General features: G+C 49.0%; 4 protein-coding genes and 4 long non-coding RNA genes across 25 annotated transcripts; 5 read left to right on the top strand and 3 right to left on the bottom strand.

Moving 5' to 3' along the window:
• Positions 1-1,426: 1,426 nt before the first annotated feature.
• On the bottom strand, positions 1,427-2,100 carry LOC128818465 (uncharacterized). Its single transcript, XR_008440488.1, has 4 exons — positions 2,082-2,100; positions 1,936-1,979; positions 1,814-1,854; positions 1,427-1,732 (listed from the first exon to the last, which is right to left on the bottom strand). It is a non-coding gene; the product is annotated as an uncharacterized LOC128818465 (long non-coding RNA).
• Positions 2,101-7,143: 5,043 nt separating this feature from the next.
• On the bottom strand, positions 7,144-7,622 carry LOC128818187 (uncharacterized). The gene is made up of 3 exons (XR_008440404.1): positions 7,400-7,622; positions 7,292-7,319; positions 7,144-7,197 (listed from the first exon to the last, which is right to left on the bottom strand). It is a non-coding gene; the product is annotated as an uncharacterized LOC128818187 (long non-coding RNA).
• A 121,927-nt stretch (positions 7,623-129,549) lies between these two features.
• LOC128818315 (uncharacterized) lies at positions 129,550-130,018 on the top strand. Its single transcript, XR_008440454.1, has 3 exons — positions 129,550-129,729; positions 129,826-129,871; positions 129,974-130,018. It is a non-coding gene; the product is annotated as an uncharacterized LOC128818315 (long non-coding RNA).
• A 13,214-nt stretch (positions 130,019-143,232) lies between these two features.
• CORT (cortistatin) lies at positions 143,233-148,280 on the top strand. Of its 6 annotated transcripts, XM_053997595.1 has the most exons (5): positions 143,233-143,715; positions 143,820-143,918; positions 144,041-144,224; positions 144,607-144,945; positions 147,956-148,280. In XM_053997595.1, the coding sequence occupies exons 4-5, from the start codon at positions 144,850-144,852 to the stop codon at positions 148,169-148,171; spliced, it is 312 nt and encodes a 103-aa protein (XP_053853570.1). In that variant the 5' UTR covers positions 143,233-143,715; positions 143,820-143,918; positions 144,041-144,224; positions 144,607-144,849; the 3' UTR covers positions 148,172-148,280. The 6 variants fall into 6 exon arrangements, with proteins under 6 accessions (XP_053853570.1, XP_053853572.1, XP_053853575.1 ...); XM_053997597.1 differs by lacking the exon at positions 143,820-143,918 and having other exon boundaries at positions 144,129-144,224; XM_053997600.1 differs by having other exon boundaries at positions 143,820-144,224; positions 144,828-144,945.
• An 8,927-nt stretch (positions 148,281-157,207) lies between these two features.
• On the top strand, positions 157,208-161,305 carry MASP2 (MBL associated serine protease 2). 2 transcript variants are annotated; one of them, XM_053997758.1, is made up of 5 exons: positions 157,208-157,259; positions 157,544-157,763; positions 159,098-159,275; positions 159,518-159,649; positions 161,101-161,305. In XM_053997758.1, exons 1-5 carry the CDS (start codon positions 157,255-157,257, stop codon positions 161,109-161,111), a joined length of 546 nt encoding a protein of 181 aa, XP_053853733.1. In that variant the 5' UTR covers positions 157,208-157,254; the 3' UTR covers positions 161,112-161,305. The 2 variants fall into 2 exon arrangements, with proteins under 2 accessions (XP_053853733.1, XP_053853732.1); XM_053997757.1 differs by having other exon boundaries at positions 161,098-161,305.
• Positions 161,306-164,594: 3,289 nt separating this feature from the next.
• Positions 164,595-171,630, bottom strand: TARDBP (TAR DNA binding protein). Of its 2 annotated transcripts, XR_008440466.1 has the most exons (7): positions 171,102-171,630; positions 170,465-170,717; positions 169,584-169,747; positions 169,142-169,282; positions 168,299-168,469; positions 167,364-167,951; positions 164,595-166,847 (listed from the first exon to the last, which is right to left on the bottom strand). XR_008440466.1 is itself a non-coding variant. In XM_053997633.1 (6 exons), exons 2-6 carry the CDS (start codon positions 170,700-170,702, stop codon positions 167,421-167,423), a joined length of 1,245 nt encoding a protein of 414 aa, XP_053853608.1. In that variant the 5' UTR covers positions 170,703-170,717; positions 171,102-171,630; the 3' UTR covers positions 164,595-167,420. The 2 variants fall into 2 exon arrangements, 1 of the variants encoding a protein (XP_053853608.1); XM_053997633.1 differs by having other exon boundaries at positions 164,595-167,951.
• On the top strand, positions 170,657-171,174 carry LOC128818363 (uncharacterized). Its single transcript, XR_008440467.1, has 2 exons — positions 170,657-170,744; positions 170,826-171,174. It is a non-coding gene; the product is annotated as an uncharacterized LOC128818363 (long non-coding RNA).
• A 12,394-nt stretch (positions 171,631-184,024) lies between the features above and the next one.
• CASZ1 (castor zinc finger 1) lies at positions 184,025-460,151 on the top strand. 11 transcript variants are annotated; one of them, XM_053997452.1, is made up of 23 exons: positions 184,025-184,453; positions 208,637-208,699; positions 208,806-208,880; positions 297,701-297,844; positions 356,393-356,452; positions 393,720-393,879; positions 411,718-412,284; positions 419,478-420,318; positions 423,092-423,160; positions 427,504-427,594; positions 429,647-429,811; positions 432,306-432,478; positions 433,196-434,064; positions 436,424-436,565; positions 437,726-437,789; positions 440,355-440,515; positions 443,547-443,669; positions 444,217-444,552; positions 445,265-445,463; positions 446,005-446,176; positions 448,796-448,944; positions 449,230-449,464; positions 454,392-457,480. In XM_053997452.1, the coding sequence occupies exons 6-23, from the start codon at positions 393,861-393,863 to the stop codon at positions 455,645-455,647; spliced, it is 5,631 nt and encodes a 1,876-aa protein (XP_053853427.1). In that variant the 5' UTR covers positions 184,025-184,453; positions 208,637-208,699; positions 208,806-208,880; positions 297,701-297,844; positions 356,393-356,452; positions 393,720-393,860; the 3' UTR covers positions 455,648-457,480. The 11 variants fall into 11 exon arrangements, 9 of the variants coding, with proteins under 9 accessions (XP_053853427.1, XP_053853424.1, XP_053853425.1 ...); XM_053997449.1 differs by lacking the exon at positions 208,637-208,699; XM_053997450.1 differs by lacking the exon at positions 208,637-208,699 and having other exon boundaries at positions 356,393-356,478.
• The last annotated feature ends 6,217 nt before the right edge of the window (positions 460,152-466,368 follow it).

Below are 466,368 nucleotides of genomic sequence, written 5' to 3'. Positions count from 1 at the left end.
CCTGGCTGGGGATTTTTTATTCTAAATTTAAAAATGAGCTGAAAAACCTGAAAGGCAAAGGCCATACGCACAAGGTTAGAACCGGTCAACACACACTCACACCTGCAGACACAAGCTCTCACAGACAGACACGGACAATCACGCTCTCTCACACGCTCTTCCGCTTACACGCTGACTGCGACCCTTACTTGAAACGCTATGTTGCCGCTTCGACGCGTCTTCTGACCGCGGCTCTTCGATGTCCGGCGGTAGATTCCGGGATAACGTGTAGGGACCCGGGGACCTGCGAGACGACAGAGACGACGGGAGGCGGTCGACGAGTGACTATCTGACGGCTAGGAGCTGTTCCCGCTCCGGGCCCATAAATTTTGTACCCAAAACCCCCATAGAAGACAGATGAACTGTAAAGTTTTATAACTGCTCTACCTAACTGTGACTACGCGCCTGGGCAGGGCAGCTCCGATCGTAAGTGGCACGACAGAGGCATGTACAACATAAGCCAAGGTAGGTACATACAATATATGCACAATATAAGCCAACATAGGAACATACAGTATAAGTACATACAATATAAACCGACATAGGTACATACGACATAAGTACATACAATATAAGCACATACAGTATAAGCCAACATAGGTAGGTACAACCTAAGCACGTACAATATATGCCGACGTAGATACAATATAAGTGAGGACTTGACGTAACTCTCCGGAAGATTAATTGTTGAGCCCTATACCCTTTGAGAAGGCGCAAGCTACGGAACTACTGTGGTCAGGTGATGAGGGTCTAATATGCTCCCTCTAGAAGTCCAAGAGAATGGCACGGGAAGAGAAGGCGCTACCAAAGGTGAGAAGGAAGATGGATGAGAACGTCTCCTGTACTTCTTCCCGTCTCAAAAAGTAAAAATGTAACGATGCCGGAATAAGCGATATCCAGGAAGGTACACGAGTAAAATATGGCCGATACTGCAGAGAACAATGCCGATAAAGCCTCGAGATGTAACAAAGGCCTATGACGCAGAAATCAATGGACACGGACGACATAACACAGACACGGACGACATAACACAGACACGGACGACATAACACAGACACGGACGACATAACACAGACACGAGTGAAAACTGCCTGGCAGTTCCACCTTATGGACCCAAGATTGCTAGTCCAAGATGAGTCATAGGCCGATGATGCCAAAGGAAAGAAAGCCCTAGGGCAATAGCATGTGATGATGAAATTTAACTCCTTTCAAGATGTTAGTGCCAAAGGACTTAAGAGGAAGCCTAAGAAGCTCAGTAGGCCTAGACAAGAAAGCGATGACTACGGCGTGACCGTGGCTAGAGCTCCGGACGTGAAGGCGAGCTCCTCGGGTGAAAAGATCCACGACGACGTCAAGAGTCAAAGAAGGCCGCCGACGCGAACCTCGCGAGGACGCGAAGACGGATCGGAACTGCCCTGCCCGGCGAAGACTCTGGTGAGGCTGAGGAGAAACCCTCTCCCTCTGCTTCCGAGGGGCCCGTCCCACTATGGGCCTCTCCTCTAAGCTAACATCAAATTGTCTCCTGTGATAGTAAAGGTTTTTCCCCTTCTCCCACCTACTGGCCCCGACACTTAGCTTTTGCAAGACGACCGGACAAAATCCATCGTCAGCCAGACGTGGACGGCGACATGTTCTCTACATCCGCTTCGGTGCTGCCGTTTCCAAACTTCAGCTATGCGCCTCCTCACGGTACCTAAGACAAAACAGAAAATGCAACTAGCGCCCTGCAAAAGAGGAATCCCCGGAACTCTGACGCACCGCTGCCCCGGCTCACCTGAAATCTTGATGCGACTCAACAGGCTGCCAGGAGGATACCTACAAAAGGAAAAGGTACAGGCTTAGCGTGCTGCCGCATAACGGTCACCTATGAGTCACCCAGCCTAAATGCCGACTCACCCGCTTGACTCTGTTCCTTCACACGCCTAGGGCAGCAATGACACCTGCAAAGAAACAAAGCAAAAACAACCACACTGAGATACCGAGAAAAGACCACCACCCTGACCTGACAAGTACGCCCACCTACACCTTAAGCTTGCACCCACCTGGCCTCAGACATCTGGGATCAGAGACATCTCGCGAGAGAACTGCCTAAAATAAAAAAAAAAAAACAAAAGGGATGCTGAGACTTTCACCAGAAACTGAGACCTGTGCGAGAACAACTGCTTCTGTCCACTGCTCACCTGGCACACTTGGCCTTGGCTGCAGCTATCTGCCTGGACTTCCTAATAATAAAGACAAAGAACAGTGCTGTAACATAGTCACCATTTATGCTTCCCCTGCAAATACAAACAGCAACTGACCTTCTCAGGGAAAACCCCCTGACCCAGGAGGGGCGCTCTGCCACAGATCTTAAATGTCTGCATCTGAAAGAAAGTTAGGAGAAAATTCAAACAACTGTAGGATAACTTAACAGGTCCAAGCATCCTGTGTGAATCTAGGAATACCATCTAGAATACAACTACATCCCCCATTCCAAATTGCAGGTCTCCAGGACTTGTGCAATTACACCAGGCTATGCAGCAGGACAGAGCAGCTCCGGGACAAATATGTGCAGACACCCGTGACACGGGACAGGACACGACAAACGAGGGGACGCCACAAGGAGAAAAATCTCTTGGCGAGAAAAATGCCCGCGAGGACAGAGAGATTGCGGAACGAGATGACCTAGGGGAGACAGACGGCTCGGAGCTGATGAGGCTCAAAGAACCCTGCAGGAAGAAGATGCTAAGAAAACGATGTCTTCCGAGAACTGCACAAGCGGATGCCTGAAAAGCCTACAGTAAGAATGAGCTACCTAGCTTGGCGTTCTCACAAGTCCTAAGCCGCTATAATGGATCGTTGGGGTGTGCGGCTGTCGCTACCGCTCAGAACGAGACCTTCAAAGACATCTGACCGGATGCTTCTAAAGACAGATACGACTGCGATGCCTGTCGGGACTCCCGAGTCAAAAGGCCTGTGGCGTTGGGGCCGGGCCGAGGAACGCAAAGATCACAGATGCCAAGATGACCCTCAGACAGCTAAGGTAAAAAAAGACAAGTGACGTGACAGACCCAAACAACACAGAATGCACAAGAGACAAGTGACACGACCCACACCGGAACTGCTCTGCCCTGCGCACCTCAGCACTGAGATCAAAAGAGACGCTTTCCCTTTAGGTGGCCTAATGAGACACTTCTTAGACATCCCTATCTCTAAAGCAGACTCAAAAATCCCTTCCGGGCAGTCCCAAGCCAGCACCCCGCTTCCCTCCCCTCAGTGGGTCGTAGCCCTCGACTTATCTTGCACACTTCTGGGCGTGCAAATCCCTGTCGAGTGCAAAAGAAGGCCACCTCCCTGTCTGGGAAGTTCCAGCTGTCACCAGGCTCTTATCTCTTCGTCTGCCAAGACAAAGAAAAGGAAACATCAGTGCACAATCTTAACAGCACACGGGCTAAAACCTGACAATTCTGCTACTCACCTTCTCCTAAGAGAGCCCTGGCGTTCGGGCCGCACGCTTCGGCCGTGCTCCGAGGCCGACGCTGCCGTCACGAGGTACGCCTAGGTTAAGTGGAGACAAGGTGACTGGGCACGGCTGAAACTGGAGTGGACCCCCTCTCCTCCTCCCTACCTCCCCGACTCACCGCAGCTCCTCGGCCGTTCCCGTGAGCTACCCAGACGGGACCTTGAAATACAAGATGTGTGGGCTTCATCACGGGGTCCCGTCATACTTCCGGAGGGCTCACGAGTGCAGGAAACCCGGTCCGTCCGCCACCTGATGACATGGGCTTAGCGTACGCCGAGTGGATGGCCTAAAGCACGCAAATGAGAACGGATGGTTAGAGGTGCACCAGAAACTGAGACCTGTGCGAGAACAACTGCTTCTGTCCACTGCTCACCTGGCACACTTGGCCTTGGCTGCAGCTATCTGCCTGGACTTCCTAATAATAAAGACAAAGAACAGTGCTGTAACATAGTCACCATTTATGCTTCCCCTGCAAATACAAACAGCAACTGACCTTCTCAGGGAAAACCCCCTGACCCAGGAGGGGCGCTCTGCCACAGATCTTAAATGTCTGCATCTGAAAGAAAGTTAGGAGAAAATTCAAACAACTGTAGGGTAACTTAACAGGTCCAAGCATCCTGTGTGAATCTAGGAATACCATCTAGAATACAACTACATCCCCCATTCCAAATTGCAGGTCTCCAGGACTTGTGCAATTACACCAGGCTATGCAGCAGGACAGAGCAGCTCCGGGACAAATATGTGCAGACACCCGTGACACAGGACAGGACACGACAAACGAGGGGACGCCACAAGGAGAAAAATCTCTTGGCGAGAAAAATGCCCGCGAGGACAGAGAGATTGCGGAACGAGATGACCTAGGGGAGACGGACGGCTCGGAGCTGATGAGGCTCAAAGAACCCTGCAGGAAGAAGATGCTAAGAAAACGATGTCTTCCGAGAACTGCACAAGCGGATGCCTGAAAAGCCTACAGTAAGAATGAGCTACCTAGCTTGGCGTTCTCACAAGTCCTAAGCCGCTATAATGGATCGTTGGGGTGTGCGGCTGTCGCTACCGCTCAGAACGAGACCTTCAAAGACATCTGACCGGATGCTTCTAAAGACAGATACGACTGCGATGCCTGTCGGGACTCCCGAGTCAAAAGGCCTGTGGCGTTGGGGCCGGGCCGAGGAACGCAAAGATCACAGATGCCAAGATGACCCTCAGACAGCTAAGGTAAAAAAAGACAAGTGACGTGACAGACCCAAACAACACAGAATGCACAAGAGACAAGTGACACGACCCACACCGGAACTGCTCTGCCCTGCGCACCTCAGCGCTGAGATCAAAAGAGACGCTTTCCCTTTAGGTGGCCTAATGAGACACTTCTTAGACATCCCCATCTCCAAAGCAGACTCAAAAATCCCTTCCGGGCAGTCCCAAGCCAGCACCCCGCTTCCCTCCCCTCAGTGGGTCGTAGCCCTCGACTTATCTTGCACACTTCTGGGCGTGCAAATCCCTGTCGAGTGCAAAAGAAGGCCACCTCCCCGTCTGGGAAGTTCCAGCTGTCACCAGGCTCTTATCTCTTCGTCTGCCAAGACAAAGAAAAGGAAACATCAGTGCACAATCTTAACAGCACACGGGCTAAAACCTGACAATTCTGCTACTCACCTTCTCCTAAGAGAGCCCTGGCGTTCAGGCCGCACGCTTCGGCCGTGCTCCGAGGCCGACGCTGCCGTCACGAGGTACGCCTAGGTTAAGTGGAGACAAGGTGACTGGGCACGGCTGAAACTGGAGTGGACCCCCTCTCCTCCTCCCTACCTCCCCGACTCACCGCAGCTCCTCGGCCGTTCCCGTGAGCTACCCAGACGGGACCTTGAAATACAAGATGTGTGGGCTTCATCACGGGGTCCCGTCATACTTCCGGAGGGCTCACGAGTGCAGGAAACCCGGTCCGTCCGCCACCTGATGACATGGGCTTAGTGTACGCCGAGTGGATGGCCTAAAGCACGCAAATGAGAACGGATGGTTAGAGGTGCACCAGAAACTGAGACCTGTGCGAAAACAACTGCTTCTGTCCACTGCTCACCTGGCACACTTGGCCTTGGCTGCAGCTATCTGCCTGGACTTCCTAATAATAAAGACAAAGAACAGTGCTGTAACATAGTCACCATTTATGCTTCCCCTGCAAACACAAACAGCGACTGACCTTCTCAGGGAAAACCCCTTGACCCGGGATTGGGGGCTCTGCTACAGATTTAATCTGCCTGCATCTGAAAGAAAGGTAGGAGTAATGTCAAACGGCTGCAGGATAACTTAACAGCACCAAACATGTCAATCTACGAATACAATCTAGAGCCCAACTACACCCCGCAGCAGAAATTTCAACTCCTGGGACTTGTCCTGTTACAGGCTATGCAGCAGGGCAGAGCAGTTCCGGGACAAATACGTGCAGACACCCGTGACACAGGACAGAACGTGACAAACGAGGGGACGCGACAGGGGGAGAGAGCTCTCGGTGAGAACAATGCCGGCGAGCGCCGGGAGAATGCGGAACGAGATGACCTAGGTGAGACGGACCGCTCGGAGCCGATGAGGCTCAGAGAACCCTGCAGGAACAAGATGCTAACAGAATGATTTCTTAAGAGAACTGCAGAGAGGAATGTTTTACGGTCCGAAGGCTCTAGCTAGCTTTGCATTCTTATCAGTCCTAATCGGCTTTAAGGGATCATTGCGGTGTGTGGCTGTTGACACAGCTCAGAGCAAGACCTTAAAAGACATCTGACTGGATGCTTCTAAAGAGAGATGCAATTCAGATGCCTGTCTGACCTCTGGAATCAAGAGTCCTATTGCACTGGTGCCCGTCCAAGGAATGCGGAGATCACGGATGCCAAAAATGAGGCCAGGGTTTCTGATAGGGCCCTCAAAGGGCTAAGGTAAAAAAGCCATGTGACACGAAATACCCAAACACACAGAATGCACAATAGACAAGTGACACAACACACACCAGAACTGCTCTGCCCTGAGCACTGTGATCAAAAAAAACCCTTTCCCTTTAGGTGGCCTAAGTGGATACTTCTTGCACATCCCTGCCACCAAAGCTGATTCAAAAAACGCTCCCAGCGCCTCGCTTTCATCCCCTCTCAAGGTCGTAGCCCTCGACTTATCTCTCGGACATCCGGGGATGAGAATCCACGTCGCGTGCGAACGGAGGCCGCCTCGCCTGCTGGGAATTTTCTTACGATCACCGGGCTGTAGTCCCTTGCTCAACTGCAATCGAGAACACCAAACATCACTGCGTGATCTTAGCTGTACAACGGACAAAACCCAGCAATTCTGCTACTCACCGTTCTCCTCAGAATGCCCGGCTCCTTGGGCCGCACGCTTTGGCCGTGCTCGGAGGCTGACGCCGTCATCGCAGGGTACGCCTGGGTTGAGAAGAGACAAAGTGACTCGGCATTGCTGAAACCTAAGTGGACCCTGGCTCCCTCTCCCTACCTCGGCGACTCACCGCAACTCCTCGGCCCTTGCCAAAGGCTACCCGGATGGGACCTTGAAATACAAAATTTCAAGGCTTCATTACGGCCCTGAAATACTTCCAGAGGACTCACGAGCACAGGAAACCCGGTCCATCGGCTGGTTGGTGACGGGGGCTTGGCATACTCCGAGTGGATTGCCTAAAGCACACAAACAAGAATGGAGGCTTTAGAGTTGCACCAGAAATTGAGACCTGAGTGAGAACACCTGTTTCTGCAACCGGTCACTGCTCACCTTGACTGCAGAGATCCAGATTTAATGCCTAAAAATAAAGACAGAAAACAGTACTGTAACACACAGTCACCATTTATACTTCCACTGCAGAGACAAACGGTGACTGACCTGCTCAGGGGAACCCCCTCTCCAGGGACTGGGGGGGCTCTGCCACAGATTTAATCCACCTGCATCTGAAAGAGAGTTAGGACAAAAGTCAAATGGTTGCAAGATAACTTAACAGCTGCAAACACCTTATGCCAATCTAGGAATACCATCTAGAGTCCAACTACACCCTGCACTGCAAATTTCAAGTCCCCAGAACTTATCCTATTACACCAGGCTATGCAGCAGGGCAGAACAGCTCTGGGACAAATATGTGCAGACACCCGTGACACAGGACGGGACAAACAAGGGGACGCTAAACACAAACAACACGTTATGACACAAACAACACGTTATGATACGAACGGCGTGACACAAGGATGATACCTTCCTGGCAAGAAGAATAATGGCGAGGAGCGAGAGGATGCCAAAAGAGATGACCGATGCTCTGGCAGTGGTGGATGGAGGAGGCTCTAAGGAGCAGAAGAGCTCCTGGAGAAGACTGGAACAGAGTGACCCGTTAAAAGAACTGTTGGTCACAATGATCAGGATGGCTGTGAGACAATGCTACGTTTAGAATGCTTTCCATATCCACACAATCTGGTAAGCCCCAGGATGTTACAGCTCGTGGCTGGAAAGGATGGATGGTGATACGGCCGGGAAGGAGGCCTCAAAAGACGTCCGACTCGATGCTTCGGAGATGCGACCAAGAGAGATGGCCGAGCCCGCCGGTAAAAGAACGAACGATATCGGCGTCGTGCCGAGAAGTGCGAGCGTTCGAGAACCCAGAGATGCTGGCTGATGCTTGTGTTAAGGCCCTTGAGGGGAAAAGGCAGGGATATCTGATCCAAGGGACCCCAAAGACACACCAGATAACACGGTACATGGGACAACACAACACGGACCGGAACTGTTCTGCACTGCACACCCTACAGCTGCAATCAAAAGTAGAGCCTCTCCCTTTAGCTGTCCTAAGAGGCCCCTTAGAAGATATCCCTTTATCCTCTGCTAGTTTTCAAATCTATCCCAGGAATTTCCAATCCACTACTCCCATCTCCAGGCTGTGGCCCCGACTTATCTTTTGGGTGATGGGTGATGTGAATCCAGGTTGGACCTGAAATGAGTCTACCTCGGAGGGCCATGTGATCGCCTGTTAGCCCCTTAGTCGGTTACAATAAAGAACAGCAAAATCAATGCATGAGTTTAGTGTTACGTGGGCCAAATCCCAGCAAGTCAGCTACTTATCCTCTTCTGAGCGTGCCTGGGTCCTCAAGTCTCCAGCTTCATCCTGAGTCCAAGGCTATGGCTGTTATTATGAGTGGCACCTGGATTAGAGAGAGGCAAAGTTACATGGCATTTCTGTGAGTGCAGTGGATGAGCTCGTGTGCTGTACGACACACGAATGCCTCTGCTATGCTTGTGAAAAGCCTTGGGGGGGGTCCTCAAATAGACACCATTTCTCACCCTGCTACCTTCAAAACCCCCCACAATAACTCCTAACCGGGCACCCTGCTCACTCTCCCTCTCCTAGTCACAATCCTCAACTCATCTGAAGCCTCAATCTCAAACATCATCTTTGACACAGGGCAGATACCTTTTGTGATGCAATGAATCTGCTGAAAAAATGTTGTACTTGACACAACCTGGAGTTGCAGGAAGTTGGACTCCTCCTAAAAAAAAAAAACAAAAAACAACAAAACAAAATCATAAATTACAAAACCACCTTACCACCCCTGAATGCAAAACCCAAATCATGAACTTAAATACTCCCTGTATTCAACGTTGTTTTCTTCACAGTCTCTTCAAAGCCTCTGTTGCTTTAGATGCCCAAAAGCACCTGCTGAAAACAACCTGAGATAAGCTGAAAGAGCCTCTTCACCAAAATGAGAGGAGAGCTCTTACCCCAGCAGATTCCAGAGAGGGAATGAAGGCCCCTGGTAAAGGCTGGGGTTAATATACCCCTGATTGGGCCCGCCTCTCGTTCCCACAATGCCTGGGAAAGGAGAGGGGCAAATCCCACCGGGTATAAAAGCCCTCAGAGTGGCTGCAGCTGTTTGGCTCCTCTGACTTGAATTCGAGGGGAGTAAAGGGCTTGCTACAGAAGAAAACTCTCCAGGGAAATGACAGCACTTTCTTTTTTGCTACAACTACTTGGAACAAAAGGGCAGAAAGCTGGTAAGAAATAAACTTTGTTTATTTGAAAATAAAAAAGAAATAAAACTTTGTTTTTAGGCAGCATAGCTAGATAAGTTGGGTAATTTGCTGTTAACTTATATAATTATTCCTCAGTGACTACTAAGTAGTACTCCACTTGTGACTAAGTAGGGTGGAGAAGAATACTAATTATATGAACAGTCTGTCTCCTTGGGACTACTACCTAGGGCTATCTACATTATAAATAAAAATAAGAAAAATAATAGCCTCCCAGGCAGCATAAAGATTAAGTACATGCCAGGCTTGCCCTGCTCTGAGATATTTAGTCCTAGGGTGCAGAAAGAAGTGCCCTGAAAGGTAGTTTTAAACCCTTAAAATGCTGAAAAAGACAGAGCCTCCTTCAAGTGAAGCCTTTAACAGGAGGAAATGGGGCAGTTACCTCCGCTGAAACTGATACAATGGCAAATGAATGTCTTCTGCCCTTTAATTCAATCCCCGAGAATATTGGGAAAAGAGGGGTTTTCCTCACTTTAAATCTCTCCAGTGATGAAGAAAGAGGGATTTTCCCCTCAATCCAAACCCTTAAGAAGGAGGGACAGCTGGGCTTTCCCCTCAATTTAAGCCTTAGGACAACACAAAGGGTTACCCTTAATTCAAATGCAGTTACCCTTAATTCAAACCCATAAAAAACATTATCAAGGTTTTCCCCTTCTATTTAATCTGGAAAATAATGGAAAATGGGGATTCCCTGTCAATTAACACCCCTAACAGCATAGAAAAGGCAGGGATTCTTTCCACTGAGACCATTAAAATTGCAGGGAAAGTGGATTCCCTCACGATTTGAACACAAGAAATAATGGAAAAGGAAGCTTTTTCTCTCAATTTAAACTCCTTTTCTCCTACTAAGCCCTCTCTTTTCTGGGACTGCTGTGGAAGGTCTGGGGGTTCTAGGGAAGGGCTGACACAATAAAAGGGGAAAGCTGAAAGCTCTCCCCTGGAACCCCACATGCTGCCTGGCCTGCTCAGGTGCTGACCCTTGGCAAGAGGGCTCTTCCCTTGGCATTTTCTCAAAGGGATGCTCCGTGCCCAGGTGGGTCTGGCTGCTCCCCAGTCCCTGCTGGATGTTCCAACCATAGCTCCTGGAGGAACGCTTGGAATAGCCCTGTTAGGCCCTCTGGACTAGCAGCTCCCTATGCAGGTGTGCCCAGGTAACTCTCTGAAAGCGGCTTGTCACACAGGGGGCTGCGACACTTTGGAGTGGGGGATGAGGTGAAGAAAGGTCCTGTGGGGAGTTCCCTCCCCCACGCAGCCTTTTGTCTGCCCCTTAAACAATGGGGTGTCAGACTTTGCTTTCCAAGGAAATTAACAGTCTTTCCTCTCTGTGTGCCCCTAGCCAAACAGGAATTGCATCCAAAATTGCAGACAGTGAACGATTTCTCACAGACCACAGATGCCAACACCAAGAACTCTTGCTGCCCTCGGGGTGAAGCACACCACCAGTGAACAGACATCAATACACGGTGAGAGAGAGTTTAGTTTTACAGGGAAAAGGACCAGCGATTGGGTCCAGAGGTCAGTGGCCCCAAATGACATTATGCAACCTCAAGGTCCGAACGGTGCAAGATTTACAAGGGAGCAAAACTGCCCCCACCGAAAATTCGGGCTGCCCTGGCAGTGACAAGAACCTCCTGCAAACTAGCATAAAAATCGGGAGTGGTGGTTTTTGTTTCACAGGGAAAAGGGCTGGGGATCAAGTTCAAGGGGCCTGTGGCTCTGAATAGGCGGTTCCCTCCACAAATCTAAGTAAGGCAGGCTGAGTCCCACACCCAAATTGTCACCACCAAGAATTTCTGCTGCCCTGACAGTCCCAAGGGAACCCTGCAAACTGACATCAGGAACCTGGGCTGGCCACTTTTCTTTCCCAAGGAAAAAGGCTGATCTTTGCTTCCGGGGCCTGTGGCCCTGAAGTGGCCGGACACCTCCAAAAATCCAAACGATCAAGGATGTGTCGCAGACCCAAGCTGCCCCCAGCTCAAACCTGTGCTGCCCTGACAGTCCCAAGGGAACCCTACAAACTGACATCAGGAACCTGGGCTGGCCACTTCTCTTTCCCAGGGAAAAAGGAGCGGTCTGTGTCTCCATGGGCCTGTGGCCCTGAAGTGGCCGGACACCTCCAAAAATCCAAACGATCGAAGATGTGTCGCAGACCCAAGCTGCCCCCACCTCAAACCTGTGCTGCCCTGACAGTCCCAGGGGAACCCTACAAACTGACATCAGGAACCTGAGCTGGCCACTTTTCTTTCCCAGGGAAAAAGGACCGGTCTTTGTCTCCAGGGGCCTGTGGCCCTGAGTGGCCGGACACCTCCAAAAATCCAAACGATCGAAGATGTGTCGCAGACGCAAGCTGCCCCCAGCTCAAACCTGTGCTGCCCTGACAGTCCCAAGGGAACCCTACAAACTGACATCAGGAACCTGGGCTGGCTACATTTCTTTCCCAGGGAAAAGGACCGGTCTCTGTCTCCAGGGGCCTGTGGCCCTGAAGTGGCCGGACACCTCCAAAAATCCAAACGATCGAAGATGTGTCGCAGACCCAAGCTGCCCCCACCTCAAACCCGTGCTGCCCTGACAGTCCCAACGGAACCCTACAAACTGACATCAGGAACCTGGGCTGGCCACTTTTCTTTCCCAAAGAAAATAGCTATCTTTGCCTCCAGGGGCCTGTGGCCCTGAAGTGGCCGGACACCTCCAAAAATTCAAACGATCGAGGATGTGTCGCAGACCCAAGCTGCCCCCGGCTCAAACCTGTGCTGCCCTGACAGTCCCAAGGGAACCCTACAAACTGACATCAGGAACCTGGGCTGGCCACTTTTCTTTCCCAGGGAAAAGGACCAGTCTTTGTCTCCAGGGGCCTGTGGCCCTGAAGTGGCCGGACACCTCCAAAAATCCAAACGATCGAAGATGTGTCGCAGACCCAAGCTGCCCCCACCTCAAACCTGTGCTGCCCTGACAGTCCCAAGGGAACCCTACAAACTGACATCAGGAACCTGGGCAGGCCACTTTTCTTTCCCAAAGAAAATAGCTATCTTTTCCTCCAGGGGCCTGTGGCCCTGAAGTGGCCGGACACCTCCAAAAATCCAAACGATCGAAGATGTGTCGCAGACCCAAGCTGCCCCCAGCTCAAACCTGTGCTGCCCTGACAGTCCCAAGGGAACCCTACAAACTGACATCAGGAACCTGGGCTGGCCACTTTTCTTTCCCAGGGAAAAGGACCAGTCTTTGTCTCCAGGGGCCTGTGGCCCTGAAGTGGCCGAACACCTCCAAAAATCCAAACGATCGAAGATGTGTCGCAGACCCAAGCTGCCCCCACCTCAAACCTGTGCTGCCCTGACAGTCCCAAGGGAACCCTACAAACTGACATCAGGAACCTGGGCTGGCCACTTTTCTTTCCCAGGGAAAAGGACTGGTTTTTGTCTCCAGGGGCCTGTGGCCCTGAAGTGGCCAGCCACCTCCAAAAATCCAAACGATCGAAGATGTGTCGCAGACGCAAGCTGCACCCAGCTCAAACCTGTGCTGCCCTGACAGTCCCAAGGGAACCCTACAAACTGACATCAGGAACCTGGGCTGGCCACTTTTCTTTCCCAGGGAAAAGGACCAGTCTTTGTCTCCAGGGGCCTGTGGCCCTGAAGTGGCCGGACACCTCCAAAAATCCAAACGATCGAGGATGTGTCGCAGACCCAAGCTGCCCCCACCTCAAACCTGTGCTGCCCTGACAGTCCCAAGGGAACCCTACAAACTGACATCAGGAACCTCGGCTGGCCACTTTTCTTTCTCAAGGAAAAAGCCTGATCTTTGCCTCCAGGAGCCTGTGGCCCTGAAGTGGCCAGACACCTCCAAAAATCCAAACGATCGAAGATGTGTCGCAGACCCAAGCTGCCCCCACCTCAAACCTGTGCTGCCCTGACAGTCCCAACGGAACCCTACAAACTGACATCAGGAACCTGGGCTGGCCACTTTTCTTTCCCAGGGAAAAGAACTGGTCTTTGTCTCCAGAGGCCTGTGGCCCTGGAGCGGCCAGACACCTCCAAAAATCCAAACGATCGAAGATGTGTCGCAGACCAACGCTGCCCCCAGCTCAAACCTGAGCTGCCCTGACAGTCCTAAGGGAACCCTACAAACTGACATCAGGAACCTGGGCTGGCCACTTTTCTTTCCCAGGGAAAAGGACCAGTCTTTGTCTCCAGTGGCCTGTGGCCCTGACTGGCCGGACACCTCCAAAAATCCAAACGATCGAAGATATGTCGCAGACCCAAGCTGCCCCCACCTCAAACCTGTGCTGCCCTGACAGTCCCAAAGGAACCCTACAAACTGACATCAGGAACCTGGGCTGGCCACTTTTCTTTCCCAGGGAAAAGGACCAGTCTTTGTTTCCAGGGGCCTGTGGCCCTGAGTGGCCAGACACCTCCAAAAATCCAAACGATCGAAGATGTGTCGCAGACCCAAGCTGCCCCCACCTCAAACCTGTGCTGCCCTGACAGTCCCAAGGGAACCCTACAAACTGACATCAGGAACCTGGGCTGGCCACTTTTCTTTCCCAGGGAAAAGGACCAGTCTTTGTCTCCAGGGGCCTGTGGCCCTGAAGTGGCCGGACACCTCCAAAAATCCAAACGATCGAGGATGTGTCGCAGACCCAAGCTGCCCCCACCTCAAACCTGTGCTGCCCTGACAGTCCCAAGGGAACCCTACAAACTGACATCAGGAACCTGGGCTGGCCACTTTTCTTTCCCAAGGAAAAAGGCTGATCCTTACCTCCAGGGGCCTGTGGCCCTGAAGTGGCCGGACACCTCCAAAAATCCAAACGATCGAGGATGTGTCACAGACCCAAGCTGCCCCCACCTCAAACCTGTGCTGCCCTGACAGTCCCAAGGGAACCCTACAAACTGACATCAGGAACCTGGGCTGGCCACTTTTCTTTCCCAAGGAAAAAGGCTGATCTTTGCCTCCAGGGGCCTGTGGCCCTGAGTGGCCAGACACCTCCAAAAATCCAAACGATCGAAGATGTGTCGCAGACCCAAGCTGCCCCCACCTCAAACCTGTGCTGCCCTGACAGTCCCAAGGGAACCCTACAAACTGACATCAGGAACCTGGGCTGGCCACTTTTCTTTCCCAGGGAAAAAGGCTGATCCTTACCTCCAGGGGCCTGTGGCCCTGAAGTGGCCGGACACCTCCAAAAATCCAAACGATCGAGGATGTGTCACAGACCCACGCTGGCCCAGCTCAAACCTGTGCTGCCCTGACAGTCCCAAGGGAACCCTACAAACTGACATCAGGAACCTGGGCTGGCCACTTTTCTTTCCCAAGGAAAAAGGCTGATCTTTGCCTCCAGGGGCCTGCGGCCCTGAGTGGCCGGACACCTCCAAAAATCCAAACGATCGAAGATGTGTCGCAGACCCAAGCTGCCCCCACCTCAAACCTGTGCTGCCCTGACAGTCCCAAGGGAACCCTACAAACTGACATCAGGAACCTGGGCTGGCCACTTTTCTTTCCCAAGGAAAAAGGACCGGTCTTTGTCTCCAGGGGCCTGTGACATTGCGTGGCCCGACACCTCCAAAAATCCAAACGATCGAAGATGTGTCGCAGACCCAAGCTGCCCCCACCTCAAACCTGTGCTGCCCTGACAGTCCCAAGGGAACCCTACAAACTGACATCAGGAACCTGGGCTGGCCACTTTTCTTTCCCAAGGAAAAAGGCTGATCTTTGCCTCAAGGGGCCTGTGGCCCTGAAGTGGCCGGACACCTCCAAAAATCCAAACGATCGAAGATGTGTCGCAGACCCAAGCTGCCCCCACCTCAAACCTGTGCTGCCCTGACAGTCCCAAGGGAACCCTAGAAACTGACATGAGGAACATGGGCTGGCCACTTTTCTCTCCCAAGGAAAAAGGCTGATCTTTGCCTCCAGGGGCCTGTGGCCCTGAGTGGCCGGACACCTCCAAAAATCCAAACGATCGAAGATGTGTCGCAGACCCAAGCTGCCCCCACCTCAAACCTGTGCTGCCCTGACAGTCCCAAAGGAACCCTACAAACTGACATCAGGAACCTGGGCTGGCCACTTTTCTTTCCCAAGGAAAAAGGCTGATCTTTGCCTCCAGGGGCCTGTGGCCCTGAAGTGGCCGGACACCTCCAAAAATCCAAACGATCGAAGATGTGTCGCAGACCCAAGCTGCCCCCAGCTCAAACCTGTGCTGCCCTGACAGTCCCAAGGGAACCCTACAAACTGACATCAGGAACCTGGGCTGGCCACTTTTCTTTCCCAGGGAAAAGGACCAGTCTTTGTCTCCAGGGGCCTGTGGCCCTGAAGTGGCCAGACACCTCCAAAAATCCAAACGATCGAGGATGTGTCGCAGACCCAAGCTGCCCCCAGCTCAAACCTGTGCTGCCCTGACAGTCCCAAAGGAACCCTACAAACTGACATCAGGAACCTGGGCTGGCCACTTTTCTTTCCCAAGGAAAAAGGCTGATCTTTGCCTCCAGGGGCCTGTGGCCCTGAGTGGCCGGACACCTCCAAAAATCCAAACGATCGAAGATGTGTTGCAGACCTAAGCTGCCCCCACCTCAAACCTGTGCTGCCCTGACAGTCCCAAGGGAACCCTACAAACTGACATCAGGAACCTGGGCTGGCCACTTTTCTTTCCCAAGGAAAAAGGACCGGTCTTTGTCTCCAGGGGCCTGAGAGATTGAGTGGCCGGACACCTCCAAAATCCAAACGATCGAAGATGTGTCGCAGACCCAAGCTGCCCCCAGCTCAAACCTGTGCTGCCCTGACAGTCCCAAGGGAACCCTACAAACTGACATCAGGAACCTCGGCTGGCCACTTTTCTTTCTCAAGGAAAAAGCCTGATCTTTGCCTCCAGGAGCCTGTGGCCCTGAAGTGGCCGGACACCTCCAAAAATCCAAACGATCGAAGATGTGTCGCAGACCCAAGCTGCCCCCACCTCAAACTTGTGCTGCCCTGACAGTCCCAAGGGAACCCTACAAACTGACATCAGGAACCTGGGCTGGCCACTTTTCTTTCCCAGGGAAAAGGACCAGTCTTTGTCTCCAGGGGCCTGTGGCCCTGACTGGCCGGACACCTCCAAAAATCCAAACGATCGAAGATGTGTCGCAGACCCAAGCTGCCCCCACCTCAAACCTGTGCTGCCCTGACAGTCCCAAGGGAACCCTACAAACTGACATCAGGAACCTCGGCTGGCCACTTTTCTTTCTCAAGGAAAAAGCCTGATCTTTGCCTCCAGGAGCCTGTGGCCCTGAAGTGGCCAGACACCTCCAAAAATCCAAACGATCGAAGATGTGTCGCAGACCCAAGCTGCCCCCAGCTCAAACCTGTGCTGCCCTGACAGTCCCAAGGGAACCCTACAAACTGACATCAGGAACCTGGGCTGGCCACTTTTCTTTCCCAGGGAAAAGAACTGGTCTTTGTCTCCAGAGGCCTGTGGCCCTGGAGCGGCCAGACACCTCCAAAAATCCAAACGATCGAAGATGTGTCGCAGACCAACGCTGCCCCCAGCTCAAACCTGAGCTGCCCTGACAGTCCTAAGGGAACCCTACAAACTGACATCAGGAACCTGGGCTGGCCACTTTTCTTTCCCAGGGAAAAGGACCAGTCTTTGTCTCCAGGGGCCTGTGGCCCTGACTGGCCGGACACCTCCAAAAATCCAAACGATCGAAGATGTGTCGCAGACCCAAGCTGCCCCCACCTCAAACCTGTGCTGCCCTGACAGTCCCAAGGGAACCCTACAAACTGACATCAGGAACCTGGGCTGGCCACTTTTCTTTCCCAGGGAAAAGGACCAGTCTTTGTTTCCAGGGGCCTGTGGCCCTGAGTGGCCAGACACCTCCAAAAATCCAAACGATCGAAGATGTGTCGCAGACCCAAGCTGCCCCCACCTCAAACCTGTGCTGCCCTGACAGTCCCAAGGGAACCCTACAAACTGACATCAGGAACCTGGGCTGGCCACTTTTCTTTCCCAAGGAAAAAGGTTGATCTTTGCCTCCAGGGGCCTGTGGCCCTGACTGGCCGGACACCTCCAAAAATCCAAACGATCGAAGATGTGTCGCAGACCCAAGCTGCCCCCAGCTCAAACCTGTGCTGCCCTGACAGTCCCAAAGGAACCCTACAAACTGACATCAGGAACCTGGGCTGGCCACTTTTCTTTCCCAGGGAAAAAGGCTGATCTTTGCCTCGAGGGGACTGTGGCCCTGAAGTGGCCGGACACCTCCAAAAATCCAAACGATCGAAGATGTGTCGCAGACCCAAGCTGCCCCCACCTCAAACCTGTGCTGCCCTGACAGTCCCAAGGGAACCCTACAAACTGACATCAGGAACCTGGGCTGGCCACTTTTCTTTCCCAGGGAAAAGGACCAGTCTTTGTCTCCAGGGGCCTGTGGCCCTGAAGTGGCCGGACACCTCCAAAAATCCAAACGATCGAAGATGTGTCGCAGACCCAAGCTGCCCCCACCTCAAACCTGTGCTGCCCTGACAGTCCCAAGGGAACCCTACAAACTGACATCAGGAACCTGGGCTGGCCACTTTTCTTTCCCAGGGAAAAGAACTGGTCTTTGTCTCCAGGGGCCTGTGGCCCTGAAGTGGCCAGACACCTCCAAAAATCCAAACGATCGAAGATGTGTCGCAGACCCAAGCTGCCCCCAGCTCAAACCTGAGCTGCCCTGACAGTCCTAAGGGAACCCTACAAACTGACATCAGGAACCTGGGCTGGCCACTTTTCTTTCCCAGGGAAAAGGACTGGTTTTTGTCTCCAGGGGCCTGTGGCCCTGAAGTGGCCAGACACCTCTAAAAATCCAAACGATCGAAGATGTGTCGCAGACCCAAGCTGCCCCCACCTCAAACCTCTGCTGCCCTGACAGTCCTAAGGGAACCCTACAAACTGACATCAGGAACCTGGGCTGGCCACTTTTCTTTCCCAGGGAAAAAGGCTGATCTTTGCCTCCAGGGGCCTGTGGCCCTGAAGTGGCCGGACACCTCCAAAATCCAAACGATCGAAGATGTGTCGCAGACCCAAGCTGCCCCCAGCTCAAACCTGTGCTGCCCTGACAGTCCCAAGGGAACCCTACAAACTGACATCAGGAACCTCGGCTGGCCACTTTTCTTTCCCAGGGAAAAGAACTGGTCTTTGTCTCCAGAGGCCTGTGGCCCTGGAGCGGCCAGACACCTCCAAAAATCCAAACGATCGAAGATGTGTCGCAGACCTAAGCTGCCCTCAGCTCAAACCTGAGCTGCCCTGACAGTCCTAAGGGAACCCTACAAACTGACATCAGGAACCTGGGCTGGCCACTTTTCTTTCCCAGGGAAAAGCACCAGTCTTTGTCTCCAGGGGCCTGTGGCCCTGAAGTGGCCGGACACCTCCAAAAATCCAAACGATCGAAGATGTGTCGCAGACCCAAGCTGCCCCCACCTCAAACCTGTGCTGCCCTGACAGTCCCAAGGGAACCCTACAAACTGACATCAGGAACCTGGGCTGGCCACTTTTCTTTCCCAAGGAAAAAGGCTGATCCTTACCTCCAGGGGCCTGTGGCCCTGAAGTGGCCGGACACCTCCAAAAATCCAAACGATCGAGGATGTGTCACAGACCCAAGCTGCCCCCACCTCAAACCTGTGCTGCCCTGACAGTCCCAAGGGAACCCTACAAACTGACATCAGGAACCTGGGCTGGCCACTTTTCTTTCCCAAGGAAAAAGGCTGATCTTTGCCTCCAGGGGCCTGTGGCCCTGAGTGGCCGGACACCTCCAAAAATCCAAACGATCGAAGATGTGTCGCAGACCCAAGCTGCCCCCAGCTCAAACCTGTGCTGCCCTGACAGTCCCAAGGGAACCCTACAAACTGACATCAGGAACCTGGGCTGGCCACTTTTCTTTCCCAGGGAAAAAGGCTGATCCTTACCTCCAGGGGCCTGTGGCCCTGAAGTGGCCGGACACCTCCAAAAATCCAAACGATCGAAGATGTGTCGCAGACCCAAGCTGCCCCCAGCTCAAACCTGTGCTGCCCTGACAGTCCCAAGGGAACCCTACAAACTGACATCAGGAACCTGGGCTGGCCACTTTTCTTTCCCAGGGAAAAGAACTGGTCTTTGTCTCCAGGGGCCTATGGCCCTGACTGGCCGGACACCTCCAAAAATCCAAACGATCGAAGATGTGTCGCAGACCCAAGCTGCCCCCACCTCAAACCTGTGCTGCCCTGACAGTCCCAAAGGAACCCTACAAACTGACATCAGGAACCTGGGCTGGCCACTTTTCTTTCCCAGGGAAAAGGACCAGTCTTTGTTTCCAGGGGCCTGTGGCCCTGAGTGGCCAGACACCTCCAAAAATCCAAACGATCGAAGATGTGTCGCAGACCCAAGCTGCCCCCACCTCAAACCTGTGCTGCCCTGACAGTCCCAAGGGAACCCTACAAACTGACATCAGGAACCTGGGCTGGCCACTTTTCTTTCCCAAGGAAAAAGGTTGATCTTTGCCTCCAGGGGCCTGTGGCCCTGACTGGCCGGACACCTCCAAAAATCCAAACGATCGAAGATGTGTCGCAGACCCAAGCTGCCCCCACCTCAAACCTGTGCTGCCCTGACAGTCCCAAGGGAACCCTACAAACTGACATCAGGAACCTGGGCTGGCCACTTTTCTTTCCCAGGGAAAAGAACTGGTCTTTGTCTCCAGGGGCCTGTGGCCCTGAAGTGGCCAGACACCTCCAAAAATCCAAACGATCGAAGATGTGTCGCAGACCCAAGCTGCCCCCAGCTCAAACCTGAGCTGCCCTGACAGTCCTAAGGGAACCCTACAAACTGACATCAGGAACCTGGGCTGGCCACTTCTCTTTCCCAGGGAAAAGGACCAGTCTTTGTCTCCAGGGGCCTGTGGCCCTGAAGTGGCCAGACACCTCTAAAAATCCAAACGATCGAAGATGTGTCGCAGACCCAAGCTGCCCCCAGCTCAAACCTCTGCTGCCCTGACAGTCCTAAGGGAACCCTACAGACTGACATCAGGAACCTGGGCTGGCCACTTTTCTTTCCCAGGGAAAAAGGCTGATCTTTGCCTCCAGGGGCCTGTGGCCCTGAAGTGGCCGGACACCTCCAAAATCCAAACGATCGAAGATGTGTCGCAGACCCAAGCTGCCCCCAGCTCAAACCTGTGCTGCCCTGACAGTCCCAAGGGAACCCTACAAACTGACATCAGGAACCTGGGCTGGCCACTTTTCTTTCCCAGGGAAAAGAACTGGTCTTTGTCTCCAGAGGCCTGTGGCCCTGGAGCGGCCAGACACCTCCAAAAATCCAAACGATCGAAGATGTGTCGCAGACCTAAGCTGCCCTCAGCTCAAACCTGAGCTGCCCTGACAGTCCTAAGGGAACCCTACAAACTGACATCAGGAACCTGGGCTGGCCACTTTTCTTTCCCAGGGAAAAGCACCAGTCTTTGTCTCCAGGGGCCTGTGGCCCTGACTGGCCGGACACCTCCAAAAATCCAAACGATCGAAGATGTGTCGCAGACCCAAGCTGCCCCCACCTCAAACCTGTGCTGCCCTGACAGTCCCAAGGGAACCCTACAAACTGACATCAGGAACCTGGGCTGGCCACTTTTCTTTCCCAAGGAAAAAGGCTGATCCTTACCTCCAGGGGCCTGTGGCCCTGAAGTGGCCGGACACCTCCAAAAATCCAAACGATCGAGGATGTGTCACAGACCCAAGCTGCCCCCACCTCAAACCTGTGCTGCCCTGACAGTCCCAAGGGAACCCTACAAACTGACATCAGGAACCTGGGCTGGCCACTTTTCTTTCGCAAGGAAAAAGGCTGATCTTTGCCTCCAGGGGCCTGTGGCCCTGAGTGGCCGGACACCTCCAAAAATCCAAACGATCGAAGATGTGTCGCAGACCCAAGCTGCCCCCACCTCAAACCTGTGCTGCCCTGACAGTCCCAAGGGAACCCTACAAACTGACATCAGGAACCTGGGCTGGCCACTTTTCTTTCCCAAGGAAAAAGGCTGATCCTTACCTCCAGGGGCCTGTGGCCCTGAAGTGGCCGGACACCTCCAAAAATCCAAACGATCGAGGATGTGTCACAGACCCAAGCTGCCCCCACCTCAAACCTGTGCTGCCCTGACAGTCCCAAGGGAACCCTACAAACTGACATCAGGAACCTGGGCTGGCCACTTTTCTTTCCCAAGGAAAAAGGCTGATCTTTGCCTCCAGGGGCCTGTGGCCCTGAGTGGCCGGACACCTCCAAAAATCCAAACGATCGAAGATGTGTCGCAGACCCAAGCTGCCCCCAGCTCAAACCTGTGCTGCCCTGACAGTCCCAAGGGAACCCTACAAACTGACATCAGGAACCTGGGCTGGCCACTTTTCTTTCCCAGGGAAAAAGGCTGATCCTTACCTCCAGGGGCCTGTGGCCCTGAAGTGGCCGGACACCTCCAAAAATCCAAACGATCGAGGATGTGTCACAGACCCACGCTGGCCCAGCTCAAACCTGTGCTGCCCTGACAGTCCCAAGGGAACCCTACAAACTGACATCAGGAACCTGGGCTGGCCACTTTTCTTTCCCAAGGAAAAAGGCTGATCTTTGCCTCCAGGGGCCTCTGGCCCTGAGTGGCCGGACACCTCCAAAAATCCAAACGATCGAAGATGTGTCGCAGACCCAAGCTGCCCCCACCTCAAACCTGTGCTGCCCTGACAGTCCCAAGGGAACCCTACAAACTGACATCAGGAACCTGGGCTGGCCACTTTTCTTTCCCAGGGAAAAAGGCTAATCTTTGCCTCCAGGGGCCTGTGGCCCTGAAGTGGCCGGACACCTCCAAAAATCCAAACGATCGAAGATGTGTCGCAGACCCAAGCTGCCCCCACCTCAAACCTGTGCTGCCCTGACAGTCCCAAGGGAACCCTACAAACTGACATCAGGAACCTGGGCTGGCCACTTTTCTTTCCCAGGTAAAAGAACTGGTCTTTGTCTCCAGAGGCCTGTGGCCCTGGAGCGGCCAGACACCTCCAAAAATCCAAACGATCGAAGATGTGTCGCAGACCTAAGCTGCCCCCAGCTCAAACCTGAGCTGCCCTGACAGTCCTAAGGGAACCCTACAAACTGACATCAGGAACCTGGGCTGGCCACTTTTCTTTCCCAGGGAAAAGCACCAGTCTTTGTGTCCAGGGGCCTGTGGCCCTGAAGTGGCCAGACACATCCAAAAATCCAAACGATCGAAGATGTGTCGCAGACCCAAGCTGCCCCCAGCTCAAACCTGTGCTGCCCTGACAGTCCCAAGGGAACCCTACAAACTGACATCAGGAACCTGGGCTGGCCACTTTTCTTTCCCAAGGAGAAAGGCTGATCTTTGCCTCCAGGGGCCTGTGGCCCTGAGTGGCCGGACACCTCCAAAAATCCAAACGATCGAAGATGTGTCGCAGAACCAAGCTGCCCCCACCTCAAACCTGTGCTGCCCTGACAGTCCCAAAGGAACCCTACAAACTGACATCAGGAACCTGGGCTGGCCACTTTTCTTTCCCAAGGAAAAAGGACCGGTCTTTGTCTCCAGGGGCCTGTGACATTGAGTGGCCCGACACCTCCAAAAATCCAAAAGATCGAAGATGTGTCACAGACCCAAGCTGTCCCCACCTCAAACCTGTGCTGCCCTGACAGTCCCAAGGGAACCCTACAAACTGACATCAGGAACCTGGGCTGGCCACTTTTCTTTCCCAAGGAAAAAGGCTGATCTTTGCCTCCAGGGGCCTGTGGCCCTGAGTGGCTGGACACCTCCAAAAAATCCCAACAATTCAGGATGTGCCCTCCACTGGCACCTTTCCAAAGCATTGCACTAGAGTCCAGTAATACTCTGCATTTCCAGTGGTTCAGCCTGTCTGACCCTCATCCTGACCCTTAAAATGCACTAAGGAATTCTAAAACAGCCCTTAGGAAGGTGTAACAATGCCCTCAAAGACACCAGACGAGTCCTAAGAAGCCTTCCAAAAGCCCCTAAATATTCCTAATAGTCCTGCAAAAACACTCAAGGAAACCTGCTCAGCCTCCAAAGCCTTCCTGGTGCTCTCTAGCCCACAGATGTCATCCCTACTTTTCTCCAGGGGGTCCTGTTGTCCTCTGAGGGTTCTGTCGTTGTCCTGGTGTGAGGGTCACTGCCTTGTCCTAGAGGGAGCGTTCCGGTGTGCTCTCGCTGTTAGGGTTGCTGTGTGGTGCTGCTGCTGGCAGGGCTGAAAAGGGAAAAGGCTCTTGTTAGGGGGGCTGCTTAGGCTGAGGTTAGGGCTGGGGGGAGAGGTGGTGCTCCTGTACCCTAACTTGCCTCCTAAGCTGTACCCTGTAGCCCTGATCTCCACTGCACTGTCCAGCCCTCAAGCCCTCGCCCTTTACCCCTCAACCTCTCCCTCTGCCCCCCAGCCCTCAGGCTCTGTGTGTCACCCTCGAGCCCCCCCTTTGCCCCTCAAGCCCCCTCTCAGCTGCCCCTCAGCTCCTGTGCGTCACCCTTAATCCCTCTCCTTTGCCCCTCAGCCCCCAGCTTCTCTGTGTCATGCTCCAGCTGCCCCTGCCCCCCTCAGCATCTCTCTGTCACCCACTGTCCCCTTTCCCCGTGCCTCCCTCAGCTCCCAGCCTCTGTCACCCTCAAGCCCCCACAGTGCCCCTCAGCCTCTATGTGCTGTGCCATGAAAAAACATAAAATTTCCCTAAAAACCCCTCATCTTCAAAATGTCCTAAAAGCCCCACAAAAACATAAAAATAGCCTCAGAATACCCTTAAAATACAAGAAAAATACCCTACTTTTAAAAAAAACCCTAAAACACACCTAAATATCCCTAAAAAACCTTTAAGAAATCCCTCAATATTCCTAAAAGAGCTCTAAAAATACCCCAAAATACTTAAAATGCCCTGATAAGACCCTAAAAAAACCTAAAAGTTCCCTCAAAAGACCTAAAAATACCCTAGTCCTAAGAGTCCTCCACATACCCTCAATAGACCTAAAAAAGCCCCAAGAACACCCCAAAAAAAACCCATAAACATTCTAATTAGTAGTAAGAAAGCCATGAAAATACCCTAAAAAAAATCTTTTAAAAGCCCTAAAAAAGCCCTAAAAGTATCCTAAATAGTCACAGAAAATTCCTAAAAAGCTCCTGTGAAAAAAACCCTAAAATATCTTTTTAAAGCCCTAAAAAACCCCTAAAAAAGTGCTCAGTCCCCAACCTCTACCAGTCACTCTCTAGCCAGCAAACATCATCCCTACCTTTTCATTAGGGTCACTGCCTGCAGCTGCTGGGAGGGTTCTGGGGCTGTCCCAGCAGTAGGGTTGCTGCCTGCAGCTGCTGTTGAGGAACACTGGTGTTCTAGGGGTGTGTTTAGGGTGAGCTTAGGGTTGGGGTGAGGGCTGCTGCTGTACCCTAACCCTTCCTGGTACCCCGTGCCCTGTCCTTTGTACCCCTAACCCTCAGGGTCAGCTCTCCACCTGTCAAGTCCCCCCCTTTTTGCCCCTCAGCCCGCAATGTCTGTGTGTCACCCCAAGCCCCCCGACACTGTCCTGTGGCCCCCTAACCTCCACCGTGCACTTTCCACCCTTGTAGGGGTGGTTTTAAGGGTGAGGTTAAGGGTGCTGTGAGGGCTGGTTCACCTGTCACCCTCAGGCACCCCCCCACTTTGTCCCTCAGGACAGCCCCTGCCTCTCAGCCTCCTTGTGTCACCCTCAGGTTCCCACCGCAGCCTCTCAGCGTCTCTGTGCCACCCTGGAGCCCCCCTTTTTAACTCCTAAAGACCCCTTCTGCCTCTCAGCTGCCCCCATGTTCTGTGTCACCCTCCAGCCCCCTCCCCTCAGCCCCAGCTGCCTTTGTGACACCGCGCGGCCCACAGACGCCGTCCCTGCCTGTTTTCTTTGGGTGTTGTCCTGCTGCGAGGGCCGCACTATCCCCACGAGTCCGGGCTCCCATGTCCTGCTGCAGGGAGTCACACCTGGGGCATGGGAGGAGTGAGGGATGGGGCAGGGGCGGGATGGGGAGGGGTGAAGGGTGGAGAGAGACTGGGGAAGGGGTGGGCTGGAAGGACAAGTAGGGGTGAGGGGTGGAGACGGGGACAGAGCAGAACAGGGCAGAGGGAAGAGGGACATTTGGAGGGGGCACTCCACATGTCCCAGACCAAAGCTGCAGCAAAATACAATTTTAGTGGACAGGGCAAAGCCAAAAACCACCTGCAAACTGACACCAGGAACCAGGGCTGGCCACATTTCTTTCCCAGGAAAAAGGGCATGTCAGGGCCACAGACCCCTGGAGGCAAAGATCAGCCTTTTTCCTTGGGAAAGAAAAGTGGCCAGCCCAGGTTCCTGATGTCAGTTTGTAGGGTTCCCTTGGGACTGTCAGGGCAGCACAGGTTTGAGCTGGGCCAGCGTGGGTCTGTGACACATCCTCGATCGTTTGGATTTTTGGAGGTGTCCGGCCACTCAGGGCCACAGGACCCTGGAGACAAAGATCAGCTTTTTTCCTTTGGAAAGAAAAGTGGTCAGCCCAGGTTCTTAATGTCAGTTTGTAGGGTTCCCTTGGGACTGTCAGGGCAGCACAGGTTTGAGGTGGGGGCAGCTTGGGTCTGCGACACATCCTCGATCGTTAGGATTTTTGGAGGTGTCCAGCCACTCAGGGCCACAGGACCCTGGAGACAAAGACCGGCCCTTTTCCCTGGGAAAGAAAAGTGGCCAGCCCAGGTTCTTAATGTCAGTTTGTAGGGTTCCCTTGGGACTGTCAGGGCAGCACAGGTGTGAGGTGGGGGCAGCTTGGGTCTGTGACACATCCTCGATCGTTTGGATTTTTGGACGTAGCCGGCCACTGAGGACCACAGGCCCATGGAAACCAAGTTCAGCCTTTTTCCTTGGAAAGAAAAGTGGTCAGCCCTGGTTCCTGATGTCAGTTTGTAGGGGTCCCTTGGGACTGTCAGGGCAGCACAGGTTTGAGGTGGGAGCAGCTTGGGTCTGCAACACATGCTCGATCGTTCGGAATTTTTGGACGTAGCCCGCCACTGAGAGCCACAGGCCCCTGGAGACAAAGATCAGCTTTTTTCCTTTGGAAAGAAAAGTGGTCAGCCCAGGTTCTTAATGTCAGTTTGTAGGGTTCCTTTGGGACTGTCAGGGCAGCACAGGTTTGAGGTGAGGGCAGCTTGGGTCTGCGACACATCCTCGATCGTTTGGATTTTTGGAGGTGTCCAGCCACTCAGGGCCACAGGCCCCTGGAGACAAAGACCGGCCCTTTTCCCTGGGAAAGAAAAGTGGCCAGCCCAGGTTCCTGATGTCAGTTTGTAGGGTTCCCTTGGGACTGTCAGGGCAGCACAGGGTTGAGGTGGGGGCAGCTTAGGTCTGCGACACATCCTCGATCATTCGGATTTTTGGACGCAGCCGGCCACTGAGGGCCTAACCCTAAACCCTAAACCCAAACCCTAACCCCTAACCCTACAAGATGGTGGCACCCCTGTGGTCACATGATGGGGAGTAAAATGGCAGCACCTGTGTGGTCATGTGACAGGGAGCAAGATGGTGGCGCCCATAGGGTCACCTGATGGGGAGCAAGGTGGCGGTGTCTACATGGTGGGGGTGATGTGGGTAGTGGGTATTGTAATGTGCCAGGTGGAGCACTAATTAGGGGTTGTATAGGTATATATAAAAAAGAAGAAAAACTATATGTCCGGTGCAGCAGTAGAAAGTTTCAGGCTCCCGGGGCGTAAATTCTTTTTTTTTTTTAATAATTATTTAAAGTTTGTTATTTATTTTACTCCCAGGGAGCCTGAAACTTTCTACTGCTGCTTTTTGAAAGCTAGAAAGGGAAACAAAGTTAGAAATGAAAAGATGGAAAGAAAGAAAAAGACAGACTTAAGAGAGGACTTAAGAGAGGACTTAAGAGAGGACTTAAGAGAGGACTTAAGAGAGCACTTAAGAGAGGACTTAAGAGAGCACTTAAGAGAGGACTTAAGAGAGGACTTAAGAGAGGACTTAAGAGATGACTTAAGAGAGGACTTAAGAGAGCACTTAAGAGAGGACTTAAGAGAGCACTTAAGAGAGGACTTAAGAGAGGACTTAAGAGAGCACTTAAGAGATGACTTAAGAGAGGACTTAAGAGAGGACTTAAGAGAGGACTTAAGAGAGGACTTAAGAGACTACTTAAGAGACTACTTAAGAGACTACTTAAGAGACTACTTAAGAGACGAAAAGAAATAGGAAGAGAATGGCAAAGAGTAAAAAATGAGAAGGGTTACAGTGAAAAAGAAAGAGGGTGAGAGTGAAAAAGAGGACAAAAGAATAGAGAAAAAAAAGAAGCTGGAGAGAAAAAGAAATAAAGAGTAAAAGCATCAACTAGAGAGACAAATAAATAGTTAGAAATAGTGAAACAGAGAAACAAAAGAAAAGACATACAGGGAAATAGAGAAGCAGAGAGAGAGAGAGTTAGAAACAGTGAGAAACAGAAACAAAGTTAGGGACGGACAGAAATGACATGACAGAAAGAAAACTAAGAGAAGAAGCAAAGGAAGAAATACAGTGGGGAAAAAAAAAATTACTAAACCACACCAAAAAAACACAGGAGCCAAAGGGGGAAGGGGAGGGAGCGGGGGGCATCATTATTAGGGTTGATTCAAATTTATTGAATATTTTTTTTTATTTACACTCCAGCAAAACACATGGAAATGATGTATAAAAATGGGAACCCTACAAACTGACATCAGGAACCTGGGCTCGCCACTTTTCTTTCCCAAGGAAAAAGGCTGATCTTTGCCTCCAGGGGCCTGTGGCCCTGAGTGGCCGGACACCTCTAAAAATCCAAACGATCGAAGATGTGTCGCAGACCCAAGCTGCCCCCTGCTAAAACCTGTGCTGCCCTGACAGTCCCAAGGGAACCCTACAAACTGACATCAGGAACCTGGGCTAGCCACTTTTCTTTCCCAGGGAAAAAGGACAAGTCTTTGTCTCCAGGGGCCTGTGGCATTGAGTGGCCCGACACCTCCAAAAATCCAAACGATCGAAGATGTGTCGCAGACCCAAGCTACCCCCAGCTCAAACCTGTGCTGCCCTGACAGTCCCAAGGCAACCCTACAAACTGACATCAGAAACCTGGGCTGGCCACTTTTCTTTCCCAAGGAAAAAGTCTGATCTTTGCCTCCAGGGGCCTGTGGCCCTGAAGTGGCCGGACACCTCTAAAAATCCAAACAATCGAAGATGTGTCGCAGACCCAAGCTGCCCCCACCTCAAACCTGTGCTGCCCTGACAGTCCCAAAGGAACCCTACAAACTGACATCAGGAACCTGGGCTGGCCACTTTTCTTTCCCAGGGAAAAAGGCTGATCTTTGCCTCGAGGGGCCTGTGGCCCTGAAGTGGCCGGACACCTCCAAAAATCGAAACGATCGAGGATGTGTCGCAGACCCAAGCTGCCCCCACCTCAAACCTGTGCTGCCCTGACAGTCCCAAGGGAACCCTACAAACTGACATCAGGAACCTGGGCTGGCCACTTTTCTTTCCCAGGGAAAAGGACCAGTCTTTTTCTCCAGGGGCCTGTGGCCCTGAAGTGGCCGGACACCTCCAAAAATCCAAACGATCGAAGATGTGTCGCAGACCCAAGCTGCCCCCAGCTCAAACCAGTGCCGCCCTGACAGTCCCAAGGGAACCCTACAAACTGACATCAGGAACCTGGGCTGGCCACTTTTCTTTCCCAAGGAAAAAGGACCGGTCTTTGTCTCCCGGGGCCTGTGACATTGAGTGGCCCGACACCTCCAAAAATCCAAACGATCGAAGATGTGTCGCAGACCCAAGCTGCCCCCACCTCAAACCTGTGCTGCCCTGACAGTCCCAAGGGAACCCTACAAACTGACATCAGGAACCTGGGCTGGCCACTTTTCTTTCCCAAGGAAAAAGGCTGATCTTTGGCTCGAGGGGCCTGTGGCCCTGAAGTGGCCGGACACCTCCAAAAATCCAAACGATCGAAGATGTGTCGCAGACCCAAGCTGCCCCCACCTCAAACCTGTGCTGCCCTGACAGTCCCAAGAGAACCCTACAAACTGACATCAGGAACCTGGGCTGGCCACTTTTCTTTCCCAAGGAAAAAGGCTGATGTTTGTCTCCAAGGGCCTGTGGCCCTGAAGTGGCCGGACACCTCAAAAAATCCAAACGATCGAAGATGTGTCGCAGACCCAAGCTGCCCCCACCTCAAACCTGTGCTGCCCTGACAGTCCCAAAGGAACCCTACAAACTGACATCAGGAACCTGGGCTGGCCACTTTTCTTTCCCAGGGAAAAAGGCTGATCTTTGCCTCCAGGGGCCTGTGGCCCTGAAGTGGCCGGACACCTCCAAAAATCCAAACGATCGAAGATGTGTCGCAGACCCAAGCTGCCCCCACCTCAAACCTGTGCTGCCCTGACAGTCCCAAGGGAACCCTACAAACTGACATCAGGAACCTGGGCTGGCCACTTTTCTTTCCCAAGGAAAAAGGCTGATCTTTGCCTCCAGGGGCTTGTGGCCCTGAGTGGCCAGACACCTCCAAAAATCCAAATGATCGAAGATGTGTCGCAGACCCAAGCTGCCCCCACCTTAAACCTGTGCTGCCCTGACAGTCCCAAGGGAACCCTACAAACTGACATCAGGAACCTGGGCTGGCCACTTTTCTTTCCCAATGAAAAAGGCTGATCTTTGTCTCCAGGGGCCTGTGGCCCTGAGTGGCCGGACACCTCCAAAAATCCAAACGATCGAAGATGTGTCACAGACCCAAGCTGCCCCCACCTCAAACCTGTGCTGCCCTGACAGTCCCAAGGGAACCCTACAAACTGACATCAGGAACCTGGGCTGGCCACTTTTCTTTCTCAAGGAAAAAGGCTGATCTTTGCCTCCAGGGGCCTGTGGCCCTGAGTGGCCGGACACCTCCAAAAATCCAAACGATCGAAGATGTGTCGCAGACCCAAGCTGCCCCCACCTCAAACCAGTGCTGCCCTGACAGTCCCAAGGGAACCCTACAAACTGACATCAGGAACCTGGGCTGGCCACTTTTCTTTCCCAGGGAAAAGGACCAGTCTTTGTCTCCAGGGGCCTGTGGCCCTGAAGTGGCCGGAGACCTCCAAAAATCCAAACGATCGAAGATGTGTCGCAGACCCAAGCTGCCCCCAGCTCAAACCTGTGCTGCCCTGACAGTCCCAAGGGAACCCTACAAACTGACATCAGGAACCTGGGCTGGCCACTTTTCTTTCCCAGGGAAAAGGACCAGTCTTTGTTTCCAGGGGCCTGTGGCCCTGAGTGGCCAGACACCTCCAAAAATCCAAACGATCGAGGATGTGTCGCAGACCCAAGCTGCCCCCAGCTCAAACCTGTGCTGCCCTGACAGTCCCAAGGGAACCCTACAAACTGACATCAGGAACCTGGGCTGGCCACTTTTCTTTCCCAAGGAAAAAGGCTGATCTTTGCCTCCAGGGGCCTGTGGCCCTGAAGTGGCCGGACACCTCCAAAAATCCAAACGATCGAAGATGTGTCGCAGACCCAAGCTGCCCCCAGCTCAAACCTGTGCTGCCCTGACAGTCCCAAAGGAACCCTACAAACTGACATCAGGAACCTGGGCTGGCCACTTTTCTTTCCCAGGGAAAAGGACCGGTCTTTGTCTCCAGGGGCCTGTGGCCCTGAGTGGCCGGACACCTCCAAAAATCCAAACGATCGAGGATGTGTCGCAGACCCAAGCTGCCCCCACCTCAAACCTGTGCTGCCCTGACAGTCCCAAGGGAACCCTACAAACTGACATCAGGAACCTGGGCTGGCCACTTTTCTTTCCCAAGGAAAAAGACCGGTCTTTGTCTCCAGGGGCCTGTGGCCCTGAAGTGGCCGGACACCTCCAAAAATCCAAACGATCGAAGATGTGTCGCAGACCCAAGCTGCCCCCACCTCAAACCTGTGCTGCCCTGACAGTCCCAAGGGAACCCTACAAACTGACATCAGGAACCTGGGCTGGCCACTTTTCTTTCCCAGGGAAAAGAACTGGTGTTTGTCTCCAGGGGCCTGTGGCCCTGAAGTGGCCAGACACCTCAAAAAATCCAAACGATCGAAGATGTGTCGCAGACCCAAGCTGCCCCCAGCTCAAACCTGAGCTGCCCTGACAGTCCTAAGGGAAACCTACAAACTGACATCAGGAACCTGGGCTGGCCACTTTTCTTTCCCAGGGAAAAGGACCAGTCTTTGTCTCCAGGGGCCTGTGGCCCTGAAGTGGCCAGACACCTCCAAAAATCCAAACGATCGAAGATGTGTCGCAGACCCAAGCTGCCCCCAGCTCAAACCTGTGCTGCCCTGACAGTCCCAAGGGAACCCTACAAACTGACATCAGGAACCTGGGCTGGCCACTTTTCTTTCTCAAGGAAAAAGGCTGATCTTTGCCTCCAGGGGCCTGTGGCCCTGAGTGGCCGGACACCTCCAAAAATCCAAACGATCGAAGATTTGTCGCAGACCCAAGCTGCCCCCACCTCAAACCTGTGCTGCCCTGACAGTCCCAAAGGAACCCTACAAACTGACATCAGGAACCTGGGCTGGCCACTTTTCTTTCCCAGGGAAAAAGGCTGATCCTTACCTCCAGGGGCCTGTGGCCCTGAAGTGGCCGGACACCTCCAAAAATCCAAACGATCGAGGATGTGTCACAGACCCAAGCTGCCCCCACCTCAAACCTGTGCTGCCCTGACAGTCCCAAGGGAACCCTACAAACTGACATCAGGAACCTGGGCTGGCCACTTTTCTTTCCCAAGGAAAAAGGCTGATCTTTGCCTCCAGGGGCCTGTGGCCCTGAGTGGCCGGACACCTCCAAAAATCCAAACGATCGAAGATGTGTCGCAGACCCAAGCTGCCCCCACCTCAAACCTGTGCTGCCCTGACAGTCCCAAGGGAACCCTACAAACTGACATCAGGAACCTGGGCTGGCCACTTTTCTTTCCCAGGGAAAAAGGCTGATCCTTACCTCCAGGGGCCTGTGGCCCTGAAGTGGCCGGACACCTCCAAAAATCCAAACGATCAAGGATGTGTCACAGACCCACGCTGGCCCAGCTCAAACCTGTGCTGCCCTGACAGTCCCAAGGGAACCCTACAAACTGACATCAGGAACCTGGGCTGGCCACTTTTCTTTCCCAAGGAAAAAGGCTGATCTTTGCCTCCAGGGGCCTGCGGCCCTGAGTGGCCGGACACCTCCAAAAATCCAAACGATCGAAGATGTGTCGCAGACCCAAGCTGCCCCCACCTCAAACCTGTGCTGCCCTGACAGTCCCAAGGGAACCCTACAAACTGACATCAGGAACCTGGGCTGGCCACTTTTCTTTCCCAAGGAAAAAGGCTGATCTTTGCCTCCAGGGGCCTGTGGCCCTGAAGTGGCCGGACACCTCCAAAAATCCAAACGATCGAAGATGTGTCGCAGACCCAAGCTGCCCCCACCTCAAACCTGTGCTGCCCTGACAGTCCCAAGGGAACCCTACAAACTGACATCAGGAACCTGGGCTGGCCACTTTTCTTTCCCAGGGAAAAGGACTGGTTTTTGTCTCCAGGGGCCTGTGGCCCTGAAGTGGCCAGACACCTCCAAAAATCCAAACGATCGAAGATGTGTCGCAGACGCAAGCTGCACCCAGCTCAAACCTGTGCTGCCCTGACAGTCCCAAGGGAACCCTACAAACTGACATCAGGAACCTGGGCTGGCCACTTTTCTTTCCCAGGGAAAAGGACCAGTCTTTGTCTCCAGGGGCCTGTGGCCCTGAAGTGGCCAGACACCTCCAAAAATCCAAACGATCGAAGATGTGTCGCAGACCCAAGCTGCCCCCAGCTCAAACCTGTGCTGCCCTGACAGTCCCAAGGGAACCCTACAAACTGACATCAGGAACCTGGGCTGGCCACTTTTCTTTCTCAAGGAAAAAGGCTGATCTTTGCCTCCAGGGGCCTGTGGCCCTGAGTGGCCGGACACCTCCAAAAATCCAAACGATCGAAGATTTGTCGCAGACCCAAGCTGCCCCCACCTCAAACCTGTGCTGCCCTGACAGTCCCAAAGGAACCCTACAAACTGACATCAGGAACCTGGGCTGGCCACTTTTCTTTCCCAGGGAAAAAGGCTGATCCTTACCTCCAGGGGCCTGTGGCCCTGAAGTGGCCGGACACCTCCAAAAATCCAAACGATCGAGGATGTGTCACAGACCCAAGCTGCCCCCACCTCAAACCTGTGCTGCCCTGACAGTCCCAAGGGAACCCTACAAACTGACATCAGGAACCTGGGCTGGCCACTTTTCTTTCCCAAGGAAAAAGGCTGATCTTTGCCTCCAGGGGCCTGTGGCCCTGAGTGGCCGGACACCTCCAAAAATCCAAACGATCGAAGATGTGTCGCAGACCCAAGCTGCCCCCACCTCAAACCTGTGCTGCCCTGACAGTCCCAAGGGAACCCTACAAACTGACATCAGGAACCTGGGCTGGCCACTTTTCTTTCCCAGGGAAAAAGGCTGATCCTTACCTCCAGGGGCCTGTGGCCCTGAAGTGGCCGGACACCTCCAAAAATCCAAACGATCAAGGATGTGTCACAGACCCACGCTGGCCCAGCTCAAACCTGTGCTGCCCTGACAGTCCCAAGGGAACCCTACAAACTGACATCAGGAACCTGGGCTGGCCACTTTTCTTTCCCAAGGAAAAAGGCTGATCTTTGCCTCCAGGGGCCTGCGGCCCTGAGTGGCCGGACACCTCCAAAAATCCAAACGATCGAAGATGTGTCGCAGACCCAAGCTGCCCCCACCTCAAACCTGTGCTGCCCTGACAGTCCCAAGGGAACCCTACAAACTGACATCAGGAACCTGGGCTGGCCACTTTTCTTTCCCAAGGAAAAAGGCTGATCTTTGCCTCCAGGGGCCTGTGGCCCTGAAGTGGCCGGACACCTCCAAAAATCCAAACGATCGAAGATGTGTCGCAGACCCAAGCTGCCCCCACCTCAAACCTGTGCTGCCCTGACAGTCCCAAGGGAACCCTACAAACTGACATCAGGAACCTGGGCTGGCCACTTTTCTTTCCCAGGGAAAAGGACCAGTCTTTGTCTCCAGGGGCCTGTGGCCCTGAAGTGGCCAGACACCTCCAAAAATCCAAACGATCGAGGATGTGTCGCAGACCCAAGCTGCCCCCACCTCAAACCTGTGCTGCCCTGACAGTCCCAAGGGAACCCTACAAACTGACATCAGGAACCTGGGCTGGCCACTTTTCTTTCCCAAGGAAAAAGGCTGATCTTTGCCTCCAGGGGCCTGTGACCCTGACTGGCCGGACACCTCCAAAAATCCAAACGATCGAAGATGTGTCGCAGACCCAAGCTGCCCCCAGCTCAAACCTGTGCTGCCCTGACAGTCCCAAAGGAACCCTACAAACTGACATCAGGAACCTGGGCTGGCCACTTTTCTTTCAAAAGGAAAAAGGCTGATCCTTACCTCCAGGGGCTGTGGCCCTGAAGTGGCCGGACACCTCCAAAAATCCAAACGATCGAGGATGTGTCGCAGACCCAAGCTGCCCCCACCTCAAACCTGTGCTGCCCTGACAGTCCCAAGGGAACCCTACAAACTGACATCAGGAACCTGGGCTGGCCACTTTTCTTTCCCAAGGAAAAAGGCTGATCTTTGCCTCCAGGGGCCTGTGGCCCTGAGTGGCCGGACACCTCCAAAAATCCAAACGATCGAAGATGTGTCGCAGACCCAAGCTGCCCCCACCTCAAACCTGTGCTGCCCTGACAGTCCCAAGGGAACCCTACAAACTGACATCAGGAACCTGGGCTGGCCACTTTTCTTTCCCAGGGAAAAGGACCAGTCTTTGTTTCCAGGGGCCTGTGGCCCTGAGTGGCCGGACACCTCCAAAAATCCAAACGATCGAAGATGTGTCGCAGACCCAAGCTGCCCCCAGCTCAAACCTGTGCTGCCCTGACAGTCCCAAGGGAGCCCTACAAACTGACATCAGGAACCTGGGCTGGCCACTTTTCTTTCCCAAGGAAAAAGGCTGATCTTTGCCTCCAGGGGCCTGTGGCCCTGAAGTGGCCGGACACCTCCAAAAATCCAAACGATCGAAGATGTGTCGCAGACCCAAGCTGCCCCCACCTCAAACCTGTGCTGCCCTGACAGTCCCAAGGGAACCCTACAAACTGACATCAGGAACCTGGGCTGGCCACTTTTCTTTCCCAGGGAAAAGGACCAGTCTTTGCCTCCAGGGGCCTGTGGCCCTGAGTGGCCGGACTCCTCCAAAAATCCAAACGATCGAGGATGTGTCGCAGACCCAAGCTGCCCCCACCTCAAACCTGTGCTGCCCTGACAGTCCCAAGGGAACCCTACAAACTGACATCAGGAACCTGGGCTGGCCACTTTTCTTTCCCAGGGAAAAGGACCAGTCTTTGTTTCCAGGGGCCTGTGGCCCTGAGTGGCCGGACACCTCCAAAAATCCAAACGATCGAAGATGTGTCGCAGACCCAAGCTGCCCCCAGCTCAAACCTGTGCTGCCCTGACAGTCCCAAGGGAACCCTACAAACTGACATCAGGAACCTGGGCTGGCCACTTTTCTTTCCCAAGTAAAAAGGCTGATCTTTGCCTCCAGGGGCCTGTGGCCCTGAGTGGCTGGACACCTCCAAAAATCCAAACGATCGAAGATGTGTCGCAGACCCAAGCTGCCCCCACCTCAAACCTGTGCTGCCCTGACAGTCCCAAGGGAACCCTACAAACTGACATCAGGAACCTGGGCTGGCCACTTTTCTTTCCCAGGGAAAAGGACCAGTCTTTGTCTCCAGGGGCCTGTGGCCCTGAAGTGGCCGGACACCTCCAAAAATCCAAATGATCGAAGATGTGTCGCAGACCCAAGCTGCCCCCACCTCAAACCTGTGCTGCCCTGACAGTCCCAAGGGAACCCTACAAACTGACATCAGGAACCTGGGCTGGCCACTTTTCTTTCCCAGGTAAAAGAACTGGTCTTTGTCTCCAGGGGCCTGTGGCCCTGAAGTGGCCGGACACCTCCAAAAATCCAAACGATCGAAGATGTGTCGCAGACCCAAGCTGCCCCCAGCTCAAACCTGAGCTGCCCTGACAGTCCCAAGGGAACCCTACAAACTGACATCAGGAACCTGGGCTGGCCACTTTTCTTTCCCAGGGAAAAGCACCAGTCTTTGTGTCCAGGGGCCTGTGGCCCTGAAGTGGCCAGACACATCCAAAAATCCAAACGATCGAAGATGTGTCGCAGACCCAAGCTGCCCCCAGCTCAAACCTGTGCTGCCCTGACAGTCCCAAGGGAACCCTACAAACTGACATCAGGAACCTGGGCTGGCCACTTTTCTTTCCCAAGGAGAAAGGCTGATCTTTGCCTCCAGGGGCCTGTGGCCCTGAGTGGCCGGACACCTCCAAAAATCCAAACGATCGAAGATGTGTCGCAGACCCAAGCTGCCCCCACCTCAAACCTGTGCTGCCCTGACAGTCCCAAAGGAACCCTACAAACTGACATCAGGAACCTGGGCTGGCCACTTTTCTTTCCCAGGGAAAAAGGCTGATCTTTGCCTCCAGGGGCCTGTGGCCCTGAAGTGGCCAGACACCTCCAAAAATCCAAACGATCGAAGATGTGTCGCAGACCCAAGCTGCCCCCACCTCAAACCTGTGCTGCCCTGACAGTCCCAAGGGAACCCTACAAACTGACATCAGGAACCTGGGCTGGCCACTTTTCTTTCCCAGGGAAAAGGACCGGTCTTTGTCTCCAGGGGCCTGTGGCCCTGACTGGCCGAACACCTCCAAAAATCCAAACGATCGAAGATGTGTCGCAGACCCAAGCTGCCCCCACCTCAAACCTGTGCTGCCCTGACAGTCCCAAGGGAACCCTACAAAATGACATCAGGAACCTGGGCTGGCCACTTTTCTTTCCCAAGGAAAAAGGACCGGTCTTTGTCTCCAGGGGCCTGTGACATTGAGTGGCCCGACACCTCCAAAAATCCAAAAGATCGAAGATGTGTCGCAGACCCAAGCTGTCCCCACCTCAAACCTGTGCTGCCCTGACAGTCCCAAGGGAACCCTACAAACTGACATCAGGAACCTGGGCTGGCCACTTTTCTTTCCCAAGGAAAAAGGCTGATCTTTGCCTCCAGGGGCCTGTGGCCCTGAGTGGCTGGACACCTCCAAAAAATCCCAACAATTCAGGATGTGCCCTCCACTGGCACCTTTCCAAAGCATTGCACTAGAGTCCAGTAATACTCTGCATTTCCAGTGGTTCAGCCTGTCTGACCCTCATCCTGACCCTTAAAATGCACTAAGGAATTCTAAAACAGCCCTTAGGAAGGTGTAACAATGCCCTCAAAGACACCAGACGAGTCCTAAGAAGCCTTCCAAAAGCCCCTAAATATTCCTAATAGTCCTGCAAAAACACTCAAGGAAACCTGCTCAGCCTCCAAAGCCTTCCTGGTGCTCTCTAGCCCACAGATGTCATCCCTACTTTTCTCCAGGGGGTCCTGTTGTCCTCTGAGGGTTCTGTCGTTGTCCTGGTGTGAGGGTCACTGCCTTGTCCTAGAGGGAGCGTTCCGGTGTGCTCTCGCTGTTAGGGTTGCTGTGTGGTGCTGCTGCTGGCAGGGCTGAAAAGGGAAAAGGCTCTTGTTAGGGGGGCTGCTTAGGCTGAGGTTAGGGCTGGGGGGAGAGGTGGTGCTCCTGTACCCTAACTTGCCTCCTAAGCTGTACCCTGTAGCCCTGATCTCCACTGCACTGTCCAGCCCTCAAGCCCTCGCCCTTTACCCCTCAACCTCTCCCTCTGCCCCCCAGCCCTCAGGCTCTGTGTGTCACCCTCGAGCCCCCCCTTTGCCCCTCAAGCCCCCTCTCAGCTGCCCCTCAGCTCCTGTGCGTCACCCTTAATCCCTCTCCTTTGCCCCTCAGCCCCCAGCTTCTCTGTGTCATGCTCCAGCTGCCCCTGCCCCCCTCAGCATCTCTCTGTCACCCACTGTCCCCTTTCCCCGTGCCTCCCTCAGCTCCCAGCCTCTGTCACCCTCAAGCCCCCACAGTGCCCCTCAGCCTCTATGTGCTGTGCCATGAAAAAACATAAAATTTCCCTAAAAACCCCTCATCTTCAAAATGTCCTAAAAGCCCCACAAAAACATAAAAATAGCCTCAGAATACCCTTAAAATACAAGAAAAATACCCTACTTTTAAAAAAACCCTAAAACACACCTAAATATCCCTAAAAAACCTTTAAGAAATCCCTCAATATTCCTAAAAGAGCTCTAAAAATACCCCAAAATACTTAAAATGCCCTGATAAGACCCTAAAAAAACCTAAAAGTTCCCTCAAAAGACCTAAAAATACCCTAGTCCTAAGAGTCCTCCACATACCCTCAATAGACCTAAAAAAGCCCCAAGAACACCCCAAAAAAACCCCATAAACATTCTAATTAGTAGTAAGAAAGCCATGAAAATACCCTAAAAAAAATCTTTTAAAAGCCCTAAAAAAGCCCTAAAAGTATCCTAAATAGTCACAGAAAATTCCTAAAAAGCTCCTGTGAAAAAAACCCTAAAATATCTTTTTAAAGCCCTAAAAAACCCCTAAAAAAGTGCTCAGTCCCCAACCTCTACCAGTCACTCTCTAGCCAGCAAACATCATCCCTACCTTTTCATTAGGGTCACTGCCTGCAGCTGCTGGGAGGGTTCTGGGGCTGTCCCAGCAGTAGGGTTGCTGCCTGCAGCTGCTGTTGAGGAACACTGGTGTTCTAGGGGTGTGTTTAGGGTGAGCTTAGGGTTGGGGTGAGGGCTGCTGCTGTACCCTAACCCTTCCTGGTACCCCGTGCCCTGTCCTTTGTACCCCTAACCCTCAGGGTCAGCTCTCCACCTGTCAAGTCCCCCCCTTTTTGCCCCTCAGCCCGCAATGTCTGTGTGTCACCCCAAGCCCCCCGACACTGTCCTGTGGCCCCCTAACCTCCACCGTGCACTTTCCACCCTTGTAGGGGTGGTTTTAAGGGTGAGGTTAAGGGTGCTGTGAGGGCTGGTTCACCTGTCACCCTCAGGCACCCCCCCACTTTGTCCCTCAGGACAGCCCCTGCCTCTCAGCCTCCTTGTGTCACCCTCAGGTTCCCACCGCAGCCTCTCAGTGTCTCTCTGCCACCCTGGAGCCCCCCTTTTTGACTCCTAAAGACCCCTTCTGCCTCTCAGCTGCCCCCATGTTCTGTGTCACCCTCCAGCCCCCTCCCCTCAGCCCCAGCTGCCTTTGTGACACCGCGCGGCCCACAGATGCCATCCCTGCCTGTTTTCTTTGGGTGTTGTCCTGCTGTGAGGGCCGCACTATCCCCACGAGTCCGGGCTCCCATGTCCTGCTGCAGGGAGTCACACCTGGGGCATGGGAGGAGTGAGGGATGGGGCAGGGGCGGGATGGGGAGGGGTGAAGGGTGGAGAGAGACTGGGGAAGGGGTGGGCTGGAAGGACAAGTAGGGGTGAGGGGTGGAGACGGGGACAGAGCAGAACAGGGCAGAGGGAAGAGGGACATTTGGAGGGGGCACTCCACATATCCCAGACCAAAGCTGCAGCAAAATACAATTTTAGTGGACAAGGCAAAGCCAAAAACCACCTGCAAACTGACACCAGGAACCAGGGCTGGCCACATTTCTTTCCCAGGAAAAAGGGCATGTCAGGGCCACAGACCCCTGGAGGCAAAGATCAGCCTTTTTCCTTGAGAAAGAAAAGTGGCCAGCCCAGGTTCCTGATGTCAGTTTGTAGGGTTCCCTTGGGACTGTCAGGGCAGCACAGGTTTGAGCTGGGGGCAGCTTGGGTCTGCGACACATCTTCGATCGTTTGGATTTTTGGAGGTGTCCGGCCACTCAGGGCCACAGGACCCTGGAGACAAAGATCAGCTTTTTTCCTTTGGAAAGAAAAGTGGTCAGCCCAGGTTCTTAATGTCAGTTTGTAGGGTTCCCTTGGGACTGTCAGGGCAGCACAGGTTTGAGGTGGGGGCAGCTTGGGTCTGCGACACATCCTCGATCGTTAGGATTTTTGGAGGTGTCCAGCCACTCAGGGCCACAGGACCCTGGAGACAAAGACCGGCCCTTTTCCCTGGGAAAGAAAAGTGGCCAGCCCAGGTTCTTAATGTCAGTTTGTAGGGTTCCCTTGGGACTGTCAGGGCAGCACAGGTGTGAGGTGGGGGCAGCTTGGGTCTGTGACACATCCTCGATCGTTTGGATTTTTGGACGTAGCCGGCCACTGAGGACCACAGGCCCATGGAAACCAAGTTCAGCCTTTTTCCTTGGAAAGAAAAGTGGTCAGCCCTGGTTCCTGATGTCAGTTTGTAGGGTTCCCTTGGGACTGTCAGGGCAGCACAGGTTTGAGGTGGGAGCAGCTTGGGTCTGCAACACATGCTCGATCGTTCGGAATTTTTGGACGTAGCCCGCCACTGAGAGCCACAGGCCCCTGGAGACAAAGATCAGCTTTTTTCCTTTGGAAAGAAAAGTGGTCAGCCCAGGTTCTTAATGTCAGTTTGTAGGGTTCCCTTGGGACTGTCAGGGCAGCACAGGTTTGAGGTGAGGGCAGCTTGGGTCTGCGACACATCCTCGATCGTTTGGATTTTTGGAGGTGTCCAGCCACTCAGGGCCACAGGCCCCTGGAGACAAAGACCGGCCCTTTTCCCTGGGAAAGAAAAGTGGCCAGCCCAGGTTCCTGATGTCAGTTTGTAGGGTTCCCTTGGGACTGTCAGGGCAGCACAGGGTTGAGGTGGGGGCAGCTTAGGTCTGCGACACATCCTCGATCGTTCGGATTTTTGGATGCAGCCGGCCACTGAGGGCCTAACCCTAAACCCTAAACCCAAACCCTAACCCCTAACCCTACAAGATGGTGGCACCCCTGTGGTCACATGATGGGGAGTAAAATGGCAGCACCTGTGTGGTCATGTGACAGGGAGCAAGATGGTGGCGCCCATAGGGTCACCTGATGGGGAGCAAGGTGGCGGTGTCTACATGGTGGGGGTGATGTGGGTAGTGGGTATTGTAATGTGCCAGGTGGAGCACTAATTAGGGGTTGTATAGGTATATATAAAAAAGAAGAAAAACTATATGTCCGGTGCAGCAGTAGAAAGTTTCAGGCTCCCGGGGCGTAAATTCTTTTTTTTTTTTAATAATTATTTAAAGTTTGTTTTTTATTTTACTCCCAGGGAGCCTGAAACTTTCTACTGCTGCTTTTTGAAAGCTAGAAAGGGAAACAAAGTTAGAAATGAAAAGATGGAAAGAAAGAAAAAGACAGACTTAAGAGAGGACTTAAGAGAGCACTTAAGAGAGGACTTAAGAGAGGACTTAAGAGAGCACTTAAGAGAGGACTTAAGAGAGGACTTAAGAGAGCACTTAAGAGAGGACTTAAGAGAGCACTTAAGAGAGGACTTAAGAGAGCACTTAAGAGAGCACTTAAGAGAGGACTTAAGAGAGGACTTAAGAGAGGACTTAAGAGAGGACTTAAGAGAGGACTTAAGAGAGCACTTAAGAGAGGACTTAAGAGAGGACTTAAGAGAGGACTTAAGAGACTACTTAAGAGAGCACTTAAGAGAGCACTTAAGAGAGGACTTAAGAGAGGACTTAAGAGAGCACTTAAGAGAGGACTTAAGAGAGGACTTAAGAGAGGACTTAAGAGAGCACTTAAGAGAGGACTTAAGAGAGGACTTAAGAGAGGACTTAAGAGACGACTTAAGAGAGCACTTAAGAGAGCACTTAAGAGAGGACTTAAGAGAGCACTTAAGAGAGGACTTAAGAGAGGACTTAAGAGACTACTTAAGAGACTACTTAAGAGACTACTTAAGAGACTACTTAAGAGACGAAAAGAAATAGGAAGAGAATGGCAAAGAGTAAAAAAATGAGAAGGGTTACAGTGAAAAAGAAAGAGGGTGAGAGTGAAAAAGAGGACAAAAGAATAGAGAAAAAAAAGAAGCTGGAGAGAAAAAGAAATAAAGAGTAAAAGCATCAACTAGAGAGACAAATAAATAGTTAGAAATAGTGAAACAGAGAAACAAAAGAAAAGACATACAGGGAAATAGAGAAGCAGAGAGAGAGAGAGTTAGAAACAGTGAGAAACAGAAACAAAGTTAGGGACGGACAGAAATGACATGACAGAAAGAAAACTAAGAGAAGAAGCAAAGGAAGAAATACAGTGGGGAAAAAAAAAATTACTAAACCACACCAAAAAAACACAGGAGCCAAACGGGGAAGGGGAGGGAGCGGGGGGCATCATTATTAGGGTTGATTCAAATTTATTGAATATTTTTTTTTATTTACACTCCAGCAAAACACATGGAAATGATGTATAAAAATGGGAACCCTACAAACTGACATCAGGAACCTGGGCTGGCCACTTTTCTTTCCCAAGGAAAAAGGCTGATCTTTGCCTCCAGGGGCCTGTGGCCCTGAGTGGCCGGACACCTCTAAAAATCCAAACGATCGAAGATGTGTCGCAGACCCAAGCTGCCCCCTGCTAAAACCTGTGCTGCCCTGACAGTCCCAAGGGAACCCTACAAACTGACATCAGGAACCTGGGCTAGCCACTTTTCTTTCCCAGGGAAAAAGGACAAGTCTTTGTCTACAGGGGCCTGTGGCATTGAGTGGCCCGACACCTCCAAAAATCCAAACGATCGAAGATGTGTCGCAGACCCAAGCTACCCCCAGCTCAAACCTGTGCTGCCCTGACAGTCCCAAGGCAACCCTACAAACTGACATCAGAAACCTGGGCTGGCCACTTTTCTTTCCCAAGGAAAAAGTCTGATCTTTGCCTCCAGGGGCCTGTGGCCCTGAAGTGGCCGGACACCACTAAAAATCCAAACAATCGAAGATGTGTCGCAGACCCAAGCTGCCCCCACCTCAAACCTGTGCTGCCCTGACAGTCCCAAAGGAACCCTACAAACTGACATCAGGAACCTGGGCTGGCCACTTTTCTTTCCCAGGGAAAAAGGCTGATCTTTGCCTCGAGGGGCCTGTGGCCCTGAAGTGGCCGGACACCTCCAAAAATCGAAACGATCGAGGATGTGTCGCAGACCCAAGCTGCCCCCACCTCAAACCTGTGCTGCCCTGACAGTCCCAAGGGAACCCTACAAACTGACATCAGGAACCTGGGCTGGCCACTTTTCTTTCCCAGGGAAAAGGACCAGTCTTTGTCTCCAGGGGCCTGTGGCCCTGAAGTGGCCGGACACCTCCAAAAATCCAAACGATCGAAGATGTGTCGCAGACCCAAGCTGCCCCCAGCTCAAACCTGTGCTGCCCTGACAGTCCCAAGGGAACCCTACAAACTGACATCAGGAACCTGGGCTGGCCACTTTTCTTTCCCAAGGAAAAAGGACCGGTCTTTGTCTCCCGGGGCCTGTGACATTGAGTGGCCCGACACCTCCAAAAATCCAAACGATCGAAGATGTGTCGCAGACCCAAGCTGCCCCCACCTCAAACCTGTGCTGCCCTGACAGTCCCAAAGGAACCCTACAAACTGACATCAGGAACCTGGGCTGGCCACTTTTCTTTCCCAGGGAAAAGGACCGGTCTTTGTCTCCAGGGGCCTGTGGCCCTGAGTGGCCGGACACCTCCAAAAATCCAAACGATCGAGGATGTGTCGCAGACCCAAGCTGCCCCCAGCTCAAACCTGTGCTGCCCTGACAGTCCCAAGGGAACCCTACAAACTGACATCAGGAACCTGGGCTGGCCACTTTTCTTTCCCAGGGAAAAGGACCAATCTTTGCCTGCAGGGGCCTGTGGCCCTGAAGTGGCCGGACACCTCCAAAAATCCAAACGATCGAAGATGTGTCGCAGACCCAAGCTGCCCCCACCTCAAACCTGTGCTGCCCTGACAGTCCCAAGGGAACCCTACAAACTGACATCAGGAACCTGGGCTGGCCACTTTTCTTTCCCAGGTAAAAGAACTGGTCTTTGTCTCCAGGGGCCTGTGGCCCTGAAGTGGCCGGACACCTCCAAAAATCCAAACGATCGAAGATGTGTCGCAGACCCAAGCTGCCCCCAGCTCAAACCTGAGCTGCCCTGACAGACCTAAGGGAACCCTACAAACTGACATCAGGAACCTGGGCTGGCCACTTTTCTTTCCCAGGGAAAAGAACTGGTCTTTGTCTCCAGAGGCCTGTGGCCCTGGAGCGGCCGGACACCTCCAAAAATCCAAACGATCGAAGATGTGTCGCAGACCTAAGCTGCCCCCAGCTCAAACCTGAGCTGCCCTGACAGTCCCAAGGGAACCCTACAAACTGACATCAGGAACCTGGGCTGGCCACTTTTCTTTCCCAGGGAAAAGCACCAGTCTTTGTGTCCAGGGGCCTGTGGCCCTGAAGTGGCCAGACACATCCAAAAATCCAAACGATCGAAGATGTGTCGCAGACCCAAGCTGCCCCCAGCTCAAACCTGTGCTGCCCTGACAGTCCCAAGGGAACCCTACAAACTGACATCAGGAACCTGGGCTGGCCACTTTTCTTTCCCAAGGAGAAAGGCTGATCTTTGCCTCCAGGGGCCTGTGGCCCTGAGTGGCCGGACACCTCCAAAAATCCAAACGATCGAAGATGTGTCGCAGACCCAAGCTGCCCCCACCTCAAACCTGTGCTGCCCTGACAGTCCCAAAGGAACCCTACAAACTGACATCAGGAACCTGGGCTGGCCACTTTTCTTTCCCAGGGAAAAAGGCTGATCTTTGCCTCCAGGGGCCTGTGGCCCTGAAGTGGCCAGACACCTCCAAAAATCCAAACGATCGAAGATGTGTCGCAGACCCAAGCTGCCCCCACCTCAAACCTGTGCTGCCCTGACAGTCCCAAGGGAACCCTACAAACTGACATCAGGAACCTGGGCTGGCCACTTTTCTTTCCCAGGGAAAAGGACCGGTCTTTGTCTCCAGGGGCCTGTGGCCCTGACTGGCCGAACACCTCCAAAAATCCAAACGATCGAAGATGTGTCGCAGACCCAAGCTGCCCCCACCTCAAACCTGTGCTGCCCTGACAGTCCCAAGGGAACCCTACAAAATGACATCAGGAACCTGGGCTGGCCACTTTTCTTTCCCAAGGAAAAAGGACCGGTCTTTGTCTCCAGGGGCCTGTGACATTGAGTGGCCCGACACCTCCAAAAATCCAAAAGATCGAAGATGTGTCGCAGACCCAAGCTGTCCCCACCTCAAACCTGTGCTGCCCTGACAGTCCCAAGGGAACCCTACAAACTGACATCAGGAACCTGGGCTGGCCACTTTTCTTTCCCAAGGAAAAAGGCTGATCTTTGCCTCCAGGGGCCTGTGGCCCTGAGTGGCTGGACACCTCCAAAAAATCCCAACAATTCAGGATGTGCCCTCCACTGGCACCTTTCCAAAGCATTGCACTAGAGTCCAGTAATACTCTGCATTTCCAGTGGTTCAGCCTGTCTGACCCTCATCCTGACCCTTAAAATGCACTAAGGAATTCTAAAACAGCCCTTAGGAAGGTGTAACAATGCCCTCAAAGACACCAGACGAGTCCTAAGAAGCCTTCCAAAAGCCCCTAAATATTCCTAATAGTCCTGCAAAAACACTCAAGGAAACCTGCTCAGCCTCCAAAGCCTTCCTGGTGCTCTCTAGCCCACAGATGTCATCCCTACTTTTCTCCAGGGGGTCCTGTTGTCCTCTGAGGGTTCTGTCGTTGTCCTGGTGTGAGGGTCACTGCCTTGTCCTAGAGGGAGCGTTCCGGTGTGCTCTCGCTGTTAGGGTTGCTGTGTGGTGCTGCTGCTGGCAGGGCTGAAAAGGGAAAAGGCTCTTGTTAGGGGGGCTGCTTAGGCTGAGGTTAGGGCTGGGGGGAGAGGTGGTGCTCCTGTACCCTAACTTGCCTCCTAAGCTGTACCCTGTAGCCCTGATCTCCACTGCACTGTCCAGCCCTCAAGCCCTCGCCCTTTACCCCTCAACCTCTCCCTCTGCCCCCCAGCCCTCAGGCTCTGTGTGTCACCCTCGAGCCCCCCCTTTGCCCCTCAAGCCCCCTCTCAGCTGCCCCTCAGCTCCTGTGCGTCACCCTTAATCCCTCTCCTTTGCCCCTCAGCCCCCAGCTTCTCTGTGTCATGCTCCAGCTGCCCCTGCCCCCCTCAGCATCTCTCTGTCACCCACTGTCCCCTTTCCCCGTGCCTCCCTCAGCTCCCAGCCTCTGTCACCCTCAAGCCCCCACAGTGCCCCTCAGCCTCTATGTGCTGTGCCATGAAAAAACATAAAATTTCCCTAAAAACCCCTCATCTTCAAAATGTCCTAAAAGCCCCACAAAAACATAAAAATAGCCTCAGAATACCCTTAAAATACAAGAAAAATACCCTACTTTTAAAAAAACCCTAAAACACACCTAAATATCCCTAAAAAACCTTTAAGAAATCCCTCAATATTCCTAAAAGAGCTCTAAAAATACCCCAAAATACTTAAAATGCCCTGATAAGACCCTAAAAAAACCTAAAAGTTCCCTCAAAAGACCTAAAAATACCCTAGTCCTAAGAGTCCTCCACATACCCTCAATAGACCTAAAAAAGCCCCAAGAACACCCCAAAAAAACCCCATAAACATTCTAATTAGTAGTAAGAAAGCCATGAAAATACCCTAAAAAAAATCTTTTAAAAGCCCTAAAAAAGCCCTAAAAGTATCCTAAATAGTCACAGAAAATTCCTAAAAAGCTCCTGTGAAAAAAACCCTAAAATATCTTTTTAAAGCCCTAAAAAACCCCTAAAAAAGTGCTCAGTCCCCAACCTCTACCAGTCACTCTCTAGCCAGCAAACATCATCCCTACCTTTTCATTAGGGTCACTGCCTGCAGCTGCTGGGAGGGTTCTGGGGCTGTCCCAGCAGTAGGGTTGCTGCCTGCAGCTGCTGTTGAGGAACACTGGTGTTCTAGGGGTGTGTTTAGGGTGAGCTTAGGGTTGGGGTGAGGGCTGCTGCTGTACCCTAACCCTTCCTGGTACCCCGTGCCCTGTCCTTTGTACCCCTAACCCTCAGGGTCAGCTCTCCACCTGTCAAGTCCCCCCCTTTTTGCCCCTCAGCCCGCAATGTCTGTGTGTCACCCCAAGCCCCCCGACACTGTCCTGTGGCCCCCTAACCTCCACCGTGCACTTTCCACCCTTGTAGGGGTGGTTTTAAGGGTGAGGTTAAGGGTGCTGTGAGGGCTGGTTCACCTGTCACCCTCAGGCACCCCCCCACTTTGTCCCTCAGGACAGCCCCTGCCTCTCAGCCTCCTTGTGTCACCCTCAGGTTCCCACCGCAGCCTCTCAGTGTCTCTCTGCCACCCTGGAGCCCCCCTTTTTGACTCCTAAAGACCCCTTCTGCCTCTCAGCTGCCCCCATGTTCTGTGTCACCCTCCAGCCCCCTCCCCTCAGCCCCAGCTGCCTTTGTGACACCGCGCGGCCCACAGATGCCATCCCTGCCTGTTTTCTTTGGGTGTTGTCCTGCTGTGAGGGCCGCACTATCCCCACGAGTCCGGGCTCCCATGTCCTGCTGCAGGGAGTCACACCTGGGGCATGGGAGGAGTGAGGGATGGGGCAGGGGCGGGATGGGGAGGGGTGAAGGGTGGAGAGAGACTGGGGAAGGGGTGGGCTGGAAGGACAAGTAGGGGTGAGGGGTGGAGACGGGGACAGAGCAGAACAGGGCAGAGGGAAGAGGGACATTTGGAGGGGGCACTCCACATATCCCAGACCAAAGCTGCAGCAAAATACAATTTTAGTGGACAAGGCAAAGCCAAAAACCACCTGCAAACTGACACCAGGAACCAGGGCTGGCCACATTTCTTTCCCAGGAAAAAGGGCATGTCAGGGCCACAGACCCCTGGAGGCAAAGATCAGCCTTTTTCCTTGAGAAAGAAAAGTGGCCAGCCCAGGTTCCTGATGTCAGTTTGTAGGGTTCCCTTGGGACTGTCAGGGCAGCACAGGTTTGAGGTGGGGGCAGCTTGGGTCTGCGACACATCTTCGATCGTTTGGATTTTTGGAGGTGTCCGGCCACTCAGGGCCACAGGACCCTGGAGACAAAGATCAGCTTTTTTCCTTTGGAAAGAAAAGTGGTCAGCCCAGGTTCTTAATGTCAGTTTGTAGGGTTCCCTTGGGACTGTCAGGGCAGCACAGGTTTGAGGTGGGGGCAGCTTGGGTCTGCGACACATCCTCGATCGTTAGGATTTTTGGAGGTGTCCAGCCACTCAGGGCCACAGGACCCTGGAGACAAAGACCGGCCCTTTTCCCTGGGAAAGAAAAGTGGCCAGCCCAGGTTCTTAATGTCAGTTTGTAGGGTTCCCTTGGGACTGTCAGGGCAGCACAGGTGTGAGGTGGGGGCAGCTTGGGTCTGTGACACATCCTCGATCGTTTGGATTTTTGGACGTAGCCGGCCACTGAGGACCACAGGCCCATGGAAACCAAGTTCAGCCTTTTTCCTTGGAAAGAAAAGTGGTCAGCCCTGGTTCCTGATGTCAGTTTGTAGGGTTCCCTTGGGACTGTCAGGGCAGCACAGGTTTGAGGTGGGAGCAGCTTGGGTCTGCAACACATGCTCGATCGTTCGGAATTTTTGGACGTAGCCCGCCACTGAGAGCCACAGGCCCCTGGAGACAAAGATCAGCTTTTTTCCTTTGGAAAGAAAAGTGGTCAGCCCAGGTTCTTAATGTCAGTTTGTAGGGTTCCCTTGGGACTGTCAGGGCAGCACAGGTTTGAGGTGAGGGCAGCTTGGGTCTGCGACACATCCTCGATCGTTTGGATTTTTGGAGGTGTCCAGCCACTCAGGGCCACAGGCCCCTGGAGACAAAGACCGGCCCTTTTCCCTGGGAAAGAAAAGTGGCCAGCCCAGGTTCCTGATGTCAGTTTGTAGGGTTCCCTTGGGACTGTCAGGGCAGCACAGGGTTGAGGTGGGGGCAGCTTAGGTCTGCGACACATCCTCGATCGTTCGGATTTTTGGATGCAGCCGGCCACTGAGGGCCTAACCCTAAACCCTAAACCCAAACCCTAACCCCTAACCCTACAAGATGGTGGCACCCCTGTGGTCACATGATGGGGAGTAAAATGGCAGCACCTGTGTGGTCATGTGACAGGGAGCAAGATGGTGGCGCCCATAGGGTCACCTGATGGGGAGCAAGGTGGCGGTGTCTACATGGTGGGGGTGATGTGGGTAGTGGGTATTGTAATGTGCCAGGTGGAGCACTAATTAGGGGTTGTATAGGTATATATAAAAAAGAAGAAAAACTATATGTCCGGTGCAGCAGTAGAAAGTTTCAGGCTCCCGGGGCGTAAATTCTTTTTTTTTTTTAATAATTATTTAAAGTTTGTTTTTTATTTTACTCCCAGGGAGCCTGAAACTTTCTACTGCTGCTTTTTGAAAGCTAGAAAGGGAAACAAAGTTAGAAATGAAAAGATGGAAAGAAAGAAAAAGACAGACTTAAGAGAGGACTTAAGAGAGGACTTAAGAGAGGACTTAAGAGAGGACTTAAGAGAGGACTTAAGAGAGGACTTAAGAGAGCACTTAAGAGAGGACTTAAGAGAGGACTTAAGAGAGGACTTAAGAGAGCACTTAAGAGAGGACTTAAGAGAGCACTTAAGAGAGGACTTAAGAGAGCACTTAAGAGAGGACTTAAGAGAGCACTTAAGAGAGCACTTAAGAGAGGACTTAAGAGAGGACTTAAGAGAGGACTTAAGAGAGCACTTAAGAGAGGACTTAAGAGAGGACTTAAGAGAGGACTTAAGAGACGACTTAAGAGAGCACTTAAGAGAGCACTTAAGAGAGGACTTAAGAGAGGACTTAAGAGAGCACTTAAGAGAGGACTTAAGAGAGGACTTAAGAGAGGACTTAAGAGAGCACTTAAGAGAGGACTTAAGAGAGGACTTAAGAGACGACTTAAGAGAGCACTTAAGAGAGCACATAAGAGAGGACTTAAGAGAGCACTTAAGAGAGCACTTAAGAGAGGACTTAAGAGAGGACTTAAGAGACTACTTAAGAGACTACTTAAGAGACTACTTAAGAGACTACTTAAGAGACGAAAAGAAATAGGAAGAGAATGGCAAAGAGTAAAAAAATGAGAAGGGTTACAGTGAAAAAGAAAGAGGGTGAGAGTGAAAAAGAGGACAAAAGAATAGAGAAAAAAAAGAAGCTGGAGAGAAAAAGAAATAAAGAGTAAAAGCATCAACTAGAGAGACAAATAAATAGTTAGAAATAGTGAAACAGAGAAACAAAAGAAAAGACATACAGGGAAATAGAGAAGCAGAGAGAGAGAGAGTTAGAAACAGTGAGAAACAGAAACAAAGTTAGGGACGGACAGAAATGACATGACAGAAAGAAAACTAAGAGAAGAAGCAAAGGAAGAAATACAGTGGGGAAAAAAAAAATTACTAAACCACACCAAAAAAACACAGGAGCCAAACGGGGAAGGGGAGGGAGCGGGGGGCATCATTATTAGGGTTGATTCAAATTTATTGAATATTTTTTTTTATTTACACTCCAGCAAAACACATGGAAATGATGTATAAAAATGGGAACCCTACAAACTGACATCAGGAACCTGGGCTGGCCACTTTTCTTTCCCAAGGAAAAAGGCTGATCTTTGCCTCCAGGGGCCTGTGGCCCTGAGTGGCCGGACACCTCTAAAAATCCAAACGATCGAAGATGTGTCGCAGACCCAAGCTGCCCCCTGCTAAAACCTGTGCTGCCCTGACAGTCCCAAGGGAACCCTACAAACTGACATCAGGAACCTGGGCTAGCCACTTTTCTTTCCCAGGGAAAAAGGACAAGTCTTTGTCTACAGGGGCCTGTGGCATTCAGTGGCCCGACACCTCCAAAAATCCAAACGATCGAAGATGTGTCGCAGACCCAAGCTACCCCCAGCTCAAACCTGTGCTGCCCTGACAGTCCCAAGGCAACCCTACAAACTGACATCAGAAACCTGGGCTGGCCACTTTTCTTTCCCAAGGAAAAAGTCTGATCTTTGCCTCCAGGGGCCTGTGGCCCTGAAGTGGCCGGACACCACTAAAAATCCAAACAATCGAAGATGTGTCGCAGACCCAAGCTGCCCCCACCTCAAACCTGTGCTGCCCTGACAGTCCCAAAGGAACCCTACAAACTGACATCAGGAACCTGGGCTGGCCACTTTTCTTTCCCAGGGAAAAAGGCTGATCTTTGCCTCGAGGGGCCTGTGGCCCTGAAGTGGCCGGACACCTCCAAAAATCGAAACGATCGAGGATGTGTCGCAGACCCAAGCTGCCCCCACCTCAAACCTGTGCTGCCCTGACAGTCCCAAGGGAACCCTACAAACTGACATCAGGAACCTGGGCTGGCCACTTTTCTTTCCCAGGGAAAAGGACCAGTCTTTGTCTCCAGGGGCCTGTGGCCCTGAAGTGGCCGGACACCTCCAAAAATCCAAACGATCGAAGATGTGTCGCAGACCCAAGCTGCCCCCAGCTCAAACCTGTGCTGCCCTGACAGTCCCAAGGGAACCCTACAAACTGACATCAGGAACCTGGGCTGGCCACTTTTCTTTCCCAAGGAAAAAGGACCGGTCTTTGTCTCCCGGGGCCTGTGACATTGAGTGGCCCGACACCTCCAAAAATCCAAACGATCGAAGATGTGTCGCAGACCCAAGCTGCCCCCACCTCAAACCTGTGCTGCCCTGACAGTCCCAAGGGAACCCTACAAACTGACATCAGGAACCTGGGCTGGCCACTTTTCTTTCCCAAGGAAAAGGACCGGTCTGTGTCTCCAGGGACCTGTGGCCCTGAAGTGGCCGGACACCTCCAAAAATCCAAACGATCGAAGATGTGTCGCAGACCCAAGCTGCCCCCACCTCAAACCTGTGCTGCCCTGACAGTCCCAAGAGAACCCTACAAACTGACATCAGGAACCTGGGCTGGCCACTTTTCTTTCCCAAGGAAAAAGGCTGATGTTTGTCTCCAAGGGCCTGTGGCCCTGAAGTGGCCGGACACCTCCAAAAATCCAAACGATCGAAGATGTGTCGCAGACCCAAGCTGCCCCCACCTCAAACCTGTGCTGCCCTGACAGTCCCAAAGGAACCCTACAAACTGACATCAGGAACCTGGGCTGGCCACTTTTCTTTCCCAGGGAAAAAGGCTGATCTTTGCCTCCAGGGGCCTGTGGCCCTGAAGTGGCCGGACACCTCCAAAAATCCAAACGATCGAAGATGTGTCGCAGACCCAAGCTGCCCCCACCTCAAACCTGTGCTGCCCTGACAGTCCCAAGGGAACCCTACAAACTGACATCAGGAACCTGGGCTGGCCACTTTTCTTTCCCAAGGAAAAAGGCTGATCTTTGCCTCCAGGGGCTTGTGGCCCTGAGTGGCCAGACACCTCCAAAAATCCAAATGATCGAAGATGTGTCGCAGACCCAAGCTGCCCCCACCTCAAACCTGTGCTGCCCTGACAGTCCCAAGGGAACCCTACAAACTGACATCAGGAACCTGGGCTGGCCACTTTTCTTTCCCAATGAAAAAGGCTGATCTTTGTCTCCAGGGGCCTGTGGCCCTGAGTGGCCGGACACCTCCAAAAATCCAAACGATCGAAGATGTGTCGCAGACCCAAGCTGCCCCCACCTCAAACCTGTGCTGCCCTGACAGTCCCAAGGGAACCCTACAAACTGACATCAGGAACCTGGGCTGGCCACTTTTCTTTCCCAGGGAAAAGGACCAGTCTTTGTCTCCAGGGGCCTGTGGCCCTGAAGTGGCCGGACACCTCCAAAAATCCAAACGATCGAAGATGTGTCGCAGACCCAAGCTGCCCCCACCTCAAACCTGTGCTGCCCTGACAGTCCCAAGGGAACCCTACAAACTGACATCAGGAACCTGGGCTGGCCACTTTTCTTTCCCAGGGAAAACGACCAGTCTTTGTCTCCAGGGGCCTGTGGCCCTGAGTGGCCGGACACCTCCAAAAATCCAAACGATCGAAGATATGTCGCAGACCCAAGCTGCCCCCACCTCAATCCTGTGCTGCCCTGACAGTCCCAAAGGAACCCTACAAACTGACATCAGGAACCTGGGCTGGCCACTTTTCTTTCCCAAGGAAAAAGGCTGATCTTTGCCTCCAGGGGCCTGTGGCCCTGAAGTGGCCGGACACCTCTAAAAATCCAAACGATCGAAGATGTGTCGCAGACCCAAGCTGCCCCCACCTCAAACCTGTGCTGCCCTGACAGTCCCAAGGGAACCCTACAAACTGACATCAGGAACCTGGGCTGGCCACTTTTCTTTCCCAGGGAAAAGGACCGGTCTTTGTCTCCAGGGGCCTGTGGCCCTGAGTGGCCGGACACCTCCAAAAATCCAAACGATCGAGGATGTGTCGCAGACCCAAGCTGCCCCCAGCTCAAACCTGTGCTGCCCTGACAGTCCCAAGGGAACCCTACAAACTGACATCAGGAACCTGGGCTGGCCACTTTTCTTTCCCAAGGAAAAAGACCGGTCTTTGTCTCCAGGGGCCTGTGGCCCTGAAGTGGCCGGACACCTCCAAAAATCCAAACGATCGAAGATGTGTCGCAGACCCAAGCTGCCCCCACCTCAAACCTGTGCTGCCCTGACAGTCCCAAGGGAACCCTACAAACTGACATCAGGAACCTGGGCTGGCCACTTTTCTTTCCCAGGGAAAAGAACTGGTGTTTGTCTCCAGGAGCCTGTGGCCCTGAAGTGGCCAGACACCTCAAAAAATCCAAACGATCGAAGATGTGTCGCAGACCCAAGCTGCCCCCAGCTCAAACCTGAGCTGCCCTGACAGTCCTAAGGGAAACCTACAAACTGACATCAGGAACCTGGGCTGGCCACTTTTCTTTCCTAGGGAAAAGGACCAGTCTTTGTCTCCAGGGGCCTGTGGCCCTGAAGTGGCCAGACACCTCCAAAAATCCAAACGATCGAAGATGTGTCGCAGACCCAAGCTGCCCCCAGCTCAAACCTGTGCTGCCCTGACAGTCCCAAGGGAACCCTACAAACTGACATCAGGAACCTGGGCTGGCCACTTTTCTTTCTCAAGGAAAAAGGCTGATCTTTGCCTCCAGGGGCCTGTGGCCCTGAGTGGCCGGACACCTCCAAAAATCCAAACGATCGAAGATTTGTCGCAGACCCAAGCTGCCCCCACCTCAAACCTGTGCTGCCCTGACAGTCCCAAAGGAACCCTACAAACTGACATCAGGAACCTGGGCTGGCCACTTTTCTTTCCCAGGGAAAAAGGCTGATCCTTACCTCCAGGGGCCTGTGGCCCTGAAGTGGCCGGACACCTCCAAAAATCCAAACGATCGAGGATGTGTCACAGACCCAAGCTGCCCCCACCTCAAACCTGTGCTGCCCTGACAGTCCCAAGGGAACCCTACAAACTGACATCAGGAACCTGGGCTGGCCACTTTTCTTTCCCAGGGAAAAAGGCTGATCCTTACCTCCAGGGGCCTGTGGCCCTGAAGTGGCCGGACACCTCCAAAAATCCAAACGATCAAGGATGTGTCACAGACCCACGCTGGCCCAGCTCAAACCTGTGCTGCCCTGACAGTCCCAAGGGAACCCTACAAACTGACATCAGGAACCTGGGCTGGCCACTTTTCTTTCCCAAGGAAAAAGGCTGATCTTTGCCTCCAGGGGCCTGCGGCCCTGAGTGGCGGGACACCTCCAAAAATCCAAACGATCGAAGATGTGTCACAGACCCAAGCTGCCCCCACCTCAAACCTGTGCTGCCCTGACAGTCCCAAGGGAACCCTACAAACTGACATCAGGAACCTGGGCTGGCCACTTTTCTTTCCCAAGGAAAAAGGCTGATCTTTGCCTCCAGGGGCCTGTGGCCCTGAAGTGGCCGGACACCTCCAAAAATCCAAACGATCGAAGATGTGTCGCAGACCCAAGCTGCCCCCAGCTCAAACCTGTGCTGCCCTGACAGTCCCAAGGGAACCCTACAAACTGACATCAGGAACCTGGGCTGGCCACTTTTCTTTCCCAAGGAAAAAGGCTGATCTTTGCCTCCAGGGGCCTGTGGCCCTGAAGTGGCCGGACACCTCCAAAAATCCAAACGATCGAAGATGTGTCGCAGACCCAAGCTGCCCCCAGCTCAAACCTGTGCTGCCCTGACAGTCCCAAGGGAACCCTAGAAACTGACATCAGGAACCTGGGCTAGCCACTTTTCTCTCCCAAGGAAAAAGGCTGATCTTTGCCTCCAGGGGCCTGTGGCCCTGAGTGGCCGGACACCTCCAAAAATCCAAACGATCGAAGATGTGTCGCAGACCCAAGCTGCCCCCACCTCAAACCTGTGCTGCCCTGACAGTCCCAAAGGAACCCTACAAACTGACATCAGGAACCTGGGCTGGCCACTTTTCTTTCCCAAGGAAAAAGGCTGATCTTTGCCTCCAGGGGCCTGTGGCCCTGAAGTGGCCGGACACCTCCAAAAATCGAAACGATCGAAGATGTGTCGCAGACCCAAGCTGCCCCCACCTCAAACCTGTGCTGCCCTGACAGTCCCAAGGGAACCCTACAAACTGACATCAGGAACCTGGGCTGGCCACTTTTCTTTCCCAGGGAAAAGGACCAGTCTTTGTCTCCAGGGGCCTGTGGCCCTGAAGTGGCCAGACACCTCCAAAAATCCAAACGATCGAAGATGTGTCGCAGACCCAAGCTGCCCCCAGCTCAAACCTGTGCTGCCCTGACAGTCCCAAGGGAACCCTACAAACTGACATCAGGAACCTGGGCTGGCCACTTTTCTTTCTCAAGGAAAAAGGCTGATCTTTGCCTCCAGGGGCCTGTGGCCCTGAGTGGCCGGACACCTCCAAAAATCCAAACGATCGAAGATTTGTCGCAGACCCAAGCTGCCCCCACCTCAAACCTGTGCTGCCCTGACAGTCCCAAAGGAACCCTACAAACTGACATCAGGAACCTGGGCTGGCCACTTTTCTTTCCCAGGGAAAAAGGCTGATCCTTACCTCCAGGGGCCTGTGGCCCTGAAGTGGCCGGACACCTCCAAAAATCCAAACGATCGAGGATGTGTCACAGACCCAAGCTGCCCCCACCTCAAACCTGTGCTGCCCTGACAGTCCCAAGGGAACCCTACAAACTGACATCAGGAACCTGGGCTGGCCACTTTTCTTTCCCAGGGAAAAAGGCTGATCCTTACCTCCAGGGGCCTGTGGCCCTGAAGTGGCCGGACACCTCCAAAAATCCAAACGATCAAGGATGTGTCACAGACCCACGCTGGCCCAGCTCAAACCTGTGCTGCCCTGACAGTCCCAAGGGAACCCTACAAACTGACATCAGGAACCTGGGCTGGCCACTTTTCTTTCCCAAGGAAAAAGGCTGATCTTTGCCTCCAGGGGCCTGCGGCCCTGAGTGGCCGGACACCTCCAAAAATCCAAACGATCGAAGATGTGTCACAGACCCAAGCTGCCCCCACCTCAAACCTGTGCTGCCCTGACAGTCCCAAGGGAACCCTACAAACTGACATCAGGAACCTGGGCTGGCCACTTTTCTTTCCCAAGGAAAAAGGCTGATCTTTGCCTCCAGGGGCCTGTGGCCCTGAAGTGGCCGGACACCTCCAAAAATCCAAACGATCGAAGATGTGTCGCAGACCCAAGCTGCCCCCAGCTCAAACCTGTGCTGCCCTGACAGTCCCAAGGGAACCCTACAAACTGACATCAGGAACCTGGGCTGGCCACTTTTCTTTCCCAAGGAAAAAGGCTGATCTTTGCCTCCAGGGGCCTGTGGCCCTGAAGTGGCCGGACACCTCCAAAAATCCAAACGATCGAAGATGTGTCGCAGACCCAAGCTGCCCCCACCTCAAACCTGTGCTGCCCTGACAGTCCCAAGGGAACCCTAGAAACTGACATCAGGAACCTGGGCTGGCCACTTTTCTCTCCCAAGGAAAAAGGCTGATCTTTGCCTCCAGGGGCCTGTGGCCCTGAGTGGCCGGACACCTCCAAAAATCCAAACGATCGAAGATGTGTCGCAGACCCAAGCTGCCCCCACCTCAAACCTGTGCTGCCCTGACAGTCCCAAAGGAACCCTACAAACTGACATCAGGAACCTGGGCTGGCCACTTTTCTTTCCCAAGGAAAAAGGCTGATCTTTGCCTCCAGGGGCCTGTGGCCCTGAAGTGGCCGGACACCTCCAAAAATCGAAACGATCGAAGATGTGTCGCAGACCCAAGCTGCCCCCACCTCAAACCTGTGCTGCCCTGACAGTCCCAAGGGAACCCTACAAACTGACATCAGGAACCTGGGCTGGCCACTTTTCTTTCCCAGGGAAAAGGACCAGTCTTTGTCTCCAGGGGCCTGTGGCCCTGAAGTGGCCAGACACCTCCAAAAATCCAAACGATCGAAGATGTGTCGCAGACCCAAGCTGCCCCCAGCTCAAACCTGTGCTGCCCTGACAGTCCCAAGGGAACCCTACAAACTGACATCAGGAACCTGGGCTGGCCACTTTTCTTTCTCAAGGAAAAAGGCTGATCTTTGCCTCCAGGGGCCTGTGGCCCTGAGTGGCCGGACACCTCCAAAAATCCAAACGATCGAAGATTTGTCGCAGACCCAAGCTGCCCCCACCTCAAACCTGTGCTGCCCTGACAGTCCCAAAGGAACCCTACAAACTGACATCAGGAACCTGGGCTGGCCACTTTTCTTTCCCAGGGAAAAAGGCTGATCCTTACCTCCAGGGGCCTGTGGCCCTGAAGTGGCCGGACACCTCCAAAAATCCAAACGATCGAGGATGTGTCACAGACCCAAGCTGCCCCCACCTCAAACCTGTGCTGCCCTGACAGTCCCAAGGGAACCCTACAAACTGACATCAGGAACCTGGGCTGGCCACTTTTCTTTCCCAAGGAAAAAGGCTGATCTTTGCCTCCAGGGGCCTGTGGCCCTGAAGTGGCCGGACACCTCCAAAAATCCAAACGATCGAAGATGTGTCGCAGACCCAAGCTGCCCCCAGCTCAAACCTGTGCTGCCCTGACAGTCCCAAGGGAACCCTACAAACTGACATCAGGAACCTGGGCTGGCCACTTTTCTTTCCCAAGGAAAAAGGCTGATCTTTGCCTCCAGGGGCCTGTGGCCCTGAAGTGGCCGGACACCTCCAAAAATCCAAACGATCGAAGATGTGTCGCAGACCCAAGCTGCCCCCACCTCAAACCTGTGCTGCCCTGACAGTCCCAAGGGAACCCTAGAAACTGACATCAGGAACCTGGGCTGGCCACTTTTCTCTCCCAAGGAAAAAGACTGATCTTTGCCTCCAGGGGCCTGTGGCCCTGAGTGGCCGGACACCTCCAAAAATCCAAACGATCGAAGATGTGTCGCAGACCCAAGCTGCCCCCACCTCAAACCTGTGCTGCCCTGACAGTCCCAAAGGAACCCTACAAACTGACATCAGGAACCTGGGCTGGCCACTTTTCTTTCCCAAGGAAAAAGGCTGATCTTTGCCTCCAGGGGCCTGTGGCCCTGAAGTGGCCGGACACCTCCAAAAATCGAAACGATCGAAGATGTGTCGCAGACCCAAGCTGCCCCCACCTCAAACCTGTGCTGCCCTGACAGTCCCAAGGGAACCCTACAAACTGACATCAGGAACCTGGGCTGGCCACTTTTCTTTCCCAGGGAAAAGGACCAGTCTTTGTCTCCAGGGGCCTGTGGCCCTGAAGTGGCCAGACACCTCCAAAAATCCAAACGATCGAGGATGTGTCGCAGACCCAAGCTGCCCCCACCTCAAACCTGTGCTGCCCTGACAGTCCCAAGGGAACCCTACAAACTGACATCAGGAACCTGGGCTGGCCACTTTTCTTTCCCAAGGAAAAAGGCTGATCTTTGCCTCCAGGGGCCTGTGGCCCTGAGTGGCCGGACACCTCCAAAAATCCAAACGATCGAAGATGTGTCGCAGACCCAAGCTGCCCCCAGCTCAAACCTGTGCTGCCCTGACAGTCCCAAAGGAACCCTACAAACTGACATCAGGAACCTGGGCTGGCCACTTTTCTTTCCCAGGGAAAAAGGCTGATCCTTACCTCCAGGGGCTGTGGCCCTGAAGTGGCCGGACACCTCCAAAAATCCAAACGATCGAGGATGTGTCGCAGACCCAAGCTGCCCCCACCTCAAACCTGTGCTGCCCTGACAGTCCCAAGGGAACCCTACAAACTGACATCAGGAACCTGGGCTGGCCACTTTTCTTTCCCAAGGAAAAAGGTTGATCTTTGCCTCCAGGGGCCTGTGGCCCTGAGTGGCCGGACACCTCCAAAAATCCAAACGATCGAAGATGTGTTGCAGACCCAAGCTGCCCCCACCTCAAACCTGTGCTGCCCTGACAGTCCCAAGGGAACCCTACAAACTGACATCAGGAACCTGGGCTGGCCACTTTTCTTTCCCAGGGAAAAGGACCAGTCTTTGTTTCCAGGGGCCTGTGGCCCTGAGTGGCCGGACACCTCCAAAAATCCAAACGATCGAAGATGTGTCGCAGACCCAAGCTGCCCCCACCTCAAACCTGTGCTGCCCTGACAGTCCCAAGGGAACCCTACAAACTGACATCAGGAACCTGGGCTGGCCACTTTTCTTTCCCAGGGAAAAGGACCAGTCTTTGCCTCCAGGGGCCTGTGGCCCTGAGTGGCCGGACTCCTCCAAAAATCCAAACGATCGAGGATGTGTCGCAGACCCAAGCTGCCCCCACCTCAAACCTGTGCTGCCCTGACAGTCCCAAGGGAACCCTACAAACTGACATCAGGAACCTGGGCTGGCCACTTTTCTTTCCCAGGGAAAAGGACCAGTCTTTGTTTCCAGGGGCCTGTGGCCCTGAGTGGCCGGACACCTCCAAAAATCCAAACGATCGAAGATGTGTCGCAGACCCAAGCTGCCCCCACCTCAAACCTGTGCTGCCCTGACAGTCCCAAGGGAACCCTACAAACTGACATCAGGAACCTGGGCTGGCCACTTTTCTCTCCCAAGGAAAAAGGCTGATCTTTGCCTCCAGGGGCCTGTGGCCCTGAGTGGCCGGACACCTCCAAAAATCCAAACGATCGAAGATTTGTCGCAGACCCAAGCTGCCCCCACCTCAAACCTGTGCTGCCCTGACAGTCCCAAAGGAACCCTACAAACTGACATCAGGAACCTGGGCTGGCCACTTTTCTTTCCCAGGGAAAAAGGCTGATCCTTACCTCCAGGGGCCTGTGGCCCTGAAGTGGCCGGACACCTCCAAAAATCCAAACGATCGAGGATGTGTCACAGACCCAAGCTGCCCCCACCTCAAACCTGTGCTGCCCTGACAGTCCCAAGGGAACCCTACAAACTGACATCAGGAACCTGGGCTGGCCACTTTTCTTTCCCAAGGAAAAAGGCTGATCTTTGCCTCCAGGGGCCTGTGGCCCTGACTGGCCGGACACCTCCAAAAATCCAAACGATCGAAGATGTGTCGCAGACCCAAGCTGCCCCCACCTCAAACCTGTGCTGCCCTGACAGTCCCAAGGGAACCCTACAAACTGACATCAGGAACCTGGGCTGGCCACTTTTCTTTCCCAGGGAAAAAGGCTGATCCTTACCTCCAGGGGCCTGTGGCCCTGAAGTGGCCGGACACCTCCAAAAATCCAAACGATCAAGGATGTGTCACAGACCCACGCTGGCCCAGCTCAAACCTGTGCTGCCCTGACAGTCCCAAGGGAACCCTACAAACTGACATCAGGAACCTGGGCTGGCCACTTTTCTTTCCCAAGGAAAAAGGCTGATCTTTGCCTCCAGGGGCCTGCGGCCCTGAGTGGCCGGACACCTCCAAAAATCCAAACGATCGAAGATGTGTCGCAGACCCAAGCTGCCCCCACCTCAAACCTGTGCTGCCCTGACAGTCCCAAGGGAACCCTAGAAACTGACATCAGGAACCTGGGCTGGCCACTTTTCTCTCCCAAGGAAAAAGGCTGATCTTTACCTCCAGGGGCCTGTGGCCCTGAGTGGCCGGACACCTCCAAAAATCCAAACGATCGAAGATGTGTCGCAGACCCAAGCTGCCCCCACCTCAAACCTGTGCTGCCCTGACAGTCCCAAAGGAACCCTACAAACTGACATCAGGAACCTGGGCTGGCCACTTTTCTTTCCCAAGGAAAAAGGCTGATCTTTGCCTCCAGGGGCCTGTGGCCCTGAAGAGGCCGGACACCTCCAAAAATCGAAACGATCGAAGATGTGTCGCAGACCCAAGCTGCCCCCACCTCAAACCTGTGCTGCCCTGACAGTCCCAAGGGAACCCTACAAACTGACATCAGGAACCTGGGCTGGCCACTTTTCTTTCCCAGGGAAAAGGACCAGTCTTTGTCTCCAGGGGCCTGTGGCCCTGAAGTGGCCAGACACCTCCAAAAATCCAAACGATCGAGGATGTGTCGCAGACCCAAGCTGCCCCCACCTCAAACCTGTGCTGCCCTGACAGTCCCAAGGGAACCCTACAAACTGACATCAGGAACCTGGGCTGGCCACTTTTCTTTCCCAAGGAAAAAGGCTGATCTTTGCCTCCAGGGGCCTGTGGCCCTGAGTGGCCGGACACCTCCAAAAATCCAAACGATCGAAGATGTGTTGCAGACCCAAGCTGCCCCCACCTCAAACCTGTGCTGCCCTGACAGTCCCAAGGGAACCCTACAAACTGACATCAGGAACCTGGGCTGGCCACTTTTCTTTCCCAGGGAAAAGGACCAGTCTTTGTTTCCAGGGGCCTGTGGCCCTGAGTGGCCGGACACCTCCAAAAATCCAAACGATCGAAGATGTGTCGCAGACCCAAGCTGCCCCCAGCTCAAACCTGTGCTGCCCTGACAGTCCCAAGGGAACCCTACAAACTGACATCAGGAACCTGGGCTGGCCACTTTTCTTTCCCAGGGAAAAGGACCAGTCTTTGCCTCCAGGGGCCTGTGGCCCTGAGTGGCCGGACTCCTCCAAAAATCCAAACGATCGAGGATGTGTCGCAGACCCAAGCTGCCCCCACCTCAAACCTGTGCTGCCCTGACAGTCCCAAGGGAACCCTACAAACTGACATCAGGAACCTGGGCTGGCCACTTTTCTTTCCCAGGGAAAAGGACCAGTCTTTGTTTCCAGGGGCCTGTGGCCCTGAGTGGCCGGACACCTCCAAAAATCCAAACAATAGAAGATGTGTCGCAGACCCAAGCTGCCCCCACCTCAAACCTGTGCTGCCCTGACAGTCCCAAGGGAACCCTACAAACTGACATCAGGAACCTGGGCTGGCCACTTTTCTTTCCCAAGTAAAAAGGCTGATCTTTGCCTCCAGGGGCCTGTGGCCCTGAGTGGCTGGACACCTCCAAAAATCCAAACGATCGAAGATGTGTCGCAGACCCAAGCTGCCCCCACCTCAAACCTGTGCTGCCCTGACAGTCCCAAGGGAACCCTACAAACTGACATCAGGAACCTGGGCTGGCCACTTTTCTTTCCCAGGGAAAAGGACCGGTCTTTGTCTCCAGGGGCCTGTGGCCCTGAAGTGGCCGGACACCTCCAAAAATCCAAATGATCGAAGATGTGTCGCAGACCCAAGCTGCCCCCACCTCAAACCTGTGCTGCCCTGACAGTCCCAAGGGAACCCTACAAACTGACATCAGGAACCTGGGCTGGCCACTTTTCTTTCCCAAGGAAAAAGGCTGATCTTTGCCTCCAGGGGCCTGTGGCCCGGACTGACCGGACACATCCAAAAATCCAAACGATCGAAGATGTGTCGCAGACCCAAGCTGCCCCCACCTCAAACCTGTGCTGCCCTGACAGTCCCAAAGGAACCCTACAAACTGACATCAGGAACCTGGGCTGGCCACTTTTCTTTCCCAGGGAAAAGGACCGGTCTTTGTCTCCAGGGGCCTGTGGCCCTGAGTGGCCGGACACCTCCAAAAATCCAAACGATCGAGGATGTGTCGCAGACCCAAGCTGCCCCCACCTCAAACCTGTGCTGCCCTGACAGTCCCAAGGGAACCCTACAAACTGACATCAGGAACCTGGGCTGGCCACTTTTCTTTCCCAGGGAAAAGGACCAGTCTTTGTCTCCAGGGGCCGGTGGCCCTGAAGTGGCCGGACACCTCCAAAAATCCAAACGATCGAAGATGTGTCGCAGACCCAAGCTGCCCCCACCTCAAACCTGTGCTGCCCTGACAGTCCCAAGGGAACCCTACAAACTGACATCAGGAACCTGGGCTGACGTCTTTTCTTTCCAAAGGAAAAATCTGATCTTTTCCTCCAGGGGCCTGTGGCCCTGAGTGGCCGGACACCTCCAAAAATCCAAACGATCGAAGATGTGTCGCAGACCCAAGCTGCCCCCAGCTCAAACCTGTGCTGCCCTGACAGTCCCAAGGGAACCCTACAAACTGACATCAGGAACCTGGGCTGGCCACTTTTCTTTCCCAGGGAAAAAGGCTAATCTTTGCCTCCAGGGGCCTGTGGCCCTGAAGTGGCCGGACACCTCCAAAAATCCAAACGATCGAAGATGTGTCGCAGACCCAAGCTGCCCCCACCTCAAACCTGTGCTGCCCTGACAGTCCCAAGGGAACCCTACAAACTGACATCAGGAACCTGGGCTGGCCACTTTTCTTTCCCAGGTAAAAGAACTGGTCTTTGTCTCCAGGGGCCTGTGGCCCTGAAGTGGCCGGACACCTCCAAAAATCCAAACGATCGAAGATGTGTCGCAGACCCAAGCTGCCCCCAGCTCAAACCTGAGCTGCCCTGACAGTCCTAAGGGAACCCTACAAACTGACATCAGGAACCTGGGCTGGCCACTTTTCTTTCCCAGGGAAAAGAACTGGTCTTTGTCTCCAGAGGCCTGTGGCCCTGGAGCGGCCAGACACCTCCAAAAATCCAAACGATCGAAGATGTGTCGCAGACCTAAGCTGCCCCCAGCTCAAACCTGAGCTGCCCTGACAGTCCTAAGGGAACCCTACAAACTGACATCAGGAACCTGGGCTGGCCACTTTTCTTTCCCAGGGAAAAGCACCAGTCTTTGTGTCCAGGGGCCTGTGGCCCTGAAGTGGCCGGACACCTCCAAAAATCCAAACGATCGAAGATATGTCGCAGACCCAAGCTGCCCCCACCTCAAACCTGTGCTGCCCTGACAGTCCCAAGGGAACCCTACAAACTGACATCAGGAACCTGGGCTGGCCACTTTTCTTTCCCAGGGAAAAGGACCGGTCTTTGTCTCCATGGGCCTGTGGCCCTGAGTGGCCGGACACCTCCAAAAATCCAAACGATCGAAGATGTGTCGCAGACCCAAGCTGCCCCCACCTCAAACCTGTGCTGCCCTGACAGTCCCAAGGGAACCCTACAAACTGACATCAGGAACCTGGGCTGGCCACTTTTCTTTCCCAAGGAAAAAGGCTGATCCTTACCTCCAGGGGCCTGTGGCCCTGAAGTGGCCGGACACCTCCAAAAATCCAAACGATCGAGGATGTGTCACAGACCCAAGCTGCCCCCACCTCAAACCTGTGCTGCCCTGACAGTCCCAAGGGAACCCTACAAACTGACATCAGGAACCTGGGCTGGCCACTTTTCTTTCCCAAGGAAAAAGGCTGATCTTTGCCTCCAGGGGCCTGTGGCCCTGACTGGCCGGACACCTCCAAAAATCCAAACGATCGAAGATGTGTCGCAGACCCAAGCTGCCCCCACCTCAAACCTGTGCTGCCCTGACAGTCCCAAGGGAACCCTACAAACTGACATCAGGAACCTGGGCTGGCCACTTTTCTTTCCCAGGGAAAAAGGCTGATCCTTACCTCCAGGGGCCTGTGGCCCTGAAGTGGCCGGACACCTCCAAAAATCCAAACGATCGAAGATGTGTCGCAGACCCAAGCTGCCCCCAGCTCAAACCTGTGCTGCACTGACAGTCCCAAGGGAACCCTACAAACTGACATCAGGAACCTGGGCTGGCCACTTTTCTTTCCCAGGGAAAAGAACTGGTCTTTGTCTCCAGGGGCCTGTGGCCCTGGAGCGGCCAGACACCTCCAAAAATCCAAACGATCGAAGATGTGTCGCAGACCAACGCTGCCCCCAGCTCAAACCTGAGCTGCCCTGACAGTCCTAAGGGAACCCTACAAACTGACATCAGGAACCTGGGCTGGCCACTTTTCTTTCCCAGGGAAAAGGACCAGTCTTTGTCTCCAGGGGCCTGTGGCCCTGACTGGCCGGACACCTCCAAAAATCCAAACGATCGAAGATGTGTCGCAGACCCAAGCTGCCCCCACCTCAAACCTGTGCTGCCCTGACAGTCCCAAAGGAACCCTACAAACTGACATCAGGAACCTGGGCTGGCCACTTTTCTTTCCCAGGGAAAAGCACCAGTCTTTGTTTCCAGGGGCCTGTGGCCCTGAGTGGCCAGACACCTCCAAAAATCCAAACGATCGAAGATGTGTCGCAGACCCAAGCTGCCCCCACCTCAAACCTGTGCTGCCCTGACAGTCCCAAGGGAACCCTACAAACTGACATCAGGAACCTGGGCTGGCCACTTTTCTTTCCCAGGGAAAAGGACCAGTCTTTGTCTCCAGGGGCCTGTGGCCCTGAAGTGGCCGGACACCTCCAAAAATCCAAACGATCAAAGATGTGTCGCAGACCCAAGCTGCCCCCACCTCAAACCTGTGCTGCCCTGACAGTCCCAAGGGAACCCTACAAACTGACATCAGGAACCTGGGCTGGCCACTTTTCTTTCCCAGGGAAAAGAACTGGTCTTTGTCTCCAGGGGCCTGTGGCCCTGAAGTGGCCAGACACCTCCAAAAATCCAAACGATCGAAGATGTGTCGCAGACCCAAGCTGCCCCCAGCTCAAACCTGAGCTGCCCTGACAGTCCTAAGGGAACCCTACAAACTGACATCAGGAACCTGGGCTGGCCACTTTTCTTTCCCAGGGAAAAGGACCAGTCTTTGTCTCCAGGGGCCTGTGGCCCTGAAGTGGCCAGACACCTCTAAAAATCCAAACGATCGAAGATGTGTCGCAGACCCAAGCTGCCCCCAGCTCAAACCTCTGCTGCCCTGACAGTCCTAAGGGAACCCTACAAACTGACATCAGGAACCTGGGCTGGCCACTTTTCTTTCCCAGGGAAAACGGCTGATCTTTGCCTCCAGGGGCCTGTGGCCCTGAAGTGGCCGGACACCTCCAAAATCCAAACGATCGAAGATGTGTCGCAGACCCAAGCTGCCCCCACCTCAAACCTGTGCTGCCCTGACAGTCCCAAGGGAACCCTACAAACTGACATCAGGAACCTCGGCTGGCCACTTTTCTTTCCCAGGGAAAAGAACTGGTCTTTGTCTCCAGAGGCCTGTGGCCCTGGAGCGGCCAGACACCTCCAAAAATCCAAACGATCGAAGATGTGTCGCAGACCTAAGCTGCCCCCAGCTCAAACCTGAGCTGCCCTGACAGTCCTAAGGGAACCCTACAAACTGACATCAGGAACCTGGGCTGGCCACTTTTCTTTCCCAGGGAAAAGCACCAGTCTTTGTCTCCAGGGGCCTGTGGCCCTGACTGGCCGGACACCTCCAAAAATCCAAACGATCGAAGATGTGTCGCAGACCCAAGCTGCCCCCACCTCAAACCTGTGCTGCCCTGACAGTCCCAAGGGAACCCTACAAACTGACATCAGGAACCTGGGCTGGCCACTTTTCTTTCCCAAGGAAAAAGGCTGATCTTTGCCTCCAGGGGCCTGTGGCCCTGACTGGCCGGACACCTCCAAAAATCCAAACGATCGAAGATGTGTCGCAGACCCAAGCTGCCCCCACCTCAAACCTGTGCTGCCCTGACAGTCCCAAGGGAACCCTACAAACTGACATCAGGAACCTGGGCTGGCCACTTTTCTTTCCCAGGGAAAAAGGCTGATCCTTACCTCCAGGGGCCTGTGGCCCTGAAGTGGCCGGACACCTCCAAAAATCCAAACGATCGAGGATGTGTCACAGACCCACGCTGGTCCAGCTCAAACCTGTGCTGCCCTGACAGTCCCAAGGGAACCCTACAAACTGACATCAGGAACCTGGGCTGGCCACTTTTCTTTCCCAAGGAAAAAGGCTGATCTTTGCCTCCAGGGGCCTGCGGCCCTGAGTGGCCGGACACCTCCAAAAATCCAAACGATCGAAGATGTGTCGCAGACCCAAGCTGCCCCCACCTCAAACCTGTGCTGCCCTGACAGTCCCAAGGGAACCCTACAAACTGACATCAGGAACCTGGGCTGGCCACTTTTCTTTCCCAGGGAAAAAGGCTAATCTTTGCCTCCAGGGGCCTGTGGCCCTGAAGTGGCCGGACACCTCCAAAAATCCAAACGATCGAAGATGTGTCGCAGACCCAAGCTGCCCCCACCTCAAACCTGTGCTGCCCTGACAGTCCCAAGGGAACCCTACAAACTGACATCAGGAACCTGGGCTGGCCACTTTTCTTTCCCAGGTAAAAGAACTGGTCTTTGTCTCCAGGGGCCTGTGGCCCTGAAGTGGCCGGACACCTCCAAAAATCCAAACGATCGAAGATGTGTCGCAGACCCAAGCTGCCCCCAGCTCAAACCTGAGCTGCCCTGACAGTCCTAAGGGAAGCCTACAAACTGACATCAGGAACCTGGGCTGGCCACTTTTCTTTCCCAGGGAAAAGAACTGGTCTTTGTCTCCAGAGGCCTGTGGCCCTGGAGCGGCCAGACACCTCCAAAAATCCAAACGATCGAAGATGTGTCGCAGACCTAAGCTGCCCCCAGCTCAAACCTGAGCTGCCCTGACAGTCCTAAGGGAACCCTACAAACTGACATCAGGAACCTGGGCTGGCCACTTTTCTTTCCCAGGGAAAAGCACCAGTCTTTGTGTCCAGGGGCCTGTGGCCCTGAAGTGGCCAGACACATCCAAAAATCCAAACGATCGAAGATGTGTCGCAGACCCAAGCTGCCCCCAGCTCAAACCTGTGCTGCCCTGACAGTCCCAAGGGAACCCTACAAACTGACATCAGGAACCTGGGCTGGCCACTTTTCTTTCCCAAGGAGAAAGGCTGATCTTTGCCTCCAGGGGCCTGTGGCCCTGAGTGGCCGGACACCTCCAAAAATCCAAACGATCGAAGATGTGTCGCAGAACCAAGCTGCCCCCGCCTCAAACCTGTGCTGCCCTGACAGTCCCAAAGGAACCCTACAAACTGACATCAGGAACCTGGGCTGGCCACTTTTCTTTCCCAAGGAAAAAGGCTGATCTTTGCCTCCAGGGGCCTGTGGCCCTGAAGTGGCCGGACACCTCCAAAAATCCAAACGATCGAAGATTTCTCGCAGACCCAAGCTGCCCCCACCTCAAACCTGTGCTGCCCTGACAGTCCCAAGGGAACCCTACAAACTGACATCAGGAACCTGGGCTGGCCACTTTTCTTTCCCAGGGAAAAGGACCGGTCTTTGTCTCCAGGGGCCTGTGGCCCTGACTGGCCGGACACCTCCAAAAATCCAAACGATCGAAGATGTGTCGCAGACCCAAGCTGCCCCCACCTCAAACCTGTGCTGCCCTGACAGTCCCAAGGGAACCCTACAAACTGACATCAGGAACCTGGGCTGGCCACTTTTCTTTCCCAAGGAAAAAGGACGGTCTTTGTCTCCAGGGGCCTGTGACATTGAGTGGCCCGACACCTCCAAAAATCCAAAAGATCGAAGATGTTTCACAGACCCAAGCTGTCCCCACCTCAAACCTGTGCTGCCCTGACAGTCCCAAGGGAACCCTACAAACTGACATCAGGAACCTGGGCTGGCCACTTTTCTTTCCCAAGGAAAAAGGCTGATCTTTGCCTCCAGGGGCCTGTGGCCCTGAGTGGCTGGACACCTCCAAAAAATCCCAACAATTCAGGATGTGCCCTCCACTGGCACCTTTCCAAAGCATTGCACTAGAGTCCAGTAATACTCTGCATTTCCAGTGGTTCAGCCTGTCTGACCCTCATCCTGACCCTTAAAATGCACTAAGGAATTCTAAAACAGCCCTTAGGAAGGTGTAACAATGCCCTCAAAGACACCAGACGAGTCCTAAGAAGCCTTCCAAAAGCCCCTAAATATTCCTAATAGTCCTGCAAAAACACTCAAGGAAACCTGCTCAGCCTCCAAAGCCTTCCTGGTGCTCTCTAGCCCACAGATGTCATCCCTACTTTTCTCCAGGGGGTCCTGTTGTCCTCTGAGGGTTCTGTCGTTGTCCTGGTGTGAGGGTCACTGCCTTGTCCTAGAGGGAGCGTTCCGGTGTGCTCTCGCTGTTAGGGTTGCTGTGTGGTGCTGCTGCTGGCAGGGCTGAAAAGGGAAAAGGCTCTTGTTAGGGGGGCTGCTTAGGCTGAGGTTAGGGCTGGGGGGAGAGGTGGTGCTCCTGTACCCTAACTTGCCTCCTAAGCTGTACCCTGTAGCCCTGATCTCCACTGCACTGTCCAGCCCTCAAGCCCTCGCCCTTTACCCCTCAACCTCTCCCTCTGCCCCCCAGCCCTCAGGCTCTGTGTGTCACCCTCGAGCCCCCCCTTTGCCCCTCAAGCCCCCTCTCAGCTGCCCCTCAGCTCCTGTGCGTCACCCTTAATCCCTCTCCTTTGCCCCTCAGCCCCCAGCTTCTCTGTGTCATGCTCCAGCTGCCCCTGCCCCCCTCAGCATCTCTCTGTCACCCACTGTCCCCTTTCCCCGTGCCTCCCTCAGCTCCCAGCCTCTGTCACCCTCAAGCCCCCACAGTGCCCCTCAGCCTCTATGTGCTGTGCCATGAAAAAACATAAAATTTCCCTAAAAACCCCTCATCTTCAAAATGTCCTAAAAGCCCCACAAAAACATAAAAATAGCCTCAGAATACCCTTAAAATACAAGAAAAATACCCTACTTTTAAAAAAACCCTAAAACACACCTAAATATCCCTAAAAAACCTTTAAGAAATCCCTCAATATTCCTAAAAGAGCTCTAAAAATACCCCAAAATACTTAAAATGCCCTGATAAGACCCTAAAAAAACCTAAAAGTTCCCTCAAAAGACCTAAAAATACCCTAGTCCTAAGAGTCCTCCACATACCCTCAATAGACCTAAAAAAGCCCCAAGAACACCCCAAAAAAACCCCATAAACATTCTAATTAGTAGTAAGAAAGCCATGAAAATACCCTAAAAAAAATCTTTTAAAAGCCCTAAAAAAGCCCTAAAAGTATCCTAAATAGTCACAGAAAATTCCTAAAAAGCTCCTGTGAAAAAAACCCTAAAATATCTTTTTAAAGCCCTAAAAAACCCCTAAAAAAGTGCTCAGTCCCCAACCTCTACCAGTCACTCTCTAGCCAGCAAACATCATCCCTACCTTTTCATTAGGGTCACTGCCTGCAGCTGCTGGGAGGGTTCTGGGGCTGTCCCAGCAGTAGGGTTGCTGCCTGCAGCTGCTGTTGAGGAACACTGGTGTTCTAGGGGTGTGTTTAGGGTGAGCTTAGGGTTGGGGTGAGGGCTGCTGCTGTACCCTAACCCTTCCTGGTACCCCGTGCCCTGTCCTTTGTACCCCTAACCCTCAGGGTCAGCTCTCCACCTGTCAAGTCCCCCCCTTTTTGCCCCTCAGCCCGCAATGTCTGTGTGTCACCCCAAGCCCCCCGACACTGTCCTGTGGCCCCCTAACCTCCACCGTGCACTTTCCACCCTTGTAGGGGTGGTTTTAAGGGTGAGGTTAAGGGTGCTGTGAGGGCTGGTTCACCTGTCACCCTCAGGCACCCCCCCACTTTGTCCCTCAGGACAGCCCCTGCCTCTCAGCCTCCTTGTGTCACCCTCAGGTTCCCACCGCAGCCTCTCAGTGTCTCTCTGCCACCCTGGAGCCCCCCTTTTTGACTCCTAAAGACCCCTTCTGCCTCTCAGCTGCCCCCATGTTCTGTGTCACCCTCCAGCCCCCTCCCCTCAGCCCCAGCTGCCTTTGTGACACCGCGCGGCCCACAGATGCCATCCCTGCCTGTTTTCTTTGGGTGTTGTCCTGCTGTGAGGGCCGCACTATCCCCACGAGTCCGGGCTCCCATGTCCTGCTGCAGGGAGTCACACCTGGGGCATGGGAGGAGTGAGGGATGGGGCAGGGGCGGGATGGGGAGGGGTGAAGGGTGGAGAGAGACTGGGGAAGGGGTGGGCTGGAAGGACAAGTAGGGGTGAGGGGTGGAGACGGGGACAGAGCAGAACAGGGCAGAGGGAAGAGGGACATTTGGAGGGGGCACTCCACATATCCCAGACCAAAGCTGCAGCAAAATACAATTTTAGTGGACAGGGCAAAGCCAAAAACCACCTGCAAACTGACACCAGGAACCAGGGCTGGCCACATTTCTTTCCCAGGAAAAAGGGCATGTCAGGGCCACAGACCCCTGGAGGCAAAGATCAGCCTTTTTCCTTGAGAAAGAAAAGTGGCCAGCCCAGGTTCCTGATGTCAGTTTGTAGGGTTCCCTTGGGACTGTCAGGGCAGCACAGGTTTGAGGTGGGGGCAGCTTGGGTCTGCGACACATCTTCGATCGTTTGGATTTTTGGAGGTGTCCGGCCACTCAGGGCCACAGGACCCTGGAGACAAAGATCAGCTTTTTTCCTTTGGAAAGAAAAGTGGTCAGCCCAGGTTCTTAATGTCAGTTTGTAGGGTTCCCTTGGGACTGTCAGGGCAGCACAGGTTTGAGGTGGGGGCAGCTTGGGTCTGCGACACATCCTCGATCGTTAGGATTTTTGGAGGTGTCCAGCCACTCAGGGCCACAGGACCCTGGAGACAAAGACCGGCCCTTTTCCCTGGGAAAGAAAAGTGGCCAGCCCAGGTTCTTAATGTCAGTTTGTAGGGTTCCCTTGGGACTGTCAGGGCAGCACAGGTGTGAGGTGGGGGCAGCTTGGGTCTGTGACACATCCTCGATCGTTTGGATTTTTGGACGTAGCCGGCCACTGAGGACCACAGGCCCATGGAAACCAAGTTCAGCCTTTTTCCTTGGAAAGAAAAGTGGTCAGCCCTGGTTCCTGATGTCAGTTTGTAGGGGTCCCTTGGGACTGTCAGGGCAGCACAGGTTTGAGGTGGGAGCAGCTTGGGTCTGCAACACATGCTCGATCGTTCGGAATTTTTGGACGTAGCCCGCCACTGAGAGCCACAGGCCCCTGGAGACAAAGATCAGCTTTTTTCCTTTGGAAAGAAAAGTGGTCAGCCCAGGTTCTTAATGTCAGTTTGTAGGGTTCCCTTGGGACTGTCAGGGCAGCACAGGTTTGAGGTGAGGGCAGCTTGGGTCTGCGACACATCCTCGATCGTTTGGATTTTTGGAGGTGTCCAGCCACTCAGGGCCACAGGCCCCTGGAGACAAAGACCGGCCCTTTTCCCTGGGAAAGAAAAGTGGCCAGCCCAGGTTCCTGATGTCAGTTTGTAGGGTTCCCTTGGGACTGTCAGGGCAGCACAGGGTTGAGGTGGGGGCAGCTTAGGTCTGCGACACATCCTCGATCGTTCGGATTTTTGGACGCAGCCGGCCACTGAGGGCCTAACCCTAAACCCTAAACCCAAACCCTAACCCCTAACCCTACAAGATGGTGGCACCCCTGTGGTCACATGATGGGGAGTAAAATGGCAGCACCTGTGTGGTCATGTGACAGGGAGCAAGATGGTGGCGCCCATAGGGTCACCTGATGGGGAGCAAGGTGGCGGTGTCTACATGGTGGGGGTGATGTGGGTAGTGGGTATTGTAATGTGCCAGGTGGAGCACTAATTAGGGGTTGTATAGGTATATATAAAAAAGAAGAAAAACTATATGTCCGGTGCAGCAGTAGAAAGTTTCAGGCTCCCGGGGCGTAAATTCTTTTTTTTTTTTAATAATTATTTAAAGTTTGTTTTTTATTTTACTCCCAGGGAGCCTGAAACTTTCTACTGCTGCTTTTTGAAAGCTAGAAAGGGAAACAAAGTTAGAAATGAAAAGATGGAAAGAAAGAAAAAGACAGACTTAAGAGAGGACTTAAGAGAGGACTTAAGAGAGGACTTAAGAGAGCACTTAAGAGAGGACTTAAGAGAGGACTTAAGAGAGCACTTAAGACTTAAGACTTAAGAGAGGACTTAAGAGAGGACTTAAGAGAGGACTTAAGAGAGCACTTAAGAGAGGACTTAAGAGAGGACTTAAGAGAGCACTTAAGAGAGGACTTAAGAGAGGACTTAAGAGAGGACTTAAGAGAGCACTTAAGAGAGGACTTAAGAGAGCACTTAAGAGAGGACTTAAGAGAGGACTTAAGAGAGGACTTAAGAGACGACTTAAGAGAGGACTTAAGAGAGCACTTAAGAGAGGACTTAAGAGAGGACTTAAGAGAGGACTTAAGAGACGACTTAAGAGACTACTTAAGAGACTACTTAAGAGACTACTTAAGAGACTACTTAAGAGACGAAAAGAAATAGGAAGAGAATGGCAAAGAGTAAAAAAATGAGAAGGGTTACAGTGAAAAAGAAAGAGGGTGAGAGTGAAAAAGAGGACAAAAGAATAGAGAAAAAAAAGAAGCTGGAGAGAAAAAGAAATAAAGAGTAAAAGCATCAACTAGAGAGACAAATAAATAGTTAGAAATAGTGAAACAGAGAAACAAAAGAAAAGACATACAGGGAAATAGAGAAGCAGAGAGAGAGAGAGTTAGAAACAGTGAGAAACAGAAACAAAGTTAGGGACGGACAGAAATGACATGACAGAAAGAAAACTAAGAGAAGAAGCAAAGGAAGAAATACAGTGGGGAAAAAAAAAATTACTAAACCACACCAAAAAAACACAGGAGCCAAAGGGGGAAGGGGAGGGAGCGGGGGGCATCATTATTAGGGTTGATTCAAATTTATTGAATATTTTTTTTTATTTACACTCCAGCAAAACACATGGAAATGATGTATAAAAATGGGAACCCTACAAACTGACATCAGGAACCTGGGCTGGCCACTTTTCTTTCCCAAGGAAAAAGGCTGATCTTTGCCTCCAGGGGCCTGTGGCCCTGAGTGGCCGGACACCTCTAAAAATCCAAACGATCGAAGATGTGTCGCAGACCCAAGCTGCCCCCTGCTAAAACCTGTGCTGCCCTGACAGTCCCAAGGGAACCCTACAAACTGACATCAGGAACCTGGGCTAGCCACTTTTCTTTCCCAGGGAAAAAGGACAAGTCTTTGTCTACAGGGGCCTGTGGCATTGAGTGGCCCGACACCTCCAAAAATCCAAACGATCGAAGATGTGTCGCAGACCCAAGCTACCCCCAGCTCAAACCTGTGCTGCCCTGACAGTCCCAAGGCAACCCTACAAACTGACATCAGAAACCTGGGCTGGCCACTTTTCTTTCCCAAGGAAAAAGTCTGATCTTTGCCTCCAGGGGCCTGTGGCCCTGAAGTGGCCGGACACCTCTAAAAATCCAAACAATCGAAGATGTGTCGCAGACCCAAGCTGCCCCCACCTCAAACCTGTGCTGCCCTGACAGTCCCAAAGGAACCCTACAAACTGACATCAGGAACCTGGGCTGGCCACTTTTCTTTCCCAGGGAAAAAGGCTGATCTTTGCCTCGAGGGGCCTGTGGCCCTGAAGTGGCCGGACACCTCCAAAAATCGAAACGATCGAGGATGTGTCGCAGACCCAAGCTGCCCCCAGCTCAAACCTGTGCTGCCCTGACAGTCCCAAGGGAACCCTACAAACTGACATCAGGAACCTGGGCTGGCCACTTTTCTTTCCCAGGGAAAAGGACCAGTCTTTGTCTCCAGGGGCCTGTGGCCCTGAAGTGGCCGGACACCTCCAAAAATCCAAACGCTCGAAGATGTGTCGCAGACCCAAGCTGCCCCCAGCTCAAACCTGTGCTGCCCTGACAGTCCCAAGGGAACCCTACAAACTGACATCAGGAACCTGGGCTGGCCACTTTTCTTTCCCAAGGAAAAAGGACCGGTCTTTGTCTCCCGGGGCCTGTGACATTGAGTGGCCCGACACCTCCAAAAATCCAAACGATCGAAGATGTGTCGCAGACCCAAGCTGCCCCCACCTCAAACCTGTGCTGCCCTGACAGTCCCAAGGGAACCCTACAAACTGATATCAGGAACCTGGGCTGGCCACTTTTCTTTCCCTGGGAAAAGGACCGGTCTGTGTCTCCAGGGACCTGTGGCCCTGAAGTGGCCGGACACCTCCAAAAATCCAAACGATCGAAGATGTGTCGCAGACCCAAGCTGCCCCCACCTCAAACCTGTGCTGCCCTGACAGTCCCAAGAGAACCCTACAAACTGACATCAGGAACCTGGGCTGGCCACTTTTCTTTCCCAAGGAAAAAGGCTGATGTTTGTCTCCAAGGGCCTGTGGCCCTGAGGTGGCCGGACACCTCCAAAAATCCAAACGATCGAAGATGTGTCGCAGACCCAAGCTGCCCCCACCTCAAACCTGTGCTGCCCTGACAGTCCCAAAGGAACCCTACAAACTGACATCAGGAACCTGGGCTGGCCACTTTTCTTTCCCAGGGAAAAAGGCTGATCTTTGCCTCCAGGGGCCTGTGGCCCTGAAGTGGCCGGACACCTCCAAAAATCCAAACGATCGAAGATGTGTCGCAGACCCAAGCTGCCCCCAGCTCAAACCTGTGCTGCCCTGACAGTCCCAAGGGAACCCTACAAACTGACATCAGGAACCTGGGCTGGCCACTTTTCTTTCCCAAGGAAAAAGGACCGGCCTTTGTATCCAGGAGACTGTAGCCCTGAGTGGCCGGACACCTCCAAAAATCCAAACGATCAAAGATGTGTCGCAGACCCAAGCTGCCCCCACCTCAAACCTGTGCTGCCCTGACAGTCCCAAGGGAACCCTACAAACTGACATCAGGAACCTGGGCTGGCCACTTTTCTTTCCCAGGGAAAAGGACCGGTCTTTGTCTCCAGGGGCCTGTGGCCCTGAAGTGGCCGGACACCTCCAAAAATCCAAACGATCGAGGATGTGTCGCAGACCCAAGCTGCCCCCACCTCAAACCTGTGCTGCCCTGACAGTCCCAAGGGAACCCTACAAACTGACATCAGGAACCTGGGCTGGCCACTTTTCTTTCCCAGGGAAAAGGACCGGTCTTTGTCTCCAGGGGCCTGTGGCCCTGAAGTGGCCGGACACCTCCAAAAATCCAAACGATCGAGGATGTGTCGCAGACCCAAGCTGCCCCCAGCTCAAACCTGTGCTGCCCTGACAGTCCCAAGGGAACCCTACAAACTGACATCAGGAACCTGTGCTGGCGACTTTTCTTTCCCAGGGAAAAGGACCGGTCTTTGTCTCCATGGGCCTGTGGCCCTGAAGTGGCCGGACACCTCCAAAAATCCAAACGATCGAAGATGTGTCGCAGACCCAAGCTGCCCCCACCTCAAACCTGTGCTGCCCTGACAGTCCCAAGGGAACCCTACAAACTGACATCAGGAACCTGGGCTGGCCACTTTTCTTTCCCAAGGAAAAAGGACCGGCCTTTGTCTCCAGGAGCCTGTGGCCCTGAGTGGCCGGACACCTCCAAAAATCCAAACGATCAAAGATGTGTCGCAGACCCAAGCTGCCCCCACCTCAAACCTGTGCTGCCCTGACAGTCCCAAGGGAACCCTACAAAATGACATCAGGAACCTGGGCTGGCCACTTTTCTTTCCCAGGGAAAAAGGACCGGTCTTTGTCTCCAGGGGCCTGTGGCCCTGAAGTGGCCGGACACCTCCAAAAATCCAAACGATCGAAGATGTGTCGCAGACCCAAGCTGCCCCCACCTCAAACCTGTGCTGCCCTGACAGTCCCAAGGGAACCCTACAAACTGACATCAGGAACCTGGGCTGGCCACTTTTCTTTCCCAGGGAAAAGGACCGGTCTTTGTCTCCAGGGGCCTGTGGCCCTGAAGTGGCCGGACACCTCCAAAAATCCAAACGCTCGAAGATGTGTCGCAGACCCAAGCTGCCCCCACCTCAAACCTGTGCTGCCCTGACAGTCCCAAGGGAACCCTACAAACTGACATCAGGAACCTGGGCTGGCCACTTTTCTTTCCCAAGGAAAAAGTCTGATCTTTTCCTCCAGGGACCTGTGGCCTTGAGGTGGCCGAACACCTCCAAAAATCCAAACGATCGAAGATGTGTCGCAGACCCAAGCTGCCCCCACCTCAAACCTGTGCTGCCCTGACAGTCCCAAGGGAACCCTACAAACTGACATCAGGAACCTGGGCTGGCCACTTTTCTTTCCCAGGGAAAAGGACCGGTCTTTGTCTCCAGGGGCCTGTGGCCCTGAAGTGGCCGGACACCTCCAAAAATCCAAACGCTCGAAGATGTGTCGCAGACCCAAGCTGCCCCCACCTCAAACCTGTGCTGCCCTGACAGTCCCAAGGGAACCCTACAAACTGACATCAGGAACCTGGGCTGGCCACTTTTCTTTCCCAAGGAAAAAGTCTGATCTTTTCCTCCAGGGACCTGTGGCCTTGAGGTGGCCGAACACCTCCAAAAATCCAAACGATCGAAGATGTGTCGCAGACCCAAGCTGCCCCCACCTCAAACCTGTGCTGCCCTGACAGTCCCAAGGGAACCCTACAAACTGACATCAGGAACCTGGGCTGGCCACTTTTCTTTCCCAGGGAAAAAGGCTGATCCTTACCTCCAGGGGCCTGTGGCCCTGAAGTGGCCGGACACCTCCAAAAATCCAAACGATCAAGGATGTGTCACAGACCCACGCTGGCCCAGCTCAAACCTGTGCTGCCCTGACAGTCCCAAGGGAACCCTACAAACTGACATCAGGAACCTGGGCTGGCCACTTTTCTTTCCCAAGGAAAAAGGCTGATCTTTGCCTCCAGGGGCCTGCGGCCCTGAGTGGCCGGACACCTCCAAAAATCCAAACGATCGAAGATGTGTCGCAGACCCAAGCTGCCCCCACCTCAAACCTGTGCTGCCCTGACAGTCCCAAGGGAACCCTAGAAACTGACATCAGGAACCTGGGCTGGCCACTTTTCTCTCCCAAGGAAAAAGGCTGATCTTTGCCTCCAGGGGCCTGTGGCCCTGAGTGGCCGGACACCTCCAAAAATCCAAACGATCGAAGATGTGTCGCAGACCCAAGCTGCCCCCACCTCAAACCTGTGCTGCCCTGACAGTCCCAAAGGAACCCTACAAACTGACATCAGGAACCTGGGCTGGCCACTTTTCTTTCCCAAGGAAAAAGGCTGATCTTTGCCTCCAGGGGCCTGTGGCCCTGAAGAGGCCGGACACCTCCAAAAATCGAAACGATCGAAGATGTGTCGCAGACCCAAGCTGCCCCCACCTCAAACCTGTGCTGCCCTGACAGTCCCAAGGGAACCCTACAAACTGACATCAGGAACCTGGGCTGGCCACTTTTCTTTCCCAGGGAAAAGGACCAGTCTTTGTCTCCAGGGGCCTGTGGCCCTGAAGTGGCCAGACACCTCCAAAAATCCAAACGATCGAGGATGTGTCGCAGACCCAAGCTGCCCCCACCTCAAACCTGTGCTGCCCTGACAGTCCCAAGGGAACCCTACAAACTGACATCAGGAACCTGGGCTGGCCACTTTTCTTTCCCAAGGAAAAAGGCTGATCTTTGCCTCCAGGGGCCTGTGGCCCTGAGTGGCCGGACACCTCCAAAAATCCAAACGATCGAAGATGTGTTGCAGACCCAAGCTGCCCCCACCTCAAACCTGTGCTGCCCTGACAGTCCCAAGGGAACCCTACAAACTGACATCAGGAACCTGGGCTGGCCACTTTTCTTTCCCAGGGAAAAGGACCAGTCTTTGTTTCCAGGGGCCTGTGGCCCTGAGTGGCCGGACACCTCCAAAAATCCAAACGATCGAAGATGTGTCGCAGACCCAAGCTGCCCCCAGCTCAAACCTGTGCTGCCCTGACAGTCCCAAGGGAACCCTACAAACTGACATCAGGAACCTGGGCTGGCCACTTTTCTTTCCCAGGGAAAAGGACCAGTCTTTGCCTCCAGGGGCCTGTGGCCCTGAGTGGCCGGACTCCTCCAAAAATCCAAACGATCGAGGATGTGTCGCAGACCCAAGCTGCCCCCAGCTCAAACCTGTGCTGCCCTGACAGTCCCAAGGGAGCCCTACAAACTGACATCAGGAACCTGGGCTGGCCACTTTTCTTTCCCAGGGAAAAGGACCGGTCTGTGTCTCCATGGACCTGTGGCCCTGAAGTGGCCGGACACCCCCAAAAATCCAAACGATCGAAGATGTGTCGCAGACCCAAGCTGCCCCCACCTCAAACCTGTGCTGCCCTGACAGTCCCAAGGGAACCCTACAAACTGACATCAGGAACCTGGGCTGGCCACTTTTCTTTCCCAGGGAAAAGGACCGGTCTTTGTCTCCAGTGGCCTGTGGCCCTGAAGTGGCCGGACACCTCCAAAAATCCAAACGATCGAAGATGTGTCGCAGACCCAAGCTGCCCCCACCTCAAACCTGTGCTGCCCTGACAGTCCCAAGGTAACCCTACAAACTGACATCAGGAACCTGGGCTGGCCACTTTTCTTTCCCAAGGAAAAAGGACCGGCCTTTGTCTCCAGGAGCCTGTGGCCCTGAGTGGCCGGACACCCCCAAAAATCCAAACGATCGAAGATGTGTCGCAGACCCAAGCTGCCCCCACCTCAAACCTGTGCTGCCCTGACAGTCCCAAGGGAACCCTACAAACTGACATCAGGAACCTGGGCTGGCCACTTTTCTTTCCCAGGGAAAAGGACCGGCCTTTGTCTCCAGGAGCCTGTGGCCCTGAGTGGCCGGACACCTCCAAAAATCCAAACGATCAAAGATGTGTCGCAGACCCAAGCTGCCCCCACCTCAAACCTGTGCTGCCCTGACAGTCCCAAGGGAACCCTACAAACTGACATCAGGAACCTGGGCTGGCCACTTTTCTTTCCCAGGGAAAAAGGACCGGTCTTTGTCTCCAGGGGCCTGTGGCCCTGAAGTGGCCGGACACCTCCAAAAATCCAAACGATCGAAGATGTGTCGCAGACCCAAGCTGCCCCCACCTCAAACCTGTGCTGCCCTGACAGTCCCAAGGGAACCCTACAAACTGACATCAGGAACCTGGGCTGGCCACTTTTCTTTCCCAGGGAAAAGGACCGGCCTTTGTCTCCAGGGGCCTGTGGCCCTGAAGTGGCCGGACACCTCCAAAAATCCAAACGCTCGAAGATGTGTCGCAGACCCAAGCTGCCCCCACCTCAAACCTGTGCTGCCCTGACAGTCCCAAGGGAACCCTACAAACTGACATCAGGAACCTGGGCTGGCCACTTTTCTTTCCCAAGGATAAAGTCTGATCTTTTCCTCCAGAGACCTGTGGCCTTGAGGTGGCCGGACACCTCCAAAAATCCAAACGATCGAAGATGTGTCGCAGACCCAAGCTGCCCCCAGCTCAAACCTGTGCTGCCCTGACAGTCCCAAGGGAACCCTACAAACTGACATCAGGAACCTGGGCTGGCCACTTTTCTTTCCCAGGGAAAAGGACCGGTCTTTGTCTCCAGGTGCCTGTGGCCCTGAAGTGGCCGGACACCTCCAAAAATTCAAACGATCGAAGATGTGTCGCAGACCCAAGCTGCCCCCACCTCAAACCTGTGCTGCCCTGACAGTCCCAAGGGAACCCTACAAACTGACATCAGGAACCTGGGCTGGCCACTTTTCTTTCCCAGGGAAAAGGACCGGTCTTTGTCTCCAGGGGCCTGTGGCCCTGAAGTGGCCATACACCTCCAAAAATCCAAACGATCGAAGATGTGTCGCAGACCCAAGCTTCCCCCACCTCAAACCTGTGCTGTCCTGACAGTCCCAAGGGAACCCTACAAACTGACATCAGGAACCTGTGCTGGCCACTTTTCTTTCCCAGGGAAAAGAACCGGTCTTTGTCTCCATGGGCCTGTGGCCCTGAAGTGGCCGGACACCTCCAAAAATCCAAACGATCGAAGATGTGTCGCAGACCCAAGCTGCCCCCAGCTCAAACCTGTGCTGCCCTGACAGTCCCAAGGGGACCCTACAAACTGACATCAGGAACCTGGGCTGGCCACTTTTCTTTCCCAGGGAAAAGGACCGGCCTTTGTCTCCAGGGGCCTGTGGCCCTGAAGTGGCCGGACACCTCCAAAAATCCAAACGATCGAAGATGTGTCGCAGACCCAAGCTGCCCCCACCTCAAACCTGTGCTGCCCTGACAGTCCCAAGGGAACCCTACAAACTGACATCAGGAACCTGGGCTGGCCACTTTTCTTTCCCAGGGAAAAGGACCGGCCTTTGTCTCCAGGAGCCTGTGGCCCTGAGTGGCCGGACACCTCCAAAAATCCAAACGATCAAAGATGTGTCGCAGACCCAAGCTGCCCCCACCTCAAACCTGTGCTGCCCTGACAGTCCCAAGGGAACCCTACAAAATGACATCAGGAACCTGGGCTGGCCACTTTTCTTTCCCAGGGAAAAAGGACCGGTCTTTGTCTCCAGGGGCCTGTGGCCATGAAGTGGCCGGACACCTCCAAAAATCCAAGCGATCGAGGATGTGTCGCAGACCCAAGCTGCCCCCAGCTCAAACCTGTGCTGCCCTGACAGTCCCAAGGGAACCCTACAAACTGACATCAGGAACCTGGGCTGGCCACTTTTCTTTCCCAAGGAAAAAGGACCGGCTTTTTTCTCCAGGAGCCTGTGGCCCTGAGTGGCCGGACACCTCCAAAAATCCAAACGATTGAAGATGTGTCGCAGACCCAAGCTGCCCCCACCTCAAACCTGTGCTGCCCTGACAGTCCCAAGGGAACCCTACAAACTGACATCAGGAACCTGGGCTGGCCACTTTTCTTTCCCAGGGAAAAGGACCGGTCTGTGTCTCCAGGGGCCTGTGGCCCTGAAGTGGCCGGACACCTCCACAAATCCAAACGATCGAAGATGTGTCGCAGACCCAAGCTGCCCCCACCTCAAACCTGTGCTGCCCTGACAGTCCCAAGGGAACCCTACAAACTGACATCAGGAACCTGGGCTGGCCACTTTTCTTTCCCAGGGAAAAGGACCGGTCTGTGTCTCCAGGGACCTGTGGCCCTGAGTGCGCGAACACCTCCAAAAATCCAAACGATCGAAGATGTGTCACAGACCCAAGCTGTCCCCACCTCAAACCTCTGCTGCCCTGACAGTCCCAAGGGAACCCTACAAACTGACATCAGGAACCTGGGCTGGCCACTTTTCTTTCCCAGGGAAAAAGGACCGGTCTTTGTCTCCAGGGGCCTGTGGCCCTGAAGTGGCCGGACACCTCCAAAAATCCAAACGATCAAAGATGTGTCGCAGACCCAAGCTGCCCCCAGCTCAAACCTGTGCTGCCCTGACAGTCCCAAGGGAACCCTACAAACTGACATCAGGAACCTGGGCTGGCCACTTTTCTTTCTCAAGGAAAAAGGACCGGTTTTGTCTCCAGGGGCCTGTGTCCCTGAGTGGCCGGAGACCTCCAAAAATCCAAACGATCGAAGATGTGTCGCAGACCCAAGCTGCCCCCACCTCAAACCTGTGCTGCCGTGACAGTCCCAAGGGAACCCTACAAAATGACATCAGGAACCTGGGCTGGCCACTTTTCTTTCCCAAGGAAAAAGGCTCATCTTTGCCTCCAGGGGTCTGTGGCCCTGAGTGGCCGGACACCTCCAAAAATGCGAACGATCGAAGATGTGTCGCAGACCCAAGCTGCCCCCACCTCAAACCTGTGCTGCCCTGACAGTCCCAAGGGAACCCTACAAACTGACATCAGGAACCTGGGCTGGCCACTTTTCTTTCCCAGGGAAAAGGACCGGTCTTTGTCTCCAGGGGCCTGTGGCCCTGAAGTGGCCGGACACCTCCAAAAATCCAAACGATCGAAGATGTGTCGCAGACCCAAGCTGCCCCCAGCTCAAACCTGTGCTGCCCTGACAGTCCCAAGGGAACCCTACAAACTGACATCAGGAACCTGGGCTGGCCACTTTTCTTTCCCATGGAAAAGGACCGGTCTTTGTCTCCAGGGACCTGTGGCCCTGAAGTGGCCGGACACCTCCAAAAATCCAAACGATCGAGGATGTGTCACAGATCCAAGCTGCCCCCACCTCAAACCTGTGCTGCCCTGACAGTCCCAAGGGAACCCTACAAACTGACATCAGGAACCTGGCCTGGCCACTTTTCTTTCAAAAGGGAAAAGGCTGATCTTTGCCTCCAGGGGCCTGTGGCCCTGAGTGGCCGGACACATCCAAAAATGCAAACGATCGAAGATGTGTCGCAGACCCAAGCTGCCCCCACCTCAAACCTGTGCTGCCCAGACAGTCCCAAGGGAACCCTACAAACTGACATCAGGAACCTAGGCAGGCCACTTTTCTTTCCCCTGGGAAAAAGGCTGATCTTTGTCTCCAGGGGCCAGTGGCCCTGAGTGGCCGGACACCTCCAAAAATCCAAACGATCGAAGATGTGTCGCAGACCCAAGCTGCCCCCACCTCAAACCTGTGCTGCCCTGACAGTCCCAAGGGAACCCTACAAACTGACATCAGGAACCTGGGCTGGCCACTTTTCTTTCAAAAGGGAAAAGGCTGATCTTTGCCTCCAGGGGCCTGTGGCCCTGAGTGGCCGGACACCTCCAAAAATGCAAACGATCGAAGATGTGTCGCAGACCCAAGCTGCCCCCACCTCAAACCTGTGCTGCCCTGACAGTCACAAGGGAACCCTACAAACTGACATCAGGAACCTGGGCTGGTCACTTTTCTTTCCCCTGGGAAAAAGGCTGATCTTTGTCTCCAGGGGCCAGTGGCCCTGAGTGGCCGGACACCTCCAAAAATCCAAACGATCAAAGATGTGTCGCAGACCCAAGCTGCCCCCACCTCAAACCTCTGCTGCCCTGACAGTCCCAAGGGAACCCTACAAACTGACATCAGGAACCTGGGCTGGCTACATTTCTTTCCCAGGGAAAAGGACCGGTCTTTGTCTCCAGGGGCCTGTGGCCCTGATGTGGCCGGACACCTCCAAAAATCCAAACGATCGAAGATGTGTCGCAGACCCAAGCTGCCCCCACCTCAAACCTGTGCTGCCCTGACAGTCCCAAGGGAACCCTACAAACTGACATCAGGAACCTGGGCTGGCCACTTTTCTTTCCCAGGGAAAAGGACCGGTCTGTGTCGCCAGGGACCTGTAGCCCTGAGTGGCCGGACACCTCAAAAAATCCAAACGATCGAAGATGTGTCGCAGACCCAAGCTGCCCCCACCTCAAACCTGTGCTGCCCTGACAGTCCCAAGGGAACCCTACAAACTGACATCAGGAACCTGGGCTGGCCACTTTTCTTTCCCAGGGAAAAGGACCGGTCTTTGCCTCCAGGGCCCTATGGCCCTGAAGTGGCCGGACACCTCCAAAAATCCAAACGATCGAAGATGTGTCGCAGACCCAAGCTGCCCCCACCTCAAACCTGTGCTGCCCTGACAGTCCCAAGGGAACCCTACAAACTGACATCAGGAACCTGGGCTGGCCACTTTTCTTTCCCAAATAAAATAGCTGATCTTTGCCTCCAGGGGCCTGTGGCCCTGAGTGGCCGGACACCTCCAAAAATCCAAACGATCGAAGATGTGTCGCAGACCCAAGCTGCCCCCAGCTCAAACCTGTGCTGCCCTGACAGTCCCAAGGGAACCCTACAAACTGACATCAGGAATTTGGGATGGCCACTTTTCTTTCCCAAGGAAAAAGGACCGGCCTTTGTCTCCAGGAGCCTGTGGCCCTGAGTGGCCGGACACCTCCAAAAATCCAAACGATCGAAGATGTGTCGCAGACCCAAGCTGCCCCCACCTCAAACCTGTGCTGCCCTGACAGTCCCAAGGGAACCCTACAAACTGACATCGGGAACCTGGGCTGGCCACTTTTCTTTCCCAGGGAAAAGGACCGGTCTGTGTCTCCAGGGACCTGTGGCCCTGAGTGGCCGGACACCTCCAAAAATCCAAACGATCGAAGATGTGTCGCAGACCCAAGCTGCCCCCACCTCAAACCTGTGCTGCCCTGACAGTCCCAAGGGAACCCTACAAACTGACATCAGGAACCTGGGCTGGCCACTTTTATTTCCCAAGGAAAAAGGCTGATCTTTGCCTCCAGGGGCCTGTGGCTCTGAAGTGGCCGGACACCTCCAAAAATCCAAACGATCGAGGATGTGTCACAGACCCAAGCTGCCCCCACCTCAAACCTGTGCTGCCCTGACAGTCCCAAGGGAACCCTACAAACTGACATCAGGAACCTGGGCTGGCCACTTTTCTTTCCCAAGGAAAAAGGCTGATCTTTGTCTCCAGGGGCCAGTGGCCCTGAGTGGCCGGACACCTCCAAAAATCCAAACGATCAAAGATGTGTCGCAGACCCAAGCTGCCCCCACCTCAAACCTGTGCTGCCCTGACAGTCCCAAGGGAACCCTACAAACTGACATCAGGAACCTGGGCTGGCCACTTTTCTTTCCCAGGGAAAAGGACCGGTCTGTGTCTCCAGGGACCTGTGGCCCTGAGTGCGCGAACACCTCCAAAAATCCAAACGATCGAAGATGTGTCACAGACCCAAGCTGTCCCCAGCTCAAACCTCTGCTGCCCTGACAGTCCTAAGGGAACCCTACAAACTGACATCAGGAACCTGGGCTGGCCACTTTTCTTTCCCAGGGAAAAAGGACCGGTCTTTGTCTCCAGGGGCCTGTGGCCCTGAAGTGGCCGGACACCTCCAAAAATCCAAACGATCAAAGATGTGTCGCAGACCCAAGCTGCCCCCAGCTCAAACCTGTGCTGCCCTGACAGTCCCAAGGGAACCCTACAAACTGACATCAGGAACCTGGGCTGGCCACTTTTCTTTCTCAAGGAAAAAGGACCGGTTTTGTCTCCAGGGGCCTGTGTCCCTGAGTGGCCGGAGACCTCCAAAAATCCAAACGATCGAAGATGTGTCGCAGACCCAAGCTGCCCCCACCTCAAACCTGTGCTGCCGTGACAGTCCCAAGGGAACCCTACAAAATGACATCAGGAACCTGGGCTGGCCACTTTTCTTTCCCAAGGAAAAAGGCTCATCTTTGCCTCCAGGGGTCTGTGGCCCTGAGTGGCCGGACACCTCCAAAAATGCGAACGATCGAAGATGTGTCGCAGACCCAAGCTGCCCCCACCTCAAACCTGTGCTGCCCTGACAGTCCCAAGGGAACCCTACAAACTGACATCAGGAACCTGGGCTGGCCACTTTTCTTTCCCAGGGAAAAGGACCGGTCTTTGTCTCCAGGGGCCTGTGGCCCTGAAGTGGCCGGACACCTCCAAAAATCCAAACGATCGAAGATGTGTCGCAGACCCAAGCTGCCCCCAGCTCAAACCTGTGCTGCCCTGACAGTCCCAAGGGAACCCTACAAACTGACATCAGGAACCTGGGCTGGCCACTTTTCTTTCCCATGGAAAAGGACCGGTCTTTGTCTCCAGGGACCTGTGGCCCTGAAGTGGCCGGACACCTCCAAAAATCCAAACGATCGAGGATGTGTCACAGATCCAAGCTGCCCCCACCTCAAACCTGTGCTGCCCTGACAGTCCCAAGGGAACCCTACAAACTGACATCAGGAACCTGGCCTGGCCACTTTTCTTTCAAAAGGGAAAAGGCTGATCTTTGCCTCCAGGGGCCTGTGGCCCTGAGTGGCCGGACACCTCCAAAAATGCAAACGATCGAAGATGTGTCGCAGACCCAAGCTGCCCCCACCTCAAACCTGTGCTGCCCTGACAGTCACAAGGGAACCCTACAAACTGACATCAGGAACCTGGGCTGGTCACTTTTCTTTCCCCTGGGAAAAAGGCTGATCTTTGTCTCCAGGGGCCAGTGGCCCTGAGTGGCCGGACACCTCCAAAAATCCAAACGATCAAAGATGTGTCGCAGACCCAAGCTGCCCCCACCTCAAACCTCTGCTGCCCTGACAGTCCCAAGGGAACCCTACAAACTGACATCAGGAACCTGGGCTGGCTACATTTCTTTCCCAGGGAAAAGGACCGGTCTTTGTCTCCAGGGGCCTGTGGCCCTGATGTGGCCGGACACCTCCAAAAATCCAAACGATCGAAGATGTGTCGCAGACCCAAGCTGCCCCCACCTCAAACCTGTGCTGCCCTGACAGTCCCAAGGGAACCCTACAAACTGACATCAGGAACCTGGGCTGGCCACTTTTCTTTCCCAGGGAAAAGGACCGGTCTGTGTCGCCAGGGACCTGTAGCCCTGAGTGGCCGGACACCTCAAAAAATCCAAACGATCGAAGATGTGTCGCAGACCCAAGCTGCCCCCACCTCAAACCTGTGCTGCCCTGACAGTCCCAAGGGAACCCTACAAACTGACATCAGGAACCTGGGCTGGCCACTTTTCTTTCCCAGGGAAAAGGACCGGTCTTTGCCTCCAGGGCCCTATGGCCCTGAAGTGGCCGGACACCTCCAAAAATCCAAACGATCGAAGATGTGTCGCAGACCCAAGCTGCCCCCACCTCAAACCTGTGCTGCCCTGACAGTCCCAAGGGAACCCTACAAACTGACATCAGGAACCTGGGCTGGCCACTTTTCTTTCCCAAATAAAATAGCTGATCTTTGCCTCCAGGGGCCTGTGGCCCTGAGTGGCCGGACACCTCCAAAAATCCAAACGATCGAAGATGTGTCGCAGACCCAAGCTGCCCCCAGCTCAAACCTGTGCTGCCCTGACAGTCCCAAGGGAACCCTACAAACTGACATCAGGAATTTGGGATGGCCACTTTTCTTTCCCAAGGAAAAAGGACCGGCCTTTGTCTCCAGGAGCCTGTGGCCCTGAGTGGCCGGACACCTCCAAAAATCCAAACGATCGAAGATGTGTCGCAGACCCAAGCTGCCCCCACCTCAAACCTGTGCTGCCCTGACAGTCCCAAGGGAACCCTACAAACTGACATCGGGAACCTGGGCTGGCCACTTTTCTTTCCCAGGGAAAAGGACCGGTCTGTGTCTCCAGGGACCTGTGGCCCTGAGTGGCCGGACACCTCCAAAAATCCAAACGATCGAAGATGTGTCGCAGACCCAAGCTGCCCCCACCTCAAACCTGTGCTGCCCTGACAGTCCCAAGGGAACCCTACAAACTGACATCAGGAACCTGGGCTGGCCACTTTTATTTCCCAAGGAAAAAGGCTGATCTTTGCCTCCAGGGGCCTGTGGCTCTGAAGTGGCCGGACACCTCCAAAAATCCAAACGATCGAGGATGTGTCACAGACCCAAGCTGCCCCCACCTCAAACCTGTGCTGCCCTGACAGTCCCAAGGGAACCCTACAAACTGACATCAGGAACCTGGGCTGGCCACTTTTCTTTCCCAAGGAAAAAGGCTGATCTTTGTCTCCAGGGGCCAGTGGCCCTGAGTGGCCGGACACCTCCAAAAATCCAAACGATCAAAGATGTGTCGCAGACCCAAGCTGCCCCCACCTCAAACCTGTGCTGCCCTGACAGTCCCAAGGGAACCCTACAAACTGACATCAGGAACCTGGGCTGGCTACATTTCTTTCCCAGGGAAAAGGACCGGTTTTTGTCTCCAGGGGCCTGTGGCCCTGATGTGGCCGGACACCTCCAAAAATCCAAACGATCGAAGATGTGTCGCAGACCCAAGCTGCCCCCACCTCAAACCTGTGCTGCCCTGACAGTCCCAAGGGAACCCTACAAACTGACATCAGGAACCTGGGCTGGCCACTTTTCTTTCCCAGGGAAAAGGACCGGTCTGTGTCTTCAGGGGCCTGTGGCCCTGAAGTGGCCGGACACCTCCAAAAATCCAAACGATCGAAGATGTGTCGCAGACCCAAGCTGCCCCCAGCTCAAACCTGTGCTGCCCTGACAGTCCCAAGGGAACCCTACAAACTGACATCAGGAACCTGGGCTGGCCACTTTTCTTTCCCAGGGAAAAGGACCGGTCTTTGTCTCCAGGGACCTGTGGCCCTGAAGTTGCCGGACACCTCCAAAAATCCAAACGATCGAAGATGTGTCGCAGACCCAAGCTGCCCCCAGCTCAAACCTGTGCTGCCCTGACAGTCCCAAGGGAACCCTACAAACTGACATCAGGAACCTGGGCTGGCCACTTTTATTTCCCAAGTAAAAAGGCTGATCTTTGCCTCCAGGGGCCTGTGGCTCTGAAGTGGCCGGACACCTCCAAAAATCCAAACAATCGAGGATGTGTCACAGACCCACGCTGCCCCCACCTCAAACCTGTGCTGCCCTGAGAGTCCCAAGGGAACCCTACAAACTGACATCAGGAACCTGGGCTGGCCACTTTTCTTTCCCAAGGAAAAAGGACCGGTCTTTGTCTCCAGGGGCCTGTGTCCCTGAGTGGCCGTACACCTCCAAAAATCCAAACGATCGAAGATGTGTCGCAGACCCAAGCTGCCCCCAGCTCAAACCTGTGCTGCCCTGACAGTCCCAAGGGAACCCTACAAACTGACATCAGGAACCTGGGCTGGCCACTTTTCTTTCCCAGGGAAAAGGACCGGTCTTTGTCTCCAGGGGCCTGTGGCCCTGAAGTGGCCGGACACCTCCAAAAATCCAAACGATCGAAGATGTGTCGCAGACCCAAGCTGCCCCCACCTCAAACCTGTGCGGCCCTGACAGTCCCAAGGGAACCCTACAAACTGACATCAGGAACCTGGGCTGGCCACTTTTCTTTCACAGGGAAAAGGACCGGTCTGTGTCTCCAGGGGCCTGTGGCCCTGAAGTGGCCGGACACCTCCAAAAATCCAAACGATCGAAGATGTGTTGCAGACCCAAGCTGCCCCCACCTCAAACCTGTGCTGCCCTGACAGTCCCAAGGGAACCCTACAAACTGACATCAGGAACCTGGGCTGGCCACTTTTCTTTCGCAGGGAAAAGGACCGGTCTGTGTCTCCAGGGGCCTGTGGCCCTGAAGTGGCCGGACACCTCCAAAAATCCAAACGATCTAAGATGTGTCGCAGACCCAAGCTGCCCCCACCTCAAACCTGTGCTGCCCTGAGAGTCCCAAGGGAACCCTACAAACTGACATCAGGAACCTGGGCTGGCCACTTTTCTTTCCCAGGGAAAAGGACCGGTCTTTGTATCCAGGGGCCTGTGTCCCTGAGTGGCCGGACACCTACAAAAATCCAAACGATCGAAGATGTGTCGCAGACCCAAGCTGCCCCCAGCTCAAACCTGTGCTGCCCTGACAGTCCCAAGGGAACCCTACAAACTGACATCAGGAACCTGGGCTGGCCACTTTTCTTTCCCAAGGAAAAAGGCTGATCTTTGCCTCCAGGGGCCTGTGGCCCTGACTGGCCGGACACCTCCAAAAATCCAAACGATCGAAGATGTGTCGCAGACCCAAGCTGCCCCCACCTCAAACCTGTGCTGCCCTGACAGTCCCAAGGGAACCCTACAAACTGACATCAGGAACCTGGGCTGGCCACTTTTCTTTCCCAGGGAAAAAGGCTGATCCTTACCTCCAGGGGCCTGTGGCCCTGAAGTGGCCGGACACCTCCAAAAATCCAAACGATCGAGGATGTGTCACAGACCCACGCTGGTCCAGCTCAAACCTGTGCTGCCCTGACAGTCCCAAGGGAACCCTACAAACTGACATCAGGAACCTGGGCTGGCCACTTTTCTTTCCCAAGGAAAAAGGCTGATCTTTGCCTCCAGGGGCCTGCGGCCCTGAGTGGCCGGACACCTCCAAAAATCCAAACGATCGAAGATGTGTCGCAGACCCAAGCTGCCCCCACCTCAAACCTGTGCTGCCCTGACAGTCCCAAGGGAACCCTACAAACTGACATCAGGAACCTGGGCTGGCCACTTTTCTTTCCCAGGGAAAAAGGCTAATCTTTGCCTCCAGGGGCCTGTGGCCCTGAAGTGGCCGGACACCTCCAAAAATCCAAACGATCGAAGATGTGTCGCAGACCCAAGCTGCCCCCACCTCAAACCTGTGCTGCCCTGACAGTCCCAAGGGAACCCTACAAACTGACATCAGGAACCTGGGCTGGCCACTTTTCTTTCCCAGGTAAAAGAACTGGTCTTTGTCTCCAGGGGCCTGTGGCCCTGAAGTGGCCGGACACCTCCAAAAATCCAAACGATCGAAGATGTGTCGCAGACCCAAGCTGCCCCCAGCTCAAACCTGAGCTGCCCTGACAGTCCTAAGGGAAGCCTACAAACTGACATCAGGAACCTGGGCTGGCCACTTTTCTTTCCCAGGGAAAAGAACTGGTCTTTGTCTCCAGAGGCCTGTGGCCCTGGAGCGGCCAGACACCTCCAAAAATCCAAACGATCGAAGATGTGTCGCAGACCTAAGCTGCCCCCAGCTCAAACCTGAGCTGCCCTGACAGTCCTAAGGGAACCCTACAAACTGACATCAGGAACCTGGGCTGGCCACTTTTCTTTCCCAGGGAAAAGCACCAGTCTTTGTGTCCAGGGGCCTGTGGCCCTGAAGTGGCCAGACACATCCAAAAATCCAAACGATCGAAGATGTGTCGCAGACCCAAGCTGCCCCCAGCTCAAACCTGTGCTGCCCTGACAGTCCCAAGGGAACCCTACAAACTGACATCAGGAACCTGGGCTGGCCACTTTTCTTTCCCAAGGAGAAAGGCTGATCTTTGCCTCCAGGGGCCTGTGGCCCTGAGTGGCCGGACACCTCCAAAAATCCAAACGATCGAAGATGTGTCGCAGAACCAAGCTGCCCCCGCCTCAAACCTGTGCTGCCCTGACAGTCCCAAAGGAACCCTACAAACTGACATCAGGAACCTGGGCTGGCCACTTTTCTTTCCCAAGGAAAAAGGCTGATCTTTGCCTCCAGGGGCCTGTGGCCCTGAAGTGGCCGGACACCTCCAAAAATCCAAACGATCGAAGATTTCTCGCAGACCCAAGCTGCCCCCACCTCAAACCTGTGCTGCCCTGACAGTCCCAAGGGAACCCTACAAACTGACATCAGGAACCTGGGCTGGCCACTTTTCTTTCCCAGGGAAAAGGACCGGTCTTTGTCTCCAGGGGCCTGTGGCCCTGACTGGCCGGACACCTCCAAAAATCCAAACGATCGAAGATGTGTCGCAGACCCAAGCTGCCCCCACCTCAAACCTGTGCTGCCCTGACAGTCCCAAGGGAACCCTACAAACTGACATCAGGAACCTGGGCTGGCCACTTTTCTTTCCCAAGGAAAAAGGACGGTCTTTGTCTCCAGGGGCCTGTGACATTGAGTGGCCCGACACCTCCAAAAATCCAAAAGATCGAAGATGTTTCACAGACCCAAGCTGTCCCCACCTCAAACCTGTGCTGCCCTGACAGTCCCAAGGGAACCCTACAAACTGACATCAGGAACCTGGGCTGGCCACTTTTCTTTCCCAAGGAAAAAGGCTGATCTTTGCCTCCAGGGGCCTGTGGCCCTGAGTGGCTGGACACCTCCAAAAAATCCCAACAATTCAGGATGTGCCCTCCACTGGCACCTTTCCAAAGCATTGCACTAGAGTCCAGTAATACTCTGCATTTCCAGTGGTTCAGCCTGTCTGACCCTCATCCTGACCCTTAAAATGCACTAAGGAATTCTAAAACAGCCCTTAGGAAGGTGTAACAATGCCCTCAAAGACACCAGACGAGTCCTAAGAAGCCTTCCAAAAGCCCCTAAATATTCCTAATAGTCCTGCAAAAACACTCAAGGAAACCTGCTCAGCCTCCAAAGCCTTCCTGGTGCTCTCTAGCCCACAGATGTCATCCCTACTTTTCTCCAGGGGGTCCTGTTGTCCTCTGAGGGTTCTGTCGTTGTCCTGGTGTGAGGGTCACTGCCTTGTCCTAGAGGGAGCGTTCCGGTGTGCTCTCGCTGTTAGGGTTGCTGTGTGGTGCTGCTGCTGGCAGGGCTGAAAAGGGAAAAGGCTCTTGTTAGGGGGGCTGCTTAGGCTGAGGTTAGGGCTGGGGGGAGAGGTGGTGCTCCTGTACCCTAACTTGCCTCCTAAGCTGTACCCTGTAGCCCTGATCTCCACTGCACTGTCCAGCCCTCAAGCCCTCGCCCTTTACCCCTCAACCTCTCCCTCTGCCCCCCAGCCCTCAGGCTCTGTGTGTCACCCTCGAGCCCCCCCTTTGCCCCTCAAGCCCCCTCTCAGCTGCCCCTCAGCTCCTGTGCGTCACCCTTAATCCCTCTCCTTTGCCCCTCAGCCCCCAGCTTCTCTGTGTCATGCTCCAGCTGCCCCTGCCCCCCTCAGCATCTCTCTGTCACCCACTGTCCCCTTTCCCCGTGCCTCCCTCAGCTCCCAGCCTCTGTCACCCTCAAGCCCCCACAGTGCCCCTCAGCCTCTATGTGCTGTGCCATGAAAAAACATAAAATTTCCCTAAAAACCCCTCATCTTCAAAATGTCCTAAAAGCCCCACAAAAACATAAAAATAGCCTCAGAATACCCTTAAAATACAAGAAAAATACCCTACTTTTAAAAAAACCCTAAAACACACCTAAATATCCCTAAAAAACCTTTAAGAAATCCCTCAATATTCCTAAAAGAGCTCTAAAAATACCCCAAAATACTTAAAATGCCCTGATAAGACCCTAAAAAAACCTAAAAGTTCCCTCAAAAGACCTAAAAATACCCTAGTCCTAAGAGTCCTCCACATACCCTCAATAGACCTAAAAAAGCCCCAAGAACACCCCAAAAAAACCCCATAAACATTCTAATTAGTAGTAAGAAAGCCATGAAAATACCCTAAAAAAAATCTTTTAAAAGCCCTAAAAAAGCCCTAAAAGTATCCTAAATAGTCACAGAAAATTCCTAAAAAGCTCCTGTGAAAAAAACCCTAAAATATCTTTTTAAAGCCCTAAAAAACCCCTAAAAAAGTGCTCAGTCCCCAACCTCTACCAGTCACTCTCTAGCCAGCAAACATCATCCCTACCTTTTCATTAGGGTCACTGCCTGCAGCTGCTGGGAGGGTTCTGGGGCTGTCCCAGCAGTAGGGTTGCTGCCTGCAGCTGCTGTTGAGGAACACTGGTGTTCTAGGGGTGTGTTTAGGGTGAGCTTAGGGTTGGGGTGAGGGCTGCTGCTGTACCCTAACCCTTCCTGGTACCCCCGTGCCCTGTCCTTTGTACCCCTAACCCTCAGGGTCAGCTCTCCACCTGTCAAGTCCCCCCCTTTTTGCCCCTCAGCCCGCAATGTCTGTGTGTCACCCCAAGCCCCCCGACACTGTCCTGTGGCCCCCTAACCTCCACCGTGCACTTTCCACCCTTGTAGGGGTGGTTTTAAGGGTGAGGTTAAGGGTGCTGTGAGGGCTGGTTCACCTGTCACCCTCAGGCACCCCCCCACTTTGTCCCTCAGGACAGCCCCTGCCTCTCAGCCTCCTTGTGTCACCCTCAGGTTCCCACCGCAGCCTCTCAGTGTCTCTCTGCCACCCTGGAGCCCCCCTTTTTGACTCCTAAAGACCCCTTCTGCCTCTCAGCTGCCCCCATGTTCTGTGTCACCCTCCAGCCCCCTCCCCTCAGCCCCAGCTGCCTTTGTGACACCGCGCGGCCCACAGATGCCATCCCTGCCTGTTTTCTTTGGGTGTTGTCCTGCTGTGAGGGCCGCACTATCCCCACGAGTCCGGGCTCCCATGTCCTGCTGCAGGGAGTCACACCTGGGGCATGGGAGGAGTGAGGGATGGGGCAGGGGCGGGATGGGGAGGGGTGAAGGGTGGAGAGAGACTGGGGAAGGGGTGGGCTGGAAGGACAAGTAGGGGTGAGGGGTGGAGACGGGGACAGAGCAGAACAGGGCAGAGGGAAGAGGGACATTTGGAGGGGGCACTCCACATATCCCAGACCAAAGCTGCAGCAAAATACAATTTTAGTGGACAGGGCAAAGCCAAAAACCACCTGCAAACTGACACCAGGAACCAGGGCTGGCCACATTTCTTTCCCAGGAAAAAGGGCATGTCAGGGCCACAGACCCCTGGAGGCAAAGATCAGCCTTTTTCCTTGAGAAAGAAAAGTGGCCAGCCCAGGTTCCTGATGTCAGTTTGTAGGGTTCCCTTGGGACTGTCAGGGCAGCACAGGTTTGAGGTGGGGGCAGCTTGGGTCTGCGACACATCTTCGATCGTTTGGATTTTTGGAGGTGTCCGGCCACTCAGGGCCACAGGACCCTGGAGACAAAGATCAGCTTTTTTCCTTTGGAAAGAAAAGTGGTCAGCCCAGGTTCTTAATGTCAGTTTGTAGGGTTCCCTTGGGACTGTCAGGGCAGCACAGGTTTGAGGTGGGGGCAGCTTGGGTCTGCGACACATCCTCGATCGTTAGGATTTTTGGAGGTGTCCAGCCACTCAGGGCCACAGGACCCTGGAGACAAAGACCGGCCCTTTTCCCTGGGAAAGAAAAGTGGCCAGCCCAGGTTCTTAATGTCAGTTTGTAGGGTTCCCTTGGGACTGTCAGGGCAGCACAGGTGTGAGGTGGGGGCAGCTTGGGTCTGTGACACATCCTCGATCGTTTGGATTTTTGGACGTAGCCGGCCACTGAGGACCACAGGCCCATGGAAACCAAGTTCAGCCTTTTTCCTTGGAAAGAAAAGTGGTCAGCCCTGGTTCCTGATGTCAGTTTGTAGGGGTCCCTTGGGACTGTCAGGGCAGCACAGGTTTGAGGTGGGAGCAGCTTGGGTCTGCAACACATGCTCGATCGTTCGGAATTTTTGGACGTAGCCCGCCACTGAGAGCCACAGGCCCCTGGAGACAAAGATCAGCTTTTTTCCTTTGGAAAGAAAAGTGGTCAGCCCAGGTTCTTAATGTCAGTTTGTAGGGTTCCCTTGGGACTGTCAGGGCAGCACAGGTTTGAGGTGAGGGCAGCTTGGGTCTGCGACACATCCTCGATCGTTTGGATTTTTGGAGGTGTCCAGCCACTCAGGGCCACAGGCCCCTGGAGACAAAGACCGGCCCTTTTCCCTGGGAAAGAAAAGTGGCCAGCCCAGGTTCCTGATGTCAGTTTGTAGGGTTCCCTTGGGACTGTCAGGGCAGCACAGGGTTGAGGTGGGGGCAGCTTAGGTCTGCGACACATCCTCGATCGTTCGGATTTTTGGACGCAGCCGGCCACTGAGGGCCTAACCCTAAACCCTAAACCCAAACCCTAACCCCTAACCCTACAAGATGGTGGCACCCCTGTGGTCACATGATGGGGAGTAAAATGGCAGCACCTGTGTGGTCATGTGACAGGGAGCAAGATGGTGGCGCCCATAGGGTCACCTGATGGGGAGCAAGGTGGCGGTGTCTACATGGTGGGGGTGATGTGGGTAGTGGGTATTGTAATGTGCCAGGTGGAGCACTAATTAGGGGTTGTATAGGTATATATAAAAAAGAAGAAAAACTATATGTCCGGTGCAGCAGTAGAAAGTTTCAGGCTCCCGGGGCGTAAATTCTTTTTTTTTTTTAATAATTATTTAAAGTTTGTTTTTTATTTTACTCCCAGGGAGCCTGAAACTTTCTACTGCTGCTTTTTGAAAGCTAGAAAGGGAAACAAAGTTAGAAATGAAAAGATGGAAAGAAAGAAAAAGACAGACTTAAGAGAGGACTTAAGAGAGGACTTAAGAGAGGACTTAAGAGAGGACTTAAGAGAGCACTTAAGAGAGGACTTAAGAGAGGACTTAAGAGAGCACTTAAGACTTAAGACTTAAGACTTAAGAGAGGACTTAAGAGAGGACTTAAGAGAGGACTTAAGAGAGCACTTAAGAGAGGACTTAAGAGAGGACTTAAGAGAGCACTTAAGAGAGGACTTAAGAGAGGACTTAAGAGAGGACTTAAGAGAGCACTTAAGAGAGGACTTAAGAGAGCACTTAAGAGAGGACTTAAGAGAGCACTTAAGAGAGGACTTAAGAGAGGACTTAAGAGACGACTTAAGAGAGGACTTAAGAGAGCACTTAAGAGAGGACTTAAGAGAGGACTTAAGAGAGGACTTAAGAGACGACTTAAGAGACTACTTAAGAGACTACTTAAGAGACTACTTAAGAGACTACTTAAGAGACGAAAAGAAATAGGAAGAGAATGGCAAAGAGTAAAAAAATGAGAAGGGTTACAGTGAAAAAGAAAGAGGGTGAGAGTGAAAAAGAGGACAAAAGAATAGAGAAAAAAAAGAAGCTGGAGAGAAAAAGAAATAAAGAGTAAAAGCATCAACTAGAGAGACAAATAAATAGTTAGAAATAGTGAAACAGAGAAACAAAAGAAAAGACATACAGGGAAAGAGAGAAGCAGAGAGAGAGAGAGTTAGAAACAGTGAGAAACAGAAACAAAGTTAGGGACGGACAGAAATGACATGACAGAAAGAAAACTAAGAGAAGAAGCAAAGGAAGAAATACAGTGGGGAAAAAAAAAATTACTAAACCACACCAAAAAAACACAGGAGCCAAAGGGGGAAGGGGAGGGAGCGGGGGGCATCATTATTAGGGTTGATTCAAATTTATTGAATATTTTTTTTTATTTACACTCCAGCAAAACACATGGAAATGATGTATAAAAATGGGAACCCTACAAACTGACATCAGGAACCTGGGCTGGCCACTTTTCTTTCCCAAGGAAAAAGGCTGATCTTTGCCTCCAGGGGCCTGTGGCCCTGAGTGGCCGGACACCTCTAAAAATCCAAACGATCGAAGATGTGTCGCAGACCCAAGCTGCCCCCTGCTAAAACCTGTGCTGCCCTGACAGTCCCAAGGGAACCCTACAAACTGACATCAGGAACCTGGGCTAGCCACTTTTCTTTCCCAGGGAAAAAGGACAAGTCTTTGTCTACAGGGGCCTGTGGCATTGAGTGGCCCAACACCTCCAAAAATCCAAACGATCGAAGATGTGTCGCAGACCCAAGCTACCCCCAGCTCAAACCTGTGCTGCCCTGACAGTCCCAAGGCAACCCTACAAACTGACATCAGAAACCTGGGCTGGCCACTTTTCTTTCCCAAGGAAAAAGTCTGATCTTTGCCTCCAGGGGCCTGTGGCCCTGAAGTGGCCGGACACCTCTAAAAATCCAAACAATCGAAGATGTGTCGCAGACCCAAGCTGCCCCCACCTCAAACCTGTGCTGCCCTGACAGTCCCAAAGGAACCCTACAAACTGACATCAGGAACCTGGGCTGGCCACTTTTCTTTCCCAGGGAAAAAGGCTGATCTTTGCCTCGAGGGGCCTGTGGCCCTGAAGTGGCCGGACACCTCCAAAAATCGAAACGATCGAGGATGTGTCGCAGACCCAAGCTGCCCCCAGCTCAAACCTGTGCTGCCCTGACAGTCCCAAGGGAACCCTACAAACTGACATCAGGAACCTGGGCTGGCCACTTTTCTTTCCCAGGGAAAAGGACCAGTCTTTGTCTCCAGGGGCCTGTGGCCCTGAAGTGGCCGGACACCTCCAAAAATCCAAACGCTCGAAGATGTGTCGCAGACCCAAGCTGCCCCCAGCTCAAACCTGTGCTGCCCTGACAGTCCCAAGGGAACCCTACAAACTGACATCAGGAACCTGGGCTGGCCACTTTTCTTTCCCAAGGAAAAAGGACCGGTCTTTGTCTCCCGGGGCCTGTGACATTGAGTGGCCCGACACCTCCAAAAATCCAAACGATCGAAGATGTGTCGCAGACCCAAGCTGCCCCCACCTCAAACCTGTGCTGCCCTGACAGTCCCAAGGGAACCCTACAAACTGATATCAGGAACCTGGGCTGGCCACTTTTCTTTCCCTGGGAAAAGGACCGGTCTGTGTCTCCAGGGACCTGTGGCCCTGAAGTGGCCGGACACCTCCAAAAATCCAAACGATCGAAGATGTGTCGCAGACCCAAGCTGCCCCCACCTCAAACCTGTGCTGCCCTGACAGTCCCAAGAGAACCCTACAAACTGACATCAGGAACCTGGGCTGGCCACTTTTCTTTCCCAAGGAAAAAGGCTGATGTTTGTCTCCAAGGGCCTGTGGCCCTGAGGTGGCCGGACACCTCCAAAAATCCAAACGATCGAAGATGTGTCGCAGACCCAAGCTGCCCCCACCTCAAACCTGTGCTGCCCTGACAGTCCCAAAGGAACCCTACAAACTGACATCAGGAACCTGGGCTGGCCACTTTTCTTTCCCAGGGAAAAAGGCTGATCTTTGCCTCCAGGGGCCTGTGGCCCTGAAGTGGCCGGACACCTCCAAAAATCCAAACGATCGAAGATGTGTCGCAGACCCAAGCTGCCCCCACCTCAAACCTGTGCTGCCCTGACAGTCCCAAGGGAACCCTACAAACTGACATCAGGAACCTGGGCTGGCCACTTTTCTTTCCCAAGGAAAAAGGACCGGCCTTTGTATCCAGGAGACTGTAGCCCTGAGTGGCCGGACACCTCCAAAAATCCAAACGATCAAAGATGTGTCGCAGACCCAAGCTGCCCCCACCTCAAACCTGTGCTGCCCTGACAGTCCCAAGGGAACCCTACAAACTGACATCAGGAACCTGGGCTGGCCACTTTTCTTTCCCAGGGAAAAGGACCGGTCTTTGTCTCCAGGGGCCTGTGGCCCTGAAGTGGCCGGACACCTCCAAAAATCCAAACGATCGAGGATGTGTCGCAGACCCAAGCTGCCCCCACCTCAAACCTGTGCTGCCCTGACAGTCCCAAGGGAACCCTACAAACTGACATCAGGAACCTGGGCTGGCCACTTTTCTTTCCCAGGGAAAAGGACCGGTCTTTGTCTCCAGGGGCCTGTGGCCCTGAAGTGGCCGGACACCTCCAAAAATCCAAACGATCGAGGATGTGTCGCAGACCCAAGCTGCCCCCACCTCAAACCTGTGCTGCCCTGACAGTCCCAAGGGAACCCTACAAACTGACATCAGGAACCTGTGCTGGCGACTTTTCTTTCCCAGGGAAAAGGACCGGTCTTTGTCTCCATGGGCCTGTGGCCCTGAAGTGGCCGGACACCTCCAAAAATCCAAACGATCGAAGATGTGTCGCAGACCCAAGCTGCCCCCACCTCAAACCTGTGCTGCCCTGACAGTCCCAAGGGAACCCTACAAACTGACATCAGGAACCTGGGCTGGCCACTTTTCTTTCCCAAGGAAAAAGGACCGGCCTTTGTCTCCAGGAGCCTGTGGCCCTGAGTGGCCGGACACCTCCAAAAATCCAAACGATCAAAGATGTGTCGCAGACCCAAGCTGCCCCCACCTCAAACCTGTGCTGCCCTGACAGTCCCAAGGGAACCCTACAAAATGACATCAGGAACCTGGGCTGGCCACTTTTCTTTCCCAGGGAAAAAGGACCGGTCTTTGTCTCCAGGGGCCTGTGGCCCTGAAGTGGCCGGACACCTCCAAAAATCCAAACGATCGAAGATGTGTCGCAGACCCAAGCTGCCCCCACCTCAAACCTGTGCTGCCCTGACAGTCCCAAGGGAACCCTACAAACTGACATCAGGAACCTGGGCTGGCCACTTTTCTTTCCCAGGGAAAAGGACCGGTCTTTGTCTCCAGGGGCCTGTGGCCCTGAAGTGGCCGGACACCTCCAAAAATCCAAACGCTCGAAGATGTGTCGCAGACCCAAGCTGCCCCCACCTCAAACCTGTGCTGCCCTGACAGTCCCAAGGGAACCCTACAAACTGACATCAGGAACCTGGGCTGGCCACTTTTCTTTCCCAAGGAAAAAGTCTGATCTTTTCCTCCAGGGACCTGTGGCCTTGAGGTGGCCGAACACCTCCAAAAATCCAAACGATCGAAGATGTGTCGCAGACCCAAGCTGCCCCCACCTCAAACCTGTGCTGCCCTGACAGTCCCAAGGGAACCCTACAAACTGACATCAGGAACCTGGGCTGGCCACTTTTCTTTCCCAGGGAAAAGGACCGGTCTTTGTCTCCAGGGGCCTGTGGCCCTGAAGTGGCCGGACACCTCCAAAAATCCAAACGCTCGAAGATGTGTCGCAGACCCAAGCTGCCCCCACCTCAAACCTGTGCTGCCCTGACAGTCCCAAGGGAACCCTACAAACTGACATCAGGAACCTGGGCTGGCCACTTTTCTTTCCCAAGGAAAAAGTCTGATCTTTTCCTCCAGGGACCTGTGGCCTTGAGGTGGCCGAACACCTCCAAAAATCCAAACGATCGAAGATGTGTCGCAGACCCAAGCTGCCCCCACCTCAAACCTGTGCTGCCCTGACAGTCCCAAGGGAACCCTACAAACTGACATCAGGAACCTGGGTTGGCCACTTTTCTTTCCCAGGGAAAAAGGCTGATCCTTACCTCCAGGGGCCTGTGGCCCTGAAGTGGCCGGACACCTCCAAAAATCCAAACGATCAAGGATGTGTCACAGACCCACGCTGGCCCAGCTCAAACCTGTGCTGCCCTGACAGTCCCAAGGGAACCCTACAAACTGACATCAGGAACCTGGGCTGGCCACTTTTCTTTCCCAAGGAAAAAGGCTGATCTTTGCCTCCAGGGGCCTGCGGCCCTGAGTGGCCGGACACCTCCAAAAATCCAAACGATCGAAGATGTGTCGCAGACCCAAGCTGCCCCCACCTCAAACCTGTGCTGCCCTGACAGTCCCAAGGGAACCCTAGAAACTGACATCAGGAACCTGGGCTGGCCACTTTTCTCTCCCAAGGAAAAAGGCTGATCTTTGCCTCCAGGGGCCTGTGGCCCTGAGTGGCCGGACACCTCCAAAAATCCAAACGATCGAAGATGTGTCGCAGACCCAAGCTGCCCCCACCTCAAACCTGTGCTGCCCTGACAGTCCCAAAGGAACCCTACAAACTGACATCAGGAACCTGGGCTGGCCACTTTTCTTTCCCAAGGAAAAAGGCTGATCTTTGCCTCCAGGGGCCTGTGGCCCTGAAGAGGCCGGACACCTCCAAAAATCGAAACGATCGAAGATGTGTCGCAGACCCAAGCTGCCCCCACCTCAAACCTGTGCTGCCCTGACAGTCCCAAGGGAACCCTACAAACTGACATCAGGAACCTGGGCTGGCCACTTTTCTTTCCCAGGGAAAAGGACCAGTCTTTGTCTCCAGGGGCCTGTGGCCCTGAAGTGGCCAGACACCTCCAAAAATCCAAACGATCGAGGATGTGTCGCAGACCCAAGCTGCCCCCACCTCAAACCTGTGCTGCCCTGACAGTCCCAAGGGAACCCTACAAACTGACATCAGGAACCTGGGCTGGCCACTTTTCTTTCCCAAGGAAAAAGGCTGATCTTTGCCTCCAGGGGCCTGTGGCCCTGAGTGGCCGGACACCTCCAAAAATCCAAACGATCGAAGATGTGTTGCAGACCCAAGCTGCCCCCACCTCAAACCTGTGCTGCCCTGACAGTCCCAAGGGAACCCTACAAACTGACATCAGGAACCTGGGCTGGCCACTTTTCTTTCCCAGGGAAAAGGACCAGTCTTTGTTTCCAGGGGCCTGTGGCCCTGAGTGGCCGGACACCTCCAAAAATCCAAACGATCGAAGATGTGTCGCAGACCCAAGCTGCCCCCAGCTCAAACCTGTGCTGCCCTGACAGTCCCAAGGGAACCCTACAAACTGACATCAGGAACCTGGGCTGGCCACTTTTCTTTCCCAGGGAAAAGGACCAGTCTTTGCCTCCAGGGGCCTGTGGCCCTGAGTGGCCGGACTCCTCCAAAAATCCAAACGATCGAGGATGTGTCGCAGACCCAAGCTGCCCCCAGCTCAAACCTGTGCTGCCCTGACAGTCCCAAGGGAGCCCTACAAACTGACATCAGGAACCTGGGCTGGCCACTTTTCTTTCCCAGGGAAAAGGACCGGTCTGTGTCTCCATGGACCTGTGGCCCTGAAGTGGCCGGACACCCCCAAAAATCCAAACGATCGAAGATGTGTCGCAGACCCAAGCTGCCCCCACCTCAAACCTGTGCTGCCCTGACAGTCCCAAGGGAACCCTACAAACTGACATCAGGAACCTGGGCTGGCCACTTTTCTTTCCCAGGGAAAAGGACCGGTCTTTGTCTCCAGTGGCCTGTGGCCCTGAAGTGGCCGGACACCTCCAAAAATCCAAACGATCGAAGATGTGTCGCAGACCCAAGCTGCCCCCACCTCAAACCTGTGCTGCCCTGACAGTCCCAAGGTAACCCTACAAACTGACATCAGGAACCTGGGCTGGCCACTTTTCTTTCCCAAGGAAAAAGGACCGGCCTTTGTCTCCAGGAGCCTGTGGCCCTGAGTGGCCGGACACCCCCAAAAATCCAAACGATCGAAGATGTGTCGCAGACCCAAGCTGCCCCCACCTCAAACCTGTGCTGCCCTGACAGTCCCAAGGGAACCCTACAAACTGACATCAGGAACCTGGGCTGGCCACTTTTCTTTCCCAGGGAAAAGGACCGGCCTTTGTCTCCAGGAGCCTGTGGCCCTGAGTGGCCGGACACCTCCAAAAATCCAAACGATCAAAGATGTGTCGCAGACCCAAGCTGCCCCCACCTCAAACCTGTGCTGCCCTGACAGTCCCAAGGGAACCCTACAAAATGACATCAGGAACCTGGGCTGGCCACTTTTCTTTCCCAGGGAAAAAGGACCGGTCTTTGTCTCCAGGGGCCTGTGGCCCTGAAGTGGCCGGACACCTCCAAAAATCCAAACGATCGAAGATGTGTCGCAGACCCAAGCTGCCCCCACCTCAAACCTGTGCTGCCCTGACAGTCCCAAGGGAACCCTACAAACTGACATCAGGAACCTGGGCTGGCCACTTTTCTTTCCCAGGGAAAAGGACCGGCCTTTGTCTCCAGGGGCCTGTGGCCCTGAAGTGGCCGGACACCTCCAAAAATCCAAACGCTCGAAGATGTGTCGCAGACCCAAGCTGCCCCCACCTCAAACCTGTGCTGCCCTGACAGTCCCAAGGGAACCCTACAAACTGACATCAGGAACCTGGGCTGGCCACTTTTCTTTCCCAAGGATAAAGTCTGATCTTTTCCTCCAGAGACCTGTGGCCTTGAGGTGGCCGGACACCTCCAAAAATCCAAACGATCGAAGATGTGTCGCAGACCCAAGCTGCCCCCAGCTCAAACCTGTGCTGCCCTGACAGTCCCAAGGGAACCCTACAAACTGACATCAGGAACCTGGGCTGGCCACTTTTCTTTCCCAGGGAAAAGGACCGGTCTTTGTCTCCAGGTGCCTGTGGCCCTGAAGTGGCCGGACACCTCCAAAAATTCAAACGATCGAAGATGTGTCGCAGACCCAAGCTGCCCCCACCTCAAACCTGTGCTGCCCTGACAGTCCCAAGGGAACCCTACAAACTGACATCAGGAACCTGGGCTGGCCACTTTTCTTTCCCAGGGAAAAGGACCGGTCTTTGTCTCCAGGGGCCTGTGGCCCTGAAGTGGCCATACACCTCCAAAAATCCAAACGATCGAAGATGTGTCGCAGACCCAAGCTTCCCCCACCTCAAACCTGTGCTGTCCTGACAGTCCCAAGGGAACCCTACAAACTGACATCAGGAACCTGTGCTGGCCACTTTTCTTTCCCAGGGAAAAGAACCGGTCTTTGTCTCCATGGGCCTGTGGCCCTGAAGTGGCCGGACACCTCCAAAAATCCAAACGATCGAAGATGTGTCGCAGACCCAAGCTGCCCCCAGCTCAAACCTGTGCTGCCCTGACAGTCCCAAGGGGACCCTACAAACTGACATCAGGAACCTGGGCTGGCCACTTTTCTTTCCCAGGGAAAAGGACCGGCCTTTGTCTCCAGGGGCCTGTGGCCCTGAAGTGGCCGGACACCTCCAAAAATCCAAACGATCGAAGATGTGTCGCAGACCCAAGCTGCCCCCACCTCAAACCTGTGCTGCCCTGACAGTCCCAAGGGAACCCTACAAACTGACATCAGGAACCTGGGCTGGCCACTTTTCTTTCCCAGGGAAAAGGACCGGCCTTTGTCTCCAGGAGCCTGTGGCCCTGAGTGGCCGGACACCTCCAAAAATCCAAACGATCAAAGATGTGTCGCAGACCCAAGCTGCCCCCACCTCAAACCTGTGCTGCCCTGACAGTCCCAAGGGAACCCTACAAAATGACATCAGGAACCTGGGCTGGCCACTTTTCTTTCCCAGGGAAAAAGGACCGGTCTTTGTCTCCAGGGGCCTGTGGCCATGAAGTGGCCGGACACCTCCAAAAATCCAAGCGATCGAGGATGTGTCGCAGACCCAAGCTGCCCCCAGCTCAAACCTGTGCTGCCCTGACAGTCCCAAGGGAACCCTACAAACTGACATCAGGAACCTGGGCTGGCCACTTTTCTTTCCCAAGGAAAAAGGACCGGCTTTTTTCTCCAGGAGCCTGTGGCCCTGAGTGGCCGGACACCTCCAAAAATCCAAACGATTGAAGATGTGTCGCAGACCCAAGCTGCCCCCACCTCAAACCTGTGCTGCCCTGACAGTCCCAAGGGAACCCTACAAACTGACATCAGGAACCTGGGCTGGCCACTTTTCTTTCCCAGGGAAAAAGGACCGGTCTTTCTCTCCAGGGGCCTGTGGCCCTGAAGTGGCCGGACACCTCCAAAAATCCAAACGATCGAAGATGTGTCGCAGACCCAAGCTGCCCCCACCTCAAACCTGTGCTGCCCTGACAGTCCCAAGGGAACCCTACAAACTGACATCAGGAACCTGGGCTGGCCACTTTTCTTTCCCAGGGAAAAGGACCGGCCTTTGTCTCCAGGGGCCTGTGGCCCTGAAGTGGCCGGACACCTCCAAAAATCCAAACGCTCGAAGATGTGTCGCAGACCCAAGCTGCCCCCACCTCAAACCTGTGCTGCCCTGACAGTCCCAAGGGAACCCTACAAACTGACATCAGGAACCTGGGCTGGCCACTTTTCTTTCCCAAGGATAAAGTCTGATCTTTTCCTCCAGAGACCTGTGGCCTTGAGGTGGCCGGACACCTCCAAAAATCCAAACGATCGAAGATGTGTCGCAGACCCAAGCTGCCCCCAGCTCAAACCTGTGCTGCCCTGACAGTCCCAAGGGAACCCTACAAACTGACATCAGGAACCTGGGCTGGCCACTTTTCTTTCCCAGGGAAAAGGACCGGTCTTTGTCTCCAGGTGCCTGTGGCCCTGAAGTGGCCGGACACCTCCAAAAATTCAAACGATCGAAGATGTGTCGCAGACCCAAGCTGCCCCCACCTCAAACCTGTGCTGCCCTGACAGTCCCAAGGGAACCCTACAAACTGACATCAGGAACCTGGGCTGGCCACTTTTCTTTCCCAGGGAAAAGGACCGGTCTTTGTCTCCAGGGGCCTGTGGCCCTGAAGTGGCCATACACCTCCAAAAATCCAAACGATCGAAGATGTGTCGCAGACCCAAGCTTCCCCCACCTCAAACCTGTGCTGTCCTGACAGTCCCAAGGGAACCCTACAAACTGACATCAGGAACCTGTGCTGGCCACTTTTCTTTCCCAGGGAAAAGAACCGGTCTTTGTCTCCATGGGCCTGTGGCCCTGAAGTGGCCGGACACCTCCAAAAATCCAAACGATCGAAGATGTGTCGCAGACCCAAGCTGCCCCCAGCTCAAACCTGTGCTGCCCTGACAGTCCCAAGGGAACCCTACAAACTGACATCAGGAACCTGGGCTGGCCACTTTTCTTTCCCAGGGAAAAGGACCGGCCTTTGTCTCCAGGAGCCTGTGGCCCTGAGTGGCCGGACACCTCCAAAAATCCAAACGATCAAAGATGTGTCGCAGACCCAAGCTGCCCCCACCTCAAACCTGTGCTGCCCTGACAGTCCCAAGGGAACCCTACAAAATGACATCAGGAACCTGGGCTGGCCACTTTTCTTTCCCAGGGAAAAAGGACCGGTCTTTGTCTCCAGGGGCCTGTGGCCATGAAGTGGCCGGACACCTCCAAAAATCCAAGCGATCGAGGATGTGTCGCAGACCCAAGCTGCCCCCAGCTCAAACCTGTGCTGCCCTGACAGTCCCAAGGGAACCCTACAAACTGACATCAGGAACCTGGGCTGGCCACTTTTCTTTCCCAAGGAAAAAGGACCGGCTTTTTTCTCCAGGAGCCTGTGGCCCTGAGTGGCCGGACACCTCCAAAAATCCAAACGATTGAAGATGTGTCGCAGACCCAAGCTGCCCCCACCTCAAACCTGTGCTGCCCTGACAGTCCCAAGGGAACCCTACAAACTGACATCAGGAACCTGGGCTGGCCACTTTTCTTTCCCAGGGAAAAGGACCGGTCTGTGTCTCCAGGGGCCTGTGGCCCTGAAGTGGCCGGACACCTCCACAAATCCAAACGATCGAAGATGTGTCGCAGACCCAAGCTGCCCCCACCTCAAACCTGTGCTGCCCTGACAGTCCCAAGGGAACCCTACAAACTGACATCAGGAACCTGGGCTGGCCACTTTTCTTTCCCAGGGAAAAGGACCGGTCTGTGTCTCCAGGGACCTGTGGCCCTGAGTGCGCGAACACCTCCAAAAATCCAAACGATCGAAGATGTGTCACAGACCCAAGCTGTCCCCACCTCAAACCTCTGCTGCCCTGACAGTCCCAAGGGAACCCTACAAACTGACATCAGGAACCTGGGCTGGCCACTTTTCTTTCCCAGGGAAAAAGGACCGGTCTTTGTCTCCAGGGGCCTGTGGCCCTGAAGTGGCCGGACACCTCCAAAAATCCAAACGATCAAAGATGTGTCGCAGACCCAAGCTGCCCCCAGCTCAAACCTGTGCTGCCCTGACAGTCCCAAGGGAACCCTACAAACTGACATCAGGAACCTGGGCTGGCCACTTTTCTTTCTCAAGGAAAAAGGACCGGTTTTGTCTCCAGGGGCCTGTGTCCCTGAGTGGCCGGAGACCTCCAAAAATCCAAACGATCGAAGATGTGTCGCAGACCCAAGCTGCCCCCACCTCAAACCTGTGCTGCCGTGACAGTCCCAAGGGAACCCTACAAAATGACATCAGGAACCTGGGCTGGCCACTTTTCTTTCCCAAGGAAAAAGGCTCATCTTTGCCTCCAGGGGTCTGTGGCCCTGAGTGGCCGGACACCTCCAAAAATGCGAACGATCGAAGATGTGTCGCAGACCCAAGCTGCCCCCACCTCAAACCTGTGCTGCCCTGACAGTCCCAAGGGAACCCTACAAACTGACATCAGGAACCTGGGCTGGCCACTTTTCTTTCCCAGGGAAAAGGACCGGTCTTTGTCTCCAGGGGCCTGTGGCCCTGAAGTGGCCGGACACCTCCAAAAATCCAAACGATCGAAGATGTGTCGCAGACCCAAGCTGCCCCCAGCTCAAACCTGTGCTGCCCTGACAGTCCCAAGGGAACCCTACAAACTGACATCAGGAACCTGGGCTGGCCACTTTTCTTTCCCATGGAAAAGGACCGGTCTTTGTCTCCAGGGACCTGTGGCCCTGAAGTGGCCGGACACCTCCAAAAATCCAAACGATCGAGGATGTGTCACAGATCCAAGCTGCCCCCACCTCAAACCTGTGCTGCCCTGACAGTCCCAAGGGAACCCTACAAACTGACATCAGGAACCTGGCCTGGCCACTTTTCTTTCAAAAGGGAAAAGGCTGATCTTTGCCTCCAGGGGCCTGTGGCCCTGAGTGGCCGGACACATCCAAAAATGCAAACGATCGAAGATGTGTCGCAGACCCAAGCTGCCCCCACCTCAAACCTGTGCTGCCCAGACAGTCCCAAGGGAACCCTACAAACTGACATCAGGAACCTAGGCAGGCCACTTTTCTTTCCCCTGGGAAAAAGGCTGATTTTGTCTCCAGGGGCCAGTGGCCCTGAGTGGCCGGACACCTCCAAAAATCCAAACGATCGAAGATGTGTCGCAGACCCAAGCTGCCCCCACCTCAAACCTGTGCTGCCCTGACAGTCCCAAGGGAACCCTACAAACTGACATCAGGAACCTGGGCTGGCCACTTTTCTTTCAAAAGGGAAAAGGCTGATCTTTGCCTCCAGGGGCCTGTGGCCCTGAGTGGCCGGACACCTCCAAAAATGCAAACGATCGAAGATGTGTCGCAGACCCAAGCTGCCCCCACCTCAAACCTGTGCTGCCCTGACAGTCACAAGGGAACCCTACAAACTGACATCAGGAACCTGGGCTGGTCACTTTTCTTTCCCCTGGGAAAAAGGCTGATCTTTGTCTCCAGGGGCCAGTGGCCCTGAGTGGCCGGACACCTCCAAAAATCCAAACGATCAAAGATGTGTCGCAGACCCAAGCTGCCCCCACCTCAAACCTGTGCTGCCCTGACAGTCCCAAGGGAACCCTACAAACTGACATCAGGAACCTGGGCTGGCTACATTTCTTTCCCAGGGAAAAGGACCGGTCTTTGTCTCCAGGGGCCTGTGGCCCTGATGTGGCCGGACACCTCCAAAAATCCAAACGATCGAAGATGTGTCGCAGACCCAAGCTGCCCCCACCTCAAACCTGTGCTGCCCTGACAGTCCCAAGGGAACCCTACAAACTGACATCAGGAACCTGGGCTGGCCACTTTTCTTTCCCAGGGAAAAGGACCGGTCTGTGTCGCCAGGGACCTGTAGCCCTGAGTGGCCGGACACCTCAAAAAATCCAAACGATCGAAGATGTGTCGCAGACCCAAGCTGCCCCCACCTCAAACCTGTGCTGCCCTGACAGTCCCAAGGGAACCCTACAAACTGACATCAGGAACCTGGGCTGGCCACTTTTCTTTCCCAGGGAAAAGGACCGGTCTTTGCCTCCAGGGCCCTATGGCCCTGAAGTGGCCGGACACCTCCAAAAATCCAAACGATCGAAGATGTGTCGCAGACCCAAGCTGCCCCCACCTCAAACCTGTGCTGCCCTGACAGTCCCAAGGGAACCCTACAAACTGACATCAGGAACCTGGGCTGGCCACTTTTCTTTCCCAAATAAAATAGCTGATCTTTGCCTCCAGGGGCCTGTGGCCCTGAGTGGCCGGACACCTCCAAAAATCCAAACGATCGAAGATGTGTCGCAGACCCAAGCTGCCCCCAGCTCAAACCTGTGCTGCCCTGACAGTCCCAAGGGAACCCTACAAACTGACATCAGGAATTTGGGATGGCCACTTTTCTTTCCCAAGGAAAAAGGACCGGCCTTTGTCTCCAGGAGCCTGTGGCCCTGAGTGGCCGGACACCTCCAAAAATCCAAACGATCGAAGATGTGTCGCAGACCCAAGCTGCCCCCACCTCAAACCTGTGCTGCCCTGACAGTCCCAAGGGAACCCTACAAACTGACATCGGGAACCTGGGCTAGCCACTTTTCTTTCCCAGGGAAAAGGACCGGTCTGTGTCTCCAGGGACCTGTGGCCCTGAGTGGCCGGACACCTCCAAAAATCCAAACGATCGAAGATGTGTCGCAGACCCAAGCTGCCCCCACCTCAAACCTGTGCTGCCCTGACAGTCCCAAGGGAACCCTACAAACTGACATCAGGAACCTGGGCTGGCCACTTTTATTTCCCAAGGAAAAAGGCTGATCTTTGCCTCCAGGGGCCTGTGGCTCTGAAGTGGCCGGACACCTCCAAAAATCCAAACGATCGAGGATGTGTCACAGACCCAAGCTGCCCCCACCTCAAACCTGTGCTGCCCTGACAGTCCCAAGGGAACCCTACAAACTGACATCAGGAACCTGGGCTGGCCACTTTTCTTTCCCAAGGAAAAAGGCTGATCTTTGTCTCCAGGGGCCAGTGGCCCTGAGTGGCCGGACACCTCCAAAAATCCAAACGATCAAAGATGTGTCGCAGACCCAAGCTGCCCCCACCTCAAACCTGTGCTGCCCTGACAGTCCCAAGGGAACCCTACAAACTGACATCAGGAACCTGGGCTGGCCACTTTTCTTTCCCAGGGAAAAGGACCGGTCTGTGTCTCCAGGGACCTGTGGCCCTGAGTGCGCGAACACCTCCAAAAATCCAAACGATCGAAGATGTGTCACAGACCCAAGCTGTCCCCACCTCAAACCTGTGCTGCCCTGACAGTCCCAAGGGAACCCTACAAACTGACATCAGGAACCTGGGCTGGCCACTTTTCTTTCCCAGGGAAAAAGGACCGGTCTTTGTCTCCAGGGGCCTGTGGCCCTGAAGTGGCCGGACACCTCCAAAAATCCAAACGATCAAAGATGTGTCGCAGACCCAAGCTGCCCCCAGCTCAAACCTGTGCTGCCCTGACAGTCCCAAGGGAACCCTACAAACTGACATCAGGAACCTGGGCTGGCCACTTTTCTTTCTCAAGGAAAAAGGACCGGTTTTGTCTCCAGGGGCCTGTGTCCCTGAGTGGCCGGAGACCTCCAAAAATCCAAACGATCGAAGATGTGTCGCAGACCCAAGCTGCCCCCACCTCAAACCTGTGCTGCCGTGACAGTCCCAAGGGAACCCTACAAAATGACATCAGGAACCTGGGCTGGCCACTTTTCTTTCCCAAGGAAAAAGGCTCATCTTTGCCTCCAGGGGTCTGTGGCCCTGAGTGGCCGGACACCTCCAAAAATGCGAACGATCGAAGATGTGTCGCAGACCCAAGCTGCCCCCACCTCAAACCTGTGCTGCCCTGACAGTCCCAAGGGAACCCTACAAACTGACATCAGGAACCTGGGCTGGCCACTTTTCTTTCCCAGGGAAAAGGACCGGTCTTTGTCTCCAGGGGCCTGTGGCCCTGAAGTGGCCGGACACCTCCAAAAATCCAAACGATCGAAGATGTGTCGCAGACCCAAGCTGCCCCCAGCTCAAACCTGTGCTGCCCTGACAGTCCCAAGGGAACCCTACAAACTGACATCAGGAACCTGGGCTGGCCACTTTTCTTTCCCATGGAAAAGGACCGGTCTTTGTCTCCAGGGACCTGTGGCCCTGAAGTGGCCGGACACCTCCAAAAATCCAAACGATCGAGGATGTGTCACAGATCCAAGCTGCCCCCACCTCAAACCTGTGCTGCCCTGACAGTCCCAAGGGAACCCTACAAACTGACATCAGGAACCTGGCCTGGCCACTTTTCTTTCAAAAGGGAAAAGGCTGATCTTTGCCTCCAGGGGCCTGTGGCCCTGAGTGGCCGGACACATCCAAAAATGCAAACGATCGAAGATGTGTCGCAGACCCAAGCTGCCCCCACCTCAAACCTGTGCTGCCCAGACAGTCCCAAGGGAACCCTACAAACTGACATCAGGAACCTAGGCAGGCCACTTTTCTTTCCCCTGGGAAAAAGGCTGATCTTTGTCTCCAGGGGCCAGTGGCCCTGAGTGGCCGGACACCTCCAAAAATCCAAACGATCGAAGATGTGTCGCAGACCCAAGCTGCCCCCACCTCAAACCTGTGCTGCCCTGACAGTCCCAAGGGAACCCTACAAACTGACATCAGGAACCTGGGCTGGCCACTTTTCTTTCAAAAGGGAAAAGGCTGATCTTTGCCTCCAGGGGCCTGTGGCCCTGAGTGGCCGGACACCTCCAAAAATGCAAACGATCGAAGATGTGTCGCAGACCCAAGCTGCCCCCACCTCAAACCTGTGCTGCCCTGACAGTCACAAGGGAACCCTACAAACTGACATCAGGAACCTGGGCTGGTCACTTTTCTTTCCCCTGGGAAAAAGGCTGATCTTTGTCTCCAGGGGCCAGTGGCCCTGAGTGGCCGGACACCTCCAAAAATCCAAACGATCAAAGATGTGTCGCAGACCCAAGCTGCCCCCACCTCAAACCTGAGCTGCCCTGACAGTCCCAAGGGAACCCTACAAACTGACATCAGGAACCTGGGCTGGCTACATTTCTTTCCCAGGGAAAAGGACCGGTCTTTGTCTCCAGGGGCCTGTGGCCCTGATGTGGCCGGACACCTCCAAAAATCCAAACGATCGAAGATGTGTCGCAGACCCAAGCTGCCCCCACCTCAAACCTGTGCTGCCCTGACAGTCCCAAGGGAACCCTACAAACTGACATCAGGAACCTGGGCTGGCCACTTTTCTTTCCCAGGGAAAAGGACCGGTCTGTGTCTCCAGGGACCTGTAGCCCTGAGTGGCCGGACACCTCCAAAAATCCAAACGCTCGAAGATGTGTCGCAGACCCAAGCTGCCCCCACCTCAAACCTGTGCTGCCCTGACAGTCCCAAGGGAACCCTACAAACTGACATCAGGAACCTGGGCTGGCCACTTTTCTTTCCCAGGGAAAAGGACCGGTCTTTGCCTCCAGGGCCCTATGGCCCTGAAGTGGCCGGACACCTCCAAAAATCCAAACGATCGAAGATGTGTCGCAGACCCAAGCTGCCCCCACCTCAAACCTGTGCTGCCCTGACAGTCCCAAGGGAACCCTACAAACTGACATCAGGAACCTGGGCTGGCCACTTTTCTTTCCCAAATAAAATAGCTGATCTTTGCCTCCAGGGGCCTGTGGCCCTGAGTGGCCGGACACCTCCAAAAATCCAAACGATCGAAGATGTGTCGCAGACCCAAGCTGCCCCCAGCTCAAACCTGTGCTGCCCTGACAGTCCCAAGGGAACCCTACAAACTGACATCAGGAATTTGGGATGGCCACTTTTCTTTCCCAAGGAAAAAGGACCGGCCTTTGTCTCCAGGAGCCTGTGGCCCTGAGTGGCCGGAGACCTCCAAAAATCCAAACGATCGAAGATGTGTCGCAGACCCAAGCTGCCCCCACCTCAAACCTGTGCTGCCCTGACAGTCCCAAGGGAACCCTACAAACTGACATCGGGAACCTGGGCTGGCCACTTTTCTTTCCCAGGGAAAAGGACCGGTCTGTGTCTCCAGGGACCTGTGGCCCTGAGTGGCCGGACACCTCCAAAAATCCAAACGATCGAAGATGTGTCGCAGACCCAAGCTGCCCCCACCTCAAACCTGTGCTGCCCTGACAGTCCCAAGGGAACCCTACAAACTGACATCAGGAACCTGGGCTGGCCACTTTTATTTCCCAAGGAAAAAGGCTGATCTTTGCCTCCAGGGGCCTGTGGCTCTGAAGTGGCCGGACACCTCCAAAAATCCAAACGATCGAGGATGTGTCACAGACCCAAGCTGCCCCCACCTCAAACCTGTGCTGCCCTGACAGTCCCAAGGGAACCCTACAAACTGACATCAGGAACCTGGGCTGGCCACTTTTCTTTCCCAAGGAAAAAGGCTGATCTTTGTCTCCAGGGGCCAGTGGCCCTGAGTGGCCGGACACCTCCAAAAATCCAAACGATCAAAGATGTGTCGCAGACCCAAGCTGCCCCCACCTCAAACCTGTGCTGCCCTGACAGTCCCAAGGGAACCCTACAAACTGACATCAGGAACCTGGGCTGGCTACATTTCTTTCCCAGGGAAAAGGACCGGTTTTTGTCTCCAGGGGCCTGTGGCCCTGATGTGGCCGGACACCTCCAAAAATCCAAACGATCGAAGATGTGTCGCAGACCCAAGCTGCCCCCACCTCAAACCTGTGCTGCCCTGACAGTCCCAAGGGAACCCTACAAACTGACATCAGGAACCTGGGCTGGCCACTTTTCTTTCCCAGGGAAAAGGACCGGTCTGTGTCTTCAGGGGCCTGTGGCCCTGAAGTGGCCGGACACCTCCAAAAATCCAAACGATCGAAGATGTGTCGCAGACCCAAGCTGCCCCCAGCTCAAACCTGTGCTGCCCTGACAGTCCCAAGGGAACCCTACAAACTGACATCAGGAACCTGGGCTGGCCACTTTTCTTTCCCAGGGAAAAGGACCGGTCTTTGTCTCCAGGGACCTGTGGCCCTGAAGTTGCCGGACACCTCCAAAAATCCAAACGATCGAAGATGTGTCGCAGACCCAAGCTGCCCCCAGCTCAAACCTGTGCTGCCCTGACAGTCCCAAGGGAACCCTACAAACTGACATCAGGAACCTGGGCTGGCCACTTTTATTTCCCAAGTAAAAAGGCTGATCTTTGCCTCCAGGGGCCTGTGGCTCTGAAGTGGCCGGACACCTCCAAAAATCCAAACAATCGAGGATGTGTCACAGACCCACGCTGCCCCCACCTCAAACCTGTGCTGCCCTGAGAGTCCCAAGGGAACCCTACAAACTGACATCAGGAACCTGGGCTGGCCACTTTTCTTTCCCAAGGAAAAAGGACCGGTCTTTGTCTCCAGGGGCCTGTGTCCCTGAGTGGCCGTACACCTCCAAAAATCCAAACGATCGAAGATGTGTCGCAGACCCAAGCTGCCCCCAGCTCAAACCTGTGCTGCCCTGACAGTCCCAAGGGAACCCTACAAACTGACATCAGGAACCTGGGCTGGCCACTTTTCTTTCCCAGGGAAAAGGACCGGTCTTTGTCTCCAGGGGCCTGTGGCCCTGAAGTGGCCGGACACCTCCAAAAATCCAAACGATCGAAGATGTGTCGCAGACCCAAGCTGCCCCCACCTCAAACCTGTGCGGCCCTGACAGTCCCAAGGGAACCCTACAAACTGACATCAGGAACCTGGGCTGGCCACTTTTCTTTCACAGGGAAAAGGACCGGTCTGTGTCTCCAGGGGCCTGTGGCCCTGAAGTGGCCGGACACCTCCAAAAATCCAAACAATCGAAGATGTGTTGCAGACCCAAGCTGCCCCCACCTCAAACCTGTGCTGCCCTGACAGTCCCAAGGGAACCCTACAAACTGACATCAGGAACCTGGGCTGGCCACTTTTCTTTCGCAGGGAAAAGGACCGGTCTGTGTCTCCAGGGGCCTGTGGCCCTGAAGTGGCCGGACACCTCCAAAAATCCAAACGATCTAAGATGTGTCGCAGACCCAAGCTGCCCCCACCTCAAACCTGTGCTGCCCTGAGAGTCCCAAGGGAACCCTACAAACTGACATCAGGAACCTGGGCTGGCCACTTTTCTTTCCCAGGGAAAAGGACCGGTCTTTGTATCCAGGGGCCTGTGTCCCTGAGTGGCCGGACACCTCCAAAAATCCAAACGATCGAAGATGTGTCGCAGACCCAAGCTGCCCCCAGCTCAAACCTGTGCTGCCCTGACAGTCCCAAGGGAACCCTACAAACTGACATCGGGAACCTGGGCTGGCCACTTTTCTTTCCCAGGGAAAAGGACCGGTCTGTGTCTCCAGGGACCTGTGGCCCTGAGTGGCCGGACACCTCCAAAAATCCAAACGATCGAAGATGTGTCGCAGACCCAAGCTGCCCCCACCTCAAACCTGTGCTGCCCTGACAGTCCCAAGGGAACCCTACAAACTGACATCAGGAACCTGGGCTGGCCACTTTTATTTCCCAAGGAAAAAGGCTGATCTTTGCCTCCAGGGGCCTGTGGCTCTGAAGTGGCCGGACACCTCCAAAAATCCAAACGATCGAGGATGTGTCACAGACCCAAGCTGCCCCCACCTCAAACCTGTGCTGCCCTGACAGTCCCAAGGGAACCCTACAAACTGACATCAGGAACCTGGGCTGGCCACTTTTCTTTCCCAAGGAAAAAGGCTGATCTTTGTCTCCAGGGGCCAGTGGCCCTGAGTGGCCGGACACCTCCAAAAATCCAAACGATCAAAGATGTGTCGCAGACCCAAGCTGCCCCCACCTCAAACCTGTGCTGCCCTGACAGTCCCAAGGGAACCCTACAAACTGACATCAGGAACCTGGGCTGGCTACATTTCTTTCCCAGGGAAAAGGACCGGTTTTTGTCTCCAGGGGCCTGTGGCCCTGAAGTGGCCGGACACCTCCAAAAATCCAAACGATCGAAGATGTGTCGCAGACCCAAGCTGCCCCCACCTCAAACCTGTGCTGCCCTGACAGTCCCAAGGGAACCCTACAAACTGACATCAGGAACCTGGGCTGGCCACTTTTCTTTCCCAGGGAAAAGGACCGGTCTGTGTCTTCAGGGGCCTGTGGCCCTGAAGTGGCCGGACACCTCCAAAAATCCAAACGATCGAAGATGTGTCGCAGACCCAAGCTGCCCCCAGCTCAAACCTGTGCTGCCCTGACAGTCCCAAGGGAACCCTACAAACTGACATCAGGAACCTGGGCTGGCCACTTTTCTTTCCCAGGGAAAAGGACCGGTCTTTGTCTCCAGGGACCTGTGGCCCTGAAGTTGCCGGACACCTCCAAAAATCCAAACGATCGAAGATGTGTCGCAGACCCAAGCTGCCCCCAGCTCAAACCTGTGCTGCCCTGACAGTCCCAAGGGAACCCTACAAACTGACATCAGGAACCTGGGCTGGCCACTTTTCTTTCCCAAGTAAAAAGGCTGATCTTTGCCTCCAGGGGCCTGTGGCTCTGAAGTGGCCGGACACCTCTAAAAATCCAAACAATCGAGGATGTGTCACAGACCCAAGCTGCCCCCACCTCAAACCTGTGCTGCCCTGACAGTCCCAAGGGAACCCTACAAACTGACATCAGGAACCTGGGCTGTCCACTTTTCTTTCCCAAGGAAAACGGCTGATCTTTGTATCCAGGGGCCTGTGGCCCTGAAGTGGCCGGACACCTCCAAAAATCCAAACGATCGAAGATGTGTCGCAGACCCAAGCTGCCCCCACCTCAAACCTGTGCTGCCCTGACAGTCCCAAGGGAACCCTACAAACTGACATCAGGAACCTGGGCTGGCCACTTTTCTTTCCCAGGGAAAAGGACCGGTCTTTGTCTCCAGGGGCCTGTGGCCCTGAAGTTGCCGGACACCTCCAAAAATCCAAACGATCGAAGATGTGTCGCAGACCCAAGCTGCCCCCACCTCAAACCTCTGCTGCCCTGACAGTCCCAAGGGAACCCTACAAACTGACATCAGGAACCTGGGCTGGCCACTTTTCTTTCCCAGGGAAAAGGACCGGTCTGTGTCTCCAGGGGCCTGTGGCCCTGAAGTGGCCGGACACCTCCAAAAATCCAAACGATCGAAGATGTGTCGCAGACCCAAGCTGCCCCCACCTCAAACCTGTGCTGCCCTGACAGTCCCAAGGGAACCCTACAAACTGACATCAGGAACCTGGGCTGGCCACTTTTCTTTCCCAAGTAAAAAGGCTGATCTTTGCCTCCAGGGGCCTGTGGCTCTGAAGTGGCCGGACACCTCCAAAAATCCAAACGATCGAGGATGTGTCACAGACCCAAGCTGCCCCCACCTCAAACCTGTGCTGCCCTGACAGTCCCAAGGGAACCCTACAAACTGACATCAGGAACCTGGGCTGGCCACTTTTCTTTCCCAAGGAAAACGGCTGATCTTTGTATCCAGGGGCCTGTGGCCCTGAAGTGGCCGGACACCTCCAAAAATCCAAACGATCGAAGATGTGTCGCAGACCCAAGCTGCCCCCACCTCAAACCTGTGCTGCCCTGACAGTCCCAAGGGAACCCTACAAACTGACATCAGGAACCTGGGCTGGCCACTTTTCTTTCCCAGGGAAAAGGACCGGTCTTTGTCTCCAGGGGCCTGTGGCCCTGAAGTGGCCGGACACCTCCAAAAATCCAAACGATCGAAGATGTGTCGCAGACCCAAGCTGCCCCCACCTCAAACCTGTGCTGCCCTGACAGTCCCAAGGGAACCCTACAAACTGACATCAGGAACCTGGGCTGGCCACTTTTCTTTCCCAGGGAAAAGGACCGGTCTTTGTCTCCAGGGGCCTGTGGCCCTGAAGTTGCCGGACACCTCCAAAAATCCAAACGATCGAAGATGTGTCGCAGACCCAAGCTGCCCCCACCTCAAACCTGTGCTGCCCTGACAGTCCCAAGGGAACCCTACAAACTGACATCAGGAACCTGGGCTGGCCACTTTTCTTTCCCAGGGAAAAGGACCGGTCTGTGTCTCCAGGGGCCTGTGGCCCTGAAGTGGCCGGACACCTCCAAAAATCCAAACGATCGAAGATGTGTCGCAGACCCAAGCTGCCCCCACCTCAAACCTGTGCTGCCCTGACAGTCCCAAGGGAACCCTACAAACTGACATCAGGAACCTGGGCTGGCCACTTTTCTTTCCCAGGGAAAAGGACCGGTCTTTGTCTCCAGGGACCTGTGGCCCTGAAGTTGCCGGACACCTCCAAAAATCCAAACGATCGAAGATGTGTCGCAGACCCAAGCTGCCCCCACCTCAAACCTGTGCTGCCCTGACAGTCCCAAGGGAACCCTACAAACTGACATCAGGAACCTGGGCTGGCCACTTTTCTTTCCCAGGGAAAAGGACCGGTCTTTGTCTCCAGGGCCCTGTGGCCCTGAAGTTGCCGGACACCTCCAAAAATCCAAACGATCGAAGATGTGTCGCAGACCCAAGCTGCCCCCACCTCAAACCTGTGCTGCCCTGACAGTCCCAAGGGAACCCTACAAACTGACATCAGGAACCTGGGCTGGCCACTTTTCTTTCCCAGGGAAAAGGACCGGTCTGTGTCTCCAGGGACCTTTGGCCCTGAGTGGCCGAACACCTCCAAAAATCCAAACGATCGAGGATGTGTCGCAGACCCAAGCTGCCCCCACCTCAAACCTGTGCTGCCCTGACAGTCCCAAGGGAACCCTACAAAATGACATCAGGAACCTGGGCTGGCCACTTTTCTTTCCCAGGGAAAAAGGACCGGTCTTTGTCTCCAGGGGCCTGTGGCCCTGAAGTGGCCGGACACCTCCAAAAATCCAAACAATCGAAGATGTGTCGCAGACCCAAGCTGCCCCCAGCTCAAACCTGTGCTGCCCTGACAGTCCCAAGGGAACCCTACAAACTGACATCAGGAACCTGGGCTGGCCACTTTTCTTTCCCAAGTAAAAAGGCTGATCTTTGCCTCCAGGGGCCTGTGGCTCTGAAGTGGCCGGACACCTCTAAAAATCCAAACAATCGAGGATGTGTCACAGACCCAAGCTGCCCCCACCTCAAACCTGTGCTGCCCTGACAGTCCCAAGGGAACCCTACAAACTGACATCAGGAACCTGGGCTGTCCACTTTTCTTTCCCAAGGAAAACGGCTGATCTTTGTATCCAGGGGCCTGTGGCCCTGAAGTGGCCGGACACCTCCAAAAATCCAAACGATCGAAGATGTGTCGCAGACCCAAGCTGCCCCCACCTCAAACCTGTGCTGCCCTGACAGTCCCAAGGGAACCCTACAAACTGACATCAGGAACCTGGGCTGGCCACTTTTCTTTCCCAGGGAAAAGGACCGGTCTTTGTCTCCAGGGGCCTGTGGCCCTGAAGTTGCCGGACACCTCCAAAAATCCAAACGATCGAAGATGTGTCGCAGACCCAAGCTGCCCCCACCTCAAACCTCTGCTGCCCTGACAGTCCCAAGGGAACCCTACAAACTGACATCAGGAACCTGGGCTGGCCACTTTTCTTTCCCAGGGAAAAGGACCGGTCTGTGTCTCCAGGGGCCTGTGGCTCTGAAGTGGCCGGACACCTCCAAAAATCCAAACGATCGAAGATGTGTCGCAGACCCAAGCTGCCCCCAGCTCAAACCTGTGCTGCCCTGACAGTCCCAAGGGAACCCTACAAACTGACATCAGGAACCTGGGCTGGCCACTTTTCTTTCCCAAGTAAAAAGGCTGATCTTTGCCTCCAGGGGCCTGTGGCTCTGAAGTGGCCGGACACCTCCAAAAATCCAAACGATCGAAGATGTGTCGCAGACCCAAGCTGCCCCCACCTCAAACCTGTGCTGCCCTGACAGTCCCAAGGGAACCCTACAAACTGACATCAGGAACCTGGGCTGGCCACTTTTCTTTCCCAGGGAAAAGGACCGGTCTTTGTCTCCAGGGGCCTGTGGCCCTGAAGTGGCCGGACACCTCCAAAAATCCAAACGATCGAAGATGTGTCGCAGACCCAAGCTGCCCCCACCTCAAACCTGTGCTGCCCTGACAGTCCCAAGGGAACCCTACAAACTGACATCAGGAACCTGGGCTGGCCACTTTTCTTTCCCAGGGAAAAGGACCGGTCTTTGTCTCCAGGGGCCTGTGGCCCTGAAGTTGCCGGACACCTCCAAAAATCCAAACGATCGAAGATGTGTCGCAGACCCAAGCTGCCCCCACCTCAAACCTGTGCTGCCCTGACAGTCCCAAGGGAACCCTACAAACTGACATCAGGAACCTGGGCTGGCCACTTTTCTTTCCCAGGGAAAAGGACCGGTCTGTGTCTCCAGGGGCCTGTGGCCCTGAAGTGGCCGGACACCTCCAAAAATCCAAACGATCGAAGATGTGTCGCAGACCCAAGCTGCCCCCACCTCAAACCTGTGCTGCCCTGACAGTCCCAAGGGAACCCTACAAACTGACATCAGGAACCTGGGCTGGCCACTTTTCTTTCCCAGGGAAAAGGACCGGTCTTTGTCTCCAGGGACCTGTGGCCCTGAAGTTGCCGGACACCTCCAAAAATCCAAACGATCGAAGATGTGTCGCAGACCCAAGCTGCCCCCACCTCAAACCTGTGCTGCCCTGACAGTCCCAAGGGAACCCTACAAACTGACATCAGGAACCTGGGCTGGCCACTTTTCTTTCCCAGGGAAAAGGACCGGTCTTTGTCTCCAGGGCCCTGTGGCCCTGAAGTTGCCGGACACCTCCAAAAATCCAAACGATCGAAGATGTGTCGCAGACCCAAGCTGCCCCCACCTCAAACCTGTGCTGCCCTGACAGTCCCAAGGGAACCCTACAAACTGACATCAGGAACCTGGGCTGGCCACTTTTCTTTCCCAGGGAAAAGGACCGGTCTGTGTCTCCAGGGACCTTTGGCCCTGAGTGGCCGAACACCTCCAAAAATCCAAACGATCGAGGATGTGTCGCAGACCCAAGCTGCCCCCACCTCAAACCTGTGCTGCCCTGACAGTCCCAAGGGAACCCTACAAAATGACATCAGGAACCTGGGCTGGCCACTTTTCTTTCCCAGGGAAAAAGGACCGGTCTTTGTCTCCAGGGGCCTGTGGCCCTGAAGTGGCCGGACACCTCCAAAAATCCAAACAATCGAAGATGTGTCGCAGACCCAAGCTGCCCCCACCTCAAACCTGTGCTGCCCTGACAGTCCCAAGGGAACCCTACAAACTGACATCAGGAACCTGGGCTGGCCACTTTTCTTTCCCAGGGAAAAGGACTGGTCTGTGTTTACAGAGGCCTCTGGCCCTGAGTGGCCGGACACCTCCACAAATCCAAACGATCAAAGATGTGTCGCAGACCCAAGCTGCCCCCACCTCAAACCTGTGCTGCCCTGACAGTCCCAAGGGAACCCGACAAACTGACATCAGGACACTGGGCTGGCCACTTTTCTTTCCCAGGGAAAAGGACCGGTCTCTGTCTCCAGGGGTCTGTGGCCCTCAGTGGCCGGACACCTCCAAAAATCCAAACAAATGAAGATGTGTCGCAGACCCAAGCTGCCGACACCTCAAACCTGTGCTGCCCTGACAGTCCCAAGGGAACCCTACAAACTGACATCAGGAACCTGAGCTGGCCACTTTTCTTTCCCATGGAAAAGTGCTGGTCTTTTTCTCCAGGGGCCTGTGGCCCTGAAGTGGCCTGTCACCTCCAAAAACACAAACGATCGAGGATGTGTCGCAGACCCAAGCTGCCCCCACCTCAAACCTGTGCTGCCCTGACAGTCCCAAGGGAACCCTACAAACTGATATTAAGAACCGGGGCTGGCCACTTTTCTTTCCCAGGGAAAAGGACCGGTCTTTGTCTCCAGGGGCCTGTGGCTATGAGGGCCCAGCCTCCTGCAAAAAATCCGAATAAACAAGGATGTGTCGCAGTCCCAAGCTGCCCCTACCTCACTGTTCACTGGTGGTGTGCTTCATTCCAAGGGCAGTAAGAGTTCTTGGTGTTGGCATCTGTGGTCTGTGAGAAATCGTTTGCTGTCTGCAATTTTGGATGCAATTCCTGTTTGGCTAGGGGCACACAGAGAGGAAAGACTGTTAATTTCCTTGGCAAGGAAAGTCTGACACCCCATTGTTTAAGGGGCAGACAAAGGGCTGCGTAGGGGAGGGAACTCCCCACAGGACCTTTCTTCACCTCATCCCCCACTCCAAAGTGTCGCAGCCCCTCGTGTGACAAGCCGCTTTCAGAGGGTTACCTGGGCACCCCTGCACAGGGAGCTGCTAGTCCACAGGGCCTAACAGGGCTATTTCAAGCCTTCCTCCAGGAACTATGGTTGGAACATCCAGCAGGGACTGGGGAGCAGCCAGACCCATCTGGGCACGGGGCATCCCTTTGAGAAAATGCCAAGGGAAGAGCCCTCTTTCCAAGGGGCAGCACCTGAGCAGGCCAGGCAGCATGTGGGGTTCCAGGGGAGAGTTTTCAGCTTTCCCCTTTTATTGTGTCAGTCTCTCCCTAGAACTCCCAGACCTTCCACAGTAGTCCCAGGAAAGAGAGGGGTTAGTAGGAGAAAAGGAGTTTAAATTGAGAGAAAAAGCTTCCTTTTCCATTATTTCTTGTGTTCAAATTGCAAGGGAATCCACTTCCCCTGCAATTTTAATGGTCTCAGTGGAAAGAATCCCTGCCTTTTCTATGCTGTTAGGGGTGTTAATTGACAGGGATTCCCCAGTTTCCATTATTTTCCAGTTTAAGTAGAAGGGGAAAACCTTGACAATGTTTTTTATGGGTTTGAATTAAGGGTAACTGCATTTGAATTAAGGGTAACCCTTTGTGTTGTCCTAAGGCTTAAATTGAGGGGAAAGCCCAGCTGTCCCTCCTTCTTAAGGGTTTGGATTGAGGGGAAAATCCCTCTTTCTTCATCACTGGAGAGATTTAAAGTGAGGAAAACCCCTCTTTTCCCAATATTCTCGGGGATTGAATTAAAGGGCAGAAGACATTCATTTGCCATTGTATCAGTTTCAGCGGAGGTAACTGCCCCATTTCCTCCTGTTAAAGGCTTCACTTGAAGGAGGCTCTGTCTTTTTCAGCATTTTAAGGGTTTAAAACTACCTTTCAGGGCACTTCTTTCTGCACCCTAGGACTAAATATCTCAGAGCAGGGCAAGCCTGGCATGTGCTTAATCTTTATGGTGCCCGGGAGGCTATTATTTTTCTTATTTTTATTTATAATGTAGATAGCCCTAAGTAGTAGTCCCAAGGAGACAGACTGTTCATATAATTAGTATTCTTCTCCACCCTACTTAGTCACAAGTGGAGTACTACTTAGTAGTCACTGAGGAATAATTATGTAAGTTAACAGCAAATTACCCAACTTATCTAGCTATGCTGCCTAAAAACAAAGTTTTATTTCTTTTTTTATTTTCAAATAAACAAAGTTTATTTCTTACCAGCTTTCTACCCTTTTGCTCCAAGTAGTTGTAGCAAAAAAGAAAGTGCTGTTATTTCTCTGGAGAGTTTTCTTCTGTATCAAGCCCTTTACTCCCCTTGAATTCAAGTCAGAGGAGCCAAACAGCTGCAGCTGCTCTGAGGGTTTTTATACCCGGTGGGATTTGCCCTTCCCCTTTCCCCGGCATTGTGGGAACGAGAGGCGGGCCCAATCAGGGGTATATTAACCCCAGCCTTTGCCAGGGGGCTTCATTCCCTCTCTGGAATCTGCTGGGGTAAGAGCTCTCCTCTCATTTTGGTGAAGAGGCTCTTTCAGCTTATCTGAGGTTGTTTTCAACAGGTGCTTTTGGGCATCTAAAGCAACAGAGGCTTTGAAGAGACTGTGAAGAAAACAACGTTGAATACAGGGAGTATTTAAGTTCATGATTTGGGTTTTGCATTCAGGGATGGTAAGGTGGTTTTGTAATCTATGATTTTGTTTTCTTGGTTTTTTTTTTTTTTTTAGGAGGAGTCCAACTTCCTGCAACTCCAGGTTGTGTCAAGTACAACATTTTTTCAGCAGATTCATCGCGTCACAAAAGGTATCTGCCCTGTGTCAAAGATGATGTTTGAGATTGAGGCTTCAGATGAGTTGAGGATTGTGACTAGGAGAGGGAGAGTGAGCAGGGTGCCCGGTTAGGAGTTATTGTGGGGGGTTTTGAAGGCAGCAGGGTGAGAAATGGTGTCTATTTGAGGACCCCCCCAAGGCTTTTCACAAGCATAGCAGAGGCATTCATGTGTCGTACAGCACACGAGCTCATCCACTGCACTCACAGAAATGCCATGTAACTTTGCCTCTCTCTAATCCAGGTGCCACTCATAATAACAGCCATAGCCTTGGACTCAGGATGAAGCTGGAGACTTGAGGACCCAGGCACACTCAGAAGAGGATAAGTAGCTGACTTGCTGGGATTTGGCCCACGTAACACTAAACTCATGCATTGATTTTGCTGTTCTTTATTGTAGCTGACTAAGAGGCTAACAGGCGATCACACGGCCCTCCGAGGTAGACTCGTTTCAGGTCCAACCTGGATTCACATCACCGATCACCCAAAAGATAAGTCGGGGCCGCAGCCTGGAGATGGGAGTAGTGGATTGGAAATTCCTGGGATAGATTTGAAAACTAGCAGAGGATAAAGGGATATCTTCTAAGGGGCCTCTTAGGACAGCTAAAGGGAGAGGCTCTACTTTTGATTGCAGCTGTAGGGTGTGCAGTGCAGAACAGTTCCAGTCCGTGTTGTGTTGTCCCGTGTACCGTGTTATCTGGCGTGTCTTTGGGGTCCCTTGGATCAGATATCCTTGCATTTTCCCCTCAAGGGCCTTAACACAAGCATCAGCCATCATCTCTGGGTTCTCGAACGCTCGCACTTCTCGGCACGACGCCGATATCATTCGTTCTTTTACCGGCGGGCTCAGCCGTCTCTCTCGGTCGTATCTCCGAAGCATTGAGTCGGCCGTCTTTTGAGGCCTCCTTCCCGGCCGTATCACCATCCATCCTTTCCAGCCACGAGCTGTAACATCCTGGGGCTTACAAGATTGTATGGATATGGAAAGCATTCTAAACGTAGCATTGTCTCACAGCCATCCTGATCATTGTGACCAACAGTTCTTTTAACGGGTCACTCTGTTCCAGTCTTCTCCAGGAGCTTTTCTGCTCCTTAGAGCCTCCTCCATCCACCGCTGCCAAAGCATCGGTCATCTCTTTTGGCATCCTCCCACTCCTTGCCATTATTCTTGCCAGGAAGTTATCATCCTTGTGTCACGCCGTTTGTGTCATAATGTGTTGTTTGTGTTTAGCGTCCCCTCGTTTGTCCCGTCCTGTGTCACGGGTGTCTGCACATATTTGTCCCAGAGCTGTTCTGCCCTGCTGCATAGCCTGGTGTAATAGGATAAGTCCTGGGGACTTGAAATTTGCAGTGCAGGGTGTAGTTGGACTCTAGATGGTATTCCTAGATTGACATAAGGTGTTTTCAGCTGTTAAGTTATCTTGCAACCATTTGACTTTTGTCCTAACTCTCTTTCAGATGCAGGTGGATTAAATCTGTGGCAGAGCCCCCCAGTCCCTGGAGAGGGGGTTCCCCTGAGCAGGTCAGTCACCGTTTGTCTCTGCAGTGGAAGTGTAAATGGTGACTGTGTGTTACAGTACTGTTTTCTGTCTTTATTTTTAGGCATTAAATCTGGATCTCTGAAGTCAAGGTGAGCAGTGACCGGTTGCAGGAACAGTTGTTCTCACTCAGGTCTCAATTTCTGGTGCAACTCTAAAGCCCCCGTTCTCACTTGTGTGCTTTAGGCAATCGACTCGGAGTATGCCAAGCCTCCGTCACCAACCAGCAGATGGACCAGGTTTCCTGTGCTCGTGAGTCCTCTGGAAGTATTTCAGGGCCGTGATGAAGCCTTGAAATTTTGTATTTCAAGGTCCCATCCGGGCAGCCTTTGGCAATGGCCGAGGAGTTGCGGTGAGTCGCCGAGGTAGGAAGGGGGAGCCAGGGTCCACTTAGGTTTCAGCAATGCCGACTCACTCTGTCTCTTCTTAACCCAGGCGTACCCTGCGATGACGGCGTCAGCCTCCGAGCACGGCCAAAGCATGCGGCCCAAGGAGCCGGGCATTCTGAGGAGAACGGTGAGTAGCAGAATTGCTGGGTTTTGTCCGTTGTACAGCTAAGATCACGCAGTGATGTTTGGTGTTCTCGATTGTAGTTGAGCAAGGGACTACAGCCCGGTAATCGTAAGAAAATTCCCAGCAGGCGAGGCGGCCTCCATTCGCACGTGACGTGGATTCTCATCCCCGGACATCTGAGAGATAAGTCGAGGGCTACGACCTTGAGAGGGGATGAAAGGGAGGCGCTGGGAGGGCTTTTTGGATCAGCTTTGGTGGCAGGGATGTGCAAGAAGTATCCACTTAGGCCACCTAAAGGGAAAGTGTCTCTTTTGATCTCAGCGCTGAGGTGCGCAGGGCAGAGCAGTTCCGGTGTGTGTTGTGTCACTTGTCTATTGTGCATTCTGTGTGTTTGGGTATTTCGTGTCACATGTCTTTTTTACCTTAGCCCTTTGAGGGCCCTATCGGAAACCCTGGCCTCATTTTTGGTATCTGTGATCTCCGCATTCCTTGGCCCAGCACCAGTGCAATAGGACTCTTGATTCTGGAGGTCAGACAGGCATCTGAATTGCATCTTTCTTTAGAAGCATCCAGTCAGATGTCTTTTAAGGTCTTGCTCTGAGCGGTAGCGACAGCCACACACCGCAATGATCCCTTATAGCCGATTAGGACCGATAAGAATGCAAAGCTAGCTAGAACCTTCGGACCGTAAGATTGTTGGACATTCATCTTTGCGGTTCTCTTAAGAAATCATTCTGTTAGCATCTCGTTCCTGCAGGGTTCTCTGAGCCTCATCGGCTCCGAGCCATCCATCTCACCTAGGTCATCTCGTTCCGCATTCTCCTGGCGCTCGCTGGCATTCTTCTCACCGAGAGCTCTCTCTCCCTGTCGCGTCCCCTCGTTTGTCACATTCTGTCCTGTGTCACGGGTGTCTGCACGTATTTGTCCTGGAACTGCTCTGCCCTGCTGCATAGCCTGTAACGGGACAAGTCCCAGGAGTTGAAATTTCTGATGCAGGGTGTAGTTGGGCTCTAGATTGTATTTATAGATTGATATGTTTGGTGCTGTTAAGTTATCCTGCAGCCATTTGACATTACTCCTACCTTTCTTTCAGATGCAGGCGGATTAAATCTGTGGCAGAGCCCCCAATCCCGGATCAAGGGGTTTTCCCTGAGAAGGTCAGTCGCTGTTTGTGTTTGCAGGGGAAGCATAAATGGTGACTATGTTACAGCACTGTTCTTTGTCTTTATTATTAGGAAGTCCAGGCAGATAGCTGCAATCAAGGCCAAGTGTGCCAGGTGAGCAGTGGACAGAAGCAGTTGTTCTCGCACAGGTCTCAGTTTCTGGTGCACCTCTAAGCATCCGTTCTCATTTGTCTGCTTTAGGCCATCCATCCGGCGTACGCTAAGCCCCTGTCATCAGGTGGCGGACGGACCGGGTTTCCTGCACTCGTGAGCCCTCCGGAAGTATGACGGGACCCCGTGATGAAGCCCACACATCTTGGATTTCAACTTGTATTTTAAGGTCCCGTCTGGGTAGCTCACAGGAATGGCCGAGGAGCTGCGGTGAGTCAGGGAGGTAGGGAGGAGGAGCGGGGGTCCGCTCCAGTTTCAGCCGTGCCCAGTCACCTTGTCTCCACTTAACCTAGGCGTACCTCGTGACGGCAGCGTCGGCCTCGGAGCACGGCCGAAGCGTGCGGCCCGAGCGCCAGGGCTCTCTTAGGAGAAGGTGAGTAGCAGAATTGTCAGGTTTTGGCCCATGTGCTGTTAAGATTGTGCACTGATGTTTCCTTTTCTTTGTCTTGGCAGACAAAGAGATAAGAGCCTGGTGACAGCTGGACCTTCCCAGATGGGGAGGCGGCCTTCTTTTGCACTCGACAGGGATTTGCATGCCCAGAAGTGTGCAAGATAAGTCGAGGGCTACGACCCACTGAGGGGAGGGAAGCGGGGTGCTGGCTTGGGACTGCCTGGAAGGGATTTTGGAGTCTGCTTTGGAGATGGGGATGTCTAAGAAGTGTCTCCTTAGGCCACCTTAAGGGAAAGTGTCTCTTTTGATCTCAGCGCTGAGGCGCGCAGGGCAGAGCAGTTCCGGTGTGTGTCGTGTCACTTGTCTCTTGTGCATTCTGTGTTGTTTGGGTCTGTCACGTCACTTGTCTTTTTTTACCTTAGCTGTCTGAGGGTCATCTTGGCATCTGTGATCTTTGCGTTCCTCGGCCCGGCCCCAACGCCACAGGCCTTTTGACTCGGGAGTCCGGACAGGCATCGCAGTCATATCTGTCTTTAGAAGCATCCGGTCAGATGTCTTTTAAGGTCTCGTTCCGAGTGGTAGCGACAGCCGCGCACCCCAAGGATCCATTATAGCGGCTTAGGACTCGTGAGAACGCCAAGCTAGGTAGCTCATTCTTACCGTAGGCTTTTCAGGCATCCCCTTGTGTGGTTCTCGGAAGACATCGTTTTCTTAGCATCTTCTTCCTGCAGGGTTCTTTGAGCCTCATCGGCTCCGAGCCGGCTGTCTCGCCTAGGTCATCTCGTTCCGCAATCTCTCTGTCCTCGCGGGCATTTTTCTCGCCAAGAGATTTTTCTCCTCGTGGCGTCCCCTCGTTTGTCATGTCCTGTCCTGTGTCACGGGTGTCTGCACGTATTTGTCCCGGAGCTGCTCTGTCCTGCTGCATAGCCTGGTGTAATTGCACAAGTCCTGGAGACCTGCAATTTGGAATGGGGGATGTAGTTGTATTCTAGATGGTATTCCTAGATTCACACAGGATGCTTGGACCTGTTAAGTTATCCTACAGTTGTTTGAATTTTCTCCTAACTTTCTTTCAGATGCAGACATTTAAGATCTGTGGCAGAGCGCCCCTCCTGGGTCAGGGGGTTTTCCCTGAGAAGGTCAGTTGCTGTTTGTATTTGCAGGGGAAGCATAAATGGTGACTATGTTACAGCACTGTTCTTTGTCTATTATTAGGAAGTCCAGGCAGATAGCTGCAGTCAAGGCCAAGTGTGCCAGGTCAGCAGTGGACAGAAGCACTTGTTCTCGCACAGGTCTCAGTTTCTGGTGAAAGTCTAAGCATCCCCTTTTTTTTTTTTTTTTTTTTTTTTGTAGGCAGTCCTCTTGCGAGATGTCTCTGATCCCAGATGTCTGAGGCCAGGTGGGTGCAAGCTTAAGGTGTAGGTGGGCGTACTTGTCGGGTCAGGGTCGTGGTCTTTTCTCGGTATCTCCGTGTGGTTTTTTTTGCTTTGTTTCTTTGCAGGTGTCATTGCTGCCCTAGGCGTGTGAAGGAACAGAGTCAAGCAGGTGAGTCAGCATTTCGGCTGGGTGACTCATAGGTGACCGTTATGTGGCAGCACACTAAGCCTGTACCTTTTCCTTTTGTAGGTATCCTCCTGGCAGCCTGTTGAGTCGCATCAAGATTTCAGGTGAGCCGGGGCAGCGGTGCGTCAAAGTTCCGGGGATTCCTCTTTTGCAGGGCGCTAGTTGCATTTTCTGTTTTGTCTTAGGTACCGTGAGGAGGCGCACAGCTGAAGTTTGGAAACGGCAGCACCGAAGCGCATGTAGAGAACGTGTCGCCGTCCACATCCGGCTGACGATGGATTTTGTCCGGTCGTCTTGCAAAAGCTAAGTGTCGGGGCCAGTAGGTGGGAGAAGGGGAAAAACCTTTACTATCACAGGAGACAATTAGATGTTAGCTTAGAGGAGAGGCCCATAGTGGGACGGGCCCCTCGGAAGCAGAGGGAGAGGGTTTCTCCTCAGCCTCACCAGAGTCTTCGCCGGGCAGGGCAGTTCCGATCCGTCTTCGCGTCCTCGCGAGGTTTGCGTCGGCGGCCTTCTTCGACTCTCGACGTCGTCGTGGATCTTTTCACCCGAGGAGCCCGCCTTCACGTCCGGAGCTCTAGCCACGGTCACGCCGTAGTCATCGCTTTCTTGTCTAGGCCTACTGAGCTTCTTAGGCTTCCTCTTAAGTCCTTTGGCACTAACATCTTGAAAGGAGTTAAATTTCATCATCACATGCTATTGCCCTAGGGCTTTCTTTCCTTTGGCATCATCGGCCTATGACTCATCTTGGACTAGCAATCTTGGGTCCATAAGGTGGAACTGCCAGGCAGTTTCCACTCGTGTCTGTGTTATGTCGTCCGTGTCTGTGTTATGTCGTCCGTGTCCATTGATTTCTGCGTCATAGGCCTTTGTTACATCTCGAGGCTTTATCAGCATTGTTCTCTGCCGTATCGGCCATATTTTACTCGTGTACCTTCCTGGATATTGCTTATTCCGGCATCGTTACATTTTTACTTTTTGAGACGGGAAGAAGTACAGGAGACGTTCTCATCCATCTTCCTTCTCACCTTTGGTAGCGCCTTCTCTTCCCGTGCCATTCTCTCGGACTTCTAGAGGGAGCATATTAGACCCTCATCACCTGACCGCAGTAGTTCCGTAGCTTGCAACTTCTCAAAGGGTATAGGGCTCAACAATTCATCTTCTGGAGAGTTACGTCAAGTCCTCACTTATATTGTATCTATGTCGGCTTATATTGTACATGCTTAGGTTGTACCTACCTATGTTGGCTTATACTGTATGTGCTTATATTGTATGTACTTATGTCGTATGTACCTATGTCGGTTTATATTGTATGTACTTATACTGTATGTACCTACGTTGGCTTATATTGTGCATATATTGTATGTACCTACCTTGGCTTATGTTGTACATGCCTCTGTCGTGCCACTTACGATCGGAGCTGCCCTGCCCAGGCGCGTAGTCACGGTTAGGTAGAGCAGTTATAAAACTTTACAGTTCATCTGTCTTCTATGGGGGTTTTGGGTACAAAATTTGTGGACCCGGAGCGGGAATAGCTCCTAGCCGTCAGATAGTCACTCGTCGACCGCCTCCCGTTGTCTCTGTCGTCTCGCAGGTCCCCGGGTCCCTACACGTTATCCCGGAATCTACCGCTGGACATCGAAGAGCTGCGGTCAGAAGACGCGTCGAAGCGTCAACGTAGCGTTTCAAGTAAGGGTGGCAGTCAGCGTGTAAGCGGAAGAGCGTGTGAGAGAGCGTGATTGTCCGTGTCTGTCTGTGAGAGCTTGTGTCTGCAGGTGTGAGTGTGTGTTGACCGCTTCTAACCTTGTGCGTATGGCCTTTGCCTTTCAGGTTTTTCAGCTCATTTTTAAATTTAGAATAAAAAATCCCCAGCCGGGTTTTTTTTTTTTTTTTTCCCCCCCGGCTGGGTTTTTTTTTTCCTCGGTCCCGGCCGGTCCGTGAGGCGAAGTTCATCGCCAAAGTTTGGAGGCGGACCGTCCCGGGACCGGGGTTTTTGTCAGGCAGGAGGATTTTTTAGGAGGCACCCGGGGACCACGTTCCCGAGGAACAACGATTGCCGGGGCTTAATGGAGCGGTTGAAACGAGAGCGACAGTGAGTTTGCGTGCAATGTGAATGAGGTGGTCATGGTGGATGAGTGTTGTTTTCTGTGTGCTATTTTTTTTTTGGTCTTTCCTCTAACAATCAAACAAAATGTAATGTAAATAGAAAAAATGTTATATTGTGTTAATATGCGTTCGGTTTCTATTGCCCCGTATCGTTCCGTGTTTGCCTTTGCCGCCGCATTTCCACATACGGCTCCGTACGTAAGTGGGATTTCTACCGGTAAGCGTACGGATTCTATCTACACTCCCATTCGTATACATCGTTTCCATGTGTTTTGCTGGAGTGTAAATAAAAAAATCATTCAATAAGGTTGAATCAAACCTAATAATGATGCCCCCCGCTCCCTCCCCCTCCCCCTTTGGCTCCTGTGTTTTTTTGGTGTGGTTTAGTCTTTTTTTTTTCCCCACTGTATTTCTTCCTTTGCTTCTTCTCTTAGTTTTCTTTCTGTCACGTCATTTCTGTCCGTCCCTAACTTTGTTTCTGTTTCTCACTGTTTCTAACTGTCTCTCTCTGCTTCTCTCTTTCCCTGTATGTCTTTTCTTCTGTTTCTCTATTTCACTATTTCTAACTATTTATTTTTCTCTCTAGTTGATGCTTTTACTCTTTATTTCTTTTTCTCTCCAGCTTCTCTTCTTTTTTTTCCTCAATTCTTTTGTCCTCTTTTTCACTCTCACCCTCTTTCATTTTCACTGTAACCCTTCTCATTTTTTACTCTTTGCCATTCTTTTCCTATTTCTTTTCGTCTCTTAAGTGCTCTCTTAAGTGCTCTCTTAAGTGCTCTCTTAAGTGCTCTCTTAAGTGCTCTCTTAAGTGCTCTCTTAAGTGCTCTCTTAAGTGCTCTCTTAAGTGCTCTCTTAAGTCGTCTCTTAAGTGCTCTCTTAAGTGCTCTCTTAAGTGGTCTCTTAAGTGCTCTCTTAAGTGGTCTCTTAAGTGGTCTCTTAAGTGCTCTCTTAAGTGCTCTCTTAAGTGGTCTCTTAAGTCGTCTCTTAAGTGCTCTCTTAAGTGGTCTCTTAAGTCGTCTCTTAAGTCGTCTCTTAAGTGGTCTCTTAAGTGCTCTCTTAAGTGGTCTCTTAAGTGCTCTCTTAAGTGGTCTCTTAAGTGCTCTCTTAAGTCGTCTCTTAAGTGCTCTCTTAAGTGCTCTCTTAAGTCGTCTCTTAAGTGCTCTCTTAAGTCGTCTCTTAAGTGGTCTCTTAAGTCGTCTCTTAAGTGCTCTCTTAAGTCGTCTCTTAAGTGCTCTCTTAAGTGGTCTCTTAAGTCGTCTCTTAAGTCGTCTCTTAAGTGCTCTCTTAAGTCGTCTCTTAAGTGCTCTCTTAAGTGCTCACTTAAGTGCTCTCTTAAGTGCTCTCTTAAGTCGTCTCTTAAGTGCTCTCTTAAGTCTTCTCTTAAGTGCTCTCTTAAGTGCTCTCTTAAGTCGTCTCTTAAGTGCTCACTTAAGTGGTCTCTTAAGTGCTCACTTAAGTGCTCTCTTAAGTGCTCTCTTAAGTCGTCTCTTAAGTGCTCTCTTAAGTCGTCTCTTAAGTCGTCTCTTAAGTGCTCTCTTAAGTCGTCTCTTAACTCTGTCTTTTTCTTTCTTTCCATCTTTTCATTTCTAACTTTGTTTCCCTTTCTAGCTTTCAAAAAGCAGCAGTAGAAACTTTCAGGCTCCCTGGGAGTAAAATAAAAAACAAACTTTAAATAATGATTAAAAAAAAAAAGAATTTATTCCCCTGGAGCCTGAAACTTTCTACTGCTGCACCGGACATATAGTTTTTCTTCTTTTTTATATATACCTATACAACCCCTAATTAGTGCTCCACCTGGCACATTACAATACCCACTACCCACATCACCCCCACCATGTAGACACCGCCACCTTGCTCCCCATCACGTGACCATATGGGCGCCACCATCTTGCTCCCTGTCACATGACCACACAGGTACTGCCATTTTACTCCCCATCATGTGACCACATGGGTGCCACCATCTTGCACGGTTAGCGGTTAGGGATTGGCTTTAGGGTTTAGGGTTAGGGTTTAGGGTTAGGCCCTCAGTGGCCGGCTGCGTCCCAAAATCCTTTTGGAGGAAAATGGCTGATCCTTGTCTGCAGGGGCCTGTGGCCCTGAGTGGCCGGACACCTCCAAAAATCCAAACGATCGAGGATGTGTCGCAGACCCAAGCTGCCCCCAGCTCAAACCTGTGCTGCCCTGACAGTCCCAAGGGAACCCTACAAACTGACATTAAGAACCTGGGCTGACAAGTTTTCTTTTCCAGGGAAAAGGGCCGGTCTTTGTCTCCAGGAGCCTATGTCCCTCAGTAGCCGGCTGCGTCCCAAAATCCAAACGAACGAGGATGTGTCGCAGACCCAAGCTGCCCCCACCTCAAACCTGTGCTGCCCTGACAGTCCCAAGGGAACCCTACAAACTGACATCAGGAACCTGGGCTGACCACTTTTCTTTCCAAAGGAAAAAAGCTGATCTTTATTTCCATGGGCCTGTGGCCCTCAGTGGCCGGCTACGTCCAAACATCCGAACGATCGAGGATGTGTCGCAGACCCAAGCTGCCCCCAGCTCAAACCTGTGCTGCCCTGACAGTGCCAAGGGAACCCTACAAACTGACATCAGGAACCTGGGCTGGCCACTTTTCTTTCCCTGGGAAAAGGACCGGTCTCTGTCTACAGGGGCCTGTGGCCCTGACTAGCCGGACACCTCCAAAAATCCAAACGATCGAGGATGTGTCGCAGACCCAAGCTGTCCCCACCTCAAACCTGTGCTGCCCTGACAGTCCCAAGGGAACCCTACAAATTGACATTAGGAACCTGGGCTGGCCACTTTTCTTTCCGAAGGAAAAAGGCTGATCTTTGCCTCCAGGGGCCTGTGGCCCTGAGTGGCCAGACACCTCCAAAAATCCAAACGATCAAGGATGTGTCGCAGACCCAAGCTGCCCCCAGCTCAAACCTGTGCTGCCCTGACAGTCCCAAGGGAACCCTACAAACTGACATCAGGAACCTGGGCTGGCCACTTTTCTTTCCCAGGGAAAAGGACCGCTTTTGACTCCAGGGGCCTGTGGCCCTGAAGTGGCCGGACACCTCCAAAAATCCGAACGATCGAAGATGTGTCGCAGACCCAAGCTGCCCCCACCTCAAACCTGTGCTGCCCTGACAGTCCCAAGGGAACCCTACAAACTGACATCAGGAACCTGGGCTGGCCACTTTTCTTTCCCTGGGAAAAGGACCGGTCTGTGTCTCCAGCGGCCTGTGGCCCTCAGTGGCCGGACACCTCCAAAAATCCAAACGATCGAGGATGTGTCGCAGACCCAAGCTGCCCCCACCTCAAACCTGTGCTGCCCTGACAGTCCCAAGGGAACCCTACAAACTGACATCAGGAACCTGGGCTGGCCACTTTTCTTTCCCAGGGAAAAGGACCGGTCTGTGTCTCCAGGGGCCTGTGGCCCTGAGTGGCCGGACACCTCCAAAAATCCAAACGATCGAGGATGTGTCGCAGACCCAAGCTGCCTCCACCTCAAACCTGTGCTGCCCTGACTGTCCCAAGGGAACCCTGCAAACTGACATCAGGAACCTGGGTTGGCCACTTTTCTTTCCCTGGGAAAAGGACCGGTCTGTGTCTCAAGGGGCCTGTGGCTCTGCGTGGCCAGACACCTCCAAAAATCCAAACGATCGAGGACGTGTCGCAGACCCAAGCTGCCCCCACCTCAAACCTGTGCTGCCCTTACATTCACAAGGGAACCCTACAAACTGACATCAGGAACCTGGGCTGGCCACTTTTCTTTCCCAGGGAAAAGGACCGCTTTTGCGTCCAGGGGCCTGTGGCCCTGAAGTGGCCGGACACCTCCAAAAATCCAAACGATCGAGGATGTGTCGCAGACCCAAGCTGCCCCCAGCTCAAACCTGTGCTGCCCTGACAGTCCCAAGCGAACCCTACAAACTGACATCAGGAACCTGAGCTGGCCACTTTGCTTTCCCAGGGAAAAGGACCGGTCTGTGTCTCCAGGGGCCTGTGGCCCTCAGCGGCCGGACACCTCCAAAAATCCAAATGATCGAAGATGTGTCGCAGACCCAAGCTCCCCCACCTCAAACCTGTGCTGCCCTGACAGTCCCAAGGGAACCCTACAAACTGACATCAGGAACCTGGGTTGGCCACTTTTCTTTCCCAGGGAAAAGGACCGGTCTCTGTCTCCAGGGGCCTGTGGCCCTGAGTGGCCGGACACCTCCACAAATCCAAACGATCGAGGATGTGTCGCAGACCCAAGCTGCCTCCACCTCAAACCTGTGCTGCCCTGACAGTCCCAAGGGAACCCGACAAACTGACATCAGGACACTGGGCTGGCCACTTTTCTTTCCCTGGGAAAAAGGACCAGTCTGTGTCTCCAGGGGCCTGTGGCCCTCAGTGGCCGGACACCTCCAAAAATCCAAATGATCGAGGATGTGTCGCAGACCCAAGGTGCCCCCACCTCAAACCCGTGCTGCCCTGACAGTCCCAAGGGAACCCTACAAACTGACATCAGGAACCTGGGCTGGCCACTTTTCTTTCCCAGGGAAAAGGACCGGTCTGTGTCTCCAGGGGCCTGTGGCCCTCAGTGGCCGGACACCTCCAAAAATCCAAACAATCGAGGATGTGTCGCAGACCCAAGCTGCCTCCACCTCAAACCTGTGCTGCCCTGACTGTCCCAAGGGAACCCTACAAACTGACATCAGGAACCTGGGCTGGCCACTTTTCTTTCCCAGGGAAAAGGACCGGTCTGTGTCTACAGGGGCCTGTAGTCCTCAGTGGCCGGCTACGTCCAAAAATCCGAACGATCGAGGATGTGTCGCAGACCCATGCTGCCCCCACCTCAAACCTGTGCTGCCCTGACAGTCCCAAGGGAACCCTACAAACTGACATCAGGAACCTGGGCTGACCACTTTTCTTTCCAAAGGAAAAAAGCTGATCTTTATTTCCATGGGCCTGTGGCCCTCAGTGGCCGGCTACGTCCAAAAATCCGAACGATCGAGGATGTGTCGCAGACCCAAGCTGCCCCCACCTCAAACCTGTGCTGCCCTGACAGTCCCAAGGGAACCCTACAAACTGACATCAGGAACCTGAGCTGGCCACTTTTCTTTCCCTGGGAAAAGGACCGGTATGTGTCTCCAGGGGCCTGTGGCCCTGAGTGGCCGGACACCTCCAAAAATCCAAACGATCGAGGATGTGTCGCAGACCCAAGCTGCCCCCACCTCAAACCTGTGCTGCCCTGACAGTCCCAAGGGAACCCTACAAACTGACATCAGGAACCTGGGCTGGCCACTTTTCTTTCCCTGGGAAAAGGACCGGTCTCTGTCTACAGGGGCCTGTGGCCCTGAGTGGCTGGACACCTCCAAAAATCCAAATGATCGAAGATGTGTCGCAGACCCAAGCTGCCCCCAGCTCAAACCTGTGCTGCCCTGACAGTCCCAAGGGAACCCTACAAACTGACATCAGGAACCTGGGCTGGCCACTTTTCTTTCCCAGGGAAAAGGACCGCTTTTGACTCCAGGGGCCTGTGGCCCTGAAGTGACCGGACACCTCCAAAAATCCAAACGATCGAAGATGTGTCGCAGACCCAAGCTGCCCCCAGCTCAAACCTGTGCTGCCCTGACAGTCCCAAGGGAACCCTACAAATTGACATCAGGAACCTGGGCTGGCCACTTTTCTTTCCGAGGGAAAAAGGCTGATCTTTGCCTCCAGGGCCTTTGGCCCTCAGTGGCCAGACACCTCCAAAAATCCAAATGATCGAGGATGTGTCGCAGACCCAAGCTGCCCCCACCTCAAACCCGTGCTGCCCTGACAGTCCCAAGGGAACCCTACAAACTGACATCAGGAACCTGGGCTGGCCACTTTTCTTTCCCAGGGTAAAGGACCGGTCTGTGTCTCCAGGGACCTGTGGCCCTGAGTGGCCGGACACCTCCAAAAATCCAAACGATCGAGGATGTGTCGCAGACCCAAGCTGCCTCCACCTCAAACCTGTGCTGCCCTGACAGTCCCAAGGGAACCCTACAAACTGACATCAGGAACCTGGGCTGGCCACTTTTCTTTCCCAGGGAAAAGGACCGCTTTTGCCTCCAGGGGCCTGTGGCCCTGAAGTGGCCGGACACCTCCAAAAATCCGAACGATCGAAGATGTGTCGCAGACCCAAGCTGCCCCCACCTCAAACCTGTGCTGCCCTGACAGTCCCAGGGGAACCCTACAAACTGACATCAGGAACCTGGGCTGGCCACTTTTCTTTCCCAGGGAAAAGGACCGGTCTGTGTCTCCAGGGGCCTGTGGCCCTGAGTGGCCGGACACCTCCACAAATCCAAACGATCGAGGATGTGTCGCAGACCCAAGCTGCCCCCACCTCAAACTTGTGCTGCCCTGACAGTCCCAAGGGAACCCTACAAACTGACATCAGGAACCTGGGCTGGCCACTTTTCTTTCCCAGAGAAAAGGACCGCATTTACCTCCAGGGGCCTGGTGCCTTCAGTGGCCGGACACCTCCAAAAATCCAAACGATCGAGGATGTGTCGCAGACCCAAGCTGCCTCCACCTCAAACCTGTGCTGCCCTGACAGTCCCAAGGGAACCCTACAAACTGACATCAGGAACCTGGGCTGGCCACTTTTCTTTCCCTGGGAAAAGGACCGGTCTGTGTCTCCAGGGGCCTGTGGCCTTCAGTGGCCGGACACCTCCAAAAATCCAAACGATCGAGGATGTGTTGCAGACCCAAGCTGCCCCCACCTCAAACCTGTGCTGCCCTGACAGTCCCAAGGGAACCCTACAAATTGACATCAGGAACCTGGGCTGGCCACTTTTCTTTCCGAAGGAAAAAGGCTGATCTTTGCCTCCAGGGGCCTGTGGCCCTCAGTGGCCAGACACCTCCAAAAATCCAAACGATCGAGGATGTGTCGCAGACCCAAGCTGCCTCCACCTCAAACCTGTGCTGCCCTGACAGTCCCAAGGGAACCCTACAAATTGACATCAGGAACCTGGGCTGGCCACTTTGCTTTCCCAGGGAAAAGGACCGGTTTGTGTCTCCAGGGGCCTGTGGCCCTGAGTGGCCGGACACCTCCAAAAATCCAAACGATCGAAGATGTGTCGCAGACCCAAGCTGCCCCCACCTCAAACCTGTGCTGCCCTGACAGTCCCAAGGGAACCCTACAAACTGACATCAGGAACCTGGGCTGGCCACTTTTCTTTCCCAGGGAAAAGGACCGGTCTTTGTCTCCAGGGGCCTGTGGCCCTGAAGTGGCCGGACACCTCCAAAAATCCAAACGATCGAGGATGTGTCGCAGACCCAAGCTGCCCCCACCTCAAACCTGTGCTGCCCTGACTGTCCCAAGGGAACCCTGCAAACTGACATCAGGAACCTGGGCTGGCCACTTTTCTTTCCCAGGGAAAAGGACCGGTCTTTGTCTCCAGGGGCCTGTGGCCCTGAAGTGGCCGGACACCTCCAAAAATCCAAACGATCGAGGATGTGTCGCAGACCCAAGCTGCCCCCACCTCAAACCTGTGCTGCCCTGACTGTCCCAAGGGAACCCTGCAAACTGACATCAGGAACCTGGGCTGGCCACTTTTCTTTCCCAGGGAAAAGGACCGGTCTGTGTCTCCAGGGGCCTGTGGCCCTGACTGGCCGGACACCTCCAAAAATCCAAATGATCGAGGATGTGTCGTAGACCCAAGCTGCCCCCGCCTCAAACCTGTGCTGCCCTGACAGTCCCAAGGGAACCCTACAAACTGACATCAGGAACCTGGGCTGGCCACTTTTCTTTCCCAGGGAAAAGGACCGGTCTGTGTCTCCAGGGACCTGTGGCCCTGAAGTGGCCGGACACCTCCACAAATCCAAACGATCGAGGACGTGTCGCAGACCCAAGCTGCCCCCACCTCAAACCTGTGCTGCCCTGACAGTCCCAAGGGAACCCTACAAACTGACATCAGGAACCTGGGCTGGCCACTTTTCTTTCCCAGGGAAAATGACCGGTCTGTGTCTCCAGGGGCCTGTGGCCCTGAGTGGCCGGACACCTCCACAAATCCAAACGATCGAGGATGTGTCGCAGACCCAAGCTGCCCCAGTCTCAAACCTGTGCTGCCCTGACAGTCCCAAGGGAACCCTACAAACTGACATCAGGAACCTGGGCTGGCCACTTGTCTTTCCCAGGGAAAAGGACCGCTTTTGCCTCCAGGGGCCTGTGGCCCTGAAGTGGCTGGACACCTCCAAAAATCCAAACGATCGAGGATGTGTCGCAGACCCAAGCTGCCCCCAGCTCAAACCTGTGCTGCCCTGACAGTCCCAAGGGAACCCTACAAACTGACATCAGGAACCTGGGCTGGCCACTTTTCTTTCCCAAGGAAAAGGACCGGTCTGTGTCTCCAGGGGCCTGTGGCCCTGAGTGGCCGGACACCTCCAAAACTCCGAACGATCGAAGATGTGTCGCAGACCCAAGCTGCCCCCACCTCAAACCTGTGCTGCCCTGACAGTCCCAAGGGAACCCTACAAACTGACATCAGGAACCTGGGCTGACCACTTTTCTTTCCAAAGGACAAAAGCTGATCTTTGTTTCCATGGGCCTGTGGCCCTCAGTGGCCGGCTACGTCCAAAAATCCGAACGATCGAGGATGTGTCGCAGACCCAAGCTGCCCCCAGCTCAAACCTGTGCTGCCCTGACAGTCCCAAGGGAACCCTACAAACTGACATCAGGAACCTGGGCTGGCCACTTTTCTTTCCCAGGGAAAAGGACCGGTCGTTGTCTCCAGGGGCCTGTGGCCCTGAGTGGCCGGACACCTCCAAAAATCCAAACAATCGAGGATGTGTCGCAGACCCAAGCTGCCCCCACCTCAAACCTGTGCTGCCCTGACAGTCCCAAGGGAACCCTACAAACTGACATCAGGAACCTGGGCTGGCCACTTTTCTTTTCCAGGGAAAAGGACCGGTCTGTGTCTCCAGGGGCCTGTGGCCCTGAGTGGCCGGACACCTCCAAAAATCCAAACGATCGAGGATGTGTCGCAGACCCAAGCTGCCCCCACCTCAAGCCTGTGCTGCCCTGACAGTCCCAAGGGAACCCTACAAACTGACATCAGGAACCTGGGCTGGCCACTTTTCTTTCCCAGGGAAAAGGACCGGTCTGTGTCTCCAGGGGCCTGTGGCCTTCAGTGGCCGGACACCTCCAAAAATCCGAACGATCGAAGATGTGTCGCAGACCCAAGCTGCCCCCACCTCAAACCTGTGCTGCCCTGACAGTCCCAAGGGAACCCTACAAACTGACATCAGGAACCTGGGCTGACCACTTTTCTTTCCAAAGGACAAAAGCTGATCTTTGTTTCCATGGGCCTGTGGCCCTCAGTGGCCGGCTACGTCCAAAAATCCGAACGATCGAGGATGTGTCGCAGACCCAAGCTGCCCCCACCTCAAACCTGTGCTGCCCTGACAGTCCCAAGGGAACCCTACAAACTGACATCAGGAACCTGGGCTGGCCACTTTTCTTTCCCAGGGAAAAGGACCGGTCTGTGTCTCCAGGGGCCTGTGGCCCTGAGTGGCCGGACACCTCCAAAAATCCAAACGATCGAGGATGTGTCGCAGACCCAAGCTGCCCCCACCTCAAACCTGTGCTGCCCTGAGAGTCCCAAGGGAACCCTACAAACTGACATCAGGTACCTGGGCTGGCCACTTTTCTTTCCCAAGGAAAAGGACCGGTCTGTGTCTCCAGGGGCCTGTGGCCCTGACTGGCCAGACACCTACAAAATTCCGAACGATCGAGGATGTGTCGCAGACCCAAGCTGCCCCCACCTCAAACCTGTGCTGCCCTGACAGTCCCAAGGGAACCCTACAAACTGACATCAGGAACCTGGGCTGGCCACTTTTCTTTCCCAGGGAAAAGGACCGCTTTTGCCTCCAGGGGCCTGTGGCCCTGAAGTGGCCGGACACCTCCAAAAATCCAAACGATCGAGGATGTGTCGCAGACCCAAGCTGCCCCCAGCTCAAACCTGTGCTGCCCTGACAGTCCCAAGGGAACCCTGCAAACTGACATCAGGAACCTGGGCTGGCCACTTTTCTTTCCCAGGGAAAAGGACCGGTCTGTGTCTCCAGGGGCCTGTGGCCCTGATGTGGCCGGACACCTCCAAAAATCCAAACGATCGAAGATGTGTCGCAGACCCAAGCTGCCCCCAGCTCAAACCTGTGCTGCCCTGACAGTCCCAAGGGAACCCTACAAACTGACATCAGGAACCTGGGTTGGCCACTTTTCTTTCCCAGGGAAAAGGACCGGTTTTGCCTCCAGGGGCCTGTGGCCCTCAGTGGCCGGACACCTCCAAAAATCCAAACGATCGAAGATGTGTCGCAGACCCAAGCTGCCCCCACCTCAAACCTGTGCTGCCCTGACAGTCCCAAGGGAACCCTACAAACTGACATCAGGAACCTGGGCTGGCCACTTTTCTTTCCCAGGGAAAAGGACCGGTCTCTGTCTACAGGGGCCTGTGGCCCTGACTGGCCGGACACCTCCACAAATCCAAACGATCGAAGATGTGTCGCAGACCCAAGCTGCCCCCACCTCAAACCTGTGCTGCTCTGAGAGTCCCAAGGGAACCCTACAAACTGACATCAGGAACCTCGGTTGGCCACTTTTCTTTCCCAGGGAAAAGGACCGCTTTTGCCTCCAGGGGCCCGTGGCCCTGAAGTGGCCGGACACCTCCAAAAATCCAAACGATCAAAGATGTGTCGCAGACCCAAGCTGCCCCCACCTCAAACCTGTGCTGCCCTGACAGTCCCAAGGGAACCCTACAAACTGACATCAGGAACCTGGGCTGGCCACTTTTCTTTCCCAGGGAAAAGGACCGGTCTGTGTCTGCAGGGGCCTGTGGCCCTGACTGGCCGGACACCTCCAAAAATCCAAACGATCGAAGATGTGTCGCAGACCCAAGCTGCCCCCACCTCAAACCTGTGCTGCCCTGACAGTCCCAAGGGAACCCGACAAACTGACATCAGGAACCTGGGCTGGCCACTTTTCTTTCCCAGGGAAAAGGACCGGTCTCTGTCTACAGGGGCCTGTGGCCCTGACTGGCCGGACACCTCCAAAAATCCAAATGATCGAGGATGTGTCGCAGACACAAGCTGCCCCCACCTCAAACCTGTGCTGCCCTGACAGTCCTAAGCGCGCCCTGCAAACTGAGATCAGGAACCTGGGGTGGTGAATTTTCTTTCACTATTTCCGTGGGGATGGCACAGCTGGAGCTGCGGGCGCTACCGGCCTGGGCGGGTCCCCGGAACCGGCACGACGCTGCGAGCTGCTGTTCCGCCCCTGGCCACCCTCGTGTCCATCAGAGCGCGCTGCGCGTGGCAGGGTTTACGGGTCGCTGTCCTTCGGCCGCCCCGTTCCTGCCATGCATTGGGCAGCTGCGCCAGGAACGAGCTGTCCTGAGCCAGGCAAGTGTAAATTCCTTTGGGTCTTCCGATGTCTCCGATCTAGTGCTGTGCTGTCACCAAGCCAACTGATTCTGATTTTAAGCTGACAGGTGCGGTGGCCATGGGGCTAGGAGGGGTGCCAAACAAAACCCAATTATCTGTAAAACAGAACCATGCCGGGTCTTGGAGTTTCTGCAGGTAAGAGCAGGACTTGTACTCGCAGTGAGGAACTGGGCTGAGTGCGAGGCACAGAGTTTTTCTTGCCTGAATTTCTGCAGCTGTTCATCTCTGCTCCTTTGCAGCAGTACCTCCTTCCCTACATGAGAGCTGCCTCAGCTTGTGCGAGTGTGCGGATATCCAGCTGTTCCTGAGGATGAGGCATTGCAGAAAGCAGAGCTTGTGTCAGTGCTTCTTTAAACCCTTCTAATATAAAAATACATTAAAGCAGAAGCATTTGAGGAAATAACGTACAAAAATAGGGGTACCCATTGCAAGCATATGTATAAGCTGTCTTTCTTTAAAGATCCACATTAATGGACATTTTGTGGAACCACTCTGAGGGCAGTGTCCAGAAAGCTTTGTTAACCCCTTGTCTTCCACTGGTTGGGCAGCGTCTGACCCCAGTGCTCGAGGGCTGTGTGGAGATTCCTCCCTGGAGTGGGGTCACTCCTTGAAGATGAGCCACAAAGATTTGATCATTGGACCAGGTGAGTAACTATTTCTACTTAGTAATTGTTTCTGCTGGCTTTAATGCCCTGGCTGCAGTGTTCTTCAGATGTCGTGCCCTGCTCCAGCAGTTACAGCTCCTGTGCCAGGCAGGGAACGCTCCTGGGGAAGGGCTTTCAGTCTCATTAGTTTTCATTTAAATCAATCAAGCCATATCTAAGTACTGGTGGCCAAAGGTTTTACTGCTTCCCTCTGAATCATCCGGCATTGGCCGGAGGTTTGTGTGAGCTGGTGGACTCTTCTACCCGTCATTATTTCCCAAACAGAATTCAGCTAAGTAGAAGAGGCACAGATGATGCCTGCAATTTTGTGACATGAAGAAACAGCCTGTTACTGGAGAGTCCCAGACCTTTGCTTCTTTAGCCTCTGCAGGTCTGGTACATGGAAAGCCCAGAGACACTGAAGTATCCCACTCAAGCAGCCAAATGTTAACAACCTCTCCAAAGCCTAATTTGCCTTTGATATAGACTGAATTGTTTGCGACACCTACTGGGCTGGGGAAGGGCTATAAAATGGCCTGCAACCTTTGTCTGAGGCAGAAGATAGTCCAGGAACAGCTCCCTCTTCCAGTGTTCCTCACTCAGCACAAGTGACAACCTGAGCATCATGCAACTGGTGGCCAGCCTGGTGTCCCTGCTGCTGCTGGTGTGGAGCATGAGAGCCACGGCACTGCCCGGGGAAGAGAGACTGCAGAGCACCAGGGTGAGTACAACATGTCCTGGGTAGGAGCAGGGTAGAGCCAAGGAAAGGGACATAAGGGCAAGTGGGCTGTACCCGATGCAACTCTTCCCCTCCTCTATATTCCAAGGCATTACAGTTTAACGTGCTGCGAAGCCCCAGGCTCTTACTACAGTTTGCTGGCCAGCTGATTTAGGAAAGGTACCGGAACAGATGCCAGAGAGCTGGAATAAGTGAAGTCCGAGCTAAGTGAAAACTGGCAAAAAGGAGATCGGAGGGAAAAGGAGAAAACGTTATTGAAAGGGTACAGCGTGAGAGAATAAAGCAAAGTACTAGGGAGAGTGAGAAAAGATACGTAATTGGTAAAATGATCAAGGGAGACGATATTTTAAATAGGACTTGTCGGAAGGACAAATGTTTAAAAGATCGGTTCAGTAGGAAAGTAACAAAGGAACCATAAATGAAGTAGTTACATCAAAATAAAATTGTGTTTTCTGGAGTAGTATTCACAAGAAGAGTTATACTGACATAGTTCTGCTAGGATAATTATGCTCTGAACCAGCGTAGCTCAATGCAGTGGCAGAACTTACGGCAATATAATTATCGTACCAACTGGCAAAACCCTAATATTATAATGGCCAGAGCACTCTAATAACTTTGCTTTCTGTGCTATTTCCCTAAGAGGCCAAAGGGGTAGGGAATCAAAGCATAGCCTAATCACAAGCCCTGTTTTGTTTGCCCTTGCCCTGCAGTCCTCTCTCCTGCATATTCCCAACACATCGCTGATGTGCCTCTGAGCTCTGGTTAGTCGCCACATGTGGCTGTATCCATAAGGCTGCTGTTATTCCAGAGAAGTGAGGGATCCCTGTGGTGGTTTCACAGGCGCTAACTTCTCCTTTGTGCATATCCGCGTTGTTTTTTCAGTCTTAGTGTTGGCTCCAGCTCATCCATCAGTGTGTTAGTACTTCAGAAGCAGGCTCACATCCCATTAATGACAAAACTGGCTGCAAGACAGAACCATACACAGTATGAGGTGCTGACATTCTGTTAGAGATTAGGGCTCCTGCAGCTGCCTGGGATTAACCCTTCTGGGTGTAACTGGAAACTTTCAGCTCTACATCCTTACAATAAGGAATCCAGTACTTAAGTAAACTCATTTTTCTTAAAAAATAAATTCCTGTTGCAAATCCTAGCTGCTGGGGCAAAAAGTAACAAGTTATAGGGGATAAATTGATAAATAAGTATTTGGTAAAAATGAATTCAAGTGTAATGGCTCTTAGTCTTTTACACACTGTTGCTTACAAAATAGTGATATAATTAAAGAGAGTCATTATATCTATTACAGAGCATTCTGCAAACTGAAAACCTCATGGATGCTGATGAACCAATCCCAACAGTCACCACTGGTGTAACGGACAGATGTTTTAAGTATGAAAATGTCAGGATTTTACAAAACAAACCACCATAAAATACACTGCAATGCCAAAGATCTGTTCATTCTGAGGCACTGATGGATGTGGCACAGGGAATGAAGCAGCTGCCCAAAGGTTTGTCCCAACCCTCTGTGCTGAGATCTCGCTGCTGCCAGAGAGTCTTGATCTCTTTCAGAACAGAAAGGATATGAGCAGTGGATTAGTGCTGGGGAAGAGCTGTCAGGTTTCACTGGCAGCCACAGTCGGTCATGCGTAAGGAATGTCCTGTAACACAAGCTGTGCTGTGCCTTCCCCACTCCCCGAGTCTGAAGATACCAGTTGTGCTCAGAACAGTTAATTTCCAGGCATCACTTAAGCTAGGAAAGATGCTTCCAAGAAAGATGTGACCTAGAAGACACACATAGCTGGGTTCCACAGTCCCAGTCCCCTTCCCAAAGGCTTGTGACATTTCTGTACTTGCAGCACAGGAGTAGGAATCAGGGTGAGCACAAACTGGTTTGCCTCTCTTTCCTTATGCCAGAGATATAGTGTGAAATTTTTCTGTTCCTCAGTTTCTTTTGTGTGGTAGCAGATGTAATTAATAGAGCTAAGAAAGGGATTAAAAATATCCATAAACCTTCTGTAAGGTAAACTCAAGACAATTGCTCTGCCTGTATTTATCCATCTTTTGAGTTGCTCACAAGGTGGTCCTTAGCAAATGCTGGTGCTGACAAATTGAGCAGATAGATACAGAAGTACATGTGGGCATTTGTGAGGGGTGACATAGAAACTTGCTTCCAAGATTCCCATCTGCATGGGAAATGGATGGTTTGACAGGAACAGATCCTGTCTCAGCTCGGCCAGTACCAGCTGTCTCTGCTAATGAGTCATAGAGACCAGGAATGCTCAGGCAAGGGGTAATTTCTCAGATTTGTTGGATGTAAAATTAAGAGAAACACGGTAACTCATACCGGTGGAATTCCCTCAAGCTCCAGACCGCAGGCTCTGTTCTTCTTTGTGATGATACAGCAATTGGATGGAGCTCAAAAGCTCTTTTTCAATCCCACCTTCACCCAAGGTCAGGCTATGGAATTACATCAGCTGCCTGTCTCCACTGATGCAATATTTTGTTTCAGATATTTGGAGTATCCCTCTCCCCATCAACTCTCCTTGTTGCATTTCATTCTCAGCATTTTACTGTGGGGTACAGCCCCCTTTGAGCTTAATTTACTATTGGCTAGAGAATTGTGCCTCCTCCCTGACCTTCCCAAGGCAGAGGCTGGGCAGTCAGGGCAGCAAAGAGGCAGCTTGGCATACACGGAAATTTAATTAGTGCCTCAGTGAGGGCCGTCTCAGCAATTAAAGCGTATTTGTTAGCAGCTCTTTTCCAGCTCTAACATGGCACAAGAAGACCCAACTGGCTGAGCTGGATAGGGATGGGAGACAGTAGTGGCCTCTGCAGCCACAGATCCCTGAGCTCCAGCATTCTGCCGTCTCTTGGCTTTGAGATGCGGCAGGGGAATGAGAAGGGACCCCGTGGGGGATTGTTTGCACGCTCTGAATCTCGACAACCATGGGGGACAAGCCTTCCATCCCTCACTTTGCTTGCTCTCTGCCCACAGGAACGGAGTACAGTCCGCAAGGGTGTCATCCTGAAGATGCTGGCAGGCCTGCTGGACAGTGTGGATGCAGGGAGCGAGGCAGCCTTCTCAGATGTGGAGGAGAAGGGCAAGCTGGAGGAGGACCGGGCAGTGCTGGGGCAGCTTGCCCAGCTCTCACAGCGAGACCGCAAGGTGCCCTGCAAGAACTTCTTCTGGAAAACCTTCACCTCCTGCTAGTGCCACCCAGCCTGGCCTTGCCAGCCTGCAAACACCTTCCCCACAACTCATCTTCCTTGTCCACCCAGTTCCTTCTCTGTGCCCTGCACCCCTCAGAATAAAGCATAGCGCCTCGGGGACATGTCTGTGCCTCTTTGTGGGGCAGCCATGGTGGGGGGATAGGATGCACACATTTTCTGGAGCAGCCATGGGGGGGCCATGGCTGTTTTGGGAAAGGGCTCTGCAGCTGTGAGGGGAGCCACATGGAGAAGGCACAGCCATCTCTAAAGCTGCTGCAGCTGCCTCCTCAGCCTTTGAGGGACTAGATGGATGTGCAGTGAGGGGCTGGGCAGCTGGGGCTGTGCCTCACGGGGAGGATCCTCAGTGTCAGCCCCTGGTCAGGATAAGGTGCCGTGCCCCAATGGGGAGAGGATGGTTTGATTCCAGACGTGGTAGAGAACAGCTCCCTGTATTCCTTTCCATGCCGGCTTAGTGAAGCACTCAGGTAGTGCTGTGCACATGTGGGGTGCAGGGGCAGCATCTGGGGAGAGAGACATGCCCAGAGCTTGACCCACTTTTGATTTGCCAGCAAGTAATTCCAGAGAAGTTCCTGGGGTGTTTTTGGGTTGCATCCAAAACCAAAATAATTATATAATTTGGCTGTATTCCTGAGTTCAACAGCTGTGGCTCTGCTCTGGTTCACTCATGGTTTCTTGGTGTCTTCTCAACTTGCTTAAACAAACCCAAAACCAAACCACCTGGGTTTTCTTACCCACCCTCTTGGGGTACCATTTGCTGCCTGGAGAGTAGCAGGGTATGTAATTTTATTTCTTTGGGATTATCAAGGAGATTTTTGAACCCTTTATTTTTAGAACTAACAGGTAGTACAAAGATATGGACAATAGACATGTTCGAGTTCACAGGTATTTCCCTCTGAAGAAGGCTGCTGAGTCCTTGGTGTCTCATACTGGCAAAACAAAAAGGTATGAAATTCAGTTGCACTATTTGCTTCAAGCTCAACTAGGAAGTTGAATTTCAGAGCTGTATTACATTGCTGTGAATGTCCGTACAAAATAGGAGGCTTCAACTGTATATCACTGAGCCTGTTCCCAGACCTGATGAGAACTGAAGGTAGCTATTTTTAATGGCTTCATTTTGAGCCTTTACATTTTGCTTTTGCTGTCAGTGACCAGGAGGTCACTCCTCTCAACAGCAGCATTTTGGATTAATCAGCAAGCCGGCTGGTTTTGTGGCAGTTGAGGCAACTCTTCTCACTGTCCAGCTCTCAGAGTAATGAGTGACATCATGGCTCTGGCACCTCGATGGGCTACCAGCTGCTTTGCTCTGTGTTACGCTGCATTTTTCAGTGTGTCATTTGCCACAGAAATTTCTGGCTTGCAGGAGGAATTAGAGCCCTGTTTTATTTTTGACTCCATAATGAAAAGTAAGATCATTGCTGGGGGTACTCAGTGACTCAATATATGGGTAACAGGATATGGAGCTTCTTGGCTGTGTTACCTGAAGCACCCAGCTAGGATGCAGGGGCCCTGGTTTTGTGCCTCACACTGCTGCTGGCATTTGCATTTCATCATTACCTCAGTTTCACTGTCTTTAAAATGGGATGAAAACTCTTGCCACCCACCTTTCTTAAGAAAAAAAGACATGTGCTGTATAACAGCTAATTATGGCCATTATTATTAATGGCCTCTGTAACAGGACCAACCAGGATACCTTAGAAGTATTCTCACAGGAATTGCCTTATTATCCACCATTACATCTTGTCTGTGATGATAATGCTCAATAAATTGTGTAGTGAAAACAAGAAACTCCTGAGTATGTGGGTGTAGGGATTGCCCCAGACAGAGCCTGCCTGTTCAGCAGGTTGTGAGCTGGATTACCTAGTGGTTCCTGCAGGAGAGAGGAATCTGGCTGCTCTCAAGGCTGGAAGTAAATTTGGAAGTTGAGCTGCTCTTTTATCCCCACAGATGGCTCCTGTCACCATAGACTGAGGCACTGGCTGAGCACCAAGGGGATGTCTGAGTTGCCAGTGCACCTGCTGTGGACAGGGGCCAGCACCATGGGGGACGGCTTCTTTTATCAGCTCTGAAATCAGTGTTTGAGTTGGATCTGATTGTGCAGTTTCCTTGGTAAGTCAATGTGCTGAGACTGAAGCGATGTGAGGTCCTGCCTGATGATAGCATTTAGTGAATGTGGCAGGGTAAATCAGATTCAATATGAGTGACTTATTTTCTATTTGAATTTTCACAAAAGAATTGTGAGACTTATAATGGCATATGGCAAGTTAGAAGGGAGTGAGAGCCTGCTATTTCTTTTTTAGATGCAGTAGCTGATGCACTTTAAAGTCTTGTCTCTCCTCAGAATAAAGTGTCTGTGTATGAGCAAGAGCAAATACCCGTAAGTTATCTCTGGGTTTTTTAAAAAGTGAAAAAGATTAAAAAGTAAAAAGTAGGCCAGAAGGCAAACTTTTGAAGTCATCTAGCACACACAATGCTGACCTCACCTAATCTGATACGTGGTCCAATGGTGGTGGTATTCACTCCTTTTTTTTTTTTTTTTTTTTTTTTTGTTTTAAAATGTTTTTAACCTCAAGCTAATTTATCACACTGCAGACAAGTGAAGTAATTATCATGCGGATGAGTTCAGCTGTGAATCCACAGCATATTGATACTCAGGGGTAACCTGTGGGTATCCTGTCCCTTGACCAAGGTGTAGTAGTCCAAGGTAATTTATGAGATTAGAGTAAATCTCATTTACTCTGAGATTAAAGTCTGTCCATATGTGGACATGTATGACGGAGGAACTAGGGAGGCATTAATTTGAAATTTAGTACCCTCCATGGTGACTTGTCTGTACATGCTTTTATAGTGAAGATCTCGTTTTAATATACTGTATGTGTTTTCAGCTTCAGACAAAGGAGAGAGTTGCAATCTGACAAGACTTACAAAGATCCTGTCTGTCTGCAGGTCGCCACCAATGGAATTAAATTTAATGGGAACACAACAGTACTGCCTGTCTGGTGCTCCTGTGCCTGTTGTTCTCAAAGGATATGTGGCCCGTGAGGCACCTTTGGCATCAATCACAGCTACAGAAAATTGAGGTTAAACCTGGTACTGCAGGGAGAATGAAGCATAAGGTTGCACTGGCTGTCTTTTGTCTTATGTTGCTATTACACTTGGGTCTGCTCAGAAACACTAAATGCATGTTTGAAAAGCAGCGAGTCCAATTATTGAAAAAGAAAATCTGTTTTTAAGGTTGATGGCATATGACCAATTAGATACAAACTGGGAAAAGAGTAACTGGGTTTGCACTAAAGGGGAATTTTCTCTCCACTCTTGAGTGAATTCTGCTGTTGCTCTTGATAATCAATTAATGTAGTGGCTCACAGAATGTGTTCCTATGGGATGCTTGTTTTTGACAACATTCATCTAAGAAGTGGTTTAAATGACGACAAATTTGACGATGTCCCTGTGACACAGAAGCACTGCTTTTGTTTATCTTTCCTCGCAGTTTGGGCTAGATTTGCCTTAAGCCTTAGGCTTGGTGGTGGGAGATGCTGATCCAAGAGGCCTTGCTCTGTGTCTTGCTCTAACAATGACGCTACACAAGCCTCTGCCTATGGCTCTGCCAACCTGCCTGCCGTACAGGGTTTTGTTGAGTGAAAGAATATCTGGGGTCAAATAAGGTGTTTGTTCGCTATTTATTACTCTCTGTTCAGCAACCTTGTTCTCTGAGCTCTTAAAGCCACTCTTACCTGTGAAGTTGGCTTTAAAGATTTAACTTCAGCTACTTCTCTGAGCTCCTATGTTCACAAAACCCTCAGCAGCAGCAGGCTGTAAATGGCTTTTATATTCCATGAAAACTCAGTGAAAGGAGCTGTTACCTGGACCATTCAGCTTCATGTAGGGTATGTACAACACAGAAATCCTGAGTACAAATGGCTTGGTGAATTGGGAGGATGTTTGACACAGTGCATTTTTCCTGTCTTTGCTGAACCCTGATGGAACTGAAAGAGATTTGGGACAATGTGACAAGGTGAATTTTCAGGGACAAGAAGGATTCTGGGGAGCGAGAGGGAGTTGACAGAAAGCTGTCAACTACAGCTTTTTTTCTACAGATTGTAGACTACATCAGAAGGACAGGAGGGGAATCAGAAGGTGGTCTTTACTGTGTCAACAAGGATTTAAGAGATGTAGCTTTTCCTCATGGATTCATAAGGAATTGTGGTCGGAGTTACCACTAAGGCAGTAGATGATAAGGTGTGGGTAGGTAAAAATCACTTTTCCAGAGACACAGAGCAAACTGAGACCTGTCAGCATAGGGAGAACCTTCATTCTGAAGTTTCTGGCAGAGCATTGCTGCAAAACAGCTACTGTGGGTAAAGTTGCTTTTTACTTCATAATTATCTCCCAGCCTTTAAAGCAGGGAATATCTAGGAGTCAGAGGACCTGTGTCACATAAGCTAATAGAGAACAGCTCACTGCTGTTACTCAGCTGCTGTGAGTAAGTCCTTTGCAGAAACCTGGGAATACAAGCAGAGGCTGTACTCAGCTCAGACTGCTGAGGAACAGCCATACCCCACACAAAGGGAAAGCAGTAACGCCTCTGCTGAGCCTGTGAGCCTTCTTGTAACAGGTATGCCTGATCCACGTGTTCCGCTCTGATAACTCCAGCACCTTTGGAGCTGATGCAGCTCTTTTAGACCTGTATCACATTTTGCAGCCAAAGGAGGGATGTGCCAGATGAAAAAATGCCAGCATTTCAGTCCCTTAAGATGGAAGCTTTGGAGAGAGCTGTTTGAATCTAGATTCAAACCTCCCAGCGTTCCACTTCCCATCTGTGAAAATTATGTAGGGCTTATAGAAAGTTTCAGAGGAAGCATTTGGAAGGTGAAGGAAATATCAACAATGCAAATGCATGTCTTCCACCTCCCCAGAGAGTGTCTTAGTCCTGAGCAGTTGGCTGAGATGGCTGATGGTTGTTGTCTAGCAGTCCCACAGTGCACAGGGGAATAAGCTGTGACAGAGGAGGGAGCATACTGTTTCTCTAGGCTCAGAGCATTCAGCTGGGAATGAGGAATTTCTGTTCTAGCAGTACCCTGGGGACTTGGAGGACTCTTGTTTTTAAGCAATTAATGTTTAGTGTAAAACAAAAAAATAAATTACAAGCAATCTTTACAGCTGAGACCTTGTTGAATTGGGCTTAAGGTCAGGCCTACTTCCTAATGTAAGATCGCTAGTTAGGAAAGTTCACTTTAAAAAATGTTTTACTGGGGCTGTGCTTGGCTGGTATATTTCAGTCTCTTCTTGAAAGAGGGGAAGAAGCCAATGACTTATGATTATGAAAAGCTTCCCACTCCTGGCTTGTACATTCCAGAAATTATCCAGGAGACATTTTGTCACTCAGATGATGGCTTTAGAATCCATCACTTTAGACACATGGTACATTTGGTCACTGTTGATCCTCAGATCTGGTTGGTTTCACTATATTAATATATTTGAATAAAAGGAGATTGTCCAGCTAGCACTGGGTTTAGTGGTCTGCATTAGTTAGTGGACTTAGGACGGGCAGCAGCTGAGTTAATATAGAAAGGGAGAGTATGAATAATGTTTTATACAGGATTTTTAACCCTTCCAGTTGGGATAAGCAGGGACTCCCCTGCTCAGAGTGAAAGTTGTAGGTCAAGACACATCTCCTTTCTTGAGAGATCTGCCCTTGTCCTTGGCCATGTGCTGCTAATCTAGTCAGAGTCCAATCAGTCCCATGGCGAGAGGTGGCTTCCTTGCCAGAAGCTTAGGTGCAGGTGTACGGACAGGGAGCTGCAGCTGCCTAAAAAGCTGTGGATTTGCGCTTTAGGAGTCCAGAGCCATGGGGAGCAAACAGCAGACTTTGTGCTCTAAAATGCTGGCTTGCAAACAGTGCTCGTCTTCATCCGTGCACTGATGAATTTACCCACTGCTGGGAGCCAGCAGGCTGGAAAGTGCCTTATGATTGCTCTTCCAAAAGGATAACTGAACCCTGTCCAGTGCTGGAAGGCAGCTTGCCATTCCATGGGAGAGAGGGCTAGAAGCAGAATGGCTGAGAAGAAACAGCACTGGTGACCTTCTGCTCCATTCCAGAATAAAAATGTTTTTTTTATTTATATTGCAAACCTGTCTAAATAGCGTGTGACCCAGGGGCTATGCAAGAAGGTACGTACTCCCCAGTGGAGTGAGGGAAGGGAATGTCCTACATCCCTTTAACCATTTGGTCAGAGGCAGGTAATGGGAAATCAGGCAACCCTCGATGGGAAGAAGTGGTGATGTCTGGCTCTAGATCAGAAGGCTTTATTAAAACTATACTATAATACATTAATATACTATTTAAAGAGATACTATACTATTCTACATACTTACTTCTTACTTACCTACCTAACTAACAAACTCGTGACTTCTCCGCTCAGAGTCCGAGACACAGCTGGATCCGATTGGTCATTGAACCCAAACAACCTTCACCAGAATCCAATCAAGCAATCACTTCAGGTAAACAATCTCCATATCAAATTCCACATGGGGAAAACAGAGGAGCAGAGATAAAGATTGTTTTTTCTTCTTCTCTCTGTGCTTGTCCTGAGAGACAGAATTATGTCTCTCTGTCCAGAGAATGTAAATGTCACAGCAGGTTTGCATTTTTTCAGTCCTATGTTATTGCTGAGGCTTGGTATAAAATAGAAAGTTACTGAGTATTATTGCTGCAAGGAGAAAGTGGCAGTGCACGTTTCTGTCTCCATATTCTTCTTTTCAGATAAGCAATTGCTTCCATTTCTATTTATCTAGCAGTTTTCGTGAAGGACTTTTCATGAGCTGATCCACCTTTGCCAAAGTGCCAGCCCATATATCAAAGATTCAGCAGGAAGCAAGCAGGAGGCTAGGGAACACAATCCAGGAAGTCTCTCTCCTTGGGCACAAGATATGGCTATGTCCAAATTCTGCACCTGTTAAGAATGAGGTTACCTCAGTCAGCTCTCAGCATGGAAGGAGACAGGAGCACAAGAAGACAGCTGGGCAAACTTTCTCAGGAGGCATCTGTCATTTCAGATAACACCCAAACTTCCTAAAGTGGATCGGTAACTCGGCAAGTTACAGGGCACTGGAAGCTGCACTGACGTGGATGAAGTCCACTTAGCCTTTGTGCTGGCTTAGTCCTGTGATGAAGGGAAATTTTGGGGAGGAAGAGCCTCTGTGGGGTCTGGTTAGCAATCGGTGCCCTCAAAATGCTTATGCACCTGGTGAGCTAATCCCCAGCAGCATTTTGGAGGTGAAAGGCTTCTGGGTGAAGAAACAGAGACAGTGTTTTTAGCCTTGTTTATGTCAGGTGCTTCTCCTCATGCCTGGGGAAAGCCAATGTGTGCACCAAGTGTTCAATTTCTCAGGCTTCAGCATAACAGTTTATTAACTCAGCAGTCCTGTTTCAATGTTCAGCAGCAACTATCAGCCTCAGGGCACTCAGCAAATTCTGGGCTGTGGGAAAATCCAGACCTAAGATCAGAATTGACTTTCCATTCCTCTGCTACAGATCTGAGCAGAAAGCCTGAAGTGGGATGCTTCTGGAAGTATTTATGCCTACGTGAATCAGGCAGCAGCTCAGTCAGACATGGATTGATTTTTTCCCAAAATTTTCTGTCTCTTCCCCCTTTTCCAGATAGTATAAAGTCCACATCTATCTTGTTGATAGGATAATTTTAGCAGCTAGTGGGCCATGGGAAAAGTCAGTGCCCTCTTGGTTCTTGTCCATTAGCTGTGCTTGTAGGTATTGCTGCTACACAATTATTATTAGTTATTATGCTTTCCCTTCACTTTTATTAAAGGGTGTTTTCTGTTTGCAGTTTGCTGAATGGTTTGTTTGCCTTAGTTTTGTTCATATAATAACTCCGGCTTTCCTGCCAGCACCAGCTTCACTGCCTGGGGTAATGACTTTTGGCTGTTGAAAAGGTGTCCATTTGATTACAGGATATCTCAGGATAAATTTCCTGCATGTGGAATCCAACAGTCTGTTCCCTGCTGCAGATCAGTTTTCCAATTCCACCCATTTTCATCAGAGAAGAGATGGACCTAGGCTCAGCTTTAATGTATCTGGGTTTTCACCCTCTATATATTAGGCTTATCTCCATGTGTGGTGGAGTAGAGGTTTTGTGGGAAACCTAAATGCTGATTCGGAAAGAAGCAGTCTGCATGCAGGAGAATTAATGAAGCTTTATGTCCCATAGTGTTTGTTCTCCCAGTTGAATTTCCTGGGCAGTGTGAAACCCCTGTGTGGATCCCAAATGTTTAAAAGAAATTTGAATTATTTTTTAAGTGTGACTTTTTACCTTATGGGTGTTCCAGGATGGGCAGGATAAAAAGCAATCCATGCTTACGAAGAAGGCATGGAGTAGATTTTGGTCACCACAAGCGTGCACTGGATTAAAATCTGCAGCTGAGAACTGGAAGACTTTGTATCTCTGAAACTGGTGCCTGTGTGTACTGTAGTGTTATGTCCCCTAAGTATTTCTGTCCTGTTACAAAGAACCATACAGCTAGGCTCATCACTATTCTAAAATCCTGTAATGTGCCCCATTATTTTGTTTTCAACGCCTCCGTGCTCTGATGATGGAAGCAGCTACTTCCTGTAACATGCTGTTTGCATTAGCAGTAATTGTGGACCAGTTGCTCAGAGGGAAAGAACATTGCCAGCTCCCCTTGCTCACCAGGGCAGACACTGTCTGGAGCTACCTCCTCCCCCTGCCTGCCTTCCCACAGAGCAGTGATATTACGGCTCCCTCCAAGAGCCTGCAGCATTCCTAATCCATCCTCTCCATCTCTGCCTTCCTCTCCCTGCCACTGACTGAAGCCTGAACACAAGCCTGGTGCCTGGTTTTTAGTGATTGTTGTTCCAAGAACTCAGCAGGCTGAAGGGGGTGGAAGGGAGATAAACATAAGGGTTCAACATCCAGACAAACACAGCAGAGCACACACAATAAATACATCCACCCCCAAATGCAAATACATGAGGAGGGATTCCTTCCCCAAAGCTTACAGCAGAACAGGCTCAGACAGGAAGGCATCAGAATGAGGTGAGTACAGTCACCTCCAGCTCTTCTGTCCACTTGGTTTTGTGCAGGGTCTGGAAGGTGTGAGCATGAGGCTCATCCTGTTTAGCTGTTACTACAGCGACCCCACTGATACCTCCCAATTGCTTTCATTGTAAAGTGAGGAGGGTGTTGGGCATGAAGGTTTCAGCTAGCACTGAGTGACCTGATTTGGTATTGATACGGGCAACTAGGATGTGTGGCTTTTGGGGTATAATCCAAGTTAATGCTCACTCTTTCTCAGTTAATTTCTTGTCCCTTTGACACAGGCTGTTTATTTTGCTGGCTGTGCTTTATAGTGGAGTAAGGAGCAGCGTTGTGCCACAAAAAATGTATGGAAGGATCACATCCCCAAACTTCCCAAAGGTCTACCCAAATCACAAGGAGAAAATATGGAATATTACTGTCCCTAAAGGATATTCAGTTCGCATTTACTTCACCCATTTCAACCTGGAGTTGTCCTACTTGTGTGAATATGATTATGTGAAGGTATGTGTGGGATGGGGTAATGTGTAACAGGCTCAAGCTGTTAAAAACTCTGTTTATTGTGATCCTGGGCACATGTGGAATCAACTCTTTGTCAGATCTTGATTTTAGTCTATTTGTAAAGTTCAAGCTCAGCTGGTTTCTAAATTATGTGTTTATTGAGGCCCATGGGACCAGGAAGCAGATGTGGTTGTCACATTGGAACATCTGAAACATGAGATGCTTTTGCTCAGAGAATTCTGATGCTCTTCTGTTGTGAAGCAACAGGTATGAAATTTTGCCCAAAACAATATTTCAACATTTTGCTAATGTTACAGTGTTTTAAATTAACATGTAATGCTTGACACAGGTTATAATGGGAAACCATAAAATGTAAGTGATACTCTAAACAAGATACTGTCAGCTCATCTGAGCGGGCACTCACAGCAGCAGTTACTGTGGTGCGTTTGCTGGCTAATGTGAGAAACAGCCTCAGGAAGAGGAACAAAGATACTGCTTTGGGGAAGTGTTTGGGTGAGCAGCAGTGTCCCTGAAAGATGTGTGTGCTCTGGTCCAGCGGTCCTGTCACTAATTTGTGCTACCTCTGCACTCCTTTTGTTGTTTGCATGGGCCTGATGTACAATAACGAAGGAGCTGTGTACGCAGGGAGTACGCAAACCCAGTTTTGCATCTGATTGAACCAAACCAGGCAGCCTTGTTCCCACTGAGAAAAAATCTCATGTCCACGGTTTTATATGGCAAGTTGCTCCCATTCCCCAAATGTCTGTTGTTCTTCATGTACTATCCCTTGTGTAGGACAGAATATCCATTTCTGGTAGGTGTGTAGTACACAGCTCCCTCTTTACCATGCCCAACATAAACCCCATGTATCAGAACATTTCTCTTGTGTTAAAGATAAATGAAGAGCTGGAACTCTAATACGTGCATCACAGAGCAAGCGAGTCACTTGCTTAAGGACACCTTTTTCTATACATTTGAATTTGTCAGTGTGCAAAACCTTCTTACCCCAGTTGTCTCTGGCTTTACCAAGACCAGTGATTGTCACTGAGAGCACCAAGTTAACAAGAGTAGTATAAACAAAGCATGGCTGGCATCAGACATTTGTGAGGACCACTGAAAGGAGAAAGGGAGACAAAATTATGGTCTTAAGTCACAGAGAACAGAGGAAATCCTCTCTTACCTGGCCTTGGATGTGGACTGACCTCCAGAAGCACCTTTTGAGAGCATCCAAGCTTCCTTCCTCACACTGTTAAACACATGCTTTTCCAGCCATGGCAGCAGGTTGGGAAGATCAATGCTCTATGCTCGCCTGCTGGATTTGTCTGTCTGCTTTGCAGCTGAGCTCTGGTGGGAAGACCTTGGCTATGCTGTGTGGAAGGGACAGTACAGACACTGAGGAAGCTCCGGGTAACAGGACGTACATTTCCGCTGACAACCACCTCGTGGTAGTGTTTCGGTCTGATTACTCCAATGAGAAACCATTCACAGGCTTTGAGGCCTTTTATGCTGCTGAAGGTGAGAGACCAGCCCCTCGTATAGATGGAAGAGCCACGGCTCTGGTGGGGTTGGTGCTTCCCTGTGCTCTCATAGCCCAAGGCTACTGGTGTGGGGTGGGAGAAGGTAGTCTCATTGTACGGAAGCAGATGCAGAGGGGCACAGCGACCAAAGACCAACCTCACAAAACACAGAGTGGCTGAGACTGAGAGAAAATTTTGTTGAAATCTATTGTTTGCCTGATTCTGTGCTTTGCCCGTTAGATATCGATGAGTGCAAACAGCCATTGGATACTAAACCCCTCTGCAGTCATCACTGTCACAACTATGTGGGGGGCTACTATTGCAGCTGCAGGGTTGGCTACATACTGCATGAAAACAAGAGGACATGTACAGGTGAGCTCTTTCTAGATCAGCAGATACTTTCCTATCTACAACATCCACTTAAATCCAGCCCTGACAATAATATCAGGGTGAAAGCTGTGGGGTTTCATTTTCATTTTTAGTACTCCCTGTGTGCCTGGTGCAGCTGGGAGGAGGTTCACAGGGTTAGTCAGGGCTGTGAGCAGAAGCCCTGCTTTGCAGAGAGGCTGTGGGTAACTGGCTGCTGTTACAATTTTGTGTCGTAGTAAAATGCTGCACTGGCACTTGGTTTTTGCTCCTCCTTTCCACCTCTGTTCAGCTTTAGGCGAACAAGAAATGTCTTACACTTCCCACCACAGATATTTCCACGGAAAAGCCTTCATGGGTGCCAGTGCAGCCAGTCTTGCAAAACTGAATATATCTTGCTCTCTGGGTACTGAGATCCCAAGTATTCTGGACCCAAGTTAGTAGATATGTTGGGAAAACTACCAATTGAGTTTTGAAGTCTAATGAAGAAATAATTAGATTGCTGCCCTGTAAGGACATAGGCCAAGAAGGAGCCTATGTGGAAGAGGAAGAGTTCACATACCACTGACACCAGGTACCATAATCCAGGCATTAAATGTCCAGGCATGGATCTCTTGTTGAGAAGGGCTGATAGTGTGAGGTCTATCTTGCTGGCTGCTGCCTGGCTCTGCTGCGCAGTTCATAACTAGGGAAAGCTTCTGTGGGGTCAGGTAGCAAAGTGTCTGGATCAGCATGGTGATCAGCACCTCAGGATTCCCTTTGCAGTGAAACACATGCCTACATGGGGTACAAGGTTCACTTTTCTGGGTGCAGCTTTGCCAGATGGAGCTAAATCCTGTCTGGAAAAAATCAACACACATACTGCTCATAAATACTGTCAGAGATGAAAGATAGTTTTTGAACTCTCCCATGCTGAAATGCAAAACTGGATCTAACTTCCAGCGCTTAAGGCTACCTTAGCATTTGCCTTCCCAACAGCAGCCTATTACAACCTCTCTCCATCCATAGCTGCCTGGGTCTGATTCAAGATTCAAATTCCTTGTGTCTCCAGTGTATTGGAACAGACAAGTTCATTCAACCTGCCCTTCCTAAAGTGATACCTTTTAGCACAAGCATGTGGATTTACTGATGCTGTAAAGCCTTAATGTGAAGGAGCAAAAAGGAAAGCAAAACGTGAACTAGCAGACAAGCAGCTCTGCATTGACCATTCATGTGTGCACATTTATGCCGCCCTCATTGAAAAGAGCTCTAGCAGAGTGAGCATCTCAACAATAGTGAGGGGCTGAGCTACTTTGACGGTGGAGACCTTGGGAATTGCTGTGATGCAGCTGATGTGACAAAGGTCTCTGCCGATCTCCTTCATGAGTTGAGGGCAAAAGGTGCCCCTGTGTCTTTTGGGCTCCTGTTTGAGCTGGCTGATATTGACAGGGTCTTTTTTCTCCTTTGTTTTCCAGCAGGAGATAATTAACCATCTCCTTGCTTAGGCAAAGATGGAGACAGATGTGCTGGGAAGAGCTGGTTTCCTTCCTTCCTGACCTGCCTGTTGCAGTCTGCCCAAGGGCTGAAGGTTTCTCTTGCTCCATGACTTGTCCATGTGGTTCCTTGCCTTTCAGACTTGCCTGCTGCAGATAATAAAGAGGCTGTAACCTGCTGAAAGTTAAATGCAACCTCTGGGACATTCATTTTTTGATGTTCCCACATGTCACTTGGGAAAAAAGAAGGGAGATCAGGCAGGAACTGGTAAAAGACAAGCCATTGTGAAAGGCCCCTGAGCATCACAGCTACCTGAAGAGTCTTGAATTTCTTGTCCAGCTCTTGTTGCTTAACCTTACATAGTTCTTAAACTGCAAGAACAGAACCACATCACACCTTTGTTCCCTAATGCTCTTAAGAGAACTCCAGCATTCCAGCTGATCATTACAGACCAGCTTGGATCCAGGCATACAGTTTTATTTTTTGGAACAATTTTCCTAACTTGTCAAGAGTTCAAAGTTATATGTTGAGGCAGCAGATGTCCTGGGCTGATCCCATGAGCGCAGCCAGGCTGTGTGCAGGTCACTGCTCCCCTTTGGTGTGAGAACACTACCAGGAGTCAGTCACGGTTTTTGCTTTAATTCTCAGCAATTGTAGATTGTGTCCGCGCGAGTCAAACCTTGTAGAGAAAAGGTGTGTTTTCTCCCAGCAGCCCTTAGCAGTAAGTGAAAGATTCGCTGTGGAGTGCAGTGCGCTGCGAGCCGTGCAGGTTTGCCTGTTGCGGTCCTGAAGCACCACCCCGTGTTCAGAGTGCACCGGTGCAGGCGCGGCACATTAGGATGGTGCTCCTTCGTGGCACTCAGGATTATGCTACTCGACATGAGTGAGTCCTGTCAGCCCCGTTCGATTTAATTTCTCGGGCATTAAACACGGAGGTGCCCTTTCTCGTTACCAATTTCCGTCATTCACATACTGTAATTAGGTGTGTTCGGTGCCCTGGATTTGGCAGCAACTGTCCTTTGACATGTTCCCCAAAGAATTGTTCCTGTCTGTGCATGTCTGTGTGTAGGTCTGCCCTTGCTGATGCCCTAGTGTCCTTGCTGCTACTTAGAGATTTACTTCTAATTGTGTTGGAAGAAAAGAACGATTTTATAACAGATTCAAAGATCAGCGTGGTGAGAATTTTTAATGTTCTTTCACTATAGATCTCTCCAGGGAAGTTCAAACAGCAATACATTCCTGCTGAATGGGGTGTTTCAGACTTATTCCTTAGTAACCGAACTGAGCTTCTCAGCAGGCAGTTTTGGAAGATACTCCAGTCTGTGTATGCTTACAGAATTTTAAAATCACAGTTGAGGTGATTGTGGTTTGAGGAGGCTCAGGCTTACCTCGGCAGTTACTTTATAGTCTGTCTAAATTGATGCACATATTCACTGTTTATGTAGAAACCCAGAATAACTGAACTGATGTGAGAGTTAATGTATTCCGCACAAACACTGAGGACCTGGGTGTGTATGGAAATGCAATGCCAAAATTCAGTGCCAGTGTGAATGGAGCCCCATTCTACCCCAGGAAGGCAAATCATAATGGTAAGGTCTGAACACGGAATTAAATGTGCTCCTTGGCTCCGGGGCTGAGCAGAGGGAATGCCCCAGCCTTACCTGGACACAACTGAACTTTGACTACTTGCATGGGATGTACTTGCATGCTTAAGGCCACGTGAGAATGGTGAAAAGTAGCCATGTAGGCTTAATCCAGTTACAGCTGAGAGCTTTCTTACCATTATTTCTTACCATTACCCCATCAATCGATGGATTTAATAGATTAGCTCTTGGGAATAGCCTGACGGGGGAGAGTGACACAGTCACCTTCTTACACACCTGCAGTGACTCATGGGACACCTAAAATATGGTGTTGGATTATGCCTGTAGAGTGTCACTTCTGTATTGTATTAAACAATGCCCAGCTGTTCCATTTATGGTGCTCATTTGTGTTCTCTGGGATGCAGGTGAAGATTCACGTGTGGTGATGGATACTGGAAAAATTCCAGGCTGTGCCTCATACCAAGCCTACAGTGACATGTTTGTGCAGGCAGGGGGACAGTTACCCAGCTCGGCTAATCTGCTGTTTCGCAATGGAGCGGGTACAGCCCTGTGGCTTTCTTAGATTTTCCTGGAGCACCTTTAAGCTGGTGAGGCAGAACTATTGCACTGCAGACTCTTCATTTTAACAATGAGTTGCTATCTTTATGTGATGCTGATTTTCAGAACAGCAAGTGCTACAGGTGCTGTTTAACAGCACAGAGGAATGCTAACAAAATGGAAAACGTTATGACAACCTCACAATGTGACTGTAATTTCTATTATTGACCGTAGATTTGTTAAATCATTTACTATTGAGCAGGCCTTGGTCATGCCTGAGGCTGCCTACTGCAGAGTAATGCCCAGAACTCAGTTAAGCTCGCCATGAGGAGAGTAAAAAGCCAAACGTTCCTGTATTCCACATCTCTTTGGAAAAACACGGTTTCATAATTAACTAAATTATTGCTTTTAAACTGATTGGCATTGTTTCTGACAAGAAGATGGAACCATGCTACAGCAGTATTCGTGAGGGGAAAAGAATCCCCTCGCTGCTGAGAACAGGGTTGTGGATTATATTTGGTTTTTTAATGCCTCAACTGCTAAATTCATTACTCTGTAAAATTAGTCAAGATCCAAGACTGAGTTTTGGGAGAAACATTGTACAGTGTAATAGCATAATTGTCCCTCTTATCTTTTAGATTAGAATATCCATATATTCCAATTACCTTAATTTACATTCAGAACAAATGCACCTCCTCCTCTGTGCCCAAATTCCTCAGCAATGCTGTCTCTTGATTACAGAACTTTTCCAAGGGATGCAATACTAATGGAAATTGTGTTCTAAATCAAATATTCATTTGCAAGCAATTTTACCATTCCAAAACAATCCAGGAATTACATTTAGAATAATTAACTTAATTTAATCCATATGAGCACAATAATTCAGTATTTAGATCTCAAACTGTTAAACAGCTTTTCCTGCCACTGTTTTGCACTTCGTGGAGCAAGCTGGTGGAGGAAGGTCCAATGAGAGCCTGCAGAGGACCGACACTCCTTCACCCACCCCTCAAGTATGCGATACCAGCTCCTTGCTGTATGTGGGGGCATTTACTGGCCCTGTTGTCCTTGTGCCCCTACAGACTACTGCTGCACAGCCCGTGCCTGAGAAGTTTCAGCTTTCAGCTGTAAAAATGGTGTTTTTCTGAAGAACAACCTTTCAAATGCAGAGTTTCAGTTAAAAAGCTTTTTTTTTTTTCTATGATATTGACACCCTTACAATATATACAAACTTCCTCTTTCTTGTAGCTTGGATTCTTTTATTAGCATTTCACTTTCTGAAGTAATGTAACTGAAAATGAAGTATCTCTCTAGAAAAAATGAAGACTCAAAACACTTCATTGTATTTTCAGTGATAGTTTATTTACTCACTTATAAACATTAAAGTATGCAAAGCAGTAAAAATGATACTGAAACTTGAAATTCTAAAATTTTCAGGAGATTTTGTTTGAAGGTGAAGGAAGGCTAAAATTATTAGCAAAGACTACTCAGTGCTGCCACCCAGCCTCTTAAACCTAAACCTGAGCAATTTAAACATAATTAAAACCATGCTAATTACAAAAACTTACCATGAGGTTCCTTGCAGGGGGTCACAGTTAAGTCTTTGGAGGTCCAACAATACCATTTTAAAGTGTTACTCAGCAGAAGTAGCTGGTAATAGTGCAAATGCTAAAATGCAAAATTCACAGATGGGACAGTTTGGAGATTACTCTGATTATGGTGCAGAAAAAAAATGTAAGCAACTTTTTCAGTGGAATATGAACAAATGAGTGGGATTTCTTTCTCAGCCTGAGTGTTCAGAAACCCTCTTTAAACCAAGCACATTAAGGCACAACTGATTTTTTAATTCTGCAGGTGGAAAACTCAGTCATGCAGTTTTGTTTGCTGTTTAGATGCTCTGCTATTCACAAGCCTCAGTGGGATAGAGTAATGAAGAGTCACTTGAAAATTACATAGGTTAAAAACTGTGTAAATATCCATATTCAGACTATTCACAGCTACAGCACAGTATAATGGTGTATAGAAAAATACAGATCCAAGCTTCAGTGGGTTGCAACCCCAAGTACACAACACAATTCCTCAAGCTCATACCACAAGTGGAAATAACCTTCCACTAGTTTCTGCTCTAATGCCGTGCACTTTGTTAAGAAGCTGCCTCCTACGTGACACCTCTGCACCTGTCATAACTCAGTTCAAACTTTATCAGTCTGTGTATATTTACAGTGCTTTATTAATCTGGAAAGTCTTTCCTGTGACTAGTTTTAACAGGAGTTAACAGCATTCTTCTGGGCTGGAAGTGTGGCAGAAGCCTGTTTCTCATGAGTGGGCTGATCTAAAAACAAGTCAAAAACATCCATCCCCAAAGGAGATGTGGACAGAAATCCATCCTGACAGCAACTCTGTTTCCCCCAACCCACTTCTGATAAGGAACTTCCACTGCTAAAAGAACAAGTAACGTTCCTTGGCACAGATGAAATCTGGAGGGAGCTGCTTACCAGTCTAGGTGCGGGCACCCGAAGGTGTGGGACCTGGATTTTAGATCTATGTCACTGCACAGTGCAAGGGTACAGTGGCTTAGAGGAGAGGGTCAGGTATCGATACGTGCTGAGCGGTTGCTCCTTTAGAAACTGCTTATCTGAAACAAACCGAGTGACTGCAAAAAGCTTTACAGAAGTTCATCGCAAAAGGGTAAAATTAATTAACTGCTATGAATTCTTTGCATTCAGGGCTGCAAAACAAAGACACATATTACTTAAATCTGTTTTATTTAAGAATTTCCTACAGTGACAAATCTTATAAAAAGCATCCAAACACGAAACTGCAGCAAACAGCATTCTTTTGGATATCTTACAGACAGTGGAACTTCCACCCTGGAGAGGCACACTGAGCTCTAGTGATCTCTGCTAAAAGAGCTACTGCAAAGCACACCACAAGCTCAATGTTCTCATCACAAACCCCCATCATCTTCAAGTCACATTACCACACTTACAGATCATTAACAGAAAAAAAACACACACCATACAGCATTCACAGCAGTTGACATAAGGGAAAAGAAATACAAATATTCCATTTCACGTAACACATTCAACTAATTGATTAACTAGGTAGAGAACCCACTTAAAGTCTTCCACATGTGGATGTCCTTTGAATGCAATAAACACTCGTACGTTATCTGCTATCATTGCTCTCCGCACACTCTCTCACCAAAGCCACAGGATTGAGAGACATCTCGCCAAGTCAAATAAAATCCTATTAATGCACCACCAGGTCTCTGCATGCGCTCGCTCCTTTATCTCGCACATACCAGCCCTCTCATGCCTCGGCACCACCACCAATCCCACACATGGTTTCAAAAGTTCAAACAGCCTTCTGGTTCCATCTCACAGCCTTGCGTTCACAGCGTTGATACGACTCCATGAAATAAAGAGTAGCGGATAAAAATGGAACACCCACCGTCTAAGACGCAGCATGTGCGGTGTGATGAAGTATTCTTTGATGAGAAAGCATGTAGACAGAAGTATTCCTAAGGCAGAATATTTACAGCACTGCTTTCAATGAAGTGCTTCTTCCATACACATTTGAAATGAGATGAACTGCGGAGATTAAATGAAGCCTTCATATCGTACTTTAGTATGGAGGGGAGACAGTGTTAAAAAAAACAAACAAACACAAACAAAAATGACACTGTGTTGTCCAACGGGGCACTTGGAGAGTCTTATGGTGGGATCAAATTAAAAACAAGAAAAACAAGAGGGAGAGAATGCTGTTTCTGACCAATGGTTCCATTTTGAACATGCAAAGAATTCAGGTAGCCAGGAAACAAGGGATAAAGTATTAGAGGAGAAACCTTTTCTATCGACTGTAGTGTTAGTTCACCTATCGGGCAAACAGCAGTCCACTTCCAAACATTCAGAATTCCAACTAGATATGTAACAAAACTTAGAAAATTCCTTTTACCTTTCTTTTCTTTTTTTTTTTTTTTTTTTTTTTTTTTTTTTTTTTTTTTTTTTAGAAAAGAAAAAAATGTCAAAAATACTGCTGAATATACTGCACACTGAACAAATTCATTTGGAAAACTTTAGTATATATGTAATTTACAGTATACTTACCATGAGTTAGAAAAATTTGATTTCCCACCATAGAGTCAGTATGAGAGCCCATTGTGTCTACATTCCCCAGCCTGACGACTTGGAATCCATGCTTGAACCAAAGCCTCCGTTAAACCCACTGCTGGAGCCTGCGTTCGAGGCTGAGCCCCAGCCTATCGCTGCCCCTGAGTTGGACCCTCCGTATGAGTTGTTGCCTGAACTAAAACCCTGGTTCTGCTCCCGCTGCATGTTGCCCTGAGGCTGGTTGTTTCCTGAGGGCCCCGACTGGTTCTGCTGGCTGGCCAGCATGCCCATCATCCCCCAGCTGCTCTGCAGGGCTGCCTGCGCTGCTGCCATCATGGCAGGGTTGATGCTAAAGGCCCCAAAGTTCATACCCCCGCCCATGTTGCTGCCCTGGTTGTTGCCCAGTCCTCCCCCACCTCCTCTGCTGTTACCAAACCCCCCCTGATTCCCAAAGCCTCCAGGGTTACCACCAAATCTTCCACCTCTCTCTAACTGTCTACTGCTATTGTGCTTAGGTTCAGCATTGGATATATGTACGCTGATTCCTTTAATGATCAAGTCCTCTCCACAAAGAGACTGGGCAACCTATAAGAAATAAGGGATTGATTAAATGTATGGTAGATGTCCTTCTTTTCAAAATATTAGCAGTACAAGACAAAACACAAAGCATCCCCTACAATTCTGAACAGATATTTATCCTGCAAAGAAAGCATATGCATGTACTTAATTCAATTTGAAGTGATTAAGCTTTGCATTCATCACTACGCTAATCACAGTACCAAGTCCTGTCTTTGCAGCTGCATCTAAAAGTGTACTCTCAGTCCATTCAATAAATCAGACAGTGCACAAGCATTTCATGTGTAGTTCCAGAAACGATACTTTATCATGCTACTAAAATGTAGTCTATGAAGTTAAAATATTTTAAGACTTACCTGATCATCTGCAAATGTAACAAAAGCAAATGCTCGGAAGGGTTTAGGAATGAAGACATCTACCACTTCCCCATACTGGGCAAAGAACTGTCGGAGTTCATCTGCCGTCATGTCCTCGGTGCAGCGTCCAACAAACACCTTCCTGCTGCGCAAAGGTTCATCAGGACTTTGCTGGAGAGAATTGAAGGAAAAAACTATCACAACTACAGTCCTTGAGAACTGAGTTACAGGATGGCAAATGACACTCTTAATCTAGCCTGTTCTGAGGGCTGCTGATGGAATAAAGTTTGAGATTGCAAATTTAAGACTTAAATAAATTTTAAAATTCTATTCCAAGAACATGGCTGCACCTTGCTAGAGGTGGGGGGAAGAGCCACGAGAAAATGAGCATGGGAGCAACACACAGGGATGGTGACAAGGCCATGGCAGAAGAACACTTTTTTGTAATAATTGCATACAGAGACAAGAATAGAAGCTATAGGTTCAGTTTGGAACTCAAAGACTTGTTCTGCTCTTCCCCAAATTACTGATTCCATCCGCTTTATTCTGCATTTATTCATGAAACAGGCAAGTTAGGCAGGTTTTGCTGGACATCAAACACAGATTTCTATCTGTACCTCATTCCCTCACATAATGAGCGATTTTCCCAACATTTCAAATTACTTCCAGCTCACCCACCTGCTCCCTGTTTTCCTTCCTCTCACTTGTTCTGTTCATTCATAGCAAAGCCACATCCGAGAGCAGACAGTTAATCTGTGCAGCTGCTCTCCCCTAACACAGCTGATGAGGAGGTGCACTTGGAGTGTTTGGTACAAATAAAACCAGCGGTAAATCCCAAAGTACCTTAGAGTTGGGAAGTTTACAGTCACACCATCTTCCATCGATCATGTGACGCTGAGACATTACTTTCACTTGGGTTTCGTAATCCGTGAACCGAACAAACCCAAAACCTTTCGAGTGGCCTGTTTTAATATCCTTCTTAACCTAGGTGGAAAAAAAACCCCAGAAGTAACCACTAGTATGAAGCATGTTGTTACTGAATGAATTTGGTAAAAATCTGTTTGAGAGTTCACCTGTCTTACAACCATTCTTATCACAGCAACCTCTAATTCCTTAACATCTCCCAGAATTAACAGGCTCATTGAAAAAAAAAAGATATCCTTAGGAAGAGACATGGCTTCTGATCTTGTACAAGTTTATAAAGCTCTTTTGTTTCCACTTGCTTTCTCGGGAGCCTGATATCTACCCAATGTCCCTCCTTACTTGAGCTGCAAATGGATTTTACCTGCACCATCAGAACTTCTCCAAAGGTACTGAAATATTCCTTTAAGTCTTGTTCAGTGGTTTTCCAGGGAAGACCCAAGACTATTAAATCTGAAGTCTTCTGTACTGCTCGTTTCACTTTCACAGCCGATGACGCATCGGTTTCATCCATTTTTCTCTTATTATCTGAATATAAAAAAATACATTAGACATCCTCAGTGCTGGAAATTGACCCACTGACTATGAACTGCACGGTGTTAAATTATAACCCATGATGAGGAAGAGTACAGACTGCAAGAGACACACACCAGCTAAATGGAAAAACGGAACATATATCTGACTGCCCTTAACCAAAGCCAGTCCACAATCGAGTCCTCCTCCAAAATGCAAACTGACCCAGTTAGTTCTGTGTTAGTTTACTTAAGAATTATCCAGCAACATTCGCAGTTCTATAAGGCGGGGAAAACATGAACTTTTAACAAGACTATTTCACTAGCAATTTATTTCCTTCCCCTCTTTTTTTGGGGGTGGAGTAGGGTAGTCAAGTTTCTCCTTTCCTGAGCACTTCTAAATGGTATATCTGACCAAACCATGCCTTGAGGAAAAGTGTCTGTGAGTACAGAGATTACAGTACACTACAAAGGGTACTACGGTACCCTTTGAAGGCTAGCCTTCAAGGATAACGCAAGACTTTGTCTTTACAGTACTTGTTTAGGTGGAGTGTTAAAAAAATAAAAAAACCTCAATGGGGTCAAACCTACTCGGCAGAACAGACACCTGAATAAATCACCGATCTCTATGAATCAGAGAGTTAAAGAGTAACACGTTGCTGTGTTAAATCAGCAGTGACTGGGACCTTAAAGAAAGCAGCATGAACAGAGAACTGAAGCCATGAGGACAAACCTTTGGGATAATTCACGACATAGACGAGGTTTCCCCAGCCGGCCTCGGGGGCGTGCAGGATGCCCTCGACCAGCCGGACTCCTCGCATGCACTGCGACACTGGGTTTCTGTAGCGCAGACCGCACGCTCCAGGGAACTGCGCCGTCACCGTGGACAACAGCACCGTGCCGTCGTCCTCCGATGGGATTTCGATGGGCTCATCGTTCTCGTCCTCCGTCACTCGGATATACTCCGACATCTTCGCTGGAAGTTACTGAAGTACAAAAGGGAAAGAGCAGGCGTAAGCGATCACCCTATCCCCCCTGACTTGGCTTTCATCTTCTTCGCCCTGAGGCACGAATCTCTCTTTATTACACAACAGGGGGCACCGAAACGCGCTATTCATTAACACTAAAGCCTCCGGGCCTGCTGTACACATCGGCCCGTCCTGGAGCTACGGAGGTACCAACAGCGACTTGGTCCCCGAGCACGGCGGAAATTCCCAGAGGCGCCATGAGCTCCCCCCGCGAAGCCGGGAGCACAGCCCCCCTCGGCCTCGCCGTCTGCCGGGCCCGCCCAAGCCCGCGACCTCCGGATGCGGCTCCACCCGCCCCAGCACCGCGCGCAGCCGGGCCGGGCCCCACCTGGCCCCGCTCACCGGCCAGGGAAGGGAGCGACGTCCCGAGAACCCCTCAGCACCGCCTCCACCACACTGTATCCGCCGCCGCCGCCGCCGCCGCACAAAATGGCGGCCGCGGCCCCTCAGAGGCCGGGACGGGCCGCGGGCCGAACCATTCCAGGCGGCCGAGGGGGGGCGAACCGCGGCGGGGCACTCGGAACGCGGGAGAGCGTGGAACCCCGGCCGTGCCCCAGCGGCCGCCGCCCGCTCACAGCCGGAGCTCGACCGGCGTTCTCGGAACCGGCGGCAGCGACGACAGCTCTCAGAGCAGCGCTCCCCCAAGTGCGGGGCTGGTGGTGCGGCCCTGCCCGCGCCTGCGCGGGAGCTGCCGGGAGCCTGCGCCGTCAGGGACCTGTCCGTGAGAGCGGTATCGACAGAAGTCCGACTTCGGAATAGGTACTGGCCCCCGGGCAGGCCCCTCGTATCTCGCCCGGATCAGCCGCTGGTAAAGATAGCCTTGCCAAAGCTCTGCGACGCCTTTCTCCCGTCTCCGCTACCAGAAAGAACGAGGGCACCTAATTTAGGGAAAAAACAAACAAAACAAAACACAAAAAAACCCAAACAAACAAACAAACAAAAAAAAAAAACAAGAAAAAAAACAAAAACAAAAAAAGAAAACCCGAAGCACCAAGCCCCAAACTTGTTCACCTGGCGTGTTCAGCACAGAGAAGAATGATGGGAAACCTCATCGCAGCCTACAGCTTCTTGTGAGGGGCAGGGGAGGGGTAGCTCCGATCTCTCTCTCTCTGCAACAGGACCCGAGGGAACGGCTGGAGGTGTGTCAGGGGATGTTTAGGCAAATATATCAGGAAAAGATGCTTCCCGCAGAGGATGGTCAGGCACTAAACAGGCTCCCAGGGCAGTGGTCATGATCTCAAGGCTGCCAGAGCTCAAGGAGTGTTTAGACAAGGCTCTCAGGGACAGGGTGGGATTGCTGAGGTGTGCTGTGCAGGAGTTGGAGTGTTTGATATTATGGGTCCCTTCCCACTCAGAAGATTATGTGATTTTTAGAAAAAAACACCAACTACAAAAACCAACCAAATAAAACAAGCAAAAAAACCTCAAGCAAACAGAAAACAACCAAAAACACCTCCAATAACTTAAGGGTAAAACCAAATCAATCACAGTCCCCACAGACTTTTCTAACAAGGCCTAAGTAGTGGAGCAGTGTTTCCAGGGAAGATGAGGGGTCTCCACCCCTGGGGAGAACTTTCCTGTGAATCATCTGAAGTGTACCCAGGGCTCTTCTAGTTGCACAGGAGGAGACTCCACATGCACTTGAAGATCCCTTTTTCACAGAACTGGACAGAAGAGGATGGAAACATTAGAGATGCAATCATCTGTTATCAGCATCATCCTGGAAGTGCTGGTGTTGAATGTTATGTGTAAGTTGGAAAAAGACACAAACCCTGTTGCCAACAGAGGCATGTGAGCAATACTGGCTGAGTATAGCTCTTGAACAGCATCATTCTGCACTGGGTAGGAAGAATTGATCCAACATGCCTCTGCAGATCTTATGCAGGTATTCCCTGAGGACCTTGGGAAGAGCTAGATTAACCAGGCTGACTAATGCAGAGTTTCATCATTGCTCATTTCTGTATTTCATACTTGTCTAGTCTGACACTATCCCCAACAATTGATTCATTGTTCAGAATCAATGTCTTCATTAATTCTTCAAGATAAAACAAACAAACAAACAAACAAACAAAAAGAATAAAAATTTTAAAAACAAACAAACAAACAAACAAACAAAAAAACCAACACCACAAAAAAAACCTGTCCAAAGAATCCCTTAAAAATGAAGGGCTATTATTAAGGATAGATGACTCTACTGCCAGAAAAGGTTAATCCAGTACCTTGCATTAATGGCTTCTGCTGAGAGTATTTAAGACTCCCACTTTAGATTTCTTCAAGTGCAAAAATTGGCTCCCAGCACCACTGAAGTTCAGCTCATCCATGGCAGTGTGGAGACTCAGTCTTGCCATTTAATTACCATTTTTCAACAGAGTTCTGAGAGGACCTGACTAGACACAGGCTAATGAGAAGATAATGCTCCTGAAATGTGTACATTTTCTAGTGATCCAAAGTATACATCCCAAAGCCAGTTCTGGTGTTGTCAAGTCAGCATGGAGGCAGCCAGTGTCATGAACGTGACATGCTGTGAGGACAGAGTGGTAATTGTGTGTCAGCATTATGTGCTGCACCATTTCCACTCAGAGTTTAGCAATAGCGCTGTTGAAGAGGTGGTTGTGGTGCTGAGTCAGAGCAGCCTCCATCTCACACAGCATCTGGTGGTAATTTCACTAATGAGCAAAGTAAGCACCAGCCTTGGACTAGATTTTGTGCAGGTAGAAGCTTGACAAGAACAGGAGGGAACAAGAAGGACAATTAGCCATGAGAGACTTCTGCCCCAAAAACTTCCTCAGTTTTGGCAACAAACAAGCTTAGAATTAAGCAAATGTCACTATTCTTTTTCTGTGTGAATCGGGATTCTTACAGCACTTCTGTTATTTTGGATTATGATTAGGTTTAAGTTAAGCAATTAACTGTAGCATTGCTCTTCAAGTAAGTACACCAGCGGGCATACCACTAGTTAATTCACCAGTTCCCTCACACTGGCAATTCCAAGGGCCCATAGGTGCAGACAAATACAATATGTGGTACTAGCCATCATTTAAGTGTGCCCAGAGGCACAAAACAAAATGCAATGCAATAACTATTTGCTGCTCTAGGTTAAGTGTGCTCATGGGTACAAGCAAACTGAGTATAATGATCAACTCTTCACCCTCCCAAAAGCACTTGGGATGAAAAACAACATCAACGGGCACCTAAATATAAGCTCCTGATACAAAAACACCATGCAACTGTGGGTACTAAAAAACATTAAGTGCCTGGGCCTATTCCTAATTACAGAGCAGTAAAAGACAGGAGAATTTCATGAATAATGGTGTATTGGTCTAGTCAGATTGATAAGGAGGATGAACAGTTTCTCCATAAGTATGTACCAGAATTAGAGCTTTCCGTTCACAAGCAAGTTATCCACATAAAAAGTTTACTCATGCTCATCAGTCTAAAACAACTACTAAAGAAAAGTTTCCCTGAAACAAAGTAAGTAGCTTTCACCCACATAAAGTAGCTGGAAAGATTGCTTAGTCCATGGTACTCACACTCCTCCTAATTCCCTCAGCTAAAACAACACTTAAGACTTCATTATAGTGCCTGAAATATTTAAGACAAATTTTCCATGATCCTTTGAAATGATGATTCCAATTATCTCATTTCTAATCCACTGAGATAGTTTAGTCCTGTTTCATAAAGAGGAAGAGTTTTTGCATTCCTTTTGGTTCATACCCTTATTTACTTAACTCTTCCAGACTGATTAGAACAGGTGATGTGTTTTTTTTAATCTCTCAGCAAACACATTGAAAATCAGATTTTTTTATAGGTTTGGCTCTTTTAACGTTCCAGAAGGGCTCAGTGGCTCAGTCTGGGTCCTTTCAGCCCTAGTAGCTATTGGGTGAGGCTTGTTGGAGTCCATGTCACTGGAACTCCAGGGCTCACCAGCCAGGTGTGATCGTGTCCTGGCTGCTACTCAGCAAACCCAGCCCCAGCAAACAGAAGGACTGGCCTGGATGAGAGCTCTGGTAGGAACTAAGAATCTTCTGTAGTTACTGGAAACCCAAATGGTGACAAAAAGGCCTCTCTGATCTCCAAAGCCATTGCTGGCATTGGCCTGCTGGCTCCTACCTTTGCGAGCTGCGAAGAGTTTAGAACAGTGGGGATTATCTGACATCTCCACCCTCTTGTTTGAGTGGTACCTGTGGGAACTGTCAAACATTTGCATTTTGCACAGGGAATGCAAAAATCTCTTTACTCTGTTTTGTTTGGCAGAGTTAGATCAAACCATCTTCAAGTCATCTCCCTTGCCTTTCTAGAGCATCCAATAGCAGAGCCTGGGAAGAATTTCTCCCCGTGATTCACAGAGGTATCTAGTCAGTTCCCAGAGCTCAGTTCCCAGTGCTGATGTGCCACACATCTTCCAAAGGAATTTGGTGCCTTGTACGGTGTAGTGGAGCTGGGATTCAGAGACTGGGATGATTCAGAGTCTCTTTTTGGCTAGATTCTATAGTAACTCCTAGCATGGAAGAGCATGAACTTCCATCAGCATAAGTTGGCATAAACCAAAGGATAAAATCCAAAGACTAGGAACTGATCCAAAAAATTGCATGCGTTGGTGTGTGACAGGTTCTAAATACTAAATACAACCATTGGAATTTACAGAGGGGGTTGGAAAAAGACTCCTTCAAAAGCCACAGGTGGCTTGGGTAAGGTGTAGCAAGTACTCTGTAACATCTGGAATAGTGTGAAGGACATTTTTGGCAGGTTTTGTTCACAAACTGTTTTGTCTAGTTTTCCTTCTCAGTTTTTTATCTTTTTCTGCTTTTCTCTCAAGGACAGGGCAGACAGTCTTGGGTATTTTGTTTGGTTTTGAATAATGCACATTGAAGCAAGAGCTGAAGGATAAGACAAAGACTGTTTTTAAAATAGTTAGGCTTTACTGCCTGGTGATATTTTTTTAAAATACATTTACTGAAGATTTATGTAAAATCTATTTTTTGTCTATTTAAAATATCTCAAATGGATGTACAGGTCAAAATTTAATGCATATGGGTTTTCATTATTTTAAATCATTTGCAATATAAATGATTTATGATGACATCAGACCTTTGTCCTTTGGCTGTCCACCATAAATTGCGGCCCACCCAAATTTCCACCCTTAGCTGTATTTCTGCATTCGCTGCCCCAGTATCTATAATCTCAGTTCTGTGATTTTTCATGTAAATGACTTTGAACAAGGAAAGGAAGGGAACACATAATTTGCCTTAATACAGGTAATTTTGAAAGAGGAGCAAGACCTTTACATGAGAAATAGTTGACATCCACAGAAAGGGGAGAACTAATGCTTGTAGAAGTGAAAGTCATCCTTGATGAGGGTGGCGAGAGCTACCGATCAACCAAATGTGACCAAATGGACTTTTTGTGTAGCTGAAACTGCAAGAGGTGATTGACTTCTGTCTTTCTCTTTCTGAATTTTTTCATGTCTTCTTTTTGCCCTTAAGTTTATAATGCAATTAATGAATCCAGTTCATGCCAGGAATGTTGTAGGTAACTGCTTGGAAAACTGAGGTATTAGGATAAGCCAGGCTCCCCAAGGTCATTCTGTAAGCCCACAGTGAAAAACCTTTGTGACACCTGACACCCAGAATTATGCTGTCATGACAAACTTGCTCCTAACAACCATAAAAATTTTGAAATGCTCAGACTTTTTGAAAGTCTGCATTCATTATCTTGTTTGCAAGTTGTCCTATGACAGTTAATGTATACAGACTTTTGCATCCATCAAAGCCTATATTTGGAGCCTGAAAATTGCTGCCACCAAACAGCTCTTCTGTGGCTACAACTACAGGAATTAAACCCTGAATTCTACCCAGTTTCTCATCCGTGGATGTAATCTCAAAACCTATGACATCAAGACTCTGCCATGCCTCTAATGTCTGCTCATGAAACTGGAAGACACTTAAATTTGAAACATACATAGTATTTTTGAAAACTTCCCACATCACTTAGCCTTGACACAGGCCCCTTCCTGCTCTGCCAAAGGATGGATTTCTGTTTTCACAGTTTCATGCATTGCTGCCCATGCATGTAGTTTTAAGTACACCTCCAAAATTTGACCTGCCTGAAGAATTGTAGCAATTCTGAGCCGTATCGTAAATTACAGCAACATCCTAAGGGGACTCCTACTGCTGACATCCAGGCTGTCTGTGCAGTCCTCTAGGTATAGGAGTGTCTGACAAGGCCCATTTATCTGTCTTTGCTGTCTTTCGTATAGTGTTTGTCCTTAACTAAAAACCAGCACTGCCAGCAATCTTAACCCTGAAGTCAGAGCAGGGTCAGATGTTATGGTGGGCCGGCATATGCTTTCCTGCATTTGAGTTTCCAGAGGCTTTACCACGCTGAGATCCAGTGAGAAAATCTCAGTGTGGTCCTGATTTATGTGCAAGAGTGCAGAGGACAGCAAAAGCTTTTAGTATCTTGGGAAGTAGTTAGGGGGAAAGGACAGTCATGTCAATTACATCCTAAAAAAAGAAAATTCAAGAGAAAGTCCTGGCTCCTGGTCTGTTCCTGGGCTGGCAAATGTTCACAGTTTCCTTGGCAGATCCTGGTGAAAGCTAATGGACCCATTTAGATCCCCTCCTGTACTCCATGGCATCCTTTTGACCTTTCTGAGAGAGGCCTGGTGGGAGTCTGATAATTCAGCATTTTTTTCTGAAATGAAATTAGGGAATGCATTCAATATTTTAGGATCTCTGATGCACTCTTGTCAGGCATCTCCACTGAACCCAGCGCTTCATTCCAGATGTGGCGAACGGAATAAAACCTTATGCAAAGTGCAAGGCTGACACCTGGAGGGACTGGAGAGGCAGACCAGGAGCCTGCAGCAGCCACACATCCTGCAATATAGCTGGGTGGGGAAAGCTCAGAGGGGTTGGCAGATCCCAGGATTTGAAAGTGTGCTTTCCTAGTGAAGGGATGTTTTCCAATATGCTTCTGTCTCCCCTTTTCCAACAATAAAGAAAAATACAGATTTATATTTCAGATTCTCCATGCCTATTTTTAGGAGTAGAGAAGAAACACAGGAGCTGTGACTGTATCACTTAATTATTCACTTCTTCCACGCTCAGAAATATTTGGATCAAAACTTATCTTGGTCAATGCAAGGTTATTTTTTTTTAGTTGGTTGGTCTAATATATTTGAATTGCTGCATGTCAGACTTCCCACTGCTTTGCCATTTGTTTAACTCTGTGTTGAGTTCTGAAACACAGACTTGCAGAGCAATTCCTGCTGTCAAAGCTGCAGCTGGAATATTTGGCATTAGGTAGAGTTTGTTCTTTTCACGTGTGGTTCTGCCAACACCCACAGTAAAGCTCTTCCTGAAGCTGATCCTAATTAAGGAAAGCAAGGCAGCTTGTGGGACAAAGTCTTCATGCTTTTTGAAATTTGCTTTCCAGCTTGGCAGTCACTCTTTCATAACACTTGTTCAAATCTTTTCAGCAATCTCTCTTCGCTGCCAGGAATTGTCTCAGTATTAGTGAATGCTTCTTTTGCTTGATCTAGTTTTAGAATATGTTAATAACTCAGTTATTTACTGTTTTGGCATTATCATAAATTTAGTAGCTCACAGACCCAAACATTAGATGTCCATTACATATCCTTAATTCTCTTTGTCATTTCCAGTGTGATTCCAATCATAAAATTTGCTTACCAGTGAGTAGTTGCTTATGGAAATAGGAAAAATAAACCAACAAAAAACAACAACCAACAGTTATTTTCAGAACTCTTTTATGCAGTTCTATTATTCCACCTGCAGTATAGCTCCCTGAGTCCCACATGTCTTCTCTGGTGTACCTCGATACTGACTGCCTGCATTTCTTTCCCTTCTAGCCTTCTGACTCCCAAAATATCACTGATGCTCAGTTCATCCCAATGAGCATACTAAACCACTACAAACATTCTCCACTCAGACTAGCCTAAAGGGTGGGCCATGAAAACACTTGCTCCATTCTGGGGAGCAGAAGAGAGGCGCACTGAAAGCTTCAGGAGCAGCACAGGACATGGGGTGTTGCTGGGGATGCTGCTTTTCAGCAGAGACTTTGAGGTCTAATGCCATCTCTGTGGCATACTGTTTCTTCAGCACTTCTCATTAACTGTGCCATGACTACCAAGGCAGTAACATCTTTCTCCCCTCTCCACCCAGAAATATTGCCAATGCTGGATTGTCAGTTATACTGCATTGCGCTGGATGACTTGTGGTTACTTAGTGATGTGGACAAATTCAAGATCAAGGGTGAACCCTGGCCACTAAACTTGTTTCACTTGTGACTCATTCCAGACTTAAAACCTGGCTCTTGCTGACATTTTCTTAACCCAATTTGTCATCCTTCTAACCCCCATTATCCAACCCAGGCAGATTATTTACTTTGAAAAGATGTCTAGATAGCTTCCATGCAAATTTTAAGTAGAGTGAGGTGCCACAGCTAGATTCTAGAGGGAGTCATATGTCATGAGACATATGCTGGTAAAATAACTTCTATCCTAGATGCTTCCAAACTCAGTGACATTCTCTCTGCTTAGGTATTGTCAATATATATTGAATGGACTCTCATTCTTACAAAGCAGCTTGGCACCAGTATGGGGAAGTGTCCACATTCATACCTTCAGTCCTGTGTGTTCCTGAAGAGATGAGCAAAGGTAAATTTAAGCACATATTTAAAGTTAAGGACATTCTCTTTCTTTGGAGTTGGAATCTCTGACTACCCCTTCCTAAGTGAGTCCCTCTGAATCTGCATTTTTCCAAAACTAAAGCATTGAAATTAAGAATAACTTGCTGCCTTCTAGAGAATTCATAATTTCCAGCTTGAAAGAGAGAAATCCAGGAAGCATCAATTTGCTTTGACAGTGGAGTAAAGAGCTGCAAAAGAAGTAACCTGTCAAGGTAGTGTCTTTTTTATAAATGAAATGAAAATGCCAGCAAAGTGAAATAGCAGGAAATGTCACACTTGATTGTCTCTCAGTAGGACAGAAATTAGATAAAAAGAAGGCAGGGTAAACGACAGGGTTTTACATTTAACAAGGGAAGTAGCAACATAAACTGAGAATAATAACATCCACTGAAAATCTATGCACAGCAACCCGAGTATGTCAACGGGGTGTGTTCCCACAGAAACATTCATTTAATGTACACATTTTTCTTTGAACAAAAGGCGGGTTCTGTGCTGGGAGTGCAGGATTCGTGGAGATACTGTGATCGGACATACGGGGGCAGCCTTACCTGCAAATTATCACAGTTTTGCAACACCGTGGCCGGGCCACTGCAGCCAGTGCACTTTGGCCTCCCAGGTTCCCATGGCAAGCACTGGAGCTTTGCCTCTTTCTAAACAAGGGACCCATGCAGGCTTTCCCGATTCCCTTATTTAAAGGGTGTCCCTTTAAATAAATACAGAGATCTCAGTCCAAATGGGAACTGGAGCCCAGGCTACCCTTGGTTATGAAACCTCCCTTTCAGAGCTCACAGGCTCGGGGGCTGCTGCTACACTCTGAGGCTAATAATCAGTTTTAATATTCACTTAGGGGGCTGTAAAAAAAGAATGAAAATTTCCTAATTTGAAAATGGACTTGATTGGCAGCTTTATTATCTCTATAAGGTGCGTGGCATTCCACACAATCAAGTCATTTTTTAAAATAATCTCACTGCTTAAGTCGTACATGCTGCTAATTGCATTTTAATAAGTCTCTTTAAAATCTTTCCATATTTTTTAATATCCTAATATTAGATAAGTGATTGCTGGGGACACTGGAGGGCACTGAGGTTTATAGAAAGAGGAACACCATAATGAAGCTTTATTGGGATGGCATCACCAAACAATTGCTGTGATAGCAACACTCCCAAGCTTGGAGAAATGCCAGCCATTCCCCCCCCAGAACTGACTCAGGCACAAGCCTCCCTGGCTCAGGACTGACACAGAAAATGGATGCTTTCTGGATCATAAAATGGCCTCTTTCCGTCTTGGAAACGACTGAGGAACTGTCCACTTTGGATTTGGATAGGATTTGGGAACTGTTTTTTCTCCATTGAACAATGACTTTGAAACACATTTTTTGTTTTGCTTGGTTCTGGCTTGAAAATAAAAGTTCTTTTGTCTTTTTTTTTTTTTTTTTTAAATTTTGTCAGGGTTAGACAGAAGGAAGATTTCTTTCCCAGCCCTATAGAGTAGCAGACAATGGGAAAAGTTTCCATGGAATTAGAAACTAAGATTGCAAGTAGAAGAGATGAGTCCATCTGAAAGATGAAACCCAGTTTGTCTCTGTCGAGCAGGACAGGAACAGAGAACTCCAGCTCAGAAGGCAAAGAAAATGAGCTCTGATTTATTTCAAATGTACCTCTCTATATATAGAGAACATCGAGAAGACTAATTTCATTGGTCTTAGAGTAAAAACATGTCACACCATTGGTGTGCAGTGAATGACGCACAGTAGCAGAACATCTCTATAAACAATATGAATAACAAGATCGATTAGAGAATTATTTACATTCTTTCCCAACTGTTTCCCAGGCTCTTGCCTGGTTAGAAAACCTTTCTCTTTCTCTCTGACTGAGCTGAGAATACCCACACCAGTTGGGAGAGCATTTGGGAAAAATGTAGTATGTTGTGGGGTTATTGGGTGTCTATAACTCCTATATGGGACAGGGAGCATTATCCAAGAACACCAGTCCAAACTTAATCACTCTAAAATTAAAAAACAAACAAATAAAATAGACAAGCAAAGACACCAAACAACAGGGGGGCTGAAGTGACGAACTACAGATTCAAGTACCTTGAACAACAGAAAATTTCTAACTCGGATCCAACTAGGATTCCATGTGTGCATCCACAGGGTGAGCTATTGCAGCAGTTACAACCCAGTGGTGCAGACAGGTACTCCACAACATTCCATGTGCAGAGCCCAACATTTTCTGTTGGAAGTCTGTCTTTATATTGAAAGTGCTGTCTTCTCTCTGTATATAAAGCTATGTTTCTGGAAAGTATGACTGTTGGGCAACTAATGCCACCTTCATAGTAATTTAACACCATTGTCCACGAGGGAGAAATATAATCTCAAATTAATGTGTAACTGGCTTTTAGGGAACTTCACTGGGATAAAGGAACTTTTTTTGCCAAAACAGAATGGCAGTGCCAAACTTTACATTATATTGCATTTTGCCCTCTGCAATTTGTGCACTGGGACCTGAAATCAAAAAGTTATTTTGAGTACAATAATGACTTTAATGTATTGCCTGCTTTTATATGATTTTTTTTCCTCCCAACTCTTGTCTTCTGAAATCATACTATAATAAATCACAATGTCAGTTTCAGTTTTAAAAATAATCAAGCTTCTAGCAATTCATTATTAGTAAAGGAAACCAGAAAAAAAATGTGATATCTTCTTGAAGATTCAAAACCTAGGAAAGAGGTACAAAGAATCTATAACGGATTTTTTTTTTTCCTTTCAAGTCTCATAATATTTGGTAAAGTTGTTTTTGGAACCCCAAAATTACTTTTAATACTTGAAATGGACAATGCTGATATATATCTTGCATTACCTTGTTTGAAAGTGAGCCATTTTCTGACTAACTGAAGCTATGCCTATCCATGTGTTTCTTCTGTACATCAGCAGAGAATTCTTGGACTCAGTCCACTGTATCTTTAGGTCTGATCCTACTCCCACTGAAACCCAAAGGAGTTCTGTCCCTGATTGCCAATTAAAAATGGATCAAGCTTGATTTTACCATATAGTACAAATAAGAATAGTTTATTAATACTAAATTTCTTATTACTAGTTGTGCATCATTCTGGTTTTAAGGTGCATGAGATGCCACTGTAAAGAACTGTCAATGTATCTGACATAAGCCATGAAACAGAAAAGAGTTGTCATGTCTTCCTCTCTTTTTTTTTTTTTTTTTTTTTTTTTTTTTTTTTTTTTTTTTTCCCTTCTGAGGATAAGAGCAGAAGGTCTTGTTTTGCTCTGACAGGCTGGGAGGCACATGTTCAGCGAACTCCTGCACAGGAAGTGAATGTCCAGGTCATATTTATCCCTTTTCATGTGGTTCTTTTAATCCCCCAGACTGGGTTTCAGAAGAGTTTTACAGTTTCAGTTTTACAAAGCAAGCCTTCCTTTAATGTTGGCATTTTAAAGAAAAAGCTTCAGTCAAAACATGTGTGTTTTACATCTGCCAGATGTGATGTTCAGGGGAACAGGCCACAATGTGGCAGCCAGCTCTCCTGCAAAAGCTGGACATCAAATGGGACCTACTAGTTCACAGCTGAGGGATCAGCCTCCTGAATCTCTCACCCAGTGCAGGAAAAAAAAATTAGAAAAAGTCCCCAAGAAAGTTACAGAACATGATCATAGCCAGCATTGCTATGACTTGCATGCCATTTTCCTGCATGGCCATATGACAGAGCACAGCCCTACTGTGCTCAGACCTGACAATGCACAGACCTGTACACCCAAAAATGCATTCTTGCCTAAAAATGGTTAAATTAAAAAAAAGCAAGAACTTTTAAGGGCAGCAGAAGTGCATTAACATGTCCAGCACTGCACCAGCAGTCAGTGGCTACTCCAAAAATAAAACCTGACTCTTCACAACTTCCACTGAACATCACTGTCCCTGTAACCTGCTCTTTCCAGGGCCTAATTATTGCCATTTTAATTAAAAAATAATGAAACACAATCAGACTCTTAACTTTCTCTAGGACTTTTCTCACAGCCCTGCCAGGTGGGGCAGATGCCCTTTTCGGCTGTTCCCTCTAACTTACGGTCAACTTTGACAGGGTAGGGACGTTTTTGTACCTCTGAAAGCCCTTCCTGAGAGTGTTCTGTGGGTACAGCTGGAGTTTACACTGGAGAGAAGGTTTTTAGTAGCTGGTGCTGTGGCTGGTGGGTCAGCAGGGCCCATGTCTGTGGGAGACAGGCCAGTTTAGGGGCCCCTGAGACAGCCACCATTTCCTGCCATTTTTTGCCATTTTTCCTAGTCCATCAGGCAGTGCCTCAGGAGGAGCAGGCATCAGTCTCCTGCCCTGGCTACCTTTCCTCACGATTTATGCAGCACTATCTGGCTGTGTCATCTACATGGAGGTGTGCTGGTTCCTCAGTAAGCTGAGTACTGGGCACCCTCTCCATGGCCACCATGTTGTGACTGTTGGAGCCCCCTTACCAGCCTCTCAGGGGCTGTTGCTGCTCTGGGCTGGGGCAGTTGAGACTAGGCTGGGGCCGTTAAGGCTGATGTGCAGCAGTTGAGGCTGACCTGAGGTGGTTGAGGCTGGGCTGGGGTGGTTTAGGCTTACCTGAGGGGGTTAAGGATGAGCTGGAGCAGTTGAGAAAGTTGAGAAAAGGCTTAGGCAGAAAAGGATGCTGTGAGGCAGAAATGAGGAGTCTGAGCCCTTAAAATTTATCCTACCAGTGCATGTGGCCTCCTGATCCCTCAGCAGGTACCTCACCCCCCTGCCACCTCCTTACAGTTACCTGGGCAGGAGATCCCCAAGGGAGCACCTTCTGGAGACAATCCATAGAAAGCTCTCTAGGGTGAATAGTAACTTCTTCCAGAAAAGCTGCTAAAAAGTGCTACACTACATCTGATGCCACCAAGAACCTGTCTCTGTAGCACAGGCAGCCATCCTGGGAGTCCTGGGAAAGCAGCTCTGTGCCTCTGTTCCTGTACCAGTAATGGGTGAGTATTTACTCTATTTCAAAATTAAGCACTTTTCCTTGGTCAGTAAGCTGCAGGGCTAGTTTTTGAATTCTCTGGAATAACAGCTATGGTCTCTTGAATTGAGACCATTCATTTTTTTCCTTTTAAGTTTTGTGTTAATCCAAGGTCACTGGCCTCCAGACCTGGGCTCTCCATTGATCTCCTTGAATGACATAACTAGGTTTTCCACAGAGGTGCCTCCTTTCCTCACTGTAGCTAGGTATAGATTTTGTCTTTACTGTGAGCTACATGGTATGGTCAGATGGCCTGCAGTAAATTTGGTAATATCCTGGAGTCTGGGTGACTGGATGGAGTAGGACTGGAATATGTTGTTTCTCTGGAGTGAATCTGAAGCAAGTATAGTTTATAAGCTGTCCTGTACAGTATATCTCTTCCTAATATCCTGGATGAGAGCCTGTAAGACTGGTTTATTCCTTTATGGGGAGCTGGGTTGAACAGGATCATGTTTGGCCATTGGGATTACCTGAATGTTGTACTGGGCTGGAACGACTTTTCTTGGGAGCAAGAGAAATGCCATAAACACAAGGAAACCTGGTTAAGTTATATGTGGATTAGTCTAAGCTTTTTGGACTGACCAAAGTAAGGCTGAAGTGTCTTTTAGAGGGTTTAGCAGGTATTATATTTGGTAACACCAGATTTTGCTCTCAGAGTTGGCCAGATTTGCATAAGCATCTTACAAGTTTTTACTCAACTAGTGTGCTCCCATTTCTCTTTGGCAGGTAAATATCTTGATAGATAGCACAAATAAATATAAACATGCATAGTTGTGTTTTTTCTTTTGAAGTGTGTGAGTATCGAGAGCTTGATTGTTATTTAGCCTTGGCTGTTCCTCTTATCTCCACTCAAGATTTTTACATCTTGATATTGTTACTGTCATGCTCTGCCTTGCATTTTTAAGGCCTTCTGACTGAAGTTAAACTTAAGCTGATAAAAGCAGCAGCAGTTTGTGAAGCTATTTTTTAGGAAGCATCAATTACCAGCAGTTTTCTCTGATTTCACTTGTATATATGGCTCTATACTACTCCTAGAAATTAGTCCTGAAAATAAGAAACAGCAAATTTAGATGCTTTTCTACCATCATCCTCTTAAAGCTAGAACATTTACTATGGATGACTGGATTAACATTAAATTCTTGGCTGAAAACTACTCTAGCAGGTGAAAGAAACAAACCCCAAAATGTTACGTTAGGAATAGAGTAATGCACAACAGTGACTCCCTTTCCAGACCGCTTGCCCCTCATCCAGCAGGAAGATAGCCATAGTGTGATTGGTCAGTGTAGGAGGAAGGGAAGGTGGCTTTCTCTCATGCCTTCAGATCACAAAATCCATACAACTAGGATGAAAGTCAAATGGCTGTGGCAGAAGTTTAAGAAATAAAGGATTAGTCCTGACTTTACCACATATTCTCTGTGTGACTGGGTCCATTCCATTCCATTTGCCATTTGCCTTGCTTTCCTCTGCAACAATCCTATGATACAGAGAGGTAATAGAAAAAAAAAATCCATCAGTGGCTGTAAGGCACTCAGCTGCTGTGGTCAGATAAGTACCACAGTGAAGGAAACTCCTCTAAGTATCTATTAAGGACAGCACTTCACAGGGCTCTTGCCCCTTCTATCCAAGGTGCATGAAGCATTCCATCAATGGTACTCATACTCCTTCAATACCCCTGAGAAGCAACGCATTATAAATCCCATTTTACAGATGGGCGAACTGACTTTTCCCCAAGTCCCAGAGTGGTTCAGTGACAGAGCTGGGAATTGAACCATTAGACATTTCTCTCTTCGTGACAGCTCTGTACAATCCCAGGACTCATTTATTTTCCCTATTAAAAAAAAGAAGTAAACAAGTATTTTCTTTTTGAGACCCACTGAGAATGGGGGATTGGGGGGAAAATGGAAGTAAAATTAAAAATAAAATTACATAATTCCCTACTGGCCCCGAGTTGTCCAGTCTCCTTTACATTCACACTTCTCTTTGTTATGTTTCCTTGAAGTTGAACCTCCCTGGAGAAGGAAACCTCAGAGTTTCTGGTGCTGGGGAAGAAATGCTTCAAGAAAAAGAAAAATAATCGCAGCTGCAATGTTAAAAATAAGAAGCTAATCAAAGGCAGCCCATGTGGGCGCCACTTTCATCTCTCATCTTCAAAGAGGTGCAAACAAACATTGTCGGCGTGCCAAGCAGCAGCCTCAGCGCCTGATGATCCCATTACTCCTCCAGCGTCCACCCTCCCTTTCCATGCTGCTGAGCCTGTAGGCATGGGACTCTAGGATCACTGCCAAGGTGGGAACCTCTAGTCATCAGAGGGGAAACCACATATGGAATTTCTCTGTGGATCCAAATCATTTCGTAACAAACATACTTGTGCCCTATAGATCATTCCTTGTACTGTTGCCTTTCTAGTAACAATAATAGCATCTCTCATTCCCTAAGATGCTGAAAAGCCTCAAGATCAGAGGTTTTGTTCTGGTGCTTTGAGGTATTTTGTTTTCCAAAGATCTGGTTTTTTTTTGTTTTTTTTTAATAATATTCAGGCTCTGATGGAATCCAGATGTACTTAGTGCAGCAGAAGAGTGTGGGTTAGTAGTTAAAGTGATGGCACTTAGTGGAATTGGATGTGCTGGGCCTCCTCCCAGCGCTTATGAGAACTTGCCTTGAAGTCCATACACCTGATAGGTTTGTACCTCAGTTTACCTGACTCTACTTGCCTCAACACAGGCCTGGCTGTTCCTGCACACCCTAAGGCAGTTCATATGATAAGTTAACTAACTTTGAACAAACCAGTTTAAGTATCAAACCCAAGGTACAGTGTGACGCTGTGTCTGAATTAATGCAACATAATGTGTTACAGGGTAATCTTAAGTGTAGTAACACTGGAGCATTGCTCCAGAATGGGGCTTGCAAAGAAAACGCAGATCACTGTGCGCTGTACGGGGCAGCATTGGATAATGTAGCTCAGATTAAGAGGAAGAAGGGTAAATTAGGTGATAAATAAGGTGAGGAAAAGAACTGACCTCTTTCCCTCAGTATTGAGATTTTCAGTGGATGAGAGAAAGAAAAGAGAATTTGTTCTGTGTACGTTGCCCTGCCTCATTCAGAGCATGAGTGAAACATCACTCATGGGTACTGCCTTCCTACAGAGAGGATCCTATGGAATGAGGATGCAAGAGACCCATTAAACTCCTCGGCTCTGCCACTACTCTTGTGCATATTCTTAGGCTGCTTCATCAGCTGCAAAACAGTGATGGTTTAGATAAATGGCTTTTAAAGCCATAGATTAAAAGAACTAGATGCTATTTCTTGGAACTAAATTGCATCTTGATGTTGCCAGAACCTTGGCAGAGCAGATGCCTTTACCACCTTGTACCTGTCTGGGGCTTTCCTGTTCTGTTGAGTGGCATTCCAGTAGCTGCAAGAGCAGTTCACTGGGGCGGTCATCCACCCACAGAAGCTCTGTGGGGCCTGCCCTGTGTTTCACAATGAGACTGGGAGATGGACGGGAGGGAGTAGAATTGTAATTAGGAAATTACAATTCTAACTAGGAAGGCCTGTCCTAGCCAGGAAAGGATTCAATTAGGAGGCTGGAGGAATATGGATGATACAGGGAGGGTACCAGGACTTCTGGGGCTGCCATTACTGGCAAGAATAAAGGTGCTTTGCATAAGAGCAGGACACAATCACAGGAGAAGAGCAATCTGCTCCCAAGTAGCACCGATCCCCCCTCCCCTCTACAGTGCACAACAAGATACAGATTAGACCATTACACCCAGGGGAAGCCACAGAGTCGCACTCTTTTTCATGGACAGTAGCAGGAAATCGGTGGATTGGAACCAAATGGGGAGCCTTACTCAAACCAGATGTGACCCCGGGGAGATCAGAAATGTTGAGATGTTTTTGCTTTGACATATCCGTCAGTGCTGAAGGTGGGGGTAGGCCGAGGGTGGCAGCAGCCAACTAGATGCTGCTGGATTATATCATGCTGGTCATAGGCTGGCTGGGTTTTAACACAGAAAGTTAGAGGAGACCATTCTGCTGCTATATAGTCAAAACCATGAGTGTATCCCAAATTTCAGTGGGCTCATCACCTGCTTCAGCAGCAAGACTTTGGTCTGGGACCTTCACAGCCCTACTATTGAGTTAACCACATCTGTAGGCTACAGGCTGTTGTGATCAAGCACTGCTGACCAAAGGTACCCTCTTTTTCCATTCAACAGACTTCATAAAGTAACTTAAGTCTGTTTGGACGGGGAAATGAGAAAATTAAAGCATCATCATACTATGGTGGCACATGCTGTGCTGTGAAATCCATTTTAAGTCCCAGCAGGGAACCCAGCACCAAAACCACCACTCTCTGCAATTGGATCTTACCTTGGCTCTTCTGTATCTAATTCTGTCCCCTTGCTTAATGGTAATTAATTTTCAAACCTCAGGAGACAGGAGTGAGTGTAGCATTGAACTGGGTGCACATTTTGCTTAAAGACCAAGCTGTAGATTCCTATGATTAGATGAGGTTATTTTTCTTACTTGCATGAGTTAAAGGCAAATTCTGATATCAAAAGTCTCCAAAAAGTCTTAAATTCTATCACTGTAATGGCTCTGAAGTCAGGTCAGTAGAAAGTAATCCAATGTATTCATTCATTTTCAGTTCTCATGATTATAAAAGCCTGATGCGTGAGTTTTTTGCTTATTTGATTCTGGTAATAATGAAATGAAATGAAATGACGGGAAATCAGTTGCTCCCCTGGCGCGCTCACTCTGTCTCTTCCTTCATCCTCTTTGTCTAAATAAGGAGTACAAAATTAACTTCAGTTAGCATTAAATTCTTTCAGGACTGTGATCAGTGTATCCTTTATTTTGTGCCAGGCCACAGGACATTTGTAACAAGAAGGTAAAAATCCCCTGACCAGCCTCTTTGCTTCTCTGCTTCTGCCTTAGAGGGAACAATTAATGAATTACCCTGGGTGAGAAAGAGGCTGCATTAGATTAGCGTGAAGTCATGGAGACCTTCTTGGTCCCATACCAGCACAAACTGTTGCTCTTTAGGGTGCTGCCTACCCTTACGCAAATACTACTGTCATATTTTATCTGTTAATTATGAATATTTCTGTGGGTGAAGTTGTTACTGTCTTTAGGAAGCCTGCACCTAGTCGGTGTCCATTGAAATCCATCACTGCTTATCTGCTGAGTTTTGTAGACTTCGGGACAGGAAGTTTCTGCTTAGCCTAGAAAATAATTCTGTCCTGTTATATCTGCCCCACCAGCTGGAGGAGCTGGCTAGCCAAGAGGACCTTATCAGTTAAGAGCAGGGAGAAGTCAAGTCCTTTCTTGGTCTGTGCTCTCTAAGCATCAAGAACTAAAGGATAAATGCTCCATTGTTTTGACTGAGTAGAGCTTTGCACTCTCCTAGCATAGGTATAAATATGAAATTTAGGGGGAGGAGTTGGGCAGGCTGGAGTTGGGTGAACTGGAAAGAAGCCTATGTTTGCCTGCAGAATGTCTCTGGCATCAGAATGAACCTAGGCATCATCCAGGACGAGTGAGATGCAGGGAATATGGACCTAATGATACAACAGGAGCATGTTGCTGGAGACCCTGTCAACACTCTCATGCTTTATAACTCTATCTGACCCCTCCCAGGGAGGGTGAGGTTCTGGTTTACATTAGCCCAGACAAGATGAAGTGTTGACAGGACTCAGCAAGGTTTGCACTGGAGTTTTGCTTGCTGGCTGCCCCATGCAGTAATGGAGCCATGCATGGTGAGTGTTGCCAACTGGGTCCCTTATAAAATAATCTGAGGGTACAGCTTCTCAAATGATGGAGCAGAACCTCCTCCTTCCCCTTTCCCAATAAATTTAATGACAGTAGCCCACAAAACCAAAATACCTGTTGAAGAACAAGCTGGATTTCATTTTGCTTCTGATGGTGTTTGAATGGTGTTTATCATAGAAGTTTCATTCTCCACTGTGAAGGCCAAATTGCCCAGTTTGTTGTCTGAGTCTCAAAAGGGATGAGTTTATAGGCATAAGAGTCACAGAAATTCCTATCTGCACCACAGAATACTGTCCTGGTCCACCAGTGAGACAGTGGGAAGTACTGTAAAGACTTTTTCCTCGTGGAAAGGGAAGACGGTGATCTATGCAAATGTGTATTCCACATTCTTAGCTCACTCTGCAGAATCCTTGATAAGATTTACCCATGAAAGTTATGTTACAAAGGCATGTCTCTCCAAGTGAGATTTATTTCACTACTTCTTAAGTGACAAATGAAAAAAAAATCTGAACACGGGGATGTAGTCTTACCCTTTATGTTTCTAAGACCTTGACAGAGTTCAAGCTACCCTGAAAGTATGGTATGTTTCCAAAATTAGAGTCTTTCAGACCTGAGGATAGTTGCGATAAGACTAAATAATCTACAAATCAGTACATTTTCCTGAAGAAAATTATAGTTGGCTTCTCTGTGAAGCCCGTTCTAGCCAGTTTGTATGATCTTTGCTTGGAAACTAAACAGAATTGACCAATTTTGATTCATGGCAACTTCCTCTGGCATATGCTCTGCTCTGTTTGCATCATTGCCATGGCAGCAAAGGAACTCTTTATTTGTCCAGCTACCTCGCCACATCCTGCCCTTACGTTGGAGACCTGATTCAAAAAGGCAAGGAAAGCTAGTTAGCATTCAGGAAATTTGACATCAAATGTCATTTTTCCTATTCTGCTCTTGCACATTATCCTTTCAGACTGAGAAGGAAAAGCTGAGCATAACCTCTTTACATTTAGAAAGTTGCTTTTATCTGAGGGTCTTAAGGACTTCCTAAAGCTGTGGTGAAAGTTTCTGGCTTTTTCTGGCCCATGTGGTCTGATGGATTTTATGTTTATGCACAGCTAGCCAGTGTTAAATGAGCGGCACAAACCCAAGACACTGAAGAAGGGCAAGAGAAGTCAGAACTGATTTTAAGGCGGTAGATGGAGTCAGCTGAAAAGGCAGGAAGTGTTCATTCTCCAAAACAAGGAGGTTCTTCTTTTAATGTGGAGTTGAAGAAAGACAGAGAGAGGTGTGACACATGAAACACAGAGACTTAAATTCAAGACGAGGTCTGGAATTCTTATATGTGTGCTTGTGTTCCTTGTATACAAGCACACAATGGCTAATATAGGATGAAAGTGGGGCTCACCTATGTCCAAGAGTTTAAAGTTTATTTGATACTTCATCGGTTCTCTTTTCATCTCATCTCATCTCATCTCATCTCATCTCATCTCATCTCATCTCATCTCATCTCTCTGAAATAAGAGATTTATTCAGTGGCTCTTACTTAATCCTTTGGGGTGTAATCCTTATTTAACCCTTGTTTGGGTGTGCTGATTTGCTTATATGATCAGGCCTTTTAATATGGTTCTTGATTGTTGTCATAATAGCCTTCAGGAACAAAATGAAGCAAGTCTTCCTCGCCACCTGGGGTCCAAATTCTCATATGATCCAGAAACTGCAGTTCAGTGTTGACGAGATGCTTGGGTACTGCTTTCCATGAGTAGATTAGCTGGAGCAACAATGTCAGAGCAAAAGGCTCTGTGATTCCCAGCAGTTATTGCTGGCATGGATTTTAGCATGGAACAGGTTAATTCAAATTCTCCACTGTTTTTTAAGAGGCAGACACTGTGCTGAGATAATGGTGTCAAAAAGCAGGCTGGATTGGGGTGTTCCTTGAAACAGGCAGACCTGGTATCCTTGGGGAAGAGCTGATGATGGGGTCAGATAATTCACTCTTCATGTTAATTCTTCTATTTGGAGTAAAGGAACAAGTCTGTTAAAATGTTTGCCCAATACTTTGGGGCCAACAGTTGTAATTACATTTATTCTAATACGTATCCATACATTTGGTGACTCACTGATGCAAATCTGCTTGACTACTTCTAGAGGAGTTTGCAGCAGGGGTGGCAGAGGAAGAGACAATCTGGTCCACGAGTTTGAGCCCTGGTGTGAGATTTCTGCTCTTTTATATACCCTTGAAGCTGGGATGGTCTGAGTGGGAGTCTGGATTTTGCATTTGGTTTGCACTCTTGCTGGGACTCTTCAGCAAGACCTGACCGAAGCACTGAGACAATGTAATTGGGACATAAGTGAATTCCAGTCAGTTCAGGAAACGCATCCTTTCAGTTCCTGAAAACATGCTATTATTAATTAATGAGCGCAAATACTAAGGGGGCTGCACGCCTTTCGTTCCTTGGCCTCAGACTTATGTCTCTCCATTCGTCTCTTCTTGCTAAATTTTTCAGTGTTTTTAACATCAGACTGATGTTACGTATAATTACCAACTTTGCACCAAAATTATATTTGACACAGCTTGTGTGGGAAATTAGAGCATTTCAGAGACTACAAATTCACCTGGGAAGATGAGCCAGGCAAGACAAGGCAGCGCAGAGTGGAAGTAATTTGAATATTACATGTGCCCTCCTGAAAATGCCAAAATCATTTAAATTGCTAGAAAGGATATTTTCTCTAATTAGCTGTGTGTGCTGGAGGGTTCATAATAATGCACTGGATTGTGGAAGAATGGACTGGCAGAATAGAGGCTGCCTGTGCTCCATAGGGGGCAGAGAAGAACTGGCAGTAGGAAGAGTCCCCCCCTTTCTTCCCTGAAAAAAATAAAAATATTTATCATCCCTGCAGCTGTTTACAATGATACCTCTCTTTTTAAATGTATAGAGAATGTGCCCAGTTACCTGGTCATGCATAGTACTAGCTACCGAAGGAACACCGGGAGCAGTGCTAGCTGTGCAGCTGTGCTCCAAGCTCAGATCCTACGCTATTGCTGTTTCAGGACGCTCTAACTGCCTTGAGCTTTTCTCCACCCTCAGGCATCACTGCGCTTCTCTCTGACACTTCTTCAGTTTCACAGGGTCCCACAAATACAGTCTCCATTCCCCTCACTTTGCTCTTTTCTCCCTGGGGCCCTGCTGGTAATGTTCTCACTTCCTTCCACAATTACAGTGATAGCCCCAGTTAGGCCAAGCCAAGTCTTTATTTTTTTATTCCTTTTTAAATATCCTGATGACTGTAGACATTCTGGGGAGATATATGCAGGGAGAACAAGAAGCAAACACACTCTCACGGATCTTCTCTCTTCCTGACATTGATTGTTTAAGCACTAAACCATTCGCTGACTCTTGTGACTCTAAATGATGTGGGGCTTTTTTGAGGTTTTCCTCCCCACAGCTACAGAAACCGCACTGGAGCATGAGTCGCTCTAATGTGAGGGCTTCCACCTGTGACTGTGGAGTGAGGCTGCTGCTGGTTCCATCTCCTTTTCTGCCATCACTGTTCCTGTGGTTTCTGCTTAGTTACATATTCATTTTTATAATGCAATTATCATCTTGTGGGATGAAGGAGGGGAAGACACCCTAATTAGCTGCTTAAAGCACTTTAAAACTGCATGTGTCCATGTCTTTAAAGGAGACACATCTGTAGAGTGGATGCTGTTGCACTGTGCTGCATGTTTCCAGTGCTGAGCATTGCAGGTAACAAAATTGTACCCACACTGTCCAATCCATGGCAGCGATTTCCCATTTAACTGTCACAAGGTTTGGATCCTATTGCTTCCTTGCACCACAAGGTGTCATTTGCACCCTGGCAAAGGGGATGTAAATCATTACCCTGTTGAGCAAGTGGGGAGTTTTGGCTTGGGAGCTTTTCAGAACTGCTTTATATGGAATGAACAATAACACGAATTTCAAGACAGGGTAGAAATGGGATTTAAACTCCCCCTCCCCCATATGCCTTCCAGGGATCCTGAAGTACTGCAGTCTAGGCTCAGAGGTACAGAGATGTTGTATTTCCAGTGAAATTGGAAGTAGCTGCCTGCATTTCCCTGTGAATCTGTCTCTTAACTGCATGGAAAGGCTGCTTTGTAACAGCAAAGAGGAACTAAATATTGGCCAAGGATGCCAAAGCTAATACCTGCTTTTTGGGAAACTGCCCTCATGTCTTTAGTGTCCACAGAGTGGCTGGGCCCTATGGTTAAGGTTTCAGCATGGTCCTTGGCTTGCTTCGCTTTGAAAGATGAAGAGCTGAATTGATTTGAGAACATTACTCCTGGATAGTTCATTGATTCCTTCACTTGATTTCTGAGGACTGCAGGGAGGAGTGATGCTTGCAGTCTTCCAAAGCACACATGCCCCAGTTTGTGAACATCACAAACCAGTAGCCTTTTCCAGGTGAGAATGTTCTTGGAGGTTTAGTACCAGGGCTTGGTATTGATACAGTTCCATGTGTTTGGTGGTGATGGCTATCCTTCAGGAAGGATGAAAGGTGAGGAGCCTGGACAGGAAGGGAGGTAGCTGTAGGAAAATTTGAAAAACAAGAAGCATTGTTTTGTTCTCAGTGTTGATCTTTTGTGTAACTTGGGCAACTGTTTACTATTCTTGCACAGGAGAGGAGGGAAGTAGATGAGTAATCAACTCCAGTTAATGACTTTGCTCATAAAGTGGTAGTTACACCCTCTCTCAGACCCATTTTCAAACAACCCGTGGCCGTGATATTACTTTATGTCATCTTCTATATTCCTTTAGTGCAACTTCATTTGCAGCTCAGGATTCAGGATTCTTCAGAGGGTTTCCAATTTTGGCCTGCTCTCTGGAAGGTATCATTGGCCATCCCACTGCAGGACAGTAGAGAGGGTGTGCACCCTTGGCATATACAGCTCCACCTGTAGTAGCAAAGCTGCCATTAAAAACAGCAGGTGATGTCCTCCAGGGAGACTCCATAATGCTTTCCCTATATGATGTAGCATCACCTCTAGCTTACTTACTACGAGGAGGAGTCCCCTGAACAAAGAGCAAGTATTTTCTTCTGCCTCCTTGTTCTAGCTGAGCTGCCACTGCCACCCAAGAAAATTTGCAGTTTTCTTCTAGGACCTGTCCTCTCCATCACCAGCATGATTCCACTAGGTGGTGCCAAGAACTCTCATGCAGATGCAATGAGTCTGAGGCTTTTACTTGCTTTGTACCTCAATGAGAAGATGCCTCTAGCTTGGCATGCAGGCTTTTCAGGAACTGTTTCCCCAAGGGGCCGTTTCCCAGATTTGCCTCTAAATCAAGGAAGAGATTTATGAAGTGGAAAGATATCACAGAGACAAGCTGGCATGAGGGGAGGGAGGGGAAGATTGTCTTCTGTACTGTGGGCAGAATTTTCACAGGCTGTACAATTCATAATTTGTTTTGTGGGATTTCCTTTATTCCTATATTTTCTTTATTTCCTGTATTTTTCTCTAAACAGTATATTTTTTAGTGAGAGGAAAACAAATACAAGGGCTACCCAAAATGATGCACAGTGAGCTCTTCTCTGAACAGCTCTCTATGCCCTTCAGGCCTGACCTGAAGCAGCTTCTCATAAAGCAGCCCTGTCCAGCAGCTAGTTCCATCAGTGTATCCTTGCTCTGATTTATCACCCACAGTTTTCTCCTAAACAGAGGATTCTAGGATGCACACAATTATTTTCATTTTAGGAACTAGTATCCCTTAAGACTACCTAGAATCAGCAAATTCCCTATGCCTGTCCTTGTATGAAAGACAAACACTTCACTGAGTTTCACTAATGCTGATCATCTCCAGAGTTCTCATTTTAAGAGCAATATCCATATTTATTTTGGTGAAGCCATTAAGCATTGTAGCTAATCTCAGGTGCTGAGAAGTGAAGCAAGTGACATAGCTGGGGATGAAATCCAGCTTCAGATGTTAACTCCTCTCTTCTTCACTTCTCAAGAGCAAATCCTCCAGAACTGTAGAACTTCTTAATTCATCAATTTTTGATGCATATCATCTCCTTAAGGGGTTTCTAAACTTTGGTTGTCAATAATTCCTGGCTCCTGGAGCAGACCCTTGTTTTCCAGATCATTTTAAATAAGCAAATAGAGCAAGTTTGATTTTTTTTTTTTTTAACACACTTGGTTTTGCTCTCTAGTGAATATGATTCACCTCACTTACTTTTGCAGAGTAAATGAAACAAGCTCCGGAAAATGTCTATATTGTGGTTTACTGTTACAGATAGTTAAAAAGCTAGATCACTGCATTTTTACTTTTCCTTTTTTTATTCTTTTACTAATATTTTTTTTCATTTCTGAACTTGCTTGTCTTTATTTTCTGTCTATCTCATTTCTTAGCCCGCTCCTCCCAGGCCTCTGCCAATTTGCCTGCCCTATCTTCTTTCCCTGTCCTCCAAATGACTACACAGGCCACAGCAGTCATATCTTCTTGACATCATCCCATCAGCAGACTGTGTTTGTGCCATGTTAATGTGCATATGTTGTGACAAAAGCAGTACAACCAGATAGGGAAACAGGGGGATCAAGTACCCCCTGAGGCCTTCAGAGAATCACAGGGAATGGGAGGCAAGAGCTGAGTTTTTTTGACAGAAGATGTTCCAGCTGTTCCGTATAAACTTCTTAGAGAAAAGGAATCCCCTTTTCCTGCTGAGCAGGTAGCATTGGAACTGGAATCTGAACAAGGCAGATGGGACCAGCTGTGCAGTTTGCATGGTGTAGGAGCCCAGGCAGGGGCAAGACTGAACCCTGTCCATGAAGCTGCAGGGATGGAAAGCAGGGCTGAAGTAGAGCGTAGCTAATGGAAGGTTTGGAATATGGGACAGTCTCTGCTGGAAGATGACTCTGAGATAAAACCATACGAGTAGGGACCCTCCTTACCCCCAGTAGTCCTATCAAACAAGAGCGATGGAACACACATTGCTTACTCCTGTGACAGGCAGGTATTATCAAGTTTGTTTATTTATATTATGGCCATGACAAAAGATGCTGGATTTAGGTTTAGGTCTGTTGTGCAGAGATCAAGAGAACAAGCTCTAAAAAAGCAGAAGTGAACATAGTTAAAGCACTCACTCTAAAGAAAGTAATGATTGAAAAGGCCTGGCTGAAAAACATAAATGACTCTTATTTCTGTATCTTTCCTCACTCTCTCCTAAAACATGCACAAATGTACAAACCCCATTTTCTTTACTACTCATTCAGAAGCATGGAGTTTATTTCCCTAAATATCATCTCATCTTTACAGTTGGAGTAAATTCCCACCCAACCTAAAAATTGACCCCGTGATTTCTTTGAAAGAGCTTCCACAGCCACCTTGTAATGAGAACAGTGGTAAACTGCTGAGGAGCCCTTTGTGGTACTCTGTTCCATCAGCTGCTCTAATACCTTTTTGATTATCTCAGTGGACACAGATATAAATGCTGCACCTTGGATCCCTCACTTGCAAGCTATCTCCGTTTTTTTTTGGTTGTTTTTTTTTTTTTTTTTTTCACTTTCTTTTTAAAATAAAAATGACTGCTGATGTTTATGCTCCTGTAATACATTATGTATTATTTTGTTTTAAGCGCTGCCTTTTGCATCCTGACAGTAACAATAAAATGTGAGTATGGGATTCCTAATACAGACAGACTAATGTTTCCACTGCTAGCCTTCCCTATCTCTTCTTTTTTCTTTCTGCTCTCTAAGCACTTTTCTAAAGGCTCCTTTTATATTCCTAATAAAATTAGAGCAAAATACATCGATTTACTGGAAAAGAAGGTTTGGATTTTTTTCCTTGGTGATAGCATTTTCTCTGCCACCCACCTCTTAAAAATGCTGGTGAATATTCCATGTAAAAGATATCCAGTTTCTTCTTTTTAGGTGTTGGGCTTTTTGTTTGTTTTGTTTTGGGGATTGTTAGTGTTTGTTTCAGGTTGTTTGTTTATTCAGTTGGTTTTGGTTGGTTGGCTGGTTTTTTTCTTGTTGTTGTTCTTTTTTTATCAGTTCCCTGATAATTTTCCCCCCTTGGTTCTGAGAATACTCTGCTTGTTGCCCCCACTATGGACCATTTTGTCTATGCTGATCTTCTGAAGTAATTACCTTTCATTAATGCATTTTAGTCATATCTCCAAGTACCCGTAAATGGCTGGTTGCTCATAGTGGGAACTGATCTGGATGGGACCATTTTACTCCTTTTTCATCTATAGATTGTGCAATCCATATCCTGATTTCTGACTTCCATTTTAATGTAATGGATCCCCTCCCTCCCTTGCCCTGCTCCTTATTTGCCTCTAAAACCAACTTCAGCCAGCTGTTAGATTATCAGAACCAACTTGGTGGTGGTGTTACACTGATGTAGGCAACCTTACCTGAGAAATTAGTCCTGTTGTGTTTGTACTGCTGAATCTCACAGCGGTAAGTTGTGCATTGGGCTCTATCTCCTACTGAGATTTGTGTTGATCCCATTGTTTTGCACTCCAACAACAGCCTGCTTGCAGTTACAATAAGGGGAAAGAACAATCAAAGCCAATTGAGTTTGTTCATACTCCATACCACTGGAGAGCTTTCAGAACCCATCACCGTGCTTTGGGGATTTAAGATTTCTGAGATATTCACTTAGTTATGGAGTAGGCTAAAATCTGTCATGCTCATTTAATGAGAGAGGAGGAGAGGAAAGAGACACAGTCACACATGAAAAAAAGCAATTTTCCTTGTAACAGTTGTGTTAAAATATTGATACAGAAGCATAGTGGAAAAACTTAACGAGTTGTTAGTGTTAGAAATAATGCCAGCATTAGACATCTCTTGTGTGCAGAGTTTCCAAGATGGTGTTTAGCATTTCTGAGAAAGAAATCTCATGAGAAATGTGGAATTGCTCTACCTGGATCAGACCATGACACTTCAGTCTCGTGTCTTCTCCCAAGGCATCTAAGCTGTCCTATCTATTACCACAGGAGGAGCTGATAGAGGCCATAGTGTGGTGAAGACCTGTCTGTTATCAAGAAGCTTAGAGTAAGATTCGGTATTGAATGTTCTCAAGCGCCCTGTATACTGTATCTCTTACCAAGGGTACACTTTGAGTTCAGAACTAAGAGCTTGTGATTAAGGCAGTTTGTTGGCAATCTTGATTCCAAACTGTTGCAAAGTTTATATACCTTGGGCATGTCACTTTTTCTGTGCATTATGCTTACGAAATTATTCCACCCCCCCCCCCCCTTGCCTTTTTCTCCATGTAGCATCCTTTGACTCTGCAGGGTTGCAAACATGACAGAAAACATTTCTTTTCCATGTGTTTTTTACTGTTTTCAGTGCTGTGATTCCCTCATTTTGATCAAGGCTTCATCTTCTGACACCCAGATGCTCTTGCTGTTTTGGTTCACTGTCAAATGGGGATGTCTCAAGGCTTTTAGATGGTGAGCTTTCATTGGGATGGGTGTTCCCTGGAATCCTACGGCTTCACTTTGGGTTTAACAAAGAGATGTGGATACAATGTGGATGTTTGCAGTAACAGGAACTTCAGAGTGACCCACAAAATCTTTTCCAATGCTGTCCCCTAGTCTTGGGGTCTTTCATTGGTTCTCATGCCTGGAAAAGTCACTGAATTAATACATTCTGCAGAGCAAGCCAAATAGGATATGCTGGGCTTTGTTAATGCAGACCTCTATCCATCAGAGACTCAGCTGAGACCAGTAAATCTGAGCATCCCCTTTAAGATGAAAATGAGAAAGGAATTAATTTTAATGAGTGATGTTTTTGCTGCTGCTTGCCCTGTCGTGTATGGCCTCTGTGTAGGCAGTGTGATCTGCCATGACGTCAGTGCTCTATGATCAAACCTCTTCCAAGAGGGGATACGTTACATGTGTTTCTGTGTCAAGTCCGATCCCTGAAGAATGTTGCCAATCCATTAAGAGCCTGGCAGGCTGTACTGGGAAATGCTAGCATGAGCACAGAAGAGAGAGGCAAGCCTGAGAATAAGGTGGAAGGAAAGAATAATCTCAGCAGCAATTCTGTATCCAAAAAGGACTTCTAGGGATATATTGTCTTGAGCTTGTACTTTGCAGAATGCTGTTCACTTTGCTGAATGGCTTACCAAGACTTCCTAGCAGAAGAGGTTTCCCTTACGACTGCAGACCGTTCCTATACTGTACAGTTTGCTTGGCATCCCTGGCTATTGCTTGTCAATACCTGATATTATAGAGACCTGAGAAAACTATAAGTATGTTGGGCTGTGCTCTTCAACAATCTGCTTCAAATGAAATGCTTGAGCCCTATTAAGTGCTAACCCTTTGAATATCTGCTCCTTGGTTTTACTGAAGGCAGTATGGCTTTGCATTGGATTCAGTAAGTATATTGATTCCTGGTCATAGTGAAAAATCAGACAAAACTGAATTTTGTTTCTCTTCTATCAGACTGTTTTTGTTTATGTATCTGTCTCTACAGAGATCAAGAGCAAGGAAATCCTGGTGCTGTGGTATCTATTGTTGCCCCTAGTGGGCTTCTGGCAATGGACTGGAATGAGAGCTGCCAAAATTGTTTTGTCTTTCTTTAAGTGGTATGATACTTATAGATATATGGCTCCCAAGCAGAAAGGATAACCCTTTCTTTCTATTGGGTGTGATGCCAGGAGAGGAGTGTTTTATAGTAAAGAAAGGAAGTGAGGTGAGAATCTCCTGTGGGCTCTGTAGTATTTTGAACCAAGGCTGGACTCAAAGGAGGATGCACAATACAGCATGTGGAGGGCTCAGTCCAGATTCCTGACAACAGTAAATGAATCTTCCAAATTCTTCTCACATTTAAAATTAATTGTTAGGGGAGGAAGGGCAGTTGCTTTTAATATAGATCACTTAACTGTAGATAGATCTGTGCAAGCCCCTCCTTTGCATCCCCTTATGTCAAGGTTTTAGTCTGAATTATTCCTGTTCCCCTCCCCATTACCAACAAGACTTCTGTCTTCCACTGCTGAAATCTCTGTTCATTTAAGCAGGAGGGAGTGGTAGCTCTATCGAAAAACCTACCAAATGTCCAGAGCTGGAAACAGTAATGGAGTAGCAATATGGAAATTGAAAGGACAAGGAGCAGGGGGATTTGCTGCAGTGCTGCTTACTAAATGATCATGGGCATCATTAAATGAGTGGCATCAAGTGCCAAGCTTTCAAAAGCTGTCTATCTCTTTCCTGGGGAAGTTCCAACTTGATTACCAAGTGCCCTGCTTGAGATGCACCTTAGAAAGGAACCGTGAAAAATATAGAATCATATTTTTTTGAGAGAACTAAGGGGGTGATTTCTAGCCAATTTTCTCATATTTGCACCATTTTGAGTGAAAACTGCTCAAGGCACCTGCCATGTTGCTCATGAAGATGGACTCCCAAACTGTTTCCATTCTCTTTGCTGGCATACATTAGTGAAGAATCTTTCTTTACCAGACTTACTAGCCAATCTGAGCACAACTTATCACCAGACACTTTTAATGAGAATACTGACTGGTGTTGCCTTCTGGGATCCCAATGTGACTGACCCAGCGCTGCTGTGTGAGACAGGAGTCAGTCGTGCGTTCTTGGTGCAGACTGATGGATTTGACTGGGACCCTGGCTACACCCTGTGCTTGTGAGCTGCTCTCTTTTTGCCAGCTTCCCCTCAAAGTGCTGAAGTGCCCCCACAAACCACATGCCCAGAGCACTCCATTCAGGTTTGTTGGCCTTCAAATCCCAGTTTGCCTGGTCCCTGAAGCAGCCTCAGAGAGCAATCAAAGCCACTGCAGTGCAATTTCCGACTGAGAATTTCCTTCCTATTTCTGAGCGAATGTGTGTGTGTGTATTTACGTGTTAAAAAAAAAAAAAAAAAAAAAACAACAACAAAAAAAAAAACAACCCCACAACATTTTGGTTTTGTGCACTAAGCACTTTTGAGGGCAATATGGGGCCCTGTAATATGGAGGTTTATAACCTCCTCAGCTAATGCTCTCTGACACTCTGTTTTGATATCATTACTACATTATACTCACAATTTTTGAGTGAAAAAATACAGTACTTAGAAAGTCGAAATTCATAAATAAATTCATGTCAAACCGCACTTAATATTGATTTTGTTAGTGTTCAGATTCAATAATAAGGTACTGCGTGCATGAATATTTAAATATAATCATCATTTCTGCATCTCCTAATGGCCTCTGCTCTTCTACACTCAATTTAAACACAATTTAAAAACTATAATGTATTGAAAAATACTAGGATTTAGCAATAAATCACCATTGGGATACTCCAAGCCTTTTATAGGATAGCTCAATATCTGCTTCTCAAGGGACAGCACAATTAGATTCATGTTTTTAAACTTCTCAATTATCCATATACCATAATTTTATGTGAAAGTTTGTTTCTCTTCTTCCCCCCTCCACCCCTACTCCCCCTCCTCACCCTTCACCAGATACTCTCCCAGTAGGAAGCGGAGAAATCGCTAAGTGTTCTCTTAGCTGGGTTAGTATAGTAAAAAGGAGTCAAAGGTCACAGTCCTCAAACTGAATTAAATCCAGAGGCTGTCAGGGAAAGCAGAACGCTGACTCACTTAATCACATTATTTGGGGAAAAATATAGGGGGAGGAGAGATATAAAATGACTCAAAATGAACTCACCAAGGAGGAAACGGAGTTTTTATATTTATTTAAAAAGCAATATTCGTCTTTATCAAATAGACGCAGGGTGGTTCGATGAGGATGGAGCTGGCTGGTCATTTGCGCAGTCGCAGGCAGGAGGGCTCTGGCAAGCAGATTTTTCCCGAGCAGGATCAGTGAGGGAAGGATGCAGTGCCCTCGGTGCCTTCAGTGCCAAGCTGGGTTGTTTATTGATGGGGGGTGTTTCTGTAGTGCTGGTCGCTAACTCATCTGCAAACCACACCCTTTGAGGTAGGTCATTATCATTATCCTCATTTTACACATGGAGAAACTGAGGCACTGGTGGATGAAGTTGTTATGGCAGAGTCCCAGTGACAGATCTGGGTCTTTGGGTTCCTAATGCTAATCCCTTTGCCCAGGCTATATGGCCATTCTCTCTCACCAGTGTCCTCAGAGACCATGATGGAAAGAGAGATGAAAAGGATATGGTGCTGGAATCTGATACAGTAGCACTAACATTTTAGGAGAGCAGCAAATCCCAATGGCATTGGCATGGGATTAACTCTGCTGGTCCTGAGGGCGGCTTGCAAGTTTTGTTCAATGTGTTGCTATCAGATGGGAGGAAATTGTCAGTAGAGGAGTGCAGGTCTGGTGTCCAATGGAGAGGACATGGCCATGTCACTGGGTGATGCTGGCAGTGTCACACAGTGCCCTTGCAATGCTTTATAAATCGTTATGTGGGGCTGGGAGTCGTTGGTTGGGGATCAAAGTGTGGCCTGACTAACGGCATCCGTCCACCTGATGGCAGAGGGAGGGCAAAGGTCTGCTGAGGGGCACACAGACTGCTGACCTTTACAATCCCCAATCAAGCAGCCAGAACTCCTCCAGGCCACACTCTATCTGGCTGAGTTTTTGCTTATATTCCATATTTCACCTAAATTCATTAGAACTGTTTTCGAAAGAAATTTAGTGTGTTTCATTGGAAGTAGTTTTTATCTCATACATCTGCCAAAGCATCATCTCCTGCTGCCTCAGGATCACATCAGACCTGTGAAGTCCTATGACTGGATAAAAAAGATGTAATTGATGGGAGAAAACTCTAACCCAGATGAGATGCTGCCATTCTATCTGCCACAGTTTGAAGGTCTGTTCATTTTTTTTTTGTTGTTTTGTGGGTGAGTAAGACAGACATTCCTTTCCTTGATAGGCAGGAACCACTTTCACCTCTAACAGTTCTAGAGCTCTTTTGTCGAGCTGTTGAGTTGATCTGCAAAATATGTTTGTAATCCGGATACCAAATATTGTCCACCTTCCTGTGGGGAGGAAGGGACAGCAAATTTCTCTTTAAGAAGCAAAGCAGGGTCAAGAAGATTATTGCAAGAATTATGCAGGTGCATACGGAGTTTTAATGATTTTTTTTTTTCTAGGCTGTTTTTGAGCTTCTCCAAAGTGTCAAAAAGTAAAATCAAAGTCTTATGTGAAGGAAATCATTTATTGGCAAGTGCAGTTCATCGCATGATTTCACTAGTTTTTCAGTGTATAGAGTATTAGGGAGCACCTGGATCTGTGTTTTAGGGAATGGAATATTGGCACTTGTTGAAGGTCCACTGGCATACAGCACTTCAGCTTGGTGGAAGCTATTGGGGAATGCACACCTGAATGAGCGGCAGACTTGGACTTGCAGATGGAGGTACAAACTCCAGAAGAGCCCCAACATCTCTCCAGGAGATGTCAGAGGAGGAAGACAGGTACTCAGAGAAAAAGCTGGCAGCAAAAAGTATTGAAGGTTTTTCACACTTGCCTGCTCACACACTCTGCATAGCAACATATAACACAACAGCAGGAATTTCCTGTCCTGCCTAACGTGGTTGTCCCTTTCCATTTATTTTCCGTTGTTCTGACAAGATACCCGATACCGCTGATATTGCAACCACCCGATTCTCTTCTCAGGACCATCGTCCTGTCGCAGTAGATGGAGGGAGCAAGTGAAGCCCTCAGTTCCTGCTGTTCACTGGACCGGCCCGTGGTCTGCAGGTGGCGCTCTGGCCCTGCGGGGGGGGCTTGGGAGCGGCTGGAGCCCCGTCCGTGCGGGATGTTCCGGCACGAGTGGGCCAGAAGCAGTATGCCAGAAGCAGTATGGTGACAGGAATGGGTCGTACTTCAGCCCGTGACTGAAGAGTCCCCGACTTCAGAAAGACATTCAGCGACTTTCCCTGCATTTGGTGCTGGCCATTCAAAATTGGTCATCCTTTTGTTACAGCTTCACTTCTGTCACTTTCCATCCCAGAGTCTGTTTTCTACAGAAAACAACCCCTCCGTGCGAGGTGTTCCAGCTGGAGTGGCGAGCTGTCTGGAGCCCCCTCTGTGTGGGATGTCCTGGCTGGGGTGGGGGGCACGTGTGTCTGGCTGAGCATCCCCACCACAAGGGGTGCAGGCAGTGGAGGGATGGAGGGTAACCCAGTGCTCACCAGCTGAACTGGGTACCAGCTGAGCATTGTTTGAAGCAAGTGTGCTTGGTGAAAAGCCGCTGGTATCTGTGGCCCGTCCCAACAGATGTCACCAACAGATCTGTATTGATTCCAAGGTTGGGACCTTGTCAATGGTGGAGGCAGATGGCATGTTGCTAATAAGTAATGAGTGCTGCTGGCAGAGTTGTGAGGAGAGTTTGGATCAGTGGGATAGTGTAGTGGCATGATGCCATGGGCAAGTAAGGGGCACCTTTGGCCATCTTTGCCCTCTCGACATTCATTCCTTTTTTTCTGACTATGTGAACATTAAATTTCTCATCCTCTCTGAATCTTTGCTTTTTAAATTTTTTTTGGTATTTTTTTTTTTCCAATCTCTCTTTTCTCTCATTTCTACTGGTTTTTTTTTTTGTTGTTGTTGTTGTTGTTTTTTTTCTTTTTTTTCTTATTTGATGCTCATGCCTTTGCCTAGAATGTTTTTGGCTACCAGTAGCATCCCTTTCATGTTTATACCTCACTGCATTAGGTTGTGTAGGAGAGGGAGGTAAGACAAAGGACTTTCCTGCTGGCTGTTGTAGAAGAGGGTAGGTGTTACATTGGGTCTGGAAAAAGGTCTGTGGATCACTTTGGATAAGCATCTTTGATTCCAGACCTGGTGATAGACATACCACTGCTCAGTAGATTGGATTTCTAACTGTTATCAGACTTGCTTCAGTTATCAGAACAGGAGCCAGAACTTGCAGCACTTCCATGCACAGACTATGAACAGCAATAGCAGGGAAGACATGCATCCAAGCACATAAACACTTTCACTCTAAGAAGTGCTAGGTACATTTGTAAGTGCTTATGTGCACTAGGAATTCAATGTATACATCACGAACGCTCAAGAAGAGCTCCTCCTAGCTTCCCAGAGACAGGTACACCCGAATGAATCAAGTGGTCACTATTGTATGTATATAAGGTTTTTCTGCTATCTGTTGTGTGGCAACATGAATAGCACAGCAGGCTGTGAAATACCTACTTTTTTTGATGGCAAGCAACTGGAGAGTATGGCTAAACCAGGAGAAATTCCAGCACAATTGCTTTGCTGATGATGTTTTTGTTAATTTTATGGGCTGGCTGCATTTCCCAGTGCCAGATTACATTGTGCCTAAAGTCCTCTTATGAAGGAAGATGCCTTTCCCATTTCCTGCAGAAAGTGACTCAAGCTCAGCATCTTCAGCATCTTCATTTAGTGATGTCACATCACACAAGACACCATTCTCAGTAGTGCAGAACCTGGGGTTACATTCTTTACCCATGTGCCCAGCAGTTGGAGACTGCCATTAGAGTCCTGAGTGATACCTGCTGCTGCTTTTCTTATTGATCTCTCTGAATTAAATTTGATGACCAGAAGAAACATGACCAAAGAAATACACTCAATGTGAAGGGTGGATGCCTTACTCTTTCAGTTGTGATCCAATAATTTTTATTTCAGTACTGAAACAAAAAAACAATTTTGAGTTTCCTTTCCTGTGATAAGGGCTTTTGACTTCTACCTAAGATGCAGCTTTCTTTGTTATTGTAATTTCTGGATTAGGGAAATAGCTGCATTCTCTTTCAGAACCTGACTATAATAGCTAAGAATCTGGACTGGGGTGAAGCTCCAGGGAATCTGTTTGCAAAGGGAAGAAGCCCTAAGTGCCTGTAGAAGCTGGCTCTGCATTTGGCCTCAAAGCTTCTATTTTCCTAAAAAGGAAAGGGCAAAAAAGCCTTGGACACTGTTTCTTTGAAAGCTGTGAAAATTAGAACAGGTGTGAGCGCAGGCAGCTGCTAGGGTGCTGTGTGCAGATATTCCTGCTAATGCCTCCTTAGAACTTAATCTCTGAAACCATCTGCTTGTGGTGAGCACATGTCCCGGAGGCAAGGGGGGGCAGAAGCAAATCCAGCAGCCCTACAACTTCTTCCACTGTAGCCTGAGTCAGAATTTTGAATGGCAGAAGAGGATTGAGTTGTGTGTCAAGAGGCTTTAGTCTCAGATTTTATGAAGCAGGAAAACTCCTTTGTCAGTTCAGGGTGGTTATTGATGAGTCTCCAAGGTCAAGATCTAACTCATGACCATCTGAACAAAAACAACACACAAGCCAAACTGTTCTGCCATCAGCAGAGAACCCCATGTTCCCACAAATATGTGGGATCATTTTTTCTTATTTGAGGTCTCTGTCTGAATAAGATCAGCTAAATACTCTAGCCTGTGCATTACTCTGGTTTTCTAGTCTGAAGTCACTGTTGAGTCAGTCCTTTGGGTTGTCACCTTTAGTACAGTTCTCCTGATATCTCCACTGGAGCCTCCAACAGTTATCTTTGAACAAATCACTAAATCACTTCCCTTCCTCATGCCTTTCTTCTCCTCCTGTTTCTTTCTTTCTTTTTTTTTTTTTTTTTTTTTTCTTTTTTTTTTTTTTAACTTTGGGAGAGACAGGGGTCTCTGCTAGTTTTTCAGCACAACATATCAGAGGATCAGAGATGTTACCAAGTGCTAAGAAGTGAGTCAAACTCACCCACTGCTGCCTGCTTTGCTGCTCACTCTTTACCAGTGTACATTTGTTTGCAGAGGCCAAATTGCTCTCAGCCACTGACCTGTTAATGAAAAGCTATCAGCTCTGGAAAAAGAAGAAAGTAGTATTAGCCACCGCTGCCCTGTGACTGCCAGAAGCAGTATGGTGACAGGAATGGGTCATACTTCAGCCCGTGACTGAAGAGTCCCCAGCTTCAGAGAGACATTCAGGGACTTTCCCTGCATTTGGTGCTGGCCATAAAAAATTGATCATCCTTTGTTACAGCTTCACTTCTGTCACTTTCCATCCCAGAGTCTGTTTTTTACAGAAAACAAGCTACATTCATCAAAAATGACAGAACACAGACTTAATGTAATCATGTATGGGAACATGAATTGCAAATGCAGAACACAAGCACTAAAATGTATTTTCCATTACTGCCACAAAATGAAATAATCATGAACATTTTCCCCAAGAATGAGAACACATGTAGAGTACACTGACACCTAAAAATCTGCTGCCATTCCCTGGCCTCAGGTGCAGGTAGGCTTTGTGCTTATCAGCAGGGCAGAGATCTGCTGGTATCAGAGGAGGTGGTTATGTTATAATCCTCACCATGGAAACTTGTGTTGGTTATTAGTTATACCAGTTTCTGCAGGCTCGTTTGGGTGACCTTCTGGCTTAAGCATAACTGAGCAGAGGTGCTAGAAATACAGACAGTGTAGTGTTGCTTAATTCTAGATTCTACTTCTAGTTACTATTGGATTGCTTGCTGGTAACATCGAACAAGTCCTCTCACCCTAGCCTCCTTTCATAGGTAAGCTGTAAAACTACAGATGTACCTATCTAAAAATAAAATCTGTTAAATGATTTACAATTGGTGCAAGACAACATGTTAATCAAATTCTTCCTTTCCCTTGCAGACACACTGGACTGCAGTTTTGCCATCTGAACATTTGCTATACTGCACTCCAGATGTGGCTGCCTTTCATAGACAGGTAAGGTTATACCTGTCTGATTTTTATATATTATTATTATATCAGATTATTTTGTTTGTAACTTGCTTTAGTATCAGAAACGTAAATGATTGGATTGCCTCTTTTGATCAGGCTGTCAGAAGACACAATGAGGAAGGATAATATAATTGGGAATAGCCAATCTGTAAAACTAAATCCAGGACTCGCTCAGTTATTTAGATTATATTAAACATATGCAAGTTCTTATCCAGCCTGTACTTGCCACAATTCTGCAAATACAAAGCTACTAATAAGGGGTGTTGGAGCCTGCCCTGCTGAAGGATAGTTGGATATGTATCATCGTGATGTCTGGAAGGGAAACTACTAGTTTGATCAAAGCCTTGTACTCAAGACAGCGCTGAGTGCTGATGGAATGATGGAGAGAATAAGGTAGAAAGACTGTGGCTGGTTTACTTCTCATCCAGCAGAAGATGTTATGAGGGACTTATTGATCTCTGATTCAGCCATGGTTATGAGTTAAATGATGGAATATATTTGAAGAGACCAGTCTAAGTGCAACCAACAGAAGGTGCTGAAAAGAACGGCATGCTGTGCTGGGGTGAACTTTTTTCCCCTGTCATAAAGAGAAGAGGGAGAGATTTTGTTCTAAATGAATTAGAACTATGACTTTGCATGAGAGCAATTCAGATTATAAAAAATACATAAAACTACTAGACTTGGCAGCTGTAGAATCCGAGAGAAGTCTGGATTTGGAAGAGATTCTTAACTTTTTTGTAACGTGACAGTAAGAAAAAACATTTGGTCTTAAGTATCTTTCCAGCTGTTTACACAGTCTGTGTCTTCTCTGACAAGTTTGCTTAAGGGACTTCACATTGACGTGTTCATATGGTCATCTAAATGCAATTTCTGTATATATGTACACACATATCTCTACATCCTTGGACATTTGACACACTTTATGTGCATGTATATAATCTTATCAAATTAACTTCCTCTTTGAATTAATGTGCTTATGCACATATGCATCAGTATGTCCCAAGGTGCATATATGTATCTTTGTTTATATTCCCATGCATGCATGAGGTGATCAACATAGTCAAATTAAAAAATTAGGTTATTCCAAATCTGTGTTATTTCTCATTTCATTCCCAGGGGTAAATGGACCCATTTCAAATGAAAGGTAATCTTGGGACCTGAAGTTTTACATTTCAGCATATAGTGTGGTTTTAACACTCTGTACCATCAACTGTGAGCTCTTCAGGGCAGTTTGTAGATTCCCTTCCTGTTTATGCAACAAAGGCAATGTCAGATTGTTCAAGAATTTAGATGCTAGGACACTGCAAATAGTTAATAAAAATGGTCAGATTCTATGGAAAGATTAGATGAGCTGGGCAGGCAGGACACTTAAATAAACTACAAATCCATCCATATGAACTTGTGCAGAACATTTGTCACTGTTTTTTTCCATTTGTTTGAAATACTTTCCCTACAGCTTTGAACACTTAATCATTTCAGTGTTGGTTTTGCATGGCTCATAAAATCTAGCACATGTGGACATTACATAATCTTCTGCAGAACTAATATACATATGCATATGTAGTAAAAACCCACAAACTTTTATAAACTTTCACATAATACATAAAATTTCATCATCACAGGTAACCATCTATGTACAACTTATGTGGGTCTTCAGAAAGATGTGTGTCATGCATACATTTACACTGACTTACATACATAAATTTTATGCTTTTAGCCAGGAGTGTATGCACAGGTATTCATGGAAGCAGGGAATCCAGTAGCCCGTACAGGTAGCATGTTGGCACCTTCCAGAAGAGGGCACCTGTCTCCCGATGCAGGCAGCGTTCCCAAACCAATGGCTCCCAGCCTTTCACACCTGGGCACTCACATCTCACCTGCCAATTTGAGGTTAACAGTGCCAGCACAGAGTGAAATATTAAGGCGGCTGCTTGAAATTCAGTGTTTCTTTTAATTAATGGGTGGATGCCACAAGTTGATCCAATCCAGCTCTTAAATTAATCTTAATTACATAGATTTTGTAACTTTAGCATTAGCCAGCCACACAAAATATGTATTTCATAATCCTAGAAACGGGTGAAAAAGACTGCTGCTAAGCTGAGAAGTCAGCTGATGATATTATCAGCCTCTGTGGCTGTGTCATTGGGGTGTGTCTGAGATCTTATCAGGAATACCAAATTAATTCCCTCCTGCAAATATCAAAACAAGCTTTTTTGCTGGCAAGTAGGGAATAGGCAAGAGATTCCTAACCTGCTATATTTGGAATTTCTGTGCCATCCAGTGCTGATACAGTAAAGAACAGAAGTATCGGGAAGGGAAGCTGGTGATCTTTCCTGTTTGGTAATTAGTTTTGAGTGTCTACCCAAAGAGTGCTACTCAAGCCTTTTGCTGTTCATGGTATACTTGTGGATTTTGGGATCAGGAATTCTGCCTTAGTAGCTCAACCACTGACATGCTGTGTGTGCCTGGTCAGGGGGTGGGAAGCTTTCTATCTCTGTGCTTCTGTTTCCCTCCTCTGTGTGTTTGTTCAGACTTCCTTTTTACTAGCTAGGAGCTGCCTCTTAGCATGTGTCCATTCAGCCCTCTATGACATGTAGGTGCTATTGTGCTACAGATTTTGATAACAGATAAACTGAATTATCTCAGGAGAACTGACATTTGTACTCCCTGCTAGGGATAAGCATCTGGGATCTCTCTGAGCATGCATCATGCCAACTTTAAATAGAAAACACAGCTGGGAATATATGGTCAGGGATATTCATAGGAAATGCAGATACACAATTTGCCTAACCAGTCACTGCACATTCATTAAACAGGAAGCAGGCCTTGGCTGTCCTCATGGATTGGCATTCTCTTGGGATTATCATTGCTGCTCACTGGATTACTCTCCTGCTTCTGCAGAAAAAAACTTGAAAAATTATGGAAAAAATGGAAGTAAACACAATGAAAATATTATTTAGTCACCTTGCTCTAAATTTGAGTCAGGATGAGAGCAGTGTCTGTGCATAGCCTGGCATGACTGGTTGTGTGGTGGTGAAAGGCCATTTGAGAGCCTTTTCTGTCACTGGTGCACACTAAGGGTAGAGGAAGACAAATGGGAAAGCACAGCTAATCTCTTTGTGTACGCACATGCACCTGCTGCACACAGGCATACATACACACTTGTGCACACCTACACCCTTTATTTGTGCCTTCATAAGCATCCTCTTCTTCTTCATTTACTTTACAATATGGAAATTTAGAGAGATTTACCTGAAATCTTTGTAGAAATAATTTTTCTCTAGAATGGGCTTGTGAATGTTAATCTTACCTGTGTGTTCTCTCAGTGCCTATCTGTGTTATATACTTTGTTGCAAGACAGTCATTCCTCTTCCTTAATCTTTAAAATCCTTTTTGTATTTGGCTGATTTTCTATTGCTGGTAAAACTTCCTAGCAATCTTGCCTTCTTTTCCTGAACTTGCTTTACAGGGTAAGGTTAGTTTGGGTATCAATTTGAAGGATTGTTTTCATAGTACTTTTGGAACTATAAGTGGGAAAATGTTAAACCTCATGTCAATTTGCCTAATTGATGGGAAACTTGATCGTAGCCAGGGAGGAGTGGATTTCCCTACTTCCGTTTTATGAATAATTTGCTTATCTGAAAAGAAAGAAAATGTAGTAAATCCTACAGCAAATGCAACTGTCCTCACAGGTGGAGATTCTCCCAAAATACAGAGAAAAACCAGGGAAATTATGTGCCCAGCTAGCTCCCTTGGAAACTTTATAATGGTGAACTTGGCTATTTGATTTGTGGTTGGAACTGGTGGAGTCTTCTGGGGACTCAAATTATTTTTTGTCCAATCTTGTCAGATTTCTTGTGCTTTTTCTTCAAAGCCCTTGTAATGGTAACAGAATCTGTATTAGATAGATTGCTCCTAAAATACGACATCATTTCCTTGCTCTTGAGATACTAGAACACACTCACTTGTGCAATTTCTGATCTCCAAGGATTGCTGGAGTTTGTGTGACTCAAATAGGAATGACACAGAACTTCCTCCGTATTTGAATTTGAAAACCTTAGATGTCTGAACTCATCCAGCTATGGGGAAGAAGCCAGCAGGCAAATGGAGAAACTGTTCCAGCTTTCAGTGTAGGTAGGAAGCAGAAGGAGTAAATGTTGGCCCAAAGGGCTACAATAAATAATGAGAGCTTTTCCAAGTATATCAGGGGAAAGAAATACAATAGAGAGGGTAAGCCCATTAATAAATTAGGAGAGCTGGAATCAATGGTGATTCTAAAATGGCTGAGCTACTTAAGTTTTGTTGGGGTTTTTTTGGTTGCCTTTTTTTTTTTTTTTTTTTTTGTTTTGTTTTGTTTTGTTTTTAATTGGTCTTTAAGAAGAAAAATATAGAAATGGAATATGGACCATTAGGAAGTAATGAGCATCTTGGCACCCTGGCTGTTGATGTAAAGCAGATAAGGGAACACTTGAAAGAATGGATAGCAGCAAATCAGCAACTCCAGCTGATGAGCATCCTGGGATGTTTGGCTGCTGAATTCACTGAACTGCTGGCAGGTGTTTTGAAAAGTTGTGGATTAAACAGGCAGGTCCTTCACCGTAAGTCCATATCAATAGTTCTGGGACAAAGAGCAGCCTTACAAAGCTATCAGGAGTGATCCCCACAATTACAACTTTACACAGCCATTGTAGTCTCAATCTGAAGAGGCGCTAAGATGAGGTACATGAGTTTCAAGATGCTCAAGTTCAGAAATTGGCTGGACTCACACTGGCCCAAAAGAGGTCTAAGACTATTATCCGTGACCCTTCTAGCCACCTTGCTTTTCCTTTCCTCAAGCATAAACTCAAACTGTTATATACACTTATGGATGACAGCATACCTTCTTCCTTACCTGCATATTAAGAGGTAAAACAAGGAAATGTTTATGTTGGAAATAGGAATTGCTATCAAGATGAAATTTGAACTTACAGTTGCACGGTAACTGCTCAGAGGACTTGATAGCACTGCTGAAGTCCAGCAGTGAAGTCTAGGCAGAGTTTCCTTTTAAAACAGGGGTCCCAGAGGAAAAAATCATCCATTTATGGTCACTGAGGAAGCAGGTTTGGCCTATCATAATTTATTAATAATTCACTTGTGATAATGCCCAGGGATGCAAACACTGGTGTGTTAGAAAAGGCTCTGAGCAGAGGCTGAGTAGGGACACTGAGCTGTCTCATCTCTTCAGTAATTGAGCTCTGGTTCAAGGCTCCTAGATCCTGGTAATGAATATAATTAGTTCTAATAATGGGTGAGGTGATACCAGCAAATGAGAGACAGAGGGTTCAGCTGGATTCTTACAGCCCTGTTCTTGTTAATGCAGAGGTCCTTTTACACTAGTCTGGCAGTGCAAAGAGGTCTGAAAGATGAGGAGTTAGGAGGTTACCCTGTGGATCTCTGGCTGGAACATTTGTTTCTGCACATCTCAAAAAGCTGGAGGGAATCAAATACCAAGCAAATACAGAGGACTGAAATCTCCATAAATCAGTACTGTGACTTTGATTGCAATAAAGCTATGCTGATCAAGGCCAGCTGAGGACTTGACCCAGGGAATAAATGATTATTGCCCTTGGTCTGTAAGTCCAAAGTCAAGTCCTTCATACGACATGTCCCATTCAGTGTTAGAGAAGGTCATATTTTGCCTCCTTCTCTCCACCTGGGCTGTCTGCTCTCCTCTGGATAAACAGTATTTCCCTGTTGCATTCCCAGTCCCTCACGCTTCACCAGAATTAAATTCATCATTCATTTTTTATGGTTTATACATAGCAGTAATTTATGTTTTCAAATATATTGAGGTCACACTTTAGCAGAAAAAGACTGTTTCACATTTAAATTGAAGGCATGTTCATTCCATTAAACAGAGCTGTTTTGGATAATTTTAAAAGGCTAAAAGTAGTATAAAGTAACATTAAAATAAAATTTGAGAGATGTAATTACACCTAATCCTACCATAAAATAATCAATACAGCATTACATTATTTCTGACTTCCCCAATTATAGCCTTTTTTTTGTTAAGCTTTTGAATATTGATGAGGTCAGGGTGTCACAGTCAACTCTCTGAGGTCTAATGGAGGTGGAATTAAGGTGATGTCCTCTCCTATTATGTCAGCACAAGGAGGTGCACTCTGTACTTTCTCAAACTGGAGCGATAACATGGCATCAGAAGAGGATACCTTGGCAACATTTCTTGAGCTGATATTAGGCTGCACTAAGTGTGTGCTGACTGGGAAGTTGGAGGTGCTGTCTCCCCATTGCAGACCTGCTCAATTATATACGCCAAGATGCAGAGGAGGTGATGTTCACATCAACAGAGATCATTAACAGTTGAAAGACCAGTGTGTGTGAGGTGACAAGAACCAGTTCCTTCCAGTTCAGCCAGGGCTTTCTGTGTTTTCTCTGCTCTCTGTGGAAAAATGAAAAGGCATTTTGTTGCGGCAGTTTGTTCCCTTCTCTTCCCCTTTAGACCTACCCCTCCACGTGACATACCACTCACTCTGCTAAAACAGCCCAACCAGGTTGCAAAGCATTCACCCTTTACGAGCCTTGGTGTGTGGATATGCAACACAACAGCAAAAGTAGGACAGCTGCTAGGATTCAGTACAGGTGACTTATTTTTCCTGTTTTCTCAGAAGGTATAGGTCTGCATCTGAGGGAGTGTCACCCTCCAGCTCTCAGCTGAAAAGGATCTGCTTTTGACCTGGTCAATGCTGTTATTCCTTTAGGCATCTTGGAGTCATCAGTGGATTTTCATTTGGGAATTCTTTCTGTGTACAGGAAAAAAAAATCACCTACCTGGAGACAGATGTATTTTCTTGTTTCAGTGTGTACGCTTCTAACTATTTTCATACTTTGGTCTATGGTAGTCTAGCATTTAAAGCAAGGGATGAAATACTGGGTGGCCCATGTTCTGCACCCAAATTTCTCCTAATCTACTGTTTTGTGCCTTTATGCAAATGGTTTAGCATTTAATCTAGGGAAAGGGCTGGGATCTGAAGAGACATTCAGCCACAACCTTGGGAGTCATATTTTGCCTTCTGGGCTTATGTCTCTCTATCCATACAATGAGCATAAGGATTTTTTAACTGAGGTCTGTTTTGCACAATGGATCCAAAAAAAGGTTTCTATGATTTTATTAAACTTCTTGAAGAAAGGCAACTACATGTCATTTTCCTGGGTTCTGATCATAAATATTAAGAAGGATGGAATTTTAGAACAGAACCAAATTGAGCAGTACCACTGCATTATCCCTTTTACATTACCACAGCATCCTCAGATTACAGAGCTCATAACAAAAGGAAAGATAATGAACAGGCCCCTATCATTACCATTAATAATAAAAACAATATAATATATTTTTTAAACTTCCCTTAATGCAACACCAGCCCAGTCATCCCAACATGCAGATTATCACATCTTTCCAAACATATATACATAAACATAGCTGAAAGTGTCAGCAGGGAAAACAGGCAAAATACAATTCAGATGCTGGACCTCACTCACCAACTGCATTTCCCCAGAGGGACCAGTCCCCTCCCATGACCCTTTCCACACAGCCACTCTCCAGGCTTCCTGGCTGCCTATTAAGTTGTGATTTCCCTTACACATGTGCTGGCCCTGGGCTCTGGCCACATGTGTGCCCCTGACCCTCCTCAATTCTCCTGTGCCAATTGTTTTTTTTTTTTTTTTTTTTCCCTGGGACCTCTTCCCACATACACCAAATTCTCTGCTTTCCCCTTCTCTCACCCCCTGCCATTTACTCCACTCACAAAATTTTGTACCTGCTTTGAAATCTAATTGTTAAAGCTCTTGGTAGAAGGTGGATATTTGCCCCAAAGCAAACTGACAGTGGCTCTCCTTCTGCAGACACAAGACAGCCCCGCTCTCCTGATTAGCCTGAATTGCTTTCAATTGACTAACATAACAAGCTGCTGCTGCTTTTTCTTTCTTTTTTTTTTTTTTTTTTAATTCGAAAATGGAAGGGACACTATTAGGAAATTTACATTTGTGAATATGATATTTAATTAGCAATATTAATAAATTAATAGAACTAAAGGACCTTGTTGAAACTCCAGATTAATAAAACATGCTCTAGCTGAGTAAATGAGGTGAGTCAGGCATATGTTGCCCATAGAGGATACAGGGGAAATCTCACTCATGAAACACCCCTTAAAAAAGGAGTGGGGGCCAATAGAGAATTGGGGAAAAGCTTTTTCTATCTTACAGTATCTCTCATGCTTCAATACTAACCCTTTCCCTATTCTGCCACAATACTTTTACAGGAAATTAGGTACAGCTTCTCTGTCCACCTTTCTCTTTGACCTGCCAAGAAACTGAATGAGTCAGTGGCGGGGAGTGAAGGAGAACCAATGCTTGGAGCTCTAAGGTAACAGCAAGGACAGTGCAGGGCAAATGCCTAGGAATATTTGGTCAGATCCGTAGAAAGCAATAAAGGAGACTTACAGCATTTTCTGATCTGATCTGCTGCTGAACATGGAGCACACAGTATCACTTAACTATGACTGTGTCCAGCTTGTGTCTCCAGGGCACTTGGAGGGTTTTGGCTCAGAGGGACCCTCAGTCTGTGGCACATAGAGCAGGTCCACGCAGGAGCAATGTCTCAGTGCGGGCTCAAGAAGGGATGCAGCACAGTAATGTCACTGTGGCCGCAGCTGAGAAGAACGACTGCATTAAGCAAAGGTCTGGCACAGCATGAGACAAATTGCTGTGAGGTTCATGGGTGTCAGACCCAGCCAGGTGTCCCAGCCTTCATGTATATCTGTCACTGCTTTGTGGCTTGGGTGCTGACCCAAACTTGGGGCCAGTCCTCTGCCACTCACTGATTCACCAGTCTGCAGGGTACTTCAATATGTTGTAATTTAGGCACAGCCAATTTGGGGACAACATTTCTGTGCCTGATCTGCCCTGGAAAAATTTCTCAGAAGAATGCGGTACAGTCCTTTCCTATACTACTTCATTAGTGTGCATATACTGGGACGTCAAGACTCCATGGATCCAGTCAAGCAGGAGGCTGCAGTGCCAGGTGACTTCAGTGACTTAATCTGTCACTACGTCTGGGACAGAAATAACAATGTGGTTCTCTGTAGTCTATAGATGTATGTGGAGAATCCTTTGCAGTGTGATGGCTGAGAACCATCAACTGCATGGACATGTCTTAGCTAGTAAAGTACTATTATGTCTTTGTGCAGCAACTTCTTACATTGATCCTTGGCTCTGGAGGGAGGGCAAAGAAGAAGAAAGTCCCCCAGGAACCAAGCTAGCAGTCAAAGCAGTGTCTCTCCTTGGGCCTGTGTGACATTGACACACATCACTGTGAAGTCACACTCTCCTGCAGGGCATAGAAAAGGTGATTATTTATAAATGTACTGTGCACTATCCTGTGCAGTACTTGCTGTGCTGCAGTCTCAGCAATGAAGCACTGGGACACCACAGAATTGTAACTGTCCCTGTGCACACCAAGGGGAGATGGTCAGTCTCAGCACCTAGGAGGGACCCCAGAGAAGGGCAGTGAAGCTGGAGGAGGAGAAAGCAAACACATTAATTGTCTGAAATAACTTTGAGGGGTTTTGTAAAGCTTTCTGCATGCTTGGCTCTCATGAATCAGCTCTAGATTCAAAACCACCCAGCCCGATCCTCCATGTGCCTGCCCCTGGAGCACAGGGTGCTTTTTATCTTTGACGTTAATACTTAGCAGGCAAATCTCAGTCTCCCTTTTCTCCTCTACATATTGGGGATATTATAACATGCAGCATTCATGGTTCATCCCACACTGTCAATTCTTCAGTGTAAAGTGCATGGAAAACTCTCCCAGGATAGGCTCTCAATCTAGGAGAAGCACTTTTCTTTGGTGTGAGGTACAATGACTGGCAGGGTGCAAGCAGTTTCCTTCTAAAACTGAACAACAGAAGATAAGGAGAGAGATATGACTACCTTGCCTGATCTCACGGTGGCTCAGCTGCACTACTCTCATCTCCAGGGATGGCTTGTCCACACTCTGTGGTTTGTGCTATGCTCCTGATGCCAACACCTCCACTAATTGTGGGAAAGTTTACTATTAGAATGGCATGTACACAGGCCTCCTGGAAGAGGTGGAGTCCCAGGAACAATTAGGTCATGGCATAGATGCTTGAGGACTCTGGCTTGCAATGCCACCCTTGGTATAGAGACAAGTATATGGTAGGTGTGGCAGAAGAAGAAAAAAAAAGAAAAGTTGTTTTGGGTGGGGTACCAGGAGTAGAAATGGGTAAGAAAGGCATGAACTCGTAGATGTAGGCAGGACTTGAGGTCAGCAGCATGTGGATGTGAAATATGCATTGGGATCATCTTGGGATAAAGGAGAAGTCCTAGTGTAGGCAATCATTAATCTTGGAGATGTGGTTCTTGATGAGGCACTCTGAATCTTAGCCCCAAGGTGGGGCTGCCTTTGATGGCACTGAGCACATCCACAGGCTGTTGAGCCATGCCTAAAGCAAGCAAGGGCATCTGCGTGGGAACTACTTCCTGCCTCACCCTGCGTGGTGGGCACTTTGGCTTTGGATGGGAAGGCTGCCTTTCTCAGGGTCCGCAAAGTCATCTGTGTGGTCTTCAGGGGGAAGAATGGGGCTTCTGAAAAGCTTCCAGATCAGTGGGGGAGGGGTTGTAGGGGTTATAGGCCACTTCTTGACAACATCTTACAGGTTTGTAGCCCCAGGACCTTGAGATATGGAGATCCAAGGCCTTTGTAAAATGTTCTCTGCAATGTTCAGTCTTGCCTTTCTTCTCTCCTTCTCATCCATGGTTTATGAAACACTAGGAAAATTCAATAGCAGATTTGAAATACCTGGTCTGGGTGTTCATGGCCCATTCCTATGCCTGACAAGAATCCTGAGAAAGAAATCCTGATCCCTGCATGCTGCCCCAGGCATTGCTGCTTTTTGCCCTTTGTGTGGGCCTGACGCATCCCAGAAAAGCAAGCATGCACCATTCTGAGCTCCCACAAACATGCTGCTCTGCCACTGCATCTCCTTCCTGACCTGCTCTTCCTGTCCTAGCTCTTTCCTGAGCTCAGGTTGCCAGACAGGGTGGTGCTTTTCTGGAGTATAGGCTACTCCAGTGCCATCTTCCTCTGTGACTCAGACCCAGTATCATTCATGAGAAAAACCAGGATCATAACCTTTTCTTTTCACCACTATCCTGTTCAATCCTCTTTTTCTGGGGACAGACACTCAGTGAAAGCCTGTAGGAGCGTCTGGGTTTGTTCACTAGCTGGAACTCTGTCCCGGTACTTGGAATTGACAATCATGTAAATGACAAGGGAGGAAACTGTAGGCAGAAGAGAGACTGTATGGAGGATGTTTCCTTGTGTAATACTTGAAGGACTGGGGAAATGATCATCACATCCCTGAACATGACTCTTGAGGCCATGGTGCTCAAAGGGTCACATCAGTTTGTCCTATGGGTGGTTTGAGGCACAGCCACCTGCAGAGAGTCCCACTCTTAAGTGCTCTGCAGGCCCACCTGAAGCCCTATGTTTATACTACTGCTGCGCAGCTGTGGGGGCTTATGGCATGATGGACTTGAAACCTCCGGTCCTCCTGAAGGTGTGCCTCCTCCACAGAGCCTCCCAGCAGTCTTATGTATTGCATGGGTGTATAAGGAGAACAGCAGGGAAAAAAACTAATTCAAGGCTTTCTTTGGAGAAAGCACTGTGGTTGCCTGCCCCTGAGCACTGGAGTTTGCAAGGTGTAGTAGGGCAGACCAGCTGCAGGGAATTAATTTGTCCTGTTCCAGGCACTTAGAGAACTCTCAATCTGTGAATAAAAGTCATTCTGGGGATGGTACATCTTTGGAGAAAATGCTGGGGCTGATGTAGCTCGAGAGTCTCAGACCAGTAGGATTATCTGTAAGAGAGACTGTACAGTGCGCATTCAGTCCTTTACAAGGTGGTAAATTCTGTACGAAACTGGTTTGGCCGTTAAAACTTTTTACGCTATGTGTGTGAGGTTGACTTATCCACCTACTCTCCACTGTTCTCTTGCAGTATCTCCTCTGTATAAGAATTGCAGATTCTGGTGGGCTTAATTAAACCATCTCTTAATGCCTGCTCTTTAGAAAGCCCTCCCTCCACCTCTCGCTCGGCCTGGGGTCTGCAACCGGGAGTTCGCCTGGGGAGCGCGGCCGGGGCGGACCCGGACCAAAACCCACACAGCTCTGGCCCTGGCTATGGGGCGCTCTGCACCCGGAGAGCCGGCCGGGGCTCCGGCGGGGCCGGGCCGGGGCTCCGGCGCCCTGGAGCTGGCGGGCAGCAGGGGGCGCGCGGGGCACGCCGGAGCCGCGGGCTCGGCCCGGCTCGGCCCGGCCCGGCTCGGCTTGGCTCGGCCCGGCTCGGCTCGGCTCGGCTTGGCCCGGCTTGGCTCGCTCGGCTCGGTTCGCTGCGGCGGGGGCTCTGCACGGTGGCCAGTCCTGCGGGCTGCCACACAACGCCAGCACCAGCCATCACGCTGTTTTGACAGCTCGGCGGAGCGGCAGTTTGAGCGAGTGCAGAGGCTGCTCAGCCGCGCGAGTGCTGAGTGAGGCTCAGCGTCGCACAGAACCACACTCTGTCGCTCTCGGCTCCCCCGGCAAACGCCGCCCAGCCTCATCTCCGCCGTGCCCGGCCGCAGCTCCGGCCCCCGGCTCACCCCGCTGCATGGTGCTGCAGGAACCGGTGCTGCTGCTCCTGCCCCCATGGTTTCTACAAAGCCTGGTTATATAAAGTTTAATTATAATACTTGGCTTCCGTGTACCGTTTTCTATCTGTAGATCTCAAAGTGCTTTCTAAGCATTAAACAAGCCTCACAATGCCCTCTCCCGTCTTCATGTAGGAGGGTTTGCTACACCCGTTCTGTATTTATTTTAAATGCTGTCAGGAGAAACTGAGGTGCAGAGATGGGAAAAGGCTTGCCGAAAATCATCCAGCACATCAGTGGCAGAACTGGATGCAGAACTGAGAAGTCTCCTTAATTGGTTCCCATCTTTAATTCTCCAGGAATGCTGCCTTTCTCTGAAAACAGCTGCGCCTGGGATCAGCTTTTGGGGGTTTGGGGATCTAACTGGCCTCTGTGCTGGTCTGCAGTGAAATGCTCCAGTGACCTACACAGAGTTCATAACAAGGCTCTTCTCCTTTTGGGAGCTATTCCTTTACCCCTGCTCAGAAAGCTCAGGCCAAAGCCTGTCCACTGCATATGATGACTTTACTTGACTTAATTTTATGAACTGCTGGGGAGGAAAGAGTGGGACCTCAGCTCAAGGTCTTGCTATCAGCAGCTGGGGAGTGAGTTTGGCTCTAGCGCATTTGTACTTCAGAAGGGACCATTCTCTAGCATCCCCTTTCCCATCCCCCTTCATGAAAGGTCAAGGAAATGAATGGGACAGCGAGATGTGCACGCCTGTAAATATTTAGCAAGCCACTTGCTTTTACATTGCAGATTTTGCTCTATGGCATGGCTGTTAATATCAGTGAGGCATTAGCTCCGAAAAGCACCCATCACACTGTTAACACTGAAAGTGCTCCATCAAAGTAGCTCGCCGTGAATTACAGGGCTCAAGCTTGCTTCATTAGCCTGGAGTTTGTCCAGCAGGAACGTCAATCCCAGACCTGCGGTGGAAGAGAAAAACCCTGGTAACAAATTAAAAGAAGGAGCATTACCTGCAGAAGTGATACTGCCCTGACAGGAGCTGGGACAGAGAGCTCGTTTATCTTACCTGAAGATATCTCACCTTAACAGAATGCAAAATTTGCCCTGATCTGTTCCATCTTTATCAGAAACCACCTTACATGAAGAGGGTTTTTGGCTGGGTGGAGGGACAGGACCATTTCCTTACACTTTTTGGCTGTGTTTGCAGAGATTTTTTTTATCTCAAAGTAAGGATGCTGAATTTTCGGTGTTAGGGGGAACCCCTCTAATCCCCAGCCCCCCAGTTGCAGCCAATTGCGGTTATGTGTTGGGCTCAGGGTCAAAATTTGACTCAGATTTCGTTTCATTTGCACAAAGACTCATTGACGCCTGGGCCTAATGAACATCAATATTCTTAATGACAAGGAAAAGATCTGTTTTATGGGACCCCAGACAGGCAGCGTCTCCATGCTTCTTCTGCAGAATCACAGGAAAATAGTCCCAAACCAAAGACTGGTTTGGGTTACCAGTGTTGCAAAGTTCAAGACCCTCCCCAGATAAGAGCATCTTTCTTGAGATCCTCTGTCCAAGTTTCACAGGATTAAGTCCTGTGCTGTCTTCTCAGCCTGGCTTCTGTGTTTCCAATAAGCAAATCAATTACACACATTCTTTCATTAGACTTGTGATGATACTGTTTACTGTTGATTTTCATGCCAAAAGATTCATAGAAACATGATGGGAATTTTGTGATTTTTTTTTCCTCCAAATTAAAAAATTGAAGAGAATTTTTCTGAAAAAAAAAATTGCAATAAGTGAAACACAAGATTGAATGGGTTGCATTGTCAGGTTCACTTATACTTCTGTTTTGGTTTTGGGGTGTTAGGTTATGGGGGTTTTTTCCCATATAATTTTCCATTTCTACCCTCAGCCTTTTGCATCTTTGGCTACCAGATGTGTCCCACATTGAAGAATTATTTCTCCTCCCTAGAGTGAAATAAATGCAATCAATATGAGTATTGCTCTCAGGGCCTTGAAATATTACATTAATGTTCCATGTGGTGACATTTTAGCTGGAATTTTCAAATACATTATGATGGTTCAAATTAATATTTATCAGATCAGCTTTTATATTTTGCAAAAGAGAGAGAGGAAGAGAGAGAGAGAGAGAGAGAGTAAGCATTATTAAAATACAAAATGCAGATGAATTCCAAAATCGATGGTCCATTTTACCAGCACTTTCAGAGGGCTGTGTTTTGCTTTCTGGATTTGTTTTTAAATTTATTAGTTTTACAGGCAAATCTATTTATCTTCCTTCATTTTTTTTTTTTCACCCATCAGGGTTTTTCAGTTGTTTCTTTCTTTCACTCTTCTTTATTATCCCAAAATGTAAATTATGACGTTAGGTAGGTTTTTTTTCTTTTCAGTGATTAAATCTGCTACATGACATCTTTGTCCTTTCTATAAATTAAATCATCTTTGCTTTCCACCTTTAGCCACTGCCAGCAGCAATACTCTGATTGCCAGCAATAAAAGTCCTCACTTTACGGTCTTTATTTCCTACACAAAGCAAACCTCCCCCCCCCCCCCCCTTTTCTTTCCCTGTGCTTATAGTGCCTTTTTAATTTTTTTTAATTTTATTTTACTAACAGGGTAGTGGGACTAACTCCTCTTTTCAGCGTTTCCCCACAAACAAGGAATTTACAGAGAGTGATTGCTGAGGAAAAAAATCTAAACCACATTCCACTTTATTTCAGTCATTCCTAAACAGATTGTTCTATGAGGTGGAAAATCCAGGCAGATTAATGGTGTCATTTGTTTTGCTTTTTTTATATTTGTCTTCCCCCTCACCCCCCCACCCCCCCAACCCCATTCCCCTCCTGCCACTTTGATTTGGTGAAAATGTTTGAGAAGTACCTTTTTTAGACTAAATGCAGCTTTAAAGATTTGTGGATTATCAGCTGAATTTATTTTTCTTAAACAATGCTGCTTGCAGAATAACCCTTCTTCCCCCCCCCCCCCCCCCAACCATGAAAAATTGTAGAAACTGTCTGGGATCTTAACGCATTTCTTTAAAAGCTTTTGCAATTCATAGAGGAGAATTTTTGGAAGGGTTAATATTCTGGTTTGGAACTGAACAGTACTTCCAAACTTTTCCCATTCTCAGCTTTTGGTTTTTTTTTCCTTCTATCTCTGCAATAGTTTTACTGTAAGAACATGTCAGGAGTTTGTGGCATATAGACAGCTACAGGAAAAAATATGTATGTATATGTTTGCACATGAGTGTGAATATATATATACTTTATATACATATATGCTATATATAAAAAAAAATTATAAGTGCTCACAAATACACACTTGCGTGCTCTCCCTTTCTGTCACTAGGTGTATAGATGTACATACTCCAGGCTGCCCTTCCTATTTTCCTTCAGTGCTGATCTGGGCAAAAGAACGACAGGAAACTTGAAAAAGAAAAGGAGGAGGAATCGATTGTTCGACCCGCACTTGAACTCTCCTGAAAGAGATAAAGCAGAATTTTCAATAGGTCCCCTGCCCTTTTCACTAGGAGGGAAAGAGGAGAAGAAAAACAAGAGATATTTATATGACAGGCATTGCTGAAAATAGCATTTCAGAGCAATAAAAGAAAAAAGGCAAAAGAGATTCAATGGTAAAAACAACCCCCAAACCCACAACAACAGAGAAACTCTTTTTCTTGTGCTCCCCAACAGGCGCATGAGCAGCTCATCCTGGAAATGCATGCATGCCTCCTATAGATCTGTTTGAAATTATAGTTGTCATTGAGAGTGAATTTATGCTTCTATTGATCTGCAAAAGGAAAATATTAAATGGTTTGGTTTTGATCTTTAGCTGACCCTAGGGTCAAGGGTAGCCTAAGATTAGTATTCATAGAATTCATCACCAAATTATAATCTGCCTCTACTTTATGCAAAAATAGGGAAAACACGGAAAGATAAATACAAAGCAAAATGACTAACAATTTCACCAGCACCCACCCCATTAAAAATACAACCCTCAGACAATAAAAGCAGGGAGATACGTACATGCACAAATCCAGGTAACTGCACACAGCATAGATGGGGAAATGGAAAGAAAATACAGGGAAGCACAGAGACAGAGACAGGGAATTACACACATGGGAAAAGACACACAACTCAAAACAAATATCAATGCACAACTATACTCAAACATGCCTGCATGAGCATCTCAACACAACTGCAAGGGAACATGCAAAAAGCAAAACAAATACAGAAGAAGTACTTCATATAGTATATATACACCACACACCGCACACACCCCCCCCCCCCCCCCCAGGAAAAATGTCCACTTCTGGGGTGAAAAAAGATTATGTTCACAGATTCTCACACAAAGCCAAAACCAAGAAGCAAAACCAAATGCAGTTAAACAGGTGCACATACTGATATGTGCTGACAAACACAAGGATACACAGTTGTAAACATGTCATGACACATACACAAATGCAGACGCTTGCATTAGGCGTTGTGGATCTCCCTTGTAAGTAAGTGTGACACAAAGTTAGTGAAATAATAGAGAAAGAAATATAGCCAGGTGTGAGTAAAATGTGCTTGCCAAAATTCTCCATAAGTCATCCCAGTTCAGAAATTCAGGGGAGAATGCTGATTAGAGCAGCAAAACGATTTCACTAACTGACGGACATTCAAAGGCACAGGGAGATCTGTTTACTCACAAGGAGTGAAGTCTACTCACAGGCATTAACAGTCCAAGCTGTAGCAGAAACACTCCTACATGGACACAGTAAGTGCCATTTGTGCCCAAAGGATGTGTCTGCTGAGAAAATGAAAGCAAACTCAAAGAGTAGAAGGCCCAGTTCCCGATCATGGAGTCATCCCAGAGGTAAGCAAAAACGTCTATGACTGTTAGCAAAACACCAACCCACAGCATCTCAGTTGGGCACCACAGGCTGCTCACTAGCACCCTGAGAAACATAAGCAAAAGAAACTTGGTCCTTTCCAGGCAGATGCAGCAAATACTGAGAGGAGAGCAGAGTAAAAGATGGTTACTGAGCTGTTTCCAATGTTTCCATGTCCAATGTAGTCTGGCAGCTGAAAGCCAACATAGCCCCTTTGCACTTAGACTCCGCTTCTGTAGTCTCAGTGTGGCTGAATACATACAAAAAAGTATATAGCACTTCTAAGTGGGCAAAAATTGGTGAGGCAGAAAAAAGCATTGGTATTTATGATCAGTTTTCCCCCAATTACAGTTTTTTTGATTAAAGCAAATGTTAAAAATTTTACTTAAAAAAAGTATTTCCTTTTGGTACACAAAGCTGCAACCTGAGCATTCACCAAAAATATAACCATATTTAATGTTTGTTGTTTTGTATATTTTCCCTGCTATAATTAAGATTCATATCTTAATATGCTAGCCTCAACCAACTCTGAGGCCCACTATGCTTTGTACCATATAATTGCATTGCTAGAAACAGTCTTTGTCCTGAAAAGCTTGCATTGCAGGTGGAAGAGCAGGAAAAGGGAACAAGAGTATCTCTCATTTACCAGTGGAGCCCCAAGGAAGTGACTTGCTCAGGCTAGCCAAATAGTCTTGGCAGAGCTAGGAACTGGAGCTGCATCTCCTGATTCACAGGCCATTGCTTCACAAATGAGATCATCCTCCTTTCCTGATTTAAATATCCCTTAGCATGGGCTACTTGTCAGTTAGTATTTGTATGATCCAGTCATGAGACCCAATGAAAACGGTACTAAGCATGAACAGCGTTTGAGTATAAACTTGAGTATAGGAAGGGCTGTATCAGTGTTGCTGTGCCATGAGAACCTCTCAGCCCTAACATTGCTTACCTGGCCTGGGAGCAACTGGCCAGCGTATACCACTTCCTCAGAGGAAATAGTATCTATCACCAGGAGCATTATTTTGTCAGCATAACCACCTGTGTGCTTGGGCTCCAGAAGTACAGTTACCTGGGAAGGATCCCAGTCCCAGAAGTAGCCATAGCTAGGACTCCCAAATATCTCTCTGATGGCAAGCAGTGCTTGGTGTGGGCAGGGATGGCAGCGAGCATGGCTGTTCAGGCACCTCTGGTGACAGCTGCGGGTGTGATGACGCTTGGCAGTAGGGAAGGGAGAGCATGCCAGGGAGCAGGGCTCTCTGAGGAGGATCTGGGAAATGACCGAGCATGTAAGATGAAGAAGTGGTAAAGGGAAGGGAACAGCACAGAGATGTCAGTGGACTTCCTCTAATAGTGTGCAATGCATATTACTGGAAACTGGTTCTGTAAGTCACTCATCATCCAATGCCTGAATCCCCCAAAGTCAAGGAGTGCTGTGTGTGCAAACTGTACAGCCTGGCCCTTACTCAAGGACAGATCTCCTACAGCAAAGAACCAGCACTCACTCACCATGACAATAGGATATTCCTTATTACAGCTGCAGTGCACAGCTAGCCCCTTGCATGCTCTGTTTGGTGGATCACTGTCTCCTCAAACTGGTGAGGAAACTATACATTGCAATGACAGCATTTCCCAAAATCATCCTCATGGTAGGAAAAGACTTCTGTACAGGCTTGCTGTACAAAAATGGTACATTCTTTCCCAACACTACCTCACTAGCATTAAACTTGTCAGAGACTGGGTGTTTTGATGTTGTGGATAGCGGAAGTGCAGGTAGGAGAATAGAGGAGCAGATGAACACATTTTCCCCTATTTGCTCAGTGCATCCCAGTTTTTATGTTGTATTATAATCATAGTCTTGATTCATCTACTGTACTTAAATAAATATGTATACTGGGCAGCTGCTTTTCCCCAGCCTGTCACAGAGTACCAATTCAATCATGCTTTTATCCTTTTGGCAGACAGAGGGGGAGGAGTGTGAAAGAGGGTGGCAGCAAGGCACAAAGGTGGAGGCAGCAGAGAAAACTGCTGTTGTTGCTTCTGTTTCATTGTTTATTGTCTATAACTTTATACAGCTTTTAACTCCACTGTTTGGCAAGAGAGCAGCTGGCACCACTTGCCTTTGGAGTGCATGTGCTGCCCTTAAGAGAGACAGCCGGGTTAGGTAATGTGGGAAGAGATGGGATCTTCTCTCAGTGTGAACATGGGCTTGGAGCTTCAGACAGGCAGTACTGAAAATCCTCTCAGGTCTGAACAATGCCTCTCCCCCTTGTATCTCTCATCCATTCATCGTTCTGCTTCTTTTCTCTTTATGCAGATTTATTTCAAAACAAAGTTCTGTAATTTTGTTCCCCATTAAAATACCATATAAACATCTTCCCTTTTGCCACCCATGGAAAGCCAGTACTCCTCTCTCTGCCTTAATATTGAGCCAGTTTCCATAGCTCATATGCTGTTGGCAGTGCTCATTTTTAAATGGTGTTGAAAACTAAGTCCTTGCCATTTGTCATTGTTAGACTTCCATAGCACTTTCTTCCTGCATAAGAGCTCTAACCTGGGTGTATTGACTGAATCCTAAATGGCTGATGGCCAAAAATTTCTAGGTAATTTCAGTGGGACTTGATACTCTTCATGTCTGGTCATAACTTGATCATATAATTTGGCTGTGTACTCTTAAAGAGCTGCTGTGGCTGGTGGAGTCATTCTTATATCCATAATAGTTTGTAAGGCACTTAAGGGTACCTTTGGATGAAAAGCACTAAATAAATGTTCAGCAAGATGAAGTTATTTATCCATGTAATCACCTGTCACTTCCACCCAATTTTTGTTCCTCCCTGTCCCATCCAATCGGCCATATAATATGCTCATGCATATGGTCATGCACTCATCAATCCACCTTTATCCATATGCAGAGACACTCCAGTATTATGAGAGCTACACAGAAAGACAGATGCATGCATCTAATCCTGCTCTCCTCATCTGTCCTCATCCAGCTCCTACAGACACATAGCAACATATTTTAAGCACTTAAGTGTCTTAGGATCCTAAGTTTCACTTTGGAGAGAGGCTTAGGAGTTTAAATGTCGCTGAAAGTCAGCAAGATGTGTTCTCCAGATTAGAATTCCTCAGGTCTGTAAGTGTCATATTTTCAAAGTGCTCTCTTTATCTAAATATTCAGATAGGCACCTTGTAGATTATCAAAACTGTTTAAGATAGGCACATAAATCCAAATGATTTTAATGTGGCTTGCCTTGAAAATTTTAAGACCCCTCTGGGCACTTATCTTTCAAAGGCATCTAAATCCTTTTGAAAAATTGGTACCAAGAGCCTCTAAGATCCTGTAGAAAACAGCTCTTAAGTTACTTATAACCAAACATCAGAAGAGTGACTGCTACCTTAGATAAATCCATATTCTAGTGATGCATTTTATGGAAAAGGTTACTCTGGTATCTTTTTTAATTACCAAAATCCCATGATCTTGTAAAGATACAGCATGAAAATCTCTTGGCAACTCAGGCAGCAGGACCAGACCTGTGCAGCTCCTACCTACATTCCTGAAAATGGAATGCCTCTGCCATATATGAGTCTCAGCAGAAAGTTATATACAGCCGTATTTGTTATAATCATCGAAAGTCTTAATCATTAACAGGCAGAAGGGCATTCACATGTCAGAATCCCCTGGTTGACAGTATTTCTAGCTGTGGTCAAGGAAAAACTTTATGTGGAGGGGTTGATGGCTCTGGTATTTGAATAAACTCATCACGTTCAGCAGGCAGTCACTGGTCCTGGTTCTGGCATCCACCACTTTATGTAGGATTCTGCAGAAAAAATCCCATAAAACAAACAAGATTTCCAGGAAAGAAAATTAAGCAGAAAATCCTGCCCCTCTTATAAATTATGTCCAAGTAGGCTGAGTGGGCAAGAATGCCTCCAAGTGTGAAGTTCTTTCCATTTTATGAATAGGAGTTCCCCAGAGACCATCTTCTTTCATCTTAGGGTTTTTTTCTCTTGAAGTTTTTTTTTTCTCTACCGGGGGTGGAGGGCAGATAGAGTGTGCATGATTTGGCTGGTAGAACCAAGAATCTGTCAGCAGAAAAAGGGCCGTCAGCAAGAGAAAGTGAGCTGCAAATTGTCCATTTCTAAACTGCCTGTTCATCTGACACTTGCAAGCTCAGAAGCCACCTGTTCAGCTATCAGTCACCAAGTGAAAATGAAGCTTTCCTTAAATGAAGATTTTGACGTACAGAGAAAAATAAAAGAGAAAAAAAATAAAAAGAGGCGAAAAGGAAATTATTCTGAATTTACTCTACTGTAAAATGAGAATAGAAACTAAAGCTGAAACCCAAGGGAAGGTTTTTACTTCCCCTTCTCTCCAAACTGTAATATAAGAAGTGTTTTTTCAAACAGTAGCATAAACATACAATCAAAAAAGGCAACACCTTTCATGCAACATTTTTGCAGAAATCCAAAAGTGTTTCTGAAGCTGCCATCTCTCTTCTCCCTCCTCCCCCAGACAGTGGCAGATTTTTGGGGTGTGACTGACTCCTTGCTAAAAGAACACTCTGAATGTTAACAAGTGGTGTAGCTCTTTGAAGTTGTGAAACTAAAGAGTGGATTAGCTGTGATACCAAGTGCAGAGTAGGCTTTCCCCTTTCCATGCAAGGTCAAATTAAGAGTGGACCAGCCAGCAACCCAAAAGTAGACCATACTAAGCAGCTGATTATTTTTTGCCCTCTTCAGGCACACTGCATTCGCCTCTGAAGGAGAATTCAGGGCAGCAGCCAGCAGGGTTGACTCTTACGTGCGAGGTTTTTCTGGCTGACCACAGAGCACATAGCCCATGCGCCTGATCAAATAGCTCGGTAATTTCATCATTTCAGACTTTTATGGTTTTTCCAGTTGCTGCTGCTTTTATAAACAAGCATTTCGGTGACCTTCCCCTCCGGACATCAGCGCATTCAGCTCTGCAAGAATCCCAAGCTCTGAAAGTTTATAAATAAGCCTTCTATCAAGTTCCACAACAGGTGTGACCTCCCCCCCTGTCCTAAAACTGAACAGTTTCAACAAGCAAATAAAGACTGCACTGTCCTGTCTTAAAGGGGAAGCACTCTGGAGAGTACTGTGTAGGTCCTGACACTCTCAATAGAAGGATTGGCCTATTGCAAGAAGAGATTGTGTGGCCATAGTCTGGGGACAGCTGTGCCTTTTAGGTGGCCCTTTAAACAAGAGCGAGAGACACAGAGCGGAATGGTGCTCACTATGACCTACATTAGCATGACATTCCCAGGCTGTCCCACACACTGACTCCGGAATTGATTATGGTGGGTTCTGAGCACTGTCTGCCTGGTTGAGAGATGAGATTACTGCGAGATTTTTACCATAAGCAGAAGATGCACTACCAGAATCTCTTCACTTTGATTTGGGCTCCTGCTGTGTCAATGTGCCAATGTGTCAATGGCATATTGGCAACACTGAGTGGAGAAGGAAGGGACAAGTTCTCCTGTAAACTGCAAAGTGGACAGTCTCATGCTTGTCTGGAGTTGCTTATTCTCCTAATTTCTGGCATGTAACAGTCCATGCATTCAGTCTGCTCCTTTTCTGCTGTCTTCACAATGTTAGAGGGAAACCAGGGTCTTGAAGAAATTAAATCTGAGATTGCAGTTTCATTCTGTGGGTGAGCACCTCAAAAGATGAGATTGAGACAAGAATGAGGCTTCTGATTTTGTAAGAGACTCCTATCGATGCTCTCTCCCTCCATTTAGCTCAACCAGGGAAGGTTCAGGAAATCAGGAATTATTTTTTCACTGATAAGGCAGGCTAAACATTGGAACGGGCTTTCCAGGGCAGTGATGGAGTCACCATTCCTGCAAATGTTCCAGAAACAACTGGATGTGACACTTAGTGCTACAGTTTAGTTGGCATGGTGGTATTCAGTCAAAGATGGGCCTTGGTGATCTTGGAGAAGTCTTTTCCAGCCTTAACGATTCTGTGATTCTATAATCTCAGCAGAAACTGTAAAACTGGGGAATTCACCAATGGGAAATACTATTTCTCTCTCTCTCTGTGTTCTACAAAACTATGTGATATTTTCTGATTTTTAATTAGATTACATTTACATTTCAAAGGAAATAAATGACTTGAAATGTCCAAGTGGTCTTCTTGGTGTAGACCATTATACCATATAAAATAGCTGTATGGTATTCAGGGAAAGATGCCATTGAGATATTAAGACAGCAGAACACAGAGGTCACTTCAGTCCCAATATAAACAGTGGTAAGTGGATCTCAGTATCATTGTGACAGAGATTGACAGGAAAATACCCAATAAGTACAGCTGAGGATGCCACTGTGGCAAAGGAGAGAGGAAGACTCAATCTGCTCAATGCAGTGAAAGGAATCAGTAAATCAATGTGATGGGGAATACCTGGTACAATCAATATGTGCTGTAGTGTTATGAAGGTAGTGTGATGGTGTACTGTGGAACAAACAGTACAAATTCCACATTCAAGAGGTTTAATATGCTCAACAGATATGAGGAACCCAGGGATTGAATGTTAGTGGGGGGTGTGAAGACGATAAGGATGTTGTCAATGGGACATGAGGTCTTCTGGCTTTCAAACCTCATGTTGCCTGTTCTTGACACTGAGAACTGCTTTAATGAATATTTGTTACTACATATAAACCATACAGTTTGCAAAGTGTGAGCATGTTGCTGTAGTGAACAAACACTGTCAGGTAGATCTACCACAATGAATTGCGCTTGTCCACATGGGGCAGGTAAGTGGGTGAGTGGGGCGTGCACAAGTGCTAAAAGGAGTGAGGAGTCAGATGTAGAGAACTGGTGGTGGTGCTGCAGGTCTCATGCTGCAGTCCCTTTTCTGTAGCATTATGGAAGGATTTGGTTCTAAGAACATCCTGAGTAACCTACAGAAAACAGTAAGAGCAGCCATTTGGCTTATGGTGAGCCTCGTCCCTTCTAATGCATTTGTGGTCCCCCTGGGCCACATCTAATTACTGCTCAAACACAATAGCTGCAACTATGCATCATGCCAAAACCATTCAGAATAAGCCTCACACAGTGAGATTTGTTGCCAGTCTTAAGGGTTTTTTCGTTTGTTGTTGGTTTTTTGGTTTGTTTGTTTTTTTTTTTTTGGTGTGTTTTTTTTTTTTTTTTTTTTTTGGTGGTGGTGTTTTTGTTTGGTTTTGTTTTTTTGGTTTTTGTTTGGGTTTTTTTGTTTGTTTGTTTGCTTGGGGTGTTTTTTTTGTTTTTTTGGGTTTTTTTGTTTGGTTTTTTTTTTGGGTTTTTTTTTGTTTGTTTGGTTGGTTGGTTGGTTGGTTGTTTTTTTGTTTTTTTTTTCACAGTGGAGGTAAGAAAAGTTTTTAAACCCCATCCCTATTCAGGGATCTACAGCATCTGCATCTAACTGGCATCTGCCAAATCCCTAAGAGATTCTAAAGAGAAGGTTACTTCAGAGCTCCATGAGGATCATTGAAAATTTTCTATTTTGGTGAAGAGACAGCTCCTTCCCAGGAGGTCTCTGCACACAGAAGCTTTTGGTGTGGACAGATTTTGTTCTCCACTATAAAACAAAGTCTATTCCTCCCTTTCAACTAAAGTCATCCTCTGGACTGAAGTTATCTCTAAGAGCACTTTGACAGGAAGGGACAAGCTCTCTCCTGTGATAGTGTCTTTGAAAAGGCATCTAACCAGGTGTATAAACTCCCATTTGAAAGCAAACTAATGTTTCTGTTTGCTGCTACAAGACCTGACTAATCTTTGCTCTATCTGAATCCTTTGTCTAACACTATAAGCCCTGGTTGTCATCTCCCCAGTAAAGTTTTACCTTTAAAAATTATCATTTTTTCAGGGATTAGTGTGTGGTCATTTAGAGCAAACAAAGACAGTGTCATGTTTCATACAGGTGTATGGCTGTAAGATGGATGCCTGCTTGTACGCATGTATACGCATGTATATGCAGGAATATATATATATGTGTGTATATATATCTATATACATTATCTGGACATTTATAGGAAGGTAAAGGGATATATATAAACTCAGTCTGTGGTAGTTCAAACATAAAGCATACCCTGGCTGAGGGCTCACACAGCTTAAGACAGGCTTTAATAAACTGCTGGAGTTACCTAAGCACAAGGAGGTCCAGCACTGGTGGGAAGGGCAGATGGAAGAGTGCAGTGTGAAGAAAGTAAACACACAAAACAGAAGAACTAAAGCAGCTCTGTAATATGGCTAGAAAGCCATGGGTGTCCTGGATTCAGAACTCAGTGCACTGAAATCTCTGGTTACTAGCAAAAGCATTTGAAAATAAATATAAACACAAGTTAAAATTATACCATTTTTGACAAAATAGACAGTAGTTGAAATATAATGAGGTAGAAAAATACCCCACCACCAAGTGAGCACTTGCTGGGCGGATTAACCAGCATTCCTTCTCCTCCATTGAGTGGTGTCACAAGCTAATAAATATTTCAGAATTGGCTGTATTCAATCCAGCCCTTGTCCCGGTTGACGTCTGTTCTCTCAGTTTTCAGAAGGAGACAGGTGCAGAAGGATGAAAAGGGATTTAATTACTAAACATCTCCTACTCCCAGAATCCAAACACATGCTGTACTGTACATATACACCACACCTACTGTACTCACAAGCACATATAATACTCATGCACACAGAGTCACACCTACTGCACTCTGCCATGCACCTTACCAAATCCATGTTCCATACAGATTGTGTTTTGGAAGTAGAGGATTCACACTGCACTGCACCAATGTGTTTTGGCCATTGCACATGGAAGGTACATGTGTGTTATAACATGTATTCCTCCTCTGGAGTCACGCATCTGGTTACAGAAATGCAAGAAAGACAGAAATTACTTGTTTATGCCCTGCTTCTGGTCAGACACTAAAAAAATAAGAGTTGACTCTAGCTCCTAGCCAGCAGTAGGTATTTCTTCTCTTCTGTTGCTGAATGTCACCATGTAGTCTCTCACCTGCAGCAAGCACACTACGTGTGACTTATTTATTAATACATGTGACTAATTTGCTCTATTAATAGTTTTTGTTACACACTTTGCTCAGAAACAAGAGGTGTACAAAGGCCCTAACCACAGCCTTTACAATTTCTGTTCTTACAAGGCCAGATTTTCAGATATTTTGCACCCACAACTGAGTATGTTTTTGAGAGCTCCCATGTAGACATCACACTATAAGGGGGGGAAGTCGTGCTGCTCATTCCATTGATATCTGGATCACTGCTCTGGGGATGCTATCTTCTCTTCCAAACACTTCCCTGCTTTTTGACTGGGAACATCTAGCAGCACTTCTCATAGTAACAATAGACTGGAAATTGTGGGCAAATTTCAATGCAAAAACCTGTATGCAACCTCTTTAACTCTTCCTGGTACTTTCAGCTACTAACAGGATACTCCTTCGTTTCCTATTCCAGGCTGTGCTGGTGTAACTGTTCCTGTGAGCTGCTGAGCAGCAGTTGTGCTCTACCACAGGAACAGCTGCGTGGCACAAAGAGCACTGGTAGGAGTATGGCCAAATCAGTGGTGCCTCAGTGGGGACTTGGGAGATAACAGCTCTTCCTCAGATCTGTCCCTTGCCATTGGAAGAAGTCAGGCCATTTTATGCCAGTTGCTTCAGTTTCATCATCTGTAAAATGAAGCCAGTGATATGAACTTTTGGAAAGAGATTTGAGATTTACTGAGCTAGCAGATACTTATCTGTGCAGTCTATTAGAGTGCTTTGAGATCTTTGAAGGACTCCTGAGTCTACCAGTGCAAGATACTGCTGTTACTGGCTAATTTAGGCAGCAAAGATAAAAAAAAAGAACAGAGTTGAAGAAAGGGAAAGTTGGGTGTCCTGCTCCCACTAGAATTATACTGTTGACTCCTATTTAAGCAGGATCTAGACCAGAGAGTTCAAGATGTAGGTAGTGACAAAGACCAAGGAAATCAAAGGTGATGGATAATGAAAGGAAATGTTTTTTCTCTGGGCTAGAAGGGGTTTCCAGATAATGTATCACTTAGGCCAAATGCAGAACACCATTGGCTTTAGAGTGAGGTAATTAGTGTATCAGAAAATTGGGGGAAATTATGTATGTTTTTAAGATGGGCTATTAAAGCAAGCCATGAATTATGGAGAAGGGAAACTGCTTTCTTTGTTTTATTTAAGTTAACCTTGAAGAGCAGAGAAAGAACATGAGGATGATTTTTTCTGGGACACATCTTCTTGTATAGGAGCACATGTGGTTGCAATATTAGGTCCCCCATTGCATCTCATATACTGCAGACACATGTTTATGTGCATGTATGTGCATTCACATATACACACAGAGCAGAGTCTGTACTTTTTCGTGCTACATGCACAGTACATATAGGCATATGTGGGCTTCTTATCCTTTATATACAAACCTCCCTACACATTCAGGATAGAAGCAGTCAGACCTGGTATATGTCACACAAATAGTTGGAATAGTCTACTTAAATGTTGCACATAAAATGACATGTGATAAATATAGCCTGTTCCCACCATGCTTATACCACTTGAAATACTTCTGCAGACTCTCTTAGAGATGCACAAATACTTTATTATAGTAATCTTAGGTTTCATAGGCATCCATAAATTGTAATCAAAATTCACACTATTTTTACACAAATAGTTGTGTAAATGATACACACTAAGCAAAAGTCCTGTGCAAGTTCCCATATGAACCCATGTTGTAATTTACGTTAACTTGCAAATTCTGAGCTTACAAACTTTGCCTGTGTGTCTGCACAGACTTGATGCACTGTGTGTTTGCATATACTCTATTGATGGTCAATGTCCTCTCAGTGAAAAATTCTATCTTTCCTTTAGCAATCTGAGGAGTTATCCATATGCTGAATTATACCTCATTCTCCATTTCACTGGAGGGTTTTAGGGAATTTCCAAGGAACATTAAAGTCTACATGGGTTTTCTGGAGGAAATGGACTGCTTAGTTAAAAACAGGAGTGCTATTTAAGTTGATTCTACTGTAACTCCCACTGTTGGTTGACTCTGCTGTCTGCATGACCATAAGAGTATTAATTTGATTTGAAGTATAAAGTGTATTTGTTTCCCCAAACTGCTCTGTTGGTCTCTGATGCTCCACATACTCTCAGCATGACTCAATGGATTTGTACTGCATTGCTTATTATGAAGGGACACCTCAAATTTGAGGATTCAGAGCTTAGAACTGTTCCTTTCTCTACAAGATTTTTCAGCAAAAGTGCCCAAAAGAGCAGTTAATTTAAACAGGCAGATTCTCACCATTTCTCATCATTTAAAAGTAAAATAAAATTTTCCTATAATTTGGGAAGCATAAGAGGAGCTGCAGGTGTCCAAGTAGGAAGCACTGGGGCTTTACTGGCATGCTGCTGATGGGGGAATTGGTAGGGAACTGGGCACGAGGCAGGCCCTTGTCTTGTCTTTGGGAATGTGATCACTGTTGCAAAGCTCTGTAACAGTCCAAATCAAAGGGTTATATCTGCATCCTGGAGCACTGAGAGAAACAGGCCTGACTCCAGTTTTGATCTTTGCACACATTCATCTTAATTATGACCCATATTCTACTCTGCAGCTGGCAGTTGGGGCTAAATCTGTGACTAACGTGGGCATGTGGGGATCATTCCTCCAATTTCAGGGACCAGGACAGGCCTGTGCATTGACCAAATTATTTATGTTTAAATCAGGACTCTTCAGTAAATATTTATGCCTTTTTTTTTTTTACCACCCACCCCAAAATAGCAGATCAAGTGATACAGTAAGTGACAGATTCTCAGAAGGGATAATATGGAAAGAATAAACACTTTGCCTTAATTAAGTTGTAAAAACACCACTTTAAAATATTCCACTTTGTTAAATAGGAGTCTTCTGTGGCACAGTTTTTTGTCTATGCAATGTTCTGTTTGGTTTTATTTTTACCCCAGAAGGGACTGAACATGTCTCCTGTTTCTGTGTGAAATAGATTAACCTTCATCAGAATAGAATTTAGAAATATTAAATTATAAAAACTTTGAGGATTTGTGGAAATGTTCTTATGCAAAGGATGAAACCCAGAAAGTAGGAGTTCAATTGCAAGAAATAATGGCCTTAAATTGCAGCAAAAAAAAAAGGTTAGCCATTAGGAAAAACTTTCTTGTGAAAAGGATAGTTGGAATATATGGTCTAGGCAGTCTGGTACAATCTCCACCAAAAGAAGATTTTAAGAACAGGCTAGGCAAACAAGAATGATGCGGCTGCCGCTGGCCCTGCATAGAAATAAGTGGCCAGAATAAGTGACCTCTAGTGCTCCCTTCTAATCCTATATTCCTATTATATTAAAGGTCTAAGTTTTAGCATTGCTTGGGTTATAGCTAGTACAGTGATATGTGCAGTGGGATGAATAGTTGGATGTTGAGGACACATATATCCTTTCTCACATTAATACTAGTCATGATTATGGTCCATCTAAATTCCAGTGCATTGCTTAGAAAAATGTGCCCTTTAATTTCCTAATAAAACAGCTGGGTAAATTCTTCTACTTGCAGCTAAAGGAGAAAAAAAAAAAAAACAACAAACCAAAAAAAAAAAAAAAAAAAAAAAAACCACCCCAAGAACACTTGAAATGAATTTTTAATATAGATTTGAGTGGGATTGCAGCAGGCACTTCTGATCTGATAATTGCACTGGATCAGCCACAGTCATCATCTTTTTTTCCCTTCAGAAATTTTGTGTAAGACTTTAGTGGTGAGGAAGGTTCTCAGGCTGAGTGCTTATAACATCTCCAGGTAGCTGGAGAATGGGGGAAGTGGGCAGCAGCATGGACAGGGTGGGCCCTTAAGGGCATGAGCAGCCAACAGCTGCCAGTTCTCATCTCTTTGCATCCAGTCAGTAGAAGGAAGGTCAAGAAAAATTCTCAGTTTATTTAATCTGTGACTTGCACTGACATTGCCAGAAAAGGTGACTCAGATGGCTGAGCCAAAAGGACTAAGCAAGAAAATTAAAAAAAAAAAAAAAATACACACACACACACATATATAGATGTACAGCTAGAGATATAGATATACATATATATGTTGTTTTGAGCACAAACACTTATTTTCCTTGGTACTTTGCTTTCCAAAGCTGGAGTATTCTAGGAGCTGCTGTTTGGGCAGCCACTGACTTTAAAGTGCAAGTGAAACTTTGAAAGGTACTTCCCCCTCAGTGCAGCCTTTATGGATGGTTCACAGAGTTTATTTGCAACCTCCTGGGGTTAATCTCTCTATTCTTAGTGCAAACACAGACAGAAGCATGTCTGCCTAGATGGCAGCTCAGGAGAAGCCAACCTGGCCACTGATTCACAGCCTATGTACTTCCTTGGTTTTGAAATGTTCAAGCTAAAGTTCCCTAGGCAAAAGTTAGCCCTTTGGAATACCCCATGAAAGGGTATTGGAATAATACTTGAAGTGTATTTCTCTTTTTTCTTTTAAGGCTATCCCAGACACATTACAATATCTTAGTGTCTTTCCTAATTGACACTGGAACGTGTTGGCTGGTATTGCTATCAGTGCATCCTACCAGTGAGGCAGAGCTTGGATCAGCCAAAGACTGCTTTTGTTGGCTTGGCATGGCTTAAATTAGTTTCTTGAGGGAAATCAGCTATCTTGGTAAAAGCACTTTGGTTTCTGATTCACTGCAGCTACACTACAGCTTTTCGCAGTGTAGAAATACGGTTAAAAAATCATGGCCCTAATTGACATTACCATAAATAATTTCTAGCATAGGCCTGGCTCTGAGTAAATGGGGAAGTACAGCAAGAAAAGTATCTGTGTCCTATTACCAGCTGCCCTAAGCCAAATCTTGCCTTGAGATCTTCCCAGCCTAGCTCCTGCAGTTTCACAAAACAGATCTTGTGAGACTGGTACAATCCCAAACAGTTGGGAATACAGTGGCAACCACAGAGGGAAATTTAGGCTCATTTTTTTCCCTCAGTGCAAAAACACTCCTAATAAAACAGGGCAAAGATGAAGGGCAAAGATTCTCTTTGCCTTGCTCCCTGTCTTTTCTTTTCTTTTCTTTTCTTTTCTTCTCTTTTCTTCTCTTTTCTTCTCTTTTCTTCTCTTTTCTTCTCTTTTCTTCTCTTTTCTTCTCTTTTCTTCCCTTCCCTTCCCTTCCCTTCCCTTCCCTTCCCTTCCCTTCCCTTCCCTTCCCTTCCCTTCCCTTCCCTTCCCTTCCCTTCCCTTCCCTTCCCTTCCCTTCCCTTCCCTTCCCTTCCCTTCCCTTCCCTTCCCTTCCCTTCCCTTCCCTTCCCTTCCCTTCCCTTCCCTTCCCTTCCCTTCCCTTCCCTTCCCTTCCCTTCCCTTCCCTTCCCTTCCCTTCCCTTCCCTTCCCCTCTTTCTTTCTCTCTCTCTCTCTCTCTTCTCTCTCTTTCTCTCTCTCTCTCTCTCTTTCTCTCTCTCTCTCATTTTTTTTTTTCCTTGTGCCATTCTGGAAAGCCATTGGCTGCTGCCTGAGATATCCAGAGAGATGCGGCAATTAATTTTCTTTTAATCAAGGTCGGATGAAGTAAATTGGTGCGGCTCTGCAGCCCCTCATTTTCTGTTTTTGCAGTGATGCAAAACAAATATGATCAAATTATGCTCCTTCTCACCTTATTGAATTAGGAAGCGTGACTGATCCAGGAGAGCTGCGATGTTATATACTGTACCAATCCTCACCATCCCCCCTCTCTGACAAAGCCATCGGGAATCTTTCTGCAGGTTTTTATTTCAAGTTCAGAGGGAAGTGTGGGAGTGGGTGTGGGTGGTGGGGAGAGAGTCCTATTTATTTTTCTTAGTCAGTGGGGTGAAGCTGTATATTTCACCTTACAATGATGTGTGAGTAATCACAATAAGCAGGTCCATCTGGGTTCAGGAATAAAATTTAACAAGAGAAGAAGGATGCTAAAAGCAGACCTGCAAGGAGAAGGGCCAGCAGTGGGTCTTCCATGCATGTTTGCCTGCTGTGGTCATAGGTATAGGACTGGTGGGCTTTCAGGCACTGAGTGGCATTGGAGAGTCACAAGGGTCTCTTTCCAGCTCTGCCATTCACTTCTGCAGCCTCGGACACAACAACTTTCTCCCTTTGTGCCCCAACTACCCAGGCTGTGCAATATGGGGAAAGAAGTTTGCCCTGATATTTTCAAACGAAAAGCATTGCACTGAGGGCTAAGGGGCTAAGCTTGTTTCCACTTTGTCAGCACTGAAGGCCTATTTGGTGTTAATTCATTGCAGCATGCCAGAGCAGAGAGAAACAAAAAGAGATCCATGCTCACACACAGAGCTATCTCATGGACATTTTGCTTCTACTTAGGTTGTCCATATAATCTAAAATGAATGTTATTCTGAATGACAGCAACCGTTTGCTCTTTGTATATGCAGAAACATTACAAATGCTCTGATCGATACCACTAGGGACATCCGAATTGCACAATATATATACTCCTGTAACCTAGGTCTGAGAGGGCTCAGCATCCAGCAGGCTCAGGCTGCTGTGCTGCTCTTTATTTCAGAGGGCCTCTGTGTGGGGAAGGGTGGCAGGAGTAAGGCTGCTATGGTCAAAACTTGTAATACCCTTGAGGGAATAAAACATGAAGATGCAGCAGGAAAAATGCACAATGCATGGGCTGATGTGTGTGCTCTTCTCTGGAAGAAACTCAAGGTGTTTGCGAGCTTGATCTAAAGCGAGTATGTAAAATACTATCCTGGACATGCTGCATGTTAATAACAAATAGAGGTTATCTAACTTTGGGGTTAGGGGTTTTGTTTGTTTGTTTGTTGGTGTTAGTTTTGGGGTGGGGTTTTTTTTTGTTGTTTTTTGGGGTTTTTTTTTTTTGTTTTTTTGGTTTTTTGGGGTTTTTTTTGCTTTTTTTTTTATTTGTTGTTGTTGTTGTTTGGGGGGGTTGTTTTGTTTTTTGGGTTTTGTTTTTGTAGTGGTGTTGGTGGAAGTTTTTTTGGTTTTGTTTTGAGAGAGAGAGAATTGGGAGAGAATGTATTGAGACTGTAGGTTTTAATTTATAGACTTCAGGGGACGCATTTCACCCTGACCTTTTCAACATCAGGTCAATGTTGTTCAGATCAAGCTGCTTATTCTTCTTGATCAGAGCATGAAACCAATCCCAGATCAATTTGATAAAAAGGAAGTTTATATCATTGTTGTCTATTCATTAGATTTTCTATTTAAGTACAAACCAACATGCTTATCTGTCCACCTGAAATGTTATATACTGCTGCCTATCAGTGTTGAAATTTAAATAGACTGGCAATATTGGTGTGGGGTCTCATGAAGGATTGTTTCCCTGCCCAAGGTAGAGACAACTCCACATGCTGATGTGTTTGTTGCATTGGGTGAGAGCAGATCTGGGAAGAAGAGTACGATGAAGATTGTCTTATGGGTGAATTGCTCAGCCTCACCTCCTTTATAGGAAAAAAGGTAAATAGGAAAGATAGGAAACAAGAATTCCTATAGTAAACCCCTGCCCACCCCCCAAAAAAAATTCTCATCCTAGGAGAACTAAAGAGAGTGCAAAGATACAAATGAGAAAGAAAACAAGACACAAACATAATACTACGGAATATTTTCTTTCCCACAGTCTTCATGTTCATTAATCCTGCAGTCCTTTGCCTTCTTAGAAACACTTTGCTAAGGTGTATGGCTCCTGACTGCAGTCGGTGTTAATTGAAACTCTTCCAGCAGAAGGAGGGCCAATCTTGAAGATCCCTTTCGTCTCTTATAAAAATGCTGTTCCTTCAAAGGGCGTGGCTACAAAAGGGCTTTTGAAGCAACTCTGTGCACCAAATTACAGGCTAGAGTAGGACCTGGTTGTAATTAACGACAGTGTTGAGGGAAGGAGATACTTCTTGTTGTATGGTACAAGTTTAGGTTACATCCAGCAAGATATAAAGAGAAACAAGCACAGTGCTGGTAGAGACTCGAGGAGCTCATTGAGGGATTGGATAGGCTATGTGCCTTCTGAGAATATCTCCTTTATGTCTTTTCTACATGTATCACTTCACAATATCAGTTGCTAACATCCATCATTGGCCCAGATATCCACTGACCTACTGATTTAAGCCGCTGTAATTTCTTTCTGCAGTGTTCAGTGTAGCTCTCTGCTCCTGTTACCTCCACATCCTCATTCGTAGTCCTGAATCATTTTCTCTTGCACACATTTTCCCCCAGTTCCCTAATTTTTTCATCTCATCCCTGTCACACATAGATCCAATTATTTCGGGGGGCAGCAAGAAAATACAACCCATAACACATGAATCCACCAGCTCAGCAGATTTTACTCGGTACTGTTTTGGCATCCAGTCCTACCCATATTTCTGTGAATCACTGTGCCATTCGTGATCAGAGCTCCAAATGAAACTCACCAGGAATTTTTATTGCTCAAGAACAGTGAAGTAATAGTCTGAACTACGAATCACTGGAGCTGGCAGGATGGGGCTCCCAGGGGAGTGCTGGACAGTGTTAATTGTCTTTTTTCCCCCCACTTTCCCTGACAGTAGGAAAGGAACCACAACTTACTTCCAGCTCTCCCATCTTATATTTTCTTTTAAGAACTCAGATCCTATAATTTCTAGGTCCTGTGAAATGCTTTCTTAAGTTCTGGAATAATGCTGTCTTTGTGACTGAAAATAGATGCTGAAATGCTTATGGAGCGTTTGAGTGATACAAATCATTAATAACACCTTCCACTTAGATTTGATCTCAGAACTTTGTGTGAAGCAGGTCAGGATCATTATTTTGATTTCAAAATGGTTATTACTTTCACAGAGGCAGTAAGAGGTGGGATGCTGTGCCTAGGGCCAGAGTCAAGCATTCAGCCTTGGAAGCTGCTGAGGGAGAAGCACAGGAAAAGGTGTTCCTTTTTGGGTGACTTTCATCATAGCAGAGGGGTTCCCACTGTTCTCACAGCCTTCTGGCTGATAAGCCTTCTGCTGACAAGCATCTCTGGGTTAGAAGATGGAGAGTGGTCTGATGTTGCTGTTGTGCTGTAAGTCCAGCTTCCCTTCCCCAAGAGGAATGCCCTTCTCTCTGCACGCAGGATTTTCTCTCGTCCCATTGAGAGTGGGCTCTGTGCCACTTTATACTTTGGAGGATCATTAGTAGAAATCATTAGCTCTAATACAACCTCCTCCATAAATCTCCCCTGCACCTGAATCATTTGTCCATGCCTAATTTCTATCTCCCTAATTTTATGATTTGTCCCTCATTTGATGAGGGTTCCTTCCATTAATTGTGTAGTAAGTGCTTCCAGATAAAGGGCTGACGAGTTGACCCCATCTTGGAAAGACATGGTTTGGGCTTTTTTCCTGAAGGATAGAGTCCCTCTGAAATATTCTTGCTCCCCTTTCAGAGGACATCACTCCAAATCTTAAAGGCACCACAGCAGCTTCCCACAGGGAAAATGCTTCATTCAGACAAATCCTATTCCTTGGAGGCACTGCAAGGCAGATGAAAGCAGCAAAGCTCAAGTCCAAGGTGTCCTCTGCCAGAGTAAGTCTTGGAGGCATTATCTGTACCATTCAATTCAGACCAAGGAATAAACCTCTGCTTTTTCCCACTGGACCCCTCCTAATTATCATACTTTGAGTATGCTTTAAGTTTTGCTTTTCTCCAAAGCAGTTCTGTATCCTCCAACAAAAATCTCCTCTGATGAACCTTTTCATGCTGTCTTAGGCTGCACCAAAGATCCTTAGCAATCTCAGATAATTGACAGGGAGGGAATTGGTCGAGTCACTTGAAGAAGGGACTTTGCATCAGGCCAACAGAGCTCTTTTTCAGCTTTTCTGAAGATGTTCTGGGTGGTCCACAATAAAGCAGCTCTTTCTCCATGCCTCTGTTGCCATCTAAATAAGATGGTAATACTAGCAGTAGGGTGCCATGAGAGTTTAATTAATTAATTTGCAAATGTTGTGAGATCTTCTGATGAAATTCACTGCATCAGCACAAAGTCATTTAATCTGTATTACATACTGAGATCTCAGTAGCAGGAGCATCCCAAATGCATGGGAAAACTAAAAAAAGAGGAGCAGCCAAACCTTCTGAGCACTTTGACAAATAGTTTATGCCACTGGAATACAGGAACATTTTGCAAATTGAAGCATTTGTCCTTGAACTTATGACTGTGCAAGAGTGTGAGGCAGCTGAAATGGCTCACACTGGGACAGACACAACCCACTGGAGAGCTCTTAGAGCTGAGTTTGACACACTGGTTCTGTTCTGCAGTGTTGAGTGTGTTTCTCCCAGCCTCATCTCCCTCAGCCTTTCCTTGTACCTGTCCCATATTTGACATGGATGTTAGAATATTCACTGAGATATTCACAGCTTGATCCAAAACTCAGTCAGAGAGTACAACAGCTTCCTTGAAATAACCAAGGCTACAAATGGCAGGGGCAGCAGAGCTGTTGGATTCTCAACACCTCTCTCGCTTTTTCCTTTAACTGTTGATTTAATTGTGAGGGTCTGTCTGTGACATTCTTGCCCTGGAGCTCTTTTCTCCTGAGTCTTTGTCCACTGTAGGGATAGTACAAATTCAGAAGAAGGGCGTAGGAGAGGAGGGAGGTGCAGCGCTAGAAGCAGCTTGCACATTTTACAGGTAACATTATCTTTTATTGGCATCCTAAAAAGAATGTCAGGCACTAGAGTGGAGGATTTTTTTTTTTTAATTTCTGCTTCACTGCTATTCCGTTGCAAGATTTTTAACACATCTGTGATGCCAGGAGGGGCAGGCGGTGCTCAGTGACAGAACTGGCCATTCACAACATTTCTGGAGACCTTTTGTCACATCCTCTGGAACAAACTATGAAGATCTCAATATACTTTCTCTTCTAAAACTCTGAGACTGAACAAAGCACAGGCTTTTCCAGCTGACTCTGTAGCCAAAAGGTGCTCTCTGCTAGTTAGCCAGACCTACCAAGAGAGATCTTCCCATTGCTTTAAAATCTGAAACAACTTCTGCAGTAGTTTACCAATACTGATATTTTTAGGAGTCATCCAGGCCAGGGGGGGAACTGCTCTCCCTAAAAGCCAGTAAAGACAATTCTATTGATGTCTGGGTCAGCAGGAACATTTTCAGTGGCCAGGCATTGCTGTCTGACCCAAATTATTTCTCAGAGTCCAGGCAACTCTTCTCACTGACACATTTCATGTGAGAGTTAACATTGCTTCTCATTTTCACAGTGGCTCGGTTCTCTCTGGTCAAAGTTTACAGTAAGATAAGACCTTCTAGACCGGCATCATAAACTCTCGTACCAGTAGACAGGCCTTACAGTATGTCTTCTCTTTCCTTCCAACCACCTGATTTTCCTTATGCCTCCGTTGAAGAGGGCAATAAAAATACAAAAATACAATCACTGCCTCTGCCAAACCCACTGAAGATTAGGTAAGTCTGTTCTCTAAGGACAGTTGTACTGTTGCCACAGAAAGCAGGGGTGAGAAAGTCTACCAGGTTTTGGATGGCTTGGCTAGTTTCAATTGTGAAAAACAGTAGAGAAAACACTGCATTGTGACTTCCAGAAAAAAACACTGATGGTGGATACCATAGTCTCAGCTTTTCAGGACACCAAAGGCAGGTTAAAATCTGTTCAGCTGATGTTGAAAGTTGTAGGGAAGAATGTTTGTTCCAGCTGGTTCTGGCACAAAAAGGACACAATGGGTAGCCATATCCCAGCTTTGAGAATTTAAGTGAGTTGTTAAGTTAAGTTAAGTGAGTTGTTCTGAATCTCCTCCTTGGCTTTGGGACTTTTCATGGTCACAAGCTGGATGTGTGGTGTAGCTGATGGAGGATCGTACTCCCAGTGCATGCAAAGAGCATAAATGTGGCTGGTCACAAAACCAGGAGTACCTGAGAGAACAGCCACACAATGTGCCCTAGTGTCAGATAATGGGCTTGACTGCACTAGCAACACCCTGCAAAGTCCTGCTCTGGATAGGAATCTGTGCACAGTTCGTTAATCTCCTCAGACAGGTATGCACGCCGTTCTGGAAGCATTGTTAGGATCTGCTGCTAATCCAGACTGCCTAGAAAGCTGGATCTGAAGGGATGGGAAATTGCAAAAGTCAGGGTTTTGGTGGGGCTTTTTTTTGTTTTTTGGGGAATTTTTGGCTTTCTTTGGTTTTGGTTTGTGGGGTGGGTTTTTTTGTTTGTTTGTTTGTGGGTTTTGTGGGTTTGTTTGGTTTTTTTTTTGTTGTTGTTTTTTTTGGTTGGTTGGTTGGTTTTTGTTTGGTTTGGTTTGGTTTGGTTTTAGGTAGTCTGATTTTTAAATATGTAAATTCATATAATTATATTCTGATGATCTAAACACTGTGGGTCTGAAACAAGTACTGAAATTTCTTTCCAAAATAAATCCCAACAATGATAGCATTGAGAGGTCTGATCTTTCTTCTGCAGTTACCACACTGTGTTTGCATTTTATGCTTTGTGTGTGTGTGCACAAATGAGAGTGCCATTGCAGTGCAGAAAAATGTGTAGAAATGTGAATGGGGGCAAGTGCCTGTACATAAGAGCATGGACAGGAGGTTTTGTGTGTGTGTAAGTGTGTGTGTGTGTGTGTGTGTGTGTGTGTGCAAGAGAGGACATATACATGTCTACAAACTTCTGTTTATGTGGGAGTATATACATGTGGGAATGTGTACATGTATGTAATTTTGTGCTTGTGTGGGAGAGAGGAAGGGAAAACATGGTAAAGTCATTTGAACCTGTTTGAAGGTCGGATCTCCCCAAGGTTATCTGCTTTTTTTCCCTTGAATCTGTAAAGTAATGGTATTCACACTCACTACTTGAGAAGTGTTTCTTTTTATAGCTCTTCCAGATGACAAATAATGCCTGTTTTTGAAGTCCTTTTTAAGTCATTGTTCCCTGGATGCAGATACCATGTTTGGGTGCAGGAGGGGAACAGAGCACAGAGCTATTTCCCCTTTCTGTCTGCAGGGAGCTTTACTGGGACTAGTGAAATTCCAGTCAGGATCATCCAAGGGGCTGCAAACTCACAGCGTATGAGCTAATAGGACACCCTCTCCTTCAGGCCCCATGATGCAGTGAGAGAGAAGCAGACATCCACCACAGTCCACTGCAAGCTGTGATAGTCTGGGCTATGGAAGCTGGAAAATCCAGCTGAAATCAGTGGTAGATTTCCTGAAGGAAACATCCCCAATCTGACCTGTTGAGGAGAAACTGAACTCAGACTTGTGAGTGGACAGGTGTCTGCATCAGAGCTGCCCCTTACTGGGGGCTGGGGTTGATTAAATGTTGTCCATCTTGAAATGTTTTGGGCACTGTTGCCCTCTGTGGGCAGCGTGGATGTGTGGGCAGCACACACAGCTTTCCCCACTTCCCAGAGAGGTGGGGCCTGATTCCTACCGGGTTTCCCAGCAGACCGACACAGAGCTGCAGGCACTTGGTGATACTGTTCTCTCACCACAGGGTCAGCCTATGCTCTTTTAAAACCAGCATCCTTTTCTTTGCCTTTCCTAAGGGTTTTGGTTATTGTCTCCGGTAGCAGCAACAGCTGTCCTATGAAGTTGTTCGGTGTTGTATGAGCACAGGAGTATAGCAGGAAACAGCCCCAGGATAGACAAGTTGTGCATTCCACGGAGCACTCCCGCTCCTCACTGCTTGTGGAAGACGTTCTGTGTGTGCTCATCACCAATGGGCAGTGAGCTGGCCCCTGTCTCTGGAGTCTGGCCACTGATTTCCTCTCCTCCGTGCACATGGGATAGATGAGCTTTTTTTGCTGCTCAGATCCCAAGGTGTGCTAGAAGCTCAGCGTGCCTAGTGGCTATGGCAGGAATTTTCCGGAATAAAAACAGAATGGATGTATCAGGATTTGGGCCAAAGAGAATTGCAGATACCTATGAAGATGTTCAGCTTCATATTAGAAAAAGCTCAGGGGAAATGGGTTTTTGGGAAAAATAGTGAGCACATTGGAAATACAGAGAACAGAAAGGGGACAGAAAGATTCAGGAAGCAATCCAGGAGAGGACAGGGAGAAAGCTTGGTTGAATGGATAAATGGGCTGTGAGCAGGAAATGATATCTGACTTAATGTCTTAGTCAGACAGAAAAATTAGATGGTGTAAACTGATCCTTCCTGCAAGGGGTGCTGAACTTTTTTGGTGACTTTAGAAGGCCATGTTTACAGTAACTCCATCTCGTGACTATGCTATAAAGGCAGACTCTTTGGGCAGGGAGGAAGGAGCATTTCATGAACACACACCCCCACACACACACCTGCCTCCATGGGCAACCTGGCCTTGTACTTACTGGGCTTTTTTTTTTATTATTATTATAAGATTGTACTTTGCTTTTTAACATAGAAATATAAAATATGCATGCATATGGCTTATCAAAGATGATAACATTCACAGGTAAGGGAACATAAGTCCACTTTATAGCGATAAATTATCCTCCCCACCCTTCTGAACTGATTAGCAGCTGTGTCTCACCAAAGCTTTCAAGAGTTTTCCTTTTAATTTTTTACCTGAATTGTTTTCTCCATTTTAGCTACACTCATAGGGATATTTTTATGGAATTGCCTACAAGGATTCCTGACTGTTGTTCCCACTGAGTCAGTTTGATTTTTTTTTATCAGAGAGTGTAATTTTCATAACAAGAGGCAAAGTTTGCACTAGATTTCCATTCATCTACAGGAAGTTACCCCAGTTTGCTCTTAGGGAGTCTGAGGTTTAACATTTAGGGCTCTTCAACTAAAGTTAGGATATTAAAATCTGGCTACAAGTCTGCTGGCCACAGTTTGATATGCACTATTATATAACCTGTTTTATCATATAAACCATTGAAACCAATAAACTATTTCAGTCCACGGAAAAGCAGTGTGTCTCCAATAGCACCAAACCAAATTTATTGGTATAGGGGTATGATTCAAGTCAAACCTTAGTTTAATAGGTAACCAGGAAAGTTGCTACAACAATTATCAGTGCAGTTCCAGAGTAAAATTTGCCTGGTTGAACCATGCTGGTATTTATGTTGGTTCAGACAAAAGTATTTTACTTTGCCATTTCAAATGCTCAGGAATATGGTCAGGTCCTGTGTCTCAGCTGGGGAGAGGGGAACAATGAGCTGTAATAATTCAGCCACTTGAGATAATCTGTACATACCCTTAGTGTACTGGCAAGCTCCAAACCTTTTCTACCCATTTTCATGACATTATTATCTACTTTTTCAAGTATATTAATCAATTGAGGACACTCAGATTACTTCATAATGGTTCCAGAGAGAAACAGTTTAATAACAGAGGATAGGTGTAGTTTGCATAGAACCAAAAATCCATCGTTTTCTCCTAAATACAGTGAAGGGATTATCTGAGTTTGTGAATCGTGATTCAGATCTTAAGAATGTGAGATACACCCCCGAAAGTAGATGGTTCAACAGTTACTCAAAACTCTTTGATACCACTTGGGACCTTTCCAGTACTTCTGGTTAAGCAAGTGCTTAGCTACTCCTCTGCTCTGTGGCTGCCATGTGCAGTAGAGCCAAGGGACATATAAAGATGTCAGACACTTCTCACTTTAAATACCCTGCTGACTTTGGCAATAGAAATGGCCCAGTCTTTTTACATCCAAAGGCTATTCCCTGATTCCTTTAGTCAAGTTTTGTATGCATTCAACTTTAGCACCTTCCCCTGATATCTGAATTAGAGCAAGGACTTTGCGACTGGGCCCTGGACCATTCCTGAGCTGTTTACAGTAATGGCTCCAGCATGCAGAAGGAGCTAGACTGAGCTGGGGTTACTGAGGACCTGCTTTCAGCTTCTCCCAGGACTGAGTGTATTGCATGGAGACCGCATGGTGGCAGATCCTTGGGTGTGCTGGGCGTGTCTGCTGCTTGGAACAAGCTCTGCACTCACACACAGCGGTGCAGTGACCTTTGTATTTCCATAGGTGTCTCAGGTACAGCATGTCTGTGACGTTGGAGCAGGAAGGAAAGCTACCTGGAACCAGACCAAAGCAGAGACAAGCAAAGTCTGCCCAGATATAGTATCCTGAGAGTGCACGGAGGTGGCTGCTCTCCGCAAGGCATTCCCAGGTGGAGCTAGGATGTGGAGTTGGGTGGGGTTTCCCCCCAAACTCACAACAGACCTGTAGCTCCACATACCAGGCAGCCTGGGATCCAGTGCTATTCTCTCTGCTTCCTTATTTCCTGCTGCTCTCAGATGTGTCTTTCACAAGGAAATTGAACTTTTAATACCAATAGAGCCAGATTACACTGTCAGATCTGGGTGGCAGAAATGTGTGGCAAAGTCAGAAGTCTGGATCTGGGAACTGAGAGTGGCAGGGTGGGACATGACCTTTTATGAAGGATCATTTTATGAAGGTGAGGAGGTTCTGCTGATATTGGTAGAATACTAGAGGACAAATGTTCCTTCCCTTTGATCTAGAGCCTGCTTCACCCTGTAGGATTTTCACAAGAGGATTTATCAGCCTGTACGTTTGTTAAGTTGAAGCCAAAAAGGGAAAATAGTCCCTTCAGTCTTTGCTAGGGGAAATTGCTCTGTGTGAAAACCCAGAGCACAATGAGAAATAAATAAATTGAAACCCAGAGCTGAGAAATAAACAATCCCAGTGGGAATAGTGTGATCACAGGAAAATAAGAACAATAAATTGCCCTTCTCTGAGGTTTCAGGGCTCTTAAAAAACATCAAATAAGTCTCATAGCTCCTTCCGAATATAGCAGCAGTGATCTTCTCCCCCCTGCCCCTTCCTCCAATTTTACAGATTAGGATGTTGAGGTACAGTGACAAAACAGTTGAAGTGGCAGTTGCAGTGTTTAGTACATATGTACACCTCACAGTTTTAGAGATACCTGAGTAGCTTGATATCAGAAGAGTATGGCTGTATTAGTACAGTGATCTGTCTGGTATAGCTTTCCACTGATTGCTATACTTACTCAGCAGTAGCTTAGGTATCTTTAACCAGCATTGTACTGTGCAGTGTCGTCATACTCTGTAATCCATTTATTCCTAGGATCAGTGTGATTTTTCTCTCTGACCTCTTTAATATCATGGACTGAAGAATTGCCCCTGCCTCTGTTCTAGTCTAAGCAAAGCAATCCAGATGGAAACTGGCCGTATTTTCATCTCTTCAAGTTCTAGATTCATTTTTCCCAAGAAAATGTTCCAGGCTCATTCTCTAATCCAGCTCCAGAGGAATGCTTCTTGGCTTTGCTACGCTACATAACCCTAAGCATGGCCTGTTTTTCATAGGAGTTCAGAATATGAGAAAAATCTTCTGAAGAAGAGACAGAGGCTATCAGCTAAAGGGAGAGGGAAGGCAGGTCCTCCTGTCCCTGGGGCCTCTGGGGGGTTCACTGTGACTGCAGAGAAATGGGCTGGGAGGGGCATGAACCAGGCAGCAAGGAGAGCACACCTTAAATGCAGCATTGCCAAAAAGCGTGTCTGGTCTGGACTTCACATGTGCATAAAGGGCACTGGCCTTAACCAGGTTACAAACAATCTTTCTCTTTCTGAAGTGCAGGTTATACTGTTGAGACAAGTGTGTGCCATGGCTGCAGGAGATGGCTGTGAGCTCCTCAGAGGGCAATGGTTTGTAAGCAAACTAGCCATAAATACATCACCCAGTGGATTAGTAACTGGTGTGGGTGGGTGTGGGACATGTGCATACATATACATACAGACATGCATACACATGCATTTCTGTCTCTGCCAAGCTTATGCTAAGTGGTATCACTGAAACAAACTGCCAGATGAGCTAGGATCTTTGGATGAAAGTGTGTGTGTTTGAAAATATGGCAATAACAACATTTCCTTTGAACAGACCACTGTGTAAAGTTACCAATGCATTGCAGAGGCTCACCAAAGAGTGGCTTCGATCAATCTGTGTGCTGAATCTGGTGAAACAAGTCTGCAAATAGAATTTGTTGGTGAACTGATGGCAATTATGTTGCAGCTGAAGGTAGCTTGCAGACTTGAGGCTCAACTCAAAACTCTGAAGCAGATTTATTTATCATTACTGCTGCAAAGCCCCCTTCACTCTGAGTTGGTTTCACACAACTCTGATAAGAGGGGAAGACGTAAATTTGGAAACAGAGGGATAAAGTGTATTGCCTAAAAATCAGCATTTTAGGCTCCGTCGTTACTTGCGAGCAGTGGCTTTCATTTTTGAATACAGATTATAGAGAAATGCTGTTCTAATAGAAAAAAAAAAAAAAAAATCACAGATTTCAAAGGGAGAGGAAGACCCTGGGTGTACTACAGAAGAGTAGCATGCAAAGATGTGATGCAGAGATACAATACTTAAAGAAAAAAGTTGAGTGTCTATGGGCTTGATCCAAATGCCTACACAAACTGATTAGAGTCCTTCCCCAGACTTCAATGGGATCAGGCCCCTGATATTTCATAAACACAGATATATATTTAAAATTATTTAAGAAAGTTAAGATGATAGAGAGATTGTCAACTTCCAACAGTGGTGGTTAGATAGTGTAATACCCTCCTCCTAAGAGATGCTAGATCAAGATGATCAGGGAATTATGTGCATAAAATAAATCCTCAGGCTTCAAGATAAGAACACACTGCAGTTTCTTGCCATATGGTTCAGACTAAAATTTCTTGCTAGCCCAGCTCAGATTCTCTTCCTTCTCCTTCCTGATATGTTCCAGCTGAGCTCAGCTATTCCTGGGCTGGTTCTAAGCATATTAAGAAAAATCTATGTCAATGCCTACTGCACTTTATTTTCTGTAATCTGGCCTATGCAGGCAACCAAACCCTTGTGCTGCTTGCTGTTACACTCTGCTGGGGTCCCGGTGTCCCCATCAGCACCTTGGGTCTGCCCATGTGCAGCCAGGAGCAGAAGAGGGACCTCACTCTGCTCTCTGGGGGGATTTCAGCAAAAGATGAGCCTCAACATAACTGTGCTCACACTGGAGTCAGTCAGAGATTTGTTGTATAGGAGATTTAATATTGACTTCAGCAGAACACTGGAAAAATCTCACTGGAAATAGCTGATTCGAGAAAAGTAGTAGTTTAGGTCAAAGTGAAGAGAAATCTTCTCATTCCATTGGGATAGATGATTTTGATCAATTTTTTGCAGAGACCAGCGTGGCTTGTCTCTATTTTACATGAATAAGGGAGAACAAGGTGAGGGCGCAGGAAGGGAAAGAGAAAGCAGCTAATTTGACTGAATAAAGATAAAAGAATGCAAGCACCACTGAGTTTGCTGTTTATCTGGACATTGTGTAATGTTGTAGAATCAGATGTGGCTCTCTGGCTTTTGCACAGAAATGCCCAGGGAGAAATCCAGCCTTACTGCTATGAATAATGAGGTTTTTAGAGGGGACTTCCTGATGTCTTCTCCTCCCCACAAGGTATCCACTTTGCAAGCAAATTTGTGGCACTCTGGGCTTCCTAAATATTTTCGTTTGATCTGAGGAATTAATTTTTGTTTCCACCCCACTGCAGGGCAAAAAAAGTGCATGGAAATGCCCAAGTGCCTTAGCATAGAGACTGTCCTTTCAGGGGAGAGAGTATGGGTCTTTGGCAGAGGCGAGAGCCCAGACAGTCCAAATTCCTCCAAAGTTAACTTAATCCTTTTTGGTTGGGATTGAGGTCTGTCATTTAGAAACAAAGGAGGAAGGGGAAAGCTCCAGAGGTTATAAGGAAGAGCAAAGCCCTGGGATTGTAGAAGGTCTGTGAGGTCCTACAAGGTCTGAACTGATTAGTATTCAGTATTTATAATATCTCCATAATGGTAAAACAAAAGAAAACAAGCCCAGAGAATGCATTTTTAATCATCAATCACTGCTCTTTGTTTGTCATGAATGAGCAGCGAGGGGAAATAGTCTCCCATAATCACCTCCCTTCACATCTCCTGCCACACAGGCCTCGCTGGGTGTGCTAAAAGGGAAATAAATAAACAAGCAGCAGATCTCAAAATAAATCCCAGAGACATGGGTGCTACGTGGGTTATCAGACCCACACACAGGGGTCTTGTTGAGGATACAAAGTGAGGGAAGGACATTTACAAAGCATAGAAACAAAGACAAAGCATGCGACGACATTAAATTCAAGAAAAAAGAAAAGGAGGACTGGAGTTACAGAGGGGCAGCAGGTGAAGGAGGAAGCTTTTCAGAGAATGATCAGTGGTGGAATAGTGAGCAAAAGCATGTCAGAATAGGGACTTCTCACGGGAAAAATGATATTAGGATGGAAAGCTTGAAAAGCCTCAAGTCTAAAAGAATTTCAGCCTTTTCAGTATCGGAGGATCATATAATTTTAGGATTTCCACGTGAAAAAATTAGTTTTCTCAAGAATAACATTTGTGCTAGAAAAAAAATATTGAAAAGCCCATTGTTTCTATTAGGAGCCCCCAAATCCATGTCTTATCAGGGACAGCACTATGCTGAACTTCTCCAATGGGATCCCTGCTTTGATCTTGCAGCAGTTCTCACAGGGCCTTTATTGTAGTCCCAAACACCTCTTGGGAGGAAGGGAAACATTATAATTCTCCCTTAATAAGTGAGATAACAGGCTTCTGGGAGGGTAAGGCCCAAATTTTCTAAAGCATGGCTGGTGACTCCACACCCACTTGGTGCGTTTAGATGAGTGCTCCCAGCGTGACAGGAGACTGGAGCCATCAGATCATCCTGTAAGGAACAGACACGCTATATCTGAATCCTATTGAAAAATAATAAAAAGGTAATGACTTTGTCATTACTGGACATGGGTTTGTCTGTTGGCGAGGGGGGAGGAAGGGGAGGTTTTCTGCATTCAGGCTATAAATAATGTTTCCCATTATCCTGTGCAGTTCTCCTGCATTCCTCACGCAGCCCGTGGTTTGCCTCCATCTCACTGGGCCAGTGCGAAACTCCCACACCATCCTGCCAGGCTGGCATGCACTGCTAGAAAAGGGAGAGGGCCAAGGAGTCCTTGTGTCTGTGTCCCAGGACCAGTGTGACCCGTGGAGACACTGAGCAAGACAGAGATAATCAAGTCACCTCCTCTTGCCCGGACATAGGTGCGGGTGACCAAAGGAAGGGGTTCAGTTTCAGAAAAGTCCATCAAGAAATGTTCCCTGATGGAAGTGCTCTGTGATACCCGGGAGAGGGAGTGTGGAAGGGTCATTGTCTTGTAATTAACTCAGCTCCAGGCACTAACAGCATCATCTTAAGCAATTGAGACTCGGTTGCAAACCCTGACTTTTAAGAATGTTAAACCATTTATTAAAAGGCCAAACGAAATTGCACTAACTCTGTCTTTAACCAAATTCAGGGCCAATATTTGCACTGTTTAGGTGGAGACACTCAAAATTGCACATGTCAGTTCAGCAGGTGAGGTTTGCTGGTGAAATGCTGAAGGGAGGGACCTCAAGAGCTGCTGGGACTTGGGACCTATCAGGAAAATTGCAGCATTTAAACTGAAGGTGTGTTTTTAAGTCAATAGCCCAAAATGTAGATGCCTACAAGGATATTTTTAAAACTGCCTTTATATAACTAGCTTGATGTAATTAAGAACTGATTTAAGCTCAAACAAAATAACTCCATCTTGTACCCAAATTGAAGTCCCCACACTGAGAATTGCATCTGCTGAACTAAATTAGTCAGAAAATCACGTCAACTTTATGCTGTAAACAGATGTAGAGCTGTGGAGGATATTCCAGTTCTGTGTCCAGCTCTGCCACTGATTCACTGTGTCCCTAGGCAAGACTCTTAGGTTTTCCATCCATAAAGTGTAATAAAATCTATGTAGGTGCCAGGTGATGTAGTGCCTAATTAATTAGTAAATTAATATAATGAACTTGAAGGTCTGTATCAGCACAAATGAATTGTTAATATAAATTTTTATTATTTATTGCTATTTAGTTGATTATTTTCTAACACAGACAATTACAAACATACGTCACACTTGAATTCCAGTTTTATTATTGTTGTTGATTATTTATTATTGTTTCCTCCTGTATTTATTTGTTATCTTTAGTAGTCTCTCTTAGGACTAAGCCCCAAACCTATGGATGTTACCAAGACACATGGAATAGTGAAGTCACTGGGAAATTTTGGGGCAGAACTGGGGTTAAATGCAGGATGTTTCTTGTTGAGTGTCAAGTCTTTTGCTTGAACTTTTATATATGTATTTGAGGCAAATAAAACAGGTAAGGACAGATTCTGAGCAGGTTAAATTCTTGTACACACTCATTTATACCAACCAAAAGTTAGTATCAGTCTGTAGGCCTTTAATTAGGTCCACAAGGTTTCAATATTTATATAACATACTTGCATACTGATATTAATCATATGTATTTCTAAGCAAAGACATTTCAAAATGCAGAGCCTGATCATCTTCAATATAAATAATTCTTGGCCCAGTACTGCCAGTGTGAAGCAATGCCTCCTCTGCACAGAGTATTTGGATCAGGGTAGGATGGGGATCTAACCAATTTCTTCTTCTGAAATGGGCGCATGCAAAGAAATAGTTGACTGTGACAAAAAGGCACTTGCAAAAATGACCACATGATATTCCTTGATTACTTGTGCCACTCCAATGATAAAATATGGAAGTGGATTATGTTGCACTTGCAACTGAAAAAATGCCTCCTCCTCCTCTGCAATTACTTTTAATTTTCCATTATGAAACTAAGTAAATACACAGACTTTTTATAGTGCATATCTGAGTGATTTCTTCATTCTTCCAGTGAGTTGTGAAGCAGGATAAGAGGTCCTGGACAGCATCCTTCTCTGCGCTGGGTTTGGAAAATGTCACTCCTGACGCCTTATGGCTCTTGGGTAGTCCACATGGGACAGGTGACTGGGTCAGTCCAGTTTGGTAGTTTGGTCAGTCTAGACCTCCTCCAGCTCCTCATTTACTAGAGATTAAATGCCTCTTTGAGGAATTAATGTGGCATGTAGGCCTGTGGAAAGCATGTCACCTGCTCCGAGTGGGGTGGGAACAAGGAATCTCAGCCTGATTATTGCCATGAGCCTCAGAGCTATAGGAACTACCTTTGCATTCCTTCCTCTTCCCTTCTGCTGAAAGCAGGGTGACCTGAGGACAAAGTTAGAACCCTCACCATGTATATCTCTGCCTATGGCATTTTAATCCTTGCCCTTCTCATGTTGTTTTAGCATCATTTTTTCTTGTATGAGTAATTTTTTAAGGGTATGTAGTTTTCTCAGGCTGCACTTGCACAGCATAGCCAGATGGAGTGTTCTGGGTGTGAATAAAATACATTAACCTCTACTTTGCAGTAAAGAGGCAGCCTGTATGCTTGACCCACAGCTGTCCTGTCATCAGTCTAAATGTTGTGCTCACTTCTGTGCTGAATGACTTGTATTACCTCTTCATGCTCACATCTCACTGCTGCCCAGCAGCTCACAAGGGGATTTGACAAGACACCATGTCCTGCATGTCTACACAGCTGCACCCACCCCACTCCACAATGGAAATGAGGGCTCTGAGCAAAAGCAAAGCAACTTCTATGAAGTTAGGCTTAAGAGACAAATTTCTGGGTTTAACCAAGAGTTGTGGACAGCAGACAACCTAACAATGAGTTTGGATGCTATCATTGCTAATTGCTGAATGATAAATGGCAAAAATGTGTCCTGCAACTTCAGTCCATGGAAATTAATTTGAAATATGTAGCTCAATAGAACCAATATCTTATGGGCACTAAGCTTGCAGTGTGCAGGATGTCCTCTCCCCAAGGGCAGCAGCTAATGGCATCACTACATGCTATGGTAGCTAAACAAAGGCTGGGAGTAGATGAAACCTCTTTGGAGATGGAGGAGTGTGTAGAACCTGAGCTGCCCATGATTTTGTGCAACTGAACTGTTTATTATATGTTCAGGCAAGTAGGAATTACTGAAGATGGGAACCATAACTGTGTAAGGACTCACAGGTTTAGTAAATGCCAGCAAAGAAAACCATAAGAGGAAAGGAAATGAAAGTAATGTCCAAGATTCCTTTTGGATTTTTTTCCACTGTCGTGTTGTATGCTTGAAACAGAAAAGAGCAAAACTGAGAGACGTTTTCCTTAGAGGTCTTTGGTTAAGGATCTTCAGTCCCAACAAGAGACATGATCTGATTCAAGTTGAATCCTGAGCAGTGGGCAAGGAACCCCCATGGGCAAGAACAAAACTGAATCTGCACTGAAGCATTCTGGGTCACCAGATACATCTCAGTCCAGCTTCTGTTTGAGGTTTATTGTTGAATTCTCAAGTACTGTTAAACCATATCATGGTCTTGCTGAGAAAGTAAATCGCCTTTTAGAGGAAATCTGAATGAAATTGGGTATGTTCAAAATTAGCAAAAGGTTTTTGAGATCGCCCTGCTGATGGCCATATTGCTCCACTGATGCAACCTTTTTTGGTTTGTGTTGCAGACCCACTTTTCTGACAGATGCAGATGCCAGCACTTTTGGTTTGGGGGCAGTATTGACACAAGAACACAAAGGACTTGTGAGGGTGGTGCCTTATTACAACACTAAATTAGCTGGAGAGAGATTACTGTACCACTTAAAAGGAACTCCTGCAATGGTTAAATCTATAGAACATTTTCATCCACTGTTCAACACGGAAGTAAAATTGCTTTGGGTTGATGACAGGAAGATACTGCATAAATAGTTAAGTATGCATCATTTGCAATTTGCTAAATTATATTCTTTCTATCTAGAACGGGCTGTGTAAGGTGTCATTACCTCCTGTTCTATCTGGCTGAGGAGCTGCACACTCTGGGGCTTGTACAGTGAACATCAGAGGGCTGAATGGGCTTTGAGTGAGCTGTGGTCTGGAAGAAGACTCAAAGCTGTCAGAGGCACAGCTCACATGGTGTCTGAGCCTCCTGCCACATGCAGGGGAGCACAGGCAGAAGAGGATCTGTGGTGATAAACAGGACCACCTCAAAACACTTGCCAAGTGCTCCTTCTAACTAGGCCAGCTCCACAGCACTTCAAAATTAGAGCATTTACAAAAAGAAGGAAGACCATTCAGTCTGTGTTCAACACCCTAGATGAGAGAAATGCAAAACGTGAACAAGAGAAAATAGTAAGTAAATGCAATTAAAAGTAACGATGCAGGTTTAATTAAAGGGCCCTATTCTCCCAACCCTTCATTCTTCAGGGATGCCTCATAAGCAAGAATTCATAGCTTGGGACCTGCTCTCTTTTACTTTTGTAAGAAGAAGTTGGGACATTTACTTTCAGAAGCACATGGGTTTTAACCTGGCAGTGTCTCTCCAGCATACCAAACTCAAGAAGTTTGCTGGTTGTATTTTCAGCAATTTATAAATACTTGCCACAATTATTATAACAGTTTCACACAGTCCTATTTACTTTAATAATCCCACTTTCATGTATTTTTTTCTTGCTTTCTTAGTGTGAAGAGGTAAAAGTAAATAACTACAGAATGACAAATCCCAAACAATATGCAAATATACAAAAACTCAGATTTTGCAAAGACACCGGCACTATAAACATTATTGCCACAAAATATGTCTCTGCACTATAAGTTTGGCCTGGTTAGTAGAAGTCTAGTCTTTACAGGGACCTAAATATTTAACTCAATTGATGCATATTGCTAAACTTGACTGCTCAAAATTCATGAGTCAGACTCCACTCCTCCCTGAGCTTCCAAATCACAGGAATTTCACAAAAGCCATTAAAAATGTATTTCTTTGGAAGTCTCCTATTTGTTCTCTGGCTTCTGAGGCTTTTGACAGCACTAGGCCACATTTCCAAGTGTCCTTGTGTAAAGGCAAGTGCTAGAAACAAGCCATTCCAGGAGCTAGGGATCAAAAGAGAACACCAAATATTGGAAGACTCACAATTAAAGCTCAAGACCTGGCAGTGGTCCCACACACGCTCATGTATGTGAGTCACTTTTACTCACATGAGTAGTCACATCAAAATCAGAGGAATTAGCCTATTATTATTAATTATTATTATTTATGTGTGTAGCAATAGCACATAGGAGTTGTGGTTATGGAGCTGGGCCACATTTTGCAAGGCACTGACAAATCCAGAGCAAAACCATGGTTTCTGCCCCAAAGAGCTGATGGTGTAAACACCAGACAAGAGGCAACAGGTGGAGACAGACACAGACAGGGAAGCACATGGGAAGAGCAAGACGCTCCTGCAAGGGCTTCTGTGTGGGTGTGCCGATGCGGATCTCCCTGCTGCCAATGAGCAAAATTATCCAAGAGTGTTCAGGTTTGCCTCGCTGCGGCCTAGGGCCCAAATCCTGCAAGCCCTACAGTGGAGGCAGATCCATCCCGCAGACCTACTGTCTGGGCAGGCAGGCAGCTGTACCTCCAAACCCCAGTGCTGAGTGCACGGTGCCAGTGAGCCCAGGCTCCTGGCTCCTGTAGAGGCAGCCAGGGGATGACAGAAAAGGTCTCTGTGGATGCTTCTATGGAATCATCACCACAAAATGTGCACATGCAACTGTAATGTATACTCACTTTCTCAGTGAAATGAAAGGTGGAGCTGGGGAAAGTAGTTTAACACAGAAATGTGATGCCTGCCTGTTGGAAATTCAGGTGGATGAGAACTCTTGTCTCTGATCCTGCAAAGACATCTCCCAAAACCCGCCTAGTCTACAAGGCTGCTCATAGCTTGCACATTTGTTCCTTGGCATTTTTGCTAGGATCCAGACCCACAAAAGTTAGTCCCGTGTGCAACTGCTAGCAAAGCCAGCATGGCCAAACTGAGAAATACTACAGTTGTAGATCTGAGACAAGAGTTAGTTCTAAACTTGAGTGAAATCCAGACAGAGAACATTAGCAAAAGAAAAATACTGAAGTTCAGAAATTTGTAAAATAGCAACTGAACATCATGCCTAGGAAAACCAGCAGGAGAATAAAGCGGTACACACAACCTAGTTATTCGTCATCTCCATGGAGTTTAGTCTCAGGGAACTAAGGTGAACGGGGTCAGCAGACTGCAAAATAGAGAATTTTATAACATTTACAGTGGCTCTCTGGGAAGGAGGACGGATGCGTAAGAGGAACCGCTGGTGCAGGAACAGGGTAGGGGACAGGCAGCTGCGCGCGCGGGCAGGGACACTTTCTCGCCTTTTCCCTTGCCAGGGGAGGGTGATCCAGTCCGTGTTTTGCAGGTGCCTCTCCCTTCACTGCCTGCCCTGCCTGCCTGGAGACCGAGTCCGCTCCGTGCCCGCTCCCTCCCGCCGCTCCCCCCTTCCCACCCCGGGCGGGCCGGGGCGGGCGGCGGCGGGCTCCAGGCCGGGTTTTGCGCGACGCCCGCCCTCCTGTTAGAAATAGGAAAATTCAATAATCAAAGCAAAGGGGAGCGCGAGGAGGAAAAATCCGGGATCAGGGCAAGTTTGATGGCGCATGCGCGCTGCTGCCTCCATCCCAAACACACACACATTTCCCTTGACTTGGAAAGTCAACCAAAGCAGCCCCAAGTGCAGGTAAGCCCGTCCGCTCCCGCCCGGCCCCGCCGCCGGCAGCCCCGGGGCCGGGGCGCTGCGCGGGCGGGCGGCGCTGCCCGGCAGGTGGGCAGCGCTCCGCGCTCCGAGCCGGTTCCCGTGGGGCAGCGCCCACCTCCGCGGGCAGCGGGCAGCCTCTGCGCGCACCGGCCGACAGCGAGGGCAGCGGCGGCCGCCCGGCCCCGCCGGAGGAGGGAGGTGCCGTGGGGGGCCGGCGGCGGCGGGGTAGCGCCGTGCCCGCTCGGCGGCGGAGCCGCGGCCGCGGCGGCGCCAGTCAATTTCCAAGACTTTGGCAGGAGCTCGGGCAGGGGACGGGGGAACACGTGCTCCCGCTCCGCGCCGAGGGCAGGTAACCGCAGCCCCGCCGCGCCGCACCACCCGAGGGTCCCGGCGAGGCGCTGAGAGGTGGGAGGGGAAAGGCGGCAGCAAAGTTGGGCGAGCGGCAGCTGGAGCGCTCCGCGGACAGGGCCGGGCGCGGCGGGGCGAGCCGTGCCCGGGAACTTTCTGCAAAGTAGCCGGGCCGGGGCCGGCAGCGCTTCTCCTGGTGCCCGCAGCGGCACGGCCGCAGCCCCCCAGCAAGGGTCGCGGTGGGCAGGGGCCGCGGCGGCCGGGAGCGCGGGTCGGGGCAGCCGGTGCCCGGCCCCCCGGGCGAAGCAGCAGGTTATTTTTACCCGGTGGTATTTGCAGAATGTGCAGCTGATTTGCCATCCGGAGCCAGGAAGTTTTCCCCTTCCGCCTCCTTCCCCTTTCCCCCTTTCTTTCCCCCGTGCGCGGCGGGGTAGTGGCGGGCGGGGGGACGGCCGACCGGGGTGGCGGCGGGTGGGGGGCACGGGCCGGGACTCCCGGGGGAACGGCTGCCCGCGCTGGAGGCTCTGGGGACGGGGAACAGGTGTCCGAGCCGTCACTCATAAGCCGGGCCGGTGGGGGGGCGAGGGCGCGGACGGGGAAGGCGAGGAGCGGTGGCGTGCTGGGGCCCCGAGCGCCGCCGACCGCGGAGCACCAGTCCCGGGGAGCAGAGGAGGAGCGAGGGGCAGCCGGGGCGCAGAGCAGAGGCAGGCTCGGCGGCGGCCCGGAGCGGGGAGCGAGCTGTCAAGAGGCTCGGGCTGGCGCGGGACTGGCGCTGCCGCTCGCCTCGGGGCCGGCGCCGTGAGCGCCTGGCTGTGCGGCGGGCGGGCAACTTGTGCGGCAAACTTTGAGGGGTGGGCTGCGGCCGGAGGCCGCTCCGAATCACGGCAGGTTGGACCGATCGACTCGAGCCCTCCTGCTCTTTCGGGTCGGAAAGGTGAAACTTCTCAGGAGCTGCACGTCCACCCCAATCTGTGTGCCCCCTCCTGTCCGCGCTGCGCTGCACAGCGGGTCCTGGCAGCTCGCTCCCTGGAAGAGTAGCTGTCTCTCCCAAAACTTCATTGATGAATTTATTTCCTCTATTGATTTGCTGACTGTCAGCGTGGTATAATTTCTTGCGAAGGTTTCGGACTTCTCATTTCAGAAGTCCTGCCTGCTTCCCATCTACCTTTTATCTGTGTGTCGCTGCCACCTTGTTAGCTACCCTAAAGGTGGCTTGGAAGAGTTTATGGGAGAATATTGTTGAACTTCAGTAATCAAGTTTCCAGATCTTATGCCTCCTGTTTAATTTATTAGACTAGTTATTTATTCTGTTGATGATAATCTGTTGCTGGTTTCTATGGAGATGTTAAACTGATCTCTTTCAGAAATCAAACTCCATATGCACTAAAACGTTTAAAGGAGCAGCGTCCCCTTTTGTTTTCAGACTTTGTACCTTTTCAGCGCTTTTACTGGGCTCCTGTATATTTTATATATTAAAGCCTGAAGCTGAAGCTTTGAGCAAGACAGAACTTATTGTGGCCAACAGAAAGTCAGGGCTTTGATCCTTTTTTTTGCATCATCATTTAAAACAGATCATTTTTCCCCCCTCATCACACCAGATAGCAGAACTCTTTCAAGATCAAAGCGTCCAGCTAAAAACTATTGTTTAAAAAAAAAACAAAAACAAAAACAGAAAAACAGAAAAAGAGACAGTTAAATTAGGGGGATGTTTCCTTAATCTGCTTATTTTGTTCTAAAGATTTTTTTTTTAGCTTTGTCAACACAACAACAACAGAAACTTGTGGCAACTATATTGTTATTTTTATACCTTCCAAGTCTTTTTAAAGTTAAAATAAGTTCAAAGTCAAATATCTCCAAAGATAAAGTGCTTGTTAGGGTGTTTTTATTACTTGGTTTCTAAATGTGGAAGGTCAGAATCCAGAAAGCTACTGCATTAGAGAAGGTTTTAATAGTCTTTGTCTCATCTTAATGATAGAGCAATCTAAAAAACATTTTCCCTGCAACGTTTATAAATTATTTCAAAGAAGTCTCTCTGAATATAACTCAGTTTTCATTATTTCTTAACTTATCCATTGCATTATTACATGTGATTCAGGGTAATATCACTTTAGAACTAAAGTAATTGAGGTGAGAAATTTTTTTTTATGCATAAAATTTGAGAAATCCTAGTAAGCCAGTGTGTTGATTAGGTTGATGCACAGTGCACACCAGTTGTGGGTTTTTGCAAATCTTTTAGAGAAAAGTTCAAAGATTTGCAAAAAATATACTACCAACACAATGCATGTTTAACACAGTAAAAGAACCCCTTGTTGTACTTTTTTTTAGTGTATCTTCAAAATGTTTCCACTCCTTAAATCTGAGATGTTTTTCCTCTTGGTGTGCTTCTATACTGATCCTAAAAATAAAAATATAATCCTAGAGGAAATAGTGTATGTAACCCTTATAACTCATATATGTTTGTGTGTGCATATACATTTATATTTCATATATATGTATGTATATATATATGAATAGATACACATGTACGGAAAACATCAACTGGTTTATGATCTGTCCATACTAGGTTTAAATATTTTTTCCTTGTAAATTTTTTCCTTTTTTTTTTTTTCCCTGTGTGTGTTTGTGTGTGTGATTTGATGTGTGGGAGATCATTTAAAATTTTTTGTAAGTATTCTGTTTATTTGTTTGATTTGAATTGCAAACAGAATTGACTCTGACAAGTAAAAAGAGGAGGGGGAAAAAAGGAAACACTATGGCTTTAAACTCAGGAGTTTGCATATTCTCCTTGTATCTTTCCCCTTTGCTAATTATTGTGTTGTTTTCAGAGCAAATATGTCATATCCATGGCGACCAGGCAGGTTTATTGTCTTTCAGAAGCAATAGCTCACATAAGTAATTAATGACTTCTTTTTTTTTTTCCTCTGGCTTAGGTTAAACAGATCATTCAAGGAAAGTCATATCTCTCTCTCCTTCTCTCTCTTTTTTTTTAGCCCAGTGACATAAGAACATGAGTTAGAACAAGAAAATACTTTAACCAAGAAGTCAACAGCTTATTTTTCCTCATTTCTTTTTAAAAGATCTAAGTGTCAGCTTTCCACACACATGACATTGTCATTCTTGCAGTTTCAGAGCAAAGCCTTTGTACAGGGAAAAGCCACTGAAAGCTGGAGTTAAGTTGGGGTTATACAGCTGAACAGAGTGTCTCTGGGTACATGTGGCGGGATGTTATTCTTGCTTAAGGGTTTTGCTGGGTACTAGGATAAAAACGTTTCCCTCACTTTTCCCCCCTCCCTCCAATTCTATCTGTATTAAAATCAGTGTTAAAATAAAGGTGTGTTTTTGTATCTTGCAGATTGTAATTCAAACAGTTTCCAGGAAAGAATTAGTAATTCATTTTTATATACAGCATATATACACACATGCTTGAGCTCCACCCAAAACAATCAAGCTAGCTGGAAAAAAAGCCTTATTTCCTTTTTCTTTTCAAGCCCAAGCAAACTTGCGCAGTAACTTTCAAAACCTTATTAAAAATAGCCCCCCATTTTTGCGAGGAGTTTGCTGCAGGTATGAATCTTTTTCTTTCCCTTTCCAACTCTGTTTCTTCCTATTAAAGCTGAATTTGCTATCTTTCCAAGCCAGAGGCTGGTTATCCACTATGATTTACTGAGGTGATGGTCGCCCCCTCCCACACTCCCCCCAGCCCCTTCACCCCCGTTTTGTTTTTGCTAATTTCATTTTCAGAAGGATTTATACACAGTTCAGCTATATAAATTCCTTTGGAGATAAAAGCGCCACACACTTCCATAAACAAAGGCTTTTACTTGCATCCTGTCTTCCTTTTTTTCTTAAAGTAAAAAAGAAAAAAAAACCCCTAAAAACAAAACCCCAAGCCATCTGATTGAAGCAGGTATCATAAATGCATGCTGGTAACGATTCTGTATTCCACAATGCTGCTACTTTAACTTTTAAAATATGTTTCCTTTCTGGTTTTGTAACATTAATCAAAGAGCCGCTTCCTTCCAAATTTCCACAGACTGGGGCTAATTAGAACCACTCGGATAATATTTTGTAAATTCCATGTGGATGTTACTTTAGGTTTCAAGATTGCGAGTGCTTCAGGTTCAGTCTGGCTAGGTACTCTTAAGGTTATTTTTATTAATGTTTCTGTCTCCCAAACCAATTCAGGGTTTCTCTCCATTTATCCCAAATAGATTTGTGGGTTCACACATGGGTATGTCGGAAATAGACGTTACAAGTAGGAAAAAGAAAAGCCGAGAAGGAAGGAGATTTTGCAGTGTAGTTCCAAAGAGCAACAGAGAACCTCCTAAGTAACGTGAAGCTGAGGATTCAACAGACTTGATAATTGAGCCCTTAACCTTCTGATGTCTGTATCAGAAAAACAGAGTCTAGAAGAGGGAGAGGAAGAATAAAAGCAAATACTGGGTAGGAGGAAGCTGAGGAGATGACTGAAATACTGAGGTATAGTTCAGGATATGTATAGATCAGTATTATGATGTTTCCTTAGGCTCAGTTTTTCCCTCTGGTGAAATGTAGCTGGTTTAAAGGTGGCTTCAGGAGAACCTGATGTTTCCAGTGCAGCCGAGAGTCTGGTGTTTCTGTGGTGTGTGCCGATGTAACTTCAAGAGACTTCTCTTGGAATTTGTGTTTATGCTTCCCTCTTTCCTTTTGTTTTCGAAGGACTCACTAGTGATTTTTTTTTTAATCTTTATGGGAAGTTAAATATCTAGAAGTTGGAAGTTTTCAGATTGTGATTGCCAGGCTGTGATCAAGGGATTTGAATTGAACCACTTTGAGCATCGGACAGGGTGACTGTTTCCATGCTCTGGTGTAGCATTTCTCTGCCATACATTTGTTGTACCTAAATAGGGTATCTAAGAATTAGGGGGCAGTTGGCTTGCACAGACATCTCAAAGTTAACTTGCTTTTGGTATATAAGACTGCAGCTTCAAAGAAGAGCAAGGGTGCATCATAAATTTTGCTAAAATTAATCAACCGTTTAAGAGCTCCACATTAACGAGGTTTTCCAGGCAAGCAGCTTTCTTTTCTTCTTTTTCATTCAAAGTCTGAGAGGTTTGAGGTAGAGGAGGGGGGAACATGAGTAAGAAGAGGAAAGGAATGGAATTTCAGGAGAAATAATAAAAACAATAAAGGCTGTATTTGTAGAATATAAATCCTCATGTGTCCTTGATCCATATTGTCAGGGTTTTTTTTGGTGGTTTTTTTTTTTTGTTTTTTTTTTTTTTTTTTTTTTTTTTTTTTTTTTTTTGGTCGGATTTGTCCTGTGTGCCTTTGACGGAAAAGGCACGTAGGGAGAGAGAGAGAGAGAGAGCGCGACAGAGGGGGAGAGAGAGACGTGTCACTGCTTTGGAGCTCATTATCATTCTTAATAAGTCTTAAGGAATAAAGAGGAGCATTGAGTGTAAATGCTGGGTAATCCTAACACTCCTCAAGGTGAGAGGAGTCTCGAGGACACAGAGAAAGAGAGTGAGGAGGAGGGGGCTACTGTGGGAGCAGGAGAGCAGATGTGTATGAGAGTGGTTTTTAGGGGAGTGGGCACAGGTTAGTAGGGGCTTGTGCCTCTGGGACACTTTGGGTTCGTTCCACAGACCTATGCTGGGGCAAGTTGTCTCCAAGTTTGCGTCCCAGAGATATCCCAGGTTTGCACCCGAGCAGCCCAGCTGGACCTTGGGGCTGAAATGTTGGCCTGTAATGGTGCCGTTCTCTGACGGAGATCAGTTCGAGAGGAGCCGGCTGCCCAGGCTGCTCGGCCCGGGGCTGGGTGGCAGCCCCGGCCGGGGCACTGCAGCTGCGGCCCGGGAGGGTGCTGGCTTTGCCGTGCTCGCTTGATCGCCTGCTTCCTCGGCTCGGGGTCGCTTCTCAATCGGTGCACCCTGTCCTTTGCTCCTTTCCCGTCGGTCTGGTTGGATGTCTCAACTCCTTCTCCTCGCCTGAATTTCCCGAAGCATCTCCCTGCGCGGCTCGGACACTAGGTGGCTTACAGCACAGGCTCGGCTCTGCTCTGCTGGCAGCTGCCAGCGTTCATTCACTCTTTCTGGTGGGCTCCCTTATTCAAACTTCAGGCTGACAGCAAAACATGGAAATGTCTTTGAATCCGTTGTGGATTCAGATATCGCACGACCTTCTTGGCAGTGTGTTTGCAGTCGCGTTCGGGGATATGAGCCCTTGGAGAAGGAAGAAAGAGGACATTGATGAAATTAATTCAGAGGCTGGGCTTCTTGCTTTGATGATAAGGAGTCAGGAACCTGCTGGTGTAGCTGAGTCCTTCCCTCTCCAGGCATATTTCACCATACCCATTCTAAAGGGTGTGTGTGTGTGTGTGTTCCTTTTGGAAAAAAACATTTCAGGGTTGACATCGCCCTTTTTACTGTGCTGATGTGTAATGGAAGATGCTGAGCTTTCAGTGATGCCCACTGGCCCTTCTTTCTGGTCTCTTATCTCAACTCCAGTTGCAGGCAGAAGGGATTGCTGTAATTGGGAATTTGCCTAATGCATCCAAAGCCTAAAGAAGGGGAGTGGAATAGCGCTTGAGTATTTTTTATCCCTCCTGCAGTCTGTGTTGTCTCTCTGGCTCAGCCCTTAGCTTCTGGCTGAAGTAGGAGCTTTACCTTTTAAAAAAATTATTCCAAATACCTTGGAGCAGATGGGAAGGAGGTGTGGATGCTGAGTTTTGATCAGTTGTCAGAAGCCAAATGCAATGAGGTGGAAGTCTTGCTAAGTGTTGATTTTTCTGGGTCCAGGTGCTTGGCATCAAGTTAAAGTATTACTTTGGTAATATTATTAGGTATTCAGTTATTGTAATATTATTAGGTATTAAGTTATTAGTAATGGAACTGTGGAGCTTGCCTGTACTTGACAGAGAACTGCTAAGGAACTGTATTAGGCCTGAGGTCATCCTGGTTTCTCCAGTAGTGTCCTTCCAGCATGCCCCAGCCCTGATTTGGAGGGAGCAGGAGGAAACTTGAATGCAGTTTTTGTGCATCATCTGTCTTTTGAACTCTTTCCTGAGACAGCAAATGAAGTGTAGCAAGGAGACTCCATTTCTTGTACAGAGGGATCTGCCTGCAACCCCTCTCACTCACTCTGTCCAATGGCTGCTGATGAGGTGTCAGCTAATGCCTTTCATGCGTGATTGAGCTGGTCTAGAATAGGACCCGGAGATACAAGAGTCTGTGCTCACAGAGTTAGCTCTAGAAGCCATCCAGCTGCCAAGGCCTCGTGTATAATGACTGCTGTAGGAAAAGGCATAGCAGAACTGTCAGTTCTCAGGGGCCTTTGGGGGCCTTTGGCTCCTTGCCCGCCATGGCATTTAGGGGTAGTTTTCTCTCCAGAAGGTATCCTATTTTTGTTCTGCCACCAGTGATGCTGTTTTGAAACAACGTTAGAAACAACTCCCAGATTCTAAGCCATGGGGCTTGTCATTTCAATGACAATACAACAAGTCGCCTCAGAGTTGGTCTCTGAGGCTGCTCCTGATCCTTTTGTGTGTGAAGTCAGCTGGCAAGGTTGGTCGCAGTGCTGGGAGGGCAGCACAGTGTCACACATACCATCATCCGTCAGACTTGGGAAGGAACGAGGTAGATGAACACTACAGGTTTTTCAGGGAATTTTTTGTTTTGGATGCTCTCCTTTGAAAGAACAGTGGGAACTGGAAAACTTAAGAGAGAGAGTCCCTTGATAGTCTGGAACTGTGAAGAGGAGTCCTGTTTCAGCTATCTGTTAAAATGTGTTGTGTAGTGACACTTGGGAGGGGCCTGAGGAACAAGTGCTAAGAGTGTGACCCCAAGCATAAGTTTGACTGCTGGGCTTGGAGAATAGTTGACTGGAAAATGCATCCTAAAAGTATAAGATAGCCTGGTTCTGATCCCTGCTTGTATTTGAAGGTAGGGGTGGCAGTTGTCTTTCACTTATGAGCCAGTTTTTTTCTTTCCTGGTTTTGCTTCTGCTTCCAATACCAAAGGTACTGGGATATTTTATTCCTAAGCAGTATGAACTGCCAGCCCGACACCTTTCCCAGTGTGGATAGGCAGAGCTTTCTAAATAAGAAGACGTGAATGTACCTGGCATAAATGCAAACTGAGCTATGTGATCACAGACTGTGGCCTTGAGGTATCTCCCTCCTGCCCCACTCAACCCATCCCCATGCCAGGAAGAGTGAGGGCTGCACAGAATCACACTTGCCTGTGTGGTGCATGATGAGGCTGGCAGAGTAGTTGGGAGGCTGGCAAACAGCTCCCAGCCTGGCTGCCTCCCCGTAGGAGCTGTGTCTGCAGAACATCCTCTCCAGAGGGCCGCTGGTGATGAGCCCCTCCCTCTACCACTGCCTCAGCCTGGTCCAACTTTATGCGAGGGGAGCAGTGTCCTTTCACACTAGTGAGCCGGCAGAATCTCTCCCAGGGGTTATTGTAACCTCTCAGCAGCGATTTGCAAACAGGCGTTCGGAGATAAAGTCTTGCGGCCGAGCTCAGGGCCAGTAGGGCAGATAAGAAATGCGGCAGGTTTATGAAAGAGAAGGTGTATGAAATGCAGCCTGCATCTCCCATTTCACTGCACTATGCCAAAACACACAGTTTCTTATTTCAGTCACTGTGATCTTTCAAGGAGGTTAATTTCCATGACGAACTCTGGGCCACGTGCTTGGAGGATTTATCTAATTAGACTGACACTTTTCTTTTTTAAAAAAGAAAATTAAGCTGCACCTTGGAGGACTTAAGTATTTTAAACTGTGGGAGCAGCAGTAGGTAGTGTGATCCCTGCTCACAGAGCAGGGAGAGAGGAAATTTCCCCTTTTCCAGTCTCCTGTTTAAGACTTCACCAAAGGTCCCCATTTACCTAATTTTCTTACTTGGTGGCTGGGTCCTAAAGAGTATTTTATCCTGCCTGAGTCCCTAAAGCCTCAGCTGGCTCTTTAACTCATGTAAACTATTGGTGTTCTGGGCTGTTACGTATTCAGGATGGAGCAGAGGGTAAAGGAGAGACCTACTTATGCTCCTTAGCCATGTCCTAGAAAAACTGCATCCTCCCAGGACAGTGAATGGTGTGCCTGCAGCCATGTAACGACTGAGGTAGGTATACATCCCTCTCACCATGCTTGGGCACCTCATGCTCCTGAATGTGTGTGCTGTGGAAGCTGGTGTGAGTGTCCTTGTCTTGTCTGTGGTCACAAAGAATAGTGAGTCCCAGGAGAACCCCCTAGCCCTTCATCCAGCCTTGTTGCAGTCGAATCATGTTTGGACTTCTTGCTAAAAATGCCTTTCAGACAAGAACTGGGACTAGGACCATGCTGTAATGAAAATACAGGATCTTAGGTTAAGGCAGTTAGCATGCAGGCAAGTCCTGTGCTTCCCTCGGACTGGGTGTCTTTCACACGTGCAGGCACAGTGGATGATGCTGGTTTTGTTCCCATCAGAGGGCTCTTGGAATCCCACTCACACTCTCTGCCTGCTGCTTTCCCATTATTTGGCAGCTCCTTGTGTTCCTGTGTGTGATTCCAGGTTCAGATCACTTCAGGTCTGGTACTGCTCCAGCTGTTTATCCTTGTAAAGGAGATGGAAGGAACATCTTCTCAGGGCACCGAATTTGCTGCACTAAACTCAGACAACTCAGACCACATTGTCTTGCAGCCCAGGTTGGAACAGAGTAGCATCTGTGGGGAGGGAAGTGTCCACGCAAAATGGGCAGCATAAGAGTAGCCTTGTGACCTCTGGTGATAATACATTGAATTCTGTGGAACTGTTCATGGTGCAAGACTCTGCACAGAGTGAGAAAAATACAGCAGCCTCATCCAAGGAGATGGTCACTGGGCATGCCTCAGAACCCAGCTGATACACTGGGGAATCTGTAGTGGATTGAACCTGAGATTTAATTTTAATTTGTGTTTGGTGAGTAAAGGAACAAAAATAGATATTTCCTTTCCTACCCCCCCACCTAAGCAAAAGACAAAGAGAAAGAAAAATAATAAAACCTACCAGGCACTCAGAGGGCTAACCAATAGGAGCTCTGTTGACTGGGGAGCAATCGTTCTGGCTTGGTCAGCCATCCCTAACAAGTTACGGGTTGTATAAACTCCCAGCTTACAGCTGTAAATTTACTCAGTTTTGAATACAGCCACAAGCTGGCTCAGCAAGATCTGAAACTGTCTGCTCCAGTAGTCCTGCTATGCTCAAAATTCACATTTGCGGGGGCCCAGCTTTAGACACATGGAACTGTGGAGGGCCAGATAATGGGCTGCATCCCATGCAGCTCCAGATTGAAAGGAACCTCCCCGATATAAACCATGGTGTTAATTTATCCTTCCCTGGTATTTTGCTTCCTCGCCTTGGGTGAATGCTTCTTGATCTCCATAGCTGTGAGTCCAGTGCCCCTGTGCCTTTTCTGTCCCTCACCTTGAGACGGGGAGCTTGGTCCAAGATAGATTCCCTTGCAGAGTGTTTGCAAAACACCGCCCGGAGCAGCAGTGCCATCTCTGCTGGATGCTGTAATAGGTGGGCAGGATTTGGTCCATACACAGTCCTGGGCCCTTTCTGCAGTGTCTGCTCAGTCCTTGCTGAGGTGGAATCAGTGGGTATTTTCTTGAGTGACTGAGAGTAAAAGGAGAGCTCTGACTTCAGGGTCTGTTGCTGCAGAAGTGACTGATCTCTGTGAACGCCTGTAGCGTTGCAACATGGATACTCCTAGATAGCTGAACTTTTGGCTTATATTTGAGGCACTGAATCCTGCCACAAACAGCAGCATGTTATTTATATTGAAACAGAATTTAGCCCAGTCACACAGTTAACTTTGGCTACCTCTTACATGTTCAGAAATTGGGTAGTTTATAGCAGTGTAGAGAAAGAGGGACATATGTACCTGAGCCCATGTGTCCTCTTGGTCTTCAGCAAAAGTGAGGTGATACTTTCTGTTACCTAGAATGGGCTTGGAAGGTAGAGATGGCTTGAGGGATGACCATCCCCAGATCTCTTCAACATGCATCTGGCAGCCTCTGCCCTGGGGTGCTGCCTGGCTCTGAACCAGGTCACGTCCATCTTCACTGGAGCAGAATGGTGACGGCAGAGGTTATGGGGATAGTGTGGTTCCAAACACAGCAAGTGTTCACTCCTGAATTCAGCTCCATACAAATAAATGAAAAGGAGTGGTTGCAAATAAAAGATCCAGGAGAGGTTTCCTCTCCTGTCTTCCTCATCTCCCCTGTGGAGTTGTGCTGGCTCTGCCTCTGGCTCCCAAAGGGTTAAGGTGAGTCATGTCCCTCTCACCAGATATGCTGGCAGGAACGATTCATCCCAGCCACTAACTGGTGGTGTTTGCTCTGCACTTTCTCGCTCTGGTTTTGATGAAAACATTTAACCAGGAGCTTAGTGTGCAGAGGCTCCCAGCTGACAGCACTGGGCTGGCTTTACCAGGTTGTCCTTGCTGTGTGTAAATTCAGCAGCTGGGCTTAGAGGTGACGGGGGAGGACAAAGATACCTAGCATCACAGCTCCTGGCCCCTCGGTTCCACCATTCAGAATGCTCTTACCTATGGGAATCTTTGGGCTCCAGACCCATATCGACTCTAGTCTGCAGCTGCCTTTTTGTACCTAGACAGCTGTTGGCATTGGAAGCCAATTCAGAGCCTTGGGACGAGGCTGCAGAGATGGGAAGAGAGGTCCTGGTAGGTTCCGTAGGGCCTGGTCTTACCTGAGAGCAGGGGTATGACTCAGTAGAGCTTGGGAGATCTGTTCCCAAGACCATCCGGCTGCAATCCTGGGGGTTTCTTCCCCAGAACACAAGGTCTGACAGGCCCTGTGCCACAAAGTGGCGAAGCTACTTTTTTTTATTACATGGAGATGGCCTAATCTTCTTTCCTATGCCACTTGGAAGCTTGTGCAGGACTTGCCCAACACAGTCTTACATTGGAATTGTTTCAAATAATAATAACCTGCTCATCTATAGATTCTTCTAAGGGGCTTCTGAAGAAGTCTGAGATGGTTTTAATTTTTGCCATGCAAGTGATGGAGAAGTTGCCATATCCTTATGGCGTTAGTCTTGAGAATAGGCATGTCCAAGCTCCTCAGTTCCTGCATCACAGAACCTGTAGGCAGCAGCAGAAACTGAAACATTCCCCAGGGGAATGCCAGTTTATCTGTGCTGCTGCTGGAAAATGCATTCAAATTTCTGCCCAAACAGGAGATTGTGACATGCAAGAAATTCGTCTGACCCATCAGGGCTGCCACTGCTCTGATAATTCTTTACTTTTCTCTCCTTATCTCTGGTGATCTACCATACAAACTACAAAACAGATACAGATGGGAAAATTTATAAACCAGAAAATCTGGATTCCCTGTTCCTGGAAAAGCATGATCCCTTGTTCTCAGCCGCCTCCGTGTGTCATGGGGTCTGCCATGAAGAGATGCCAGAACTGTTGCAAGAGGCCAGGCCTGTGTCTGCCTTAAGGAAGCTGAGCAGCAGCGTAATGCCCTGCATGAGTATGGGTTTCCAAAGGAGATGTGCTGCTCTGGGGAAGCAGGATTTGCCCTCGTAAGAGTTGTTCAACAAAGGCATTTGTTCTCTTTCTGTCCATTTCAAGACCTTGATCCACATCACGCTGAACTGATTATGTCTATTGAGGGAAATTTTCTGCCTCTTCCCTCTCCCTGACTGTTGATAGTCTGGAACTAAATACATATGTCTCATTAAACACCAAAAGAGCCACGCCAGGCCACCACTGCACAACGTGCTGCCTGTTATCAGCCTGGAGAAAGGGAGCAAACAGGTGTAGGATAACAGTGCAACTGAGAGAGACCAAAGTGCATCATAAAATAAACAAACAGCCAGTGCTCCAGATCCCCCAAATGCATCGTGTGGTTCCAAGGGTCTGCAGTGTGCTTTAGAACATGTTCTGAGCAAGTACCCACTTGGGGCATTGTTTAATTTGCAGCCAGAAATGGGTCGATAATTTACTGCATGGGGTGTCTGGAAGCCCCGTGCCCCTTCTGTTGTGCTTGGGGCCACAGGAGCAATGGGAGCTCCCTGCCTCCAGAGCTCACAGTGGTGGGGAAAGAGGCCACTTACAGGATTGACCAGCTGTGGGTCGGACTTGGGTCGTAAAATCAAAAACAGTAGGCCTGGATGAAGTACTAAAGAAGGCATCTGAGCCTTCCCTTACCATAAGTAAAGGCTGTAACTTTTTACTGTGACCTTCACAGCCTTTACTGTTCTCAGGGAAGAGCCCAATCTCTGTGGTGTGACAGTCTTTCCTCCTAAGATTTCTTAGGTGAGGATATTTGTACCAGGATTTTATTTAATTTCTTTGCACCTCTTCATGCTATGTGAATCTTCTGTTGTCCCTTGTGCTTTGGGGCTGGCAGAGCTTGCAGTGGTGCTGCTGGTATTTTTGTTGCATTTACTGAAGCAGTGGCTTGGCTTACTGTACCCCAGCAGCAGCCAGCGCTTTAGTGACTCAGCCCCTGGAATTATGCTTACCCAACAATACCTTTTGTCCTTTGCCCAAAACTTCTAGCCAAGAAAAAGGGAAAAAGGAGGAGGGAGAAAAGAAAGAAAAGATAAAATTCTGCATTTAGTTGTACTTTCATCACAGGTGGTGCCAGTTGGTTTTTGCTTTATTTGTACAGGGTGGGGAAAAGAGAAAAAGAAAACAAAGTGGAACTCAGACAAGGCCCAGGAAATGTTTGAACCTGACAACAAACTTCCTTTGTTCAGGGGAGAAGGGGAAAGAACAGAAAAAAGGGACAGAAGACCAGTTGAAACCAACCTTAGCCCTGTGCTCTTGGGCAGGTTTCTTTTTCCTACTCTTTATTGTTTGGGGTCTTTTGTATTGCTTGGTGTCTTGTGATAATTTTATTTGCACAAGGGCTTTTGTGTGCTGCCTTCTAGAAGGTAGACAGATGAAAGGTTTCCTGGGGACACATTTGTTATTTGGATGGGGAGGATTTGTCAGTTGTTCTGTCATTTATCTATCATTATCTGTCATTTATTCATGTTTTGCATGATCCTTCTCCAGCCATGAAGATCAAGATGGCTAGAGGGAAAGCATGAAGGACCATGCTTCTCAGGAGGAGAGACAGATGAGCAATTTAGGGGCTAGGCAGACAAATCCTGATTAAAATGCAGAAACCAGAGGGTTTTGTTGAGGAGAAAATGAAGAAAACCGTGAGGGCAGCTGTTAGGGATACTGCCAAGGGGACTCCTGAGTACCACCAAGTGCTGCGTCACAGACCACACATTTTTTCATGTTGGCACAAAATCTTTTAATGAATCATCTTGCAATGTTATTCTTCAAAAAGAAGAATTGGGAGTTGTGAGATAGCTGCCCAAGGGGCACTGGAAATTGGAGTAATCTGCTGCTGTGTGGGACAAAATGGATTCTGGTGGGGTTAGGTTTCAGCAGGGCCATTGCAGCCAGTTCATTGGTGGTACAGTATGGTATGATCAGGGCTGTGCAGCACTCTTGGAACTTGGTTGGAACACGTAGAAGTGTTTTTCCATCCAAACAGGTGATGACAGCTCTCTCTGTCAGGCACCTGGCAGTCCACATGTGTTACAGCTGGCCTGGGCTGGGGTGACACTCCAGGGATCTGTTTCTCTGAGGAGATGCTCCTCCCTAGGAGGCTACCTGGTACCTTCCCAAATTGCCCTGAACTTCTTAGCTGTTGACTGTGTGGTGTTGTAGTGGTCTGGTAATGCTGGAATGGCTGGGTGGTGAGGAGACTGGGATGAAAGGCTGTTCAGTCCTTTCTTGCCAAGCTTAGAAATATGTTACACGATGCGCAGTTAATCTCTGTTATCTCATTTGGGTATCACAAATCATTGTGTCAAAATGAGTGAGCAAGGTTGTGGATACCACCTGTATTGCAGATGCTGGCCATGCTCTCCAAAGAAAGATTAAATATTTTGATGTGGCTTAAAGTGGGGAGGTGTCCAACTTCCAGTACACAAAAAAGGAAGAAAGAGGAGTCAAGAATGAAAGTCTCCCTCTGGAGCTGGACTGATGTAGGACTTCCCTGTGGTGTCCTGTGGAAGTCTTTCCATTCTTTTGACAATGGCCAAATCACTGCAATGCCTACTAGGTTAAAGCATCAAGAGATGCTGTCAATTAAAAACTTGCCCTGATGCTGGGGAAATGGATTCCCTGAATTGCATTAGTAGGAATATGGGCCTTCCTTTCCAGTGCAAGTTCCCTCTGAGTTTCATCAGACAGCCCTGGAGCTGCTCTTTTCCTGACATTACCTCTAAGCCTGTGCTGCAGGACACAATCCCAGTTAACTCGAGAGCAGAGTTTGAATTCAGTGGGAGCTGAATGCCCCTTGGTGAGAGCTGGAATGCTTCCACTACAAAATAGGCTATTCCAGTTTTACACCAAGAGCAGCTGCATTCTGACTTTGGTCCTCAGTCTTTGCCTTAGTTATCTATACAGTGGAGATAATAAAACTTGCCTGCAACATGGCTTGTAGAATTAAGGAACAGTTTCCAGAGCCGGATTGAAGGCAGCTGTGGAACACAGGCTGTATTTTTGGTGCCAGTATATTTGTCTGGAGTTTAGAAATTAGGGCCCAAGTGAGACTAAGAAAGGCAGGTGAACACACTTGCTGTACTTTCTCTTCAGAGATGTTCCAGGGAAACCTGCCCAGGGGTCTCAAGGGAAGAGGCTGGTACTGGGGTGCTGGCAGCAGGAGTGGCAGTGGCAAGTGAGCAGCTTTTCTGCTGTCCATTCCAAGCACAAGAGGGACTGTGGGGAATGATTGTAAAGCCACCACTATGGAGATTAAGGGGATGAGAATGTAAATCTCAAGTAAAAAGGTAATTGAATGTAATAGCAAACACTGCTCGGTCTATGTTAATTTTAGCTCTTCCCCTGGATACAAGACGCTGTATTAGTGTTTTATTACCATTTTGTTTGCACTAATAAAATAGTAAAATTTATTTCAAGGAAGTTGAAGGATGGTTTTACAATGCAAATTTGAAGAAATTGGACTTTTCATTTACACCACTGCTATTTTAAACCCTGAAGGGTGTAAATTAGCCTTCTGTGCCTGGGTGAAATCCACTGCTTCCACAAGCAGGGGGAGGATTTAGTGTGGGGGAGAAGAGAACAAAACCAAATCATCTGAATATTTCACAGAGACAGAGATATCTGATGAGGAGAGAGAGGAAAAATCTGACTGCCTGTGCCCATTGAGTGGAAGGCTGGAGCAGAGTGGGAAGAGCTGATGAGAAGCTGGTTTGTGCTGGTGAGCAGCTTCAGCTGCCATAAGCATCAGGAAAGGGCAGAACAGGGCATGGAGGTTCCAGTGGGCATGGTGTGCCCTGCCCTGTGCTGGCCATGTGGTTCCTCTGGTAAAGGAGGTGCAGCAGCTGGGGATCATCTGATTACCAGGTGCTGTCAATGACAGATGGTTCCTAGAAGTGTGAAAGCCTAGGGCAGGTTTTGCCTTCTGGCTCAGGGGACCCACACGTACCATGTTGCCTGTGCCTCTCTCTTGCTCGGCTGTCTCCATGTCCGTGTCACAGCCCAGCCCATCTGGCTGCCAGGCCCTGCTGGCTCTGCTTCCCACTGAGTCACTGCTGCAAGGGAAGGTGCCTACAGACCAAGAGGCTGCTTCAGTGACCTCCTCCTTCACCTAGAACTCCTCTGTGGCATGAAATAGAAAGGGATGGGCTGATTATCTGGTCCCTTTCACCTTTGTAAAGTTGTTTATAACAGTGCTGTTCTCATCACACTTTTGCCAGCTCTTGGCCTTGACATAAATGGATGCTGTAAAGGCTGAGCCACACAGAACCAGGTCCAAAGAGCCTTGTTTGGTTCCAAAGGTCCTGCACTGAGCTGACCATATATCTCCTGGAGCGGGGTGTCTCAGGGTGTAGAAGCATCCAAACACAGTAGCTTTCTTAGACTTATACTGAGTTTCTGCAACAGGTCTGAAAATCTCATGGGGTAACTTTGAGGCCTTCATTCTCCTCGTGAAAAGGAAGATGTGGAATAGGAGTTGTAACATCCCTTTTTTCAAATCCCAGAGGTTCCATTCCCCTGCTGGAGAAGGCTTTGAGTTATTGTTTTATAGTCATGTTCACCTTGCATATACCTCAGTCTTCACACAATACTAGCGTTGAAGGGAGCCATGCTGAGTTTCTCCTGTATGGGAGAACTAAGATATTTTTTCTTAATCTTGAATGAAATTGTACATTTGTTCATTGTCCTGAGATGGTTGTTTGAAGCAAGTCTGTGTATTGTATTATGTACCTCTCCAACCCACATCAGGCTCTTTACAGTGACAGAGGTACTGATCTGGGTATGAAGGCCTCAGAGAACACTTTTCCCTCTGCTATCCAGCAGAGTGATGAGTGCTCAAACACTGCTTGTTCCTAGGCAGTTTCTCTCCAGCAGTGTTAGTGATTTTGCAGCTAGCCCAGTCACACTGCTGTGGGCTGCTGCTTCTGCGGGGTGGAATTGCTCAGGTACCCGTTTGGTGTCTGGCTGCCTGGTCTAGCTGTTGCCCTGCATTCTTGGCCAAGTGGTACTGAGTGAACTGGAGAAGAAAAACCTGCTCCAGTGATCTGATTTTGCAGAGAGGTAGGTCTCCCAGCCCTCCTTTGGACTATGTATATCATCTGTTAATTTTATCCTCAGGAGGCCTTTCAGGAGAGAAGCCACTGTTTACCCCATGCAAAGGCTGGATAGGGCTTTGACTTGTTACTATTTATGGTCTGGATAGCAGCAAATCTACTGGGAAAGTTGAGGCCAGGCTCCAGGTCCTTCATCTGTTCGGCTATTCCACTTCTTCTAGTGTCTGGGCATTAAAGAGAGCTTTCAAAAGTTTAACCCCCTTGCAGGTTCAGCTTACAGCACAGTCACCAGCCACGAGTGGTATCAGGCAGCCCTCTTAAACTCCCTGCCCTGCTTCTTTGGTGGGTGTAGCAGAGGCTGAGCCAAGACTGAGGGCGTTACCAAAGAAAGCAAAGACTTATTTTTGGCATTGAAATGGTTTCCTATTCCAGGCGAGTCTGGGGAGCAGCTTGGTTGTGTACCCAAGGATTTAAACAGTGCATTAAGCAGAGGGGTTACACTCCGGGTGGATTTCAATCAAAAACTATAATTACATCAAATAGCAAACGGAAATGGAAAAAGGGGATTACTGACTCGACCCTGAGTGCTGTTGGCTGCTGAACCTGCTCCATTATTTACACCCCCTCTATTGCCTGAGGTGGGGTGTGTATGTGTGTAGGCAGTAAGGCCCCTCCTCCTTTTTCCATTTCCTTCATGCATCTGATGAAGTCAGAGTCCCTGTGCTGGTATCAGTGCTTGGAGGAAGATTGGAATTTGCATGACTTGGATTTGGGACTTTGCAGGGCAGGTTTGATCTCCCTGGGCAACTCTTCCTGGCTCCAGGCAGGAAGAACTGCTCAGCTCAGGCAGTCGTGGGAACCCCCAGGCCTACAAGCTTTCTCTCTTTTTCTGTTTTGCTATCAGACCAGTGTTTTGGACTCTTAACTGCTCATCCTTAAGAAAACTGGAAAACTCCACACTGCAAACAGGAAGTTCTTTCTAACCTAGAGAGCTGTGTTTAAAACTGCCCTTGAGGTAGTAGAATCATTCTGTGCCTGTATTCAGACTCTGAAAGAGTGTGTCTTGTTTGGTATGACCAAGCCAGTACTACCTAGCTGGGGAATTTACCACACACCTGCGCTCACAGTTCAGGCTCCAGGTTTGCTCTCCGGTTCGAGCTGCTTCCTGCAGTACTTAAAAATACTTTGTAGATTCCAGTTTGTCACTTCTGCTTCTGGCACCGCTGCACCTGCCACCTGCCTTCTGGTCTTGGTCTGCCTCGTTTCATTTGTCCTGTTCTCCCAGTTCCTCCTTGTATCTCCCTTCCTTCTTGTCATCGACAGGTTGTGTCTCTACATGTCTGTTGGACACCTGAGTTTGGGAGGATGTGTAGTGAGTGTGCTGAGATGGCTGGAGCTGTGTACCAGACAGGAAGGATAAGGAATGCAATCCCCCGCTGCCTTCCCAACTCTTCTTCCTCAAGTGGTTTTCCAGATGTTTAATCCCAGGTTTCATAGCCCAGCCCAGCTCCTGTTTGATGGGATCTCTTCTTCTCTGCTCATTTTAAATGGGTGAGATTTTGTGCTGAAATGAAGTCTTTGTTTACACTACAGAAAAGCCTTGCTTGGTGCTGTTCTGCTACAGCATCTGCGACATCTTTGCCAGATGTGTTGCCCCTTTTTCATCTGTGGCACATTCAGAGCTGGAGAATGTAATGTGGTATGTAGAAGAGAAACCCCACTACATTCATGGTTGGTTTACACATGGTTTGAGAAGTACTGGAAAAGGACAGTACTCTTTCCCTGCTCTGGATAGTGGCAAATCCATACAGAGTGAGACTTTGCCAGTGCTGGCTGCGCTTTCATGGCACTGACCTCACCTTATCGTGAACACCTGGGGAGGAAAGGTGCTTTGTAAATATAAGAAAATACTCTCTTCTTCTAGACAGATGCTTGATTTTGTAATACAATACAGTGACCTGAAAAAACCCAAACCCTATCCAAATGTAGATTTCACTGAAAATAATGTAAATACAGTAAGGAAACTGTTCAAAACTGAAATCCCTTTTGGCAGGTAAGGGAAAGAGTAATGTTACTGATTAGACCAAACTCTTCTTTGTAATACAAACAGGGAAAAAAAATCTTCCAAGACAAATTATCTAAGACACTCTTCCAGTTCATTTTTTTTCTTCAGCATTTTGCTGACTTTCAATTTATTTTGCGCTTTCTCTGCAGTATTTAGAGTCCTGATATAGTGGTCTAGGGGAATAGTTCAAGAAAACCAAACCCTTAAACAAACTGATTATCTCATTGTTCAGAAGAGTTACAGTGGAAAAAATACATGGTGACAGGTAAATTCTTACGTGAAACATTCTAAAATTTATCCTGATTTTAGATTTGTTTTGTTATACACTCTAGAAGATAGAAAAATCCTATCAGGAAAAATGTTGTAAGAGACAGAGGAAAGCTGGAGTTGTCCTACTTTGTGCAAGCTTGAATTTACTCCTCACTGTGCAAAGTCCTGTTTCGGCAGCCGTGAATGAGCTGGAGCCAGTGGAACTCCCTAGTTCAGGGCCTTAATGGCTTTTATGATCCAACTGTGACACTTCTGCTGCTTCCTTTTTGCCTTTCCTAACTATTTTGGATATGACAGCCCATTTCTGTTCCCTTGTCCTTGTGTAAACCCCAGTTACCTTTCATCAGATGATACGATCTGAGCAGATGCTAAATAAAAGGTTTTATTTTAAAGGGATATCATTTGCAGGTGTGGAAATGTATGAGCAGAGGGTGAGGTTGAAAGAGAGGAGCAGCATGTCGAGATTCAGGCACCCACTGTGGAGGGGTGTTTAACACTTACAGCTCTAGCTGAAGCGTTCCCAAGCTGCAGGTTAGTGAGACATTTGGAAGACTCGGGTCTGTATGTTTTATACGGCAAATGTGTATGAACATTTCAAGTTGCTGAGCCATCCTCTATTTCTCCTGCCTGCACGGCTCTCATGAGCTCTGCTGTTACAGCACCAGCGGTGCTGCTTCTTTCCAGGGGCTGGCTCAGGAGGGTGTTGCACCCCCAGAGAGCAGAACTCCTGGCAGCAGGCATCTCACCTCGGGGAAGCGATCTTCATGGGTTACTAGTTTTATCAGCAGTCCATCCTTTTCACAGAGAGGGAAGAGAGGGGAGAAATTCCATCTGGCTCTGCTGATTCAGTGGAGTAAAGAGGTGGAATTCATTAGGAAAAAATTGTTTATGGCACAGCTTTAGCCAGAGGATCTTCCATTTTAATGTCCTGCCTTTTTATGATAGATTGTGTTAAAGACAAAGCAAGCACTAGGGGCTGCTTGATGTTTTTGTTTTTATGTTTTCATTAAAGTTTAATTGTGTGACTTGTGTGGTGTAACTTCTGGAAATGCCTGTTGCAGTTGGTGGCAAAATGATTTTTGATTTGTTGTGTTTGAATCAGGTGCAGGAGTGTTAAACCTCAAAGAGGTATTCAGACATGCATGTGGAGAGAAAATATACTTATCTATAGGATAGCTTTTGATTAATGAAGGAAAGGAACTGAAACTGCTGTGAGAGAAGAATCTCCTTTATTTGAAAGCTCTTCTGCTCCATCACTAGAACAGAGAGTAAGGGTCTTTAAAATTAGTATAACTATAATTTATATCCACCATAAGGATGCTCTTGCCTCCTGATCAGTAATGGAGCCTTAAATATAAATGGATCCTTATCTTGCAAACACTCAAATATTTTCTTTACTCACATGAGGTGTCAAAGGAAAGATTTCTATAAGGAAAATGGGGCATTTGCATAAGTACCCACAGCATCAAAGAACAGAGAATTTGTATTGCATAAACAACAACAACCACATTAAAATCATACTGCTTTAATAGTTTAGAAAAAAATATAACAAAAACATTGAAACTGTAATAGATGTTGCTCTGTGTATCGGTATCGATTTCATAATTTGTGTTGCCTTAATCTTGGGTGGGTGAAGATTAAGAATCTCCACGTAGAGTTATGTGTGTGCAATAAGTGGGAGCATTGTAAGCAGCTTTCCTTTGCCTGGAGATGATTTAGGGCAGAGTGTTTTCTCTATAAAATCTGGGGTTTAGAAAAACAAAAGACGATCTTTATGAATAAAAATCTTGAAAATATCCAATAAACAATGAACTGGAGGAAAAAGCACTTTAACCAAGTTTTACAAACTTCATGTTGCAGACATGAGAGCAAAGTGACCTCCACATGCACATGAGAAACACTTTTTTCGCACTGTCCAACACATGAGTTCCCAAAGTAAATTTGGAGCATAAGTGGTGAAGAGGAGAATGTAGAAGTTTTGTTTGTGTTCTATAATCTAGAGCCTTTTATGTATAAAACATCTATACCTGTTTAATTTGAGGTGTGGTAGTTAAACTGATAGTCTGCACTGAAACTGCTTTTTTGGCTCAGTTCAAATTAATTGGTAACAATCTTATTTTTATTTGGATTTCATAGAAAATAGGTAGCTCTGTATTAAACCATTACAAGTTTGTATGAGGTGTCTTCCTATAGGCCTTTTTAGAAATTTGTGGTTTTGAAATAATGTTAATCAAGGATGAAAAAAAGAATAGAAGGAAATTCACTCTGTAGAGCATTTGTGAATGAAGGTTAACATGCTCATAAAATGATGATAAAAAATTAGCAATGGTCACCTTCAGCTTTGATTTCTTTGAAACAGAGCTGAGCTTCATCAAAGTAAAAAGCAGTTCATTCAGACTTGGGGAAAAGAGTCTCACCTAAAACTTTCCCAGCAAATGGTAGGGCTAAACTGCTTTTGCCTAGAAAGAAGTAGGGCTTTCATGCTTCCCATTGGATTTCTGCTCAATGGTGAGAACTCATTTTCCCAGAAACTGCACCCAGAACTTACAGCTGCTTCCTGATCCAGGTAAGTACTGGTTACTAAAAAGACATGGACTTTTTTCCTCTACTTATCATCCCTGAAAAATTCCCTCTATGTTAATTTCTTCTTAGTTGCTCTATTTTTTAAACAGATTTTTATTCAGATTTTGTGACTGTACATACTTTGTACATTTGTCTGCAAGTAGTTTGTTCTGGTCTGTAAATGACTGTCCAGCCCGTACAGCAGAGTGGGCAGGTCTAGAGCTGGACTCTGTGCTACTTCACGGGGCATCTGAACTTGTGGGTCCCTGTTTTAGGGTGGTACACTCAAACTGTCTTGCTATTTCAGGAGGCAGAAAATGGTTTCTTTTCTTGCTGGTCTTTCTTTCAGTGAGTCTTTAACTGAACCAAATAGTAACCAAAGCTGGTCTTGGATTAATCCCCTGCTAAGCAGCTTCCCTGTTGTAGGGTGTCGTCTTTAACAAAAAATAATAAATTAACCCCCCTCACAAAACACTAGTCATTAAGTGGAAATAGCACTTTCCCCTTAGACTGAGAAGTTTATTTAGCGAAGAAGGGAATAACCCAGTGGTTAGAGCACAGACAAATCTCGTAGATTTGACTAAATTGCTGTTTGAGTTTGGTCTGGTTACTTTAACTCCTTGTTTTCCCACCTTCACTGTGGAGCGAAGAATTCCCTGTGGCATGCCATGCAGTAAAGCTGGAATTTTGACTGGGCAGCAAATACATCTGCATATATGGGGATTTTAGGTCAGAAATCTGAGGATGTCTCTGAGTTCCCATGCACTTGCTCATTTTTTTTCAGGGAAACAGCTCTGGCTTTTAGAACTAGCAAAAGCAATTACTTCAGTCCAGGGACCAATAGGTGGAAACATGTAATTTTAAAAAATGGATTTGGTTGTGGGGATCTCTGGGGCTTTGTATTAGGCTGGAATATCACTGCTGCAAGCGATGTCTGTAGGCACTGGGCCTCTGAGAACACCAGGGCTGGCTCAGCCTGGGCTCCTTGTGCCATCAGTCTGACAGCAGAAAGCTCTGCTGCACATCACTTGAGCACAGGCATATGGGTGAAATGGACCTATAATGCATAATTGTAACAAGTAACTAGAATACTGCCTATGCACTTCCAAAATTGGCTGGGTTAATAAAACGTGCTGATTGCTCCCCGAGGATATCAAGGGACTGGATGATATTAGTAAGGGTCACCAGTTCAAATCTGGGGCAAGTTAGCAGTGACTACAACAGCCATGTTACAGCGTGCTTTTCCGTGAGCTCTCGCAGGCAGGTATCTCTATCACTGCTGTGTTGGCAGCTGGATTAAAAAAGGAGGATGGCTCTGTGTGGTGCTGACACAGGTCTTCAGAGATGGCAGGCAGTGCTTTCCCAGTTCTGCTTGGGATTTCAGTCCCCTTTCCAGTGTAAGTTTAAAGCATGAAGCTGCTTATCCATGTTCTCTGGATTCACAGTCCTTAAGTCCCACATCTTTCAAGTCTGTCACCTCATTTTATGTAGTGCAAACAGCAATTAGTTTGATTATTGTGTTCTATTTTTTAAACAAGGATGGTTGATTTCCAAGTTTCCATGAGAAAGGAAAGGTGGGAATATTAGGCTGTCACTCTTGCTATTGCTGGTTGTGGGGATTCAGTCTGTCCATCCACGACAGAGGGCATTTCTATCTTGGGAGATATATTTCCATCACTATACCTGCACAGTGGTGCTACATCATTTTTAAAGTAATGTCTTGAGCAATAACATTGTACAAGATTCCCACCTGCACGTCTGGGTGAGCAGAGGTTTCCCTGGAATTGAAGCTTATGCCTCCAGGTTGATGCTGTGCAGGGGTCTAATGAGGGTGTCAGTATGCTCGTGTGTGTAGGAAATTGGTAGTTTCTGGCTAGGCTCTCTGCAATATCCTGCCCCTTCAAGACACATGGGAAACTAAACAACATGACATGCTGAGAAGGAGGGCAGCTTCTGGTCAGGGGCTTGTATTTTTGCTGCCTTAGCTGCTGTTATAAATTCCTCACTCTGGCCTTTCACTTCTGATATTTTTCCCTTGGCCAAATCAAAGACGGTTTTGTTACCTCCGGCTCCCTGCAGATGCGGCAGCTTCAGGCAATGAAATATGCTCCAGCCTTTAAAGGGAGGACAGGGAACCTGCTGCTGGGAATCTGAGATGGAGAAGGGTTCCGGGAACACGACCAAGGCTTTTGCCTTCGTTCAGCCCTGGCTGCATCCATGTGCATGTGCAAAACCAGCAAGCCTGCTAGTTGTGTGCCAGGAGGATAGATCGAGGTGCTCTGGAGTGCTGTAGGATTTACAGTGTGGATTGAAAAACACACAGCAGCGTGTGTAGGTGGCACTGAGACATGATTGCCTCTTCTTGCCACTCCCCACTTGGGCAAGCAAGGTCAGCATGGCTCCTAAATTAATACATTCTATATTGAAATGGATAGATTTGGGATTAGTTGTAGTATTTGTGCCCAAAAGGAAAAAAGGGAAGTAACTGTGTTTGTTTGAGCTTCCCCTGGAACTAGATATGGAGGAGTACCGTCTTAGTGACTGGACATGGATTTTTGTGTTAGATGTGAGAACATGTTTTAGGTCCCTGCAACGTTTCTCTTCTTGTTTTTCCAGTGGTGCTCAACAAAACTGGGATTTCAGATTCTCATTTTCAAACCATTCAAAAGCTTGAATGTATCTGTAGGACTGAGACCCAGGTGGTAGTGCACAGGAGGGAGAAGAGATGAGTGTTTTGCTGGAGTGATGCTGTGGAGTATGCTCCTGTGCTTGCTAATGTTCAGTGTCTGGAATTGGACAGTACTGAGCTTACCATGATCCCTCATTTGCAACTGTATGGCTGCTCATGAAACAGGGAGGCCAAAGGTGCTTCTTTGGTCTTTACTGTCAATGGTGGGAGCCCTGAAGGGCTGCAGTGCAGCACAGCAGGCTCTTGACTCAGGCAGTTCCTAGGGGAATTCCTCTTCTTTCCCCATTTTAGTGACTGTCCTCATGTTTGGGAGGATCATAAAGCCCAGCTTGACTGAGAGACAGTACCAGGGATTATGGAATTACTATGAATGGTTTAAGTAATTCTTCATATCTGGCTACATGATCATCATATCCCCATGGACCTGGTAGAGGGTCATAGGACTTGTTTGAGGGCTGAGAATATGAGGGATGGTCTGGAGGCTCCCTAGGGGCATGGGGTCACGGCCCTTTGCAATCTGTAGGAAATTCCTTTACCCCCTCGCGTACATCTTCAACTGTGGATCCAGCGGCAGCTGTTTGAAGTTGGAGGAAAGGGTGGAAGTTTATCCTGGAGGGTCTGCCCCTGTCAGCAGCCTTGGGTGCGTGGAGGAGGGAATCTGGCCAGCGAGCAGGTGAATGCACACAGAAATGATGCTGGAAGCCAAGGCCGGTCCTGCTGATGTGGCCCTTTCTCCTGCAGTGGATCATAAAATATGGCTCAAATTTTCATTACGGCCTCTATTGATTACCTTTTGGGACAGATGAATTATAGGGAACATTAAATTAAAAAAAAAAAGGGAAATATTTGAATGAGTTTGGGAGGTCGATGCCAGAAAGGCTGACGCACCAAGCCTTACCGACATTTTTCCTGCTTTGTGGATCTGCTGGGCTCTTCCCATGGTCCCCCTTGGGGGAACCTGCCCAGGGAACTCCCCTTGTTCCTTTCAGCTGCCCTTGGGGAGCAGCAGGCTCTGCAGTGGCCATGGGCTAGGCCAAGGGACAGCTCAGAGGTGCACACAGTGGCTGGAAGACTTGGGTGCTCTTCCAGAGTCCTGCCCCATGCCACAAGTTCTGCCTTCTCTGGGAGGTCACCCCAAGGACCTTCCGCTTAGACAGTAATTCACAAGTGTCTGTCTGGCACCTACTTTGGGATTCTTGAACAAAAGGGGAGAATTTGGGGCTGGGAAATGGCCAGGCAATCAAAGGGGAAAAGCCAGGTCATTGCATTTGGTGACACATTTGATCTGGTGTAAATACATGTGTGGAGGCCAACAATGAATCATAAAAGTAGTGGTGGGCTTTGCAAGGTTTCCCTCCTTCCCTTGCACCAAGGGAAAGGTCATTGCCCTCATCTCTCCTGTGATAAGGGGTCAGTACTCCTCTCTGCAGGGTTCATGGAGCATAGGAACTAATTCTTGTTGGGGTTTGTGGTCAGGGACCGTTGGCTTCATGTAAGAGAAGTATCAGGATTGAATCATCCCACTGTTAGTGTGAAGCACACTGAAGTCAAACCAGCCAAAGAAACTTCTGGCTTCTCACCTGGCTCTGGCCAGTTCTGATTTTGAGGATGATCCTTGAACTTTGTTCCAGTGGATTTTCTATGCGCATTCAGTTTTTCCAGGTTGTACCATATGTCACACAATGTTCTCTCCAGGAGTTGGCTAGGTAAGAAGGCTTTGTCCTCTGCTCACTTCCCTGCCTGTATTCCATGAGAGTGTTTGAAACCCTGTAACCTCAAATGCAGCTTTCAGCAGCTGGCAGTGGGGAATAATGGATGATACCCCTTTGAAAAGAACCACAGTTCAGAGCACTCTTCCATTTCCCAGTGGTAGCAGGATAGTTCTGGAGCAGACACACAGGAGCTGGGGTGGCTGTAAAATCCCTTCTCTGTGCTTTGTTCCTGGATTGTTTTCTGTCAGTCAGGCCAGCAGCCAGTGCTCCTGAGGAATTCTCTATTTTCTTTTCTAAGACTGAGAAGAATGCAGCCAGGGTCCCTCTCCAGCCACCCACAAGACAAACATCCCCCTCCCAAATTCTCATCTGTGTCTGGACACGGGGTCCTGTGTGGCACAGTCCTCATACCCCACTGCTGCAGAGAAATGTGAGGGGACACCCCTTGTCCCCTCACCATCCCCTGCCTGCCACCACCACTGGCTGCTCTCCTGCAGGTCAGATCAAGCACCTAAAGCACGATCTCTGCTTTTGGGATATTTTCTTGTGCTGCAGGGGTGCCCTTTCTTCACTTGTGCGTGCAGATTCCCAGTTACCTGGTCACACGGCCGTTTGGGTGAGTTTTGCCAATGCACTCTGTGTGTGCTGCTGGGCAGCACTGCCTCTGCCAGAGCCCCTGCTGACCCGGAGGAGCGCAGCTGCTCTGGGTCTGCTTGGAACACCGTGTGCATTCATTGGTGTGCCGGTGTGACCTGTGAGAGAAACCAGCTGTGCTGAGGTGTGAGCATTCCCCCTTGCTTGTGGGAGATTGTGGTGCCAGTGAATGGGACCACCGTTCTGAATGCTGAACGCACAATTGCATGTATGTGTTTCACTTCCTTGCAGATCCCTGCTGATTTCACAAGACATCCACCAAGCTTTGGCTTCACCTGGGCAAATGCAAAAGGTGGTGGTTTCCATGGCTCCACAGCCTCACTCGGGCGGCACACCCTTTTTGTGTAAGCTGGCTCCCTGGAGTCGATTGTTTTTTGGCAAACAGCTTCATAAACTCCTCCAACAATTAAAACTGGAAAGAAAAAAAATAACCAAACCAAACACAACAAAACCCATGCATTACGCTGTGAGACTGCAAACAGGTTGAAGCAATTCCCCACCATCTCTGTCCCCTCAAGCCCCCTGAGCCAGGCAGGGGAGCAGCCCCAGCTGCACTTGTTGGACTTCGTTTGGGAGGTGCCTGGGCTGCCCCAACTCACCAAGCTGCAGTGAGCTAACAAACATGAAGGAAAAGGTCATGTTATTCACTTTTATTTTTTTCAGAGCTGCAAACATCCCTCTCTCTGGGAGGGGAGGCTGCACAGATGCCAGCTCAGATTAATTTAAATATTTACCAATCCCTTTTTTTTTTTTTTTTAATTGTGTGTTTGTGTTCTGTTTGTGTCCCATAAAATACCTGGTGTTTTGGGCGTACCCCATTTGCAGGGTGCATGAGATCACACTGGAAAAATGCAGTGAAAAACATTTTCATGCCACGACACATCAAATAGGATTTTGAATTAAGATGAAGATTTTTTCCCTCTCTTTTTATCTCTGAAGTTTGGGTGAAAGGGTCTTCTTTTTCTGTTTGTTTTTAAAATTCTTTTATTTAGCTGGGAATAAAAAATGTCATGGAAATCCTTTAAAAAGTTACTTTTGCTTTATCTCACCATGTCAAACATCAAAGGCAGCTGTTGGTGCTGGTCAGAGCCCCTATTAGTGTGTGTTTCTGTGCTGTTGGCTGGATGGTGGTGTGTTCCAGCAGGTAGGCAGTGAGCAGGGAAGAAATCCAGAGTCTGGAAGCCAGAGCCAGCTCTGAACTCCTGAGTGTGCGACAGCGGCTCCACTCCTTTCCCTGCCTGTCGTTCTTGTCTGTCCGACTTGCTTTGAGTGCTGTTTGTGCAACCCTGGCACAGGAGTCTCGTCTTGTTCAGAGTGCTGGGCTTCTGCTGTAACGCTCCCAGGTGAGTTTCCCACTGAGCTTTTCAGGGCAGTGACCCTTTGGTGGGTGTCCCAGCACCCCTGGGCAGAGATGCTCGTGGGTTTGTGTGCCCCAAGGGCTGAGCATGGCCCAGGATTCAGTCTGGGCACTGGCATGTTGTCCTCTTTGGTATGGGATTTTCTATATGCTTTTTGGCCATGGAGACTTAGTGCTCCCCTGGGAGGGAAGTTTTCTTTGTGGATTCAAGTAATGAAAGCCTTACTGGTGTTCACACACCTCCTTTTAATTGTTTTCCATGCCCATTGGGTCATAATCTGATCCCATCTACCTCTGGGAAAGTACAGAGCTGTTCTGTGGAAAAATGGAGCATCTCCAAACAGAATGGTACTGCTGGGATCAGGATCCAGCCACCTCCTCTGTAGTGAGCCAGGCTGGGCTTGGCCCAAAGCACGAGTCTTCTGCAGGGGCTTTTGGTTTTACTGCACCTGTAAAGGATCCCAGCTCAAGCCTCCCCACTGTGAACAACGGGTCTGGGAACCTCTGGGTCATGAGAGACTTGGGGGTGAGGGGGCAGAGGCAGTGACACCCCTGCAAGCTCATGGACTACAAGCCAGGTGTCAGTGCTGGGACACTGGGCACAGGTGCTTTGATAAAAGCCTCAAGGCTGTCACTGGGGCAAGGTAGGATAATTGTATGTGTATTTCTGTGCAACGGGGGATTGGCACTGCTGGAACATGAATCCTGTATTCCTGCTCTGCTGTGCGGAACGGAAAAAAGAAGGGGAAGAATCAGAGTGGATGTGCAAGGAGGGCAACAGTTGGTTTGCCTGAGCCATTAGCCAGAATTTGAAATTGGACCTGTTACTTTTGAGGAATGTAGGGCAGTGGAGGAGAGATGTGTGAATGTCAGCTCTTGCCTCAGTGTCCTAGGAAAATGTAAGATGGCAAGGAGCAGTACTTACCCCACAGCTTCAACTCCACCACTGCACTTTTTGATCACTTATTACTTTGCTATTCCTTCTGCTTCTTGCTGTAATTGTTACAAAATCTCTCTGCTTTGGGAGGGGTCCAGGACTCCAGGGCCCAATTGCATCTGCCCTGATTCAGAAAGTGGGTCATGCTGCTTGGTCTGGGAAGAAGATACTCATCTTGCTTAGTGTGATATTTATTAGGAGATAGAGGAGGGAATGCAACCACGCTGTTGCCTAGAAAATTGCTCTGGGGGGGATAGCAAAGGACTTGTGAGGGCAGAGCATGTAACGTTCTTGTGCATCCAGTGCCTGCTGAAGCCTTGCTATGTTCCCTGTGCCTGTATTGCCTGCTTCCCTCACGCTGGGACGTGGTGAGGGTGGCAGGAACTGGGGGTGAGGAAGGGACTCGTAGCTGCTCACTCAGCAGCTGCCAGGCAGTGAAGGGCTCTTTACATTTCCTGGAGCAGAGACTGGTGAGAGTAGAGAGAGGGAAAGACAGTATTTAGTTTCTTCATAAAGACATGCTGTTTCACAGTCAGCCTAAACTCGTTGGGGTTTGCTGCTGGACAAGCAACCAGCACCCTCTCCAAATACTTGGCAAGTATGACATAGTGCCCTGTAAAGGCAAAAACTCTCCTGCAAGGAGCAAGTAGAAAGCCCTGATGGAAAGCCCAGAGTAATTTACTCTGTGCTGTATCTATCTTTAATTAAGCAACAGCGAGAAGGAAACTCAGTACACAAAGCAGATGATGATGGGTCCATCGTTGTTGCAGCAGGGTCTCACAGCAGGGACTGCCTGACTTGGGGCAGGGAGGGTGGAGGGGTAGAGGGGAGGTAGGAAAGCACAGCTGATCCTGCCAGGCTGGCTGGGCCTGTGCTGCTGCTTGCTGTGAAATCACCCTCAGGATTATCCAAAGGAAGAACTGGCAACTCGAGTAACTTGGAGGGCCGGATCCTCAACTCATTTAAATTGGCATGACTTCACTAAAGCCACCGAAACTGCACTGATTTTACACCAGGTGAGCATCTGGTGCAGAATCTGCTGAAAGAATAAGACAAAGAGGGCACAAAACAGAGGTTAGGTAGAGCCCACTTACAAGCCTGGGGACTCTTGGGCTGTACTGAGTGGAGGGTGGGTCAGCACATCATTTCCAAATGTCTTAGACAGCTTGGAAGGGCTCTGAATTCTTGTGGCCATGGCAAATGCATGGCAAATGCCAAAACACTGCTCCCTCAGGAGGGAGGTGGACCCACCTCTTTGCCTGTACTTTGGAGCACGTGTTGTCAGGAATTGGTGAGAGTGTCACCCTGCCAGTGTTTCCTGCTCACTGACACCTGGCCTGTTGACCTGGCCTGTCATGGACCCTAGGCGCATTCTCACGGCTGCTCTAAACCTGGCACGTCTTTTCTTGTATATTCAAAATCACTTGTACCCCTTGCAGCATGTAATGCCACTGGCCAAGGCTGACCAGCAGCTGTGGCTTCAGCCTCACACCACTGCCACCACAAGTCCTAATTTTGCCAAGCCTGTGAGATGATGGGAGGCAAGTTCTCGCTTCAGCAAAGGACAGGAGCCAGTGTCTATGTCCCAAATCATGCTCCATTTGGCAGTGTTTAGCACATGCGTGCAGAAATTGTTGGTTCCTGGTGTGGTAGGGCAGTTGTTTTCCCAGCTCTGCACCTTGTTCTTAGGTGGGGGTGTTACGGGATGTACACAAGAAGGTATGCTGTCACATGTTTTTGGAGGTTGTTTGCTGAAACACCAGGCTCTTGGGACCTGTTGGGATGCACAGAATTCCCTCCACGCACTCACATCCGGGGTGGATCTGGATAGAGTTTTAGCAACTCCCATTGAAGCAGCTCAGGGCCGGAAGTGAAGAAGGGATAAAATATCCATCTGAAACTCCTGTAGGATGTAATTACCTGAGCTGGAAGCTGGCCAGGACAGCAGGCATTGTGCATCATCTGAGGTGGTATCAGAAGCACCCGGCACTGCAGGAAAGGTGGTCGGGACCGAGGAGTGATGCTCGTGCGAGGACAGGACCGCTCTGGAGGCTGCCTCTGTGGGCATTCGGCATAACAGCCTTTGGAGTCACTTGGTGTTTGTTTCCATGGCTGTTCTGTGCAGGTGCCATGGTGCCTATAAAATGCTCTTGGGAAGCTACAGCCCACAGATGGATAGCCTTATCCTGACGCCCATCCAAATGCTCCTACTTTTCAATTTAAAAGAGGAAAGAACCTTCAATAAAAAATAAAAAAAAACAAAACAACAAAACCCACCCCAACAACAAAACAAACAAAACAAACCAAACAAACAAAAAAAAAAAAAAACAAAAAAAAACCAAAAAAAAAAAAAAAAAAAAAAAAAGGAAATTAACTTCCCAAAAATTACACTAAGCTAACACTGGAGGCCTGGCACAAATCCATCGCAGCCAGGAAATTCAGAATTAACCAGTGCACTCCCATGGCTGCTAGGAAGGGCTGTATTCCAGCAGGACAGGCTGAAGCTTTCAGACTTGGGGACTTGGGGATGAAAGTCCTTCACGTGTCTCTGAAGTGCAGCAGAAGGTGTTTTTGTGCACCTCCATGCATGCCAAATATCCCCCCCCCCACCTCCAACCCAGCATTAGATGCAGGAGCAGCTTTATTCTTTGGGGAGAAGGTTAACAGCAGGCTCCTGATGCTCAGATATGACAAGTGACACCAGTCCCTGACTAGGGCTCCTTCCCCAGGACTTTTCCCCATGGGCTCTGTGTTGGTGGAGCAGGGACAGAGCAATGCAGCAGGGACCTGCAGGCTGCTGCTGAGGACGCTGGGGAATTTACACCCTAGCCCAGGTTACAAGTGAGGACAAGGTTGACTCTTCATTCTCACTTGCCCATGACACAGCACCCCATAAATCAGTGTGACTGACAGCCTTAGCCCAGCTGAGGCAGAAGGGAAGGGAGGAGAGCCGGGTCAGGGCAGGGGGCAGCGCTGGGGCTGTGTGAGCAGCTGGCCCTGAGCAGGTCACAGGAAGAGCCTCCCAGCAGAAACTGCAGCTGGAGTGGCGAGTCACAGGCAGCCTGAGCTGGCAGAGTGGGATGGAAGAAGACTGGCAAAATACCTGCTGCAGGCTGCTTGCCTTGGGCTGATGCTATCAGTGCTGAATGTTTGTGATAGCTCTTTTCACTCATCAGTTTTGGAAAAGCATGGAACGGGCTCCTGTACCTACAGCTGTGGGGGCTGGCACCGAGAGTGTGTCAAAGGGCCAGCCAAGCCTCTGCTGTCCCCAGCTGTCCTGGGCTGCCACCCTGCCTTTGCCATGAATTTTCAACAGCTTTGGGGTACTGCAGACAGCAGACCTCATGACAGAGCATTGATAGTATCTCATTTCAGGGGCTGGGGGAGGTCGGGATGTGTTAAGGCTGAAAATATTTACAGGTTTTGAAGTTGAAACACAAACAGGAAAAGCCCTTTAAAAAGTGAGTGTAGTGGATATTCAAAACAGGAATTGCCATGGAAACGCCACAATATTTGCTTAAATTGACACAAAGGTTGCTGGTTTCAGGGTTCTGACTTCTTTGGCTGCATTTTCTTTGGCCAGACACCTATCACAAGTTGATCTCAACTACCCTCTTTTGTTTTGCTTCTTTTATTATTGTCCAATGGAAATTAAAAAAAAAAAAAAAAAAACACCAACAACAGAAACCTCCAGTCTACAAATCCCACCTCATAGAAGAGCCTAAAGCTTCTGAGCTTCTGACAAAGGTTGGAGCTAAGACATTTTATAATTTTGGAAGGTAAAAGTTTTTTTATTTTAATCTGTGCATTTGTACATTTCCTTCAATGCAGGAGTAGAAGGGAATTGTCTTAATTGTCTAGGGAGAGCAGGGAGAAGGGTGAAACCTGTTGCAAAGGTAGCAGTATACAGCCAAGGAGCACAGGACTTTTGCAGTCCAGCTCTCAAACCAAAATTTGAGAGATTTAGCTGTAGTTCTCAGTTCTGCCTCAGATTTGCCAAGTGAGCTTTGACAAGTCCCTTAATTACTGTGGGCCTCACTAAACTGCAAATAATAATTCTCCTTTGTCTCATCTGGTTGTATGTGTAACATTTCTGGGCATGAGATTTGATGTGGGGGTGGACAAGGAGTTCTGTGCTTCTGGATTCCCCCCAAAGGAGGGATGGCAGCACAGGCTCACGTGGGCAGGAACGCTCAGCTGGCTACAGGTGAAGCTCTTAGCTATAAGTGGCTTAGTTACTATAGGCTGCTTCTGCCACTGACTGACCTGGATTTTTTTCCTGGGGAAAGTTGGAGTGCATGGCCCGCCGAATAGTCACCTGGGTGGTTTGTACCTTGGCTTTTGAGTTTGAGTACCACACACAGCAGACAAGGAGATGGGGATGCAGCGTGTTCAGGAGGCATGAAATGCCTTGCCTTGCTGGCCTGTTGTGTGTGACCAAGGGCTCAGGTCTGTGGGTGGCTGCAGCATTTGAGGCTGGCGTCACTGCTTGTGCTTGTGATTCACCTGAGCTTTGGTACTGCTCAGTAAGGAATATTCATTTCCTTTTGAAACTCTCCTCAGGGAAAAGAGACTTCACCAAGTGAAGGGAGGCCATCTAATTCACACTGTCTTCACCTGAGACCACCTCCAAAACAAAGAACCTGACTTCTGTCCTGGCTTTGTACACTGGAATGGACCTTGAAGCCTGTGACTTCTCAATGCAAGGTAGTAGCTTTTTTTCTGTGATCAAGCAGCTCTGAAGTAGGACTGGAGGGAGTGATTCTGGCTCTCCAGAGCTTTCATTCCCGTAACTGGGAAATCTCTAGCCTATGAAGTTTGAAAGAGCAGTGGAAAGTCAGTGGCTTAGGTGGTAAATGTATGGTGGGATGTTGGTTTGGCTTGGGCTGGCTTACAAGCAGGACTGGGTTTACCCCTGCCATCACTGCCCACCTCTGTACAGACACCCAGCTGGTTTGAGCAGCTCTTTCTCTTCACCTCTTTCTTCCTAATGAGCTGCTGTGCAGTGTTAACAGTTGGCTAAGTAGTACACACGGGAGTCCCCTGGGTTAGTATTGTGTGGGACAGTTTCTGATTGACTTGTTTCACAAAAGGAGTTTGAGGATGTCTGTGGTCACGGTGGGTAACTCAGAGCAGTTGTGAGGGGGTGGGACTCTTTCTAAAAGCTGTTTTACTTTCTTCTCTGCTTGGCTGCCATCATAGCTTCTCTGCAAAGAAAGGTATGACACAACAGTAGGATAACAGATTTCTTCTCAATGGGTTGGGATTTGGGAGGTACCTGGTGGCAGTGCCATACTGCTGCAGGTGGAAGGGGCTGAGGATCCTCGCTGTGTCTGGCCTTTGCATGACATCACATGTGCTCTGTAGGGCAGAGAGCTATTGTCAGGGACTATCTCCATACTTTGCTGACATCGTTAAATGCTGGTGATGCCTGAATAAATGAAGATCAGCAACTGAAGTGCCTGAGGGGATTCTGTATCATCATCTTCCTCTATTTTTTGCTGCTGTGTCATAAATGATACCTGGGCAAAGCAGTGTGTCCAAAGCTGTTGTGAGTCGCAGGTGCAGCTGAGACCTGAACTGGAAGGGTCTAGGTAGAGGGTCTGTCTTGGCTTAGCAAGAGGGGAGATGAGATGAGAATAGTCACAGGACTCAGATGTCGGTCTGGGGCTCCAGCAGTCCCTCTCCATTGCTGGCTGTGTGTGGCACAGAGGAATTCACTCATGTTCCGAGTGCCCTAGCCCTACCTGAAAGAGCAACAGCCATGATACTCTAAGGCTCAGTAGTTCTTGCCATGTGTTCAGAGCCTACATACCTGAGTGCTTTCAGTAAATCTGCCAGTAAAGAGCGTGCTTCAGGATGGGATAGGGGTGAGCTGTGCCTTCCCACACCTTCCTAGTGCTGAAACACCTCCAGGGTCTGGCATGCTTTATTTGGAAAGCCTGGTTTTGAACTGTTAATGTAGCGAACTCTGGCCTTTATCCCTGTGTGAGCTGCTCTGGTGCTTGTGTCCCCTTTTAGAGCAATGCCTTCCCAGGCCTCAAGAGGCAAGAAAGCTTCCCAAATAGGAGCTCTGCCTGAGGGAATAAGGTAAAGGAACATGAAGAGCCTTGAGGTTTTACCAAATAAGACACAAATTCCCAGGTTTGACTGCAGCAGGTGAATTTTCCACCAAACACCCTTATGTGCCTCTCCAGAGAGGTCCAACATCCAGGGGAAAAAAACTGTGCTGAGGACGCTGCCTCATAGGTTCTAGGTGATTTTTTTCATCATCAAGGAGCTTTTCCTGTGACCCCTGTCACAGGTTTCTGCTTGTGTAGCTCCTGATATTGAAAACCCTGCTTTGTCCATCTGATCTGGACCTGGGATGAGCAGAGCCTCTGAGACAAGAAGGTAAGAGGAGGAGACTGATACATCAGGAATTCTTTAAATGCTGAAGTGATCCTTGTGGATCAGGTTCTTGCAAATCAGTTATCCTTTTCCACATTTGTCTCCTCCCAGTACCTACTGGGTGCATTGCTGAGTGTCCTTCCGGGGCTGCTTCCCAAGGGATAGTAGCTCATTAGTGACAATAGAAATATTTCCCTGGACTCCAGCTGTTTTCTGAGTCCCTGTAGTTCTACAAACATCACTGCAGTGAAGGAGATGCATTTAGCCTTTCAGGCATGTGGCTTTATGATCTCTCGTGCTCTGGACTAGAAATCCCTGTGTTCCAGTCTTCTGCCCTAGAGCAAGTTGTATGGCTTCTACTTTCAAAACAAGCTCAATTTACTTTGGGCTACAGAGGCTGTTTGCACGTTCTCCAGAGCCCATCCCTAGGCTGTGATTGCTTTTTCACTGTTTATAAGCAGAAGCTGACTGTTTAGTCCTAGAGCTATAAGGGTTGGAGGGAGTTTGCTTGTTCAGTTAATGAAGGTAGGCTTTTATGCGGGGAGAAAAGGCTAAAAAAAGTGTAGGAAAGGGATTAGAACTATCTGCTCTGTCTGTGTTTGAATTTGCAAAATATTCCCCCCCCCCCCCATTTAAATCCTAAAGTAAAGCTAAATTTGTGGGTTAGCTTGGACTGCTGGAGTTATTTTTGCTAGGCTCCTTGGGATTACTGCATGGGCACAGCTGCAAAGGCAATGAGATGGGAACACTGCCTTCCACAGAAGTGCAGCTGGGCCAGCCCAACCAGCCCTGACGGCTCAGATCCTGAGCTGGGCTGGGGAATATGAAACAGCCTTGCAAAATCATTGTGGAAATTTACCCACCTGTGTATGAAATCGACTTGCCTACCTTTGCCAGGAGGAGTTTAACTTGCCCATTAAAATACACATCTATTTATGTATTACATATTCTGTGAGAGAAATTTTTCCCAGGCAGTTACAAAACTCCGTCTAGACTGTAAAGTGTAGCATCTGGTGGTAACATGCCATATACATATATCTGAATACAGTATCTCCTGTATCACCCTGCTTGGGAGTTAATGGCACATATCTGGATTGCAGCGAGGCCTTTCCGTTTGCAGCACACTATCCTTGGATAAACGCTTGGCCTGGTTCCTGCCAAGGAACTGGTCTGAATGGGGCTCTACCCTGCTTGCTTCCATCCAGGTACAGCCAGGCAGGCATTTCCATGCTGCTTGTCCTGACCTGTGGCCCCATAGTTCAGGTAGGCTGGAGGCAGCAGTTCCCAGGCAGAGCTCTTCCGGCAGGGCTGAGCAGAGGGGAGAGAAGATGTTAAAAGCCTGTCTGGGTAAGAGCAGGGTTGTCACATCCATCTGCTCAGGCCCTGACGAGCAGCTGATCCATATTGTTAACATATTGCCTGCCATATGGGCTAGCTCAGCTCTTCAGGAACGCTTGGGAGACCTGACCTCCAGTGTGACAAGATGTGAGCATGAAGGACGAGTTGACAACAGCCCTTGGGTCTTGGAGTGTGAAACCATGTTTCAGCCACTTCCGCTGCCTTCCCCTGCACTCATTCCCGTGCTGCCTCTGCCTGCCTCGCTCCATCTCTTCTGTCTCTCTGGGGATTTTTTCCCTCCCTCCCCTGTTTTCTGCATCCCTGGTCTGCGCTAGATCAATGACCTTCACTCATAACCAGACTGGACAGTTCTGGCTCCCTCCCCCAGGCCTTCGATCAGATGTTTAGTTGGAAAGCTGAATGGGGAGAAGTCAAAGGAGGGGAAAGAGGATCATGTGCTTGGCAGGCCTTGTAGCTGTCCTTAGCATATCTGGTCTGGGAATGGGACTGAAGACTGATCCACTAAGGTCCTTAGCACCTCCTGCTCGCTTGGATAACAGTGTACACTCACGTAACCTTTTGGTGGAGGGTGAAGTCCACCAGTGGGGTCCAAGCAGGTTGAAAGGTCTCAGATGTTCAGGAAAGGGCCTTGATACCAGAATTCAGGGAGAGAACACTTAAAAGGCTCTTGAGAGACATGGAATGAGTCAGTTTAAAAATAAAGGTAAGGGCAGCCCAAAGCCCTTCCAGAAGCCCTGCAGTGCCCAGCAGCTGGTGATTTTGCACCTACTCATAAGGAGGAAGAGTTGTTTGAGGGACAAAAGCTGAAGATGTGTTCTGGCAGTGAGGAAGTTGGCTGAACAGCATCCCTCCCAGTGCTGAACGAGGCCTGTCTGTGGAGCCTGTGGTGCAGTTAGGTGCAAGCACGTGTGTGGGTATGCGGAGCAGCTTAGCCCTAAAGAAGCCCAGGGCTTCAGTGGAGGCTGGCAGTTGCCTGGGTGACTGTCACACTGGAGACCAGCCTGCCCCAAAAACTCAGATGGATAAAGGGATGTTCAGGAGGACTGGAGGAGACAGGACTGAGCCAGGCCTTCATGGGTTCAGATCTTGCTTTCCCTGTCACCTCCAGTTGTTCTTTTGAATTCGTGATGTCCTCAGTCTCCTGGAACTGCTGCTTATGAAGTTGGCTATCTCCTTCCTAAGGCTTCTGTCTTCACAGTTGAAATTTATAGAGGTTAAATCCTGGTGCTAGGGAAGCAAGCACCAGTTTTACTGTAAACTTCAGTGGCGTTGGGATTTCAGCCTTGGCTCCTCAGAAGGGGATTAGGATGTTTCCCAATAGTTTTTACCCATCAGCTCTGTCAGACCTGCAGGCATGACTCATTTGTATTTTAGTGTCCCCAAGTAAGGGTTGCCTTATTTTTACGTGTCTGTCCTGTGAAAATCATTATCCTCCAAAAAGCTGAGCTCTTGCCCTGCTCTTCATAAAGGTTTTAGACCTGTTTACATGCTTTCATTTCTCTCCTTCCCTATATACCTGCAATTGCACTGATCTTTAATAGTGTTTATTTGTAGAGAGGAGCCCACTGAAATATTGCAAAATAAAACACAGTGATGAGTCGTGGTTTATTTACTCAAGCTTAACTGATGTAACAAACCTGATTTTATGTTAATAATGACTCAGAAGCAGAGTTGGGAGGAGAAGCCAGATCTTCTGATTCCTTTAACTATCCAGCAGTATTTCTTCCTGACCTTAAATCCAACAACAATTCTCTGAGCTGGGATACAGGCAGTAGTTCTGTGGCACCCTGATGAAACAGCTGTCTGACAAAATAATAATAGTGCTTTGTGAGTTTGCAGGGTTCCATTAACATTTAGGAGCACATTCAGCTCTGGCAGCCCTGTATATACACTGTCTGTCTGTCTGTCTGTCAGGCAGCTCTCCAGCCAGCAGGGACGCTGACCTGCAGAGTTCCTCAAGGAAAACCAGTTGGAAAGCACTTGGAGCAATCAGTGCTAAGTATGCACATGAGTGTTTGAGGGAAATGCATGTTCAAAATGCAGATCATAGAAATCTGTTGATAAAACCAGAAAATTCAAAAAATGAACAAATAGTGTAAAGTGAATGGTAGCAGTTCTCTGATGTCTTCTGCTGGGGGCTCATTCCAGAGCTGGTGCTCAGGCCATGGGCAGAGCTGGAGGTGAGGCTTATCTCACTACTTGAGCTGAATATGGAAAGGCTGTTTTAGCATATTTCCTCTGACAAATTATGTGGTAGTGCTGAGGCTCTTTTTTGCTATTACTGCAGTTATATATTAACTATTAAGAGCTACAGGTAAGCCATCTGTTGATGTACCAGAGCTGCATTTCTTGTCAGCAGAACTATCCTGATTTTTGCCAGGGCAGTTTACAATCTGTCCCAGTGTCTTTCTTGCGATTCTTGCTGAGTTTGTCTAAGCTGTATGTTGATAGAACATGCAAGAGAAAAGGGGAGAGGACAAACTAAGGTGAGTTTGAAAGTAAAATGAGCAAACAGTATTGCTAGCCTTGTCCTTTCAGAAGTCAAAAGCTACTCTCCTCCTCCCTGCAATTATAAGACTTAATAATACCAAGGTTTCTATGGTTCAGCATGCACACAGATCACATTTCAGGTTGCTGTGCCCTGAAAGTGGGAGAACAGAGGGAGCAAAGGGAGGGTAGCACTGTGCACACATTTTTGTACAAAACAAAAATCTTACGTAACTTGCAAGATCTCAGACTTTAAGAAAATCATGAAGATTTACAAGGTTGACAAGAGTTGTCACATAGGAGCAATTTCTACTTGATTACCACATCCCTGAAGTGTGCTGACCTAGAGAACAGCCTACTCAGGAACCTGGGTGCCATCTTCCCTTGCCAGGGCTAGTTACAACAGGAGCTGAAGCCAGTTGCCCCAAAAGCCAGGAATTATTTTTTTGGTAGACTTGTTTTACCTGGGGCTATCTGGCAGTGGAATAGTGCAGATCCTACCTGAGCTGCTCACACATGGTATGGAGCAGAGAGGGTTTGTCCTCTCTGCATCCATATTTGAGGAACTAGGAATTGGATGTCCTTGATTCCTGATACAGGAATAAAGTGAGGAGAGCTGCTTGGCATCATATGCTGTAGCAGCACAGCCTAGGGCTCTGGCTTTCCCCCCAAGAGGCTCCTTTCTTTGCCCATGAGACTTTTGTATCCCTGGCTTTCCCAGCCCAGAGGGAGCTGCTGGACCATGAGAGGTGCTTCCCCTGCCTATCCCTGACTTCCTAGCACTCCTAATCTGTGGGAGACTAGCCAGGGGGAAAGAACTGTTATCCTTCCTCAGAACCACATATCCAGAGCCCGAACAAGGAACGGGGGGCATTTCACGTGCATTTGGAGAGCATTGAGCTCTCAGGCTTTTGGTCCAAATTTTGAAAATCCACACAATGTTCCTTCAGCAGAGTTGCCTCTCCTTTCTCAGCTGCAGAGAAAGGTGAAAGTGTTTCCCAGGACCCCACCAAGTCAGTCACCTACCAACTTCTGTCCTTGCTCTTTGAACCCTGCCACACTGGCTGTCCTCCCATTATCCTCTTCTGCCTGCTTCTTCCTCATTCCCCTGTGCCACTTTTTATGGGTTCGCCGGAAAGGAGGGAAGATTTTTCTTCCCCTTGTTTGCTTCACACCATTACTCCCATCTGTTCATCCAGGCTCTTAGTTCCTTTGTTTTTCAGAGTCCTGTGAATTTGGGTGCAATTTGCACTCTCTGGGATGCTCTTCTGGACAATGCTGGTGTGGGGAGGAGATCTGGTTCACAGGCCAGCACCAGGGGTGGGGGAAATGTGCATCTTCAAATTAATCAAAAAGTTCTCCTCCAGAAATGCTAATGGGGGGAAAGCAATTAAAGCAGTCTGGATTTTATTAAGTAATCTGTGTTAAGAGCTTGTAATGAAGTTTAGCGCCGTTGTGACTTGATATTTCAGCTTCATCGGTTTGAGTCAAAACAATCCAAAGTGGGAAAGGAGCAAAGAGATGAGCTGCTCCCCAGCATCTGTAGTGCTGATTCTTGTTCCAGCTCATTCTTGCAGATTTCCAGTGTAATGCATAGGAGACCACTCACTCTTTATCCTGCTCAGGATGAGAAAGGGAGCTTTAAAATCTGCCACACAAACTGGATGACTTCTTGTTAAAAATACTTGTTCTCCACGTGAGAATGGCCGTGGCCCGTTGGAACAGACTTTGCCTCAATTTTTGGGGGAGTGCAAACACTAAGTTTTCCATAGGAAGCAATGAGAGGACAAGGGACAGCAGAAGCGAGGTGACACTGAGGAGCAGTGAGACACCGCCCCCCCCCCACACACAGATCAGTGCTGCATGCCTCTGAACGGGTTCATAAACCTCTTCTAACGTCTGGAAAAGTTCTAGCTGCCACAGAGTGAGGATGGAGATGATACCTGCTACTCCTGTCCTCTGCACCTCCAGGCCTGTGCTTGCTCCACACTGAACAGCACGGCCCTGTTACCAGGGTGACAAACTGCTGGGGGCTGTGAGCAGCTGTGGAAGCAGCCCATCTCCTTCTTCTCTTCTTCCCCCCACTCCCAGAGAAGGCAAAAGAAAAAAAGGGACAAAGTCCCTTTAAAGAACTCCATGCCGAGCCTCTGCCGTCCTGTTTTATCTGAAGTCCAACCGCATGTTGTTCCAGGGCCGATCCGCTTTAGCTAATTAATAATCTGACAGGAGCCACCCAGGGGATTAGCTGCTGAGACGAGCTAGACCAAACCCCCAGCAAATGAGCCCCATGCTCCCTGGGGACTCAGAGGTGACTTTGGGGGGCAGGGGGTTGCACCACATGCAGAAGGGTGTCAGAGCCCTGAAGGGGATTTATGGCATCTGGGAGGGTGAAGGAGGAGGTGAGGGGTTACAATTTATGAGATATAAACTAATAAATCAGTTAGCTGAAGAGGGAAAAGAGGGAAGCACCAAATTAAAAGATAACATCTTAAAGGAACAGTGTAAATTGATGGTGCTCCCTGTGGCAGGGGCACTAGGAGAGTTCCCAGTGCAAACCAGTTGTAGCTTCCTCTGTGCTTGCAACCTGGGAGAGAGGAAGAGAGAGACTGCAAAGCAGAAGAAAAAAGGGGTGTTGATAGGGAGGAAGAGAGATGCATCTTTCTGCAGTTTATGCAAACAGTTGATGGTTTGGCTTTTGTGGCAGAGAGCACCTCTTTCGATCACGGAACACGGGCTGTGGTGCCCCTGGCCTGGGAGAGGTAAATGGGTGAGGGGGGCATTGGTTAGGCTTAGTCGTGCCATTCAATTAGGCTTTCTGTGGGGGAACACTTCTTAAGTGGGATTAGTGGAGAGGGTCAACTTGGAGCGAGACAAAATTACTATCAGGAAAGCTGTCTCAAGAGAATGTGATACATTTTTTTTCTCCAAATTTGCCTCTTCACTGAGTCTTCAGGTGCTTGTGAAGTTTGCTCCTGAAGAAAATGCTCAGTTTAGTTCTGGAGCCTTGTAGACATCTGGAACTTCCTGGTGGTGAAGGTCCGATTCTCTTCTGATTTCAGGAGCTGTTGTTCCTGCTGGGCAGGGCAATGGCCTTGGGCACAGGTTTTCCCCTGCCTCTTCCACTGCCCAGTCCCAAAGTCAGTTTGCCTTTCCATAACAATCTCTTTGAGTGCCTTGAAACCTCTCCTAGCCCACAGTTCTTTCTGAGAGTGTGCCCAGGCCTCAGCTCTCTCTAGGGGCTGCTGTAATGCAAATGGTAATGCAAGATGGGATTTCCAAAAGCCGCCTTAGGGGGATTTGTAATCCCTGCCCCATGACGATGCTAGACACAAGCTAATGGAGGGGGGCCTGTGTGAGCCCTCTCTGCAGAGCCAGAGCAAACCTCTGAGTCCTTGCCAAAGGCCAATCTTTTGGCATTGTTCCTTGCAAGGGCAGGAGACCACTTTATTTCCTCCATCCCGGCCCAGCCTGCAGCAGACCCAGGGCAGCACAGGCCCGGGGAGTGAGGCAGTGGCTGTGGAGTGGCCGGCTGTCCAGGAGCCAGGTGAGCTCCTCCTGCCCCACCCCACCACACCTCAACCCCCCATGGCCTGGAGCCAGCCCCAGGCCCCGCCTCCGGTCCCACGTGAGCCACAAGCAGCCCTGAGGTGGTCGCCGTGGGCACCCCTTTGCTGAAGAGGTGCTGGGATCATGTGGGTGTTGCCCTGGGGGTTGCACAGCACAGAGCCTGCAGATTGCTCTTCCAGTGGGGCAACTGCATTAAGCCAATAAAACTCATCTGACTACTTCGACGTATTTCCCTCTAGAGAGCTACCTTGCAGCTTGCAGGGTCCCCCATGCAGACATGTAGAGCTCAGGTGGCTTCTTCTTGTGATCTCAAAAGGTAGAAAGTGGAGAGGGAGCAGTCCTGTGCCGTGCTGGAGCTGAACTGTGACCGTGAGACACCTTTCTGGGGGGGGCGGGAATTGCTTGGGCCTGGGCTGCCAGAGTGGTCTGGAAATCTGCTGCCAGCGCTGCACCATCCCATCTCATGCCTCATCCTGCTGTGCTTGGACAGTCTCATGGTGGGAGCATGTGGGGAAGCTCTCCTGGAAGCTGGGCTGGCAGTCACACCATTGCAGCCTCTCATACACACAGCCGTGGTTTGGCCTCCCTCCTGCAAAGCTGCCAGTAGCCCACACTGCTCCTGACCAACATCATTAGTGTGGGTATTTATATTTCATTAACAACATTAAACCAAAATGGCATTAAAAGCAACACCAGTGATAAATAGCTTATTAATAAAAAGGGAATGGGCTGTACCACGCACAAATTCAATCCCTTCCTAAATATGTCTCTACCACTAAAACCAGCCTTTTAACTCCTGCTAATCTGGAGAAATTTGAAATGTCATATAGTTTGGTTTTTCCTAAGGCAGCTGACTGGGGTGGGAAGATGTAGATTTCTCAAAGTGCTGTTGTATTTCCATTGTTGTGTAGGACTCGCTCGGTTGTGTTTCTAATGTAATTTTGATTGTGTTAAAACAGCAATAGTATTGAAAACATGAAACAAAAAAAAAAGGAAGAGAGACTAAAGATTCAAGTGAGTGTCTGCCTTTGATTTTAGTGCCCTCTCCTCTGTTTCCCCTGCACTCTTTCACACAGCTTTGCTGGCTTGGACAGGACCATCCACAACAGCCACCAGCACAAAATCTCTTGCTTGCACCAGACCCAGTCTCTTCCAGTGATATCTGAGGACAGCCAGCCCTGTCCTCATTCCTCCCTGTGTGTTTATTCTAGGGATTAAGAATGTTAAAAATGTGGCTTTTCTTGTAAGCTTGTCAATCAGCTTGTTATTTTTATTTTCTGGTTTTGTTTGCCCCCAACTCCTTATTCTGTGAAATTACTTCCTATGCTTCTGTCCCACCCTAAGTACAAAGGCTCTTTTCTTGCTCTTCCTGCTCTCTCTTTCCACAGTAAGTTAATTAACTCAGAAACTTGGATGAATCTGGAGTTGAAAGCCCCCCGCAAGCCACCTCCAGGTTTCTCAGCAAGGTTCCCCTCTCCATACACCTCCTGGGCAGTTTTCCAATGGGGAGGACAAAGTATAGGGCTTTCTCTTGCTTCACCATACTCCTACCATGCAGCACAAACTGCTGCCTCCTTTGCATCCTGTGTCCAGTTCTGGGCCCTCAGTTTAGGAAGGACATTGAGATTCTTGAGCATGTCCAGAGGAGGGCAACAAGGCTGGTGAAGGGTCTGGAACACAAGTCCTGTGAGGAGCAACTGAGGGAGCTGGGGCTGTTTAGCCTGGAGAAAAGGAGACTCAGAGGTGACCTTATCACTCTCCACAGCTTCCTGAAGGGTGGTTGTAGTTAGGTGGGGGTTGGTCTCTTTTTCCAGGCAGCAACTGACAGAACAAGAGGACACAGTCTTAAGGGTTTCCCTTAAGCTGTGCAAAGGGAAATTTTGGTTGGATGTTAGGAAAACGTTTTTTACTGAAAGAGTGATAAAGTACTGGAATCATCTGCCCGGGCAGGTGGTAGAGTCACCATCCCTGGATGTGTTTAAAAAAAGACTGGATGTGGCAACTTGGTGCCATGGTTTAGTTGAGGTGTTAGGGTATGGGTTGGACTCGATCTCAAAGGCTTCTTCCAACCCAATGATTCTGTGATCCATACACACTCCCCTGCTCCCAGGACATTTGGATCCCCCCGCTCTCCTAGATGCAGTGTGTGCTCAGCAGCATGTGCACCCTCCATCCCGGGCATGTTATCTCCAGAGGCAGCAGGGCAGCATCAGGGCCTGGGCATGCTCCTGTGCCATACTGCCTGCATAGGCACGCTGCAATGCAGCTTCCAAAGACTGGGCAGCTCTTGGCTTAGTCATGCTCATCTGCCTTACTCTGCCTGAATGTACCTTAATGGCTTAGGCTGCAGTGTTTGCAGGTTTTAGACAGTAACTTTGTGGTCTCCCTGCTTTGGACTGATACACTGACCTCTCAGCTTGCATCATGCAAGGGCTTTTCATGGAGAATGAGCCCTCTTCCCCAGCCTGATCATGTCCAAGTTGGCATCAAAGATAATTTTCTGCACTTCTATCCTAAAGACAGTGGTAGTCCTGAATGTAGGATTTGAGGTGCAGCTGGCATCTTTCTGCTTCCTCCTCTCCTCATCCTTAGGTCCTTCTGACACAGGCCAGGCAAAGGTTGGATGGGGAGCACAAAAAGATTGCAGAGCTGACTGGAGTCACCTCCATGACCCGTGTCTTCCATATGATGGAGAGCAACCAGAACACGAGACAGGTGTTTTATCATTTGTTTGTCTGCCAGCATGGGCAGTATCATGGGTCATATGTCTCCTGGTTAGCTGAACTGTGAAGTGTGTGCCCTGGCAGAGGCATGTAAGAGAGGAAGCTCATCAGAACCTACCTGTTCCCACTCAGCTGATTGTCGCAGGGTCTGTCCCTTAACTGACATGAGCACTAAGATAATTGGATATTCAGAGCAGGGAGGGGAAGAGAAGGGAAAGAAACTAGGCATCAAGATAATCATGATTTCCCCAGAGCCATGAAGGGAACTCAAAGGCTGATATCCAACAGCATTTCTTCGTCTCACTCTTACCACAGCATCGAAGATAAATAAAAAGCTGATGCTGCTTATCTTCTGTGGTCCTAGCCCCAATCCTGGAGCATCCCTTCCTGCAGAGAACTTGGCAGAGCAGGGTCAGGGTCAGGAGGGAGAATTGGCTCAAACCCTTTTTTCTAGGGGCTTGGAAGGACTCAGAGACTGGAAGATGTGGCATGGGAGTTGGCCGTAGCACTGGATGAACATCTTGACTGTGGATGGACAAAGAACACAGAGAAAACACAGGAAACTGGGATCTGCTTAAGTGTAGGCAGCAGAGATTCCTGCAGCCAGCAGAAATGGGAGTGGATCAGACAGAAATGCCCTGCACAATTAGTAACCATGAGTTGGCAAGGGGAAGATGTCTGAGCTTTTGAGCTTTTCACCCTGAAGCCATTCCTAGAAATATCCCTGAGGAAACACTATTAAACTGTCCTGTCCACTAGGAAGACCACCCCTTCCCCAGTGACAATGCCAGTAAGGATGGTGTCAAGGCTGCTTAGGACTGAAAGTGACAAAAGTGGCCTCTCCCTTAGTTCTTCTCTGTTACTGTGCTTCCTTTTCATTCTTTTGGAAGGATCTCTGTTACACATGAATTACTGTCACCTGCCAGATCTTGGGCTTTCTCTCCCCTGAATAACCAAACAAGGATGTGATGTCTTGAGCCCTGGTTTTCACTATGGAGAATAGCCTCTGTGAAGGGACTCTTGGGTGGAAGGAAGCATAAGCTTCCCCCGTCTGCTGAGGCATATGTTTCATAGGAAATCATTACATGCTCCTGGGACGACACTCTCTGCCACTTTGGAAGGTTATTGTGGAAGCTGTCTCACAGCTTATCAGGTCTGTGTCTGATGGCTAAGAGAGCCATGTCCTATTTCATACACTGGCAGTGTGAGAACAAGCAGACCTGAACTGGTGCTCTGTGTCCAAAGGATGGCTTCCCACAGGGCATGGAGCCCTGCTGAGGGGGAAGCTGATCTGTACCCAGCTCCTAAATACTGCTATTAGTGCACACCCCAGCAATTCTGCAAACTCCACAAGCTGCCTGTTCCATTGCAGCTCTCTCTATGGAGTGTCTTCCCTTGGAAGGAATTTTAATCAAACTTGACTGAGGAGTGCTGCAAAACATGAGGAAGTAATTACAAATATGAATTTACAGCCTCCTGGAGTACCTCCCTCCTTCTCTCTCTTTGCATAGTGCCTGTGTTTACCCTGTTTCCTACCGTTACCAGTCTCATTCCTCAAGCCCTCCTCCGCTTCGCTGCCTCTGTCCAAACCCCATGTGTCAGATTTGTGACCATCAGTGCTGCCTCAGAGAGAAGGGCAAAGGTAGAGCCAGTTCTGGGTAAGATGGTGGCCCTCACTTTTTTCTGTGAGGCAATAATGAGCCAGCAGGAGGACAGTCCCAGGAGGAAGTTGAAGGTTCCCTGAAGGAAATTGGCTGGAACAGCCTCCCTGATTGTCTGCGATTTCCCAGCTAGATAGGCCCCAGGAGAGGGGGTAGGCTGTGGAGCAGGGTGGAATCAGCCTGGAAATCAGGATGGGCTGGATGCTTCCTCCATAAGGTGTTATTTTCTCATGTGTGCTGTTCTTGAGAGTCCTTCTTTTCTTTTTATTTATTTTCATGCATGCAGTCATTACGCTGGGAAGGCTCTTAGCTTGGCTGACTGCAGGATCCATTACCAGCACCTAGGGGTGGTCACATATTCCAGTGCCATTCACAGGTTGTGTACTGGCGTTGTTGGCTCTTGCTCCCTGATTCCAGGTTGTCCTTCTTTCGTTGCATGTGGGCATAGAGTGAGTCTGTGTGTTGCCTGTATGGAATGGAGAGCTTTCACTCCAGAGACTCTGAGCCTTTCACAGAAGGGAGAGTGAGGAGAATTGTGTGGGTGAGAGGCTAAGCCCAGTCCAGTTGCCTTGGGCAGGAATTAAGGGGCAAGGTGTGAACTGTGTGTGGGGGTAGCAGAAGAGCTAAGCCACTCAGTCACTTCTTCTCTCATCTTCACTTTGCTTTCTTCTTAAAGCAGTAGGAGAAATGGCTGGCAAGTTACTGGGCACTTGGAATTCCATGTGACTGTTCAGACAGTTGCCAGCCTGTGTAGGGATTAGGAAGAAATGTGAATTTTTTTGTGGAATTTAGAAGAAATGGGTAAATTTGTATGGAGGACCCTTTACTTTGAACCTGTAGCTGCTTTTTTTCTGCTTTTTTTTTTTTTTTTTTTTTTTTTTTTGAGGGTTATGCCCTGGGGATAATTTATTTTGCTTGGCCCTAAGGGGGCCAGAGAACCAGCTGTCCCAATGCAAATAGGGGAGGGAATTCCCTGCCTTTCTGGCAGGCACTGGTGCAGGGTTGAACAGAAGGCTCTGGAACCCCTGGGGTTGCTAAATGTGTGATTCAAATCTGAATTTGACTGGCTGGGACTCTCTTCTTCTGGATAGTCAAAAGAAACCAACCCCAAATGCTTTTCCCAAATCTGCTATCAAAGAGGCTGCTACCATGGCCCTACATTGGGCTGTTTGGTGATGAAGGAGAGAAGGGGGAGTAGCATAAGTACTCCCTTGGGATCCCCTCTTAAACTCTCATTTTCCTGTAACCACTTTCATTTTTTTGGCTAATTAAAGACTCTGAGCAGTTTTCAGCCTGTGGGGTTTCTTTTATTTGGTTCCTCAGCAATTAACTTTTTTACTGAACAAAGTTTTGATTGAGCTGGGGCCCATGTCTTGGTTTAAAATTTCTCCAGCCGTGTGAATCCGTGCCCTTTCCTATCCCATCCAGGGCTCAGTGCCACCTTCTCTTCCATCACTGGTAATTCTTCCCAGTGCTGTGTTGCCTGCCTCTGTGCTTTCTTCTCCACCTTCACTCCCACCAAGACCCTTGTTCTGCAGAGAAAAGGAGGACCCAGCAGCCTTTTTGCCCCATCTTCAGAGGGCCAGGAACCCTGCTTGTTCCAAGTTGCAGAGGCTTCCCTCTGTTCAGAGGTTTTCCCATGACATAGTCACAGTGGGCTGGGAAGAACCTGAACTGCAAGACCAGCCTGTCTGTAAGCAGCTGTGCCTGTTCTGCTCTGATGTCTCAGGGTTTTTGTGGGCTCCCTTCCCTCCTTGCCTGGCGCCTAAGTCCTTTACCCAGCCCATCTGTCCCTTTCCTCACATCAGCTATGGGCCATGGGCTCCTAGGTTCCCTTCGTGGTCCAGGGACTGTCCAGGTGGGAGGCTGCCCACATGCCAGAATCACCTGGCCCAGAACTCACCTGCAGTGGGACCTTGCAGTGCCTCTGTGTTATCTGAGAGCCCATGCTCTGCTCTTAGAGCTGGTGCCTGTCCTCACCTGCAAGGGATTCCACTTCGGATGACCAAGGTCAGAAAGCTGCACACTCAGCTGGAGGCATTGACCTCCTGTCCTGAAGGGCCTGATCTTTCTTACCTTGAGCTCTTTGCCAACTGTCCTGGCACAGCTAAAAGCACATCATGTACCTTGCTCTGCCCCAGCTCCTCCACCACCCCCCGCCATGCAGTGAAAAAGTGGCCACTCGGCTTGGAAACTCTTTGCCCAGCTGTTCTGGAACCCTGTAACCCCCTTAGCCCCTGTCAGGATAACAAGTGTTGGACATATTTGTTGTTTTGAGGATTAGTGCTTTTGTTGTTGTTGTTTTCCCTGAGAGCCGTTTCCTTTACTGCTGTGCGGTGGTGTAGGCAGCTGTCCCTTTCAATAAGGAATGTCAGCACCTCCACCAAAGTGCCGCCCCCTCCTCGGGCTGGTTTCACCCTCCCTCACCCCCCCAGCCCATTCCCTGTGGTGAGTGTGCCCACGCCAGGCAGGCACGCACGAGCTTTGGCTTGCTGGGGGAGCGCACCTGCAGCACCTGCACACACACGCCGGTGCTGGCGGCTGTGCCGGCACTGCCGTGCACGCTCCTCTTGGCACCAGCCAGGCTGTGGGGGTGTGTGCCACTGCTTCCCATCTGTCCATCCTCTGCCCTGCATGCTTCTCCTGGCATCAGCAGTCATGGGTGTGTGTGCCCCTGTGCTTCCATCCATCCATCCATCCATCCATCCATCCATCCATCCATCCATCCATCCATCCATCCATCCTCTCCCACTCACCCTGTCTATGCACACGTACACAGTCGTGGGCCTGCAGCATGCTGCACCAGGCACTTCCACCCTGCACATCCAGCAGCATGCAGGGATCTGTATAAACTTTGTTTTAAAAGGGAAAATGTCTGGCTCAACAAAAGAAAAGAAAAAAGCAAATGAAACACAAATTAAAGCTGCCAACCTAACCTGTGTTCATACAGCAAACTTTCTATCGTCTGTAGAAAATACCCAACCTCATGCCCAAATGCTGGAGGTCTGAGACAGTTGGAGTGCAAGAGGGAGAGAAATCGTGGTTTCCAAGGACTGATTAGATGGCATGCCAAGTGTATTAAATTTTGCAGACATTTTAACAGCAATATGCTAGATAGTTGGGTGTCCCCTGAGGCTGCTGGATTTTTTATATCCTTCACAGAAGGTCAAAGCCCTCTTCTGCCTGCCCCCCTCCCTCTCTCTGCTGTCTCTCTTTCATTCCTCGTCCCTTTCTCTCTGTGTCACTGTCCCTCACACATACACTCTCTCTCTCTCTCTCTCTCCCTTATTTTTTTGTGCACTTTCTCCTTCTATTTTGCTCTGTGAATATAAAATAAAAGATCAGTCATTTGTGAGTTCCCTCATGAGTGGAAATTTGCACTCCCTGTGGTCTCCTCACACATAGATGGGTATGCTGGGGCTTTCCCCTCTCTTTTCTGCACTTTGTTTTGGGGAAAATATGTTTTCCTCCCATCACTCCCCAAACATCAGTGCTCTCCCCCTGCTCTTTTTTTTTTTTAATTTATTTATTTTTGTTGCAAAAGGAAAAAAAAAAAAAGGGCAGGAAAAGAATCCATCTGGCTTATGAATAATTGAAATGGCTCAACTCTATTCCTGTTGCTGTTGTTTGCTCTTAGTTCTTCCTCCCCCGCCCCAACCATAGCATCCCCCCGGGATATGGGAGTTGGAGGTAAGGATGTATTGATTCCCTTGAGGGAGGTGGTAAGGGGGGTCAGCATGCAGCTCATGCCATTCTTCCAGAGCCCTGTCCTGAGGACAGTGTGTGGTTTGAGTGTCACAGGGGATGGGAGGGTTGCTTTTCCCTGTGTCCATGTGAGGCCTCCCCTGGCTGGCCCAGGAGTCATTCCCAAGGCAACTCCCAACAATAGTCCACAGTGCCATCAGCCTTTCTGCCAGACTCCGGCTGCCACAGCATGCCTCTCTGAAGTGGTGACAGATTTTGGTCTCCCCACAGCATATTCCTCTCTGCCTGCTTGCTCCAGTGCCTCAGAGACTTCCTGTCTCTCTTCCCCACTCCATGGCAGAGCTGAGTAGGATGGGGACCTGCTGTGCCAGCCCTCCCTGCAGTGCTCTGCAGCTCTCTGCAGCTTCTCTGCACAGCCAGTGCCTTCCCGTGGGTCAGAGCAGGGATTCCAGTGCTGATCCCTCTCCCACAGCTCTAGGACACAGCTGCTGGCAGTGGTGTAAGTCTACACTTCCCTCTCATCCTGCTCCCTGTTGAGCACTCTGAGTGAGGTTACGGGTTAAACTTTTAGAAGTTGTCATAGAAGTCTTAAAAATAACATCCCTCCTTCCAGTTTAGGTTCTCCAGTGTGTGCTCAGGTTCTCCAGCTTAGCCCCAAAATGCTGGACCTGTTGCCTTTTCTGTTCCCAAGTGCTTGAGCCAGCTGGGGTACCCATGTGCCTGGCAGCCAGGGTGCAGCTTTCACTGTCTCTTTAAAACCATTTAGAGTAAAACCAAAGAACTTTAGGGCATTAATTCTGGATGAAGATGAGTCTCCAGATGACAGCCTGATCCATATCCTTCCCCACAAAGCAGCTTCCATTTTCCTCCTCCCTATTGCCTTCTGCCCACTCTCTCCTTCCCCTCTGTCCGTCTGTCTCATTTTCCCTGCTCCATGGAAAGGAGAAGCTGACATAAGGTGTTGAACCTTTAAATATACACATTGAGCTCCTTTTTTCTGTAGTTAGTGGGCTGCCTCTGATGAGTTGTATGTTTTGAAGCAGGTATTTGCTGTGTGTATTTGTGTATACTTGGCAGGTGTTGGGTGTGTGTGGTGTGTTTTTGGGGGATGTTTGTGTATTGTTGGGGAGGAGTTTATATTTAGGCTCTGTTTTTTGTGGTTTGGGTAGGTAATGTATGTATGAACGAGATGTGTGTGTTTATCAAGCTGTTTGTGTGTGCTTTTATTCTGGCTTAGTGTTTGTTGTGTGGGCACATACCTCTATAATGTGCAGATTGTATGTATGTAGATTTGTGTATGTTTTTCCTTATGTGAGGCCAGTGGAGGAGTTTGGGCTTGACTCATAAGGATTTTCTGTGTTTTAGGATACACACTCTTTGTATTACATATGAGTTTTGTATGTAGTGTTTGTGATGTTTGCTAATTTCATTAATTCTGGTCTTTGGAGGGATGGGCTTTGGTGAGTCTTGTGTGTGTTTGGAATGTGTTTTTCATGACTCTGCATTTACAAAATTACAAGAACAACACTGAAAAGATGTTAGAAAAGCGATCAAGGAAAATAGCCTGCTGGAATATTCAGAGGTGCAAATGTCTCATTAGTAACATACTGGAGTGGGAGGTGTTCAGGGCCAGGAAAATTCCTACTGAGAGATATTTTTTTTTAAAAAATCTTTGTTAAAAAAAAAACCCAGGAAAAATCAGAAAAAGAAAAAAAAATCAGATTCAAATCAGGTTCATCATATATATGTAGATACGTAGGTCTTTTTCTAAAATGACTCCTACACATGATCTGAAAGTTGCATGTAAAATACTTGGTAACCCAACACTTGGTACAAATAATTAGATATTTAGATCTAATAAAACTGGTTTGATGGAGAAATCACTTTCTCCTGTGCAGATTTCCATTTGAAGGCAAGTTTCGTTCCTTGTGTTTGTTTTTTCTGACAGTAAAACCTAGGGTTTGGCACCAACAAAAGATATTCCCTGTAAATATCTAAATATCTGTTCTCTGCCATAAACATTGAGAGATGTGCCCAATCATGTCAGAGGAGCCTATTTATGCACTTTGTGCTTTCATGTTACCTGCAGTGCACTTTATGGGGAGGAGAAACGCAGCAAACTCTAAGCCAAGAGGGTGATTGCTGTCCCTGGGCAAAGCAGCCACATCCGCCAGCAAGGCTGTGCCACAGGGGCTGGGTGACGGCTCTGGGGCAGACCCCAGTCAGAAAGCCCCTTGCCAAGGGCAGCCAGAGGCCCTGGGCAAACACCAAAGGTGGGCAGAGAGCTGGAGAAGCGCCGAGGATTGGCACCCCCAGCACAAGGTGTGTCCGGCATCGCTGCCTCTGGCTCCGTGTGGGGCACACTGTCAGCTGCTTCACTCTGGCTCTCCTGGAGCTACTGGGTCCCTGGGCATCTTGTTGCCGTCCGGGTTTGATGAGGAAATCCCCTCTTCTTGGGCCACCAGGTGAGTGGCCACCTTGGCACGGCAGTGGGGCCAGCAGCAGGGTCCCTGTTGGTAGCTCAGGCATTCATCTGCCACAGGGAGTGCTGAAGCAGACGGAATGATCTTCCCTGGTCTCATCCAGGAAAAAGTGTTGTCATGCAGCAAGTTGCCAGTTCTGCCTATTGATCATTGTTAACACAGCTTTCACCTGGAAGTGCCATGCCCTAAGCATTTTGAAGGACGTTCAGCAAGGAGATGTAGGGTAGGCGCTCTCTGCAGGGATGGGATTCTCATCCATGCCCAAGCTGTGTAAATCCCTAAGTAACAGTACCATTTTCCTGAGGCTTTGAACTTCATTTACTCGAGTGTTGCTGCAAAAGGAGTCTGGCCCATTGCCTTGTGGAGGAGGTAAAATTAACACAGATAAACCCCAGTCAGCAGAGTGGAGTCTGTCTGCTTTTGTTCTCTGCTTAGGCCTTGTGGCACTGGGTGTGCAGGGCTGGGGCAAGGGGCTGTGCATCAGGTACAGCTGGGTGAAGAGTAATTTCCTGCTTCTCAATTAAAATGTTTCTATAAATATGTGTAAATTTGCTTTGAGGTAAATAGAGGCAACCATTCAGATTTTACACAGTTTTGAGTGTTCGATTTTAAAATAAAATTAAATTACAGTGGTAGTGACAAAGTGGTAAAAGCAGAAAGTTTTCATTTAGACAACAACCAAATTAAGTACTCAAAGGAAAATGGTGTTTCCTTCTGTGCATTGAACATTCTGTACAATACAGAATTAATCTGGATTTGTGAAAAGTTTGGCTGTTCCTTCATTTGCATTTTTCATCGCAAAAAGTTTTGGTAAAAACTGCAATTTTGTTTGAGTGGAAAGATTTGTATTTAAAATACTTTAAAAAATATGAGTCATAGTTTATTTTCCTGTTGACTTTCACAGCATTGCTAACATAACCTAGCATTGCATCTGCTGGGTTTTGGAGGGTTTTTTTCACTGAACTAAGCTAAGCAGATTTTGAATAGGCTAGGAAGGCTGATGTTGGGATGGAGACTTGTCTGGGAATGGGAGGGTGGGAGATCCTATGGCAATTGTCAGTTTTTAGTGCTATTGCAGCCCCTCTAAGTACCAGGCTTTAGTTACAGCTCACGGTCAGGATTGCTCCCTCCCGCAGAGCTAGGGTGCATGTGCATTGCTCCCAGGATGATGTGTGTTGCTTTTCCACACCTGCACCTCCAAAAAGAGAGTGTAACCTAACACACAGTACAACATCTTTATGGAGGTGATGGGCTTATACGGAGGTGTGGGGGAGACTCAGAGTGAGAACAGCGTAGCTGAACCATCAGTTTTAATAGCTTCTTTTAAAAAAATAGAAGAAATGAATTCACAGTCTTCCCAGAAGAACAAGATCATAGTAATTGGCACCTGGAAATGTCAGTCAGATTTCCCCTCCTTGTCTCCAGCACTTTGATGGTGTATTTGCTGCTGGATGTGACTTAAACAAAAAGTTAAAAAATTAAAAAATAAATAAAATAAATTTTAAAAAGCCTTTCCTTCATGCATATGGAGTTTTTGGGGAAAAAAAAAAAAGGTATTTTAATGCTTTCTATTAAATTGGGACTAAAAGTGGTGTCTTAATTTGCATTCATTAGCATATTTGCATATAGATCACTGAAATGGTGGAAGAGGAGAAGAGCCTATAAATGAAAATTCTTTTAAAGGTACAGGCATCCTTTTATTTATTTTCAGTCTCTCTCCCCTTTGCAAACCTCCTCTTGACAGTAGCTGAATGGAGTTTGCCACGTGGAGTGGGATGCAGCCGGGAAGGAAGGCTGGTGGAACACAAGCAAGGGGTTTGTGGTGGACAAGTTGAGGTTTGGGTGCCTGTGGCCGTCTCCAAGTGCCAAGGACAGGCTGTGGTGAGGCAGCTGTGGCCCCGGCACAGGGCAGGGTCTGCTGCCAAACCCTCCACTTGTACCTTGACAGAGGCCAGTGACCTCCTGCGTGAGGAAAGCAGTGTGCCAGGCTGCTGCTTGGGAGAGTAAAGGTTTGGGCCATGCATGTCCAGTGGCTTGTTAAAGAGGTTGTGTGGCTCCTTAGTCAGACAGGAAAGATGCACTTGTGATTCAGGCCTGTTCCCTGGAAATCTGTCACTTGGGCTTTAGTTTCTTTGCTCTGCTTTTACACACCTTCCCATACATTCTTTCCCGTGAAAAGATTTCTTTTCCCCATCTAAATCAGGCAGAAAGTTTTTATAGACTTCCTCAGGCTTTTCACTGATGTGCTTGTAGTCAGTTATAATAATAATAGGAACAATTACTCTTTTAAAATAAATTTCCCAGTTGTGTTTCCTTGTGATGCAAGGCACTTCCACACTACATTTTTTGTCTTACATGATGTGCTGCCTAGCTGCTACAAAAAGTAGTTTGAGTGGCTCCCAAGTGTTTTGTTCCAGACTGCAAATGTTTGTAAGCTGTGCTATAGATGGACCAGCCAATTTGAGATAAAGACTGTCATGAAGACAGATAAATCAATAATGAGAAACACTCCTTCCTATGGAGTTGAAAACCGGGATGAAAAGGAGGACTAGAAACATTCCATGAGGAGTGATGAGACCAAGGTGTGTGACAGGACAGAAATTGAGCATGGAAGAGCTTTTCCCAAGACAAAAATACAATGGGGACAGATTGGATGTTCCCATCAAATTCCCAGCCTTTGAGGAGAAATTAAGACAGTCAGCCAAGATAAAAATGGGAATTCAGGCTGCAGTTTACACTGACCCAGGCTGTTCTTAGCAGCTGTGATTTGATCCCGGCTACAAAGCCACTTAATGAGCTTCTAGACCATGTTGCAGGAGGTAATTCGGCTGGGCAGCAGTGTGCCAGGGTGCCCTGTTTGGCTCAGAGGGCTCTGGAGGCAGAGCTCCCCTTCTTGGAAAGTTTCCCTCCAGGGAATTGTCTGGATGTATTCTCCCTCTCTCCCACCCACGTACACACACATACCACATGCAGCACAGTGAAGACGAGGGCTGATGAGATGGGATGATGAGTGAGGAAAACAGACAGCCAAAGGATCAAGGGTATTTGGTCTGTCCTGGTGCCCAGTGCTGGCATTCAGGCCTCGGCTTTGGCTTAGCTGGGAAGGGAACGAGAAGTCAGTTTGAAATTACTCAGGAGCGTCTGTGACCCAGGCAAGGTTGTGTGCTGTCCCCACTGCTGCTCCCATCTCCTGCTGAGATGATCCCAATGGCTGGAAAGATGGGGATGGCTCCGAGCACTCTGAGGTGTCCCTTAGGCTCCAGGCACCCCCAGCATCCCAGTGCTTGAGGCTCGGGAGTAAGGGGAGGGTGAGCAGGAGAGGCTTCCCGTGACAGGGCAGGTACCTGCTGGCCGTGAGTGCCGTCCCTGGCCTGCGTGGATGTGAATGGGGTTGGCACCGGGAGGGCTGGGGGCCGGGGGAGCTGGCGCTCCACCGCTAATGAAAATCGGAAACCGATTGAACAGCACAAGGTGCCCAGGCAGCAGGTTGTGGAAATGAGGAAGGGAAAGAGCGGGGAGGGGGGTGGTGTGTGCCTAATGGAAGCTTCTGCGAAGCGGATGTCGTATTGATTGCTGTGTGTCTATATTTATATATTATCAAGTATATAAACTTCAGCAGATGTATGGCGCATAGATAAATAAAATGCATGCTGAAAAATTAATGAAATGTACATGCAAATCCACCACCATCGATCACGCCAGCTGCCAGAACCAGAGGGGCTTTTTACTTTTAGGCTTTGTCCTTCCTTTCTTTCATATGCTCTCCCTCCTTCCCCTCTAGAAAAAAAAACCAAACCCCAAATTCCCCTACATGAGAAATTCCTCATACAGGACTGGATGAAATGTGGCAGGATTTTGTGAAGATCTCAGTATTTTGTCTGAGTGCTGCCTGCGAGCTGTTATGGGCAGAAGGCAAGGCAGTGTGGCAGTGCAGGTGAGGAGCTAAAAACTGAGAGGGTACTTGGGAGCTGGCAGAGTGGCGTTATGCCACGAGCAGACGGCCTGTGTAAGGGCAAAGAAGTCAGGGCAGATCCAGGCTAAGTGAAAAACATTTTTAAAGTGGAAGGCAACTGTTATTTTAGGGAAGTCACCCAAGAGCCTTATCCCTCCAGTCACTCCTCTGGTGGTGGCTCCAGGCAAAGTTAGTGGGACTGGGAGGGGCAAACAAACCTGCAGCGTGAGCTTTTGGGCTCAGAGTAGCCTGTGGGAGCTTTGTCACTGAATTCTGCAAGAGTGGCACAGTGAGAAATGTTCCTGGATGCATTTTATTCAGGGATAGTAGATGTCTAGGAGTTAAACGTGGGAATCTCCCTTTGTGTTAGGGACTGCAGCAAGTCCTGCAGGGCTGTGGGAGGCCTTGTTGGCTCATGGAGCTGGGAGAGCAGCTCACCTGGCTCCTCCCGGTGTTAATCCTCATCTGCCTGTGCTGCAGGTATATTTTGTTTGCCTTCTGCAAACTTTCTTTTAAGCTTTTCCTTGCTCTTCTCACAGAAGCAGAAAGCAAAGGACTATGCTCGGAGGGTTTGACTCCCTCTTTCCTAAGTGGACGCTTACCACATCCCCTCTCCTCCCCAGTGCTGTGCTGCAGCTGCCAGGGGCTGCCTGGGCACAGCACTGGGGCCCTGTACCAAGGTGCCTTGTGCCCCTCATCACCCAGCCTGAAAGCAGAAGCCAGGGCTCAAGAGTAGTGCCAAGCTCTTGAACATCATCCTCCGCTTGGGGCAGGGCTGGTTGGCAGCCAGGCTGCAGGATTGTTGTACACCCCCTGCCATGGACTGTGACTACCGCCTGTGAGCCCCTGGAAGCCAAGAGGAGACCATCTGTGGGAGGAGCGGCTGGAGCTCCTGCAGGCACCCAGCTCCCAGGGCCGCCAGGCCTCACGGGGCACGGGCGGAGCAGGTATTTTTAGCCACTCTTTCTGTAGTTGCTGTTTGTTGTTAGCCGTGTCCCACTGTGAGTGGCAATGCTCCACACTCGCCAAGGGTCACCAAGAGTTTAATAGAGCAACCACACAGCTCCTCGGTGGTGCAGCTGGTGACTGACTCCCAGCTTTCTGGCAGTCTCTGCCGTACTCGTCCTGCTGCCCCAGAGCAGAGCTGTTCCCTCCCAGCTGCGCCAGAGTCCCATACTGGCAAGGCATGGGACCGGTGTCCAGGCGTGAGGGGGCTTTGCGCTGCTGCTTTGGGATGTCTGAACTGCAGCTAGGCACTAGAGCTCTCCTTTACCTGCTGTTATTTCTTAGCAGTATCACATGCTTTCTCCTACTCGCTTTAGCCCCTGATTTCAGCACTTGGTTTTCGGTATGTGCTCCAAACAGAAACTGCAGGTGAGAATGCATCAGAGATTGCTTTCTTCTGCTTGTCCGGTGTCAGGTCAGGCTGTGCCAGTCCTCAAGGCAGAAACTCTGCCAGGAATGGGTTTCCTCAGTTTGGCTGACCGCATTTCATGTTGTTGCTGTGAGCCAGGCAAGAAATTAGAGGTTAGGGATGTGTTAAGAGCCCAGGCAGCTGCAGTGCGACTCCAGAGGTGTAAGATGGCATGTGGTGACCTGCACCAAAGGGGCTGGGCTGGCCTCAAGCCTTCTTTGCTGGGAAAAGAAGATCCCAAGCAGTGCTGGTGAGAGCCAGCCCCTCATTTGTCCCGTGGAGAGGACAGGGAGGTGTTGAGGGCAGGCAGTAGGCAGCCCACGCACAGCTCAGTTTTCCCCAGCTGAAGCCACAGAGCCGGGGTGGGCTGGGAGCTGCAGCTCCTCGCAGTGCATGGACCTGGCTTCTCTCCCCACTTCCTCCAGAAGCCATGAGGGGAAACTAAGGGAGAGTTCAGATGACAATTAAAAAGCCAAAAGAAAACCCCACAGAAGATGAGCATCAAGGCAGTGCGTTTTTTTTCTTTGACACTTTCTTATTCTCCCCCTACTCTGTCTTCCTCACGGTGTTTCCAGGAGACTCTCTCGTCGGCTCAGAAAGCTGCGTAGGCCCATGGCGGCTCAACCTTTCCCTCTCCCTGAGCCCCGGTCTAATCAACCCCTATAATTTATGCAGAAAATATGATTTATATTTAATTTCACCACACTTGCATTGTTAATTTGAGATGTAATTAACCCGTCGCTATGACAACTAATTTCGTGATGCCGTAAATTACCGCCGTCTTTTCATCAAAATTCAGTTACTTTGGCTCCTGTGTGCAATGTACTGATGCAATTAGGTTGCTAAGGGCAACCCAAAAGTGTTCAATTTCTTTTGTGTATCTGCAGTGGGGTAGAAGCTCTCGTGTGTTATCCCAAAGTCCTGTTTTCTTTGGTAAAGAGCAGGGCAGACAACACCATGGAGGAATGTGCGTGAGGGAGATGGAGCGGAAGAGTGTCCTGTGCTGGGGTTTCCCTGTGTGAGCCTCTCCACCCCTCCATGTGTTTATTTTTCTAATTGTTTTAAAAGAGCCGGGCTCCTGGTCACGCATGACCCTGTTTGTCTTAAGCCAGCGCTTTCTGTCTTCTCCCTTCCTCTCTCCCAGGCATTCCTCCTTGATGGTTTGGGGAGAAATTAGGCAATGAGGGAACGCTTTCACTGCTGCTTTCATCCTAAATACCAGCAACATGCCTCAGTCCTTCCCTAAGTTTGTGTCCCTCTGAATTTGTGTGTGTGTGTGCAGAGAGAACTTGTTTATATAGATCTCCCCCCCTTCTTTATTTAAAACAAAAACCCTCTGTGTTGCTTTTGTCACGTTAATTCCCATTTTGCCAACACCAGGGGCCCAGGCAGACGAGTTACCAAGGAACACAAAATTTTAATTAGTGTATTTTAATCATTCAGGCTTTCCGAGCTAATCCACATACCCTAGAGAATTCCCGAGATGCAGCACTGCTCTGCTTTACCATTTATTGTTGAGTCTATTATAATTACTGTTAGCAGGTGGGGACTGGGAGATGTTTATTATGAGTTTTTCATCTTTAGTATAATTACCGAAAAAAACAAAATAAAAAGATGTTGGTGCATTTTGTTTTCCTAGAGGATTTTTTTTTTTTTGAGGGGGATATTTTTCCCATCCCTTGCAGGCAGGTACTCACCAATTACTGCCTTTTTCTCTGTTTTAATTTATTTTGTTGATTACTGACTCACCTGTACTTTTTCAGAGTGGGAGCAGAAGCCAGTGGCTCCTGCTGGAGTGAGTTTACCTAATTTAGGGCAAGAGATTAAGCTGGGACAGAACTAGACACGCTCAGGATTCCAGCCACTGTGGATGGGTAGAGTGTGCTAAGGAGGGACATCTCCACTTGAGAGTTTGTGTTTTGCTGCTTTGGTGCCGTTTCTTAAGTTGTAGAGTTTCATCAGCGTGATTGATAGGAGTCATGAGCAGGGAGGAGAACGTGTCTGTGTGCAGTTGTAAGTGCCCAAGGGCCACTGCTGTATGTGCAGAAGTGTAGGTGGGCACCTTTGAATGTGTTTCTGAAGGATTCAGTGACAGGCACAGGGATATGCACAACTCTTCCATGAGCAGAGCATGGTGAGGTGCTAAATCTTTGCTGCACAAGGAGTTTCCAGTGTGAAGAAGGAAGGAGGGTGATCACCTGAGCTCTGAAGTAAAATGCTTTCATCAGGTGAGCTTTTTTATTCATCCTGGCCACTGCAGAAACAACTAACACTGCCTTTTGAAGCCAAACTTTTCTGTGTGATCCTTGTAACAAGATTCTGGCCTCTTGTTTTGCAGCTGTAGCTTATACCAGGATGAGGAGTGTCTCTGCCTGTGCTCCAAGACCAGCTTCTTGGCAGGCAGGTACCTTCTCAAGTACAAATGCCTGGGAAAGGAGTGAGAGGGTATGCACAGGCTGCAGGCAGTACTGTTCCCTCCTCTCTGTTGTGGCCTGATGAGAGCTGGGAAAGGTGAGTCAGTCTGATGGCATTAGTTCCCCATTATATGCCATGACATTAGGTAAGATGTTTTGGTTTTTTTTTTATAATCTATGGAGTTCTCCAGGGATTTAGAGTCTCATATCCCTACACAAAACCCCTTCAGAGAGGTTGTGTTTTGGCTGCTTCCATCTCTGCCTGGTAACTTCTGCCTTGTTTGATGTCTGCTCCCATGTCATTTGAGAAATCAGCTTGTTTCAGACTATCCAGAAGCTAATGGGGCCCTCCTTGCCTCTGTTCCGCTGGCTCCAAGGGTTGAAGTCTGGACTGAGAAAGCTTAATTGAGACCTCAGAGGGATTTAAAAGCTGGGTGTGTTTTTAAGCCTCTCTTTATCCATATCGAAGTCTGCAGTTAGGAATTCCCAAACAAATTTCCATGTTCAGGGTGTTCTGTGGGAAAATGCCGTGCTAATTCCGGACAGCTCTTGTTAGGGACACCTCAGATCTGTACTGTGTGTTCACTGCCTATTCCCATCTTACAGCTGAACCAGAGAAATGACCCCTTTCTCTGTCTCACACTTAAAACTCTAATTGTAAACATTTTCTTCTCCTTGATGACGATTTTCAAGTTTTCCTGGAAAATTCCACATCTCTGCATGAGGCCAAGGCTCTGGCTGGGGTGAAACCAAGAAGGATTAATTTATAAAGCTCAGTAGCTTACACAGGAACTCTGTAATATAATTATAGCTTCTGTAAGAAAAGGCCCTGGAGTCGAAGAGGTCTGTAAGAATTGCATAGGATTGGGAAGAGTATTCTTTGAGGCCCCCTTGCCCCTGGCTTGTCCTTCCCCTTACTTTTAAATTCAGGACTTTCAGTGCCCCCAAGTGCCCTTTGCTTCTGAACATGTCTTTGGTCTTTGCTGCTGGTCTTCATGCTACCAGCTTGCCCCCTGAAACTGCTCCTAGGCTCTTCCAGTTGAGAGGGGCATCTGCTCCCGAGTTCAAACCTGCTGGCTTTGGAGTCCGTGTATCTTCTGGATTCATTATAGCCTCTGTCAGAGTCTGGCTGTCAGCAGGGACAGCTCCTGGGAGGTGTGGGGATATGCAGCTCTTCCTTCTCCTCCATTTATTCCCTACCAGCTCTTTGAGTTGTATTCCTCCTGCTGCAAAGAGGAAAACTCTTTATGTCTCCTCCCACACCTTCCTGCATCCTCCCCAGATGCTGCCATCCTGCTCTACTGGGCAGCACCAGCTCTGGGTGAGACAAGTGCCTAGAGTGAGCTCCATTGAAACATCCAGGCCAGCTGGGGACAGATCCATCCCCAGGGAGACAGTGCTGAGAGCCCAGAGCTGCAGGAGGAGGCTTTTCTTCTTGATTTCTTCAAACTTTCCCACCCTGGCTGCGGCTCTACAAAGAGGCCCTGGCCCCGTGCACGGGGCCTTCCGCATGAAGGGGTCTCGCCAGTTCCTCTTTATTGAGTCTTCAAGCGCTGGCAGGACACTCCATTAAAAAGCCATTTGCTTTTGTGTCCCCAGGCCCCCAGCCGGCTCCCACTCATGTGACACTGGCCACAGTTGTAAAACAACAACACAAATAGTTGGCAACTACTGAGGGTTTTTTCAAACCAGGGTCGTCATAGCAACTTCCCCCAGTCAATCACTGGTGAGGCAGCCTGCCAAGGGGTGCTCTGAGTGGCAGGGCAGCCCCGTTCCAGAGGAGCCCTGAGCAGGGAGCTCTCAGGGATCCCTGTCACCAAGACTCATCAGCCTGCTTCCTACGTTAGTGAAATGCAGACACCTTCACTGTGCAGAGCTGGCACAGGAACAGAAGACATCTAGTCCTTCATCCCAGAACTTTCCTGAGCTTGGACCCAGGCTACAGGGTCCCTGCTCTTGCTGGCAGAGTGCCATTGGGAGAATCCCTCGGCACCTGGCATCCTGCCAGAGGGGGCATCCACAGCTCCCCCCAGTTCGGCACAGCGCCAGGGGGCATCTGAATCCCCCCCATGCATGGCATGTTGTCACAGGGCATCTGAGTCCCTCTGCCCGTGGCGCTGTGCCAGGTGGATCAGAACATGGAACACTGTCCTTGCAAGTGGCTCCATGCCAGGTCTGATCAGCAGTATTGACCACTGTTGTGTCTTGCAGGATGTAGGACCAAGAAGTGACTTGGCACTTCTTTAAACTCCTGGTTTTGCAGGAGGATGCGTGAATCCCACAGGTTCTTGCATGAATGAAGGAGGTGTCACAGCTGGAAAGAGACAGCAGTGCTTAGCAAGAGAGCTCTAAGTCACACCTTTCTGGTGGCATATGGTTAAGGAAGCAGGAAGGACCCCACCCAGTGGTGCAGGGTCCAGCTGCCACTGGGAGCAAGCAAAGGGAGGATCTCCTCTGCTCCTCCCATCCCATCTCTTCTTGCCTTTGGAGAACCTCAGTGCTCTTGGGCTCTTACAGCTCTGCTTTTATGATTCTGTTGGCTTTCCTTGTATGTCCTGAACACTTCATGAGTCTTGTGAGCCACTGTCCTAGACTTAGTCCAGAGCCCATAACTGGGCAGTGCAGGCAGCCAGTTTTGGCTGGACTGCTCCCACCTGTGGAGATAGTGATGCCCTATGCTCCAAAAGACAATACTGGCTGTCACTGCTGTCCCATGGCAGGGTTTCTAAGAGAGCAGACCTTGGGCTGCCATTGTTGTCGTCACATCTCTCTACTTGAGGATCCCTGGCTGCCTTGAGTGACTCCTGGAGGAGAGGAATGTTAAAAATCCGCTCTTGTAGTAAGTTGGCACCATATCCAGCCACCGTCTGCTCTGTGCCAGGGCTTAGTAAAACGTTGGCGAGGACTGCAGCTCTGTACTCAGGCCCCCCCTTCCCCTTTTGTCTCAGTTGGTTTGGCAATTGCATGGTAGTAACACAGCTCAGGGTGGCACAGGAGCTTTGCTGCCCATATGCAGCTGGAAAGTGAAAAGGCAGAGCAAATGATAAAGGGAAATGGAATGTGAGGGTCTGTGGCAGCAGGCCAGGGGCATGCCAGGCGTTTCGCTAACCCTGGCACATTCACTGTGGCCGGGGAGATGCTGAGGATGCATGTGCCCCATCCCGCGGCTGGAGGTGCCAGGATGTGTTGCTCCACAGGTGGCCGGATCCCTTGGCCGCTGCTGAAGTTGGGATCTGAGGGGGCTCACGAAGGCAAGTGAGGAGCTGCTAGGCTCTGTGCAAATCCTATTTGTTGGCACTCCAGTTACAAGCATGGTAACTGTTCGCTGGGGCAGGGAGGAGGGATGCCGGCTCCTTCACTTTGTTGCTTTGCATCTTCGTCACTCTGTCTCAGTTCTCTCACTCATTTGTTCTTAATTATTTGTTAATTTCCTTCCCTTCTTCCTCAATTTGTTCTCTCAGTCATCTGCTCTCTTGTTTGCTTTTTCTTTCCTTTGTTGCTGTTGTTTGCCACCTAATTTCCTTCTTTCATTCCTGTCACTCTTAGTTGTCCTCTCTCATTCCTTCCACTTTTTTCTCCTCTTCCCTCCCTCCTCCCCTGGGCATTTTCAGTATCTGTGGCTTTTTTCTGGTGTTGTTTCTAATCCCAAGTGAGTTGATTTCCTTCAGAGACACCTCACTATTCCATGCAGAGCTCCTCAAGCTGCTGCCCCTTTCGTGCTGCACTTGGCAGGTGTCCTTTAGCTTTGGGCTTTAAATGTTGAAGGTGGCCTCAGTGAGCGAACATCTCATGGGGCTGACATTGAGAAGGGAAGGAGAGAACCACACTCGCATCCTGCCCTGAGCAGAGGGTCAAGGCCAGGGAATGGCGGTAGCTGGCCCTGCTCCTCGCCCTTGTGGGGTGCTGTGCTGGATGTGGCCCTGGCAGAGGAGGGATGAGGAGGTGGCAGAGCCAGGTCTGTGACCTTCACCTGATGTGTACGTATGCAGGGGCGTGGGAGGCCCTGGCTGGCGGGGTGGGCCTTGGCTGTGGGCACACCTGCACGTGCTGCTGAGCTCATCTGTGCTGGTGCTGAGGTGCCAGCACCTGCCTCCAACCCGCCTCCACTCCCGCTTCCCTTGCCTGCCTTCCTGTGAGCAGCTTCTGGCGGCTGCGGAGCGCTGAGCCGCAGGTTGGGCTCCCCACGCACCTGCCTGCGCGTGCTGACGCCCGTGCGGAGGTGTGTGCCCGCGGCCTGCCCGTGGGCCCGGGTGCTGCCTGTCCTCCAGCAGCTCCCACACGCGCTTACCGTCCTTGGCACACATTTTGGGAAGGCACATGCCTGTGCACATCTGCACTCACATGTCGCCGGCACACACACCACTCCGACATGCGCCCGGGCTGCCTCCCCTGTGCGCAGGCTGCCATGTGCTTTCCCATGCGCTCGGCTCACGTGCTGCCATGCAGTAAATTATCTCCCCCTCCGCAACCCACGCCCCCTCCCCAAAACCCAGGCCAGCTAAAGTGCTGTAACATAGTAGCTGCCTGAACTTCGATTCAGAGGTTAATATCAAAATCTGGAGCGGATTACCTAAAAATTACTTACAACACCATTAAAATTCTGAACTCTTTTTGTTGTGGCTGTAAATTAATTTAAAATGTCAGTTTTTTTGAGAAATCCAATAAGAAATTGAGCCAGCGGAGCAATCTGTAAACTGTCTGGCACAGAGGAAAGTGTGTCTTTTCAATCGACAAGAAAAAATATGGGGCTTAACTGGAACCATATGGTAGCGCACTTGAGAGAAATCTGCTGAAGAGGAGGGAGGGGAGGGGGAACCCAAGCAGGCAAGAGCAGCAGGAGAGCTGGCGGCTTGTGTGGGAGAGGAGCTGAGGCTGCCCGGTGCAGGGACCAGCGAGACAGGTGCATGGAGAGGACAGGCCCTGAGGAGCAGGGACAGCTCTCGGCTCTGCAGAGACCCGCACGCCAAGGCATCCCGGGCGGAAAGCACTGGAGCTGTTCCCAAGGTCCCCGCAGGCATGAGTTGGTGTGAAGGGGCATTGTGTTTGGCAGTGGGACTCTGTGAGCTGGATAGGGGACACAGAAGGGCTGAGCAGTGAGGGCAAGTGGGAAATGAGGTGTTTAAGTGCATTTTCTGTGGTGTCTGTGCCCCTTGCTGGCCCACAAGCCTCCTGCCACCCAGTTCCTTCAGCAGCCTCCCAGTGCAGCCCCTCTACTGGTTGTCCCCCTTGCCAGGAAGTGTGGATGGCATGGATGAGAGGTGGCTTCTTAGCTCTGACCCAAAGGTAAGGTGGGAACTGGGAGGCTGTGGGGAAGGGCTGCCACTCCACATCCCCTGCCCCAGCCCCCTCTCCTTTGGCTCAGATCCTCACAGCATTTCTTGAGCTGGTGAGAAACCCAGCTTCCCCTCTGTGTCTCCTGCCTGCCGACATGTGTTACCCATTAGGCCTTAATTTCAGAAGATTTACAACACATTAAGTAATTTGTAGGTTATTTCAACTTTAATCTGCTGAAGTCGAGAAAATCAAAATTAAATTCAAAACACACGGATCTTCAAAGTACTGGGATTGGGGATGGGAGGGGGTTGTTTACCAGCCCTTGCTTGTCTCTTCTCCAGTGTCACTGCCACAGTGTCTCTTGCCCCACCACAATGCTGCCCATCCCACCACCTTTGCTGGTAGCAGGGGTGATGACGGCCATAGAGGTGAGCTTCAGGAATCTGCTAGTTCTGGATGAGGGGTGTCCGTGATCACTGAATGATGCCTTTTGGAAGTCCTCAGACTGATTGACCACTTCCATGGCACAAGAGGGAATGCCATGGTCCTGACAGTTTCTTTTCTGTCTGTGATCACATCTGTCATGAGCTTGAGTGGCAGATGCACAAACGCTCCCTGGGCTCTGGGGCCAAGGACATTACCTCTCTGTCCCTCACTTTGCTGTGCTGGGAAGAGCACCATGCCTTGTGAGAGTGGGTTTGCTGAAGTTGTCAGGCATTTAGATGCTATGGAAAGGGAGGCTGCCAGCCCAGAGGAGCTAAAACAGAGGTGGGGACCTGGGGACAACTGCTGTGACAGGCTTTCCTGCTTCTCTTCTACATTTACTGGCCAAGGGCATTTGTGCCACTCTGTCCCTCTTCCTGTATTCCTCTTGTATTCAACAAGTATTCCTCTTGCTGAAAAGGGACTTAGTCCCTGTCACCTATTCTTCTTCTTCTGTCTGCAAGTAAGATCACAGGAACCCCATCCATGTTGTGCATCTGTGGCTGGAGAATCCCTGTGGGATTTATCCAACATTTCCATGAGCGTCCTACCCATAACAGGATCAGATCATTGACAGCTTTCAGAACAGGTCTGAAACTAGTCTAATCATTCTTTTCAGTGATTAGAAAAGCCAAAGCTAAGATCTTCCTTAAACTCTTGGGGTGGGATAAGGAACTAGTTGAATCACAGAACTGGGAGTCTTTTCTGATGAACAGAGGCTGTTAAGGTGTTATCTTGGGGCTCAGGAGATCTAAGATTTGTCTCAGCTCTCTACAGTGCCAAGTTTTGTGTTGATCTAAAACAAATCTCTTACCCAGTTTGTGCCTCAGTTCTCTGCCTGTGTAGTGGAAATAATGCTGTTGGAATAAAGTTGGTAGGAAGGATGTACTGGGTGTCAAACTCTGCCGTACTGAGGAGCTGGGCCTGGTGTGGCTCCTGGAGTCCCCAGGTGGTCTCAGTGCCTCAGTTCCCCCATGTGTGCAGGGGAAAAAAAGACTTTTTTTCTCTCCCTGGACTTTGATGAATGGAAAGTGTATGTGTCACAGCTCTGCTATTTCGCACTGATCTCTCCACCCACATCCCAGACAGTTTCCGGGTTCCCAGCCCACCAAATCCCTCAGGCATCTCTTCAGGGGCCCTTTCCTCTTCCAGTTGAGTGCTGCCTTATCCCAGAGCTGGGTGGCGGGGTGCAGCAGACATCCCATTTGGGAGCAATCCAGAACTGCTGAAAGGCTGAGCGTGCTGACGAGTTGGTTTTTGTGCGTCCCTGCATTGCAAGGGTGCGCAGCCCAGAGCTGACTTTGTTGTCTTGACTGTCTGTGAGCCAGATCCCCTGGAAATTGACTTTATCAGGAAATGTGTCATTGAATTGCACTTAGGGAGACAAGCACTTTTGAGGGTGATGTCCCCAGTTCTGCTCCAACAAGGAATCTGGACATGCAGGAAGCATGTTATACTTCATCTGCATCTGTAGGTTTTCCTGCTTCAGGCCTGAATACCTGGCTCTGTCCATTTCATATTCTTGCCTGTGCTGGGAATTTTTTATCAGTACCATCACAGATTTGTATTTTCTCTGAGATTATACTTCACACGCCTTACACAGCTGCTCTGACCTGTTTAAAGGGGGTAGATGTGGATACAGATGTGGTGTGTGACTCTGTGTTTTGTACAGACCACTGGGCAGCCATCAGAGTAGTAACTTAGAGTCCCTTTTGATCTGGGTTGGTTTTAAACCAGATGTCAAAGCACGTATGCTGTAAAACAGAAATTGTTTCTGTAGTCTCTGCAGAGTTCATCTCCTGGGTCTTCTCCTTGCAAGGAGGAAAGAAAAGGATTTGTGTAGAGCAGTTTTCTGTTAACCCTTATGAAAAGTCTTGTGTAAAAAAAGGTTAAAATTTATTTTGATATGTATTAGCTGGTCAAGCTAAACCCTGGAGAGCCTCTCAGATTCACGTTAAAGGTACAACCTGTGTTATCCACACAAAGCATGTCTCTGTTGAACTAGATGCCAGAACTGGTGACTTCATTAAGACACAGATTTCACTTCAGTTTTAATGGTGTCAGGAATCTGCTGTCTTTCTTAGTGCTGACTTATCCTAACACTCTGAAAGTTAAATAAAATGTTTCTACCCACTGCTCACTGAGCTACAGGTGGTGGTGAGAATTTTTGCTTCTTTTTTCTAGGGAGTGCTGGACCTGGAAGCATGCAGGGAGATCTTCCCCCAGAACTGGAATACCATTTGGCAGTTAGTCTGGATTATGGGGCTGAGACGTGCTTCTGTTACTACCCAGCCCTTTTAGCTTTCTCCCACCCCCTGCTCATGACTGTGTAGGCTGATGTGCTGAGTTGATGAAGGTTTAGAGAAAATTTAAGGATCCTGCATTGGAAAATGTTATAGTGGAACAAGAGCACACACCCTGACAACCATGATGCCATTTCATTCAGGTCTAGTGCCCTTAATCCTCTTGTAATGATCAGCAAAAGTTCAGACTTTATGCAAAGTGAAGCAGAATTAATTGCCCTTTTCAAGCAAAGGGGAAATCAAGTCACAGGAAAAGTTACATGAATAATTTTCAGGTGTTCATGAGCCTTTGGCAGAGCAGGGAGTGGTGCTTGAGCACCCACCTCTCAATCCTGTGCTCTAACTTCTAGATCAAACGTTCCCAGACTTTTTTCAGTGGATGGGAGGCAGCTGAATAGAGAGTTGGCCTGATTGATGCCCTTTCTGTACATAATCACAGAATCTCCCTGTGGCAATTCCAGCAATTGCTTACGTGGGAGGTAATGGCAGGAAAATACTCTTGGTAGGATTTGTATGTGCTTTGTGTTTGCTAAACCTGATCTCCTTGAAGTCCTAGAAGTTTGACTCAACACTTCAGTGCCAGCAGAATTGACCCTAGTGCTGGGCAGTTTTGCAAATTTGTGTCTTCTCCGTTGCTTTGAAAGCATGTGGGGAGCTGAGGGAATGAGGAGGAGCCACCCACAGAAGTCACCTTTCCATCAGGTGATATTCCAGGGCAAGTATCAAACACCAGCAGCTGGGAACCTCTGCTTTTAACACTTCTGCCTTTGGAACATGTCTTCTCTTGTGTCCTTAAGCATCTTCCACTCTAAAATACGTTCATCTTTGGGTCTTCTGCTCATCAAAGGGTGCAGGGCAGAGGGAGGTGCATGTTTTCCCCCAGGGACAGCACAGCCTGTGCAGTGTCAGGTGAGTGGTACAGCTTGGCAGCCTCCTGCCTCTGCCATGGGCTTTGACCAAGTCTAAGGTCTCACAGCTCACATGGGTGTGCTCAGCAGTGCCTTTGAACCAGCTGGCCGTAGTGTGAACAGCACAGACTCTGGTACAGGCTGATTGCCCAGGGCTCCATTCAACTTTTCTGAAAGGTTTTGCTGCCAGAGCTGCTCAGCCTGAGGTACTCAAGAGAACTGCAGTGTAGACACAGTCTTGGTGACTTGCTGTGCCCTTTTCCACCCTCTTCCCCTCACTGTCCTCTGTGCCTTATGCTTGGGTGGACAAAAAGATAGTGCATGCTGTAAACAGTCATTCACTTATTTTGGCTGAGACTGAGATAGGTAATTTGTCCAGTTCAATATCCAAGGGCACGTGGGAAAGTTTGGGTGTGCTCTTTCCCAGTCTGATGGTGTTTGGTTCAGTATCTTTGGACCAAAACCACTTCCTGGCTGAACTGCTAAGTTTGAATGAGTTGTGTAAGTGGAGAACGTGAACCAGGAATACCGAGCTGGGCAGTGATGATGAGATCCCAGTTCAGTACATCTTATATGAGCACTTCTTGAAACTTCAAGGTAGTGTGACGCTTCCTAAGCACCATTTGTAATTGCAAAGAGAACAAGAGAAGACTGACATTGGTAACTCCTGAGGCTTTTGAAGGATAACAGAATATCTTGCCCAGAAAGCACAAAAGGGATCATGAAAAACTGCTTCTGATACCTCTGCTGGTTGGGCTGGGGAGGGATGCAAGCTGGAGGGGCTTGATGTACAGCAGGAAGGAGGCCTCGGCTCATCCGAGCGTGCCAGGCAGGTAGCTGGGTGCCCTGTTTCTCCTTGGTGTCTGCCAGGCTCCGAGTCCTGGTTCACAGCTCCCTGCAAGCCAGGGATGGAGGAGATCCTATGAAAATGATGATATGTGACAATCAGTCACAGCAATTAGTGTTTTGGTTAACAGGCCTTTTTTGTTTTCTCTCACCCAGACAGAATGTCACAAATAAATCCTCGCCTGCATTTGCATATTAATTGGATCGGAGACGTCAAGCATCTTTCATTAAAGAAAATGATCTGCATATTTGGAGACATAAAATAGTTATTTTGATGGGTTTTTTTCATAAGATCAGGGGGTGGGGGAGGAAGGTGATGGGAGCAGTGGAAATTGAGGTAGAGTGAAGGCAGAAAAAGCAGCTTTTGTGGTTAACCCCTTGTGGCCCAGAACTAGCTGGTGCCCAAAGCAAAAATAATAATAATATAAATAAATAAATGGTGGGTCTCAGAGCAGCTTGTAGAGCACTGCACCATTCTCTCCATAGCTTTGTTCTTGAGGCCACAGAGTCGCTAGGTAGCCACAAACACACTTCCAAAACATCTTCCCTTGTCTACTCTGTCCAGCCACAGAGCTGGGTTGTTACAAGGGCCCTCCTTGTCATCTCTGTTTCCTGATAGCACCTTGGCCATCCTAATGGCTGCTTCCTCTCAGGCTGTGCTAGTATTAGGCCTTTCAGATGGCAGGGCTGCAGGATCTGTGTGCAGTGGGTGGCCTGTGTGCCTGAAGCAAGCAGTGATGATGGGAGGCGACCATGTGCCTGGGAGAGCACCCTGGTCACAAGGGAGGGAGATTGTCATGCTCAGGTCCCGCTTCCGTTACCCCCAGCTTAGGTGAGGGAGGTGCCAGAGGGCTGGGATGCGTTGGTTCCACAGCTGTGACCTTCTTCTCTCTTTCTATGGTCTCTTCTGATTCGAGGCAGGGGTAAAAATTTCCCCAGTTCAAGTCAATGGTGGTATACGTGGTCGATAGGAGAGTCCCCTCCTTAACTCCTGGATTTCTACCCCTATGCTAGCCTTTGGTACTTTTGGCAGCAGCCCAGGCCAGGACGTAAGGAACTTGACCCTCTACTTTGGAAACTGACTGAGGAATTTCTGTAGGCAGCATGCAGTGGCTTGAGATGGATTTTGGCTAGGACACTGAGGTTAACACTGCAATGGTTCCAAGGGTACATTCACATGAATGTAAAGGATCATGTTATGGCAGATCAGCAAGTTGCTGCTTGTTAGCTGTGCTGCTGTGGGACTCTGAGAACACTACTTGCCAGTTGCAAATTCCAGGTAAAATGTATTTGCCTGAAACTGATGCAGACATGGATTGAGGGACTGGCTTCTCCTTTGCAAGTTTCCACAGCATTGCCGAGTGCCCTTGTCCACCTGCTCCCACAGAAGACTCCCTCCCTTGAGTCCAGTCCTATCCTTTCCAGCCAGTCTAATGATGTGGACCAAGGTCTCACCAAGCTCATTTCACTGAGGTGTCCCTAAAGACAAGTTGCTCCAAACCAGCAGGTGTGGCAGCAGCTTTGGTTTTACAGGTTCCCAATCCCTTTATCTTCAGAGCTGCCCTCAGGAGTCTCAGCTGAGTATTGCAGAGGAACACAATCTTGGGATTCCCTGCCCAGTGCTGAGGATGACAGGAGCTGGCAGCCTCATCAAGGCACGGCAGAAAGTGTCCTCTGGCCCCAGCACTCTTGGAGAGGAGCCCATGGAGAGCTCCCTGCCATTCCTGACCAGTGGTTTGTGGGGCACAGCTCTAGCTCCCCACAGAAATGCTTCCTGGGGCTGAGTCAGGGAGAAGGTGGAGAGAGCCGGGCGCATTTGCAATCATGGCACATCACCTATGTCACGCTTTGCTTTATTCTACTTTTAAGAGCTCATCCAAGTCAGAAGGACCCCTGAGGACATCTGCTGGGGTCAGTTTTTGGGATTTTCCATTTTTGTGCATTAGAAAACAGGGAATTTGGTTCAGAAAGCCCATCTGCCTTTTAGGCAGAGCATGGTGCTCACTGTGGTACAGCCTGGCATGAGCAGATCCCTCTGAGGCCGTGTTTTCCTGGGGGAGTTTCCCCATGTGCCAAAAACAACTTGGTCTTTAAGCTGAGAGTAAGGACAAAGCAGAGGCTCTGGTTAGACAAGTACTCCAGAGCTGTTAGTAATGGAGTGTGGGGGCTGCTGGGGTAGGTTTAAGGAAATCAGATGGGAATAGATGAGAGATAATTTGCCTTATCAAAGTGCAAGGAGCAGGTCTCTCTGGGCTTCTGAAATCACTGCCAGAAGGTGGGGAACGCAGTGCAACCCAGAGCATGTGAGTGCTGGTTTGGGGCCCAGCTTCTTTTCTTGGCTTTGCCATGACCCATTTAACCTTAAACAAGTCATCAAGAGATGAAATCGCCTCTCTCAGCCTTGATTTCCCTTTGCCTGTCTCTGATATTTTAGCCCAACTGCCTCAGGCTGTCTCATCCTCAGAAATCACCTGGTGCACAAGGGGTCAGGTGTAATGGAGCAGCCATAAAGAAGGGTGCAAGGTTGCCTTTCCTCTGTGCTTAGAATCTCTGCAGGAAAGGCTTTGGCACATGATAAAATCTTCAGAGCACTCTTTAGTAGGAAGATTCAGCTCCTGGCTCCAGAGAGCTCTGTCCTCTGATGATGAAGGGACTGTGTTTCACACCCCTGTACTGCCTTATTTTGCATAAAGGCCTGTAATTAGCCATGATTCCTCTCTTTACCCCACACATCAAGGCATATTGCTGGGGTTTTTTTCAGAATCCTGATCCTAGGAAGCCATCAGTATCCAGGAAACTTTATCACACACACTCGAAATAACCCAGAAAGCTGCCAGCCCCATATTAGGGAATGAATCCCTGTCAGAAAGTAAAGTGGATGCAGAATTTATTGACAGGCTACTTTGAGTGCAGGCAATTTGTGACCCAGCCCTTTCCTTTACCTCCACCCCTCCCCATGAACAACAACCCAAAAACCCTCTTCAGTCCTTCAGCCTTTATATTTAGCATGTCTGGGTCCCTTGTCTCAGCTCCCAACATTCGCAGCATGCTCAGGAGCCTTCCTAAGGGGACAAAATACAACTGTGGGCAAGGAGGTCAGCACAGTGTCCTCCCAGTCTGCCCCACATCCAGTCCTCTCCATTGTCTCTGGTAGCTCAATACAAACAGGGAGAGAAACAACAAAAACAACAAAATCCCAACACCATCCAGCCTACAAGTTCTTTTCCTGAGCTCAAATAATGACAGAGGGTTGCTGTCCTCATTGCTCCAGTGCAAGGCAGGATGAGTTGGTGGTTGGAGCAGGAGGTGGATGAGAATGAGCTCCTCATTGGTTCTGCTGGGGACAGGACATGTTAATTTTTAATGACTAAGTTTCCCCATTTGTAAATCTCTACCATCACTGCAGCTTCCGAAAGCCTTTCATGTCTGCTGGTGAATTCCTGGAGAGGTTCATAGAGCTTCTGTAGTTTCTGTTGGGAACTTGAAGCAGGGATTTGGGATACTTGCTTGTGACTTTTAACAAAAGGATTTGTTTATGAATTTCTTTCTGCTCTTCCTTATGAGGAAGGAGAGGCACTCAGGAATATCATCTGTGAGGTAGCATGGGCTTAGGCATGAGTTGCTGTAGAGATGTGAAATGTCACTGTACTATATATGTATTAGGATCTAGAGAAAAGAAGGGAAGTGTAGGATGTGCGTTAGCAGTTGAATTGCACACGGAAATTTTTCCCTTGCAGTTCTCATGGGAGGCAGGTATCTCTCAGGCTTGTGCTCTACCAAAGCACAGAAAGGTTCAGTGTCAGACCATGGCCACCAAGAGGCTCAGAGGCTCATCTCTGAGGACAGGATTGGTTTGAGGATAACTGTATCTCTCCAAGCAGGAGTTTGTAGTAGAAGAGGGTTTGGTGGTTTGTGGCACATTCAGCTCAGCAGACAGGAACTACAGATTGTCTCTTTGGCACCTGCTGTCCTTTAGCAGTCGGACGGCACCATCAGTCATATCCAGACACCATCAGGAAATGATTCCCAATCAATTATAATTGCTCTTCACCTACTTCCTGTATAAATCACTGATGTTTCACTGCAGATGCCAGTGAAACCAAGGAGCAAGAGTCTCTTCCCTCGACTTTCTGCCTATGTCTCAGGCCCACCCACTGAGTTTCTAGGGATGGCCCTGCCATTCTGAGAAGCAGTCAGTGATTGGGATTTAAAAGCACTGGCATGTTTTATTGCCTCTGGAACCTAGGGACAGATGGGAGGAGGATAGTGTGTGCTCCTCATGTCTCTATGATCCACAGGAAGGTGGGGAGAGGGGCTGCGAGACAGCGCCCACACCTCCAGCATTCAGATGGCAGAGGTTTCATGCAGAGGCAATGGAAGCAGAGATCTCATTAATGCTGGATTAGGTCCTCGAACAGCCTTTCCCAATGGGATCCTGGGTGGAGTTTACCAGACAGGTGTTCTCACTTTCTTATTCATTCTTTTTCTCCATCCTCTCTTTATTTCCTCTTCTTCATCTCTTCCAGGCTTGTTTGTGTGCTTAGCAAGGAGAGGGACTGGTGTTCAGAGCTGGATTTGAAGCCTAGTAAAAGACCTGCTAAGGCAGGCGGCACCTAATGCTGTTTGATTTTCATGGTATCAGAACATTATGAGCTCTTCTTTTGAAATCTCAGCAATGTGTAAGATGGAATGAAACACCTTTGGGGAAGGGAAGGTCAGAGACTGAAATATCCTTTTGGAGAAGGGCAGAAAGCCAAGCTGGAAAGGCGAGATGCATGGAGACTCTGGAGGGGGCAGAGGAGTGGGGTGAGGGTGGTGAGGAGGGATGCCAGGAGGCCGAGGCTGGGCACAGAGTGGGATTGCGTGCGGCGCTGGAGCCGTGCCAGCTCAGATCCTGTTTGGCCGGAGTGGCGAGGATGCGTGGCCGTGGGTGGGTGGTGGTGGGGAGCCCGGTCAGGTGGGAGCGCGCTGGGGCAGGCGCGGGCGGGCGGCTGCAGCGACTTCCAGGCGGATGATTATTTTATGGAGTCCTCAGAAGTCCAAAGTTATGTGTGTTTGTTAAGCGCCGTAATGCTGAGTTTATTTAATGTGGTTTTAACTGCTGCGTGCTTTTATAAATCAAAATAATTAAAAATAATAAATTTGAAGGTTAAACAACAGCCTGTGCTGTGGCAAAGGAGAGAGAATGTCTCTGGGCTGTGTTTGCAGGGGGGAACAGGGGTTCCCAACAGCTGCCTGCACCGCAGTTGTATACTTGAGGGCTCTGGGCAGGTTTCAGGCTGGTGTAGCAGGGAAAAGGCAGTGCCAAAGACCAGGCTGTGGCACAGCCATATCCCTTCACACCCTGTCAAGGCCATAATGAGGAAAAGCACAAGGCCATAATGAGGAAAAGTAGCAATGGCAGCCCCAGTTGTGTCCTCATGACAGCCAAAGATCGCTGATTCTCTTCCTCTTCTCCGAGTTTTAAAGCACCTACAGACACTTGGATTTGCTGTACTCCTCATAGGATTTTCCGGCTATCGATATTCTTGTTGTTGCAGGGCGTTTCTATTGATGCCACATCTCAGCCTGCATTATTTACACAGAGCTATCGAATCTGTCCCAGTATTCAGGACAGCCTGACAGAACCCAGCCTCTCTCTTTAAAGGTTAAACAGGCCGGTCCCCTCACAGGATGAGCTGAGGGCTTGGGAAACGCAGGGCTCCAAACACCTACCTCCCTCTACACACACTCCCTTTCATTTTAGCTCAAAAAGGTTACCCTGAGGCGCCGGGGACTGGGAAGTGGAGGGTGCTGGAGAGTGTGTGTGTCTCTTTAAATGCTCTTTCTGTCAGCGTGATAAGGAATTTGATGGCTTTATCAGAAATACCAAAGCTTTATTTAGCAGGGTGAGGCGAGCGCCACTCGGCCCCTCACAATCTGCTGATAAATTGGAAAGAAGGAAAGGAAAGGAAAGGAAAGGAAAGGAAAGGAAAGGAAAGGAAAGGAAAGGAAAGGAAAGGAAAGGAAAGGAAAGGAAAGGAAAGGAAAGGAAAGGAAAGGAAAGGAAAGGAAAGGAAAGGAAAGGAAAGGAAAGGAAAGGAAAGGAAAGGAAAGGAAAGGAAAGGAAAGGAAAGGAAAGGAAAGGAAAGGAAAGGAAAGGAAAGGAAAAAGGGAGAGGGAGAAGAGAAGAGAAGAGAAGAGAAGAGAAGAGAAGAGAAGAGAAGAGAAGAGAAGAGAAGAGAAGAGAAGAGAAGAGAAGAGAAGAGAAGAGAGAGAAGAGAAGAGAAGAGAAGAGAAGAGAAGAGAAGAGAAGAGCAGGCAGTGGGGAGAGGAAAAACTTTCCTTTATTGCATTTGAGCATGGCACAGCTTTCAGGGTACATGCAGCTGGACACATTCCATACCCGACCACAGCCGCTCTGGATGGTGAGGCCAGGTGCATGTTAGTGTCCTTGCTCAAGACCAAAGCTCTTGTGAAGCACAGAAGCAGCTTGGGTTTATCCCATTTTCTCTTCTGGTGTCCCCACTGTCCACCTGGTTGTATCTCTTGCATTATCCCTTTTCTTCTTTTGTCCCCAGTTTGCTGGATGGATTATCTTCCCTTTCACCTCCACCCATGGTACTTAAGCATTTTTTGGGCAACATCTGGGCTATAGTACAAACATTTGGATATAAAGGCTTCACTATTCTTTCTCCATCCCTCAGACTGTGGATTTCAACAACAGGTTTGAGTTTGTTTCCTGAATCTCACCTGCCTTACCTGGAGCTTCCCTGCCAGGTTATGTAAGTGGGAGGCACAGCAGTAAAGTGAGAAAGGAGAGGTGTCTCATGGGGTCATTAGGCATGGTATGGAGGTGAATTCTGCAAAGTATTCCTTCTGCACCATGGAACATTCACAGCTGGAATGGGAAACAGCCCCCAGCTCAGGTTTTGTCCCAGCCCGCATTACTAATCCAGCTGCAAGAGGACAAGCTGACTTTTGAGGGGCATATCCACCCCTGGATCTTTGCAGTCCTTCCAGTGTCTCATTGGGCTGTGAGAGGATGTTTGTCAGCGCTCACCCCGGTTCTCCTACTCATGGGCATCCCTCAGAGGGGGAGTAGACGTGGTTGAGGAGATGGTTTGTGTGAGATGCTGCTCTCCACAGCAGAGATACATGATCTGATTTATCTATTGCAGACCCTTGTATTGTGGGGACTCCTGCAGTAAGGGCAAAGCTGAGTCACAGAAATCTTCCCTCAATGCACTGTTGATGGGCTTGGGGAAGGCAGTGCTGAGTGAGGAGTCTGGGATCACAACCCCATCCTGCCTGCACTGTGTAATGCTACCACTGCTCTCTTTCTAAACAGGCTAAACGTCAATTCTGTAGTTAAATCACAGAACTGGGAGTCAAGTGTCCTGGTCCCTAGGCACAACTCTTCCAACTCCCCCATGGAAATCTAGTGCCTTCTCTTTGCCTCTGTGGGAGCACTCTATGCACATGAGCAGAGCAGCACCTGGGTTGGCAGCAGAGCAAGGAGTGTGCAGGTTTTTCCAAAGGATGCCCATTGCCAGGTCTCCATCGAGGTTGAAGGAGTTGCACTGCCTTACTGAAAAAAAAACCTGGTCCTATGGTTGTGCAGCTGTCTGAGATCTGGGTTGGGAGGTGCTCGAGACAGACCCAGTATTTCTCCAGATCTGCATTTATCATTAACACATGACATCTATTTTTTATCATTGCCATGTTTTGTTGTTCATCGCGTGCCTGCACGCAGGCCACACACATTGTCACAGCTTTGGTCCCTTCTTGATGTCGTGCCTCCACACCTTTTCTTTCCATCTTTGTGTTCATTCTTACTCCTCCTCTTTCCTTTCTCTCTTTCATTTGATTTTTCCTCTCCCCTCGGCTTGCACGCATGCACACAGACAAACACATACGCATACAAAGCCCTTTCACAGTTGGATCATCTGTTCTTGGCTCTCGCCCACATCTCTTTTTGATGTGGTTTTTGGAGGGTTTGGGCCAAGTCCCCCATTTCTCTCTCTGACATCAGGAAGCCTGCTGCAGCCTCTGATTCCAGCCGGATCTGGTTAACTCTCTTAGGAAACCTTGCCACCTACCAGGGTACAACTAGTGCTCTAAGCCTGGCCAGAAAGGAGAAAGAGGGCTTGATCTGTGCTGAGTTACAGCCTGATGTTCTGGACAGTTACTCATGATTTACACTGATTTGCATGAGCACAGAACAAAGTTCTGAGCTGATGCCGCATGGAGTGTCTGGAGGCACTGACTGTGGAGCTGCTCCTTTAGAAGGTATTTCTCTTGTTGGGGTTGTGTGGTTGCTTTCCCTCTGCAAAGCTGGCCTCATAGGAGCAGTCCCCTGAGCTCCAGGCAGGGCTCTGCCTCTCAGCTCCCATTCTGGGGCTTGTTGTAAGGATTTAAAAGCACATTTTCTCTTGGCCTTAGCCTGGGACATCTCTTGGCTTTTTTTGAAGCCCTGTCTGGTGCAATGCTGTCCTCTAGCAGGGAGGACAACCTGTTCACTTGAGCACCATGCTAGAGAGAGCCGTCCATGGTCCCCGGGAAATGCAGCTGTCAGTCCCACAGGCAATTCCTCCTCCGGCAGGCAATGTAAAGATGGTGTGACTGTGAGAGGGTGAGTAGACAAGTTTAAAAAGGCTTAACAGCAATGACCCCTCTTCTCTGGAAGGTTTTAAAGATCCCGGTCACTTTTGGGAAGAGAGGCTTTCCTGCGTGCTCCCTGTGTGATGTCTCTGTGCGGCCGCGGAGTGGCTGCATCGCAGCTGGCTGGGCTCAGCAGTGCGGTGGAGTCCCCTGGGGGCTGCGGGGAATAGCTGTGCTTTCAGCACAGAGCGGCTGGATGGGACAAAGAGACAGAGGCAGGGACACAGCCCCGCTCTTCTCAACACTCTTCTCGTGAACTCCTGCCCAAGCTGCCCTCGTGGCTTGTCTCAAATCCTGTTAAGTCAGCAGCAAAACTTTCACCAGCCTCGGTAAAGAGCAACCATTTTCAGTCAGGTCAGTTCCGGGGCCAGGGATAGGGTTAGGAGGGAAATACCTGAGCGACAGTTTGCTTTAATAGAATGGGGAAGGAGGTGAGAGTAGATTGCTTTGGGCATGGGTAATGGGGCATGGAGACCTCACTGACTCAGCCAGCACTGCGAACTCTGTCCTGGTCACTCAAGCTGTGGCTGCTTGTCCTCTTGTCTGAAATGAGCCCATCATCTCAGCCTGCAACCTAGCAGGCTCACGTCCTCTGCCACAGTGCATCTTTCCATGTGGCACTAACTGGCCACACCAACCAGGATCTGGGGCTGGAGGGGCTGTGGAGCCTGGACCCCGTTGGCTTCTCTTGCAGCTCAGTGATGACAAGTTTGCCCCATAGCTGCCCACACAGCCCATACGCACACTTTGCATTTGCTGATGGTCTTGGGTAAAATTTGTTCCTTTCTAAAAGGAAAATTTGTATAGAATGGGCTAAAAGGCCTCAGGCTCCCCTAGTCTGGGCCTGGGGTGCTGGGATAGCACAGCTCCTCCCTGAAGCTGGCTAATAGAAATCAGTCCTGATTAGGATTAGTCCAGCCAGCACTGAGCTGGCAGGCTGATAATCTAATAAAAATTCCCAGGATTGGTTTACTCTGGGGAGGATTTGTGCTGGACGCGGGAGGAGCAGGATTAGCCCAGCTGTGTTAGGGAAGGGAGGGCAGCCCAGGGTGGGCCGGGAGGCTGCCGAGAGGGTGGGGGAAGCAAGACGGACAGCAAGAGTAAGTGGAAGTGACAGGGTCAGACCGGGCCTTTGTCCTACAGCCTGATTAGAGAGTCTGCCCCCAGTTTCTTACACTTTGGGATGTTGTCGGACAAACTGGAGCTTAAATCTGTCAGAGCACAGTAGAGATTGGAGTTGACATCCCAGGAACATATTCCTTGCTGTGCAGAAATCCAGCCCTGCTGGGGAAATGTGAAATGCCCACCCCAGCCCCCTCTGAGTTGGAGGAGATGAGCTCAACTTCTTCCTTTAGCTGTGTTGGGTGGATGAGGCTGAGAGCAGAGAGGCTTGTCCAGAAGCCAGGATCTGCCATGAGTGATCTGTGTTGAGTTCCATACTGATCTTTCCAGCTTCAGCCCCTGATGGAGAGCGAGTCCTGAAAGCCAGGTTGCTTTCCAGCTGAAGTCACCAGGCTTCGTTGCATGTAGTGGCAAAGGCACCCACCATATGTGAGTGGGAACTGGGCAAGAGATCTTTGTTCCTCCATGGAATCTTAGGGTGGGTACTAAAGCTCCTTAATATAAAGGGAGGAGGTCTGAAGCTGCAGGTAGTGACTCTTCAGACTGGGGCTGCCAAGGACTTCTTGGGTTGCTGTTGTTGAGGAAGACCCTTAATAGGGGAGGCAGAGCAGGAAGGTAATTTTCCGGCAGTAGTAGCCAGGCAACAAGCTTTGCAGTGTTGTTGGTTTTTTGGCAACCCTGTGAGGGCTCCATGCCCCATGCTGGGTTGCCTGGGGAGCTGCTGGTGTGTCTGGTGCAGCAGACAGGCGTGGGGAGCTCACTCAGCTCCTCCTCTGGCTGCTCTGGTGGTGAATGGAGGGCACCCAGGCAGCCTTCTTGCTGCAAGAATTCTCGGCCTGTAGTGCCTGGAACAACTGTGGAAAACAGAAGTAACCCTGAAATGTGTGTGCCCATTTCCCTCATTTTAAATGAAGAATATATGGGGGAAGAACAAAGACTCAAAGTTTTCACCTTGATGTTGCACAAGATGGTCCGTGGATTATTTCAGATATATTCTAAAGAACCTAAAGGTGCCCTGACAGCCTGCTCTGGCTGCCTCAGTTGTTTAATGCTCCCTAGGCGAGTCAGGAGAGAAAGTAGCCCCACAATCTTCCAAATTCATCCTTTAACTCTCCCTGTTACTCCATTCTCCTCACCTTCAACTCATCTAGACTGACTTTTCTGCTCCTTGCCTGGGAATTTCATCACAAAATCCCAGGCCCTCTAAATGTGTCTTATCCCTGTGGGGACACTGCAGAGAGAGACCTTTTGGAGCACGGAGGGGGGAGTCCTGCCAGGAGCGGAACCACAACAGCCACTTCAGATGTTCCTGGACAAAAAGGCAGGAGCTGTATAGAATGCAAACCACTTACTTGAGTCAGAACTTGACAGAGAAACGCCCTTGGACCTACAGAAGGTGCAAATTTTGTGAGGGGGTTTTTGTCCTTTCAAAAATCTGCTGGTCCTGCGGATGGGCTGGAGCATTTCTCAGCTGAGTGTATCTGTCTGTGGACCAGCTTCCTAAAAGCTCTGGGGTCTGGTGCTTGTTTGGGACACCCTCCCCTTTAACTACCAACCTCTGTCCCCGCAAAAGGTGAAAAAAAAAGCAAAAGCCCCTAAGATAAAACCAGGATAACTAAGTAACAGGAGCTGTGTCCTCTCCAGGCTCTGGTAGCTGCATATATGATTGTCATCTTGATGAAATCCCCCCGGATGTAATGAGCTGATTTTCTGCTGTTAATATTGCATCTGCTGATGAAGGATTCGTTAGGATAATGGAACGAAGCTAAAATATAAATGACTCGCTGTCAAGAAGCAGCTTTTGCTAGTGTTCTCCTGACAGTTCCTTGGCCATGGCTAGGGAGTTTTGTGTGCTCTGCACATGTTTGCAAGGTGTGTGCGATTATTGGGTCCTGCATGTACAGGGACACGTGGGTGTCAGGGTAGGTACCCTATGAGCCCACTGCCTGGGTGCCTGGAACCCTCTGGCACACCATGGGCACTGGCAGGGTTCTCTGTGCCAGAGGGGACCAAATGGTGCTGCCTCAGAGAGCAGCAGCCAGGGAAAGTTGCTCCTTTGCTGAGCTGAGGCTGCCAGGAGGGAATGTGTGTTGCTGGAAAAGCATCTGTGCCTTCACTCCAGGTCATTTTCGGATCTGGCATCTTCCTTTTCTCTTCCTGTTTAATTGCAAAAGTTGCTCTGTTTTCTTTCTGAACAAGAGAAATCAGTTTAAGCATTTTATAAAGTAAAACAGATATTTGCTCACAAAGCTTTTGTGAATGCAGAGTATTTTTTCATTGGAAAATGCAAAAAATATCTTGGTAAAAGTGCTTGTCATACTGCTGAACAGTAATCCAACATCTGGGCAGAAAATCTCAAAGTTCCACTGTTGATTTGGAGAGATGGGGTTGGTTTTCCTTGCAAAAAGTAGAAAAGAACCAGCTCTGTCAGTAAAGGGATTTTAACTTTAATGCAGTTTTGCACACGTGACCCCAGCACTAGTTTCCCACCCCATGTCAGGGCTCTGCACACATCTGAGCAGGTGTCAAATCATTCTTAGCAGATGTGGAGAGGAGAAACTTCTACAAAATACCTTTAAAGAATACATTTTCAAGTATCTTTGGTATCTTTGACTTTCTGTACATTTTGTTAAAACATTAACCAAAAAATAAAATTGCCAACCCTTCCTTTTACCCTGTGCCTGAGGGCATTTGGTGTTTTCCCTTCAAATCCATAGACACAGGTCCAGTTCCTGGACCCATGAGAATCTCAGTTTTCATTGTTTGTTTGGGGGGGGATTTTTTTTTTTTTTAATTTTTTTTTTTTAGTTTTTAATCACATTTCTCTCTCTTCTGATTATCAAGGGAAAAAAAAGAGAGAATGCAAACATGAACCATAATGGCTCAAAAATGAAATTAAAAGACCTTGTTTTCCATTATTATTTTTCAAATCCCATTTTTCAGCCAGTAATGTCAGGGATCAGAGCAGTGATTTTAGCTTTTTTTCCATAGCAGTTTTTCTGGAAGTGTGAGGTGGTGGTGGCCAAGCCCCTCCTAACCTGCACATCTTTGGTGAATATTTGAACAAAGCCTGGCCTGACACTACTTTTAGGGAGTTCCTCTCACTTTTCAGATTCCTCTAGTGAGGAACATCAGTGGTTTAATTGAATCATTCTTTACAAAAGACTGTGAATATCAATGACAGAGGAGGGTGGAGACACATGAATATGATGCTGGAAATTTTACATTGAAATGTATTTGATGGAAAACAGCCTTCTGACCAAGTGAAATGCAGAATGTGTGGGGATAAACATACGTGTAGTACTTTGTCAGCCTTTTTGTGAAAACATTTCTTCGCTTTTCTTCATGATAAAGACTACATGAAAGAAAATTTTCAACTAGAAACTTATTTTCCCCAAGATATTTGTCAGGAAAAAGAACAACCTTTTCTGTCCAGCATTCTATCAGAATTTGACTTGGGCAAATCTAAGGAAATGAGTGAGATGTAGTGGCCTCCCTGGAGGCCAAATGCAAGGGACAAGGAAGCCCAGGCGTATCCCTGTCCCACTGAATTCCCAGAGACAACTCTGCCAGGACTCTGATATGCCAGAAGAGGCAGAACAGGGACATTTTCTAGGGGATGAGAGTTACTCCCAATGGCAGGTGGGGCAGAAAATGTGGAAAACCTTTTGTGCTTCTGCACTTTATATTGCACAAGCTTTTAAGTCCCGAACTCACAGAGGAAGAAGCTGGTGAACAATTTGCAGTTTCTTTGCTACCTCTTGGCGAGAGTATCACAGCCAGACCCAGGAAATTGCAAGTTGTGAGCTGGGCTCCAAAAATGTGAGATCATCCTGGAGGTTTGAAGATGGAGTAGGGAAATGCCGAAGGGTATGACATTCTTGGACTTGCATTCTGAGTCCTTCAGCCTTTCTGGGCTTTCTGCAGAATTAGCCTCGGCAAGGGGGAGGAGGTGGGCAGGGAGGTCTGACCAGAATCCGCCCCTCTTGGCATCTCTGAGGCTTTTTATACCAGTTGCTTAAGGGCAAAGAGCCAGATCCTGAGCCAGCATTGGTGTCAGCAGGGCCTCTGTGATTCACACACACTCGGGCTCTCCTCCCAGTGTCAGGGAAACTCTTTTGAGGAATTTGGTTGCAAATTCAAGCATGGCTTGGCTGGGACAGAGTGTCTGTGTTATGGGAGGGACCTCTTGGCTCTGGGGATTGTTGTTGTTTGGCAGGCTCAACCTATAGCAGCCAGCCTGGGGGGATAGCACAGGCTTCTCAAATCCTCCACTGGGGCTTTTCCTCCGTTTCCACTCTTCTCCAGGTACCTCCAGAGCCAAGCAAGCCCTGTCACCTCTTCCCATGTACCAGGTCTCTTGGCCATCACTTGGAGCATTTCTGTGTGCATGTTTCTGTGTGTCACAATTATTTTTTTTCCTAGGGTCCCCTGTTTCATCATTATCTTAATCAGTGTTGTGTTAAGTTTCATGCTTCCTTTGACCTTTATTTTTGGCCTGGTTATGCTGTTTTATATGCCTCTGACACTTGTCCCCTGGTGCTATTGCCAGGGAAACTCAGCACTGAGGCCTTTCCCTTTTCCCCCACCCCCTTGTCCCTTTCTGTTTAATTTTTTTCTTTCTTTTTTTTTTTTTCTTTTTTTTTTTTTTCTTTTAACATGGTTTTCCTAAAAAGTTTTTTAATCAATCAAATTTGAGGCAGAAAATAGGCTTGGTCACGCCTGGTCCTTGGGTCGTGTGACACTCACTCAGGGTCCTGACAGCTCCTCAAAGGGGGCACCCGGGATGAGGAGGGGGAGCACAACGCGTTTCCCCAGGAAAGAGCCCGTTTCCATGGCACTGCCCCCACCTCTCCGCCATCCGCCAGCCCGACGTGGGCCTGAGGCTCTTCAAAAGGGGCGTTGGGAAGCGGGCGTGTGTGCGGGGCCGGGAACAAAACGGAGGCGCGGGGGCGGCGGCGGCGGGGGCCGCGCCGACAGCTGCCGGCTGCTCGGGCCTGGAGCTCGTGGGGAGCCAGCGGCAGCGACGGCGGCGGAGCCGGGCCCCAGCCCAATCTGCATAATCAGGGGCTTTTCATAAATGCCCCATTTTTCATCGCCATCGAAGACATTTGCTCAGGGAGAGCCGGTAACCCTGGCAGGGAGGGACAGCGCCCAGCGCTTCCCAGTCCCGGCGCACGCCCCTGGCTGTGCCTCCTCGCTTGCTCTGCTCTCCTACCGCCGTCCTCTCTGCCCGGTCTCTGCCGGCAGGCAGGTGCCCGCCCTCTGCCAGATGCGGCTCACGCTGCTCTGGCTGTGGCACGGCCCTGCTGGGGCCGGCATGGAGGGAGTGTGAAGCCAGCCTCAGTGCCAGCTCCCACCCTTGGCTCAGCATGTGCCACAGCGTCCTGGGCACTGCCGGTTTTTCCTTGGGTCCTCCCTGATTCCTTCAACTTTGCCTCTCCCCACCCTGCCCTAGGAAACCACTTGCCCTTCTGCTGATTTCGTCTAAGGCTGTACACCTGGAATTTTAAAACCCTTTTCTTCACCACCAGCCCCTTTCTCAAGCTCTCTTCTCTCACACTTCTCCCTCCTGTCCTTCTTTACCCCACGCCCTTTCCAGTTCTTCATTTGTGCAGGGTCTTTTGCTGCTTTCTCTCTTTTTTATAATTAATGATTATCTTTAATTGGTTTGCTTAGGCAGCCTGACAGCAAATTAGCAGGAGCCAGCCCAGGGCTGCCGAATGCCAAGTTTGGGGACTGCTGTGCTTTACAGGCGCTGTGGCAGGAGATGAACTCCTTGGGATCCCCCCTTGGCACTCCCCTCCTGCTCTGCTGGGCTGTGCTGTAGCTGTGCTGCGAGCTGGGGTTCTGGGGCCTTCCCTGGTCCTTAGTGCCATCTGTGCTGGGAAACTGGGACTGGCAGTGGATGCTGTCCCTGCTCCTCTGTCCCTTGCCTGGCTCCAGCACTCCCAAAGCGTCCAGCAGGCACTGAGCTGCAGGGTTACCTCTGTAATGGTCTGTGTCCCTTTCCTGCTGCCCAGTGCTGGTTTTCCTTCTCTTTTTTGCATGATCACCTTTGTGGAGCTGGGCTCTGCTCAGCAGGTTTGAGCAGAGGGCACAGGGTGAGAGGCAGGGCAGGATCTCCCAGGGAGCGCGGTGCCAAGGGGTCTCTCCAGCCCAGCAAAGCAGGTGGCTCTACCCAGTGCTAAAGGCAGGTAATGGGGACAGGGTGCAGAGAGAGGGGGGCTTTGCTCTTTTCCTCCTTTTGCAGTGATTTCCCTTTGCTTTGCTTTTCTTTTCTTTGCCTTTTTTATAGCTCCCATTTTTCTTTTTTATGAGAGAGAAACTGCAGGGTTCTCCCAGGGCTGGGAAGAGCGTTTGGTCCCAGGCTGCTCCCAGCCAGATGGAGGGGAAAAGAAGGGGGGCAGTGGGCCCATAATCCTGGGAGGAGAGTTTTCCTAGTTAAAGAGGATTGGGGATAGAGTCTGGGACATTTCAGCATGTTATTTTATGAAGAAGGGGCAGACCGTGACCTATTTGGGATGCTTGTGAATTTTCAGCAAAAACTTTGCTGGGAGTAGCCCTACAACTGGGGATGGAGCTGGTTTGTGCTGTGCTGCTGGTGTTGCCTTGTAATAGCAGCCAAAAGAGGGAAAAATGGGAAATAGCACAAGTTTCCCTCTCCTTTGGCCCAGGCCTTCTCAGCTGAGCAGTCCAAGATTGGCAGGAGACAATAGCTGGGTGAGGCTGCTCAATTGAATCTATAGAGCAGCCAGAATATTCCAACCCCTCTGCAAAACCAGGAAGGTTTGTTGGGCTGGTGACAGCAGGATATGTTTCTTGTCCCCAGGAATCCTGGACTCTCTCAGTTGTCCTTGCTTCAGGTGTTAAATGGGTGATTTGCCCTTACTGGACACCATTCCAACCCTCCAGCTGAGTGTTAACATCTACAAATGCCTTTTTATGGGATCCAGAGCACATAAAGAAGTGAAATCAGAGGGATGTGCTGTCTTCCCGGGATTTCTGTCATGGAGGAACAGCCTTTTTGTCAGTCAGAGAGGTCCCTGCTGCATTCCAGGTTCATGAAAGATGGAAGCCAGCGCAAACACGTCTGCTCTCAGATCTGCGTGTTTTTCAGCTGTGAGTGTACTGGCAAACACCATGCTGTGCTACCTTGCTGCAGCCTGGCCTCTTTCCCAAAGATTGGTATGATTATAGCTCACTCAGGTGACAACACTGATAACGCATGTAGAGACTGGAGCCGGCAGGTCACCTGCGGGGCTCAGGGGCTTCAGTTGCAGGGCTCCCTCCTCTGCCCCTGTCCCTGCCCTGCCCAGGACATATGGCTGTGCACTCCCTCACAGCTCTCGTTTCCCTTCCCAATCCCGATGACACTCTCAGAGTCCCTCACATTGCTTTGCCAGTGTTTTGGACCTTAGTTGAGCTTTGGGTCTCTGCACAGCAAGGCTAGGGGATGAGTTTTTCTATCCTGAGGGAGGAGGGAGAGGGATGAAAGAAGTGTGGGAAAAATATTTGCTAGAAAAGTCATTGAGACCTTGCTGCCCATTTCACTTTTAGGTGGCCTTGGTTTATTCCCACAGCAGATGTGCCTGCAATAGCAGAAGATATATTTGATTTGTGGTGAAACTTCCATGTTCTGTGCACTTGGATAGTCTCCTTTTCTTTTTCATATCCCACTCCCTCTGAGGTGGTGTTTTAAGACCCTTTTCACTTTCCTGTTTGCATCTCACTGCCCTTCAGTGAACCACCTCCTCTGCTTGCTTTGCAGTCTATCAGATTTATTGCTGTTGCTATACTGATCAGGACCTTTTAAAAACTTGGTAGTGCCACTGGAGTGTCAGGCACTGCATAAGGTTGAAGGGAGGCACAGCTTCCTCTCCAAGAGGGTGGCCATCCCTCTCCGTACTGTCAGAGTTGTCTCTTCCCTTCTGATTTTAGCAATGCGGGTGCCAGGATTCACCCTCTCCCTTTGCAGTTTAGGGGCTCCATGATAATCGTGCAGTTCTTGACAATTGAAGAGCAGCTGAGGGTCACCAGCTGTTTCACTGTAGAGCTGCAGGGGGGAAACTGAGTTGAAGGTGCCTGAAGATGTCCTCGAAGCTCATGAAGTGACCCGCTGAGGGATTATATCCCACCTGGGCTCCAAGGTTCTCATCACAACCCATCCCACAGGCTGCCAACACAACCCATCATGGCAAAGGAAACAAGGGGAGCACATGATGCCTCCTGTCTTGCCCTGCTGTGCCTTTGGCTTGTCTTGCTGCCCTTCCTTTCCTCTTCTTGCTCTGGCACTCGCTGCTCCCAGCACATGCCCTGACTCCTGCCTGGACAGCCTGAGCTGGCTCCTTTAAGGCAGGCACGCCAGGGGATTGCGCGCGGTGCCAGCCTTCGCTGTGAGTGCCTCTCGCACTTCCCCCTTGGAAAGTTTCCTGCCCAATTGTTATGTGCGATCCGATCTGAAAGTTGCTCTCTAAGCTTCTTGTCACATTTTGACTTAATGAAGTGCAACTGGAGTGGGAATTGGGGTTCATCACGCCAGTCTCACTGCGCTCCCTTGTTGTCAGAAAACAGGGGCGGTTGGGGACCGTAATGCAACGCTGCAAGTCGTTATCATTCCGGTCAGTCTGTTTAACACAAAATTAAACAAAGAACTAATTAGTGCCTCATGAATTAATAAATGCGCAGTTGCCGGGTAGGAAGGGGAGGAAGGAAAAAAGGTTGTTGAGGAAAGATACTGAAAAAGTCGAATTAGGATGTTGTGTCAAGGGGAAAAAAAAAAACTGAGTCCACTTTGGCGAAGAGTTTGGATCCATTGGTTTCCTTGGAATAAGCTCCCCTCCTCCTCCTCCTCCTCCTCCTGCGTCCTGCATGTCTGCTCTGGAGCAGTGATGAACGACAGGCACAGGGACGAGGCAGCCTTTCAGTGGGCTCACAAGAAAGATGGGGACAAAGTTTTTAACAGGGTCTATCATGATTGGACAAGGGGTGATGGTTTTAAACTAAAAGAGGCACAATTTAGCCTAGATACAAGGAAGAAAATGGTTATGGTGAGAGTAATGAGACCCTGGCACAGGTTGCTCAGTGAAGCTGTGTCTGCACCATCCCTGGAAGTGTTCAAGGCCAGGTTGGATGGAGCTTGGAGCAACCTGGTCTAGTGTAAAGTGTCCCTGCCTATGGCAGGGGAGTTGGACTATACGACCTTTAAAGGTCCCTTCCAACCCAAACCATTACAGGACTTTATGATTTTCCAGTTATGTTCCCTAGAAGCTGCATCTGGGGTCCAGTAGCCAAATACAAATACTTACCCAAAGCGGATGTGGGAACTAAGAGGTGTCATTGGAAAGGAGGGAGACTTCAAAGATGTTCGTGATGAGCAAGTCTCCTCTCTTCGTCTGAAGGCTTTTTCCTGGAGAAGCCACAGTTGACACAGTAACAGTGTGTAATCTCAGATTAACCATGTCCCAGCAGCCCTCCCCCTGGTCCTTGTCCTCCCTGGCCCCATTCCCAGAGGGAGGGTGCGGTGCTGGCCAGCCCGCGGCGGGGCTGGCCGCGAGGGCCGAGCCGGACGCCCACTCGGCCGTTCCCACAGGTGCTGTGCCGTGCCACGCTGCCAGTGAGCGGGCTCGGCTCTGGCACATTGTCAGGCAGGGAAGCAGAGCTGGGGGAGGGAAGAGTCCATCCTTAAGAGGACATGTCAAGTACAATTAGCGTTATCTGTCTAAATATGTACTGGGAACACAGAATACAAGAGGAGGCCTGGCTGGCTTTAATGGAGACATATGCAAGGTCATATTGCCTCATACAATCCCCCAATCTGATTTGGGGATTACACATTCTAAGTAAATTGGCGTTATTCCTCTTGCATCATTGATAAGCTGCGGCCAAAAGAAGAGGAGTAAAAAAAAAAAAAAAAAAAACAATTAAAAACCCAATCCCAAGAATTGATCGTGCACAGGGGTTAGGGAGTGAAGGCAGGAAGGCAGAGAGTTACAGGCAGAGGGCTTGGGAAAGAGGGAGAGAACAAAAGAGAGGGAAGGAAAAAACAGTGTGACAGTGGCAGAGAAAGCAGTGGAAAGAGCAAGGAAAAAAAGGAGAACAAAGGGAAGGAAAAGGTGAAAGAAGGGATGCCAGAAGAACTGAGGGTGCCAGGGTGGGAGAAGCACCTCAAATCAGGGAGCTGTTACTCCAGCCATGCCCTCAGCCTTTTTAGCATCAGGAATTGAGTGGGAAAGGAAGGAGCCAGGCTGGTTATGCATCTTCCTCACCCGAGGGGCTCTGTCCTCCTGTCCATGCATCCATCTGGGATATCTCACCAGCTCCTTCCTGCTCTGGGTCCCAGCCAACATGTGGCATCTATCTTTGGCAGTGGCAGAGTACAAGTGACAGGAGGAGGTCGTCCACATGCACAGAGTGCCAGGGCCCTGGAAGACAGGGCTGAGCCATGGCAGCAGCACAAAGTTCCCTGAATCCCTCTCATTTTTGTCCTACCAGGGACTCGAGAGGGTCTCAGAAGGGCTGAGTTGTGGCACACACTGCTGCACCCAGCGGAGGGAACGTGCGGAGAGCTGGCATGTGGCATGGACAGCTGGGGCTCCTGGACACAACCACGGGCATGCTGGGCAGGACCTCGGGGCAGTTTGTCATTCTACTAAACCTGGGCAGCTGTGAGAGCTGTTTTGGCAGGGCTGCAAAACAGAGGATACAGGAATGGGCCAGGCACCCTTGCCACTGTGCATGAAGCCACCCTGTGCTCCTGGCCACCTCCCAGCTCCGGGAGAGGGAAGACCCTGTCTGGCTGCAGAGCAGTCTTCCCCAGCCGTGAGCTCTCCTCCCACCCTGCCTGCACAGAATAACCCCCTCCAGAAGTCTCATGGCACGGCTTTTATGCTCTGTCACATTTTTGGACCATATGGTTTTAAATAATTCAATTTACTTTTCATGTATTTTGCTGTGACTTTTTTTCTCCTGTCCCTTTTCTCATTTGTCCTCACTCTCTGCATTCTCCTGGTCGGAAAATGCACAGATGAGTGGTTAAGGGGGTTCAGTGACATGGGACCCAGTCCTGCGCCCATCATCTTGTGCCCCACAAGGTGTGCAAGGGAGGCCTCACCATTAGCACAGAGGTGAACCTCTGGAAAAGAGGTGTCAGCGGAGGAAATGTGAAGATTGGGAAGGGAAAATCTGACATGGGGCAGAGCACAACCTTAGATGTGTGGGCAAAGTACGGAGCAGACCAGCACAAGGTGTGTCTCTGGTACCTGGGGAGCAGGATTCAGGCCAGTAATGGCTGCTCTGTATGTGAAATTATTCCCAACCCTCAGTAGGAACCTTTTTCATGGAGAAGTGCCATGAGGTGCATGGCAGTGTGGGATACAACCAGGAGCAGGAAAGCATTTTGTTCCTTTGCGGAGTCTGAATGTCCCATGCTGGACCGTGTTCTTACACAGCTTTTGTGAGTCTTGGCTTTTACTCAGATGTGCCCTTTGTGTTAACTGGATCCTTTCTTTTCTCACTCCAGAATGAAGTGAATTTAGAGCTAAAAACGAGGCAAGAAACGAGGCCTTGAAATCTCCGAAAGGTAGGAGAGACTTCAGACTGCAATGGGTATGTCACTATGCCCTCCTGGGTTCTCTTCTCCTCTGTGCGTCTCTCACACTTACGGCCTGCTCACTGTGGCCATGTCTGCACTAGACCTTCCGGGGTTAGACTGCTGTTTCTCATGAAGAGAGATGGAAACAGAAGAAGGTCAAGTGCAGACATGGCATATGTGTGTCCTAATCCTGTCTTTGTCTTTGTACAGCAGTTGTTCTGGGCACCTGGTTTTGTCACTGAGAGTTTTCCTCAATATCTTCTCTACTGCCTCTATCTCTACAGCTAAAAATGTGTGTAAGGATTTTGGTGAAAGGGAACTGCTTTATCTTCATGCATGTGTGCTGGGGGAGATGGATACAAGGTCCTTTCACTGAATAGGATGCAGTCTCCATCTACTGTGAAGTTTTGCTGAGCTCAGTTCACATAATTCAGATGGTGATGTGGATGTTCTCCTCCTCTTCTGGCACATTTTTATCTATTCAGACTACAGAACCATGGTGGTAGTGTAGAAGCATTTCCAGGTGTCCAGCAGAATCAGGGATTTCCTGGGTTTTCCCTTTACCTAGACCCTCATGGTCTGTCTTAGAAGAAAAAAACCCAGCTTCACAGCCTTCTGGAGCTTGGATGGTGACTTAATCTGTGCCTGGTAAGAGTAAGAGGTCTAGAACCCAGGGAAATGGAAGATAATACTGTCTCTTAAATGCCTTATCTCCATGTGCTGGGTAAGACACTCCCTATGCCACCTCAGATAATGGTTACTGAGAAGTCCCTGCCATGCTGAGGCAGTTCCTGCTGTCCCTGGCTCCTCTTCCTGGCCCCAGGAGGACCATGGGGTTCCTTGTGTGTCACCCAAACAGTTCCCACTCTCTCCCCATGTCTCTGCTCTGTAACTCCCTGCATCACCAACCACATCTGGCCCCTCGCATTACTCCCCTCCATCACCAGGCACCAAGACAGGTGTGAGAGCAGGAGAGGCCGTGGGGAGGGTGGGAAGTGCTCTGAGACATTACTCAGAGGTGCCAGGAGCACTCACTGCGTGTGTGCGCTTGGAGCATCCCTGCACTGGGACCCCCAATGCCCATTTTTGGGGAGCACATGGACTGAGTCCGAGCAGCATCTGAGGGGCCCAGGCTGGCTGGGGTGGGAGGGGGCCCCAAGCTGGGCTGGGCAGTGTCAGAGGTGACCGGTGGAAGGCCAGTGTTATGTAAATACTGCTGCTGTAACATGGCAGGCCTGAATGGCCCTATGCATCCATCCATCATTGCTGGGGAACAGAAGCCTCCCTTGGAGCACGGGGGGCCAGCAGTGTGGGGCATGCAGACACAGGCAGCATGTGCCCTACTCATAAACTGTTTGTTTTCTTTTTGTCTCTCTCGTTTCGGGGCACCCCACCGAGAGCAACTCTCTGTTCTGTCCTTGCAACCTCTCCCCCAACCTTCCCCCCACCACTTCAGGCCTTCCTTTTCCTCCCTTCTTTCCCCAGCCCTTAAAAAAATGGAGGGGAAAAAAAGGGGGGAAAAAAAAGTCCCCAGTTCACATTGCGGCTTCTTTCTCTGACTTCAAAGGCTCCTCATCATTGTTTGGGATCGGCAGGCAGTGGCCCTGAAAACGTGATCACAGCCAGGCACAGTGTAGGTCACCACTGAGCGCCATGCTCCAAGTGCTGAAAGGAACAGGCAGATTCTTCCCTTTTCATGCTTCACAACCCTGGTTACAGCCCTCTGCCTCGCCCGCGTGCTCCTCGCTGCATGGCTATTCTTGCTCTTTTCTCCTCCTTTTCCTCCTGCCCTCCCTCTCTCTGTTTCTCTCAGGTCCCCTCGTTTCTCCATTCGTTTGCTTTCATCCTGCCCCTCTCTGTGCCCACCATCACACACTTCTCACACTTCCTTCTCTTCTTTCCATTACTTTTCTCTCTCACTGTCTCAGGCCTGGCACTGCTGCCACTTCTCTCTGTTATATGAATCACTGTTTTATTTCTCCCTTTTCCCTCTTCTAAAGGTCAGGTTGGAGGTTGATTTCCTCATGGTCCCTGTTCCTGTTTACTAGCAGCCTTCCTTTGACATTTGCCCACATTTCTGTCTTTGCCTGTGATATCTCACTTGCTGTGCCCAAAACTACAGCAGTTCTGTAATTTCTGGATTAGTCCTAGACAGCTGACAGCCCTCCCTGCACAGGTGTGAGCTCACTGCTTTCATGTGCAGTGGGTTTATCCCCCAAAATTTAGCCTGGCCTCACACGGGGAGGTAGCACACAGTGTCTGCCGTCAATGTCAGCTTCCAAACTTGCTCTTTGGCTTGGCTGGTTAACCTGAAGGAGGGGGCACATAGGGTTAGTGTTGTAGATGGATTTGGAAAGCTAAGCACTGACTTCATATGTATATATCACAGGGAAACATTTAAATCTTGTAGGTCTAACATGGAATGTGACACTGATGGTAGTGCTGAGGGCAGAGTTAGGCAGGGATAAGGCAGAGAAAAACAGGCCCAACAGTTTAATGGGCATCCCAGAACATTTCCTCCGTGGATTTCAATGAGGGAACAACACTTCGTTGTGCCGAAGCTTGGGCATGTTTGGCAGCCCAGTGAGCCACAGCCAGATGGAAACTCCCTGCCTGCAGAACATCCCCCAGCAATATCTGGAGCTTCATTTTGCTGCAGGTGAAAAGCTTGGACTCTGCACCCCTCCAGCACCCATCCAAAGAACAGCCGCCCTCTCTCCATCCCCGGAAGCACAGATCATGGTGCTTGTGCCTCTGGTGATTTGTGAGGTTGTTTTAATGCCGAGGAGCCCACCAGGACTTGTCTCTTGCTAAATAGGCATATTAAGGGACATTGCAGCAGGGGTTATAGAGTAATAATTTGTTCTAATGAGCTGGTGTCACGTTCTCCCCGGCTGAGCTGTGCCCGAGCAGGAGCCGTGGTAGGAAAGGGCTGTGCTCACTGACCTGTCAGCCCAGGTTAATGAAGTACCGCTCTGCTCGGGGGTCAGAGAGCAGCAGTTCAGCCAGTCAGCAGTGGCTTGGGGGGCTGCAGGGGAAGGATAGGGCTCTTCCCTGAGCTGAATGCCCCGAGGGAGGCCTGTGCCATGCTGGACGGAGCAGCAGGATGTACGTTATGGCACTGGGATCTCCATGCTGTGCTGGTGCCTTGAGTGCCACAACACCCTCATCAAACTGTCTGCAGGCAGGTGAAACTGCTACAGCCAGGCGCTGACTGGGGCTTGTCCTCTGGCCTTGCAGGAGAGCCCAGGTTGACATGCTGGGAGGGAGGCTGGAAAAGTAAGAGAGCACCTAAGTTAGAGATGCTTACAGACATGAGGGGACAGGTGCAGGGAGATGGCCAGTGGTGCTCATCCTTACCTTTGTGTGCAGAGTGTATGAACAGCCAGAAGTTCTCTTTGTCCTTCCTGTTCCCTCTTTCTCCTCCCTTGATGCTTCCCCATGGCTTGCTGAGATCCTTTGTCTTGCAAACCTAATCAGTTTCTTTCATGCCTTCTGGGTACCTGGGCAGGAAAGATACAGGAACTTTTGCCAGTCCCCCCGTGATCACCCTTAGGGAGTAGGTTGATGGCAGGATAACCTGGGCAGCTGCAGTTTGAGCAGGGCTCCACATCCTGCAGGAGATGGCAGGAAAAGCCATAAACAGGGAGTCTACGTTGGCCTGCCTTGCTTCTGTGAATGACACCACCCCATCCATGCTGGGGCAGGATAATGTCCTTGGCCACACCAGCACCCTGAGGTCTACAGCACAAGTCCTGTATACCATCTTCCTCCTTCTCCTCCTCCCACTCTTTGCTCCCCCCTGCTTCTCTTTGCTTTTCCCTGTCTCCATCTCTCTCTCCCTTTCATCTACTCAGAAGGCTTTACTCTACTTCCTTGTCACCCTAATTGATTGCATTAACCTTTCAGCGTATTGGATTTCCCCAGCACCGTGCAGAGAGCACTGTGCAATATGCTTATAATCCAGGCTGTAATGGACAGGGAGCAGTCAACGAGCCCCTGCTCCAACAGGTTCTGCTGACAACTTCTCTGGGAGGGGAGGAGGAGTGGACCAGGGGGACCTGGGGCATGGCTGTCCTGCAGCCCGTGCAGACCTGGCCTCAGTGCTCCCCCCCGAGCAGGCTTGTGTTAGCTTGTGAGAGTGGAGTCTTTGAAAAAGGATCCAGCTTGGGAAGCAGGGAGGAGATGTTATATTTGACCTATTACTGTAATTTTTCCTAGTGTTTGAGCACCATTCTTCTGTTGGTCTACAGTTTTCTTCCATCTGTTCAATACTAAGTTAATGTATGCTTTACATTTAGGCACTTGTTGCTAGTGGCAGGATGAGAAGACAGTATCATGGAATCTTCCTGTTTTCACATCATACTTGCCTCTGCCTTTTCCTTTAGGATGAGGATACAAGGGAGATGGACACTTTTCCTCAGATTTCAAAGAAAAGCATAGGAATATTGTGTTGATGAGAAAGACAGCACCAAGGTGCAGAGAGATCAGGAGACAGAAGCCCTGAATTATATCTCAGGCTTGACCTTGGATACATCCTTTCACTCTCTGGTACCTCATTTTCACCCAGGATGTTGGAGGTGTTGATTTGGTGGGTTGGGGAAGGAGGAGGGTAGGAGGGTTGGGGAAGGAGGAGGGCAAGAGGGTTGGGGAAGATGGAGGGCAGTTATTGCTGCTCACTGGGCAAGGGATGAGAAAGTGGCTGCAGACAGGCAGTAAAGCTACACAGCCAAGTGTGACTGGTCACACTGCCTGTGAGGCAGGAAATAAACCCACAAGATAAGTAGCCAGGAGTATGTGAGCCTGTGAAAGGCCTGGCAGACTGCTGGTGGTCGGGGCAGAGCCAAGAGATGTTTTGGCATCCTTTATTTTAAAGGATTGGAATGATGGATCTGCCATAGTCTCCTGGCCATGGTGCCCTCTTTAAAGTCTTCTTGCCGTTGGCTCAGTTCAGCACAATGCTTTGAGCACTAGGTTGAGTTTTGCTTAAGCCAAAATCATTTAAGCAAATATTTAGGAGTTCCGTTTGACAAGGACAATAGGATGAGACCCTTATGAGGCCCTTTTGTAGTTCTCCTTTTCAGATAGCATTTAGCACAAGATGGTTCTTCATTTATGGTTACAGCTCACAGTGTAAAAAACAGCAATGGTGGAAGGATTGCTGATCACTTCATAGGTCTTTAGTTCAAGTTACTTCATCTTGTTAGAAGCAGTTACTCTGAAGGTACCCACTCTCCCAGCTCTCTCTGTTGAGAGCTGTCCTTTAGAAACTTGGCAAGTTCCTAACACACCAGGAGGAGGGGACAGGGCCTGTACCATGTAAGGTAAAGGTAAATCCCCAGTTTTTCCAGGAAGGAACATGAAATAACAGGAGTCAGAGGGAGGAAAAACTTTATTCCAGGCAATCATTCCAAAAAGTGTGAGGCCCCTTATAAGCCAGAAGGTAGTTAGGGTAGGGACTTTTTTTAAGGTTAAATAAAGAAGAACTAGAAGCAGGAAGCAAAGGATGAGAAATCTGAAACAAGCTAGAGAGAAAGCGTGAGGGAGAGCAGCACCTCCTAAATGGAAGGGTAAACAGGCGCTCGGAGGCATTAACTTAATTGATTGTTCTGCAACAGGCTGAACGCTGTGTTACTCTGTCACCGTGGCAACAACCCAAAAAAATTGTCAGCCTGTTTGGATGAAGTGAAGCGAAACATTCTCTAATTTGCGGTGATCCGGGTGTTTGTTTTCCTTCCGAAGAGGCGGGGGCTCTATTGATCTATTATTTGCACAGAGCTTTTTTTTTTTTCATGGTGAGATGGAGAAAGCAGGAGCCTTGGGGTGTGCTCCCAGGGCAGGTGAGGCAGCAGGGGTGTTTCTGCTGTCTTTCCACAGATCTGCCTTGGCAGGATGGCCATGCAAAGCCAGCAGAGGTTCCAGTGGTAGGAACCATCCCGAAGAAGCTGGAGGACAGGGGAAAGTGTTTGGGTGTGAAGAATTTGTGCAAAAAGTGTTTGGCTGTGATAAACTTATGCCAGGGCTACTACTTTGGTCCATCCCATTCTCATCCGTTTGGGCTCTTGCAGTTCACAGAATTACAGAACCGCAGAGTGATGGAATATCCTGAGCTGGAAGGGATCCACATGGGATCACCAAATCCAGCTCTTGGCTTTGCCCCAGACAACCCCAAAAGTGACACCAGTTCTGTCTTTATTGCAGTCTCTGGTGTTAGGTGGAGTCAGCAACAACTGCCTCAGGAACAAGAGCAGCTCTGTCCCCCTACCAGTTCCCTTTCCAGATCCATGCTATTCCGTGTTATGTGTGCAGATCTGTGTCTATGCACAGCCTGTGCTTGTGGGAGCGTATCGTTGCACACTTGGGGGAGTGACAGAAATTTTGTTTATCCTTAGCCCACAACTATGGGAACATAACGAGGTCCCCGCTTTGAGCTCTTTGTTACAGTGGAGATGAAATCCCTGGGCCAAAGAAAGAGGGATTTTTGTCTCCTGGGATATGCGGTCAGTCTGCTTCAAGGGGCTGTGTGGAATGGGAGATGGAGATGGCCACAGTGGGATGGGTGGCTTGCTGCAGGCACAGCTTAGGGCAGAGCCAGGGGAGCCACACAGATGGGAAGGGGTACCATAAACTGTGCAGCAACTTGTGCCCCTCGTCAGCAGTGTCTGGCCCTGCACAGTCCTGGGGGCCGAGCAGGAGCTCTTGGGGATGCCACTCACTGTTAGCACATGCTTGGTTTCAGAGTGAAATGTCACTGCAGCACTTGCTTCAGCTGGGAATTGTTCAGTCAGAATGGCAAGGTGCAGGGAACTAGGGAACAAGCCCACATAGCCAGGGGTGAGCAGCAAGGCCTTGTGCCAAAGACATGATGCCAAGAGACAGGGGCTGTGGCAGGGGAAAGGTGCCTTACAGGTCTGCAGTAGGGGGAACAGGCAACAGTGGCTCAGAGCCAGTGGGAGGGTGAGTGGCAGAGGTGGTTCTGGGCCAGCAAAGGAGAGTAGAGTTTCCTTGTGACAGGGGAGGAGGGACAGACTTGACCTTCCATGTGTTTGGCCCTGCAGAGAGGTTTCATCCTCCTGTTTGGGGTTTTCTGCACTCTCGCGGCCTTGGGCACCCTAGGGCAATCCCATGTTTCCCATACAGGCTGATCATCCTCATTACTCCTCGGCAGTGCCCTAGCCCATGCACAGCTAGTCCAGCTGCTGTACAAGGGCTGTCTAGTTGATCCCTAAGATTTCAGGGAGAGCTGTGGAATATGTTGGTGTCAGCTGCTGGAGAGTGTTGCTTTGTGGGGTATGCAGGGGGAAAACGCCACTGTATATTCCTGTGCTCTTCCTGCCTCCCTCCCAGATCCTTTCTCTGTTGTCCTAGGGGATTTTCCTCCTCTTTTGTACCAGGTTTGCTTTATCACCCTTTCCCCCTTCTGTCTCTCTCTTCCCTTCTCCTCTATTTCATTCTTTCCATCCACTCCAGAAGAGTTATTCTGCTCTGTTCCTCTTTTTCACAGTGTAGATAAGGGTTGGGGATAAGTGACTGTGGCTGGTGGGTGAGCACTGAGGCACTGTGTCCCACGAGGGCATCTGCCCCCGTGCTCCTGGTGGGTGTGCGTGGGTGGGGGCACCATGGGAGAGAGGAGTGCTGCATGTCTCTTTGGAGAGAGCTGAGCTGCCAGTGAAAGTTTGGTGGTTATCAGTGTCAGGAGAAGCTAAATAACCCTGTAACTGGTATGAAGGTGAATTCACGGTCTAGTGAGCACTGAAAATATGAAAGGGCTCTGAGACAGGCAGAGTGTGGAGAGGGGAATACAGCTCGCCCATGGCTCAGGGAGTGGTGTGTTGGCCGAGCAGTGCAAGGACACGTGCTGATGCCATCCAGATCATCAGCCATGGCAAACCGCCTTTTGTGGGGCTGGACAGAACAGGGAGGGTGCTCAGGACTACAAGTTCGGAGACAAATGAGACATGCATTAACATGGCAAGAACGCCCTCAGAGAATGTCTGTGGGCAGCCACATCTGACTGCACAGCCCTGTACACATGTGGCCATGTGCCCACGCAGTGCCACAAGACCATGCACATCCATGTGCACAGATGTCCAGACAGCCATACCCATGCAGGCAGGTACAGATTTCTGTGTGGAGATGCTTCCACATCTCCATAAACACGGGGTCACAGGCACACCCAAGCTGCCAATGCAGTGCTCTGCCGCCTGTGTCAGCTCGCAGTCACACCAAATTCCTTTTTGGTGTAACTACACTCCAGTCAGGCAGCACAGATGGATTTATCCCAGCATATCTTGGATGTCTGTGTGGTTACCTGCTCTGAGCAGGAGAAGACTTGTGGGAAATCTATTCTCCTTCCAGCTGGAAGAGGCTGATGCTTTGGAGAACCAGAAGATGTGCAGAGAGGAAACCCCCTTCAGCTTCTCACCTGGAGCTGGTAATCTCCTTGCACCAAATTCCTGAAACAGGGGAATTGCATTTGAAGCTCAGCCAGTGGTGACTTAGTCTTAGACATTTGCAAAAGAGACTTTGATTAATTCGTAGTAAAATCAAGTAGCACTTGGGTGCCAGCACCACATTCCAGGGTGAGACAGCGACCAAGGTGCGCGCTGGGCAGGCTGCCAGGTGCCTGAGCAATCCCCGCGGAGGTGGCAGCGCCATTCAACCCACAGCCTCTCCCTGCTTGGGCTTCTTAATTATTAATTTATTTTTCTCCCTTCCTTGGCAAAAAAATACTATTTGGTAACGACCTCAAATTGCAAAATGCTGATGATTTGGAGAATGTGTCACAGAAGCTCCAGGGTGATAAAGGGGAGACGAATCCCAGCCAACAATCCGGCTCAGCCAGTTTGCCTATTTATTAAAGAAAAAGCCCAGATCATTAACTTTTTTGTTGTTGTTCTGTTTGCGGGCAACTCCCTGCTGGCAACTTTCGGGTGCCCAGTAAATTAAACCAAGTATCGGCCTGGTTCAGGGCAACCTGAGCTTCTATTTAGAGCTGTGAGAACAAACTGGCTTCGTTTATGTTAGCACGTGAATAAACCCTTTAGGGTACCATGCAAAAGTGCTCTCTGGCATAAAAGCAGTGTCAGAAAATCCTTACTCTTGCTGCCTCGTGGAGGGTCAGGTATTGTAACTGGAGAGCTGAGCTTCCCTTCTCCTGCCACTGCTTGTTCACACAGTTAATTGCCCCTCGACACCTCACTGTGCCATGCTGGTCCCCAGAGAAGCAGGGCTGGAAGAGAGCATCTGTAGGCACAGGCTTTGTTGGTTTCCCCGTTTGCCTGTTTGGTTTAGTTGTTGCATAAAGAACAGTTTAGGGATGGGCTTGCCTGCCTGGTGCCTCTGTGAACTCGAGAGTTCCGTGTGCTATGAGGGAAGGGTGATTATATCCCCCTCCTCTGGAACATCTCACGTGTTTGCTGAAGTAGTGCTTCAAGCTAAATCAGTTTGCTGAGGGCTCCAGCTTCCCTTAATTCAGTGTCAGGACCAGGCTTGCACGGCCATTATTCAAGAAGTTTTATCAGAAGCACAAAGCTAGCATCTGCCCTCCTGCTTCCCTCTGGGCATCACCAGCTCTCCTGCCCTGGCTCTGGCACATGGAGACTCGAGGGACTGCCTCCCTGAGCCCATTTGCAGGCAAAGCTCGTTCCAGCTCCTGGAGAGTCTCGGCTGTTTGACTAGCAGCGGGAGCACGGTGGCTTGTCACTGGTGCCTGGCACAGCAGCTCAGAAAACCTGCCAGAACCGAGGAGCTCGTGTGGGAAAAGGGAGCAAAGACACTGCTCACATTGCTAGCCTCTCCCCTTCCCTCTTCCAACCCAGCTCAGTTGAACTAGGGCTGCATTTTAGGTTTTAATCTCAGCTGATATCCACATACTTTCTCCCAGAGGTAGCCACCTTCTTTCCTAGGCCTGGCTTATGTCCCTTTGCACTCATTTCTCTGGTGAAGCCTGCCCAGACCCGTGTTCACGTGGATGCTGATGGGAGGAGAAGGGTATTTTTCAAGGTTTCTGCTGGGTTTTTTTCTTCTGAAATATAAGGATGTGCAATTTTTTTAGTTTCAATTTAGCATTGGAGAATTTTATAATTTAGTAATTAAAATCTCTGATAGGCTTTAGAAATTGCAGCTAATTGAATTTAATGGGAAGATGATTTTCAATTTTATTTGATTACCCGGACCCCTGGCATTGGTATTTATGGGAAAAAAATGGGAAATGTGCTGTGTGGGCTAAGATGGCATAATTGAATTAGGGCTAATCGGATTTCTTCGTCATGAATTTCACTATAATTTTCCTATAATTTTCCATTAGATATCTAGTTTACAAATATTCACAAAGAAATGAAGCTCTTTCGGAATGGAGATTGCTGGCTAACAGGATTACAGGGACGATAGCTCGGCATTGCCAGCCCGGGCTCCTTCAGTAATGCAATCGCTGCGTCTGCCTCACACTTACCGCCCGCCGCTGCTCCCGCAGCCCCGGCCCTGTGCCAGGGCTCCCGGGGGGCCGCGGCCGGGCTGTGCCGGGTCCTGTGCGCTGTCCCCGTGCCGGGCACACGGCGACAGCCAGCCCTGCCCGGCGGTGTCCCCGTGCCGGGCACACGGCGACAGCCAGCCCTGCCCGGCGGCGTCCCCGTGCCCTCGGGGGCACACGGATGCTGTGCCGGGCACACGGCGGTGTCCCCGTGCCCTCGGGGGCACACGGATGCTGTGCCGGGCACACGGCGGTGTCCCCGTGCCCTCGGGGGCACACGGATGCTGTGCCGGGCACACGGCGGTGTCCCCGTGCCCTCGGGGGCACACGGATGCTGTGCCGGGCACACGGCGGTGTCCCCGTGCCCTCGGGGGCACACGGATGCTGTGCCGGGCACACGGGTCCCCGCCGGGGCAGCAGTTTCCCATCCCAGCTGTGTGCTTTGCCAAGCCCGGGCTCAGGGGCTTTGTGGGGTTCAGGATGGCTCAGGGTGGTATTTGCTGGTTTTGCAGGCAAAGCACCTGCTTTTGAGTGCTAGGTACCTTCCCTATTGGACCTGCCGCCTGGGTACAGCTATGCCCTTACCTCCTCACCCTGAAATCCCCAGGCTGCACTTTTAATTGCTGCAGTAAATTGTAACTAATTGTTAGTGCATTCAAACCCCTGCCACTCCTTCCCCCCAAGTCTTCCTGGGCCCCTGTGGAGCACATGCCATGTACGTTCAGTGCCGTATGGCCCGTTCCCAGTACAGTCATTCCCTCTGGGCAGTGGTCAAGAGATGAGCAGCATTGGCTTCTAGCAGATGCTGGAAGCTGTGGGGTGCCTGGAAAAGCAGTAGCTACATGGTGGGGACGTGGTGTCAAACTGTTGGAGGCCAAAGGAACAGTAAATGGCAGAATTGCTCCCAGCAGAGCCTTCCCCAGCACGCTGAGACTTAGCACAGCTGCTTTGGCAAGGGGTTATGGGAGCCATGTGCCAATAATGTGATTGAAACTGAATTGAGAAGGAAGAAGGGAAAGAGAAGGAAAGGGAAAGAAAGCATGGATTGTCTGCTCCTGCCGCCCAGGCCCTGAGGCCTCTGGGCACCTCCCTTGACGAAACAGAAATCAAACAAAATTACAGAAATAGGGCAGGAGCATTTGCCTAATAGACTCCCCAAGCAGGAGCAGGAGGAGGGGCACAGTACTGCCAGATCTCCAGCCTGCAATCCGAGAGCCAGCGCCCTGATCCCACATGAATCCAGAGCACAGTCCCAGGCCCCCAGGCCAGCTCCAGCTAAGGAGGGAGAAACTGCCAAGAAAATGGGCTAAGCATAAAAAACAAAGGTAGAAGAGACACAAAAAGGGGGATGTCCCACATCTCAGTGTGACTCACCCCCTGCTCAGCCCTGGCACACTGTCTGCGGGGAAAGCATTAAACTGTAATAATAATAAATTAATCATCCTTCCCCCTCCCATTGCACTTTTCATCTGAGGATCTCTGAGCACCTGGCAAACATTAATTACCAAGAGCTCCTCATGCCCCTGGGAGGGTGGAAGGGGACGCAGAGAGATCTCTTCACCTGCCACGGAAGGGCAGATGCGGCTGGAGCGGATGGGGCGGCTCTCGCGTGGCACGGGAGCAAAGTTCAGAGCAGAGTGAGGGGTGCTGCCTTCCCTTGCGTGCTCTGGAGAGCAGGGGGTCCAGGAGCCTGTTCATGCCAGGGCACGGTCAGAGGCAGCTTTTCCTCAGAGTGGATCCATACCCTGAAGGGGTAAGGGAAGGAAGGGAAGTGCTACCCTCATCGGGGGCACAGGAGCAGAAAGCTTCAGAGCCCTTGAGAGAGGAAAGAACCAACTTAACTTTCCTTGGGTAAGAGGCAAAGGAGGGAGTATGGGGAAATAAAACCTGATCCTGTGACAGGAGATTGCTGAGATAGGAAATCAGGCCTTACCATTGCATCAGCTGCAGGGCGTGGATTTCACCTGAAAAAACACCTTGGCAAGTTGTTCCTGCAAGGAGGAGTGGGAGGGACAGTGGGAAGTCTGTGGAGGGGATCCTCCAGGTGTATTTAGGTTGTGTGTGTGGGTTCGTGTGTGTCATGGTGTATGGATAGGTGTGTATTTGAATGTCAGCACAGAGTATCATTTTCTTTGTGGAGGGCATATGCATGTTGCGTGTGCATGCTGGGATGGGAGGGGTGGGGAACATTTGTATACTGATGTGTGAACGTGCTCAGCTCGGTGCACGTAGAAGAACAGGTATGTTCAGAGGGTCTGTGGGGCTGTGTGTGTGTAGTAGCATAGCCACGTTAGAAAGTGTGTTCCTCTTTGTGAGGAATTGGAGATCCAGCGGGGGCCCACTCTCTCAGGGAACAGTGGTGGTGAGCAGAACTCCCACTCCTTAAATATTAAGTTCACAGAAGAAGCAAAAATGAAGATATCTGACATGAAGTGCAGTGAACTTATGGGACCTGTCAGCAAACAAACCTGGAAGGAAGTGTTGAATCCAAACTGAGCTATTACAGAGCCAGCAGAGACAATTCTGGTTCTGTCCATTACTTTGCAGGGTGGGATAATCCTTGGCAGGTGCTGTAGTGCCTGACTCGGGTGTAGGGACCAGGGCAGGCTCTGCTGAGGATTGTGGGTGGTGTTGGCTGGGCTGGTGCCTGCGTTGGGGCCAAGTGAAGTGCAGACAGGCAGAATTTTAAAGGCAGCATGGGGTAACAGTGCTGATCAGAGCTGATGGTGTGGTTAGAAACTAGTGAGTGGGGAAGTCAGGCAGTGCTGATAAAGCAGGAGCTTGGCAGCACCAGGTGGGAAGGTGAGTCCCGTACAGGGTTCTGTTCAGGAGTGCTGCTTGGCTGGGCAGCCCCCAGGCAGGGCACACTTGCCTCCTGCCTGACACTGTTGTCCCCACGTGCTTCCTGGCTTGGAAGGTCCCTGGGTGGCTCCATTTCACTAAACTTTGTTTAGATTTTTCTCTGAGAGGAGCCAGAATATTTGTGGTTTCCACAAATGACTCCCCTCTCCTCTTCCCTCTCCCTGCCCTCTGGCCTGCATTGCTGCCTGTGCGTTTTTGTCCATGCAAATGCAGCACTGCTGAGGTGAGGAGCTACAGTTTGTGTTGCGTCTCTGGGCTCAGGACACTATCTGGGCGCAGCACATCCTGGTGCATGGAGCCAAACACACCTGGGCTCCTTCCAGCCCTGTGACTAACCTGTCCAGCCACTTCTGGCGAGTCACTTCCCTCACTAGTGCCTCAGTTTCCCCATCCCTAGTGGGGTAATGATGCTGGCCTCCTTTGGGAAGCACATTAAGTTGTGCTTATAAAAAGGATTTAGAGCTGGTAAGTCCACGGGCAGCTCTGTGTGAGCCCCGGTGAGGAGCCCAGCTCTGCCAAAATCCTGGAGCCAAACGTGGTGTGTTCACAAAAACAGCCTACAACCTGCTCAAAATACCTATTTAATCAGGTAAATAATCTGCTCGTTTGTTTTAAAGAAAGAGGCTTATATCTGTGTTTACCCAACACGCCTCTCAGAACCTCCCTCGCATTCTTTGCTACTTAGAAAAATAAAGCCAAAAAAAAATGAGGAAATTTCGCCGCAAAAGGGCCCCCTTCCCCCCGCCTCCCGTAGCCCCGGCGTTCAGGGGTAGAGCGCCGTGATCTTCCCGAGGGCAAGATGCGGCCAGGGTTGTGACACCCGCAGGTGGCGGCCACCAGTGCCCCGAGGGTTCCAGTCCTCCTCGGTGCGCGCTCCGCACCGCACCGCCGAGCCGGGACCCGCGTGGGACGGCGGTGCCGGGGCAACCGTGCCCGTGCCCGCTACCCAGGGCACCGGTGCCGCTCGTCCTGTCCCGTACGCCCCCCTCCATCCCCTCGTGGTTTGCGGTCTGCTCCGCGCCGGCGGCTCCGTCTCCGCCGCTCCGGGGCTTCCGGAGGAGCCGGCGCCGGGGCCGCGGGGCGGGTGGCGGCGACGGCCGGCACCGATGGCCGCGGGATACCGCGGCCAGGCTGGTCCCGACGGGCGGCCCTGCGTGCGGGGCAGCCCCGCGCTCCGTGCCCGCCGTGCCGGGACCGCCGCGGGGTGCGCGAGGGCCGCGCTCCGGCTCCGCCCGAGCTAACCCCGCCGCCGCTGCCCCGCTGCCTCCCGAGCCGACCCGAGCCGACCCGCTCCAGCCCGGCCCGGCCCCGCACCTGCCCCCGGCGGCGGGCCCGGCGCGGGGCGGGTCCGCCGGCCGCCAGTCACCGCCCCCCGCGGCGGCGCGCCCGCCCCCGGCCCCGCTGCCAAAGTGACTCGGGGAGGACCGGCACGGCAATGACATCAGTGCTTTAAACAACTTGTTATTCGGGAGCAATCAGCTGCAATTAGGTATTAATTAAGTATTATGAAAGTTGATTATTTAAGTGAATTCGGCTTTCGTCTCTCCGACTATGGTAAGTACAGCACAATTGTCCTTTTCCTGCCCCCAGCCCCCCGCCCGCCTCTCGGCGGAGCCCCCGGTCGGTGCGGCCGCTGGTGCCGGTGCCCCCGCGCCGGGCGGTGCGGAGAGGAGCGCTGTCCGCCCGCCGCTCCTCCGCGGCCGTGACGCTCCGCGGCCGCGGGGCCGGCGCTGCGGGCAGCGCAGTCTCTCCGGACGCGGGGCCGCCGCCGCACCGAAACTTTTGTTGGCGGGTGCGCGGTGCGGAGCTGCGGGCCAGGAGGAGCGGGGCGCGGGGGCCGCACCAGGTGCGGTGCGGCGGGGGGGGCTTGCCGCCTCCTTCACTTTGCTTCTTTCACTTGTTTTACGGAAGTTGCTCCCGCGCCCGCCGCCGCTTCGGCCCCGCTCTCCCGGCCCCGCCGAGGTGGGCCGGGGGCTCTGCTCCCTCCGTCGGTCCTTCCCGGCAGCGCGGCCCCCGCGGGCCGGGGCAGCGGGGCGAGGTGCGGGCTGGCCGTGAGAGGATGCGGAGGGGAAGTTTATGGGGGTTTTGAAATGATTCTGCCTTTGTATTTGTTGTAAGTTGTGTGGGTTGTTTTCTCTTTCATATTTTCCTCCCTCCTGAGCTCTGGCGTGTCGGTGGTAAAGGTTGCTTGTCAGGTTCCTGTACTGCCTAAATGAAAAGGAATTTAATTTATTTGGGACAAGGCAGTGTCAGATGAAGAGGCTGCTTATTACATTTAATGAGTTGTTTTTTGGTTTTATTCAGCCTGGGCATATCTGGGATGGGTTTGTTTTTGTTCTTCCATGTGAGGTGTATGAGACCTCCCCCACCCCTTCACATCATGCAGTGAGGAGGAAAGGTGGCCGGGCTGGGACAATGTTTTGGTTTTAGATTACAGGCCCTAGTATTGGGGTTGGGTGTGTTTTTGATTGTAGCTTTTTGTGGCTTGTCCACTGCTTTTTGATCAGGTATCAGGATGGGGAGTAGGTTCCGGCCTGGTGCTGGGCCGGGCTGGATTGGGCTGGTGGCCCTGCTGGGTGTGATGATGGACAGGTCTCCATCAGGCTGGAGTGTGATTGCAGCCAGGAGCTGCAAGGCTCAAAGTGTTGGTGGGTTTTCCCATCCTTGGACCATCTGGATCAGAGTCTCATTTAGATTTAACAAAATGTACAAATTCAGAGTTGGGTAGAAATCCATCCCTTAGGTGATGTTACCTCCCTCTTTGGGTCCAGGTCCCACCACTATGGCCCCGTACTGGCTAACACAACTGCACCTGTTCCTCCAAAATGGTGTGAACCATTCTTTGCCATTTAAAAACCAAATGGCAGCAATGAGCCAAACAGGCCTGTGCTGGCAATGTGCCATGGTCCAGGTAATTACTGCCAGAGAGTGTGTGTTGTTTTTTTTGTTTTTTTTTTAATAAGGAGTAAGATGGTAATAAACTGGTTGATGATTGACTGGGCCTGAACTATGTACTCTGATATTGTGAATGAGAGGATAATTTTGCCGTCATTTATTCCATTTATTTACTTATTTCTACCATTGATATCAGGAGCCGAGTGGCTCCAGAGCCACTTCCACCTGTGAGCATCAAGTGCCAGCTCTGCTTGGGTCCAGCCGTGGGCGTGTGGCTGCCTCCCTTCTCGATCAAGAGGCTGGGATACTGCGTGGGCAGCTCGGGAGTTAAGGATGTGGTGAAACTGCAGGGGGGCAAATGCTTCAAAGAGCAATGAAGAGTGATTTAGCCCGATCTCCATCTCGAGGAGCTGCCCCGGACGGGCAGGGCTGTGCCCCGGCCCTGCAGTGCCCTCTGCCGGCTGGAGCGCTGCCCGCTGCCCCGGGGGGCTCCCCCGAGCAGGGGCTGCCCGGACCACGCTCTCCCCTCCCCAAAAGAGGGACCCTCCTTCCCTCAGAAGTGTTGTGGGTGCTCAGCCTTGCCACCGCTACGCCCAGGTAACGCGTGGGCTTTGGTCTCCGGTGTGGGAACCCGGGGCTGCAGTAAGCTATGGAAATGAGGATCGGGGAGATCTCTTTAAGTCAGCATTATGATCTGTGTGTGGGTGAACCCGTCTTGTCATGATCTTGGGGCAAAGACCTGCCCCATAATCACCACCTCTAACCCTTATCTACTTGGGCCAGCTTATCTCCCTCAGTCTGCCTCTTGAATTCTCTCCAAGCCCTCAGGCAGTGACTCTCCAGAGGCAGTGCCCGAGGGCTGCTCACACGAGATGCCAGCTGGCAGAGGCAAGTCCAGAGGGGTTTCTTTCCCAGAGGGACTCCGTATGTGGGGTCTGACAGTCTGCTCTTGCTGAGGGCTTTCTCAGCTCAGTCAATCCATGCATGGACCTTCTAGGACCAGAAGTGTTAATAATGGTTAAGGGCTGAAAAGAATTTGTGGACTGAGTCCATCTGCGCAGGAATGTGGCAAGATGTTCCCTACATGTGACTTTCTTTGAGTCTGGTTTTAAATACCTTGACTGACTGGGTACTTGTCACTTCCTTTGGGAAACTGTTCCCCAGCCTAGTTATCCTTGGTATGAGATTACAGGAACTGACCTCAGAATGAGGACTAAGACACCTATGGGAAATGGGTGTAGGAATACCCAATTTCCCACCCAAAGGGTCATTTTGGGTCTTTGTCAAATCACTGCAGTTGTTTGAAACACCTTCTTTGGTCTGGTGACAACTTGTTTGGGGTTTTTGTGACCAGGTTGTCTGGAAGACATTGGCTCAGTTGAGGTTGGTGTCATTCCTGAGCTCGTGCTCTGCAAAAGGTTCCTAGGCCGTTGGTTTGGGTGTTCATGTCCCTTTCCAGTAGTTCTGTGAGATACTTGGGATTAAGCCTACCAAGTGAAGATTGGCTTTAGCAGGGCAGGGATTAACCTTCCCATAGTGGAACAAGCAGCACCCAGCTATTACTTGAGAACATGCTTCAGAGCTGCTTGAAGTCCACAGGAGTGTTTCTACTGCTTTGGCACTATAGAGACATAACTCACAAAAAGGCCAGAAAGTTGATCTCTGAGATGAACTCCTGTTTCCTCACTTGTACTCTGTCTGCTGGATCTCATGAATCCTTCTAAACCAGTCTGCTGCTGACAGAGTGGGGTCCACTGATGTGTGCAGGTACTACACCATTCTGCTCTGAGACACAAGAGTCCCGGGGGGAGAGGGAACTTGTACTGAAACTGGCTGGGAATGGCACAGATATCTCGACTGGAGGGGATCACATATTTGATGTGTAGTTTCCATATCATCAGTTTCTCTTTCTGTTTTGCTAAACTGTTTATACTTCTACCCGGAGCCCTCTTTCCTGCGATTGGATCTCTGGGCTTTGCCTACACAGCCTTTTCTGTCCCACTTTTTGCACTTGGCTGTCCTCCCAGCGAGAGCCTTTGTGGCCACTTTGACTCTCCCTCTGACATCAAATCGTGCCCCTGGGCTGCTGTGCAGCCTACAGTTTAGGCGCCCTCTGAAAAGTTGGTTGAAAGTGTCTGGAAAGTAATGAAAAGTCCTGTAGTAGGTGAAGATAACTATTGCCTGTGCTGCATCTCCCACCTCCACCTGGGCTCCTTCCCTCCCTCCCAGGGTTTGAAGATGCAGCCATTCCCAAGGTTTGGAGAGCTCAGGTGCCACCCAGGGCTCAGCTCCCAGAAGTGCTGACACTGCAGGGGCCATGCTAGCCGATCCAGCTGAGGTTTGGGAGAACCAATGTCCTCGTCCTCAGCTGCACTTTGCAAAGCAAAGAGGGAGCAGAGGAGGCTTGGCTGGAAGCAGGGGAGGGGCAGAACCTCCAGCCAAAAGTCCCACGCGGCACCGTCTCCTCCCCTCCGGTTCAGTGAGGACTGGATCAATTTGGACGTCTTCAGCAATAAAAAATGCCGATGTCGTCCTAATTCACTAGGCCCCGAGATGACAGCAAATTTACATTTTTTAATTAAACTAGCAGCCAGTTTTTATGAGAGGGGGCTGGGTTATGCAAATCAAATGGTTGTGTACGAAAGATTAGGAGAGTTTGGGAATAAATTCCACAAATGCTAATAAAAAAAAAAGAGAGAAAATGAGAGGGGGGGGAGAGGGACATTGTTCCATTAGCCCCTTTTAGGCTGATTTCCCTAGGGAGAAAGCTATGGGGGGTGAGAGATGGAGGCAGCTTTCAGAGACAGGTAAAATCCATTTTGAGGATGGAGAGCCCCTTGGACCAGGACCTTGTCGCTCCCTGTTTTGTCTCTGAGGGCTCACAGGGGAGAAGGAGGAAGAAATTGGTGACAAAAGAAACACTTGCTGGTTTCTAATCCCCATTCCTGCTTGACCAGTGATCCACAGGCTGGAGCAGTAGTTGGGACTGGCTTGAGGATGTAGAAGGTGCACAGTGCTCAGGTGCTGGAAGGGCACAGGTGGGTGAAGGGCTGGGCCATGTCACTGGGGTGCTGCAAGAGGGTGGATGTGGCAGGGAGACAGGGCAGTCCCTGGATGGGCAAAGCCCAGGGGCTATGCAAAGCTTCTCTGGATAGGGCCCATCTTTGGGCTGACAGATGGTCAGAGAGCAGGGCTACAGCTGGGATTGGTACCCTGGGGCTTCATCTCCTTTGTGCAGCTCTTGTGGGTGGGCTTCTGGTCCCTGGCAGGAGCTGCTGGTTGGAACAGGCAATAGTGCTGATCACAGGTGAGGGTCTAGACTGCTATTCCATGTAAGCACGGGCTTTATCTGCAGAGCAGAGTGTTGTTTTGGAGTGGGATGGTGATGCTTTTACCTCACCCAAACTGTGGAGCCCCTTGTTGCCCATCCATAGAGATCTCAGAGGCTGACTCCATCTGTCAACATCTTTTTTCAGTGTGTTAACCTGGCACCAATCTTCACCTCTTTCTCAAGGGACTTTCCATCTTTCTTCATGTGATGATTCCAGAAAATAAAAGTTTGTCAAGTCCCTTCAGGAAGAAATAGTTACAGTGAACAAATAACATGCATTTCACTCACATAAAATATGTTCCTGTATAAGTTTCCCAAAGAATTCCAAGTTCTCGTTGCATTTGGGAGTTAGGTGTGGTGGCTGTGTACCAAAGCAATTGTTTGCTGTGCTATGGAGAAACAAAACCAGAAAATTTCTGCAGGCTGGGAAACTGCTTAAAGCTTCCAGTCCTAAGGCAGTTTCATGCTTGGAATAAAAGCTGAACAACCCATGCAGGTTGGCAAGAGAAAGCAAAGGGTGGAGAACAGGAGATACAAGGGAAAAGGATGGGAACACTAAGGTCACTGGGTGCATTTTATGACAATCCCCTGAGGATTTGGTGCCTCACTAGAGAGCTTTGCCACCCATTCCTGGTTTTGGGGTGTGAAATGATGATTCACCAACATGCTCATGTTTTGCTTTGGAGAGGTGACATTTTAGTAGAGCCTCTCTTGTGAAATCAGTAAAAACACCAAGCTCCGGTGGCACATTTCTGGAGGTGTTCCCCACACCCAACACCTACATCCCTGTCACTCCATCCTGAACATGCGTGTCTGCCCCGGACACTCACCCACCTCCGTGCTCCCGGACACTCACGTGTTGGTGGTGTGCTGAGCTTCATGTTCCCCAGGCTGCTCTCTCAAGACATTGCCATGATGAACACTCTGGTTCTGTGCACTTGCATCATCGCTGCCACAAATTAATCCTTCTTGGCAGCAAGAGAAGACGGGTACGGTGTCAGTCCTGTGTGTTGGGTGTCTCTGTGCTCCCCCCAGTCTGCAGTGAAACCCCCACTGTTCTGCTGCTGGGGCGAATGGTGGCCTTGGCGTCAGCTTGGTCCACAGCCTCAGAGAGACAGGGGATTTTTGTAACACGAGTTTCTGAGCTGAACTGGGGCCAAGTTCAGCCTAAAACTAACAAAGAGCTCCAGAACAGGTCTGTGAGACATGGCAGAGTCTGAGGATTTGGTGTAGGATGAATAACTCCTAATCTATAAAGTGGGCATAATCATCCTCCCTTGTGCAGCCCAGAGCCAGGGCTGGGTGCTCAGGGATGGAGATAAGTGAGTGAGGCCTGGCTGCTGTCCATGGATGGGTGCGGGGGGTCGGGCAGGAGCGCTCCTCCCTCCAGCCGGGGTGGGGTGCCTGGGGTGTGGGAGAGCTGAGCCCGCTCCCGCTTTCCGGAGCTTCCTGGGAGCTCCTGCACCCGCCTGCCCCACGGCACGTTTGGCATCCCAGCAGCCGTGGATCCAGGGTGGGTTGTCATGGACCTGCAAGGGGACCTCTCCAGGACCTAGGCTGGGAGGTGAAGAGCTCCAGCTGGGCTGTTCTGTTGGAGTGGTGCAGTGCTGTCAGCCCTGCTCCCAAAACTGGATGGGCCAGGGCAGAGCAGAGGAAGAACCAGGAGCTTTCAGCTTCCATACATGGGAAACTGTCAAAAGCCAGGTAGCAACACTAGCTTTTGTCTGGTATTTCCAGAAAAACCCGGCAGGACCTGGCATCCCAGGGCATAATTTATTATGGAAAAATAAAATAATAAAGTACCAATCCCTTTGAGGCCTGAGTCATAGAAGCATCTTCTCATTAAAGCAGCTCCACCTCTCTGCCTGGTGTTTGCCAGTTCCATGCCTATATGAATCCACTCCCTGAGCTGCCTCGCCCAGGGCAGCCTTCCTCCTCCTCCTCCTCCTCCTGCTGCCTGTGCTTCCCCAGCACACCTCTCCTCCAGCACCCCTTCCCCTGTCTGGAGGAGCACAAGCAGTTCCACATCTCAAGCCAGATTCTCCCCAGGCCCCCTGTCTTTGGACCAGGTGGATGTTTTATTGGTGTGTGTTGTAGACAAGTATCTTCATCTTTTCACCCACCCTCCTCCCACCCCTGTGCTATCAAGTTCTCTGGGCATGCCCTGGCTCCCACATGCCCTTCTCCTGGCCATGTGTTGTGAAGGTGTGTGTGGTATCTTTCCATGGCTCGAAGCTCTCTTCCAAGTGGCCCTCTGCAAGCAGGGAAAGGAGAGGAAGCTGCTCCTGGAGTAATTACCATCTGCATGTCCCGAAGGCAGGCAGCAGATGTTAGCAGAGGAGGACCGGATTGGAAGAGGGTGAGGGAGCAGAGGCTGGGGAAAGGGGGTCTGATTTTTCTTCTCGATTGCATATGAATATTTTTAACTGAAACTCAGTAGGACAAGAATCCCAGTTCTGCAAGTTGATCCATGCACTTGGAAACTTTAGGGGAAAGCTCCTTTGCTCACTCTTGCTCTGTTTTCTGTCACTCACTCCGCTTTTCTCAGCCTTTTTTATGCTGCACTATTTAACTTTTCTTACTAAATAGCTTTCCTTTATGTCCTTCTTCCTTTCCATATTCCCATAGACCTGTCACTCTTTGTCACTCTCCTGGACTTCCATTCTGTCTTTGATTCTGTCTTGCTTTCCCTTTCCTTCCCCCGTCTTCCATTGTCTTACTCTATTTTTCATTTTCCCATTTTTCTGTGGGCTGATATTCAGATGAGCAAACTTTTTCCAGTTAAAGGAGGTCATGAATATTAGGATTTTTCTATCAAACAATGAAATATGGCTCAAATTACTCTAAAGAATAGGGCCCTTTTCATAAACCACCTGCTGTTTTTTTTTGAAAGAAAGCACAACCACTTGCCTGTATGCTCCAAGCAGTTGTCTCACATCTCTATCTCGCCAAGCTTTGCCGTTCCAATTTCTTCTGCTGAATTTGTTGCTCTTGGTGGAGTAAGTCTGCTCTTCCCAGACTGCCAGCACCCAATGAGTCTGGGTTTGGACAGGTTTGGACAGGATGGGGATTCTGGCAGAATCCCCACTACTTTAAATGTTGGTTTGTGATTGTGCTTTTTTGATTGCAGTGTGTATATTTTGGGGTTTTATTTTTGTTTTCGACAAACAACATTCTGGTTTGAAACTCATTTGGTCTGAACCTCTCAGCTTGACTGAGAGATCTCATACAGATGTTAGCACCCAGTGAGGCATGGAAACACATGGACCCCCTCACCTTCTCCTTGTCCTGCTGCTGTGGCCCAGCCATCGCTCCCCAGCATGAGGAGGCTGTGGTGCAGGTGACCTGCTCAGGCCTGGACACCAACCCAGGCTGTGGTCATTTCCTCTTGGCTCTGTCCCTTTCCTCCCAGCCACAGTTTCAGAAAAGGACCTGTGCTGAGCACAGTGGCCACAGCTGACTCTGGGAAAGCCAAGTTTGTGCTGCATGAGATCCTCCATTCCTTGTGGTCCTGGCCGTGCTTAACTGGACAGTGCCGTGCCTTTGCCAGGGAGCACCAGAGCAGCTTGGTCATTCAGCAGGGACATGGAGAGTGGTGGAGCTGTGCCCCAAGGACCTGGAGAGCTGCAAGCAGAAGAGCCTCAATGCTCCCTTGGGAGTTGCTGTGAGGCAGTCATGGGTAATGCCAGAGACAGGAACAACAGAGGACACCAGCTTGTCTCAGACTTAAGTTTTGTTTTCAGTCTAGCCTATGTATACTCTTCATAGTTGCTATTTTTTCCCCAGTTACGTGAATGTGTCTTGTCCTTGCTGTCTTCCATCTTCCCTCAGCCAACCTTGCCATTTTCTGCATGTCTTTGCTGGGAAGCTCACAGCACCCATTCCTCCTGGGCAGAGACCACACATCTCCGAGGAGGCACCTCTCACTGGTGTGTGCTCGTTCCAGGAGCCTGCTCCAGCCCTTCCACCCTCTCCCACCTGCATTTCCCTGGGCAGAAACTGCACACACAGTCTGGGCTGTGTGAACACGGAGTTTGTTTTGCCAGGGTGACCTGTTTAATCATCTCATTTTCTGGTGGCCGTTTATTCCTCGTTTCCACGGTTACAGCCCCATTAAGAGGAGAAGCAATAAGGCAGCGAGTCAAACAGGTAATAAAAACATTAAAGCCATGTGCGCACTGGGAGGGAGGGAGGGCGAGCGGCACTCAGTGAGACGAGACGGGCTGTGCCAGGGAGACAGAAGGGTCACAGGAGCCTGTGCACAGTGTGATGACACCCAGCTCAGTGCCCAGCCTCTGCAGGGGCCTGACGGCCAACAAAGTGTCCTACAGCATCCCACAGTGCTCCACCCTGCTCTGTTGGACTGTGCTGGCACTCAGGAGAGTGTCACTGCCACCAGTGTGCTGCTCTCCCCACTGCTGTGCCACTAAGGCAGAGTTGCAAGTGGACAAAAGCACTCGAAATTAGAGTGTACTCTTTCTGTATTTTCTTTCAGGGCTCTGATTGTCTGAAAATTTGTAACTTTCTGTTTAGTTCTGGTGATGCTAGTGGACCCAAATGCTTGTCCCTGTAACAGCTCTACCATGGCCCTTGCCAGGGTACCTGCTCTTGCTGGTGTCGGCTGCGCTGCTCCCCGGCAGAGCCGTGGCTCTGCACAGTTCCTGAAGGAGGACTGACTGTCCCACAGGCTGCACCGAGGTACTCACAGCCAGCTGCCTGAGCCAGCACAACCTAGAGTACTGTGACACTGGTATGAGGCTTTCCTAGGTGGAAATACCTGTTTATGGAAGGCCATATTTCTGCAGCCTCCAGGAGAAGGTCAGATGCTATGGAAACAGGATAGCCAGGTCTCTGCTCCGCAGCAGTGGCTGTGGGCTGGGGAATGGGTGGGAGCTGCTCACCTGGGAGAGTGGGGGATGCCTTTTAGGCTATAGGTAGAAATCAGGGGAGAGCTGTGGAGGGCGGGTGACATCGCTGGGAATTAGGTCTCTTCTGCTAGGAGGAATCCCCAGATTTCTGGCTTTTCATTGTGGGCTCCTAAAAAGAAAGCAAAATAAAGAAACCTAAAGCAGCATCTCTGGAGTGAGGAGAAGGCAGAGCCCTGGTATCTCAAGAGAAAGAAGAGGACTGTTTTCAGCTCACTTCCCTCCAGGCAGTGGTCCTCAGGGAATCCCTCAGGGCTCTTGGAAGGTGGGAGCCTTTTGATACTTGTTATCCCAAAACTGACTTGGCCGGCAATGAGATGGTGGCCTCTCTTCCTTTGGGAAATTTTGGGCTAGATGAACTCCTGGGTGTAAAACATGACCTGACTGGCAAAACCCAGCAAAGTTACTTTTCCTTATAATTTCTCAGTGGCCACGGAGGCCAAACAGCATTGGATCTTAGATGATGAGATGTTGGGTTTGAGGTGGTAGGTCGCTGCCATGAAGGAGCAGGTGCCCACGAGTGAGAGGATTCTGACCTGTGAATAAGGGTGAGTTTCACTGTGGATGAAAAGAGGTTAAATATAACAGTCCCATTCATATAGGTGGCACAGCACTGACAGCAAAACAAAAATATTCAGAAAAGCAAACTATAAAGGAGGGCAAGAAAACAGAACTGCAGTGAAATGGGGTGCTTTACCTGCTTTACCTGTCACCTCTCCAAAGCTCTCTCTGTTGAAAGAGTCTGCCCTGTCACAGCCCCATTTTGCCCTGGTGGGATTTTTTTTTTTTTATTCATTTCTGACATTGTTTTGGGTTTTACAGTTTCTTTTCTGCAGACTTTATCAGAAAGCATATTTGTGGTGAGAGCCTGTGAAAGGACCTGGCTTGCTGAGTAAATGTTCAACGTGGAAATGAGCTGCATGACCTTGAGGAGGGGAGAGGGAGGAAAGCTGACAGAAATTCATAAAAAGCTGAAAAAGAAAAGAACAAGGAGAAGGGAGGGGAGAGGAAAAAAGATAAAAGGCCTGGCCAGACTGGAAGAAGTCACACAAGAGAGGAATAATGGTCTTTCTTGTTACAGCAGGGACTGGACCTGTCGTATTAGGCATCTTAAAGAGCCTGAGTCTAAGTTGTGCTCAGCACTGACACTTTGAAAAATAGGCCCATTTAAGGTGACTCAAGTTGGGCAACAAAAGTCAGTAGTCACTTTAGATCATCTTGGCCTGTGTTCAGAAAGGGTGAATTTTATCCTTGGCGAAAGGCCAGTGGGAGGCCCTTCTGTGTTCTGTTCCCGTTCCCAGAATAGGACTTGGGGTGGCTCCTGGAGCTTGTGCCGGCCCTTTGGGGCAGGGGCAGAACCCACTCTTCTCAGGTTTTGGGCTGAGCCCTCCCTGTGCAGAAGGCAGTGGTCGCTTTCTGGGCTCATGTGTCAATCCAGTTGTCTGTGGGCAGAAACTGGGCTTGAATTTATTTGTGGAATTTTTGGGGGGCTGTGGGTGTCTGGAGAAGGAGCTGGATGGAGCAATGTCTCTGTCCTCAGTGCAGGAAGGGACCGTAGCAGCAGTGCAGGACGTTTCCCAACCATCCTTGGAGTTCCTCAAGATGTGAGATTGACATGGAGGCACTTGCTTTGGAAAACTAATGAGTGTGCCAATCAGAAAAGACCAACAAAACACTGTTGCAAGGAAGAAACTTTGAGTGGAAACACCCTGCTGTCACTAGCAGAGACCAAGGTGTGAGGTCCAAGCTTGGCTTTCCAGAACTGCCTGGTTTGGGCTTGATGGTTTTACTTCAGTCCCACATCTAGTCCTGGAGGATCTAAAGTGGATTTTAAAATTGTGTTGTAGGGACTGGAGAGAAATTGAGCACCAAGTTTCTGCAGGTTCGTATTCCTCTAGCATGTCCTTATTATCTGGATGACACCAGCTCCAGGAAGCCCCTCGGTCCTGCAGTCCTTGGCTCTGGTGCCATTTCTGTGGAGGGATCTGGGCACACAAGAACCTGGCACGCAGCAGTCAGGGGGGCTGGAGCAGAAACCCTTGTGCTCTTCAGGGAACCAATGGCTTCTGCTGCTTTTTTTGTTGTTTGAATGCATGAAAAAAAAAGTGTAAATGCACTTAGGCTCCCCTTACTGCTCATTCTGTTGTCATTTTTTTGACCCCCCAAATTCTCTTCATTTTCAAGGGGGGAAGTCTGACTTCAATGGCATCAGCACTTCCAAACCACTGCACACTGACATAAGCAGTTCAGAGTGTGTGGCAAGGACTGTGCTGAAGCAGAGTTCTCATTTGTGTTGAAACAGGGCTGATCGCCATTTTTTTGTTAAACCTGAATAGCTGCACTAATGGTCCTCATATACACATCTTTAAATTTTGGTTCATTTAGGTGGGGGGTCAATTTCTTTCCATAAGCCTGAAAATTGTAGAATAAGATTTTCATCTTCACTGCTGCTATGGGAGAGCTCTACTATATGGAGGGGAGCATTTTTTGATTTTTTTTCCAGTTGGAAATGAAAGAAATCAAACTTTTTCCAGTAGGGAAAAGTCGTGTCTAGTGATGACCTCAAAATAATTTCTCTAGCAGTGCTGTGTGATGTCAGACAAGACAGTATGTGGCTGGGTGGGAAGTGCAGACAGCATGGGCACAAGTGCCTGACAGAGGGGAAAACCATCAGTCCACGGCTTTGGGAGGAACTGGAGCAAAGTCACCAGCACAGATGCCAGAGCAGGGAACTGTAACTGTACATTTAATAGCTTTGGATGTTTGCTTTTATGTGACAGTTGCTGCTCAAGCAAACAGATTGGAGAATTTTAGACTTGCGTGGATTTCGGGGATTTTATTTATATGTGCTCAGCACAGAACATGAGTGGGATGGGAGCATAGGGTTTTTTTCAACAGGAGAGGGGCCTTGTACCCTGCTCCTCTGTGCCTCTGTGCACCTTGATTTTATGACCTGAGCCTTCCCCTTTCACTCCTGTTTCTTACTCTTCCCTGAAGTCACTGTCCCTCCAAACCCACCTCACTCACCTGCTCCCTCTGGTTCCAGCATCCTCCCACACTCCCCGGAGCATCCTCTGTCCTATTCTTCTGCTCCCTGATTTGTTAACCTGCCCCTGTGCTGAAAGCCCCGTCTGGAAGTCAAACAGCCATGCCCTGAGTGCTGGCCCTGCCCGGCCTCCCCTGCCCAGCTTGGGCTGCGGTTGAAACTGTCCTGTGAGAACTGCAAGGCAGAGGCATGTTTTCACAGTTTATTCTCCAAAAGGAGAGCCTGCTAGGGGTGAGGGGCAGGCTCCTTGCAGTGAAGGTGTTAACAAATAGCAGGTGATTAAACATGACAAGCAGTGACATTTCTGTGTGGGGTTCTCAGTACCAGCAATGCCAAGAATGAAGCTATAAACCCTGACATTTTGTGTTATGCACTGAGGTTTTTAATAGACATCTTTCTCTCCCTCACCCCTGTTTGTTTCTTTTATTCTCTATTCTCTTCTGTCCTCTTTTCCCTTTCCTCTCTTTTCCTGATCCTCACCCTGGCTCTGTCCCATCTCAAGTGCCCCCACCTCCGTTTCCCATCCCTCCCTCCCTGCTCTTATCTTTGCTCTCTTGCTTCACCAGACTCATTTGTTCAATGTCCTTCAGTTTAGCTTTTGTTTCTCTCTTCCTCCCTATTTTCTTGTTATACTTTTCCAAGATTTTTTGCTTTTCATGGCATCGTTCACCCTTCCTTATTCCTCTCTTCCTCCTCGTAGCTCCGGTCTCTGCCATATGCACACGCTGGCAGTCTCTCACACATATGCACTCCCACACTTTATTGCACACACACTGGCTCTTCCCGCACACTTCCCTGCTCCCCCCACGCTCCTGCTCTCTCCTGCTCTGTCTCTCACATACGCTCACACTTGCTCTTTTCTTTCTGTGCTTCCCCTCTCCTGCTCTTCTTTGTCTTTGTTACTCCCTTCTGCTGTCATCCTCCCTCTGTCTGTTCTTTTCCACTCTCTCCCCTTCTCCCTCCCTTTCCTTTCTCTTTTTGGGGTCTGATGTAATACTCTAACCATGGGCAGCCAGGCCAGTTGCTTGTCAGGGAGCAGGTGTCCCACCCCTGAGTGATGTTTTTGTTAATAACATTTTTGCCCTGACTCAGAAGCCGTCATTTTGGAGATTGGTTGGTGGGTTTTTTTTAAGGACAGGAGCTGAGGAGGCTGAGCTTTTGGGAACAGTTGCTGGGTTTGTACTAAAAGGACTGCAACAGTTGTTCTGCTGAGCAAGAAACGTTGGAACAACTGCAGATTCTCTTCCCCCCCCCCAATCTATCCAAAGGGCATTTGGAGGTGACACCCAATGCACAGCCCCCTTGCAGCCAGCTCTAATTGGAGCTGACGAGCTGCCACTCGTTCTTGGCTTTGGAAGTGTGGCACTTCTGCCACTGGAGGTGGCCCTACCCAGCCCTCTCTATTACAAAAAAACATTTCCTCCTCTTCTGCCTTCTCCTGGTGGTGTTATGGGCACAAAATCAGGAAAATGCCAGAGTGACCAGAGCAGTCAAACACAGGGCTCTCCTCCAGCAGGTCGCCTGGTCTCTGGAGCTCAGTAGCTATGGCCCAGCTACACGACCTGGACATAAGAAAGGGGTCTCCAGGCACAGAAGGATAAAAGGGGTCAACGGCGGTCATCGGCTCCCTGCTCCATGGCCTGCCTGGCTCACTGTGTCTTACCAGGCTGTGATCCCTTTCATGCAGAGGCTGAGGCAGGGCATGATGCTTCCCAGTAGGTAGGATGGAGATGGTGTGGGCAAGCCCGTGGGAGCCCGTCCTCTCTGCTGCAGAAGGCATCACAAAGTGTTTCCTGGGTACTCGAGGCACCTCCAGACGCTCTTTGAGCAGCACAGTGATTCCTTCTCACACAGCTGCAGAATCTCTGCCTCCCCAGCTCCCTGGGGAAGGTCTGTAGGGAGCTCCTGGAGAATTACCAGGCATAGGGTCTGTGCTGTGCATCAGGAATGTACTGGCCCATCGCTACAGCTGACACCTCTGCACTGAGAGCACCCAGGGTGGGCGAGAGGCTCTCCTGGGTGGACAGAGAGGACAGAGGTTGGGGCAGCTCCCATGGGCAGGAGGTCTTCAGTGTAAGGGGCTTAGCAGGTATTTGAAATGAGTTCAAACTAAACTGCAGCTTCAGTCCCAGTATTTCCTTTTCCTTGACTCTGCACTAATTCTAAAAATCAAAATGCTTCCCCATAAAGAACCACCTTCCCATAAAAGGGCCTCTCCCTCCCTTTCTGCCCAGGTCTTATTGATCAAGCACCACAGACGGTGGCTGCAGCTTCAGTTGCCAAGTAGGGCAGATCAATAGAGACTCGATAGGATGGGATTTTTGGCAGCTGGAACATATATTTGTTCCTCCCTCCGTCCCACCGTCCCTCTGGGACATGGTTGGTGTCACAGTGGAAGCAGGTGGAGCAAAGCTCCGTCCTCCCGCCTGCCGCTCACCTTGTCATCTGTCCTCTGTGCTGCAGCCCTGGGAGCAGAGGCCTCTGGGGGAGCATCTGTGGGGCTGCAGAGAATGTGGGGCACGTGTGGAGAGAGAGTAGTCCCACCCTGTGCTGGCCCCCCTGGCCCCTCTCTGCTGCTTACCTTTTACAATGGCCAAGTTCACCCTTCTTGTATACTGGGGCAATCCCATGGGTCATTCCAGGCTCCCCAAAAGCAGTATTTGGTCTTTATTGTTTGCCCAGTGTCTTTATTCAACTAGTGTTTCTTCCCTGCCTGGATCCAAAGTAACTCCCCTCTGCCCTTCCCTCCTGTGTCATCAGTGCTGTTGTCATCTTTGCAGAGATGGGGAGAGCAAGGCACGGTGATGGGAAGCGACTTCCTGAAGGCCAGAGGGACTTGGTGCTGGATTTGGGGTTTGGGGCCATGTTTCTGGCTCTCCTTTAGCAGCACTCAGCCCGATGGCCATGGGCTTGGGACAGTGCTTCCCCACCCAGAGCCTTCCCAGGCTGCCCTGTTTGTGTGGGACCAAACGCTGTGGGCTGCTCTCCAGCATGAACTGGGGGAATGAGACGCAGAGGGGAGCACTGGGGAGGAGAGGGATGCCGTGCAGACTTGTCTTTCTCCATCCTCTCTGAAGAGCAGTTAGCTCTGCCATAAGATGTCCTTAACCCTTGCTAGCCCTCCTGGCTGCCCAGCCTCTGGCAGGTGCTGAGTGCCGCGCACAGAGAAGTTAATGAAATGAGTATTTTGGGGAGGGGGGAGGGAGGCTCTGTACTGCACCCTGGGGCCCTGGGTTTATTAATGGTGACCTGCCATTAAAGACTAAAGTGCTAACCTGGTCATATTTAGCAGCTTTCAGTGGTATCCCAGTGGTCTCTGCCTGCAATATCAACTCCTGCTTTCCCCCGCAGCCCCAGCTCAGCAGGAGCTGACTCCAGAGTTTCTCTGCTACAATGAGTCTGGTGGGCAGCGCTAAGAAGTCTCTGTGCTGCTGCTGCCAGACAGATTTCCACCTCCTCCTGCTGCTTCACGCAGCTTCCCCCTCTTACTGCCAGGTCTTGCCAGGCAGCGCTTGGAAAAGAGGATCAAGTCCTGGCATCTTCATGATTTCCTTAATAGAGACAGAGCCTGGGGGTCACTAGGAGAGGGAGGTGTGCCAGCACGAAGCTCAGAGGGTTTGGCCATGAAGAAGAGGCATACTCTGGCTCTGCAAAGCATTTCCACAGAGCTCTCCGAGAAGGCACTGGCAAATTATCCCTCTGAGGTGGCAGGCTGGGAAGCGAGGCAGCAGCTCTGCCAGACCTGATTAAAGCAGGACTCGAGGCTAACAGCTTCAGGTCAGAGCAGGAGGGCTGCTCCCACTGCTGCTGTCCCTCTTGCTCCAATCTAAGGGTTACGTGGAAAACCCAAGCTTGGGGGAATGTCCCTTAGGGGATATCAGCAGTTGTGTATTGCATTGACAGGCACTTTAGAAAGATGCTGGGAGCTGCTGCTGCTGCTGCTGGTCCAGGCAGGGATCAGTGTTAGCAGAAGAAAAAAAAAGCCCCAGAGTTTCCTTGAAGCTAATTCTGCTCTTGATGCTTCCCCAGAAGCAAGATCCTGCTGTGCTCCGTGTGCCAACTGAGATTATTGCTTTCCCTGATCACTTCTTCCTGGATTAAAACCTCAGCACAGAGTATTTTGCAGTGTGTTATTCCAGGATACCCACTAGAAGCTCAACATGGTGCAGACTCTGGCAGAGATACCAGGGAATCATGAGGCATCTCCAGCTCAGACTGCTCCTGGTGCTCAAATCAGGAGTGGGGGGTGCACCTGCCCCCTGGCACTTCTGTTTGGCCTGAGGTGAGGGCACAGAGAGCAAGGCTGTAAGGATTTTCCTCTCTCCAGAGAGCCCCGCAAGCCGCAGATCCCACGTCCTCGCAGCCCTGCCCTTTGTGTGGGCACGTTTGTCAGCGTGGGCTGCAGGCCATTCCCCAGCAGGGCCAGCGAGGGCAGGGGCCTTGTTCCAGCAGAGCTGAGCCCTCGCGGCCTCCCAGCAGCCGAGTTTGGCAGCCGGGCTGGGGGCAACCCTCGCTCGCTCCTTTGGCTCCGCGCCCCAGCTGATCTGCAGCCAGGTTTTGCTGTAATCCCTACATCCTGTTGCAGGTCCTTAATCAGCTGGAGCCAGCCTGGAAAAAAAAAAAACCCAAACCCCAAACTGTTGTGGTTAAAGCTCCCCACTGCCAGGTAAGGGGGAGGGATGGGCAGCAGCCTTCCCAGGCACCAGGTGGGAGAGGAGAAGGGTTGGGAGAGATTACAGTTTCCTTGGTAGGGATAGAAGCAGAGGAAAGGCTGTTTGTTTCTGCTGCGGGGGGGTCTCTGCAGGACCCACTCATGCTGTTCCCCTGCAGACAGGATGGGTCTGGGTTTGAGGCTTTGACTGCTCCTGTTCTCCCACTGCCGGCTCAGCTATGGACACTGGCCCTTCAGCCCTCATTGGGCAGGCTTGGAAACTCTCCGGGTTGTTGTTGAGTTGGTTTTTTTTCCCATTTAATGCATAGAATAACACTGATGGGTATGAACAGCTCCAGCCAGGCGACGAGGGGAAAGAATAACAAGCTCCTGAATGTCGGGCAAAATTATGGGCCATTGCTATTTAGGGTGAGTCTGGTGGATTTAGGGCCTCTCTGTTCTATTGTCCTGGCTGCTCTGGGCATTGGAGCAGGCGAGACACAAGTCGGGAATTTTATTGCAGAGCATGTTCAGGGGAAGGCTGGTTCTGAGCGTTTCCGGAGTAAAACAGCAGCAGTGGGGGAGAGGGCACTGTTTCTGTTGGAAAGTTGGTGAGATGTGATACTGGAGGCTGGAAGTCCTGGAGAGGTGCTTATCCAGCAGAGAACAGAGCCCCTTTGCATCCTGGTTTCTGTCAGGATTCAGCTCTAAAGTCTGTGTAGGATTGGTCTCCATCCATCAGACCTGGGCTGACTGTCCAGCTGCTGTGTCCCTTGGCAGACCCTGCTGGTCCCCACTGCATCTCAAGGGCACATGGCTCTTTGTCTTCTCTTGTGAAGCATTCAGGAATGTAGTTCATATGAAAAACAGTGCCTATATAGGTGTGTTCAGTGGGGATTAGGGGTTTTAGTGTCATCTCTTGGATGCTTATTGCTGGCACTGGTGATGTAACCAGGGCTGGCACTGCGATCGCATTGCCAGGTGTTAGGGGAAGGCCCCAGCTGAACAGCATAAGCATAGAGGGATACAGAAAGGCTGAAGAAAGGTGTTACACAGTGTGATAGAAGTGGATCATCCATGGGAAAGTGATGTCTTCACAAGTGCTGAACAGGGTGTACCCTAAGCATCCAGATTTTGGCAAATGCATTCTGTCCCATGCCAGGATGGGGAGGAGTGGCAGAGAGCAAGAAAGCCATTCAAGCCTGGCTCTCTACATAGGTGTGAGGCTCAGCAGGGTGAATTCTTTGCTTCTTTGGGGCTCTTTTTATTTGACCGGATTAAAAAGCCTATTTGAGTTTCTTAAACCATTTAATCTAAAATCCCCAGGTAGATGTGCCATTGGATTCAGTTTTAAGCTTATAAACAAAATAGGTCTGTGTTTGTCTCTTCTTCATTTTGTTTTAAAGAAAAAGGGTTTGACCTGTCCTCCCTGGAGCTGGGGGGGAGTTGAGCTTCTGGTGCCTGTGAATCCCCGTGAGCTTTCTGAAGGGTGGGAAAGTGCAGAGATTGGGGTGCTGGTGTGACCTTCCTGCAGCTCCAGGGCAGATGTACATGTGGCCTGGGCAGGGGCCAGGCTCCTCTGGCTGGTCCCCAGGGCTCAGTGCCTGCACAGAGTACTGAGTGTAGGTAAAAATTCCAGTAGAACCATTGCTCTGCAATTAGTTTGGATACGTGGAAAAGGAGAGGACCATAGGAGATGGGAGAAAGTGGGAGGAAAGCATGGAATGTTCTGGATAATTCCAGTTCCTTTTGAGAGGAAGCTGGTTCTCCTCTGCTCCCAGAGTGTCCAGCTCCCTCCAGGGTTTCCTCCTGCATCCCTCCTCTCCATGCAGTCTCCTCTTGTCTCCTCTACAGTGCCATGTGGCTTATTGCTGCCACTGCCTGTGCTTCAGAGGAGGTTCCATTGTCCCCAAAATGGGACAGTTCAGGATTTGTTCTCAGGAGAGAGGTGCTACTGATGCCTGTGGCAGCTGCAGGAATGTCACAGGTCTGTGGCCCACAGTGCCAGATACTCCAAAGGGAGGTACTGAACCCACAGCAGGTAAATGTAAGATGATCTGCCCCTGTGTCTCCTCAAAGTGTTTTCCATGTGTCCACAGAGTCACATGTGTGTGGTGACAGTGGCAGTGCTCAAACCAATGGTTTTGAGCAGTGTCCCTTCCAGATCCTGCCCCCAGTGCTGGGAGCACAGCAGAAGCGCTGGGCCATCCAGCCCCTCGTGCAGCCATGGAAAAGCTTGTTCCAGCACAGCCACAGAAGGGCCAGGAGGGAAGGCTGTCCTCACCCCCTGTGCTCTTTGCTGTGAGCAGAGAGGCCTCCTGTGTCCAGGGCTCTCAAGGAGATGCTCTGTGTAAGGGGAAGGTGGGAACAGGACTGTATCCTTCCCGCTTTCCTTCTCCCAAGGAGCTGAAGACTGACAGAGGGATAGGCATCTGTCCAATGGCAGCTAGAATAGGAGGGAGCCCTGTTGGCTTTGCCCAGGGAGCCTCTTTCTATATGGAAATGAAGAATTTAGGCTAATGGAGCTCAACCATCTCTAATTTTGCGATGGCAGGAGGATTTTGATTGAAAGTAATTAAGCAAGCTAGCTGTAAAATTAATTAAAGCAAAAGGGGGGGATTTTTTTATTGGATTGGATAGCGATATAGCGGCTGTCAAATGGGGGACGGATGGGGGTGACCTGAATTCTCTGCCCTCCCTCCTCCCACTCGGGACGTTTATGTCACTTTAATCTCCTTACAGCGGCTGGTGTGCATTTGTTTGAAATAATCAAGGAAATATGGTCAGAAATTGTCAGCTTTCAGATCTAATTTACCTGACAGCCCTGCGCAGACCAGTAAGCCTCTGTGTGCGTGTGTGTGGTGCATGCGACTGTGTGGTCATGGAGGACTCCTTGTCTCTCCTGTCCCCTGTTTTTGTTCATTCTGTCTTCTCTTGATTCTTAGCAAAAATACTTCTGACATATCTGGGGCCACCCAGCACCTTGCAGGAAAAAGAAATAAGTTTGACAATTTTCCTGCGGTCCCTTCTCCACCCCCACCTTCCCATCACTATCTCCTCCCAACCTGCTGCCTCATCCTTGCACCATAACCAGCTTTAGGGTTTAGGCAATATAGGATTAGGGGAGGTGGCTGTAATTCTTTATTCCAGATGGCTGGAAACTGCTAAACCCACTGTCACAAGCACTGAGTTATAAAAATACTTAAATTAGGCCCTTTGTTTCAGCCCCTGTCCCTGCCAAGCAGCTATCCTGGTGTCCTGCCGGGAGCTCAGCTTGCGCAGAACAGGTGGGGGACTCTGAGTCCAGACTGTAATGATGATGCTGGGGAGAGGCTTCTCTGGACTCACACCTACCTGGATTCCCTTGCTCAGCTCCATCTGCTCCCTTTTTTGCCTTTAGCTCTTAAAGAGAGATCTGCAGCAAGAAGGAGCTGGGCATGAGTTGGTGTGTGCTCACTTAGCAGGTGAACATCCCAGTCCAGGGATGTACAAAGGCTGCAATTCCTACCCATCCTGACTGTGTGGGTGGGGGTGTGCACATTCCTGACAGAAATCTCAGGCTTCCCCCTGGACCTAGCCCTGCAAGAACCTGGTGACCTGAGCTCAGCATACTGAAACTGGGGAAAGAGGATGACTGCTACAAGACTGGTGTTTCCTCGGAGCTGCCCTGGTGCCTCACATCTGTCTTGCTAGGTTGACTCTTAGGGCTATTATTTACTATTTATTATTATTCATTAAGCACCAAGAGAGTTTGGGCTTTTGTTTGTTTTGTTTGGGTCTCTATATAGCAGCCTTAGCTGAGGCAGACTCTGGTGCCAAGACCTCTGGCACTTTTACAATTACAGCCCGTGATCCTACTGTATTGTTTATGTAATGACTCTCAGTCCCGAGGGATTCTGCAGCCTTTCTTAGACCAGAGCACCCAGCACCTGGCAGGGAGAGTGCAGAGCAAGTACTGGACCCTGGTGCCAAGGAAAATCTCTGGGCTTTGGGTCCCAGGGAATCATTTATATGTAGAGGGCTCAGGCTGGACCTGCTGTGAGGATCCACATGCAGGGGAGTTGATTAAGCTGCTTCAGAAGGAACAGATGATTCATCCCTGCCTGGTGTCTGTGGTCACAGGGTCTCTTAGTAGCTCAGACCTGATCTTCTGGCTGTTGAGTGTCTGCAGCCCACCAGTCTGTCTCTCATACAGGGAGCTGAGTTGACTGGTCTTTGTGGGCCAGCTGATGTGACCAGTCCCTGAGTGTCCCAGAGCACCCCATGTCAGCATGGGGATTTAAACTTCTATTTGTTAAGCAGGTGTGTGGAGGGCTCCACACCAGCTCTGTAACATGCAGGACATGGGTAGGACTGGTGATGACCAGCTGCAAGGGGCTGTGCTGAGGTGGGTGATGAGCTCATCACCATGATTCTTGGGTTTAATTCCAGCTTTGCCACTGATTTGCTTTGTGTCTTTAGCCATGTGAATGCATAGCTTTGTGCCAGTGCTTCCTCATCAGTATAATGGGAATAATTAGGCTTCCCTGATTGACGATGGCGCTGAACACTGAGTGTGCTGGCAGACTGTTTGCTTTTGTTTAAAAGTCCCTTCCAAAAAAAAGGAGGTAAGACCAGATTTTAAGGTGCTGGTTCCCATATCATATTGCAGATATATGTGGGTTAAGGTCTCTGACAATACCCAACCCTTTCCTTGTGGGACAGGTCTGCTCTGAAGAGTTGGCTTTCCCTAAACCTAACAGGACAGAGTTAGGTTAAGACTAAGTGCTTCTAAGTACTGTCTCCCCTGTATTCAGCAAAATACAGAATGTGGCACTGCTGATCTTCTGTGTTAATTACAAATATAACAGAATGTAACATGAAGAATAGTCTAAATAATTTCATGGCCTGTTAACCAAAAGAGAGCTTAACTTCTGGGACATGGACCAGGCTACCACTGATAATGGTATCTGAATTCAGTGGTGTCTAGAGGAAGGGTCATACCATACTGGCTGCTCTGATTTCCCACTGTAGATTGCAAGACCAGATGATTAAGAGTGCATTAGATAATCTTCTAACATAACATTCCCTACAGGCAGTTACTGGCATTGCTGTAGAGACATCCTGAACGACGTGTTGGAAAAGGAAGTGCACAGGACAATCTTTCTGCATTGTGAACATGTTTGAGACCCCCATGCAAAGCTGTGCTCTGTTCTGACTCCAAGTCTCCTCAGACATGGCCGAGGAAAATGCACGTGAGTGCTGACCTGGGGGCACCTTCTGTTGTTCTATTTGCACCTGCTTTTACTTGTTCAACTCCTCTTCCCTCTCAAGCTGTGCCCCTCTCACTGCAAATGAGTCTGGAGACCCTAATTCCAGCACAGCCAGGAGTTGAGAAACATCCCGTACTTGGGTGAATGGGATAAATTCAGATTTGGGTGGCATTTCTTTTTCTCTCAGTTTAGTGTGAGTGGCAGTGGAAAGGCATAAGTTCCCTTCTGTCACTGATGTGGTGTCAGCTGGGAAATTATTCTCCTGAGCCAGGCAGAGTAACATGAGCATAAGATCAGTCAGAGGAGGGTCAAGCCCAGCAAGTTGGGAAGAGCAGAGGCACTGGGCTGAGTGTCTGGAGATGAGCTGCCCATGCTCAGTGGGTGGGGAGGAGAGTCCCCCAGAAAGGGACTGGCAGCTCTGCTAACATCAGTGCAGAGAGTGGGAATGTGCAGAGAGGCCTCAGGAGTGAGTCAGGAAGCCAGACACCTGTACCTGCCTTTCCTGTGAACTGCTGACCCTCACACAACATCCTGCTCCAGTGCTGGATCCTGGCTGCTGTTCTGTGCATCCAGCTGGCTTGGGGCAGCAAAAAGAAGAAAAAAACAGAGCCAGTAGCTCAGCTGATTAGGGGTTTCAGTCAGAAGTTGCCCTGCCTGACTTGCGGTGGATTCAGGGGCTTACTTTGGAAACTGTCTGTAGGGCAAGTCTGAACAAGCCAGTGGCACCTAATTTCCCAGGGAGATAGAAAAGCCACCGAGAAAAAAAAAAAAAAAAAAGTTGCAATAGAAGTTAGGGGATAAGACGACATAGTGTTGCTGGCCAAACAAGGCTGTGAATGAAGACTTATCTGCCCCATCCCATTTACATCCCTGGCAGTGGGACCCAAGGACCTCAGGAGGATTCAGGAAGGCTTCTGTGAAGACATCCTGAGCAGGGAAGGGGGTGCTGAATGGGACAAGGCAGCAAGGGAGACATGGAGAGCTGTGTGTCCCGCAGCTCAGCTACTGAGGCCCGGTTAAAACACAGTGTGTCTTCAACTCAACCTCTCCTTTCCCCCTTGCTTCCAACTCATGTTCTCCCTGGAGCTCCAGGCAAGTTTACCAATTTACACCCAAATGCAGTAGAATCACCAAGGTCGACAGGGTTTTGGTTTCATTAAATCTGGACCTTAACATGCCAGCCCTCCACCCTGGCACACGTTTGCGGGGCTGTCGTGGCTGATGCAGGCTTCCTTATGGCTCAATAAACCAGCACCTTGGAGGCCTGGGCTGAATTCACATCATGGAATTGTTTAGGTCAGAAAAGACCTTTAAGGTCATCAGATCCAACCATTAACCGGGCACTGCCAAGCCCACCTCAAAATGGGAGTTACCCTCCAAGAAGCGTGAGCGGGCACGCTGGGTCCCAGTGTCCTCACTTGGATGACCTGTACTGGTGCCATACTGGGACTTCTGGGGCCGTCTCCTGAGGTTTCCTCCTCCTGCACCCCAGGAGAGGGAAGGGAGGCTCTGGGCTGACGGAACAGCTGGTTGTGGATGTCTCCACGTGGTCCTCATGGCAGTAGGGCAGTCCCCCGGTCAGGTCAGATCCATGCTGCTCCCCAGACAGACCAGGAGCCAAGTCCCAGATTTGGGAGAGGCTCAAGGCAGCACTCCCTGAGTTCCCTCTGCACAGAAGATACACCCTCACGGAGCTGTCTTTTTATTTGCAAACTGAGCAGTTGTACTGGAAGAGATTTAGCAAACATGGGACTGCACAATGCTGTGTGTACTGAGTCACACATCAGGGCTGGAGCCAGCTAGCACTGTGAGCTACTGAGGCAAACATTTGAGAATAGCTACAATAGGCACCAAAAATATCTTTAGATGAGATCTTTCTGAGTTGGTGCACATTGGGTAACAGGGAGGGCTGACAACCTAAGCTTAAACTCTACCCACATGCTCTAGAGCTCATCCTGGGCAAGCCAAGCTACTGGAAATGGGAACAAAACAGAGAAAAGGCAGGTTTTCTCCTGAAAAGGGAGCTCTGATTAGCCAACTTCACATGGGCTGGGAAAATTCTGGCTCTGGCAAGGCTCTAGGGATTGCCTCTGTGATCATGGCTCTGGCTGGCTGCATTTCAGGAGGGAATGACCTCAGAACTTACACCATGCTGTTGGATCTGCAGGGCCAGGGCAGGATTAGTCCCTGCAAGACATCATCTCTCTGTTTTTAAAGTTCAAAGATCGGGCAAAGGGCCTGCTCTTGGAATCTCCCATAGAGGGTCTCTCTCTTACAAGATTTTTCTCAGGGGGTTGCTCTGTGGTTGCTATTTCCTCTCTACTACTCTTTTAAAATAAAGAAGCCACTTCCCCAAAACCCAGCTCTGGCTTCTGCGACATGATTTCCCAAAGGCAGATTTCTGGGGGCTTGTGCAGGCCATCTCAGCAGAATGGGAGAACAGGCAGTGGAGGTTCTTGGTGCTTTCTGATGTGCACAGGGAGGGCAGGGCTGGTGGTGAGTGCTTAATGTGATCAGCATCCTGCCAGGTCACCCTTCAGCATCCTTTCCCAGTGCCCCAAAGCCTTTCCTTGCATCCTGCTGCTCTCTACTCCTCGTGCTGGGGCTGGGATCTACCTTGGCCTTGCTGCGGCCGCTTCCTGCCTTCCAGCACTCCATCTCTCCCACTGGTTTTGCAGCCGCTTTTTCTGCCAGCGCAGGGCACTGAAAAGTGCTGGCACTGCCAAAAACCCTGTGTGCACTACGACTCCCCAAACATCCCTTTATTTTTATTGTTCTGTTAATTACTGTTTAAACTTTAATAAGTCACTTCGTCAGGAGGGGGGACCTGCAGTGAGGTTTCTGTGCAAACACTGGGCCCGGCAGTGACTCTAGTGTAACATAACCCTTTATACAATGTGGGAATGTTTAGACTGTAACAGAAACTTGTTATTTTAATGACAGTTAAAGGGAAAAAAAAAAAGAAAGGAGCGAATGAAAAGGGGAAGCAAGTTTGTTGGGGAAATGGCTCATCTCAATCTCTCTGTCTGGCCTCTTTTCTCTAGGCTTTAATGATATCTGGATAAGGAGGCTTTATGGCTTCAGTTGAGGCAAGTCTTGTTCCCAGAGATGCCCTATACAAGGCAGTATGCAGTCCCTTCAGTTCTGCAGGGTGAGGCCAACAGCAAAGAGATGCTGATGGAAGCACCATGGCTTGATTTTGCTCAGACACAGCAGCAGATGCCTAAAGCCAATTTGAGCTCAGTCTAATTATTCTGACCCACACAAGAGACTTTCCCCTTCTATTCAGAGCTTCTTCCACTGGTTAAGTTTTTAAGTAGCTGTGCTGACACAGATGCTGGCATGTCATACTAGGAGGGTCCAACATCCCATGGAAAAAATGGACCTTGAAGCAAGATGTTTCATTTTGACTCCTCAAAATGAGGAATCATGCAGACCTGAGAGAGGGAGAGAGCCTGGCTCACACTCTTGGCAGTGGGAGAAGAGAGGATTCACAGGCATCCTTGATTTTGGACTGTGATTTCTGACATCTGCATTGCTTTGAGGTGGAGAGTGACTGTGCAGTGGCTGCTGTCCCCGCACCACAGCACTGAAGTCACCTCCAGGTTTGGCCTGGCTATATTTAGCACTCACTATAGACAAGACCATATAGAGTGATATATATGATCTGAAAACCTTCAACTCCTGCTGACCTCTGCTGCTACACTGAAATCCCCCAAATCTGTACAGTCTGAGTGAGAAGTGACGTGAGACCAGGAGAGAGAGAGCTCCCATGTTTTCCTTGACAGAATTCCGTGTTCCCCTCCTGGTCACCAGTCCCTGGCAGGGCTGGTCCTCTGGGAAGCTCAGCTTTTTCTGCCAGACCTGGCTGTTGGGCCCTCAGGGAATGAGGGCAGAGAAGTGTAAAGAAGGTATGGGGGTGCAGACTGGGGCACAAGAGCTTTGGTAGGAGATGCTGGGAAGGAGAAGGGTGGAATGGTGCTGGGAACTTGAGGAAAGAAGACAGGAGAAGAAGAGTGCCCTAAGGCCAAGGCCGGCAACTGGGATGGGAAGGGGGGCACAAAAAGCAAAACTGTGGAGGGGAGGAGAGGTTAGAAGGGTGTGGGGTGTAAGGAGCACTTTGCTGGAAGAAAGAACCTTCCTCAGGTGCCACCTCATTCCTGGGGATCCAGTTTCTCTGTTTTCCAGTTTCTGCAGGGCCCCTCTCTCCTCTTTGCTGAGTTTCTGGCTAGAACAGGAGCCTGGGGGACTCCATAAAGCTTTTTGGTGAGGATGAGTGTAGGGTGGAGTAGGAGGGAATGAAATCATGGGCCTCTGGGGAGTGTGTGTTTTCCCAAGTGGGTGAGCATGCAGGGAGCAGGCCAAAACAGTTCATGCTTTCCTCACCCACTGCTGGGGTTGTGATTGTTATTGATTGGGTTTGCTGTTCTCGGCACTTTGTGTTTTTCCAGCTGAGCATTGGCTGCCCCTGGAATTTTATTTTTTTTTTTACCCTCTGCCTTAGTTCAAATACACACAAACATGGCAGATGTGGCAAGTGTATGCCCAGCTCTGTGCCAGCCAGCACTGCAGGGGCTGAGCCTGCACTGGGGCTGCACAGGGCTGGGAGAGTGCAGGGATGTGTGAAAGGTACCAGAAATGTGCAGACCTGCTGTTAGTTGGATTAAATTCATAGGTCTGTATTATCTCTGGATGTATGTTGTACAAAAAGGTAAAGAAATCTGCTCTTGTATGGAAACTACTGTCAGGGCTTTGTGTTGGAGCAAATAATAGGGACATGCACAGGGATTCCCGTGCTTGGGCATGTATAACATATAGCTGGCTTAGGGTGCATAAACTACAACCTCAAAGCCAAAGGGCTAAGAGAATGCTAGCTGCAGAGATAGTTTTGTTTCATTTCCAACACGTGGTCATGACTTTCAGACCCCACCAAGGCCCTTATGTGGGGCTGTTCTCCCTCCAGCCGTGCGCTCCTTGTCGGTCCTCTGAAGAGCTGTGCCTGCTCATGGGGCCAGTGGCAGGAGCTGTCCCTTTAGGAATGGTATTTTCCAGGTTCCTGTGTGAGGCCAAACATGTCCCAGCTGCAAAAATAACTAGTCTGTATATCCTGTGGAAACGGGAGCAGCAGCGACATATCTGTCTGGTCTGGGCAGAGCTGGCTTGTAACTAATGCCCCAAAGGGGCATCAAGCGGCTGCAAGCTCCTTGTCAGTGTGCAGAAGCCCAAAATAGAGACCTTTGGGGAGGACTAGCCCCTTGGAGGGTAAAGCTCTGCAGTGGGCAGAGCAACAGATACCTCTGAGCCTCTTGCAGGGCCAGTGTGTTCCAGCAAGACATTAATATTGACTGGCTTCCCTGGCCCAGCTCGGGGCGTGCAGGCTGCTGGCATGGCCGGGTGCACGCATCCCCAGAGCAGCCCCAGCCCCTTCCTGGCTCCCTCCTGCTTCCCGCGTGGCCAGTGGGGTCACTTTGGTTGCAGAGCGCAAGCAGAGCTCAAGGATAGAGCCCCCTGGACGGAGCCAAGGAGCCACCGAGTAAAAACGCTGAGGTTTTCCTTTTCTGTACAGCGCGTTTCCCTAAATTGCCTTTGACTGTGTGCATCGCTAATGAAAGTTTATGCCCTTGTTAGAAGGACAGGCAGGTCCATTCCAGTTAGGGCTGGGTCTATCCTTCTGCCAACTGCCCTCCCCAGCACACACACACACTCTCACTCACTTGCTCTCCCTGGTGAATAAGTAGAGGCTGTTATAAAAAAAAAAAAAAAAAAAAAAAAAAAAAAGAGAAAGAGAGAGAGGCAAAAAAAAGAGGAGGGGAAAAAAATTTCCATATTTGTGTAAGTTGCTTTAAAAGCATTTTATCATGTCATAAAAAAAAAAGGAAAGTACTCTCGGAAATTGATCCTGCACAAGAGCCCATTGGACAGAAGGACGTTGGGATGTTAATGGCTATTTTGCTCCAGGGTGGCTTATTAAAAAATTTATACATAAATGCTTAAAATTGCATAAATTATTTAAAAAAAAAACATAGTAAGCAATTTGCAATCCCCATCTACTTTTCCTCTTTTTCTTTCCCTCATCATTCTTTTCTTCCATTCTTTCCTACAAAAAGAAAATATTCCTTCGCACTTCTCTTACCCTTGTCCCCTCCCTGTCTGAAAATGTGCCCAAAATTGTACGTGTCTGTGGGTAAAATAAATACGATTTTAAATGGTACCTGCCACTGACCAGCAGAGCTATCGGTGAGGGGGAAAAGAAAAAAAAAAAAAAGAAGGGGAGAAGAAAAAAGAAAAGAAAGAAAGAAGTTTGGATATGATGAGTGTTTCTCGCAGGCGTGGAATGTCACCCACATATCCTGGAGATTGTACTGGGGAGGTTTATGATGGTTTCCCATTGATTTGTTTCCCCGACGCAGCTGCCGACCTCTATTGAGGGACAAACATAATCAGCACTGACGCAAATTAGATGGTTATTCGTTTTGAAAATTGACAGAAAAACAATAAAAAAGATGAAATGCTCCCAAATCAATAGATATAATGAAATTCAAATAATCCGAGAGATGAGGTCTCCATGGCAACTGATAATGTGGAAAAGAAAACAATTTAATAAAGGACAGACACACTTTGAAAACAGATTGGGCAAAGGGAAGGCGGGGGGGCGAGGGAGCAAGGGGGGCTGTGGGTTGGGTGGTGGTGGGAGGGGGCAGCGGGAGGAGGTGGCGGTGGGGAGCCAGAGCCACTGCCTCTCCGGTTGGTTAGCAGTGCTGTAGTGAAGGATCACTGTCCATCCCAAGGACGCTTGCCATAATTAAGAGAGGCTTTCGGTCCAGAAAGTGCAGATTCAGGTTTTAATACACAAAATTATTTCAGGAGCACTGAATCGGAAAGTCGTTTGTTATGACCTTCCTGAGAGGCCTGGAGCAGGGCATGTTGGAGGCGCGGCGGCTGAGCCAGCTGAGTTATGGCATATTTGTGTTTTTATAGTGCGGAGAGGAGGGGGAAGGGGGGAAGAAGGTTAAACAGTATTTACAGCTCAGTTGTTTTCAGAAAGGAAAGAGAAATAGAGTTCATGAAAAGATGCAAGTGGAAGAGAGAGAGGGAGAGGGAGAGATCCCCTGCCCGGCACACACACTCTGCTGGGACGTCAGCTCCAGTGAGACATTCCCCGGTGCTCTGTTTGCCTTAAGGTGTGAGGTGCAGCTGGGTTGGGGGTACAGAGGGGCTCTTTGGTGGGATGGGGAGTGTGTCTGTCCCTGCTGCAAGTCTGGCTGCAGGGTCCAGCTGGGAGTCCACTGTCTTCTGACTCCAAGCTGCAGAACAAACTGCATCTGGCGTGCGGGCCGGTGCGGAGCGTGTGCGCGGTGTGAGTGCACCGGGTGCCCTGCTCGCACCAGCGGTGCCTGTGGTGGCCTCACGTGTGGCTGCTCGTGGGCTCTGCCTGGGTGCTGTGGGCTCTCTCTGGGTGCTGTGTGGCTGCCTGTGCGGGGCTGAGCGGAGCCAGGTGCGTGCAGGGTGCAGGTGCTGTGCCTGTATGTACATGTATGTATGTGCAGATGTGACACCTGTGCAGTCACAGCTACACAGGCTGGTGTGCATTAGCATGTGCATACAGCTGTGTGTGTTTGCGTGCAGGGTCATGTGTGCCTCTGTATGTGAGAGTGTACCTGCACAGCCACGTTTCTATACACGTGTGTGTTCCCGTGGAGGGGTGTTTGCAGTCAGTGATAGCACTGGCACATGGATGGGCTCACAAGGACATAGGAGATAAGAAGATGAGCCCTAATGACCAGAAGGAAGAGCAACAAAAAGCAAAACATGGAATTAGAGTGGTGTGAGCACTGGGAAGCACGGGGTGAGTGCCCACATGGCCCAGCCATGGGGTTGCTCTCCTGTGCTGCTCTGACAGGACTGCTGAGTTAACAACTCAGGCATGATCCACTGCTTTCACACCAGAGCTCATTCTGCTCTGGCCTGATCATTCCTTCCAACAGGATGGAAGCATTTCTCCTAACTACACTGCACAATATTTGCAGGTCGCAGACATCCTCACGGTGTGTAATGAGTACCTGCTCTGGATTCACAAAAGAGTTCGGCCCCACTTGGGGATCACAAAAACCTCACAGGGCACTGAGTGCCCCCTTTGTACACCCAGCCCAGAGCAGTTAGCCACTCATACAGCTCAGGTAGCAGCCAGGGGCTGTGGAGAGGACATAACATGAGATGTTCTGGTTTGCTCTTCATATGCAGCCCTTGCTGAGGTTTCACTCACCTCCTGAAGGCTGACACGCTAATTTACTTTGCAGGACCTTGAAAGACCACAATAATGAACTTTCTCTGGCCCTGCATTTCTTAGTGGTGCAACAAGCATTCATGCTCCCAATTCCTATTTAGCTCCCGACTTCCCACTGCAGTTAATTAGCAGTCTGCATTCTTTGTTGGGTCTGAGCTTAATAGTGCTGAAAGGGATTGTAAATTGCTCTTAAACTGCCGACCAACTACCAAAGGGTCAGAGGGACCCTATTTTAGGAGCTGGCTCACTTAACCCTGCCCTCGGTTAGGGATGAGCCTAGCCTGACACCAGGGAGCTCCTGTCCACGGACTTGGGTCATGGTGGTTTGGGGTTCTCTGTAAAACCTCTCATTAAAGACAGTCACCAAGAGGAACTGATGAAACTTCGAGCAATTCCCTTCTGAATCTGTCGTTTAAGAGATCTGTTGTCTCTCCCTGGTCCTTTTTGTTTCCCCAGTGTCAGGTATTGCTGCCAAGTCTGGTGTCCTCTTGATCACACCTCCGTGTTTCCCTGCACCCCTTGCCTTGACTCCTTCAGTCTTCAGAGAGGGGTCTATGCAGTGTTTCCAAGAGGCTCATGTCTTGGCCTCATCTTCATTCCTTGGGAGTTGGCTCCCACATCAGGTAGCAGGCTTTGCTCCAGAGGCTTTCCCAGCCCTCAGCTTCCACCACCCCTTCCCTCCCTCTCTGCATCCACTGTGTCCTCCCGGCGAGCACTCCAGAGCACTCCGTGCTTCTGGGCTATGGAGAGGTGAAGTTAGGCACTGTGTTTGCATTTAGTTGCCCTGACAACACGTCTGGCTTCACAGGGAGTTTTCTAAGGGCCACAGGGAGCCTGCAGGGACCTGAGGGTGATGAGCTATTACTCTTCACTCTCCTTTTCATGTCTTTTTCCCCTTGGTTTTCTTCACAACCTGTGGGGAGATTGATGGCAGGATTGTGATGTAGATGTTAGCAGTTCTGCTTGATTTATAGAGTTACTTAGGCTGAGTGAGGCTACTTATGCTCCTCTGGATAGTAAACCTTTTAACCGGACTAAAAAATTAATAACAAATAAATAAGACAAGGAAGAGAAACTAGATCAGAAAAGCTGATCCTCTGGGCTTTATGTTATCTGAAAGAAAGATGGTGAGGACAGAAGGCTCCCAGGGAGCCACTGCTCAGCCTGGGGAGCCCAAGACCCTGCTCACTGCACTGGGTTGGAGCACTGAGAGCAGGTTTTCATAGGAAGGAAACTGCTGAAATGTCTTATCAAAGATCCTGCATTAACAAATGGACTAGGAAGTTTGCTGCAGGACACAAGGGACTTTTGATCTTCAATCTGTCTTCTATCAGTGCTTTTCCTCTGCTGTTACTCAATTTGCAGTAGTACCTAATATTGCAAAGGCACTGGGCCCACTAAGCTGGGCAAGAAATCCTTTCCCAATGGGTGATCCATGAAGGGGAGCCAGGGCAGAAGGGGACCCTGCATGATGTCCTTTGCCCAAAGAGAAGGAACAGTAGCAGAGCGGGGAGCAAAATCAGAATTCCTGAGTTTGTTCCCCACTTTTTTCCACTCTTCTTTACACTCAGTTCCTTTTGTTAATTGTAGAAGCTTCCTGTGTTACTTGTATGCAGAAATGCATTCTTTTTTTGTCCTTTGGAGGTTCCAGGGCACAGGAGTGCAGAGCAAGGCAAAAGGCAAGGGCAGAGATGAGGAGCTTTGCCTTGGCATTTGGGTGAGAAGCAGACCCTGAGTGGCTCTCTCAGTGAGGAAGCTGGGGGTAGACAAGATCAAAGCACATTTAGAGTAATTTTTGAGCTCTGCCTAGGAAAAGGTTCAGGCGTGTGTTACTAAAGAGCTGTGAGGAAGGATTAGTCCTGTCCTTGCTCGAAGTTGAACCACTTTCCCCACCAGCTGTGCCAAATGCCTGTGAAGAGCTGGTGGAGCAGGTCAGCGGTGGGTGAGAGTGTCAGAGGAGCCTGGGGGGTGAGGCAGAGGGGCCGGGGAGGTTGTCCCCGTTCAGCCACCGAGGGGACAAGGGCGCTGCCCTGGGCTGTGGCGGGGCAGGTGAGGAGGTGCTTGCGGCAGGATGCGGCAGCCGAGGAGGCAGCACGGTGCTGAGCATGAAGGTGTCCATCCTGCTCTGCTGCCTGCCAGCCAGCTCGGCTCTTCAGCAGGGATTCTGCAGACTCTGGAGGACTTTTTGAGTTGCAGCCCATTGCACCATTGCAGCAGGAGCGGCTGTGCTGGGGCCAGCTCACTCCTAGTGTGAGGTCTGCACTGCCGTTCTCTCCCTGGCCAGTGATATATGGCATAAATTAGGCCTCTGAAGGGGGATACTGCATCCTTAAGAAGAAATATGTCCTCATTTTTCTTAAACACCGTTTGCACTGAGTGAAATGTTTAGAAGGGACGCTGAGGGATAACTTTATTTCTTACTAGGGAGTTCAGAGCCGTTCAGTTAAACCCATAAAACACTGGGAGTAGGGAAGCTGACAGCCTGCCCGTGCATTAGAAAAGCCATTACTCATCTGGGGGAAGTTCACCCCATGCTGGAGCCTTGTGTTACCAATGGGGTGGTCCAGGGGAAAACATGGGATCATCTCCCTTGGCCATCTGAGGGGTCAGAGGATGCTCAGAGGTGGAAAAGACTGTAACAATCCAGCGCAGTGACACAGAGTGCTGATACAGAGACCCCAAAGCACGGGGTAAGGCTCACTGGTGGGTAATTGTCCTCATTCCCCTCCCCTGCATGGGGAAACTTATGGCACAGAAAGCTGGGGAGACTGACGGCTGGCTACACTGTGGTTGGAAACCAGGCTGGAAGCCAGCACTTCTGGCTCTTAATCCCCAGCTTGATTCACCAAAACCAAATTCTATTCCAGAGGCAAGGAGTGACAGCTTCACCTCCTGTTCTGTTTCTGTCACAAAGCCGTGTTCCTAAGTGGAGCCGAGAGTCCTGATTCCATCTTCATTGCACCAACATGAAGCCCTTTCTTCCCAGTGGGGTTTAGAAAACCTCCTGGAAGATGAAGGCAAGGGCTTGTAGACAATAATAATGATGGGAATTCCTGTCTTGGGTGATGGTTGGTGCTGTGGTGGGCTGGATTACAGGTGGGGGTGTGCGAGCTCCTGCTAGAGCCTGCCCCTGGCCAGTGCAGGCTGCCACCATTCCCCCAATAAGTGGCTGTTTGAGAGGACAGGGCCACCCAGGGCACCCAGAGTCGTGGCAGACAAGGCATCGGCCACCAAGGGGGTGGAGACTTTCTCTTTGATATTTTATTTTTGGAGGCTTGACACCAAAAGATTTAATATTTGTTTGAAATGAGAAACAGTTCTCGAGTGAATTTGGAGAGCCTGGGAATTAATGTCAGACCCCCCTCCCCTCACTAAACATCCCTCCTCCCCGTCAACTGAGTCCCCCCCTTTCAATTTCTGAAGCTTGCTGATTTGAATATTTATAAATATCAGTAAATTATTTATTGTAGCAATCTGCTGTGCCATTTCACCAATCGCCGTTAACACTTTAGGGCTTGCTCTTCAGGAGGATGCGACTGGAGGAGACGGGCACCTGGGGGCTGGGAGCAGGCACTGAGGAGGGGGTCCTGCCTGCCTGTCTGCATTCCAGGAGGTGTTCTCTCTGTGGGCAGCACTGAGATGTTTGCAGGAGAGGATGGGGATCTTCTGCATCCAGTACCAGGGGACACCGGGAGAGGACACGGCTAAAAAGGGGAGGCTTTTATGTTGACGGGAGAGGGCAGTGAGGGGGTGGCCTAAGGGGGTGGGCTGTTTGTGCCCTGTGGCACGCAGGGACCTGGCCCTGACTTACAGCTCAGCACTCACCACTCTTCACTTGTAGTGTCTGTTCCCCTGAGGAGGAATATTCCTTCTGGTTTCTCCTGTCCCATTCCCTCCTTTCAGAACTACCCTCCTGCACAGAAAACACACACTGCTCAGAGATGCTGTGGCTGTTTTCTGTTTGGGTAAATGAGGGGCTCCCTTGTGTTCATAAGCTCTTCTCCCAGAGAAACCCCATCAGCAGCACAGGAGCAGCCAAATGGCCAGGTGAGAAACAGGAGCAGCCCAACGGGCTGCCAGCCCCAGTGCAGGGCACCAGGATCCCTGGACCCCATGGCTTCCCCTGCTCTCTGGGCATCCTGTCACTCACTGCCCAGTGCCTGCCCTGCACTGTCACCAGGAAGTCACAGCTGAACTCTGCAGCTGAGGTTGAGCAAAGGGAAGCAAATGGGCTTGCTGAAGGGAACTGGCACTGCTCTCTGTCCCTTTGGGCCAGAGCTGAGCCAGGGTTCAGCTCTCCAGGAGCTGCAAATAGGGAGAAAAGTAGACCCTTGTGGGCCTATAAATGCCACTGTGGTGGGCAGGAGAAAGTCAAGCAGTGAGGACTGCAGGCAGATATGCTCTGGCAGGCACTGGCTGTGGGGACCAGAGCAGAGTCCCCAGCCTTTCCTCCCCGGTTTATAGATGGGGTGTGTGGGGAGAGCCCTCATGGCTGTGGGAAAGCAGGGAGTGAAGCTGGCAGCTCCTGGGTAAGGACACCCTGGCTGCTCACTTCGTTTCTCCTCCCACGTCTTTGATTCTCCTTCTCCTGCCTGCCCAGTGCTGAGCTGGAGCCTGTCACGTCTGACTCTCGCACCGAGGGCTTTCCCCAGCTCCTTGCAGACAGGCACAGGCAGGATCCATGCTTCCAGGGCAGAGGACATTGTTAAAGAGCCTTTGTGAACTCCCCAAGGTCAGCCAGAACAGACAGTATCCACTAATCCAAGGTCATTTCCTGGGCTAAAAGCAATAAAATGTTTTATTGATAAACTGAAGAGGGGAGAATATGCACTAAATCCACTCTCAGACATTGTGGGCCATGCCTGGGATGTTCTGCCTTTGCCCTGGCCCTGCCTAGGATAATACACAGGTCTTCATGCTGGAGGGAAAATGCTTTCTGGTAGGGGCTGAGCATTTGGCTGCCTTCCCTGTCTCCTCCCAGCATGTGGCTGGGCAGTGTCAGGGCATTGCTCCTGAGAAGCATGTTCCCAATGCTCCACTGGCCTTCTGCTGTGAAGGTTTGGATCCATTTTAGGGACTGCAGCTCAAGTGTGAAGAGGCTCCAGTGTGCAGCATCCTCACCTCCCACCTCAGTGAGCCATGCTGCCCTCCCTGTTTGGGACTACTGGGCAGACTGGAGTCTCTCCAGCCGAGTTTGCAGCACAGTGGTTAAAAAAGAAAAGGACTGTGCATGCATGTCAGCCCTCCTTTCTTCCCCCTCCCCGCCCCAAATAATGCTGTTAATAATTAATCGAATGAGAGCTTGCAGCTCCTGGAAAGCTGGCAGTGGGACCTCCCTCCTGAACGGAGCTGCTCAGCTGGGTTTAAAACTCTTCAATAGGAATATGAAAGCTCCATCTGTTCGACGTACCCGGCCTTCTGAAGTGACAACGCTGTCCCTCCCCAGCCAGCACCCTCTCCCCCCAGAACAGGCCCTCCTGCCCCAGGGGCAGGGGTCTGCCCTGCACCCTGGCTCTTCCCACAGCAGTCAGCTCCTGCTGTTACCCTCCACCCATGCCAGCTGGTTCATCCAGCTCCCATACGCCCTTTTTTCCAGCTGGGACCCTTCCTCCCCTCTGCCAGGGTGTGTTTTCATTAACCCCATGCTAAAGCCAGGCTTGGCTCTCTCCTCCTCTCCCTGCAAAGCCACACTTAATCTGTGTAGCAGTTTGCCCCTTAGCTGGGATGGCTCGTTTCTGTCCAGGCTGCAGATCCTTTTGTTCCTGCACACCGTGTGTCCCCCCCGAGCCCATTTTCTCCCTCGGGGGAGGCAGCACTAAGCCGTGCCCAGCTTTGCAGCACCGCACTGTGGAGCTGATGGGTGAGCCGGTGCTGTTCCAGGGCTGCATGGAGGGAGAGAGCCAGGGTCTGCATGTGAGGTGCTGGCAGCACATGGGCACCCAGGGCAGGGGGTGAAGCAGGGGCAGCAGCCTGGGCTGGCAGGGCAGCGAAATGGTGAGCTATGTCCACCAGCCCTGGTTGTAGCAAGATCTACCTTTCCTACAAAGCGAGGATTGCCATCAAGATGCCACGGCGATGGGTACAGAGGGGGGAAGAGCCTGTGTCTCCTCAAAGGGTGTGGAGAGGGGGAAAGAGGAGTAAATTCCCGGTGGCATTGTTTTCAGAGGAAGTGCTCAGTGTAAATAGAGCTTGTGGGAGAGTTTGTCCCGGGCAGAGATGAAAAGTCCGTGTGACAGGATCAGGTTATAAATGGCTTCCTTAGATTGATGTGAAATCAAAACATTTCTATTTAGACGAAGAAAATGAAGGGGGATGTTTACTTAGCCTGGAATCTTTAAACAGTGATTTGGGGTGGGGAGCTCGGCCTGGGGGGAGAGTGCCTCTGCCTGGCTTCTGGGATCTGGCAGTCCCGACCTTGGGCAGATACAAAGATCCCTCATCCAGCAGCTCAGCTTCTCTCCCTCTGCCCGAGAGAATGAAACACGGATGCTCTGGTCTCCTCCAACCTGCGGCTCATGTTCAGCATTTCTCTGTAAGAAGGGTTTCCCTTCTGTTCGTGGACTTGACAGCTTAAAAGAAGGGAACAGGAATGTCCCTCCCATTCCATAGACAAGGAAGTAAGGGAATGAAAAGATAAAATGTGTCTAGACTTGGAGAGATGTGGTTGCAAGGTTGGCAAGAGAAGCTGGAAGTTCTGATTTACACCTATATTGGAATAGGTGAGATATAGAGCCCTGGTATTTCAGAGCAAATCTCATTCCAGGAAGGTCTCTGTGAGGGTTTGTTCTATAGATCAGGGAAGTGGCATGTCTTCAGAACTTGCTTTATTTTAAGCTTAAACTTTAGGGAAAGATTCTCAAAAAGTTGAAGATAAAAAATCCCAAACAAAAGAAGGGAAAGATGCCAAGGGGCAGGGCAGGAGCTGGGGGGCAGAAGCTGGAGAGGTAGAGGGGCAAAGCCAGGGTGTGTGAGATGGAAGGACGCAGAGCAGGAATGGAAGACAAGTTGCAGGCTCCCTGAATTGCTGCATACGCGGCAAGTGCAGCCTCGGGAACGTCTGTTCCTCTTTTCCTTTGAATAAATATTTATATATTCATTTGCCAGCTGGTGCACACACTTGGCTGCTCACCTCCAGACCAGAATAATGGGATCTGCCTTCCTGGCAGAAAGGGGTAGGGCAGTGAGGATTTGGGCTGCCGAATGTCTGCCTCCCAGTTATCTCCAGCTGCGAGCAGTGCTGATCTCACCAGTTAAGTAGGGCTGGCTGTCGTGAGAACATGGACAGGGAATCACCAGGCAGTGTTTGGGAGAGAGGCCGGTGATTCCATGCTGACCCAGTGCCCTGGCCCCAGGCAGGCACCACACGGAGGCTCTGTCCCAGCCACCTGCAGCCAACGGGGCTCTCCTGGCCCTTGGCCTGAGCCCACAGGCATGAGCTGTAGGTGTCCTGGCCAGGCTCCACTTGGAGCTCACAGCAGCCTCCTGAGATTCCCTCTGTGGTACCAACTGGACATAGGATCAGCCTTCACTTTGTGCCCTAAATAGTGGAAATGCAATTGGAAGGGAAGATGCCAGCAAATAAAGACTTGCAGCTTCATAGGCATCTGCCTGTGCCCATCTGTATGTGCGAGGGCTGCAGGCTTGTGTTGGGGAATGTGTGAAAAAAGGAATGTGTGGGGGAAGGCACAGGAATGTATTTTGGGGAGATGGGACTTCTTAACCTGTACATGTAGGACTCTGTTTACAGAGTGTGCCAGCGCATACACACAGCTCTTTGAACAGCTGTAATTTCTAGATGGGGAGGTACGTGTTTGGGAGCATCGTGTGCTTTCCCTTCCTGAAAGCATGATTGCACGTAGGTGTTAGTGCCAGGGGGTGCGTTTGGAAAGTGGAGGAGTACATTTTGCCTCCCTTTGTGTGGGGGGCTGATATATTTGTCGGGGGGTTATTTTTCTTGCAGTCCTTGACAGGGAAGCGTGTCTGAAGCTGTCAGAAGTTTATGCTAAGCAGCCACTCTCTGGCTGTTGGACAGCAGGTCTAAAGTTTCAGTCTGTTTGTATTGGGCTGTCATGTTATGGGATTAGGGGCTGTCACGGTGGCTTCTGGGTGCATTGTAAGGGGTCTGATTAATCTCACTGTGCTTCTGTGGAGCAGCACCTCTGTGCTGGTGACAGGGAGGTGTGAGCTGAGCTGCCACGAGGGAGTCCTGTGCAGTAGAAGAACCCGTTCTCATCATTTGAGGTCTGGAGACATGTTCTGTTCGCTCTACATGTGACTGGCCCCTCTTTCAGGACAATGTAAAATCCAAGACCCCATTTTGGAGGGACCTCCACCTCCAGTCATATCCCCACAGTAACTCTTGTGGCATGTGTGACCAGCAAGTGTTTTATTGAGTGCTCTTCCTGAGCCCCAGAATGCAGGGCAGGGACTGCCTTAGCTCTGCTCAGAAGAGCCAGGCTGTGTGCCCACTGCAGCCTTCCGCCCTTTAACCCTGCTTAGTCTGGTCATCTCTCAGAGGTATCAGAAATAAAGAGAGAAATGAGACAATGCAGCTGCTTTAGAATAATTATTTTGCTTTTACTTGGGATTGAACCTTGTTAATTGTTGGTGCAATAATTATGCAAGTGACTCTGATAGAGACCATTTAGTTCAAGATTCTCCGTGACCTTGAAGTTAAGACCTTACCTTCTTCCCCTCTCCCCCACCTTCTCTCACCCCTCCTTTACTAGCTGTCACATATGAATAAACTACATTAAAATAACAAACTCACACTAATTAGCTGATTGTGCTGGGAAGTATGAGAGCAGAATTTCCTGTGTGCGAGAGTGAGCAGGCAAAGAGGCCTGATCAGCCAGTACCAGCCCACAGCAATTTTCTCCATACTACTGTGACACACCAGTCTAGTTGTGGTGCTCCAGCACACACACTTTGCCCGGGCTCCTGTCCTCTGTACTGGTTCTTGTAGGTGCGTACTGGTTCTCTTCTCTGAGACTGTGCACAAACTCTTTCAGGTGAATTCTGCACTGTCCATAGGGTTAGGCTTGGGAAGCTGTTGTCCTTGCTAGAGATGCTTGGGTGCAGTCGCTGGCTGGTGTGGTTTTGGCACCCACTACATCTGGGATAGAGCTGGGGACCCAAAGCAGGTGGTGCTGCAGTCTTAAGGAGAGGGCAATCCGGGCTTTTAACAAACTCGTATCCTGCCTCAGCCAGGAACAAAGGTTGGTGCTGTGCTCACCTGCCTGAGATGTTTGGGGTCTTTAAAGCCCAGTTCTGTCCCAGCACAAATAAGTGCCTCTTTCTTGTGGCCAGTGGCATTATTTTGGTCCCAGCAGATTCAGAGGATGCTTCTCACCATGCTCTTCTGGCTGGGCTTCCACTCAGAGCTTAGGAAGCACATAGTAGCTCCACCTTTCCAAGGATGAGACTGGCCATGCCTGAAAGCCCATTGGGTTGGCACCATCACTTTTGCTGTTTGGGTTCAAGTTGTCTGATGCCACTAATGCCCTTCCTTGCTTCTTTCTCCTCTCTCTTCCCAGCTGAAAGAACTATATGCACTGACGCAGCCTCAGGAAAACCCGCAATGGCTGCCAAGCGCAAAGGCGGCCTGAAGCTAAATGCCATCTGTGCCAAGCTGAGCCGCCAAGTCATCTTCGACCACGGGGGAGCTGAGCAGGCACGTGCGGACAAGGGGCCACAGCAGGAGAGCAGCAACAAGGACCTGCCCCAGCCTGGGACCAAAGAGTTGGGGACAGAGTTTTCAGATGGACTCAGCTGCGTGCAGAAGATCGAGGAGGACAAAAGGAGGGAGGTGATCGAGAAGTGGGTGAACGGGGAGTACAATGAGGAGCCCTTGCTGGGGCGAGCAGAGGGCAAGGAATGTAAGGGCACTGAGAGCACAGAGGTGCCCCCTGAAGGGGTTTACATGGTGCAGCCCAAGGGCTGCAGCGACGAGGAAGATAACGGGGACGAGGCAGACGCTCTGAGGGGCTCACAGGATGGCAACTTCTTAGATGACAGGGATTCAGATGGGCCAGCAAAGGACGATGCCTACCGGTCCTCCAGTGGCGAACCAGGCTCCAAGCTGGGGGCAGGAACCACCTCAGGTAAGCCCTCTGTCCCCTCCATTTCCTGACACAGGGCAGCTTCAGAGTTACATTTTCTTCGTCCTGCAGCACTTGCAGCCAAGGGGAAGCGTGAGAGCCCTGATCCCCGTGCAGAAGCCTTTTGCTCTTGGGACCATAAGAGTTTGCCTCTGGCTTAGCTTCCCCTTCCCAAGAAGGGTGGTGTGAGGGTGGATGTGGCTGGATAGTTCTTTCCAGACCATAAATCCCTGGATAGGGCAAATCTCACCCTCCAGACTCCTTCACACCACTCAGATGGCTGTGGCTGGGGTGGGTGCTGGTTTCCTGGTCTTTTATTCCCGTGAAAGTAAGAGATGCAGAGATTTGTCTTGTGACAAATCCCAGGTGGATCCTGCAGGGTGTCCACACACAGGCTGGCTGGGCTGTCTAACCACACTCATGGCCACACGTGGCACCTTGATCGGTAATTACTGGCTGTGGAAGGCCCGAGCTGGGAGAGGGCCAGGAACTCTGGCAGGGCTGCGTCTTCCGCAGCTCCCGAGGCCTGGTGCCGAGCCCCGACCTGCGGGACCTCGGGTGGGCGAGCGCGGCCCCGGGGAACGGACGGGCGGCCCGGGGAACGGACGGGCGGCCCGGGGAACGGACGGGCGGCCCCGGGAACGGACGGGCGGCCTGGGGAATGGACGGGCGGCCCCGGGAACGGACGGGCGGCCCGGGGAGCGGACGGGCGGCCCCGGGGAACGGACGGGCGGCCCCGGGAACGGACGGGCGGCCCCGGGGAATGGACGGGCGGCCCCGGGGAACGGACGGGCGGCCCGGGGAACGGACGGGCGGCCCGGGGAACGGACGGGCGGCCCGGGGAACGGACGGGCGGCCCCGGGAACGGACGGGCGGCCTGGGGAATGGACGGGCGGCCCCGGGAACGGACGGGCGGCCCCGGGAACGGACGGGCGGCCCAGGGGCACGGACGGGCGGCCCCGGGAATGGACGGGCGGCCCCGGGGCACGGACGGGCGGCCCCGGCCCCACCTGCGGGGCTGCCCCACACCTCGGCGGGACCGGACCGCACGGGATGGGAGCAGTTGCTGGGATAAAGGTTCTGGAAGGAATGGCCGCCGAGGTGTTCCTCCAGGGACTGGACCGGATCGGGGGGAGCCTGCGGGAGGCTGAACTGAGCCAGGGCAAGGCTAGGATGGTCTCCAGAGAGCCCCTAGAAAGCCACCCCACACTGAATGTCGCGATCCCTTCTTGCTGCCTTGTGGTCCCTCGGCCGGGTGGAGGGGCTGAGGCGATGCTCTGTCGTGGTGTTGCCTCCCCTCATGAGGGGCTCAGTCCTCGAGCTTTACCCACCCTGAGCTTGGGATCGAGCTGGTGAAAATGCCGCTCCCAAACCAAAGTTTCCCCCACCATCTCGTGTGTTCTTCCTCTGGCTGTGTGTTTCCTATTTTCAGATTGCTTCATTTTTGTGGTTCATTCAAAAGCTGAGTTCAACAAGAGATGTTGGGGAAAGCCTCAGATGACTTTCTTGCTCCCTTTCTGATACCCAGGTTTCCCCCAGATTGATTTGAAGGGGGAGGGGGGTATGAGTGCTAAGCCTTGATAAAAGCTTTGGGTGAATTGAATTCTCTCAGTTAGCAGAGCAGCTCCCTCCCCATTTGTCACTCAGCTGGGCTGGATCTGTAATTGAAAGATCTTCCCCTAATCTGCTCCACCTGCACACACCCCTCCCCTGATCTCAGCACTTTGTGAATCCATCAAACTTTGCTCCTTTTGTGTGCGCGCATGTTTTCCTCCTCCTGTTAATAATGCAGCTGAAACTCATCTCCGTCTGTCCGTTCCCCTTCTGGAGAGGCACATTCTCTAGTCTTCACGAGTTCAGCGGCAGCGCACATAATTATGCATATAAGATATAAACAGAGCTGTTTAATTATCCTTCGCCACATCAGTGACAGAGTAATTAACAAACATTGCAAGATCAATGAGGGAAAGTGTGACCTTCAGTTTCCTTTGATAGGAAAGCCCTTGTCGTTCCCAGACACAAGGTGATTGTGCCTGGACTCTGGTTTAGTTTGTTTTAATTCACACCACTCCACCCCACCTCACCATTTGCAGCTTTTATTTGCTATGAAAACTAAAAGGAGGGGAACTTAAATGTAAATAAAACGTTCCCAAACTAGGGAAAATGAAAAGAAGCTGAGGTTTCTCACTGGGGGAAGAGATTTAAGTAAAATACCTTTGCAGGGCTGTATTGTCAAAGGATTATGCAAAAATGGGTAACTGTTCAAGGAGGGTGGGGGAGCTGAAGGTTCATTTATGTCTAAGGCAGGTAATGGCACATGAGGCATCCAGTTTACATATAGAACCATGTGGGATTTGACTTGCAAACAGACATGCTGCTGTGTCTTGAGCGTCTGCTTCAAGAACCTTGTTATAGATGTCATTTGCAACATTTTCCTGAAAGCACAAGAAACATCCCTTGATTTGGAAAGGACAAAGTTATTTTCCTTTACTTTTTCTGTCAGTGTTCAGGAAATGAATTTTCAGCTGTTCATCACCGAGTCCTCTCAAGACCTGATGTTAGTGAGTGTGATCTAAACTTATTCCAGTGAGATTTGGAACTTCGTCTGTCAAAAAGGAGGAATTTTTTTTGTAGGAGTTGGGGGGTTGCAGGAGTCAGATGAAAGGAAAGGAATACAGCTCTGCCCTCCCAGTCAAAGTGGCTTTGGGGGAGTCATCACAGAAACCTTGATTTGAAAAGTCTGAGCACCGCTTGCTCCCTATGAGAATAGAGGGTACAGAGCTGACAGTGCTGAGCAGTGTTTAAAATTGAGCCCATACTTGCCTCAGCTGGAATTCGTGTGAAAAGCAGGAGCCAAGCACAAAACCAAATCCTACATCTAACAGGCTTTCTTGGTCAGTGGGAAAAGTGATCCTAATTATATGGGGATGAGAAGGGTTCCTGCTTCCAAGGGTCCTGGTGTGTACACACGTTGTCCACTTTCTGGGGATTCAGCCAGTGCCCATGTCTTCCACCAGTACCTCTCGTGGTCCGTTGCCAAATCCTGGCCACCTTTGTGTCCTTCCAGGCTGACAGGAAGGCCAGTTGTGCATTGGGCAGAAGTTCACAGAGACTCGGTCAATGCTATTCAAGCCTCATGCTTTGAAACAAGATGGAGTTTCTCTTCCAGCCTCCCCTGGGAAAAACAGGACTAAGGAGTCGGTGCTCGGTCTTGCCCTGCGTGCCTCCTCCCTGGTCCACCTGGGAAGCACACTCAGGAGTCACAAAGCTGGTGTCTGTCAGGAGATGGGTGTCAGAAGCTGATTTGGATGTGCAGATATATTTGTTCATTCATTCAGGCACCCTGTCTTGCCCACTGACTGGCCCATGCTTCTCTGTGCACATTTATATATAGCAATGAGATTTCTCAGTGCGGTCTCTGACACAGATCCCTTTCCACAATCGCTCACTGACGCACACATACCCAGGCAGATTTTCCTACACATGTTCTTCACTTTGTCTGTTACATAGTGGGCTAAAGCAGTCGGAGTAGGAGCTTCCCCCGTGCAAGCTTTTGGATCTGCCTTTCTTTTCTTAGCTTCTTGGCTAAGTCTCTTGGAATATTCATTGGCCCTGTTTTCAACCAGGAGAGTTTTCCTAATTTCCTGGGGAGACTCCACTTAGGAGAGCATACATGCCAAGTGCCAGTTTCTTGCTCATCATCCTGTATCCCCCAGGTCTACATATCTTCCCTCCCAAGCAGAATAAAGGACAGAGCCCTGGCTGGGATGTCCCATCCCCCAGTATCCAGACCTTGCGCTCCATTTGGGCTGTTTTGCTTTTCCTTCCATATATAGTGTGCTGCTGCAGGCTATTTTTAGCGCCTTTTTTTGCTAGCTTCGGATCCTTTGTGATATGATAGCTGCTCTGAGACACACAGATCTCTGCTCTTTGGCAATGCCCACAAATGGAGAGCAACAGCGAGGGGAGAGGGAGCCCTTTATTATCACACAGGAAAGGAGAGGAAAATGCAGTGCAGGGAAGGGGGAGGAAAACACAGGGATAATGCTTCCTGTGGCTTCCAGGACTCCTCACAGGGAGTGTTTCCTAACTGTTGTCCTGCTTCGTTTTTGTCTGTTTGTGGAGATGAGGAGGGTTTTCTGTCAGTTAGGTAATATCAATTACCTCTTCACCATTGTCTGAAAGTGTATGTGAAGTGAGGTGACTGAGTCTCATAGGATCCTTGTGGTGAGCCAGCTCCCTTCTGTAGGGTGCCTCCATTGGAGGAGCCTCTGTCCTTCATGTTAGGTGCCTGAGCAATTAAATGCAGGTTGTCTTAACTTCAGGGGATGTACTGGGCTTGTTGGGCTCATGCTGGATGAGTAGAGCTGCAGTTCCTGGCAGTGAGCAGTGGGAACTGGCCAGAGCTTCGTCTCAAAAGTGGGTGAGGAAAGACTGAGCAACACCAGCAAAGCTGTTGATCAGGGAGGGTGTTGTGAGTATCTGGAACCAAATCTGAACAAAGGAAAAGCAGAATTCAAGGTAGGTTTGGGGATTAAATCCATGACAGTGAAAGCTGAACTCAGACTTCACAAAGTTCAAAAGAAGTTCTGGACCACCCCTCCACCTCGTTCCCATAGGCATGGATTTTGCATCTAACTGTTTACACCAGTTGAGGTATAGCCACATGGTACCAAAGATGGGACACATTGGCGTTCAGGACAGTGGCTAAAGCTAGCAAAAATTACATGTAATAGTTTAGTTTTGTATCACATCCTCAGTGTGATATTCTTCTTCCCCTTGCAGCTTGACATAGGCTGGCTAGAGTTTTTCTGTGCAGTGCTTGGAAATCAAGGCATTATGAGGGAAGCTGGGGGTTGTCTAACAGGTCCAAAAAGAAAGAGCAGATTTAACAGAGGCATGGGTTCATTCTCTTTTGTTGGTTTTTTTGGGTTACACTGAAACGGAAGTGGGGAAAAGGAAAAAAAAAGAGGTGAAGAGGAGAACTGCTTTAAAGCAGAATGAAAAAATTTTAATATGCTGTGTGTGAAAGTTAAAGGTGTCCTTCAGGAAAGTCTTGTTACTGGAACCAGTGAGGAATGGTTCTGCATTTAACATCCTGTAAGATTAATACCAACCCATGAGGTTGTGCCCCGAGCCTGACACCACAGGAGCATTGCCACCCATTCTGTGACTAACAGGGTGTTTATTCTGGAGTCAGGCATCCCAAATCCCATGCAGAATGCTGGGCTTAAGTGCCTGGAACTAGAAGGTCATTTTGGGCTAAACCAGATCCCAGCAGGTGTGGCTTTATCCCTTGCCTTGCAGGCTCTGGGCATGTTCTTCACATTGCCTTCCCCCCAGAACCACGTACACAGGGAACCAGTGCAGCAGCACCTCTGCTGCAGTAAAACAGCTATTCCAGGCAATCCTGGAGCAGGAATGTGACCTTCATGGTCTTGCCCATTTAGTGCCCATCACAGGCAGTCTTTTCCTCCATAGAGTCCTGTGAAAACTGACTTGTGGGAGCTGATGGCTATTGAACTTCGGCTGTGCTCACTGACAGGCTCTTGCATGCGTGGAAATGCTCTCATGTACATGCCTGCCTGTGCAAGTGGCATCACTGGCTGTCAGACTCCCCACATCTTAGGAATCTTTTGGATCTACTGACCTGTTCTGTAGCAGCGTCTTGATGCCTTCCTTTTCCACTGTGTTTCAAGGCAGTGTTGCTTTGTTTGAGTGAGACCCCATGCCCAGAACTTCCCTTCTGCTGCCAGTGTACCTCCTGGTGCTGGCTGCCTGGGAAGGAATGTGCTTGCCCATTAGAGCCAGAGCAAGTGTTGAGTAAAGATGATGAGGGAGGTTTGAAGGACTCCTGCACACAGTAAATCTTTACTCTGCAGGAAAAAGCAAGAGGGAGAGGAGGAGGAGCGCTGTGTCAGACTGAAGCCTAAATGAGGCCAAGACTGCATCAGAGCAGTCTTTATTTCCTCCTTTACACTGATATTGGGTGACCTCCAGATGTGTGTTCTTCCCATCATGGTGGGCTGTGAAACTGCCTGAGGGGTAGGGGAGGGAAGAAGGGAGGGAGAGACCCAAGGAAAGACAGCTTTTGCTCATTCTTCCTCCCTGTAATCAGGCTCTGTTAGACTAACCCCTTTCTGCCCCTTCCCCAGCCCATGCTCCAGAGCACAGGCTTTCTCCTCCTCCCTGGAGCACACATCAGGACAACAGCTTTCTCTCCTCAGTCTAAATCCTGATGGAGAGAAGGCTGTTCCTTACCTATTTTTCACCTGTGTGGACTTTCCCCTTTCCTGGTGTTACTGGAAGCTGTTCTGGCTGTTTGAGAGGCTGCCTGTAGATTTCCATAGCATTCACTGGACTGTGGCCCTTTTCCACGTGGCAAGTAGTAGCTGTTCAGTTACAGGGATTGAGAAGGAATAGAGCAAGCTGAGTGAATCCTTGCAAAATTGACAAGGAAAAGGAAGAGAAGGACTGCAACAGTGATGGGGGACTGTCCTATCTTTGTCTTGCCTTCTCTTCTCCTCTCCTTCTCACACTCCTCATTGCCAGGTTTCTCATGCACACAGCCTTTGCTGCTCTCCCTCTGCCTCAATTCATCTCCACCTCTGCTGCTTTCTTCCCTCTCTGCACTGTTCTATTCTGCTCCACCCCATACATTGCCTTGCCCATCTCCCTTATCCATTTCACACCATGCTGTCCTGCCTGCTCTCAGCCCTGCTTGCTCTTCACCAACACACACAGCATTTTCACATGGGTTTTCCCCCTTACACATGCTGCCATCTATCCTCTGTGCACCTCCTTCCATACACAAATATATACAAGGACAGATCTGTACAAACCTCGGCATATTGGCATTGGTCTCACTTCCAGTAAAATTACTTTTTCTTCATATTAGGCCAAGGCAAGAGTGCACAGACATTTATGAAACTTTGTTTAATGTACTGAAAAGCCATCGGCTAGAACATTTAGGAAATTGATTTTCCTGGCATTGATGAACTCTTTTTATTTTACCCCAGTATTAATTACTTTTTTTTAAAACAAATTAATTTAAGAGTCATAAAACCTAACAAGTGAGCCAAACGTCAGTAGATCATGTTCCCCTCTCCCCTTCCTCCCCCCCCCCCCCACTGCTGGTATGGGAGAAGAAGAAAAATCAGTGCCTTGTGTGACTCTCCTCTCCTGTTTCACTGCAGGGGAAGCTTCATCACTGCGGGATTATGCCGCCACCACCATGAACGAGTTCCTGGGCATGTTCGGCTATGACGACCAGAACATGCGGGATGAGCTGGCCCGCAAGATCAGCTTCGACAAGCTGAACACTGCTACCTCAGAGGCCACTGCGGCTGCTGCCTCTCTCCCCGGCGAAGATGCCATGAGCAAACGAGCCCGCTTCTCCAAGTACGAGGAGTACATCCGCAAACTGAAAGCTGGAGAGCAGCTCTCGTGGCCCATGCACTTAGCCAAATCTGAGGAGTTGGGCTCCAAGCTGGGAAAAGAGCCGTCCTCAATGCTGGCACAGCCCATTCGCGTGCCAGGTCCCGATGCCTCCATGCTGACGGAGACCAAAGCCACTATCCTGCCACTGCCCTCTCCCAGCAGTTCCCAGATGCAGGGCCTGATGTCACGGGCCTCCAAATATGACTTCTTCATTCAAAAGCTGAAGACGGGTGAGAGCATCAGGCCACAAAATGGCAACACTTACAAGAAGGCCTCCAAGTATGACCTAGAAAACGTCAAGTACTTGCACCTTTTCAAGCCTGGGGAAGGAAGCCCAGATATGGGAGGAGCCATCGCCTTCAAGACAGGCAAGGTAGGCCGGCCTTCCAAGTATGATGTGAGGAACATTCAGAAGCTTGCTCCAGTAAAAGCTCCAGTCCCCAGCCTGGCCCCTGCTTCCCTCACCAGTACCCCCAGCAGCACTCCTGTGGCCGGGCCAGAGCAGTCCATCTCATTGCCATTCAACACTCCTGAGTACCTGAAATCAACTTTCTCCAAGACAGACTCCATCACAACTGGAACAGTCTCTACAGTAAAGTAAGTGTACTCCCACTTTTCTTATGTAAATACTAGTGGGGGATCATACCATAAGTCTGTGTGTGGTTCAGTGGGCAGTTCCAAGTTCTTGCACTGTTAAATACTGCATTGTTCATGGTACGGTTCTCTTTGCTCTCTGTCAAAGTGTCTGCTCCTCTTTTACACCTTACATCTCTATTTATCTGGTCTGTGCTAAGGCTGTGACCTGCCATCAGCAGTCATAGCCATGATTCTGGAGTCCAGTAGCTCCTGAGTTTATATGTTAAAATGAAAGAGGAGGGAACATGGTACTGTCAGCACTCTTAAGGTCAAGGTTGGAACTGCTTTATTTTCTTCTCCCTCTGGTTTCCTGGGCATCTGGGATGTGTCTGTAGGAGAACCTGATTCTTGTTTCCATTTAGCTCAAAGGCATGACTCTGCTGACTTTACTGTTAGCAAGATGGGGCTTTCTGTTTGTCCCAGAGCTCAGAAGACATTTTGGTGCCTAATTCCCATCAATTTCCATAGGAGTTCGGCATATACCTACTTCTGTGGGGCCAGGCCTGTGTCTTCTCAATTTGCTTACACAAACAGAGGTGATTCAATTACCCCTCAGACTGGGCAAACTTATTAGCCCAATTACCACTAATAACCTCCTGCGAATACGTTGCCAGCAGTTTCTGCAGTGGTGCCATTGACTGGAGGTATCTGAAGGCCTTGCCAAACCTTGGATTACTTTTTTATGTGCCTTCAAGAGGTGGGAGCTGTAGAAAAGATACATATGTATGTCAGGCTGCAGCAGGGAGGAAGGGAGAGACTTCTCTGCTTTCTTGTCATGGCTTGGATTTACTTGTTTCTCACTGTGAATCTGGGCTGTTGTGAGCTGTGAATCCCATGGGATCATTTGTAGTAAGTCCAGGGCCTTCTGTCCTGCCCTCTGTGCCATCACATACACCCTACTGCTTGGTCCTCTGATGAGGAAAAAGGCTGTTTTGTGTTTGGTATGTGGACGTAGGAGGCCTTGAGCTTGCTTGAACGCTCTTTGCAATCCCAGCAAAGTCAGTATCACCCACTTTCCCTGTTTCCCCACATGGAAGGCAGAGCCATGTAATGATACCTGTCTTCCATGTGAAATGGTTGTTTATCAACTGCCTGCAGACAGATGGGGAGCTCCATGGTAAAGGTGTCTGGGAAAGGACAGAGGATTATTAACATCTGCATCTGCTCAGGATGCTCAGGATCCTGCTCAGGATGAACCTGTACGTGCCGCAGATGACAGGCAGGGACTCCTATTACTTAAAAACACAGTGATGTAAATATTCCTGTAGGCTCAGTGCCCTGTTGTGATGGGTGACTTGGTCCGAGACTCTGTGCCTGAAGTGTCTTGAGAACACTCAGCTGCCTGGGGCTCAGTCGCCATCCTAGAGCTGTGCCTAAAGGCACAAGCAAGATAAGCAAGCCTCTTATATGCTGTGGTATTGCACTGGGACCCCAGTTTGTTTTCCTTTTCTCTTGCTTGTTTCCTGCCTCTTGCCAGATGTGGGTTTGCCAGCACCATGGTGAGCCTTCCTCTGGCCACAGGACTTCCTCAACCAGGGCATCATGATGGGGCTGCAGCTGGAATGGAGGTGACCATGGCCTCCAACCTGGCACTTCCTTTGTCCTGATCACACACTGCAGTACAGAATGGGCTCTGGTCCCTTCTCCTTCAGGCTGCTCACTAGATAGAGGCTTCCATGATAAAAGACCAGCAGCCCATTAACTGTGCTGGTGAAGGAAGTGCTGACTGTGGTATCTGGGCTGTGGCTTCCCATTCCCAATCCCCACTGGGTTCAATAACTTGGCAAGAATTACCCTTTACTCTCACACATCTGCACATACACCCTTGCCATGGATTTAAACTCTCTTAGATCCAATGCCATTAACCTGCCCTGAACTCGTCTACCTTCAAGTGAACTCTGTGTGAAAGTGTCCTTGTTTAAACCAGGGTGCAGAGCTGCACGGAGGAGGAGTGGAGGTTGGGCACAGGCAAAGCACACAAAGAAGGTGTGCAGCCTGTCTGGAGGTGCATTGGAGTGGCCCTATCTCTTGGGTAGGCTGGAGTCTGGCCCTGCATCTCATTTTCCCTCTTCCTTAACTCACTAAGGATGTTATTTTTGTCTGCTTCCTAACGAAGTAAAATTATCCAGGCTTATGTGACAGTTGGGGTGGTTTTCTCATTGATGAAAATACATAATCTGTCTATTAGAGTTTTAGGGTATCTGTGAACAAAAGAGGCGTTTTAAGCCCCATCCAGGGGCTGGAGCCACTGTTCCAGTGCTGGTCACAGAGCAGCAGGGCTGCTGGCCACAGGGAAATGGGCAATAGCTCACAACGTGGCTGGCAGAGAGACTCTTCTCCTGCAGCTGAGCCAGGGGCAAAGCTTCTGTGCACACAAGGGCAGCACTGCCAGGTGCCTCAGAGAGGTGTTTGCATGTGGCTTTTTTGTGTAGGCATTTTTTCTGTAGAAACAGGTTTTTGTGGTTGATCTTCTCAGTTTCTCCAACAAACTGCTCTGAGTCCTGCAAAGAGGGAACATGCAGGAAGGGTGATAGACAGCCTGTGTGTTTCCCTGGGAAAAGAAGGTACAGGATTTGAAGGGCAAAGGGGAGGGAATTTAAACGTACAGGTGTCTTTGCTGGTACCCTTCCCTGGGCCCTTTCTCCTGATCTGTCAGTGGTGTGTGAGTGAAACAAGGAGTTTAAGCTGTGCCCTGTTCCTGCTAACCATCTCTGCCCTGTGTGTTTCTCCTTAGGAATGGATTACCCACTGACAAACCAGCCGTCAGCGAAGACGTAAATATTTACCAGAAGTATATTGCCAGGTAGGCAAAACTTTTGACTTTGCTGGGGAGAGGGCTGGGAGTAGAAAGATGGAGTGGTGGTGGGAGAGACGAGGTCTTGTCTGGATCAAGTGTTTAAACCAGACATTGGCACTTCCATTTCCTGTGGCACCTGTACTTGCTCTGTCCCCTGCTTGGGAGAGCAGTAGTTGTGAGAGCTATACAGTCACGCCAAGAGCATGCTTAGCTCCCTGGAGCTGTTAGACTTTGTGACAAATAGTGGAAAACTGCTTCACTGAAGAAGCTCAGGATTTAAATGGGAGTTCTGCCTCTTGGCTGTTGTTCTTTCTGTCCACTGCCTTTTTCCCCTACCATGTCTGCTGTCTGCAGGAGGCAAGCAGAGTTCTGAGAATCTGGGCTGGAGAGATTCACAAGTGACTTGAGTTTAGGGAGCTCTTGGTATCAACATGGGATGTTTATCCTAGAAAAATTTTGCAGCTCATTTGTCTGAGAAGCCCTCACTGAATCAGGTGCAGAGTAGGGCACCTTATCACAGCTGTGGGCACGCTTAGGTCAGGACAGTGATGCTGAGAGGAAGCCCAAGGCTGTTGTGGTGGGACAAAGTGAGTAATGCCACAAGAGCCAGAGGGACAGCGGAGATGATTGCATAACACCTGCCTGTGTTAGAGCTCATGCCATAAAGGGTCCATCAGGCTTTGCCCCCAGCCACTTGGATCCTCCATCAGTAATGTAAGAAGGCTCCCAACAAAAGCCCCTTGTATCCAGACAGACATGAGGGAAGCAAGCAAACGCTTCTCTCCAGGGAAAAAACTGGAGGGTTTGCTCCCACCAGCACTTGGGCACTTATTAATGAAAGGGCAAGGGAGTGTGTGCTGTGCTTGCCCACCTTACCAGAGGCCACAGAGAGTCTCCTTGTGGGAGATAATCAGCTGCTAGGAAAGTAAAGGGAACATTCTGGCAGGGAAAAAGAGTGGGAACAGCACTCCCCTAGCTCAAGAGTGGAACAACAAGTGACTTAATTTCCTCCCTTTTGCCCAAATCCCAGATGTAGGAGAAGGGGGCAGAAAACCCCATGGGAAGGGAGGACAGTTGTGCCACCACAGGCAGCTCCTCAAGCAGCAATGCCTCAAGTGCATGTGGGAATTCACTGCCTTGGGGGACAGTACAGTAGTAGAATATATAGAATACAGGAAGGAAAGCAGGGGTTTAAACCACTCTTTGCATGGGGCAGAAGGAGCAGCATCCTTCCACTTCTGCAGGAATTGTAGGAATTGCAGTCGGAGAGGAGGTGGCACCTTTCTGTTCCCCATTCCCCTCTCAAGTAGAGAACTGTAAACACTTCAGCCACATCCACTGCTTTCGGAGCTGTGCAAGCCCCTTTCCCTGGGTCAGGCAGGTAGCTGAGAGAGGATTGTGAGCTACCTCAGGGACACCACATCCTGCTTAAAAGGCTCCGCAAGCCACCCGTTGCCAGCGCAGCCACTTCCCTTCAATTTACACACATTTAAAAAAACAGTTTAAAGCCTTAAAATCAAGGGGTGGGGGGAGAAGAGACACAGCACTCTTATGTCTGTACTGCATAATTAGCTTAATGAGTTTGCCAAAGCCACTGCCAAAAGCTGCCCAGGGATAATCCATTCTCTCACACAACAAAACAAAACCTCTTACTTAGCTAGTTTGGGTTGGGTTGTTTTTCCCCCTCCTCCTCCCTGTATGTTTATAATTAAAAAAAAAAAGACCACAGAAAAAATTATTATTATTATTATTAGTGCCTCAGCAGATGGTGCTTCTGGCAGCACTTGCTTAAATATTTATTTCTGTGTGGGTTTCCTCCCCCCTTGTAATTGGGGTGGGTTTTTTTTTTTCTTCTTTCACATCATCGTTACAGAGTAATGAGTCTGTAAACACTCTCTAAGCATGCTGACTTCTTTATTTATTATTTTTATTATCATTTATTTATCAACTCTTGCCAGATCAAGACTTTCTGGCCAAAGAAAAAAAAAGGTGAACCGATTAATGTAAAGGAAGAGGGAGTGTGTTGTTCTTGTGCAATTGCATCTATCTAATTGTGTCTGTATTGACAACTTAGGAGTTTGGATTTGTATATCAGTGTGATGAGTTGGTCTGTGAGTTTCTTGTTTCAGGTGTGTGTGTTTGTGTCTGTTCATGTACATGGAAATTGTGGGTACATTCAAGTAAGTTCAGGGGGGTGTTGATGTGCTGCAGAGTCTGTGCATGTAAATGTGCGCGTGTGTATGCGTGTAAGTGTGCGGTGTGTAAGCTTTCCTGTTATGAAAAACCTAAACAGATGCTGCGCTTTAAAAATTAATAGCTTTGAACTGTTTCAAGTGTCAGAAGAAACACAGGATGATATAACCCTTTAGGAGCCCAACCTTGCACACTGAAGGAGCAGAATTTCCCCTTTGTGCTGAGTTTGCCACTTCCCTCCTTTCCCCAGCACACAGCTTGGTGGAACACTTGTTTCTCCCTTCCTGTAGACACCACACACACCTTTCTGTGGCACATGGTAAGGAGGGTAGGAGTTGGAAGTGCTGGAGTGCTTGTTTAGCTGTTGGTTTTAAAACTGAGCCCATGTGTTATTCCTGCTGGGGTGCTTCAAATAACTCATCTCCTGGAATCAGATCTTGCTGGTGTCTGGCCATTCTTTTACTCCAGCTAGTATCTCTGGTCACTTTGCATCCTCATTTTTGATAATAATTTGAACTGCTTTGTATTTGTCAGCAAGGTCTGTATCATCCTCTTCTCTCGGCCTGGCCTGCACCGCACAGTTCTCCAGCCCTGCAACAGCCCTTTGCTCTTTTTTCCCCATCACATCAGTGGAAGAGAGAGGAAGCTTCCCACAGGGCACTTTATTTCCTTGAAGAGCTGCTGGTGGTGCTGCTGACATAAAGGCCTGGGCTAGCAGGACCAGTTGGTTACGTGTGTTGTGGAGCCACCTGTCCCTGGTCAGTGCCACGGTGGCTCTGGCAGCTGCCCTGGACAAGCCTAGCAGTCGCCCAGGCATTGAGCAGGAATCTCTTCCTCTGCTCTCAGTTCCACACCTTTGTTTGTGCAGCCAGCCCTGCTGTTTGCCTTGTGGTTTGTTTCTTCTCTGCTGCTGAGGTTTGTTCCAGTTTCTCAATCACCTGTTCTGACGTGATCCTGATTTCCTGCAGTATTTCTTCTCCTTCCCCAGGGAAAGGCATGTCTGCTCCTGGCATCTGTCCCTGTCTCCCTTTGTGAATGCTGAGGCAAAGAAGTCATTTAATTTTTTAGCAATGTCTATCTTTTCTGTCAATTAAGTCCCCTTTCCATCTCCTAGAGGCCCTGCTGTCTCCACAGTTGACCTCCTCTTCCTTACTGTGCTTCAGAAATGGCTTATTTAGTATTGCTTTTCATCTAGACTTTTCCTACCCCATAGCCTCGCATTACCTCACCTTATTATGATCTGTAATCTCCCCTGCTCCTGCCCCATTCCTCAGTTGCCCCAGGACACCCTCACTCCTCTCGTTTTCCTTTTTTAGCTGTTGCCCTTCCTCATTTCTTTCCCATGCCCTTTATCATATGCACTCCTGCTGTGTTTAGCACTTAAGTGACGTGAGGAACCTTTGAGGAACCTTTGAGCAGATGGTACTTTATCTTTGAATGTTTCCCCTCTGAGTCCCCTTCTCTCCACTGCTTTTCCCTTTCAAGCTCTTCTAGGGTCCTCTAGAATATACACGAGAGAGTTCATCGCACTGATTACCCCATTAGTGGATCGTCCCCTTATGCCAATTCCTGGTCTGTCTGTCAGTCAATAAATTCTGCATACTGACTGTTTGTATGTAGGTATTATACGGCATTTCTGTCTTTCTGGTCTTTTTTGCCACCCTGTTTGTCAGGAGTTTTCAGCTTTGCTGTATGCAGCTTTTCTGATATCCAACTAGATGGGCTTATACTTAAAATTTAGAATCCATATTTGCCCAACATTTATTTGTCTCCTGTCATGGGAGGTTTCTGAAACTTGCTGGTGTGGTATCTAAACTCTATTCTAGAATTGTGTGGTGTTTAGTTCTAGGAACCCTCCTTCCTTATGCTTCCCCAAGTAAACAACTTAGATAACGGAGATGAATTTCAAGGGGAAAGACAGATTAGGGATGTACAGGACCTGAGTGATCCGGCTCAAGAAGCACCTTTAAATAGTGACAAATAAGCAAGGGAAGGCACAAGGGTCACCATCCTTGCAGGGGATAAAGGAGGTGGGGGTTTAATGCCATAAACATGTGAGATAAAAGCAGGACCAGGACTTAGTTTATTTGTACCTTGCTTACAGACATTGCTGCCAGGACAGTGGCTTATTGTCTCTCCCTCTCTCCTGTTTGCAGGTTCTCTGGCAGTCAGCACTGTGGACACATACACTGCGCCTACCAGTACAGAGAGCATTACCACTGCCTCGACCCCGAGTGCAACTACCAGGTAGGGCAGTGCTCAGAGCAGCAGCGCAGCTCCCCGAACATGCGGGGAGCGTGTGCGTCCTCCTGTGCTCTCCTCTCACATGCGTGCACATGCCTTTTCACTTTGCTGCTCTGAAAGAGGACAGGATATGTTCTGAATTTAACAGATCTTTATTTTGCTCCCATTTAATTCAATCTAATACCATTTAACCAAACTCAGACCGCTACAACGAGGAGCTGAATATAGATCAACTCAAGTCAGTGGGAACTGCTCCACATTTATATCAGTGAAACACCGAGAGCATAAATTGTGCTGTGTTACAAACTGTGCCTGAAACTAGGGAATGCTGATCTGTTAGTCTGTCTCTTTCCCTCCTGCTGCCCGAGTGACTTTGTAGCAGCAGTATCTGCAACAAAACACCCAGTAAGACCAGCAGCAGCGTGGGATTTGTGGGGAAGGCGCAGGGGTAGGAACGATGCTGTAATTGCTGGGAGAATTGCCAGGGTATGCACGTCAAGCCAGCAGGTCACGTGCTGTGTTTGTTTACCCTTATCCCAGGTCCAGAGTTTGACACTGGCATTTCTGTGGTCAGGCTGATGCGTGAGCGGGAATCCCAGAGTTTGCCTCTGCCATGCACCAGACACAATTTCAGCCCTGCCCTAGGAGACCTTTGGGTCTCACGGGGATGAGCCTGACCACAGCAGAGGAAGTTGATCTGGAGCTGCTGGGCTTGGCTGTGGGTTTCTATTGATCAAAGGAGAATTTCTCTCCGGGATGCACGTACTGGTCCTTCGAGCCCAGCACCGAGTGATCAAGATGAGTCTGTCCCAACTGTGACACAGATATCCCTGCACCAGAAAGAGAGAAACACAAAGGATGGAAAAACAGAAAAACCTATTATTATGATTGGCCTCATGATTATTTCCTAAGGAGTCTGGAAGCTGCTTGCAAAGGAGCTGTCTGGTCTCACAGGGAATAAGGATTTAGGCTGCTTTTTAAAATGCAAATTATTTTATGGCTGAGATATATTTTAGAATAAGTAACGCTTTGTAATAAGTGGGCACAAATTAACAATGATTGGCAATAGCAATCCTGTATGTACGCCCTGGGAAATCATAGCTCCAGCCTCCAAGGGATTTCTGTTGAAATCTATATCCATATATTCCTGTGCCAATACCAATGAGATTGATCAGGATTGATATTATAGGAGGAAAGAGTGGAAGTGATAATCATTTGTTTCCTATGAGGCAGACTAGAAAAGTTGTTAAACATTAGAATACAGGCCTTTTCAATTACTGCTCAAAATAAATGGATATTGATTTCTTTTAAAAAAATCAGATTTACTTTCTCACCTTCTGTGGTAAATATTGATGTCTGTGGGAAATAGAAATAAAAAGCTTCATTTTAAAGGCACTTAGCCTGCTCTGACAATGGGTACCCCTTCATTGCTTCAAGCAGGTAGAGATTGAAAAGGATATTCTGGTCATGCAGATTGAGCTCTGAGCTCTATTTTTCTGTAGAAAAGCATCTTTTTCTGTGAGTTGAAGAAAGTCTCGTGTCCCTGTTTTCCTGATAAAACTATCTTACCTTCTAGGGGACACAAGAGACTTAGAATGGGAGGACAGTGTAAAAGAGCAAAGGGTTTTTCCCGATTTCTAGCCCAGCAAGCCAGTGTCTTGCTAACCACTCCAGTGAGTGACTTGGAAGCTTGGCTTAGTTGCTTGTAGGCTGTTCAGTTCACTGGTTTGCTTTCTAACTATAGCACTTCTTGAGATAGTAGCAGCTAAAATTATGTTAGAAGACCTGCAATCTTAAAGCTGCAGGGAGCAGATTCTGGGCATCACCCCAGTGTCATGTTTACTCTAGAACTTGTGTATTTACTTTCCCTTTACCAAGAAGATACATGCACACAATTCCTCTTTAATCTGATTCTCTTGGGGTGATTATTGCCAAGCTTTCAACTCCTGGTCCCATAAGTTTATTAACAACAACAAAAGACACCCACTCTGCCCCCAGGATTACTCACCCACTGGCATCATGCGTGTCTCACTGTCTGTGTCTGTATCTCTGCAGAGATTCACTAGTAAACAGGATGTGATTCGGCATTACAACATGCACAAGAAACGTGATAACTCCCTGCAGCACGGCTTCATGCGCTTCAGCCCCCTGGACGACTGCAGCGTGTACTACCACGGCTGCCACCTGAACGGGAAGAGCACTCACTACCACTGCATGCAGGTGAGGGCAGCGCAGGAGCCGCGGCTCAGCCGCTCCTCGGGGGGCTCTGCGAGCATTCGCGAGTCCCGGCCACCCTGCGCTCTCTTGTCAGAGAGCGTGGGGCTGTCCTAAGGCAGGGGGGGCACGTTCAGAGCCTGTCTTGCTCAGTTCTGGTTCAGGAGCCTCGTTGACAACTCTATGCCCTGTCCTCGCTGCACTAGTCATGCCGAGCGCTGGGAATGGCAAAGGGAAGCCCCATTCTCAGTTTTTAGAAGCCTTGTCCATGCAGTGAAGCAAAGCAGGTCTCAAGGTTTTCTCAAAGTCTTGGACTTATTGAAGGGAGTCCCATTCTCTGCGACTCAGGGACTTCTTTAATGCCACTGCACTGTCTCTACTCAAATCTGATCTGTCCCTCCCTTGAAACCAGACTTTCTTGTGGCACATCTGCCCTTTAGCACTGGTTTAATTTCCTCCATAATCAATTTCTAAAGTAATTAAACCTTAATGTCACATATCTGCACTTAACACCCCTGGTTCTCCGTGTTCTTTGCCATTGGCACTCATGTGAGGTGTAGGCTGAGAGCTGTGTTTCAGGGGCAGCCAAGCTTCAGCCAGAGCTGGAGCTGCTGCACAGATGCCACTGTGATGCCTTCACTGTTTTAGACATGAATGCACCACATTGTTTGGGTCTTACCCTGATCGTTCCTCAGGTTCAATGGTTTGACATGTATTCGTTTTAGTAGAATTGTGGCCTAAACCATTGCCCTCAAAATGTGCAGTTACAAGCAGAGTGATCAGCCTACCCTTGGTGACGGATTTTCTGGTCTGAAAAGTCAGGCTGACTTCCTGACCTGTCCCAGCAGTTTAAGACCCCAGTTAAAGTCACAAGGCCTTAATCACATGCTTAAATGCTTTGCTAGGATAGACTTCAGCATATGTTTAACTTGAAGCTTTCTGAAGTCAATGGGGCTTAAGCACATACTTAAATGTTAGGCATGCACTCAAGTTCTGTCCTGAATAGGGACTGGTTGAAGCATGTGCTTGCAGCATTTGATAAATTGGGAATTTCATGTGTCTTTCTCATGAGGACATTTTCTGTTACCACTTCCATAATATTGATTATTTCGTTTCTTCAGCTGAGCAGGGTGGGATTTGCTTGATTTTTATTTTTTAGAGTACAAGGAGTGTTTCACAGCCTTAAGCCACTCAGAGTTCAAATAGAGACCCTCACTTACACAGCTATATATGGCTAATTCCATCCTGTGCCCACTGTCTTCCAGTAAAGTCATGCCCATGTAAGCAGTGCCTTACAGGAAAGGTGTCAGAATGTAAACTCCCAATTAAAGAAAATACTGCTTAAATGGCAGAATTTGTGCCATCCATCACATGGGGTTTTTTTCTTTATGTCCATAATTGGTGTGGATAAAATTCAGTTAGTTGTTTATATAAACTGACATTTTTTTAGGCTTTCGCACCAAGAGCTGCATTGCAAATTATTCCTAAGGACGCTTTTGTTTAATTCTTTTTTTTTATGCCATGCAGGGCCTGTCTTTTTTCAAGGTGTCAGTGTGGAGAGAGAGAGGCTCTTTTATATTGGAAATAGCTGGAGATCCTTTTTATTTTTTTCTCTGGGTATTTGTCATGGGTTTTGTTATTGCCTGTTTGAATCAACCTGGGCTGAACTAAGGGGTGGTGTTTTCCTTCTCTTCATTTCTGAGATGGTGCAGGCATTGGCACATGTTGTGCTAGAAGAAAATAAAAAAAATCCTCCCTCAGCAGGGCTGAGGACGTTTTCAGATTCCAGTGGGTTTTTACTCAATATGGCAAAGTTGCCCCGCTTTACCCAGAGGAAAGCAGGTTTTCAGCATTCCGTCCTCATCACAGCATTCCCATTCACTGCACAAGTTTAAAATTATTGAAGTGAGAGTCTTGAACAGTGACAGGGAAAAAAGTCACTAGTTTGCTAAAATCAGCTGAACATGGGGTTTAAGATTTGCTAGAGTGAAACCGTTTATTACAAGCTCAAAAGACTGGTTGGCCTCATGTTGCACCAGCATGCCTTACCTCCCAGAAGGATTAAAGAAGTAAATAACTTATTCCCACTCAATTTTATATTCCCCAAATAGATGAAATCCTACTTTGTTCTGTGTCACTCCAAGATAACAAAAAGCAACAGCATATCTTAGTGTTCTGTTCTCTTTAAGAGCAGGAACCCTAACTGCTTCCCCAAGCAGGCATGATTATCTAGAGCTGGTATTTTATCCCTCCAGTCTTCCCTTTTTTTCTTACTGCTTCATGCCCAGAGAGTTGGTTTGTGTTTGGTTTTTTTTCACAACTGCTCTATGCTCTATCAGCCTTTAGATTGAGAATTAAAGTGATGAGTTAATACCCCTAGGAGAAGCACACAAATGGAACTATTAAATGTATGTGTGCTACTCATGTATTTATTGCTGGTGGTAATAATGTCAGGCTGTTAAACCACTGTGCTGATGACTCCTCTTTGGGCCTGGGGTAGGTGGGGTGTAACAAGGTCTATACAAGCACCTCTGATGTGATGACCCATGAGAACTTTCACAAGAAGAACACGCAGCTCATCAACGACGGGTTCCAGCGGTTCCGTGCCACGGAGGACTGCGGCACTGTGGAATGCCAGTTCTACGGGCAGAAAACCACTCACTTCCATTGCAGGTGAGACAGCAGGGAAGGGGAGGAGTCCTGCCTCAGAGCTCTGTGGTCTGTTTGCCTCCTTCTGCCAAGTCATAATTTCAGGAGTGTGCACAGTGACTTGATTTGCCCTGCTGTGACCTTCTCAGTATTGCTTCTGGGAGAACCCATATACCAGAGTAGATGTGAATTCCAGGATTGTGCCACAGACCACTCTGAAGGCAGGAGTATGATCTGAGGAGAGGATACCCACTAGAAAACAGAGCCTACAATCATTTGGGAAAGAGACTACAGTGCTCTTCAGAGTAGGCCATTAATTGACTGCTAATGGCACTTCCATGGTAGGGTTCTCTCCAGCCAGCTCATCCCTTTTGGGGCCAGACTTAGCCTTCTGTACACAACTGCTCTTCTGTTGATTTCTTTGGTTTTCAGGAAGAGTAGGAAAGCACAATTTGTATCTTAGTCTCCTTTACCTGCTGTTTTGTTGGAACTTTTAGTGGAGGGTGCCTGTATTCCCATGTTCCTGTGGCAATTCCACAGAGTGGAGTGAGCTTCCCAGCTCTCCCACATGGCAGCATATCTGCTTGCCTGGGTGTCCCAGGTCAACCCACAGACAGCTCCTCAGCCCCTCTGCAGCTGAGGCAGTTGTCTCATTACAGCCCCAGTCTTTGTCCTAGAGGGAGGTGGGAGACAGCAGCTCTGCCATCACAGCCAACCACCCTCTCCTCCATGCCCTTGCAGGAGACCTGGGTGTACATTCACCTTCAAGAACAAGTGTGACATTGAGAAGCACAAGAGCTACCACATCAAAGATGATGCCTATGCCAAGGATGGCTTCAAGAAGTTCTACAAGTATGAGGAATGCAAGTATGAGGGCTGTGTCTACAGCAAAGCCACCAACCACTTCCACTGCATAAGGGCAGGCTGTGGTTTCACCTTCACCTCCACCAGCCAGATGACTTCCCATAAACGCAAACACGAGCGCCGGCACATCCGGAGCTCAGGAGTCCTGGGCCTGCCTGCCTCACTCCTGGGCTCCAAGGATAACGAGCAAGAGGAGTCTAGTAATGATGACCTTATTGACTTCTCTGCCATGAGCTCCAAGAACTCCAGCCTGAGTGCCTCCCCGACCAGTCAGCAGTCTTCCGTTTCTCTCATCGTCCCAGCTGCACCTTCCTCTGCGGCTGAGCTTGCTTCCTCACAGGCCACCAAGTCTGCCAACAGCATGACACCAGCCACAAAGATCTCTGGCCTGCTTTCCCAGGCTCTTCCTAGCAATATACCCTTGGCCCTGGCACTCTCCAACTCAGCACTTCCTGGAACAGCTGGATCCTTCTTCCCCATCATCCCCAGTCGGGTCTCTACACCACTTCCTGCCAGCTCGGCTAATCTGATGACTGCTGGGTCTTCTGGCACCAATCCAGCATCATCTGCTCCTACAGATTCCTCATCCCAGGCAGTTTCAGGATCTGGTGAGCCAGTGGCTACTTCTTCGCCTGCTCCAGCAGCCTCTATAATGGAAAGGATCTCTGCTAGTAAGGGATTAATCTCTCCTATGATGGCCAGGCTGGCAGCAGCTGCACTCAAGCCCTCTGTGGCACTTGAAGCAGGTGAGTTACCTCATCAGTTGTGATAGTGGTGGGAGGCAGAGCAGTGCCTGATGTCTTGGAGGAGAGTGAATGAGAAGCCACCCAGTTGTCCATGGGACTGCAGTTGGGAAGGGGTAGAAAAAGAAAATAAATGGGAGAATGGATTTGGTTGTGTTTAATTAACCCTTGAGGAAGGCAGTCTTGGCAAGGTTTCTTGTGGACCCTGGCTGTACATGGCCAGAAGAGAGGCAAGAAACATTTTTGCCCATGAAGGGAGTAGGCTCTTACCAGAGCTGAAGAGTGTTGCCATGTGTAATTTGCTACAGGCTGAAAAGAGGGAGGCACTGTATTGAAAATAGAAATTAAGAAAAAATATCTTAGCCAGTACTTGCAGGCTCTACTGAGACTGTATCAAGCTTTAGCTAGGCCTGCTGTTGATGGTCCTGTAGCCCATGGCCAGTTATTTTCCTGATCTGGGGGCTGTTCTGTGCTTCAGCTTTGTTGTCCCGGCTGTTGGTTTGGGGATAGTGTTGGTACAGTCCCCAGACAGGGACTTTTTTGGTCAGTTCTTGAAAGCTGTGCTCCTCTCTCCCTGCGCTAGGGAGGGGTAAAAGATGGGAAGGGGAAGTGCCCTGGGGCAGCCCAGCGCTCTCCCTGCTGCCTCCCAGACCTGAGGTGGGTCGCAGCTCAATCCCAGCCCTGAGAGATGGATGTGGGGCTCCCATGGCAGCAGAGGGGGCTCTCGGTGGGCAGGCAGGGCCGGGCACGGCAGGGTAGGGCAGAGCAGGCAGGGCCGAGCAGGGCAGGCAGGGCAGGGCAGGGAAGGAAGGGCCATGCAAGGCAGGGCCGTGCCGTGCCGGGCAGGGCAGGGCCAGGCAGGGCAGGCAGGGCAGGGCAGGGAAGGAAGGGCCATGCAAGGCAGGGCCGTGCCGTGCCAGGCAGGGCAGGGCAGAGCAGGCAGGGCCGGGCAGGGCAGAGCAGGGCAGAGCAGGCAGGGCAGGGCCGTGCCAGGAAGGGCAGGGCAGAGCAGGCAGGGCCGGGCAGGGCAGGGCAGAGCAGGCAGGGCCGTGCCAGGAAGGGCAGGGCAGAGCAGGCAGGGCCGGGCAGGGCAGGGCAGAGCAGGCAGGGCCGTGCCAGGAAGGGCAGGCAGGGCCGGGCAGGGCAGGGCAGAGCAGAGCAGGCAGGGCCGTGCCAGGAAGGGCAGGGCAGGCAGGGCAGGGCAGGGCAGGGCAGAGCAGGCTGGGCAGAGCAGGCAGAGCAGGCAGGGCCGTGCCGGGCAGCACCCGCGGCGCTGGGCTAAGCCCGGAGCTGCCGGCCCTGCCCCGGCGGCGCTGCTGATGGCCCCGGCTGCCCAGGAGGAACGGGGGAGTAGAAGGAAGTGATCTGATTGAAGAGGGAGGGGAACCTTCACATACTTCTGAAATTATTGTTTAAAAAATTGTTTCCTAAAGCAGAGAAAGGTCATTGAGGGAACTGTTTTCCTTTATTTTTTAATAAAATGCCACTTGCTGTCTGAGAAGCAGCTCGCAGTCAGCTGTACTGCCAGAGGGTAAATTAATATTTTAGTCACTTGGGGATTGTGGAAAAAAGCTCTGCAGACATGTTTCTGTCAGCAACTTTTTTTCCCTCCTTTTTTCTTTGCTGTTTTTCCTAATTTTTTGCTTCAATTTTTTCTCTTTCGTCCCTCCCCCCCCCCCCCCCCGCCCTTTGCTCTTTTCCTTTCCCCCTTTAATTTGAATTCTTCTTTCATGGGCTCGGTACTAAACCTCCTCCCGAAAAAGAAGCGCTCCCCGTTTTTGCGGGGACACGGAGAGGGCGGCGGCAGGAGGTCGCCGGTGCCGTCGCTGTCACCTTGGATCGTCCCGGCGGGGCAGATGCTCCGCTGGGCAGGCGCACTGCCGGGCCAGCGCTGTCGCTACGGCAACGCTGGGACTGGGGACGAGCAAGGGGGCTTGACTAGCAGTCGAAAGCTGCCACATTGCCTCAGCATTAACAGAGTCTTTAATAAACGCTTAAGAGGCAGCCCCGCAAATTAGTTATGACAGTTTGTGCAGAGAATCAGGTCTCCCCCACGCTCCTTCCGCCTTTCTCCTTTAAAGGGCCCGTAGCCTGGACAACTTTGACATAATTTTGCAATAATTATCACTTGAAGAATTTCCACGCTGGAGTGGACGTCAGAACCCATCATGTCAACTTGGCAATAAACGCTGACCAGCAATCCCAGTACTTCCCTCCCCCACACACTTTTTCTTTGCTTTTTCCACTTAGGCACTGATGCCAATGATTTAACTTACTTATTTGCTGTTTTAACCTCATTTTAGACCTATGCTTTTAATTTTTATTTTTTTTTGCACTTAATTTCACTGTATTTCTTGAGCAGGTAATGGACAACCAGCACCTCCCGGAAGGTTCAATCCAGTCCAGGTGAAGCAGGAACCTGCGGAGGCCATGGGACCCACATCTGCCACCAGTCAGGACCCCTTGCAGGAGCACAGCTTGGACCTGAGTGTCAAGGACCACGGGTGAGAGAAGTGGGCAGGCAGGAACACTCAACACTTCCCAGCATCAGGCTTTGGGAAGTTTCCGTACCTGTAATTCAAGAGGACACAGCGTGTTGGTGAAAGGCAGCTTTACAGTGGTTGAGTTGAACACCCCAAAACTGATGGCAGGCAGACTCACTCTGCTCCCCATTCTCCAGGTGGTTTTTTGGGCTCACAGGCACCTGCTGACTCTTCAACAACAGCTTCACTTCTTCTGCTCCCTTCTGAAAATCGAGCCGCTGGCAAAACTGTTTTCGCTTAGTCCTCTTGTCAGTTGCTGTCTGAAACTGCTCCACTGCCACACCTCAGCACACTCTTAGCAGCAGCATTTGCACTGCTGTAGTCTGTTGAATCAGGGCTAAGGGAAGCACATTCCAGAGAATCTGGACACACAGAGCTGGGTGTCAGGCTCACTCTGCTCTGGGTCTGGCGTAGGCTGCTCTACAGTTATGGTGATGCAGTTATGGTTGTGCAGATGTGAACGTACCTATCTCAAAAGCACGTGTCCCACCTGCCCAGCATCTCTGCTGAGAACAGGAGTGTTTGAGGTTTGTGCTGTTTGGAAAAAGAGCAGAGGAACTGATCCTGGGGATAAGTGAGCTCCACTTTGACCTTTGTATCCATTCCTGTCCATACCTTATTTAAACAAGCCTCCCTTTGGGAGTCCAGCACTTGGAGCCAACTGCAGAGATCCTAAGGCTGCCTTTCAGTGCAGGATTGTGCCTTGCCTTCCTTACTGCCCAGGGGATCCCTGTCCCTGGCAGCAGAGCCTTTGTCAACATCCCCCTGCTTTTGTGGTATTTTTGTGATATTTCTGAAAATTCTAATGGGGATAAAAGAGTAAAACCTGGGGGAGGTCATGAGCTAACAAATGAAGCGTGATGGAGTGGACAAAGGGGGAGGAGGTCCAGGCTATTTAGTAGTTGAAAGATCTAAATTTTGCAGACCTGAGACCTTCTTTCTGTCCCTCTTGTCTATCACAAGTAGGCGAGTTTGGCCTGCCCAAGGGAGGGTTGGCATCATCCTTTTCCCCTGGATGTCGTAGGTGAGGAGCGAGGCAGCCTGAAGGGAGAAGGATTAATCTCAGCGCTCACAGTCCCTGTGCACATCTTAACTAAACCCTGTTGGTTTGTGTGTTTCAGTAATGAATCAAATGGCCACACAGTCTCAGCAAATTCATCTCTTTTATCCTCGCTTATGAATAAGGTAAGAGCCATCCATCAAACGCCTTTCATTCCCCCCACCAAGAGAAATTAAAGCTGCGATAGCGGGGAAGGGGGGGAAGAGATGCGTTTGTTTTTTAATGTTTTGCCTCTAATAAGATGAGTTTGTACCATTTAAATTTTGAGACCATTTTTCATCGGGTATAATTTCAGAGCCACTGCTTACGAATTAATTTAATGAACTGGCTGAAGAAATATATTGCCGCCTCTGACACCTTTTTTTTTCCCATCCTTTTTAGACAGAGGAGGGCTCCAAAAGGTTTTCTTTTCTTTTTTCTTTTTTCTTTTCTCTTTTCTCTTTTCTTTTCTTTTCTTTTCTTTTCTTTTCTTTTCTTTTCTTTTCTTTTCTTTTTGGTGGGAGGGTTTTGGTTTTTTGGGTTTTTTGGTTTGGTTTGGGTGTGTTTGTTTTTGGTTTTGTTTTCGTTTTCAGAACCTGGCAACTTCTCTCTCACTTCCCTTTTATAGTTATTAATTTTGTTTACTTACTTAAAAACATTTTCCTTAATTTGGGGAGGGAGAGAATAATCTGTTTTATGAAAGAGAAGAAAAAATTAGAAGTTTTGAACCAAAATCATCAATTTCTGTCTTTCTGGTGTGAGTAATGGTGTCTAACAGAGTCCCCTGTACTGTGTCCTAGAATATTTATTTTAGATGATGTACGGTTTCTTTTTCCTTACTTTTTTGTTAAATTATACATAATCTCAAATGTATATTTCTCTTTCACATGATAAATTCTGCTGTACCAAGATTAATTCTGAGGCTGTATACAACTGCTCTAGAGATCAGGACACCCTTTGAGCCATGCTTTAATATTCCGCTATGTGATAGGTTTTATAGGCATAACTGTTGCCATCCCCTTGGCTCTGGGTGTTACATGCATCAAGGCCAAATAACCCTCAAGAGAGGGCAAAGTGACTTTGCCTGGTAATCTCCCACCTCCTTTCTTTCTTATCACTGTTTTTTTCTGTGTTGTTTAATTTCTGCATTTATCCTTATGTCACTTTTCTCCTCCATTGGCTTTCTGTTACACTGGGGTTTTGATTTTCTCTTTTAAACTTAATTTCTTATTTGTTTCTTTGTATTGTTCCTTTAGTGTTTCCAAATATGCAGGTCTTTCTTTAGTGAGCAAATGTATTTAGTAGCTCTGCTCTCTGGGGTCATGAGTCATTCTGAAGGTCCCAGATCAGGGAAATTCTCTTTCAATGGAGAGTTCCCTTGAAAATCTCCAGGATAATATGTGATATAAGTATATGTTTAGAAAAAAAGCATTTCTTTGTGTGCAGTCTGACATAAGGTTCTTAAAAGTTGAGCAAGGCAAATGTAGCACAGGTACAAACCAGGAGTCAGGTTCAAGGACTGGGATTAACCAATGAGATAAACCAGCAGAGTAGAACCCACTGTGTGTGTGATTGATGGAACCAATTCCAAGATGCAGAATCAAATCCTTCTTTGTTTTTCTAGGAAAAAGAACAGGAAAAAAACTTTACAGAAATGGAATTACCAGTGGAAACACACGATCTGAATTTCTGAGACTAGCCATAAAGAGTTGCAGTCTCCACACAGCAGCAGGGGCTTTACCTTCAGGGGGCATTAAGAGAGCCTCAAATAACCAGGATTCCTGAAGCCTATTGCAGTTTATTTAGGGGGTTGTCAGGCTTAATTAACTGATATTTATAAAGGGCTTTGAGACCCTCAAGTGGGTGGAGTTTCTAGTGCAAGTATTGGGCCCAATCCTGCATTTTATGCAGGCTGTGAAATTCACTGTTGTTACTGGAGGTAATTGAGAACACAACAGAGAAAGAAAGAGTCTGGGAAATCATGCATTTATTCTGAAAGAAAATTTTCCCTCTAGGCAGGCTTGAGTAACTTCATTTTTCTATCCTGCACATTATACACCTGGACCTCTAAACCTTCTCTGTATAGATTCTATTTGAAGCCTTTCACACAGTGCAGATTGTGAGACCAAGTCCTGCTTCATGGAGGATGTGTCCATTTAGCACAGAAAAGTGACACAATTTTATTACTGAAGTTAGTAAGAATTTTCCAGGAACTTGAGACAGAATTTTTCCCGTTGAATGAGATTTTCATCCTTCTACCCCTCACACATACCTGATAGTCACTTTAAAGGAGACATCCTTGCGGCTGGGATAAGATCACTGAATAAACTAGAGTTTACCAGTTCTATCACCAGCAATTTGTAGGAGCTACAGAGGGCTTTTACTGTTGAAGCCCATGTACCTTGTGCATAGTCAGATGGGGGATGTCTCTCTTCACTTTCCTCATGGATAAAATAGACATGATGCTTCATTACTTTAACAAGATCCATGAATAAATATTCAATGGGCACCTGAGTGCTTCATGATGGTTGGGTGGAAGATGCAGAAGAGTGAGGTGTTACTAACTTCTGCTGATGCAGTTGGAGCAGCCTGCACAGACTTTTTGTCTTCTTTCATCTTTGAAGACACTGCTCTCTGTGGGACAGCCCTGAGAGTAGCCGTGTCTGTGCGTGGGTGCTGGGCTTGATGCAATGTGTGTGTTCTTGTTGCAGATGTCCAAGACCAGTGCCAGCCTTGGCAACCTGCTGAACATTAAGACAGAAGGCGAAGGCAGCCAGGCTGGGGCTGGGGAGCCAACCCAGTACTTGGGCAAGGCAGTGAAGGCACTTGTCCAGGAGAAGCTCTCTGAGCCGTGGAAGATGTACCTGCGCCGGTAAGGAGAGCATGGAACTGGGAATAGAGGAAAGGGGAAGGTGCTTCCTTTGCAAAGTGTCTTGACTCACTGGCTCACCCTGAACAGAGAGTTCTGTGAAATGTAAAGGCCTAATTCTATCAGACACTGATCACCTGGAGCACATTTAGTCCTTGGTCGTACCTACCCGCACCAGGTGTTAACGTCTGGTAAGAAACACCTGCCCACATAGAATTACTTTGCAAAGGGGTCTTGAGAACCAGATACAAACACAGGTCTTCATGTAGTTCTGTTATCCTGGACTTCACCTTAGGCTTCTCCTTATGACCCTGCAGTGTGAGCAGGGGGACTCAGTGTAGCTCTTAGCACTGGAGCTGTGTGAGACCGTGGCCACTTATTGCACACAGGCCATTGGTGCCTTGACACACTTCCTGGGGCGTTTCAACTGAAACTAAACAAGTTTTGGGGGTGTAGAGGCATGGGAATAAGGAAAAGGATATGGGAGCTGGGATGATTTCTGCTGCTTTTGTTGTAGGAAAGGAGACTCAAAAAGAAAATGGAGTGGATACAAAGCTCACCCACATACAGACACATGCATATACATGCCCAGACAGATACATGCTTTGAGGGCACACAGATACACCCAGGCAAACACATAGGTTTGTGCTCTGACACACAGAGTCACCTACAAATGCCAGTGCACACTTTGTAAATCCAAGGCTTTAATGGAGAGCACTAGAAAATCTTCTAGTCCATCAGCCCCTGGCTGGTGTGAGATCCTTCCCAGCAGTCCATTTGCATTTTGTCTGGTGTGGTTGTAATAGTGCCATGCAGTGTGGTTATTTTCTTGTCTCTGGGAGCATTATTCTACCACCTAGTAAGTTCCAGTGTCACAACCTTTTCCATGGTATGCTGCCTGAATTCCGCTTCTTGTAGTTTTGTTGCAGCTCTGTTTATAACCCTTGAACCACAGCAGATCATCCCTCTCTGCAGATGGAGTTCAGCCCCTTCAGACAGTCCCAAACTTTCAGCATTCCATTTAATCAGGCTCACTTTCCTCCTTTAATCTGACTCTGGATTAGTCCCTTTTGCCTGCAGGTCCTGATGCTTTCCTGTTGTTCCCTGGATGGTGCAGAATTCCCCCCTCCCGACAGAACAAGCTTCCTGCCCCCAAATAGGCAGCTCAGAATTTGTTTGTATCTACACAGAATAACGTATAGTACCATGGTTGTCATCCTCTGTGACACAGAATTACTTTTAAAATTGTTTAGTGAGTCCCCAATGTATCAAACACCCCCACGCCCAGCTGTATTTGTTGTGTGTTTCCAAACATGATTCTCCTGTTCTGAACGTTCCCCCTTGTCTTGCCAAACCTCTCTGTGCTCTTTTTCTCCTCTTGCACTGGTATTGCCACCTCCTCCCAGTTTAGTATCTTTGTGAATTTCATAAACACGCTGTTTACTCCTGGATTACTAATTAAGATGTTAAAAAAACTCAGACTAACCCAAGTCCTCCTTTCAGCACTCACACGATGCCTCCTCCTCCCAGCTCAGTGTGGTGCTGGTTGTCATCAGCCTTTGTTTATAGTCCCTCAGCCAGTTTCAAGCCATGAGGTGGCATTACATCCAGGCCAATTGGAATTAATTCTAAGCATATGCAAGACTGAATCAAATGCTTTACTAAAATCCAAATATATTGCATCCCTTCGTCCACTAATTTTGTAATTCTATCAAAAAAAGCAATTAAATTTGTCTGGCAAGATTTATTCTTTGTAATCCTGATGCTGTTTATTGCTCATGGTTCTTTTATCCTCTAGATGTTTAATGATTTTCTCCTCCCTCTTAATATTTGTTCCATTACTTTACTGGAAGAAGAAGTTAAGGCCAGAGGTATGATAATTGCCAAAGATGACTTGTCTTTTCTTTTTCCCCTCAAAGAACCAGTACCTGGACTGTTTAATTTCTTTTTTTTTTTTTTTTTTCCACTTATGTAGTACCTCCCACTTCTCTATGGCTTAAAAACCAGCAAATGGTAATGTAATCAGTTTGGGAGTTAATTTCCATTGCACTTCAGGACATACATCATCCCGACTGACTTGATTTGTGCATTTTTATATTTTTCGAATGAGTCCCTTTAGCTGCTCTTCTAGAAGGTCTTCACTACATCCCAAATTCTCTGCTTTGTCTTCAGTTTCCTCATCCAAAGCAAATTTTACCATGCAGCCATTTTTGATTCATCATCTCCTTTTTTGTGGGAGGCCTTCTTTCTAGGTTCAACACTTCTTTTCTCTGATAAAACAGCCCCTTTACTTTGCAATAACATGGTTTCTTCTATCTTACCCCACAATTACTTTCCTTCCTCTTCTCCCTGCAAGCCATAACTGACAGCACATGTTGTATATCCACAGACCTTCCTTCTCCAGTACAAGTTTTTTCTCTTTCCTTTGCCTTCCCATTGGTGAGTGGTCCCTCCTGGGACCATACAGGCTGCTGTTTGTTTCTTGCTTTCCTGCTCATCAGAGCAACTGTAGTTTGTTGTACCTTAATTATGCAAGATTCCCTTGTTAAGTTTCAAATCCTTCCTGCCAGTGTTTCTTACTTGTTTTCTTGATTCCCTGTGCTTCAGGAGTTGCCTGAAATCACACGTATTTCTGCTGCACTTGTTAAGTCCAGAGAATCTCAGCAGTGGGTGAGCAGTGACACCACGCTGAGCTGGTTTTGCCCTCTTGGCCATTTGGTCCAAGATAACACAAGACATATCTTGGATAACGTGGTGGGTTTGCATGGCAGGATTGTTGTTCTGTACATCAGAGATGGTGCTGTGCAGAATTTCTGCAGTCCAGGCTGTAATTTCTGCTTAGGTGATGCTTCATCTCTCCCATCTGAGAGATAACCTCCTATCCAGGGCAGGGGGCAGGTGGATTCTGGATCTAGAATTCCTGTTGTTTGTGGGAATGCTAATAGAGTTGGAAAATGCAGAAAAAAATGTCTGTTCCAACTCCACTTCTCTCCTGGGGCCTTCCCTAAGATGTCTGCTTGTCTGTTTTGGCCAGGTTTGGCACCAAGGATTTCTGTGATGCCCAGTGTGACTTTCTCCATAAGGTGCATTTCCACTGTGTGGTGGAGGAATGTGGAGCCCTCTTCAGCACCCTGGATGGAGCCATCAAGCACGCCAAGTGAGTGGGAGAGCAGGAGGCAGAGGAAGCTCTGCAATGCACACTACAGCTCAAGACCCCCCCAGGTTCCTTTTAAAGGCAATGGAATGTCCAAGTAAAGAATGAGTAAGGCCTTCAGTGGCCATTCACTTGCCTGAGTCTGAAGGGGTTGTAGGGAAGGAGATGTTGCAAATTTTAAGGCAGATCTGCTGGCATGATTGGTCTCTCCTGTTGGATGGTTCCCTGCAGTTCACTGTAGGAAATGTCTGGCTTCTCCCAGGAGCCCTGGGAAGCTGCCCCACAGCTGATCTCAGTGACTGCAGTGATTCTGGGGTTTCTCTAATTTTAACATAGTTTGGCACCTGTCTCCACCCATCCTAAGGATTTCCCTTCTCTTCACAGATGATTTAGGATGGCCCTAAATCTTACCTCAAAAGTCTGCAGAGCCCTTTTTAGGTCTTATTCACACCAATTTGTTTAAAGGCTCCTGCCACATTCTTGTTGGTGTTTAATCAAATTACATGAAATGGTCAAGAATTTATGTCTGAATTAGTATCATGTTTTGCAGTTTTCACTTCCGAACTGAAGGTGGAACTGTGAAAAGCAACTCTGAGTCTCCCTTCTCAACTGCTACTGAGAATAAGGCTTCACTGGCCCCTTCATCACCATCTGCTGCTTCTGCCACCATGGCCAGTGCTCCTGCCCTTGACGTGCCCACTCCAAATCCAGCTGCTATGCCCTCTGCTCCCACACTACTTGCTTGGAAGCAGCTGGCTTCAACCATACCCCAGATGCCTCAGATCCCAGCATCAGTGCCTAACCTGGCAGCTTCACCCTTGGCAACGACTTCCCTGGAGAATGCCAAGCCTCAGGTCAAACCTGGATTTCTTCAGTTCCAGGAGAAGTAAGTTCTAGCTACCATTTGCCTCCTTCTATCCTCCCCAGCCAACCTTTCCTCAGAGCTGCAATACTACACTTCTCACGCACTGAGAAACCTGTCTAGAAAATACTCTGGGCTTGACTTCACAGAAAATTTACTTCTCTGAAGTCTAGGAAATACTTTAAGGTTTTTGAGTGCATCTAAGAGCACTTTTAGGCATGAGTTTAGAAGATAAATAAACTTGGTGATCTATCTATTACTGATCCCTGTTTTATCCCTTGTGAGAGCTGTGCAGAAATACAGGTATCTTTGCAGTATGTTTGACAATGAAGGGTTATTGGGCCAGACATTCATGCACTGAGTGGGGGGTGGAAGGTACCAAAACCCCCATTAGCTGATGAGGGGGCAGTGCTGGTTCTGTCAGATCAGAGGAAGCCCCTGCAGTGGCCACGCTCAAGAGTTGTGTTTCCTTTGAACTTTAAATTGGGAAAGTGGCCCTCAAGGACTACAGAACCCACTGTGCATTGCTGTGTTCTAATAATCCTAACCAAGAAAGTGCAGAATTGTAGTAATGTTGCCAGCCTCAATTTCCCTGAAAAGGAAGGTGGCTATGGGAAATCTGTGGGCCGTGTTTGGAACAGAGGCTTCAGCTGGGCTCCCCTTGAATTAAATCTTGGCAAAGAAACAAACGTGTGAAATGAGTGAAGGTGATGATTGGGTTTTGGATGTATTCCAGTGATCCCTGCTTGGCAACAGACTGCAAGTACGCCAACAAATTCCACTTCCACTGTCTCTTTGGGAACTGCAAGTATGTGTGCAAAACCTCTGGCAAAGCAGAATCCCACTGCCTGGACCACATCAACCCCAACAATAACCTGGTGAATGTGCGAGACCAGTTTGCTTACTACTCCCTGCAGTGTCTCTGTCCAAACCAGGTGAGAGCCATTCCAGAGTAGTGTTCTGGCAGGACTGGGGAGAAGGAGATGAAGGATCAGGTAGACTGACTCTCCAGCAGGAAGTGAGGCTGTGTGTGGCTTTCCTGGCATTACTACAGAACCATGGAAGTCATAATTACGTGGTCTGGAAAAACATTTGGTTTTTATCAAATGGGAAATCATGATGCTTTTGTGTTTTTTTGACTCGGGTGAAGTGGACAAGGGAATGAGAATAATCTGAGAGACATAAGATGAAATAGAATAAAAATCTGTGATGAATCTGTGGTGAATCCAGGGAAAGCCATGAGTAAGCTTTGGGATATCTCAACGTAGAATAGTGTATTACAGAGTACACGACAGCAGTGTAAAAAGACTTGAGAGGGAGCAAGGTGCATGGCAGGTTGTGGAAGATGAAATGGGATCTGGAGTATCAGTGCAGGCCCCTCGGACACATCAGAAGGGACACCATTAGTAGCAGGCAGTTGAGAGTGCATTTGTCTCAGACCTGCCTAAAGCAGCATGCCTGTGTGCTCCCCTCCAGCACTGTGAATTCCGGATGCGAGGGCATTACCACTGTCTGCGTCCTGGCTGCTACTTCGTGACTAACATCACCACCAAGCTGCCCTGGCATGTGAAAAAGCACGAGAAGGCAGAGAGAAGGGCAGCCAACGGCTTCAAGTATTTTACCAAGCGGGAAGAATGTGGCAGACTGGGTGAGTTTTGTTCCGTTTCTCATGTGGTGTGTCCCGTGTCCAGGCCAAGAATGCCATAAGTTAGAACCTGCAAGTTATGCTTAAGAGGTATTTGGTCATTAAATTGCTAAACAAGAAAGGCAACAAAACATAAAGCAGTTTCTGGTCTGTCTGGTTGAAGCATGTTTTCACAAATAGACCCAAGGTAAATGAATAGAAACTATACTATACAGATTTGTATATATGAATTTGTCTGGACATGAAGCTTCCTCTTTTCTTGTTATCTAATTGTCAAAGCCTTTTGTTTGTTTGTTTGTTTGTTTGTTTGTTTGTTTGTTTGTTTGTTTTTATACTTTGTAGTCTTTTGGACCTACTGCTTCTGTTGGGTGAAATTTAAAGGTGCTCTTAGGAGGATTTTTTTTCTTAACCAGTGATGGTGCAGCATATTGAAAGTCAAATGGCACATAATCAGAGAGAGAGAGATGGACAAGGACATGTAATAAGCTACTCTCTTCTCTCCAAACCCATTCCCCACAGCCCCTGTGAGCAGCAGGGTATACAGTGTTCTGATGGCAGCCCCCCCAGAGCAGGGCCTGAGGAAATGCATCAGTGTGGCACAGGCTCAGACTGGGGCTGGCCCACTTGCCAGAACAATCAGCAGCACTGCAGCAGTTACTAAAAACCAAGTACCTCCAGTGTAAAGCTGGTAAAACAAATGCACAACAAAAAATAGAATGGATTCCTGTGGAGGTACCTGGAGCTGAAATCCAGGACTCTGAATGGGAATTCCTAAAGACAATTCTATCCTGAACTGCCTGAGATTCACTTAAACCTTCTCATTGTGGTTTGGCAGTGTCACAAACCCAGTCTTCCCTATTACTCCTGGTTGGAACAAAGGCTGGAACCAAACAAGGTTCCCAATAACACCTCTGGGTGCTGTTCCTTCCCACTGCAGGAAAACAGCCACAGTAGCCAGAGCAAAACTCTTCAGTTTCGAATACATCAAGAATTGGTGCCCAAATGGGAGTTTGTTTGTGGTAACCAGGGTAATACATGTCAACACATCACAGCCAGTGCCTACCTAGGTCCTGTTTACACATGGCAGTAGAGCTAGGAGTTGCTGTTATTTACTCACCTTTTGGTGTTTCAGGTGATAGCAGGGGCTAGACAAAGCAGGACAGTGCTACGTGGCACCAGCCCACAGGGATGCCCTGGCAACAGGCGAGCCCTCACCTGCCCTTTGTGATAGCGTTCCAGTCCTGCAGCACTGTTTGTTCCCAGTCCCAGAGCACAGGGATGGGGAGGGTGGGTGGGGTGGGGAGAGTGGGACCTAAACAAACACGCTCCTGGCCTGCACATGAAACACTGGCTGTCAGCTCCACATGAGCTGGGTGAGTCAGGAGCTGCTTGGCAGCGAGGCAGCTGCAGCCTTTGCATGTGTCAGCAGCGTTTGGTTTGGGAGGGATGGGATACTTGGAGTACATGCATCCAGCAGTCTGTACAGTTGTGGGCTGGCCCTGCTGTGCAGTAGACACACATTTAGCCAGCATCCTGCATTTGCCTGCATAGATAGAGGCAGCTTGGTGGGATGGTGTAGGTGTGTATGGTTTTACCAACATGTGGATTCATTCCTACGTCTGTGTACATCCCTGGGATTTATGTTGTGTATTTATAGATAGCAGGTGCAGAAAGCACTGGCCTGTTTTAAGGGCTGTGAATGTTTCTGAACAAACACACACGGTAGATATTTTCAATGTATGTTTCTGTGTGTATAATTGTGTACATGTGTATGACTGGGGAGAGAGAAGTGAAACATACATATATAAGTAAAGGTGGATGGATGTAGATAAGTAAAAGTGAGCCTGTCTGTAGGTCTCTACCTCTGTGCATATGGCCGAGGGAGGATGGGAAACAGCAGATCCTGATCATGATGTAGCTGTGTTTGAACTGTGACAAGCCACTCTTTATCAGCTATACAGTGTGGCTGTCTGGGATTGTCCTATCATGGTTTGTGCACACCTGGCACATGTGGCTGTGGCCACGAGGAGCAGAACGTGTGAAGTGCTGTATGCTGGAACCCATATGAACTACTTCTTGTTCAGTAGCTGCCCCTATTACACAACAGTTTTGAAGTGGCAATAAACACTTCCTGGCTCATTCCTGTCTGACCAGAGTGCACACACTGTACAGAGCTAGAGTTGATATGAGACTGCTTTTCTGAGAGCACAGAGGGGAAAAAAAAAAAAGAAGTTTTCATTTCTAATCTAATTATGAGCATGTATTTTGATTGTAGCTTTTACGATACAGCTAAATGTCCTGGTTTTGTTCTTGTTGTAAAAGAAAAGGCACTAGCTAAGACTGAAGAGCATTAGGCACTACTAGATGTAATGGCAATGTTCCTTCCTTTATAATGGCACAAAGAGAGATGAGACTAGGCTGAGGTCTTAGATCTCTGTACACTGTAATCCTCTCTTGCAGTTGCTCAGCAGGCAGGGATTGTGAGTTTGCTTTTTTTTCATTCAAGACTGTTCCTGAATAACCCATGACCACTGATAATGTTCTGCCCGATCATCTTCCCTCTGGTCCTGCTCCCTCTCAGAACCTTCATGTGCAACATAAATGTGGGTTTTGTGTCTGCAGGTTGCAAATACAACCAGGTGAACAGCCACTTCCACTGCATCCGAGAGGGCTGCCAGTTCTCCTTCCTGCTCAAGCACCAAATGACATCCCATGCCAGGAAGCACATGAGAAGGATGCTGGGGAAGAACTTTGATCGTGTTCCTACTCAGGTAACTCCTTGTTGCTGAAGCTGTAGATCCACAGGCAGTGTTGGCCCCTTTGGCTGCAGAGCTGATGCAGTGCCAAGACACTTGTACCCAGACTCTGAGGGATGTGTGTCTGCACTGGGGGATGCTGCTGGGCTGTGGGAGTACCCAGTGCCATGGGTTCCACTCACAAGCACGTGCCAGCTGTCCCTCATGAACTGTGGCAGAGGGAGATAAACGTGCAGACAGCTTTTGGTCCTGCTATCTTGCTTTTGGTGTGAAAGTCCCCGTCTTGTTTTACTGCTGCAGGTTATTGGCCACACTCCAAGAAATGAAAATCTCCCCCAGGTTGGCAGCATGGCACCCAGCCCAGCCTCATCAGGAACCCCAGCTTCCTTTCAGGGACCCCCAAGCATGATGGACACTGAAACAGAAGAGTACATGGATTACACTGGCTGTAGCCCTGGGGGAATCTCCTCTGAATCTTCCAATATGGACCGCAGCTGCTCCAGCACTCCAGTGGGCAATGAAAGTACATCAGCAGGTAAGGGAGAAGGGTGTGTGTGAAATGGATCATCAGTTGCCTGCTCTCCTGGGAGATAAGCTCATAAAAAGAGGCCAAGGGACAGTTGCACCTTAAAATACACACTGTGCCAACTTCAGTAGTGCCTCACACTAACCCAGCTCTCTCCAGCACCTGAGAGAAGAGGTCCATCAAAATATACACCCCAAGCATCCAGGAACTTAGCAGCATACCTTTTTCCTCCCATGAAGAGAGGTTTTTATCCTGGGTCTTGGAGTTGGGTATATTTTAATAGTTGACTTAACAACAACAAAAACAAAAAGAATAGAAAAAAGGACCTGTGGGCCCTTTCTGTACTTGGAATTTTCTATGGTACCTCTTTGTATTAACTCAAGCAGCATCCAAAGTCAGGCACTTTATTGTACTGGTGAAGTACAAGAGCAGATTGACATACACAGGGGATAAAACCTATCACATCTTCAGAAAGCAACATCTAAAAGCAGCTCACTGAGCTCCCTTCCTCACCCAAAAACTCTTGTTCCACTTTGTGCAGTTGCACAGAGCAGACCTCCTCCATCTCCTCTTTTGGAAAGTAAGTTCCTGCCCTGTTTGCCAGCATCATGCAGAGCCATCTCCCCCTGCCCTGCATTGCAGGGTCAACTCATCAGGGGTCAGATACCTGGTAGGAATTCTGCCATCATATAGTGATGACCACGGATCTCTCAGCTGTACCTTCCCAGGGTTTAGTGGGATATTCTGCACAGGCTGCCTCAGTTTGCTTTAATCCCATACATATTTTCCTAGTTTTCTTCCCCCCCCCAGTTGTGTGTCTACAGTGTGACCCCAGCGGTCAGACTGTAGGAGCACTGCTGGGTCATGGCACTGGCCCCATGACATGGCACCTCCAGAGGGTTCTGGTGGGGCAGTGGTTCCTGGCACACTCTTCTGTGCCAGTAGTGGCCCAAGTGCTAGAAAATGCCCCCCACTGCTTTCCAGGTAGGGGCAGCTCCACCTGCCCCAAGTGCCAGAGTACCCTTACAGCTGTTAACTGAAACAGGAACAACCCTCTAGATGAACAAGGACCAGAATGACCAAATTAATCCAGAATTCCTGCCTGAAAGCCTGTGTTTCTTCCCCCATACCATAAAGCCACTTTACCTCCTGCAGAGACAGCTCTCCTCTTCCTGGTGCTGTCAATTCCTCACCTTCTGTTTCTTCTCTGTTGCAGTTCTGTTTCATACATTTGTGAATGTATTTTCCATTTTCATCGTATTGCTTCTGCTCTTGGGTTCTCATTTCCGTTCTTTTGTTTCTTTTTTTGTTGGTTTTTTTGGGTTTTTTTGTTTTGTTTTGGTTTGGTTTTTTCCTTTTTTTTTTTTCCTTTTTTTTTTCTGCTTTTTTTTTCTCTCCACATTCTCCAGGCTGCCTGGTTCCTTCTACTGCTGCTGCCGATGATGCAACCCACACTGCACCACAACCTCCACCACCATCTCTGCCTCCATCTTTCTCACAAGCCCTGCTTAGGTCTCCCCTCCCCACCCTCCCCTACCTCTTCTCTCCATCTTGTCTCTCATACTCCCTGCTCAGTGCCACTCTGGGAGCCAGCAGAGGCATTGTCATGCCTGCCGCCAGCACCGCTGGGTTCTCGCCCATCATTGCCACTCCAACTCCAGTAAAAAGTGACGTTCCCTTAGTGCAGGATGCTGCAGGTAACACTTCTTTGCTTTCTCTCCATGTCCTGTGCCCAGCTCTGTTCCCACTCACCCTGCCCATGGTTTTGCTCTGCACCTTTGGGTGGGTAGAGCAGCAAAGGTCACTCTGTGCCTTAGCAAATGTTACCCAAGGGCCCATCCGTGCCTGCTCCTTTTCCTTGCTGACACAGTAACCACAGCCAAGGGGAAACAAACCACAGCAAATCATTCATAGACATTTGGATGAATAACTGAGAGCAATTGCCACCAATTCCTAATTATGAGAAAAACCTAACGAAATCCACAGTTAACATGCATTTTCAGTGTCTTGGTAGCCTCAGAGTGGCCACAGAGCAAACTTTTGCTCATGTGGCATTAATGGGACTTGGACTTCTTGGTTAGGCCACCCAAGCCAGTGCCTGCCATAGTGTGCTGCACACATGTCAGCAGGTGAATGTCTGATGAGGTACCCAGGTCCTGTGTTTCAACTGATCTTGCAAACTTCGTATGAAGCCACAAAGTTCAGGGGTGCCTTCCCAGGATGAGGAGTGAAGTACAGGCAGTGTCACATGATGACATCATCAGACAGGTTGAGCTGTTTCTCAAACTCATTATTTATCAAGGCTCTAACCAGCTGCAGAAAATACAGATAGATTTCAGTTTTAAGCTGCCATGCTTCCCATATGTGACTAAGATCAGAGATGTCTCAGGCTGGGTATTCTCATTCCATCTGGGAATGGCTTTTAGGGTGTGTCTCATTTTTGGCTTCTTTTCCCAGCTCCTAGCTCTTTTCTAGTTAATTAAGGACATCTTTGTGCTTAAAGTTCACACTTATGAGGCTTCTGGCAGCCTACAAATGTCCCAGTCATTCTTCCTGTCAGTTTCAGTAATATGTAAAGCCAAAGTCAAAGTTTGGGAGTATGGCTGGAGGACCAACTTCACAGGTTTCCAACTCCAGTTCATAGGTTTTTCTCAAGGGACTTGGCAGGAGAAGGATCCTTGCCTTGTCCAGAGGAGTGTGTGCCAATTAACAAAATTCACAAGAAACTCTATCTTTGCTTCTTTTTTAACTGAACCGCATGCAGCGTGAAACATTTTTAACCTTGTGCTGTGTTTCCTCTAATCAAATATTTTTAAGTGTCTTTTGTTTTTACCTTGGTATAGTTTGGTGAATGCTTACATTATTTGTGGTTAAAGAAATAACCTTATGGAAAACACTTATCATTGAGATTTGGTGGGGATCACATCCATTGAGGCTTGTAATCTTTCACAGGGTGCAGGGACTGAATGTTGGCAAAAGAGAAGAGTGCACCAAAGTGTAATCTCTCTTCATTATGCCCTTACTCCAAAACTTTACCTGTATGAGAAAACAGAATTGGTTTTCAACTAAAGTTTTAAGCACATCTCTTTGAACTATTTTAAAAGCTTTGTAGGTACAGAGTTTTAAACAGGTAACATTTAAATTCTACTTATTTCCCATCCAGAGTCTTTTCTTTAAGATGGGTTATCCCATATTCCCATCCAAAGACAGACAATATGAGCATTAATTGATTAATGCTAAGGGACTTGATGGTTTGGCTGTAATTTTATTAAAAGGAGTTAATCTGGGCAGCAGTGAACTTGTCCAGGCACCACTGCACTTACATGAGTTGGCTGGGAGTGGAGAAATGGATTTTTCAATACCAGATGTTTAGGGGGGAGCAGAGAGCAAATTGGTCACAGATTCTGTAGTTAAGAGCCTGCCAATTTCAAATCTCCAGTGACAGAAAGTTATTCTTTCACTGGTAGCTGGTTAAATCAGCCTTAGCGTGCAGTTTCCACCGTGTCACTCAGATGGTCTCACCATAGATGAGTGACACAGGACCTAAGCTGGTGTCCTGAGTTGAGCACAAGAGCCAATAACAAATGGTGTAGAAAAACCTTTTGTTCTTTGCTTATCCCACGAACTGTATGGCCCAGCCATGTGGGAAAGGAGGTTCCACTGCCATTGGGAGTGTGGGAGGTTTCCTTCAGTGGTCACCACCTTCTCTTGAAGGGCTGTCACTGAGGGGTCGTCACCTGTGATACCTGTGCACCTGCCAGGAATGGAAGTAATGCTGCACCAGGTGACTGTCCCTTCAGTCTCCTAGCCCAGGATGCAAACTGCTCTGGGTTCTTGGGCCCCACGCACTGTCTGTCACAAACTGGGCCTCTTTTAAGAAGGTGGCAGTTTCAGCAGTGAGAGTAAAACAAACAAACAAAAAAGTATTTGTTAGTTGCAAGCTATAATTTCTAATTACACTCACAGTTCTGCACCTGGTGAGAAATTCTTGCCTCCAACCTTGTCTGTGCTGCATGTTGTGGATTGAGTCTGGAAACAGCAAGCAGAGAAGAAAAAAATTTAATAGATAGATTGAGGTCCTTGATGTCAATGATCCTAGGGGACATGAGCACTAGCCAGTTATGCTGGCCCTGGAATCAAAGTGGAAGACAGATGAGGGATCTTTCTTTATACTAGGGGCATCGTGGAAATTTTGAGACCCAAGGGAATGCTGCAGAGCTGGTATTTTCTCTTGAGTCCACCGGCTAGTGATGATGAGAATTAGCCCCATTGAACATCTGTCCATCTGTCTTTCTAAGTGCACTCATTGTAATATGTAGGCTCATTACAGTGAGGGATGTTGCAGTCTCCTGGCCAAAGTCCATCCTGTTTCTATAAATTCCACAGCCCCCCCCTGCAGTTTTAATCACGCACGGGATCTTCCTCCACTTCCTGCCTGTCCTTGGCAATTGTGGTGTATTACCAGAGCATGGATAGGGGAAAACGGTGCACATGTACAAGCTTTTAGCACACTGCAGCTCTTTTTGCCACCCCAGTGAACTACAGTAACACACCTCAGTCCTTGGACTGGAACAAGCCAGCTCATCCCTATTAAAGTCTGATTTGAGGAAAACGGGACTAGAGATTAGGTTAAGCAGCAAAAGAAACTGTGAAAGTAGCAAACCAGAGAAGCAACAGTTAACATTTTTACAAGATCAGGTTTGCCAGAGCAGCAATCAGAGACGAGGCAGGATATGCTGAAAATTGAGGAAGTGATGTCCAGCAGGCATCAGCTAGCCCATGATCCTGGAGTTCAGGCTCACTGAGAGCTCGAGGGACGAGCTGCAGGGTGGGAACAGTTGCAATTGTGTCTTGGCAAATACAGGGCTTGCCAGCACGGCTGGGAGATGGAGAGACCTGGCTGTCAGCAACACCGCTCTGCGCTTTCTCTCCTCAGGGAACACCATCACTATGCCAACTGCCTCGGGGGCCAAAAAGCGTTTCTGGATTATTGAGGACATGTCCCCATTTGGCAAGCGCCGCAAGACCGCGTCCTCGCGCAAGATGCTGGACGAAGGGATGATGCTGGAGGGGTTTCGGCGCTATGACCTCTACGAGGACTGCAAGGACTCCAGCTGCCAGTTCTCTCTCAAGGTTACCCACTACCACTGCACACGGGAGAACTGTGGCTACAAGTTCTGTGGCCGCACCCACATGTATAAGCACGCCCAGCACCACGACCGTGTTGACAACCTCGTATTGGATGATTTCAAACGCTTCAAGTCTTCACTGAGTTGTAACTTCCCAGACTGTCAGTTCTCTGGCAATAGCACACACTTCCACTGTCTGCGCTGCGGCTTCCGCTGCACTGACAGCACCAAGGTGACAGCCCACCGCAAGCACCACGGCAAGCAGGACGTCATCAGCGCCGCCGGCTTCTGCCAGTTCAGCTCCAGCGTGGACTGCGAGGTGCCTGACTGCAAGTACAAACTCAAATGCTCCCACTTCCACTGCACCTACCCCGGCTGCAAACACACGGTGGTGGGGATGTCTCAGATGGACTCTCACAAGCGCAAACACGAGAAGCAGGAGCGAGGGGAGCTGCCTGCCATCTCTCCCGGCCCCGAGGGCCTTGCCCACTCCACTCTTGAGTATGATATCCAGAACTCTTCCATCAACTTGGACAGTTCGCTCAACCTCAGCACTGACAACAACAGCTCCCTCTTCTTCCTGCAGAACGCGGCTGGCGTGGGCCTCAGTGACTCCCTGGACCTCAGCAAGAAGCAGGCAGAAGTCAGCGAGGGCCCGGCCCCGAGCAGAGCCGGGGCCACGCCGCCGGAGAGGAGCGCGGGGGCACCGGGCTCTGGGGACGTGGAGGACGAGGACGACTCTTCCCAAGAGGATGAAGAGGACGATGAGGAAGAGATGAATGAAGAAGAGGAGGATGATGAAGAGGAGGATGACGATGATGATGATGAGGAGGATGAGGAGGAGGAAGACCTGAACACAGATTCTGAAGAATCGCTGCCGGACCCTGAAGGCCTGGCCACTAAAGAAGATGGAGAGCCAGAGGAGGGTGCTTCTTCCACAGACCATGGCGATGCTTCCAGGCCACAGGGCGAGCCAGCCCTCACTCCGGCCCCAGCTCCTGCCCCTGCTCCAGCTCCAGCTGCTGCCTCAGCCTCCACCGTTGCTCCAGCAGCTTCTCCTTAATCCTAGAGACAGCAACGGCAGTGGTTTGGTTTTTCTCTTACACAGATTTACTGAGAGGACCCCGTATAAGGCAAGAACAAAGATGGGGATGGCAAATGAAAAACGAACTCCGTGCCACAAGTGAGAGAGAGGAAGGAAGGAAACCCCTGCTCCTCCCCAGGCCCCAGAAGAGATCGGTTCGCAGCAGGACTGGTGCTGCATCACTCCATTCTACAGATCCCAGAACAAGGGGGCAGGATGCAGCAAAAAATACCCTTTATATGGACACGAACCCTGAGGGTACCCACTACTTTTCCTTGCTCCCTGCACGGTGCGTGGGGCCTGTGCCCATCTGGGGACCCTTTTTTATGGGTGGGGCTCTATGCCCCCAATTTTCTTTCTGGGTTTTATTTTTCCATGTTTTCAGTTGTACGATAATAATAATAATCTCCACTTCTTGGAGGGGGGTGGGTGGGAACAAGAGGTAATGAATTTTAGAAATATATATTTGTGTGTGTGTCTCTCTATATAATGTACACACACACACACATATATAAAATTAAAAGGAATTGGTGTCACAAAGACAAGTAGCTCAGCTTTTGCCAGTGGGAAGGAGGGGGTGAGGAGTGTGCTCTCTCTCTCTCCACCCTTCCCCCTTCTTTCTCCAGCATTAAATGGCATCAGACAGCCAGGGTGGGAGTGGGTATTTATTGTCACATAAATGAGGATGCATTAATGAATGAGCAGGGGTGGGAATGGGACACTCCTCTGTTCTTCCAGATCCTTTTTACTGTTAATGATAATAATTTTGAATGCTATTTATATTGTAAAACTTTCTCAGTCTACACTTTCTCTGTAGGACACCTCTCCTCATCCCTGCTGTTCTGACTGTGGGGATTTAGCTGAAGTAACCTGGGAAGAACACAGCAGGCAGTTCAAAGGGTCTGTCACACTGGAGGACTGGGGTTACTCTGCCATCCAGTTCCATCTCATCCCAACCCCTAGGTGCTTCCTCTCCGCGGAGGGTGAGGCGTTTTGTGGTGCTTCAGTGTCCCCATCTCAGGAGGCTGTGAGCTGCCCCTGGCCCGTGGTGCAGCACAGGGAGCCCCGAGCTCGCCCAGGAGCGCCCTGCTCACTAAAGCAGCCCTGGGGAAGGGCCCTGCTCTGCCCAGGCAGCGGGACTGGGACAGTCCCAGCTCCCAGCCCTGGTCCCCAGCCCTGCGCTGCAGACACGCCAGCGTGTGGCAGACACAGATCTCAGGTGACTCTGGCAGGGCTCTGGGCCCGCTGGGTGTCCTCAGCTGCGGGCTGGGCAGGGGGACAGCCCTGCTCTGCAGGAGCTGCTGCCTGGTGCTGGGGTTTGCAGTTCCAGACCCTGCTGCACCCGGCGCTGGGGAGGGGCCGCCCTGACCCACCCGGGCACTGCAGCAGCAATTGCAACCCACCTGCCCCCTCCGGCAGCCTGGGCTTTCCCCTGGCTCCAGGCTCTGCCCTGCTCTCTTTTCCTGGCCTGGCCTGGGAACACACACTACAGGACACTGTCCCGGACTCTGGCAGGTGCAACAGTAGCTGTTTGACCCCAAATCCTTGCCTGAGCCTGAAAGGGCTTGTCTACACACACCAGGGCACCAGAAGAACTAGTGTGAATTAATTCTGATAGTTATTTTGGTGCCAGTTTTAAAGTATACCAGATTAGTCTGAGCTTTGTCCTTTAAAAAAAAAAAAAAAACACAAAACTCTTTTTTTTTTAATACCATGCAGGCACCCTCTTGCCTCCTCAGCTCCATGAGCACTTCAGCTCTAAGGGATCCCCAGGATTTGTTTTCACTCTGAACAGATAAAGGCCTCAAGAAATTTAGGTTGCTTTTTTTTTTGTTTTGTTTTTTGGTTATTTCCCTAAGGAACTGGTGCAGATCAGGTCTGATTTATAAACAAGCAGCTCAGCTGTTTAAATGTGGGGACAGAATGTTCAGCTAATGTTTCAAAAGGAAAGGAAAAAAAAAAAAAGTTGTACAGTATTTTTCCTGTAAAGGTTATTACTATATATAGAACAAAAGAGAAACCACCAATGCCAAGGGGTGGAGGGGGAGGTGTCACCTGCCTTCTGGATAGCCCTTACATATGGTTAATTGTGTGCAATTTTTTTTGTCCTTTTTTTTTTCTCTCTTTTTTTTTTCCCCCCTTTTTTTTTTTTTTCTCTCTTTCAATGTAGTGTATGTTTGTAGGGGTGGCAGGGGAGGGGGGGCCTTAATGCTGTGATTTGAGGCTGACTTCACACTCCCAGCACTGACCGGACCTGCACGATTCCGAACTCTAACTTGAATTTTGTAGAGATGAAACAAATGAAAACAAATGAAATATTATCACTAGTTTGTAGTTTATTTAATTCTTTGGAGTTCTTTTCCTCTATCAGCTATTTGTGTGGCTTTTATTTTTATAGGGGGTTTTTTTGTTGTTTGTTTGTTTTTTGTTTTGTTTGGTATATCCCCTACCCTCAGCTGTGTTTTTCCTAGCACAACCCCATTCTTGAATAGAATGAAGCTCACGTTCCTGGGGCAGAGTGATGGAATGATGCCCTGGAATTTCTCAAAATGGGATGGGGCAAAAAGATTTTATTTTACTAGCATTTGCTGCAGGTTCTGTACTTGTACATTTTCCCTGTGTTCAGCTATTTAGATAGTATGGTGATGGGCTCCAGGAGGAATCCTTAGATTAACACAAGCCACATCTTGCAAAGCAGATGTGATTATTTTGTACCGCCAAAATCAACAGGATCTCTGTCAGTGACTGTGGGAGCAGGACTGAGCCCCTCCTGGGAGCGTGTCCTGCCCGGGCACACGGAGCTGGTGCCAGGGGCAACCAGAGGGCTTCCTTGGGCCACTCGTGTCCCTGCTCACGGGAGCTGGGAACCTGCACTGTGACACAGTGTCTCACCTCTCCCCGTCACATCTCACCAGGCTCCACGGACCGAGTCACTGCACAGCAGTGGGGAAAGCAGAAGTGTGTGGAGGAAGGGGTGAGAGATGTCCAGTGGCTCTGGCAGTGCTGGACAGGACTCTGTCCACCCGGGAGTGGCCGGAGGAGCGGCCGCTGCGCCAGGACCCGCCCGGACGGGGCCGTGTCCCTCGTCCCGTGGGGCTGAGTGTGCCAGAAGGGCCCCAGTTTATCTATGCACACCATTTTCTCCCCCCAGGCACCCTACTTCTCCCTAACACCTCAGCCCTTCTCCCAGACTCGTCACCTCTTCTCGAGGAGCTGGTGCAGGGAATGAGAGTTCTTTCTCAGCAGGCCACTGCTGAAGGTGACCCCTGAGCAGGGCCTGGCCCCCACAGAGGGTCAGGGGCCCTGGCAGGACAGTGGCCACCCGGCCAGCCTGACCCCCTCCTCCTCCAGTCCTGTTCTTTAACTCCTACACTGTCTCTGTTTGCAACAACAACAAAAGAAAGTTGAACCCGACTTTTTATTCTGCCATGTTCAGGCTTTAATTCAGCAAAACCCTTAAGCAGAAGACTCTGAGTGGGCCCAGGTTTAAGCCCGAGCTTAAGTGCTTTTCTGAACAAGGGCCTCAACAGCCCAACACCCCATCAGAGCAGGTGGTTTGTCATTCCAAGCTCTCATATCAATGGGACTGTCTAAGAATGACCAGAGAAAGAGAGGGAGATTCAACTGGCTCTATAAGAAGAGGAAGGAGGAGAGAGGAAATGGAACTGTTTTGTCCAAAACAAGATAAAAACCAAACAACTAATAAACCTTGAGATGGACCCTCCTGATTCTGCTACCATTCACTGCTGAAGAGCAAAAAAATTAAATAAAAACTATTGACTAGATTGTTCATTTTAGCCACAAACTCAGCTGGATTAAAGTCTGCGTGGAAGGAATTTTGTAAAGAAAAAAAAAATTTAAAAAAAAAATTTTCCAATGTAGCAAAAAAAAAATAAATACAACTTTAAAAAACAAAAATTAAAAAAAAAAAAAAGACAATGAGGGAGGATTCTAGCCTTTTGTAATATCCATATTGCACACTAGGACTATAAGCCATTGCTAGCTCATTTTGAATTTTAAATGTGTAATTTTATTTTGTTTTGTTGTTGTTTTTTTTCTTTCCATGGGGGAGGGGGGAAAATAAATGCTTGAACCACCAATGCTCTTTTTAATGTTTTATAAATATGTATGTGTATATATATAAATATAAAAATAATATGTATGCACATATATATGTGTGTGTGTATATATCTATATGTATATACATATATATAGATATATAGATATATATATAGGTTTTGAGACAAAAATGCAGAAAGTGAAAAAAAACACCCTAAACAGGATGGTGTGCTCTGATTTACTTGAATCTGGTCTCTTCAGCACCTGCGTTATTAAGAACTGAATATTTTTCCACTTGAATTTAGTGCTATTAGAAATTTAATATATGTGTTTTATTTATTTGATTTTTTTTTTTTTGCATGACTGATGCAAGGTTTGACATTTTCACTCAATAAAAACTGGAAAAAAAACCCCAAAGTTTTAAGTGATCAAGTTGTCTTCTTGCTTGGGGAGGTGGCTGAATGACTAAACACGCGAGGCTCCATGCAGTACCTCACGCCTGCCGAGGTGCATGTCAGAATGTTCTTCTTTTACCCTTCCCGCGTGGCTCTCCCAGCCACAGGGAAGCAGCTTTGTGGTCTTTGTGCCTCTCTGCCATCGTCAGAGAACCCAGGAGCAGCAAGGCAGCGCCTGCCAAGCCTGATGCACTGGCAGCAGCTGCCTCCTTATTAGCAGGGAGGATTACACTCCTCTCTCTTTCAAAGCCCCCTCGTTGCTCTGCTGCAGCTCCCAGCCATCCTGTTTTCAGATGTCATTATCTGAACATGTTCCTAATCCAACCTTGGAGCCCAGAGGTTTGTTCTCACTGGAGCTCTGCCCACAGCACATGGAATATTTAAATGGCCTTGTTTCCAGGTGGGGACAGGGGACATGAACAACACAATCCATTGCTGGAAAGCTTTTGCTGGAACCTGCTTTTTCTCAGTGGGACTCTGACTGGACTTCATAAAAGAATGACTAAGGTGTGGGAGAAAAGCTGCAAGTTGAACAAATCAAAGTCCCACTATTGCATTTGTTCCAAGCCCTTGCAGGTGGTGATAGTGCAGTCTTGCACCCACAGCCCTGCAACCACCGCCCCTGCACCTGGTGAGCCCTGGGAAGCAGCAGACACCAGGCAAGGTCACTTGTTTTAATGTCAAGACAAAAACAGGGCAGTTGCTGCTGCTGTTGTACTTTTGGTACCTGAAGTGTATCCCTGTAATAGCCTTTGAGTCCTCTGTGGCAGACACTGTCACATGGAAATCCATCACTCAGACTCCAGCCCTCACCTTTTGGGTCTCTGAACGGCTGTCAGACCTCCACCTGTCTTGAACGGCTTCCACCAGTACCCAAAAGCTGACAAAACCTGCAAATCCTACCTGCAAAAAACAATTCCTACCAAATGGGTAGGAAAGAGGAAAAAAAAGGCACTGAGCACTTGTAGGTAAAGAAGGTGCTGGAAGGGATGACAAGTTCTTCATGCCAGCCCTGGGGCAAGAAGTGGGCTCACTGGAGTCCCTCAGACACTTCCCTCACAAGGGTCAGGCATTGCTCAGGAGATGGGAACTTGGTCCATCCTGAAGCAGATCCCTTCACCTTCCCAGAGCACGGCAGGGTGTCCTTGCCCCAGTCCTGCTCTTGCCCGTGAAGTGCCCCAGGCCCATCCTAGCTGAGGAAGGGTGGCCAACGGAGGCAGCTTCCCTTCTTCCTTTTGCTCTTTTTTGGCAGGAAAGCTCTTAAACAAACAAATGAAGAAACACTGAGGATTTAAGTAAACAGCTGAAGATTTATCTGACAGGCAGACAGAGCTGTTCCTGCCCCTTCCCTCCCTCCCCACAGGGCAGTGGCAGCCAGCAGTCCCTGCCCTGAGCCCCATGGACCCTCCCTGGGATGCCAGGACGTGGCCAGGCGCTGCCTAAGGGCCAGAGCTCTGCAGCTGACACGCTGAATTGGGCACAGCTGAGACACTTGGTCTGTGGCCAGAGCCAGTGAGCCCTCGGAGGGAAGGGAGTGCCTTCACTCAGGGGCCACGTGCTGTCCCCGCAGGTCACGTCTGGGGAAGAGCCAGTTGTGCCCACAAGACAAGACAGCTCTGGCTGGAGGAACAATGTCCCTGCTGTGCCCCTCACAGAGGGACAGAGGGTCCCCAGGGCTGGCACGGCTGCAGCCCCTCCACACAGCACAAGGGGGGACACCCACTGCCAGGGGCATTCCCTGCACTTCCCCATTTTCCCACACAGATGAGCAGGTTCTGCCTGCAGTTTTTAGAGTTGGGGGGAAAAAGGAGGCAAGAAAGAGATGCAGTAGTGGGATTTTCCAATTTGAGGCTGCACCAGGCTTGTTCTAGCAAACAGAAGAGCCTGTGAAGCAAAAGGGAGTCCCAAGCTCCATCTCACACCCAAAACCTGCGCTGCTGCCGTGGAAGTGTTGATATTACTGCAAAAAAAACCAGGCAGGAAAGCAGACAAACAGGCCCGCAGAGATGGAACCTCCTGTTGACAGTGCAGGGGGCAGAAAGCAAGGAACAATTCATCCATACAGGAAAGCTGCAGCATTTAGCACCCAGTCCTTAGTGCACACACAAAGTTGAAACTGCTTAAGTAAAGCAAATCTGCTCAAAGAGATGGGAGAATGTCCACCCCAGAATGTGCTCTGGTTTAATTAAATCAGTTAAAGAAATTAATTTTAGACAGGTGTTACTCTAGCTGTGCACACACAAAAGCTCAGTAGTAGCTCTAGAAGCAGAGGTACAAATTGGAAGCAGTCTGTGAAGTGTTGGAAAGAGCAGGAGGAGATGGACATGAGGGAAGGTGAAAGGTAGACACGAGCAGGATGCTGCACAGAACAGCCTTGCCAAGCAAAGGGACCGAGACACAGGCAAGCAGCCTGGCAAAGTGACAGTGAAAGGAAAATAGGCAACAAACAAGCCAGTTGTACTTCTCAATCCTCCAAATCAGCCCTACCCAGCCAATCACCTTCTCACAGGTGATTGTGACACAGTCCCAAAGAAAAGCAAGTATTTTACCTAAACCAATAAAAAAGACAGTATCACTCTCCTATTCCTCTTCAGGCTGTTCTTGCAGCCAGAATCATAAAACATCTCTCATTATTTGCACAAACATAGAACCCTGAAGGATGAATTCCTTCAGCAGATGCAGAAAAGGGGGGGCTTGGTAAAAAAACAGGGTGTTGTTCTAGGAGGCTCCATACTGTAAGTAATCCCTGAGTAGTCCTTGCAAAGCATTTGGGGAGATTTTTAGCCTGAAAGACACTTTACAGAAATAAATTGTAATTGAGTTTTAATAATCTTCCCCTTTTCAGAAAGAGTCTGACAGATGCTGCCTAGTGCTCACTTCTGCCCCATTTCAAATATTTTTACCTTATTTGGATGAAATATATTATTTTTCTAAAGAAAGGAGGTTGGGTTTTGTTTTTTTTTTTTTTTCTCCAAAGAGATGGTTTTCCCTTCGTCCAGCTGGTGCCTTTATTAGGCTAGTGCTTGCTCCCTTTTGGGGATGGGATTGTTTTTTTCCCTGATCTGGGACAGACCATGCCAGCCCCTCAATCTAAAAGTGTGCAGCTTGTACTGCACAGCAAGTGGAGAAGTTGGGCCCTGATCTCCATCTTCCCTCTTCCCTGATACCCCAAAACTCACCCTAAGTACATTTCCATTTTTTAAATATTCTTTCTAAGAGTGTAAGAAGTGGTGAAAGCCACACTTTCACCAGCATAATACATGGACACAGCTCCAAAGGTGCCCATCCAGGCTCACTCCTGAGGAAGCAGCACAGTCTGGGGATAAGACAGTAAAAGGGAAAATGAAGAAAGCTGGAAGCTCTCTCTTGTACCTTTAGGTAAATAATTTCCCTTGTTTCACCTTCCAGCACCCCTTTATTTATGTTTACAATCCTTGGAGATCAAGCCCTTCTTTTGCTTTGCACTTGCACATACCCAATGGTATGAGAGGGCTTGGAAAACTCACAGCTCAAGCTCATCATCAGTTTTTGGTGTGCAGGGTCACCAAGCACAAACAATTTGTGCTTAACACAAAGGACCACCACACAGAAAGGACCTTCCAAAGCTTCCTGTGTTGAAGCCCTTGGCAAACACTTAGATCTCCACAGCCTGCTGCTGGAGGGTTTAATCAAGCATAGAGACCTTGTCTTTAACAAAACAGGTTTGCTGCCTGAGCCTGGACCTGCTGCCTGAGCCTTTGTTTTCCCCAAGCATGGCCCTGCCCCAGCACAGGAAAAGCAAGGAGCCTCTGTTCCTGCAGCAAGTACTGCAAATGCCAGCAATGGAGCAGACACCACCTGGGCTTTTCCACACTTTTTTCCACCAGCACACACCAGGATGGACCTTCTGGCAAATCTTCCCTCTACCGAAGACAAATTTAAGAAAGAACAGAGAACAGAGCTCTTACTGCCAGATTAACCCAAGCTGCAGCAAGGAAAGGGCAGAGTGTGTGTCTCAGGGCAGGCTGAGGTGCTGGGCAGCTCCTCACTCACACCTGCACAGCCCAGCCTCAGGGCCAGTGGCCACAGCTGGGTAGTGGCCAGAACGGGGCTGGGGCTCTCGCTCCAGGGCACAGAGTTTGTGGGGCTGGGGGTTGTACAAGCTGCAGGAGCTTGCACAACATCTGGGTCCCAAAGGTGCCTTTCTCAGCAACTTGTCTGTGTCACAGCTCTCTATCTATCAGCCAGTATTTTTTACCATCATGTGTGAAATCCAAGCCACACGTACAAGTAAAATACTTTGCCAAGTCATCTTCTTCCTCCTGATCCCAAACACTCTGGTTTGTTTGGTTATGTCACCAACACACAAATGACAATAAAAATAAGATTCTTCCTGCTTTTGACAAAGATGCACATAAGACCTTTTTGGCATATCTGAGGGTAAGGAAGGTTGGAGGGAGATGACCAGGAAACATCTCTCTTAACCCTTTCTCCCTTTTGAGTAGCCCACATTTCTCTTGCAGCTATTGAAAAGGAAGTTTTTATATTCTCAAATTACTGGGAAGTACTGGTCTGATATTGTTTCCTCTAGGAGAAAGCACAGGCTGACAGGCATTCACTGAGATGTATCCAGATGACACTGTCCAGAGGAAGCTCCCTTCACCTGTTTTTTTATATGTTATTAAAGACCTATAGAAACCATGTTACAAACCCACTGAGCTCAGCTCTCTGCTGTGTGATTCTTCTTCCTGTGTAAAATAGAGTACACAGTAAAACACTTGAATAAGGCAGGTGGTAGGGAGCTGCTGCCTCATTCTGCAGATAAAAGGTTCTCTACCTGGTCATTGTTCAGTTAATAGGATGCCATTGCCAGTGCCAACAGGCCAGCGGGGTAAGCATTTCACAGGGCAGCTGAGCTAAGTAGTTTGTTTCTAGCAAAAAAAAAAAGAAGAAGAAAAAAATTACAAGTTAGTAGCCAAGCTACAAGGACCAAAATCCTCTTCCCGCAACTGCTGCTATGCTGGAAAGAGAAGGAACATGACACAGAGGAACAGAACTTGTGATTCATGACTGTACCTGCAGGTTAGAAGGTCTGGCTTCTTCCAAATTCTCTGCTGGTGGGTTGGATCTCTTCAACAAATACAAAAGCACCCCATCAACGGCCACAGGCACAGAGTTACATATTTTGAGCAACAATGGCCTTGATGAGGTTTTCTGGGATTCATCAGGTTGGAGAAAGGAAAAACTTTAGAACTGGCACAATATACAGAAAACCTACAGAAGGTAGTAAGAAAAAAACCTAAAGGATAGAAGAGAGTAGTTAAAGAAAACTGCCTTTTACTCTGCACCAGAAATCCTGAGGTAAATGAATTGAACACTAGCAACATGGAGGAAAAGGGGGAAAAATGAACCCGAAGGGATGCTTATACTATAAACCCTGTAAGTCACTCTGCAAGGCACATACCTCAGCAACATATTTTCCACATTTCACCAACTGCTGTTGTCCAGGCACTTTCTATTTTCAAAAGCTTCTATGTATATAAAATGTATGCAGGCAGGACAATATTTTTTCATCACATCCCTGTGTTGTTGTGTTTTCTTTTCACAAGGATTCTTGGCTTGGAGAAACAAAAAATGTCATCTCTTAAGAAAAGCCTTTCTTTTTAAATACTTTCAAATTTGCCCTGTTTTAGCTAAACATGACGTTCTTTGTGAACGTTAAACAGTGCAGAGAGAGACTGAGAGGGAGAGAGAGAGAGAGAGACACACACACTCACTCCTGGGGAAGATATTCGTCCATTTAAGGCATGAGAAATCATCACATTCAGCAGCAGGTCTAAATACAGTAATATGAAGGTCCCTTTCACTCCCCCGAGCAGGAAAATGTCACTGTGTACCAGACACCCAAATACTTGGGAATCAAGTAAATCCCTCATTTTTCAGAAGGGAGCCAAATCCTTCTGTTGAACAGTGATGGAACTGTAGTAGCTACAATTTACTTGCTGCACACCATCTCCTTCAGTGGCTTCTGGACTGGGATGGCAGGGTTAGACCAGTCATGGGATCCAGCACAGCATTCCCTCCTGGAGATAAGACTGAGGGGCCATGGGATATCTCACACGCTCCCTTCAGCACCTCCTGCTGCTGGTGGAAGGAGCAGGAGGAAGCATTATTCCACACCCTGCAGAGCCTCCTGCTGGGAGCAGA

The sequence above is a fragment of the Vidua macroura genome, chromosome 23 (assembly GCF_024509145.1).
Source record: "Vidua macroura isolate BioBank_ID:100142 chromosome 23, ASM2450914v1, whole genome shotgun sequence".
Lineage (NCBI taxonomy): Eukaryota > Metazoa > Chordata > Aves > Passeriformes > Viduidae > Vidua > Vidua macroura.
This window is presented reverse-complemented; position numbering and strand designations above follow the sequence as displayed.

Excerpts from the sequence above, each read along its gene's own strand:
- CORT (XM_053997594.1), top strand. The coding sequence starts at position 143,691 with ATGCCGGGTCTTGGAGTTTCTGCAG. Across the intron at positions 143,716-143,819 it reads GGGTCTTGGAGTTTCTGCAG|CAGTACCTCCTTCCCTACAT; the intron begins GTAAGAGCAGGA and ends GCTCCTTTGCAG. Across the intron at positions 144,225-144,606 it reads AGATTTGATCATTGGACCAG|CCTCTGCAGGTCTGGTACAT; the intron begins GTGAGTAACTAT and ends TTGCTTCTTTAG.
- MASP2 (XM_053997757.1), top strand. Across the intron at positions 157,764-159,097 it reads GTGAATATGATTATGTGAAG|CTGAGCTCTGGTGGGAAGAC; the intron begins GTATGTGTGGGA and ends TCTGCTTTGCAG. Across the intron at positions 159,276-159,517 it reads GGCCTTTTATGCTGCTGAAG|ATATCGATGAGTGCAAACAG; the intron begins GTGAGAGACCAG and ends TTTGCCCGTTAG.
- TARDBP (XM_053997633.1), bottom strand. The coding sequence starts at position 170,702 with ATGTCGGAGTATATCCGAGTGACGGAGGACGAGAACGATGAGCCCATC. Across the intron at positions 169,748-170,464 it reads TGTCGTGAATTATCCCAAAG|ATAATAAGAGAAAAATGGAT; the intron begins GTTTGTCCTCAT and ends TTTTATATTCAG. Across the intron at positions 168,470-169,141 it reads GTAAACTTCCCAACTCTAAG|CAAAGTCCTGATGAACCTTT; the intron begins GTACTTTGGGAT and ends AATTCTCTCCAG.
- CASZ1 (XM_053997448.1), top strand. The coding sequence starts at position 411,600 with ATGAGACTGGCCATGCCTGAAAGCCCATTGGGTTGGCACCATCACTTT. Across the intron at positions 432,479-433,195 it reads ACCACTCACTTCCATTGCAG|GAGACCTGGGTGTACATTCA; the intron begins GTGAGACAGCAG and ends ATGCCCTTGCAG. Across the intron at positions 445,464-446,004 it reads AGTGTCTCTGTCCAAACCAG|CACTGTGAATTCCGGATGCG; the intron begins GTGAGAGCCATT and ends GCTCCCCTCCAG.